Source organism: Motacilla alba, chromosome 3, assembly GCF_015832195.1.
Source record: "Motacilla alba alba isolate MOTALB_02 chromosome 3, Motacilla_alba_V1.0_pri, whole genome shotgun sequence".
Classification (NCBI taxonomy): domain Eukaryota; kingdom Metazoa; phylum Chordata; class Aves; order Passeriformes; family Motacillidae; genus Motacilla; species Motacilla alba.
The window spans coordinates 74,198,166-74,774,881 of NC_052018.1; the positions used below are offsets into that span (position 1 = coordinate 74,198,166).

Consider the following 576,716-nt stretch of genomic DNA (forward strand, 5'->3'; position numbering starts at 1 on the left):
AAGCCTCCAAAGATTAGCCTCTGGTGCTATAATCTTTTGAGCAAAGACTACTCTCATTTACCCTGAGAAAATAAACAGGTGAAAACAAATGTAGTCACCTGTGAGATGGAGTAATGAATTTAACCAGCCTCTTCCATCTCCCATGTTTGTGATTGTGCTCTGCAAGTAGTTTTCATTTGATGGCTGCAGTCTTCTGTGTGAAACCTAATCCATAAATACAGCACACAGCTCCTGAGGCTCACTTAATCTTGGACTGGCAGAAAGAATGAAAGAAGTGTCAAGGGTGATACACAGCAGGCCTGGTGGAGCTTTAGCTGCCTGGTACCAAAGGAAAAGATCCTTGGCCTTATCAGATCCCTTTGGTAAAGACTCTGCACATTCCTAAGGAGGGGCTTGAGACCAGTCAGTGGGATAACCCAAAGCTCTGGGCAAGGGATGTGGAACAGGCTGAATGCCTTTGGTCAGTGGAAAGAAGAGAATAAAAGCCCTACACACACAAATTACCACTATTCCCCATATGTTCTCTAATACTATGCTGCTGAGAAGGTGTGATAAATTAGGAGTCAGGAATTCCTCCAGAGTAGAAGTGCTGACCAGATAACCTGTCCAACACTGCATTTTAAAAATAGTGTCCAGTTAATTATGATTTTTTTTTTAAGCTTTCTCGTTATTACTAAAATAAATAGTCCTCTTTGCACTGTTCCTGATTCTTGCCTGTGCTGGAGCGGGTGATAATTGTGCTTTTGTTTAGGATAAGCATTATTCTTACATATTCTCAATATTTTTTCGGTTTAGACCTGTGACTGCAAATTCCTAGAATTTTGCAGACCTTTTATAAGGGGTCCAAAACAGAAACAAGCATGTCATCATCAGGTGTAAATTTCTTCTGAAATATTGTCACGTGAAGATTGCAAGGATCCATAAACCTGAAAAGATGGAGAAAAGTACCACCAGTTTGGTCTAAGCTCCTTGTAGAGGCTTACAATCCCTGCCAAACAAGAGCAGCATTGTGATCTCATTCAAGGAGTTCGCATGCTGAGCATAGTAGCCTGTAAAATAAAAAGCCATTATCTAGACTTGCATCATAGAAGTACCAGTAACAATAGAGAATTAAAAGACTATGTTTTCTGCATTATTTCATTTGAGAAGATTATAAGGCAAAAGAAGAAAATGAAAAGGCACATACTGCAGTGTTCTCCAAAGCAGAAACTGGCTGTGACCTCTTAAATGTTTTAAATGAATTTATGCATTAAATCTTCCTCCCCTTATCCGTGAATGTCCCTGTGGGAAGCAAAATTGTGCCATCTAGTGGAATTTAGACCAAGTTTTAGCTGTGCATTCCCAATGGACAACGGGGACGCTCTACAGACCTGTTTACATCATACATCATAGCATGGACATTTTTGGATTCCACTTTGCTCCCAAGTTCAAATCCCTCCTCTGCTACAGATGCAGGAAGGGTCCATTCACCAGTCCAGTCTTAGGGCCAGAGAAGGGGAGGGAAACTTGCTTTTTCAGTTATCTGCTCAATCCACCTTTCTTTTTTTTTGGCTTCTGCATTGATGAGAAAGATGGGGAAAAATAATTTTCATGAGTATGAACTGGTAAATTTGAGGGACCAAAGCCCAGGGTTCCCCATGAATGTAGGCTGTCCCACTTGCCAAGCAGCCAGCAGCTTTGGGATTCTGTACTGCCCAGTTATGGAGCTGGTGCATGCAGACAGAGCTGTAGCACAGTCTCATTTCCTAACACGCCTTTGTAACCATAGTTAAGCAAGAGACTTGATATAGATTTCAGCACAGCATTTAATCTTTGTCCCTTTTGGACTTGTGTATCTTTATGACAGAAAGTGATTTCACAGCTTGCAATTTTTTCTTCTGTGCTGATCGTAGTGGAGAGCCATATAATATATTACTTCAGTACTCAAATAGGTGCAAGTGTTGCAAGAGACTTATATACCTCTGTAAAAAAACATGATAGGTGCCCTTGGGACTGCTGGCTATTGCCTGAGTAACAAGTGAATGAGTAACAACTCTGTAAGAAGTTTTCAGTACTATGTAAAAATAAAGTTCACTGGTCAGTCTTCAAATAATTAGCAACTCTCTTCTCTACAAACACAGAAAAAAGTGACCTTTTCCAACGAGGCATAAGCTGTTTTTCTCCAACTCAAATCATCCCCTGGAATAATTGGATCAGCTTTGCCCACCGGCAGACCTTTTGTCTTCTATGAATCAACATGGAAAGGAATCTTAAGAATGTTTTGGTCATTTCTTTTGGATTTTTACTTCTCTTTACTGCTTACTCAGGACTGCAGAGTCTTCAGGTAAGAGGGGCATCTCCCACTGGCTATCAGGACAGCTGGTCTGGAAGGGCATCAAGCCAACTGGTAGTGTGAAACACATCAGTCTTTCCATGGTGTCTGTGAGGAAGGCATGCACAGTATTTTTTATAAGGTGGGTTAGAACATTAACTTGCTGCAGGCTAATATTCCTCACACAGATCCGCAGCATTTACTAAATATTTTATTCTAGTATTTCTCAAATAGCTCTCATGCTTGTGTCATGCTACTACTCTAGATCCACGAAATTTGTTTTAATGGAAACAGAAAACAAAATTAACCTGAGATGATTTTTCTCAAAAGAAGATATTTCCAAATGGAAAACAAATTCAGTTTCCGGAAAGGATTTGTTTTGAATATTTCTAAATTGCTATGATTTTTTAATAATTATTATTCTACAGCAATGTGAAATAATTAAAAATTATGCCCAAATCATTAAATAGTTAAAGTATAAGATAATACAATAATTTCTAGGATCATGATATAACGTAATAGTAAAAATATTAATTTTTAATAAGGCGGTTGTAGTTTTACTGGTATTAAGATCCTAAAACATAGTAGCAGAGATGGATTTGTAGAATGACTTGAATACTCAGGTTCCCATTAGAGCTCACTTGCTCTTCCAAAATAAAAGACTGAAGATTTCTGTTGCTGTCTCTGAATGCTTCTGAGTAGATAAACACAGGGAGAAACTTCTCAGCCTAAAACCTAAACTTCTCTGCTGGTCTAATGGCTGATAAATGAATAGAAGACATTGACAAGCAACTTTAGGCAGGATATTAATGTATGATCATGATCAACTGGATTGAATTTTCCATCTGGAGTGGGAATCTCTGTGCCTTAAAGGTGGAACTTGAGTCATAACATGATGAACTTGTTTGCAATAATGACGGCTTGACCTCATTTCAGGAAGAGGCCTGTCCTTGTTCTGTAAGTCTCTCTTCTCTCCTTGAACAGCTTTTCTTTGCTGGCATTGTCAGATTCTGAACTCAGGGCTGTTCTGCAAAAACAGTCCCAAAACTTGATGGAGGTATTATGAGTTGGAGAGACTGATGAGGCAGGGAAAGATAAACCCTAGAAGCTGCAAGTCAGTCCCACCATCTGAAACAGTTGGATAGAGCTTGGTGCTAATGACAACGAGGTTGTGGGTTCAACAACATACAGGCCATTTACTGCCCATACAGGCCATTTACTTCAGAGTGGGACTTGATAATCCTGTGAGTCCCTTACAACTCAGAATATTCTGTGAACCTGTGCACCTGAAACTGGAATATTAAAAATTTTCATCATTCATTTCAATAGATAACTACACAGACCCCCCCCTCCAAAAAAAAACCCAAAACAACCCACAAAAAAACCAAAAAACAAACATGCAAAAAACCCACAAAACCCCAAAACAAAAACCAAAAACAAAAACAAAACAAAACACAATGAAACAAAAAAAAACCAGACAGTAAAAATCATATGACTGTGGAAGCCTGGCTTTTAGTTTTTGAAAGTTGTAGCTGACAAAACCAGGCATGTTATATTTCAAAAATAAGACCTCTGAGATCAGGAAACCTCTTTGTCTGTGTACAAAACAACCATTCCAATTCTCAAATGCCTTGGCCCTGCTCTAACAGAGACTGTCCTCGCCTCACTGTCCTGGTACCTGTCTGTCTCCAAGCGTGCTGCATGACTGCCACCATGGTCCTGCATGGCCAGACTGCACAGACACTGCAGGCTTGGAAAGTGTTCCGTGAAGCCACCAACAGCTTCATTCTCCTACAATGCTCTCCATTGCCACCCCCTCAGCACCCAGTCCCCCTTCCAAAATCATGCTGAAGTATCACCTATTAATCAAAATAATCAGGAAAACATTGTTAAGCAGCATAGAATTGCAGGATGGTTTGGTTGGAAAGGAACTTAAAGATCATCTCTTTCTAATCCTCCACCATCAGCAAGTACACCTTCCACTAAACCAGGTTGCTCAAAGCTCCATCCAGTCTGGGCTTGAACATCTCCAAGGATGGAGCATCTGCAGATTATCTGGGCAACCTGTTCCAATGCCTCACCACCATCACAGTAAAGATTTTCTTTCTAATATGTACCCTAAATCTCTCTTTTAGTTTAAAACCGTTGCCTTTTCTTGGCCTATCACTATCTGCCCTTGTGAAAAGTCACATCCTCACTTTTTAATTTGAGTACTGTAAGGCTTCATTGAGGTCTTCCTGGAGTCTTCTCTTCTCCTGCCTGAACAATCCCAACCCTCACAGCCTGTCTAGGATAGGTGGTCCATCCTTCTGATCATCTTCATGGCCCTCCTCTCCAACAGGTGCATGTCCTTCCTGTGCCAGGGACCCCAAAACTAGATGCAGTGTTTCAGATGGGGACTCACCAGAGCAGAGTAGAGGGGGAGAATCACTTCCCTTGCCCTGCTGGTCACACTAATTTTGATGCAGCCCAGGATGCAGCTGGCCTTCTGGGCTGCGAGCACACACTGTTGCTCTTGTCCAGATTTTCATGCACAGAATTCTCAAGTCCTCCCCTGCAGGGCTACTCTCAATGAGTTCTCAATGAGTCTGTACTCATGTCTGGGATTGCCCTGACCCTTGAATTTGGACTTGTTGAACCTCATTAGGTTCGCACGGACCCATAATTCAAGCTTGCCCAGGTCTCCCAAATTGATCTTCTCATTTCAACCTTCAGAGCATCCAGACAAGAGGAGAACTAGTTTGAGCATAAAACTATAAAACCTGGTTAGATCAGTAAAATGTTATTCCTTCTTTGTGAAAATGTGGGTGAATCAGTTACTTCCAACTACCAAGAGCCGCTGCGAGCCTATTAGGATATTTGGACCTTGGCATCTGAAAATCTTAGAAATTATCAGGCCTGTAGTTTAAAGCAAAGAATCTCCCACTATTGCTATGCCAGCCCATGCAATGCAGATCTGAGAATATTCCTGCCTGAGACAACAAATGAAGGCAAGAAAAAGGTTATCTTTCATTCAAAGATTGAATTCTCTTTGCTTTCAAAGAGAAACTCAAACAAATAACATGAAATAATCTAAAGAATGACTTACCAAAGCTTTGAATCTGGGAAATCCTCACCTGGTTTTGTATCATGTTTTCATAAATGGTCTATCATTTTGAAGAAATTTCTAAGTCCATAATCAGGCTGTTTTGGGGAAATGTGACAGTAATACCCAGCCCAGATGCTATGTCTCTTTATTTCAGCCCAAAGCCACTCTTTGTACACTCTCTAGTAGTGGTAAAATTTACCTGTGGTAAAATTTGTCTCAATAGCTGTTTTTATCCCTGCAGAGCAGTCTCAATGCAGAAGAAGGCCTGGGTGTTGCTTCCTTAAGCGTTCTGTATGCTGCACTCACCTTATCATCCATGTTCCTGCCTCCAATCATCATCAAGAAGGTGGGCTGCAAGTGGACCATTGCAGTCTCCATGTGCTGCTACGTTGCCTACTCCTTAGGGAACTTCTATGCTAGCTGGTAGGATTTAAATACTTTAGCCCTCTCTGGTGTGTTCAAACAAAACAAGTTCTTTCTTCTTTTTCTTCTCCATTCCTACTCTAACACTGTATTGCAGAGTAGAAAGTTGGATGCAGAAGGTGCTACTTGGAACAAATTGAGATAAATAAATACAATTTTAGGTGGACCAGAGAGGTGAAAATGTGCAAAGAGTCAGAATGAATACATCCGTCTACTCACCTGAAGTTGCTTCTCTAACTCACATTTGTAGCAGAGATTCCTCTTTGCGGAAAAAAAAAAAAAAAACAAAAACAAAAACAGGAGTTTCATTTATAAGTCAAAAGACTTTTAGGGTTGTTTTAGAAAAGGTTGAAGGGAGGACTATCTTCCAGCCAGTAGCTCTGGGAGAAGAGGACCACAGGAGAAGGCTAACTCCTGCCTAGCTCTTTCTAAAGAAACAACTTCTGCTCTCCAGTGACAAGGGTTGCAACTCCATAGAGGAAAGTTATCAATATCCATCTTCTGAAGTGCATGTGCAATTAAATTCTCAGTTTAACATAGTTTAACTTATGAGAAGTTATGGCACATGAGCACAGACCTAGCCAGCCTGGCCTAGGCCCAATTCCCGCACAGACCTGCATATGCTTGCACAGCCTAAACTTCACAAGGCTGGCCTTCTCTTGATTCCATGTAACAGATTTATTGTATCATAAAAAGGATAAATCTATTTCTTTGATGTCTATTTTTGCTGCAGGATCTGTGGGCAAATGATTATTATGCTAATGGTAACAGCTATGCTAAATAAAGTGTTCTTTGGCAGGTACACACTTATCCCTACCTCTATGATCCTGGGCTTAGGAGGAGCACCACTCTGGTCTGCCAAATGCACTTACCTCACTATTGCTGGCACTTTGTATGCTGAGAAAGCAGGAAAAAGTGCAAAAGACATTATCAGCCAATACTTTGGGATCTTCTTTCTGGTGTTTCAGACTGCCGGCGTCTGGGGAAATCTTATCTCATCCTTGATACTTAGCCAATCTTCCAACCAAGGTAAAATATATTTAAAATTTTGGCACATCTTTCTATAAATATTAACTAGTTCTAGATAGATGAGAGGTAGATTTCTGCAGCTGAGCTTTCATAGTCAGTGGAAGCAGGCACTCCAGATGAGAGTTAGCCCATCTGAGGATAGATGTCTGAAATAGATGAGTTAAATTTCTCTCTAAAAGTGTCTATTTTCTACCAAAAACCAGCCATAGAGTTTAGACAATTAGCTAAAAAATAGAACTCTATTGAATTCTGTTTGAATTCTACTCCTGTATTGCAAAGCATAGGTAGACTGCAGGCAGTGACAATCCTTCACATCTGACTTCTATTAAAAGTGGTTTAAAACAAAAGACAAAATACTGAACCAACCTTTTTGTAAAGCTTGTAGTATTGGGTTAGTTTGCTGTTATGCATTCAAAATTAGTCAGACTGGTCGCTGGGCTTGCTGAAAATGAGTGCTCTACAGAGCTGTCAAGAAGAAATATCAGTAGCTGTTGGCAGGAGCCTGTGTGCCAGGGCTCCTCTGCTGTATTTCAGGCTCAGACAGCAGATGCCAATGTAGCTTGAAGAAATCACTCAGCAGCAGTGCCCTCGTTTCCCATGCATGTAATTGGTGTCAATTTTAAAAGGGTAGATGTGAAGATAAATTAATATTTGGATGCCACCTTAGAGATACAAAATGCGGTGGTGTTTTATCATTGCAGTCTCCTGCATATTCCACATCCTGTCACAATCAAAACAGGGTTGTTCTCCAGACATGGAGAGAACTTTCCATATACACTGCTACTATGAGTAGCAAGAAGTTACCTCTTTCCTGTCTCAGTTAAGCAGTATGTCCTCAGAGGAGTTCTGAAATAGCTACCAGGTTAAAGCTGAATATCAGGAAGCTGGCATCAGGTTTTAATCTTTGTATCCTTGGATTTATGGCAAAGTAGTTGCCACAAGGTGTGATATTTAGTTTTAAAGGAAGGATGATTCTACGTAAGTATCTGTAGGTGAAGCACCATTAAAGCAGAATGCTGGCAGACCTTTTCAAGTGCAGTGGAGCCCTGCTGACCTGATCCCAGAGCCACATGATATCTTAGGAGGGACTGTTCTGATTTCACTTGCAGGGTAAAGGCAGTGGGGCTGCTGTGGGGTCTGTACAGACTGCAACCATTGGACTCTGCCTCATAGCACACATAATTTTAACAAGAAGAATAAAACACCAGTTTTTCTGGTCTAGTAAATCCCTTCCTAGTTTTACTTTTGAGGATGTTCCTCCAAATTTTAAAGACACTTATTTTTTTTATCTATTACATAGAATTTCAGAGAATTCTGTGTTCCTGTGAACAACTCTCAAAGCCAAGGGCTTTGCGCATCTTCATGACAGTGATGAGTAGTTATAAGTTTCTCTACTGTGCCTTCTCAGTGAGACACAGCTTTAATCTAGACACTTCTTTGCTGGGGCGAGGGGGTAAGAATCTCCAGTCATGCAAATATCCAGTCATGCAATTCTTTTTCTCTCCTCTGAGTCTTGTGCAAAGGCATCCATTCATATTTTCATGTACTTAAAAAGTATCATTTTTGCTGAGCAGTAGGAAAGATTCAGAATGTATCTGGAGAATCAAAATGCATAAAATTCATGTACCTGCTCCAGACGTATTGCCTGCATCACTGCATCCAGACACAGTAAGGCAAAGTTACACTATATGGTACTACCAGAACTGAAGACAGAGTCATCCTTCCTCACTCAACAATATTACAGTTTAGATTCAAGAGAAACAGTGCAAACCCTGCCTTGCAGCTTGCATATGACTAATTGCAGGTGCAGCTTCATCATCAGATGATGCAGGAACCAATAAAAAACTTGTTTTACACACTACCACACTTCATTCATGTGACTCAACTTTTGCATTTGGCAATTTTGCTGAAGGTCTGTTTGTCTATTTTTTGCTGAAGGTCTGTAGTAGTAGTGACTATAATAAGGTAATGATTTTCTTTACATTACTACATTTTATTTTATGTTGAACCTAAAGTTGTTTATGAAGCTGGATAGACAGCTGATTCACATCACAGCAGCTTTGATGGGAAGCAATGAGGAAAAACACACTAAAAGTAGTTACACAATAAGCGTAATTGAAAAATTATGGATCAGCTCTTCCTTAAGGAACCAGCCACGGTACAGCCATATTGCCCTTGTGCTTGCAACACAGACAAATTCTGCAGTGAAAGCACTAAAATTATGGTGTGGGTTTTGGATCATCCTCCTCCAGTAGACAGTTTATTCAGGCTGACACTTTGGGTTAGCCTTTATTCTTTACCAGTAGGGTACTGGAGGAAGTGGGCACAGTGTGCTGGTGACAGTGTGTGTGAGTACATGAGTGTTTGTGGGTGTGACATATGCCCTGCACAAAAGCGATAGGACTGCATAAAGCAAAGGTCTTACTCCAAACCCTGCTGAATTGTTAGTTTCAAGTGTGTTCTCAGAAAGTCATAAAGGCCATAGTAAAATAATAAAGTCAAGAAAAGAAGGCTACTTGGAAGACTGCAATACTGAGTAATAATAATTTGAATTTATGTGAAAAAAAATGTGTTTTGAGGTGGTTTCTGTTCCTTTGACATATACAGAAATCATCTGGAGAGGGAAAATGCGGGGTGGCTGTAAGAACTGAAGTCCATCAGTCCCTTGCTGGTGTAAACTTAGAGACCTATCTCATGAAGTATTATGATTAAGAGGTAAAAATATATACTCAAACTGAATACTGCAAATTGAGCTTGGATTCAGATTTCAGCTTTAACTTTAGTCCCTGTCCTCATGTAACCATTAATTCAGTGTTCAGTGTCTCCTTTGTTGCTCTTAAACCAAATTTTTGTGTGTTAAATGGGGATTCTGAAGTTAAATATCTCTAATCAGGAAAGACTTGAAACCAGGACCAATCACTAAGCACTGGATTCCTTAAATCCTCATATCCTTACACATAGTGTGGACTTCATCTCTTCACTGACTTGCCTTTCTTTTTGTTCGTAATTAGGGGAGATCTCAGAAGAAGACCTGGAATGCTGTGGAGCATATGACTGCCTGACTGATACCACTAACAGCACTTGGTCAGAAAGACCCTCTGACTCCTTAATCTACACACTGGTAGGGGTCTATACTGGTGAGTAATCCACACAATCTTTAATCAGTATCGCTGATGGAGAGCCTAGTACTAATGGAATCTAACATGGCTTTGCAGGTGAAGATTCTGACTTTCTCCTTCAATCCAATTTGCTAAAGGAAAATGAGATATGTGGGAGCTATAAACAACTCCTTCCTAAATAGTTCTAATGCTTTTTGCCAGAGCTTCATCATTTTTATCTAAAGGAGAAAGATATTATTTACCTTTTTCACCTGGAATAAAGCTGAAGCCCAGTGTGGTAACCCAAATTCAGCCAGGCAAATTGGCATATCTCCCACTTAGTAAAAGATGCTATATATTTATAGCTGCTAGAGATCTTCCTTGCACAAGACTAGAAAAGAATTAAACACAGGGAAGCTGATGCCATTAAAAGAGAAAATAGATGTGCAAGGATTAACTGAGTGAGGAAAGTTACAAAAAGTATCCCACTCAAAAGAAGTTATTCTCTGGATAAAGGAAAGGATCTGGATAAAGAATTCTCTGGATAAAGGATAAAGGTAAGACAATGTGCACCTTAGCTCTGTCAAAATATTTTTGCAGTCTCTGAACATAGATGTACTCTCTGTGCTGAGACAAAAACATAGAATTTGCCATACACCCCAAGAGCGTGTATGTGGTCCAGGCAGGGCCAGATCTCAGTGCACAAGGGCATTGCAGAAAACTCTTCCTCTGTCCACATCCTCCATTCCTAATTGGTGGGAAAGTGTAAAAAATATGCCCCCACTCTCCTCCCAGAATGTACTGGAGCTGATGACTTTCTTCTAAAGGCATGTTTGTCTGTAAAGTTTAAATTTAAATTTGATGACTAACATATACAGCACTTCCTTAGGCTTTGTGCATGCAAAGTGAATGCAACCCTACTACCTCCTGACCCCGCATCAGTGGAGTTTCATTTTTCTTTTAAGCTCTGAATAAAAGAGATGTCTTTTCTTACCCCAAGGGAAAGTAACTGGCTAAATATTTCATTCACAGACATTTTTAAAATGTGTCTTCTATTTGGTGGCTGAATACTTGTTTTGCCCAGCTTGGGGTGAGACAATAGTGGATAACTCTTCTGCTGTTTCATTTTCTCAAGGACTATGAATGTTTCTATTTATGGTCATACCAACCACTATTAACCCATGCCATTATCTCCTATAATTGCTCTTGATTCATTTAAGGTATTTTATATATATATTTTTTCTGAAAATGTGGATGTCCTGCTCTCATCCATTTAAGTCCAGCAATCAGTCCATAAGTACTAATAAACACTCTGGCAGAACCAATAATGACTTGAATCATGAAGGATTTACAGCTCAGCCACAGTGGGGAACCAGGACACTGGAGAAATTCTAGGAGACCTGGATGAAAAATAATAAACAATAAAAAAATGAGGCAATTTATTGTAAATCTGCTGATGTATTTGGGTATTAAAAGTTCACAGTAGAGAGAAAATATCCATAAGCATAACATAGGAGCACATTAAATAAGCGAAGTGGATGGAAAGAGGTGGCCGGTTCTCATCTTACTCTGAACTGTAGTTCTTTCCATGGATGGAATTCTAGTCAGCATAAGTGAGGAAACATTATCATGCCCTGCATCTGTAATGAAGCAATCAGTTGTGAATCTGTGGTTGTCTCATGTATATTATGAGGCATGGTTGTCTTCTTGACAACATGAAAAAAAATGTTTTGATTCACTACACAAGCAATAAATCTAGACTGATACATGAATGATCATTTTCTGATTAACTACTCCATATATTCTTTTATATGCTGCTTCTGCTCAGAAATTATAGGTTTAAAGCTGTAACTTCCATCTTTTCAAGTTAACTAGAGCTGCTCACTATCATCTTCAAAACAGCATATATTCCATACTCAAAGCAAGGTTCTGAGCCAAAAAAAAAAAAAGGCACAACATATATTGGGTTTTAAGACAGCATTTATTTTTCTTTCCATGTATTTGAAAGAAGAGCCCTGCTAGCCATGAAAACCTTGGCACTGGAAGTGAATACTCCTCTCTCTTGTTGATTTAAAGCCTTCTGATAGCTCCCAAGGGAGCTGTTTCTGGCCAGCTCCCATCGCAGTGCCCCTGGACTGCCCTGGAAGGGAGAGCCATCACCCTCTGTGGCTCTGCAGCTGGCCCGGCGGCTGTCACAACAGGCCAGCCACAGCTAAGCTGAGGGGATTTGCGAGTGCACAGCTGTATGCAAAAGATGTGAATGTAGAGCAGGCCTTCTTGTTTATACAGAAATGGCCTTTACACTGAAGCGGAATCTGAGGCAGCTGCCAAAATATCCCACAGAGAGCTAAGAACCAAGTCAGAACAGTAACAGCAGCAAGCAACTTCCCATCATTCTTTCAGCATTCCTCAGTTTTTCATGAACTTTTTGTTTTGTTTTTCTTTGCAGCTAGTGGTGTGCTAGCTGTGTTGCTGGTTATTATATTTCTGGACCAGATCAAATCTGACCAAGTGGAGACTGAGAAAGAAAAAACATCCTTTTGGTCTACGTTCCTAGCAACTTTCCGTCATCTTAAAGATAAAAGACAGTGTCTTCTAATCCCTCTGACAATGTACAGTGGGTTTGAACAGGCATTTCTTTCTGGTGACTTCTCAAAGGTATGGATGTAAATGAAAATATATTTCTGTCCGATTTTTTTGTGCTGTTGCGCCTCACTATTACATTTGGTCAATATTTACTTGTCAAATGAAGATGTTTTCAATGATGATTTGTGGATTGCAAAATTACTGCTTACTTCTACATGAATGACCTCTGAGTGACATCTTCAAACAGCAGTAAATATGTCCTTTGGAACAGCCTCAAAAATAATGCAGTAGAGAGCTTAACTCACCAGTGGAGGCCACAGCAGATAGTTTCAGGTTCAAACTCTTCCCCTTGTTGTAAATAACAAACTGGGAGAAAAGCCAGAAGCCAGCAAAGCTTTCATATCTTCCTTCCTCTTCAGGTTTCCCTAGAGCTTGTGTAAATGCAAGTCAGCACACATTCCACATATTTTATTTTGACAACCTTTACGGTAAGAGGGCAAGTCCTCAACATGGCTGGCTGAAAGCCCTCCCCAGTCACTACTGCAGCAGGTCCAGAGTCTGACAGATTGAAGTGATTAAAACCACCTCTGCTCCTCCAGTTTCTTGACAAACCTAGACATGCAGGAGGTGTGTTCTCCTGGCATTTGTTGAGAAAGCCTCAAAAGAAAGAGGGCAACCTTCCTGAGCTGCTCCTTTCATGCTTAAGGCTTCTAAACCTTGCATATAAATCAGATGGAACGGTGCACTTGTTGTTGTGTTGGAACAGATTAAAAGGGGCACTCCATGGCAACCTCCACTGGTTATATACTCTTATAGAAGAGGTCCTCTTATTTTCTGGGAGCTGCTGTGTCATGACCATAGTGTCAATTGTCAATTTTCATCTCTTGGGCTACGATGTGAAGGGCAGAAAATTCTTAATGCTTCTTCCAGGACTTTTATTTGTGCAGCAAGCAGTGCTCAGATTTGTTCTGCTTGTTATTCCCCTGTTTGCATGGCATCAGTCTGATTGGGAACTGGGGTAGCAAAGTTGCTCCTGAAGGCCAGCTATGTCAGTGCACCAGAGACTTGTCAGCAAACTCTCTATCTGTCCTCTTTTTATCTCATCCATTTACCAAACACTCAGGCTAAGATCCCTGAACTTTAGCTGTTTATTTTTATCAAAGAAAATGTGACACCACTATCCCTTCTCTTGCAGAGTTTTGTGACCTGTGCCCTGGGGATACACTATGTTGGCTATGTGATGATCTGCTTTGCAGGTATAAATTCCCTCTGCTCTCTGCTCTTTGGAAAGATCTCCCAGTTCACGGGTAGAAAACTTCTATTTGCATTAGGTATGTAAAGATTTCTTGAATGACTGATCACCACATGTAATCACATCCACTACTCCCTCCTTTGTATGTACAAAGGGATAGCTTGCTGTCAGCTGTCAATTAAATCCTAAGCCAGAGAGGCAGACTTCACAAACGTCATTCATGAGAAGAGAGGCAGCTCAGCTCACAGTTAAGCACTGTATTGCTGTCTTTGCCTTACATCACTTTGTTGGTGATGTAAGTTCAACCTGCTTTTGAGGGCTTTATCTATGCAGAAAGTGCCCTATAGCTTTGATGCTTTATTGCTCTGATGCAGCCAATGACAAATGACCTTACAATGCTGATGCTGAGACTTGCACTATCATAAGTAGGATTTCTCCACTGGGCTGAAACCTCCTCACCCTTATGGAGTGAAAGCAAGTCACTGTTGACCTGAGTCGCAGGAAATGACAAACTTGAAAATTTGAGTGAAATTTCAGGAAGCTTTTTAAAGGTTGGCCTGCTGTCCTTTTTACTACTTGTTCTATAGGGAGAAAAGTAGAAGAAAGTCATGCATCAGGCTAGAATAATTTAAGGGCTTGTGTATGGGACAGTAATTTTTATGTTGCCTTGAGAAAAGATTTGCATATTTAAGAACATCTCCCTCTCCAGAGATCATTGTTCTGATGAATAATGGAGGCATTGAAAAATACCAAGAAATATATCTTTTGTGGCTCTGTATACATTATGCATACTGAAGTGGACTAATACCTTATTTCCACTGTGCAGTAATTTGTATTATTAGAAACATCACTGAATAGATCAATATACATCAGAACATTCTAGGCATTTTGTCCGCAGGAAATTTTAAACCTGGACAAGGAAGAAGAAATTTAGAGCACCTTCTGTTACAGTCACTAGCTCAAAGATGCTTCTGTCTGTTCTAGGTGTGTGTCTCAGTCTATAAAACTCAGATATTAAAAAAAAAACCCAAAAAACCAAAAACCAAAAACACCTAGTAGTGTTAGAAATGGAAGACCTCTGAACCTCTCAATTCTGTTTAGTGGTCATTTTACTCAGCCCGTGAATGTGCACCTGGGGGGAAAAAATCTGTGACTCATTTACAAACCACTTTTCAAAAGAAAGACCCAAAGCCACCCTCTAGAAATCCTTGATTGCCCCCTCTGGCCCTAAATGAAAACCTCATTTAAGAAAAGGAGAGCAGAAGGGTGTTTGTTCCCCCTTCCCACATGCCTCACATGGTGACTGCAAGCCTTTCAGAAGCTCCTTCTCCTACTCGGTGGTTCGTGTCCTTTGGGCTACAACCATATCAGCACTGAGGATCTCTCAGCTCCTGACGCTGCTCAGAATTGTGAATTAGACACTATCAAAGGCCTGCATTGTCTTGTTTTTCATGTGATACCAACTCAGTCTGCGCAAAGCTCAATGAACCAGAAAGATTTTAAGATTGCCTTGTGCTTTCATTGGGGGTAGAATAAAAAAGTGTTATCTACCACAATCTATCCTGATTATAATTGCATCTATATTTCTCTTCTTTATTTCCTTCTAAACCAACAGCTGCAGTTCTGAACACAAGCTGTATAATAACAGTACTGCTCTGGAAACCTGATCCCAAGCAGTTTGCTGTGTTTTTTGTAATCCCTGGTCTTTGGGGTGTATCTGATGCTGCTTGGCAAACACAAACTAATGGTAAGTCCCAGTGACAATGAAATGTATTCTCTTGAGATATAAGTCTGCATGTTTGAATCTATGTAACAATGCTGCATAACAATGGTAATGGCTTTAAGACAGCATCTAAAAAAAATGTTAACTCATTGGAAAGCAGAAGAAATAGAACTACTTACTAACTCTTGGGAGTAAGAATGCAAAATACTCATTGAACCAATTTTTCCAAGATGAACAGAGAAGAATACTGCAGAAGATGGTAACGGGTATTCAGAATAAATATTCTGGAGGAGCATAAGTATTTCAAAGTAATTTAGAAACTAAGAAGAATTATACATTTAGTCTGTCTTTCACAATAAAGGAGAGCACTCTGGATAAAAATTAACTAAAAGCTCAGCAACAGAAGAAGAAAATTGTCTGTTCGGAAATATTGGAAAAAAATGTAGGAGAAAATCACAGAAAGCAATACTATGCAGCCAAGTAACTTCATGCAGCTCTGATTTACTCAATTTCCAAACTCATAATCCAGTGTGATAACGCATAAGTAGGCAATAAAAAGGAGCGAGGTCATGGGGCATTTCTCTTTGAAGGAAGACTAAAAAGCTTTAGCCTGGACAAGAGGTAAGTATGGAAAGCAGTCAGTAAGGTAATTAATTGTTTGGAGAAGGTGACTTGAAATTCAATGCATCTCCTAATAACAGGACTAGTGACACCAGATAAAGTTATCAGGCAGAAGCATTTATAGAAATAAAAATTAATAGTATTTCTCACACAATGCAAAAGCAAAGTATAGAATTCATTGCCAAAAATTTAAGCTGGAATTATGTCACATCATTACAAAATCACTTCAGGGGAAAGTGATCCTCTGGGTACACATAAGGTTATGTGTCTTGGCCTTCCTTCCTCTGATCTCTTTGGTTGTTTCATGGCCTTAAAAGATTTCAACCACTAGATAAAGTGTCATGTTCCTCCTGGAGAGCCAGATGGAAAACATGACAGTCCATTGCCTGGCACTGATAGTGATCTCCTTTCGAGCACATGTCCCTGCCTCTAACACACAAGGGCCAGCATCCTTCTCTGCCCCTCCAGCAGCTCCAGTTCATATCCCTGAGAGGAGAGCTAGTACCTACATCAAGGGACACCCTCTCATCATCTCACATCCTTACCAGAGGCTTGTGCCTTAGGTTAAAATTTTAAATCAGTGCTCTTGATAAAACTTACGGTCATGTAAGGAGAACATCAGTAAGGATTTGCTCTCCTTAAGCAAAGCTGTTCATTCATTTCCTGCTTCTTCAGCCACAGTCTTTCCAACTGCTCTGCAAGTTTCTTCCTAACACTTTTGAGAACTTATCTTAGTCTTCCACTGGGATAAAGGACCTGTCTTTTGTCCTGCTTCTGTCTTATCCAGAAAGCCTTGTCCTTGGATACTGTGCTTCTTTCAGAATCACAGTGGGGTTAGGGATGGAAAGGACCTCTGGACTTCAACAACTGGTTTGCTCAAGCAGGGCCATCCAGGCACAGCCTCTTTCTCAGGACCATATCCAGAGACCCTTTCATATTTTCCAGATCAGAACACTCTACACCCTCTCTGGGCAACCTGTGACAGTGCTCAGTCATGCTCATAGTAAAAAAAAAAATAATCCTGATGTTCAGAGGAAACCACATGTATTTCAATTTATGGCCATGACCTCTTGCCCACTTTTCTTGGACACCACTGAAAAGAGCTGGGCTTTGTACCCTCTTTTCTAGGATTTACATACATTTGAGATGTCCTTGAGGAGCATGTTTCCTCAGTAAGGTCCCTGCATGACTGACAAAAATGCACCTGAGGACCACATTAGGGAAGAAAAGGATAAGTACAGAGGACTTCAGTATTGGAGAAGGTGGCTGAGAAGTGACTGTAGTTTCCAAACCCCCAGATGAGGCAAAAACAGTGGACAATGCTTCATGCTTACTTTAAGGATGAGTTAAATTGCAACTATGTGACAGGATTTATCTCTATTTACAGCACTGTTTCAGGTCATCTCCATTCCCAGATTCCTGCAAGATACTTGTGAAAAATTCACATTTGTGTGAAAATCTTCACATTTGGAAAACACCCAAATGTTCTTTTTCCTTGCATGGTAGTTTTTTTTAGTCTGTACCTTACTCAGCTGTTTCACAGGTCCCATTTATAAAATTACACAAAGTTCACTTTGTCACAGTGAAACATCAAGTGATGACATGAAAGTGATCAACAGAGAGGTGCAGTGACATTACCCCACAATGTTGCATCCCAGAATAGGATCTTCAATTTGACATACCCACGTAGGGCTAAACGTCTTCTCCCCTTCAAAAGTTTTATACAGTTATATATTACATTAGAAATTCCCAGCATCAAAGACTATGAGGTGAGAAAAAACCTCCAAAATAACATTGGTTTACAAGTCCTGTGGTCCTTCCTTTGCTGACCTCCCATGAGTGCTGCTTGGGCGCCAGTAGATTAACCAGTGAATACATAAATGGCACAGTGCCACATACCTAAGGCATTCTTTGGTTTGCTTTGTGCTCCTGTGGATATTTAATACTCCAGTACCCCCTAGAGGATATGTAGGCTCACAGTGGATGAATCACTTCATCTTATGAAGTTTTCCTGACATGTTTGTATTCGTGTATGAACGCTCTCACTTATTTCCAATAAAAGCTACTTTGTTTCAGAGCGTGTAGTGCTCTTTCTTACCTAACTTGAGCACAGATGCTGGTATTACCCACTGACAAAAATTGTACCTGGGGCCTAACAGTTGTGTACCATGGAACTATCGTGTGGACTACTCTAAAACCAAGTCCTTTCCAGGCTGATTTGTGTCTTTAGAAAGGATATGAGTTTAAAGAGTTTATAAACCTGGACTCAAATAATTTCCAGCAATCATGTTATATACCCATGCCTACTAGTACCAGGGGAACGAGTAGGAGAACAGGCAGTGGCAAAAAGCCAGGATAATTTCCATGGAAGTGAACTGTGACATTTCAGAACTAGCAGCCTCTTTATTCACTCAGCCTAGCAGGTCCTGCTGAAGCTCAGCCAGGCAATGTGCTTCAAAATAGCAAACATGTACCAGCTGAAAACCAGAGAACCTTTTGACATAGAACTGCCACGGAATTAGAAACCTTCCTAATATCTTTCTAGAAGATAACTCTGGGCATATCAGGAAATTAGTATGAACAAATTGTACTTTTTCATTTATTAGGCAAAACTATGGAGGATTATCATATCTACACTCCACTCAGCCAGTTTAATGAACTAAGTACATCTTGTGATGCACTTGTACAGATTTTCCATCATGCCTAAATTGAAACAATTCAGTAAATGTCCTCTTGCAGTCATCAGGACACATAAGCTTTTCATACAGATGAAATCTCCCCCTGCTTAACAAAACTGAAGGGATAGCTGAGTCTACTCAGATTTTCTGAGAACTTTGCATTCCTCTTTGCCTTTTGGCTGAATGGACATATTTCAAACAGATGTGTTGTTAGACAAATGGGTGAAAAGAGTCAAAGTTCATGATATTCTTCTCCTTCCCTCTGTGCACACCATGTCTGAGTGAGAGTAAATGTCCTGTTCTTTATCACCGCTGGTGCTAGCTCAGCACCCAGAGTAAAGGAAGCTCTCTCCTGTTCCCTGTGTGCTTCACTAGTCAGACCTGGAGGCTGGAATCCCTCCCTGGATCCCAGTGGTGAGTGTGCAACTGACTGAGCTCATTGGGAGCTTCCCAGTGAACACAACTGCATTAGGATGACCAGTTGAACTGAGTCTCTATGTCAAGTAAGTTTTCCAGTTGCTGCCTGGAAGTTCTGTATGTGTCAAGGATATTCTATTTGCTATCCCATCCAGGAGCTGAAAACTCAAAAACCTGGTTGATTAAGAGAGACATGTCTTGCATACTTAATCTGGGTCCATGTTGTGAAAGTCTGTAAGGATTTGGTATGAGCTTCTCAAAAGTTATGCATAGAGGCTCAACAATGTCAAGGACTCATTTTTCTCCTTGCTTACTTGTTCATCAGTCCAAAAGCCTTTATTTTTGTAGCTAATAGTTTGAAAAAAGAAGTCCAGCCATCTTACTTGAATAGACCACATCCTTTCTTCCTTCCTTGCATTTTTGTTCCCCTTTTCTTCCATGTTCTCTATTTTGTCATGTTTATTTTGTTATTTCACTTGTTACAATCACAGAAGCACAACAATTTTTTTGAAGACAAGGCTTGTATTTTCCTTTCTCTGACATTTATGAGGGAGTGTCTGTCTTCCCCATTGTGCTCTATTTATTCCCTTTGCAGAAAATATTTGCTTGCAGATTTAATCTTCACAAGACATGTTTTTCCTTCCTTTCTTCCTTCCTTCCAGCACTTTATGGCATTTTATTTGAGAAAAACAAGGAGGCTGCCTTTGCAAATTACCGTCTCTGGGAATCAATTGGATTTGTCATCGCCTTTGCTTACAGCACCAAATTGCAAGTCTACATCAAAGCATACATTGTACTGTCTGTGCTTGTGCTGTCCATGGTGACCTACGGAGCGGTGGAATACCTTGAGGCTAAGAGCTCCCCTGGGACACCTGCTGCTACAAAGAAGGAAAATGGAGGACCTCACTCTCAGGAAACACACATGTAATCCAACAGGATCAGAGTGATGAAGGCAAAGCAAACTGGCCAGCTCCTTACAGGCATGTCTCCAAGGGTGTTCCAGTGTGTACTGTATCCAGAAAGATGGTAAAGGAACAGATTTCAAGGCCATTATAATGCAAATGTCTCAGGAATAAAATCCTCCTTTGACATCTCACCTTTATAAGGGAAGATTATCTGACTTGACCCTTTCAGGCAGATGACCAACTAATAAATAAAGTCTTAATAAATGTAAGCAAGATTCCTGTAGTCCTCACATTTTTGTTTCTGTAGATAAGACCTGGTATAGCTTTACAGTCAAACCACATGCATAATGAAAGAAGTAACTGCAGTTGCTCAGTTGATTGTAATTAACACACATCATTTTATGGAACCATAAATTATAAAGATTTATGTTGTTTTCATGCTGCATTCTCTAACACCTGCTGTAAATTACATCAGCCTACAGACTGGCTATATCTGCAGTTCATATCTGCGCACCACAGAATCAATCAACCACCAAGTCCACCAACCTGTCTTGGGTCAGCAGACAGCTGTGAGTCTGCCCATGTCATCCCTCTATCTCAGCACTCTTTCTCTTTTGATTTTCCTGTCTCAAAATTTTCTGTCACCACTTACAGCAGCTTCATCCTAGAAGAGATGCCTTCTACAAGACAAAATACTTCAGTGATGATGACCTTGCCTGACTTTCCCATCCACGGACAGAGCTGTTTTCAAGATGAGCAGCCAGGCCATGTGGAACTTCACCATGAGAAGAGCACAGGTGGCAGTGCAAGTCACAGAGACATAGGGAGAAAAGGAGGATGGGCTTACACTGTAATAAGTTCTTGAGACCTACACGTATCCTGCAGTGGCTCATCTCATTTCAACTTCTCTTTAGTTTTACCCATATTGTTTCTAGATATGGATTTTTGTGGTTTTACTGCAGAGAGAAGAGTGTTACAGTAGAGTTACTGCAGAGTGTCCCTGCATCTTAATGAGAGAGCAATGCACAGACCTCATGTTCATTACTGGTAATGACACATTCAGATTCTCTGTGTGAGGCAGACAGCACCAAAGGAATTGCAGGCAAATGCTCTTCATGTCCAAGACTAGCGCTGCCTCTGGAAATAAACTACATGTAGCTAGCTAAGTTGTTGCTTGCCATGGAGATATCACTTGAAACTACTTCCTCTCAGTTACTAACCACAGCAGGAGGATGAGGCATCACACAGTGTGACAACAATAACACAATTTGTGTGACAAAATTCCCCAAATTGTTATGTCTTTTAAACAGCAACAGACTTCATACTGCTTTGTTGTCTTTCTTATATTTCTTGTTCCCAACCATCTGGACTCCCCTTCAGACTTCACTTGTGTTGATTCATGGCTTTTCACATGATGAGCTTTTTCCCAGATCTCATACAATAAAGTAAAATTCATTATGTACTGCAGAAGAGAAGGTGACAGGTGGGCTCCCTCACATGTGCAGCTTTCTCTTGCACCTTTGCTCTGTCAGCCCAAAGGCATGCTGTTGATCTCTCTGTTGGAAATACAAATGGTAAAACTATTGTGGCTGAAGAATCCTGACAGTCTCCTATCTGCCCAGCATGCACAGATGGATATTCGAAGCTGCTGCTGATTTTCACCCCACACTGCTTCACTCTCATAAAGAAACGCAGCATCATGTTTCATTGCATCTCTGAATCCTCCTCTGATTCTCTTTTACAAAGTGATGTTCAATGGCAAGTGAAGCAAAGAGGACTTCTGAGGTCAACATCATGATGGAAAACTCATCTGTGTAAATGTAATAACTTTTTTATTTGTAACAACCCAATACAGAAGTCAGGATCCTGCTACATGAGATGCTCTATAACCTCAGAACAGAAAGATGACCCTAGGCACTCTACAGCTTTTTTTTTTTTAAAAATAAATGTAGTTTCTCTTTTTACTTCTGTACCGGGTCTGGTTGGGATGGAGTTAATTTTCTTTGTAGCAGCCCATATGGTGCTGTGTTTCAGATTTTTATAATTAAAACAGTGTTGATAACATACCAGTGTTTTGGCTATTGCTGAGTAGTGTTTGCTGAACATCCAGGTTTTCTCTTTTTCTCCACTCTTCGCCCTCAGTGAGTAGGTTGCAGGTGCCCAAGAAGTTGGGAGGTGGCAAAACCAGGACAGCTGAGACAGAGTGATGAAAGGGGTATCCCATGCCATAAGCCATGCTCAGCAATAAAAGTTTTGGGCAAAGAAGCAGGAAAAAGGTGTTCTGACCTTGTTGAGGACCTCAGTATCACTGACATAGAATCGGCGCAGGAGAAAATTTAGCTAGCAACATATATTCACTGAAATGCAAGAAAATAAATTATAGTTGAGGTTGCTGTGGCATGAGACATCTGCTCTCTCATGGCCAAGAAAGACTCCACAAGCCCTGCTTCAGTCTAGCAGGCAGCAAATAGCACAGGTCTGTCTGTGCTGAGGTCTCAACCAGCAGCAGGGTGCAGGCAGACTCACCCTGCTTCACCACATGTTTCACAGCCAGACAAGCTCTTACCTCACCCGCAACAACAGTATTCATTTTTCAGTGAAACAATAACTTTTGTCAGTCCAACTCTGAGTGTGTGAGGTTAACAAGAGCGCATGTAGCTGCCTCAAAGGACGCTAGCTTTGGGGTTTGAAGGGGTAGTGGGTAGCCTAATGAGTCCCTCCCCAGTAATGTGCCTGAAACCCTCCAGACCTCTAAGTCAGGCAATGGGTAATAAGCCTGTTGATGTTTATCTACTGAATGCTCTGTGTTCCATGGTGTCACAGAGAATGGCATCCTGCTCTCCTCATGGGGAAGGCCAGGTTGGATGGGGCATTGAGCAACTTGGGCTAGCGGGAGGTGTCCCTGCCCTTGGCAGAGAGGTTGGAACTGGATGGTCTTTAAGGTTCCTTCCAACCTGATCATAGAACCAGAATCATTCTGGTTCTGTGATTCCACACATTTATACACAGTGAAGTGAGCACGCATTTATACACAGTGAAGTGAGTGAAATTTATCTTAATTCATTTAGACCAATGCCTAGTCCTAGAGTCAGTGCTTCATAATTGCACTTCACGATCTTCTGCTTATATGTAATACGACTTTCTCAAAAGTGGATAGGTGCTCTTTGTTAGTTAAAGTGGTTTGTTTTCTTTTCTTGGCATTTAATTATCTGGGAAATTGAAGCAGACATTTGTTATATCTAGGTTTGGTAAGCCAATTTCCTGTAAGCTGGCATTCCCTGAATGTTGAAGTTTAATTTCATTCCCTGAATGCCAGAAGTATGAAAGAAGTTCATTAATATAAGCTGATATGAACATACCACCAAAGAAAGCTTCATTGTTCAGACATTATCAACAGCTTAATTTATGATTACCTAGTGGAGACTGTGATGGCACAGTTTACCACACACTGGCTGCATGTTCAATAGCAGAAGCACTGCTAATAGCATTGTTGAGCAGTGCAGAAAAGACAAAGCTAACTGCAGTCTGTAAGGTGACTCATCCAAATTCTTACCATGGCTGCATCCAACTACATTTTTTTTTTCTTAATTTAATAATCTTTGCCCCAGGATTCGAACCAGCTACTGTAAATCTTGTTTAGTTTGGTATGTTGAGTTTTTGGTCTGTCTCTTTTGTTTTCTGGTTGGTTGGTTGTTGTTTGCTTGTTGTTTGTTGCTCATTTCTTATTTAGCATGTGACATAGTGCTGTTTAATAAGCAGACAAAGCAAAGAATTCCCAGGAAAGATAGTGGAAGCAAAAATAACCATCATTTTCTGGGATCATTACATTAGGTTTGTATGCAAACTCAGCAGCAAGTCCCCAGATTTCTGGGGCTGAAAAGAATGACTGACTGCAACAGACACAGCAAGGCTACTTTCTCCTTCATGGTACTTTGTGTAAGTCCTATTACATCACAACCATACTTCAGTAACTGCTTACCATGTTTATCTCCTGTTGCCTATAAACCCCTCACTCAAGGAAAGCTCTCACTAAGGATATTTCAACTTCAGAGTGTCTCTTATCTATAAGGGGATCCTCAGGAATAATCCCAGGGCAGTTTAGATCTTGCTGCCTCCCTTCCAACACCAGTTTAAACCTGAGATGGAAGGTTACTGCAGGTCTAATTGTAGAACATCACTAAATATATTCATATACATATTAATACTGGAATATAGAATTACATATTATTTTGCTATATGGAAAGTCATTGTTTACAGAAGCTCAAATTTTTGGCCATAGTCAGCCATTAACGATGCCTAAAGTCTCTTTCCAATAGGAGCCTTATTCCTCACACCCTGGACTAAAGCTTGCTTCAAATCCCTTCTATTTTTAGACAACAATTCCCTCACTACAGAATGTAAGATGGTCCAGGACTACTTTTAACCCACACACTACAGGGCAAAGGATTCACAGGAAAGAAAGTCCTGTGGCAATCATGTGCTTCTAACCTCACTTCCCTGCTTTCCAGGCTTCCTGAAAAACCTTCCTGGACACTTTTCTATACATTGGACAGCTATGACATAGGTACATCATAAGAAAGAGCCACAAATGTGAGAGAGGAGAGATAAACATATTTTTCCTACCCGAAAGATTTTTTAAAAGTGATGAGAATCCTGAACTATTTTGTGACTTGTGAAACTTTTGAATTATGCTAATTTATATTTTAACAATGGCAAAGCATTTCATTTCACATTTGAGCTTTTAGTTTTAAAACTAAATTGGCATTTTTAAAAAAGTCTTCCTGAACCATTGTCTCTTAAAAATGAGAAGAGGATATTCTGAAATTTTCAAAACAAGAAAATTAAAGTTAAATTAAAGCTATCAAAAGATTACATTAGTTCTCTGGGAAAAAAGTTTTCCATTCCAATAAATGGGCTTTTTTTCCACAGAAAAGTGTCCTTTCTCAACTCAACTGCACATTGCTCAAGACAGTATACCCAGGTGTGACTTTTTCCCTTTTTTCCTGTAGTTGTTTGGAAGGCAGAGGTTATTAATTCTGGAGTCTAAAACTCAACCTGAAAAGAAAAATCAAGGGTGCTACTACAATAACAGGATGTGAAATGGTCTTGTCTAGCTTACAGACAATTCACTTTGTATTTTTTTGCTTGCTACTTTCTGAGAGAAGGTGAGGGTTCATATATTAATGTTTTGTCAGAATGGTCCTCAGATCAAACACTTTTCTCGCATCTAACACACTCTCTGCCCCAAAAATGGAGTCTAATCTTCAGGGACAATTATACTGTAGGGTTTCACCACTATAGGTTTCAAGAAAAATGAAACCGAGAGAAAAAAATCTACAGATCCTTTGGTGTTTTTCCTCTATGCTACCAGCCAGTTAGACAGGTCTTTAGTTTGAGTCTTGTGTATGTTGAACTAGCTGGGTAGGGAGGAGCACATTTCATGAACTGTCTGTATGAGAATTGCTCTGTGCAATGTAATTCAAAATGCATTTCCTACTCATAAAAATAGGTGAGGTCCATCACTCACCACCACTGTAGACAGTGGGAAATGGTATTTCATTTAGAATCCATGTATACTTCTATGGAACATTATTGCCTTGAGAGGGAAGTGACGAGACAAGAAGGCGCCCTGCTCCTCAGGAGTTGGAGAGGAGCTCATCAGTGGAATAGCAGATTATCAGTGGGTTAAATCAGCACATGTCAGAGGAGGAAAAGAGCTTTGGAATTAATAGGCATTTTCCTACTCTCTACTGTTGGTTTTTCATTGGGCTTTAAGATCTTAACCAAGAGAGGTTAATACTGAGTTAATACTACATACTGAGTGTAGTACTAATGCGCAGTTAGTAATGCAGTACAAAGAAAGTAACCTTAAAGTAAGATGGAAGTGAAGACAGGTAACTATGATACAAGAGATATCTTGAAGCTGTAGGAGTTCCATTTCCATGAGAATGCTTATGACAAATTCAAACCCTGGCTTTTAGAACTCAACTAAAATCCAGCCCTGTGTTTAGGCTGTTCCGTGGATGATGCTGTGGGAAGAAAGCTTCTCCACAGTATTGCTGAACTGCTGAACTACAGGCAGATTGACACTTACAGGCCAAACCAAGTAGCTGGGATGAAGGCTGGCAGAAGGCATGTGTCCTGGAGCAAAGCTGGTGAGAGTGCCTGGCTTACTTGCTTATGAAAAAGGGGCCAAATGTACTTCTGTTTCTTCTCCACAATCTGCCCTGCAGGCTGCAAGAGGATTGATTCCTAAGGTGGCTGTCCTAACTAAGAAAACTGCCAGAGCACTTCCAAGAAAAACACTGACTTCCTAGATGCAGGAAAAAATAGCATTCCAAAAATACCCTTCCAAGCAAAAGGTGAAGCTAAAAATAAACAAATCCCAGGAGGCTGGGCATTCTCCACACAAGTCTGCCCAGCTCAGTTGGTGGTTACCTACACCTGATTTCTGCAACTATGAGCTAACCACATCGATATTTCCTCTGATAAGGACCAGAGGCCCACACCCCTGGCTTTCTGAATGGAACTAGCTTTGTTTGCAAGTCACAGCATATTCTAAATGTGAAAAATACTGAGGCCAAATAGTGGCTGTAGCATGTTTTTGCTAATGCCAGGAAAACCTGTGAAAAGACAAAAGTGGTTATTCCCAAATGTGTTCCATCTCCCTGAAGGATTCATGAAAATTTCATTGTAAATCCTCCAGGACAAAAAAAAACATTGAGAAGTAGCTATTTGTGTTGCTACAGTTTAAGCACAATATGCAGTCACACTTAACTTGGATTATTTTTGGGTTATTTTTGTTCCTACAGCTATGAACTATAAATGGTAGAGCCATGCTTCTGGTTAACTGAGGCAAGTGGAAGGTGGAGGAGAGAGGGTGTGAGAATCAGCCTGTGAAAAACAAAATGGGATGTGTCAGAACTCATCTGTGAAGGACTCTCAGTTATAACATACCTGACAGAGATTGTCATTTATGCGGTCCTGCCTCCTTGTTTCCAAACCAAATGTGTGCCCATTATGTCAAAAATCCATTTATTATTATACTATAAAATAACACCTGAAAAAACGTGTCTCGGTAAAACAATGGTCGGACACAGGTCGGCAAAAAGTGCTCCAAAATCTTCAGTAGGGTCACCCTTGTGCACAGCTCTAGGGACTGCCTTGCACATATTCCCCAGGTGTCACACATTGCGCAGGGCTAAATTACTCCAAAATGTTTCCTGCAAGTAGAGTCAAGAGTGCTTAATGAATGAAGAAAGGAGCAAGCATCATGATAACAAAATTATTCCTTATTTAGTTTACAGTTAAGACGGATTACTTATCCAAAGGATTCAATGATTCAGTAACAGGTTATTGAATAGTAAACAGTGGTTTAAGGCTAAAAGCTGTGAGCAAAATCTGTTTTCTGATTTACTACAGAAACAAAAACAATGTCAGCATTTTAACTGAAGAACAGGGACCTTTTGTTAGAGGAATTCTTGGAAATAAAAACAATGGTCCTTTATAGAACATTGGTATCATATCTAGTTTCTCAGCCAAACTGAAAACACTAGCAACATTCACTTTTTTGTGATGCTTAACTGAGGAAAAAAATCAACATAGATCTGTTTTGGTCAGCATAAGGTAGCACAAACTGAAATTCTTAGTGAAACATATGGAAAAGAATGATATCTTGATTTTACTTTAGAGTTTTCTTTTACAAAACAAATAAAATATATTAACTATTTCAGTAGTTGAAAGCAGAATTGCTATGAAGCAGTTAAGGGAAAACAACACAATTTTATCATCATGCCAGCTGATATTAAACTGATCACAGCTTCATAATTAAATTGATGAATTGAAGTATGTGTATGATCAATATCAGCAATGCTTTTTGCTCTTACTTTGAAAGATGCTCTGCAATTTGAATGGTGATTTGTTGAATGTCTGTGCCTCTGGGAACAGAAAAGAGGGAACAATTCCATAATGTTGCAATTTTAGCACTTAGGTGTGAGAAAAAGCTAAAGCAGCATGCTATGAGAGCGTTTTTGTTCCTACAGGAATTTGAAGGGTACAAGGAGATAATTTGGTATCTCAGTGAGTGGGCAGGTAATGAGCTGAGCTCTACAAGAGAAGAGTTTCAGTGATTTGGAAAAATTCACTTCACTGGAAGTGTTGAAGGCCAGGTTGGATGGGGCTTTGAGCAAGCTGGTCTAGTGGAAAGTGTCCCTACCCATGGCAGGAGGAGTTGGAACTGGATGATCTTCAAGATCCTTTCCAACACAAATTATTCTATGGTTTTCTGACAGGCAGTCTGTGGGGAAGGCAGTTGAAAGCAGCACCTGATAAATTATTAATCCTTCTAAGTATCAAGTGCCATCCAAATAACCTTACAGATGGAGAGATTCACTGACCAGAAATATTTTTGCACTACTGGAACAATAAAAGCAATAGTGAGAAAGGTTATTTCAAAGACAAAGCAACACAGAGGAAAGACTGCTGGAGGGAGAAGAAAGATTCAGAAGATCCAGATCTTTGATCCAGAATAATCACTAGGATGGAAAAAACATTACATTTTATTTTCAAATGCATGAGGCAGAGTTTTTAGATTATGATAATATAATTTTTGAATAACTTTGGTTGGAAGGAAAATCCAGAGCTGTGACTGTTCTCTCCACTCCGGCTCAGGTTTTGGTCTAATGTCCAGCTCGTGAAAAGCCTTGATACATGCTGGGAAATTCTGCTCCAAAGAATCCAAACAAACTGAAAACATTAATCACTACCACACATTTTTTGATTATTAACTCAGGAAATAAATACCCTATGTAGATTTATTTTAGTCAGCATAAGGCAGCACTGAACTGGATATTTGGGGTTCTTATAACATAGTTCTTAATTGTGGTCACTTCACACCAAATTCGCAGAGAAACTAGAGAAAGTGTGATCGATACCATGAAAGAAACACTTTGGTGAGAATTACTGTGGGTATTTGTTTTAATGTTGAATACACAAAAAAGGCGTGACTGCATCTCCTTCAGTCTTCATTTCATGCAGGTAACGTTATTCCAATCTAAGCAGCAGTTGCTGAGCCAAAGTATTTTCAGCCCTACAGATCCACCCGTTCATTTTCACAGGTTAGATCTTCCTAACAGTTCTCACCTACCAAGAAAAGGCCTTGAGCTACATAGGTACAGTGCAGCCATCTGCATGGAGGTGATTATCTAGGATGAGATTACCCTCCTCATCTTTGATTCAGAGTTGTCCAGAGGACTACTTGGTTTCCTGTCTGCTGTTGCAGTTTTCACAGTGCCATCCAGCTACTCCCTCCTCCTGAACTGCACAGTGTGAATCTCCCTTTGGCCATCACTGAATACCACTAGCTTATCTCTATTCCTGAAAGAAGTAGCAATGAATGAAGTGATGAGAAAACACTGTCTTTTATTAATCTGTCTCACAAAGCTGTCAAACATAACTCAATGAAATAGGAAAATAATGGCAAATGGAAAACCTCAGGATTTACATGGAACGGCATTAGAAATCTGGTCTCACAAAAAGACTTCAATACATAATATAATAGCTAATGGATGGTGAGATCCAAATTTTACATGACTTCATGCAGGGATCTCAGGGCATTTTGCAGGCAGAAAATCCATTTTACATCAGGATCCTTTCTCTTCCTCCGAAGAGACGTGTAAGAGTCCCAAAGCTGTTTTTCTCATTTTGCATGGAGGAATAGAGAGACAGTACAGATTCACAGAATATGACTAGGAAGAGACCCACAAGGACTCTCATGTCCAGTTCTTAAGTGAATAGCCCCTTCAAGGATCAAATCCACAGCCCTGGTTTCAATGGCATGGTTACACCATGCTGTAACCGAGACAATCTCAGTCCTTGCCCGATATTAGAGGGAGAGCCAAACACCTGGGAATAGAGCTCAGGAGCCCTCATCCTGAGTCCTTTAGTACCCACATTGCTAACACTGACAACTGGTGATCTCCCAGCTACTCTGGCCAGTGCAAAGTTACATGGAACTAAATGAGGAATATTCATAGTCATTTTGCCAGTGGTGACTCGTCACCTATCATTCTAGGTGGAAGCGAATTTTCAGTGCCGCATTCTTGCAAAACCCCGGTTAGATAACAAGGGTTATCTTCCAAATACTTTTCCCCTTCATCTGGAAATTTCCCAGCTATTCAAAATGCAGCAACAGTTCTAAATGTTAGTGTTGCTGTACCTGGGACTAAAGTGTGGTCCGTGTTACTTACACAGGACTTTCTTTTCTACTTTTACTACTGTGCCATCTGGGAAAAAAGTTTCCTTCAGTCCATCACTGTAGAGTCATTTCTCTATGTGATCTGGGAACACAATTTCTGGTGTGCCATCAGGATAATGTTTTTCTGCAGAAAAGAAGATGTAAAAAGTCTATCTAGTGTTCTTTCAGGTTGCCTTACACAAAGCTAGGTCAGGATTTTTTTTTGGATATTGTAGTGAGGATGTAAATTATATCTACAATACTGGTAAAAGAAATTAAAGAATCACATAATCAGATAATCAGAATTGGAAGAACTACATTTACATTCCATTATTATATTTGCTTTGTAGGAGGAAACGGAGAAGTGAAGTGATGGAATACACTGAAAGTGAAATACAAAGACAATGTGAAATGGCAAGAAAACACCCAATCTGCTGGAGTCAGAATTCAAACTACACTTTCATAATAGAAATAAATCTGCACATACAGTTCACATTATGAGGTCTTGCATACCTATCTGATTATTAGGGAATTGCAACACCTCCAGGCCATCTGGATAAGCAGTATGAGTTGTCTGTGCATCTGCATAATAATAAATCTGGAAGGAGAGTGAGATGATAGCAGCATATTCACAATATTTGCATAAGCAGATTCAACCATAACAATGTGCTTACAAGTAAGCCATCTTTAGAAAGTCATTTCAAGGTCATATTCTGCATCTGTCATCCATAAAACTAGCTATGTTCACGTTGCTGTTCCTTCCTCTCATTCACCCTCATGGTTGTGTCCAGATGATGATACTTTCACCTCTATAGTGTGCAGAACAGTGTGCACATGAAAGTCATCCTCCCACCTCTATGCTCTCACCCTTGAACTATTAATTTTTAAAAATCCCAGTGCTGCAAAGGCCTCACTAATTTCCACTTTAGTCCACATTGTTATTAGCTATTTTTATTTGCATAATGCTGACATGGAAGAAACCTCCATGCTACCTACTCTACAAATGATGTATGGAAATGTATAAAAACCAGTCCTTGCTTCAGATGGCTGCCCATGCCCCTTGCCTTTGTTCAGTCTCCTGCTTGACCACCTATATATTTGTTCCTTCTTTGACTGTTACCTTCATGCCTTTCCACTTCTGTCTCTGTATGTGAAGCAGTTTCACTGCTCGGGGCTGTTAAACCAACACCCTTCCTCATCAGTTACTCTCAGAATTGATAGATATAGATAAATTATAGAACCTTGCTGGAAAATCAGTTAATCAATTTATCTTTGAAGAAAATTAAAAGTTACCCACCACCCTCTGATCTGGCATGATCTTCTTTACATTTCCATTGGAAAGGCTGATCGTTGTCATCCTTTCATCAGCATCAATATCCTTTTTAGTACCATTGTAGAAAGTGAGGATTCGGTGTCCATCAGAAAGCTCCTCTTCTACCTTCAAACACACAGAGCATCCAATGTAGATGAAGTCAAAGGAAATGAGCAGCACTGCCCTGCTTTCCAATTAAATTGAATTTTGAAGGAAGTCATGCTACATTTTTGTATTTCAAAGGTTATCTCTGCAGAACAGGCATTATTTTGCCTCATTTGTCTGTAAAAGAGACCAAAAGAAATTTTCTTTTCACAAGATGAACTTACTTGTAGTACATATTCCAAGTTCTCACCCCACCACTTAGTTTTAATGTTAAGCACAATAAGATGCACACTCCTGTGGCAATAGGGAAGACAGGTTTCTTGACCAACTTTAGTGAAGTGTTGACAAGACTCATTTCATATGTGCTTGTACATCTTCCACACATCACTTGAGAGATGCCTGGTTCTGGACTGTGTTAATTAAAATTATTGAACTTGATGAATTAATGCAGATTGCTGACATGGTAGGTTAGGAATAATTTCTTTCCAAGGAACCCTATATGGACCTTCAATACTGCAGAATTAATTTTGGCTGCATGCACAGCCCTAAAAATTTGCTTCAGACTTCTTATCAACAGCAGGCAATAATGTCATTAATATGCTCTTCAAAAAGGACACTTTTTGTAGTCAGAGAAGACTCCATACCCAGCATAGCCTCTGGTTAATAATTTTGCTTGGTGTTATTATAGCAGTTGTTTCTGTTCAGGATATAACAAATACCATGGTATAACTCTTTTGATAACATTCAAAGAAGAAGGCAACCAGAAGATGCACTACAGCTTTGCCATACCGTTCCAATTGAATCAGAATTTTCACAAAAAAGGGAATATCTTCCAACCAAAAAAAAAAAAGCTATTTCCTCTTACCTTTCCATCATGATACTCTATTTTTTCCTGCACCTCCTCCCTGTGCTTTCTCCTTTATTGATGCAACTTTGACCTTCTAGATAATATTGATTTTGTGGGTTATATTATGAAAACCTCCAAGTCAGTGTTATATAAACACCTATGTTTTAAAAATATGTTCACTAACTTAAAACAATTTTGCAAAAAAATTATTTATTTTCCCACACAGAGGAAAGATTCCCTTCTTTCTGGTATTACCTTGTATTTCCAATGATTTTTTAAAATGATTTTTAACTAGAAATGTTGCACATTAATTCCAGTTTTCTTCCATTTGCAAAGCAGAAGTCCAAAAATGAGGTAATGAAAGTGCATTCTGGCAAAATTATGCTGTACAAAATTGAGAGAATAAACACAGGAACAGAGAGCAGAACTATCTCTGAGTGTTGGGTTACTGATTTACAAAGAAAGGTATTTGTATTAGCTAGAGTCACTCTTCCAAAACAAATTACATGGCTCTTAGCTGTTAGGTGGTGCTATGTAAGGGCTATTCTGGATGTTACAATTCCAGTTCACCATTACCATAAGTGCTCTTTGCAGTCTGGCAGTGTAAAAGAGCCTTAAGTCAAGTGACATCTGGCACACAGTGTCCAGGGCATTTACGAGCTGATGTTAATTACAGTTTAAAGATGTGGTAAATTTTGAATTATGGGATCTGAAGGAATAGGGAGAACTGCTCCCCACAGGGCAATGATATGCTTCACTAAATAACTGTAAACACCACGCTTAAAGTTGCCAGATCCATCTCTAAATCTGTGTTTGCTGCATAGCATCAGAAGTGGGAACAGAATACTTTCTTTTTCTTAGTGTGTTTTGTTTCTCCTCACAGATGGAAAGAAGACAGTTGCTGCTCATGTAAGAACTGGAATTTAAAGCAGGTCAAACCTTTGCTTCATCATCCAGAAAAGCAGGAGAACTGCCTGTAGATACTTTGTTGTCATATGCAGTTATGCCATTTCTCTTGTGTGTGGTCACAAAAGCCACTTTACTCTGAGCTCTTTGCAATTTTCCTGTCTTTTTAAGCATTTTCCTGTCTTTTTTTCCTGTCTTTTCCTGTCTTTTTTCCTGTCTTTTTCTTCTTTCCTTCTTCTTCTTCCTGAGACAAAATTAAAATATTTACTAACAACATAAATCTATTAATGTTCAACAGCTGTGCAGAACTATATTAACAAAGGACTCTAGCCTATTATTTGAAGCCATTGCAATATTGTTTTTAAGACTGCAATTACATAAGGAGTAAAGGCAAAAAAAATAAAGCCAGGAGAGTATCGTTGCCAAATAAATGGGAGTTAGCAAGCTGTTTATGAAAACTAATACCACAGACTCACTGTAACTCTATTTTATAGAGTTACATGGCAAAATACCTCTGTTTCTTCTTTGTTCTTGCAGGGTGCAAAGCTGCAAGTGTCTTTCCTGCAGTTATGTGAGAGGAAAGTGTCTTCTGAACTATATGAAATGGGCAAAGGTGTCCCTGTAAGAAAAATCAAAGAAAAAGGGATCATTGAAAGCACATGAAAATTGCTGAATAACATTTCCACACCTATCTCAGGCTTTTTAAAGATGCTAGCTTTCAGAGTCTTGCAATATATTGCTTCTTACACTGATAATGTTTGCTAACAGCTTGTCCATCCTCCCAAAGGTGCTTTGTCCTGGACCAAAATGAAATGCCGTTCACATCCATTCTCCCACTTCCTGAACCTCTGGGACAACAAAGTTAGTGAGTAAGTAGGTGGCAGCACAATCTGCTTTCCCTCTCTTGTAAAATATGAATTTGAAAATACTTCTAAGAATCATAGATGTGTTTTAGTGACTCACATTGTCTATGAGTCAAGAGTTGGGGACCAGTTTCTCCGAGTCATTTGCAGACCACTTTAAGCAGGCAGGAGGTTTCCACAGATCTTACCTTTTACACAGGAATGTGAGCTGGGCTCCTTAAAGCAACCATTCAGATGTGAGACAGCTCCAGGTGACTTCCTACCATTATATCTTCTTCCAGTAGGAGAGGGCTGATGTACAATCTGAAGGAGAATGGAGAGGCCCTGGCTTACAGTCATGCTTCACTTCAGTATGGGAGCTATCAGTATGGGAGTCATATGGCAAGAGCGTGCCATACACTTCTCCTTCCTGGGAGCTTAGCCATCTGTGTGTAGATATTGTACAGGTGTCTAAGCTTGATTCAGACTCTTGCAGAGAAATAAAGGAGGATGGAAGAGCTGGAAGAAGCCTCAGACAGGGCCAAGATCCCCCCTGTTCCCCCATCCCTTCTCTTGGGAACTGTGCTTCATTTGCTCCATGGTGGATTGCCCTGCAGTAATGTCTGTGCCTGGCCACACACCTCACTAATCCAAATCCCAGTCCTGACCCATGGGATGACCTCCTGTCATGCCTCCACATCTGTCTCATCACTATGGGCTTTGACAGTTGGGATTTTGGTCCGACCCTTCCTTCCACACCCAGCGTGCCCTCCTCCCTGGCTGGGGCTGTGGGATAGCCAGAGCCCTGCTGGACTCCATGAGCTGCCCCTGGTTCTCCAACCCCCTGGCCTCGCAGGGAGCCACTGGCCCATGCAGTGCCCCAATTCTTGGTGCATGTAATCAACCCTGAAGTTTTTCTGAGACAATGGCAGTAGGCTTCAAAGCATACACTCGCACTCTGCCTGCAAGTGTCTAAATAGCTCAATGTATGAACAGCCTCTTGGATAATTACTGACAAAAAATCTGCAGTGCCAGGGAAAGAAGGCCAGGCAGCAGCCATGTGGGGATCAGGATCGCAATACAGATTCTGAAGGATAGCATAAAAATAAAACAAAGGCAGTTTAAACAGACCTTGCGGCTGGCTTACTTTGCCCGGTTCAAAAGGTGTCAGTCTTCCCTGATGAAGGGTCCTTCTGCCAGCTGGTGTTGTGCTTCTGAAACAGTTAGATATTCCCTCTTCTTGATGTTCCTTGGCCATTAATCTCAAGGGATCATCTTTTTACACAGAGCTATTTATGCCCTAAAATACATTTGTTTAAGTTAATATAAACATCTTCAAATAGCATTAAAAAATTCTCCTACAATGAGTGCATCATTAAGTGGTTCAAACTTTAGGAAAATGTTTAATTGTGTGTGTGGGTGTATCCACAAAGACACACTCAAGCACACATACGCATTTTATACATAATTCTGCATTTGGAGTCTTGTTTTGATTCCCATATTTCTCTGTGCTTGGGCAAAAATGCAAGTCAAGTCTAATCCAAGGGGCAGAGTGTGAGGCCAGCAGCTGCTGAAAGGCTCATCCCTCAGTCCCACCACCCTGCCAGCTCTCTCTAGGTCATCACAACTGAGCTGAGTCCAGTAAAATATATTGCACAACAGTTCATTTTTATTAGCTGCATGTCCAACCTTTCTATGTTCTTTCATACATCTCCATCAATCAAGGCTGACACAAGACTTGTAGGACCCTAAGGGATATGTGAACCACAGAAGGGAAATGAGATGCAAAATTTTTCAACCAAACTACAGCAGTTATTCAGACTGGAAGGATAAAGGAGACGCAAAAGCACTTCCCTAATTTTTCATGCAGACCTTAGAGCAGAGCACAAAGAAAACATAAAATATTCCTGCATGACCACCATGAGACACTTGGGATTTACAAGATTTACACAATGACTCTCAGGTGTTTGCAGCTCCCAAGTACCATGATGGTAAGAAACAAAGAAACAATCCAAAAAAAGTTGGAAATGGCACCAATAACTCTGATTTTGAAATGTCACGCACACTGAAGAGTGGATGCTTGAGAAGATGCTTATAAGCTATTGAAAGAATATGTTTGCCATCAGCTTAATTTACTCAAGTCCCTGAGCTATTGATCAAGGGACATGGGACTAGCAAGGCATGGACAGGAAGACTGTACTGCTCCTTCTCTGATAACAATGGTCAATGTTTGATAGCTGTAAAATTTTCTCCGTGTAATCAGTGAAACGTAGGGTATGTGCTGCTGCTGTAGTTGGTAATGCCTTATTTATATCTATAAATGGCATTACAATTTAATGTATGCTTACATGGAAGAAGCCAAGAAAGCAATCCTATTGCAACACCAGAAAACTGTAGGATTTTAAAAGGCAAAATTTTTCCTCCAAGCATAAAACAGTTTTCAGCAAGAGAAAGGCAACTGATTACCTCTTTCAGACAAGGTTGCTAGAAAGTACATAAACCAATAGAATTTATTGTTAAAAATAAATAAAATAATTATAAATTATGAGTAGAATCAGGCAGAGATGAACTCTTTTCTTGTTGCCTGGTTAGTTTTGAGCCAGCTGGCTCACCATCTTCAGATAGTGCCAATAGGGCCACAGCAGCTCAAATATTCATCAGCTTCGGTGAGACACAGACATGTGGCAGCATTCGTTTTCCTTGTGGTTTATTATAGAAAGAATGTTGCAATTCAAGCTTTTAAAAACCTTACATAAGACTTGTAAATAGAAGATACATTATGGCTAGATGTAGTCAGAGAAAGTAGCACTGTTTCCATGAACATGATGAGATGTATCAGCCAATTCAGCTGAAGGAGCATCCATGCAGAACAGTTCTTGTTACACAAGGCATTGTAATAGTCAGATTTCATTTTTATGCATTGCATACACTAGCATACCTATTTTTAAAGCAATAATGTCAAAGGAACCCAGACAGGCTTACATGAATCATATGCAGTCTCTGTTTTCATTCAGAGGAATGTCAGTCTAAGAGACCATTTGAAAATTCAGAGCCATCACTGTATCCCAGGCAACCACTACAACTTTGCTCCGCACTTTTAAAGAAACTCAAAGACTATGCATTTGGACTAATCACACATGACTGGGTTCTTGATAAAGATTTTTTCAATTCCATCACTTTCATAAACAAAGCCATCAAATTATCTCAGTTTTTTCAGATTGGTAAGATATGGATGACCAGTAAATACAGACCCTTGATGCAAAGGGGCTACAGGGTTAGAGGAAGAAGCAGTGTCCCAACATGCACACGGTAGATAGGTTTTTTTCCCAGTCTTCACAGAAAACATAAAAAAAAAAAATCACCTGATCAGCTGGGGACAACAAAAGAGGTGTAGTTTAGTAATGAAACTCAACTTCGTAAACGAACATATAGGCAGTTTATTCTGCATCTTCTTCAGGGAACTAGTGAAACACTGCTTGAATTGCCATCAGTGACACTGATCCTGCTCTTGGCAAAAGCAGGTACTCTTGAAATTCCTCTAGTCCTACAGATCTATGCTATCAGGAAGGCAGTGGAGAACAGGAGGAGGTATTGCTACTGAGTGTCCAGCTAAATCACAGGCATTCTAAAAATATGGTCCCCTGGATCTTCATGCTCAACAATAATCAGTTACATTTTCTAATAAGCTTTTGCCTCCCAGCTGTTAATACCTACAGTTCTTCATCAAATTGTCCCAGAAATCTCTCACTTGCCAATTCCCTAAAATAAGGATCTCTTATTACCTTCAAATATCACAGTTTCTGTCATGTAGGGTTCACATTCCCTCTAACAAATCAAAAATTTGAGAAAAAGCAACAAGTACTCATGGATGAAGCAGTGAAGTTCAAATGCTATGAAAGTCTTTTCACATATTCACAGACCTTCCCTACTTGAGGGTTAGTAATTTGTCAGAAGAATGTTCATAGGCAAAGAAATAACATGCTCAAAGGTCATCAAAACCCCTTGGAAAATTAGACAGCAAAATCCATCTAATATTGGAAGTAAGCATATTTGATCTTGGCTGAAACATTAAGAAATGCTATCAGTATACCTTCTAGTGGAATTCCCCTCCCCTCCTCCCACTTCCAACCCTGCAAATAAATTCTGTATCCCAGGCAAATAAATTCATCTTTTTTTCACAGAAATAATGAGGATCTATCCAGAGATGCATGTTGGGCAGGAAACAGGCAACTTGTCCTAGCGAGTGAGCTGCATTCAGAAGTCAAGTTGTTTTCAGAGTATCCATGTTAGTAAGGGTTAGTAATTAATAAATAATAACTATTTTGGCCCATCTGTTCATTCTTTCATAGTCTGAAAGAATCACTAATGATGTGCAGTTAAAATGGACATTTTTCTTGCCTCACTAAAGCACAACTTGAATTGGACATTTCCTCACCTGCTAGGTCATGTTACAGCACAAATAGAGGTCATACTTCAGAGTTTTATAGGTAACCAGAATACATATTTTTCAGAGATGTGGACCATCTCTTGGTTATGTTTTTTTCTTTTACTTCATAAAATCATGTCTACAAAAAAAATTTTGTATCTTTAACAAAGATACAAATTGATCATTATTCAGACTTGCTCACCCATGTGCATATCCTCAAATTCTATTAGATTTGACAAAAAAAAAGTCATGGCAATTTGTTCTTGGTTACAGCTGATTAAACTCAGCAGTCCAAGCTAACTTTAACCTACATATATTATAGAAGACATGCATGTCTTCTTCCAACCCTAAAACTGTAAAAAATTTTAGGTTGCAAAAGACACTTAGATTATCAGTACCAACCATTGACACAGAACTATCGAGTCCACCACTAAACCATGTCCCAAAGTGCCTGATCCACACATTTTTTGAACAGTGCCAAGGATGGTGATTCCACCACTTCTCTGTTCAGCCCATTCCAATGCCTGACAACCCTTCTGGTGCTCAAGGTTATCCCATTCACTTAGATGTGTTCCTATGCTCAGTTTCTCAATTTTGGATAGAAGCAGTATGATAGTTTTTTAAATCTATATCCAAAATTCAGAATTTCCATATTCACAGGATCTGTGAGGGAAAGCATCCACCTGCTAGCAAAAGAGCTCAAATGCAAAGAAAATGGAAGTGAGTCACTGTGTGCAGATCTATTGCTATCACATGGATTTTGAGCTTCTGTTTAATGTTCCATTTACCTGAGACTTCAATTCTAGAGTCAAACAATTGGCAGCCACCTCTTTTCACTGTAAAGTCTTTCTGTGCCATCAGATCAGATAAAGAGCATGTGTCTCAGTCAAACATTTTAGAGTTCACTCAGGACATCTGGGCACTATGCCCACCAGTCTAGCTCATGCTTGTGCTGAATTCCAGTTGGACTGGATCCAGTCCTGGTTGGATGGTGAAAACCCAGATAGCAGTGAGCCCAAAAGTCTGCTGTCCTCAACTTCCCCCTTCTCAAAACTGTTGCTGAAGTCACAATTTTTATTGCCTGTGGCTGTGTGCCATAGGAGGAAATTATCAATATCTCTTTTCATATCTGGAACCGTATAGAATTTGCTGAATTTACTGTCTAACGACTTTCAAACACAGTCACTATAGTGGAGCAATTGCCTCCCTTCTCATCTGATATTTTTTACATTTTATTTCAGTCTCTATACAGGCAGAGAGCACAGTGTGTTGGCTAATCTAGGTTTTCCTTTAGCCAAAGGAATAGTTTCCAGTAGAGAAGATGAATTTCAGAGAGACTGTACACTTGAACAAAGCATAGATTTCAACCAAATCTGATCAAAAGTAAGGAAGGGGACTTGTAATATCCAAGGTGCCCATAATATGAAGCAAGAAATACAAAGCCAAGAGAAAGAAAAGCATAGATATTTAGATATCTAAATTCTAAACATTGAGATGCGTTAGAAATGTGGTAAGCTGGCTGTGGAGGAGCAGTCATGGACACACCAGCCAGAAATAAGCACCTCACTTGACATACTGAGCTACCTTGTCACAACTTGTAAAAATCAGAGTGGTTTTCCCACTGAGTTGAACTGGGAGAAGGACACTGTTACATGTGGGCAAGTAAAGCCTTGAATGGCAAAATACTAGATTTATGGTTTGCCAAGGCAAGGGCATTCCCTGTAAAAACAGCCTGTGGAATAGCAGCCGCAACAAGTTTGGAAAACTCTTTGAAAGCAACACACAATTCAGCTAGGTCTAGAAAAGAGAGGGGAAAATGTTTTTTCTCCAACTACTGCAAAACCAGAAGAAAATCTCCAATTCATAAATTCATATTTATGCACAAGCAAGAAAATATGATCATGTTTATACACACTTTCATTTGGGGAAATTTTGATTCCAAAGAACTTTCTCTTAAGTATGTATTTGAAACTCTGGAAAAGTGACTACTGGTAATAGGAATGCATACTTTATTATTCCCATCTCTAAGTAGGTGTTTTTGCAAAGATGTCTTCCACGTGAGAGATGATATGGCTCTTGTGATTATCTCTCCATGAACTTTCTTCTGGTGTAGATGAAGATGCTGTCCCTCACAGAATAGCTTCTGAAACATACTGGAGAATTAGTTATGAATATGTAATTTTAAGTCAAGTCACACCTAGTGGTATCAAACAGTCTTAAAGTTGTCTAACTCAAATTTAAAGCAATTTTCTTTTCATAAAAATTATGATATTTAAGCACAATAAATGAAATTCCACATGCTGTTCTGCTAGGGTCTGAAAGTCCCCACTATCAGACAAAAACTTTGTAGGTACCATCCTAGCATCTTCATATAAAGTATCCTAAAATTACTTTCACACAACAAAAATATTCAGAGTCTTGAGTAGTAGTTTTATATCAGCAAAGCAGTAGAAATAAAACAGAAATCTGGCCAACAGCAGAAGTTACTTAGCTTTTTCTTATCATTGTTTTTATTGGATTTTTTTTGTATTTTGATTTTGTCCCTCTGACTAATCTTCTTTTTTTTTCTGACCTTCACAATCTATAAAACAATGAGTCATAAGAGCAGGTAGGTTTGGGAAAAGTAAAAATAGAGTAAAATTTAACTTCAAGCTACATTTCCAATGAAATATAAGTGCTAGATGAAAAATTTCATTAACGAGTACATTACAATCAAATAAAAAAAAAGACACAAAATCTCTTCACTACAATAAAGCAAAGGACAGGTTTGTTGGTGCTTCTAACAATTTTTGGAAGATACCTTACTAGAAATTAGATTTGAAAATTAGAGAAATGCCTGAGAGAAAATGACTCCATTTCATTTTCTTCTAGGTTCGGCCATTCTGCAGAAGTGTAGGGTTCATCTCCTCAGACTATACCACCTAGGAGATAATTATTTTTTCCAGTTTCCTTGACACATAGGATGAAACGGATCCCTCAAAGCATGTATTTTTCTCCCTTGAATACACACAAGGAAATGAAATGATCCACTCAACCCAAATTTCAGGGTTGTTTGAATTCTAATCTGAACCATTTAATTTCCCCAAGACTTGCTCTCTCCTGAGTAAAAAGTGAGTAACCTTAATTTCCTTTAACTCCCTTACAAGAAGTTACTCAGTTATATACTAATGGAGCAAGTAAAACCCTACAAGTACATTAAACAAGTGGAATATTTAATAAAAAATTACAAGATAATCTGCAAACCTATGAATAAATAATTTTGATTTCCAGAACTTAGTAAAGACATTTACATTAGCCAGCTTTATTTTCCACCCTGTTTATCCTTCCTGTTTCATGCCAGTGTAGCTCCTGTTCAAGAATCCCACTTGTGCCTCTGTAAGTCAGGCCACTGATGGTGTTACCTTCCACAAAGTTTACAGCATATAAAAAGAACTAAGATTTAATAGAAGGTCCAACCATATTTTTTTCCAGGTTGAAGAGGTGTTTTATCAAAAGCTAAAAAGCACTATATATATATATGAAGAAAATAATTTTTTTCAGGAGGCTTTTCAAATGCTTTAATTTAGGTTTTAATTAAGTAAATTATTTACCTAGACTTCCTTCCTAGTAAGGAATCACCTGGCAAAGCGGCACACCTCCTGGATAAAAAGGCTAGGTGGAAGAGGGCCACACAAAGAGTGTATTTTAACACGGCTCACTGTAGAGCTGACTTTCCTACCTTCAGGCTAAGCAAGAGTGGAGGTACAGTATTCACACATGACAGGTCCAAAGAAAAACTACTGAATTTTTCAAACAATATTAAGCATCTTCCAGTACCAGGGTCTCTGATTTTCTGTCCATGAAAGTTATAGCTTTGGGGTTTTTTTCTGCTTTCCATCTCTGATGTTCTAAAACTCCGAGCTCATCTCGAAGCTCCATATTCTGTCTGGTCAGCAACTCAACCTGGTCTCTCAGTTTGCTGCAGGCAGCACACCAGTAGGACTCAGTTCTCTCAAACACCTCCTGCAGTCCAGCAATCTGCTGTTTTAATATCTATCAGTGAAAAAATGGAAGTGTGCCGTGTCATTGCCTGCTCTGAACTTGGCATGCCCACCTTACATATCCAGAAGCAAGCATGGAGCTTTTTGTTCTGCTTAAAGGTCTACAGTATTAAGGTATGCAATAAAAACAATCACATTTGAAATTATTTCACCAAAGAAACTCCCCCTGCCAAACAAAAAAAAAAAAAAAAAAGAAAAAGAAAAAAACACTACTTTGCAAACTCCTACATTTAAAACAAACCAATTGTTACAAAATGAGCAGAGACAAGTCCATGTTGAAGAAAACAATGAAATTCAAACTAATCATGCAAATAGTCAGCATTAAATGTCAATGTCTTTAAGAAAAGACTAGAATGCAAGGTAGATTTTAATGACAAGAATGTCAGGTAATCAGATCTTCATGTGATTAAAGGGGCACAGGAATAGTTAGATTCTTCGCACAAACAGCAGGGGATTACAAAGACATAATTTTCAACTGAATTGAAAAATGAAAGTAATGAAATTTGGAGATGACATTTCCATATGCTTCCATCTCCTGTATTTTTGCTTTCTCCCGTCTTCCTTCACCCATGCTGGTGCAAACACTGAGTCCTTTTCCTTCAGGGCACTAATGCTGGACAGTGCAAAGAGAATACTGGTGGAGTTGAGCTAGAAATGTACAGTTTGCTCTGTAGTCAACCAATTGCCAAATGCAACCCTCTCCTACTTTGCCTTCACTTGCGTATCTGCCCATTTGTTTCCTGATCACATTCCTTTCTTAGCTGTGAGCTGCCACCTCTAAATTTGGCACATCCAGCCATTTCCTAGAAGCAGCAGACTTCTGAAGTTGGGAATTAGAGAGATAAATAACCCCAAAATATTTTGGTTTTGTTTTGTGGAAAATTAAATTTTTGAACTTGTGCACATTATGTATTTCAAGTGGGAACAAAAAATTAAAACAATTCTATCAAATTCCATCTCTAGAGCTAGGCATAGTCAAGAAACACAACTATTCCCTGGCAAAAATTCTATTTTCTTTTTTCTAAACCCAGGTGAAAAGAAAACTGATATTTTAAAATATTGTGCAGAGAGTACATTCAAAATATTTAAAATCAAAATACTAAAACGGCCTCACTGAAACATTTTCTGTTGAAAATGCAACTTGCAGACAAATATGCAACATAAGGAGAAAAAACATTCACTGTATGTATGGTCCAAAATATCTATCTCAAAAATGTACAAATGAAAAATAAAGTATAGAAATGTTGAACGAAGTACTATGTTGCCAGTTTTTAATTGTACTGAAACTTTTTTGATCATGAAAGTAATTTCAAGTGTCAGTTTGCTGTCAAATATATCAGGTTTAGACATCCTTTTGCAGGAGAACATTGTTCCAGACATTTCTGAGCTTTACCATTGCTTATTCTTTTATTTTGTAAAAATATGTGTTTCAGCTGCCCCATCTCTGTTATTAGCTTCACATGGCTTACCATTTTTTCCTCTGTTTATCAGTGATTGTTTTAGAAAATTGCCCCTCAAGTCATATTATGTCTAGCTGTTTTTAATAGGGATAATGGCCACAGATAATCAGAGATGATTTTATCACGAAGAAGTCTGAAATAAAATCTTTAAGGATTTTCTAAATCCCCTAAAGGAATTAAAAAAAAAAAACAAACCCAACAAAACATAATAAATGACTTCAGGATGGGACTAGGCAGGTTAGATTGTTAGACACAGGGCTAGATATCATAAAAATACCTCAAAGCCAAAGATCAGGACAGTTTACAGAAAAAAAAAATTCAGCACAGGAGTAAGAATGATGGCCATTAACTGTGTTGCACGTGGCACAATGAGTCATAATATTTACAAGCAGGAAAGTTCACTATTCAGGAGTTGGAAATTTTTCAAGAGTCAGCTCAGCTGAGCAAATCAGTACAAGGAAGTATGATGAACATAGGAATATTTTAACATCCTTTAAAAATGGTAGGCACAACCTAATTTTTTTTCTTATACAAAAGAAAGGAATGCACAGTTAAAACACAAGCCAAAGCAATATATTATTAAAATTAAAATCTTCACTGTATATCTAACCATCCTAAAGAAGTGGCATCAATAATTTGCCATGTGTAGAAAATGGAAAGATATAGGCAGAACCGCAGGATAATTGTATGGAAGAATATTAATTTATAAGAACTGCATATTTATACTACAGAAGACAGCTAACTTACTTGCATTTCTTCTGATTTCACATGTTCTCCAGTGACTCTAGCTGTTCTTTTGAACTTGCTCTAGGCAATTTTTTCTTTCTGCAGTAAGTGAGCTTGATCTCTATTGTATTCCAAGAGTGAGTCAACTCCTGGCTCCTGACAGTCTCAAGCTGGTCTATTCATGTTCTGTTCACAAAATAAACAAAGAGTATGAAATTGGCATATGAGACTGTAATGAAGGACTGTCTTCAAATGTACCTTCTTGGGCATGATCTTTGGAGGCCTTGGGCGTGTTCCTCATAAGCTGATACTGATGGGAGTGGCAAGCAGCTATCAGCACTTGTCAAAATTAAGGTACCTCCTCCCTGATTACACTCCTGTATGCATCCACCTGCAAAATTTGTTTTATTTAGCAGCCGGAAAGAATTCTAATTAAAATTTTTGACTATGTAATGATCGTGAACTTAGAGGCTTTTAAGCATGTTTTGTATTCAGATAGCTAAATTAGGGCAGACCTGTAGAAGGCACAGCTTGTTACCTGCCAGTGTATCTGTGAAGCCCTGCAATCATGCAAAACTGGGGGCTGGGCTGTACTTTCATCTGCCCAGTCATTACTATAAGTCAGATTAGCCATGGACCTGAATGAAATGGGACTTTCCACAGGTAAACATGCTCCAAGAGTTAAATGTGGGTGTTCAGAAGAGATTTGGCTTTGAACTCAATGGCTGAAGACACGACTGATCTGGAAATGCACTTAACACTCAGAAATGTGGGAAGAATACAAATCTTTACATACCCTCAAGCAGAGCTTATATATGCTATGTCTAGACTGTGATCTAACTTCTTAGTTAATTTTTAATCTGACGTGAAATTATTTGTGAGCTTCCTGCTAACAAATAAAAAGTGAGCTTCCAGCTCCCTTCATGACGTACAGCCACCATCTGTCCTTCACTATTACTCGAAAAGAAATATGAGCTACAGGCATATAACCTCAGCCGTGAGGCAGCCATGACCTCATGTTTCCCTCTCAATAATGGAGTTTAGCACCTCAGGAGCAAAATGTGAAAGTTCTCACAGATACTAAGAGAAAAACAAACTCCCTGTATCCTGCTGCTCTTTGTAATTAATTACCTAATGTCGTTGCTGTTGCTGTTTTCTGTTCTAAATAAGCTTGACTAATATTCTGGTTAAAAGCAGGATGGAGAAAGCCTCAGCAACAGTCAATATAAGTATTAATTTTCATCAAAATAATCAAATTGAATGAGCAAATAGAGCCCCTGTGTGGTTATGTCCAGCCTACCACTCCTCCATATCCAGACCAGTTACTCTGAAATACAAAGCACTACAACAAAAGCAAGATGCAAGATGTATGTATAACATTTTCCACTGCAGACTGAACAGTACTGTGTTAAGTCACGGCTAGAGAACAGGCCTTGACCTGAGGAAATGCAATAACCAAGGATACCAGGAGCATTTGTGACACTTTGGAGCTGCTGATGAACAGTTCATAACCCAGCTGTAAATTACAAATAGGAGCTAGGTGAAGAACACAGATAAAAATAAATTAGAAATGGCTGAGCACTTTGCACAAACTGAAATTCTTGCTTGCATGCCCGGCACACCTCTGTATGACCTGTTCTGCCCTCTGCTTCCTTGATGTGATCTGTATCTACATCCTGGAGTGGAGAATGCATCTGGAGGACTTCCTAGAGGGTTTTTGCTCCCTCTATGAGATGACCTTCCAGAGGCTGAGCCACCCTACCTAGGTCCATTTGCTGAGTACCCTCCACAGATCTTCCAGCAGTTTGGCCTGCTTTTCCTAGAGGATTCATGTGATGAGTCTCCATTTTCTCACCTACTTGTAGGTTCATGTCTGTCACTGTTTTGGGACATGGTTGCAGGATTTCAGGTCATCTTCTCTGTGGTGAGTCACCAAGATTTTCCTTTGAGTCTTCATCTCCCCCAACACTTATTTTTCTTCTGCACTTTGTTCAACTACTTTTGCTTCACAGTCAGTCTTAACCTTTCTCTCCCTGTCAGCCAAAGCACAGTCTGCTTTTTTTTTCATGTGTATCATCTGCATGGAGCTACTGACCTGCAGATTTAGCTGAGAGTATTCCCCTGGCTGCAGTATGCCTCTATTTACTTGGTGAGACTAGGAGAAATGACCCCAGTAATTCAAACCAACTCCTCTGGACTGTTTGCTGTCTTCTCTTAAAGGCCTCTGTTTAATTTTTCTAAGCCTTGCCATGCCCTCTCTTCATTTCAGAAAAACCTTTGGAAGTGTTGTTTTTGGTTTGCTCTGGAAGAAAATAAAAATTAAATCCTGACAATCAAAGACAGAATCATTCTCCAGAAAGGAAGGTATTTACAATAACTGAAAAAATGGAGACACGAGAAGTCTGAAAGACCCTGGGTATGGATAACTGAGTACATAAGAAACAGCACTGACATTCCAGGGAAGGTGGGAGAAGCACCTTTTTAGAAGCAGTCGCTGTGTGATTCCTCCATTCACTCATTCATTAGTAGAGTCAAAGGGTTAAGATGGTGCTAAATGTCTATATGATAGAAGTTATAAGAAAAGTTTTGTCCTTCTTTGTTTTTAGGGGAAGTTCCAGTAGTTTTTACAATAGTTTTTACAGAAACACATCATTTTGAGATGTTATTTTGCCAGGGAGACATAGAGAAAATTTCTGAGCGATGAAACATGCAGGTGATGAAACTTCCAAGTAACCAAGCTGAACCAAGTGCTGAGTCTGACACCTAGAGGTGTCAGGCATAAGCTCATCTCAAACTGTACCCACAGCAAAAAGGAGAACACTATCACTGTACTTGACTTTTGTACAAAACCTGTATTTGGAAATGCCCCCATTCTCACAGCAGTGGCCCATAAGAGACCAGTTATTATGGAGCAAATGGAGTCAACCTTGATGTCTAATTTAATCAAGTGTCTTGAGACCTGGGCACAAACTATGACCCAGAAAATAGGTGGAAAGAGAGGAATTCAGTGGAAAATCATGGAGGATTAGATTGTGACTGAGTAATACAGCCCTTCTCTTTTTTGCTTTGGGGAAAAAATCTTCCATTATCACATGAAAGAAGAGTGGAAAAATGTGCTACCATGTAATGAACCAAAACAGAGCCCACACAATATCTCTGTCCATGAGAATTTGTTTAAAAAAAAAGTGGATACACCTGTGGCAACAGTACCTGTTGCTCCTTCTGCTGTTTTTATATGAGAAAAGTTTTGAGTTGCTCTTCAACAAATTTTTCAGAAGTCTTCTGTCTAATACCAATACATTGCTGGTGTGATCTTCCTACACAAGGAACAAGAAGGTACTTATTTGTAACATTCTCTAGTTAGTTTTATTTTGATAATTTGTGTGGAGGTGATATGGAGTTAAGAACTGTAAATGGTCTCTGCAATTCTTTTAAAATGGGAAGCTTGTTAGCAAAATCTCCCTATTGTGTGAACCCAACTCTCACTTTAAAACATCCTGTCTAGATGAAACATTAATTATACTTTCAGCAAGCAACATTTTTTGGCTGGTATCAGTCAGTCCTAAGAAATAGGTAAAAAATAGTCAAAAGAAAAAACATTTCAGTCATTTTTTTCAGGCTAGAGTTGATGATAATCACAAAGAACTCACTATATTTCTGATAGAGTGGCTTGAATTAGATGGTGAAGAGTGATAGAGTAGAAAAAATAATTTCTATAATGTTGTAGAGGGCCAAAATGAAAGCTGGCTCAAAATGAAGCATAGTACAGCATGCATGAACATATTTCAATGGAAATGTGCTTGACCCTTAATTTAGTCACTTATTAACAATTTCTACTAAATACTAAAAAATTCTAGGGTTGATAGAAGTGCTGATTGTGCAGCAGATCACTGTCCTTCCTACACTCCATCTCTACCCAGCACCACTGTACCATGGACAGGCTTTTGGTTTGTCAGTCTGTCTCTGCTACCACACCATGAGCTAATAGTATTAGATTTGTAGGGAAAACTCTTGCTAAAGAGGACTCAACATTAGGCAATACTCATTTCAGCGAAGCTTGCTTCAAACCAAATATAGCCTGGTGCCATAGTGAAAACATCATGAAGAGCTGGAGACCATTCTGTGCTTTAGTTTCATCCAGCTCATGGAAACACCACAATGTGAACCAAAGCAAAACAAGTAGGAGTGACTGGGAGACAGACTTCAGAAGCTCACTGCTGTTCCAAAAATGCATACATGGACAGGGCCACTTGCCCAGACATGCATATGGTCCTGCCACATCTTCCCAGCCTTCTGCTCTTGAGGTCTCTGACTTCCTTCTCTGTCCAACTCCCATATGGTTAACACACGAATATTCTCATGACATTTGCTCACAGTCTGTGCTTTCCTACAAGTTTGCTGCTTCTTTTTCATACTTGATGAAAGGCTCAGCATGCCAAACACCTGCTGCTTCTATCTCCATCAGCTGACGAAAGATAACAACTCTGAGCATTTTTTCCCCCACCAGTACCAACCCAGCTATTCTTGCCCATAGTGAGCAGACCCACAGTGCCCTTTTGCAGTATAGTGATGAACTAGATCAGAAAAGTGATCCAAGTTAAATGTTACACTTGTCTCCAGATAATTTTAATAAGGGTTACTTTGCTGCCCTGTTCAACATATAGACATATAAAATTGGCCTTGGCACAGCTGGAGAGGCAGAAGACAGGGATGAGTGAGCTGCCATCATAAACTGATGGCCACTGCAGAAGTGAGGGCATATCAGTAGATTTTATCTCTCCCTGCCAGCTTTTGCCTTACTTCTATGCTTTGAAGATCACAGTTACAAAACCAGTTCATTTATATGGGCTAGATCAGCATTCCATTATACAGAAGTAGATCAGCTGCCAGGCCATAGACCTGCCCAATTTTTGCCCATGCACACCTGCCACTCTCAAGTGAAGGAAAGAGCTGTTGTGTTGCATATATAACAAAAACAGTATATATACCATCAAGGGAAAACGTGTGTTTGCAGTTTGAGTGACTGATAATTTCTCACCTGGCTTCTATATTTCCAGTCTTCATCTTCCCCTCTGTGCCAAAGTGAGATGAAGAAATCTCCTCCTTTAGTTGTTCTCCTTGTTCTTCTTTAGCAGCAGAAAGTTTCAGAGAAACCCCTTTCTTTTAATTGACTGCTCTCTAAGCAGCAGGAAAAATGGCAATGTAAACAAAGTCTTTACAGAATTAATAAATGAAAAAGAAACATCCTAAAATAATTAAAAATGTTTGTGTTTTCAACAACATACACAAGGTTTTGATTTCTGAAAACATTTTTCAGAATACAATTGAATTAAGTAGGTGGAAGGATGCAATCTGTGGGCAAAAAGAGGGTTTTGATCCTCAAATCTAGGGCTGGAATCATGGGAAGGATAAATGATAAGATGTTTGTTCCCTTCCAAAAGAGATTTGTAGTGTTTGCTTAATGTGTTCACTACAGAATGCAGCAGTGAAGGCACTGCTAGACAGTACTGAACAACTTGTGTGTCTGTAATTATGTGAGCCAGTTCATTAAACAGTTTAATAAGCAGTATTTGTACACATGGGAATTTCTAATCAGGCATTTTCTATTCTATTTCACAAAATTGGAAAAGCGTGCATCTTCCTATTGAAGCTTACTGGCTACGTTCACCACAAGAAGACAGCTTCTACTTCAATTCATTTTTCTTATGAGTGTCAGCCAGTGGTAAGTTACTCTTTTAGGTCAAGTAGTTAGGGCTGACAACTGGAGCAAAAAGCCTTTACTTTCTCATTCAAATCACACACTGTTGCTGTAGCAGGAACTATATAACTCACTTCATCATGTCAATACAGCCAGTGCTATTGAAGTCATTTGCAACACACTGGAAGGACTTTCAGGTCCAACAACAGGAATACAAAAGTTTGTGTTCATCCCTCAGTCTTTCCCAGCTACACATCAAATATCCCTGAACATCTCCAGTCCCATTGGAGACAAGCAGCGCTGTTTCTGCAACCTTCCCACCTTCCTTGCACCAGAATATGGCTGAGGAGGTAGAGGTGACACAGTAAGTTAACAGCAGCAAGAGATGCAGAACCCATGTGTTCTGTGTGTGAGAACCCTTCTCACAGGTCTCACATGTGGGGCTATGCCACCTCCAGAATGCTTTAATAGGAGAGGTGCCCAAGCTCTTTAATTTTCAACCAGTGCTTCCCAGTGAAAGGCAAGAGCAATGTGTTGAAGCAGCTGTGTAATTCACCTTTCTTTTCTTTTCTATTCTCTTCTTGAGCATCTTGTCTGGAAAGGTTTTATGTGGGGCTCTCTGTAGACTGAAGCAATGGCTCAGTGCTTATCCCTTAAATAAGACTGTGAAATGTTAAGCAAACTGTTGATATGCTCATGTTTGTGTATCCAGCAATAAAAACCCAGGCTCATCACAACAGTCCAGATCTAGCTGGAAGTTACCCTGATATTATAATGCTTTTGCCTTTTCAAGCCTTAGTTTTACACACGAGGCAGTTTGAAGTCAGCACTGTTGTTAATAAAAAGCCCCTGTCCCAGTGTGCTCTTGCCGTCACCTTCCTGCTGTCCAGTCTTATTGCACCTGTTTGTCAGCAACCTGGATGAAGGGATAGGAATCACCCTAAGCAAGTTTGCTGTTGATACAAAACTGGGGGGAATGGCTGATCCACCTGAAGGCTGTACTGCATTCAGTGGGACCTTGATAGGCTGGAGTTGGACAGAGAAAAACCTAATGAGGTTCAACAAGGACAAGTGCAGGGTCCTGCACCTGGGGAGAAACAACACCAGGTACCAGCACAGGCTGGGGACTGACCTCCTAGGGAGCAGCTCTGCTGAGGAGGACCTGGGGATATTGGTGGATGGCAAGCTGACCATGACCCACCAGTGCTCCGGTGCTCCTGCAGGCAGGGGAGCCAATGCGATCCTGGGGTGCATCAGGAACAGTGTCAGCAGGTTCAGCCCTAGTGAGGCCGCATCTGGGGTGTTGTGTTCAATTCTGGTCTCCACAGTTTAAGAAAAACAAGGATTAACTGGTAAGGGTGCAGCAGGGCAGCAAAGCAAAGGTGATGAGGGGTCTGGAGCATCTCTCTTATGAGGAGAGACTGTAGGAGCTGGGCCTGTTTAATCTGGAGAAGACTGAGGGGGCCCTCACCAATACATACAAGTATCTCATAGGCAGGGGCTGAGAGGATGGTGCCAGACTCTTTTTCTTGGTGCCCAGAGTCAGGACAGGGAGTAAAGGACATAAACACAAGAAGTTCCACCTTAACACTTTAGACTAAGCACGGCAGAACACTGGAACAGGCTGCCCAGGGAGGTCGTGGGGTCTTCCTCTCTGGAGAGGTTCAAAAGCCACCTGGAGGAATTCCTGTGTCACCTGCTTGAAGTGACCCTGCCTTGGCAAAGGATTCAACCCTAACTGTTCTGTGGATCTGTCATTCAGTGATTGTTCTACCCACAGACTACCTCCCAATCCCCCTCATTTGTTCTGTCAGAAATATTTCTGAAGCTCTCCTGTACACTTCACTGGGCAGGGGATCCAAGCTAAGTGTAAACCAGCAAGAAAATAATAGTTCCAAGGACAAGAAGGAGACTAGACTCCTTCAGTGAGAGTACCTGTCCTGAGCTAGCTTGAGGAATATGAGATTAAAATGCCAATTGTACTATGGGAGTGGCTCACAGTATCACAGTCAGGTCTCACTATAGAAGTTCAAAGTAATTCAGGATGCATGTCTGGATTACATTTATATTCTCTTCCCTTTTAAGATGTTTATTCCAACTTCTTTATGCTCCTCTTCCCCCCATTTTGAAATCAACTTTTGATTTTTTGCAAATTGCTCTTTTATTCTTTCTTACGCTTCAGTATTTTCCCACAGAAGACAAGGCTGGCAAAGTGTCGCCGAGAGAAGATGTCAAGCAGCAGTTTACATTGTTTTAACTCTCAGCGATGCAATTATATATTGGTGTGAGAAAAACCAAGATTGCTGACAGTGAGCAGGCCTTCTTAGCTACAGAAACATGTTCTCACACCTTTGGAAGGTATAGCCACATCCTACTTATGCTTTTCTCCCTAAATATAACATATTCCCTACTTCATATAACTTTGCTTCCCCAGCCTGAATGACTTCTCCATTTTTATCTACAAGGTGCAACTTCTCTCAGCATGAGAGGCAGGATGACTGTGATTTGAGAAGTAAAAAAAAAATAATAATCAAGTTTACAATACTTTAAAAGCTTTTATTGCAAGCCCCATAAAACCCAAGCACCTTCCCCTGACCTGCAGTAAAATCAGTTAGAATCACTATCAAAGGAAAAGATTCACAGGAGTTGCACAATAGACTTAGGTTCAGATTTCCTTCCCAGCTCTTTTTGCCCACCTGAGTCTGGAAGCTGCACATGTTGTCCTGAGATTTCTGAACTGTCTGAACTGCTCACATTTGGCATGAACTCCAGGGATCTGCTTCGCCAAGTAGAAGGGATCTGCACATTGCCAAGGGAGATGTGAGAATTCCAGGCTCCCAGCTTGGGAGCAATTTGTGATGGGAACTGGACAGGAATGAAAGTAAGTGGAAAGCATGGAAGGGGTGGCATCATGGCTGCTAGGTGAGAAATAATCCCAGGAGAAAGAGAAAAGCCTAAAAATAATCACCAGAGAAAAAAAAAAGAGAAGCTTAAGACAAGTATTTTTGCATTGGACTAGAAATCTCTTGCTAAACTGTTTAGACATGAAAACAATGTTGCTTTCATGTTTCCTGGTGGTTTGCATGTTCAGAATAGAATAACCAAAATCTGCTTTTCTTATTTTATTTAAATTGTAAAACCTGCTTGCTGCAATCATACCTTGTAACAATAATTATTATCTGATACAGGAATGCTGAATTAAAGAGAACTTACAAAGTACTCCTGAGCATGTAAAAGCTCCCCATTCACCCTAAGACTTCTCAAGTCCACTAGCAGGTTAAAGTTATGTATCTCAAGATATTTCTGAGGCATACATTAATGCAAAAGTGGGGAAGGTTTTCCTTTTAGCTCTGGATGGCTGGTTATACATTCTGTTAGAAGACTTACCAGTGGAAAAAACATAAGCAGTTCTGCATAGGGACCAAAGTCCACATTCACTACTTCCAGGAAAAAAAAAAAACCAAACTAGCTTTATAAGTTAGGCTTGCTTTTTATTTTCCTTCTTGATACCACGAATCCACTCTGTCCTGTGACCTAACTTCAACAAGTACAAAGAGAATGGCTTAGACTGAAAATGCCTCACCCCTCAGTTAAGGCATTTTTTGGAAGAAGGCTGACCTGTGGATTTGAAACCTGTCTGGCACAGGCTCAGGAAGATCCAAACTCACTACTCTTGAATGCTGTGTTACTTCTTTAAATGTGTGGCAATATTAAAGCAACTACCTTTACCATAATAAGGTACATCATAGCACTACTAGTTCTTCATATTATATGTCTTTAAAGCTTAATGGGACCAAATTAATGCATGTCCTTTGCTATCCTAAACCTACACTGTTTCCAGTAACAAAAAAAGGACTTTGAGTGTAGGTGAGACTTTTCCTTTTAAAATTCAAGTCAGCATTTTGTCTGTGGCCTTACATGTTAGCTAAATGTAGCTGGACAGGTAAATGCACCCAAAGAGAATCCTATAAATATATTTCTTACTGTATGAGCTTTTTCCTGAGCTCGTAGTACTAACTGTACTTGCTTTCTTCAGAAATGCATTAAAGGAATCATACCACTGGGGAAGGGGAAGAGAAATTTGTATGATGAAGCATAGCAGACTTCAGACACTTTCCTTCTTATGCTTCAGCCCTTCCTGAGAACCCCAAAAAAAGTGGCAGAGCCACAGAACAGTTCTGCTCTCAATGAACTGCTGGCAGTAACAATAAACACCTTGCTAACTGTGGCATTTGGGAAGAGATTAATGAGCAGCATAATTACTCTGTGGAAGTTCTGCTTTGATTAGAAAACTTAGAAGCCACAGACCATGTACTTGTTCCACCTGGTCACCCTAGACAGCTTGATGGCTTTTGCCTGCCATTTCAAGCAGTCTTTTCTCTGAGGCAAAAAAAAACAGGATGAGGAAGGCTTCATTTACTCAGCCATAGTCTTCATCCTCTCTCTTTCTCAGGCTGTCTCCCTAGTGTAGAGCAGTGGCTCTCGACAGCTAATTCACAGTGGCAAAGCTCCATCAGGAAATCTGGTACAATGACGGCCAGGCTTGTTTGTGCCACTGCTGCTGTGGCTTAGCTTCTGGCTGCGGTGTCAATGGCTGAAATCCTGCTTATCCTACACCAAAACCCCTGATTGCCACACACCATCAAGTTTGAAAACAATACCTTCGAACAGATCTTATGCTGTGTTCTTCCTCAAGTTTCTCATTCCCTTCAGTCTCATATTTCTTTGCACTGCTGGCATCATCAGGAAGATCAGAAAGGGCCCCACAATGCAAGCAGACATCCCAAGCTGCAGAAAGCCTGGTTTTTGGTGGTCTCTGTTGGGGTGGTGGTTGGCTCTTGCTTCCCACGTGGTGCACCTACCCCAGCATACACGTCCTACCTGCACACGTGCTCCACAGCCCTGACAGACACACAGCTTTTCCAGATTCTGGGAACATGTTCAGTGGCAGCACCTACTGCACACCAATGGTGCAATGATCTGCTTGTCCATTGTTTATCCAGCCTGATATTTTGTCATTCCTACAGAAGATTCTCTGAACCTATGAGGCTGAGAGGGAATGAAGCAAAGCCCCTTTTATTTTGTTAGCTAACAACAGGTATTATACTCATTAGTGAAGTAGATGAAACTTGCTAAAATTTCATTTTCTTTTATGAAAGCAATAATGTAAGGTCATATTTCCCTAAAACAGTGCCAGCTCCAGGAGTTTCCAGGATAGGGGACAAGGGGATGGCCATAAACTCTTAGTTTTTATTGTTACCTTTAACTGTGCCTAAAGTTATGCCTATTTTCTTGAGTGAACCTTTGCAAGAAGATGTTCCTCATATGACAACTGAAATAAATAGAATTTTGATTATAAATTATTCCATCCAAACTGGTCAAACTAGATGTGCTATGAAGTATTTTTATATGTGTATGGGGGAACAACAAAAGACATGGCTGTCCGAGATGACTTAGTCACACCCTTTATGATTAGAACATGAGAAAAAAACTTTGAAAAAAATGTAGATTTTCAATTCTAAAAAGATCTTGCTGGAAGACCCTCTCATACTGTCAACCCAGCCTGGATATAAAGAAGGTACAATCTTCTCAGCCATACTGGAAGATGGTACCCTGCTTGTCAGATCAGGCAGTCTGCTGTGATGGATGGTCTTCCTCCCTAAAAGTGTCTGCTTCCATGCCCTTGTTTCCAAAATCCATTCTAGGGAAGCGTGACAAAAGTCACCATGAATAATGTCAAGGTTGGAATACTGATGTAGTCATACTGATGTAGCAAATCCTGTGGTTTATTTTCTTTCTTTATACAAGAGAGGTTTTGTTTTAGCCCAGGCTGAAGGCAGAGTACCTTCAGACTCCAGAAACTGTATGCAAGTTGATTGTGATTTTGGAGGGGATTTTGGTGTGTTTGTTTTTGTTTTTTTTTTTTTTTTTTTTTTGTTTTGGGTATTTTTACCTTTTTTTAAGTATAGAAAACAACACATGCCCACAAAAACAAAAACAAAAACAAAAACCACTAAAATGTTCATAGGCTCCAAGTTCAAATGGTGAGCAGTTGTCAGCTGCCAGCATAAAGGTTATCATCTATAATAAGGTGCAAATAAAAAGGCTGTTTGTGGCTTGTGACACTGACATCACATTTTGTACCAGATGCATGGAGACTCCATGTCCTGGTCATGCTTTCTCCAAAGTATAAATGAAGGAAATACAATCTCAAGATTAAGAATGGTGGGATCTGGAAAAAGGGAATATTTACCAAGAGTCTCTCTGAACAAATACTTCTCTTTAGGCACCTCAAGCATGGCATTGAATCTCTCTGAACAAATACTTCTCTTTAGGCACCTCAAGCATGGCATTATGAAGAACTGGATTTTGTGAGGCAATTTTGACATCATCATCAAGGAAAATATATTCCAACCTCGACATTGACAGGGAGGTGTCTGAGTGGCAAATGTGACACTGTCAGCTTTTATTCCAGCAAAAATAAAAGAAATTCCAGTAACTGTCCATCATAATTTACCTTCTTCATCCATTTAATATATTTGAAGTTCAGGAAAGCAGGGGTTGTGGTCCTAACACATGAGGTTTCATACCTAAGAAATTGTTTAGGCTGGTAACTGCCTAGGCTGGTAGCTGACTTTGGTTTGTATAAGAAACTGAGCACGAAAACTGGCTCTATGATGAACCTTTTCAATGTTTGCTTTCTCATTGTTGCTGGTTGTCAGGGAATTATTGAATAAACAGAAGTTCTCTAAAGCCCTGATCCCTGCAGTTCTTCCTGGTCTGCACCTTTCAGTCAAAACCACATGAAGCCACTCCTGCTCCTGGCAACACAGCAGTTCCTCAGCAAATATGGCCAAATAAGTCAAACTGCTCCCTGTGAGGCAGAAGTACCACTTCTGCATGGTACTGAAGTGACACTTGGCACCACTACCTTGGCAGCCAGCAGGAGCAAGCAAGGAACAGGGGAACAAGCTGATGATTGGCTTGTAAAGTGTTTGTGGGGAATCTCTGCTTTAACAGACTTTTTCGTTTAAAAACTATCACAAAGAGCAACATGTTTTATCTCAGGCAGTTGCCTAATAAATATTAGACAAAGTAAATAAGAAAAAATACTTTACACTTTCACAGGTCTTCTACTCTGGTGACTTTAAAACATTTGATGTGTTAACTGGAAGTGTTAACCAAGTCAGTAGGTCTATGTATGCCTAATTTTTTGACACTGCTAAAACCTTACAAATTCCCCTGAAAAAAACAAGTATAAATCTAATTGAAAGCTCTAACAGTTTTAATCAAGTCCCCAAAAAACAGCATTAGGAAATTAATCCCATGTACCAAGGCCTGCAGACCCCAGCAGAAGCCTCATAGCCAAACTTGTAGCTCTGCAAAAGAACTGCCAGTGACAGGGGCACCCAGGGGAATCCTCTTCCCATTCCACTCTCTGAAGGAGTTTCGGGAGAAGAATTTTCCTAAACCCTGAAGCAGTTGCACAAGTTTCTTCCTACTGGAGACAGCAATGAGAAGTTATGATTTGTAAATTGCTCTTTTGCTTTTTAAAATCATATTATTAATAGTGAAGTTGCAGCCGTAAACTCAAGGCATATAGATAAACAGAAAAAAAGAGACATAAATCAGTAGTGGCAATTTTCTTGTAAGTAGCAGAGAATATAAAATATTAAACAAGCATTGAAGTGCTGGACTTATCCTGCACTCGCTACATTCTCCAAAATCTGATGAATGATTTATCATTCTTCATCATCACTGCTCTGATACCTAACAATCCAGGCACAGATCTTGATCCTTCTATGTTGAAAATCATAGAACCCCAAACCAAAATTACTCTTTATTTTATTTTATCTACTTATGCAAATAAGTATGCGAGAGCTTCATGTGTTATATTGCCCTTCTGTAAACATGGACATACATGGACTGTTGGAGCAAGTCCAGAGAAGGGCCACAAAGATGATTACAAGGCTGGAGCACCTCTGTTGGGAAGGCAGACTGACAGGGATGGGGCTGCTCAGACTGGAGAAGGCTCCCAGGTGAGACCTTACAGCAGCCTTCCAGTACCTTAAAGGAGCCTGCATGAGAGCTGGAGAGGGACAAGGGCACATAGTGATGGACAAGGGGAATTTGCTTTAAGATAAAAGGGTTTAAAAGGTTTAAGTTAGATATTAGGAAGAAATAATTTACTTTTAAGTTTGGTCAGGCACTGGGACAGGTTGCCCAGAAAAGCTACGGATGCCCCATCCCTGGAAGTGTTCAGGGCCAAGTTGGATGCAAATTTGAGAAACCTGGTCTGGTGGGTGGCATCCCAGCACATGGCAAGAGGTTTAGAATTTTAAGGCCCCTTCCAGCCCAACCCAACCCATTCTATGATTCTATACAACATAAAACCCAACAATAACATTAACCAGGTGAAGTCTGACATTAATTTGCATTAACTTATGTATGCTGTGGGACATGTCTAAATTGACATCATGAAAAATACCATGCCCAAACACAGAAATCTCATTAAATATTTTATTTTAATAGTACAGAATAATTTCCAAGAATACTTAGCTAGCCAACTGCTTTTATAGAGAAAAACAGAGCTATCAGTAATATCAGAGCAACATCTAGCACTTCACACCTCATAATGATTTTAGTGAAAAACAAGACTGATATCAACTAAACAAAAGGGAGTCCCAGATGGTTCCTAGAATTAATTAAATTTAGGATTTAATTAGAATCTTCAAGTCTTTTGTCATAAGAGATGGACTGACAAATACATTAATACATTTAGAAAGTGTGTAGATTTATCATACTTTTTAGAGTTATTAATGGGTTTATTAATGGGTTTGTGACATGTTTATATTTGCCTGGTTTTTATTATACTTTGAGATTCAGTCTTCTTATACAATATGTATTTTTTGATTACATAATAGGAAATCACAAATTTATTTGAGGTGAGGAGCACAGACATTTATTTGTATAAAGTTATTTGCTCCATGTGACCACAGTGGCTGGTGCATTTGAAAGCTGCTATTTGATAACTGATAAAATTCATTACTGTGATACTATGACTACAGACATCAAAGAGTGGCAAATTATTTCTAACCTATGGCCAGTTCTGCCTGTGTTATTTGTCTCAATATTTGCTACTAGAACATCCATCATGCCACTGAAGTGAAGAGGAGCAGCACTGGAGCCCTTCCAGTGTGGTGGAGTGACACTGTTCCTCAATCCCAGCTGAGAACAGCTTGGTTGAACTTGGCCTGCTGCAACAATTTTCTGTAAAGTGTGAGCACCTTAACATTGATGTTCCTAACTATTTTATTCTTTCTCCAAGTGAATGGCAGGTCCTCTCCTGGCAGGATGCTGGCAGCTGCTTAACTAGCAAGCTGGAGTCTTTAGAAGCAGCCACAAAGTAGAGCATAGACTAATTTTTCTCTTTATTTTTTTAAAATACCTCCTTTTCACCCAGCTGCTGGCAGCATGGATAGCTGTCTGCCCCAAACAGCCCGCTCAAGAATGTAACAGTGGTGTGACCTCCAAACTCAGCTTTATCCTGAGTAAAATACTCAGTACTTTATCCACTACTTCCTTCTGGCTTTCTGGATAAGCAGTTTCAGACTGTGCTCACGACTTCCTCCGTTTGCAACAGCACAGCTTGAGGTCTTGCTCTTCCTGAATTAGTACTTGTTACTGTGATTTGTTTACTAGTTTTGAATGTACACTACTAGCAACTTAGTAACAGTATCCACAATGCAGTGTAATAATTCAGTTGACACGAGCTACTCTCATTTAATCATGGCTTATTTACTGTCTACCATTTAGAATACTCCAGGGGGCTTGAAGTACATGTAATTTATCTTGGCCTCTGTAAAAGCTCCCATGGAGAGATTTCTGTTGCCTTGCAAGCTGCCAATTCCAGTTTCACCACAGCAGAGTTATTGTGACAGTGGCAAACTTCCAAATCAGTTTGGTTTGGAACTTCTTTTTTCTTCATTTCTACACCACACTTCCATTAATTGTCGGATGGTTTAACCTGTTAAAGTTAAATATGATCAACACTCTAAAAGTGACTCAAATTACATGAAGCTAAAGATCAGTCAGCATGTCCTAGTAAAGGTTTCTCTGGAAATGAAAAAGCACCCTACATTTTTTCCTATCGTGTCCTGTTAGATATATGCACTACATTTCTCTCACTGCCCATTTCTTATCCAAGCTTCTGATGCCAACTTTTTGTCCCAAGTGGAGCAGTGGCTTGGCTGCTACATCCTTAGTATCCATGAGACTAACATGGTGAGATGTTAGCAATCCTCTGGTATTCAAATACATGCATATTCAAGAAGAAAATATAATGAGTGCTAATATAAAGGGACTAAAATTCAGTCACAAACCACATGAAGTCTACCCTGCTGAACAGTTAGTCAGGGGCTGTCTAGCAGAGGAAGTGATCCTGAAGTGACCTGCAAAGCCAATAAATATTAAACAGCAGGATGCTTAGGACTTCTGACAAAGAAATTTAAGGAAGATAAAAGCTGGATGAAAATGAGACCTGGAAGTTCATAAATTAGGAAGCACTACACAAGTCTACAAATATATACATAATATATAAATACATATATAAATATATACATAAATACACCATTTGGTTACACAGAGTTTATGAAGAAGCCATCAGTACCATGTACAAACAAATCTGGAGAGAAAGCTCTACGTGTAGAGACACTTGCCTCTGCAGTGGACTGCCACAAGGTGAGTGCAATTCTGTCCAATGGTTCTTCTTAATCCCTGGCAGTAAAGTTTATGTGGAATTTTCTGGGTGGAAGGAGGATCAATTTACCTATTGGAAAGTGCAGCAAAACCAGTTACTCCCTAAGACAAAACAAGTAGGCACTGTTAACTGAGCATAAGCAGGGAGGTTGGACCAGCTGACCCACTGTGGTCCCTTCCATCCTTACCCATTCTGTGACTCTGTAATAATTTAACCCCAAAAGAGAACAGTAATTAAAAGCAGCTTGAGCATGGATTTCAAACTTCCTCTCCTATTGCTAATTTCTATTGATTAATCCTAAACAGAAGAGGAATTCACCAAAGAGCTGCCAGCAAATGAGCATGAAATGGACCTGTGATGTTTTGTCCCTTTTGTTATGTGTTGCTGTGTCTTAGAAGGACAGGAATTTACAGGTAAAGTGAAAAAGGGGCAGAGATTTAATTCTCTGGAGACACTACCATCTGCTATGAGGAAAAAAATTATTTCTGCTTACTGGACAATACTCTCACAACTGATGGAGAAAGTTGAACTAACTGGTAATGTGTGCTGTTATAACTGGGTTCAGATCCTCTGTTACACAAAGACAACTCCAGTCCACAATAAAAAAGATCTGACTTGGAGAAAAAATAAAACGTGACTACACTGTGCTCTGTGATATGATTCTCTTCGTACAAGCAGTAAAAACTTCGATTACATCTACAAAGTAATGACATCTATTTCAGGTCTGTCGTACATGTGCATCCTTTTGGTGTAAAATGACAAAACTCTAGGATAGTACAGAGACGACATTGCACTTTCAGACACTTTGTGCATGTTGCAACCACCAGAGGGAAATCTTGCACCAGACTGAGTGTGCAAATAAACTAAAATCAAAGCACACAGAGGATTTTTTAAAATGAAGCAATGAAAATAATTTTAGGCCTTAAAGAAACATGTGCTCTCTGAACAAATCTTAAGGGAGTCTTAAAAATGTAGCAGTGTCTCACAACAAGTTATGATATTAGATGTGAAATTTCAAAAGTTTGTACTCAAGGAACATTGTTACTTCTGTATATCCCACTGCCTACTAAACTCAAAATGAATCTCCTGAGTCTGGGATGAGTTTGGGGCTAAAAAGCCCAAATGGTTTCCAAATACATCCAAGCATCCAAGCATTCTTGTGTCAAGAAGACAGCAACAAAGATTTGCAGATAGTTTTTAAATTGGAGCACTTTTCTGTTTCTGAACTAGGTGATACCACACAATTGACTCAATTGTTTCATACCATGGCATCCACTTTTCCATCTTGAGTGAAGCTCACCTTGAGTGAAGTTTCCAAGACAAATGCTTTGCCTGTGCGCCTACAGCGGCTGTAGCAGACAACAACAGTAATAACGTGGGTACAGCTCACTGCAACAAAACTGACTTTCTGCCACTTACCACTAACCCCTACTTCTTTTACAAGATGGATTTCCATGAGCAGTACTACTTTCGCAGCTGGATCCTTGGTTCTTAATTAGGTAAAGGTATTTTAGAACCTCACCCTAGCATACTTTCACACAATGCTTATGTTTATGTAATAAGCTTAATGAGTTTTGCACAGTTGTACCATTACTACAAAAAACCCCAATATGTGCCTTTATGAAAATAAAAAGAAAGAACAGAAAAAAATGAACAGGAATTAAATCCTCTATTTCAAGCAATAAAGCCATCTTAAAACCATGATTTCCATGTCTTTCTTCAGTAACATGTTTTAAAACCAAATTACAAATCAACGGATATTTATAGAAAACCTGAGAGGGATAAAAATTGTTTAGAGAGAACAACAGCAATTGGAAATTATTTTTAAGGAATGCTGCCTCATGCAGCCTAAGACAAGAACAAGAGGTTAATGAAAACAAAGTAGAAAGTGTTTCCTGCATTGAAAAGTCTGTTAAAAAAACCCTGTTTTGTTGAAAATCCCAGAGCACACAATACTTTCAATAACAAACACTGTGCTCATGCCAAATTAACTCCAATGTAAAAAGTACATTGGGTTCTTCGATCTCTGTTTTCACTATTAGTATGTGTGGTGATATTGTTCTTTTGTATAAGAAGCTGTTTTTGAAATGTAAACCCAACACATATATCCACTGGCCTGAAAACACCACAGACTGCAAAAAGCTTCTGAACACAGTACTATTTTTACCAATGTTGTTATGAGCTGAATCCAGTTTAAATCTGAATCAGAAAAAAAAATACAAAGCTATTATGATTTTCTGTTATAATCTTATGAGAAAGATTGTTAATATACATTATCATTTGCCTGAAATACATTAATAATATGATTTTACCTTTCATAAATAAGTCTCTCTTAGAAATCAAACTATCAACCATAAATACTCATAATTCATGCATTGTTCCAAACAGTACATTTTCTGTATCTTAGTATTATTTTTTCCATTCTGTATTTCTGTAATTGAATACAGAACCTAGAATTTGCTTTTATAAAAACATCCTTGATCTAGCAAAAATAAAAAATAAATTACATGGGCTCGAAGCAAAACTTGGTCTGATGCCCACAAGAAATTCATTGGTTTAAATCTGAACAGCAAAAAGATGAGCAAAGAAAATCTAGAACAGCAATTAAAGTTCCAGTAGTAACTACTTTAATGGCTCCGTATTTTTGTAAAAGTTTTTCAGAAATGAGACCACAAATCACAATAAAAACAGTATCTGGATTATCTAATACAGGATAAGAAACAAATGAAAAAATTACCAGTTTTCTGGTAATTAGATAGCTTTTTACTTTATCATCCCTAACTATTAGATAGGACTAAGCACAAATACTTCAGAAATAATACTACCATGTTTTGTCCTGAAGCATCACAGCTGTCTGTGGTTGCCATAAATCCAGATCACATATTTTCTATTTTGACAAAAAACTTTCATTTCAGTGTTCAGCCACTGCTTCTTGTGGAAGAAGCTGTTGTTGTCTACTTTCCCTAATCCTCAGTGAATCACAAATTCATAAACTAATTCCAGTTGTTACATACTAAATACATTAAATAATACTATACATATTATTACATCAATTTGTATTGACTTTAATAAATATCTGGGAATGATAAAGCTACAGTAAAAGGAAATAAGAGCTTCAAAGACTTTGGTGGAAGAATATTAATTTGACTTGTTTAGCTGAGCCTTATATATATAGGCCAAATTGATAATATAATTTATAATAATTCAATATATATTTCTAACAAAAAGAGAGTAAATGTAAATGAAAGATGAAGATTTCATTAGAAATATGAAAGCTGCATCAGTATTTACAGTTGTTTTACATAATATCATCAATTCAAAGAAAACTGACTATGAATATCAGCTAGAAATTTGCACAGGCAATGGGTTTTTCAGTTTGTAGGGAAAGGGGCCTTGAGTTGGTGGATAAGCAGTTTCACCTTCAAAATAGCTTTTTAATTACTAGATTTTGTTTTCTAGAGTAAATAAAACTTAGATGATTTTTTCACTCAGGTTACACAAAGGAGTTCATTCAATCAAAAATGAAGAAATTGTTTTAAGGAACTCATCATAAAAGGAACTGAGCTATGCTCCAAATGGTGGAGAGAAAAGCACTGCTCAGTGGTAACATCATTACCACCAGGTCTTGTGTCATTCATCCACACTAGAGGAGGTGTAATTTAATTTCCTCTTCAGCCTGAAGGACATGCAGAAGACAAATAAGATCTACTGGTGTAGGAAAATTTGATGGTGAAATTTTCACCTTTTTTTTTTAGCTGTACTTAGCATAGATTTTCTGAGGAGGCTATGAGCCCTTAACTCACAAGGGGTAACAAAGGATTTGTACCAACTGCCATAGGAGGCAGTTGGAGGGAATTACCCTGCTTGGCAGCAGCATAAAATGTAGGTTAGGAACCACTTTCAGTGGTTTTGTGAAACCATTTCCTTGGCATTTGTTATAGTATCTGAAAACTAACCAAAAATGTCAAAATATTTTAGATGCTTCATGAGACAAACTGTTTTGACGATTTGAAACTGTTATCATTTTCACTTAATCTGAAACATTTTTTTTCAATCTTGTCCAAATTTTTAAAGATTCAAATACTATCTCTTGCTACTCTGTAGCAAGAAAATTTCCCCAGAATTTCCACAATTATAAATAACAAGATTACCCTACAAAGATCCAAAGCAGAGCTGTATCTGTTATATACTTAACCATCATTAATAACCTTCCATAGCAAGATGTTCTTCTCTAGACTTTTTTCAAGTTTCCCTTCAGTTTCCACTAATCGTCACCAAATGTTATTTACCTTGATGTATAATTTTAATTTTCTTTCCTTTGCCTTTCCTTCCTAGAAGCAAGGCACAGATGGCTCTGAACTTATCTGTCCACTTTGACTCTCTTGCAGGCTCACAAATTTATAGTGATCACTCCTCTAAGAAATGTAATATATAAATAGAAGAGACACCACATGAAATTTAAATTTCACCACGTGAAGTAAGTTGTCATTTGTTGTGGGGAGAAGAATAGTAAATCAGGTCCATTTTCATTATCATAAATATCAGAAAACAGATTTAGCTTTAGACTGTCTACACTGACTTTATTTAGCAGTGTGCACTGATGACCTACCTCCTTCTGAACTGCTAGAACAGGAAGCATCAAGCAGGGCCACCTAAAGCAGAATGGAACCTGCCAACAAGAAAGACCTTGTAGGCCCAGCCAATACCACAACCCAGTCCCAGTCCCCAGCTGGAGGAAGATATGAGTTGGCTTCTCAAAGCTTATCAGCCACATCTTCTCTGTGCAAGGCATGATGCAACACTGCATATGTCCTTCTCTCTTTAAATGTGGTAGGAAACAAGAACCTGTGCAAAACCAAGTCTTATCTTTCCAAAAATCCCAGATGGAATACCTGCAACGAAAAAGAAAATCTTACCGTATGTTTGTCATACACAGCTATGACAACATGGAGAAAATCATGATAAAATGCAGTATGCTTAGTAAGCTTTGAAATGTTGCTCTATAAGCATTAAAAGGAACATCAACTTCCCAGGGTCCTCTAAATCTGTGCTCTTTTCATGCCCTGAACTACAATATCAGCCCCAACTCATGAGCTGGTTCTGCTGACATGGCCACCAAAGGCATGATGCGAGCCCACCAGCCACATCCGCTGGCCAGCCTGCCACTATGGCCATCTCCTTCTGGACATTGAGCAGAGTAATCCTTCTCTTCCACTGTTTTTTCTCTGAACTGGTCTTTCTCTTTTATCTTTTGGTAGATTTCACAAAAAATGTCAAGAAGGTATTACATCTAAATTAAATTTCTATCTACCCACCCTTCCATCCTGTAGTTACCCTCAAAGTGTATGTAAAAAGGCTAGCATCCCACTGGCTGGAGCTGTGGTTCTCCCTGCACAGCAGCCCCTTGGGAGATGTGTTGAGTTTGTGGGGTCAGGTTTTGGTAGTGGGGGAGCTTTAAGCGTGGCTACTCTGAGAAACAGCCAGAAGCTTCTCCCACATCCAACAGAGCCAATGTCAGCTAGCTCCTCCAAGATGGACCCACTTCTGGCCAAGGCTGACCCCATCAGCCATGATAGTAATGCTAAACAGGAAAAGTTATTGGTACAGAAGCAATTGCAGATAGAGAAGACAGAAGTGAGAATATGTGAGAGAACCAACACTGCAGACACCAAGGCCAGCAAAGAAGGAGGGGGAGAAGGTGCTCCAGGCACCAGTGAAGAGACACATTTGCAGCTCATGAGGAAGACCATGGTGAGGCAGGCTGTCTCCCTGAAGCCTTCAGAGTTCCACAGGGGCTCAGAGATTCACCTGCAGACCCTGGCGGAGCCCCACATTAGAGCAGGTGGATGCTTGAAAAAACGTTGTGACTTTGTGACTCTGTGGGAAGCCCACACTGGAGCAGGCCCCTGGCAGGACCTCTGGCCCTGTGGAGAGAGGAATCCATGCGACCTGGTTTCTTGGCAGGACTTGTGACCTCACAGGGAACCCATGCTGGAGCAGCCTTTTCTTGAAGAACTGCAAACCATACAGAAGGACCCACACTGAAGCAGTTTCTGAAGAGCTGCAGCCTGTGGAAAGAACTCATGCTGAAGGAATTCATGGAGGACTGTCTTTTGCGTGAGGGACTCCAGGCTAGGGCAGGGGAAGGACTCCCTGAGGAGGAAGCAGTGGCAGAAACATGTGATGAACTGCCTGTAATCCCATCTCCCTGCTAGCTGTGGGGAGGGAGGTAAAGAATCAGGAACAAAGTTACATCTGGGGAGGAAGATGGGTGGGGGAAAGGTATTTTAAAGACCTGTTGTATTTTTTGTTATTTTCCTCTGATTTGGGCTGGTAATAAGTCCAATTAATTCTCCAAGTACCATAATAGCAATCAGTGAGTGATCTCTTCCTGCTCTTATATGAACTCATGAGCCTTTCTTTACATTTTTTTCTCCCCCGTCCAGTTGAGGAGGAGAGTGATAGAGAGGTGGATGCTTGGCAGCCAGACATGTTAAACCATCACCGGAATCCACCCTGTCCTCTACCCCCATCTTCACTAGGGACAGAGCACTCATTCATGGCAATCAAGATTTTGGCTGCACCTAAAGCAGCACTTTTGGCAAGGACTTGGCACCAGCAAAATTTGTGTTCCAAGTGCTGTTTTAGTCCCACATGTGTACCATGCTCCTCTTCACTCAGCAGGACTTCTCTCCCATATGCATTGGGGAGTAGCTGGGCGCATTTTCTACCTTTGAATGTCATTTCCAGTGAGTATTTTACCCTCACACAGTCCAAAAGCTGTGCTGTCCTGCCCAAGGCAGCTGTCCCACACCACCATTTCCAGCTTGCCTGGGTCCCTCACAGTTATGAGCGGCTGGCGACTGCGAGGCCCCAGGCTGACCCCTCTCCCTGGGGAAGGCCCAGGTCTCCCTGGGCGCAGGTCTTCCTGCTTCTTCAAAGTAAGACCCTGTTTTTTTCTCTTTCCCTGCCCTCCCCCCTGAGGGAGGATGCTCTTTCCACTAACCACTTCAGAAAGGTTATGGCACACTTTCTCCGCCCTCTCCTGGGGTCCATCAGCAAGTCACCACTGGTAGGACAGTGACAGTGCCCGGTCAGTGACTGTCCCTCGGCTGCTGTCTGGCCCCTGAACCCCATTGGGGCAGTGTTTGGGTTGTCGAGTGGCTGAAGGCCAATGCAGGCATGGCAGTGGGGTGGCAGGAGGAGGGGGATACACTTTGGAGCCTTGGAAGGTTGTGCCCAAGAGCCTCTGCAGCTGCTTCAGCTCTGAACTTCCCACCGTGAGACATACTCCCTCAGGGAGCCCACAATGGACAGACTGTTCAGGTGTGACAGATTTTGCATGGGGTAAAAGAATGTTTCATGGCGACACACATAGCACAGAACTCTTAGATATGAGGGGATTTTTTTCTTTTCAGTTACAACTTTTATTTGCTGGCTTCTCTTCCAGAAAATCATCATTGCTATGTACAGCAAATACATGCATCTGTATTTACATAATTTTCTATCATATTCTTGCAAAATTGCTATTCAGGTTTGATAAATATATGCAATCTTTATAATATCTGGTCCTGATATTTAAAAACCTGACACTGCAGTGGAAACAAGGATGCATTGTACCAGCCAAGGCAGTACTAGTTTCATGTGCCTTATTAATGATTTCCTCAAGGGATCTTCAGCTCCTGCTTCTGTCTACCTCACCATCCCACAGTGACTGCAACAGTGACAAAGCTCACTCAATAAGCAGAAGATCCACTGAGGATTTGCTGAAAAGTCAAGGCTAGGTAAAACAAAATGCATTTATTATAAATATTCCTATATTCATAGTGAGTCAAATACTGACTCAGTAAAAATTTTGGCTGAATTAAGTCAGATTCTGCTCTTTTTTTAGACAATAACTTCTAACTAATTTCTGAAACTGTATATATGCATATTTGAGCTGGTAAGTGCATTCCTAAGGAATCTCTGCTAGCAGTAGCTAAATACAAAGAAATGCTTCATATTTTGTCACAAATCAATCACATCCCAACAAATTGTGTTAGAATAATTGCAGTTTTATCCAGTTAGTTGCCTTTTAAAAAGTAGAGTGTGAATTTCAGCTAGAAGGAGGCAACTTTTTACAAAGAGATATTCATCAGGTTATCAGCTTTGTTGGATTCCAGCATCTGAATCCTGTGCCAAACAATGAGAGGAAACTCTAGCAAAGCTTCACTCTCTGATCAGAATAGCACTGGGCAAAGATTTCCAAGACCAAGCACCCAGATATGGCAGCAGTCCTGAGCCTGTTTTTTTCATTTTGTAGTTTGCATTCCTTGTCGTGCTTTGCTCAAATGCCATTTCTTTGGGTTAGTATTGTCACAATGTGACCTGTCTGCAATATAAGCACAGTGGAGAGCTACACTTCACTAGGATTTCCAGGTAGAAGTAATTAACAGAAACAACATGAAAGTAAGATAGAGCCTAGACATAACCTTATTCATTTACTTATTATTTTGGGATATTTCAATGTTGTAGGACAGATGAGATACAATTTTTCCTTACACAATGATGAGGATTCCTCTTTAAACTTTATTTTCTTTATAATTCCAAGAGGATATAGTTTAGAAGAGCATTAAGAGAAGTGACTAAGGCTTTAGTTTTACACAGGACAGTATTATTCCTTTATCTAAATTAATTTCTTAAATGGAGGTGTAGATTATTGGATCTCATTTAGAGGCGCTGGACAAGCTCAGTTGACTTGCTATCACATGCACAGTGACATTGGTTTTGGTTTCTTGGTGAGAAGAGTCCTTCACTACTAATGTTGTTCAAATTGTATTATATAGTAAAAGATGACCCATTGTCAGTCAGAATTTCACTAGTCTGTCTTGAATGATAAGTATCAGAGTTTGTCCTTGAACTACGTTTATTGTCTTTCTTGTGTCTCTTACACCATAGCTCCTTCATTATCTTCACAAAATAACTTCTGAACTTCACTCCAATAAATGCATAGAGCACAGGGTTCACACAACAGTGTAAAAATGCTATGGCTTCAGTGGTGTATTTTGCGTAAGCCATTATCTTGTCATTGTCACAAGATTTGTCAATCTTGCCCATGTTGACAGCTATTATGAGAAGAACAATGTTATAAGGTACCTGGCAAACTAGGAAAACAGCTACAATTAATACAATCACACGAATTGCTTTGTTTCTTTTGGAATTCTGAGCTTGTTGTAAGGATTTGACAATGAAGGTGTAGCAAAAAACCATGAATATGAAAGGTATAAAAAATCCAAATGCAACTTGTAGCCATAGCAGCAGCGATTTCAGCATTGTGCTTTCAGACACTCTGGCAGATCTGTGATCACAAATCTCTTTGGTTTCATTCATGGAGAAGCTGTAACTTTCACTGTACAGAAAAGAGGGACTAGAGATTAAAATTGATGATATCCACACAGCCAAACAAATGAGTTTACTATGTGCGAGAGCCCTCGCCCTGAGTTTAAAGGACTTTGTTGCCTGTACGATAGCAATGTACCGGTCCACGCTGATAAAGGCCAAAAGCAGTATGCCACAGCTGAAGTTGACTGCATAGATACCTCTAGTCATTTTGCAAATAAAATCACCAAAAATCCATTCATCAGCAGCATAATTCACTGCCCACAGTGGAAGAGTAAGAACAAACAGTATGTCTGCTATGGCCATGTTGAAGAGGTACACATCCGTCATGGACTTGGCTCTTTCATATAAAGCGAAAGTCATCACCACAAAGATGTTGCCAAAGAGGCCGATGATACAAATTAATGAATATGCAACTGGCAGAAATGCTTTTGTGAAGTTCCTGACTTCCAGCTTAGAACAAGGTGGCATGATCAGAGAAGCATAGTCTGAATAATAGGGGTAATCTGTGGAACGAGGGTCTGTCTGTAGAAAAGGAGAACACCAGTTAACACACAGATGTTAATCTTTAATCCCTGCATGGTAGAGACGTGATAAATAACTGACCACACATTTAAATTACAAACAAATTTAAATTACATTTTTAAATTACAAATTTAAATTAAATGCATTTAACACTACAGACAAGGCTTGTAAGAACTATCTAGGAAATTTCATAAAATCATACTTAAATACGAATGTGGAAATAATCCTTTTGGATATCCCAAAGGCCTTCATATTTAAATATATTGTGCAGAAAAGACAAGTCTGCTGTCACAGAAGACTCCACAGTGTAAAAGTCTGAATTTGAATTAGGGGTCTAGTCTTCTTTTACCATCACACAAGGCAAACAGGTCTTCTAGCATGCTATGTATTTCATACTAATATAGCTTGACTAAATCAAGCCCAAAAATGATTACTTGTCTCCACTCAGCTAGAGAGGCCATCTGTGATAGCTAGCCTGACATTCACCTGCACCACAAACACCACACCTGTAGTGAAAATCCAATAAACAGTATGCTTTGACAATGAACTCTGCTATCAGAAACATCTCTTCAGATTTTCACTCCTGAAATTACAGTGTTTGGATCTGCAGCCTCAAGGAACTGGGTCTTAGAGAATCATTGCTTTATTGATATACTAACATAGTTTATCAATTAGGTACTTACAAAATTCATTTTGGCAGTACACTTCTCAGAAAAATATGTTCAGAAGGACCTCAAAATATTTTCCCAAGTATTTCTGAAAAGAAAATAAAGTAGACTGAATCAGAAAACCAGCACAAGAAGTGTGAACGAGTAGAAAAACTAAATTGGAAATAAAACCTACTCAAAACAGACTCTCGTCACTGGAGCATATTAACAAATCACACATATCTACAAAATGTGCAGTTGTAGAAAGTGAATGGCTTTTATCAGTATTATTAAGAGCACAGACTTATATATTGAGTGTTTATTCACAGGTTAATAAATGATATATGAGAATATGTGACCACTGCTTCACGTTGAACTTGTGCATAAGAAATTAGAATAAATTAAATTTTACTTTGAGAACTTCTGTATGACAATGGCAATCCATGTATTGAGGGAAATATGGAAAATATAAACAGCACTCCCTTAGTATACTTCATAACAGTAATGCAACAATTTACCCTTTTTCCCCACTCTGACTCTTTATCAGTGTCTCAGCATTTTCAACATAACATTATTTGTCCTTTTTTATTACACCAGTGAAGTAGTAGAAGAGCAACAGAATAATAGCTTCTTGTAGTGGAAAGGATAGTACACAATGTATGAATAGACCGAGCACTGGTGTTTTGTCTTTGTTCAGTGCAAAGATTTACCACACAGTGTACAGCTCAGACAGCATGGAATGAAAAAAAAATTGTTTTCTTTATTACTGTGATACCTAATTGTTTTACAAGATGGGGCTTACTTAATTTGCACAACACCCTGTTGTGAAGAAGTATTACCACCTTTATTTAAAAGTGAGAATCTGAGTCATTAGAGTTAAGTATCACTTAAGATGTTCAGTTTGAGACATGTATCCCCCTCAACATCACTTCTAAGAGTACTTAATATTATGAAGGACTTCAGCTAGGTAAAGGATTAAATCCATTGACTGTTTGCATCCAGCAGAATCAGACTTCTGCAAATCAGATCACAGAGTCTAAAGTCACAGAAAAATAAAATGGGGAACACGCCGTTGGTGACCACATGCAGAAAGCTGGGCTTAAATAACTTGTGCTACCTCATACAGGAGATCATGGGCAGGAGATTTCATTCCTCAGACTCCCCTTGCATGAGTTCAGCCCTTCCCTTCTTTCCATTTGCTAGAGTCTGAGAACTGCACCTATCAGCAAAGCAGTGTTTAAGCAGCAATTTCAGTGACAGGATGACGTGAGGTCCCATATTTGTCAAGGCTGTGAAGAGCAGTTTTATCTAGAGTTTTTCTGCTTTTTGCTAGTTGTGTTACCAATTGGGAAGAGCACACGGGTCAGCTTTAAGTCTACAAAACCAAAACCTTCTTGTTTGGGAATTACCTAATATTGAAAACAAGAGAGATAGAATTTGTAAAAGTGGGGCAGATGAAGTCCAGATACAATGGGGAAATTGGGGGAGGGAAAGAACAGAACACTCTCTGAAAGCATAATGAGGATGACTCATGTGGGGATGCTGGCTCATGACAGAGGGCTGCAGCTGGGTAAAGACCTGAACTAAATGATGTAGCAAAGGCATCACAGCTTATCTGGATTTCCTGACCTTTAAACAAATCTTTAACTATCTCTCCAGCTTTGTCTGCTGGCTTTTCAAAACTGATTTTTAGAACTTGCAGGAATATGCCAGCCTGAAAGTGCTTGATCACCTTCTGAAGCAGATCTCAAAAAACTTAAAGGTGTCTCTCAGAAGTGCAGAGATGTATAGGGCAGGCAGGCAAGTTATGCAATTAACCAGGGGCTGTGGTCCCCTAGCCCATCTTTCCATGATTTTAGTCACTGTCTGCTGCTTTACACTTTCTGATCTCATCCAAAGACACACTCATGACCTTGCTTGGTGTTTCTGCTACCCTTTGTACTTGGCAGCTACAGTAGTTCTTCAGATGGACAGAATTAAAGGGGTACATGTCTAGGTTATTTTTTTAGAAACTGTTGTGGCAAGAAAAATACCATTCTAGGTGTCTGCCATTCATGTCTTTTTAAGACTGACATGGTTAAAATGTACAAAGAGAGTCTGGCAGCATATCTTCTATCTAAAAGACACTCTTCATTCCACTTAGACAAAGCCACCCTGAAACATGAGCATAACATACAGAAGGAAGGTGATTGGGTGAGGGCATTTAGAAGAAAGGGAGCCATGGGTATTTCCCACAGCCTGCAAGGAGGGCTAAGAAGGGAGCTCTTTTCAGATGATTACTAAGAAAAGACTCTTTAGTTCGCAGAAGAGCTCAGCAGAGATCATATGGGGAACAACAAATACTCATCACAGGAGAGATGCATATTCTCCTGAGCCTACAGGAATTCAAAAAGGCACCACCAGCCACACACTTATTTACAAAATTACTTCTACTGTCCAGCAGAAGCTTCCTGAGGATGGTTAGTATGAGAGTTGTAGCAAAGGACTCAAATCAGAATTGCAGAGATCAGATTTAGACCTGATTTAAATCTCTTGAGCTGACTTCCTCTTCTGAATTTGAAACAGCATTCGCAGAAGTTGCTAAAAAGATGCACTGGCTGCTGAGGAAGTTGAGTCATAACTCTTATAAACACAATATCCTTTTCAATTTAAATCTTTCTAACAGTGTTTCAGTAGGCACCTTTATAATTGATAATCTGCTTATTTACATCTTTATTTAGCATTAATGTATTAGGTTAATACAAAAATAAATTTTCACACACACACACACATATATATATAAAATTTTAATATATATATGTATGATGGTGTGTCCTAACATTTGTTATTTACTACAATAGGGTAGCACATGTCTGTGTATGTGCACTCAAAACCACCTATGTTCTGAATATTAAATATACAAGCCTTGAATTTTTGAGCTTAGTATTTTTCCACTTTATCCACATCATCACATTTCACTATGAAAGCAGTGTGCAAGTATTCAAGCATAAGACTAAACCACAATCTTAAGAGCAAATACACTATTTGAATTATACAAACAGAACACAATGAATAAAGACAGACCTGGGGAAAAAGACAGATTTCTATGAAGAAAAAAATTTAGTCATTAAGTACTTTTAAGAGAAGTTTATCCTTGTAAGTAGAACCTCACTTACATGTTCAGTTTATATGTTTGCCAGGCATATACTCAGATTATAGATTACCTGCTTTATTTTAGTACTTACCCGATCTGAAAATCGTCTGAAGGCCAGGTGAAAGAGGATGTGTGTTTCTTTTGGCTGCCTCAAGCACATTTACCATCAGCCTCAACAAGAGTACCCTCTAATTTAGAAAACAAGAAATAACAGCATTAGTTAAAGGTACAGAGATAAATTGAAATAACCACCACTTCCTCCTCAAAAGCAAGAGCAATAACCTGTTTTTTATGTAAAGGAAAATGTTGCTGTGATAAAAAAATTCAAGCTGGAGGCAAATATGTTATTAATTTACTTATTAGTCTACCTACATAATGATATTATTTTTAAAATGATCAAGCTAGAATCAGAATCATAATAAGCAAGGTGTTAATTTTCATTGTGCTCAGAAATGTCCTGAATGATGACCTGGTTTATCAAAGGGTGCACTTAATGTCATGCAGATGAGTAGTTTCAAGATCAATCATTTAAATCAACAAGATTGCTTTGAGTAAAACTGTGAAATGAGACAAGTAATAATTACCAAATTGATTAGCAGCTGTTTTAGAAGAAAAAAAATAGTAATCTGTTATGTGCCAAGGTGCACACAACCCAAATGTTTGTCCAGATCTGTGAACAAAAAATGTGCAAATGCAGGTAGAAAAGTAAAATGTGGTTGCATTTGCCTGTTTGGCACAAACATTTGCTGTTCATTTTCATGCTGTTCAAGTCTGTTGCTAAAATTAGTTTGAATGAATTTTAATTTAATTTCATGATTCCTGAATTTTAAAACCTAGAAATGCTTCTTTTCCAGACCTGTGTTTGAACACAACTTATATGTTTGCATTAGCAGGAAGGAGAAAAAAAAAAAAAAAAGAGAAAAAAAAAAGGTAAAATGGCATAAATACAGACAGTCTTGTAAGATTCTAAGATATAATTAAATTAATAGAACGCTGGACCTAAAGAAATGCAGGATGACAGATGTTCTCCTCACTCACTTTTTTCCTAAACAGAGCATATCACAGGAGCAGTGGCTCCCTACCAGTTTAAGTTTGGTGCTCCTTTCCACTGACAACACCCAGTGAATGGAACAAAAATGCTGCCTGGTGTCAAAAGGAGAACTGGTACATTTAAAACACCATGTTGTAATGGTTCATAATCATCTAAGCAGGCACATGTCATTTTCTCAATGACTCATTTTCACAGGATCCAAGACTTCAGCTATTACCAAATACAAGTGCATGGAGCAACACAGAGGTATCTGAAATCCCTGAAATGAGAGTCTTGTTTTACTGAAATGTGCGTGCATATGTGGTGAAAGCGTGTTTTGATTGTTACTGCTGAACAGCAATCTTCACTGCTTGATGCATACAAAGCAAAAAAGTATGAAATCTATCTGTGATTCAAACAGGGTTACTATAAGTTTAATTTGGCCTCTTTATCGCTGTTGGGACTAAACCACTCCCTGTCATTACAGATCTGGAGCAGATTGTGATTAAATCCATAACATAGTTAAGACCTCAAAAATGGTTTTATAAAGTCCAGTGACATGGAGGAAAGAAGATGTGGGAGTTTCGGTGCAGAGACAAAAAAGTCAAGGCAGAAGTCCTCGTGAATCTTTCAAGGCATCCTTAATCACAATAAAGTACTCTTCACTCTTTAGTTATAATTTTATAGTTCATAACAATTTCCATCATTAAAACTTCACAGGTTTTTAGACCATCCTTTGAACCTTTCCTGAAAGGGGCTTTGGCTTTTCTTTTAACTGCATTTTTGTGCTGGTTTGCTAACTTGTTATTTGCATGTCAAATTGTAATAACGGCAATCTTCTAATTAACTTGAGATAAGGCTTGGCAGGTACTTTCTGGACATTCTTAGAAAGAAAACACAAGCTTCATTTTGAAATCTCCTCTCCCTCAAGTGCTGCAAGGCACAGTACATTTACTCCTGATAAACTGAGGTACATGTACTCCTTGTAGTAACATAGCTACATATAGCAGCCTTGATCCTGTTTGTAGAGAACTCACTTTGTGTAAACACTGTCTGAAGAAAACCACAGATTCCTGTTCACAGTCTCTGACAGTTTGAAACAAGAGCTCAAACCCTGTTAAAAGCAGCAAATTCAGAGTAGGAACACATTCTGTTGGTAATGTAATTTGCCGATATGTCATTGTGGGATATTTCACTGAAGCATTTCTAGTATTTCTTTCTCATAACTTGGGGAGTGAAGAGATGGATCTGTGCAATCTTTGTGCGTTGCACAAAGACAAATGTAACATATGGCAGTCATGTAACCAGTGGATAATGACAAACAGAAGTAGAAAATCCCTCTCCATTACAAAACCATCTGTGACTTCAAATCACGAAGTCCATCATGATTGTAATACATATTCAGACAAGCACTTCTAGTAACAGCTTCCAACATCTCTCTCAGACAACAACTTACCTTTGGAATACCAAGATTAGCCTGTGAAGAAACCAAATATTAGCAACATATTTTCATGGAATGAGAATCATCAAAATATTCATCAGATTTTTAATGCTTAATTAAAGATAAATCAGAGGCTGATCCTTTACAAAAACTATTGCTCACCTTTTCCCATGATCAGGTGCTTTCTAATTTAAATGTATCTTGTGCTCTTACTCTCTAATATATTCAACATTCAGCATAAAGAACAGTCTTTCAGAAGATGAAGAATTCACTGTGTGGTGAATTCCAAATTTACCACAAGGTACCTAGTCCAACTTACCTTTTCAACACAGTTTCTTTCAATCAGTCAGCCTTCTTTACAGGTGCTTTGTGCTTCACCTTCACACTGTGGCAAGTGGAAAAACTTGGTTCTTTTCAACACAACTGTTTGTTAATCTGTGTGTTAACTATTTTTGGTTCAAATGTTAGAGCTCCGAAAGGAAATCTGCTCTCGCTTAGCTAATATGGTAATTGTGGTTTTTCAAATCTCACCACATGTTAGTTTTCTGCCACCAGTAATTAAGGAAAGAAAATATTTAAAGATAAGGAAAGCTAAGCCACTGTCTGAGTTGTTCCAGAATCCACAAGTCTCTTCTGAAATGACAGAGTACATAATCTTTTTTAATTCTATAAGAAAGGCAGCATGCACACCTATGCTCTTCCAGCCTGATTTCATCTTCCTTCAGTTAAATTTAGATCAGTCTAATCTAATTAAAAAACCTAGCCATCAGCTGAAGTTCTAATCTTTTCATTATTCTTTAGGACTATAAAATGTAAATTATGTATTCATCTTCAAGTTGTTTATGTGGCCTATTTAATTTTCTCATCATGACCATCCTACATTGTCAATATGTATTTTTTTGTCTTCTATCAAAATTTTCTTCTTTTGTTTGCATCTAGCTTTTCACTTCTTGTCAAACATTTTTGTTGGTTTTAGTATTTCTGTATTTAGTTTTTTGTTCTCCCTATTTCTTCCTCTTTCTTTGTTTGGATTTTCTAGATTTCTCTTATTCCCATCTCTTGTTGTCTTTATAATTTCTCTTCAACATTACATTTTGTAATTCCCCTCACTTCCTTCCCCTTTGATCATTTTTGTTCCCCTTTTACCTCATTCCCATCTGCTTCCATTATCCCCTTGCCAGAGGCAGCCCTCCTCTCACATTCTGAGGTGTCAGTGACTGATATCCATCTCACACTGACCAGCATCCATCAATGTTTTTATCGCTTGGTCACCTCTGTCAAGCCAGTCAGGGAAGACAGAGCACTCCTAAAGGCCTTCTACAGGGTTGGTTTTTTTTCCCACTGGAGCAGCTAGGGCTCAGACATTAAATGGGTGGCATTGTAAACAGAGCACTTGGGAAGAAGCCTGCACAGTCAGCGCTCAGGCTTGCCTCCAGCCCAAGGTAGAAGGCTGTTTGGCAGGTATCACAACCCATCACTTCTCTTCCACCAATGCACTTGATATTTATCTTGAAAATGAAGTCAGGCTGAAAAAAAAAAACCTGATGGGGAAGAGTTTGCTGGTCGTGGTAACAATTCAGATGTGATTTCTTGTCAGACTAAACATGGAATTTCTGAAGGAGGAGCACAGTCATACTCAGAGCACTCCTCTGCTTCACTGCAGCATCACTTCTTAGAACCAGCTGAGCTCATAGCAGGCCTGAGTTCCAAAAAGAAGCATGAAGAGCAGTAAATGCATCCTCCTGTTGATAATCACTGACTTCAGAGAAGCTGGTTAAACAGATTTTATTCTATTGGAGAAAATGTTGTTAAACCAAAGTTGTAAATTATAAATTTTCAGTTTAAAATTCAGTTTATAAAATGCACCAAGATGCACAGCTGAGTTATCATATGCTTGTTTATGTTTTTATCCTCTTTTGTAGTCTCAGCTTATCAGTCAGGCAAGGTTTCCAAGCTTTGGACAGAGAAAGTAGGCAGTGAGTAATGTCATTCCATGGTCTAAGATCTCAGGGAAGTTTAGACAGCAAAAGGAACAGAAATCATAAGACCAGCTTTTTCCAATTAACACTCTTCAATTTTTCATCAGAAGGCTTCTGGGATAGCTAAAGGCATTCTGAAGGAAAAATCTGGTTTATTGAAATCATGGGGCTTTTATTTTAAGAAAAAGCTTTTTCTCAATTATGCTGTATTTGGTCTGTTTCTTACTATTCCCTTTTGACTGCTTATCTTTAAAAGGTTTAAGAACCATTTCTGGTAAAATCATCTCCCCAGGTTATGCCAGAAGTAATGAACCCTAACAGTGATGAACACAATAACACAGTGCTTGTACTGCCAAGGGCCTACTGAGTGAAGATGTCAGGAACTTGTAATCTCACTTTTTTACCTTTTCAACCCAAAATAAATTATTTTATAGACCAGAAAATATGTTTATTCCCTAAATCCCAAGAAAGAATGTGTAATGCAAATCACAGTCCCTTATTTAAGGGCTTAAGATCATATACTTGCTAAAGTGGATATGAATTTTTTAAAAATTAAGTAAAGCACCTCAAAGAAGACAAAATATTGCAAAATATTTCCAAATAACTGCTTTCTGAAGTCAATGGTCTACTGAAAGAAAATTCTGCTGAATTGTTTACAAAGTTCTACCAATGTTTACATTAGGCTGTAGAGGACAAGTGAATTTCCATGTCAGAAGTGTCACACACATGAGACAAAGACACTAGCAGAGTCAAGTATGCAGTTGCTGACATAATTCCTGTGTTTTTGATCCTGTAGTCAGATCATACCCATTGTGGTAACATTTTTTTATTGCTTCACTCAGTCATCCTCTGTTTCATGTCTCATTGAAATAACTACCAAAGTAGTTTCTCAGAGCCTGCCATCACTCTGTACTCCCAAGCATTTACATTTTAACCTGAATGTGTTGAATTCAGTGACCTGATTTCTTTTTAGACTTGTACTTTCTTCATATGACTCTTTTTTACAAGAGACCCACGCCATGGAACGTCCCAATGCCATCTCTCCAGCAGTGAGTTTCATGGCCTGAGTAAGAGCTAAAGATGATTTAAAAGTTGTTTCTATACCTAATGCTGCAACTGGATGTGCAGTATGGAAGTTTTAAGGCATCTGTGATCCCAGCTCCCACCTAAAGACACAGGTGATGAAATGGAAGAATGAAATTTGAATTTGTTTATATTTCTGCACAATATGCAGTCCCTGCAGTGGTTGGATACAGATCACAGACGATTTCTTTCCTCCCGTGTGGACCAAGTTATAGTGTGTGCCTTTCAGCATGTGAGCTGTGATTTTGCTGATTGCAAAGAAAAACTGGAGGTGCTGGCTGGCCACTTCAATGAGACAATGACTCCCTCATTTTACATCTATACCACTAACCACACCAATGATCTGAGGCTACCCTGAGAGAAACTGCCACAAGAGATTGCTCTGCAAAGAGGAAAATCTCCTTCCAGGTCTTCTGGACAGAGGAATTACTGCTCCCATACAGTCACCATTGAGATGCCACTTGTGCAAGCTGTTATAGGAAGGAAGTTGTGTCCTAATCACACATCCTCTCTATGGTCAGATAATAATCAGTGAGACAATCAAACACATTTAATAATTTTGCTTTTAACTAGTTCTAAATGTTTCAGGCACTTAACTTTCACAGCAGAGAGTTGCACCGTTATCCCTTTAGAGCATGGAGCATAACTATTTATTTCTCTGTGGATTAGGAGGAAAAGTAAATGCACAGTGCTGTGTTGTGTCAGGCAGATGACAGGGAAAATACTTGCTGACATGGATCCTCTGCTGTGCGCAGCTGACACATCTGACTGAATTCATACTGCAGAAGATAGACAACCTTTCACTTCCCTTCTAAGAGTGGGCACCTGCTGCTATCATTTGATCTCTACCATGCATGAAATCACTGGTGGTTAGGGCTTTAATAACATTGATTTTTCCACTTTGATTTCAGAGATGGTAAAAAAAAAAAAAAAGTTAGAAAAAAAAAGAAACCAAAGAAATAATGGGAGGCACATTACTGAAGGTTTCCTCCCAGGAACAACAAATTGGCAACTGCAGCTGATTAATTTTGTCCTACACAGAGAATGCAAGCATGTGCTTACATCCATTCCTGAGGGATGATGGATTTGTTTCCTTAAATGTAATCTAGCCTGCACAAAGACAGGAACTTGCTAATGCTGTGGGACAGGTATGTTAGAGAATCAAGCAGCACAGCTAAATCTACTGAAATTATACTATTGGGCAACAGCCTGGAAAGTGAAGAACAGTTAGCCCAGTTACCCAGGTATAACTGTCCTGGTGACACCAGGAGCACAAAGGGACAGGTTAGTTCTGTAGGCATTCTGGCACTGATTTGGACTTCGATGCTGGTTGGTGGGTTGACCCTGGCTGGATGCCAGGTGCCCATCAAAACATTTCCATCACTCCCCTCCTCAAATGGACATGGGAGTGAAAATACAATGAAAGGCTCATGAAATAAGGGCACTGATTGCTTCACCTGGGCATCTCTAGAGCTGTTATATTCTCTCATGTATTCCTACTCTTGTCTTCTTTATCTGCCATTGCTCTTGTGAAGGATTCCCCCCCCCTCTCCAGCCCCTTCTTAAATATGTTATCTCAGAGGCTCTGCCACCATCGCTGATAGACTCGGCCTTGACCAGCAATGCATCTGTCTTGGAGTGTCTGGCACTAGGTCTGCTGGACATGGGAAGCTGTAGCATCCCCCACCCACCTCCACCAAAACATTGCCACACAAACCCAATATAACCTGGAAAACCAGAAACTTGTTTATGGCTCTTAGCCTTTTCAAGGAAATTTCTTCATCTGCAGCAAAACTTCTTAACAGGTCTCTCAGTGTATCTTCCTTACCCAGTGCAAAGCTATGCCAATTCAGGCGGCAGAAGCAGTACAGCCCCCAAAGGATCTATTAATCTTTCTCCAAGTTAGATTATTTTTGGCGACTGCCCAGGCTCCTTGCTCATCTCTTCATGGTATTTTCCCTGCTTGTTGCAGGGGGATTGGACTACATGACCTTTGAAGGCCTCTTCCAAACCAAACTATTCCATGATTTTAGAATTATGTGATTGTGCTGTGCAGCACAAACGTGTTCTTTACTGAGGGGGAAAGGTGTATGTGCTTGTGAGGACACACTGGAGAAAGCTGGCAACCCAGGGTCTTTTCTCCCCCGAATGTTTTGGTTGCCTCCACTGCTGAGATTTTGGAAAGTTAACTAGTATTAACCACGTCCTGCTTCATCTTCCTCCCAGTTTGTTGGCTAGGCTTGACAGGCATCTAAATTTGCATTGGTCTATCACTCATCCCCCGTGGGCTCTCACTACCCTGAAGCTTTAGCAAGCACCACCTAAATGCTAACTGGGACACCCTCATCAGGATCTGCTGCTGCTCCCCATTGCTGCTCTCTACGGTCATACACAAACTCTTGGCTCTATCTGCTTCCTCCTACAAAGATGACCATCTGACAGATATGTTTCTTTCTCTTGCCACAAAAATATTCTTTCTGTCCGTGTTCAACTGACCTCACCAGCCTGTGTTTGGAATGAGGATCACAACTCAGCTAGCAATATTTGGTACAGCATTCTTGTTCTTTCATTACTTCATAGGCACAATATTCCTTTTGCTATTTCCAAGCTCAGTTTCTTCCAAAACACCTCTAACCTGAGCCATTGCTACCTGAAATGCTGAGGTGAGACCTGGCCCAGCTAGTCGTTTCCTTCTACCTGCTGTCAGCTGTAGGGGCAGAGGTGCTGCTCCTCTGCACCTTTTCTCCATTTGTCTCAAGAATACCTGCTCCTTGTTCAATCCAGAGTGCCAGGACTAAGTAACTCTCAAGGCACACACCACAGGAACCATTTACCAGACAACCTTAATGTCAAATATACAAAACTGGAATCCAAAAAGGCTCCTCAAAGCAGTGTTGGTTACATGAGGTTTGTGTGATCTGTTCCTTGATTTCTCAGCATTAGTGTGAAGGCACAGGGTCAACACACCCACAGCTAACCACTGCACTGTATCTAACACTGCAACACTGGCTCCTCAGCCCCTCCTGAGCCAGGGAAGGCCTCACACTTGCAAGGTGTTTAGACCTCTGCCTACTTCTAAATGCATGGATAATCTCAAAGGTGTTTTCCAGACTGGTTGTAAATGATAGATGGGCCAACATGTCAGCTGCCACAGATACTTTCTCCTGGGCTCTGGCACCTGCCTTTCTCTCTGAGTTAATGTCTTAGTTTGGCAAAACAATAGAAAAGTGCTCATTCTCTTTCTTTGTTGTTTTATGCTGTGTTTTGTTGGTTTGTTGTTTGGGGTTTTTAAGTGAGGAATTTCCGCCATGTTTAGCAAACCAACTCTTTCCAGGATCAGGCAAAAGCCAACAAGAGCCCAGACCTCGATCCCAAATATGGTTGGGTCTTACTTAACTCCCCTCCGTGTGCTTGTGGAACAAGTGTTCTTGGTGATGATTGTCACTCCTATCTACAAACAAGAGGGGAGGTCTCACCCATGAGGGTGAAGTTTGTCCACACTAACCCACAGTGAAATGTGAAGTCTGGAAAGGGTCCCCTAATCCTCATAGTGATTATGGAGAGAAAATTATGTCTTCCTGGCAGGACATGATGTGTTACGTGTGCCAGTCTTGCCTGGCTCACCCAGCTGTAGACGGCACAGAGCAGCCCATCCTTCAGGAACACCCTTCAGCCTGTCCAACAGAAAGAGAATTCTGTTACACTGGCATCAAGGCTGGCATTCACTGCCAAACCTGAGGATATCTTCATCAGCCAGCTCCACAGTGGGGTGTGTTCTTCATGTCCAGGTTCACACAGCAGCCTGCTGTCAGCCAGGGTGTGTCCAGAGGGGTTGTTTTCCTTTTTCCTTTTAGACATATACAAGTGTTACATGATGCAAATTTTACTTACTGTCTTTGGGGGGGAATGAGGGAAAATCTGCTTCCCTCTCATCAAGGCTTCAGCCTTTATGGCTGGAAAAGAGAAGGATGCCATGACACAGCAAATGTAGACAGCAGGACCAGAGGTGTTTGTACTACATCAAATGCTGCCAGGCCTGTCTGACCAAGCTCATCCACACCACCTCTGGCTTTAGGCTGGCTTGTGTCCTTGACAAAGGATCCTTCCTGTTAATACTTCAGTGGGGCTAAAAACAGGCAAGCAACTTTCACTAATATGGGATTTCTGCTACACTTTTCCCAGTGATTTTATGAGATGAGCATGCTGCCTCAGCTGTGCCAGAGAAAGGGATGGACTCCTTCTTGTTGAGCGCAGTCAGAAGGTTCTTGGATATCCCTGAGTGATAATTTTGTGGTCTCTTGAAGAATCTAATACCAACAAATACAACCAAAATGCTTGCACTGTGATGCCTCACTGAGTTGTATTACTGAAGAGTAACTATGAAAGAAGCTACACTGTAATTACTAGATTTGTGTCCTCTGCTGTTCAAATGCTACTGCCTGATAACCTTGAGTGACGCCTCAGAATTCTGAAGTTACCTCAGCTCTACTGAAGTGGAACCAATAGCAGAATTAATGTCTCAAACCTGAAATTCTTGTCAAGATACGGTATTGCAACAGTAATTTGTAATTTCCTCATCATGAGAACCAGTGCTCAGGTAGACATTTCTTAGAGCAAGAGGTTGGTAAGAGTGCAAGAAGGTGAGAGTGAGGCCATGCCAGCAGCTGGAGAGAAGCCCTTGAGCACAAAAAGAAGGTCTCATATGCAGTCAATTTTGCCTGGTTAACTGAAATGGAAGGTGAATGTGAGCCTGGTCTAGTGTGAGACAAGAGGTGTGTAGGAAGAGTCAGTATTTTGTAGTTCTCCCTGAAGGCTTTTTTACAATTTAATAAAAACTTTTCTTTACACTAATTTTCTTTTTTCATCACTGTTGAGTGCACAAAGGTAGAAACCTCTGATCTCAGAAAAGCCCTCTGCTTTGATTATTCGTGAAGCCCGTCAAACTGGGAACTGTGCCACTCTAAGCACAGCACAGGTTTATTATACAACAGCATGAGTCAGGATGCATAAATTTTTAAAAAAGTCTAACTACATTGAGAGATGAGTAAAAGAAAAAGGCTGTTCTGCAAGATTTCCTGTTCCGTGATGCATGGGCAATTGGCCTACATTTGTGACCCCATTTTTCTTTCAGGTCTGTAGCTGTGGTGCACAGACCGGATCCTTTGCTTCAAAGTCTGAAGGAACGGGAATGGCCAATGCCGGGTCCAGATTGAGTCTTGAATGAGCTGCTGGTCTAACCCACTCGCTTTCTAGCTTCCACATGGCTCTAAGCCTGAACCAGACCTTAAGTGCTGCTCTTCAGCAAAGGAAGACATAGAAAAAGACGAACAGTCTCCTCCCTCGGGCACCTCTGTGAATCGCACTCGAGCCGGAGCCCCAGGCGGGGTGGGGCTCTGGTGGGGAACGCGCTGTGCTGCAGGAAGAGAACCCCTGCGGCTCTGCTCCCACCATCGACACGGGACAGGAGAGTCACTGCCCCAAAAAATCATGTGTTTCACAGGCTCTTACCATGGCTTTTACTGCTAGAGCTGTAGCATTACGAGGTATTTCTGTGACAAAAACCAGCGGGGCAGAGCTGTGAGATCATGTAGTCTATATGAGGTGCTACAGCCATGCATCTCCTAAGCTTTTCCCAATTTTCCAGCTCATTCCCTACAACACCAGGACGCAGCCAAAACTAAGTCCACCTTCTGAATTTTTGTTTACAAATGGCATTATGACCTCCTGGTTCAAAACCAGGAGGTTTTGCTCCTGGTTTTTGGTCAGAGTGCTCCTCATGGTTGATCTCTAATGTGATGCAGTTATTCCTTCAGATTTTAACATTTTTAAACTCAATCCTTGCACCTGGTCTCCCTGCTCTAAACTGCCCACCTTGGCATCTGCTTCTCTATCAAGAACACATCCCCATGCCCCAGGGAAGGGAGCATGGCCTCAGTCATCCCATCAGTGCAAAAGGAGCTTCCTGCACCCAGCCACAGCTCTTGTGTGGCTGCCAGCATTCTTACTGTGTCAAACAGTTTTACATAACTTGCTCTCTGCTACCACCCATTGCCTTCTCAGCTTCATTGTTCTTTGAGTTAGTCTCAATTCATGTGCATGTGCTTGATTTAATTTTCTTTGTACAAGCTGGATTGACTTGGGTTCTTTCAAAGTGGTACTTTGCACTGATTTCTGCATATATTTTTATGCCTCTCTGGGTCCCTTTGCATTTTTCCACTATTATTTTTCCATTAAGTTCATCTTAATACATTTTGATATTTAGTGCAAAAGCATGCATGGAAGGAATCAGTGCAGAAGAGCTCCTATGCATTAACATCACACTAGTGTATCCTAATCCCTCTTGCCAGGCTGGATGAGACCTGTAGCCCCAATGCATTTGTTTGACTGGCACTTCCAACTCCTTCAAATTAAGGGCCATTAAATTAGCACACTTTCATTGAAACCAGAAACTCATGAAAGTATTCACTAATTTTCTCTTTTATGGAAGAAGACCATGAAAATTTGTCCTCTTTTTCTGAGATCATCAGAACCTCCCGATATCTGTGACCACACCTTAAAGAGACCTGCACTGCCAAAATCTGCTCAAAGTTAAAACCTTCTTGAACAGTCAAAAATTTCTGTTAAGGTGTCTAATTTCAAATTTTACTAGGGCCTAATTAACATTAGTCTCCTGAGTGAATGCAACTGACAAACATCATGTTTGCACTGCTACAGTTAACAACTGGTGTATGTGTTGCTCTTTAATGACAGAGCTTATTACTTAAATCTACAATTTATTCCATAAGAATTACTTCAAATTTCATTTTTCTCCCATGAATATGTGTCAAATTATGAAGTTTAAGTGTATGTAATTCTCACCTCCAGGATTGCTTTAGTCTCTGAAACACAGAACGTACATTTTGTAAGTTCATCTTGGCTTGCTTGGAATGCTTTGAACTACTTTCAATTTTATCAGTTTCCTTTTAATGAACAGAGCACAGACCTCTTTGCCATTCAAAGGAGATGAAGAAAACATCAGTCAGGATGTCAGATACTTAACACCATAAAGGTGTTTTTCTTATAAAGGCTGCCAGAATAATTTTGCAAAACCCAATCTCTGTCTAACATTTCTAGATAGCAAAGTATCACATTGCTTTCTAGGAAATGAATGCTTCTAGATTTTGCCTAAATTCATCCTTAATTTATCCTTAGATGAACAGTTCACTTAGCCTTACTTAGACAGTTTTAAGCATTTTATTCATGTTTAGAAAGAACTGGAAAGAATTTTCAGGGAGAGCAGACAGCGCCAGAAGGGGTAGGCACAGCCAGACAAACTGCTGAGCAGCAGCCTGTTTGCCCACAACTGCCACCTTCCCTCTCTGCCTATGCTTGTTCCTCCAAACCACCATGACCCCTCCCTTTCTTCCCTTTGGGTTGTGGCTCTAAATACAGGATTTATGCACTCCCCAAACCGTCTTCTCCAACATCCCATCAGCCCGTGTGTCTGTAGGTCCATAAGCCCATGAGGTGACCCAAGGGCTTGCCTAGGGGCACCTCTCCTGAGATGACCCAGGAAAGAGAAAGGGCAAAGGGGTTTCAGCTTCCAAGAGCTCCAGTTCAGCACTGGGCTTCCCCTTGCCCTTGCTCCTCTGTGCTCACAAGAGCTGAACCTTAATCTCAAACCCAACATTCACCAATGTTCAAAGCAGGTGGGCTGCACCGTCACCTCTTTTCACGGGCAGCGGAGGCTTGCTGCCACTGCGGGTTCTGAGGGCTTGCTGAAGTGGGTGACTCCAGCGTGCTGAGCCGCACAGCCCCACACCTCAGGAAAGCAGCTGCTGAATCACAGCAGCCCCCAGAAGTAGCAGATGCACCTGAACAAGTTACCTCTTTCCTCTGGTCTGCTTTCTGTTTGTGGAGCTGAGCTTTTAATCACATAACCTAACGCAAACCAGAATTACATGTCTGAAACATGATGGGAACATCAGTTTAAAAGCAAGCACCTTAGCCAAAAATACATCTGGAAACACTGCTCTGCCACATGCCAGCCTTTTCCCAATAGCTTTCCTTGCAGGATGGCCTGAAGGACACCTGTCAGCCAAAACAAACATGTTGTGAGCACAAGGTGAAAACTTTTCCATTTCAGAGAAAAAAAAGCTGAAGCAGTTTCTTGCTATGAAAGTGCATGTGACACTTCAGGAGAATGGGGCAAATGACCTGATTTTACTACCTTGTATCTGTTGTGGTTTCTCTGTAGCACAGAGCAATTGAAACAAAACACCTAAAGTTGTTAAGAAACTGAAAAACAAACAGAAAACTTCTGGAAACCTTATGCTTTGTTTTTAAACTTAAATCCAAGTGTAAGGATCAGCTGCAGATATTCACACAGCACACTATTCAAGTATGTTCCAAGTCCACATTTCCTAAGAGATTTCTTCAAGGACATAAAGATTTAAATCCTTACAGCAGAGTCAATGTTATACTACTGTATTTGCGAACGTTGGCCTTCCTCTGCAAGACAGTTAGCATGAACATAAACACCTGCACTGATAAACTGTAGCAAAACTATTTCTACCTACAGAGTGGTTTGCATGCACAGAGGCAGCCGGATGGTCTGTCTATCCCCATAATACCCAGTTTTCCATACAGAAGTCTGTTTCTCTAGAATCATGGAATAATCTATGTTGTGAAAGGGCTTGGTGGATGTAAAGCCTGCTACTCAAAGCAGAACTGACTTCAAAGCTAGATCAGGTGGCTCTGAGTCTGCCCATTTGAGTTTTGAAAATTTCCAGTGATGAAGACTTCACAGCCTCTCTGGGTATTTGCTCTAAGTCCTGGACCATTTTCATAGTGATTCCTTAGATTTTATTTCATGTATGCAACTGGAATATCTCTTACTGCAGATTGTTGTCCTTTTACTGGGCACCTGTAGGAAGAGTACAGGTCTCTTTTCCATATGGTCCATGTAAGCATGGAAGTTCAGTTTAGCCACCCATTTTTACCTTCTCTTCTACAGGCAGAACAGTCTCAGCTCTTCATGGATCACACACCCCAGCCCCACCACCATCCTCTAAGCTCCTGTACCATTTTGTGGCAAGAACAGGAAAAAAAAATTAATCCATGGGTAGAACTCTCATACTGGGGGAGCCAAGCTGAGCACAAAACTCCAGGTACTGGTCTCACAAGGAAGGGGAAGTAACCACTTCCCTCAGCCTGCACACTGACCCACACTTCCAGGCGTTCATTCTTCACAGCTGCCTCTAGGCTCTTTTCTGCAAAGCTGCTTTTTATCCAGCCTACCCTGTCCACAATTTGGCTACAGAAATGCCTTGGGAGATTTTGGCACCAAGCCTTAGAGCATTTAGCTTCAGTATGAATGAAATCACTTACCAATCTACCAAAACTGCACCTCTTGCAATTCAGTTCAATTTCTTTTGGCTCTGCTTTACAAGGAAAACATCAAACCAAAGGGCCTGCCAGAAGACATGCATCTGTGGCACCACAAAGTTCTACCCTTGAATTAATTTTTTCTTCCTGAGAAGGCTGGTCTTTGTTGATAGTATTTCATTAGTGAAAATGATTATACTAAAATGAAAATGAATTAGTAAACCCCATCTTTACCAGCATCACCTAATCAGCTGTTTCATTTGTCTCAAGAGCTAGGTGTAGTGTCTCTATGTTATCAAAACAGTCTAAAGCTGATAGTGATTTTATTATGTCTGGGGAAATCACTTGCAAGGAAATATTTTATTTGATGGGCTGTGGTTTCCCACTTAACTTAAAAAGAGGTGGAATGCAGCAATTTCACTAAAAAAAAAAAGACAGGTATAATTTTTATAATCCATCCTTATTACAAGAGCCATGTTAATGCTATGAAACTGGCAGTCATAGTCTAGGTTTTACTTCTGAAAAACCACAGAATTTGTTAAAAAAATTACAGAGAGCATTTAACAAAACAGAGTATCTCTAACCAGACCTAGTTGATCCAGAACTGCACAGAGCAGTCATCAGTGTCCCTCTCCAACATTTGCTTCTCTGCTCACAGAAATGTTCCCATCTTTTTATGACAGGGCTCTGGTTGTCAATTCTAACATCTGAAGTGGGGTACTCAACTACATTGGTCCTTTTGGGAGAAGCCTATGTGAAATACTAAACAATATGATTTGAAATATACAGTGAAACAAGCATTTAAGAGAGCTTAACTTGTCACTTATGTTTAAATACCTCTAACAATGGTAAACGAGACAAAATCTTCCCAATCAAGATTGTTGTGTTTCTTTCCTTTGTTGAATCATAAACCACCTGAAAACTTGGGCTGATACCACTAATGTAATTCTGTCAAGTTTTAACCCGTTCATCATCATCATCAGGAATTGCAAGATCCTTTGGGTTTTAAAAGAATTCTGAACTGCAGACTGGACTATAAAAAAAAGCATTTTTCATAAAAGCCCCTCAAATCCCATAGAGCTTCCTTGATTTATCTAAATGTTAAGATTTCTGGTTCAACAAGTCTCAAAACACGATTTAGCCAGCACAATAGCTTTATTTTACAATGTGAATTATTATACACAATTCAGTAAAAGTTCACAGGAGGAACAGCATGGAGACGTACCACTTTTTGGTTTTTCCTTCAATTAGAGCCAAGTGCAAGGTCTCCAATTAACTCCCAAGGTAAGAGAACAATACTTGGCTGTTAACACAAGTCATGTTAACACTTAAAATATCTAATTAGTTAATGAAAAGGCCACATCTTCAAATGCAATTAGAAGTATTTTAATAAAGTTTTGGTTTCTTTTGGTATGATAAATTGCCACATAACCTACAGCTAACAGGTAATGGAACATCATGTTTTCCCAAGGCATGTAAGAAAGCAAACAACACCGCCTCTGCATTATTCCATACACCTTAAAAATGAATGCCAAAAGTAACTGTTCATGTGAAATTTTATTTCCTTCAGACATGCTGATACTCTTAAGAAAAAAGAAAGGAAAAAAGTCTAATCCAAACTTTTCCATAGACATTATCTTGAGGCACAGGTTCCCCTAACCTTAAATGAATTTTTTACACAGGCTATATAATTTGTTACAGCATTGTTCCTATTTGAAGTTATGGCACATTGACTTTCTGGGGTGAAAAAAATTCTCCTCTGTGTTCAGCTGCTACAATATGGCACAAAGTTAAAAGTCAACACCATGACTAAATACTCTGATGCTTTTTTGCTGGCTATTTATGGGGTGCACATAAATAAAAGGCACACTCTTTTGCTGTCTCCTCTCAAATCATTTATGTAATGTACAAGCCTAACTTCCCAGCACTGCTCCAGGCCTGCTGGCCCAGTGCAAAAAAACCCATTTAAGTCAGCTTCTAGTGCTAGCAGCAGCTTTATATGCTTAACCAATGGCTTTAGTTTAGCATGCTACTTCCACTGTGGTGACTACTGATGACAGGGCAACAGTGTTCCTTAAAAAGAAAATTACAAATATTCAAAAAAAAGAAAACTAAGTTAAAAATAAAATTATTTATATTCACTTACATGTCTATTTTCCAGATGTGTTCACAATGTTCAGAAAGTGCACATTTTGCAGTCTTGTTTCAATATTACAAATGTCCATGACCTACACATTATAGCAGTGCCACTTGCAACAGTATCATTGAAGAACTGTCAACCTTGCCATGACTGACCCTGTTCAGCAAGAGCATCATGAAAGATGATACAAGAATTTGCTCTTAGCTAGAACTTAGTGTCCATAATGTCTCCAGTATGGTATTTTTAAATATTTGCATTGAATTTTGTACAGGAGTCAGAATCTGAAAAGCAGAAGTTTAGTAGTTTCACTTTTTGACGCTCATTTTTAATTAAAATATTTTCAAGAATGAAAGTGATCTTACAGCACATGAAGAACCCTCAAAAATAAAAACTCCACTAAGTATCACACACTGTTAAAAACTTACCCCATAAGATTTAGTTACTGATTTGTGAATCCTTATAAAATTACTTTTTGTGATTTAACAACAGATAACATTGATGAAGTTATCATTTATAAAAACAGCTTAGGTCTTAACATCAATGGTCTGACAAACATATTTAAACAAGAATATTCTGGGTTTAGACTAGTGCTAAATTTAGCTCCTAAATATAGCTAAATTTAGGTTTAAAAGTTTAGATACTCTTAATTTAATTTGCCTTTAGAAAAGGTAAAATCAAACTTTCCGAGGAGTCTGTCAAAGAGCAATTTCAAGTAAGTCCGGAGTAATTAGGTATTGTGGCTAGAGTTACCATAAATATGGACTACATGCTGACTTGACAAGGTTGTGTTAAAAGAAGTGTGAGTTGAACCACTACCTTTGAAGGTTCTTGCTTTGGTTATCTTTAAAAAAAAATCTGACTGTTAAAATAACAGTGCAAGTTCACTATAAAGCCTCATGCCTCTTTCTTGATGTTCTCTTACCAATTGGTTTTTATTATGTCCACTGCCAGCAATGGACATTCTGCTTGGAAAATCCACCTCCTTCTGTGAAAGGTTTGGCTGAATCAAATGAAGAAAGTAATTCTGATATCAGACTCAAATGGGAATACACTACTTCATTCAGTTCTTGTTCAGAATATTTAAAAACCTTCTTCACCTACAGTATTTTTGAAACACAAGGCACAAATAGGGAGTGGACATTCCAGCAAAAGGTGATTGTCTGAAATTAATAGTCCACAGCAGTCTTCTAGTCCAGCACAATGAAAGATTTTTGCTGTCCAATTCTATGCCACGTCTTCTAGATAATCTGCAACGTCGCTTAACTGAGAAATGGTAAGGTCTTGTGTGATGCTTTCGAGCTAGAAAATAAATAAAATTGCAAATTCAGAAATCATGAAAACAGTAAGTATTATGTCATGTATTCTTTCATATGCTTTCATGTATCTTTTAGCCTCAAGCTCTTTCAGTGAGATTACACAATCCTTGAGGAGGTACTCAGACAGATCTGGAGATACTGGGGTAAACCACTGAACCAGCTTCAAATACATTTTACGCACCTTTCTAGGTGTGTAAACAGTGATTTGTGCTACTGAACAACAATTGCAGAGTTTTTGTTCTGTTGGGATTTTGTTAATCAATATAGCATCTAATTTAGCAAGGATACTAGGTGTAAAAACCAGAACATAACTAATAATGGACCTGAACATACAACCTAGGAACTAAGGATAACAGCATGTTACTTCACAACATACAAAGTTGGAAACAAAGTCAAGACAAGATCAGAAGAATATAAAAAACAACAATTCAAAAATAATCATACTTTATCACTGGCATTTGACTCTTCTGTTCCCACAGAAATTTCATCTATTTCTTCACCAATACTGATGTCACTTTTTTCTGAGCGATGACTCGTACTAAAGACAAAGCAAACCATAAGCACATAAATAACACTTCCTTATCAAACATCCAGGTATGACATTTACTTTATACCTGGCATTTGATTGGAATTGCACTTCCTAGCAAGTTAGATGTGAAGTTACTTAAAACTTCATAACAATTAAAGGCTTTCTACCTAAACAAAGTCATAATAAATACTGTGAAATGTTTAGGCCTCAATTATGCAATTTACAACACCAATACCTTCACATCATAAGCATGAGGTTATTAAATATTTGTTACTGACTACTCATGATGCTTTATTTTACAGTTTAATATCTCAGCATACTACATAATTATTGACTAATTGCATTAATTGCTAAAACATTATCAAGTGCATGGTTCAGGAAAAACACCAAACCCCTTCCACAAAAAAATCCAACATAGTATCATGCTGAAGGTAGCAGTAGGTTTTTAAGGAACTCATTATCCCTATATAAAAATATATATGGTTTGGCTGTTTTTTTAACTGGTAACTAAATCTATTAAAATAGCAAGCTGAAGTTTAAAGGAGTTCAGAAATACCCAGTGATAGTGACTGTCTGCCATATTATGAAATAATTCAAATATGCTAGTGGATATGCTTATAATGCAAAAGGTACTACCTTACTGAGGTATGATCCTTCTCTTACCTGTTGAAGTCATCAGCATATTCATCATCATCTCCACTTCCTAAGTAAGATTTATAAGCTATTAATCAAACAAGTTTTCTCTTCAGGAAACACAAAACCCCCCAATCTATTCCTGCACCAAAATACATGGTTTAATGACTAGCAAAAGTGACAGTAGATTAAATTACTTACATTGATTAGGAAGACGAGTTGTGTTTGCCATTATTTAATCTCAGTATTATTAACATAAACTGTTTCAAAACTGAACATATATTTTCGGGAAGTTAGCTGCATTGCTGAATACAAAACTTAAATACTTGACAGCTCTATTTTGAGAGAATTCTTCCATCATACCTTCATATTGCACCAAAAGAATGGGACTTTCAAAAGTGTGGAGGGCCACTAAATATGGCACTGAAAAGCAATAATACTTACCAGGTACCTTTTACCAAAAAAATAAACCTGCTCTTTTTGTAGAAATCTCAACAACAAAATTCATCACTTCGTATTAGTAAATGTATGCACAGAACGAATCAAATTTTTGCTCCATGTGTAAAATATTAACCCACATGACACCAGTTTTCACTTTTCTGGATTTCTTTAGATCACATCTTGCTTTTAACTATATTAAGCTTCACAATTTATGTTAAATAGACTAATGTAAGCAAAAACTGCAGATTTTAGTTCAGTATGTGTATTTGAGTTTCTCAGATTCCTTTAAGAAGCTGGGCCAGAATTTATCAGTTACGGCCAACCAAAAATAACAGAGCTTCCTCATGTTCAGCAGTTACTTGCCCAATTCTAGTGATCCCAGCTTTGCATTCACCAACCGCAGGTCTTTTAAAACAGAGTTTCTATCCAAATCTGTAACCAAAAGCACATATATCAGAAACTGGACTTGTCACTCATTAGTAAGATCCCACTTACACATAGAACATAACAATTTATAACACCTGTTCTTTTATAGCTACCTTGTGTACTTTTATAGTATAGTATGGCAATATCATATTGTATTTTCACAGCTGAACTCTGGTAACGTTTAAAAACTTGAGGAGTAAACAGGAATAATCTCCCACTACTCAGGGATTTACAACATGAAAGCAAACACCTCTAAAGAACTGGTACAAATAATTTAAGATAATACAAAGGAATAAGCCAATTTCAGTTTAAAATTGAGCAGCAGAATTATATACTCCTTTATACACAGACAAAAAAAGGGATGTAGATACGTATTTCATCTTCCAAAGCATAAAATGCCCCAGTGGTACCACAATATATCCAAACCTGTATGCCACCACTAAGAAAGCACTACTATAAAGCACATTACAACCAGAAGGGGGCCACATACTCTATCATTCTTCCATTACAGAAATAACTTCTACAATCATCAAAACACACACACAAAAAAAAAGAAAACTTACTATCAGACTCCTTAAGCAAAGGTGCACCAGTCAGGGAGCTTAACCCACTTTTTAGAGCCGGTGCATCAGAAAGGGATGCTAGACCTCCTGCTTTATTAGCTTCAGTTTTCCTGTAAAAACCAAATAAATAAGTACTCCACTTCCAATAAGAGCTGTAAAATATGCACCATTACTTTCTTTTCTGTTATTAAATTGTCATAAATCTAAAACAGCAATACTACAGCAAAAAAGAGCAAGGAAAAAGGGCTATTCACTCTGCAATGTTGAAAGCAGTAGGCAGTACACTGGCACAAGTGTCAACCACAACACTGACTGAGAAAGCCACTTTCTCACCCATGCAAAGACTTCCGCCTGTCTTCTCCCACAGACAGAGCACCTTTGTCAGCATCACTATTTATGTCTAGGGGCCTTTCATCATCCCCACATGTAAATGCGGCCAAAAGAAAAAAGATTCAGACATAAATCAGTACTTCAGTTTGTTTTACATCTTAGAGATTATGTCTGATGAAGCTATTAATTCTAAGAGCAGTTAGTTCACAGAATGAAAATCTCTTGATTATACGAAGATAGATCTCACCACATGTTAAAGTTCATTTGGTACTACCTAGTTCAAAAGGATTTGAACTTGCAAATAAAGGATGAATAAACACAAGTTAAAAGAGACCAAGATTTTCACATTTAGTATGGCCAGAACTTTTTGCTATTTTGATTTAATTCCTCTTAATAATGGGCATAATTTAATCATTCATTATATCTAGATCACCAAAATATCATGTGCAACATCACACATTAAAGTGCTTCAAAATTTTGAACAATGGGTCAGAGACCTAGAGATAATGAGTGCCTGGATCATCTCTCACAGTCCATTAGTAACTGCTTGCTCTGAACCCATCTGAAATGAACGGGCAAGATTTCCATAAGGAAATTACTTTTTTGCAAAGAAAGCAATGCTGGCAGCTGTCCTACTTATTTAACCCTTGGGACTCCAGCACACCAGCACAAAGTACCACAAAGGGGATTCTATGTGAAGAATATGGGGGGGCGGGGCAATTCAGCACACACAGATGAGCTACAAGTTCTACCTTATTTGTTGGTAACACATTCAGCACACCTTATTATGGGATGTTACTAGAATAGCTGCATCACAGTAACATTATGTGCTACTAAATACTACTTGCGGACTGTGACTCTACTACAGACAGACATAATCTGGAAGCAATTTTTTTTGGTAGGGAGTTTCTCTAATACGAAAAAAATCCTTACTTTACTAAATAATTAGTCTGGTTCATTGTCTTTTAAAAAAAATCTAGTTTACCCAGTTTCAAAGAAGATTTCCCTTGCTGTCGTATGAAAATGCTCAAAAATAAGAAATTAGTAAATGTTATTATTATTACGCAAAAGTTTTTGCAGACTTTTCTAATTTACCCAAGTTATCATTTAGACTACCTCCCACAATGGTTACTTTGGTTAAAGACTAGCTAAACAAGCTCTTGAGTAAGGAGGAGTAAATGCATTCAGGTGCAGTTTTAATCTTGATATTAACAATTAGAAAATAAATACTATAGTATGATTAGTTGTAACACACAATATTTTCCAGAGTACAATCACTGCTCTGTGAGGAAAAAAAAGTCTACTCCAACGAAAAACATCCACCAAAAACTGTATTATAAATAATCTTTCACAAAGAGTCCATTAATTTCTAGAGAGAAACCTGGTTTACCTGGCATGATTACTTTGTGCTCTACCAGAAGGATCCTATTCTAAGACTAAGCATCTACTATAGCAGTATTACAAAAAAGCTTATGCTGCTCTGCCCACTATCAGCATAGCGGGGGAAAAGTCAACTGCCAACCAACTTCCAAATGATCCTGCAACCTCTTCTTAATGTCTGCTAAGCTGGAGCAATTCTCTGATTACTTAAGCACAGCAAAAGAACACCACTAAATGATTCTGCAGCATTGCTCAATACAGTGGTATCTAAGCTAATCTTCAAGATAACTCAACATGATAACACAAAGATAAAATTTTCAGTTTTATAACAAAGATGCTGTATAGTTCAGTCACTAGTTCTTGTTTCAAATGGCATTTTTCAGTCATTAGACTCCACAGATGAACCATAAAAAACATGCTTCGCATGCATCTGCAAAACTGGCACACACAGAAGTAACAACACTTCACTGAAAACACAAAAAGTGTTGCAATGCGAAGAGAAAATCCTCTGCTGTAAGGAAACTTGCCTTATTATTACAGTCTGTAGAGCCTGTTTAGAGTGGGGGTTTTGTATTCCTTACAAATTCCCCACTTCCTTACTGTACCAATATTTAATGCACTGTCCCTGTCACTGTGCACTTCCTTTAGTACTGCTCACCACAGCAGCTCTGTTCCAAGAAGAAACACTGATGTCTGTGCCTCATATATGTTCATTCCACCAAAGAAACAGGCTGGGGACATTAGAAACCCTAACTGATGCACCTTAAAGTGATACAGGTTTTTCCACTCATACTACTTCCAAGAGATCCCAGAGGACACTGTGCACAGAACAGAATAGAATCATGGAGTAGAACAAAATCTGAGATGTGAATATTTTGGGAAAAAAAAAAAAAGTTCCAGATCTGAACACTTACAAAAGCAAATAATCAAATAACTAAAAGCTCTCAAAGGTCTGCAAGCATACAGAGGACAAAATAAACATGCATTAAGAAGAACATCCATGTTACCTACCAGCTGTAAGTTCTTTCTGGTTTGGGTACAGGGTCATCAAAGAAAGAATCTCCCTCTATATCATCTTCATCCACAACTGGATCACTTTTTTCTTTGGTATTCAAGTCTTTGTTTTCTAGTTGAGGATCTAGTTTTGTTTCATTAGGCAGAAAATGAATACTTCTTTTGCTTGCTTCCCCTGATGAGACACTTATATCACTCTGGGTGTTTTCAGCAGCCTTGAAAGATAAAGACAGGAGTGAGTATTCATTTCATGTAATACTGTAGTGTATACATAAATACACAACACATAACATACACTAAACATCACTTCTTAAAATATTACCTCAAATTCCTGAAAAGTACTAGCCAGTTCATTAGTATCATCAAGAAACAGAAAAATGTTGTTTTATCACTTTACAAAGTCTTCTTTAGTGCTGCTGCCATTAAAATCTTTTGTTCCATCCTGTACATTCCTGTGCTATCTACATCACTTCTATTATAAAAGCAATTTTAAAATATCTTGGTTATCAAATAAAGAAATCTACAGACAGACTGATTCTTACGCTTTATTCATATTATTTTGCAACATCTCTACAAACAAAGGTTCTCAGTTATAGCCACTGCCTTCAAAATAAATCAATTTAAACCCATGAAAATTACTCTAAATTCCCTACTGGTAATCTTTGCAATATAGTATTAGGTTTTAAAGTAATAAGCATAAGAAAACTGGCATTACTGACACATTCTCTCAAATACTAAAACCAAAAATGACAAAAGTGAGACTTTAAAAGTATGTAATTTTCAGTCTTCTTCTCATGCTCATAGCTCAGTCCTGAAGTCTGGAATGTAAGGACAATTCCATGTGCAACCTTTCACATTACATCATACAACTCAAGCTGTAACTTAGCACGGCTTTGTGGCCCAAACAACAATATTCTAATTTATGTAGATAATCAAGGTGCTGAGAAAGAAAAATGTTTTTAGATTGTTACCTAGCAAGAAGTACTGCTATTTTTACTTTCTCCTAGACTTATTAAAATTAGGCCAGCAAAAGATGTATTACATTAGCTTCCTTTCTACAAATGAAGAGCAGCACAGTTTTGAAACAAAACAAAAGTTATTATTTAATCCAGATAGCCAATATGTATGCAGGTTGTACTATGTGAAGTATTTTTTATCAGTCATTAACTTTCGTTCAGAAAGGTGAAGCCAAATTTTCAAGCTAAGGCCATGAAAGTTAAAATTACCTTGGCAGGTCTTTTTCATACCAAGGCTATTTTATCTCAGTCACAAAATCACATTCAATCGCTGGCAGTAGCTCAGTTTTTCTAGGGCAGGAAAAAGTACTTAAACCCACAAGTGGTAGTAATAAAAATATTTGGATTTCCTATCCAGAGGAACAGAATTGTTTTTGAAAATTAAGAGCTTGATGATAGCCTGGCTAAAATAAGAGGGAAGCTACAGCTAGTTTTCTGTTCTGGGGCCTGAACTGTCATTCCAGGAAAGTATAAGCACAACAGTTCATCTTTGCTTGGAATCATAGTTGAAAGTTTTGCTGAGTGGAATAAATATATTCAAACTGCAGATCATTTAAGTGAATGCTGCGGTTTCATCAGAGTCATATGCTGTTGTATCTGCAGTTTCATAGGAGTTCTCTCTTTTACTCATCTCACATATGTCACAAAGCTTCTTATTAGATATAATCTTACCTTATTTGGTATAGAGTGTGCACTTGACTGTCCATCAGATGATTTTGATGTGGGGCACTGGCTGTCACTTAGAACTGGAGCCACCTAAGAAGTTTCAAATAAGCACTTACTAAAACTTATATTTAATTTTGTAATAAGTGGAACTGGTGAGGTTGCATCTCGACTACTGCATTCAATTTTGGGCCCCTCCCATTAGAAAAGATATTGAGATGCTGGAACATGTCCAGAGAAGGGCAATAAGACTCATGAAGGATCTAGAAAGCATGTCCTAAAAGGAACAGTGGAGGCAGCTCAGAGGGGATGTAGTGAAGTGGGGACCAGACTCTTCTACTGCCCCTGCAGTGAGAGACCTAGAGGAAATGGCCATAAGATGAGACAGGGGGATTCAGATTATAAATCAGAAAAAATGTTTCACAGTTACAGTGGTCAGGCATTGGAACAGGTTACTCAGAGGGGTGGTGGAGTCACCATCCTTGGAAGTGTTCAGGAGGCATCTGGATCTGGTGCTGGGTGCTGTGGGTTAGGGGTTAAAGTGATGGTGCTATGGTGATGCTTGAACTGGATCATCTTCCAATGGTCTCTTTCAATCTCAGTGATTCTCTGATCCTATGATAATTGCATCCAACAAGAAACAAGGCTACCACCCTCATTTGGACAGTATGCAAACCTTGACACTGGGAAGACAGCTGAGGGTAGTACTAGAGAAAATTGGGAAGTTATAGTCACGCACAGTATGGAAATCACAGAGTGAGGAGATCCAGGAGGGGCTCTCCCTTCTAAATTGCACTTCGGGATTTGACTCCAATGCACTGCTGGCACATGTACCTCAGCAAGTCATTTAAACACCCTCCAATACAGTGGACTGCTCAGTGGAGTCTCCATAGCAGGACACAGACAGACTGGCAGGCATAAGGGTCTTGGCTTTCCTGGGGCATTCCCAGACTAATCAAATACAAGGGTTCAAGGAAATCCTGCTTTCACGTGACAGAAAATTGCTATGTTAAGAAGTCTATGACAACTACTCCTGAATTTAAGCTTTCTTTGGGACACTGAATACATCCTGGGTGTAAAGAATTTTCTTTCAAGTCACAATCAAATGCTATTGGTTGGGTTTAATTCACTTAATCAACATATCTATTATCTATTCCATTCAAATACTACTGTCATTGCCTTCAAATAGCTCAACACTTTGATATATTTAAAGTACATAAGTTTTCAGCAGAGCTTTAAAGCTTTTGACAAAATTCATTCGAGGCTTTTCGGGTCATATTAAAATTAGAAGTATGCCAAGGAAAACAGGTATAGATAAAAGTGTTCTCAAACCACACCAAAAATGAGAAAATAAGTGACACAGTGTTTTGTGTCATTTATCTAGATTCACTCTGTGCTACTATGTTGTAGTAGAATATTAATAAAGAGCCAAAGGTTGGTATTAAAAGTAATAGTCATAAAGTTTATCTCTTGTCTCTCTGATTAAGTTGAAGGCATAATATAATAAAGTCCTGAAATAGCATAATAGTACAGCAATAGCCAAGTGTTCATAATTTCAGTTTCTTTTTCATCATTAAAAATTATAACTATAAAGAAAGAAATTTCAATTTAGTATTACTTACTTCTCCACCACCTGAAGTCTTTTTCTGCTGACACTTCCTAACAACCTCCAACAACAGGGGGCCACCCACAGTACCCTCTGCTTCCATAATTCCCAAATCGCGAGCTAAGTTTTCTCGACCATCAAGGCCATTTAGCTGGGGGGACAACAGAAGAAAAAAGAATCACAACATCAAAATAACTGTCAGAAAACAAAAGATAAATTTTGTAACACAAAAAAGTCTTATTTAACACAGCTCTACCTGAACTAAACAGTGATTATTTATGTTGTCTTGTTGCTGGTGGACTAAAGTAATAAAATCATAGAATCACTCAGGCTGGAAAAGACCCCTAAGATCATCAAGTCCACCACTACACCATGCCCCTAAGTGCCACATCTCCACCTCTTTTAGAAACCATCTAGTGCATAATTTACTTCTGATCTGTACCTGAACTTGTCACAGATCATGCAAAGTTATTTTAAATATGCAATAACCCATCATTAGTGTGCTCTGGGATTTAAGAATTTATATGGCCAAATTACTTCAGCCTATCACATTTAAAAGCAGATCCAAGGACAGCCAGCCAGTGGTCCCAGCAAATTCATGAATAATAGGGAATCACCATTCCTCTGCATACAGAGCTACGCTTGCACAGGTCAACACTAACTTTCAGTCTCTGTTTCACATTAAAAAATACATGGGTTTGGACAGAAAAAGGGATGAAAGCACTTTGGTATCATCCAAAATACCCCAACAACTCTTTTTCAAACTGAAGTTCACACAATAGGAGAAACAGAATGCTACAGCAAACCCAGGTAGCTTAGCACAGCCCCAGATGGCAACACTGTAAATGGCACCAGTTCATCTTGATTTCATGACCCTACAGAGACACCTCCTATCAGAACAAAGATCTAGCAAATACTGATGTGAGCCACCATTAGCCAAGCACACTAGATAAAGAGACAGTACAAGAAACTGCTCAGAGGCAGAGGCTAGTAGAGACAGACAGCCACATCTCTCAGCAACCTACACAGCAGTCTTGGCCAGCTCAATTAACTTTGGCCAAATTTCCTTTATGCTCTGCAAAAGGTGAAATGGACACATTTACTGGAAAACAGAAAGGGGAGTTTCAAAGAGCATAAGATGCCTTTACAATGCAAATGAAGCCCTGCTCCCAACACTAAGTGTTGGGACACAAAGTGTGGCTGTTTTTATTTGTTTCTATTTGGTAGCATGAACATGAATCTTTGTACGATGTGTTCTAGTAATAATTTAGCAACTAATTTGGCTAAGGATGTTTGGCAAAGAACAAAGTTGTACAGGATTTTCTTTGAATAAGCCCCTAAAAAGAAACATGAATTTCTGAGAAACAGAAGTCAACTAACTGATTGATTTGAAAAAATTGAGTTTTTAATATATTAACTGTTTAAACCAACTTCAAGAAAAAAGAATTACTTCCGATATAATGAGAAATTCTGCAGTGAAATGAAAGTGCTTCAAACCCAAAATTATTATTAAAACCTTTATATAATAGAAAGAGACAAAGATTAAGAAAACCCTCTAATTCAGTACCCAAAGCCTTCAAGCAATCAGTTGGCCCACATAATCACTGTAGGTCCCTCCCAACTGAACTATTCTATTCAATCACTTTTTGTCAAGTATATCGGCACAAAGTCCTTTATGTCAATGAAATTTCTTTCAGAGCAGATGACTGACATCATTTTAGTTTTCACGTAATGATACTGACTTAATATTATTGCACTGTTAAGTTAGTGGGAAAAAACATTGCAGGGGTATGCAGGATTCATATACCATTATATGACTCCACAAAAATTATCAGCTTGCTAGTTCAAAATTAAATTACTATCTAGCATTTATTTTGATAAAGAGAAATATTCATATTAGCCCACTTTCCTGAAAAATGTATTTTTATGACACTAAGTACCTATTACAGACAAGACATAAAAACCACATTTTTAATAAAAACAAATAAGTAGTTTAAATAAATCTGCCAGAGCTTCTGCATTCATTGCCATGCACTTCAAACAGTGAGCATTGCATACAAACAAAACCAGTCTATCTTACTGTGCTTGATTCAGGCTGAAAAACAGCTAAAGTAAAATCAAGATTGAAAAAACGTAGAAATTCTGCAACAAGACCTGCTACCAAGCGACCTAAAAAGAAAATAAGAAGAGTTAAAATACACCAGACATAAAAAAATCTTATTTCAAAGATTTAACACCAGCACACATGGCTTCAGTATAGACATAGTTTAGACATTCAGCCAACTATCACCTCATAACAAGTTTGTACACCAACTCCCTAATTTTGAATTGGCCATCATATGAAAATCATTTAAGCCAGTAATACTGCAAGAGCTTTACAGACTGCTTACAAAATTCATGTGTAGCGTTTTTTTAAACTATTCAGCTGTTTTAAAAACATAATTTTGAAATTTGTCATATATGTGCCTTCACTCCTGCACTTCTACTCTTAGTTTTCACTGGTTACTATTTCTATAGCACAACCATAAGGCATTGTGAAATGTTAACTTCAACGCCTTAATCACCTTAATTAAAAATATAACTTCAGCAATATTAACTTAAAAATTATAGATTTAATTCTATTCTAAACAAGTAGCAATTAGGACATCTGAAAGGAACAAAAGCATACTCAATGTAATAGAGACTGCACTATTAATAAGATTCAAAGATTTAATCCTTTGTCTCCTGTTTTTATTATCAAGAGAAGTATATACTAAACAAAGAACTTACCATCCTTTGTACCTAAAAAACTTTTCAAGCTTTCATTTACCAGAGGTGCTTTGTTCTGTCAAAAAGCAAAAACCAAACAGTAATTAACATCATTTTCATGCTAGCAAGAAACTGAAAACCACAGCAAATTAATGTTTGGGTGCACAGTGATGCCCTGCCCATGCAATTCACTCCTTACAAATCTACCTTTGTATGAATTCTATAACTACAAGTAAAAGCTATGTAGTAATAAATTTATTTAGGCAAATTAAATTTGTCTCGGAGCTAGAGTAATTTCACCAAAATTCTTAATACTGATAATACTGATAAAATCAGTATGATTCAGCATACTGATTTTTATTTATTTAATGACTAAAGAGGTGAGCTAAGCAGGTAACTTCTCATGTTCTTCCTCTAATATATTGCAAAGTTTAAGGCAATTCAATCCAGCCTCTTAAAAATTGGAAATTTACAAATCTTCCAGATGAAGTGTGGATGATGCTAATTATTAGAACACAAATCAATACTAATTGTCTATTGATTAAAACACCTTCAAAGACATTATGAAAAATGCTTTTTTCTCCCTTGTTAGATTTGCCCTCTTCAATTTTTAAACAAAAATAAATCAATATGCTATGTCTGGGTTTGTCAAAATTGTTTTGGGATTTTTCAAAACAAATTCTAAATGCCATTCCTAAGACGGAATGTGTATCCTGGGTAAGAAAAGGATCAGTTATAAGTATTTATCACTACAGTTGCAAATGCTAACACACAAGAAAGTGCTACCTGAAAAAAGGAAATCTTGCTTAATATTTTAGAATTCAGAGTCTTGGTAAGTAATAATATGTCACCAGTATCAGCAGTGTAAATTTAAAATACCATGATACATGTAAGGTTTTTGAGAAATGGTGAGCTGAAATGTACTGTAGCAAATCTCTCTTCATGTTACTTGAACTATTGCTACTACTCTCCAGGTACTGTGGGAGGTTGCTCTCTAGGTGCTCTATAATATCCTAAAGCTTCCCATAAAGAGATGGCACTGTTCTTCTACATTAATATTCCATCACATCTTCTTCAGCTATCTTATGTTAAATTTCTGGAATATGGAATCTCATATCATAGAATAACTGCTTCCCACCCTTACTAACATCCCAATATTGTCTGGTTCAATAAGCATTTTTACAGAGAGAGCTCAACCATCTAAGCAGTAGAGGAACAGAACACTCCTCTCCTTTTGAAGCAGAGAGGCTGGACATACAGCACTCTCTACTCCCAATTCTAGAAAATAGAAAGACAGGTGAAATGAAGCAAAGTCAGCAGTAGGAGAGGTCACAAAACTGGTATCTGTATACCACAGCAGTACTCTTATGCAACCATGTATCAGTATCTCATTCCCTTAATATTAATGTATTGCGAAGGTGTCAGTACACAGTCCATCTCTTTATTAAGAATTTGAATTCATCCTTAAGTGTTAAAGCATATTATCCTGAAGCAAGCCTACAACATCCTTATGGGAAATACCATAAGCATTAGTATACTTGGCATTTTACTGAACTAAACTGCTTTTGAAATACACTTGTCAAGACACCCCAGTAAAATATTTCCATTTTCAAAAGAAATTATTCTGATTTAATGAAATCTTGATCAGTCAAGTAGGTATCTTTTTTAAAAGATGTATTTGATGGAGAAAACATTTAGCTATTCTGGTCAACTGGACAGAAGACATATAAACCCAGCAGAGACAGACACTTAAAATTATAATTTCAAAAGGCTATTTAACAATTCCTATTTTAAAACATCAGGAAACACCCTGACAGTCCTGTTTTGTATTCTTTATACATCTTATACATAAATACATATTTTTGTCTTGTTACATTTTACAAATGCAAAGTATTAAAGCTATTATATTTAATTCTACACAAAGGATGTTTTTTCTTTCTGATTTGTTTTTTAAGGTTCTCTTACCTCTACTTTCTCTTGTTCTTCTAATGCCAAAAACACAGCTGCTCGTAACTCTGCCTGCCAAACAAAAAACAAAACAAACAGCACTTCTACAAGCACTTTCTTTCCTAAGCAAATAGGATGCAAAGAGCTAGCAAGTAGCTTTACAGCTATTTGTTTCTCCTCAAGCAACTTGGCATGAACTGTAATCTATATCAGTGCAATTAAAACACTTAAGATTACAGGCAATGTTACTTGAGGCAGAGAAATAATAGTTTCCACTCTGAGAACAAGGCAGGGGGCAGCATAATTTGATACAAGACTTCCTAAATTATTTCTTTGTACATAAAAAGATTCCAAAGTACCTAAATTATCTCCTATTAGTTTCTTCGACAGTTAAACATCCATCTCTTTCAGGCAGCTCCAAAACACCTACCCTTCATTTACCATTTACTCAGGAAATATGAACAAATAGGCCATAATAACCTGTTAAAAACTAAACATTAAGATATACAAATGGCTATGATTTCTTGTCAGACTACACTCAAAACCCCAGAATTTTTCAAGAAAAAGAACATTATCACAGTCATTCAAATACTTCTGGGAGTAATGGTTTACCTACCTGATTGTAAATGTATTATTAAAAAGAATCAGAATACTTCTAAGGACTACTTTTGAACATTGAAGCTTAAGCCTTGCCTACTTTTTAAAATTTTTTTGTAAGCACTACAGTTCTACTTTCACTGAACACATCAAATGGACAACATACATTTGATGAATTAGTTTGCCACTTTAGTCAACTCTTAATCTGACACTTTGAAGTAAGTCAGTAGATAACACTGCAGTAATAAAGGAGAAAAGACAGCATGTTAAAGTTTTCTCCACAGCAAAAAAAGCACAGAATTTAAAAGAAAGATTTCTTTCCATAACTAAGAATAAGACCAATACAAAGAATGTCTGGACTTTCTCATATATTACAAGAGGTAACTAAACAAGAAGTAACTGGTCCCGCTCACCAAAAAAATAAAACCAAAAGGAAATGTCCATTCATAAAAACCCCAACAAACCAAAAAAACCCAAACCCCACCAAACAAAAAACCAACCCACCCAAAAAACAACCAAACAAAAAAAACCCCAAACCCAGACACCTCTCATGGGAAAAACAAACACTTCTTCATTAAGGAAACTCTTCTTTGGACACCTTATTGAAAAACAAAAAATAATGCAAAAAAGCTAAAAGGATTTCTCACCAAAAGAAGAGTAAAACACAACAATTATATGTAATGGTCATACTGACACTGCAATCACTTTTTTTTAGTTGCTTGGATACAGTATTCAATCAGAAAATCCTCTAATATGTAATTAATTTATTTATTATTCTTTTTTTCAGGTGTTGGGGCAAAGTTGTCAATCAGTGAGAGCCTTTACACATCCCATTAACTTAATATTATTCTTACAAAACCAGTTTTCATTTACCTTTGCAACCAACAGCTAATAACTTGTTTATTTAGTCTTACCTCGCTAAGATAAACCTGAAAGCAAGGCTTTCTTTGCCACTTAGGCAACAGAAACCAAATATATTTACACAATAAAATAATAAAAATAACAAAGCATTCCTGACTGGCTGTTACAACTGTACAAAATAAAACACACCAGTCAATGCATGTGGGTAGGGATAAACCCCCCTAAGGGTCTGGGTTATGGGACTGGAGAATTAAGTTGTCTGAAAATAGTTGCCAATACATCTGCTAATCCAGAGTCTGACCTGTTTTGAGATTTTGGAACAATACCAAACTGCCACTTTTTGTTTTGCTTATCTGGGTTGTTTGCCTGCTCCCCTTGTCTAGGTCCAATCCACTGGCTTTTATTACTAATGTACTATCCCCACAAGGAAAGTTTATATTACTACTACAAACTACTACAACACACTGACCTTCATCCTTTGTGGTGGGTACTGGTCAGATCATAGCACAATACTCTCAAAATATCATCTCAATAAATTTAGATTAAGAACCACACACTAGAATTTGTGTGAAGTTAAAGCAGTAATGCTCAACTTCATGCAGAAGAAAGTAAAAAGCAAGAACAACAAAGCTGAGGCCAAAGGAATAATCACCGTACTACAAGATGAATCATACTACACCAGTAGGATGGACAATGTCACATAGGCTTTTCAGGACCTGAGGCCATAGAGTCGTAGTCATAGAGAATTTGAACACCAGAGACTGAGATCACCGTCATCAGGTATGGCCACAGCAATTTGCTCCCACCAGCAGATATGAAGAGTATAATTACACAGATTAATCCACTTACAGCATCCTTCTCACACTTCTTTTGTTTTTAATTGGTATGAACAGATTGCATTTCTCTTTGCCCTAGTACCCTTTGGCACCAGCCCAATATGTGTCTCACACACTGTTACAATCTACTCTTGTCATTTTCATAATTTTGCTATTCCACACTGCCTCATTCTGCTAGCAGTATTCAACACAATCCAAATACACTCTGAAGAGTTTTATTCACCATCTAGTAGTAAAGCAGACCAAAGCTTGATATTCTAATTTCCCACCCATATTCTTTCTAAGTCTTCAATAAAACAGGATTATGTCAACAGAGACAGATGTTGATGAGTAAGTGTCTATCACTTCTACATCCATCAAGCCTACAGACTTCTTTCTCATACTGCGAAAGACATCTATTCTCTTCTATCCCTAGGAAGTATTATCAGGCAAGAGCTCATGTCAATAAAACAGCAATTTGGTTTCACTGAACTTGGGTAAAACAAGTAAGGCTATCATTGTATATGACAAATACTGTCTGTGTTAGAAGAATGTATGGGTCAGTGTTTTGAAACAAAATGAAATTTCCCCTTTTCCTCCCAGGCATTTACAGCTCATCTGACAACACTGGTTTTTATTGGTTGTTACTGTACTAAAAATCAGAAATTGAAGTCCATGAAAAAAACCATGTTTTCTGCACTGAACTACAGTACCCCTCTTTAGAACCTGGGTAAATTTACCCTATTCCAAATAGAGACCCTTTTGCATGTACCCTAAGGTTTGTCCATGAAAACAGCTCCCTAAAAGAGGGTAACAGCTCTTACTATCTCAAGAGTACCCCAAAACCACTTTTTAGGTGGCATCTCAAAAAATGCCACCTATCTAATGCCTATCTAATTTGGAAATATGCTTTTAATAGGAAGACAACAAGCACCTACATTAAAAAGGTTATTGGTCTGATTTAGCAGTATGCTTGTAAAGCCATCCACAGCATCTTGCATAGCAGATACTGGATGAAAAGTGAAAGGATAAAACAGAGACCATTCAGGACTGAATGATTACCTGTAACCTGTAACTACCTCCCACTTGCAGACTCCAATATGCTTAGCAAGTGCATGGAATTACTGTGGGGTTTTTTTTGGTTTGGTTTGGTTTTGGTTTGTTTGGTTGGTTTTTTGGTTTTTCTTTTTTTTCTTTTCATTTGTCTTTAATTGTGTTGTAATAGATTTGTCCAGGACATAAACAAGAGATCTGATTTTCCTAAGACAAAACTTGAGACAATACTTTTCAACAGGAAAATACTTGTAAACTTCTAACACATTCTTACACCTCAAAGCATGTAGGCACATCAGTGGCCAAGGTGATTTCTTATAATAAGTACAAATTCTGGATATGGCTTGCTCCTTGCATTCTGTCTCCTTTGTACAGCTACACAATTCATCTGCAATCCCAATATCCCAACACCTTCCAAAGAAACCTCATCAAAACATTTTTTCCTATCAAACTTTATCCATATTTTCTATTGCTGGGGCAATATTTCATATGAATGAGCAACGGTTTCCCAACACTGATCTCCAAATGCTGTGGAATACTACGTAAAAAAGTGGGAACTTTAGCTTCATAAACTGCTTTGTACCTATAGCACAGCTGAGTATGACATCGTCTGCTAGCTAACAGAGCCTTGATGTCTGCTTCATTCATCTCTCAACATTTCTACAAACCATTAATTAGAGTTCTGCAGCTTTTGCAGAGGAAGTTCTGGGCTTCTTTTTTCATCCAACATTCATTAGCAGAAACTATAATATAAATTTCAGCCCACCAAACGCATATGCTACCACTCTTCTCAACTGACTTCAGCAAGCCGAACACAGTTTTGGAAGCCATACAGTGTTATGTACTCCCTAAGAAACAAGAGGTAGGCAAGTTCAGCAAGCGCCAATACAGGAGACACTTCAGAGATCTGCAACGGGCCAGCTGGAGGTGCAAAATCTGCAAGCTTGCACTCACAAGATGTGCATCAGAGGATGCTGTGGTTAAATGCGCGGTTTAGAGAAGTGAAATGATTAAAGTAATGTATAAGAGTTCTCAAAGACCTTCCAGCTAAAGCACAGGAATGTGTAACCACCATCAGCTCCAGCATTGTGGAACAGCCCCATGCATGCCCAAGCATAAGCAATCTCTTGCATTTGTAAAATTCAGTGGCACATGGGCACCTTTCTGCACAACTTTCAGTATCTCCACTTCCTAACTCCAAAACAACTGCCATTCACCTTGGTAGATAGAGAGCAGATGCAGATGCATTGCTCTGGAAAGAGACATAGCAGAACACTGAGCTGTTTACCTGCTGGTGATCAACCCAGGCTAAACCTCCGTGTGCACCAGAATAAACACGTCTCCCATGCATTGTCTATGTGCATCACTGTAGGAATGTGCCCCCTATGGAGAGAGTGACAGAACTACCCTCTGTCCCCAAAAAGGAAAGAGCCCAGAAGTTTCTTTACCTCGATGAGGTGAAAAGCCACCTCATAGGACCTTGAGGACTTCACCTCAAGCTTAAGGATAGCTAATTGGACAGGAGCCAAAAAGTCCCGCCTGGGCCATTCAGTAGAAAAAGAAGAGAACAAAGAAGCTAATCGCTTTTGTGAGGTGTTTTACCAGGAGCACAGACCTGTGCACCTGGCTGTGTTTTTTCTATTTGTTATTTTGCCTTTTATTAAACCTTTTTTGTTTCCAACACTGCAGCAGAAGCCTCCTGCTCATTTTATGCCTCCAAGTAAAGCTGAGCTATCTTGGGTGTATTATGTTGGTGTTCAGAGCTTATTAGACCTGGCTCGAAACACATAAACATAATAGATCAAAAATCCAAGGCTAGCGTCAAACCATAACCAGGAACATCTCTACCAACATTACTCAGTAATACCCTTCCTGTAATCTCCATCTGCAAAATCTCTAAAGGTTCTCATCCTTAAGCACGTGGTGGGTATGCTCTCCCCCACTGCCTGCCAAACTCTGGAACCTTGGCTAAGTAACATAAAGGAGTGATTGTGCACACATAATCCCCTAGACATAAACAAAGTCCTGGACAAGGAGTGGAACCAGTCATACTTAGACTCCTCTCTGAGAATATGATGAGGACCATATTGACATTTAAATGTTAGTTTATTTGAAATTTAAAATGGTTATATTTTACTTGACTTATAAAACTAAAAAGAAACAGATATTAGGTTGACTTTCTGGTACGAACTGCTCCAAAACACAATACACCACAACACTCTGAAGATGGGAGGTTACACTGCAATGCACAGCATGCTCATCGTGACAGTTAATAATTCTAAGACATTTAAAAGCACTGTTCATTACTGTACATGGATCAAAGATGCAAAAGCAAACAGAACAATTTCCACTAACCTGCGCACATGCTCATATTAAAAAAATGGCACTTTTATCCTCTCTAACATCACACCACTTGCCCGTACCTCAGCTGTCCACATTTTGAAGCAAATTACTTAGAAATTAGCAGTACCACCTGGCCAAAAGCTTTACTAGGCATGTGACATTAGTGATGATAACCCCCCCTCACATAACTGTAGCAACAGTAAGTTCCAGAGAAGATGCAAAATTCAGGAAATATAAACCTAAATTATTCCAAAGCAAGATATTAAAATATATAAACCAAAACAAAAGAGGATAACAAAGAAACACACAAGAAGCATAATGGCTCCTCTAGCTCAAATGATGACAGCTTCCCTAGGAGAAAGATCACATTCTCTTCAAGACAGAACACCCCATTTGTACACTATCACACAGAAACAGTGATAATTTTCACTGAAATACAAATATCTACAGTTACACTGTGCGTTTACAGAACTCATTAGAAAGCTGTTTCATTCATCAGACTAATCCAAATGATCAACAAACTATAAAAATATTCATCTGTACTATATACATATATTTATGTGTGTGTGTATACATATACACACATACTGCATTTTAGAGAGTACAGGAAATTCTCAACTGCAAGCAGTAAATATATTTATACAACTTCCAGTTTTCACAATATTACTTTATTAATTACTTCAGTGCTCAAACTTTCAGAAAAATATAAAAATTATGAACAATTTTTTAAAATGTCATAAGTAAGTACATTTTTCAGCTAAATGCACCAAAGAAATTAATCTCAAAATAAGAATAAACTAATAAACTGCAAGCCATTATAAAATCATCTCGTATTAGAGAACTAAATTATGACAATAAATTTCTTTCTAAAAATTACTCTCATTAGGTTACAAAATGTGACACCCTGATGTATTCCATCCACTGAAATAATTCCCCTTGAATTCTAATCCTTCCAGTGCCTCATACCAATGCAGCTATACATTGACCACATATTTTTCTCCTGTAGCTACTTCAATAAACCACAAATACTTTATTGTAGCTTTCTAACCTCATTCATCTTGAAAAATGGTCAGTTCTCATTCTAAATTATGAAACAAGCATTAGTTTTGATAACATGTAAATGTTCAGTCCTGCTACCTAATAAAAAAATACTGACGCATAATACATAAGCACTATTAAACAGAAACAATTTAAACTAATTTTAATAAAAGGATGACTGCAACTTTTTTTAATGGATGGTATAATCTAATCTCAATTAAAAGATGACAGTTTAAAAAGCCTTGTTCAGTCTTAATTCTTCCAGCAACAGGGTTTTGTCAAGTAATAGTAGAACAAAATCTCTAAGTCATTAAGACTGCCAAACAAACACTCATCAAACTCACATACCAATTAAGGTTTACAGCTAAGAAAAAAAACCACCATGAGTTCTTCCAGTCAAAAGCCTTAGCCATAAGCATACCAGTCATTAAACAGTAACACCTTGTATTAAGGAGAGACATCATCTGGCAACGAGGCTGCATTTTGTATTTTCCTAAGTCATTTGCTAATTTGCCATAACAGCAAAACTTTACACAGTATTGGACACCGCACACTCTAAGCATTACAGAACAGTGAACTACAATAAATTTATTCACATAAAACTCAATGGACTGGCAACCATAGCATGAAATTTTACATACTACATACAGGTAGGAATTAAGAAATTACAGTTCATGAGCTCAATGTGACCCAATTGCCTTGCCATGCTTTTTTTTAATTACAATTTTACTATCACCATACTTGCATTGTTTAGTAGTAGGTGAGTGGTTAACAGACGGCCCAAAAGGCCTAACTGACATCTATTAGAAAAGCCTCACTACTCAGAACACAGCTACTTGAGCTAGAATCTTCATTCTCTTACAGAACTTAAATAAGGATCATCCATTTGAAAGGGATGAACAATGTGGTTTTGAATATTATTTTGCTGAAAAATATGACTAGTTTAAAATACAGTAAACAAAGATGCTCTCACTTCCATAAACCACTTCAGTTGTTGAACTGTTCTTGAAATATCAGCAATAACCATCTATCTCTGGAGACAAAACAGCACTGTGGATAAACACCACCATCCCTTATCTGAAAGCTACACTTCATTTCTCCTCCAGCCTTGAAGGAACTTGCCCTCTGTTGTACACAATAATTATTCCCAGAAGCTTTTAATTTGAACAAGAATCCATGGAACCAGTTTTCCTACCCTTTCCGACACAAGCTCAGGCTGCACCACAGACTCAGTAGTAGCGTGCACTCCACTATCTTCCGCACATTTTCTTAACATAGCACTCACTATCTGTTCCCTGTAAGCAGGCAGCACCCCCCGAGAGTTTCCAGACTTAGCAAGCCTTCAAGGCACAACTGAAGCAGCCCACAGTCAAGAAGAACAAGTGCTTAAATAGCGACCGACAACTCCCACAATTTCCCGCTTGAAATTTTCAGTAAGGGCTTTGCGTATCGAAGCAGGGATTAACTTCACCCACTCCGTCCCGCACCACGCTGCTGCCCATCGCTTCCAGCCAGTCTGGCGGCAGCAAGGGAGCTCTTGCGGCCACACGCTACCTGAGAGCGAAAGCGCACAGCCGGGGCCGGGCTCCCCGCGCTCTGACCGCCCGGGGGATCCCGAATTCCCGCCGCCGCGGGGCAGCGCCGTGCCACGCTCACGCCCCGGGCCCTCGCACCAGCTCCACCACGAGCAGCTGGGGAACACCACGGGGAAAGCAGGCGCCACCAGCAGGCCGCGACGCCGAGGGAGCGCTCCAGCCGGGAACGCCGGCTGCAAGTGGGAGTGAGAGGGGACGAAGAACGTGAAACCTCGGTCCTCCCACATTCCGCAGGGCCGCGAAGCGCCGCCAGCGCCAGCCAACGCTCACCGCCGGCGGGAGGCTCTTCTTCGCCCACCTTAATCTTATTGAGCACGCCACTGCTCTCCAGCGTCTGCACCAGCAGGTCCCGCAGCTCCGTGTCCTCCTCCGTCGCCGCGGCCGCCATCTTGCTTCTCCCTGACAACCGCCCAAACCGCGCTAGCGGCGGGACCGGCCCGGCAGATTCGCCGCCGCCGAAAGCACAAGCCTCGGGCGGACCCGAGGCAACGGAGCGGACCGGGCCAGTGGCCGCCCTCGGCACCGCCCCGAGAGGGGACGCACAGAGGCCGCGGCCACCCGGCGCTTTTCCCGCCCGCTGAGCCTGGAAACTGCGGCGGCGAACGGGCAGCGCGGGCGGCGGCGGGAAGTTCAAAGCGGGGGGGCGGTAACGGCTGAACTGCGCGGCCGCCCGCGCCCGCAAGCGGCCCCTCAGGCGCGCCCGGTGTCCCGCCTTTCCTCCCGCCACGCTCGAACCCAAGCAACCGTACGAGGAGCGGCTGAGCTCATGCGGTCTGCTCAGCCTGGAGGAGACTGAAGGGCCATCTTAACACAGTCTACAACTTCCTCCTGAGGGGAAGCACAGGGGCATGCAGCGATTTCTTTGTGGTGATCGGAGACAGGACCCGAAGGAATGGCATGAAACTCAGTCGCGGGCGGTTTAGGTTAGATATTATGAAAATATTTTCATCCAGAAAGTGGTTGGGCACTGGAGCAGGCCCCCCTGGGCTCCCCACGGAAGTGGTCACACCGCCGAACCGTCAAAGCTCAAGAAGCGCTTGGACAGCTCCAACACCTGGCAGCAGCAGCTGCTCTGTGTCCGGGCTGGAGGGTGAACAGCCCCCGTTCCAGGGCCACGCCCGCTCCAGCAGCTTCCGACGGCCGCAGCTGCCTCCCGGCAACGTCTCAACCGCCTGCTCTGCTGCCCACAAGGGCACCTGACACTTAGCAGCACCAACAGGGGCTTCTAGAGCCCTCGTTTAATAACAAGGAAGTTCGTTGCTGCTCCTTCAAACAAAAATAATAAAGCTTTGTAAATTGTAATGCTTTCTCTACAGACCTACGTGTTCCTTTTTTTCCCCATGCTTATAATTTTTCTTGAAGACGAGTCCAATATATGACAAATAATTTCGTAAGTTAGGAAGGCTCCAAGGGAGCAAATACAGCCCCCAGGAGAAGCAGGGAAGGCTGGTTTTAAAACACGTCCACCGAATATTCAAGGATGCTCTAAAGACTTGGCCAGGCTGTAAAGACAGGTGTCCATCCAACCTACACCTGCTGAACACATATCAGATACTGCTGAAGTCCTACACCCTTCCTTTATTTTTTTTGCCAACTTTTACAACATCTGTGAGGTTACTTCTGGCATGTTTTCGTCCTTTGCACTGCATGTAATCCCTGTCCATTTCCTTGCAGTCACTAAATTTCACAATTTTTTTAAAAATTGCATTTCATTGGATCATATCTCCTTTTCAAAGTGTTTGCAAGTCTTTCTTTTCTGTTGCGCAAGATTTTCTTTCCTTTCCCGAAAGGAAATATCATTTTATTTCAAATGAAATTCAATTTAAAAAAAATTGTGAAATTTAATGACTGCAAGGAAATGGACAGGGATTACATGCAGTGCAAAGGACGAAAACATGCCAGAAGTAACCTCACAGATGTTGTAAAAGCAGGGGAAAAAGTCAAAGAGGAAGACACAACATTGACGGGAAGATATCAGGGACATGGCATGGATACTTAAAAAAATAATAGAGTTTAAAAAAAAATCTTCCGCTAAGTGAAAGCCATCAAAAGGCATGGCATGTCGTCAAGAGCAGGGACATGGACCAAAGCCTGCCCAATTGATCCCCATTAAAATTGCAATATTTCGTTTCCCTCCCCCTAAATGTTCTCTGTTCATCCCTGATTATTTCCCTTGATTTTGCATCATCTGTGAGTTTTGTTTCGGCATGTTTTAGGTCCTTTGCACTGCACCTCATGCAATCCCAGACCATTTTCCTGTAGACACTGAATTTCCCATTTTTCTTTTTTTCTTTCAAATGCATTTTTTTCCATCATATCTCTCTTCCAGAGTGTTTGTACATCCTACTTTTCTCTTTCCTTATTTCCATGTTGATGTATTTTGGCAAGCTTTTGTCCATGTCCCTGTTCTTCATTGCATGTTATGTCTTTTGATAGCTTTGTATTTTGAGAAGTTGTTTTTTTTCCCCAGTATTCCTGCCATGTCACTCATATCTTCCCCTCAAGTCCTGTCTTCCTCTTTTGTTTTTTCCCCTGCTTTGCAACATCTTTCAGGTTAGTTTTGGCATGTTTTGGTCCTTTGCACTGCACCTCATGTAATCCCTATCCATTTTCTTTTAGTCTCTAGATTTCCCAATTTTTTTAAATTGCATTTCCTTTGATTGTATCTCCATTCCAGAGTGTTTTCAAGTACTTGTCTTTTTGCAAGATTTCTATTACGATCAATTTTGGCAAGCTTTGGTCCATGTCTCTGCACTTGACAGCATCTCATGCCTTTAATGGCTTTCAGTTTAGCAAACTTTTTTTTTTTTTCAGTATCCCTGCCATGTCCCTCATATCTTCCCCTCCTGTAGCTGCCTAGAGTGAATAGAGTGTTGTATTTTGAAGTCCTGAAGTTCGGAAACATTAGTAGTTTTTCACTTCCGTACAAAAGTATAACGGAAAGTAATGCCGTAACACTGTACTTGAGACAATAATTCTTTCCATTTAGTTTTTCAAAACCACGTCAGAAACAAATAGTAATTGTAGAAAGATAATGTCTGGTACTACGGTTATTTTCATTTGTTCACTAGATCTCTAAACTAAATGGAAAGACAATAATAAAACAATTCACAAAGGAAAGACAGAGTGGAGGAATAGAATTCAATAGACTTAGGTGATAGTTATTAATTTTTAAGATTAATTTAGCATTTCATAAACAGCACCTTCCAGGTTTGAAATACCTGTAGAATATGAGTCCATTCTACAGATAATGTTTTTTGAGCTCTTCAAAACAGCAGACTATTATTTGACTAAATATCCTTCAGCTTAAGGGCAGCAAAGCACAGTCCAGTGTCCTATTGCAATGCACTGCCTCAAACTGTCTCATGTTTGAAGGAAATGTTTCCATTTTAAATTTATGTAATTCCCAAGTCAACTCTGTGGAAATCATAGAAACACATACCTACAGGGTATTAACACAATTTAAATCAAATTTAAGCTTTCAAAATAATCCATGGACTAAGTTTATTGACTTAAAATTAGGACATGAGAATATACATATATTCCAAAATGTGTACATCTGCTCAGGGTATTGTAAATGTTTCTTTACCACACTTTTAGGAATAAAGTCTAGCTGTATTTGTTTGTTCTATTTGTGCAATGGGAATAATCAAAGCAAAACAACACATTGTGTTACAAAGAAAAAAGTTTGAAAGTCTCTATCTTGATGCTTAAATCCTAATGTAAACTGCTGAAAGCTGGAAAAATGTATTCTTTTGAAGCGTTTCAACTCATTTTGGGTTGGGTTTTTTTCAGGCCGCACATTTCAGCATAGAAACATATAGAAATCTAGGGCACTACCACATTTGTTCAGAATTTTTTGAGAAGAAAATAATTTTCATGAAATTTAAAAGAAACTTTTCAAATATTCTGACATTTCCTCATTTTTTTCATAGCATCATGAGTGCTAATAGGCAGTGATCAGGAGATAAAACACAACAGAGAAAAAAGAGATCATAGTAGACAGATTAATATTAAATATCAAGTCTTAAGGAGATAGTTATCCAAAGTAGCTGTCCGTTGTCCATTTTTGCATATTTCACAAAAACATTCTTTTTAATAACAGCATCCATTAACATGCACTATTTTACGATATTGTAACATTAAAATGTGGCTTCTTTGTCCTAATATATTAAAGGCCTACACTATTTCTGAGTAACTTTGGATCTCTCTTGGTAATCACCCTAATTGGAAACTCGTCATTGAGCTTAGTTTTCACAATGTGCAAAGTGGTAATGCGGCACCCTCAGAGAGCAAATCTCCACTGCACCTCAAACAAGATTAGCACAGAAGCACATGACCCTGCAGGCTGGAGAGTATGTGCAGTACATGCCGGTGTTTTCACCCCTAGTCTGCAAAGATAAAATCAGTCTGAGAGGACAACTCAGAGTGCCTATCTTCTGATTTAATGGGCAGTGACAAAGACTTCAGTGCCACATGGAGCCCTGGTGTCCTGAGCAGCAGGACAAGCTGCACTGCTTACAAGGATCTGGAGAGCTTCACTATTTTTAACTCTTGGAGAAAATTTCTGAAAACTTTTGATACCTCCTAGACAACAACAGATGGATCACTCTGCATCCAGCACATTTTCAAATTTCCACAGACACGTAGGCAAAGAGATTAGTTTTGCCTCATCCTCCTTCATACCATGTAAATACAAAAACATAATTTTTTTTTACCAGTTAATAAAACTGAGACGTTGAACAATGACGTTGTTACAAAGACTGTAATTAATCTGTTTAAACCAAATGTTGTTTTGCTTGTGGAAGCAGATCTGCCCACATATTCCTTAAGTACATAAATGTCGGGTGGTTGTAACGTACCCCCTGTAGTTCAAAACTACATAATAGTATATAATAACCACACTTTGTATTTATGACTCATGCATCAGCAGAGAAAGAAGGGTCAGAATATGTTTTACAGTTTAACATACCGCTGAGAAAATACTGAACCAAGTTCTGACTCATCCCTTGAGGTTCCTTCCTCAGAAACTTCCTACTGCTTCCAAACACGTGTTATTACCATTTCAAACTTCTCTATTTGGAGAAGCACGCCACAGACGCCTGTGTCAGCTCCTGGGCTTGCATCAGTCACTAGACTCTTTCTCAGAGTCCCCATCGCACTCTCGAAGACCTCCGCGCCGCGCAGATGCTCAGTATGAAACCAACCTAACTAAATCCTTGAACGTGCTAAAGAAGAACCAACCAAAACAGCAGGACGAACTAAACCACCCACATAAATTACTTCCCCCGCAGCCTGCCGCTCCTTTCTTGCCCGCGCTCGCAATGCCTGGCTCCCGCGGGACCCGGCCGGCCGCGGGGATGCGCTAGGGAGGCAACGGGGATACAGCGGAGCCGCTACTACCGGGTATGTGCGCCCCCAGCAGCCGCCAGCGCCCGGGCAGGCGGCGGGCAGCCGCCGTGGCGAGTGGCGGTGCCGCCCCGTGCCGCCCTCCGGGGCGGGGCCTGCGCGGGCCCGGGGAGAGGGGCGGGCGCGGGGCAGCTCCTGCGGGCAGCGCCGGGGCAGCGGGCGGCAGGTAACGCGGGCCGGGGGTGCGCGCAGCGCGCTGAGCTGTGGTGAGCTCTGAAGGCGAGGCAGCGGAGGTCGGATTTGAGAGTGTGCCTTCGCCGGCCTCTCTCGGCTCCCTGTTCCTGCCCCCTGCCCCCCCGTGGGGCTGCGCTCCCGCGGTGGCAGCCGGGCAGGAGGGAGCTGCGGTTCGGGCCGCCCGAGGTGTGTGTGGGTAGGCTTTTCTGCCTGGGAGAGTGCTCTCTGCCGCTGGGATCCTCAGTTGCGCGAACTTCAAAGGTGGGACTTGCAGGCCTGGCGTGGACTCAGATTGTCTTTGCTTTCACTTCTTATGCTTTAAATTCCATGCGTAGCAAATCGAAAGTCAGCCCAATAAGTGGCAGCATTTCCCAGAGGCGGGAAAACTCTTAATAGTTTTTTGGGGTTTTTTACACTTTACATCGGCTTTGGCATCCTCCTGTCTGGCCTCCTGGAGGCCTCCCGCTTCCGGTACTTGGGGAGATTTGCATTGTTTACAGTTTGTGCGACGCCGCTCTAATGATTGTTTATGTGGAGTTAGGGCTTTCTGCTGTCGCAGTGACCTGGGTGCTGGAGCAGAGCCCTGTGGTGGGTGCCGTGCGAGGAGGGAGAGGTGTCGCCGTGCTCGGCGCTTCCCCAGGCGGCCGGCGGGGCTGAGCGCAGCCCCTGCTCCCTCCGGGCTCACCCGGCACCGCTCCGCCTCGGCGGCGAGAGCCCCCAGCGCACTGAACGCTGTGAGAGGGGCGCTGCTGAAATCGTGCCGTGGCGGTGGGCGTGAGTGTTGCCTCTGGAAAGGCTTGGAAGAGCCTTTTGCAGTTACTCGGACCAGTACTTGGGCTTGGGATGCATGGCTAGCTGGGAGTGGACAGTGCAGGTAAAACTTGCCGGAGCTAAGAGCGTTGTTATAAATTAAGTTAATGCTTCTGGCACACAGTGTTGTGACTTGGCTTGTCTAACTCGTTGTAGCAGATGCAGTGCATGCCGGCTTGTTAGGGATGCTACCAAAGCCTTGGGTGTTCATTTTTGTGGCTTTAGATACCAGGCTAACTGTCCTAAATCTTATCTCTGGACATTGTTGGCAGCATTTAGCTGCGTGCATGCTGTGTCATAACCATGGCCATCTCCTGCTGATGCTTGAGTGCTTTTCTGCAGTATCTTCTCTTCTGATTTTATATGCTGAACTAAACTGTAGAGCAAGTGATTTTGTATTAATGAGAGGTTTGCTAGTCAAGCTAATTGTTAAAAGCCAAACAGAAAGAAAATAAGAGAGTAAAATAAGAGGTGACTAATTGCTGTTGTCCAAAAGAAGCATGTGCTACATCTTCACTCCCCTCAAGATGGTATATTAGAATTCAAACTATAGTAAATGTGTTAAAGGAGGATTTTCTCAGTGCTTATTACAAGTTCTCTCTACTGTTTGATAAGCCTGGGCAGGTAATTTTGAAAACAGCATGGAACAATGCTAATATTGTTAGTGAAGTGACTTTGCCCTGACTGGGTCAGTAACACACAGGAACACACACAGAAACATACCCAGAAACACGTGTTTTGCATTCCTTTTCTAGGTACAGTACATCGAGAGTAATCCCAAAGCTGTTCTTGCCCTTTGGAATTTTATCCATAATAAAAAAGAGTTGATAGCCTAGTGTCAAGTATGTGTGCAGGTTTCGTTTGGAAGTTTTAAGTTTTCTATGTTACAAAATATTTTGGAACATCTTGACTTTTTTTTTGCAACTAACTTTCATAATACAAAATCCCTGTTTCTTTCTAGAGAAAAGTTGGTGTAAGATTTGTTAAATCTGTTCTTTATTGTATTTGTGAAATTAGTAATGTAGTGTAATTTTTAGTAAACAGAAGCCATTTTTATTAAAAATGTATGTGCTCTATGCATCTTGGTTGTTAATGCAGTTTTCATTTGGATGTGTGTATTTCCTCAAATGCACATCATTCAGACGCCTTTAAGATTGATGCACTTTTCACCTGCCATCATCACTGACACAGACAAATATAAGGTCAGCTTGAATGAATCACTCAGTCTGTCTTGGTAGTGTTGTGGTACCTCCAAGGTTGTCTTCTGAGCTAAATCCTTAGAGTTTATGTATTTATCAGTGGAAAACAGTGGAAGTTACAGATTGGGTACTTTCAAACCTGCTTTGTTGCCCTGTGTTCTGGTTTCGGGGTTCAGAACAATATGTAGAATAAATCAGCACCTTCTCCTGCTCTGGTAGCAGCATTTTTTTAAGCCCCCTCTGTTCCTGGTAGTTACTTGGTCAAATATAAGAGTCCACTGAGAAAGGAGACAATTACCTTTATGCTTTTTTTGCTGCTTAGTCACTGGAAAAAAAAGCTTCTTTCTGCCTACCAACTTATATCAAAAGAAGTGCTATAATGCTTGCTGGGTTATTTTTCTTTCATAATCCACTTCCTTAAGATATTTCTTCCACATCTTTGTAGAGTGCAGCTTTTTTTTGGTGATGTGTGATGTTACTGTCTTTTAAGTGCTACTTCCTGCTTTTTGTAGGTAGGGCAGAATTTTACATGAACCTTACACTTCTTACATCTCCCAATGTTTTGTCTTTATAGTTTTTCATGCGGAAAAATAGTCTTGCTTGGTTGGTTTTCAGTTCAAAATAATAGAAGATGAAACCATTAAGCAGGTCTATAAGGCAGAATCTCACATCATTAATTCCTGTTGTTCAAATGATGAGACTGAAGATCACTTAAGGTGCAGAACTCTTGGGGAAATTGGCTGTCCAGCACTTACTTATTTATGACTTTTTTTATACACTGTATGACTATATTAAGTTCTTTAATACAGCATATATGTCTTTCTTTGGCTAGCTTTTGCTGAAGATTAGTTCTGCATTATTGTTTGCTTTTCCATACAAGTAGCACTCTCCAAATTATCTTCTCAAAATTATTATTATTTTTTTCATATTTTACCTGGTGAGTGAAATTCCTTCTGGTGTTTTTAAGAAAGTAGATCAGGAAGATAACAGTTGGCAACTAATATTTATCTGATTATATCTTCTCTTAGGCCAAGTACCTTGATAATTTGTCTATTACAAATTAGAGAGGCATTTATGTATGAAATAGAAGAATATCTTAAAGATGTTAGCTTCCTCAAAATTTAGCAAGACCTTGTGATAAATTTAGCTGGTTAATGGTTACAGTTGTTGCCCAAGCCCCTCACGAGTTTTGAAATCCTCACACATTTTGCAAGCAGGGAAGCTCCCTCCTTTGTACTTCAGCTCTGACATGGTGTTTGCAGAACTGTGGGGTTCTGCAGGCTGGGTCCAGAGCCACATAACAACTGTGGGAAAATGGATTCTTCTCTATAATGAGCTGTGAATATGAATTATGCTGAGTTTTCTCAGTGTAATGACTGAATCAGCCATGTCTTCACTGGTGTCAAAACAGGCTTTACTTGACTGTGGTAAGAATGAATTAAAATAATCTCCATAGAAAAAAAGAAAACGACTCGTGTAGTGAGAGATTTTTGAAAGGTCACCTAGGTTACACGCAGTGTCTTGTGGTGTAGGGTTGTCATTTTGAGAAGGTTGGGAAGGAGTTTTGGTGAGGCTTTAATAACTTGCATGTAAATATGTGCACGTACATCCCTTTCTAGAAGGTAGCATTTGAAATGCTGTGAAATGGCTGGCATATCTGGGAGACAGTTGGGATTTTTGACCTGTGTCAAGTAGAAGTCCTTCTGTTTGTGAAGGTTGGTTTGTTTTTTTATCCCCTGACTTCTAAGGTCCATGAAGTTTTAGGCAAATTGTGCATAGTTCCATAGAGGCTATCTCAGGTTTATAAGAAGAACAGAAACTTCATGTGGTTTTAGCAGCATTTTAAAAAAATATTAGTTTAGTAGTCAACTGGCATTTAGACAGAATTTCTGCTTTGTACATCATCATTGGCTTCCTGTGAGTTTCTAATATTGGCCTTGACCAATCCAACATGAATATTCAATATTAAGTTTAAAGTTTCTTTAATGAATCACTCTGGGCATTGGAGCTGACCGCGAGTCTTCAATTACAGAAAGTATAGCTCTGTAGAAGATTTATATGTTTCTGTTAATTGGAAGGTGGCTCTGTGGCAACCGTGTGCAAGTAAAGATAAAAAAGGAAACGGTGGTCTCACCCTTGATGGTATTAGTTTATGAAAATTCCCATACAAGCTGGGGAATCAGGCACAGCCCTGAAAGACATCCCCATTTACCCATGGTTGTAAATCTAATGTAGAGTTACCATTACCTGCTATTTCTGACATAGTAGGTTTCTTCTGTGTTTTAACATTTGTGCATATCCATTTGTTGCATAGATAACAGATTTCTTCTTTCAACACCTTTTTACAGCTATTTGGATAACAAAATGAAACCTGCAAAGCTGCACTATTGGATTTTGTGTTGGTTTTTCATGGCGCTATGTTGTTGGTGTACTACAGATACTTTTTCTCAAAGGTAAGTTGTGCTTTTAAATGAAACATCTGACAACTCACTCTTAAGTGCAGATCAGAATGGTTTAACTTCTAATGTAAATTTGTTATTATGTACTATTTTTGATGTGTTATTCTACTCTTAGGTGATTTATAGTAAGGCATCTACATTAACAGAAGAAGCAAGGACCATGCCTGAGGAAACCTTTAGCCGTGTCAGCATGAATAAAGAGGGGAAGCTTAAATTCTATTTGTTGCACTTGAAACTTTTCTCATCTTGCTATAAATACATCATTTAGAGTTGTGATGTGGTAATGACAAAAACTGAAAATTATTTTGACACTCACAGCGAAAAAGTCATCCCTGTGGCGTGAACTGCACTAACTGTTGCATTGTTTACTTTTTTATTTATCTTTTCTTTTCCTTGCTGTTTTCTCAGTTCTGACAAAGTTATATGACAAAATTATTTTTCATATGACATCCCAGTTGAGGCTGTATCAGATTGCTGCACCATCTTTTGATGGTTGTTGCCCCTTGGCAAAATCTGAGCTTCAATACTGATGGGCCGTGGGAGAAGCTACACCCCAAGTCACACCCTTCTGTGGTCAAAGCTGAAATTCCTATTGTTATATGAGGAAATAAACTTTTCTACTTCCTTTTAGTGCTTTGGCAAGAGAATGGTTAGGGGTGCTCAGTTCTGTGCTGAATTTTCCAGTGCCTACATTGCATTTGGTGGCTAGCGTAGACACTGTGCTGATGTTTCTTCAATCCCCAGGATTTAGGCTCTGGCTTGGCCATCTTGGCAGAGTCATCTCTAGAGGCACATTCCTGAGCTGCACAGAGCATGACAACTCAGGTCCAGAGAAGGGGGGAATATCTCTGAAGCTGCATAGGTATTGAAAATGGCTTTCCTTGGATTCTGAGCTTAACTTGCTCTGTTTAATAAGTACAGTTTTCCGACCCATCCTTAGGCAGAAAGTGTATCATAGGAGAACTCTTCAGCATGACTGACATTGCAGAAGTTCAGCTGCTATTTCAAATACAGATGAAAGATCTAGTGAAAAGTCTAATGAAAGATCATTTCTAAGTAAGGACTTTTTAAAACCAAGGAAATAAATTGCTCTGCAATATAAGGTAATTCCTCTACTCAGGTTTCTACAGCAACAGTAAAGACCCCTATAAAAGTGTTAATAGTTTTCATTGTGGCTATGCCTGGTAAGTTCCAGAACTATTCTTCTAAATTATATAGAAAACCATGGACACATGTGAATGCTTAAGAGAAAATGTGGCCATTGCAAAGTAGAAAAACTAGAGGAAAAAACTGAGGTGTAATATAACATGGAAGCATCCCTAGGCTGTCCTCAGATTGAGAAGAATTAGCTTGTCTTTTATTCTTTTTTTTTTCCTTTTTCTTTGGTAATATATCCTCTAGCAAGAACTAATGACTGACAAGTTAGCTTCCAGAGAATAACAATTTATTTTGACAGTTCTGCACGTAAAGTTGTCAGTTTAAATAATTTACAGTTCTGTTTATTTTTTGCCGTTTGCTGTTCTATTTAATTTTTTTGTCTGGTTCCTTAATAACTAAATATATCTGCTGTAGTGTCTGATGAAACAGATTATTTATTTACATCTGCTTAACCAGAATAGGTCTGCTCCAAACTGTTGAAAAAGGCCTTTATAGAAATGATGTGACACAGACTTCCAACACTTCTTGAACAAAGTTTTGAGGGTTTTTTTTCTCCTCTGCATACTTAAGAAATGGAAAGCATATGGAGATAGAGTGCCAGAAGGGGGATTTGTTAAACAGTGGGGATATTAACATGTTTCCTTATATGTTGTTTCTCTCTGAATTGTTAGTTTGGAGTGTGTGCCTGAAGGTGTTCCTCTTTTTAAAATACTTGAAGAAAAATAAATTTGTCTGTCTCTCTCCAGTGACATCCACCCTCATGCCTGGAAAAAGCTGTATTTTGCTCATCATTGGCCAGTGACTGTATGTAAGGTGAGATTTTTGTGTTTCTCTTTTATCCTAAAACAGGTAGCATTGGATAATAAATGTGTGAAAACAGATTGAATAAAGCCCATTAAGTATTTAATCTTGGTTATGCCTTTAAAAGGCTTTTCCTGATCTTAATGCAACTTTTACTACCTCCTCTGCAATGCAGAGCAGCCATAACAGGAAAGATTGTGGTGAGTTACAGAGTTGTCAGTGTAGAGTGTACTGTACACTAAGCCTGTTACAGAATTTGTGACATTTTATTAGTTATAAACCTAGTCCTAGGCTTTCATCAGACTCTGTATTGGCTGATGACAGTTTGGTATTTGAACTATCTGCTGCACAATAAGGTTTTTAGCTTTGTAATTATGGCTCCAGTATTTCTGTGATGTCATCAAATACTGATTCAGTCAAGAAAGAGAGCTATAAAGGTGTTGTGGCAGGTGTCTCTGACTATTTCTGCATTTTTTGCTGTATTTGAGGGGTGTGAACCCAACCTTCCAACATGTATCTGTCAAAGCACAGTTAAGAGGGGTACTGATGCTAATAAGTATCTACTACCATATTTTCCTATACTGGAAGTACTCAAAGGTCTCTTCCCATACAGTTAAGTAAAAAATATGATCAGATTTACTGACACAAGGCAGAAGAACCTTGTGGATAATACAGTAGCTTCAGGTTCAGCCAAATTAATGTGGAGGGTAATATCAATAACAAACTCAGATGTGTATGAGACCAGAGACTGAGACCACTGTTCTGTTTTTTGTTTGCCTGTTTTTGTGTAGAAATAAGGAAAGATTTGATGCCTTTTGTGTGATTTTCTGTTGATTAAACATCACTGTTACTGACTTGAAGCAGAGATGTTGTTGAAGAGTTTGTAGTGCCTAGCACAATCCAGTGTGCTGAAAGAAAAAAGAAAAATGAAACAACCTGAAATTAAACCAACCCCTACCAACCAATTTTCCCACTGTGTATTTATGCTGGTTGCTCCTCTGAATTCCAGGGTAGTGCACTTGATAAATTGACAAATAATTCACATAATCTTCTAGTGAAGTTGTAGTGAATTATTGAAGATATTGAGCATTAGAAAATGTAGGCATCCTTGCACTTTGTTGATTTCTTATGATATTCTGTAGTAAGAGGTGATAGACATATTCAAAGATGTGCAGAAAAAGGGATATTAAAATCATAGTGACTTTTTTTTCCCTAGTTTTCCATCAAGTCATATGAAGAAGCTAGATCTCAACTGTACTCCTATAACAGCTTTCTTGTTTGCCATAAGAGGAATTCCTAAATTCAGGAATTAATTTAAGTATTTTTAAGTAGGTAGATTCTTCTGTGTGTTTGGTGTATTTATATATGATAACAGGTGTTTTTCAGGGTGTAAATATTTTTAGTGTTATTATTCAGTTTAAAACTCTTGCCATGATGCTGAAAGGAAAAAGCTGTGAAAGAAACAGTAAAAGTCATTATATCATTTATGGCAAAAACCTGTGAGATACTTTTTTTTTCTGAAAGTACTTCTTAGTTTATGTCTCCTGTATAAAGGAATCTTATTATAGACTCTTTCATACTCATTGTGTTCTTAAGGTATGTGGATCGGCTTCATCTTAACTCCTACCTGTTTTGGAGATCTGTGCTTGAAAAGTTTTTTAGGCTTTTGAAGGCCCAAAAGGCCTTTAAAATTTAGAGGGCACATGCCAGAAATTTGAGAAAACATCTCTTCCAGCTCTTCCTGGGCTTTAAAAAGTAACTGTTCAGCTGATGCTTTTTAATACTGAGTGTGATGGGCACAATTGAATTGAAAAGTGTTTTGTTATCATATCTTCTAAGCTAACCAATTAAAATAAAGTGATATCATGGGCAGCAGTGATAACCCCAGGACCTAATTACTGACTACTACAGTGAAAAGGGTGAAGGAGGAAGAGAGATTTTCTTCCTTATAATGTGATTAGAAATTCCAGTAGCATATAATTGACCTGAGGTGACTATGTCTTATGCAAAGGTACCTAGGCTAGATCCACAGACCTCAAGTGACTATGAAATTCATGTTCCCTTGAAAAATTGTGCCTGTGGCTAATTCATGCCACATGTTTCAGTAACAAATGAGTGTGATTTAAGAGCAACTCAAGGGCTAGAAGAGGGACTTTCCTACTCCCTTATTATGGAGTTGTGAGAACTTTTTATTCCAGAACTTAAAAAGAGAACTATTATTTCAGCTTTTGCATCCTGGAGATTGCAAAAAGATAAAAATTTTCTGTGTGGGTAGGTTTTTTTGTGTGTGTGTGAAATGTAGAAAATCCAGTGCAAGTCTGTAAGTTATTCAATTCCTTTTCTGTAAGGAATGGGAAGGACAATAAAAAAATGGTACCTGCTGTCATCTGCCTTTTACTTCACATATGTGCTCGTTAAAGGAAAGAATCAAAAAAAAGGACAATAGAATAATGAAAAGAACAGCCTGAATTCAAGTTTGAATGTTGTGTTAAGCAACAGATGGGGTTTTTTTTAATTTTTATTTTTCAATATGAGATAAAAAATTTTCCTAAGTTCAGACTTTGGCAGTAATTTTATAGCAGAGGCTTAAATGAAGAACAGAAATACTAGTTTTTCTTCTTTTTTGGTAAAAATAGAAGTAGTCACATAATACAGAAAGAATTCAAGTGACTAAAGGAGCGATGGGAGTAATTGCACACTGTTTGAGGGGAAGAAGTTGAAGAGCTGAACTCTCTCCACAGTTTGAAAAGCAAGAATTTTTCTTTGCAGTTGCCATGTTTCATTACAAAATAACTTACAATTTATCTTAATTAAAGAGATGGCCTACTGAAGGAAGGTGGTTGGCAGGGAGAACAGGAGTAAATATTTTACTTCCCAGAGGCTGATTTTTTATTTCAATTTGATGTATCTGTTTGTGATCCAGTAGCACTACTTTCACATTTACCAGCTGCTGTACCAAGGGATTTGTAACTTGGGCAGCTCAACAGGTGACACTTCTGGGACACACCAATGGTATTTTGCTGTTTGACATTTCAGAGATGATAAAAGCTTCAGTGCTTCTGGCACATGCTGTTTGTGTAATGACTTGCTGTTACAAATAGGCTAATCCCTCTGCTGTAGTGTTCCCTCTCAGCATGGTGGGTGCTCTACAGCCTCACCAGCCCTTTGCTCAGTTTTATAGGTCATGTATGGTTCATTTGGATTGGTTTGATTATCAGATTGCTTTAAAACAGGAGAAAACAGTGCTTCTTTTTCAAATGCATCTAGGTATATAGAGCTTTCTGGGGTCCAGCTACTTGAAAATTAATATTTGTACCTCTGGTTCCAGTCAGTCAATCTCTAGAGATTTAATTAATCTTCCAGCAATCAGTCTGTGGCAAACAGGAAGGCTGACAAGAAGTGGTTTTGCACCAGCAAGCAGGGGTACCCAGCTTTGCAGACCAGCATAAGCATTTTTTATGATATTGATTTTAAATGAACATTGGAAAGATACTAAGACTAGAATGAAAAAGGAGATTGAATGAAGCTGGCCAAGGCATGCAGAGTGTGAACTAATGTGTTGTAGGTTGCATTGACCTCCCAGTTCTGCCCGGGCACAGGGTAACACCAAGAGTCTGATGAAACAGATAAAGGAAACTGCTAGGAAGTTTAGTGCCATGATTTCAAATCTGAAATGCTCTGGGTGTTCCATTAGCATGTCTGAGAACTGCAGTTAAAGACTGAGTAAGGAGCACAATTGGACTGCTTTCGTTGCCACCTCAGTTGAGTAAGCTGTTGACTATTAATTTGCTGTACTTTGGGCTAGATAGCCAAACCCCTCCAGGTCCACAGAGCTTGTGTCATGACAGAGCAATATTGTTTGGGCATTTTCAATGTGTGTTTGTTCAAAATATTCCTTACAGGAAAAAAAGCTTTTGCTGGGTGTAATTGGTTGTATTGTTAGTGGCAAGAGAGGAGAGGAAGGCCATGGACACAGAACGAGAAAGTCTTGCAGAGGTTGCATATTTGCTGCCACTGGCGTGTGGCATGTGGAAGGCAATTAGTGAGATTACAGGCCTGTCTCTGCTCCTCTCTATACTCTGCTCTTGCTCTGGCATCACATAAAAGGCATTGTGGTATAATTATGACAGACTGCACAGCCAAAAAGGAAAGCTGTTATTATGGGAAAAGAACGTCTGGGGAGGTTGTTAGTTAATGGCAAAAAGTGTTTATTTGAAAGAGCTGTAATTCCTAAGAAGAATCATCAGGGAAAATACAGTAATGGTGTTGTGTGATGTGTGACATGGACTTTTTTTAGTTTGTTCTTTTCAGGCATATGTCCCTGCTCTAAACAGTAATTTAAGTGTAGGCTATTTCTCCTGTATTAACAACATTTTTTATTGGAGGCTCTATTTTCTTTAGTCTTTCATTTTCTTTCCTTGTCCTCCATTCCCTTATCCCTCAAGTCAAAATCATAAAAGCATAAATCTGTTTTACTTAGAATAAGCAATATATTTAATCTCTTCTTCATATTTTTCACTTTCAATACAATGATAAAACTAGTCCTGAATGCTTAAAGAGGGTTTTGTGCTTGTCCAATATTATAGTTTATTTTGCATGTTTTTACATTAATGGCTCTGCAGTCCTTGAAAAGATGTAGTAATGAGAAGAATACAGAGCTGCCACGTGGAGTACTGTAAATGCAGATAAAGGTCTGTTCATTCAGCATGGATCAGGCTACTTTCTGTTTCCTCAGAACCTGTCCTTTTGTCTTCTCTTCATGCTGTCAGGTCAGAATTCACGGATCTGCTTCAAAATTCTAGTGCCAATGGGTCCCTAAGTAGCATAATCCATGACAGCTTCAAGTAACTGGAGTTCACCAGTTCCAGGTTTGGCAAGGAAAAGTTGGCATGCCACAGTAGAACCTCGGGCCATCACTGAATGAGGTTTTACTTTTGCCTTTAAACCTTTACTCCTGTATACATGCAGCAAATACTCTGTGTTTTTGTTTCCTACAGATGAATGCTAATGATTGTCATGACCCACCAAAGTACTGGACAATCCATGGATTGTGGTATGATCATAGAGTGTTTTTATTTCCGCCTGGAAAGGAAAAATCAAATTTTGTACCAGGATGTTTAGTGATTTGGTTTTGTTGGGTGGAGGTTTGTTTGTTTGGGGGGTTTTTGTTGGGTTTTTTGTGAGGGTTTTTTGTTTTTGTTTTTGTTGAGTTATTTTTTTGAGATCTTAATCTGTCTGTTCTTATGATTGAAACAAAACCTTATGGTTTGACATAAAACTGAAATATACTTCTGTATCTCATGACTTGTTGAAATCCTCTGGCCACATAAGCATTTTATTTACACACCTCCTCATAAGATCAGAAATAGTCTCAGACACAAAAGGAACTATTGTTTCCCTTCTTTTCTTTTGTCTCTCTGAGTAAAAAGAATTTGTTAATGTTTCATGACTGCTTGTGGCTTTAAGTATCTTATCTCCACACAAATATTAAGTATATTATCTCCACACATATACTTGCATAAGTATAACAAAAACTAATTGACTTCAAAGGAATCAACTCACTGGAATTGATGCCAATGGCAGCAGTTCAAAAATTTTCTGGACAAATACAGGTTAAAATCGGTACAAGAGTTTAAGCTATGCCTCCTGGAAAAGTGAACATCATTATGGATTGATTCCATGAGAGTGTCTTGGTGATACTTGCAGACACATCAGATGGGGCAGCAGTTTAGGAGGTCACTGTCAGTAGTGACACCAGTGACATCATGTGCAAGACCCTTCCAAGTCACTGGCACACTCAAATGATTTTTTTTATAGAATGAAAGGGACCAAAGGGCCAAACAAAGAAATCACAACAAAATCTTTTGGCTGTCTTTTGAATCTTCATGAGAAATCTTTTGGCCACAGTTAATGTCTTGAAGGTTTTACTTCTGAACCCTGTAGGTTCTTATGGTTTACTTGCATTTTTAAGTAAGATCTCCAGCTATAATCCTGCATACTTAAAATTCAGGATAATGATATGTTACCAGTAGTGAGTTAGGAGACATCTTTTTTCAATTTTATTTTGCTTCCCTAGGCCTGATAGAGCTGAAGACTGTAACAGAACATGGCATTTCAATGTCACTGAGATCAAGGTATTTAAAACAAAAATAGACATACCAGGCAGAGCTAAGTGCAATTACTTTTGCACATCCTATATGCAAAATCTGCAGTTCATCATATCACTCTTAATGTTTACTGAGGGGTATGGTTTTTTTAAAGACTCCAGAAATTCTTTTAGTGCTTCTGGTACTATTTGAAGTTGCTGTCCTTGTGATCATTAGCATCTGTACCTGCTCAATTTTGTGAACATGCAGTTTGGCTCATTCAGCCACATCCTCCTTAATAAAATCTAAAGGTCCACTACCACATAGATGATGGATCTGCAGTGACAAAAAGCACCTGTGAAAAGAAAAAGATTCACTCAGTCGGTGTTCTCCCTTCACATTTTCTACTGCAAAATCAGAATAAAGAAAGTAAGAGCTCAGAGTACTGTTTTCTATGTGTTTTCTCCTAGGCCATTAGTCCTTTTTTGTTCTTTTTGTACTTAAAAAACCCCCAGTGTATTTAATTCAACAAAATTCATTTATGTGTTATAGACAAGAATAAGAGACTTGAGCCTGACAAATGTGAAACACTGCATGATGGAACAACTTCTGCAGGGACAGTTGAAGGACAGTCTTACTTTGAGGCAGTGTGTCAGTAGTAGTATGTTCAGATATTTAGGTAGGTGTACCTGTTACCTCCAACAATAGCATTTTCAGAATATGAGGGAAAAAGATCTTTTGTTTTTCTTCAAATGTTTCAGTCATGGACACTGAAAGATGAGGCTTCAGTTGTAAAAAATGTATCAATATATGTAGATTGTATAAGAAATAGCTTTTCAATGCTGTAGGTGCATTTGTTAATTGTGGTATTTTCAGGATCTTTTGTCAGACATGAGACACTACTGGCCTGATGTGCTTCATTCATCTCTAAATCGCACCCAGTTCTGGTGAGTACAAAAAAGCCCTGAAAAGCATTTTGGATATTATTTTATAAAAATCGGTCTAAGTAGTTCTTCAGGTGCATGAGAGGAAGTGTCCAGGCGGTCCCTGAAGCAGTGTTTTCATTTATAGTATAGATCTGTTCTCTTACAGCTGTTGAAGAGAGGGCTTTAGCAGAAGTTTTAGAGAAATGAAACTCAGCGAGAGAATGTTTCCTCTCTTCATCCCCAGGGAGGAGAAACAGCTGCTGTTGACACATTAAATCTGAGTAGCAGTAGCACTGCTGGGATATCACAGGTATCTGCAAGAGCAGCTTCCACTTCTCTTTCCCTAGCTAGTTTCACTCTGCTGCTGGTCTTGAGAAAGCTTTCCTTTTGGACTTCCTCATAGAAGAGAAAATAGAGAAATAGAATGCACTGTGTCATGGTAGCCACTTCTCTGTTCAGTGAAGTTATTGCCAGCAGCTCTGTGCCACCACCAAGCTCATAGGTGCAAGAGGTGCAGAAGGATGGAGGCCTTGATGAACACCTGTAGCTGTGGTCAATATCTTTTTTTTTTCCCTTTGAAATGGCTGTGCTGCAACATAGTGTGACATTGTGAAGGATATAATCTTAAAGTCTTGGTAAATATTTTGTGGAGACTAAATTCTCTGTCCATTCTGGAAGCTCACAGGACTGATTAATACACTTGGGCCTGGTGCATTCTTGGTTTGCTGCAGATGATGGTTCACAGGCACTGTCAGTGCAGACTGCCCCAAACCACTCCAATAGCAGTTCCTTGGTAGCAGTAAAAGGCTTCTTGAATGCCAGCAGGTCTTTGGCCCTCTGTTTTTGCCTTCTTTATAGAAAGAGCAGGACACTTAAAATATAAGTACTACTGAAAGCCTTCAAAAGACAGGTACATCACCATTAGTTTTACAGACATGCATGTATACACTCCCTGAACTAAAATTGTCATCCTTGCAAAGCCTTGCCTCTAGCTTGCTGCTGTTTTAGTAGCCCTTTGGATCTGACCATTATCTGCTTCTGATCCAACCTGACTATATTTCTTGCTAAGTTTACCTCTAAAAGAGCTTCTCTTTACTTTAAAACTCTGGTGTCTTTTCTCATTAGTAATTTAAAATCCCTTATGGGGAAATCTGCCCATGGAAACTGGATTCTTCCAGGCAATAAACAATTCATTTGACCTGCAGTTGTGTTGAATGTTACAGCCAAGACGAGAACTCTCTACAAGGCTAAATTTGGGAAGATACAGTGAAAATCAAGTGTCTTCTCCCCTCCCTCAAATCTCCTGACACCACAGTTGCTGTATTAATTTTCTGTTCAGAAGTAGTACACTATCTCTCTAGATCCAAACGTAATTTCTTTTAGGGTGTGTTAAATCCTTAAGAAAAATCTGAAGTTTTTAGTATGAATCCACAATTCCAAGGTAGGCTTTTAAGTGAATAGTAGTTGTCCTTCTCTGCTTTTTGATGATGTACTTAAGGCATCATAAGGTCACAGGACGCTGTGATAATGGCAGGAGTTTGTGATTAGATAATCTTTGTGTACATCTGCTGAACTGATACCTATATAGTACAAGTGGATTGTGAAAATTTGAAAAGAATTTAAAAAAAAAATCCACAGGCAGTGTCACTAAAGATGATACTGCTTAGTCTTTCAATGGACTTTAGAATTGATGAAAACATTTTTGTCTTTTTCCCAATTTTTGTCCTCTGAGTTTGTCTGCTGTACACTGCAAGAATTTCTTTTGCCCTCTGTTCCTTGCTCTTAGGAGAATGGATAGTGGATTAGAAGCCAGACTTGAGAGGAGACCTATGAAAATTCTGCCACTGGCCAGCATAGAAGTGGATGCTAAAATCTTAGCAGCTTGTGCAATTTCACTGTTTTACCCAAAATAAGGCTTAATCCTTTGAGTTCAGAAAAAACTTTAGTACATTTAGTACTTTGAAAGTGCATTTAACACAAAAGGTTCTACTAAAACTTGCAAAAAGGTTAGAGATAGTAATTTTCTAGACAAATGCTGTGCATTCTGACCTCCAGACATCTTTGTGTAAGTACACAGGGCATTGAATCATAAGAGCATTACATGTATTTATTTCTTGAATATGTAGATGTTACTGTAATTGAAGTGGTGGGAGTGATCTTGTTTGGATTTACTTTTTACATGTGTGATCAATTTGAATGCAGTATCCTACTCCACTTGATTTAAGTACAATGGCTAGCTTGTACAACACATATATCTGCAAATAATGTGTTCTAAAATTTGCATTTTGCTTTTCTCCTATAGGAAACATGAGTGGGACAAACATGGCACTTGTGCAGCTACACTTGAGGTCCTTAATTCTCAGAAAAAATACTTTGGTAAAGCCATAGAACTCTACCAGCATGTTGATCTCAATGGGTACGTAAATGAACTCAATGATCTGGCTTTTATTTCAAACAGTTCCTAAAGCTTTCAGATCTAGCCTCTAATGAAAGTCTAAAAGTCTGATGGCAGAGAGGAAATGAGAATTGGTGTAAATTATTTTTAGTACTGAAGTTCAGAAGAAGAGTTGTTACCCTGAGGAGCAGTCTCTGGTCACTTCAGTCAGATAAGCCAGCATCATTCTTAGCAACATCCTTCTAGACAGCATGAACCAGTAAATTTTTGAGCAGCTTTACAGGCTGTATCTTGATACCAAAAGTATACGGTACCTGTAAAGTTCTAAATCAAGTGACAAACCCCCCAGACTTCTGAGTCATGCTGAGCCCCAAACACTTGTTTTTAAGACAATGCTCTGCTCGGGGGAAGGGACAAGCTGCAGGCAAAACCATGCAGGACATCCTTTTCATCCTGTGAAAAGGCTGAGAGGCAACTGCAGGAGAGGAGGTTGTGAAGGGTTCAGTTGCTGGAGGCAGTTCTCTACTGCTCTTTGTGACAGCCCCAATGTGGCACTCTTGCTTCGTCCTAGGGGCTGATTTCTCCTTATTGTTCCAAAGCCCTGGCCATTCCAGATTTAGTCTTGAGGAGACTGTTGTGGCTTGTCCAAATCCTGCATGTGTTCTGGCTTGGTGTGGGTGAGAGGATGTTTGACTTGGATTTGTGGACCATGAGAAGACAGTATCTGACAGAGGAAATAGTTTTGTACAGAGAAATATACCTTTAAAAAAACTCCATAAAACAGCCCCAAAGAAACCCCAAATCAGCTCTTCCTGTTTATGCTCTGCTGGTATCCTGTCCAGTCTTCTAGACAAAGTCTCATTTATTTTGCATATGCACAAAGAAAATAAATCTTTCTTCCTTCCCACCTTGGTTTTGAAGATGTCTTTTAAAACTATAGCAGATTTTTCTGAGAGGGTTTTCAGTGTTTGAGCATGTCATATGTAATGTTAAAATTAACGATGTCTAAGTCAATTGCCTAAGTAGCTGCGATGGTGTGACTAAAACATTTACAGATGGCACAGAGACCGATGATGTGACTCTGTATCAGCACTGCAATAGAATAGAGACTGAAGCATGTTGAAAGTAATTGCTCACTGCTTATTATCTATTGTGAAAATGAGTGTAATTAATTTTATCTTTACTGAAGAGAAAAAATACTGAAAATGTTCTTATTGCATATCATTTCTACTTGAAAGACAAAAAATGCCCGTGTTAAAAAAACTTGTTTCCACAAATCAAATTATTAAAAAGAGGACATCATGCAGCCTTCTGTAACAATTAATAGAACATCATCTATTTTATTGGCCTCCTTATATCCAGTGTAAAATGACAGTGAAAAACAGCTTGTCCTTTAGTCAGGTGGATAAAATCTTCCTTGTGCCAAAACTGACCTTGGAAGGGAAGGGTTGAGCATTATCAGCATTTATGGATTAAATTCTGCAACATACTGACCATTCCCACTTCTTACAGAAGAAGCTGTAGGGACTCACAGACTCATCATGTGTTAGGTCCTGAGTCTTGTCAGCTTGGAAATGTGAACTCCTATCAGGACTGAGCCTAAAGGAAGGGATTGAGCACAGGTTCTTGAACACTACCTCATTTTGCATGTGACCAGCTTTTCCTCTTCAAAAACTTATTTATTAGGAACAGTTTCTGCCCTGACAGTAACATTGATTCTGATTGACGTGCTGTATCCCTCTCCCAGTGTGCTGTGTGTCTACCACCATAGGAAGCCCGTCCTGTGTTTGAGTATGAGGGTGCCTGGACCACCCTCACAAGTCTGCCCCTATGCCCTCCACAGTGGCAGGAGCACAGGGGAATGACTCAAGGCAGGGGAAAGGAAGCAGTTAAACTGCATGCCCTACCTGGCACTGAACAGACCACTCTGAAACTCCCTTTCTCCTAGCTGTGTCTGAAGACTGAACTGTCCTAGTTCCTCAGGTTAAGGTGTGGGAAAGGGTTCTTCCTGACACTGCCAAGTTGGATGGGAAGTGTCCTTTCAGAAACCAGCCTTTCCTAGGCTGGCAAAGAATGAAAGACAAGTTGTCCTTGTTCCCATCACCGTAATGCTTGTCAGGTTCTTAAGATCTGTTTTACCTAATGATTATGAAGGTATGTTTGCATACAGGAAACATGGAAAAATGTTTTATCTTTGTTTCAGTTGTCTCTTGAAAGCTGGGATAAAGCCAAGCAGTTCATATTACAAGGTAAGAGGAAGTCTTTAATAAAACAAAATCATGTGCATAGACTTTTTTTTCAGTAGGAGTCAACTAATTTCTGTAGAGCAAATTATCTTTTGAAATACTATAGTTCTTTAAGGTTGTGCTTTTTATAAAAGTTTTTGAGAGCTTAGCCAGAGTAGGAGCTGTTGGAAGATGTGCTTGTGACCTATTAATCTCTATAAGCTTTTTAATTTTTCAGATGCCTGCTATAAAGGAAGCTCTTACAAGATTTTATGGTGTAACACCAAAGATCCAATGCCTTCCTCCAGAAGAGGTAAAAACTCCCCTAACTTCCAAAAATGGAAAAAAAAATAAAAAAAAACCCTAGTTTTTTAAGGAGCACTTGCTATCAAAAATATAGGAAAAATAGAGGGAAAAAATCTTTGGTATGGTGAAACTTAGGTCTAGGTGTTCTTCATGTATACAGCTGTTTGCATATGGGTGTTGTTTGATTGTTGGAGTATGGTTTTAAAGGTCTCTTTGTCTTAAAAGATTTAAACCTGCATCTCTTGCATGAATGCTGTAACCACCCTGCCGGAGGTGTTGCTGTAGCTGGGCACTTTCCACCATGCCTGCTAAAGTGTAGTTGCTGCATGGCAGATTACTAAAACTAACAAGAGTGAGCTGAATGGAGGCAATGAATGTCAGCCTTGGTGAGGGTGCTAATGTCAGAATCCTTCTGAAATAAAGCAATTCAGAAGCTTGTCTCTGATATTGTTCCAGAGAGCCCATACCTAAAGAGGTCACTGTAGTCTTTCCTTTTGAACCAATCGTGTCTCAAATTTCCATGTCTTTTTATTTTTCCTTGCCACTAATTGTGCTGTGCATCATGATGCAGTAGAGAAGGTGCTACACAGAGACAGTGTTCTGTAAAGTATAGGTCACCATATCTGAACCAAAAGTGCCTTTGAAGGAACAAAATAGTGTTCTGAACAATTACATGTGTAGGTTGTAGAGCTCTTTCTTTCCTTTTCTTCAGCTAGGTTACTCTGCTCTTATAGAAAAACAGAGCAAGAAACAAAACCCACAAGGTTAGCTTTCACTCTTATAAGTGGTTCTTTGTTATCTCAGTTTGTTCAAGGTGATTTACTACAGAACTCTTGGCAGAGTTACTGCCCATACGCAGGAAACAATTTATGAAAACCTGCTAAGATACTGTTGCTATTGGAGTGTGTTGTCAACTCTTGCTTTAGTAATGCTCTGAGGTTTTTCTACTCATATGTTTTTTAACACGAAAAAAATCTATAGGTTACAATATTTTTGACGTGTGTTTATAAGTTACTTTAAGGAACAAAGGAATTTTAGTTGAATGTGGGTTGTATACTCCCCCACCTTTTGACATGAAAGACATACAGATCTAAAACACACCCCAGCTTCTAGCTCTGTTCACTGTAGTTCTGCCATTGCTTTTAGTACACTTGGGATACTGTTCCAATTGCATGAAAGTAATGTACAGCTTGGGTCTCCTGTACTTAACAGCTGAAGGCATTAGGAAATAGAAATGAAAAAGTACATCTCAGTTATTTGAAGATAGGCCTTTTACAGAGTTCTAGACTTGTCCATGCCTGAAGTGCATGATGGAGGTACTTCAATGTTTGAAATGGATTAGACACTCTCTGTTCTTACATTTCTTAAAAAAAAACCCCAAAATAAACAAACCCCCCTACAAGACAAATTCAAAACAAAGAAAAAAAACAAACCCTCACCTCAGTTACATACATAATAAAAGTATCTTTTTGTCCTGCTTAATTGCTTCAAAACCTTTTTTTTCCACATTTTGTTAGACCTGAGCATTGGGGGGGATTTTCCTGTCATCTTTTTGCCACATGAAAGGCCTCCATGCCTGCCTGCTTTATTCATAGTCAGCATTTTTCTCCCTGGCCTGTTCAGTAGTCCAAAAATGACACTTCTGCTCGTTCTGTCAGCTTGTTTCTGTAGTCTTTTGTGGAAAAGCTATTATAAAATTTAGTTTCTCTTCTCATGTATGGAGAACTTTATTTGCCTCAATTCCTGTCCTGCTATGAAGAGTTGGTGAAAAGTGTCTTTCTGGCCACATGTGCCCTTCAATATTCACAGAGTTCAGCCAGAGCTCATCATTGTGAAGATGAGTAAAGGCCAGGATAATGTGTCACAGCATTTCATAATGAGGCTTACTAGTTAGACAAGTCCCAGATTGGTACTGAGTAACAGCATGTATTAGAAGCTGTTTAGAGTGGATACCTCTTGTACTTTTCTTTGCATTTTTCATCTGGTAAATGCACAAATAATCACTACTGTATTTATAGATAGGGCAATGTAGCTGAATAATTGATTTATTTTCTCCTTCCCATGATGCTGATCTTACCCTTCATGTTTCTAGGGTGAAAAAGCACAAACAATTGGCCAGATTGAATTCTGCTTCACCAAAGAACTGCAACTGGTAAACTGCACGGTGCTGGAGGGTGGATCCAACCCAATGCAGGCTCACTTGAAGCTTGGAACTTCAGAGCTGTCGGTCTGCAATGATACTCTCCCAACCTATTATCCTTCAGAGGTCCAAGATCACAAATGAAGCCACAAGAGTTGGAAAAATTTTTTCAACAGCAACAAACGAAACCCAAACTCATGTAATATTACAAGCCCCTGTCCATATCACAGGCCTACAGTGAAGATTTCTGCTGGAAAACAGAGTTCTTTTGCTATTAAAGAAGAGTGGTCCACATTGTGAGATCAGCATCTGATCTACAGCATGGTCTGGATTTTTGTCTTCCTTATGGTTTGAATCAATGTTCAAAAGAGAACTGTGACTTCTCAGTTTGACATGCAGTTGTCTGCCACTTCAGCTGCTTTTTGGTTTTTTCCAGTGAGTCAGGGAACTTAATTCTTTGTATTGATAGGATGATTGTCTCTCTGAGATGACATGACAGGTTCTTGAGAGGGAAATACTGTAAACAGAAAGAACTCTTGAGACCTGTCTGGAGGTCCATTCCCAGATATAATAGCCACTGCCTTCCATAATTGCTCTCCAGAAGTGCAGAACAGAGATCATATCCTCTAAAGTGTTGAACCTTTCCTCACTGAGGGATCACAGTGGACTAAAGACAACTTTTACATAACTTCTCAGTGAAGTAATAATGTTCTCCAGGTTTGGGCTTTTCTACCTTAAAGATCTCAGGGAAGCTGTATTTGTAGCTTTACCTGTTCTTTGATTATTTTCATGTCAGTAACTCTGTACAGTCTTGGAAAACAATCAGTGCTAGAACTTACATGTTAGTACAGGAGAATGTTAGGCATAATAACAACAATATAGAGATATGTTGTTATTAATTTTTAGTTGTGTTTGAGCATTCAGCATTACTACTTGTGAGTAGTAATGCACTTGTATACAAAAACAAGATTGTCACATTATCACTTTGTTCCACGATGAAACAAAAAATACTACAGGATTGTTGTATTGTGTTTTTAGGATTTTCAGTAAAAAGTACAGATATTGGCAATAGTGCATCTCTACCCCATAATGATGACTAACATGCCATGAAGGTGGATGTTCCTACAGGGAACCAAATTTTGATGACATCTTCCCTAAAGTGCTGTGTTGTTCTATGTGTCTCAAATAAAGACAGTTATGGCTCAAGGAACCATCTGTTTCTTAGAATAATGTTACTGTGAAAACATGAAATGCAGTATTAGAAACAAATTTGTTATTTCAAGGGGGTTAGAAACCATTTACTCTCATTTTTGACTGTCCCTATTTCTCTACCACCTAATGCTCTGTTACCTTTCCATTCCAGAATGCTATCAGTTTCTTTGGCCTTTCTTGAAACTCAGATATTTATTTTAACAGCCAAGAAATTATTATGGTCTGTCAAACAAGTGATTGTTGGGTTTGCCTGTGTTTCTGCAATTGCTTTAATCCCTCAGTCCTGTTTGTCAGTCAAGGGTAAAGCTGACTCTTGCCAAAAGGAGTCAGCAGATACACACATGAGTAACAAATGACCAAACTCTGCAGCTGAGTAGATAGTATGGATTCCATGCATTTTTCAGCCTCATTTTCAAATGCAAGAAATGTGAAGGAGCTGATAAATCTTAAAGCTTTGAGGAGAAAATAACATAATCCAAAATGAGTGAGGGAGACAACATGCCAGCAACTGAGTAAAAATTGACTGAGAAAAAGTAAAAGCTTGGCTAAACAACCTCACATACTCTGAAGTCCCATTTAAAGGGACATACCTGAAGTATGGTGTTTGCCTTAAAAAAACCGCACCCCTGTACTTTCTATTACAGATTAAATAATAATTTTTTTTTTACTTCTGAGTAGTAGCAATAAAACACTGTGTATATAATTACTCATGCTTGGGTTTTGGCAAACTCATCTGCTTAACTTCTGGGAAGATACAAATTTCTTTTTAAAGCTACCTACTGATTTTTATAGAGAGATGTGCCAAAACATTATGAAGTTTTAAGTGATATATTTAAGGGATGCTTTAAGGTCTGTATCTGGGCAGCCAAGAGAGCAGATGAATGAATGTTATCACCGCTTCAGACCAAAGACCATGTCCAGCCCTTTGTGTTCTTTCTAGCAATGGCTCACAGCCAGTTGTGAGCTTTGTCAGTTGCTTTCCATCAGAATGTGTATTGTTTCAAGAGTTGGATTAAGGCAGTTTAAATAAAAGAAGTAAACAAAGGTATATTGGGAGCCATAAAATTCACTTCAGTTCTGAAAATCATCACTCTCTTCCTTGTGCAGTATGAATTCTGTCAACCTTGAAAATTCAGCACAGCCTGGGGATGATGGGTCCTGTATTATTTTCTGCATCATTGAATAAATTAACTAAATTCCAGCAGAGATGTGTGTGCAGTCTCAGTGGTTTAAAACACTACTCAACTCCACAAAGGGACTTAGCTTGTTTATATCCTTAGTCTTTGTGCTCTCTCATGCAAAATGTTTAAGCATCCCTTGGCATGTAGGTTAGAGTGTGGATGTGTGTCCCTTTTCCAAGGACAGCCCCTCTTCCTGCGCCATGGGCAGGTTCTTTTCTCTCTCTTGTTTTTTTCTCTCTCTCTTCATGGCCTGCACTGAGCCTTTCTCAGCTGCTCAGGAGCCCAGCTTGAGCCAAGTTTATGGTGGGGCAGAATAGGAGATTGGGAAATGCTCAGTTTGCTGCGGTACATACATCTTGTGCTTAAGGGCACATCTGTCTCTCCCTACCAGCAGACAGCTGGTCTGCCACTACCAACCTGAGCAGGAGATGGGAGAAGCAGAGGGGACCTGTCCTCATCACTCTTGTTCTTAGTGGGGACAGCAGCTGGTTGCAGTTGCCCTAGGGATGGGCAAAGCTACCTCTGCAGGCTGGAATGGAGGTGGCACAGGCCTCTGTCTGAGTCCCTGCTCTGCACCTTTGGTGGCTGGAGAGTGCTGGGCTGAGCTACTGCCCCAGCTGCTGCTGACTGGAGGGAGGAGTGGGGGCAGGACTGCAGTGTCCACGCAGCATGTCAATATACTGCAAATGAAGTCCCACCAAGGGGGATAGGCTAGGTATTTACAGCTGCAGAGCAGCAGGTTGGGAGGAGGGATTTTGACCAGAATGGGTCCTTGAATTTGGGCATCTCAGTTCTGGTGTGATTCTGCTTGAGTCAGCTTTGCTCTGGATCTGGCACTGAGCACTGTTAAGCCAAGGCCACGGAAGGTTAATGGTGCTGCTAACAGTGTTATTGATGCCTGATGATGCGAAGAGAAATTGTCGGGACTTTGCAAGTTGCTTTCCCAGGAATGGAGCAATCAATGATGAGGAATGTTGTACTTATTGTAAATTCAGACTCATGCTGATACGGCAGCTTCCTTCACAAGGGTCACTGCATGCCTCCTGTTCCTGTAAATATTCCCTGTTCCACGAAGTTGCCATAGATCACCCAGAATTGATACAAATTTTAGAAAGGATTTAAATTTCTCATGCTTTGAAGAGTAAGAGGTTTTGTATACAGGCTAAGTGAGGCCTGATATAGGAGATAGGCAGATTATTTTGTGTTTGTGCTGTGATTTTCATTATTCCTTACCCCAAAGTACACTGGAACATCAAACACTGTTGGAGGAGGATTAAATAGACCTCAGGGTCAGCCAAACCCAGCCATGCCCACAGACTGTGGTGTAAATCAATACATCAGTTCATTCAGCATGAAAATCAGAGTGCTGACATTCATTTGCAATGCTTACTCAAAAGGACTGATACATCAGTAATCTTTTATAAAACAAAAGAAGTAAAAATTACTGTATTGTATAAGAATTTTAAGGTGTTATATAATTCCTAAGCAAGCTGGAGAATACCATAGTGGTGTTTTGCAAGAAATACTTTTCTGAGTACAGCTCATTTACCAGAAAAGAGGCTGTTTGCTTAGGTTTTTTTCCCCATAATTCACACAATTGTTCATGTTAGAGACCTGTGCTCTGCATGCAAATCAGGAGAGATGAGCCAAAACAAAATTAGCAAGAGCACAGCAATTACCTTGTAACAATTACAATCTCTGTAAGCAAGCATAATGCATCCCAGCGGGTACCTGCAGTTACATCGCTTACTTCTGCTTAGTATTGGATAAAACTTGCTGCTGTCAGCTTTGGAGGGACTTCTCTCTATCCAAAGTGCTCAGCTGAGGATAGAGAAGCTGTGTGTACTTCTAGCAGAGGTTGGAAGAGCTGTCATGTCACCTGACTGCTGTGATTTTAGCCCATCAGCCTTCCAAAGATTCATCTCCCTTCCCAAGATTTCATAGGTAGGTTATGAAGGCTGCGCATACCCAGCTGACTTGTGCCAACAATTCCCAGTGCCAGCTGTTGTGGGCTTGTGTTCCAAAGAACATTGTGAAGGGACTGCCCTTCCTCATAAACACTAATTTGCAAATTTTTGCTAAATGCCTGGGGTATGCATTTGTCAAGGATTTATTAGCCAGGACTGATGGCTATTAGCTGACTGATGTGTGAAGTGGGAACCACTTCGTTGTCTCACAGACTTCCAGATGTTTGAGGCTTAGAATACTCATATCCTACTGAGAGGGTTGTTTTATACATAACAGCTGGCCCTGACTTATTTTTTATCCTTCAGCCCCTGGATACCTTCAGAGATTTTAGTCTCACAGTTTCTGTGGGATTTAGTGAGCAGCTTTCATTTTGTCATTTCCGAAGCCTACTGCAGGATAACCACTGTAATAAAATAGCACTGGGACAGAAACTACCCTCTCATTTCCAATGCCTTATGTTGTTTTCTCTTTGATTCCCTTCATTATCCTCAGGGACTTGGGGGATGAATGGACCATGCTTTTGATCTTGCAGAACAACTGAAGGCACAGATATTGTAAGAGAGAAAAATCTCTTGAATCTCATGGACAAAATATTCTCAAAATAAACACCTATTTTCTCTCCCCATTTTTCCCCCTCTATGGTTTTAAAGGATTCTGACTGCAAGGAACCCTGCAGGTCTGAAAGAAGTAGGTGTATTGATGGACAGCTTTTAATCCTTTATTTCTTATGTGTTTGGCACCTGGTTTTTGGCCAGCCTGGCTGAGTAACAGACTTGCTGTCGCACAACTGACCAAGAACAATATCTCAAAACCTGAATTTAAAAAGGTGGGGAAAATGGATATTTATTAAAGTAGTTAACAGTCTGGGGCCTCCACAATCACTTATATGGCATGACTAGCCTGGTCTGTCTGGGCAGATGAGAGAACAGAGAAATCGGGGCATGTTTTCTTACTTAGCTCTGCCACTATCCCTCCTGCAAGTGAAATTCAGCTTGAAATCTGATGACAATTTTAAGTCTCACAAATTAAATAAGACTTCCATGTACTTGCTGTCTGCAGAGGACCATTTCATCCTCCCTAGCTCTGCATAAGTAACTGAAGTCTAAATGCTTAAAACTATCATGGCTCTTAGAGGTATTTGAACATGTGGTCCCTACAGCAGTCAAAACCCTGTTTAAGCAGCTGAGCTCCTTTTGCTTACATGGTGTGAAATAAGCAGCACAGCAGAGAGATGCCTCATGCAATAGCTGGACTGAGTCTTAAACCCAGCTTCTTCCAAGGGTGGCAAGGAGGAATGTCCTAATGCTCTGCTGCAGCCCTCCCTAGGCCTTTTGAGGGCAAAACAAGTATGGCATTCCTGGCAGGAGTGCAGACAGCACTGGGTAGTGTAAATGAGCACTGCTTAGCCATGTGACACAGTCACACTCTTCCAGTCACCCCAAAGAGGTTTCTGCTGCTGCAAAAGGCCTCAGGAGAAATTGCTGAAGCAGGTTTTGTAGCAGAGATGAGAACCAAGGGCTTCTCCCCACTTCAGGCAATCTAGCCAGTTTTCTTCACAGCTTCACAAGGAGAGAATTGGAGGAGGTCTGTGCAGAATAAAAGCCCTCAGTCTGGTGGTTTGGATGCTCAGAGGGGAGAAAGAAGTCCTTGTCAGCTGTTTGACCCCATCAAGGGGAGAGTGCATGGGACCTCCTCTGCTGTGGCTGGGACAATTGCTTTACTTGCTGACTTCTGCAAACAACTCCAGCTTTCAGCTGTATATTAAACACAATGGGTGTTTTCTTTTGCAATGAATTTTATCCTGTTGGGATAAGTGACATGGACTCTTAGAAAGCTGCCCAAAAAATGATAGGTGAAGGAATAACCTACCTGGCGAGGAAGGAGTGCATTGGATGCTGAAACTCCTCCTCACCCAGATGGATGAGCCTCAGCAGTACATATCCAAGTGTCTGGGGATTGTCAGAAGAAAATGATGGGAGGGAGGACCTTGCAGAACAAAGTGCCAGGTGAAGCAGAGTTTCATAAAGTGAGATTTTATGCTTTTCATGCTTAAATTTCCCCAAATTTCACAAGAAGCATGCATGCTTTTTCTCCTCCATCTCTTAAAATTTGTTTAGCAGTGCTCTGTGCATTTCCCCTTCTCCGGCTGAATTCTGCTGGAAGCCACTAGTGGTCAGCGGTGGAAATTTTAATTACTGGCAGCTTATTTCATAAGCTACAGGGAGCCAGACAGAGATAATTCCATAACCCTAAATTATAAATAATGTATTATCTAATAGAGATGCTGAAGTCCTTTAGGCTTGCAAATCAGCCAGTTAATAACTTTTTGGCTTATGCGTACTGAACACTGTAATAACCTGATGTCATTTTGAACACAGCAATTAAGTATTCAGTTTACAAGACAAATTGAGACTCATTAGAGTCAATCGGGGAGAATCACACAAACTTAAATTGCAGATATTTATCACAGTTTCTCAGAAGAAAATTTTATTAGCTATTTTGAAAGAAAAAGCTGTTGCTTTGTTATTCTGTAGCAGTACTGCCTTCTTTAGAAAGAGCTTCTAATGATCTCCTGTTCCAATCTTAATTTTTTTTTGGTAATCTGACTGCACCATGTCATTATAGGTCATTGTGAAATTAGAAAGTGAGTATGACAAGTAGATCTCATTGGCAATTTCTTAGCAATTTATTTTAAGATTTTGCAACTGTGATAGCTAAAAGGAGGCAAAACTTTATTTTATATAATGCAATAGGAACTGACTCAGAAGCCAGTGACTTCCAGTACACTGGACAGAACAATACCAAATAACCAAATAAACAAAGAACACAACAGCAACTCAGAAAAAGAAATAGTGAGATTTTATATGCTTAGTTCATCATGTTTGCTCAACTTAGAAAATGTTGGGAACTTTCCAGTTCTTTAGAACTCAGTAACATAAGTAATTCAAAGACCACTTAGTTAAATACACAACACAGATATTCAATTATTTATGATTGCAATTTTTAATGATTTTAATACCACCCATCTTTGTAAGCTTTGTACTATTTTTATCTTTTTTACAAGATTGCCGAAGCTGTAATAAAGCTGCCAAAAGCCAATTACCAATTGGGGTAATACTAATATTTTGTAGCAGAGGAATCAGAATAAAATTATTTCCATTTAGCCAAGGATTTCAGATGAAATATTAAGTAGCATCATGGCTAAATTTACAGAAAAAAAAAACAGGCTGAGGCTGTTTTTCAGAAACATTCTTAACATATTTTTCCCCCTCAATTTCTTTACAACACAGGAGCCCAATGCTGTTGGCTACACCTATAGCCCTTGGGGGTCCTATTGCATTAAGGCAAATTTTTATTATCAGTTGAATAAACCACAGAAAGACTGTCAATTCCTAACCTTTGCATCATTATGAATGACTGACAATAAAGTTCCTGTTTCATCTCCCTGCTTTCAGTAACAGCATGTTTCTCTTCTAGGTTATTTGGCATCATTCAAGTTTAGACTGAGAGGCTGTGTTCTTTGTGAAGACGTAATTTACATGAACGTTTCTTGAAATGTCACCGTCAACTTCAGTTTCATTAAAAAACATTGGTATTGGTATTACAAGACAACTGGAATTTGCATTCAAGTAACAGAGCAGGAAGGTTTGCAGAGAAAACAATCTAAAATGAAGTAGTTTTACTTTAGAAAAGTAGTTACTTTCCATAGGAAGTTTTGTCTTAATTTTCTTTATTCCACACAGAGAATTAGATGTAAAGACTCTGAGATAGAGAACATGCTATGATGCAACCTGACTGCACCAGACAGTTTATTACCAAATTTTATTCCAGACTTTATTTTTTTTTGAATTAGCTACCATGTGGCCTGCTCTCAGAAGCATTTCAGTGCAGTTTGTAAAATAGAAAAAATTGTACAGTAGGTGTTATTTGTATGAGACAATAAGCAATTCCAGATTCTTCTAGTTGTGACTTTTTGGTAAACATTTTACTTTTGAGAAATCTTTTCCAGTTTGTCAAGGGAAAAGTGATATTTGGTTAGAAAAGAAGACTCTCAATCCAGCAAACATACTGGATGTGTCCAGGTTGGCCAAAGAGCTGATTTGTTCCAGGATCCATCCAAAACATTTTGGAATCTCAGTTATCCCTGCTGTGGTCATTGGCTGCATTTCTGTCCTGGGAGAACGACTTTTCAAGCCAACCACTTTCTACAGGTCTGAATTTTATTTCCCAGTGAGCCTTTTCTAGATTTCAGCAACCACCAGACAATACCCTAATGTAGCCAAGATACTTGCAGTTCCAAGAATATCACAGTACAGAGCTGTGCATTGTTTTGTTGTAGCTGGATCAAAACATTAGCATTTCAGACAATTCAGTTCTGAAATTCTGAGACTACTTGTACTTCTAATCTGAATTTCTGCCTTGTTTACATTAGCCTTCCTGTTCTGGATTTTACAGAGAGGGAATGAAACCAAAAGACCAAGTGACTTGCTGCAGTTTACAGAGAAGTAAAATCAGCCATGACCAGAACCTCATTTAGTGCTGCCTGTATTAGCTTAAATTGGATTTGCAGCATTATTTGCTCTGTTTTGTTACACAGTATTGTTAGGGATTTGGCAGAGTATTTGTTTATGTGACAGAGAGCAGAATTATAAATAGCAATGTTTTGTTCCTACAGGTGCTGTTTCGCAAATAAAATGACTGCAGGAGAAACAGAGTCTGAAAATAATGTGCCACGTATCTGCTTTCAAAATGTATTAATTTATAACAAAAGGAAGTCAGCATGCATTTTCAAACACTTCTTATAAGACTTCCAATTCCCTTAGACAACTTGCATTGCCCATGTGGAGATGAATCATTGCTGTCCTTGAAAACCTTGTACGCCGGAGCTGGTGGAAAGCTGTGCTGCCAGTCATCCCAAAGGATTTCTTTCTGTGAAGTACCCACCAACTAAGAACACTGGCCCCTTAGAAAGCTTTCCTGCTTCACAAGTTTTCCTATTTAGCAAGCAAAACAACCTCTTTTATCAAATTCTCCCAAAGACTGAGAAGCTCCCTGCAGCCACTGTCTGCAAAGCCTGATGCACATGTGGGCCTTTGTCCCTAAAGCTTTGTTAGAGGTGTGAGATTTTCTTTGAAATAAGTTCTGCAATTTGAGAGCAAATGTGAGGCAGTACTTTGAGACTTGGAAGGACAGGTCTTCTTGGAGGATGTTTTACTCCTGATTCTAGGTCTCTGAGAGTTAGAGATTTGAAAACAGGTTTCAGACTCACAGGGATTTATCCAGTCAATTACATCCGGAGAGAAAGAAGTAGAAACAAAAGTTTCTACTTTTTAATTTCTGTTTTTAATTTCTATTAAAAATAGAAATTTTAAATTGCTATTTGCTTATTTTGTGAAACAGGAACGACTGCAATGAATAGGCTGGGCCAAATATAAAGTAGTTAATTGACTCCACTGGTGATCTGTGGTGGAATTTGTATCTATTGATCAGGAACAGAACCAAGCAGAACATGAGACAAAAGAGGAATATTGTCTCTGTTAAAACTGTTTGGAGAGTGCTGTCTGAGAGGTCTAGTAATTAGATATACATCTAAGTGGGGGCAGCTGTTTGCCTGGGATTGTTTTCAGCTGTGTGACTTAGCTACTTGGTCATGTTTTATGGCAAGATAATACACTCACAGAAAGGCTTTAAATTGCTTTATGTAGGAAACTTCTAGTCAACCATGTCACAGTAGAGTCTCAAGGAAAATTGCAGCAAAGCTTTAAATAACGTTTCACAAATAACTTAGGATGCCATAAACAACATTCTTCTGGTTTTAATGATACTGAGAAGTCATAATTATTCAAGTAAGCCTTTTACCTCTCTGGTGGTAACAGACAGGTGATTGAGACACTGTTTGAAAATACTGTCTCATGTACTACTCAACATGGATAATATTTTTTTTCTTTCAGCAGTATATTGAGGAACTGTATTATTGCTCATAATGGGGTTTGTGATATTAGAGTGGAAATTGTACCAGTAATTACTGGTACAATTTAATATCAGGTCAGAAAATCCTGACATGAGAAAATAACATTTCTCAAACCCCAATTAACTGAACTGAATGATGATTCAGAGCTGTGTACAGGATATTACTGGTGACCTATAAAAATGATAAATGTATAATTATTTCTAGAACATTTAAGCCATCAAATACTCGAGTAGTAGAAACATATTTATGATTATTTCCAATAGGAGCAGTAAAACGAAGTATTTAAAACAACAGGTTTTAAATATGAGGTAGAACTTAGGGGTTTTGAAAACAGCAAAATTCTAAGATAAAACTACTTTTTTGGAACAATTTAAAAGCTGAGATAATGCAAATTCACTGTTAACGTAGCTACAGCAAATATAATTTTTCCACATTACACAACACACAGATCAGCAATCACTTTGATATTAAAATCAAAGAATAAATTAGAGATACTTAATAACCCCACGTGTATCTACTTTATTGAACAAGGTGCCTAAGAACATGTGTCCTAATACTAAGCATTGCAGAATTGTTGTGGAAACCATTGCAAAATGACATGCACATATAGCTAACCGTTATAAAAAAACCCAAGCAAAAACCCTCAACAAAAGCATTAAGTGGAATACTTTTTAATAAGCTCTGGGGAAATGACACAAACCAAATTTCTGAAAAACTGGTTATGCCCTTATTTGGAAAAGGACCGGATTTCATGCTTCAGTGTATCAAAGCAATTAACTAAACTAGGTAGAACAAAATGTGTCCAGGAATTTTATAATTGGGTCTATGCCATCTGCAAAGTAGTTCTGGTCCCTGTGAAACTGTCTTCTCCTACAGGTTTATGGGCTAGAAATGGTATATGTAGCAGATATTGGCTGCTAGCATGAAGTTTTTTATCAATGTAGTTCCAGATTTGGTTTCATAGAAGTGCACAAACTGCTGAAACGTTTGAAGGTTGTTTGACCAGTCCTGTTGAGCTGCAAATCTACAAATCTTTACATACAGGACTGGTTTGCTAGTGAGCTTTGACTTCTATTTTTCCACTCCTGAATGTGAGGAGTGAGATCAGCTCAGGTTGTACAGGTGACTCCTGAGGCCACTTCATGAGTTCATTATATGCAGGAGGTTGCCATAAGAGCTAATGGTTATCTCAGCAGAAGTATAATCCTTCAAGCATCTCACCAAGAACAAAGGTATCCTGTTTTTAAAATGGTTGGCACAGGATATCAGGTACAATAGGAAGGGAGTGGAACATGAACTTCACATTGCATTAGTAGAGCTTCTTTTTCAAGAAAGATCATTAAGACATTAAAAATCTGTACCTAAATGGATTTCTAGAAGCAGTGATTCATACATCAAAACAGTCCCTCCAGCACATACATAAGTCTCTATTCCTATTTTGAAAACTTCTGAAGTGTAAAATGATTTTTTAACAAATCTGATTTATGCTAATATGTGGAGGGATAGAATGTAAGAAAATAAAGTTAGTGCAGAAGGTAATCTCACCCCTGATGAGTTGCAGCTGTACCAATTATCAAAGATTAGGCACAGGCCTGACTTTAACAGGCCACAGCTGTAACCAATGAGAACAAGAGTGCTATAAGAGGGTGGGTTACTTGGTTAAGAAGAGTCACGTGGCTGTGCTGTGAAGAAGAAGGAGTCTGTGCTGTGAGGGTCTGCCTGTGAGACGTCACCAAGAAGGTATGGCACTCTTACAATAAAATAACAACACTAATATATTGCAGCATTTGAGGAAATCTGTGCAAGATGTAGGCTCAACTACATAGGGGAAAAAAATGTTTCTGATTGCAGTGTGTTAGGCTCTGTATGAAGTCAAGCAAATGATTAAAACATAGTGTATTTCCTTGCTGTATTTCTGTCTGATACTGAAAATGTAGATGATGTGATAAAGGTACTTCTGACCTGCAGTTTCAAGTCCTATTTGTAGAATTCTCAGGCAATAATTAAATTTTAAAGCTTTTGAGGATCCCTAAACATAATTTCCCTTTGTTGTATCTTTATGATACTAGAAAAGGCCTAGGAAAGTTTAAGCCTGTGTAAAACCAGCCCCAATCCTAATTGGACACTGATTTCAAATCCTAATTGGACACTGATTTTAGACTGGATTGCAATGATTTACATAGCAGTTCCATTTAATTGGGATTGGACAGTGGATTGAAGAGTCCTTCTTTACTTGACAGAAATTCCTGTTTACTTCTGGTGCTTCACTTCATTTTACAACCTTCTAGTTGTAATGTACTCTGATCCTAATGGTCTTACTTGGACTTAAAGCTGATTTTCAGAGCCAAGATAGATGGGATCTAAACTGGCTTTCATGGTTATGTAATACTGTGTGCTACTCCTCTGTGAGCTTACTTGGGGATGTTAAACTGACATTTAAATTGTGATTATTTTGGTAAGAAGCCTGATGATGTGAGATAGAGTAACACCTTTGATGCAGAGATGTGGAAAAATATTCCAGCTGATGTTGAGTGTAAGCCATAGGATCCCAATGGGTTCAAAAAGTACAAACACTCTTAGAAATTTGGATATAACAAAACTGTGCAAAAAAGCAACACAAACACTAAAAATATCCTCAATGAGGCACCACTTTGTTTTAGTTAAGGGGTTAAACACTCACTTGGCATGTAGAGATCCTTTATTTAGTTCCATTTTTGCCCAAGAGGATTCACATTTCCCACCACTCATGAAAGTCTCTCACCTGACAGAACAGTCTGGTTTGGATTGCATCTACTCTTTTTATTGCTCTTTCCCTTTGCACAAATCAGCACTCTGCTGACAGGACTGAGTCTTGGGACTCCTCTCCATCTGCTGAACTTTTGAGACACTACACATGGTCATTAATTGCCTCTTCATCTTGGTGAAATTTCAGATGTCTTATGGAAGGCTAGGCAGCTTTTCAGCAGGACTGAGGTGACTCTCCATCCAGAAAATAACAAGGGCATGTGGTGTGGAGAAAGGGAAGTATGGGTTAAAATGTCTCCAGGGCAAAAAGGTGGCAGTGAATCTTCAGCGCTGAAAAGGAAATGCAAATTCTGCAATGCACTTCCGTGTGTTTGCTTCCTAGAAAAAAAATGTGGTTACAGTAAGAGGTACATGCAAATTCATCTGGATGCTCATTCTTTTGTAATTATTTTGTTATAGGTGAATGTTATTATTCTGTCTTCCTGTGTGCTTGTTGGCTTGTTTGTTTGCTTGTTTTAATCTTTTAATGGGTGTCATTCTGCTATGGAAATAATTTATCACTGACTTTGATAACTACCTTCAGAAAAAAACACTTCAAAATGCTTTCTAGTTGAGAGGATGGAAAGAAGTTCGATGCATTTATTGAAAATTTCCACAGCAATGGGCTGCATGGCCTGGGCACTGTGCACTTGTCACACGAGGCATCAGACAGCCACACCTGGCAGCCACCTGGGAAGCACAAGGGTGACAGCAGGTTGGTGTGGTGTCCTTTGAGGTGCCAGTTCAGTGTGCACAGCCCATAGAAGCAGAAAGCTGGAGCTCACTCCAGTCAAAGGCTGTATCCCAGAGAGATCAACTCAGTCTGCTGTTGGAGAAGGCAAGGGGGTATTCCCTGTGGAGAAGAGTTGGTTGAATATGGAGTTCCAACAAGGAGGTGCGTAGGACTTTTGTCAGCAATATAAAGGCCCTAAAAGTCCTTACCAGTGGCACTCATGGGATGGTCCAGGTTAACTGAACAGATGAACATTCAGGGTTTATTCCTAACTTCAGCATCCAAAAATCAGCTGAAGGCAATCATTCTGTGTAGGAGTTAATTGAGCCCTGAAGACCCAGATAGGCATGACAAAGCTATAGAGTGGGGAAATACTGGACCTCTGAGAGAATGAACATGAGCATGGATATGTTAAGTGAAGTTAGGAAATGAGGGAGGAATTATCCCTTCCATTTTGTTTTATTTCTTATTGAGTATAGATGAAAATGTAAGGGAGTTTTACCACCGTGTTCCAGATTTGAATTGACTCGAGAGACTGTGCAATCGGCTAAACTTGAACATGTTGCTATTCTTTCTGCTGCTACCTCAGTCTTATACAAATCTGCTAAAGTGTGAAAAGCAAATTGCAGCTTTAGTGGGTAACAGCAGCCAAGAGCCCTGTATGTCTGTTTGAAAGGCTCTAATGAGGCCAAGGGAACTTTGTTTTGAAAACTAGCAGCATGACTGCTCTTGCAGAATTCTCTTTCCAAGGAGAATTGTGCCTCATTTGCACAATCTAAGACCGGTTTGCGTCTGGTCACCATTGCTCTGCACTCTACGGTTGCATACTGCTATGGAATAGCTGCAACCTTGGTTTGATTTTTGTCCCTTTTAAAGTCCTCGGTCAGCTGGTGGTCAGGCTCATTTGGCCACCTGTGTGTGAGACTTTGAAACTTCTTTGGAAGCTGCTTTAAAAGTAACTCATGATAACAAATCCTGCTATTCTTTCAGAACATGTGGTTTGATGGTTTTTGGTTGGTTTTTTTTTTCTAATACAAATAAGCTTTTATTGATTAGTACTCATACACTGAATTTGGCAAGCTTTTGCTTTTCATGCATTGTTTTGTAAATTGGGCAGTAAATTCTTTTAGGAAATACAAAAGAAAGTTAGGGACATATAATGGTTCTTGAAGCAGAACAAAAGTCATAACATATAAGAGAAGATCAAATATAAGTGAAATGTAAAATTCTATTTCAGGCTTAATTTTATTTACAGACAAAAACATTAATTTTGGAACAAAATAATATATTATACTTGTTCCAGAGCTTTTCAAACTCTCTTAATGGCAAGATAGCAAATGGATGATAAAAGACCCCGGAAGTCCATATCCTGAAACATCAGAGGTTTTACTAGCTGAGATTTATTCTGTTGTACACTCTTTCTCTCACTCATTGTTGCTAGCAACAAAAACCCCACAGTAAATAAATTACTGCACTTTATTACACATCCTATCAAAATATCAGTCAGCCAGTGCTGATCTGACTGACAGCCCCATGGGTCAGATGTGAGACCATGGGGCTCTCTGCATTTCCTCCACTACGCTCTCTGCCCTTGCTCAGGGCAGGATGTGTGTCTGACCCACAACAAGAGGTCAAGAGCAGCAACTGTTCCCTTGTTGCCAGAAAGCCATTCCTGGAGGGTCCTCCCAGCACTAACAGGAGTGCTGCTCTTTCCCTCCACAGCCTAGGAGCAGGTGGCTCTCACCCAGGTGATCCTTGTTACATGAAGGAGGGACTTTAAATTAGTGCAGGCTGAGTGTACTGAAGCCTTCTCTGCCTTTGTGGCTGTGGGGTTTGCTGCAGTATGTACTCTGAGAAAGCAACGTTATCTGGATGGTGAATATGGAAGTACACCATCCCTAAGGGCTCCTGGGGCTATAATACTGCTGCACCTTGACCTGTGAAGGTGTGAGAATGGGCTTGAATAGCACAATTTCCTCACTGCCTTGCAGGAGGGGGAAGATGGGCACCTGGAGATAGTCAGGAAGGTATGTGCTAGCAGCCTTACTTGTCTTGAAAAGTGCTAAGTGTTATGGAAAGTGTATAGGCAGGCTTGTTTCTGTCTGGGCTTTCCTGCTGTGTCTTGTGTGGTGGGAGCCTGGCTGTGTAGTATGACAGGCTCACCTGTGGACACCCCATCCCAGCCTTGTGTGCTTCTGCCTTGCCAGTATGTGGGAATTCTGGTTTGTGTGTGTAACTCATCTCAGTGATACTGCCGAGGAAAGCACTTGCTTGACCTGTAATATCTATTTTGGAAGGAGTTGCTATGTTACATCTGGTGTCTCTCTGCTAGTGGGCACTGGAAGTGTTAAATGGTTTGGTCCCTTGTGCAGCTTGATTTTAACTTGCCCATCAAGCTGCTTTTTTTGGCCTTTTAAAAATCTTCCTGAAAGGGATATGAAATGTGAGTTATGTGGGGGTGGTATACAGCTGTGCTGTGTAGCCTGGCTCTCTGTTCAGTCTCACAGCATTAGAGGATTTTAGCTCTGGTCTATCACTTCCTGTCCCCAGCTCTCCCCTCTGTCCTTGCTAATGGCAACTGCCATGATGAGAAGGAATTCTTGCTGGAATTGAACAGTTGATAGAGGCTGGCTGGGCTACAACCAAATAACCTTTAATCATCACCCATAACATACTTCATTTCTTGAGCTCAGATATTTAAATCTGAATCTCAGTTATTTCATACTTGTCTATAAAAATAAGCAGCTACTGTGGTATTCATTTGGAAAAAGTAAAGAAAATACAGCATGTCACATGCTTAAAATAGCAAACTAAAAAACTGTTACTTCTGTCTGCTTAAAATTCAAAACACTGGAGAAATTAATGCAGTTTGGGCTATGATTTGTTTTTTTACCAGAATTGGATATAAAGTACCTGCAGAGTCCATCTCATCTTCAAGCTAAAGTCATCTTTAAAAAGGCAAATGTGAACTGTGTGAAGGGAAAGAAGTCATACTGACTATTTAATTTTGGATTAGAAATTCTTGATTTCTGATTTGTGTGTATGCTTTCTGAAATCTTTACTGATTTGAATGTTCTGTTTGAGAGGTAATAATTCCCTTTGATATTAAAGACACTTGATGTTGCAAAGCTCCTGTAATAACGGAGGATTGGTGCTGTTTATATTGAATAGACTTTGTCAGTTTCCAGACTGTAGGTTAGATCCCTTAAAGAAGAATTTATGAAGTTGAAGTGTGTCAGCTTCAGTTGGTGCTGCATTCACTCCTGTTCATAGTGTGTGAAATCATGGTTTACTGAGTGAAAACCTTGCTCAATGCACAAGCTTTCAAAATTAATTGAAAATATTCTCATCCTTTACTCTGTTCAAGGTTGTGGCTTCCTTCAGGTTCTGTGGGAATCTTATTAATGGAGGTGTTTTGTTTCTCCATTTTTTCTTCAAATATCTTTGCAGTTGCTGAAAATCTCATGTCTATGTACAGGTTTGAGGAGAGTCTTTTATCTGAGTAGACATACTGAAATAATAAAGTCCATTTTCTTGATGTTTATCCATTTTTTATTCAATATTAGGGGAAAAAAAGCTTCCTTTTAGGAAGGCTATAATTCAGTTACTCTGTGTTTAAGCAGATCTTTAGCAGAATCTAAACTGAAAGTCTGCCCACAAATGATCTAGTAGCTTTGTCCTCTGTCACCTAAAATGTCTGTGTTGCAGCTCTTGGGTAGCATACTGTGAGATTTTCTATGATGTGTAATCTTACATCACATTTATGTTACTGAATTATGCTTGAAATATTGCTTAGAGTCCTCTCTCTGTATTTTTAGGCAATCTTAATGTCTCTGCTATCACAATGCTTTCTCATCTGTTAGAAAATCATGGAAATAAGCTTTTTAGTTGTAATTTTTTTTTTTTAGTTTAGAAAGTTTTATACAAAAGAAACATAGTTCCTGAGCATTCTGTCACCAGGATGCTGTTCTAGATCTAAAATAATAATTTCATTGTGTACTTAAGTTGACAATTCTCTTGGACTTCTAAATATAACTACTGGCAGAAACAGTGACCTGTATGAAAGTAGCCTGTTTTGTCAATGAAAGTTAAAGAAGACCTAAATTTATTTCTTGAGGACAATTCCCCCCTTTGCAGACTGCAGTAGGACAGGAGCTCTTACCCTGTTCAGTGCAGCCACATCCACCCTAGTGAGATTCTAGTAGCAGTTACCTCTTCCTGTTGGTGTTTCTGATGCTTCTGCACGGTCCAATGGAGGTACAGAAGCTGTTCTTGCTCCTTTTGGAAGTGTTTAAGCAGTTGGAGAGACTTGTGTTTACGCAGTTGGAGGTTTCAGCTACCATCTTTTTGCTGTGTGCCCCATTCCTATGGCACTGAGGTGACGGGGAAGAGTTTTTCCTTGTTTTTTTGAGGAGGGAAGAAGGGTACATTGGTGCAGGGATTGAGAGACACCGGCCATGCTATGCAAGCAAAGCAATTTTATTACACTAGTCACCAGTATTTACAGTTCTCTAGCTTCCACACAATTTTCCACTGGGACCTCTTTGCCCTGTTCCCTTAGTAACACAATCTTGTTGTCAAGTCCCTGTTACATTCTTTTGTGCCAGATATGTCCTTGTTCCATTCTCTGTCATCAGAGTGGCCAGTGTGACCAGACATGATTTCTTCACTTTTGTCCTTGCCTCGAGTTTATCTCTCTCATGGCTTCCACTGTACCAGGGCCAGGAGGATGGTGGTGCTACCCAGCTCGGCTTCTGTAGCTGTCTGATCTCCCACACGTTGGGGTGGTATTATCTCTGGATGCAGTGAGTGCAGAAGGTAAAGTGAAGTGTCAAATGTTCTCTCCCATCATCCTGAATTGCTGTATTGCCTCCAAATCAGTTTTCCCGGCCCTGAGTTGAGTGCAATGTGACTATCCTTTTTCTTTCCCATCCCCTCATTTTGGCTGTGGTAAGTGTACAAGTGGTGCTGCAGCTGCTGAGAAGCCTTGATCCAGCCTGGCTGGAGTTGTTTGTGTAGAGCTCTCCAACCTCTGACAGAAGTGGCTGCGTGCAGCAGGCAACTGGAAGCCTCCTTGTTCAGCCACAGTACTGCTGCTGCAGTAGGAACTAGCAGAGATGGGAATGTGTCCTTGGAAATCTCAGCTCTAGGGCATGTGAACTTGTCTTTGAAGAGCTGTATGCAGTGCATTTGGGTGACAACAGTCTCTTCTGTACTTGTAAGATGAAAATATGAAGTCACAAAACTCAATGTAATCTTATGTAGCAGGAAAGCTTTTGCTACAGCTTGTCTTTGTTGAACATCTTTAACTAGTGTTTACCAGAGTGTCGTGGGGAATTATAGCTTTAATGAAGAATATCCCATAAGTTTGCACAGGGAATTGCTGTGTAGAACATTACTTGAGTAAATGTTTCTGAGGGTCAGCATCTTTGCCACAGGAATCCTTTCAATTTTTAAAAATTAGGTACAGGATGTAGCAGGTAAGGCTACCCTGTGTTTGGCAGCTCAGCTCTGAGAGTGGTAAGGAGACTAACATGGTAACAAGACTAACCTTGCATGGTAAGGAGACTAACAGGCTTTGGATTTTGGGCAAACTGTCAGCAAATCAGAGCAGGCTTTCTAGCTGTGCAGGCTTGCAGTACAAACATGCTGCAGGTGCGCAAATGGCTTGTGGAAAAAACAGTCACCACCTGGTTTAGCGTAGGTGGCACCCAAGTGGATTGTGGAGCTTGGTGCTGCTTCCAGTGTTCTTCACTGGCTCACCAGCCCAAGGCACTCTGGCTATTGAAGCCAGACCCAATATTATACCCCAACTAAACTGATGGGTCAGTGCAGGAACAGAGTGGGGGCTCTGCTGTTCTAGCCAATTATCCTTGCCAGGAACATCAGCTAAGCCATGTCTGTACCGAAAGGAGGCTGATCTGCTGCTGATATCTGAACTGGATTTTCTGTTTTCCAAGTTAATTCTTCCAGTATTTAACTATTCAGTAATATTAAGAATGGATTTATGTAGGATGTGCTAAGTTGCTGCAGCCTTAATGCAGATAACTAACAAATGTGAAAAGTGGTTGTTTTTCTACAGCTCCTAATAGCCTTCATCCCTGTTTGGCAGAGGCACCAGGCTGTCTTGTAATAGCTGTCTGCTGCCCCCTTTAAACTGAAGGAGTCTAATTACTCTTGTTGCTCTCTAAGCATATTGATTTTAATGTTCAGTCTAGACCATCTCATTAAATACAAATGGTGAAGCCAGACCATTGCAAAGGTTAGGAGTTAAGCTGACTTTCTCTCCAGTTTTGAGCATTTCTTATTTCAGAGGGCTCACCAGACATTATTTTAATTTGAAAATGTTAAGTTATGAACTTTGCAGGGGGCAGATGCACACTGCTTTGATAGTGAATGCCTTATCTGCCACTGTTTCATCTTGTGTTTCTCAGACATGTACTTCACAACTAAACAGTAAATGGTTTTAGCAGTACAAGGGATACCTCTCCTATTGCAATAAACACTATTTCCCCTGTGTGTGGCACAGTTAGAAGCGTGTGGATACCGTTTTGTGTTTCTCTCAGGTACTGCACAAATGATGGTAGGCTATCCAAATGCTGAGCTTGAAGTATTTAATGCTGAGACACTGAACGAAAAAGCTGAGGAGAAATGTATTCATCTTGTTTAGTAATGAGCTTAAAGCATTTCAACACTTGCTCTCACAGAGGAAAAGTAGTGTGAGGGACTTTGCTTTCAACCAGAAAGCATAGATTTTTTTGCAAATTTAGTATAAAACCAAAACAAAACTTATAGGCAAGTTAGACTTCCCTCCATCAAAGAATGATGTATAGATCCTGTTTAAAACCTGCCCTACCTTTACTAGTTGCTTCTAGCATTTGACACTTACCCATTCACCTCAGGTTTCATCCGTCTAACAAGCTAAGCTAACAAGCTTAACTATACAGATGACAGGAAACTAGTCACGCCCAGTGTGTGTGTTTCACGTTTGGGATGGTGCAGTGAAAGTCTCATATGAGCCTACAAGACCATGCTTTCTACTTTCCTGCTGTAAGGATGCACTTTATGGTAAACCAGTGCAGCAGCTGATGGATATATCATCATGATGGATACACGTGACGACAGTGGTCTGTGTGGATCTAACACCATCACTGGGTTGTGCTCAAGCCTCTCTTTTTGCTGCTGAGGGTGTGCTTGTGCATGGTCTGTGTATGTCGCCTTCTGCCACTGTGTGTGGCCAGCAGTGTTTTCTTCATGTGGGGTGCCAAATCCTTCAGCTGAAGAGTCTCTATCAGCAGGACTTCTAGAGGGATTTCCTCCAGTTTATGCCAACCATTTACTGTCAAGTGAGGTATTTTGAAGTAGTCTTTCAATGTGCCTTGGTCTTTTTCTGTTTAGGAAAATGGGAGGAATTTTTTTCACAGAAAGGGCAATTAAACATTCTTCCCCATATGCTTATTCCATAGGTACAAAATTGTCCCAGTTTGATAACAGATTAATGCTTAATTCTTGAGGCATGCAGTTAAATGCTCCCTTAAGTGAAGTTCATGGAAAAGCTGTAAAAACATTAGATCTGCATGGATGTGTTTTTTACTTGACTACAGTGCAATGACCCCAAATCTTGGATTTGCCTCCTTTGGGGCTATCTGGACCTTTCCAGTTCCCAGTTGTCACAGACACTTTGCTCTTGCTCTCAGCCTGTAGCATACAAGATTTCTATCTCAAAGGTTAAAATACAGTCCTGTAAATTGGAGTTAAACATTTTTTAAATATAAAGATGGAATGTGATATAATCATGTACAATCTTATCAGGGTTGATATGTCTGGTTGATAAAGGTCCCTGGGTTTTGTAAAACAAGTGGGGTTTGTGCTCTGAATTTGTTGTGCTTGGTCCTGGCTTTAGCCTCACAGTTGTTGGTGCCATGAGGCTGTTTGGGAGTACCTCTATGACAAGTTAAAGGTAGGAACTCGTGTTGCTGGGGAAGAAACAGGGACAGGACACAACAGCCAGGGAGCGTTACAGCCAGGTACTGCAGCTTCTGACCTCTGTCTGTTATGTGAGTAACATCACTCCCACTATACTTTTCTGGTGAGCAGTGAATAAAGGCAGTAATCTAGATATTTAATTGCTCAAACTGTAAAGCAGATGAAACTGCATAATTGGTGTTACAAGTTGTTACTGAAGTGTTGTCATGGATGTCAAGAAAAGTGTTCATATTCTAACATAATTACAAGACTAAGTTCTCGCAGCAGTATCTGAATGCATGGCTCTGTTTGTAGCTCTGGTTGAGGACTAATATTTTTTTTCTTTATTGTGGTTGGTGAATTTGGTTTTTCTAACCGTGCTTAGTGTTTTTGGGCTCATGGGGAGCTTATTCATGTTAAATAGAGTTTGGGGAAGCTGAGCTGGGACTGGAGGAGGAAGACTTCTCCAATGTTCCTTTGTAGACTGGTAGAAGAATTTTTGTTATTGATGCTTGCGTTTAATTTGTACAGCACTGCTTATATGGAAGCAAACTATGGCATTTTGAGCATGGAACAGAAGAAAAATACACTCTGCATGTTGACTCTTTGTTCCAAAATGGCTCTTTGAAGAGCAGTGATTTATTTAACATAAAACCTTTTGGTCCCTGATGAAGTTGCCTGAACAAGTTAAAATGCATGTTTTTACCTAAATTTGAGAATTGAAATCAATATCTGCATAAACCACAGTCTATGGCAGGTGGGCATGTGGTGTGTTGTCATGCTTAGTAAGGTTGTAATAGCTTATGAGATCTGAAGGAAGAAGGAAAGGGCATGAGAATAAACAGACTTTACTACAAGCTTCGTAGTACAGACATAAAATAGTAAAGGAAGTGATAGTAAATTCTTTTTAAGACTGGAATAATACTGGGCTTTGTAAACCGCAGACCCCCTTTTGTTAGCTGCACGCTCTTTCACGATTCCAACGTTCTACATAGTGGTTATAGCCGGACTCATTTTCCTGCTGCCTCTCCAGCCCCGGTTCGGCCGCGGCGCCGCTCTCGCCCCCGGCCCCGCCGGTTCCTCGGGCGCTGCGGGCGGGGCCGGCCCGGCGGGGGGGGCCGCGCTGCCGTTGCCATAGCAGCGCCCGCCGCCGCCGCAGCATCCTCCGCAGCAACTTTCCCCCCGGCTTAAAAGCGAGCCGAGGCGGTCGCGGCGGCCGAGAGCGACGGGACGGGGCGGCGAGGGTCCGTCGGCGGCTGCGGAGCGGCGGCCGCTGCCTTGTCCTGCCCCCCCGCGCCTGCGGAGCGCCCGCGCCCCGCCTGCGGCTCCCCTGGGGGCAGCGCGGAGCCATTTTGCCGAGCGGGTGGGTGGAGGGTCCCGGTCCCACTCGGCGCCGTGTCCCGTCCTCCCCGACACCTTCCTTCCTCCGCTCCCGCTCTCGCCGGCGGCCGACGCGCGCTCCTTCTGCTTGATCTCGTCCTCAGGCAGGAATCGCCCAGCATGCCGATCGCCCACTTGCTGGAGCTATGGAAAGGGATAGAGGTGGAGCCCGTGGAGACGGAGGTGAGCGGCACCGGGGGCGCGCGGCAGCGGCGGTGCTGCCGGTCCCCCTTTCCCGCCGGGGGAAGCACCTCGGTGATGCTCCGAACATCACGAAATGGGGTGTGATGAGCATCCCTCTCCCGCTCTGCTCGCGGCTGAGGGCGGGGAGCTAGGCGAGGCTCGGGAACCTGTTGCCTCACAGGCGGAGCGGCTTGCAGCGGCAGCCGCGGAGCCCGGGCGGTGCGGGATGTTCCGTCCTGTCCGCCCGCTTGGCACCGGGCTCGGGCTACCCAGCCCGGAGCACTGGGGTAGCTGGAAAGGAAAGAGCGTATACAACAGATGGAAAACCCACAAAGCGGGCTGAGTTGTACTCAGGCTCGTATTTAAGCATAAAGTATGTGATCTGTAATTTGAGGCTCGAATAGGTCCGTGGACCTCACTCGGGTTCTGGTTACCCATTTGCCCATTACGTCTTAGCGAAAGACTGTGCTTTCCGGATCGTACTGGAAACCCGATGCTGTGATAATTAGCTGGCTGCTGTGTTGCCTGTGCTCACCATTTGTCTTGCAGTGTATTCATTACCTTCAATCTAGGGTTATCTTGTGTCAAGAAAGGCATCATTCAAGTTCAGGAAGTGTTTGGATAGTGCTCTTAGTCACATGGTGTGATTCTTGGGGATGTCCTGTGCAGGAGCTGAGCTCAGTAATCCTCGTGGGTACGTCCCAGTTTGTGTTATTCTATGGTTTTATGATTTTTGTATGTAATGAGGCAAGGTAGATTCTTGAGTACTTCAAGGGCTGTTGAGCAGTGCAAAAACCCCAGAGTATTTCAGGTCAACTGTTTGCAGCGCAGGATGCACATTTGTAACAGACAGGTGGTAGAAATAGATGAATGAAACTTGTGAGGTGGGAGGTGTTGCTGTTTATTTTTTAAACACCCCTCCCATCCCCTTGTTTGATTGAAATACTGTAAAAGGGTTTTGGTGAGAGGAAAAGATGGGAGTGTAACTGAGCCAGACAGGTTATGGAGAACACAAAACACTTGACTCAAAAGGAGCTGCTGAACTGCAGGAAAGGTTTTGTGCAAGGTGTTAGTTTGTACATGTTAAACAATACAGCAGGAGTGATAATGTCATGTGTTATACCAGCACAGATCATTCTGGAGTCCCCAAGTTAAAAACAAGCTGTGGGGGGCTTGCCAAGGTTTAAATCATATAATTCACTTCTGAATACAGTCACTTGTTCCATTTTGTGGGATGCAAGGAATCTGAGGGCTAATAAACAGGCTATAGCTGGAGAACTGTGAATCCTTCCTGATTTTGTTTTGAAGTCAGCTGACACCTTGTTCAATCACTTTCACAATGAGGACTTGTATAGCTGTATTTATGGTGAACAGTTCTCTGCTGAATATTGTAGAAATGGTGCTCTCTTCCCAAGTCTACCTTTCTGTTGACTGGTATTCAAAGTGCATATACAGGCCTGTTTGTTTGTTTGTTTTTTCTTCCTCCTTCCCTCCTTTCTAAAGTCAGTTTTTTGTGGGCCAAATGTTTTTCTTTCTGGCCCAGACAGAAAGCACTTCAGTCATTGCTTTTTCTGTTGTCAATTTCTGGGAAAACTCCCCTAGATCACAGGGTAAATCCTGCCCTAAAGCCCAGTGTACATCACCTGGAACAATGTCATTGTATTGTCTCTTTTGTTGGTAGAGATCTACTTCTTTCTTTCAGAAGCAACTATGTGGATCTCCTTACAAGGATAAGTGACCCATTGTGATTATAGTTAATCAGATGTGTGGGTTTGTAAACTTTGGTGGTGCTTTTTTTCCTTTCCTGCTTGAAAGAACAGGATAGCTGAGCTACACTGTTGTATCCCTTCCTGAAATTTCACTTACAAAAAGTTGAGGATTAAAGAATTGAAGGCATAAGCTCCTGCAGTTTTGATAGGAACAACAGATAAAACACCATTTCTTGGCTCTATTTATTGCTGTCTCTAAACACAATAAAGATATGCTATAACTTTAGACCATTTTAGATCATGCTGTAGATAGAATTGCTAAACTACTGTTTGCTCAAAATTAGTGGAAGCACATAAATTAATTTTATTTCATGTGGGCTCTTGTCCATGAAGACATTTTTAAACAGCAGAAACATTTATTCTTTAATGAGCTGAATGCAGCTTAATCACTAGTGGTTGTACTGATTCAAGAGAACTGTTGTGGTCTCTGAATCTGTGTGGGATAAAATGTTTTCATGATTGTCTGCAAGTTTTTCTTTTTCACGGAAGCTTTCACAGTTAGTAGACAAGGAGGGAGACAGTTTAATTCTTTGATGCATATGGACCTCCTTCTCCTTCCCTTCCTTAATGCCAAAAACCCTTTTAAAACAGAGACATTTATGAGTGCCTGTGCATGACTCAGGTGAATGACTTGCAGATATTAAAGACAGCTTTTATAGTAAATCAATCAGTTGATAAGGAAGAGTGCATCAAGGGCATGTTCTATATTATGTCTGTGTAAAGGAAGATTAGAGTGAAATACTGCTCCTTTCACCTGTTGACTCAGGAGGTCATTAGTTGTGTTTGACAAGTAAGCAAGAAAATTGGGATATTTGCTCTTCTAGAATTTCTTTGAGAGTAGGCAAAGCTATTGATCCCACTCAAGCTGGATGGATAGGCTAGTGAATTACAGCCTTGGCAATATTTTTCCTGAGAAAGAGTTGTGTGATCAAGCTTGGTAATCTTTGTACCTGTTTTCCATAGGGTTCATCACTTAATGATTTTAGGTTAGCACAGCATTTAAATGGAAGCTGAGTATTTAGAAAATTTGCTCCTACATATACACACATCGGAGCCTCCCCCTGGTCAGGGTGACTCCGAAAGGTGGAAAAGTCTCTGCTCCAACCCATGCCTTCAAAAAAAGACTCAATAGCTTTCAGTCATCTGGTCTCAAGGTTGTTTATTGTAAGTTATCTTAGAGATTATCTTCTGGGCTGCTTCAGTCTGCTCAGCAGGTCAGCCAGAGGCGCTCTCTGCCTGCCCCCGAGGCTGGTGCTATCTTTTATACTAAAAACTATGTGTACTATATTTACAGTTCTGTTCCAATAACTATCACCTATGTTAGACAGTCAGCTTCTATTCTAAACCAATCTAAAAGTGCCAACATCATCCAAATCATGGAGGCTAGGAAGAAGAAGGGAGGAAGACAAGGCACGCCCAAATCCCTCCGTCTCAGAACCTCAAACCCCCCAAATCCAAACCCCTGTGTACAAGGCTTAAAACCCCCTTGAACAGCACTCAAAAATCCTTCCTTTCACTTTGTGATTATCTCTACTATAATACCTAAACTTGTGTGCCTTGTAATTCTTCATACAGAGTTGGTAATTTGCTCCACGGGCTAAGATCAAAACCCCATGTGTGTCTTTGGCTGCATGCCAGGGTCTCAGAGCCCCCTGCCAGTGGCTTGGGCCATCCAGGGCACCCAGAGGAATGTCCTGGGTTCCAACACACACATATTCACTCTTCCCAGCAAGAAATGATGTTCCATTTCTCTAGTTCTTTTCAGTAATAATCTTTTGTTCTTTATCAATTCTGTAACAAATGGCTTCAACTATTCATCAACAATTTTATTAGTTCTTTTGTTGTGCTTTTTTCTCTTAACATTTTGTATATCTTGGAGAAAGCAGGTCCCTATGGATTCAAAGGTTAATTTATCTGCACAAAGTGTGAAGAATTGAACAAGCCTATTATAGTAGGATAAATTGAAAGCAACTTACCTGCCTAAAACGAAATTGACTAGATCTTGGCTTTAAATTGTCTTAGTAGCATATATTTACAGGATTTTTCTTCTCTTTTCTCCTCTCTGTTTACTAGATTGTAGTGGAAGATGCTGCCCTGGATGAAGAACCTGTAAAAGAGGTAAATCAGCTGATTCATGGATCACACAAATGTTAACAAATTATAATAATCACCTTCTGTCTGTCTGAAACAAAATGTCTCTGGTACATATTTTCCACATGCCTTGTGGCTGTCAAGATACAAACCAACCCATTTTCGGTCTCTTATTACAAGGTCAAGTGAGGAATAGAAAGATGTGTTCAGCTGGAAGTTAGAGAACTTAATTTTGCTGATGCTGGCTGTGCATTCTTTCCAAGAAAGAGCACACAAACTTCTTGAGGTATATAGTTTTCCTGCAGAGAAGATTTTGTAATGACCTTAGAGTAGCTGTCATGTTAACAAGGTTTGTGTATTGCAAACCACAGACTATTAAATTGAAGTCATTACTGCTTGTTCCCTTGGCTGGCTCTTCACCACGGCAAGATTGAGCTAACCCTTTGCTTCAAGTTAATATGTTGTTTCCATTATTTTGTCACTGTACTGTTGTGCTCATTAAAACAAACAAATCCAAACCTACAGAAAAAGGTAAGTCTTGCCTCAGAGTGTTTAAATGCCAAATCATGGGAAGATAGAAAGCCGGCAAGGTCAAATCATCATTCGCTATTATGATGAGCTGAGGGCAAAGCTTGACTCTGGTTCCATGTGTCAGTTCAAGGTGCTGATGGTTTGTGTAGAGTGGCCATCAGCCACTTGCTGATGTCCAAAAGCAAAGTAGACTTGTTGTGGTGTGATGTCATGGTTTGCCTCAGAACTCCAGGTGTCTCCCCTGAAATTCCCTCCCAGGTGTGTCAATCGCCTCTTCTTTCCCCACCCTGACCCCTGTGGAGCACTGTCTGTCAATCCTGGAATTCCAGAAGGGTGTCAAATAATTGGGCAAGTTCAAAAGATGTCCCCCTACCCCTGGGGGGCATTGGGCTATCCAGGTGTCCTTTGTCCCTTGGGACCTCCTCTCCCGTGCCTGGTTGGTGGGTTTCCTCTCCATCGCCTCCCCCTCTTCCCCAGGTAAAAGGGTGAGTAGGCCATGCAGGCCAGTGTTCTGTTAGAGCTGTTGCTATATTCAGAGGCCTGCAGGCCAAAACAAAAACTCTGGATTGAAATCCTCTATCAGACCTGACTCCTTTCCTTCACCTCACCTTAAAGCTTCTCCATCAGAGGGAGACCTGAGGAGCAGACCCTCTGTGAGAGGAAAACTCCATCCCTTTGGTACTGGAGCTCCAGCATGCCTGGGCTTGTTTTCACGTGCCCAACTGCAGCATCTAGCCAGCCAATAGTGTCTCTGGGGTGAAACACCACAGTTGCTGCTGTTTGGTTCAAATGCAGGGCCAGGCAAGCCAAGGCACATCCCTTCAGCAATATTGGTCAATTCCAATAAGACTGAATCCCTTGAGGACTGAAGGGAGGCTGCAAAGATGCATGTCTAAGTAGCCACCTTTTGAAGATCAACTTCCTGGTATCTCTTACTCCTTGCAGTACAAGACTTACCTTTGATGTCTGGTTTTCTGTGCAAGGATGTGTTTTTTTTAATTTTTACTATGTAAAAGGCATAGTTTAACCCCCTAATGATAGGAAGGAGGAAGAAATCTCAGCTTTGATCTCTGAAATGAGTGCAACTTCTAAATAGATTTTTTTTTTCCCTTCCATTACCATTTCTTAAAAAGAGCAGTTAATTGCTTGTTAAAAAGCTTGGGGAAGAAATTACATGCAGGTAGCTTGGCTCATCACATTTTTGGAGGCTATGGCTGAAGATAAAATTTCTGGTTTGTGGGTTTTAGGAGGACTTTTGTGAATACAGCCTTCATTTCCCAAATTCATTTAAACCTAGTTAATTTTCATTAGGGATGCTTCTTAGAATTTGTAAGGTGCAATTTTGGCTGGAAAAAAGTGGTAGAAAAAAATGGAATGTAATGACTGCTTGTATAGAAACCTTAATCCTGTGTTCTTATTTTTCTGATGCAAACATTGCAGTTGCAATTTAATATCTGTAATGGTGTTTCTTTCTGATTTTTTCCCTCCCTTTCTCTGCTGCTGCCATTCTATTTCAGCCCTTTGCTGGCTCAGTCTGTAAGCCTCTTCCATTTCCATGGAACTTGTGTCCTTCTGTGGTGGTATTGTAAGAAAGATCAGTCTACTGTTCAGGTGACTGATAGCTGTACTGTGCCCAACCCCAAAGAATTTTTTTTTGTTTAGAGACATTGAAGAGTGACTTAAGGAGTAAATTTAAATCATGTAATGCAATTGTTTATACCTGCTTAAAGGATATTTTTGTAAATTGCCTGCCTTATTCTGTGTTGGCCTCCTGCTGTTTATCCCATGCTGTGTATAGTGTGGTGGTAAAATGCATTGTAAAAACTCCACTTCTCATTGTTTTCTGAGGTCTGATTTTCCTGTTAATGAATAATTTCTTTAAATGTCTTGGGGGCATAAATTAATGGGATTGTTGGATAGAACAACTGTTCCTGAGACACATCTTGGCCCTAGAGCCTTGTGTCAGCTCTGCTCTAGAATTGTCATCCAGATTACTGAGGGTTGCCATCAGGGCTTTTTCCTAAGATGAGGAACATCCCACAGACCCTCTTTGTCCTGCCACAAAAGCAAGCAGATTAGTGGATGGAAATTTCCTTAAGAGGATTTGATACTCCTGCAGCAGGTATTCCTTAGACTTGTGGGATGTGGTTTTCCCTTAAGAGGTTCTTTTTGACAAAATGGCCTTTTCTTGATAGAGAAGGATAAGTCTGACCACCTGTGTTGGTTGGAGTCCCCAACATACTTAAGGGTGATGTATCTTGCGGTCCAGTCTAGGTCAAAGTGTTGGCCTCAAACTTCCCTGAAGGCACAGCTGGCAGCTAAATTCTTTATCTCAATTTTCTAAAATAATGAGTATGTGTGCAAAACAGCTTGCAGTCCTTTGAAATTACAGCATTCAGAAGCTATCTTGTAACATTACTTTGAGCTGTTTTACCCTTTCAAGGGAATTTATATGCTCTAGTTCAAACATTGTGTGGGGCTCTTGGGGAAAGTAGAGCAGATATGCAGTGGAAGCTGAAAACAAACAGAACTGCACAGCAAAACTGAAAATGGTACTACCTAGGCTTGCTCTTAACTCCTGTGCAGTTTCCAAAGATAAGTAGCTTCTGCTGATACTATGTGCACTGGTGAAAATGTGAGTAATAAAATTGGAGGGAGCAAAGGTGGATGCTCTGTGTGTAGGTCATGGCAAGCACATGTTGCAGGCTCTGCCACCATCTATAGAGAGGATATGAATTTATTGGATGAAAGATTGAGTTTCTATAACTAATGGCAGTAACAGCTTGTGTGATACTTTTTAGGAACGGAAGGAAAACTTCATTGTATGATCACAATGAAGTAAAGATAAAATCTGCACATCAGTGGAAATATTACATTTGTTGCTCTAGTGCTACTGTTATCAAGGCAATAAATGTTCATGGCAACATAGAAATGGTAACTGATGTTGGACGGTGCCTCTGGAGGTTATCTAGCCCAACCTTCCCTGCCTTGCTGAAAGCAGTGTCAGTGGTGGGAAAGTGCTTGGCACCACATCCAGCTGTGCCTTGCATGGACTCTACAAGCTCTCTGGGACCTGGTTCTAGCATTTGATCACCTAAAGAGGAAAAGAAATCATTCATGTTTAAAACTTCCTGTGTTTTGGTTTGTGCTCACTGCTTCTTGTCATTTCACTGGCGATACCATTGCAAAGAGTCTTGTTCTGTAATTTTTTTTTCTCTTTGAGTATTTATATATGTAAATAAGACACATTCTCCATTTTTTCCTCGCCTCCTGCATTGTCTTCAGGGGGTACAATTCCAGCTTTCTCAGAATCTTTTTTGTAGGTCAGATCTGCTCCTCCATTGTTTATTTTTGTGTGATTCACCTTCACTTGCTCCAGTATGTTCATGTCTTTTCTTTGAACAGTGTAAGCCCCAACAGGACTTCACTCCAGATGTCTTAGCAATGCTGAGTGGAAGAGAAGGATCATTCCACTAGACCTGCTGGCAACACCTTCTCCAATACAGCCCAGCGTCCTAACAACTTTCTTTGCCAGCTGGCTCAATTCAACTTGTCCACCAGGATGCCCAGGTCCTTCTCTGCAAAGATGAATTCTGGCTGTGTAGCCCCTAGCCTGTAGCATGGGGTTATTTTTCTTGAGGTACAGAACCTTGCGTGTTCCTTTGCCGGACTTCAGGGTAATACCATTGGCCAATTTCTTCAGTCAGTAGAAGTCCCTCTGGACACAGAACAACTCTCTGTTACCAGCTGTTACTGCATTTTGTAACATCTACAAACTTGTACAGTGTGTACTCTGCCCAATTACCCAAATCATTAATAAAGATGTTAAATAATTCAAGACCCAGTCTTGATCCCTAGAGTATGCCAGTGACTGACTCCAATGGAACTTTGTGCTGGTCACAACCCTCTGAGTATTGTAGTTCAGTTTTTGATCCATCTCGCGATTCACTTAGCTGATTCAATCAGTTCTTCTACTGTTGGAGATGATTTAGGAGACAGTGTCAAAAGTCTTACTTGAAGCCTGCACCTTCATTCTTCAAAATGGTGAAGGCTGTCAGGTTGTTTATGCACAATTTTCCTCTTTTCAAATCTATGGAGACTACAGCAAATAATTTTCTTGCCATTCATATGCTTGTGAATTCTTTCTAGAGAGATTTGATTCATCACCCTTTCAGGTACTGAGATGAACCTGACTGGCTTGCAATTTGCTGGATCGTCCTTCTTGAGGAGAGGAACTACATCCTTTCTCACACCTGTCAAGCTTTTTTAATTGCCATATGTCTTCAGAGTACTAAGGGTGGCCACACAATTATATTGGTCAGTTCCCTTAGCGTTAATGGCTGCATCTCATTGAGTCCCACATTCTTTTTGCAGGGTATGTTGTGTTTGTTTAAATGCCCCCTAACCTGACCTTCCTCCACTAAAGCCAAATCCTTCTTTCCCAACTTTTTTCAGGAGCTTGGGAGTCCTAAAGGCTCACAATTACCAGTAAAGCCCAAGAGAAACAAGGTACTGGGAACCTCGCCTTGTATCTTTTGTCACCGTATCTCCTTCCCCGCTCAGTAGCAGGACCAAAAGTACTCCTTTTGCTGCTGCTGGAACTACGGTAGTCCTTGTTACTCTCTGCCTCTGTCACTAGATTGAATTGCATATGGGCTTTGGCTTTCCTGACACCACCACTACATGCTTAATAGTCTTTACACTGCTCCTGGATGCTTCTGTTTCCTCCATTTAGATATGCTTCTCTTGCATATCTGAGGTTTTTCAGATGCTCATTGTTCATTCATGCAGGCCTTTGGCTGTCTTTGCATGGTTTTTGTGTTGGTCAGGGTGGCCAAATCCTGAGCTAGGAGGAGAGGTGATCCTTGAAGATTATCCAGCTGTTCTGTACCCCTCTGTCTTCCAGGGTCATCTGCTGTGGGTTTCATCCAAGCAGGTGCCTGAAGGGAACACAGTCTGTTCTGATGAAATTTTGCGATTGTGATCTTGACTTTTGCTTTGCTCCTTTGTCTTGGGATCTTGAGTTTCTTCTTATGAAAACTTCTCTGGAACTTCAGTCTTGACCAGATCTTTCTTGTTTGTAGGGATCAGGTCCAGCAGAACAACTTCCCTTATTGGCTGCTTTATCACCTGTATCAAGAATTTGTCAAAGCAGCAATCTCTTGGATTACTTTTGATTTTCAGAAGATACCAGAGTGGATAAAGTGGGTTCTTTGAGGATTAGGATTTGTGCAGGTGAGGCTTCTTCCTGTTGTCTGAAGAAGGCTCCTGCTTTTTCCTGGACAAGTTGTCTGTAGTAGGTGCATGCCACAGTGCTGAGGCACATCTGTGCCAGTGTAATGTTGAGTCACCAGCAGCAGCCTCCCTTTCAAAGGGGCTGGAATCATATTCAACTACAGAGACAATAGGAAGTGCTTCTAGGCTGTTTGTTGGGATTTTGACTAGGATTATGTCAAAACAGCCTAACCAGTACACACCCACTAGAGTTGCTGGTATATTTATTTGTCTCATGAAAAAAACAGCAGTGAACTTAAAGCAGGTCAGAACATTGTGGTTTGCCATTAAAGTTGAGTTGCTTTTCTTGTTAAGTTGGAGAGGTGGTTGTTGTTTTTTTCTAGTAGTATCTAGTGAACTTTCACTTGTCTTCCCACCTCAATTAAAGGTCTAAATACACATGGTATGAAGTGTTCAATCCATTATGTTGATGATGATTTTTAATAGGAATTATAAATGCATAACAAAGGAAAAAAATCTACATCTCTGAGGTTGAGCTTGTAGGTCACAGGTTAGCATGTGTATTGAGGCCCTTCAAACAGAATAATTTTCTGCTGCTTTGTGAGTTTTATTTTAGTTGTCAGGAATGATCACAGAACATGACATTTCTTGGTATATATGTTTGTACATGGTATATATGCTTGCACATACAGATGCAAGAAGTCTGTACCTTATTCAAAACTTGGCCTGCAAGAGGAGCTTTTCCTTTAAGGGAAAAACAAATAGGAAGCTTATCATCAAATGAGTGGTACGGCACAAAGTGTAGAGAAGTACAATTTTGTAATATGATGTAAAAAACTTTTGAGGAGGGAAGCCTGGATTGGGTTGCTATATGACAGCAATATGTTTACTGAACATATTGGTATTTTTCTTCCTCCAAAAAACCAAGCAACTAAATCCAACAACAACCAAACACTCAGGATTAAGGAACCTTGTTTAAGAAAAAGATTTGAAGTAATGATTTTTTTTTTTTTGTATCAAGTAATGCTTTATAATCACAGTATGTAATTGTAAGTTCAGATATTCTGCTATACATCTCTCTAAAAGAAATAATTGTAGGCACCTATCTGGGATGACTTTTTTTCTCTCTATACAAATAGATGCTCAGTGAACTCAAATATAGGCCCTGACTGGAAAATTATGACCTTGCATAGATTCTTACAAAATTGCACTGGTAATGTATTGAAGAAACAAATTATTTCTCTTTTCCACGTTCTTTGAGCATGTGTGGTAGGCAGTGTAAGCTGTTTTACTTAAAATTTTTCATTTAAAAAGTAATCCCTAGTATTTAGCTCTTATGAAGGATTTGGTGGGTAATGACTTTGTAAATTGGTTTTTAGGAACTGTTTTAATTCCCAGAATGTATTCATCTACAGTGCCTATTGTCTAGCATTTTTAAAAAGAGTAAATAACTGCAATTTGTTTTGGAATGAAGTTGATCAGGCAACCAACAGAATATAGGTTTCTATTTAACTCCATGAAAAATACTGTATAAAAATGTGTGTCCTTGATAAAGATTAAAGGTTTTGTCATTGACTTTGTGTGGCTAAAATGTGAGTGGGGACAGTTGGAGTCATGGAATGAATGAAATGTCTCCTTCTCTGGCACTGCGGAGCCTGTGTTCAGAATCCCAGCAATGAAAGGGAAGCTGACAGGGCAACAGCTGTGCCACTCTCATTGAAATAGAGTTTTGTTACTTCTAACTATTTGTAAATTGGTTTCCTGTTGTTGCTGTCTTAACTGAATTAAAACAGACATAGGGGAGATATCAATATAAAAAGCAAGCCTGTTATTTTTTTCACTTTTATTTTTTTCTTTCTCTGTCCCTTGTTTCATAAAGCAAATAGAAACACAGAAAACTTCCAATTTTGGCAGTAAGCAGTATGTAGAAAAACTTATTATCTGAGAGTCTTGTGACATTTGAACTTAAACATATAAGTTTAGCAACATTTATATATGATACCTCATTCACATTACACTTTTTGGTTCTAACTGTTATTGCACTGTCACTGTTACTTTTTTGAATTACTGCTTTCAGACAGTGTGCTGTTATGGCTCTGATGCATTAGAGAGAAGATAAGACCACTTTAAAAAGAACTCTTCAAAAGTCTGTGACCCCTCTTCAGGAGTTTTCAGCCCCTCTGGCTTTCTGCAGCCTTTGCTAAATGCTGCTGTCTGTGCTGAATGGCAACCTTCATTGAAACTCTTCTGTCTGGGGCCAAAGGGTGATAGATTCTGTTTCTCAGAAACCTTTGTCTTTTACAAGCAAAAATGAACTCTCTCTCCATATCTCTTGAGACCATAAATGATAGGTTTTTAGCTGGTAGAAAGTCACTGATAATTACAGTTGGCAGCAGAGCTTCCCTTGAGATAATAGCTGGTGCTCCCTCCTATTGAAATGTAACTTCTACATGTGTTTGCCTTGATCTTCTTGAACCTTTATTGAATCAGGACCTTGGTGTGATGGTGATTTTGTCTCTGTTCCTGGTACTCCAGGAAGTGCTGATGCAGTGGGGTGGTGCAACCTGCAGAGTTCAGGGACAATGCGTGGGAGGCGTGGGTTTTGTTGGTGTGTTTTCTGTTGTGTGTTGGATTTTTAAGTTTGCAGTGTTTAGCGATAAAACAAACAGCTAACCAACCACATGGTTTTTTGCCAAGTGGACACTAGAATGACCAGCTCTGATTTAATCAATTAGACAGGCACATGGACACACAGAAAATATACTGTATTTGGAAGCTTTTAACACAAACATTGCAGACTGCACTGCAGCGGTCACAACCAAGCAAATGTCATGCTGAACAGGGAAAAGAGGTTCTCACAGTATTTGCAAGATGTAAAATGCTTCATGCAATTAAGCTGCTTGATTTTGAATGAGGGTTATTACTTAAGACAAATGAAAGTTCATCTGGGGGAAGCCACTCCCTCATGAAAATAAACTTATACCATAATGGCCATTGGTGCCCAAGAGCGTGCTGGCTGTGAGTGAATTGTGTCATCCGGAGAGATGAGTCACTTGGCAGTCCCTAGAGTCAAGGATAAATTGTTTCTGTGATGAGTGTGGTGCCTCCTAGAGAGACACGTTATTTAAAATGGAAACAAACTACAATTTACAAGCAGATGGTTACAACTCTAGGGTGAAAAAATCAATTTTTCTTCATTATTCAAATGAAATCAATTCATTTCTTCAATGAATTTGTAATTAATTTTTGAATAGTTTTACTTTTTTTTTTTCTACTGGATTGCTCTAATTTTCTTGCTCTCTCTTGTTCTCTCCTTAGAACATGGTGTTTTGTATTGAAATGAGAGTTGTTTCTTCTACTCTTCTTTCCTGCTAGTTCCAAGGTTAATAAATAAATTTCACCACAAGGAAAAGTAATGTGACAAAGAAGCATGATGGGCACTGTTGTTTTGGAATGAAGTCTTCCTCTTTTATTCCAAAGATTTCATAGGAAAAATCAGAAGGGAGCTCTAAATTGAAAAAAGTTAAAAATATATTCTCAAATGGGCATGGTTAGACACAGAAGAGTTATGTTGTTATTGGAGATGTCAAGTATTAAGCTTCTGTTTCTAGGTAGTTATGTGCTTCATGGTGTAGTTAATTTTTTTTCAAGACTTGACTAGTTTTCCCTGCTGACTAGAAAGGGAGCTTTTGGAAATAAATTAGTCTGGCTGCATTTTGAATGACAAATGAATTACACTTGCACAGATTTTGTGTTTATAGAATGTGTGATCAGTTCTCAGGCATGCTTTTTGCACTCAGGGTTTCACAATGATTATATTGACTTTTACGAGTGGCATGTGAAGTATTCAGAGCAGCAACAAAAACAACATTGCAGAAGTTTCGGAAGTCAAGAAGGAAGGCAAATTAACTCTTCTCAAGCACCTGGATGCTTAAAACTACCAGATGCTTTGTCTCATTCAGCCAGTTATTTCTGAGAGGTGGCTGCAAAAGTCATGTTGTGTATTGCCTCTGTGGAAGAGGGTTGCTTCAACACCAGGAAAGTGTGGGGCTGAATATTAAGACCTGATGTCTAGGGTTGCAGGTGGGTGTTTTTACAATATTGTCTGTCAAGTTAACTACAAGTTTCCAGCTGTTCAAAACTTTGATCCAGCACCTATGTAGAATTCCTGGTACATCTAAGTTTCTTGAAGCGTTAGTATCATGATCAAATGACCTCTTTGTAATCACATGTGGTAGAAATCTGAAGTCTTCTGAACATTTCTGTTTTGGATGCGAGGAGTTTTGTAAGTGACGAATTCTGTCCCTGCTCAGACTTGTCTCATCAAAAGTGGATGTGGATTTCTTGATTGCTATTTTAGTCTTTATTTCCTAAGTGTTTTCTCCCCTTTTTAATTGTGTGAGGTCAGTAGTTACTGTAATTATTGGGTTTGTTTAGTCTGGTCTTGAAGTCTTCTTTCTGATAACAAACATCAAACAAAAAGAGAGGGAAAGCATAGTGGATTCCAACTAGCATTCACATATATGATGGATGATTGAAGTACAGTCTATGTCTTTCATTAGTGTCTTCTGTCATTTGGGGTTGTCTGGGTCTTAAGTGTGCAGATTAGGCATATTTGCTCCTATTTAGCACTTGAACAAGTAGCGTGATCCTTTTGTACACTAGCAACCACAGTTCTCACCTCCAGTAATCAATAACTGAGAGGTCCTCAGTATTTACTAATTGAAAACTTTATCTTTTCAGTCCAATTCTCAATTTTCAACTGGGGTGAAAAGGTAATATGTGTATTTAACAATACCTCTTATGGAAGCAAATATTGCAAACAGAAAAGTGAGCAGTATGGTACTGGTAAAGTAGATACACTCTTGTACATGAGACCTGTTACTTGAGTGGATTGCTTCCTGGCTTGTGCTATTAATCATGCATGTTTAATTGGTATAATCTCATGCATTTTCCTATAAAAAGTTTTCTATTATGATGAACAGTCTTGAGAGACTTTTTGTACAGTATGTATTACAGCAGCCTTTAATGTGTTTTGATTTATTTCTTTTTTAAGAAAGGTAAGGGTTGTGAGTCACCCTTCCTATAAAGGAAGCTGTTACAACAGAATTAAACTGCATAAGTAATGTTTTGGTTATATCAGTGAGCCACCTCTGAGTGTCTGTCATCTGAAAACTGTTTCTGAAATCCTGCTTGAAATGCTGCAGCAGTGGTCTTGAAGGCTACTCTGAGCACTCTGCCCAGCTGAATAGGCAGGGCATGGTGAGGGAGTGTTATTTAATCATTTATGATTTCAGTTAAAGTCTTTGAAATGCTCACTCTCTTCATCTCTTTTGAATCAGGTTGGGAAGCTCCTTAGAAACAGCAGTGTAGCAATAGAAGGAGGGCTGGCTTCTGTTCCTAAAATGAAAGCTAGAGCAAGGGGATGCTTATTGAATCCCAGTTTCCTAACTGCAGTATTCCTGACTGCGCCCGACACAACAGGGCTCTGAGGTGAGGTGTGCTTGCAGCCTGTCCTGCAGCAGCACTGCAGAGAAGCTGTTTGCAGAGGTGGAGATGATGGGTTTTCTCCAGAGGGAAGTTTTCCTAGGGCAGCATCCTTTGGGCTGTCCTGTCTGTCAGAAGGAGCCTTGATGCCTTGGCCCTGTGGTTGCCAAGCATGGGCAGGGCCCTATCCCAGCAGGGCTGTGTGCTAGGTAGCTTGATGCACACAGGTGTTTTTGGGAGTTCCTTCTCAAACAATTGTGTAGATTCTCCACAGATGCCTAAAGTGGTCTCCTGTACTGTTAGCAGCCAAATACTTGAAGAAAATTACAAACCTGAATGCCTAAGTCAGGTATGCATAATGCTGTTAACTTTTAGGAGAAAACTGAAGGATTAATAATTTCTTTGAAATTTCTTAGGCTGTAGATTAGATGCACAGGGCACATCTGACCCAAAGAATAAAGTCAGAAGATCTGTCAAGGTAGGGGATTTGTGGTGTGTGACTGCCTTTATTTCTATAGCTGATTGTTTTATTCTCTTGAATTTCCTGCTGTTGGTTTTTCCTAGCCTGGCATAAGGTTTTATCACACTTCAGGGAGGGGAAGGTAAGCCTGAAGCTCCAGAGTAGGCATTTGGTTTCACAGAGAGATTTCTTCTGGAAATGGTGTATGAGAAGCAGTCTTACTGCAGGTATTAATGTGTTTCTGTGGGTGACAGCCTTGTTGAGTGAAAGGAAGATTAACGTAGCTCTGAGACTTGAATGGTATTTGTCAGTTTGCAGTCTGTAGTTTTGAATGGTATTTGTCAGTTTGCAGTGTGTGATTTGTTTACTTCTGGAGAAAGACAAGATAAGTGATCAAATCCTATAAACATATGATTGCAGTATCCAACAAATATTTAAGCAGTAAAGCACAATACTAAATAGATATGACTTGATATCCAGGCTTGATGCATATCTTGTACAACATTGATGTGGGTGTAAAGGTGAATGAGAAGGTATAAGAAGGTGACAGCCTTTCCCTGAGTACTTAGTGGTTTGAGTCATGCTTGGTTTCGGGTTGCATGAAGAATTTTGGGATTTGATAGCTCAGTGTTCGTAGCTATGGCGAGGAGTTCAGCATTGTTCAGATTAACAGTATGGGAATGGTTGAAGAATTAATCTTTCCTTCTACAGGGTAGGTGTTGCCACCTGAAGCCTCAAGTGCATTAGTGGGACAGGTCTTGAAAGTCAGTACAACCTCTGCCACAAATAGCTCTTTTCTGAGCTACATATTTAACACCAGTGCCCTTTGACTGGGGGAGGGCAGTAACTGCATCTGGCAGGTTGTTTCTTAATGGTCTCAACTTGACCAAGGAAGCAAATCCAAGCATGCCAGTGAAAAACCTAATCTACTGCTGTAATGGGGACCTCTGATCTTCTTGTACCTCTGTTCTGCAGAATGTATGCCCTCATCTGTACAGCGTTGTGCTGGCTGAAATAACAGTGAGATCCTGACTCTGAAGATTGTTTGTCTGTGTCCCCTTGTCTAACATGTTAAGCTAGTCATCCTGCAGGTCAGGCTGTTGAGGATGGAGAGGCATACACTAATAGAACTGCAGGTGTGTGAGAATTTAATTATAAACTGCTGTACATATTTCATATTGGAGAAGTGCAAAGGACAATGACTGTGTTTTACTTGTGTTTCCTTGCAGCCAACTAGTGGTGTGTATATGTTTTTTTTTTTTCATGTGCTACTGCTCTACTTTTTTGTTAAGGGCATGATGGAGGCTGATTTGTAGCACATCTAATGCATGTTCTGCAAATTCTTCTAAACTAAATGTCTATTGTATGTTTTTCTGTGGTCTTGTGGGACCTCAGAACACTCTTCTGTGTTCTTATTTACTTTAGCTCATTGCTGTCAGCACTGGGAGTGGGCAGTCTGTGGACAACAGGATAACACATGTATGTGCATAATGGTTTTTATTTCTGCATCAGGACTATTTTGTGTAAGTTTGATCTCTTTTACTGGTAGTCCATCTCAGTAAAGGAGCTCAGGATACTGCAGTGTATATATGTCAAGTAACAGCATGGTAACCACTGAGTATGTGCAGTGGTGTGCACAATGATGACACAGAAGTTATGCTAATGGCACCATTAGCACTGCCTCTTTGTCCTCGATGTTCCATCCTTTGTTGGAAGAAGACATCTTTCTTTGTAGAAGACACGGAAGGGGGGAGCAGTAGATTGGTGTTACAGTGTCAGCTGGCAGCATAGAGAGGAGCAGAAAGCTTGATGTCAGTGCCTCAGCAGTGACAGGTAGGTGCAGCCTCTGGGCTTCAAGTCATGGCAGCTCTCTTCCGCCTCCCCCTTGCTTCCTATCTGTGCTACACTGGCCTATGAAGTGAGGAGTATCCTCCTGGATCCCTGCTTCAGCAAGTCCTTGTTCAGCTCCAGAAGTAAGCAGTTAAGTTCCTGTGTTGCCTTGAGTTTGCTCCTGTGATCTAGCTTCCATGATTCATACTCCTGCTTGCCAACTGGAGTTAGCGTAAGGCTTAATTAAATGTGTAAACCATTTTGAACTTAGTGAGTCATTTTCCTGAAATATGCTGCATGTAGTTGGCAGACTTGCCCACCTTTTTGGTTCTCGGAGCCAGCTTTGAATAAAGAATTGACTTTGAGCAGGTGAAGTATTTGGTGTGCATACTGTCAGCCTTGAAGCATCTGTGTAAAAAGAATATTTAATAATTTAAAAATGCTCAAGATGAACAGATGTCTACTTAGTGTGCAAATGAAGAACATGTTTTTTTTGTTTGCTTTGTGTTATAAAATTTGAAAACCCCAGAGGCTTTGATGTCTGTGTAAGGCTTATACAATCCTATTGATGAAGAATAGGCTGAATCCAGTTCTTGTCCCTGGAGCCTTCCAGTTTTCTGGATTTGAAACAGGAATTGAAAAACTGATCTTCCTTCTAGACAGGTAAGCAGTTCTCATGCACATTAGAAGATCAGCCAGGAGTCTCTGACATCGTTATACCTGGATCCTCATTTTGACTTCTCTAACTCTTTGGTTTTGCAATAAGCTCATTTGTAAAAGTAGCTTTGTGAATATTTTCAGACGTAATTGGCAAGGAATAAAAAACTTTCTGAAATGTCTGAATTTGGAGAAAAGAGATTTTAAGTTCAGCTTCTGCATGGAATAACTGTTTATCTCTTGACATGATGAGTCACTGTTGTGACTGATTAGATCAGCACAAAATTATCCTTCTTTAGTCTTAGTCTTAGGGTTTTTGTCTTTTTTTTTTTTTACTCTTCTCCTAAGTTGCTCTATCAGCTTTGGGGGAAAATTTGACCAAGCTTCTTTGAAAAACCTGTAATAGACATTTAGTTCCAAATCCTATAGACTGGAACATACTGGGGGACCTGAGTTTTTCATATTTAACTTTCCTAACAGTATAGATGCTAATTAACAGTACACTGGGCTCTGGTTGCAGGTACAGAGTGGTTTGGCATGGCAGCTCATTGCTTCTCCTGCCCATGAAATGCTTTGTCTTTAAACCAGAGTTCACTTTCTGGAACATCTAGAGCTATGGGAAGTTTTTGCTGCAGGTTTGAAGTGAGGACTTCATCAGTTTGCCAGGTTTGGTGCTGTGACTGAGGTGGTTCTGGGAAGGTGGTGTAAGGGCATTGGCACAGCATATTTTAACTGACTCGTAATTCTCACCCACTGTGCCTGGAGTTGAAGGTCTCCTGGTTATTGCAGAGTGGGTCGAAGCAGGATTAAAAACCAGAAATGTCTTCCATGTTGCTTTTATGCTATTTTGTGGGGTTTTATTATTATTGTGTCTGGGTTTTTTTATTTTTGGGTGGTATGTGTAGTTTTCGGTTTTTTGGGGGGGAATGGGTTTGGTGTTCTGTGGTTTTTTTAAGTAGTCTGTATCTGGTACCTGTTCTCTAAATATTACTACCAATCTTTGCCTTCAAGGTATTACAACTCTTTCATTGTATTTCTTAGTATCTTAGTGGCCTTTAAAAGTGCATTGCAAGCATAGTTACAGGCAACAAGTGGCCAAAACAACTGTTACCGTCTGGTTGGTGACTTAAACAACTGTGACTATCAGAGAAGATTTTGTGAGCCTTCTTTTCCACTGGCTGTTCTTATGACTCAGTTACAGATGTTGGGTACAGGTGCTTCTGGAAACTTCTTCTTTGCTGTAGATATTAAAGGAGAAAACTTGTCAATTTACAGGGACTTCTCTTAAATTTGATAATGTGTGCCTGGCATAGTGCTCCTTTCACTTGCTGAAAGTTTTGAACTTCAGTTTGACTGCTAGAAAGCCAGCTATACACTTACTTATGTGTCACTGACCAGCAAGAAAAGCATGTGTGCAGACCAAATGCTTCTAATGTACTTGTGAGGCTGATTTTAGCAGAGAATTTTCTCCTTGAGAAGACATACAGATTGTCAGCTGTACAGCTTGAATAATACGAGGCCCTGGGAGATAAGTGGATCATTTTGATACTGTTTTGCCTAGCTTGTTCCTTCTGCCTGTTTATTATTCTTTAATGTGGATGGACCTTGCATGTAGAGTTGGAAGAGCTGCTTTTCTAGGAGATGAAGCAGCTCTGGGTTCCTTGCTGACAGCTGGGGGAAGCGTTTAATGGCACAGTAAATATTGTATGAGGCAGATGCTGACACTGTGAGAAGCAGAATAAGTCTCTAGCTGTCTGGAAATAATGGCTTGTGCAATTCTGAACAGGAAATCTAACTTGGATTAGGGTGTTTCTTTCATAATAATAAACCCTGGAGCAGAGGGAGCACCTGCAAATCCTCTTCAGCAAAGAATACAAGTGCTGAATGCCTTCCCTATGGTATCTGCAGGGTGATTACAGTCTGAGGCTCTATCTGCAGCTGACAGGAAAATGGAACATTTTATCACAGGGGATGAAGAAAGCCTCTGAGATTTGTGATTTTGATTTTTTTTTTTTTTTTTTTTTTGCCAGAGTATCTGGAGATGTATTGGAAAAATTGTGGGAGCTCTTACTGTACTGTTTCTTTTGCTGTTATTTCTTTGGGAGATATACTTAGGCATCATGCAATGTCCAGATGTACTGTTGATCCCTTGGATTTAGGGTCACTAACTTGCATTTTTAAAACTCATCTCTCTGTAAAAATAAAGGGAGTTTTATGTTATGTAGCGGAACTGATTTTTTTTTTTTTTCTGTTAGGCTTTCCACTGATGAACAAGATAAATGGTTTCAGAAAATATAATGAAAACTGGAGTTTGACCTGATCTTGTGATTGTGTAGTTTTAAAGATAAGAAATACTGGAAGATTAGCTTATTAGGGTTGGGATGAATAGTGCTTTGTTCACAAGTCTCCTTGCTTATGTTGTCATCAACTCCAAACTCCCCTCTAGCCCTGTATCTGGGGAAGGGTCTGTTTCTGGTCTTGAATAGATGATTTTTCTGATCAAACTTGTGTCTGAAAACTGCATGCTGCAGCTTTTTAAGGGAGAGGTAGTTGTCCTCTCTATGAGGAAAGGAGACTTGCCTTGGGGCCCAAAGTTTGACGTGGAAACTTCAAGAATAGTTTTTTCTCCCTCCTGTTATTGTCCTTATGAGTTAGAAAAAGTAATAAGTTTGGCATGCTGTTTATGGGGACTCAGGTGACTTCTGATCTGGGCACCTGAGTCTATCTGCACATTGTGGATGGCAAGTTGTTGTGATCAAGTGATCTATTCAAGACTGAAATGAGTAACCTAATTGCTTCGTCTTTCTGCGACAGTTTTTGCTTCATATATAGCAGTATAAATACTAGACTAAATCTGAGAATTAGAAGCAAAAGGTCTTGCTGTGTGACTTTTCCAATTCTTAATGACAAAGCCAATGTGTGTGACCAGAATCAACCTTTCCTCACAGCTTGAAGACATGGAATGAGCATAACTCCTTCCCCTTGTGAGTGTCTTGAAGAGGCTGACTGCCCTTTGCTGCTTCAGTCTGTGTGAATTAGCAGAAATATGCAGTGACTGAAGAAGGTACCACCTCTATACAAGGGATTAAATAATTTTCATCATGTGTTGCTGTGGCACAACATGAAATTTCACAGGCCCAGAACTTAGTGTTCTGCCAGGTAGATGTGAATTTTGTTTAAGGAAAGCAGATATTTGAGGTTTCTGAATATCACCCTGATGACATGAGTTCAAACTTACTCACATCAATGACCTTTTAAGCATAATGTGGTACTTGGAAACATTCATAGGCAAGAGGGCCAGATGAAGCCAAGTGCCTGCTGGGCACCTCTGTCTGTGGTATAGGATGTTTTGCCTCTCCTATCCTGTGTCTATATTAGTCACAAACATCTTAAGTAACTGGGTTGTGGGTTTGGGTTTGTTTTTTGGGTTTTTTTGGTGGGTGTGAGGTGGAAATGACTCAGGTACACTGTGTGCACTTTGTCTTTTATCTGAATACATCATATTCTTGTAAAGTGCACTCTGAAATAATTTCAGATAACATGATTAGGTGCATTTCCTACCAGGTGATTTTCTGCACCTGGGACAGAAAGGTTCAGTTTCAGGAGTGGTTATGTGATGACAGCATGAGCTTTAGCTAATGAGTGTGTACTCTGTGTGGAGATACTAAACCATACTACTTAGGATGTATTGAAACATTTTCTTTATCTAGCTAGACTGAAGCTGGAAAATAAACTGCAACCCCAGCTCCTAAGTGGGGTGGGGACATGACATGACAAGACCGTCCCAGCTTTACAAGAACACATTTTAAAAACAAAGCATGTCGTTTGTTGATATTTGTCCATGAGAACAGAAAGCTATTTTTATTCTTGTTCTCTGACCACTATGCAAGCTTGTCCCTTAGTAATCTCGAAGGGAAATGCAGCGCTTTGGGAATACCTGTTCCCTGTATCCCTACGTGCCTGCGCCCGGCCATACTGGGGCAGGACTGACACCTAGTGTGGGCTAGGTAGAACTGAACATTCAGATCATGAAGCTACTGAAAAGCTCAATGAAATTTACTTTAAACTTTGGATGTCACAAAGCTTTTGATATGGAAGTTTTCAGTTTGGACATCTGACAGCTCATTTTTCCAGCTGCTAGCAAAGATGCTGCTGTAGTGAGGAACCATGGCAGCTGGAAGGTATGGTCCCTTTTTTTACATGACTCCCTTTCTCAGCAGGCTGATTTTAGGCCATCAGACACATTGCTGCATTATGTAAGACAGTACTTCACTGTATTTTCTACAGATGGAACTGCCTCAGTCATGTTACTGTCCTACTTCAGGCATTGAAAATTGTGCTTATACAGCTGGCAATAATGCAATACTGTGCCTTTTAATAAGTGGTAACTCTTGAGTGTCTTACCCTCTTGAAGAAAAGAGAACAGGTCTTGGAAGGTTGAAACAAATCCAAAAAGCAGGGTGGAACTTAACCATGGCAGTTGTGTATTTCTAGTATTGAACTTAAGCTACTCCAAAGCTTCCAGATAATTTTTTTCATATCTGTGTTTTGAACTGCTGTGATGTGTCCTGTATCTCTGCACCATAATAAACTGGATATAGTGTAAGTGTGTTGCAGATGGTAACACTGAATTTTGTGGTAGAGAATAGCTATCATAGGTGTAATTATTTACTTTTTTGTGGCAAGAGTTTAATTCTCTGGGTAGACACACCCCATCCAGGTATTCAAATGAACAGATATCCCTTACTCCAGATCCTGCCTCTGAAACATGCCCTAGCTTATGATTATCTTATTTCTGCCACAGAGTCGGAGTCAAATCTGACTTGGGACTGACTTCTTTGAGCATGTTGTTCATCCATGTTGCCTTGTTAGTGCTTGCTTCCAACCCAAATGATTTTATCAATGTGGATTTTAGCCTGTTTCCCCCCTGCTTTTGCTTTGAACAGTGAGGAAGGATAATTCTGCTTCTTAAATCATAGCCTGCTATTTTACTGGAAGGCTCAGGATGGGTGCTGGTTGTTTCTTAACCAAATAAGAAACCACACTTTCAACTCCAGTATTTGGAACACCATCACAGCAATGTTGCAGTCCACAGTAACTGTGGTGCAGCACAGGGATCTGACAGGGAGACTGGCACTGGGTAGCCTGAGTACAGCTGTAGTTTAACTTTGACAGGGTAGGCATGCAGTTTGGGATGCTGTGGCTGGCAGACATACATTAGTCCCAGTGTCATAGACCTTAGTTCAGGTCAATGGAAAGCTGACCTGCAAGCTGGCATTTTGATATTTGTGGAATTTGCATTCATTTTAAATCTTTAAATTTCTTAGTCTTGGCAATGACATCTTTTAGTTCTGCTTGTGAGATCTATAGCACCTTGTTTTAAGGAGCAGCAGCAGTGCCATGAAGGGTAGCTTTTTATGACATTTCAAAAATGTTTCCATGAGATGGGTGCCTTAGGAAGAAATGCACTAGGAAGGAGGGACTGACCACCTCATCTTGTGCTTGGCTACCTCTGCCAAAAAGCCACCTCAAATGCCACTATAGTGCGGCAAGAGCCTTGCTTTGCACTGCAAGCTAGAACCAGCCCAAGGGAATTATTCCGGGGTAATGAGGAAGCTTTGTGAAGCTTGCAGTAACTTCTTCCAACAGCAGAGGTCTGTCTTGTTTGGGAAAAGGGTTTTCATCAGTTGAGGATGAATCATTGTATGAGAATTTGAGTACCTTTTCACTCGTTTTTAGGGTGGAGTTTTCTTTTTGTTTCTTTAAATACCAATTTAAAGCTATTTTAATGATAAGAACTGACCCCAAAGTGCAGTAGCTGTAACTGAACTCTGGCAATCACTCAGCTGGTGCGAGAAAAGCTGTAACTGGAATCTGAAGCCTGTGCCCCCTCTCCAGACCCAGCTCTGACAACAGAGATGCAAACTGCTGGCAGGTTTTTGGGAGTGTGGGAAGTGATATTTTAGGGGCTGGGAAGTGAGCTTGTCCTTTTCCTGTCATTTTCAAGTCAGAATTGAATTCCTTTCTAGGAAATTTGCTTTATCCAAACCCCAGATATTTGGCTTCCGATAGGCACAAGTGGATGAAACTTCATGGCTAACGTTAGACAGGAATTGTTAGAGCAGATGAATGTAGGGTTTTTTCTTTCTAATGTTAGCTCATAAAACTACAAAGCTTCTACCAGAATTTGTCTTTCAAACTGAATTACCTCCAAGTATTCCCCATATCCAATTATCTATTACTTCTGTGAATGGAGGGATTCTGTACAGTCTAGAAATGGCTTCACAATATTCTAAAAGCACAGGTCTCTAGTGTGAGTTTTCTGTTACTTAAACCATCTATAGTTGATCATTATCTATTAAGGCATGCAATATTTTCTTCAGCCATTTGCTTGTACTGTTCTGGAATGATATTTTCCTTTAGGCTGTGGTGCTGTTTTCATTGAGCTATGGAAAGCTTATGTTTGATTTTGCTAAAGCTGAATGACTTCAGCCCAAACACATAATTTGCCATTTATGAGTCAGAACTAAGATAATTTCTGCGAATCATCCTGTAAAGCATCCTACAGCTTGGCTAACTACACAACCTACAGATGGTCCTCTTGTTCTCTCTGTCCAAACTTAATGCAAGTTTGCTGTTAATCAATATAAATTTCAAAATCCTGTTTCCATATTCCTTTGTAATTTTGTAGATAAGAATTTGAGAGGCAGTTGGACTGCTCTCTTGCATGACAGACCAAATTTGTTAAGTCTTAATGGTAGTTCATTGGGTACTTGTTCATATAGAAATTTTGAAAGGTAAACACAGTGTAAAATTCTGCATAAATTCAGTTAGAAAATACATCAAATTTAGTGGAAGGTTATTCAGAGGAAACACAGTCCTGCATTTGCTGATCCTTAGCTAAATAGATCTTGCAGTTTCCTATATCAAGCTGCAGCTTTTGTTGCTCTTTTCCTGTTAATTTTTTTTGTTTGTTTAACTGAATGTTGTAAATATAACTTTGGAATTATCCCTGTACTTACAGTTTTGCTGCCTTATTACTTTTAAAATTCTGGATCATCTGCCTCACCTGAAAGACAAAACTCTGTTTTCCAAGCATTAATCCCCTAGCACATTGTTTTGAGGGGACTTTATTTAGCAGAGTTTGTTTTACAATAGGTTATGATCAACTGCAGAAGTTACTAGAATTATTACAAAGAGTATTATAGTGCTACCATACACAAGGTAAGATAATAAAGTCAGTGGGAAGATGGATTTTCTTAAATACACGAGCAAAGAAATTTTCTGTTGTCATTGTGATATGTTCTACATTTACATTTTTGGTACATCCACATAATGTCTTAATAGAAGAATAATAGCATCTTTAATCAGATGAAAAAGCTCTAAAGATGAAGAGAAATTGGCTTGGTTTGTTTTTTTTTTTTTTTAAAGTCAGTAGCCTAGCTATTTCTAGAAATCTCTTTCAAAATGCTAGCAGTATGCAGGGATGGCATTGTTGTGCCGAGTATTGTGCCACTGTGGGAGATGGAGAACACAGGCTTTGGAGCATCAATTCTCTTTCTGTTTGTGAAGCACTGGGAGGGTACTGTAGGCAGGAGGAGGTGAATAGGCAATACCAGCAGAGCTATGCCACTGTGCTGATTTTTCTCAGTTGGAACCCTCTTTTCAGTTCCAGTCACTTGAAAAACTATAGAGAAACATGGTTGTTGTGACCAAAGAGTTGGTGGAAAATTATTAGAGCAGTGGAAAGAAATGTATATGAGGAGATGGGAAGAATATTCAAGCACTTTTAAATAAATGGGAAATAGGACATGGTTCTTTTGGTTTGTGTGTCTTTGCTTTTGTGTGGGGAGGTGAAGACCAACTAATGTAAGAAATTACAGCTTTTTTTCTTCCTTATATGTATGTCTAAAACATGCAAGAATCAAAACTGAAATTAAACTTCAGTTTAATTGACAGATTCAGTTGACTACTAACAAATGAAGACAATAGGATTAAGCTTGTATTTTATCCTAAAGAAAAGATGTGATGTATTTCCAGTTGCGGGCTTTTCTGCTTTTCTCTAAGCTTTTCTCTGTCTTAAGTCATGTATTACTTCTATTTTTATATCCTTTATAGCTATGAACAAGGCATAAGAGTCACCAATACAATAAATATCTTTAACTTTGTAAGTGTATGCTTTTGGATAATATAAACTCAGAATATTTAAAATGTCAAGAAAAGCTGTCCAAGAGGCACACTTCTTAGAGCACTCTAATCACAGGCTGAGATTTTAGTCTGAATCTGAGGCAGTCACTTTGGGCAGTAGGCTTTTGTGGTTCACCATGCTAAGGAATTGCCCTCAATGTGAGTTAATATTTACAGTGATTATTGTAATAAGAACAATTTATGGTATGAAAGCTTTTCCATTTTCACATCAACTTAACTGCAGAGGTTATTCACTTGAAGTCACTCTGTCTGTTGGAAAGGTCAGGTGAAGATATGAATCTCTTTTCAAAATAACTTACTAACATGCTGTATTTTCAGTATATATCTAAATAACAGACCCACCATAAGGATATGAAAAACCAGTAGAAACCCTAGGAAGTTTTAGGTTGCAGCCATAGATGAATCATCAGTTACTCCTCCTGTAGCAGTCTTGCTTTTCTTTTTTTTTTTGTCCATTGACTTTGTGTTTATGAAGACGTTTTGAGTGCTCCTTTTTTTTTTTTTTTTCTTCTTCCTACATTGCTCTGTTTGTCCCCTTGGGATGCTGTAAAATGTATGCCTAAAACTTAAATCTGGAAGTAGAATGTGTCTACTTCCCAAGAAGCACTGTTGCCCTGGAATCTTGTTCTCAGTGGATGCATGTACGTGTGTAAGAGGTCAGAACTATCGTACTGGTGGGAAGGTAGTGATTTGAGCTGGTACTTCTTGAGTTTCTTTTTGTCCAGGTGCTTCTGACTTAAGTTCTCACTTTAAGTTTTGGAAAGATTGCATTTTTATTAAGTAAATAAAAAAGGTGCTGAATCCTGTACTGAAGTGAAAGAAATGGAAATGCTCGAAGTCCAACTTATTTAGCAAATTAGGTTCTCTTTTCCCAGGCAATCCTAGCAGTGGGCTGCCACAGTGGGCTCAAAAGTAAAGTATATGGTGCTGAAGGTGCAAGTCCAAAAAATTCAATCCTTGCTCACAAATGTTAGAGATCAGAGGTTGAGCATACAGTGTTACATCTCCTTTGACATACAACCTGTTGGCATATTATCCTGTTCATCATGATGGCAGTGGTTCCTCTTTGTCTGCTGAAAGTGCCAGATTTAACATTTTTGTTGCTGGAAAGTTAGCTCTGTATGTAAGATTGATGGACATTAACTATTAGGGTTCCCCAGATTGGAATTTAAGTGTCATATGTAGGCAAAAATAATGCTTTAAATTGCTCTAGGTTGCTGAATTAGTCTGCATTGTTTGTCAAAGAAACCTCTACCTAGAGAGAGATTATAGAATACTGAATAGTGATCTTAAACTTAAAAAGAGAAAAGACAAAGGTAGGAGTCAAAATAAACCCCCAACCAAACCCACTAAACCTACCAAAAAACCTGCTTGTTAAGAGACCATCGAGTCCTTTGCATGTTCCCAGTACTCAGAGCTATTCTGCTAACCTAGGATGTGGTACTTATCTGGTAGAGATGATGCATCACAGGCTTGATGAGTGCAATCGCAAAACCCCAGGGTGTGTGGTACTTTCAGAGCTGGGTCATCAGGAGAGCAGAGCTCATCAAGAGTACATCTAAGCTTTAAATGTGGCAGAGCAGCCTCCTCTGGGATGAGCAGCTGTTCGTTTTGCTGCCTGTGTGGCAACTGGACCTTTGCTATAGACTCATCATTGTGGGTGAGGAGTGAAACTCCTCTAAAATGTCAGCTACTTCCTTGATGTTCTTCCTATATGTGAGAAGATGTAACATGTTTCTGTTCAGAGGTAATTCTTTAAATGTCAGGGTCCTAAGTGCAAGTATTTGCAAGGTTTGTACTTCTCAGAAATTAAATTGCTTTGAAAACTTGATAGGCATGTAACCTTGTCCATGAGTGACTTCTCTGAAATGTTGTCCAGTGATTCACACTGGACCCTTACAAAAAAGCCCTGGTTTCAATTTCAGGTTGAAAATTTAGGGTGGTGTCAAGACTGAGCTCTCACAGCATGGCTGTTGGTGTTGTGCTGCCTAAATCACACTAGAGCTTAATGGCCTGTGATCTGATCCCACGTTTTGATACATTTCCTTGACTCAGGCATATTTGGAAGTGTAGAACTTCATTTAGAGGAACAAGTCTTTGACTCTCTGACAATTCTACTAAAGGGCTCTATAATGAGAACAGCATTTATTAGGGGACCTGCATTAAGTTTCCATATGACAGTAATTTCAACTCTATTCAGTGTTGCAAACCTCACCTTATCTTGGTAGAGGTGTTTGATCACTACAGAACATTTAGTGGCATTTATGGAATGAGACCAAACTACTACATTAGAAGATAGGAAATTACAAGTTCTGACTGTATTTTCACTTTCTTTGTTTCCACTGATCAACACAGTAGAAACTGAAGAGTAAAATGTGACTGGGACTCACCTTACAATCACCTTTGAGCATGTGTGGCTTTTGGTGATCAAGTAAACTGCATGTAGAGAAGCATGGTGTCAAGGACTTAGTTGAGCTTACAGCCTTTTGTTGTCCTGTTGCTCTGTTCATAACTTCCATCCCTTTCTTCTGCCTCCAGCAAGGGGTGTTTCTAGTAGTGTATAGGGGAAATTATAGGGACACTGGGCAGAGCTGCATGTGTATGGACATGGGTATTTTCCTCTGCTAGGCTCCTTAACCCTGTCACCTACCTTCTCACCAATGCAGAGGTGTCCCCTTCTCTTCTTCCAAACAAGCATAGGCCTTGGCTACGGTAGAAATAAGGAAGGGTTATCTCATGTTTTAACTAATGTGAGTTCTTTGTAACCAGGTGCACAGTGTAGAGTCTGAAATAATTTGATCTTGGTCCAAAGTGGATCAAAATCTCAGCAGGGCCATGAATTGTAATGCCCCTTTTGAGGTTAATCTGATTTTTGTCTGATGAGGAGGGCAAAAAGAGTATGGATTATTGTGAGTTTGTGTGAAATATCCCCCTCCCCAACCCCCCCAAATCTTGACTCTTGGGAAGATTTGCAAAAGACTAAGTTAAACTTTAATAGCTGCTGTGTAGTGATGTTGCTTAAAAAGGCTTCTGAATAGAAATCAACTTGAAGGTGGCTTGCATTTATAATAAAGATTTAGAGAAAATACACAGAGCTGTTTTACTCTCATAGAAGCATAATAAAAAAAGGAAAATCTTGATTGAATCTTGATCACAGTATCCAAATTCACAGCAGAACTTGAAATGAATCCCTTAAAAACATTGGCCATAAATCTCCTTAAGCTTTGTGATACAGTAAGTTTCAGGAAATAAAATATGCCTCTCTTTTCTTAAAAGTTGTCCTCATTTCCCATTTAGTTACTTCTACATTTAGATCTTTCCCAACTGTGTTTCTTTTTCTGTTTTTAATTGCAGAGAACTGTTGTTTGTTTGTTTCTGGTATAAAGGTGATGCAATAATTTTTTCATTGAGAGTATCTCAAAGGATAACTCAAGGATTCTTAGGGCAGCAGGGAGACAAAGCAGGTCCTATGGAGAAACAAATTCCTCGCTTTTATTGCAGTAGTCCTTGGTATCAGTCCCCCAGGAAACTGCCTTTGTGTTGGGGAAGGTGTGAGAGGAGAGGGGTTTACCTGAGAGTTGTTTTAAAGGCTTGAGCAGGATCTGTCAGGCAGTGATATTTGCTAATTGGAACAAGAGGGGGAAATCAGGCACTCTTGCTGCTGCCTGAAGTGGACACTTCCAAGCCTCAACTGCTGTAGATTTTGGCACCAGTTATTTTCAAAAGGGAGTGGAGTTTGTTTTCCAGGGTCAGTGCTTTTTGACTTGCTCTCATGTACTCAGTGCTACCCAGACCACAGGCACTATGCTCTCTGGTCTGCTCCCTAGTTTATCCCTCAGGGTGGCTCATTAGGAGGTGGGGTTGGTGTGCCAGGGCAGAAGAGATGATACAATTGTACCTTTAGGCTTTTGAGGAGTGGAAGGGGAAAGAATACAGTTTTTCTGTAATCCAGACTTCTGATCAAATATGCTTCCTTATTTTTGAGTAAGTTTGGGGAAAAGGTTCATATTGGAATCATTCTTGATCTAAGTTACCAATGATCTTTAAGAGAGTTGGATCAGTTGTTTGCTGTGCAGCCCTAGGAAGCTTGAACAAATTTGCGTTAGCTAGTTGTCTGGAGAAATCCTTTCAGCGTCAAAAAGGAAAAAAAAAATCACTTTTCTGTGTAATGACTTCAAATAATTGATGGGGAAAAGCTGACACAAATGTCAGTATTGATTTTGGAGTATGCAGAAACTAACTAGTGTTAAACAATTCTCCTGATGTTTTCTAAGTCTGAATTTGTAAATCAAAACAGGAGGTAAAATGGAAACCTGTCAGCTACAGGACTAACATTTGGTTAGAATTGCTGATAAAATCAGTTTTTCAAATTGTGCTTCTTATTCTTTTATACCCATGTGAGTTAAAGCAGTGAGGTATTTTATCTTTTTGGATTTGAGTTACTAAGGAAAGGTAGCTTCAGTGGGTGTAGCAAAGAGTATCTAATACCACCTACATTTGTATGGAACTCTTTAATATTGGTTCTAGTCAAGAGTAGCAGTGTATTGAAAGAAAAATCTGAGCTATATTGTTCTTTAATAGAAAATACAGTATATATGCTCTCTATGAAGATCTAAATGTAGCCATAGGATGCTTTATTCCTTCAGTCCTGCAGAATTTGCTTATGGCTAGCTTCCCTTGGCATGCTAATGGCATCTTTCTAATATTAATGAGAATTGGTGTTAGGCGGGAGCAGGCCTGCTAAGAACTGTGTAGTTCATTAACAAAAATAAATAAACGGCAACAACAATTTGAAAAATGGTATTCTTTTTCTTGGTTAGGTCAGAAAGATGAGGTAAGCATTCATCAGTTAATGAAGAATATTTCATTTAAATTGCCCAAGCAAAGTCTGTATAACATATAACAGTGCACAGACTTGAAAAGGGCAGGTAGCTGCGTCTGGAAGGAAAGGTGTTTGTAAACATGGAGTTTGGAGGACTGGTCTACATGTAAAATGTTGCTTTTAGCTGAGAGGATTGTGAATAAGCAGGGACTGTATGTGTTACATCTGTTCACTGTCAGATTTAACAAAAAGCAATTACCTACCATAGTAACCGTGACAGAATTCAGAATGCATTCTGACATACAGACATATATAAATACCTAAAAATAATGCTAAAGGTGTGTCTTCAGTCCTCAGTGTTTTTCTTAGTTTTAAAGAAACACTGAACAATGCAAACAACAAAACCACAGCAATTCATAATTACAGCTGAAAGTCTGCCTTTGACAGACTTTGCTGTAACAGTTTTTTTTCAAAATCTGGTTATGTATTAGAAGGCATGGAAGTGGTTTTGTGGTATTTTCAGCTTAAATCTAAATGTTTAGCTTGAGCTCAACTTTAAAGAACTAGATGAATCTAGAGTCTGGGATGGTTATATACGATCTCAAAGGAAGGAAGTCTTGAATTAAAGATCTCTTCAAAGTGTCTTTATTTGCTCTTATATAGGAAAACCTTGCAAATTTTGTGGATGTGAATGAAGAAATGAAAATGCAGCCAAATAATCACAAAAATGAAATTCTAAGTCAATGCTATTTGGCATTGGGGAATCTCCTAGGCAGATCCTGAGAAATTATGGAGATCCTGGTGATCTGGAATAAGAATTGTTAATTTTAAAAGTAATATGCTTCTTGCTAATGCATACCCCAAAATCCCAGGGTTTTTTAAACTTGAAAGGCTTCAGGTTTCAAAACCTGCCCATTTGTAGCAGAAACTGTTGAGGAAGATGCTACAGCTATATAATATATATACTATAATGTTTCTGCTACAGGCATCCTGGTGGGTTTTATGGTGTGTTCACCATCCCTTTTGTACCAGTATCTTGAATTCTTTCCCACCTTACACAGTACACTGTGAGAATTTCCTAAGAAATGTTTTTTGTAACTTTGATTAAAATTGAACCCAAAGGCTTCAAACATATAACACACCAAATAATTACCTCTTGTCTTGCTTCTTGTGATCCCCAGTTGTCAGTTTTGGAACAATTTCTTGAAATTGGACTTGGAATTATCTTCTCCATGTTGTTTTGAAAGATAATCCTCATGGTGCAGGATGCTTCTCAAAATCAAGTCTGAAATTCTCCATCAGTTTGAATGCCTGATGGTCAGAATAATCTCAATACTAGGTCTACTGCTTATCTTCAGCTGTTGGTTTATCACAGTAATTGTCCCGGGTCTCTATCTTTCCCCTGACTGATATTTTGACATATGTTGCACTTCTTTTCTGTGGCATATTCAGTGTGCTGCCTCTCCAGCTGGACTTGGGGTGCATAGTGGCACTAGTTTTCAGAGTTTGGTTCTGCATTTTACTGTAGTTATCTGCCTGTCATGTTTGGTCTTCCCTTAAACACAACCTTCTGCATCTAAGTGTGTGCTGAACTCTCTTAACTTCCTTTTTCCTTGGGGTGCCTCAGACCTTTCCACTTGCTGGAGGTTAAGCACGTGCTTTGTAGGAGTGGGAATTCGCAGTGATATTTGGTACGGCATTTGGTACTGAAGTTCCTGAAAAATGGGCAGCGAGAGGGCTGAAGAACAGACATAGTCCTTGTGGTAAGAAAATTATGCAAATAGCAGAAAAATGATACAGGTAGAGATGGACTATTAGAGATTTGAAGCTTATGTGAAATAATATTTATCATATAAAACCAGGAGATGGAGATTTGGGAGCTACTGGTAATGTTTGGAAGACATTCCTCTCACAATACATTTCTGTGTATTCTTACACAGATTGACTCTTTAAACACTAATCAGGGAGTAGCTTGATCATGGAATGATTTTTTAAAACTGATTAAACCAGCTGCTTCAGCATGTGCTTAATTCTTAAACATAGGGATTATCCCTCTGGCATAACTGGGAATGAACACAGTGTTTGAGATCAGATCACCCTACAGCACTTATTGTTCTAGGACAGCAGTGGCCCAAGAGATATGCAGCATTGCTAGTGTGCTGCTCAGCCCTGTCCCTCCAAATCTGAAGCTGAGCTTTAGTTGCAAATTCCCAAAGGGAAGGCAGTGATGCCCATGGTTGCTTGTTCCTATGGTTTTGAATCAAACTCAGCATTGGTGTGCTCTATAAATACCTCCATGTGTATCTGTACATAACATCTTTGTGTGAAATCTCTCTATGTAGAGTTTTTTCTAAAAACTATTCAGGGGAAATAAGTCTTCCAATGATTTGACGAGAACACAAATGACAGGCTCTTTCCTGTGCTTGGCTGAATCACATACAGTGTGCTTAATTAACAGGTGCACAGTGACAAGCTGCACTCAGCAGGCAGTGCTGGGTCGTGTTCAGAGTCCTGGACACTGAGTTTCTTCTGTAGCATGGAATTTGAAAGGATCAGTGGGATACTGAGCATCTCTGTGTCTCTTTCATCTTGCAAATTCTTGCCTCTGTATAAGCGCCTTCTTTAACTTTGCAGCAGTTTTTTTTTAGGGGGCAATGTAGACCTCATACCTGTTCTCTTCTTCCTTGTGCTGTCTACACAGCTGAAGTATTCAGCTGGAGCTGGAGTGTCTGTATTAGGGCTTTCTTTAAAAATGAGATCCAGCCTAGCTCTTGGCTTTTAATCTGTTGCGGGGCTGGGCTGGTGTTTGGTGACGCATTGGGCTAAGCTGACTGCAGCGAGTTAATAGAGAAGGCAAAAGGTGTCAAGCCCCTGCAGAATGGCTCAAGGACTTTGCAATACCTGACCTGTATCCCAGATGGTGAAAAAAAGATGATAAAGCTGCCTCACAAGAAATTGCAGAAATTTTTCCTTAAAAAGGTAAGGTGCATCTTTTTTGTTTGCTTGCTTTAGTTAGGCTGGTGACAAAGTTTGATAGTAGCATTGTTTTTGTGCTGTCAGCTTTGTGATTTCTTTGTACTGAGATGCCTCAAAGTGTTCTCTCAATGTAATGTTATCTTGGCTTGGGGTCTGGGACACAATTAATATCCATCAAAAGCAGACTTCAGCAGCATGCTGCGGGGGTTAGTTTGGTTACTGATACAGTTTACAGGTTCCGTCATCCTGTTGTATTATGCTGGCTTTTAGTAGTGCTTCTTGACTCAGTGGCACTGTATATTCGGAATCTGCCAAGCAATTTAGTGCTAAGTTTTTGCAGTGCACAAGACAGAATGCTGCTCATTGACTGGTTTTCATTTTAGAAAAGAGTTGGTATTAGAGGATATATGTTAAGTGTAGGCTGTATATTTCCACTCTTTTCAAATATATTCACAGAAACCACTAGAGATATGGATACATCTAACAGAAAAGTGTATACTATTAGGTAGAAATATATTTAAAACGGAGTTAAAACTGGGTTTAAAACTATCCCTAGATCATATGTTTCTGTAAAGCACTTTACCTAGCTATGTATTGAATGCTGTGATAATTAGCTGTCTGAAATACCATTATTTAATTTTAATGTCTGCATTATCTGGATCTTGTGTTGGCAACATACAAGGATTCATCCCATAGGTTTTGAAAACATAGTGGGTTTTTTTCCCTCCTCCTCCTTCTCATTTTGGCTACTTATGCCCAGGGTTTATTAGTGGTTTATTAGAAGTGCAATTTCTTTATTCTATAGAGCATCTCAATTTTCATGCAGGGCATTTGCAGTTGTAGTCAATTAAAATTTTGTATTTTTACCATGCTGTATAATTTAACACATATATGTCATACTAATATCTGCAATATGGTTCTTCAAAATGAAATACTCAACTTGGTTGTATACTAATTAAAACAGTTTTAAAAGGGCACAAGAGAAGACAGTTGAATTTCAATGCAAGTTAGATCTGGCACACGGCTCACTGATTTTTGGCGCATTCACAGATGCAGATGGTTGGTTTTACCTTTTTCTCTGGAGTAAATTGTCAGTATTTAAATGTTGATATCACCGTTGTGCTGTTGAACTATCCTTCAAGGGTTTCTTATGCTGACTAAGAAGAATTTTCCCATTTGCTACTTTATATATGCCTTAATGATGGCATATCTGATCAAATGGCTGTAGTTTCCCTGGTATATATTAACAATGGTGCATTTTTTGTTGTACTCTTGAATATAGGACTGAAAGCACACAGTGAATTAAAGTGCAAGAGAGAAGAATTATAGTGGATTTTATTTTTAAATATTTATTAGAAATTTAACTGAGCTACTAGTCTGAAGTGACAAAGTAGAGGTGGGTACAGTCAAGGTGGTGATGAGTATAAGTGAACATGATATTAACAGTAGGTTATTGATAGTCGCAGGAGTCCTGTAGCAACTTGCTCTCTCAAAAGGATGTCTGTGTGGTGCCACACAGCAGAAATCATGTGTCATTCATGTACTCATATGTGTTGATGGTTCCTGGTATTTCTCTGGAGGTAGATGGAGTATTTTAAGCAACCTGGTTTTATTTGTGATAATGTGCAAAAGAAAATTCTGGAAAATGTCTGTAACCCTTCCAAGAGTTATGCACAGGTTCAGTTTGGAGAGGCCTTTTTCTAGATGCTAAGAAAGGGAGGCACTGCAGAGCAAGTGGCCAGATCTGCCCTACATCACGTGTGCATACATTGTGCTCAAGTGAGTGCATGAAGTTATTATGACTCCCTTATGTTTCTGTCTTACGCCGTCATTTGAATCACAGGAATCAACAATCCATGTCATCCTAGAGTGCCTGAATATACCACAGCTAGTTAGTATAGAGAATTTTATTTCTCTTTTTCTTTAGTGAGGTTGTAGTATTATGGTTAGAAAAAATAATCTGCAATAACTACAAGGTGAATTAGATGAACTAAGAGTTTGTGTGGTGACTGGGAAGAACTTGTGCCTGTTTTTTTGGGAGGAGGATTGCTGTGATAAATATGGAGTTCAGCTAATGATACCTGATTTTAAAGCAGCCACTCTCACTGCAATATTTTTTTAAACAAGTTTTGAGAAGGACCATAGCTCCCTTCTTGCTTTTTGAATATAACATCTACCTGCTGGCTAGCCTACATGGATATTGTTTAGATGTTGGTGCAATTAAGTAGCTAAAATAACATGCTTTTAATTTGATGTATGAAAGAATGCCCCAAATGGAAAAGTTTCTTAATATAAGTAGATCAGACCGAAGCATATCCCTGGATTTTCAGGGAAAAAAAGTATCTACTGAAGAATGATATTGAATTTGATTATTGCAGTGAACATCTTCAGAGCTTACTCTTCAGTATTATATACTGAAGCAACAATCAAACACCTCATCAGATATTACTCAGCTTGCTGTTTGTGTAGGCACCAGCAGCTCTTAGACAAGTGAATGATTATTCTTGAATACACGAGGGGTGGTTTCAAAGTTGGGTCTGCAATGACTGTGTTGAAAATATGAGTTTGCCCTGGAGAGTGAATGACAAAGGACATTTTTCAAGCTCCCAAAATCACACAGTAGTTCCTAAAATAATTTTTCTCAGAACCAGAAAAAATTAGTTGTGAAGAAAACATTTAAAAACTTTGTTGCCTACTGAACCTTGAAAGAACAGCTGTCCTTCCAAAGAAGGGGCAGCTCCTTAACATGTGAGAGTAAATTGTAAATTACATTTCCATGTAAACTTATCTATGCTGCTCAGTTTCTTCTGAAAGCTTTGTCTGAAACAATCATGTAAAGACAGAGAAGTCTTCCTCCTGTAGTGCTTTAACGTTGAATTACTATGCTTTACAAAATTGATATGCATAGAAAATACACTATCACCTAAACTGTTTGATTTAAGGAGTTGATCTGGAAACAGTTGCTTGTAATAAATTATAATTCAGTAACTGAGCCAGCATGAAAATAAAAAGCTAGTGAAAAACATTTTCAACAGCATTCTGACAGAAAAAAATAGGTTTTATTAAAAAAGGGTAATTTAGAGTTTCACTGTTTAAGAACAAGATGTAATGTCACTGAATAAGAGAGAGGCACTCAAGGAAAACAAATTAAGACTTCAGTTGATGCATTCTTTTACAGAGATCTGGTGCTGTAAATACTGATTGCATGATTTACGGAAAAGCTTATGTTCTTTGTAGCATTAAAAAGGAGGATCTTTAATTTTTTTTCAGCATTGTGAAAAACAATTTGGTAATGACTGCAGTATTGGCAGAATATTGCTCTGTTGTAGCTAGTGATAAATGTCTCTGCCTTTTCCCCATTGCCACCAATAGAAGTTTCTGTCCTTAAGGAATATGTGACTGAGTCACTGATGCAAAGGACAGCAGAATGAAAAGATACCTAGCACCAAAAGAATCTGACAGCACGGACCTGTTAAATGTCTCTCTGTACATTCTCACATGGGAGAATCATACACATGGGCAAGGTATTTTGTGATTTTTATTTCTGGTATCTGTTTGTATTTTACATAAAATAATATATTTCATACATATTTATAAAATTAGCTGTTTGTCATGTGCATCCTTATCTGTTGTGTTCTCAAGGACCCAGTTAGCCTGAGGGAACTGCTGTATCTTGGTGATGATGCCTGTCCAGCTAGGGTGGAAGGCTTGAACCTTTCATAATGGAAGGGTTTTCAAGGACTCCCCCCATCCTGCATGGACACCACCTGGAATATTCAGTGTCACAGTTCCTGTCCTCAGTGATGATGTTGTTTGGTACAGCGTAAACTCTTGGGAATGTGGGGAATTCTAGTGATGTTTATCTGACTCCTATTACTGTGTGGGTGTTGCAGGACCTGTGTGTTGAGGCAGGGAAATGTGCCTGATCTGGCAAATAGGCTGCTTCTGTCATGACTGGGACAATGTTACAGAAAAAGGGGGATATAGTACTTCCCAAATATGTTGGAGAGCATAGAAGGCATGAGAATTAACTTGGGGAGCTTCAAATGAGTTTCAAATGTTTCAAATGAGTGTGTGGGGTTTCTCTTATGCTTGGCTTTGCAAATAACTCTTTAATAGGGGGGTGTGTGTGTGTAGGGGGTTTCTGGTATCTGGTCCAGAGAAGGTACAGGTTGCCTCAGGTGGAGGCAGCCTCCTTGGCTCAGGTTGCAAGGACCTGGGTGTTTGATTCATGAGGGCTTTGATTTCTGCATGAGGTTGGCACATTGTGATCTCTGTTGATGTTGTTTTGTCTTATGAATGCATGCTAATGAATCTTCATTTTACTACAGTTAGGACTCAGATAGCCAAGCAAAATTACTTCAGGCAGTTGTAGGGATGCTTTTAAAAGCCAGATATGAGAAAGGACTCATTTTGTCACTCTCAGCTTACAATGCCTCAGACTGTTAAGCTGCCAAGAGCTGTTGTAGTCTGGGGCCAGCAAGGCTGCTGGGTGGGTTTGAGGGTGACTGTTGCTCCTGAGTATGAAGATCTGAGGCTAGTCAAGCCAGGCATCTTTCCCCATGTGGTAAAGGGAGAAAAACAGGTGGGAGCTGGGACACCGGTTCCGGGGCAGAGCTCTGCAGAAGCAGCCTTGGGTTGTTGCTGCAGCTCCTGGAGGACTTGAGGGATGGGACAGGTTGGAGAGTTCTCCATCTGTCTTCACTTCTGCAAATATGAAGCAAACTGCTGTCCTGTGATAGCTGTCCTGCATTTTGCAGGAAGATTTATCTGTCTCTGTCTGGGACTCTGCTATAGGCAGGGTTTGGCAGGAGGGAAGACTGTTTTGCCCCACACACTGGCCTGTTTCTCTAGGCAGCTGCATGCCTTGATTATGCCTAGAGCTGACAGCAATGCTGTGTTATCTTTGAAATGTAAAATGGCGTTAAGGAATAACTGTAGTTTTTGAACAAGCAGTATTAGCTGTAAGTCCATAGATGTTTTTATGAAGATCCTTGCTGAAAGTTGTGCTCGAGAAAATATGTATTTATTTAAAATAATCTAGGTCTTCAATTGGTAATGGATAGGAATGATCGTTTTGAGTAAGAAATCACAGTATACAGAGAAATCACTGTCAAACTTGAAGCATCTGTTTTCTGAGGAGAGGAAAGAAGGAACAACTGAATATTATTTCTGGTTGGGCTTTAAAAAGAAAAGCTGTAAGCAGGAGCAATTTGGATCTCTTAGTGTTGGTGTGAAACATTAATGGTCAATTGAAAAGACTTGCCTACTTCACCATGAGAATACAAGTCTTGGACTTGTCTGTGTGGCACTGGTGGGAATTAAGGCTCTGAGTTTTTTGGTTCACATGTTTTTGTAGCACTGAGTGGCAGAAAATGCAACTGTGTTTTGCTGTTAGTTTATTTTGAAAAGTTACAGTAGAAGCTTTCTAAGCGTACAAGTGTTCTAAACTTCACAAGACACTAACAAGACAAGTATGCTTTTGAATGTGTAGTTCTTGTAGCTGAAGTACTTGTTCAGTTCTTGGTGTCAACAAAGAATGAAGCAGGCTGTTCACAAAAGAAGAGGGAATTTCTATTCAAGTCAAGGCAAAGAGTTTTGAAAGGAAAGCAGTAACACTCTGAGTTTAGCCTGGCTACAGTTGTGTATTATAATGCAAATAACATACATACATGGAATTAATATAAAGACAAATGATATGTTAATATGGCCTTCAATCCTGTATAAACACTACATCTGCTTTTGCATGTTACAGCCAAAAAGCTGTATTCCTATATAAAAGGAAGACTAAGATTGAACATAAAAGACTCCTGAATTTAAACAGTTTGATCACTTTTGAAATGACAATGGGAGCTCATCTTTATACTACTTTTCTGTCTTTTCCTCACAGAACAGGACCTGTACATATTTCTGCCCTTTGTACTTGGCTCAGTGTTCCAAAGGAATATTTTATTTGAGGGAAGCAAGGAATGGTTTGTTTTTGTCCTAAGCAACACTTTCTTCTCGGAAATAGCTGAACTAGTTAAGTTTGAAAGTTTTCAAAAGAATTGAGCCTGAGGCAATCTTCTGGCATCAAAAACTTCAGTCTAAATAGACTTGAGTTGGTAGAAATAGAAGCAGCTGAAGCATAATTCTTTGATAGAGGCGCATCAGTAAATTCAAGAGGAGGTGGTGCGTGTGGAGGCGTTCTGGGAGCCACAACAGGGAGGGGCAACGCAATCCAGCTCCTGAGAGCTGTCTTCACTCTTTCCTCCTCCCCCAAGCTGCGTGTCCAAGTCTGTGAGCTAGAAATATCTACTTACACATACCACTAATATGCCAATGAAACAGCTGCTGCTGGCCATGGGTTATGTAACTGGATTGAAAATGACCTGAGAATTCATTTGAGTTGAGAATTCATTCAGTTGAGAATTTGTTAGTGGTGAATGTTCATCTGTGCAACCTGGGTGGAGTTGTGTTGGTATGTCATTTGCTACACATGATATAGCAATTATTTCAGGACCTAGAAACAATAAGGGACACAGACAAGAATAGCATGTGGACAAGAAACTCTTTATTCTTGAACTTGATGCGAAGGAAAAATAGGTTGATTTTTAAACTGGCACACTGGCCCTAAAGAGGAGTTTGGATGGAATAGCAGTAGGTATGTTCAACAGATTGATAATCTGATATGAATCAAGGAAGTAAAGTATTAGCTGTACTTTCCTAGTCCAAAGGCTGGATGGGGCTGATCCATGGTTCTTTAATGATCATTTACTGCAGGCTTCATTCTTCCTTCTCTTAAAAAAAAAAAACCCAAAACCAAAACAAAACAAAAAACAAGCAAACAAAAAAAAAAAAAAAAAAAAAGAAACAAAAAAACCCCCACAAAAATCCACCCAAAAACAGAGAAACAAGGAAAACAAACAAAAAAAGAAACAAACAAAATCAACTGTAAAACACAACAGTGTACGGGAGGACCTGTGGAAATGCCAGCAAATTTCCATTTCCTAGATGTACCTGTTGACCTATAAAATTGCTTATGTGAAGGTTAACACACTCTCTTAATGCTTCAATAAGCCTGTGATCTAGTGAGACAGACCTTGGCAGTGCTTTGAGAAATGTGCTCTTGGCCAAGGGAAAAGCCTGGAGATGCTAAACGCTACCAGGTGATCTCTGCATTCAGCCTACTAAGTTGCTTGGTGTTCCTTGCTTACAGCATGACTTGGGCTGTTTTGCCAGCCTGAAACTAGGGAAATATTGCAGAAGAATTGTTCTTCTCCCCAGTATACTTGATTTTGGTGTGTTAGAAAAATGGGAAAAGTTGATTTCTTGGTGCACGTGATATAGTGCCATTGGCAAATGCACCAGAACCGTATAACTGTCACTGGGTGTGTCTCTGGAAAATGTCGGCATACTTTCATATTAAGTTGAATTTCTCCATACCTCTCATTATTTTTTGAAGGCTTTTGTGAGTAGATATGTCTCTCTGTGAAGAGAAGCCTTTTTTGGTTTGTTTCTGTTAATGACTCTTGATTGTGGTTATTCTCAGGTCAGTTACTGCAGCTTGTTGCAGAAGATTCTGAGACCCAGTTCATAGCGGAAATGCTGAACAGAATTCAGCATAGCTTTTGTCTTTTGCCTGCAATGCATTGGGCCTAATTCTACACCTCTCATGGCACTTTTAAAATAGCCCTATGCCATAAAGGGCTGTTCTCCTCTGTAGCTTCTGTGGATACCAAGGCCAGAAGTAAGGGCATTCCTTATGCTTTTAAGCCCAACTCTTGTGTAGCTTGACTGAGTGCTGTACATGCCCTAATTTCTGATGCACCCCTAAATTCTCCTGTTGCTGAGTAGTCCTATGCTGTCCACTTCCAAAACCTTTTACTTATCCTTTTATCCTGATGAGAATTCATCAGGACTTGTGATGCAGAGGCATTTGAAAAGAGCACAGTGAACCGGCAGAAGTTGATATCCGGACATGCACAGGCTGGAGTAATCGCCTTAGTCAGTGGGACTTCTGCGTTTGTTGTGAAAATGACATAGGAGTGGAACTTGTCTGCAAAGAATAGCTCAGCAGCTTTTCTGGGGACAAAGTCGGTATGAAACAATTGATGTACTTTCCTCCCTCTTATTCGGCCCCCTTTTTTTCTTTTTCTGAAGCCTATTATCTGAGTTTAATGCGTATACTGCATTTGTATCACCTTTCAGAACAACAAAATGTGTTATGGCTTGGAAGGTTTTAGTAGAAAACTCATGTTCAAATGACTGAGAAATCTACAGCCCTGGAGGAGAAGTGTGAGGCCAAAAGTAATGTTTGTGTGAAAGATACTTGAAATAGAGAAACTCTTCTGCAGAGCTCTAACTTTTAAGGAATTTGAGATATTTTGGTTCAGGGGAGTGCACATTTCTGCGTAAGTTCTGTTCACAGTGTTGTCATTCATCAGTTCTTACTTTCTCCACAGGTAGTATGCTAGATTTTTTTTGTTTTAACTAGCCATAATGATGATGATCAATATCAGTTTCTTGCTCTGAAAATCAGAGCATTCCCACGACTGACTTGATGATCAGTGGTTCCACACAGGTACTTTTCCCTGCATGGAAATTTGTCTGTCAGGGAATGTACCTGTAAGTCCTTTGTGCTCTATTGTCATTCAAGTTATTTACCCTTTGTTAACCTGCAAATCTCATAGTGTGTTTTAAAGAAGAGAAAGAATTAGCAGCTTCAGAAACAATTAATAATTACCTTGTGTGTTGTTTTCTTTGCAGAACTGCAGTTTCCTTTGCAGGTGTATTCAGAAGCAGTTAGTAATGTGGTTTTTATTGTTTGTTTTTTTTTTTTTAATTCTCTTTAACTTAATGCTCTATTTCTTGGCTGACTTTTAACATACTTTTTTCAAAGCTTTGCACTATTATAGTTCATATGTTTCTTTATCTTGATATTTTTTAGTGAATCTTCTTCAGCTTTAGAAAGCAATGAACTTCTAATAGCATAGTTCAGAGAAGTGAATTTACATTAACGCCAGGACAGCATAAATGTTGTCTTTGAGCCCTTTTATTTGCTCTTCCTCTTCTGATAACTTTATTTTTAACTTTAGGATGACAATATTGTGCTATTCCAATGGTGTGGTTGTAAATGATAAATTTTGTCACATGAAACCTTCAGAGCCACAATATTCTACTTATCAATGTCTATGACTTAACAACTCAGATCCTTTTCTGTTCCTTTTTTTGGCATGCCAGAAAGTCCTTCAGGAGTTTGTTGGTACTTGATACAACATGTGACCATTCCAATACTTCACCCTTTGTATGTTGCACCTGGGTAGACTTTTCAAGCTACAGAACTATGCTAATGGAGGCTTCAACTTTTTCTTTCTATTCTTAATATTAGCACTTCTTTAGCTATCTCTTTGATTATACCTGGTTCCAAACATCCATTGAAAAGGAACCAGAATTTGTACCTTGATCTATACTGATATTTACAGGACTTGTTGAATAAAATGGGACAGACTAGGGAGGGAAGAAGAGAAGTAATCTCTGCTCTTGCATGATGTTCAAGCATAATCATTTTGCGCACCTGCACTTAAAATTCAAGTATTCATAGAACTGGATCTAAGCTAAATAATGTATGGAGGAAAACAATGTCAGCATACAGAAATTCAAAAATTTATCCTGAAGACATGTTTTTATCTATTATATGCAAAATCATTTAAACATTACTTGTAGTTGTGGAGGACCTGGATGGCTACTTGCACAAAATTTCTCATCCAGTACAACTCCTGTTGAACTTTTTAACAGTAACTATGTCTGGTCATGACAGTTTGCAGCATGCCTGAAGGCTCAGGGCCTTAAATATCATTAGTGCCTTTGGGCTAACTCAGAAACTTTGAAATGTGCAAAGAGTAGAGTAATTGCTGGTCTTGTAATAAAACAATATTAAGTTGACCTTTTATTTGTTTGTATGCTTTTAAAAGTAATATTTATAGAAACCCAAAAGAGAGGAAAGAATCACAAGCTGCAAGTGAATCATTGCAGTGTCATTGCTAGCTTTGTTCTGTTCTATTTTGGTTTATTGTTTTTGCATCCTGGGCCACAACCTCCTTAACTTTTAGCTAGTGGTGGTTGTGCTTTTATGAAAAGAAAGTTATGGATAAAACTGTTAAAGAGTAGTTCTTTTTGTTTTGGAGTGTTCCCCTTCTTCTCACCTTACTTTTCCAGGTATCTTCCCTAGTTGAGATTTGGGAATGCAATGTCAGCAGCATCCTCCAAAATGTGTTCCATGTCAGGTTCTCTGAATAGTTTAGGTTCAGTCTTGCATGTGTTGTGATTTCTGAAGAGTTACTCTTTTGATGTGCAGCAAACACAGATTTTGTAGGATTCTTGTTTTGCCAGTTTTTTTCTGAGTCCAAGCAACTTTCTCCTGCAGTTATTCAGTACTGAAGCTTTCCTGCAAAGACAGGTAGAACTTGATTCCTTTTTGCTGAAGACATAGACTGTTTTGGAAAACTTGTTTTTCTGATTTTAAGAAGAAACATCACTCCCAGAATGAATCTAAGGCATCTCAAACTACCAGTGTTCTAATTTATTTCTTCTTAAGGAAAAACTAGTGGCTGAGCATGGAGATTTTTGTGTCAGCTCTATTGTAGCTTCTCCTTGGATTACACCCAAGGGATGCTGTTCTGAAAGATGGAGCTCCCTTTTCTGCACCTAAATGAGGCTTTAGCTTCTTTCTTTGTAGGATATTCAAGTTGTTTCTTGTCCTCTGGCACAATCCCTGAATTCTTTGCATTGATTTCCCATTTGTTTTGTCTGTATCCAGGATTCAGTACTGTTGCTAACAGCGAAGCACACATGCTGTGCACCTTCTGCTGCAAGCTCAAGTCATCCTTCCTGTTATTAGCTTTTTCAATATTCTGAATGCCATTCAGGCCAAGTTAATTTTTCTTACTCTTTCGCCAGTGTGGTCTGTCTTTACCTTTTTTTGCTTTAATTAAGGTGGTCTTCCATAGTGGTCACTAATATAACCACAATGTAATTAAGTGGTCTTCCATGGTGGTTAACTAATGCATCCCCTTGAACATGGGTATCAAGTGTCTGCAGCAAGTATAATCCATATATATTTTTACACAGGCAGCTGCATTTTTTCCTTGCCATACTGGGACCAGTAGCACTGATGTGTTTCACCTTCTTTGTAGTTTTCCAGAGTGATGCAGTGTTGTCTTCCAGCAGTCACTGCTGACCTTCAGAAATTATATTTAAAAGGGCAAAACAAGCACGTGTTCAGTTTTCAAACTCTCAGGAAATAAAAGCAGCAATCTTGGCAGAAATCTCTTCTCAATGAGTTCTGGTGCTGCTATATAAAGAAGGCTATGAGTCATACAATGAAGGTAGGTTCCTGTACATTTCCATGCAGGCATAACTTGGGTTTTTTCTCACCTGTCTTAAGCTTGATGCAGGCTACCCAACTGGGTGAGTCTTAGAGGGAATATAAGCATATATACTGTGTTTTCTAGAGAGTGATAAATCTACACTTTAGTTGTGTAGGTAACTTACCTATTTCTTACTTGCAGTTGTGTCAGCTCAGCCCTGCCTAATTTAACCTAAAAAGTAAGTCTGAGCTGTATCTTCATTTACATCTCCCTAAGGAGTATTAGCTGCATTCAATCTCTAACTGATCTCCTGCACCAAACAGAATAATGTTCCATCAAAAACAGTAGAAATTATTGACACTGCATTTGGAACTTTGCCTATAAACTGGGATTCAGTGTTTTCTAAATTTTCTAGCTTTTTAGTACTGTATGCTGTAGAAGTGAGGAATGATAAGATGTGGCTGTGAGAGCAACATTATATTTCTAGTGATGCTCTGTACAGTAGTTGTTGGATTGGTCTTTGGCACAAGCTCCCACAGTAGGTACCTTGGGAAGACTTGTCAGACAAACAGTACCTAGAGGGCAAAGCTGGGGTGGATGGTATGAAAGAGGTCTAAGATTATTTACTAGCTCTAATCCAGGATGCGCCATTTCTGAGATGAATTGTGAAGATAGTTAACTAAGATTCGAAGCACAGATCATATATTTTGTTTCACGTGAATACTCCTCCTCCTTTTAATAAATTTGGGGGTTAATTTAAATGTTTCAGCCTTTGGCTAGAGTGAAGTCAGTGCACCATGACATGCCCTTAAATAAAAAAATAGCTCTCTGGTCAAGTGGAAATGGAAATATTTTCCAAAGGAGATTATTTCCCTTCAGTTCTGCACAGGCTAGTGAAAGTTGTGCCATTCTGAAAGCAAGCAAGTAGTCACCAGGTCATGTTCAAAGTGACCTCTGAAAAATCTGTGTATTGGGAGCTCATTAAGATGAGGAGTTGGAAGCTTATAAGTGTGGTTTTTCCTTTATTTTTATCATTGTATTGAAATCAGGTTTATTGAAATGAAGTTTATTTAATCTTTAAAACATAAAGGGAAATAGGCAGAGTTGAAGGAAAAGCAAATCTTAGTATGTCTTTAATAGCCATCTAATGAGACAGTAAGTCTTAAAATGGATTGGTGATACTTTACTGCATTACAATACTGGAATCCAATGGATGTATAAAGTTATCAATGAACTACAATGCACGTCTCTAGCTTGAACTGTAGTTAGCTTTCTCTTTGACCATAAAGTTTTATGTTGCAGTCTCTTGCTTTGCTCACAGATCTCAGGATTCAGGTGCTCCTCAGCTCTGCTTTCAGAGAAGTAAACTAGCAGAAGCCATACAATTATACAACATGATTTTTCCTCCCGGCTATCCTGACTGTTGTAGTTAAGTAAAAAAGGAAACGTGGACGGCCTTCACTGTGGCTTTTTACTTACATCTTTTTTTAGAATTTTGACTTGCCTTGTATGTTTTTTCTGAGGTAGAGTAATTATTCCCCTCTCCATTGTATAGCGCTTCTGAAAAACTGCCTCACAAAAAACTCTTACAGATATCTTAACATGTCTTTCCTAAGTGAAAGTTTTTCTATTGCTCTTAATCCATTGCTTGATCTCGTTTGAAATGAGATTCAGCAAGCCAGGTGATAGACTTGTATAAAAAAAAAATCTTCTGTATGAACATTTTCTCATCCCAACTTGGTTTAAAATTCTGTTTTATATCCTCTGTATTATAGATACAGAAGTATATTTGAGTCACTCAAGCAACCAAAATGGGAAATCACTCTAGGTATTCAAAACAAAGCTCTTGCATGAGGTTACTCATTTGAGGGAGCTCTTGGGCATCAGCTGCAAGGTGTTGGTACTGTATTACCATGGGAGGCTGATGCAGCAAGCAAATAGTTCTGCTTCTTAATGACTGAATGTTTAGAGGATCTTGTTCCATTTTATTCTCTTTGCTTTCTCCCTTCATATTATTAATATTGTTTCCCTCCTTCCTCAAAGGTAAAAGTAAAAAAAAAAAAAACAAAAAACCAACTGTTGAAAAAACCCCCCAAAAATAGTCTTCCTAGCTGCTTGCTCAAATGTAAGCACTCGAAGTCTGGAAAATAAAGGTACATTTACATATGTCATGAAATGACCAAGGCAACTGTTACAGACAGTGGTATTACATTAAGCATTTTATTCAAAAAGAAAATGAATGCATATTTAAATTTCATCTCAAGGGGATTTTTTCTGGAGTCTTTAGCAGAATATGTTGTTGAGTTCTGAAAATCAAGCAGATCTTGCAGTCATGTGTGCCCTTTTTCTTTTGTTGCCTCCTCCTCAAAGAACAACCCCTTAGCATGGGAAGGCATCTACTATATCTCATTTCAGACTCTGGTAGTAGACAAAGTCATCTTAATACAAGACTAATAACTATTGTAAGCAGAAAGAAACCTGACTAGAACGTCTAAAAATATTTTTTTGATGCTTCTTGCTTAGGGAATAGCAGTTGTTTTTGTTTAACAGAAAACAATTGAAGGTTCAGGGCTGTGTAGGGTAAAATGAGCTATTCACGAAGGCATTAAAAAGTAAAAGTGCATAGCAGTTTGAAGAGCTGTGAAATGCCATGGCCTTGTGTACCTGTTGTACTGTGTATGTATTCATAAGCAATACTTTGAGTATGTTTATTGTATGCTGAAGATTCAACCTCTAGTATTGATTTGCCTAAATTATCTTGCAGGATGGAATTTGTAAACATCTTCATTTATCTGGAAAGAACTAGCAGCTCAGGTGTACTGAAGGGATAACAGGTAGTTATGAAAACAACTTTTCTTCCGTAGATGAACATATGTAGCAGTGAATAGAGGGAGACAACAGAACAAGCAACACCCTTTCTTCTTCCTGCAAATACCCAATGAAACAAAAACAACAACAGAAAAATCACAAAAAAAGCCCCATTTTGGGGCCTCCAGCATTCTGGTTTCAGCTTCTGATCAAGGTGGATGGGGTTCTTGGGTCTGAAGCAGTGTGCTGTTTCTGGTATGCTAGGGGAAGAGTAATCTCTTGTTAATTTTCATGTTAACATCTGATCCAACTGCCTATTCAGTATCAGCAGTAATGAGGAGTAGTTGCCTGTTACGCTCAGTGTATGCGTGTATGGGAATATCAAAGCTGCTCTGTGGTTTGGTGCTGTTTAGGAGAGAAGTTAAAAGAGCATAACAGATGTTCCCCTCAAATAGCTCCAGAGCTAGCAGGGCTGCATCAGCAACCAGTCTCGTGGACAGAAAAAGTGTGAAATGAAAACAGTCTGAATAAAATATGCCCAACTTCTGGTTTTGTCCAGTGTTTCTATGGCAGCATGGGGCACCATGGCCTGATGCAGCTGAGCAAACTCATCTCCTCAAATGTGGCTAATGACTCTTTCATGCTTTCCAGGGAATAAAAGGAGAAGCCGCCCTTTTTGGGCTTGTTGGCAGCAGTACTTCTCATGGAAACAGCTTCAGCTTGTAGAAATGATTTATGGGCTGTTAGAAAAGAGGGAGAGAAGACAGTGAAAACAAGGCAGAAGAACCATCAGAGACACAGGTGGCTGATACTAAATAGCCATTCAAAAAGACATAAAAGTGTTAAGAAAAGGTGCAAAGGAAAGACGTCAGCAACAGTCTTCAGAGGACTGAGCTGGGAAAAGAAGGCATGGTGATGTAAGTGGGAATGGAGGTCCCTTTTGGGGAAATGAAAAGGAAGGTAGGAAGGAGCATCTGTAAGCTGTTGTGAGGATTGGGCTGAGGTGGTGGCCATTTTTGTAGCCTCCTGGGAGCTCTCCTTTCTGAGGGACATATGACCAGGCAGGATGTGAATGGAGAAGGGGAGCCAGTGCTTTTGCTTGCTATTGCTTCACAAGCTCCCAACCTGTGTCACTGTAGAAGGATCAATATACTTATATCTTGAATAAGAACTTGGGTTTGGAATCCTACAAGCTGATTTAAGAACCAGTATTTACCGATGAGCGACTTGAATTTTCCTCTTATGTTCTCAATAAACAGCATATGAAAGCAAAAAGAAAGAGGTGCTCTGTCCTATAACTCCAAGTAATGTTATAGATATGGGAAGAATGCTTGTGATGAAATTTCTAGGCTTCAAAGTGCTGTTAGACTGAGACTGACAAAATTAGAAATCCCACATAATTTTGGTAGGGAGTATATTTGGTGTTATTATTGTAACTTAATGTGTGATAAGATAAAATAACCAAGTCTGCCTGTTTGAGAAGACTCTCCAAATAAAGCACATTTTGACCTTTTATTACTAGTAAAAGTTTACTCACCTTTGCAAATAAGTAAATGAAATATAAACTGAAAGCGACTCATAGTGGTAGGCAGTTACTTGGAGGTCAGCAGTGGGATAATGTTTCACATTAACTGAATTGAATGAAGGATGAGTACAAAATCATACAAAATTTGCTCATTCCTTTTAAGCCCACGCTAATCTGACTGTGGATAATCCTTCAGGATGGCAATAAAATCAGTATGTGGAGTGTAGTCAAAAGCATGATGTTCAGCCTTGCAGCATTGCTTGTAGCCCATTAAAGATTTTAGGACACTGCATTGCATATAACTTTATTTTATTTGACCAAAATAGGAGTGTCTTCAAATTTAGAAGTGTCCCTATCAACTTCTTCTCTGCTGTAGGTTTCTTCAAGATGAGATTGGATGATGAAAAGAACACAAACATGTTTTTCTAAATCTAAAGACACAGGTTTGTTTAGGTCATGGAGATATTGAAAGTGGGAAGGTTCCTGACTTGCTGTGGAAAAAGGCAAATTAACACCTGCATATCATCATATCTCTTTACAGCTTATGTTCTGGGGCTATGTACTTCAGGGTTAATGTTCTTGACCAAAGCTACCAAAGATTAGGAATGCTCTCTCTAGTCAAAGGACCACTTGATCTAACATGGTTTCTTCTCATTCCTTCTGTTTTCTTTTCCATTCCTACCACTTGGAAGCCTTTCTCAAGACAAGCAAGCTGAAAAATGCAAGCCCTCAACTTAGCAAGCAATTAAAAGAGGCCTCAGTTATGCCTGGACAAGCTGCTCTTGTTGCATGCATGTCATTCTTCCTTCAGTCTCTAGGTTTAATAGTGAGTATATTTTTAATAAAAAGATGGAAATGTCCTTCAGAGTAGTCTTGAATGTGTGACACAGGAAAATGAAGGGATGTAGATATGGGGAAAGTGTCCTTACAGTTAAAATATCCCATGCTTCATTAGGAATATAATTTAATTGAAAGTCAGGGTTTTTTTACAGTTTAGCTCCGGAAGCTTTTATTTACTCTGTACAGCACTGATTTCTGTGCAAACTGATCCTTCTAATCTTTAGCAGCACTGCCACTGCAACTTGTTCAGACGGGCAGATGGTGTGCTATTAAATCCACCTGCCTGCCTCATCAACAGGGACAGTGGGCATTGGATAGTTTATCTGCTTTTAGGGAGGGGGAAGAAACATCCAGCATTGATACTAAAACAAATTGGTGCAGCATTGTTTATGACAACCCTGAAAGTGATAAAGGGAACTTCTAAAGGACTTGCCTAGATTTTCTTTTTTTTTCATTTAGATGGTCCTTTATTGTTGCTCTTATTTTCATTCTGGACTTTTGATTGTTTAACCTTGAATAGAACACTAGAACACTTGAACAATAGATGAAAATAAGCCTTGTGCTTAAAGAGAAAAGCTTTTATTCAAATGAAAGCAATTAGTATCTAAATATGATATCCAACTCAGTAAGAGATCTTAAAAAAGTTAAAAGCAGCACTTAAAAAAATCCAAACCTGATTGTTCTTTTATGTATGAATAATTTGTAATGACTCATGCAGGTTACCAAATAACCTGATTCACGGACTTTGTTTCTGCCAAAAACTCACCTATGAGGAAAGGCCTTGGCTATTAATCACTGCCCATTCTAGACTTGTCAAGAGAGCTTATGGCAAATGTACAAATGAAGAACAAAAAAGCAACCCCCAAATTATAAGTCTATTTAGTCTTAAAAAGTTTAATAATAACTGGGTGAATCTTGATTAGTTCTTGATTTTCCCCTTCTATAAGTGGTGGTTGATATTTGTCTGGCAAGCATCTAGCCCCACTGCAAGTTTTGATTAGATGGGATGAAGGGCTTTTGTTTCAGTTCCATTTTGTTTGCTGTACTGAAGTCAAATAGTATGGGGAGGAATGTTTGTGCAGCACACATTTCTTATGGTCTGGGAGCTTGGTCAAGTTTTTTACATGAAATTAGTGATACAGGTTCCTTTCTCTAATAAATTATCACTGAATTCTACAGCAGTGGAATGTAGAGCAAGAAATGACATTGCACAGATTTATGGGATTGTTGTGTCTTTCAGAACCTAAGAATTAATGTGGTTCTTAAATCTACGCATGTATCAGTTATTTCTGTCTGGTAGCGCTCAAAACTGCCTTTTCTTTATGTTGGAGATGAACAGTATTTTATCATTCATAAAAGATTGGAGCTTCATGATTAATTCTGAGATAAGACATTTTTGGAGACCTATTAATGGACAGCAATATGTGAAAAATAAAGATCAAAAGCAAGTGTCATGATATGGAAGAAAGACAGTGGGAAGGGCTTAGGTTTTCTTTATTAAATGACTAAATCTCAGTTTTAGTGGAAGAATTCCCACTACTTTCTCATGATCTTTTAATGGTGAGGCAGGGTGGAGGACTTAAAAAACTGGATGGAAAAATGCAGTGCATATGAAAAATGCACAATAGCCTACAGAGATATTGTTAAAGTATATGAGCTCCATAAGCAGAAATACTATAGCCAGATATTCCTATGAATTTAGATATTTATGTTCAAAGTAATAGCTGATGGCAAAACAGAGGGCCAGAATGACTCCAAACACAGAGGATTGCAGCATTTTCAGTCTATGCCAAAGATCACCTCTCCACCCACTTCCTCATACCTCTAACTTGCCTATTTTGTGTTGCTATTGGGATTCATATACATAAGATGTCTTATGGATCTCAGCAGTGATAGTTCTCACATTGTGCTGGTACAGGGCGGTGTCCTGGACTTGTGCAGAAGACAGAATTGATAATATCAAGATGTTTTTGTTGTTGCTGAGCAGGGCTTGCACAGAGCCAAGGCTGTTTCTGCAGTTCTTATTGCCACACTGATGTGGAAATTTGGGCTGCATGGGAGGTTGGGAGGAGACTCAGCCAGGACAGGTGACCCAAACTGACCAAAGGGATACTTTTACTCTTCCACTGGTGGGGAAGTGAGTGAGTGTCTGCGTGGGGCTTGGTGGCTTGCCAAGGGGTAAATCACAACACGCCTTAAATGGTTTCTCTGCTTCTCCCATAGTCTGCTTCACTCTTAATTTCACTTACTGGAACACTGTCTTGCTCTATTGCTCTCCATTACCCTAGTTCTCTCCCGGTTGTGTGGTTGAGAATGTGGATTATACATATCATTAACTTCCTGACCCTGGGCTTGTGATGTATAGAGATGTTATTAAGGGTTTGAGGTATTAACAATCAGAGATGATGACAAGCTTTCCAAGTAAGTGCTGACCTGATGTATGAGGTTAATGTAACTATTTGATCTGCTTAATGGTGACTGATAACATTAAATATTTGCTGAGTAAACTTCCAGGAATTGAAATGGCTATTACAGATAGCAGGTGAAATGTGTGCAAGGAAGCCTAACTCATATAAGTTTAAGAGGATGGCCATGATAAATGGTCTTTTAGTTGCTGCAATATTTACCAGCCCTTGGTTTGGGACTTAATATCTCAGATGCCATTGTAAAAGACACCATCTTCCTACCTGATTCATTTCTCAGATAGTGTTAATAACAGGTATTACAGCTAAATCTTTGAAAGAAGCTGTGTTCAAATCCTGCCGTGGTGCCTCTTTTGGTTTTATGTCCCTTTTTATGCAGTTTGAGACAAGTATTTAAAGAATTCAGCTGCTTCAGTATGGCCCAAATGGCCAGACACTCAAATACTTATATTCCCCTTTTGGATTGAGGCATGTTTTGTTTCCTGCTGGAGAAGAGATTACAGTTCCCTTTCCTTTGAAGGAATATGCTATACATGCACCTAAATTGCTAGGTGATCTAAACCAGCATGAGTTTTTGTGGATGATGGCAGGATTTGCTTCATGGCTCCATTAATGCTCTTAAATAGAACAGTATTGCAGGCATAGCAATGGGAGCAGATGAATGGGTGTTTTCTAATCTCAGGCAATTAATACTATGTTGTCATTAGTGCATCTCTGCCTTTCATAGCAATGAGATGATAGTTTGTTTTCTACAAACTAATATGGGCAGAACTCTCCCATCATAACTTTTATGCCTCGGTCTCCTTTTCTTCTTTTCTTTGCAGGCTAATTTGTATTGTGCAAAACAGAGCATGTGGATTGATGACTGGCTTGTTCATGCATGTAATGATGTGAATTGACTTGTTTATTCCCTGAATTCTCTTTATGGACTCATTTTAAAATAAGTTTCTCAGTTACTGATCTGAGTAGTTTGTGAGATGGTTGAAATGCTATAATTTTCCATTTCAGAAATGGAATGGAAAGTGCAGCAGCTGGAGTGAAAATGTTCACGTATGTTCACAATCATCAGTTTGCATAAACCAAAAGCATGACACTGATGCTCTGCATCTGGGGATCTAGGCCATTAGAGAGATAATGTGCAGTGAATAAAATTTGATTGAAGTGTGCTGTGAGATTCACTAGAGAAAAAGGTGTTATTTACATAATATTTCAGTATTACAACCATGCAGAGCTGAAAGTATTGCTTAGGCAGACTGTTTTCTAAACAGATTAAGTAGCCAGGAAATGGGAAGTGTAAATTGTAGGTTTTTTATTTTTAGCAAAAGAAAATGTTCTTTCAAGAGCCTTTCTTTTTTTTTCTTTTTGTTATTGAATTTTATACTTGTTCATAATTTTATTTTCAAGCTTCATGGATGTGATCTCACTTCCCATAACAGTGATGAGAGAAGTTCCAGAACTCTTTTTGACAGTTTTATAGGACTGATTACTACCAAAGAGCTTTGCATAACTCTCTTGCCCCCCCCCAATAATCTTTGTCAGTGGTGGAGGAAACTCTCATTTCTCTCACTGCTATACTCTTTCTTTGCAAGGAAAAATTGCTTTGGAGCCTGGTGCGTTGCTTTTGGGAAATTGCAGTCTCCATGTCTGACTTTGATACATGTTTTCCATGCTCTTCTTTCAATTTTTTTTTCTTAATCTCTGACAGCAGAGTATTTTGTGGGACATTAACTTTTATGTTCTGACTTAATTTGGTTGCACCTAGAACAAGGTAGTGCTGCTTTTGTTGTTTCAATCTCATTGAAAAGCTTTGTGTTATCAGAGTGGTGGAGGAATATGATACTTGGTTAACATAGGTATTTCAGCTCTCAAGAGAAAAAGTAGATTTGACATGCCCACAGCAGAGAGCTTTTAGAAACAGGTAGATATTTCTTGTATTCCTGATTTGTGTTATTGGCATGAGCACACATGATAACTAATATCCATATACTTATTTAAATAATCCAAACGCCTCTATGTAGAGACCTTTTCTGAATTTTCTCTTTTACCTTGTACAGTTCAGCCTAATGCTCTGTGCTAAGTAAACCTTTTGAGCTTGCATGAAGAGATAATGCCACTGAGGTGAACTCAGAGCATGGTGCTAATAACACTGAGGTTGTGGGTTTGATGCCTGTATGGGACATTCACTTAAGAGTTGGGCTTGAGAATCCTTGTGGATCCCTTCCAAGTCAGAATATTTTGTGACTGTGTTAATATAAATATTCTTTTCTAATTCATGCTTTGGAAATATACTTCACTGGCTCACTTACCTCTTCAGCAGCCCAGAAGAAACAGCTTTTCCCTGATGGGTGGAAAAAGTTATATACTGACAAGTGCTGAGGTGTTCTTGATTCATTCGTGGGTTGGTTGCTTGATTTGAACTGTCTTCTATTACTATATATGCTCAGAACGTAGTAATTTGTTATCCATCATCAATAATTTTGGAGATTTTCTTCTGCATTTTTAAATAATTTAACATAGCACATAAGAATTGCCATTTTGTTATCTTACAATAATATTTTGATACAAATGTGAAAGTAGGGAGTGCCTAAGGTCACATAATTACGTTATATTTTAGGTTCATTAAAAGCCAAAGGTCATAAGGGAGAATACAGAAAATTGCGATCTGGTTGTGTTTGTATCCCTCTCTTTTCTCCTTGGAAATTTGCCTCAGTTTGAAAATCTCAATATCTTTGTAAGACTGCATCTTAGATAATTCTCTTAAATGCTGTTCATAACTGTGAGAGTACTCTGATAGGGTTTTATATATATATATATGCTTGGAAAAGTGTAATATTTGTTTTGGTATAAGTGTATTTTAAGCCTCTCTTAGAAGGTATAACAGAGTCTTTGCACTGCAGTGTTTCACAGTTAATTTTCTTTCTTCAATTATACTACATCCATTTTTACTGTTTCTTTTAAAGTAAACTGGAACTTTTCTGTTTAAATATATAACCATTTAAAAAAATTAATCTTGCCTACAGATTTTCTTGATCACAAACCTTTGTCCAGTCTTTATTTTCTGTAAGCCAAAACAATTTTTCATAGGAGTTGCCTATATCATGTGCCTTATAACTAACATATATCTATTGAACACATCAGCAAATTAAGAGGGGAACTCAGTAGAGTATAGAGTACTGAAATGTTAACTGAGTAGATGACTTGTGTGACAATGCTTTTTTGAATGATTTCATGTAATACTTAAATTATTCAACTACTTCAAAAATTTTTGAGTAAAACACTGTTGAGCAACGCTAATGTCTTACTCTTTGAAGGCTGTTTGAGCATTGCTATTTGAGTTTGCATGGCAGGACAGTCAAGTGTTCCTTTTGTATGCTTCACCCACTGAAGTAACTGGTGTTTTCAGAACTTTATTAGAATAGAATTTTGTCAGGAAAAAAAGGCATACAAACAGTACAGTAGTTTGTATATTGTCAGAGGGATTTTCTTCAATATTAACCACAAACATGAGAATATCCTGGGAAACCTAAAAAGGACCTATCAAGAAATCATAACTAATACCTACTTCAATAATTTTGTATCAGCTAATGTACCTGACAAAGCTAAAGAGTGCCTATGTTAAGTGGAGGATTATGAGGCTTCTCTTTTCTTGTTCTTTACAAGTTTTGGTATGGTTTTTTATTTTAATGTAGCATGCATTTCTCACTTGCACTTTTTTATTTGAAGTTTATGAACTGCGGATCTGATAGTGTTGAACTCTTGGATCCATTTTCCTATGAGCACTGATAGATATTTTTAAACTGAGTGCCAGTAATGATGCACACCTATGATGATAAATTATCTTTTATGAATTTAGGGTTTTCCAAGGTGGGGATGCAGCAATCACCAAGCACCTCCTCAAGTCCATGCCATGAAATCTTTTGAACACTGCTGTATCTAGTCTCATTGCTGCTTTTCACAGCTTCCCTTTTTACAAGCCTCTTAACTTTGTCATCACACACCATCACTGTTGCAAGATTGCAGGTTTTCCTAACTTCCCCAGCACGAGAGCTGCATATACATTTTGTGACATAGGATGTTCTGTCCCTAAATTGTGTGTATAATTGCAAGTACTTCTCTAAGAATGCTTAGCAGTACTCAATAAATCAGTGTACGCCATAGTTCCTGCTGCTTTGGGCAGTCAAGAGGCTGGGGGCAGAAAGGTGCAGAGTGAGAAATCTGCATATTTCTCCTGTTTGTTGTACTACTTCTCCCAACAGTTTGTATGATCATCTCGGAGGCAGATGTTGGCCTAATTGTTTTGACCCAAGATAGCCTCTTGCTTTTATGCCTGCATCCTATTTGCTAATCACATGGAGCTGCTTCACTGGGATAGTTTGAAACACAAGCCTGAGGGGGATGTAACCAATACAGCCTTTTTGAATAGGTTTTCATTAAGGTTGCTGCTGTTGCAATTTAAGTTCATTGCTGTTAAGCATGGCTTCTACTCAGTGCGTGCTGTAGTGATCTGTTGCTTCAGAGTTGATTCTGCCTTTAAGGGCAGCAAAGTTCTTTCCCTGCCTACCCTGCCCCCAGCCCCCACATTTTCTTCAGGCTGACGTGGCTTTTTTCCTGATTCAAAATGGCATCAGAGTTCTCTTTGTGTGTCAGAAATACACCCACACAAGAAGTCTGCATCCCCTAATTTCAACAGTAACCATTACACAGACTTGTTTGTTTGTTTGCTCTAGCAGCTGTGTTTGAAACCTCTGCCATCTGTATACTACAGTCCTTAAGGAGGAATTTTTATTAGTTGTAAAATCATATCCATTATTAATTTTGGTTTAGTATTATCTGCTGTAAGGTTACTAGAAACTAATCCCTTCTCACTACCAATGTAATCCTTCCATTTGCTCTGTAATAGATGCCTTTCAGACTAGTATTGCATGTAATTAGAATGGCACCATTTGTGAGTTTGAATCAGAAGTAATTGACGTTTACACCATATGTTGTTTGGTACTCTATTCTGGGCAAGCAATTTAAAAAAGCATTTCTGTCTAAGGATGCTATAGAAAGAAAGAAAAAAAGCAGCTTTCATTACCTGTTCTCCTTACCCACTGTGAATCTATGCTGTTGGTCAGCAGACTATTCTGTACCAAAAAATTTTCAAATTATTTTATGTCTCTGCCTATGTGAATTGTTTAGGCTAAGTTAAACAATCTATCAACACATGCAAGAGTTTCCTTCAGAAAACAAACCATAAATCTTTCAGCCCTATCCCCACTGCAGTTTCGCACAGCGTTTGACAGTAGAAATCACATTCCTGTTTCTCTGTTTTGACTTGAAATTGGAGTTCAAGCTCCATGTTCAGCAGCAGCAGCAAGCCCTTGCTCTGAGAGGCCTCTTGTCTGTGTTCACACTGCACCCACTGAAGCCCTTGTGGGACAGCTGGCATGTTCTGGAACATTACCTGTAAGGCCATGATCCAGGCAGGCAGTGTTCCCTGTGCTGAGATCACCCATACACATCCACCTGTCCTCACAGCACTGCCTTGGTCCTCCTGGGAAGCCTCCTACTGATGGCCTGCTTGGGTCCCTGGGAAATCAAAATGTGAGCTGGTATTTCCAGCCTTCTGCGGGATGATGTGCAGCTGACTGGTATTGCAATTGCTGTATGGGCAGCTGTGGTTGTGAGCAGCAGGAGCAGGATCTCTGCTCTGTGGGCGTGGGACAGTGGGGTGGGATGGGAAGTTCATAATATGTGACCAAATGGGCAGCTAGGCATCTATTGTTTATTAAGCATATTCTAGGTACACTTACCCCAATTCTGACTGCTTGTGAAGTGGAAAGAGCACTCTATAAAAAAAACTTTGAGATTTGAAGGCTGATCTGACAAGAATTTACCATTAAAATAAAATCGAAACAACCTGAATCCAGTAGTACCATATTGCAGATATTTAAACACACTGATTGCAACTTCAAATGCTAATTTTGCACCCAAAGCAATTGAAACAAATGGAGAATGGTTCATAGGTTCTAGGAACAAATAGAAATTACTGCCTGCCAGCCTAACTGGGCCTATGGAGTGTGTCTTTTTCATCTAATAGATACACCGAAGCCAGTATGATTCCAGACTGGTATTTCTGGGTTTCTGAAATCTCTCAACATTTTAAACCAAAACCGAACCTGTTGTTCCTGTTACTTGTCATGTTAATCCATGTATTTTCTCCCCACATTTTTTCTTCCCTCTCTCTAACTTTTTATCTCTGACTTTGGTATTACAAGCTAAGGAATGAGTTTGTATCCTTTATTTTATTCAAGTGGTGTTCCTGTCAGATATGTGGAATAGTAATGGGGTATGTTAGTAAAGGGGTGATTTTAAGAGGAGTGATGTTTGCTGGTAAGTGCTAGGAATGGTTGCTCTGCATCTTATCTTACACAGGGTTACTTGGCAGATGTTCAGAGTTCAGAAACTCATTTTTACTATTTGGCTTCCAAAGATGATGGATGAAAAACATTTACACTTCTGAGTCAGAAATAGATGAATTTAGCCCGTTACCTCAGTACTTATTGCTAATTGTTGAGTTTTATAGCGCTGTCATTAAAACCTTAGCAGCTAAAATTGTGGTAATGCATTAGAAATGTGACTTTAGCTTTTTAAAGTAAAATATTTGTTTGCCCTTGTAGAAGAAGCTTTGAAATTGTATGTGGTATAGTCTGAAAAGCTGGAAGACACATAAAAAGAATATACAGTATTAATTTCAGAATACTTGGTTGTTTTTGAGCAAGTCATGTGATCTTTGGGAGACAAGTCTCTCAGTTTGAATTTCTGTGTGGAGCAGCTGAGCAGGCTGAAGGCACAGGAAAGGGATGAGGGGGTGGGGAAGCTGCTGAACAGGGCTTTCCCATGTCCCTTGCAGCTGCAAGTGGTCAATCACTTTTTCCCTCCAGCCCTGTTATATGTCCAAGCAAGCCCAGTGCTAGGAAGAAATAGTTATAGAACAGAGACTTCTTTTTCTGATTGATTCAGTAATATGAAATGGCATTATTGCAAATAAAGTAGCTGTCATCATCAATAAAATTTTGGCACAATAGAATATTGGTCCAGGACTGGTGTTTACAAAGAATGCTGGCAGTGTATGTTGTTCCAAAGCAACTGATAATTAATTCTTATTTTGCAACAGTTCAACAAATGTGTATATTTTTTTTTTGTGGGAAAGATACAACTCTTTGCTAAATAAAATCTCATATTAGAAAAGGGATATAATTTTTTTTAATTGTTTATTCATCTTATATTCGTGCTTCACAGCTTTCACTATGCTAGGAGGTATCTGACATGATTCTAGTCTCAGTTTTTTAAAGAACATTGAGTTGCAATACATTATTTGACCACTAAATGTCTCTGAAAACCATATAAAGTGCTAAGAGCAAGCGGTAAGTACATCACAAGTAGGAAGACTATTAACCCACATAATTCTATTGAATTCCACAATTGTCACTAGTGACAGACTCGCAGCAAATCTCACAAATTACACTTCTTGTAACGTGGCATATTCTGATAATTTCTTTAAGTTATTCTGCTTCTTTCTACTTCACAGCCAGAGTGTAAGCCTGGAATTATCTACTGCACTGTATCTGGTTCTCCTTGGGTTATCCTGGATATAGCTTCCAAAGAAAATGTCCAAATGCAGCCAGGCCTCACTGAAAGACTTCAGGGGGACAGACACATTCTTTGAGTCTCTTACCAGTTTGTTTCTCTGTCTAGTAACTCAAGCTCAAGAGGTTTTTTGCCTCTTGAGCAAAAATTTCGTAATTCCTTTTGCTGGAATTATGAAAGTGGTCGGCTTTGGCTTCTGCTATTGTTTTTTGATGTGTCTTCCTCATTTCAGGTATGAGTATATTGGAGGATCAAGCTGTCCTTACAGTTGTGAAACCTTCTTTAAAGAGCTTGTTCTAATGAATTTATCAAAAAGGGGGGAAATAGCTCTTGGGGCGGTTCTCTAGCTCTTCTTTCATACCTTCTGCAGCTTTCTTATGTTCTCTTAGATGTGTGGAGACCAGATCTGGACCAGACCCATTTGCAGAAGTAAAATTCTCATTGCAGAGTAGTGGCAGGAGCAAGAATATGGTGTCTCTAATTTGCTATTTAAATATCCTACTAAGTCACACATTTTTTCGTATGCAGTGGTGACTATTCCTTTTGTAATCTGTTGTCCATAGTACTACTCTATCTGCTATATTTGTGTGCTTCTTATTCTCTCAATTTTCTCCTAAACTTCTCCATAGAAGATCCAAAGTTTCTTGTTTCCTGAGATGTATTTGTAGTAACCTGAATCTATTATTTTTAATCTAGCAATTGTTAAGCACCTCGAAAGGCTTTTCATGAACATTTTGTTCTAAACTGACCTGCCCCTCCAAGGTTTCGTTTAAATACCTGATCAGGTGTAATCTCCTTGTTTCTAGTGTGAAAATCTTCATCAAGACTTTGGTTTGGAGAGTAACACTGTTATGATGTATGAACCTGGGCTGTCTCTCTCAAGTCTTTAACTTACAAGCACTTGCCTATCTCAGAAGGGTATTGAGATATTTTTTATACAAAAAAAAGTTTTTGTAGGTTTTAAAGGTCTTTGCAATCCTATGACAATAGCTCTTGTATTTGTTTTTTTCTGACAAAAACAGGTTGGAAAGTACTTTTATCTTTATTTGAACTCTGGATGTTATTGAGCTGTTTCATGTGAATTATTTAATTGCTTAAAGAATGATCTATAAAGTAATGAATAAAGAAGGAAAAAATATCCCCATTGACAAAAAGAGACAAGATCTAAAGAAAATTGTTAAACATTGATAAAAGGCATGACTCATTGTGCTTAAAAACATAGTTGACATTTATTATGGAATATTTGAATAACAGGCTTTAGTGGAGCTGAGTTTGTTACTGAATTTCCATCTTTACACGTTTGTTGCAAGGGAAACGTCTATTTTGGTTGGTTTCCCTGAACAATCTCCTCACAATCCAAGCTTTTCACATAAACATTTTTTGAAGATAGCTTCCCTGGGGTCAAGGTAAGGAAGTGTTTCTGGGGGGTGTGGTTGACAGAGCAGGTGCATATGGTGAAATCCAAACCAGGGGCCCTGGCAGAGGGGCACAGGCTGTACTAGGCAAGCAGTGGTCACCTGGTCCCTGGAATCAGGGCTGAGTCAGATGGCACTTGGGGCAGGAGGAGTTGCTTGGCCAAGTGTAACAGGTGTTATGGTCTTGCAGTTGTCTGAAAAATTTAGGGGAAAGCTTTATATGCCTAATAATATATAATTTCTGTGTGAAGACTGTTGAGTTGTCTCTGATGGATGTTGCTGAGAAGTGTATGTATGTTTGTAAAGACTTGTGGACACTATGGTGTGCCTGACTGTATTTCACAAAAGACTGACTACGGTTTATCCTGCCCTGTTTTTCATGTGTGTGGAGTTCTTTGTATAAAATATCTGAATTGTTGGTTTCAGCAGTGACAGTAAGTCCTAATGCTGCTAGAATAACATCCTTCAATAAAGTTTTTCTCTTATAAATGAACCACAACTGCATTTGACCCCAGTCCTTGAGTGGCAGTGGTAGAGTTTCCGTGGCCATGTAAGTGGAAAATATGTGGAAACGATCCACGTGTGTAAGTTCATAGAAGGGTATGTGGGCAGATACAGCTACTGGGTAGGATTTTCTGTCACTATTAAAGGCCTTCATTTTTCTGATCTATGTAGGTTATAAATACTGAAATACAGATTGAAAAGTACCTGCCACAGCATTAATGATTTGCAGTGCTTGATATACAGAATTTGGCCAAGGGTGGAAGTGTTTATCATCAACAAAAGGATAATATTTCTCTAAAGGTTAACTTTTTGTATTTGCACATCACATTAACAAGATGACAGCCTTCTTGCTCTCTGCCTCTGCAGGACCACTGGAAATGGGTGTTTCCTGGGGCAAGAACATGATGCAGGGAAGCAAGGACCACCGTGAAATCATTAATATTAAATAAATTAAACTAGCAAAGCGTTGTTTGTACTGTGGTGGTGTGGTTTATGAATGACACTACAACATCATGCTCCCACTGAGACTCTTCATACCAAGCTGCCACATGCTTGCTTTCCCTTCTCACTGGGGTCGCATGGAGAGCAGAATAGGAGGCACAAAAAGGTGATGATCATGGATTGGGATGAGAACAATTTACTGGAAACAGCAATGGGACAAAAAAAAAAAAAAAAAAAAAAAGAACAGTAACAGCAACAACATTAATAACAAAAGCGTACAAAAGAGAGAGTGAATCACATGCAAAAATGCTCACCACAGCACTCAATATGTCCCCCACCACAGCCATGTTACACTGAGTCCTCCCTCCAGCTCAGAATTGGTGCCACCTGCCCTCTTCCTCCAGGTGCAGGTGTCTGTGCAGGGAGCACTTCCCTGCCTGTCCTGCTTCAGCAAAACTTTAATGAAGAGAGCTTGTGCTACCTGTTGCTGCTGAGCTGGCAGAAGTTTCAGCAGTTAGTAACTTCTTTCTTTTGGATAATTTGTACAACAGCTGTTATCTGTCTATTCCACTCATTATGCAGGACACTTTGGATGGAATATGCTGTTTAAAAACAGTGCCAAAATAAGAATTGTACGGAGTATTTGGTACTTGGTGTTGCATGAGTAATAGCACTGAACTAGAGTTGCATAGAGTAATACTCCCTGTAACTCTTGATCCCTTAGAAATTGTTTACAGTTCTCTAATAAGATGTATTTGCATGTAATTTTAATTTAGTAATTTCTAGAGCAAGCTGACACAAGCTAAGACAATAATAAGCTTGATTTTTGATGCTGCCTCTTTCACAGTCCTCAGGATAAGCAGCTCACTGGCAAAAGTTATGGACCTGTGCTTGCCAAGAGACACATTTTTGTAGTTTTGAGGAAGGTACTTCTAGATGTGGCCTTGAGGTAGAAAAAAAACCGCTTCATTCACTATGGAGTTTTCAGCTTTACATATTATATGTTTCAGATTTATCAAAAGAATAAATTAATGAAGGCTTTAGGGGAAGAGCTTCAACTAATATTAAACTTTTTTCTGTCCTGTTTAATTATATTTCCTCTTTCTCTGAACATTTCCAAAAACATTTTATATTTAGAAAGTACAGAAAAATTACTTCATAAAATGACTGTGGTAGTTTTTGCAATTAGGCTAGGCACATTTGTATTATTTTAAATGCTTCAATCCCCTGTTATTTAGGCAGGTAGTCCATCCTTATCTCAACATTACCATATTTTTACAGACCAGTAATTCACAGGAAAACGGTGGTTTCTCAGTGTTGCACAAGGAGCTGGTGTCTGAGAGGGAATTGAATCCAGGCTTCTCAAAGTCTGAGTTTGATGCTGTTCCTACTGCCATGGTAGGGAGAGCAAATATAACCCATTCTGCCAAAACTGAAGAGACAGAGAAGAGTTGTTCTATTTATTTATATAAAATTTAGAGAACAACATCAGGGTTCTGCCCTCCTCCAGTGTTGGGAAGTTTCAGAAATCTTTTAGAGTTCTGTCTGGTTTTGGTATTTCTCTTGCTGAGCAGAGCTGGGCCCTTTCCAGACATACTGGGAGCAGTTGAGTGATATTGTGTAGCCTTTTTTTTCTTCATTCTTTCCTTAAGAATATCTGAAATAAATTTAGTGTTCCAGAACAAAGAGTGAGGATTTGCAAGAATTTGGAGCCTGTCAACATGTAAAATTCCTATCACTGCTACTTTAGCCATGGTTTTGCCTAAATGGCACAAAAAGATTTGCAGATACTTGTTTCAAACATGTGAAAAAAAAATTCAGAAATCTGTGACTTGGCACTAGGACAGAAATCCATGTTGGTTCAAAGATCGTAGTCTTCATCTTAACAAAATGTTGGATTTTGCTTTCATTCCCACTACTGTAAGTCTTAACTCTGTGGAAAGCTGTTGATTTATTCCAGAATTATGCTAGTGTGACAGAGTAGAAGTTCCTTCATCAGCTTTGTCCAAAAGCAAAGGCTAAGTGCCCAGGTAACTAAGTTGTTGTACTTGAAGTCAATTATTCTCTATATTGTATTCTCCTTTCAAGAAAACCTTTTTAAGAGGTTGTTTTGCTTGTTTAAGATTTGGAAGGATTTGCAGCCAGCCTCTCTGTGTGAGCTTGTGCCACTCTAGTGGCTTATGCTATGGAGCTGATGGCCAGGGGGTGATTTGGATGTCTGCACATTGGCCCAGTTCCCTCTTTGTTCTTGCTGTCACTTTTTTCCTTTGCTTATGCCAGAATTATCCTCTGTGTTGGGTATTGGCTCTCATGTCTCAGGGAAGGGTCACTCTCAGGCACCTCCTTGCAAGCTGGTACCAAGTGTGCTGTGTGGCAAATACTGGAACAAGCCACGGAGCGACTCGGATGCAAAGCGTGAAGCAAGTCTGCAGCTCCTCTGCCCCTTTGCCCCTTCCTTTCTCTCTGATCACTTACAAGTTCAGAAGAACAAAGCATGACTTTGGCATTTCAATTTATCCAAGGGGAGTGGATCCTTGCAGTACATTCATATTACCTTTTTATAATATCTCAGCTCTTGTTACCCAGGATTTTTGGAGTGGTTTATCTGTATAAATGTGTTTAAGCATTGGGCAGTGATTTGCCTCCTGATTGTAGAATAATCTTTATTTGTTCAAGCATATTTAGTCCTTACTTAAAACCCTTTAAATTAACCACTTTAATAACTAATAATTGAAACAATGTCTGTGTGACTTAGTGTAAAGCACCTATTAGGCTCATTTCTAGCACAATGGGAAACGAAGGAAGTGAACCTCAGCTTTTCTTTGGAAGAATAAGAAAAGAAAATGCAAATGAAATCAAATTAATAAAATCTGAAAGTAAGCATTGACAACATTCCTGTAAGTGATGCCTGTAAACTCATGCAATTACCTCCCAAGTGCTACATTTCATGCTATTTGTTTCCTTTCAAAGCAAGCAATAGGGAAGACAGATCTTCGCTCTAGGAAATAAATTGAAGTTTAAATATGTGGCTTCTTACATTCATCATTTTCTTTTAAGTCTTGACAGTGTACCTGAACTGTTTATGATACAGCATGAATTTGACAGCAGAAAGAGATTACAAGATTTAGAGAATATCTTATTTTCTCCAAGCTATGAGGTTTTTATTTCCTTCAGGAGGGTAACCTGTTTCCTTCAGTATAATTCTGTTTGTATCTTTGACACATCTGTTTCTCTTGGTGTTGAGGTGCTTTTTCAAGATGATTTATATACTAACTGCAGACTGCCAGGGCTAGATGCTGCCACCAGCTGGGTATAGATGGTGACAAGGACAAGCAATGTGTATGAATAGCTGCTGTCTTGCTTTTTAGCCTGGTGCATGCATCCTGGGGAGTAAGAATGGAAAATGAGGTCTCCCTGCCTGATAAATCTTTAACTGTAATTCTGTTGGGATGGAGGGATTGGTGTTGCATCTTTCGCTTTACGTGATCAGTCCAGTAAAATTGTAGCTTCAAGTAGAGATCATTGAGTGAACCTGTTTGGCTGGGGAGCAGCTCTGCCTAACAATCCTAACTAGTTCCTATTTACCAGGATAAATAGGGGAACTTCATTTTCACTAAAAAATCAGTACTCATGAAATAGTATTTCCTTTTGTGAGAATTCAAGTTGTTTTCCATCTGTGTGCTCTTCTATGGCTAATGAAAAACCCCTTACCTGTACAGACTTTGCAAATATATTTCAATCATCTTTTTGGCCTGCAGAAGAGAAAATGAGGGTAGCTACAGTGACCAGAAAAATTGGTGTTGAGGAGTGTATAAACTATTTGTGCTTTCCATGAGTGAGAGCTAGGTAATTGACTGAAGTACTTTTCAGGAAAAAATGTTTGAAATACAAAGATTTTTTTTGCCTGTAAAGAAGAGAATAAAAGCATCTCTTTAAAAATTTGTTAAGCTTACAGCTCCTGCTTTATATTGGAGGAATTTAGATGTAGATTACTTTAGTATATGCGCTTGTCACTGGAAAGATATCAGTAGGAAAATACCAGGATTTTTAACTAAAAATTCTTTTACTAATGATGACCATTTACCAATAAGCTGTACTGTAGGTGAATAACGGAGGAAAACAGAAATAAATGTATCTTGTTGATTTAAGTGAGGAGCTCTACAACATTGACTGTGTTTTAGTTCATGTGATTTTATAAGCTGAAGCATAACTTAATACATCTTGCATTGGGAAAAGATATTCGGCTGTTTCTTAACTTGGACTGAAGGAAGTGCAGTTTTTCCAAAACCCTCAATAAACATCTGTCCTGAGTATGAAAGTATTTGATGAAGTAAAGCCTCATAAGATGTGAATAACAATGCCTCATTAGCTATCATTTGTTTCGATTCAATTTTGTCACTGCAGTCTGTTTCAGTTCACAAATTAGCATGCCAGTGGCCTTTTTCTGCATTCATTTCAATTTTTTCAGGGAGCAATAGCCAACTGATTGGGAGGTCTCAGACCAGATGGCAAGAAACGTGGAACCAGATTACAGTTCTGCTTACACATGTAGAAACAAGAAATACTGTTTATACAAGTGAAACTTGATGTAGAATAAAATCATTTCACAGGCAGCAGTAGGAAAACCATAGTGTTTTCCCTACTTTCCAGAAAGTCTCACAAAGTCAGGCTTCCAAATTTATTCAATTTGAATTACATTAACATAAATTTTAAATTTCTAAGTGAGCTCAACCTTTCAATGCTTCAGTTAATGTTCTGAGACAAATCTTACCCTGTTGCAACTCCATTGAAATTGGTAGACTTAAACTCAGAATTAAATTGACTCCTAAATTTTAATTTGTTTTAGTCTTTCTCAATGTAAAACAAGTTCCTACAGAACTCATGTGTTACATGTATTTATATTTTCTTTTAAAATGAGCTTGAGTTGTAATGTAATCTGGATTTTAAGTGTACTGGTTTTGTTTTCTCTTCTGCTTTTTATTCTATTCCTTTGTCTAGTGGTATTTGTCCTAATGGTACTTAGGCTTTATGTGATTTCTTGGAAGGCAAAACATTTCAAAAGCCATAATTAAGCTGTGCAACAGTCTTTCTTCATAATGATGAAAGGGTGTCAAAACCTTTGGGAGTGATCAATGTACCTGCTCAAAACAAAGATGGATTTTTTTTCTTCTGGATTTTAAGATCTGGGAAGTTCAAGCATTATCTCAAAGTAGTATCTGCTAATCCAGATATTAATGAAAAGGAGACGCAATTCAATACACGCATCAAAAATTGTTCTATGAAGTACTTTTGCAACATTGTAGTTTGTATATTTTATACCTTTTAAGTGTGTAAACTGGTGAGAGGTTAACCAGCTAATTGTGTTTCCAGCATCTTGATGCTGATTCCTGTGAAGCGTAGAGCAGCTGAGATGAGGGAAATCCTGTAACATCTCAATATTACCTGAGATGCCCAATCATAGAGACAGGCAAAACTTGTGGACCCCACCTGAGTTACAGCCAGTGCAGTGCATCTGGGTGATGTCAGTTTTTTGGGAATGCTCAGCAAATCCCTCTGTTGAGAAGAGTACGGGGAAAAAAGACATGAGATGTTTCATTCCACTGAGAACTTTACTATGAGCTCTTCTCTTGAAGGGTTCTGTTGCCTGAACTTACTTACCCAATGTATGCTTTTGTCTTCCTTCTACTTTTAGTCTGTAAAATGAATTGCCTGGACAATAATGTTGCTATTTCAGAGTGACTTGGAAGATCAGGGATGTGTTGTGCTGACACTGAGTCAGCAGTTGTCTCTCTGTACACGTCAGAACGACTGAGGTGTCGGCAGGCAGCCAAAAGCCATTTGTAACATATTTCTTCACGGAACTCTTGACGTGGTAGGAAAGAGTTGGTAGACTTGAATTGCCAAACTCCCAGTTTGTGAAATATGTCTTCAATGTCTTTTAACTCTAGCCTTTCATATAATTTTTGTTCAGCTTTGTCTACAAAATCCAATTATTAGCAATTTAATTAAATGATAAAAAGATAAACCAACACCGAGTGACTTGGTGAGAATGAAATCTTGAGTAGGTTTGCACTGAGCAGATGTTGGAAGAGAGCTTGTGCATGTGATAGCCACCTCTCCATGAGGGCACCTGGCTCTGGGAGCACAGGCAGACAGGTCTCACCAGGAAACAAGTATTCTGCTCATGCAGGCATGGATAGGTTTTTTAGCAGCTTGTTTTGACCTGCATTGGAAGGAGGCACAGACTTACAGAAATGTTTTTCAAAAGTACCTGGATGGAGAAGCACTTGATGCAGAGCAGGCATCAAGTAAGTACCTGGCTTCTCCCATAGTCCAGGTAAGTAGGAGTCACAGGCTTTCACCTATTCTGAAAGAATTCACCTTAAAAAATAATAGTTGGTAAAATTGTTCCCAATTTAAATAGTGTCAGAAAAACTGGAGATATTCTGGCCCTACTTTCAAACTGTAGTGGGATTAACTTTGAATGAACTCATAGATAAAAAAAGACAAATTAGAATGTTGTCAAATTCCATTTGAATTACAAATAGGCACCAGAAGGAAGTAATTTTATTGTTCTAAGCCAAAACTTTCAAAAGGTTAGGGTTAAAAAGGCAAACTTGTGGTTTTTTGAATACTTGTGACTATGTGGTCTGATACTGCATTTAATTACACAACCACTAAAGACTTCTATTGGAAGTGTGTCATTGATTGAATGGAATTTAGAGTGTTCAGTTAATTGGTGTATGTTGTTTTTTTTCATCCTCTTCCAACATATTTGAGGGGTTGAACATAGTACATGTTACTGTTATCTGCTCTGAAGGCCGTGTTCATTTCTTTCAGGTGCATTTACATATTGTGAAGTTAGAATCTGGAATGCTTTAGCAAAAACACAGTTATGAGATAAATGGGGCTGTTTTGCAGCTTGAAGAAAGGGAAACTATGGCATAGATATGAAAATGAAAATATTCTGGAAAAAATAATAAATGAGCTGATCTATTTCAATTAAAACTTAGGTACTGAAGTCCTGTGGCAGGAAAATGACTCTTTGGAGGGGATGTTCACATGGCAGTGTTTGCTAGTTAAAATGGGCTGAAATAAGCTCTCATAGAAGCAGCATCATTATCAATTCTAGAAAATGCTGTAGTCCTACCTTGTAACAGCAGCAGACCTGCTTGTTGATGCTGTTAACATACATAGTTTTTCATTCAGCATTTCCTTCCCTATTTTGTTTGTATATTTTGTTTGTATATTGTCTAAGAAAAAGTTAGAGTAATATAGGGATTATATTTAAGAAAAGAAACAAACCCAAAACCCCCCAGAATCAGTGGGGGTATGGCACAGATGACTCATGAATCATATGTCAGTTTATGCAGTACATACTGGAGACACTTTCAGGCCCTATTGAGTAGCATATTTTTACAACAGGATTCTAGTGAGTGACCAGTGTTGTAAGCTGTGTTGTTCTAACTTTTAGCATGAGGATGGGACACAAGTTGGTAACATGGTTATGCTATGCTGTTTGCAATACCTGTTGTATTTTGCCTTGAATCACACCAGACCTGTTTCTGTGCTGCTTTTTTTGCTTTTTCAGCTTTTAAGAGAAGGGGTGCGAAGAATGTATTGGTTCATTTGGCTGAATTAAACATGTAATATGCACACGAGCTGAACTAGTCTGAGCAACTGTATCAAAACTTAATTTTTCTAGTCCTTTAAGGTGGTGAAGTGTCTAAGCAGTTACCATTTAGTCTGTGATCCCATTGCTTGAACTCTGACAAATCTGTTCACAAGAAATGCAAGAGGGCTGGTACTGAAAAAGATCTCTTAGTGTTTTCACATGTCCCAGAATACTTTTAGATGTTGATGGAGGTGTTACTTTCAAAGGTGTTTGTAATAACAGAACTCAAGACTGAATGCTTCAGCTCTTCTCCCCAGGAAGAGAGGCTGTTGACAATGGTGCCACAGTCGAGCCCTCTTTGGGTGAACCATTAGGACTGAAGTTCATTTTCTTTTAATTAACAAAGACTTGCAGTGGTTTGTTTCATTAAGATCTGTGGGAAGAAGGATGGTGGGATTGGCCCACATAAGGATATGTAAGTAACTGTCTTGGTTTACAGGGGAGTCTGTGGCAGAGCAGCAAGTTGAATTTGGGCTTTCTGAGGAAGTCTAGAGTCCTGCCCATAGAAATAGACTAGGTTTACACAGAATTATCTGTAGAACTGGAGGAGACCTCCTCCTAAATGTTTATTTTTGATTGTCATTAGTAGAGAAATGCTAAAACTTAGAGCACAGCCTTTAAAAGAATCTCTTGGCATCTCCATGGCACGTGTAATTTCTGACATACCAATATCATTTAGAAAATTCATTATCACAAAGTAGCTGAGCCTTTTTCCTGAGCAGCTGAATAAACTGCTTTCTTGAGGCAAATATTGTTGTACCGTGAATGGAAATCTTTATCGCAGTTTAGTCTGGGGCTTAAAGATTTCTTGCCTTCCTTTCCTCTTCCCCTCACCCCATCTTCTCCAATTCAGCCTCTTACCAAAAGGCTTTAGTGTAACAAAACATGTGAGATAAGCAGTCTTTGGAAGCCAGCTTGTGTATCAGAGCAAAGGCAATGTTTTCAGTTGGTCAGCATAGAGCAGGCCACTTCTGCAAATCTATAGTGAAAGGGCAAGGGTGTTTCAAACACCCTCACACTTACTTCCCTGACAATAACCTATTTTTCCTCTGTTTAAAAGAGGTACTAGTTAATGGCCATTCTTCCTTTTTGGCACAAAAACTTATTGATTGTTTCTTCATGAAGTCCATCTGTGGATTTGATGAATGAAGAAAGGAGCGAGGGAGACCATAATTTAGCAACTGGTAGTATGAGAGAATATAGGGCTGCTGGAAAGGCTGGGGAATTACTAAGAGCAGGATCAAATACCTTTGATGCAGTCCTTGACACCCAGTGTGTTCTGAATATACCATTTAGCCTGTCTCCAGCCAGCTTATGTGTCTCAACAACTTACCCTGTGTCATGGTTTGAGAGGAAGTGAGTTTTTGGGAGGTGGTGGTGGTCAAACCAATAGGTGCTCAGATGTGAATATTGGCACCTGGTTTGGCCATTGAGGATATGGATACGCCTCTGAGAACACAGGGGTTAAAAGCAAGGAACTCCCAGGGGAACTCTCTCTTGGTTCCGGTGGATGGAGAGGTCAGACCTGCCCTGGCCAGCTGCGGGCTGGGCGGGGGAGGGGAAGCCACGAGGCCGGAGGGAGGTAGGCCGGAGCCTCGGACTGAGAAGGGAGGTGAAGGCCCCTGGCCCCGGCAGGACAAGAGTGAGTTCTCTACAGAGGTGGAAGGGTGGAAGAACTCTGAGAGGCATCGGGCAGCCCCCCTTTCCCAGGAGGGAGAGAGAGAGAGAGGTGCCAGTGCTACCTTGAAATTCGATAGCACTGGCCTGGCCAAGAAGGGGAAGGGGGAGCGGCGAGAAGAGTGCCTGGCAGGGCCAGTGTGGGAGTTCTGGGCGAGTAGAGACTGTGATTTTAACCCTTCTGTGGGATGATGGAAACCTTGCAAATGCTGATCCTCCGGGAGCTGAAGGAGAAGAGAGACAGGGATGAAATAAGAGGAAACGTGCAAGTGTGGTGCAAGCTGTGCAGGTGAAGAATGACTGAGAGAAGTTGAGAAGAATTCTAGGTGGGAGGAGATGATGGAGTGGCTTTTGGCTGGACTTTTCTTGTATGGCCATGGACAGAACCTTTCCTGTAATACAGAGACTGCATTTTAGGGGGAGGCGATGGCTTGGTGCCAAAGGAGTGATGTGAGCGGAGACGACGGGTGATGAGGTGATGGTGCTCTCGAGACCCCTCGGCCCCAGGGGGTGAAATTATGGGGGGGACTAGTATCCCAAAACAGTGAGAGACTGTCGTTTTCTCCTGGAACTGGGCGAAGCATCCTTGAAAAGGGAACCCTAAAAGCAGCTCTGGTCCATGTGCAGTGGTGAGAGCACTGGACATGGAAGGAAGAAGTCACGAAGGTGGTGCTGAGTGACGTGGAAACACAACTGGACTCGGCTGTGTTTCCAGGGGAAGCCTGTGGCGCAAGAGGGACTCCTCTCTCCTTGATGAAATGAGAGGTGATTGTCGGAAGGGTGGAGATGGACTGAGTTGATTATTTGAAGGGTAATGGACTGGTAAAAATCTAAGGTTTTGTTTTATGCTGTGGGAAATTGAGTGGGGGGAGGAGAAATGTTTTGAAATGTTTCCATTTTGCTCTCTGTGTGTTCATTTTATTATAGTTGTAAGATAATAAAGTTTTTTCCTTCTTTGTTCACAAGTGGAGGCCTGCTTTGCTCTGCCTCTGATTGCATCTCACAGCAGATCCTAGGGAGAATATGTCTTCATGGGGGCACTGGCATTGTGCCAGTGCCAAACCATGACACCCTGACAACCAAAGCTGGTGCCTTTGCACACAGCATGACTCTGTGGAAGGGGACAGAGCAAGCAGCCTACTAGATGTGGTGCTTTTACTCACAGTGAACTTCACTTTCACTGGTTCAGTTTGCTCCCTTGAAGATGGGTCTGGGTCTTCAGAGTTGGAAATAAATATCAACTTGCTTTCCTGGAACAGCTGGAACATCATTCAATAGGATGTCTCTTATTTTTTTAGAGATCCATATGCCAGAGGGCTCTATATTCTCAATTAAGCCACAAGCCCTCTCTTTTTCAATTTCCTCTGATTCGTGAGAGGTGATTTTTGGTTTTGGTACTTGTTAGCATTTATTTTTTGTTTTTTTTTTCTTCCTTTCTTTCTAATTTTTTGTATTCCTTGTTGAATTTGACGGTGTTAACTTGTTTGCAGGTATCTGGATAAAGCTGGGAGGTTGATTATTTTTAAATCATTGCAGATTAGCTGTGTTCCAGTTCATTTGTTGACTGGGATTGTAATTGAGAGGAAAAAAGAAAAATCCAGAATGCAGTAGTATGAAAGTGGGGAAGATTCCCACACCTGCTCTTTTAGTTACCATCAAAGTAACACCTATGAACACCTGGGTCTCCTTTACTCAGAAAAAGGACAGTTTTAACAAAATTGTAAGTAAAAGAGGCTGCAGGCCTGGAACTGCTTAGAGAAAATCCCTTCTGCAAGGAAGATAATTTTGTCCCTTGGTATCACATCTCAACAGCCTTCAATAGCACAATGTGGATTTGTGTTCTTTCCACTGTTCTTAGTCTTTTCCTATGCTGCATAAAAATACTGATTTTTTCTTTAATGTTATTTCAGTTTAGTCTTTCTAGTTTATTTTTCATTTAGCAAGTTTTGATTAGATATTTTTTTTTCCTTGAGCATATCATAATTCTCTAGCTGAAAAACCCCCAAATGGCCGCAGTGTGGAGTCCCTGTTCATCACTCACCCCAAACCAGGCTCTTCAAGGTGGGTGGTGTCTGCTCGTTTGTTCAGAAGTCAGTCTCATGTATCTCCTCTGAACTCCCCCACTTGTCTGCGTTGGTGTGCCAGGGAGATGTTTTATTTGGCAGGCTGTATTTGAGGGTTTTCCCTGCAGGTCTTCACAGCTCCCTCCCCCAAAGAGTCCTTTGCAAGGGTGCTGCTGATGTTCCAGTAAAACTGTTTTCCTTGTGGTCCTTCACAGGGATGTAGGAGTGAGTACCAAGGAACTGAGCAGAACTAATTTGATTGCAAATGACAGCAAATCTGTGACCACAGAGAAACTGAGGCAGGAATGGGGATTAATTACTCTGTGACTGCTGAGAGGGCTTGACAGAAAGGAGGGGCCTGATAAAAGTCTGGGAACTGTTTACCACAGTTCAGTATTTCAGGAACCCAAATAATGGTGGTTGTTGCTTTCTTTCTTACTCTGGGTTAAATACAGACATCTGTGGCTTCAAATGCAGAATGAGGAACTACTCAGGCAAATAATTAAAAATACACAGCAGATAAAAGCAATTCAAAACAGCTGTCTTCCTTTCTGAGGAACTTTGAATGAGTCTCACTTGTCCAGGATTACTTGCCATGAATAAGGCACAGGTAATGCAGAATAGCAAAAATATTGATGAAGCTTCTTGTTTGATGTGTTATTAGAAAAAAGAAGGTGAAGTGGAGAACTAGAAATGAAATTAAAAAGGAGGACATCAAATTCTTCATTAAATAATTTTTTATTTAATAAAATAGTATTTGAAAAATGCTATTAGAGGAATGTAAAGCTTTGAGCTGTTGAAAGAATAAGACAAGCAGTTTCTGAATTTGTATTATGGCTATCAGTCCAGCAAAGTCAAGACAACAGCAGATAACTCAAAACTTCATGGACTAGGAGTAAGAGAAATGTTCCTTATTATTATGTGTCAGAGTTTCTGTAAAGATCAAGTATTAATAATCTGTATATATCAAATCCATGTTATCTGAGTCCTTTTTACTTTCATTTCTTTGTTTGGTTGTGAGGCAGGATGCAAATATTAGCTTTATAGAGCAGGAGATGAGTTGAAGTGAAAGCAGGTTCCAACCAGGTAGATCAGTCTTGGGATGGGAACACACTGTGCTGAATTGCCCACACAGTGCTGCCAACGTATGTGAGTCATGAGTACCAATGCCACTTCCATTTATAGATTCCTTAGGAACAGAGGCAGCTATAAATGCCATGGAGTGGCAATTTTTTAAAAGAAGGTTTGGACTCAAAATGTTGAGCACCACAGAACTAATTAAATCAACACAAGATGTCCAAAGTAATTCCCCTTTGAGAAATTACTGAAGTTGCCAAATACAGCTCCCATCCTCTAGGGAAGTGCCAAGACTTCAATAAATGCTTTCATCCCCAGAAAACTCAAGCCATCAGAAACCTTCACATAAAACATTAACAATGAAATACGAAGTTTAGAATATCAATATTTTGAAGAACAAACTTGATAAAAAATGTTTGATTCTTATTTTTCTAAGGGAAAATTCCAGAAGTTCAATAGCAAATTGTATCAGATTCAAATTCTGAACGTCCCCAGGCTAAAAGGTTGCTCAGTTGAAGTTATTTCACCTATTAAGGTGGTCATAGATTGAAAGAGTAGGGTACCGTGAGCGATATGCATGTGCTATATGTGGAGTAGAAGCTGCGAGTAACCATGCAGTGTAACACACTTCCACAGGCTGAGAACACCATATATAATGTGCCTATGTTAACTTATTACTTATGCACATACCACATATATATGCGTATGTTTTGGGTAAATTAATTTACATTTCCACACACTAAGTATTTATTGAGAAACCAAGGGACTAACGGAATAGGAGTTCCAGATTCCTCTTCCATTACCTTATGAAAAGAATGGTCTTCATGGCCTATATAATTCAAACTGCAAAATATCCACTCTAGATGAGACCTTTGTGCCTGAAATAATTATCAGGCACTCCAATGGGATATTTTTTGTTTCTTTTGTTTCCATTTAGATGAATATTCTTCTTTTTCCTTCCACAGTAAAAAAGAACTTAGGGGATGCTACTGTTCATACGCATATATATGTGTGTATATCCCTATGTATATTTTTATAGTTATATCTGCATCTGGGATTGTTTCTCAACATCAAAATTTACCACTTCTCAACAGAGAAAGTTTCTGGCATCCACGTGGGAGCACCTACCCTGGCAGAGCACACGCACAATGTCACGTATATCTGTGGATGTAGTTCAGGTTGTGAACTTGAAATTGTCACTTGTGTCCTATATGAATGTCTTAACCTTGAGGCAATTTTTGGGATGTTACAATTTCCGTCTCTCTTGTGAAAACAGCTCTGCTTTATGTAAGTAATTAAAATACTAATTGAATCTGGATCTTTCACAACTTGAGATAAGTCCCATAACCAGTGGGCTTGGAAAAACAGCCTAGTTAGCCCTGTGAATATGTAATTAGTTATACAAGATGAGGTTACTCCAGTAGAATAATTGAGAGTAGCTCACTTGAGAATAGCAGAGAAGCTGGTACATAGCATACTCACCTAGTCTATAGGAGAGCCACTCATTCCTGGTAGGACTTAGCCTGTGCTGGGATTTGAAGTATGGCATCTTGGATTTCCAGTGATGCTGTGACTGGTTAAATTGTGGGAGAATGCTTGTCTAGATTTTCCTAAGAATTTTCAAATGGTTTGGGGTTTCTCTGGATGAAGCGAAAAAGAGATCCTCAAATTTTTTTTGGAGCAGAAGAGTTTCTTCTTGCATAGCTCTATTAAGACTAACAGTGCAAGAAATTCAAGAACTTTAAAAAAGTATCAGTAATGACTCCTGAAATATTCATTTGTTAACATTACAATTTATGATCATGCATAATGATAGTCATTCCTGTTGCTGGTAGGAAAAGTAGACAGTGGGAAACATGGTGTTTGCATTGGCCTGTATTTGTGTCTTGACTTCTCATAGTGTTTACATGTTTTTCTTTCTCCTGAGCTATGGAAAACCCTTAGCACTCTGTTTATAACAGATTCTGCATACAGCAGTTCCTTTGGGAAAACAAAACTCAAATACCTAGGAAATGTTTCAACCTATCTTGCCTTTTATAGGATGTGACAAACTTCCTCTTCACGTAGTACGTGGTGTCTGCCTGCAGTCCTGCTGGCAACACTCTGCAGTCAGGTCCCTGACACTTCTGATATGGGCTCTTCCCTTCCACGTGTTCTCTACCCACCAGGATGGATCAGTGGAGAGTATTGGCAAAACATTGTGGAGTAGCTTGTGCTGCCCAAATTCTTAACTGTATTTGTTCCCTGGAATGAAGGGAAAGCTCCTCTCCAAAACAGACTGGGGCTGTGTACAACATATGCAGTAACAACCTGAGTTCAAAAGTAGATTAGCTCCTTACAGTACTTTGACAGAACACAATCTCACAGAGTCTTTTTGCCCTCTCTAAAGGTGCACTATTTGCCCAAAATCTATCCTGCCTTACAAAACAGGAGGGTAAGTGCTCCTGCAGTTAATTGGTGGCTTGGGAATTTAGTTGATAATATAATCCTACTTATGCAAAATTGTGCTTTAGTAGTTTAATACTTTAAAATGCTGAATCTGTCTATAAAGCTGATCTGCTCTATTACCTGCTTTGCTTGTCTGAGAGTAGTTTGGCTCCATAATTCCATTGAGGGAATCGATACATTGAGGCTGATTTAAGTTTCTGTTATCATGTGTTGCATATTAAGTCGACAAATGGTTGCTGTCCTTAACTGCAAACTCTCTTGGGTTTGTAGTCTCCTCTCTTTAATTTTTTTATTGAAAATTCCATTGTGTTGCCTGGTGCCAGTGAATCATCCCAAAATGTGCTCTGTTTCTCTCACCTAAGCAAAACTGTGATGCTGTGCCAGACTTGACTGGAGCAGCCTTCTGACTATGACAGAGACATAGTAGATGGCTCCTTCTGCAACAGCACCTTAATACTTTTTGGCAGTTCTTTTTGGCACTCAAGAGGCAAACATGACTGAAGAATCCTTATTCTGCTCAACTGCTCTATCTTATGTTGGGTAATGGGAAGCACTAAAGCGAAGCCTAGTCCCACTACAGTGGGTAGGTAGATTGATGTTCAGTGGTAAGGCAAACTGTTATTTTTGTTGTGACTCCAAGCCATCTGATGCCTGCGTGTCAATATCCTCATTTGAGATATTTTGAAGATTTGGGTACAAGGTGTTTCTACTTTTGCACCTGTGGACCAGTCAGGAGACCAGTTTCTCCAGTGTCACAGTCCCATCATTTTCTCTTTGTCAATTAACTGAAGAGGGACCTTTCATTCTGTTATTGTTCTAGCTCTCCTTTGCACGTGCATTCATACTTCAGGCTATCACTTGACATTCTTAAAGCAAGTACGAATGTCATCTGTCACTTCCTCCTTGTTAGGCTTTAATATTTTATGTTCATGTGCTCAACCTATGATACCTGATACCTTTTCTATCCAAGGGATTCTGGACTTCTCCCATGAGGTTTTTAAGTTCATCTTTTATCGAATGCAGTTGTAGAATTCTGTGACTTTGCATTGGCAGGGAGAACAGATCTAACAACATGACTAAAAATTTATTTAGTATCAATTTTGATTCATGCTTCTACTATTATCCCCCTCCCTAAATTTTTAGAAGTTTATCAAAGCCTCTTTCTGACCTTGGTTTGCATTGCTTGAATTGCAGGAGGGTTTATTCATCATCATATGGTCTGCTTCCTTAAAGATAAGATGATACAAATGTAAAAATATTCCTTTATTTGCTGTGGAGCTGGTTTGAAATAATTAATAGGCATGGGCTTTGGCTTCACTCTCAATAAAGTGACCAATATGTATTTCTATGTCTGCTAATAACTAATCTGTTTATTCCACTTTGGAAATGAAGTGAAAGTCACCCAAATGTGCCTTTTGTTTGTGTAACTTCTCAGCTGCTCACTGGGCTAATTTTGTTACACCGCAATGAAGACCAGTATTAATGATAACAGGGATATTATACATTCTGGTCTTGTTCCAGTTATGGTAACAAGCAACTGGACTGTTTGACAGCACAATTGCTATTACAGGCTTTTTGAAAATCTCTGATATTTTTCATGAATGGTGCTTGTCACTTTATATTAGCTTTATAAAATGAGAACAGCCACTTGACACTTAGCTTAAAATCTGCTAGGTGCTTTCTGGCCTGGAAACATACTTGCTTCTAAACAGGTTGTAGAAGGAAATTGCTCTTGATTTTTATTTTTCCTGCTCCCTGGTGTGAGGGAGCAGGAAATAATACAAGGTTTTGTTAGATGTTGAAGCTGACAATGCTGCCATCATCTGAAATGCCTGCTCTGAGTCTTTCTTCAGTTCCATTGGTGTCTTCTGTATTATCCATGTTCTTAAAAGCATGAGATGACTAAAGGTTTATTTGCCCCTTGTTTAGAAAATGAACTCCATTAAATTTTTACTTTTTGTATTTGCTCAATTTTATAATTTCTGACACTTTGACATTTTAAAATTTGTCTGTCAGAAGACGTATATTACTGAATCTAGTCCATCATTTAGGCTTGATCAGTTAACAACAATGTAAGCATATTCTGATTGTTAATTTTCATTTGAGCTTGTTATTTGTTGAGAATTTTTCTGCTCGTCTGTTGGACAGGCATGCTGATTTAAAAAGCACCCATTGGCTGTTTGGTCTTTTTTTTTGGAATAATTTGCCCTTTCAAGCTATATTTCTCTAGAGTTTTTGTCACTTGCTTTTGGTTTGAGGTTGTCCTTTTTTTTTTCCCTTTCTACATCCTTGTTATCTAGACTTTGGTGGTTTTTTTTTTTTGCTGCTACTAAATAAACAATAGAATTGTATTCCTTCCTTTTTCATTTAATTCTCTTTGGAAAAGTCTTTTAACTTTTCTTCTTGTACTATGAATAATTGTGGTTACCACAAGAGGCATAAATCTTCAAGCCTTTCAGGCTTACAGCTATGAACTGTAAACTTGAATTAATTTTTTGAGATTGTCTTTGGTTTTCATTTTAGCCATACAGTGATTATTGTTGCAACCTGTATTTGCTTGTTTATGTGCATAAATATTTGCTGAAGGATTGTGAAGTTTACTTTAAATGAAGTCATTTATATATAAAGTTGTACATGAATTACAGTATTGCTTTCTATTTTCCTGCAAGAGAAAAGAAATAGACTTGTGAATTTTCCTTGAGAAGCTACATAGTTTTTTGTAAGAAAAATATTTTCAGAACCAAACTATCCAGTAAGGTAATATAGTTATCCAATACCAATAAAGGCAGCTTGAACCAAGAATATCTGCACCACTTTGGCAGTACCAGCTCTTTTGTTATGAGGGAAATAGACTTCAGTGTTGATGATGGATAAATGCATTTCAGCTTCTTTGTAAAGCAAATTCTTTAAGTATTCTGGTGATAAGCATTTGGAAACAAAATCTCTGTCTTCAGTGGTGTGCTGGAAAGGTTTTGTTCTTGCTGTATAACTGAATGTTAGTTTAAGCTGTTGTGCCAGGGTGTGTTCCTGTTGAAGTTCTCAAATGCCGTTATAAAATCCAGCTAGTTCCTTGCTTTTTCTGGCAATATTTCTAGTTATTTAAGATGCTTAATTTCACATTAAGGCCAATGACTTCTGTTCCTCCCTCATACCTGGTATTCAATTTCTCTGCAAAGAATTTGCAAGTATAGACGCTCCTGTTCTAACAACAAGTCAAGGTCAAAGAATTTTTATGCTCCACCACCAATTAAAATCTGTGCAAGGGTGTTTAGTTATTTTAGAGAGAGACCTATTTTGAAAATCAATTAACTGCTGTCACCTCAACTCACCAACCTACCAATGCTCCCTCTACTTCACTGCCTGAGAGAAAAATAGTAAAAAGGAACAAGGTGTTTCTACTGGGAAATATAGTAGTTTCACCCTTTCACATGTGCCTCTTCATCATGCCTGGGCCTTGCTACATTATGATTTTTTGAATTTTTATTTTTAAATGTAAGGAGTGTGCCACTGTTACAAGGAATTCACCTGCAGTGACAATGCACAGGCCTCCAGTTCTACAGCCACTTGCAGTGATAGATCACCTTAAGCAAGCTCAGAGCAATTCACTGGATTATGAAAACAGCTGCCAGAGCTAACAAGCCTCAAGTGCTCATTCTGACAGTCTGCATACATTTAGTGCTGAGCTGCTGTTAGCTGTGGTGTGGATGCCTTTCTATGGATAATGCTATATGTGGGTCAGTTTCAAATACTCAAAATCCAATTAAAACTGAGGGATTTCAATTTGCCCTTCAGCTACCATGAGGGCAAAATAATCTCATTTTTGCAAAGAGAACTGTCATTATAAATGTTTGTCTTGGCATTGTCTGTGAAAGACATTTTTTTCAGCAAACTGTACCTTCCTCATTGTGCTCATAAGCAAAGATGAATGTCAGTGCAACACTGGGGTTTGCATACTTAGAGAAAACACACTTACTTGGCAATATAATTTAAAAAAAAACAACCAAACAACAAAATTTGGTAGTAAATGTTTTAGTGTGGATTTTATCCATCTAGACTGCTCAGGTGATCACATACAAATTTAGTACACGCGTAGATGGGAACATGCAAATTCAGTGTTTTGTTGTTGCTTTTATTATTGCATGCCCTAACCACATAATCCTTAGCCAAGTCAGCTTTTGTATTTTCCCATTACATATGCACCCACAATGTGATGAATGTAAATGCTTAGTAAATGGCTACAGTAATACAGTGTACTCCAGCAGTAATGTCCTTTTTGGTCTCTTGAAAGCCTCTTGATGCAGTCGGTACTCATGTTATAAGAATTCCTCTATCAGAGACAAATTGGAGTATCCAAGCCACATGAAAGCTTTCTCTTTATCTGTGGGTAAATATTGATACAATCCAGCAAGGTTAAGATTGAATTTGCCCACATTAAAAAAAAATAAAAATCAAAACTCAGGAATTTTTCCGGCTATCAGAACAGCTCATAAATGGATTCAGAAACCCGACTTATCTAAAAATTCAATATAGAAGAGGGGAGTTATATTTCCATTTGTCTTTGTCTATAATAATTGTCTACTATGGCCAATTGAAATGTTTTACATTCAATAAAATGAGTGTGAGAGTGTCAACATTTGCAGCACTTCCTGCACTTCACATTAGGTGAATGGAACAGCAAATGTTACAGTAATTTGTCTGAGTTGTCTGAGACAAAGTGCTCACTGCATTGACTGATCCATGGTTAGGACTTCCAGGTGCTATATATAATAGATATATATATTATATAATATATATAGCTATACTAACTGTATGTGTCATACAGTTAGTCATATGCCACTTTCAGGCAAGGTTAGATCCTAGCTGTACGGATAACTCTCCATGCTGGATGTTAATGGTAATCCAGTTCAACTGATGGTTATCTGACAACTCAAATGAGGAAAAAACTGATGAAACAAGACTGGGAACAACTGAGAAATTAGGTGGACTGTTGGTTCATTAGTTAATTCTTTTTTTATGCAGTTATCAGGATTATCTTTTTATATCCTTTAGTAGCATGAACTTAAGGTATGAAGCTAATTCAGTTATGCCTTCAGGAATAAATGATATGAAAATCTTGCAAATGGCTCCTAATGCTTCAGACAGTATGACTAGAGGTTTTCCCTTGAGGTAGTTATGGTTTAAAATTGTGCATTTGGTGCAAGTTCTGCTGTGAGACTCTTGTTTGAGCTAGTGAATGCATAACACAAGTGCCATGGAATTCTTAGGACTTGAAATTGATTGTTATTACTTGAAATCTGTCACTGTCTCTCAGAGGCTCCTTTTAAAATTTATTAGGCAGAATAGCAGTAAGAGGATCCTTTCAATAAGGAAGAAATGTTTGGAAAATGAGGAAAAGCAGTGAATTAAATGGTAAACTTTCTCAGTATAGGGAACTCAGAGCTGAGACCTGTGCTATTTGTAAATATACAAAAAAGAGAGACAAAGGAAACAATTGTTGATAATGAAGAAGTGGCAGGACCTTCATGTGCAATAAAATGGCAGATAATGTTGAGTACAGATAAATGTAACCTGTTGCATGGTGAAAAAATAATACCAGTTTTATTTGCACAGTAATTTGCCCTGTGTTGACCATTGCCACTCAGGGAAAAAAAGGTGCTGGTGTTATTGCCTCAGTTCCATGAAAACATCAGCACAGCACATGGCAGCTGTGCAAAACACCACACACTACTAGAAATTATCAGAGAAAAGCAGAGAACAAAATGTCTTTTTGCCATTGTAGGATTGTATGGTGCATCTGTGGCTCAAATTATGTGTGGATCTCTGGTCCTCCTACATTTCAGGAAAGAATGGTACAGAAAGGAGAACAGCACAGAGACAGGCCATTAGGGTAATCAGAGATGTTCCCTATGAGGAGAAACTAAATAACCCAAAACTCTTGGCTTGAAAAGAAGACAGCTGAGGGAAATGAGACAGAAACCTACAGAATCATGGTGCTGGGACAAGGTTTACAGAGGCTGGCCAACTTCTCTCCTACTGCAAGGGCAGGGGGCTGCTGGGTGAAAGTAGTGAGGGCTTCTATAGAGCAGTGAAATAAGCTAATGCTTTACTGTTTTGTGTAATTAAGTTGTGAAACTCCTTGCTACCAGAAGCTAATAGAGTTATGTAGGTTCAAATGGGGCTGTACAAACTAAAGGCATATGAAATTATAGCTGGCTGTTAAATGTAAACTAATTTTGGCTCAGGAGTTCCCTGACCGATAGAAAAGTACAAGAAGCATATTCAGGAAATATCAGAACACTCTGATGCCATGTACTCTTGCTTTTTTGACTACTACTACAGCCTGCTGTTGGAGAAGAAATACTCATCTCTGTGGGTCTTTGGTCTGAGCCAGTGTGTTTTGTTCCAAGGCTGATAAATCTCTTGCTTCCATCTTTATTGTCTCTTGCTCCAGATGTGGCAGGCTTCTCCAAGACTCCTAATCCATTTCTACATCTATACATTTACCGGGGCATTTAATACTTGTCATCATAGAACAGATTACCAAGGGTTCCTATTTTGACTGCAGAAAAAGCTTAGGAAACCTAAGATGTTTCTGAGAAAACATTAGGACCTAAAAAATGGGTGTCTCTGGATGCTCAGTTCAGCAGAAAACATTTACTCAGCCCAAGACTCCAGGAGTTTGTAAAGCTCAGCAACTTGTATCCTGATAGAGGGCAGAAAGTAACGCTGACACATGACTCTAGGCTGTCCTGGAGCTGAGGCAGTGCCATGTAGCCAGCAGTTCTGTTCTCTGCCCTGTGGGGTGAACACCTGCATCGGTGCTTCATCATATGAGTGAATGGCACTACATTTTAGGTGGTTTACTTTTATAACAATGCCCTTCAGTACAGCTGTTGAAAATCCCTGAAGCAGCAAGCCTACCTGTTCTATATTGCTCAAAGTTACCTGATGGTGACTATTCCATCTACTCTTTCTTTTTACTGTGAAAATCTGTGCATAATGTTTGAACCATAGACTAAGTGGAAGTCTAGTCAAAAGAGAGAGACTGCGGGGTTTACAGGTAAAGGAGAAAAAGAGAACGTTTTTCTACTTCACCAATTCTGGCCAGTCAAATTATTGGCACATAGTGTATCTGAACCTGAAAGCCCTGACTGGGAGTGCATGATTGGCTGCACAAACAACTATTCGGGTTGTTCTCTCTGGAGACCGATGGCATACTCCTTGTTACCTGAAGCAGCTGTCTGCATCCAGTTACTTTGCTACTGAAAATCCCTTGTTATTGATTAAAGCAATGGATTAATCTGGGTGCACAATGGACCTTCTTGAGCAACTTTTACAGTGTTGTCTTTGGTAGAGTTACTCCTGATTTTGCAGGAGAACTGAATCATGCTCAAAACACTTTTGTTTATGTGGCAACATCACAGAACTGTTCCCTGGAAAACCTTTGCCTATCTTACCCATCTACAACCAGACTTGAAACTGTAAACACTATCCAACTCTTTTGTGGTATAATTCTCTTTCATTTTTTACCCCTTCCTTCTTTTTTCTGTCAATGTCAGTTTTGCTCAGGGTATTTCTAAGTCTGATCATACAGAGAACAGCTAGGGTGGAAAGTTACTTCAAATAATGTGCTGGTGTTTATTCTTTCCTCAGTCTGTGCTTTACTGATGATGCACTGTATTGCTGCTGAATTCCCTACATTTTGTGTGCACATATCAACCCAGCATCTGACCCGTTTTTTCCTGCAAAAGTAACTGTGTAAACTCAGTATCCTGGCCAGATTTCAACCTGGGTAGTTACATACTTTTCTCCATAAGTTACCTTCTGACTTTAATTTCAATAGATGATTGTGTTCAGGCTGTTGTATTTCAAGCCCTTTTAGATTCCATTTTTGGTATTCAGTTGTCCTCTGTTATTTGAAAGTACCTTCATTTTGAATTCTGTGGCAATCCATTAAAATATTTTCCCTCTTGACACACAGTGCATATTGAAACCTTCAGGGAGAGAACGTACTTCTATGTGTCACTTTATTATTATCTCAATTACAATTATATAAGAGAAAATATGAACATATTTTCAAGTTAAAACCAAGGTGAAACAGCAGAGGACAAACACCAAGAAGAGCTTTTGTAATAAAAAAATACAAGGCTATAATAATTGAATATTAAATATTTTCAGAATTTCATAATACACAGAGCAAAAGAATTGCAGTAGCAGTTTCCTAAACAGAAACTTTAACGTGTATTCATTTTTTTTTTCTTTTTGTTTTTATACTATTCCACTCTCATCCTTGTACAGTTGGCCCTGAGGAAAAGAGTGGATTCCACAGAGATTTTTGCTAATTTCCAGTTAGATAATTTCCTTTTTCAGGAAGTCATATCTTTCCTTTAGTTTGTGCAATTAGAAAAATAGGAAATGGTCTCTATTTCCAAAATCCTTGTCATTGTTCAGCATTAAATTTGCAATTTGTCTGCTTCCAAAGTGGATGCGCTTCTTATCAGGCAATAGTCATCATGGAAAGTCTGCTGTGTTCAAGGACTGTTACCTGTTATTTGGAATTAATTACACTTAATCTCTCATCTTTTTAGCAGATTTTGTTGTCTCTGTAGCAAAATATCTCCCTACAATAGCATGTGTATACATAAAAATACACAGCTTTAAAGATGAACAGGTAACAATGTGAAATCAATATCTGTTTTTCCCTTATCTTTAATTACCAACCTAAGATGCCCTAGGATATTGTGTACCTCTGCTTTGTCTAAAGTGTATTGCTCCACTTTTTCATCTGCTGTTGCACTTTCTACTCCTTCAGTTTGTTCTAGTCTTATGCTGATTCACTCATGCACCTCAGATGTTGATGGACTAGACCTATTTGTTTTGTGGTGTATATAAGGACTAAATTTTTGTTCTAGACACTAACAGCTGGCATCAATCTCCTTTGGGGAAAACATCACCTGTCTGAAAAAATCTTTGAGTTATCTGCCTACATCTAAAAATCACCAGATAGTTGTTTCTTTCTCTACCAGGAGATTATAGAATGGTTTGGATTGGAAGGCACCTTTATAGGTCATCTAGTTCCAGACACCTGCAAAAAGCAGGGACATCTTCAACTAGATCATGTTGTTCAGAGCCACATTCAACTTGACCTTGAATGTTTCCAGAGGTGGGGCATCCACTGCCTTTCTGGGCAAACCTGTCCCAGTGTTTTACCACCCTCATTTAAAAAAATTCCTTTCTTATATCTACTCTAAATCTACCCTCTTTTGGTTTAAAACAATTACCCCTTGTCCTATTGCAACAGGCCCACATAGAAAGTTTGTCTTTATGTTTCTTATGAGCCTTCTTTAGGTTTTGAAAGGGCACAATGTGGTCTCAGAGCCTTCTCTTTCCACGCTGAACACCCTCAGATCTCTTAGCCTGTCTTCATAAAAAAAATGTTCCATCCATCAGTTTTCTGGCCTTTCTCTGGACCCACTCCAGGGGGTCCATGTTGTTCCTGTGCTGATGACTCCACAGCTGGTTGCAGCACTCCAGGTGGACTCTCACAAAAACCAAGTAGAGGGGGGAGAATCAGTTCCCTCCTGCTGCTGGTCAAGCTTCTTTTGATGCAGCCCAGGATAAGGCTTTCTGAGTGTCAAGCTCACAATGCCAGCTCAAGCTCAGCTTTTCATTGACCAGTACCCAGAAGTTCTGCTCAGCAGGGCTGCTCTCAAACCAACCTTTCATTCCCCAGGCTGTATTGGTTCTGGGAGTTGCCCTCACCCAAGTGCAGGACTCTGCACTTGGCCTTGCTGAACCTCAGGAGGTTCCCATGGGCCCTTGAGCTTGTCCAGGTCTGTCTGGATGGCATCTGATTGCCCAGACATGTCAACTCCACCAGTCAGCTGCAAACTTGCTGAGGGTGCTCTTGATGCCATTACTGATGATTGATGGAAATATCACTACAGTCCCAGTACAGACCGCTGAGGGACACCATTTGTCATCTGGATATGGTAGTTATTGTCTACTACCTTCTCTGTGTGATCAACCAACAAATTCCTCATCCACTTAACAGTCTGCCCATCAAATTTGTATCTCTCCAGTTTAGAGAGGAGGATGGGGGACCATGTCAAAGAGCTTACAGAAGTTGGGATAGACAACATCCATAGCTTTTCCCTTGCCCACTCATCTAGTCACTCCATCATAGATTGGTCAGTCAGGACTTGCCCTTGCTGAAGCCATGCTGGCTGTCTTGTATCATCTCCTTGTCCTCCATGTGCCTTAGCACAGCTTCTAAGGGGTTATTTTCCAGACCTTCTTAGGCACAGAGGTGGGGTCAGTAGTTCCTGGGGTCCTTCTTTCTACTTCCTTATTTTAAATAGGAGTAGTGATGCCCTTTGAAGTCTAGGTAAGATGGGTCAATATTCATTTGTGACTATTTTATGTCTCCTTAAAATGCTATGCAGTGGTAGCAATGGGGCCATTTATTGCTATGAAATATGATACTGAGAAGGAAATGTTGGTATCTTAGGTCTTGTAGCCTGCAGAGGCAGATTTCACGATTTAGATTACAGTCATTGAAAGTGCATGGGGAGCAACCAGTGCCTGATGGGAAGAGAATACATGAGGTTCCTTTGTGCTATGCAGAATTTGTGATCACCTACATACTTCTCTACTTAGGAGCTGCTTTCAGTCCTGTTAATATGATAACTGAGCTTTAGCATTTCATGCCAGTGTTCTCCAGGCTGTTCTTTAGTAGAACCAAGTGTTTCAATGCTGACCCTCAACCACAGCTTTTTGCTGAGTGTTGTGCTGGGAGCACTCAGTCTGTCACCAAGCTTGGTGAGTATTTTATGGTTCCCCTGAGGAACTGTTGACTATGTAGAACAAAAGAGTAAGGCAATCATTCATGTTCCTTTTGGCAGGTTAATTTACATTAAATGAACATTTGATGGTACCTGCTGGGCACATTTTATGTGACTTGGTGGTAGTTCAAATTCACTGCCTTGAGGCACTCATCATGACCTAGCATAAGCAAGGGTGTATGACTCAAGGAATGTGTTGGCTGCCATCTGTCCTGGCTGGTGCATGCTTTCAGATATGTCCCCTAAGGCTAAGCAAAGGAATAAAGCATCTGGAAGGTTCTGCCCAGTTTTAAATGCTCTCCTATTATCTAGGCATGACTTAATCTTTTGACCATTAATTTGTTAAGCAAAAACAGTGAAACATCTGTGGTTAAAATTCACTGGAATTCACGTGTTGTCTATAAACTTGTTTGAAATAGTAGTGCCTTAGTTTGAAGTAGTTATTCTTTGTAATTTTCTGTGAAAAAGGAAGTGACCAATCCAAATCATTTATGGTTGCATGAATGTTAGGATGTCTGTACAGTTTTACCACCGCACTCTTGAAGCAAACCATCTGTCAGTGTGATTTACATGAGAAAACTGCTTCCCCTCTTAGCCACTCGTATAAGGAGAGAGAGAGCAGCGCCATTGCTGCAGTGAGCTTTGTACTGCGTCCCAGTGTCTGACAACAGCTTGCAGAAACTCGCTGTCATGTGTAGCGCATGCCTGTCCTTCATCAGAGCATTATTCCTAACTCCCAGCAATTTCCACTGCTTGTCTTACCTTTCATTTACCTGTGATACCGTGTACTCAGCCTGTAGAGAATTCAGAGGCAAAAATAAAAGCAGTGTATGTGCTGGGTTGAGTGAAAACTGAGCTCCTTAGCCTTTCTGGGAAGACATATATTTAGAATTGTAGTCATTTGTCAGCTTTGACACTTAAGCAGCACTGGCAGTTACAGTCTGAGGTACCAAATTATTTGATTTCTCAAAATGGGAGCAAGAGTTACATTTAGAGTTTTCCTGTTGCAGGTAATTTCCCTCAGTCTGTGAGGAGAAAGGGAGTCTGTTAGAGGATTTGTAAAAAGAGACTTCACCAGCCTTAGGGTACTGTAGACCTGGTTCTTTCTGTCCCTTGGTCCTTCCATGTGTGCTCTTCTACAAATTACTTTTCTGTTCAGGGAATAATTCATGTAGCAGTAGGTGTGATTAAAGGAGCTAAGCAGACCAAGCTTACGGTGATCTTGTCTGGCCCTGAAAATGATTTAGGTGCTTTCAGGTGCTTGATTGAAATTCTGAACTGTCTCCAGAGTTATTCTTAAAATAGCTGCTCTTGTTAAATGGACATCTAGACATCAGTGAGACTGCTGCTATTTCAGTGCTCTTCCTCAGACAGATTTTTCTCACCACTGAGTATCTTTTTATTTTCTTCTTCTCTACATATGCATTTCATATGCTTCCACACATTGTGTTGCAGACTCTAAGGGCAGGAAAACTCTTTTGCAAGAGGAAAATTCAGCTGTTACTTGTTTTGCGCTGTAACAAGTATTGTAAAATATGTTTCTAGGTTTTAGAAAAAGTCTTCAATTTACAAACCAATTGTATAAATATGGATTACTTTTCCAAGTTTGTTTTTTTTTTTTTTTAATTCTGATTGGGGTTTTGCTTTCCTGAATAGTGAAGATAGTGGAATGACAGAATTAACGACCGGAAGAGCCATGAACAAATACTGCAGTCCATGAATATTGCATTGACTCTGAGATGCAAGTTTAAAGAGTCCCTGAAGATGTTATTTTGTAAACAGTGCTAGTGTAAACCAGGTTTAGGAAATGACTACTGTTGCTTAATGGCTTTCCAGCAACATTGAGTGCTCTTTCACCCAGAAAAACAAATGCATAGCAACTGGAAATTTAAAGTGGCTTTTATTTATATGATTTGTATCATCGTCAAAGCAGATTTTTTTAAACATTTAATGATCCAAGCATTTATAATTTGATGTAAAACATTCCAACCTCATGTTATTAACATAATTGGCAAAATATTTTAAGAAGCCTTACTCTGGAAAAGTCTCTTCTGATATGCCTAAGTACTCCCCATTAATTTAACCATATTTACCAGTTCTGATACACATGTTCTGCCTTAATATCTCCCTATAACCATACCAATGAGTTTTGCCTTGTTTTTATACATTTTAATTCTCTGTCAGCTATTCCTTAGTTGTCTCCATATAAAGAGAAAAGTAAAATAGAATTGCTGTCATCTCATTTAATTCTTTGTGCTAACCTTTGCTTTTGGAATAGCAAATAAGGGCTGCCCTGGCCCAGAGAGAAGGTGTGTTCAGGGACTTGCTACCCTATGCATTTCTCCAGGGCTTCTGGGGAGCTGCAGGGCTGTGGCAGTTTTGGTGGGTAACAATAGTCAGAGGATGGTCAGCAGTGAGCAGGTTTATAGCCTTGCCCTGAGAATTTAACCCATGGCAGCAGCAGCTTTTGTCAGAGATGCTTTTTCAAGGACTTGGGAGAGGGTGATATGTGCTCTCCTCACATGCTGCCTAGAGGCTGCTTAGCTCTTTTTGCCAGTTAAAAGTAGGAGTTACTGTCCAAGAGATGGTACCCCAGCCCTCCTTAGATTGTATGACCTTACTATGTCACCAGTGCATTGTAAAATATTGCAGAAAAAGTCCTTAACTAAATAATTCTGTTACTCGGGCCTTGATTTTTAGGGGTTTTTTTTTACTTCACACAGACATAGAATAATAATTATAGGAAGGTATAGCTATAGGAAAAGAAACGTACTACAGACATGCCATGCTGAACCTGTATTGCAGACTCTGCTAGCTGTGCCTGTGCTGTCATCCCGGTGTGGGACTTCATCAGCCACCTTGCTTCTGAGGAAGCAATGATCAGATAGTTAGTTCTTTATATGGTATCTCTGATACCATCCTAACTGCAGAAACCTCCCTATTAAAAACACCCCATACCTGCAACAATAATTGAAAAATATATATAGCTCGATATCTGGTAAACTGTGTGTGTTTAGGTACCTGGCATTTCTTTTGAAGAAAACAGCAACAGCAGAACCACTTTGTCTTGTTAACAGCTGAAATTCCTTCTGCAGCTTGTGTGATAGCTGTGACTCTGCACACCAAAGAAGCAATCTGCTGCTCCTGCTAATCCTTTCAGCCTCTCCTGAGTAATTCTGGGGTTATACAGCCTGAGTTCATCAATGTTAACATGAAATCAAACATTTTTCGGAGAGCATTAAAAACATTGTTTATAATAAAAGTCCTGTAATTCCCTTCTTAGTCTGTTTTGAATGTGCTAGCAGATGGAAAGCTCTCCAAGCAGGCTGTGCTGGGAGAACACCATCTGCTTCACTGGGCCACCATCTCTGTGACTCTCTTGCCAATCTGGTTCTGAAGTGTGGTCTGAAAACACTTAGCTTTTTGTCTCCCTTTTGTGGATCCTATTCCAACTGTTATGTTTGGGTCTCTTCCTCCTGCATCTCTGTGATTCTGTTTCTCCTCCTGCACCTACAGATCACAGCTCTATGCTCTTGGTGTCATATGTCCTTAGCAGTGATGACAGTCTTGACTCTCTAGTAGTTTGCAGGATATCCTCTCCTAGGACACATAATACTTCTGGTAGAGAAAAGCAGTTTTGAGACTTTTCAAGCTTATGAAGTTTAAAAATTATTATATTCCTACTTTGGGTATTTGGTTTTCTAACCAGGAAGTGTGATGGAGGTAGAGAGTGTTAGCTGCAAAATCTGAAGTACGAATGCCAACAATTTACTATTTTATTTCTAAAATGTAAAACTATAAATTGAAATGGTATTATATTACCCTGCTGGTGGCACAAGAAAACATCCTAATGGAAACCCGCTTAGTACAATTCCCTGTCTTAGAGGGAATCATGCTGTGTCCTAAGAAGATCTTTACCGATATACTACTTTACTCACCACATCTGCCAAATAGGACATGACGTTAGTTTCCTTTTCCAAGACATTCATTAAACAGCATAAATATTAAAATGTATCAACAAACTGAATCACCCAGTTACACCCATAGCATTGCCTGTTTTCATTTCTCTGCTCTAGAGCAAAGCAGGGCAGCAGTAAAATTGCAGCAAACTGCTGAGATTTAGTTTCTGGCAAATGACCTTGCACGGATGCATATTCATTAATTTTCCAGGATTATGACCTATATCTCTGCTGCTCCTGTGTTGATTGGGCTCACCTAATTACATCAGCTGTCACCCAATTCCTGGTGCCATCACAGGTTGATCTGACCTAAGCCCTGTTCTTGAAACAGGTAAGTAAAATGAGCAGAAAAGAGTAGCAACTTGAAAAAGACAAGCTGGCAGAGATCCTTCAGCTTCTGTCTCTTTTCAGGAGTGTAGTTTCAGAATGTTTTAAGGAAGAGGCACAGCTCCAGCAATAGCTCTGTGGGTTTTCTTCCCCTCTTTATTTGTTCTTGTATCTACATGGTCTTCCAGTACCTCCAGCCTCCTCCTTAGGGTGCCTGCCTAGCTTCCCTCAGTACCACCAGATGCAGCGTATATGACTTGGGCAATGCTCTCTGGTGTAGCAAGGTGGCCTAGATTGCACCCTAAAGGCTCGGAGACTTCCATCATGTGTTCTTGTTGCTTTGCCCCAGGTGTGAGGAGGGTTGCACGGGGTCTGCTGGACAGGCTGCACCCTCAGGAAAGCCTATACTTAATTTCTCAGGTGTAGTGTTCAACAAACATGTGCCATTGGCTAGATTGGAAAATTTTCATTTTATTCAAGGGGAAAGGCAGCCTGCACCTTCAGAAGTAGTCAAGGGAGTAGTAATTTTGACCTGAATTCAAAGCATACTGGTTTATTTTCCACGGTGTAGATAGGCTTCCTGAAAGGTTTCTTCCTTTCTGTGAAAAGTATGGAAAACTCTTCAGTTTTTCTACTGCTCTTCAGCCAGTCCTGGTCCCTTTCCTGCTCACCTATGCTGGGACACCCACCACGAGCTTCTCTCAACCTTGAATGGACGCAGCCTGTAAGAAGCTCATGCTACAGAATAAAGGGACACCTGGAAAGCTCTGATTTATTCTCTGTCGGCTTATAGGCAGGAGAAGCCAACGAGTTGGTATTTACAGGGTGTGAATTCCTACTTGTCATTCTTACAGGTTTGTTTCCATGCTCAGACACAAATAGGAATTTACAAATGAAGCTTAAGAATTCCTATGAGAATAAAACTTGTAACCACAAATGCATATTTGTATAATATGTAAATATTCAAGCAAAATTCTACCTGAAAAAAATGATGGCTTGTCCACAAGTTTATAGTCTTGCCTTTTTCTAGGGTATTGATTGTTTTTGAATTCCATAACTTTATAGTTGGAATCTTTTCTACTTAAATGAATAGTCAAAGCTTAAATTATTTGTATTGCTGTACTTAACTATTTGAATTGTTTTTTTAGTGGAAAGATGCATAACTGAATAGCAAATATTCCAGTAGGAAAACATATGTTTTAATGATATACAGGGACTCAAAGTAACCAAAGATTTATTGGTTCAGGATGGAATTTTTTTCATGCTATCTTTGTTTTGAAGAAAGCTACTTTCTCCTGAAAATTGTCTAAATTTCTGCCTCCCACCAACTTTACAAACCTTACTCAGCTGGAGGATGGAATCTTGACTGTCTTTTCAACCCCCCTTTTCTTCATGAATTTTGTTTAGTTCTGAAAATTATTGATCTTGTTCTCATCTGTCTATATTTAGAGTATAAATTCTTGAAAATTAGTTTTCTAACTAAAGTCAGGAAGAACAATTTAAAATTTATTGTCCAGAAAAAAAAAACCAAAACTGAAATTGCTAATATGTTCATAAATAGTGCATGTCTAGTATTGTTTATTGCATGAGGGCCCGTCTTCATTTACAGTTTCATGAACAAACTAGTTGGCAGAGGGGAGAGGTCTGTAATGCAGGCACCACTTTTTCTTTTGTATTTAGCCACGAGACTGTGCACTTCCTTTTAAGCTCCATAAATTGTGCTGGGACTCTGCCAGTTGATGGCAATTACGGCGAGCCTTGGCTGGGTCAGCCGCTTCCAGCAGTGCCCGTTCCAGCGCACGCTGTGCTCTCATCTGCGCCTCGCCCCGCTCGGGGCCGCTGCTGGCCACCACGGCGTGACCCACATAGACAGTTATTCTTCCCACTTCCCAGGCAGAAAGTCTTCTTTTTGGCTGCATCAAGGCCACAATGTTGTTCATGACCTCCAGACTGAATTTTTGTGTTTTATAATTTGAGTCAGTGAAGAAAAAACGTGGGGTAGTTGCTTCATGGCATGATGTGCAATAGGGAAGTCACTTGAAGCTCTCTAGACAGATGATTTTTAAATGCCTTTTCAGTATGTATTAAATAGTAATTCAGTATGTATTTAACTTAATTCCTTCATTGATTGTTTTACTTTTGACTCAGAGGTCAGAGTCCTTGAAGCAAATATTGGTTTAAGCTATTCTTTTCATCATGTTAGAAACAATAAGGAATGGTCAGGCCTAAAATTGTCAAATTGTAGCTTGTTCTCAAATTTCTTCCTGCTTTGGGTTGGAGCTGATTTGATTATGTATCAAAATAAAATTTAAATATATTGCATGCTGTCTGCTAGCTCACACTTTTTCCATTTTTACCAGCTAAAAAGATCTTATTATAACTTCTGGCTGCACGTCACGTGTTTTAGTGTAATACGTACTACAGCATTTTACAATATCTTGGTTACCTGTTACACAGTCTACCCTTACTTTGTAGTCTCTGACCCTTGAACTTCTTCATACAGATTGAAAATATTTCTAGTAACAGTCTAAGGTCAGCTGGTTACTACTGGGCCTGTGCTGGGTTTGCTGAACAAGCTGAATCCCACAGGGAGAAGAAATTGCACAAAACAAGTAATGTCACATCTCTGATTCCCTGTTACACACTGTAGCTAGTCCTGTCATGAACAAGGTTGTGGAGTCCTGAGGAGCCTGTAAAACATTCCTGGAGCTCTGCCAGATATGTAATAGGTGCTGTCTGGACTTTGACCATCTGCAGATTTTCTTTTTACAAGTTATTAGGTCATATATAGTGCCTGACCCTGCCATGTTCTGCAATAACTGTTTCTAACAGTAGAAACTTTTATGTTTTAAAGTTGGGAGGATATTATTCTCTTCAAGTTGCATTGAGGAGCAAAGGGGACAGTGAGCAAACTGAAGCAGTTTCTCCAGTTTCAGGTTCTGCCTTTTGATTTGCAGAGAGGATTGCTGTTGCCACCCTCACGAGGTCATAAATGTTTCCCAGCTGTTGGTGTTTGGGCAATTTATTTTCACTTCTGACCATTGTTTCTCTGGGGGTCATCATAAATTCCTTTCTCCTTCTCCTCATCCAGTGGCTCTGCAATGCTGCCACTACCAGTTGAATTCACTGCTCCATTTTTTTAATCTGACAAAATATGCAAACTGCTGTACTTTTCATTAACTGACTGGTACTGAAGGAACGTGTCTGAGTTGGGGTACAAATGACAAATTTGAAGCTAGCATATTGTATACCACATGTTGATGGATGTTAATGAGCTCCCTGTTTTCCTAGCCTTGTCACCTCTGATTCATTCATTAAATGACAAGACTCCAAAAAATAAAATAAATCCAGAGTACCAGCAATTTGTTTTCTGCCATCAGAGAGGATTAGTCTCTATCCATCTTTGGAAGAAAATCAACTCAAATTAAATTTTGTTTTTGTCTTATAGGGGATGAAATTGCAGCAAGTGGTGGTATTTTCATTACAAGGAGGGGCATATCCTCCTGCCTGGAGCTGATGTCTGGCAATAGAGCTTGTGTGGGACCCAGTGCTCTCTGGGGGTCCATGGCCATTGTGGTCCTTCCCCTCGTCCTGCGTATTTGCTGCTTCCTGCCCTTGTAGCCTTTCAGAGGGGGGAGTGGGCTGTGTGGTTTGCTCTTTGAAGTTGAGGTGATACAGATAGGTCATGCCAATGGCTGGAGTGATCCAAGTCTTTGTTGTTTGTCTTGTGTGTTCTGGGTCTGTCTCTGCTTCAACACAGTTTGCTGGAGTTCCTTGTGACCAAAGACAGGACCTAGAAGCAGGAGCTGGCAGTGAGGGGCATGTCTATCAGTAGCCTGGGCAGCTGTGCACATGGTTTAAAAAGAGAGAAGCCCCTTCTATGCCCTGGTGCATAGAAGGTTGGGGACTGGCCTTTATATCTCATCATCTGCAACAACACAGGCAGGCATGAGCAGAGTCAAACACAGACACCATCCCACTAAACTTCTTGTTTTTCAGTCACTGTTGACCTTGTACTACAGTCTCAGGTGAGGCCAAGGCTTTCTGTGCTTTGCCTTAGCCCAAAACTCGGTGTTTTCTGGAAAGCTTGAGCTCAGTCACACAGCTGGTAAAAGTATTGTTTTTCTCTCTTTAGTTTGGTTTTGCCTGTGAGTCTGTTTGAATACAAACCGCATTATTAGCAGCTCATATTGACACTATTTGTGACTAATATATTATTTAAGATGAAGATGAGAGCAAATGATCATGCATTCCCTATACAAATTAGAATTCAAGTGTATTAGATTATTTTCTTGTTTTAGGAGTTTTGATTACTGTGAGATAATGATGTCTTAACACTATGAATAAAACCCTAAGTAATATGCAAAATAAGTTATATTTATTTTATATCCCTCTGATAGATACTTGGCATAATCTAGAACATAGCCCAAAGTAACAATTCTCATTCCATGGTGGGAATTTAATTTCACATAATCTTTCAAGGTCACACTAGCTTTTTCACTTGGGATTTAAAAAAAAAAAAAAGAGGGTGAGCTCATAAAATCACGTAAAATTCATATATACAGGTTTTATACATCTGTTGGATGACTATATAAAGTAATTGTAGTGTTTTAGAGATACTATTCATAATCAAAATGGGAGGTATCTTCAAAATGTTCTGTGCAAATTCAAAATTCATCCGTTATGGTGGGCCTGTTTTGGATTTGAATCTATTGATGCATAGTATCCACATATCTCTTTGCTTTGTTGCATGTCTGCAACTAATCAATAACTTAAAATTTGACTCTTGTATTTTTTACACTTCCTCTTTGATAGAATGAAACTTTTGAGAAACACATTATGCAGTCTCTCATACTCCTCAGAAAGGCTTTTCCACTAGATTTCTGAATAATTAGGGAAGATATTAAAATTAAGACACTTTTTCAAAGACTAATTCTCTCTTATATTGTGAACCATTGCTGTTGGGTTGAGCAGTTCCTGCATTCAAAGCGGGGTGTGCTCGTGTGTGCACCTACGTGAGCGTCTCGAAAAAAGACACGGGCATTTTCAAAGGCACAGATGGCAGCGAAGCTGTTCAGTCTTTCTTGGCCCAACCTAGGACCAAATGTTCTGTCACAGCTGTGGGAATCGATAACGTAGCAGGAAAACTGATCAAATGTTATAAATGAGTCAGATTTTATTTCTAAGACTCAAATAGGAAAGAGAAATGTCTTTGTGAGTACTGGAACGTCATCTATTTGAATTGGCTTTTTACCTTCCTTCTGGTGATTTGGAGGAGGTATAGGTTGGTGCAAACTGTAGTTTCATCCACTTTTAGGTATCTTTCTGCTGATGGGGCAGGTCAAGGGAGGTTTTAGTTAAAGGGTAATGGTTCTATTAATTATAATGTTCTGCCCTGTGTTTTTTTAATAAAGAGAAATTTCACATGGGAGTGTGAATTTGCTCAGCTGTAGGGGATGTCATCTATATTGCCCTTTCTTGAAGAATAACCATGGCTAATGCATGTAAAGTGCTTTGATTAGGGAAGGGGCTAAACTTGGAAGGTGCTAAAAAGCACTCTGTGATGGATGTGCCAAGTGAGTTTTATGAAGGCACTTACAGACCAACTTCCCTGAACATCACACAGCTCATTGTCTTTGCATGCAAATTTTTTCTTCATGAAAATTGAGGTGCAAGGGTGAGTAAGTGCAATTCAGGATCACTTCCTAAATCTGCAAGCAGGGAAGCACAGAAATCTGAGATCAAGTGATAGGGGGGCTGAGTACTAACCCTGTTTTGATTCTGAACATCTCTGTAATTGTATAGCTGTCTTTTCAGATGACATGTGTATAATTCTGCTGTGTCATCTGCATAGTGGTTTAGGGAATTAGAAATAGATTACAGTATTACAGGACTCAGTCCAGCAAAGATTTATGTGGAACATTTTGCTCTCTTTCCTTATGGGGTCATCTGTGTCGTTCTGTAGGAACAAAATTTACATTCATTTTCCTTACTAGGAGACTATTGCAGGAACAATAGTGAAGAGTATAATAAGAAAGATACTTAGTAACTGGTCCTCAAGTTTTGTTTCCAAGACAAACAGGCTTAAGTACTATATTCTGAAATAAAGTTTTATATTCTGATATTTTCTGTAATTGTGTTTGTACTCCTCAGTCTTTTTAAAAATTTTTTTTTCTTTTTTTTCTTTTTTTTCTTTTTTTTTTTTTTGCGCAAATGGAAAGTGAAATCTGTAGTTTCATTCTGGAGGACAAATCAGTGACCCAAAATTTTAATAACATAGAAGTTATGAAGTTATCCACACATCTGGTTAATTCTTTTCTGCAACCCTTTCTAATCTTCACAGTTCTTCTGCTCCTTCTCTAAGATGCCTGGAGAAAAATAAAAAGCAATACTTTCTTAGGGACTAATAGGAAACCTGCTCTTCTCAACGTTTCTCTAGCAGAAAGTCCAAGTGAATTTGCTGCTGGGTAGCTCCTGAAAGCTGTGTCATTGAGAAGAAATCAGTCTGACCTCCTGAGTGGGTGCTAATACTTGTTGGGTTTAGCAATCTAGTAAAATGAAACTAATATTTGAAGGTGCCTGTATTATAATTACCTCACTGACAAGAAGTACATAAATCACTTGGGAAATCCTTAAGCTGTTTTCTTTCTGTGGTCTATTTTGATTGTTTTGGTTTTGTTTTCTTTTGCCATGAAAATGCTTAAAACTGTTAGAAGGCTTCAACCTGTGCATAGAGACTTGCTGGTTGCATTGGTTTCCAGGAGGACTCTATTTTCTGAACACAAGCATAATTTACCCTGAATGCCATACCTTTTCTGACCTTGCAAATTTGCCCTGTTTTCTGAGCTGGGAATATGCCTTCCCCCCTGGTTGTCTATCAGTTAAGTCCAGTGATTAGCATATGTCAAACTCTGTGGCTTATAAGGGAGAGGGAAAGATGTTCCAAATGGAAATTGTCATTCCAATGGAGGAAATTTTTAGAGGACACTTTGGTACAGAATTGGTAGAGAATTAAATCATTGCTTTATCTGAAAGTCTCATTAAGCTTGAGAACACTGGAAACCTCAAGCAGAAGTGACATTACTTTCACTCACTTTCTGTCTGCAGCAGACCTTTGGGGATTGCAGGGGAAAGAAGTATATTTGTGCATGGCTTTCCATGCAGTGACAATAACTTGGAATTAATATGTGTTGGTCACTCAGAAACAAAATGAGTAACATTACTGCTCCCCTGCTCCCTTTGCTGGTTTGTTGATTCATGTTCTGTGAACATGAACAATGCCCTCCACTGCACTAGCTGACTTTGATTTCAAGCAGACTGTTCACAAATTTATCTACTTAACATAACTCTGCCCAGCTGGCAGTGTACCCAGACTGAAGAATATAATGCTAATTCTTCTTGTGTGTGCTTTTGAGTCATTCAGCCTAATAGATTCCATTAGTGTTCCGAGCTCTTTATAGAGGCAATTAGTGTTAGTGAAAAGTGAAAGCTGCAAAACTTAGGAATTTGTCTTTGAAAAATTGTTGACATTATGTGAATGCTTAGCAGTATCACACAAGTAGCAAGTGTGACAGCTGTACACTGGTCTAATTAAGTTTTTCAGGCCAGGTGTGCAAAAACAAAATATCAAAAGCTCAGATATTTTAATGAGTAAATCATCTTCTAATCTTGTGATTGCCAGTCCTGTGGGCTGAAATTAAAGGGTTACCTTTCTTTATTCTGGACTCTGTCTGATCCCCTCCTTGTTTAATTTGGACATGTCTATTTTACACATTCAGCTGTTGCTATTGGACCACACGTGGCTGCACATACTCAGTGTCTGTCATATCTATATCACTGGGCAGAAATTCCTGTTCAAGGAAGAGTCCTTAGTTCATGGATCCTTCACAACAAAACAGAGACTTCTGTGGGGACAGGAGCAGTAAAGTCTTTGATATGACAGGGAATGAGAACTCCACTCAAATCCAGCTTTTCCTTTGGAAAAACATAGTTATACAAGGGGAAAGGATGATGGTGATGGTTTTGAAAAATTGTCCTTAGAGGGAAAGCAAGTAGTAACTGGTAAATGTGTGTGTGTGATGTTATCTATTGTTTAATTATTGCTGTGGAAAGACTCATTACAGAGTGAGTGTGCAGCATCTTACCTAGACCCAGGAAAGAGTGTGGAGCAGATAATGTGGACAAAAGTAAGGCAGGGTTTCTCCAAAAGAAAATTTTAAACAAAAGGCTAATCAAAATAAGCTTTAAAATTAAGTGTTACCATTTCATATAATTTTCTAGGTATGAGAGATACTATTTATCAGTTAGAGTATTTTGTCTTGCTTTTTCTGACCTTTTTCAAACCGAAGTCCTTCTGAGCATTGAATCTTTAATGCCTGGATTGTTAAGATTAAGTCCCACAGGAGCAGTTATGAGCTGATTGCTGTGATGACATGAGTTGGGCATGGCAACTGTAGAGTGACTCTGCATCTACTCAAACACAGTGGAGGTCACATGTATGCATCTCGTTATATGAGGAGGTCATATGCTAAAAATACAAGAAAATAACAGTCCTGCAAAAGCTAATTCTTTCAGAAACTTATGTTAGGGTCTTTTTGGCGTGTTCTGACAAACCTCTGTGAGTTGACATAAGCAATGACAAAGGAAATCTTAAATACCATGTTGAACGATAGAAGTACTCATGTATAAGGATTTCTTGTGGTAGATTTAATATTCCTTGTTCTTTTGTTTGTTTGTTTGGTGGGGTTTTTTTGGTCTCATGAAGAGATTAGGAAACTGAAAATATTATTTTGGAACTCCATGTTTAGTCAAAAATTTTATAGACTGTAATGTAAGGGTACTTACTGCAACTTTTCTCACAGGCAAGCTTATTGCATCTGAAACAAATTTTGGAAAATGGTTTCTAATGAAGCTGAATTGTCAGTTGCTTACACAAACTTTTTTTTTTAATATAAAATGCATCTATTGGAAAAAATTATTTTTAAGGGGCAGTGCATAAAGACATAATGATTTTTGAGACTTGAGGGATTTTTCAACCACCTAAACTTTTCATTGAAAAAGGAAAGTCTTCAGTTAAAGCTATAACAAACTTCCAGTGATAAATTAAAAATACAGTGATGATCATGCCAGTTATTGAGCATTAGATGTGCTTGAAAGCTGAGTAGAGCTTACGCTCAAGCCTGATTTCATTATTTTAGACTTCCCTGAATTATATTCAGTTCGCTGTTAACTTAGGTTAAAGAGAGATTTTTCTTTAATTTGGGATCTTCTAAAACTCAGATCAATGAATAAGACAAAAAAGCATTTGAAAGCATAATTAACCACTATTCTAGTGAGTGAAAAAAAGAGATAAGCTCATGCTGTTAAATATAACATGTTATTATTAGTGAAACCAGCTATATGTAATGAAAATTGTTGAAACATGCAGTTATTAAATAATCTGTAACTGTTTTCCCATATTTGAAATAATTAAAGGTTCTGATTTCTTTATCTGTGCTTTTCTGCATTAGTAGTAATTTTGAGTAGTTGTTTCTGTGATTTATGAAATGTTGTAGTTTCTCAAATTAGGTTGCAGTAATTATTGATTTTTGCACTGTCATTTGTGCATTACTCAAGCACCTAACATGTGCTTAATGCTGATGCAGAGAATATGTGTCTCTCTGAAGAGCTGACTGTAAAAAGGTTGTGATCCTGGGAACACTGAATGATGCAGGTAGCTTTTGGCAGATGAGTAATCCCTTCCTGACCAAAGTTCTACTTGCTTATATTTCCCTCTGTTGATTTATGTGAAAAAATGCTGATGTGTCTTGCTATGAGTCCTAAACGAGAAGTAAAAAGGCTAAACACTTGCATTTATGTAATGTGTACTCTCTTTTCTATCCACTTAATTTAATCCAACATTTAAATCTGCATGTGTTTTGAAGAGGAGGGGAGGTCATGGTGTTTGGTGTTTGTTGGTGTGGTTTGCGTTTTTTCTTTGGTTTTTTTTTGGCTTTTTCTGCATGCACTACTGGATGTGGAGACTGAGAGGGATGTGGTTTGGAGGTTTAATTGTTTGAGTTTTTCATCAATTAGTGTGCATTTCTTTTACCCCAATAATTCACAATATTGAATCCTGCAAATCTATATAATAGTAAGAAATCTTAGGGAATTCTGTGGTGAACTTAAAGAAGGCAAAATGCCATTGTTGGATGCAAGTGGTCACTCTCCATTCCCTCTTTCCCTCTTTTCTAAAGAGGAGAAGAGGTGTCCTGTCATTGCCTATATAAATCGATAAATTAACAGTTTCTCATCAAGTGTTGTGAATGCAGTAATTAATGTCACTTCAGGTCATGTTTCACATGTTGGCAACCCTGCCGTTCAGTAATGCTTTGCAGCTGCCTGGGATCACTGAAAGAGACATGGTGACAAAATGGATAAAAGAAGTTGCTGTTGGTCCTGGTCTGTGTGCTTGCATGCTCTGGATCTCCACTGAGCATATTTGCACCCACAGCAAATGGTGTGACTGGTGTGAGCTCCTGTGTGCGCACATGTGTGTATTTACCATGGGAAATCCTAGAAGTGTGGTAGCCCCAGCCTTCCTGCCCTAAGTCAGCATTGGGATCATCAGGGCCACAGGACTACTGATAACTACTGACTTTATCCATGCAGCTCTCCTGTGTGCTGCTGGCTGCACAGGCCGGCCTGTCTTGCCTATGGAAAGCTCTAAAACAAAACACCATATTTTTGTCAATGATGAGAGTAATTATTTTCTATTCAGTTTAAAGAAGGCTTCAAGTAAAATATATGCTAAAAAAGGTAAGGTCCTGTTTAGGATGCAGTTAAGCACACCCCATGGGCAGCTGTTCTGGAAGGGCACAGACTTGCCCTTCTGTTCCTGCATGCTCCCAGGATCTCATTTTGCTCAGGTACTGAAGCTCATCCCGATCCTTGGCGGTCAGTTCAGAGGACCTAAACCAGCAGAAAATGTGTGTATGTAGAGTATCTCTGTTCCTTGGACCAATTCATTGTAAGCTCCCCAGCAAAAGGCAAGAGAAGGTGTCAAGGGAAAGGAAGAGGGAAGGTGACAGAGCATGGGAATCCCTTTATCAGTAGCATTGGGTCATTATAATGTCAAACTGTACCACTGTAATGATCATAACTAAAGCAGTGAATGCCCATCATGTAGCAGATGGTGTTCTGTGATGAGGCATAGCGATGTAAGGGGATAATCCTGTATTTAAAATGAACTTGGTTCTGTTCATAACTCTATCACAGACTTACTGAGAGGCCTTGAGCAAGCAGCTTCTCTCCTCATTGTGTGTTTCTCCAATTAAAGAGACAATAGTATTGCCTTCGTATCGACAGCTGCTATTCAGGTGCTTAGCTGTCCTCTGTTAGAGAACATTATGAAAGGAAAACTATGAAGTGCAGAACTCTAGATATGGAAAATCAGTAAAAGATGCTAATTTTCTGTGCTTCAGTATTGCTTGGACCTACAGGCTTAAAAAAAACAAGAGCTTTCTTTTAATTAAAATTAAAGCTTCATTACTCCTGAGTACATAAGAGCTCAATATGAAAATATCATCGCTATTCAGACTACCATAATCTATTGCAAGTCATCTGTGAATCATCTCTAATTAACAAGGTGCTCTATTACACGGCTTTCTGAATAATGGCAGGCTATTCTTTGCAACCCTCTAAGCTAAAGCCTATTAGCTTTTCATTATCTAAATTACTTATAATATTCTGGAAAAAATGTTTGTGGGATTTGCCTGATCAAAATCTCCAAAAAGCAAAGTTGCCACTAGAAAATAAGAGCATGAAATTTGTCTCCCAACTCTCCAAGAAGAATATGCAGGTTCTGTTAAACGCAGGTCCGTAAAGTTGATATGAGGTTTTTGTGAAATCTTGATGTATGAGTCCTAGACCCACTGTTTATTTTCAGATGGTATCATGAGAAGGTGAGCTTTGGTCACTGAAGGTTTTAAGCAGCTGCATACCCACTGTAACCCATTTGGTAGTTACCAGATGTACTTATATATGTTGTTCCTTTTTTTTTTCCAAACTATGTTTGCCTAATCCTCATGCTGTTGTTCACAGATGTTCTCAGAGTTTCTGAAACTTTACAGGAAATTTTGCAAATGTCTCTTTTGACTGCCATGTCGTGCATATTTTTAAGAAATACCAGCTTAACCAGCTCTGACTCGGTGTTCTACTGAGCCACTGGCTTTGAAACTTCCGTTTAAAGAGTGATTAAGGAATTGTACATTTATCTAAGAAATATTAGATGGCATTATTTATACTGTAATTGCTTAGCTTCATTCTATTTCAAATAAAATTCCCCAGGAAGTATCCAAACAAAACTCAAATCAGGGTTAGGGGAAAATTCAGATTATGCATTAGTGGTTGAGTGGGAGAATTTTCTCACAGCTATGTTGGAGTTGTCACCAAAATAAGCACTACTATGCTCCAAGTTAATAGTATGCTGAAAAGATATGGTTATTTATCAAGGGAAGAGAATGGAATCATAGAATGGTTTGGGTTGGAAGGCACCTTAAAAATCGTATAGTTCCAGCCCTCTGCCATGGGCAGGGGTGCCACCTACAAGATCAGGTGCCCTGGGACCCATCCAACCTGGCATTGGACACTTGCAGGGATGAGGGAGCCACAACTCGGGGCAAGCTCTTCCTGTGTCTCAAGACCCTCTGAGTAAAGAATTTCTTCATAACATCTAATCTAGATAGTCCCTCTTTTAATTTAAAAGCATTTTGCGTTCTCCTATCACTCTCTGCTTATGTAAAAAGCCACTCTACATCTATTTTTTTCGGCCCTCTTTAGGTACTGGAAGGCTGCTGTAAGGTCTCCTCAGAGCCTTCTCTTGTCCAGGCTGAACAATCCCAGCTCTCTCAGCCTTTGCAGGAGAGGTGCATCTGACCTCTGATCCACTTAGTGGCCCTCCTCTGGACTTATTCCAAGAAGTCCATTTCCTTCTAATGTTGGAGGATTCAGAGGGGGGATCAGAGAGCTTTCTGTCTTATTCCATTGAGTCCCAGAAGTCCCAGTTAGCCAGTCTTCCTTGGTGGTATGCTCTAAGTTTCCTGATTATTTTACAGGGCAACAGTGAGCTACAAATTTGAAATAGTAATGGAAAAATTGAAGAAAACCCTAAGGTATTTCTTGTGTTGAAGAATTACTAATTATTGCTACTACTGAGGCTCCAATAACTCTTCTCTTCATGACATCTACGAAGACGATAAACATAGACATCATGAAGTCTAGGACAGGGCTGTGTATTGGGACACAAGCAGGGAGAGATGGTGGAGTGAGGGGAGGCTAAAATCTCACTCTCATTTAGTATAGCCAGTCAAAGCTGGGGAGATATGATTACCCTTTGAAAAATAATCTGCCTGGAAAGGTGCTAGTATAAGAGTAGAAGATTTTAGCTGTGGGTGCATCTAAGGTAGGCACTAGAGTGAACAGGAAGGTGAGTTTCCAGGCAGCCTCCCGAAGAGACTATCAAGTACTGAAAATTTAAATAACTGTATGATGATTTTGTGATGGCATTAAAACAGCTTCATACGAGCTCAGGAATGTTGTGTTGACTGGCTGCCTGTGGTTACATCCGTGTTGCATTTGATAGTGGTTCTCAAATTCCCTGAGTACTGTGCATCAAACACATCCAAGCTGTAAAGTTCAGGTCATGCTGTTTGCATTCACACAGGTGTCTCAGACCTGTAGCACCCATCCTGAACTCAGGTTCTGCGTATGTGCTGGCATCAGTACTACATATCCACATAAATTTGTAAGAGGTGCGTACTTGTGTGTGCAGTTAAACAGTTCTGGGAGAACATGTTGTTACCTGACAGGGAAAGTATTAGCACCCACAGGAGATTAAATCAGAGAAGTGCCAGAAAATACTGTTCAGAAAATCACTGAAGTGGTGCCAACACTGGAACTTGCAGTCTTAGTTCTAGGAGTCTTACTCCACTCCCAGTGGTTGGGCTTCAGCACTAAAGGGGAGCCCAGTCAGTTCTAGTAGGGTTCTTGGCTTTAAACATCCCTCTGAATTTCTGCAGTGCAGCTAAAGGTTGCTCTCCCATTTTGAGATCTTTTTCCTTTTAAACAATCCAAGAACCTTTTATAGATTCAACTTTTTGGAAAGCACAATATCTCAAAGCATAATTCCAACTTTTGCATGTTTTTAGCCAAATCACTTTGGCTAGTTCTAGAATAATAATAATAATAAAAATAATTCAGGACTTTTTAAAATGTCCTTTCTATACCAGAGCTGTTATTTTAACTTCCACTGTGATTGAAAGGATAGTTTGACGTGGCCTGCTTGGTGATTCCAGTTCTGCCAGGCCAGGCAGCTGCAGCATGCCAGCTCTGTGTCGGGGAAGCCAGCAGTTAGTGCTGGCATTAGCCATCCCTGCCAACGGAGGAGGCGGAGCCGCCTCACAAGCGCACACATTCCTGTTCCCTCCACTGGAAAAAATATTGAGTAGGCACAGAGATTTGTTTAGTGATTCAGATCAGGGAACTGAACTGGTTTAAAATTAGCATTCTGGGGTGGTATTTGGACCAGTTCTCCAGTTCAGTTTATTCTGTGGCTGTGGGAATACTTGTGCCAATAGAGAAGAAGTAGGAAATGATGGCCTGGAGATGGCAGAGTGAGGCCACAAGCGAGAGCTTATGCCAAGACTAATGATATTCCTTTAATGAGCCAAGGTATTTTTTTCTAAAATACAACAAACTTCTACACAGCCTCCAAACCCATGTTTATCTCTGTGAGAAGCAGGTGGCTTTAGCTCCACTCCTCCTTCCCATGAAGAACTTGTTTCAGTTCCTGATTCCCAGCATCTCTTACAGCTGCACCCATCTTCCAGTGGGGTAACTGGGCCAGGGCTGTTATATTTTCTTCTTCAGTGAAATCATAGAGTCATTTAGGTTGGAAAAGACCTTGAAGATCATGGCATCTAATCATTAACCTGGTACTGCCAAGTCTATGACTAAACCATGTCCCTAAGCGCCATACTTACATATCTTCTAAATACTTTGAGATATGGTGACTCAACCACTTCTCTTGGCAACTTGTTCCCATGCTTGACAACAATTTTTGTGAGGAATTTTTTCCTAATAGCCAATCTGAATCTTGCCTGGCATAGCTTGAGGCCATTTCCTATTGTCCTATCACTAGTTGCCTGGGAGAACAGACCATAAAACCTCCTTTATTCAGGTACTTGTAGAGAGCAGTGATGTCTTCCCTGAAGCTCCTTTTCTCCAGGCTGAACATCCCCAGCTCCCTCAGCCAATCCTCACAAGAGTTGTGTTTCTAAGCCTTCTCCAGCTCTGCTGCTCTTCTTTGGACTAACTCCAGCACCTCAATGTCCTTCTTGCCCAAAACCTGAACACAGGATTTGAGGTGCAGCCTCACCAGGGCTGAGTACAAAGCACTGCCCTCATCCTGGGCACACTGTTCTTGATATAAGCCTGGATGCCATTGCCCTTCCTGGCCAGCTGGGCACATGCTGGCTCATGTCCAGCTGGCTGCCCACCAGCACCCCAGGTCCTTTTCCACCGGGCAGCTTTCCAACCACTTGTCCCAAAGACATTAGCAGTGAAACAGGTCAACACTCCCCCCTGACTTGGTGTCATTTGATGCAAACATGATGGGGGTGCACTCAGTCCCCTCATCCAGATCATCAATAAAGACATTACACAGGATTAGCCCCAATACTGAGCCATGGGAGACGCCACTGGTGACATAGCTGGATGTTTCAACTCCAATGTTTCCCATGTAACACTATGACTCCAGAAGCCAAGAGATTTTAAAGCTCTGTGTGCTTGAAGACACACCATAATGCTTCAAAATTCAGTCATGCTGCTGAAAGGATTTCTTTCCATCTCTTACCAGTTTAAGTGTTACTACGTAACAGGTACAGCCCCTTGAATATCCCTTTCTGATTTGTTCTGTCTCATATTTCTTCTTGCATGTTTTTGGATCTTCTGAAGTCCAGAGACATGCCATAAAATAGTCCCTAAAAATCAAGTATCAGGCAGTAATCCTCTTTTCAAGTTCAATTTTTGCTTTTCATTTTTTTTTAATTGTTATTTTTATTATTTCAACTTTCTGGAGTTAAGAGGAGTGAGTCATGCATTTGAAGAGAAGATCAGGGTAGTAGGAAGTAAGAAGAGATGAGGAGAGGACTCTGGAATCAAGGAAGCGACTAAATATGTAAATATTAAAAACATAATAAAATCACAGTGGAAAAAAAAAAATAAAGCATTTTTCAGTCCCCAAGGCATACAATAGCAAGGTTGTGCTGTGCCTTTTTGAAATGCTACTTGATGTCCTTACTTGCAGTTCCTAAGCAGCCCAGCTAGACCAAGATGCCCTTGAAAAGCTTTTAGGAGGCTGTAAAAATAATTTTTTTGGTGATGATGGGAGGGAGAACCTTTTTACAAGTCTGTGTAGTACTTGCATAATTTGTCCCTCCTATCTGATATATACATCTATTTTCTCTTTTGGGAGTTGAAGCAAAAGAACAGTCTCAGTCTCCTAATTGGTAGACTTTCTGCCTGTTCATGTTCATCACTGTGCATGGTAAGATTTCAAGTGTTTCAGCTCTTAAAGGAAGTATCAGAACATGAAATTGGATCCTAGTAGTGTATTAGGGCAAAGGTGTTCCATTCCAGTGAATGTATGTAATGTGAATCACACAGTATACACTGCAAACTTAATGCATGTGAGATGGCTGCTTTGTGACATTAACAGAAGTTTATGGTTCAAAGGTAAGTGGTTCTTACAGGATTTTTGATTGGTTAAAAAAAATGGAGTCAAACATCAGCATTGCTAGTGAAATAACAAATTCAGTATTTTTGTTGTATGTCAAAAGATGTTTCATTTTGTTTGAAGAATGTCACTGAATTTAGGTAGACAATATCACTTGGGAAGCATTTTATGTCATCTTGACCACAACTGTACGTCTTCCCTGTACAATGAAGCATATGAATCAGTACTAATTTACTTTAGAAATAAGTAAATTTGAACCTTTATCAAATAGCATGGCTTACTTTATGATATAATTAAATGCACACTTTAATTGGTGAAAACCAAATAAAACTGCCATTTTTGTGTTGTGCATACGGAGAGTTATGCTTTGTTTGTGTTGTGCATAGTGTTGCTTATTTCTCTGTATATCTCATGTTAGGGTTGTTGTAGGATTTGAAAAAATACATGAAATTCACAGAAAGATGTCAAAGGATTAAATTGACTTAATATGATGATTTGCCTTTTTTTTTTGTCCTTTAGGTTAATCAAGAATTTGCATGTTGAATATTCCACATGTGCTCTTTATAACTAATTTTGCACGTTTGTTTGATGAGTAGGAAGACATGTACAAGATGTTGAAATTTCTTGCAGATATTTGATGATGCATCAGCAAGGAAGACTCACTTCCAGTGTGGGCAGGCTCAGTTATGCAGGAAAGAACCTCATGCACTTCCTGCTGACTGGTGACTTTGGTGAGAGAAGTGACACTACGCTTAAGAGAAGGTGAAACTTTGTGTATCTGAAATTAAGTAAGGAAAAGGTCATCTAACATACTAAATAAATCCAAATGGTAGTGCAGTCTTGTGACAACAATCAGTCCTAAACTGAGACATTTTATGGTGTCTTTCTTTCCTTTACTTGTCAGCAGTAATACAGGACCTTGGACTATATTGTTCTTGGTGAGTTAAGAAATCATTATGTGTCTGAGTGAGCAGCAATGGAACCTAACTAACTTTTTGAGGGGTAAAATGATATTGTACTTTTTCCAGTTTCACACTTCCTGTGTTGCTGTATTAGACACAGAATTTAGACTTTTTTGTTTTTTTCTCTGATGGTTTCTTCAGCTTCTAGTTCAAAAAGAGGCAGGGATAGATGTGCCTGTAATCTGGAGTTAAGTACTGTCGCTACATTAATTGGATGCGGTCCTTCAAAATTTGTCTAAAAAGCCATAGAAGACCAACAAGAAGAAAATTAATGCTGAAGATTTCAAGAGTGATTCATGATTTTTTAAATTTACAAATCTCACTTTTGTTGTGTCTAGCATGTGGTAGGTATTCATACAACCTTAAGCCCAATTTCCAATGTGTTAGGTTTGTAATATATTTTGAAAATATTCAATGTGTCATTTATCCTGCTAGATATAATGCCTACCAAGGTAAATTTGCATGTCCCATTGGTTTATTCTTTGACATTACTCACAGTTAATCTCTTTCTGTAAATAAATTTAGCAAATGTGTGACAGCCTTCAAGTCAAATTTCAGCTGTGAAACACATAATATCAATCATTGTGTTTTCTCTGAAAGAACTGTCATGCAGTGGCAGAATATTCCAGCCCCATTTTATGGAAGGAGATTTGAAGCAGGGTTTTTTCTCTGTGTTGTTGTGCAGGTGCAAACCTTTAGGGTCCTGAGTTTACATACCCACTTGTCAGAGTGCACTCTGTCTCCTTTCTGGCTGAAAATATCAGGAGGTATTTTCTTCACTGGGGACAGGAGATGCCAGTTGGGAAGAATAAGAGGAAAATGGTGCAACCCCCATTCTGATAGAGGATCCAGGATGTGGCTAGATTTTGTACAAGCCCTGGAGCTAGGCATAGCTAGAGAGTTTAAGGTTCTTCAAGGTCATACAAATAATTTCAGATCTAAAAGAAGGACATTAATTCAGGTCACTGAGTTCAAATATGATACTTTTGTATACCTCGTTAACTTTTGTACCTTATGTGTATGGTTTCATTAAATAATTAAAGGGAAAAATTTTACCTAAAATTGGTACTTTGCTGAATAAAATTTGCAAATTTGCAAGCCCCATTATACATTTTTCTGTTTCTCAGGGTTTCAGTGGTAAACAGTGGTCTGGTTTTTCTGCTCACTTTAGTGTCAGCTTGCTCTGTCAATGATTATTAGAAGTAGGAATGGGTGCTCCAGTAAATGTTCCATGCACTACTTCTCCTGTTAGGTGTAGGATATCTTTCAGAGCCTATTAGGGGAAAATTGCCTATTAGCAGATTTTTAACAAATGCCTCTCTTTTTAATATTGTTCACAGCTAGTCTGAATAAACAGTAAGCATATGCTGTGCATAATGAAGTTCTTCCCAATTTTCTATTGTATAATGTTTGCTCAAAGTGATATTCATAAATATTCATGTGATAAGACCCTTCATACTTCAGTTACTAAGTATTATCCTTCCTTCTAGAAAACTTCCAGTCCTTTGTAGGAGAACAGTATGACTGTCTGATTGTCCAGAGGAAAAAAAGCAGAATTGTGTCTTCCTTCATGTTGGAGTAGAAGCTTATGTAATATGAAAGAAATTGGATTTTTGGGTTCTTTGTCTTACATTTCTATCTAAGCCACCAAAAATCCAGCAAGACCAGTATACAGTATCAGCCAAGAAAGTAAAATGCTCAGTGACACTGCAAAAAAGCAAAAAAAAAAAGAGAATTGAAGCTGATACTCTTCCATGCAGATTGCTAGACGTGGTAATCTCCATCCTAAAAGCAGTGCACAGCTGACTGACATGTGTGTGGCCAGTGAAGCTGCTGCACCTTCCCGTGAGTCTGCAAGAAGCAAAGCACATATGGGAGCAGTCGATACAGCAGCTGTGACACTTGCCAATCTGATGCTCCAGCACTAGCACAAGATGCTGTTGTGAGAGTTAAAATGTGTGTCATCCGGTGAAAACTCAATCAAATATTGTTTTCTTATTTCTGGAACTATTATTTCTGCAGCACTCCTGGGTCTCCCTGCCCAAATAAGAACAAGCCACAGGTCCTCATAGTGTAGCTCATTTGGTAGACTGAAAGTAAGACTATAACCATGTGACTGGTGGGGGGTCCTTAGGAAGGATTGAGGAAGATCTTTAGGCAGCTGAACCAAGGAGACCTCAACGGTAGGAAGCTGTGTCAGGGGAGATTTACCTTGTATATTAGGAAAAGGTTTGTCACCCAGAGGGTGGGTGGGCACTGGAACAGGCTCCTCAGGGAAAGGGTCACAGCACCAGCCTGGCAGAGTACAATAAGTTTCGGACAATGCTCTCAGGCACATGGTGGAATTCTTGGGGCTGTCACATGCAGGGCCAGGAGTTGGACTCAATAATCTTTGTGGATCCTCTCCAACTCAAGATATTATATGATTGTTTTGCTCCAGCATGGCACAGAGATGGTTCACCCTCTTAGTGCCACTGTGTAATTTTTTAAAAAAATCTTTCTGTTGATGTAGTCCATTGAAAACTCTTCAGGACTTTTGCCTCCATCTAAGCTACTTGCATCTCTGCAAAATACTGATTTCAAATCTATCAAGAACTTATTTTGATGCCCATTTTTAGGAATGTTTAAATGTGTTGAATGGAATCCACTAAGGGGAATATCAACATATCAAGCAAAACAGGTCTTTTTAAAGTCACTCTCCTGTGGCTGATGGACTTCTATTTATACTAGTTACTCTTCATACAATTGCTAGTGTTGGATGATGCTTTTAGCAACAAGGGATGTGGCTATAAGAGATACTCTTCCTTTGCCTTGACCTTACAAGTGCAAGATTAAACAGGCATTGCAGGGCTGTTATGTTTCTCTTGGGATTAGAGAAAACTGTGTCCAGGGAGGCTCTGTCTTGCCAGTTTGTCAGACCCAGTTAGACAAGATGACTTCACTTTCTCCTTCCTTCTGAGCAGGGATTTTAATTTGCAAGATGGCTGAAGGGGCCTGTACATCCACTGAAATAATAAATATACAGAAAAGGATCAAAATTACTGAAGTTTGTGATACACAGCCAGGAGGTGAGAGAAAGGGGAAAAGGCACTTTGTTTCCTGCCTCTTCCTTTGTATCCCCGTCCAGCCAACATGGTTGATCACTTGTCACTGTTGGTTTGGTAGGAGATGGTAAGTCACTGCTTGTATTCTACAGTTCTGGCAGGGCAGTGTGCCTTTTTGAGAGAGAAAACTCCAGTGAAGTAAGCATGTGCTAAACAGGACAAGGTACTTAGCCTATGTACAGCAGCTGGAAAGGCTGAGATCCACGTTGGTGGGTCTCATTGATCTCATTGGTGTAATGAGAGCAAAGCCCAAGCACTGGTTTGGACAAAGCCCATCCTATATTATTGAAAGAAACGTCAGTAATAAAAACAGCCACCTTACCTATTCATGGAGGAAACAAAAGCCATATGGCAATTTGTCCAGCGTTCAAGATAAGGAAACAGCAGTCACTGAAAGAGTCATGTACCACTGGGGGGAAAGTCTTGTTCCTTATTCAGCTCATTGGTGTCCCTTGGAAACATCTGCTTTTGCTTCTGAATTTCTTTGATGAGAGCATAAATGGTGCTGCGTAATTCACCTTTTCTGTAGCATTGTCTCTTGGGCCTCTGTTGTGAGAGTCTCATTTTCCTTTTCTCTGCATGTTGTATTCTGATAATCTTATTTGTTCTGTCTGTGGTGTCTCTGCTTCTGATGCTTTCTTATTTCCCTCTGGATTTTTTTTCTGTCTTTCTGATGGACTTACTGAGAAAGGATTGGTAATAATGATTGCATTTGCAAGGAAGATACTATCAATTCATAGTTTTTACTTTAACAGTGATGGCTAAATTTACTCAAGTAGCAGAGTCATTCTGGGTTTGCTCATAAATTTTTGATTCATATTAAAAAAAGAGAAGGTCTAATTTCGACGTGGGGCCTGATGTTCTGTGTAATACAGTAATACAAAATTTCTCTTGGTAATTATATCTTCCAGTTTGTGGTAGATATCTTGGACTTGCATGTTCTATCATTTAGAAATTGATGACTCATCTGGCATTGGATACTGGCATCCTTCTCACTTGGGTGCTGTTCAGGCTGTTGTGCTGCCCCCTGTTAGTTTTTTAAGCCTGGGTCCTTCAGTCTGTTTCTGCTCTTGGTATGGTCCATCTGTAGACATGAGGAAAGGACCTCTGGCTTTCATTACACATTAATTGGGAATTTTCCATTTATCTATTAAAAATTCATACCTGGGCTATGTAATATCTAATTTTGGTAATTCCTGTTGGAGAGTTGTCTTGAATCCTGGCTACGAGCTTTTTGGCTTGGGTTATTTTTAAGCCTTCTTCCACCTGAAGTAAACTTTATTTTGCTATTAACCTCACTGGGAGAGGGGCAGCCATGATATTGTATTTATTTATTTTGTGTTACAGCATATATGATTCTAGTTTTAAAAAGCATATTTCAGAATACAGATGAGTATTACTGGTTGATGCCAATGTGTCATATGTCCCCTCCGCCATTTTTGTTGTTTATTGTTGTCTTAAACGGAGACATTTGGAGATTTTTTCCTCCATCAAGTTCCTCAGCAGTTAAAATTGCTCAGAGAAGATAAATAATTTAAAGACATGAATTTCTGAGTGCAGTTAATATTTTACGTTGTAGATTGATCTCACAGTAGTGTGTTTATAAATGTTATGCTGAACATTCCAATTTAATTGAATTTATTTTTTTGCTTGCACCTTTTTATTAGAATCACTGTGAAAAGTGGTTATTGTCTGACTTATATAAAAGTTTTAGATAATGTTTTTGATGTCTCTTATTTGTTTTTCTGAAGAAAAGTTAAGTTCAATGTCTTGAAGCATGCCACATGGAACAGTAGTAGAATTTGCATGCCACATGTATTTTGTTTAATTTCTGCATTTATATTTATATGTACATTTTTATGTAAATTTTGCATCTCAGTTGCTTTGGCTTTTTTGCAAAAGTTGGAATATATACTGCAATATCTCTGCTGCCCAGTAGAGTGAAGGTGGTTGGTTGTCCTTCTGTATTTAATCCCCAATCACCTGTATGAAAGCAGGGTAAGAAAACAAGAAGAGCATGCCTATTTGTATGCCTGTGTCATGTCAGGAATGTAAGAGAGTTACTTCCTGTCCCTGGGCATGGTGCTCAGTGTTATAATCTAACCTTTAGCATACAAGGCTAGTTTCTGCTCTGATGTGCGCAATAACTGGCCAATACGTTGTAATGGATTTTTTTTAAAAAAAAATATTTATTTTTGTGGTAAATATTATATTTTGTGGTAAAGAACAAAGTTCTGAATGTAGTAAGTGTACCTGATAGTTAGGTATTAAGTCATGGCCTGTGTAATTTTATTGGAAGTTTATTACAGTGCAGGCACATTTAATGGTGAATGCATGTCCCTGTATGTGAAATCACCACTGATGTAATGAGAAGGTTGTGATAAATCTGCCAGTGTAATAGTAACAGGCACTCATATACTTCATGTTACTACACACAGCCTGTGTATTCGAAGCTGGGAAATTATCACCTCCTCTGCATTAATAAAGATGTCAGTGACCAGGGATGTATCTGTGACGGGAAGGGTTCGTGGACCTTACCCTGGACTTGTCTGTTTGCTCTTTAAGGCTCAAGTGGCTTACACAGGTGGGAGGGAATGTGTGAAGGTGCCAAAAGCCACTGCCAGCACAAAGCCTGGTCCAGCTTGTGCCAGGACACCTCTTTGCCAGGGAAAAGGCAGGACAGAAGTAGCAGCAGCTGTGTGGTGCGCCAGGACAGGTGAGGGGGGAGGTCAAGTAATCAGCTGAGTGTCTGAGGCCTTTGTGACACTGCAGATTTTACTGTAGCAAGGTTGTGAGGAGACACAAAACTTGACTAGAGAGGCTGCATCAGCAAGTAATTTTGGCATTGACCAACTAAATTGCCTTTTATCCTGTTCATTGTTTCGCCTGTGTATAGCATTACGTAGATATACCTGAGGTTTTCTTCTTGGACAGTGGCCTCTGCTCCAGGATCTTTAGCTGGGAAAACAAGGGAACTGTAATGGCAAAAGGCTCCTAGGCTTGACACGGCTTGCACTGGGGCAGCACAGTGGAAGCAGCCCCCAAAGGTATTTTTGTTGCAAACCCAGAGAATTAAGAGAAGCATTCAGAAGGTGTGCGGAGAAGGGATAAGGAAGAAACAGATTGGCCAGACTGTCACTGTGAAACAGTCACCTTAGGGTGGGGGAGCATCAGGGTCCAGGCACAGCAGAGTCAGGCTCTGTAAGATTATAGAGCCCAGCACTGATGGCAGCCTTTCCAATCTAGCCTCCTTTTTAATTAAACCATAAATGCCAAAATATTCTATTCTCTTTTTCTTTTTTCTTGTTAATACATCTTTGGGTGCATATAGACCATGGTGAGCTTTAGGCAGAAGGATAGAGAACCTGAGAAAAAAAGCACATACTGACTGGCATTGCTAGCCAAGGTAGTTCACAGCAGAGCCAAGATATGCAAGTCAAAATAAACCTGTGTTTTAGAGCAGATGGACTTGAGAGGTGTTGTCATTTAACCTCCATGTCTTCTCAGGCTGTAGTGATGTCCAAGGTTATGGGAGAAAGGCATGTCTAGGTGCTCCTTGGTAGTAAGAAAGGAAAGGCTGCCATGGAAAAAGAGCCTGGAGTGTGTGCAATAGGCAGAGAAAGCTCTCTGGACATGGAACACAGTGAGATTCATTAGTTTTTGAAGAACAGCTGAAAAATGTGATTTTGTTGCGGGGAGGTGGGGGTGCAGCTCTAAGTCTGCATGCTTGCCGTGCAGCTCAAAATTACAGCCCGTAAATAGATGTACATACTTAACCTCCTAGAAAGGCTGTAGAGCTCCCTGCTGTAGTACAATAAGAATAGTAATAGTTACCATTTAGATTGTGCTTTCTATTTTCAGAGCTGTGCCAGCGCTGGGTATTTCAATGTAAAGCGGGCGGGTGATTGTGAGCAGGATATGGTGAGCTTTTCAGTTTAGGGGGGACGAGGGGGGGACGACAGTGCTATTTTGCATACTCCCCGGAATAAAAGGAGACTCAAACCCTTCTCTTCTGGCAGCGGGGGCACGACATCTTTCAGCTTTCTTCCAGGAGCGACTCTCACAGGGGAGCCGATTTCTTCTCGGATCTGACCACCACAGCCCTCAGTAATTATAGCAGCGTCTGAATTCTGAGCTAAAAACAGAAGTGCAGCATGTGCCTATTCCCCATGTGATTCAGAAAGCAGGAAATTGAAAGAGCCTGACTGAGAGGGAGAGGGAGTGCAAAGCAATAGACACATCCAATATTTGTCTGAAACCTGCTACGCCTGGGACGCAGGAGCTGTCATCTGCCGGCGCTGATTCTGCGTGCAGCCTCCGCCGAGCCTGATTGGGCGTAGTGGGACCGAAGGCAAGGGCGGAGAGGCGGCGGGGACAGAGTTGGGCTCGCCGCACCGTAATGTAAACAGCGCGAAGCGACCGGGAGCGCAGCGCCTTCATGCTCCCAGGAGCCGGCAGCTGGCTCCGGGCTGCCCCGGCTCCGGCAGGCACCTCCGGCGGCAGGTCCGGCTGTGTCCGGCTCGATGAACAAAACCAGGCGCTTCGGAGGATCTCCTGCCTGTGGATATAAATAGGGGGCAATCGGGATGCGCTAGCTTTCTCCGCCGGCGCCGCAGCTCCTTCGTGCTCCGCGCCGCAGCTGGGACAGGGCGATGGACATGAACATGAAGAAGTTCACAGTGCGTCGCTTCTTCTCCGTCTATCTCCGCAAGAAGTCTCGATCAAAGAGCTCGAGCCTAAGTAGATTTGAGGTAAAATTCCCCTTAACTTTGTTAAATGTAGCAAATGCTGTTAGGTGCAGGTAGCAGAGGTACAAGAGAACGCCTGCATGTACTGATGTGATAAGTAGTTAAAGGTGCTCTTTCCCTGGAGGTGGTGATATTCGCACCTAATGTTCTTTGTTTCAGTGTAATTCAGTGCTTTTTCTCGGTAGTATTCAATACATTGCATAATATATTTAGTGTGTTGCCAAGAGTCTTTTTATCAGCCTTGCAGGGGAGGAGGAAGCTGGTTCAGGACATCATGAAGTTGTAGGAAATAATTACAGATCCACTTAAATTAGCACAAATGACACCATAGTTTGAAATAGCCTAATATATTAGTCTTCTCCTGCATGCATACCATTCTTTCTTAGTGCTAGGTTTCCAAATAATTAATCAGTTTACTAGTGCCTTTCATATATATGTGGTATGTTAGACAGGAATTCTCTTGATTATTTCTCCATAGGTTCTCATGTTTGCACATATTTTTTGCATTTATCTTCTCTCCCATACATGCTTCCTGGTATCTTTTCATTTACTTTGTTGTAAGGAGAAGTTGTTCTTTAGGAGCTGGGGGGCAATGTCAAATTAAATCTTTCATGATTTAGCACTGTGGGGAGATGAAGGCAGTTCAAGTAGGAGGTATTAGTAAATGGGAATGTGTGAATGGGTTAGAACCCGGATTTCTGCCTGCCTTCCTCAAACCATTGTTCTTCAGCCCTGTATTTGGAGCTGTGAATAGTCGGCAGGATGTGAGATCAGTTGAATAGATGTCAGTTATATTTATGTTGTTCACTTTACCATTGCAGATGATCTGCAACCTCTGCATTAATATAGAGGTAGATGGGGCCTGATTCCCCTCTGTCTCACATTTATTTTGTGCTGGTGTACTTCAATTGACCTCTGAGGAGTTACTCTGATTTGCACTGGTACTCCCAGGAGGAGGATTAGTCTTATGCTGTGTGAATACATTTTGAAGTTATTCCCTTAGTGTCCTATTTAAAGCACCAGGTAATTGTTTGAACATAAAGTTCTTCATGTGTCATTGCTTAAACAGGGCATGCTGAAAAGCCAAGTTTTTCACCTGTGGGTTTTGTTGGTCTTTATTTTCTTTCCTAACTATTTAAACCAAATTTCTTGAAAAATTATCCCGTACATTTTTATTTTCATCATCAAACAAACATGCTATGCATTTAAAATAAACTAATAACTCCCTCCTTGGAACAGTTGCATCCCAGTAGGACTGAGGGGAGAGATGGGGATACCTTTACTTTCCTGATTGTGTCGTCAGAATCACAGAGCTTAAGCTAGAATAAATGTTCCTTGTAACGCATTGTAAATTCTCTAAGCTCGTGCTCCAACAGAGACAAGTAGACCTGAAGTTACTTGAAGGAGTTCTGAGACAAATGAGCATCTTCACAGGCCACCAGTGTCAGGATAGGATGCTAGGAGGGGAGTTTGGAAAGAGCAGAGCCCCAGCAGACCTCATAGCTACTCATTTGACAGTGCCATAGCTGGGGAGAAACAGATTCCACCATACTAATTATTTAATTTACTGGATAATCCAGTGCGAATGACCAGTACAACTCAGCGCTTGTACAGGCTAGACTCTTGCTTCACTTACAAAAAAAAAAAAAAAAAAAAAAGAAAGAAAAGGAAAAAAAGTCTTTGCAATCCCTTTGACCACCAGTGTTGGATTTACTGGACTTTCTCAATAATTGTAAAAGAGTTTTCCCTTATGTGAGTTGTGTTGTAATGATTTTTTTCTGATTTTAAATAATTTGCTTCAAGAAGCCGCCTGATACTGATCCTGTCGCACGTGTAGCTTCAGAGCATTTCAGCCACTTCCCTCCTTTCTTCCCTGGCTCGTCAGTAATGACCAACTTGATGCAAAGTGACTCAGTATTATAATGGAGTGGAGAATAGGGGCTGTTCCAGCTATGAAGAAAAAATTATTCATAAAATCTGTTCTGCTATTTAAGTGTGAAAATCATCAGAAATGTTACTTCTTTGGGCAGGGGTTGATGGCCAAACATGAACGTCAAGTCTCCTCTGTGGTTCTCATCCCTGAGTATTTCTGTGTATAAATTTGTAATTGCAGGCTAACAAGTGCTTATCAGACAAACAGAAAGTGTGAGGAAGCCTGTTAGATGTTTTTTTTAGAAGTGAGAATATTCTTCATCCTAGTAGGTAGATATTTTTAAAGATGCAGTAAAAAGATATAGGTTGTTACATCATGGAATGAGTAAAACTAAAATAAAGAAATTTGGAAAAAAACACATGGGGTATTGCTTTGCTTAGTGTGCATTAGCTAATGTACCTGGCAGAAATGATGTTGCATAATGTCATTTAAAATTTGGAAGGGAGCTGTTTTTACTAGGTTGTGTGGGATTTTTGTTATGTTGTTCTTTTGGCAAGTTGGGAAGGAGGGTTGATGGGTTTAAGATAGATACTCCTAGGCTCAAGCATTTAGAATGCTTAAAATACCACTATTCGAGTAGGTTCAAAAATAATACAGTATTAGTTATTAATATCATGATTAATTACTTTTTCTACTGTGGTATTCTATACTTCAAATTCACTTGTAATGACAGTGGTAGCTTACAGGGCCGGGATACAGCTGCAGAAAAGGACTTAGCAAATCACAGCTTGTAACCTGACCTTTACTTGTTTCAGATGCCAGTGTCATTGCTATACCTGAAACAAGATGATCACCCTCTGTAAACAGCTGGGTTTCCCACTTTGTCCTGCTAAAAGAGGCAGAGTGCACTCTGGTAAATGAGATGGTATTAGGGTTTCATTTCGTCTTGCCTAAAATTCACGCCCCTTTTATTATTCTGGAAAAATCTGGCTGAAATTTGAATTTATTTGGCTACAGTTTAGGGGTTTCAGTTTATATTATTTTTCAGTATGGCCTGCATTTAAAAGGTATCTAGTGATGTAATTTTATTGAATGTGCAGAGCCAAGTTTTGCCCTTCTACATGCATGGAGTTCTGATTGAAGTCAGCTGAAAATCCAGCAAAGTCAATGGGAACTGCATGTGTGCATCTAACAAAGGGCTTTGTTTATGGTTCTTGCTGAGTGTTGATGAACATGAATGTGAAACCATCAGGATAAAGTACACACAGTGGAGATCTGCTAAAGACTTTGAGACCCAGTGGAATGCATCTTGTGGCAGTGAGCAATATCCCTTGATTTATAAATCAAAATTTAAATGTGCCATTGGAATAAGCTAGGAAATACCTAAGCTTATAAAGAATTTGATAATGTTTATTCCAATGATGCAGAAGCATCTTCTTGGTTTTTTTGGGGTTTTTTTTGTTTGGTTGGGTTTTTTGTTGGTTTTTTTTTTTGAGAAAACAACCAATTAGAACATTGCCTTTTATTCTTTTTGGAGATGTTTCTGACTTTTGTGTTCCTGACGTATTTTTAATTCATTATTCTTCCACTTTAATTTTTCTAATTCATTTTTAGTCTTACTGGTAATGATGAATCCAAATTATGTTTAATCTATGTATGGGGCTTAGAGCCTAGCAGAGTTCTTGGAAATTAAGTCAGAATTAATTTGAAGCCTGGTGTGCCTTGGCATGGTCAGTTTGAGAGGCAGGATCTCCTGTCGATGATTCAAGCGTGGGTCCTCCTTTGGTTCCAGCGCTGGCACGCAGGAAATGGAATCGAGCCTTTGCAGGCTTGAAAGTAGTAGTGCAGAAGGACTGTCACTGGATTTGTAATACTTTGTTACAAAAAATTTTTGGTTCTAGTCTTAGGCTCTGATTCTGATTTCCTACAAGCTAAAGTTAGCTAAAGCAGCCTTAGAAAAGAGCCCATAAAATGCTGAGCTAGGCTGCTCCTTTTCCACAGTGGGCTGGTGCAACAGCACTTTGCTTGCAAATGCTTGTGAATTCTTTTGCACTTGAATAAAGAGCAGTTCTGTCCCTTATCAGCAGGATGCTCTTTTTTCTTTTTTATTACTTTTATAGTAATTCACTTGGTAGAGGAATAGAGTCTTTCTGTCAAATGTTACCCAGAATAAAGGCAAGTTAAAGAAAGGAGATGGGGATTATCAGCCCAAGAGCATCTCTGCAAGGTGTAAGTCCTGAGGCAGCTTTAGTTTTCACTTTTTTCCCCCGTGGTAATGATCATCTTTTTGATGTGTGTTCTTGTTACAGCAGAAGGTACCAACACTGCTGTAGTGTCTGACTTCCCCCAGCTGCAGGCAAGACTTTTACGAGGAAATGCTGCAGTTCTTGTAGTCTTGCACGGCTTGCTGGGGGCGGGGGGGGAAGGGAGGCAGGGAGGGGAGAGAGAGCAAGAGCAAGAGGAATGTGTAGTCCCTCAGATAGGTCACTTGAGGAGCCAGGAAATCCATTTTTCAGGCTCATTTTGACAACTTGCTGTATCATTACAGATGGTTTAGACCTTAGTGCTTTGCATTTCCCATTTGAAAAAAGGAAAATTATGATAAATATTCCAAGTCCTTTGTTACTATTCTACCTATTTACCTTGAGTTTGGGGGCAATACCCATACATGTACATTTTTAAAAGAAATGAATTGTTTCCAGTTCCCCAACTGCTTCTGTCTTTATCCCAAATAAAGTCTCATGTGCCTCAGGCTTGATATGTGCTCCTTCCAACAAGCCAGAAATTAACTGCTGAGCTACAGAAATGGAAAATTAAGCAGGTAGATGTTGGGATAACTTGTACACAGGAAAATCACAGAAAATTGGGACTGGCAGGCATCTAAAAACCTGTGATGTGGACTCCTCTTCCTCCTTAAGCAGCATCAGCTATATCTAAACTCTTCCACCAAAGACATTTTTCTAACCTCTTATTGAAAGCCTCCAGTGGTAAATGCCCATAACCTCTGTATGTGGTATATTTTACATCATTATCCTTAGCATCTGAGGGTTTTCCTAATACATAACACAAGATTCCCTAAGGCAGTTCAAGCCTGTGTCATCTTGTTCTCCCCACTGTAACTGTGAAAAGGAGTTTCCTTTTCTTTGCAGCATGATTTTTGTGCATTTGGAAACTGTTCGGGTCCCTCTTCTCAGTCTTTCTGGAAGGGTGGGGAAAATGTCTTTTCTCCTTTCTGAAAGTTAGGGATTTCCAGGAACAAGACCCTGGGCCAGTTACAGTGACATTGTTAGGGAGTATCTCTTCCTTTTTTGGATGCTAGTTGTCCCTTGTAAAAATCAATTGTGTCTCAAAGGCCCCTACCCTGCCAAAGACCCATCCAAATTGTCATTTTATGCTCCATTTCCACCATCTCAGTGTCTGCATGATTCCTTGATCTGATGGTATTTGGCATCCAGGCCAGTGCTGACAGGGTTGATCCATGGGCTCTGGTGTCAGATGAATTCAGACATAGATCACACAACTAAATGCAGGCTGTGGTCACATAGCCAGGGTACACGAATGTTTGGGCATAGAGCAGGGGCATAGGATTGTCATAAAACAGAAGAGATCTTCATTTGGTTGTGGGATGAATCCTGATGATGTCTGATTCACAGATGGGACCCACACATGCCTACACACCAGTGATGGAATGACTGAAAGGGAGAGGGCAGTGCCCTTCCACTCTCTGAGCCAGGTAGGGCCCTGATTCCCTGTGCCTGGAGCATCTGTGTGTGGGTGTACAGGAGATGAAGAGCTGAACCTCAGGGACTGGTTGGAACCTGTGGGCAGCTGAGCATTTATTTGCAGTAATGTAGCTTTATGCAAGTGTAATTTTATTTGAAGTTTTAGCTCATAGTATGATGACCCCTCTGACCCTGTGGCACAAGAAGTCAGTTCTCAGAGGGTTTAGCTCTCCTACATCTATTTTTATTATTAGTAGCATTTTCTTCATGCATTTTTCTGCTAGTCTCAGGAGGAGACTCCTTTTGTGTGTGCTTTCTGCACTCGTGTCATCACAGGTAACTGGAAGTATTTCTAAAGTAAGAAATCAGAACAAAAGCCCTCCTTTATGTTGATTTACCAGTTACTTAAGTACAATTACTTTTCATCTAAATATTTTCTAGTAATTTCCTTTTGTTCACTTAACAAGGCCTACTGTCCCAGTTCAGCAAGGATTCTGTAAAAGTGTTTGCTGTTAATAAAGTCTCCATGTACTGCAGAGGAAGCAGCAGTTGGTTCTGCAGACAGGACGCGCTCTGTGCGTGTGTGTTATCATCAGCTCTTACACAGAGCTTTCTGTGTTGCTTCCTGGAGAACAAAGCTTCAGGAAATGAAAAAGAGCAATGGGATTACTAAATCTGCCTTGAAAATACCTTTCTGACTGAGGATGTGTAAGGAAGCAAGTGATCCGTCCATTCAAGGCCCTTGCATGACAGCTACAATTCACATGCAGGGAAGTGCCTTCCAGGCAAAGAGTTTGGGGTGCACATTTCCTCAGTGAGTGCATGGATGGTGATGGGGTGGCCACAGCATGGCTTTGGAAGGCTTGGAGGGGAGCAGTTGCCCTTTGCTATTCTATCTCTCTCTCTACTTTGAAGTGTACTGTATTTGAAATGTATCAGTATTTCAGCAGAGCTGCTCTTACTGTGAGGTGTGGGAGAACTTACAGCTCACTTCTAGCTGAGAGCCAGTTCAAGGGTACTGGAAATGCAAACCTTTTAGAGCACAGAAGACAAAACCACAAAGTTTCTAATGAAGAAAACCTTCTCCTCAGATTGCAGTGTATTATTAGACATTGTGTAGCAGTGCATAGGCAAGAAGGGAAGATAGAGTTTGCCAGTGTGCCTTCAGGTGGTAAGTAATGATATTAATTGGCAAAATGACAGTTGACTCATTAAACCTTAGCATGTGAACAAATATAAAGTCCAGAAGTAATTCAGGAGTATCATGCCTCTTTCCTGCAGGGCCGCATCTGAGCCTGTGTATGACTGGCAGAAAGCAGTAAATAGTTTGACTTTCAAGGATTGTTGTGAGCAAACTGGGGGATGAGCCAAGTGTGTGGGTTTATCTATAACATTCACCTTCATTTTCTTTTCTTTTGGTAGAAATTTCTGTTCCTTTTTTCCAGTGAGTAACAAAGAAAATCATCCTGCATCAGTTCAACTTCACTTTCTCTATCTTCACATTGCCAGCAGCTAGTGGACAGGTTCTGTGACTCTGAAAGATATCATAGTCTTAAACTTCTGCATCAGCAGACCTCCATGGCAATCTTTCCTGTATTAGGCAATGTCTGTGCCTAGAACATGTCTGGGACAGCAATTAAACATTGTAATTGTGTTAATTGAAAAGCCATCTCTCTAAATATCTGAAACCCTGCTGGATCTGCTGCTAGTCTGCACAGTTCCTACTTTTTCCCTGTATGGTTATGCATTGCAATTATTACTGAAGAGTAATCTGACAGCAAACCTTAATGTTAGATTATTTCTGTGACACAGTTCAAGACCAATTCATATCACTAGATTTGAATTTTTTTAGTATTTATTGTGTGCAGATGTTAAATAAAACATACTTCAGAAGCTTTTTTTATAACATTTCATTATGTCGTAAAAACTTGAAGCTCTTTTCTGGCAAGTAAAATCACTTATTTTTGTTCCAAAACAAACTCCTTAATATTCAATTAAATCAACACTATTAGGATAGCTAAACCAAGATGTTTTCAAAATGTGAATGATTTTCATGTGTTGGCATTGTATGGCTGATTTCAAACACATTGCAGTGCATAAATTTGAAAGAATGGAGAGGATGATGTATCTCTTCTTGTTTTCCAGATTCTTGTACCCTTGGGAGTTACCTTCTTTCTATGTGGCAACCAGTGAAATAGGCATAAAAGGAGGGAAGGAAAGTGTGCTAGTTAATCTTAGCTCTTACTTCTGCATTCTGTCAACTTCTCTTCAAATTCTACTCCCAAAGGAGGACCACATGGTTGGGCTTTCTCAAGAAATGGGTGAAAGTGTGTTATATGAGTCCACTCAGAAAAGTGCTGTGTGTTGTAAAGGCAAGAAAGTCCCAACTGAAGTAGGCATAAATTAATCCCTCTCAGTCTCTCCAGCACTGAAGTTGCCCAGGTTTATGATGATAATACTGTTCTATTTTGGTATTTAATCCTCTTTTGTTCATGGTGAAGTTTTAGCAATTGTAAGGCTAATAAAGCAGGAGTTGGGTCAAACTAAGCTGAGGGAGATTGAGGGGAGGCTTTGCCTTCTCATGTAAAAGGTTTTAATGTGCATTATCCTTAACTTTGTGTCTAAATCAAGCTGTTATGTCATAAGGATAAGCACTTTGGGGGCATTTTCTCTGGTCTGAAAAAAGATGGTTGTGTGTACCATGTTAACTACAAACTGATCCAAGGCCAAAAAAAAATCACCCATTTTAGCAGAGCTGGGGACAAACCAGTTTCCCAAAATCAATTGCCAAGATTTGCTTTTTCCCCCCATGATTCCAAGTTTTTATGCATTTGTGGAATTGAAGAATCCATACTAAAAACATACTTCAAGTGCACCTACCTTTTCTTTTCATAATTTTGCAGAAAAATTTATGTCACAACATATTACACCAAGCAGCGATGCTGATAAGGATGGTGGGCCACAGAACTGTGTCTGCAAAGTGGAAACTATTTATTCACCTGCTTTCCCCTGTACTCTTCCACCAGTACAATTATGGCAGCATCCAGATGCTTTCTTTTCTCTTCCTAAGGCTGTTAATGCCACCAGTGCTACAGCACCCCTTCTCACACAGCAGAGGAGCTCCATCTGTATTTGCTTTTCTCTGAAAGATCGTGTGCTGGAAAAAAAAAAGCCTAATAGCATCTTTTGCCTGATGGCATGAAATGAATTTCTGAAAGCTTTCTCTGAACCAGGGATTTTTTTTTTATTTTAGCAAACAAATTTTTCATTTTTCCCAGACAGAAAAACCCATATGGAACATTAGAAGGAATACCGTTAATGATTCTGAGGATTGTCACTTCCAAAGCACAGACTACCTCTTGTGATTATCTGCCAAAAGATACATGTGTTATCTCAACTGCCTTTTTGGAAATCTCTCCCCACATCAGGGTAAAGCTTACATACTAATTTACTCCTGGAGATGGGTACTCTGCTGTGAAAGGGTGTAAGTTACCCATAACAAAGATGATTATGTAAATGGTGCCAATTGTGGTTTTTCCCTTGCTTGGTTTAAAAGCATTTTTTCTCTCTCTAACAGGTTGTAAAAGAAGCCATAAAATTAATTTGAGTATTGTTTGTATTGAAAGAAATGCTATAATAGGCAGACATTTGAGATGTTATGGGAGGAGTTGTTTCGCTGGAGTTGTAAGGAAAGCTTTAAGGTTTTGACTTAGTGTTTCTATCTTTCTTATAATGTGTCATCATCATAAAAATGAGTGAATTAAAACTGTAATATTTTCCAGTGCAGATGATCTAGGTCATTTCGAAAACATAACTTCTATGAAGAGTCTTATTTATGAAAAACAGATCAGTCCTTTACTTCTGCTTCTTCTACTTCTTCTTTGCTCGTGACTTTTTCTTCTATTGATCAGTTTAGGGTTTGATTTTTGCCTCCTTTTTTGCGTTCATCTCTTCCTCCTTGCTGTTAACCAGAGGCACAACCCTGGTAAATATAACCTGTCCCCAGGGAAGTGGGGACTTACAAAACATTTAACGGGCTGTACTCTCCACAGCCCAGAGAAAGTTTGTCCTTTTACCCTAGCTGCTAAAATCCTTCTGCTGGTGTGAAATTCGTGGGTCTGAGAGAGAAATAAGAATAGAGCTCTCTCCATGGAGTACCACTATGGTCTACAAGCACTCATTTATCTTTCTGGTGATCAGAGCTGTTGTTGTCTGGGATTTTGTATCATTTCTTCAGGGAGGCACATCAACTCCCCATTTTTCAGTTACTGAAGAGAAGAAATTAAGCTGTTTTACCCTCCTGGGATATGATTCTTTACTCTGGTCTGCAGGCTTTTCTTCCCTCTTGTAAATAAAGGTTGAAGATTTGAATGTGCTGTGCTCTGGTGTAGAATCGCGCAGCTGGACTGCGGAAATGCTGAACTCCACGCTCATGGAAACTGTACCCTTGAGACCAGGCTCTTGCCTCCTGGTGTCTACTGAAACTCACTTTGCCTTCTCAGATGTTTCCCTTGTAAGGTAACAGTTCTGCTTTTTCCTTCTCCCTCACTCTATCATTCATCTGATTCAGCTTTTTTGTTTTATGCTTTCAACTCAAACAATGCAATCACGTGGTTTTGCTTTTCTCGTACTGCGCCTGTTTTGGTACTTTCCACCCTCACTTTACTGAGGTAACTGGGCAGTCATCAGTAAAAACAAAACTTTGTTTGAGGAAGTGCTGATTCAGAGATGATACCTCTGTGCCTTGGCAGTGGTCAGATGGCTCTGGAGCAAATCCCAGTTGCAGTACTTACTGCACATCTCAGAAACGTCCCCATCTCATATACTTCAGTCCTTGCCCATTTCTTTTCAAATGTCTCTGTATTCTGGCTTTCTCCAGTTTAAATGTCTTGTGATCATTTCTCCTTCAGGGAGAGCAGCAGAAGAAAGTCTCAGGGAGTCCCCTTGCCTCACAGCTCCCGAGTGTGTAGCTGAGGGTTTCATACCTCTGACTCAGCTCTGCTCCCAGTTGAGCATGAACGTCTGTCTGTCTGGGATTTTAGCTTTATATAGTACAATTTTCAGTGCACCTCCACTCTGACTTTGAAGCATGGTTACTATGGCATCTGCAATATCTTAGAAAATAGTGAAATAAAGATATCAATGTTAACATTTTGTGTTGCATGACAGCTTTTGTGCCTGTTTTGCCTCTATGTTTTTTACCCTCTGTGTTTTATTTTGAACCTTGATGAAAAAACTCACAGTGAAAATGAAATGATGATTTGGTCCGTTCTCATTCTAGATATGTGAAATCATGCAAAATCTCGTGGTTTCTGCTCAGTCATGCTCCATTTCAGCTTGCTGAAAGGAGTGAGCTGTGTAGTTGTTCCTCTTGGGATTTCCATGACAAAGTTAAAACTAGCATGCAATAATTTATTCATTTATGATAAAAAGATCTCCCATTGAAAGCACCTTACCCTTGTAGTAAACCAGTGCAAACCTAGATGATTCAAAAGAAAAGCAAATCAAATTGCTCATTTTCCCTCCCTGGAACTGTAATGAGATCCGAATCAGAAGAAAACTTATATTGCTTTTGTTGGGACACTTGACACTATGGCAGACTGGCATTGTTGTTGATAGTACAGCATTCCTTCCTCATTTCCAAAACTTGAGATATAACAGAATGCTTTAACCACCTACTCTAGGTAAATTCCTTGGCTTCGCTGTCTTCCGGCTGGTGGCCTCAAGTTGCCAACAAGGACTATAAAAAACAAACAAAAAAAAAATCCTATGTAGTTTAATGTTTAACACATCCTATATTGTTACCAACTTCTGGGCTTGCCCAAAATTAGTGTCCTCATAACTGAATGTATAGGAGGGTTATCCCCTGGCCAAGCCTGTGAACCTAGAAGGCTAAATTTGATTGTGTTGCAGGGCAAAGTCCCCATGGCAATACATCTGGATCTGAAATCACAATATTTTATCCCTGTGGCCTCTAAAATATATTGAGACTGTCAAATCAGGAATCTCTCTTTTTCTCAGCGTAATTCAAACTCTTGTCTTGGATCTTAGAGTGTCTTGTTCTTTCTTCGTAAACTAAAAACTCTTCAAGGCATATTTGTTAAATAAAACCAGCAAAGTGAACCTTGAACTGCTGATGTTCCCAGCTAGTAGTGGGTGAATGAGGTATTCTGTAACTCCTGCAGGGATGCAAACCAAAATGTCAGAGTATTACAGTGGTTTTCCTTTACTTTTCTGAAAGGGTGATGTGTCAGTGTGCTGTGTGTCTGTCATGTAGTCATCTCTGTGAACATAGGAAATTGACTGAAAAACTTAATTGTGGATTTGGATTCATTTTTAGCCTAGGTTCCTAAAAAATGAGGCTTTATACATGCCCCCGCACACCTTTCTGGCCCTTTGCTTTGAAAGCACTGTCGAATTTAACAGAGAAAGGGAGAAAAAATAGTGTTCTTAAAGACAAAATGTTCCTCTAAGATTCTTGAAAATAGGAGCCTAGAGAAATGAAAACACTGCTACCCCAAAATGAGGGAACAGGGAGTGGGAGCAAATTTCTTTGCCACTAAAGAAACCAGAGGGAGCTGGTGGGAGAGAAGGGGACAGCTTGATAAGAAATGGGGATTTCTCACTACCCTCTTTTCAGAACATTAACAGACTTTGATGCCAGGAAGCAAAATAGGATTTTTTTTTCATGAGAAGTGTTTGGATTTGCTGCAGAAACAAGTGGATTTGTCTATTTACCTGTGTAAATATTTGGGCTTTGAAATACTATAGTCCCCAGCAGTGATGTCATTTATCATAATAGTGCTGTCTTTTACTGATGTTTTTCCCTTACAATGAAGTAAGCAGGCTCTTTTGTTTTAGCTATTCCTGCTTCTAATGTAATGGGTGACGCAGAAGAAGTCACTAGCAGTGCTATTTTATCAAGGTTACTGAGATGCTTTTGCTATAAGGGGCAGGCAATGTAGTATAATACTGGGTTTTTTCCCCTTTGGAATCCAGTGATCATCTTTTTTTGGAAATGTATTAAAGATATTTGCTTGAAGTCACTTAAAATGGGATGTACCAAGCGGGAAAAAGAGGCATTTGATTATAATTTATGGAGTAAAAAAACTCACAGAACATTAAAAAACCCCAAAAACCTACTAATTTATCAGTAGAATTATTGAAAAAATCCTATAGAAGTTAGTAGAAAGTATAGGCTGGCAACAAATTCATTAGAAAAAAATCGCAGTGTAATAACATACAAGGTTTTAGAGACCTTGTTACAGAATTATAGTAGAATATCAGTGTTTGCTTGAAATATCCTGTCTTGCTAGCTCATTGTTGCTTTGATGACATGAATAATTAATTTCTTTGGATAGAAGTGGATCTTTACACTGGCAAGAGAGGCTTTGCAGGTGCAATGATGAGTCCTCAGGCAGGAATATTTGAAGTAGGGGGGTCTGGGAAGAATATTGGTGTTTACTGATGCTGTAATTGAAATAGTACATTATAATAATTGCTTTTAAATTCTGTTGCATGTAACTAACCAGTATCAAATTACTTAGTTTGGTGTCTCATATTTGCACGCTGAACAGTCAAGTGGGTCAATCTACAAAATTTTGACCTTTTCTGATGTTTGCAGGATGTGTAAATAGCAAAGCAAGGTTTCTGCTTGGCGGCACTTCACTTGGTGAAGCTGCTACATTTTTTAGCCAAGACCTGACTACATACCTGTACCCCACAAACTGGAGTTAAAACTGATCACTTTTGCACAGCCTCCTTACAATTTGCCTCTGAATTGCAAATGAGACATCAGTGCATACAGGAGAGAAAGGGACTTGTGTGGGCATGTATAACAAATGTTTTACACTAGCCAGATTATGCACATCTTTTTAACAGACAGTCTGTTCTGTTGTTTGCAATAAAGGGAACATAAGCAAATAATGTCTAGTGGTCTTTGCTCTTTTTCAGGACAGTTTCTGAACGGGATTCAGATGATACAATTTCTAAGGAATGTGTTGTAATTACAGCCGTATTTTGTGTGTGTATATGCATGGCATTTACATGAATAATGCATTTAATGGTGTAAATACATATAGTATGGCAGTTTTTCCATGGAAAATTCTACTAAGAGGATTAGAGTTTGATCTCATAATACCATACACAGCCTCTCATTGACTCAGAGCAGGAGATTGTTTAGTTCTGGCGGTCACTAAACAGATCAGCAGTTCACATTCTTGCTGCTGGCATTCTGTTTGAACTGAAATTGCTAAAAAGATAACTTCTTTTTTTTTAAACCCGTGAAAATCTCTCCCCAAAATGATGTTGTGCAACTTATTTTAAAAATTTTTTCTCCACTTCAGGATTTAAATTCCTCTTAAAATGATTTTTAGTGCATAGATGAACAATTTCTGACCTTGTTCCTTCCCTTTTGTTCTCAGGGTTGAGCCATTTTTCTATATTGTCTCCTGTCCCCACAGGTGTAGATTTTTCCCTTTTGGTCTGTAAGGGGCTCTTCCTGTCCCTGAAAAGTGCTGCTAATGAAATCATCTTTTTCCCAGCTGCTTCAGATGCATCTTCTGTTCCACTGCTGAGGCCCATCCTGTAGACTAAGCCACTTACCTCCCGTTGTTTAAATATCTTGTAAACAACCATTCTTGCCACTAGCTGAAGCAAACAAGCTCAGCAGATCACTTCATGCTGCAGATGTACTTTCCTTGAAACTTCTGAGGCTTTTCTGCTGCCCTCACTTCTAATCTGCAGCCCTTTCCTTTCTCATAGAATGGTAGAATGCTTGGGTTGGAAGAGTCCTTAAACATCATCTTGTTTCAAGTTCCTTGCCATGGCCAGAGCACTTTTCACTAGACTAGATTGCTCAAAGCTGTATCCAACTTGGTCTTTAACATGTCTGGGGATGGGGCATCCCTCACTTTGCTGGGCAGGCTGTTCCAGCCTCACCACCCTCACAATAAAGTATCTCTTCCTAATATCTTACCCAAATCTAGCCTCCTTTCAGTTTAAAGTCCCTTGTTCTATCACCACGTATTCTCCCTTGTGGTGTTGTACCGAAGACTGAGGACCCCCTTTGGCCAGGAATATCTGCAGGTCATGGAGGGCAGCTCAGCATTCATGTTTAAGTCCTAACCACTGCGAGATGTTTTTGCTTTTGCACTGAAATTTTCTAGTACACACTGTGCACCATCTACTAGTGACACACATGGTTTAAGTATGAAATCACCAGTTGCATACCTCTTTGGTTTTTCAAATATCTGTCCTGCTTTAGAAAGCCTTCCAGCTTTTCCTTTCACAGTTCATCATCCTAGAGAAGTGAATGGCTTGCTCCCAAAACTCTCTCTTGGCTGCCAATGCATTTATTAGCATAATGTTAAGGACTGTGAGAGTTTTTGATTCTGTATGATAATCAAAACTATCTGCATGATTATAATGGTAAAACTACAAAACAAAATTCAGACATTCTTTTGGTTCCAATAATAGATGTGTGTGTTCTCCACTGGGCTCCATTTCTTACTGATAAATAGCTCTCACTTACAGACGATACCCACACCATCAAGCTTCCCCAGTGTTAGTACACCAGTGTTTTATTTCACAACCAGTCCGTTCACAAGCTACTTATTTTTCTGAGAAACTCCAAGATGGGAAACACTCCATTTATTTGATGTACAAGTGTCCCTCAGACCAGACAGACACTCGCTGCTCACTGCACTGGGGTTCTTTACTGTGCCACCATGGTGAGCTCTTGTGCTCTTGTCTGTCCTGATTTCAGTGGTACTGCAGCCACCTTCTAGAGAACCAGGTTTGTGCTTACTACTCCTACCCTAAAAGCGCTTTGGTTCTGGACCAACCAACACTGAACTCCCCAGCAGTCTTTAAGTACACTTTCCTAGAGCTTACTTCATGTATGCACTCTGGATTAATATTGAGGGGCTCCTGGTAGTTTGAGCGAAGAGACACAAATACTGTAAGATTTCCAAACCCTAAGAGTTTTATCTTATGGAGAAAAAAAGAAAAAGTGCAGTGTCAGAATAAATTCTGCATGTGTTTCCTTGCCTTTGTTTCTTCCCCTTCTTAGGTATTGTTGGGTTTTGATCAGGGTGCTCTAAGGAGTCTTACGGATTTATATTCAGATCTCTGCATCTGATTAATCTCAAAAAGCTTTTTAACTACCAAGTCCTGCACAGCTTCCCATCCCAGATACTCCTCTGAAAGGATTTGTGCTCTGACCACATTGTTTCTCTTCCTGACTAGTCACATTCAACAATACCCCTCTCTGGAGGGGTGTATAAACAGGAAAACAACTAAATATAGATCACAGAGAGAGAAGGAATAGAATGCAATAGTGTGCATAAAGAGAAGGACTGCTTGCACAGATGGTGTAGGGCCTAGAGGAAATGTGGAGGGGGAGAAAGAGAGAGAGACATGAGAATGAACAGAGATGGGGGAAAAATTACCTGTGGCATAAACTGTTTATGGGAAAAAGGAGGCAGGCAGAACATCCCTCTGTTGCCTGAAGCAATCTGTAATGAACTGGGTTAGCATGATCAGAGAACAGAGGCCAAACTAGACTTAAAATTTTGTTTTTGTCACAATTACCTGCTGCCTTGATTAGAAGCCGGTCAGCAGGACAGTCTTGAATACTGCAGCCCCCTCCTTGGGGGCAGCTTGCTTTGGTGGAGCAGAAGGCAGGGGAGGTCAGCCTTCATAGGAAACAGAACATAAATATAATCTCATGGAATGGGACACCATGAGAAATTTAGGGAGGTGCTATTTCAGTCATCTTCCTGCCTTGGTCTATTACATTTTTTAGTTTTATTCTCTTATGTATTAACAGAAGTTGCTGACCCAGAGCAGTCTTACAGCCTCTGGTCAACAGACTGGCTTACAGGAGTAAGAGGAACCTTACATCTCTCCTCCTTTCTGCAGCCCTTACCCAGCTCTTACCTTTCTTGCCCAAGCAGGTGAGATGTGACTGTGGCACATTGTTGTGCCTGTACACACATGCAACAGGACCCATCTGCATCCCCAATTTCCACTTTGTCAGCAGGCATGCATTGCTTTGAGTGCCTCTGTAAATTGGGAGGATGAAGTGCTTCTGTGGTAAAAGACCCACTCTGCAGCAGTGGCAGCAGGAGGGAATGGGTGGCCGTGGTTTGGCAGCCTGCAGACAGTGCCCTGGTGTCCCAGCTCAGATCATGGACAAAGCAGGGCTGACACTGATACCCCGGGCTGTGGACTAGGGCAGTGATGGGCAGATCTCTATCTGTACTGCCTCTCACACGGGAGCAGTAATTCTCAAGGGAGATGGAGGAGCATATTTGATTGGGAAGCAGAAACATATTAGATTGCCATTCCTAAGTCTGCAAAATTATGACGGTTGGAGCCTTGGTTCATTTTTGGAAGGATACACAGAAATCTGTGTAAATGAAGGCTGGATTTAAAACCTTCTGCTGCTTTCTGTGCACAAATAGCTTCTCTACAAATAATATGTTGTCTGTCTTTCTCTTCCCCAGCATCCTTCCAACAGTTCTGCACAGGCTATACTGTTAGTTGCTGATGACTTCTTTTTGGAATTGATGGTTATGTGGGGCTTTTTATATTGCCAAGCAATTTTATACTGTTTTGTTTTCTGGTCTGTGTATAAGTCTGCAATTACTCATATTTTTTTGTTTAGAAATAAGTTTGGAAAAAAATTACAGTGACAAAAAATAGCCATCCAAAATCCCATTTAAATGTTAAAACCATTCTTTGTTCTACCTTTTATTTGTGAAATGAGACATATGTTCATTTGAGGAAATTTGTTCTTGTTTGAGCAAGAATGAGGAAAAAAAAGACCATTGTAGAAAAGCTTTAAGGGGTCTATTTTTCTGGAAGTTAAGCAAACAGCACATTTTATAATGCCTCAAAATGGGGAATAAGTTGGTTTTTTTGTTTGTTTGTTTGTTTTTGGTTGTTTTGTTTTGATTTAGCCAACTCGTTTAGAAGAATTTTATTTGACAGGTAATTTATTTTTACAAATCAAATATATGTGTATTAGTATTGTTGGATTTAAAGCACCAGAGAGCTAAGTCTGATATTAATCTGTTTGTGGAAAGATCGCCTTTGAAGAGATTATACTGCTAGTGTTTTGATGAGAAATACTCCTTATTATTGAGAAAGAGCCAGTAATTGCATTTATATTACAGCAGAAAATTATGGGGAGTAAAATCAATGTATACCAGCTGTTCAGTTGTCTTCAAAATGCTGCAGACTGACTCCATTCTGCATTCTCCTGTATGGTAAAATCTACTGTGTGTACCTGCACGGTTTTGGTTTTATTTTGTTTCTTTTTCTGACTGTCAGGAAAGGTACCTTACTGTTTGGAAAGATTAGACTGATTATAGCATAGTAATAAAAGATGACACATCCCACCCCTTTTGTCCCCAGTAAGACCAAGGTGGCCCAGCAGTAGAACCAGTGCAGAGAAGGCTGTACAGAGAGTGCTGTACCCATCCAGTATCCAATAGAAATATCCTATTGGTCCTTTAGAGATGGAGGTCTGCTGCAGACTCCAAACTGTTCTGTGAGTTTTGTTCTTTTCTTCTAACAAGAAGGTTCTCTAAGGCAGAATTCAGATTGGTTTTTAACGTGGTATTAACTGGCATTACTTCTCAGGTTGAAACTCTTTAACAGCTATATTTCCCACATAGGTCTAACCTAATGTTGGCTATATAAGTAACTGTCAATTAACAATAAGGTAAATGGTTAAGACTCTGTTTTGTATATGCCAAATGAAGCTATTGTCAGTTATTGTGAATGGAGATCTGCATTTTTGTTGCTCTTTGCATTATCTGTAATTCTAAAAGTATGTAATGTCTTACACAGTTTTAAATGTTCTACATTTATGAGAAATCACAATTCAAACAGACAATGGGGTGGTGATGAGTTGAAGCCTTCAGTTTCTTTATTTAGCACATAGAGCACGCTGTAGGTTCCCCATGGCCCCTTCCTCCTTTCCCCATGGCCCCTGCCTCCTTTCCCCAGTTCTGGCCCCTGGTGCCATCAGCAGTCCTGCTGCAGTCCATGAATGTACACAGTTGTGTGCATGGGAATTAATGCACACATATACATACACGTGTGCCTGTCCTACCCTGTCCGTGCTCCAGACAGCTCATTTCACAGATTTCAAGCTTGTCCACACCTCGGGATCACAGCCACCACAGCCTGAGCCCTTTGGTCCATACCCTGAGCCTTGGGTGTGTTTGAGAAGAGGCTGTGATGCCTTTCTTTTTGGGATGTTTTGCCACACCAGAAATGCAAGAAGAGCAGTGGCCGTACAGTTCATTTGAGGAGCTATTTCTTTAGCTGTGGCTGCTTTGTGTTGGTGCTCATTAACAGGTCATGGTTGTGCCAGATGCTTTGATTGTGAAGATAGAAAATGCCCTGAGGACTTTTTAAGTCAGGGGTGTGATGGCGAGGTTGGCAATGAGGGGCTGTAGCAGAAAGGGGGGGAAGTTCAGCAAAACTCAGAGCAAAGATTCAGTGCTTCAGAAGGAAGGCTCCCTTTGAACTCTTACTTAAAATGAGAGGAGAAGGGAGGAGCGAGGAACGTGGCAGAGGGAAGAAAGGAGGCACAGTGAAATAGAAGACAGAGAAGCAAGGGTGTGGAGATGATTGGAATGAACACTCAACACAAGACTGAGAAGTTTGTCAGAAGCTTACAGAATGCTGGATGTCTGGAAAAAGCAAAAACCTGTTTTGACTGTTTCAGCAGCTGTTCCTGCCAGCTGGTTTTGTACTCTGCAAGTCTTGCCCCCCTCCCCCTATGCCTTCCCAAAGTGCACTGTGGTGAATCACAGCTGGTAACTCCTCCAGCTGTAGTTTGAACAGAGGAAAGCTAATATCCTCTGGTGTTTCCAGTTTTTGGCTGGAAATCCTGTGAATGATAGACAGTGTACAGGCTCCTGGTTTTTCCAGCATAGCAAGGTCCAGCACAGAGCATGCAGATTGTGCCTGCAATATTACAGAGGAATGCCGCAAAAATCTCCCTGGAAAAGGGAAGCAAACGCAACAGGAGGACTGTGGTTGGTCAAAGTTACATCTCTGTACCAGACAACATTTCTTTTTCGTGTTCACAAATAACAAAGCTAGACCAGCAAAAACTTGGTGTTGCAGATAAGACTTAAATAATAGTGACATAAGCCCAGCAAACTTAATTTCCCATTTTCAGTGATATCTTTTCCAAGTTAGATACTGCTGTACCTTCAGTACAGCATCACAGGCAATCTGCCATTTGAAATTTTGTTGAAGGGCTGTGCTGGAAGAATAACCTGTTTTTCACAGCATTCACTGCATGTGCATGGTACTACAGTCACAATGTGGAAAATATTACTATCATGATGTTACTAGGTTACTGTCCACTTGTGTTTTTCTAGATTATGTTGTTATCCTTCCGTAATACAAAAATGCTAATAATACTTACAATCTCACTTGCATTATTCTTTTAGCATGGTTCATGTACTTTGCATTCCCCAAAACTTGAATAATGAACCTAAGTTGACTGATCTGGTGTTGGGTTTGGTTTGGTTTTCTTCAGAGTCAAAAGTTAATTTTTTGGGGAAAACTGGGCCCACAGATTGAAGGGCTCGTTTGTCATGATCCATGCCAGTTTTTAAAAAGATGCTGGGTTAATTTCTGTAGAGTATATGGGACTAGTGAGAAAAAATATTTATGTATCTCCATTATGACAAAGTGTTAAAGATATGCACTCGTACAAAAAAAGTCCCTTATTTAACTCCTCAGTAGTTATTTCAGTTATTAAAATTACCGCCAAAACTCTGGAAAGCAATGCTACTCTTTTCAAAGTCACTTCTACTGACTTTAAAAATCTACTTTATTAGAACTTCAATTTATGATATGTTTAAGCAAGACCTTCAACATATAATTTTAAATTCAAGGTGTAAATTTTAACATGCATTTTCAAGACCTAAGCCAAAATTACTTGCTGAGACCAGGCTGCATTTAACATGGGATATAAAGGTAATACTTTAGAATACAATGAAAGCTGAAGCTCAAGTTCAGCTATTACAAATTCACTCTGAGGCCCTGAATGAGGCTTGGACCAATATGATGGCCTTTGAGATCAAGTCTTCATCTGAAGGGAACTTTTTTCCCTTCTATATACTTTAGATATACTATACTATACTAACTATACTTTTGTGTAGTACTGCCAACTGTGTAAAACAGCAACAGTAAATTACAAATGCATGCTCCCAAGTCTGCATTTCCAACGGCATGCAAGGCACTAAGCAGCTGATAGCAAATTGGAGTGTGTACTGAGTAACATTTTCAATTTCAAGTCAGAAGAATGAGTTACTTTCAGTGTGCATGAGGTGTGTGCAGATGATCAGTTTTCTGCTGGGATGGCAGGTTAAGGTGCAGTGTTTCACTCTGCTGCCCAGAGAAGAGATTCAGGGCTGCTGACGTGTGAGTTCACTACCGTAGGCAGCATGAGCTGGGTTCTCCTGTTCTTCCCCAGTACTTCTAGCAAAATATGATTCTCTTCCTTTGAGCTCTATGTCTGTAAGATCATGAGGTCTGTAGTGTCGTGTGAACTAAGAATTAATGAGGAAAAAACAAATCAGTAACGCACAGCACACTTGTGTAATCAAACGATTGCCCAGTTCTTAGGTTGTCCTGTGCAGTAGTTTTATCTCCAGTTAATGTAAAAGCCTAATGCATCCTCTTCCTGGTAGTTTTCTCCCTTCATTGTCGACAGGATGTGCTAAAAATAGTCTCCAGTCTATAGATATCTAAACAATGAAACTACAAATACAATTTTGGGAGTGGGGATGTTGCCACGAACTGTTTATTTACACTAAGCAGTAGCAGCAGGAGGCAAAACTAGTTTCTGTAGATGTAGCTTAGTAGTAATGTCTCCCGAGGTTAGAATATAGTTTCTTCCTCATTTTGTTTTCAGAGAACAGTTGAGATAGGGTAGAAATATACTTTTCCCCTGAGGAGTGGAGCAATTTGTTTTAAATTTCCATGGTAGTCTGTACACAACTCAGAAATTTATCTAGAAGACCTGACGGATAACTCAGCTCCAGCATGCAGAAATTAATGGAGTTTCAAGATATGCTTTAGATAACTATGGCTTTTCCAGTTTTGATGCCCAATTAAAAGGCTGTAAGTCTTAAGGAGTATGAATAAGTTTACCCTAAAATTAGATGAGTGGTTCCTGGTTCATATTCTAAAATTAAATAAAGTAGGGATGAATGCCTGTGCTCGCCTCAAGACAGAGAGTGAGATTCTGCCTAAATATGTTTCCTGTACCAGTCTCTGTCAAAGAAATTTATACTCATTCTGCTTGTTGTATTCCTACTACTTGCAGTGAGCATGATTAAGGCTTGCAGCCTCTATGCTAATGCCCCAAAAATGGCTACAACTGAAGTCTTTGGCCATTTCTCACCACTGCAAGTCAGTGCTGCAGTATGTCAAGCCATCATTAAGAAGTATTCAAGGGTGAGGGGGAACACGGGAATGGAAGCTGTTACCTGCTAACCTGCCAGAGGGATGCGTGGAGTCCAGCAGAACAGCAGAGTTACCAAGCTGTGGCCATGGGACAAATGCAACCCATATTGAGCAGTTTCTGAGAGAAGCAAATTGGTTTTTTCCCCATCACATTATAAAATTGGATATAATGTATGTTGGAATGTATAATCTGAACTGTATTTATGATGGTGAATGGGAGATAGGAAACACGTTTTACTAGGAAAAGCAGTCTGTGATCGTGTAGTGCTATTTTCATGCTTATTATTAATGACATTGCCTATTGCATACTAGGAAAAGAATGCAGATTTTACACCGCTGCATTTGTCATACAAATCATAATCCCTAGACAAGTCCAGGCAAAGATTGCTAATATTTTTTATGAATAATGCAGAACTATGTCTTTGTTGTGTCTGTCTCTCTACAAAAATTTTTACTAGTTCAGGAAAGTGAATGAGCTTCCTCTTAAATTACACTTGCTGACTCTCAGAAGGAAAAGGATTTGTTGGTCTGAACATCCTGTAGCTCTTCTTGCTGCCACCCACTACTTTGTCCAAGGGCTGTTTTATTTTATTGTTGGTGGAGTTCTTTTTGGGGTTGGCATTTTTTGGTTGGTTTTGGTTTTGTTTGGTTGGTTTTTGTTGAACTCAGGCTATGTTTTCTGTTTTGTTTTCTTCTTCTGTTACCTTCTGAATGATCCACACTGCTGATTTCTCTGTATTTCCAGTAGGTCAAAAACATTTTCCCTCTTGCATGGAAGCACACAGTGTTAAAGCAAGGAGACTGCCTATATGGCATGCAAGCTTCTTACTATCTGCACCCATGAATACCAGTGCTAGGCATGAGAGGAAGAAGGATGCCTGAGCATTTGTTTCAGACATAGAAGCAGTTGCAAACCAGAAGCCTCCTCTCATCAGTTCTGCTCCCAAATTCAATTATGAGGCTGAAGAGATGCAGTGCCCCTGTGCCCCAAAGCCTATCTCTAGCCATGACTGCGCACAGCTTGATGCCATGTCCTGAGACAGAGGCAGGAATTTTCAGGAACCCTCCTTGCCCTATGCAGTTGGCATACAGGCTGACCTTGAACACCCTGAGCTTTCTTTTCAGGCAAAATAGTAGAAAACTAAAACTGAAGAGCTTATTTTAGCAATAAAACTGTAATGCGGATGTAAATGAGATGCAATTTTGGAAGTAGCCTAAAAAGGGGAATTTTATAAGAAGGGATTTACATCTTGATGTTGGATCTCAGTGTTCTCTCTCTCTTTCTTCTCTAGTTGTGTAAGGGATTTCCTGCAACATGTGTCAAAAACGTGCTTCTAAGCACTTGGCTGGAGAATTGTTTCTTCATGATGAAGTGTGCCTGGAGTGTTTTACTCTTCTGCTGTCCTTTGGTAGAGTGGTGATTCTGGGGAGTGGGTACAAATTGTGATGAAAAGCCAACTTGAGAGCGTCTTTTAGTGTGTCTTAGAGTTGGTCTTGTTTCTCTTGACCTCATCACCTCTGGCAATGCCTTTTACAGCTCAGGCTTTTCATTCAGGAGTACTTTAGCTCTGATTCTCACGTGCTGTGCTCTCTGTATGGATTCTGTATGCTGTGGTGGAGTTCCCCTAGGGGATCATGAGGAAGAAATCCAAGTCATGGGCTACTTCACGCCTTCCACCCTGGGGAAAAGTACTCAATTCCTAGATCAAGTGACAAAAATCACAATGAAAAGAAGGACAGTAATTCCTATTGACATTTTCCCAGGGTAGATTAAATGATTTGCCTCTTTATCTAAAGCTGTGTACAGGACTGCAACTGTTAAAAAATCATATGAACTAACACTAAAAATATGTTTGGGAACATCTTAATTCTGAAATTGTCAGATATTACTCGCAAGCCTCATCTTTTTTTTTTTTTTTTTTTTTGTTATTACTGAAAACAGAACTTTCCTCAGTAATAATTGTCATGAATCATTGAATAAGGGATTTGCCTGGCAAATAAGTATTTATAGTATTTTCATCAATAATAAGCCCCATTGTTTTCTACTATGTTTTTTTCTTCTTTTTTTCTCTTGTCCTTTGTGAGGAGTGCAAGCAAGAAGAAACATTTTAATTGAATTTTTTGAGTGCTGTGTCACATCTGACTGCCTTGCAGCATGTTGGTTCCAACAGACATATGAGTAGTAGCACAGTCCAAAACTGCCATAACAGAATGACACATTGTAATACATTATTTGGAAAGTGTGAAAAGGGCAGCAGTCTGTGGAGCAGACAATCAAAGGACTTGAAGTTTCAAAGAAAGAATGACCTTTAGGCAACCATGCCTGTTGTTCTTGGAAGGAGTTGGAGTGGGGAATGTAGCTATTCAAATAAGTTGGAAAGTGCAGGAGATTTTTACTCTTGCAATTTCTTTTCCATTCTTCATCCTTTTCTTGGCATTTTCACTCATCCCATCTTTGTGATTCCTTTTACAATTGGAATTACCATCTGTGTGGAAAAAAACCCAAGCTAAAATGTTGACCTCAAACAAACAGTTGCTGTGCACCTAGATATTGAGGGCACAAAAGCAGCACCTTCAATAAATCCAAGGCACAGGAGACCTAGCACAAATGTGCAAACTGACTTGCATGTTCCTGGATTAACAGGCTGAATCTTATGTGCTGTCCAAAAATCAGTGTGGCCGAGTGACAAATGGAGAGGAGGCAACCTGTGTGTCACTGTTAAAGCTCACACAAGTCAGTGCAAGTTGCCTGCACAGGGGCTGTTGTACTACACGAGTAAATATGTGTTGTTTGCTTAGAAAGCAAGCTGGTGATGTTGGAGGCTTTTTCTCTGCCTTACAAAATATGTGGCATGCAAAAGGCACCAAAGAGCTTTGCCAGCTACAACAATGAGGTGGAATTGCCGCTCAAGCTGTCCCACATTTCTGGAAGTGATGGATGAACATCAGGACCTGAATGTCCAGCAGAACACAAGGAGGATGTTCAGATGATTTAAGTTTCCTTAGCTCACATCACTTCCCAAGGTTTACCCAAGCTTTATGAACAGTGACTGTTTTCTTCACTCCTTTTTGGAATTTAGCATGGGGAGGAAAATTCATGGGTTCACAGCTTTAGAAACCAACAAATCATTTTGTTTATGAAGAGCAGAAACAAGCATCTCTTTGATATGTTGCCATTGGCTTCTAATAGAAACAAGACAAGATAGTAATTCATTTTTTATACCCAGTCATATACCTGCTGATCATATGCCATGTGGTAGTAGTGTTTAACAGACAAAAATTTACAAGGAGTTCATTGCAGAGCATGAAAGTCATCTCCACGGATCAGTTTGTTTCTGATAACTACAATCTGTAGGCATTTTAATGAGTGATGAAATTAATATCACCAGTCAGTTTTGTAGGTTTGGCCTCTTAAGGTAGCAGTCTTGCTTTATGTGTTACATTTCTATATTCAGAAAGGGGGAACTTTTTCTGCGTCTCAAAAATAGTCAGCAGCTGCAGCAGAAAAAAAAATTGAAGTATTGAAACTGTTTCAGAGGATTTTATTCTCAATTTCTTTTTTTCTTCTGTTTCCCTGCTCGCATGTTGTGTCCTCCCTCACCATGGTCTAGGAAAAAACCAGCTGCTTATGATAAGCTGTGTGCAAACTACAAACAGGACCTGGAGGCAGCTGCTCATAAATATCTGGGGGGGTTATTTTTTAATTTTCCTTTTATTTTCCTCCTTTTTTTTTTTTTTTTCCCTAATCTTCCTGACAGCTTAAAGATTCGACAGTTTTATTTCAGAGGGTCCAGGATAGATAGCAGCTCATTAACAGTCTTCTTTTGAAGCAAGTCATATGCTGCTGGTGACCTCTGTCACAACACTTTTGTTCTTTGTGACTACTGTCAGGGCTTGCTAATGAAATAAGGCTTTTGAAGGTTTATACTGCACTGCTAGCAGTGCTTCTAAGGTGGCAGCAATTACTCATAATCACAGAGCAACAGCAGCCAGAGAGCAAAATTTGGGCTTTTTTTTTTTTTCATCTTTTGCTAGTGCCTCTTTAATGAAGTAGTCAAGAGAGATTCACAATTATGAATAAGATTGTTGTATTTGGCATCAGGAGCCAATTTACAAAAAAAAAAAAAGAGAAAAAGAAATGGGGAAATACAGATCTTTCATGTGGGCAAGGGCAGTATGAAGGAATAACAGAAGCCAATTGTGAGCCATTGGACAAGCACAGTCATAAAACTGGAGAGAGAAGGGCCCTCAGTTTCCTCTTGCGTCACTGGAATTCTTTATCTGCTTCATGGCACTGAAAAAATAGTAAAAGGTCATGGAAAAAATGTATCTCAGCTCTGTTTCTCTGTTCCATAGATGAGAAGGATGAATGGGAGGTGCCCCCTCGGAACTGATGACTGAATTTGACTCATTGTATTTACTTAATTTTTTCAAATGTTGGTTTAGTGGTGATTTTAACAGTTGACTTGAAGCATGCAGGGACTAGGGATATTCTGTCAGAATTGCTGAGTTGTGCCTCACCCTCTTGGTTCCCATGAGATTTTGGTGTGCTGAACATTTCTGCCTCTCAAATATGCCAAATTAGGCAGAATTGTGGAACTGTTACTCAGTACGTTTTCTTTATGTACATTTTATAATACAAATTTATCAAATTTGTATTATAAAATCTTGCTTCAACACTGGATCTGCCATTTCCTTTTATAGGACAATATACTATGACACTCTTTTCCACCAATTGATTTGCAATTGATCACTTTCTTTCCATGAGCTGGAAAATTAACATACACATGAAAGTAACATTGAAAATAGAATACATTTGTGTTTCATTGGGTGGGAAAAAAGACTTTTGGTGAAATTACATAGAGTATCCTCTGAACATGTCTTTTAGTAAATGCCTTGGTTTTGTTGCAACAAAGACAAATTTTACAATTTTTTTTGCTCCCTTATTAAGGCTACGGATGAGGAGGTGGGAGTTAGGCATTCTGTTGCAAGACTGTGATAAATATTTTCAGGCATATACAGCAGAAAGCACAGTGTGTTACCATGTTCTTGTAGTGGCTGGAGTTTCAAGAACACTATAAATCATCAGCCTAGGCCTGCACAGTCTGGTGTAGGGATAGGATTAATGACTCTGGCAAAGTGTTGGCAATAATGTGATCCATGATTTTCAGGTCCCAAGCTGGGGTCTTTGGTTTGGCTCCATGTTATGCGAGTTACTCGTGTCCCTAATTGTCATGTAATTGTTCATAGAGTGATTTGGCACTCTGGTGTACCGTGAGTGACTGGAGTTATTTAGTTTTGTTCCAAAGTATGGATGTGAAATATGAGTGAATTGAAAGGAGGCTGGGAATTAGGCCCATATCCTGCAGATATTTCTGCAGATGTAGAAGATGAGTAGGCATGCTTATATTTATTCATGTGCATAAATGTTTACATGAATAGTTCTTCAGTTTCTATTTTAAAGAGAGGAGGAACTTTTAAATTGTTGCCTTTTCTTAATTCAATACACATATTACAAAAATGTAACATCTTTATAGCTTCTTGAAAAGTCTGCTTATAGCATAAAAAGTCAATTCAGTTTTATTACAATATCAAAGGAACTAGAATAGAGCAATGAACATTGTATAGTTCTAAATAAGTAGTGGAGGTACCAAAATTAATGGATATAGTAATTTTGGTCAAAACAAAGTCAGAATTCAGATGCATTTCAAGTAAGAAGAGTGTACAGCATATACTTACTGACTTTCTAAATGAAAGCCCTAAATACTTGCAAGTACAGACACACAAGATGCAGGTTGCTCCCTTGAACTTTAAATTACTGTAAATTGCTTTAAAGGAGTCAATTTGGAACATCACAAATATGTGAATGTGGTGGACTGACCTAGCTGAATGCCAGGTGCCCACCAAAGCTGTTCTATCACTCCCTCCCTGTGCTGGACAATTAAGACAAAATACATGGAAAAAACTTTATGGGTCAAGATAGAGGCAGTTTAATAAAAGCAAAAGCTGCTTGTTGAAGCAAAGGAAAACAAAAGATGTAGTCTTTATTTCCCATCAGTAAGCAATGTCCAACCACCTACTTCCCTGGAAGCAGCACTGCAGTACATGTAGTGGTTGGTCTGGAAGACAAACGTCATGATAGTGAATAGCCTGGGACCAAAGTCTAGTGCCTGCTCTTCTGTGACTGCCTTTGCTTTGTAGGTAGGATTGCACAAAGTCAGTGGCTAGTTCCATGCCTTCTTCCAACAGAAGTGATCCTAAACATCTGTCATTATTTGGGTGAAAGGGTCAACAGGTAGATTATTAAATAAACATACCATTTTTTCATCAGACTGCCTAAACTCAGAAAGTTGATGTTGTCTAAGCCTTTATATCCCAACTGATCATGGGGATTCACTTACTCTGCTGTCTTGAATCAAGTATGTATGTATAAAATAGTCTCTAAACTTCATTTATGGGATAGCGGGGGAGCAAGCATTTGTAGAATTTCTTTAGTTTTAAACATTGGGTTTCTGAATAGAGGGAGTTAACAGCATGATTTATTTTCCTACAAATAGTTTTTCAAAGATATGAAAGATAAGGGAAAGCAGCAGATTTGAAGCAGTAAAAGTATGAGTTATGATAAGTAGACACATTACCCCCCTCATTCCTGGAGGTCCTCTGGAGTTTACAGAGGACCTCCAGGAATTAGCTAACTCCATTGAAAATCATTGTATTTATATAAGCTGTTGCACATTATACCAGCTTTTTTTTTTTGTTGTTGTTACAAATGTGTCTTCTATGACTCATCATTCTTAAAATAGTTCATCTCGTAATTCAGCAAAGACAATACATCACAGATTTTTTTCTGCAGGTCTGCAGGATGATAATGACAATATAGGGCTGGTTTTGGGCAAATATGCAAATTTACAGATCTGTCTACAGAAGAGAGGAAACCTGAGGCTTGCTGCAGGGAACAGTAAAAGTTATGTGTCCTGGATAAAACTCACATAGAAAAAACTATCTGTTTCAGTATTTAAAAGAAGAAAATTGAAGTATTTAGCCAATAGGAGACTGCCAGACAAGTGAATCAATATTTACTTATGGTATCAGTCCATTTAAAGGAAGAATATGTGGCCAGAAAAAAGAAAGAGGACTTGGGCTGTTTTGTGATTTTAATTATCAAAATACCACAGAAGAACAAGCCCAAATCCCACTGTACTCTAATGAACTGCAGAAGACAGCAGAAGCAGTAGGCGAGAGAAAGCAAACAAGGGCAGAGAAGCAAGTTACAGGAATGAAAACTATTTTCGGAATCACATATCCAGTGAATGAGTTCAACTCATACAGGGACAGGGGAAAACCAAAGGATAAAAAACCTCTGTTTTTTTGTTGTTAATACTGTGCAGGATATTTAAATTTCTAGCATGTAATAGGACCACAGTCTTGACGTTTAAAGCATGCAATAGAACATATATCTATCAGCGTGTATAACTTTTACATTTTGTTTTCATGTTCTGACTTTACTTGGAAGGACTTTTTTTAATGACATCTTTATGAAGAAGTAAAATCCGGATTAGAAATTACTGTCAGCCAAATGCAGGGTGTTAAGCAGATGTCCAGCTACTGCAAGAGGCTTAGAGAAAACTACCTAGTGTGCCAACTTGGAGTTGAGGGGTTGGCCTTTTGTTTGTCTGCAAGTTTAAAAGCTCAGGAATTTAACTGAAGTAAGCTACTATAAATTAAAATAGTGAAGCTACTGTCAAATTTTATCTTTCCAATATCAAGTTAAAATTACTACAGCCTGTAAATAATAAAATATATTAAGTATCATAATTGCCACTCTTTTCCCTCCTTCCCTAAGATGTAGAATCTGTTAAAAAAAAAAACAACTTTGCTTGGAACACAGATGCATGGCTATATTTAAAGTATGGTCTACAGTTTCCTATGTTTTGAGGGGTTTTTAAACAGTATTATTTCTGCTGGAATAAATTGTGTACAGTCTTCTGAAAATCTTCAGGGCAGCAGAGATCTAGGTGGTAGTCAGTCAGTCAGTTTCAACATCACTTCTGAAGCCACAGTTTGAAAACCTACCCCCCCTTACTTTTTTTCTATCTGCAGGTTCTCACCTGGCCACATTTTGAGATACAGTGAGTAATTTTAACATAATAGAAGGCATATGTTATTTGAAACAAATTGAACTGTAGAAGTTGTGACATTCAAGGCTTGAACTGCCCTAGTCTAGACTGTCTGACCTACTGGAAAAGACTATGAGAATGTGTTTCTGTATCATCCACACTTTGCTGTGGTTTGCATTTCTCTAGAGAACAGTGTTGGTGCAGGGAGCAGGTGTGTGTTAAGGACCAGCTTATAGTGGTGTGCTGTAACTGAGTGTAGTGCACCTGCTTCTAGTTCTTGTGAGCTTGAGCACTCTAGTAGGTGATAATGAAGAGTTCTATGAACTTCAGCAAGCACTGCAATCAGACTCTAAATCCCTTATTTAGGCACATGTTTAAAGACAGATTTGACAGTAGCAGCAGTTATCTCTGTGTAGTTAGTTGTCAAATGTATTTTATATTTTCTCGACTACAAGTACAGTGTTACACTGCATATTGCTTCCTCTTTCCCCACCTCCCCACACTCATGAGAAGCGGCAAGCTAAGTTATCTGTCAGACTGTAAACAGTTATGACATTCTTGTGAAAAGATCTTGCTTAGAGGATGAAGCTGCTGCTTCACAAAACAAAGTATTTGAGTTCTTTATCATCACAATACTGGATCATTTTGTGGATTGACTTAGCAAGTGCATTTGCAAGTGTGTATCTCTCACTAATAATTCAAGCCAGCCTGCTGTTGTTGCCCTGCTCATCTTTGCTTCCGAGTGTACAGGAGAGGAAGTAAATGCACTTCTCTGCTGAGGAACTGTTAGGTCTGAATCATGTGATTGTCTTTTCTTTGATTCTGTAGAAATGTGTTGGTGGACAGCATACACCTAAGTGGTTTCTTCACTCTACATTAATAGCATATTTGCATATACACAGGGTGTAAATGAAAGTTGCCTGACAACGTTGTATGATTCTGTAATTTCCCAGTCCAAGCTGGAAACCTTGGAACAAAGGCAGAGCTGGAACATGTAAATTCAGGAGCTCTGTATGACTCCCAGTACAGATTAGGTTTTGTTTGTATACTGTGGGATTTCTTTACAGCAGAGGACTAAAACAGAATTTAAGAGGTCAGCAGCATGTGTCTTCCATGGAAGCCAAAAGGAGTGGAGATTTCCAGTGTCTTCTATGTTGGGAGGGTTTGGGTGTTTTTTTTTTTTTTACCTCACTGTGAAATGCAGTGCTTTACTTGAGTGTTAGTTCTTACAAGTCCTAGGGCTTGTTTGGCTTTCAGATACAAGTACAATATTGCCACTTTTTTATATATGCAAAGTGGTTCACGTACTAACTTCTTTATCATCATTCAGAAGTGAAAATAAAACTAATGGTTTGTCAACTGATTGTACTCTCTCCAGGATTACCTTGGAGTAATGTAAAGCACTGAGGTGTTACTCTCTCTCTCTCTCTCTCTCTCTCTCTCTCTCTCTATATATATATATATATATATATATATGATTATGGAGAAGGATCTAGAAGCTAACAGATGCAATGGCAAAAGTTAGGAAGTATTTTGCATGTGGTATTTTAATTACTTAGGTGAATTCCAGGAGCAGCTAGTGAAGTGAGGTGAAGTGAGCACCTTGGTGAGGCTGCACAGCCAAAGCAAACAAGATTGCCAAATACAGTCCACCTTTTTTAATGCTCTTCAGATGAAAATCAGCGCAGCAGAAAGAGCACTAGAAGATGAAAGAAGACTATTCCAAGTTTTGTTAATCACTGGAAAAAGAATCTTTAGTGTTTTAGCCTCTGAGAACTACTTTCACCTTTTAAAGAAGGGGAGAAAATCTCATTGATGCGGATGCACAATTACTCTAGTTTTCTATTTAAATATTGATATTTTGTCCCATTAAATCAAGACCAAGAGCAGTGCTTGGATTGTGATTTATGTGAGTTTGGGAGAAAACAAACAAAATAAAAGATATTTAAGTAATGTAATTTCGATGATGGCCATTTGGGTTTTGGGCCATGAGATTTTTATTTAAGAAAGGAAATGCAAATGTTGTGGGAGGAGGAATAAATAGTAGTTGACCCAGCAATGACTGAAAATAAGCTTCATGGTGTCAGGTTAACTAAGTATATTAGTAACAGCTGCTTTTCATATATGCCAAACAGGATCCCTGACTATCAGCTATCGACTTTTCTAACAGGCATCTGGACTTCCAAATGTGATATGCATCATCCCATTACTATTTTGAACAAGACCTCATATTTCTTCTTCTGGTGATATATGAGAAACTGCAGTTCTGGTGACCTCTAGGAGACCTGTATGACTTAAGCACCCAGGATCTCATTTCTTCCTTGATAATTGTTTTTCTGCTCCATATCTCCCTTGAAAATTGAAGGTATTAGCTTGTTTCAATCATGTGTGACAGTGGTACTCTCTACGCTCTGCATTAGAAATCAGTGATCTGAAGCCAGCCTGGCCTGTCACATAAGAGGAGGCTCTAGGGGATTGAAAGTGGAGGGGTCTTTGCTCTGAGTCCCTCCTTTGTAATCCCACTTTGTAATGAAGAACTTGCTGAAGGGGAATTTGTGTATAAATTAGCTAAGTTTTTAGCATAGAGCATGTGCAGCAGAGTAATACCAGAATACTTTTTAAAAGTGCCTTACAGCAACTACTTGGATAAGTACCTTTCTTCTTCTGTGCTGAAGTAATAAGAGAAGATGAGGGAGTTGCAGCAAAACAAGGAAACACGAGTTGCTTTCCAATGGTTGACTCTCTTGAGGCAGCCAGTGAGCTCTGTTCTTGGGCCCAGACCCTACTCAGAAAAAAACATTATGTTGACTATGGCACAGATGTGTGTCTGTAGCTCTGGGAATAACCTGTCCCTGAGTGGCATAGAGGATTTGCATTCAATTTTTATGAACCCTCATAAGGCCGTTGTTCTCCAATTTCTGATTGATTGTCTTTATGTAATAAGGACAACTAATATAGACTCGTCAGAGTGACTGAGGAAGGTCAGCTGTCACTGGTTCAGTTTAACAAAGCTGCTAAGGTTGCAGGATGAATTATGTTTTGTTGCGTGCTGCAAAAAGCACATTATTTAAGTGGGTTTTTTTTCACTGATGCATGATGACTTGTGTTTTCTCCGTCTAAATCTTATTCTATCGTACAATGGTCCTAATCGTAGTTTAATTTATGTTGATGGAAGTCCTATGGCCACAGTCTCTCTGTCAGTTATGGAAGGCTGATGTGGAGTAAATGTTTTCAAAAGTCCCTGATTAGGGGTTCTTGTGAGGAGGGATGTCAATTTTCAGAGCAGGTAATCAGTCACAGCTTTGAATGAACAAGATCCGTAAGTATTAAGCATCTCGTAAAGCTGAGTCCAAGTTTTTTCTTGTGAGCACTTGATATTATTCATTATTTGTTCTGCCAGAGTGCAGGGGTGGGAAGGTTGAGAGACCATAGACTGCAGCAAAGTTGTTGTAAGGCCAACAACTGGACTTTGTACAATCTCCAGCTCAGCTGCATTGTATTAATTAGAGGGTAATGCAAAGGGTGTTTTGATGTGGGTGTGACAGTGGTGTCTGAATCACCTGTCTGGACTTCTGTAATAAAAAAATTCCTCAGCTCTGCCAGACTCTCTTGGTCACTGACCCAGAGCCCATTGCATCAGCCCTCCACAAAACCTAAACACAAAGTAAACAGTTCTGCAGGAAGTAAAATCATCTTGGGGGCAGCCTTGTTCCCAGACTGGAGTAGCCGAAGAAGGTACTGGCTGCAATTAAACTCTGACGAGATTCCCAAATGATTTTCATTGAGTCTTTTCTGTTCTTTCCCCTGCACAGATCAGTGAAAGCCTCCACACCAGCCCGAGAGCCTCCCAAAACTTCTACCTGTTCTGAACTTCCCCACTGATCCTAGCATAAACCTACTCATTCTTTGAGCTACCAGCCTCAGTCGTTGTAGGTCCCTCTCAGCTGTTTCCATCCACTCTTTCCTTTCCAGTACCAAATCCTTGCCCATGTACACTATCTTCCCAATGCCAACTTTCCTCTTGCCTTGCTCTCCATCCTCATCTCTAGGTCCCTAGGGTGCTACACCCATCTTACCCCTCTGCTTCTTTGCTTCTGCTTCTACTATACTTTTGGTGGCCACTGCTGCACTGCTGTGGCCACTGTGATCTCTCTCTTGGCCACCCCCATTCTGGGCTTCTCTTTCAGGAGAAAACTCTGTCTCGTGCCGTGAGGCTGTAGAAACCCCAACTGCACCCACCAAAATTATACAAGATAGAATGCAGATTACTTGGAGGTTTGCTTTTCTTTCTGTTTGCTCTGCTTTCTATTCATTATCTGCCTCAGAGAAGTTTGTTTGGTGAGCCATTTGTGACTGTGGAACAGGTCGTTCAATTCTTGAGGCTCTGCAGCCATCCCATAGGTCTCCCCAGGTGGCGAGTGCTCTTTATAGCCTGAGCCTTTCCACTTGAGCCTTAGTCTGCCTGTCCACTGGGCAAAGCCACCCCTTGAACAGGATAAGAGCCACACAGTCCTAATGTCTTAAAGGGAAGGGACTCTTCCTCTCTGAAACTCTTTTTCTTTCCCTTGAGGAAAGGACTCTTGAAAACTTTGCCTAGCTGTTCTTCACACCATTAGTGAAAACAGCAGCTCTTCATGACTGGAGCACAGAAAGAGAATGGTTTGATTTTAGGATTTTGGAATTTTTTTTCTGATTATGACTATAGATGTCATAGTTTTGTGGGCACCACTCAGCTCTTTTTAGCAGAAAATTACTCTTGATGTGGCAAAAAATACTGCCTATTACAAACAGCTCCTCTTTTTCAAGAGTGGCCAGATAAATTTGCCTCTCACAGTGCATAGGAATGGATTGCATTGCCTTCTCTGGTGATAGGCTGCTAGGCTTGCATAAAGCATAATAAACACTTAAATACATAATTCTGAGGCTATTTTTGGTGATCTGATTGAGTTTCCAGCCATCAGAGCAGAGAAACTGGAAAACCATTAATGGAAATCTTGTCAGGGAAGGCTTTTTTATATGGATGAAGAGAGAGCTCCTTGTGAAAGGCATGTTATTGTCTCATTTTTATGGCTGACTGGATCATGATTCTGTTGCAATGTGAATTACTGTTATAATCTAAAATCTGCTTTCAGAAGTGGGTGCATATTTTGGGGTAAGGTAGCACTCAAGTTGGCTTTCTCTCTAGGTCTGTTGCAAGTAGGATTTAGATTTATTGCAGTGGTGGGTAGTGACTGATATCCCAGGGTTTGGTGGGAAAAGGTTCAAGAACCTTCTTGGTATCTGCCTGTACAGCATGGCTGCATTTTTTTTTTTTGACACCTACTGACCACAGCACTTCTGTCTGGACTATTTCTCTGTCACTATAGAAAGGCAGACCTGTTCGTACAGGAGAATAAGAGGTTTAACTGCATAAAAATGAAGCATGAAATAGGTGTTGCCTGTAAATGAAACCTCTGTTAAAATAACGGTGTTGATATATCCATGGACCACTGCTTGCAAACAAAGCTCTGGAAAAAAACTGACTGGATTAAAGTACTGTTGTATAAGCCATGGGTGTGTTGTGATAATTTAAGAATGAGGTGATGTGTTCTGTACTGTCCTCTTTTACTCTGTAAATCATGTGTGAAATTGAGAAGATATATGTAAAGGACAAAATATTTCTAAGAGTAGGGAAAATGTTATTGTGTGGAAATTGGTGTAGTTTCTTGATTCTTGTGCTTGTTGTTGGGACTCATACTGAGAGAAAAAAAATTATATATATGTGTGTGTGTGTGTGTGTTCCTGCTACAAGGCCTTTTTACATTTCCATGTAAATGATGAGGAACATGATAAAACAGTGTATTGCTATTAACTTTGAAGTAAAAACTTTCTCATAGACATTAATTTTTATTTACATCCATAACCCCAAAGACATAAAACCCAAAAATATGCTAAAAATGCAATTGAATGTAGTAGAGGAGTTGAGAAGCTGAGACTGGGAAAGGGAGAATTTATTTTAAAAAATCCCTTTGCCTTACAACACCACTGCCAGCATCATATCCATTCCAGCCTGTGACCCTATCTGGCCGCAGAGACTGCTTCAGTGGAAACAACTCTATTTTCAGCAATATTTCACACCAGGCAGCTTTTTGTTTGGTGATATTTTATAGTTCTTCTGCCTAACAGGATATTTAGTTATAATTATTCCAATAAATTTATTTTTAAGCTTTTTTTGAAAATGAATGTTACTATTTGGTATTGTTGCACTCTTCTGTTCTGCCATCTGTAGCTTTTCTATGCTGGCAGGATGGAGGCTGGATAGAAAATCTGATTTAGGATTAGGGTCAGTTTCTAGCTAAATTTGGCCTGGATGGCACTGAACACTTTAGGACTCATTGTTAATAAAAAAATGATAAATTTTCTTTGCAGAATCATAATGAACATTGTCCATCAGAGGATTAATTAATTATTTTAGCTCAAGAAGCTTGTAATGAAAACTTTGAAACAAAAACTCAAGCATGTTTTATCCATCCTCTATTTCTACAGAAATTTAAGAATTGTTTTAACCAGTAATTTTATCATTCAAAAAGAAAAGAAAATAGTTGATATTGACAAATTGGTATGAAGTGATTACTTTTACAGCTTAGCAAACCTAGCTATAAAAAATATTTAAAAGGTAGAAAACACTGTAAATGCAAGGTATATCAAGTACCCTGTCTAATTTTGTGTTGTCGTCTTGTATAAAATTCATGCATTTCAGAAAAGTGTTTTGTCATTTGATTTGACTGTTGCTTCCTGGCCAGAAATGCAGTTTCTGCAGCACAGGGCCTGTTCTGCACATGAGACTGTGTAGTCTTTGTAGGTGTATGTACTGTTCTCAGTTTTACCTCTAATAGAGTTAAGTGCCTTTGAAGCACGAGAGGAGTTTTTTAATGAGACTTAATCTCATTATTTGCTTTTATCTGATCCTATCATTGCTTGTTGCCTACATAGTAGGAAAAGAAAAGCTCCCTGGAAATCTTGTTCTCAAGTGTGGAATTGGTGTGAAATCAGTCTTTCTTTTTATCAGGAGGCTGGCAGGAGGGAAGGGAGTGGATAATAGATCAGAAGCAGAGTGCACCAACATTTGACTTTGGTTTGGGGTTGTTTGTTTACTTTGTTTGCTTTTCCCAAAGCTGCATGGGTAGAGGATTTCAGTTTTGTTGTAGTTCTCATTATTGCGTTGTTAATCTCTCCACTGTAATTTAAAGCTCTGGTTCCCCTAAAGTTACAAACCAATTTTTGATGTATCCATCATGCGTGCTAAGGATCTAACTATAGCAATTTTAGTGTGTTATTACTTGCTCTAGTTGGGCTGAAGCCTACAGTGGAACAGATATATTACTCAGCAAATGTCTGTGGCAACAGTGGGTTGTAATTGCTTAATTAGGCAAATGTATAGTAATTTAGCCAGTGAAATATTTTAGCCATCCTTGATTTAATTCTATGCTGTATGAGTTTGAATAGCACATGAAGAACTGAGGGGGAAAGTGCATCACAAATTGGTCAGAATGCTTCGTTAAACTGAGTTTAGATTTTCCTGAGGATACAGCTGTAATAAACCAGTTCAAGTGGACTATTTCCTCTAGGAATTCAAGCATAAGTCACTGTCAAAAAAATGTCATTAATTATTCACTGCAGGTCTCAGTCATTGCTGTACTTTGGTCCCTACTTAACAGGGTATTCTCTTTCCATGTGTTTGCATTGCTAGAATTCCTGCTTTTTTTCCAGTAGGCAGGGAGCACTGCAGATTTGCTGAATTTCTATATTGTTATTTCCTCCTTGCATGTATAACCTGTGAAATACCCATAATCTGTTTAAGTAGTGGGTGTATTCTTTTCTTCCAGAATATATTCATAGTGTGTGGGGGGACAGGAGGAGAAAGAGGAGAAAGGTAGCATGATCCATTTTAATTTAGTGACATTTTTGAGTATAGTGAGCGGGGTACTCCAAGAAGTTTCTTTGCATGACACAACATGATGTGTCATGAATGTGGAAGACAAGTGGAAATCCTCATGGAAAACTTCCTTGTTAGGGGCATGTCCATCTATGTAGGGTCTCTTCTATGGAACATCTCCTTCCTTCCCCCTCTTGCAACAGACGAGGCAGAACATGTGATAGAATGATACGGTTTCTGTAGTGGTGCTGCTCTCATATTTTGAGAAATGGTGTTCAGAGCTCAGGAACCTGCAAGCAAACCTTTCTGCTTCTGAGGCTGCTGCTTGCTGGGTTGGAGCACAGCTTGGCCAAAGCAGAATTGAGTGTGTTGTTAACTTCAAGGTATTTTAGAAAATTTGAATGTTTTCTAGCCATGAGGTGGCATGCAGAGATGATGGAGCTGCACCTGCTAACACAGCTGCATTAGGGCTTCTCACATCACAGCAAAGTCCTACTCTCCTACGGTGTAGTATTGCTACTTGGATCTAGAGGATAAAACATTTTTGTTTTTGTCACTTTTGCTGGGAAGTCACAGCAGAATTGAGACAACTCAGTGCCTCACACTCAGTGCCCCACACTTCATGTGCCCTTTAGGGAGATCCAAAGCACTGGGTTATGCATGGAGTCTGAACTCAGGGCAGGAAACAGGAAATTGAGAACAGATTTTTCATCTTAAGTTTCTAGAAAGTAACAGTATTTTGTGCTACAATGTTATGTTCCATGAAATGTTTGTCCTGTAAAAATTTGTTAAAAATTATTTACTGCAGAAATATGTTTTCCCTGAGTTGTATTCTTTTCTCCTTTCAGAGAGTATCTACCTTTCTCTGTCTGATGTTTCATCCTTATTCATGAGCATCATTAATGAAGCAGGGGTATAATGTTATTTTGTTTGCACAAGAAATACCTGCCTATAGTACTCATAGTTCATTCTAGGGAGGAAGAGGCATTGAGGCAGACTGTTGAAAATTAAACCTGCTCTCTCTGCTTCTGGAAGGTGTAAATAGGTTTCAGCATTAAACAGAGGAAACTGATTTCATCAGGTTGTAGCAGTAAATAGTGGCAGCAATCAACCCTGAGAAGCAATTTATTTATGCAATAATTAGGAATAATTTTCCCTTATATGGAAACCAGATATGGAAATCAAAGGTTAACAGACTTTCTCAAATACTCAGTGATCTGAATCTTGGTTTCAAAGACAACTTTGTCTTTGAAGATGTCACAGCTTCAGCCAGCTAAAGTTTTGTATAGCAGATTTGCTGCCGGACACTGAGGCTGAGTGACAGCTCCTTATTGGCAGCAGGGCTTTAGATCTGCATTTTCTCTTTTTTAGTGTTTTCTTTTGTTTACTTTCTCAGTCATATTTTTGTTTATGCTTCAACTTTCTGCCATCTGTTTATTCCTGCCTGACAGCACTTGTTTGTCTTGCTGGCAGGTCACAGGTAGATATCTAGGGGTTAGTTAGGTACATAGAGCAGGCCATTTTAGTGGTACGGTTTTAGGATTTTGAAAGGTGTTTCAGTACTTGGAGCATGGGAACTGAGCTTTTTCAAATATCAATGCACATCTGTGAAACATGACGCATAAAATCCTGATTAATGATTCATAACTGCCAGGAGGTTGTGATATTAAGATATAGACATCTGTGTATTCTTAAATGTGTGTAATTTTTATAGGGGAAAAAACCCCAACTAGGTGCCTAGTAACAACGCTTCATTCAACCTGTACTGGATAAATTCCGGTCATATTTATTTTAGATTGACTTCCAGAATGATGTCTCTTGGAGTGTTTCCAAAAGATAATCAATACACACGCTGTGATAGACTGTTTTTACAATGTGCCATGACCATTTTCCAGTTTCAGATTGGTCATGATAAGCAGATTATCAGCCCTCAGTGAACTCCTAAGCAAACTAAATAATGTAGCGCAGTAATGGGGGCAAATTCTTATAACTGGGGGCTGGCAAAACACAAAGGGGTTGCCCAGGACATTTGATTGGACAACAGAAGTTGTCCAATCTGCCAGGTTGCTTGTAGGGACCTTCTCCCTTCCTGCTCCTCTCAGCTGTACTCTGAATGGGAGTTTGGGCAGGATTTTGCCTGAGGACAGAAGACAAATATAAACACAGAGGAGTAACAGTCCCTGGCTCCATTGAATGGAGTGGAATTTTCCATCATTGTTATTGCTTGCTGCATGTACTGCCAGGATGAACAGCATCCCTGGCCAGCAGCCATGGTCCTCCACTCTGGTGCTCCTAGGGGACACAATATGACCCTACCCAGGGAACTTGTCAGGCACCCACAGGACAGTGGAAAACAAGGCAAGACAGACAGACGCTGCAGCAGACAGGAGCAAAAGAAAACAATGAGGGAAAACTGAGCAAACTGAAAAGCAGCCTGCTCAGCTGCCACTAGTCCTAATGATGGCCAGTTTTGATTACTTTCTTCCTCTTTTTTTACTGTCTTTTTTTTTTTTTTTAACCATAAAGTAGGTGTTTGATAATGCTTCTTATTTTTCACTAGTGAAATGTTAATCCTGTCAGTAAATCTTCCTCTGTGTCAGTTTCTGCTGAGTAAATTTTGACACTTTTCCAGAGCACAATGCCTATGACAGAAAAATGAAAATATTATTCCGGATGTGGGGAAAACTAGCATACTTGACATTAAGAAAATGAATAAGAAGATGAAATCCTCAGTAAAAAAAGGATATCTGGCATTTTTCAGTAGTTTTCTCAGGAAAGGGTAGATGGTCAAGAATAGGGAAACAAATGTTTTCACCCTCTGCATCTTAACATTTTCTCATCAGTGGTTTGCTTGAATATTTCCCAACACGTGTCTGATGCTGTTAAGGGCTGCCACAGTTGCAGAAGAGCTTGAGGGATGCAAGTGATCTCTTTTGCAAGTGATCTTTCAGTTTTGACAACTTTTGAAAGTCCCACAGAATTTATGATGGCACGTAAGGAATGTCAGTAGTAAATATTAAGAACAAATTTTGGGATATTTGAGGAATTTCCTCTGGGAAGGGTAGCTGCCTGCTATGGAGTTTTTATGCCAACATTTGTGGGCAAAAAAATGAGCCCAAGGACAGTTAAATGGTTAAGAAGCACCATACAGGTCTAAAAGGCAAAGAGTTCCCATTCTCTTAATTTGATCCTTGATGAAAACTGCAGATTCAAATATTAAAATATTTATTCTTCAACCATGGGGAGTCTCATAAATCTTTAAATTTCTTTAAGATATTCCTGTAAGGTGCAGTAGAAATTTTCAGTGGTGAATTTTAATTTCATGATAAAAATGTTAGTCACCTATATGAATGATCCGAAGATGTAACACTGTGGATCTTTTCTATCAGATTCTATTTCAGTTTCAGTTAGAAATTCTTACTCAATATATATTTGAATATGCATGTATTATTAAATAAAAAGAGACTTTCCAAGATGCTAAGGGCACTTGATAGTGAGCTAATAGATACTGTTAGGAAAAGCATAGCCCTCAGTTCTAAAGTCTGAGGGAATGATCTGAAAAGATGATCATTTTCTAAAAGTGAGAAATAAAACTTGCTCATAGCTTTCAGCTCCTAACACTGATGGGTACTCAGTGTGTAGGTGTGATCATCAGCATAATAAAAGTCCATTTTCTATGTAAAATGAAAAAGAAAGTTATTTTGCCCTTGATGATAATGCTGCTAGACATGAGTAATCTTTAGGTTTTATTGAATTTATGAGCAATCATCTGAAGTAGCTGTACAGAGCTTTTAAAATTCAGTAGAAGTTTTTAATTAGCTTTTTAAAAAATTTTGGTCTTATATTCAAGTCCCTGTAGAGAAAGCTAACATGAAATTGGCGTTTGTGTGTTATTGAAATGTTACTTTACTAAGTTACCCAAATATTTAATTCTGCTAGGAGTTAAGACAGAGCAGTTTGATAGTGGTTGACTGGAACAGATAAAGCCAAAGCATTACAGCATTGTGAACATTGTGCAGCTATACCTCTGGTAAAATTTAGACGACAGTATTTGTCAGATGTGTGTTATGTTTCACTCTCTGCTTGTTTATTATTTTCTGCATACTATATAACTCACAGGAAAAAATAAAACTTGGATTCTTCAGGAGCTCTACTGCATAGAAACCAAAGTTGTGCCAGATTCTCTCCTATAACTTCAGTTCAGACCTTAATTCTCTGACAGTGCTGGACTTGTCTTGTTGTGGTAAGCCTCTGCTGTGAGCTGGATCATGGAGCACCTGCCTCTCTAGGCCTGGCTGGAAGGGATGGGGATGTGGATGGGGATGGGAGGGCTGTGTGTGTCCAGCACAGCCTGGGGCTCCTGCAGCCAGGGCAGCCCCTGCTCGTCTCCCACTCATCCCACTTTGCCATGGCAGTGGGGAGGAGCTCAGGGGTTGTACCCTGCAACACAAGCTGATTTGGTTCACGTTGCTGTCAAAGTGCATGTCCTGACTTTATTTATTTTGGGCCTAATGTGAGGCATTGCATAACTTTAATTTTGTTCTTTTTGCAGTGATCGGCCAGTGGCACTTCAGGCTGGGCGAGACAGTGTCCTTAGCTGCCTTTATATGTAGGTTTTAGGGCACTGGTTTATGTAACCCACTTAAAGGGTTTTTTTTCCTTATATTGTTGCCAGATGGCACCCCTTGTACGTATTTGCGCTTTCCAGCTCATTTAGCTTTCCTAGATTGGGGCTCTGCCTCTCTGCTTTGCCAGCAGGGCTTGCCCCCACCCAGCAGAGGGCAAACAGCTCAGAAAGGGATGGTCTGCTGCGCTGGAGAAAGGGCAGTGAAGCAGGGTCCCACCAGGCCTGGCAGTCATTCCACAGCTCTGGCCAGTTTGTTCAGCTGGGAATGAGGAGGCTCTGAATCTCCTCCACGCTGTCACATTCAGACTTGAGCCCAAAAGAACTCCCGTGCTTTCCACAGTGGCTATTGACCCACACCGGTTCTGGGAGAAAACAAGCCCCTGTATATGAGCTTCTGAGTGCAGTGGCTCCTGTAAAAAGTCTGTCAGTTGTGATCAGTGCATTTTGTTTATTTTAAAAAGGTACGTTGTCACGTCCAAGATGCTGTCACAAAATTTTCCAAGAATTTGAACTTTACAGAGGGCTTTAAGGTCGTCCCTTTAAAAGTCCATGCCAGGTGCCTGTCTCCCTGTCCTCAGCTGGTAGGGTGGCTGTGTGCAGGGTTACCAAGCGAGCATCCACTTTCCTGGGACAAGTTTTCAGTAACTGGCACAATTCAAATGACTCCATCAGACCCCAGGTGTGTCCAGTAGCATGACCAGTCTGGTCTCCACCAGGTGGCTTGGTCCAGTCGTATTTTTATAATTTGGGAGTGAACTGGTACTCTGCTTGTACTGTGCTGTTTCCCATGTACAGAGAGGTGCTGTGAAATGATGTCATGTGAGGTAACAACAGGCCTGGCAGATTTGTGTATGTGTGGTTCCATCTCAGCCATACACATGTCTCCTTATCTTTCCTGATACAACAACAAATTCAAATTGCAACTACCCAACTAACATGATTTTCTGTTCAGACATTTTTTCATTTAACTAGGAGAGTCACCACGTTAAAGTTGTTAAAGTCAGCAAGTCAATGTATTTCTGAAGTTCAAAGTTATTTTAATTTTACAAACACTTCCTCAGAATTTTTGCTTCAAAACTGTATCATGCTTTTTGTGCATATTCTTCAATTTTTGTCTTAGGATGTTCTTAAAAAACAACATCCTGGTTTTTTGAACTTACCTTCAAACTAAGATGAAAATAGAATTTTAAAACAGGAATGAAAACATGTTTTTACAGCATCTTTAAAAGATTTTTTACAAAACTGCAGTTCAAAAACTGTTCTCAAAACATGCTTGATGAAAAAAATAGTTCTGGTTTTGTGTATCTATATCTGTATATCTCAAGTAACTTTTGTAATGAAATCCAAGATAGTTAAATAAAATTTCCATCAGATTCTCAGTTGAATACAACATTCTTTCCAATAAGTAAATGCTTCAAATTAAAAAGGAAACAGGAATAAGTCTAGTAGCTGTTAAAGAGTGATCTAACATTAAAGTTGAGCTGGAGTTCCTCAAGAAAGAATGTCTTTATTTTGGCCTTATCCAAGTAACTAGGATAACTGGATGCCTCTGGCTCCAGTATTAAACACATGCACACTATTGTACATGCAGGTAGTCCCAGACATTCATGGAGAGGTGATTGTCATTAAAAACATACGCTGTTATTTTCTAGATATCTTTTGGTTTTCTTTCACTCATATTCAGTTGTCTCTTACTCTGGTTAATCCTTAGAAGTATGACATAATTTATATTTAGTGGCATTGCAAGCACTAATTTCACTGTTTATTTCCTGAAATACAGGAGCTGTCATTCTTGGAGCTAGAGAAACCTATTTCACTGTGTGTTCTACTTATAAGATTAAAGTACTTTTTCTATGCAAATACTGCCTTCCTCCAGGATTACTGTAATTGATGGCTCTGTCCACTGGATTTGTGGAGATGGCTATTTTCAGAATGTCTGCAGGTAATGACTGTTCTCTGACTTGTTAATCTCTTCCCTTCTGATTATCTGAGCAGATGTTGCTTAACCCCCAAAATGGGTAGGACCACTAAGAGCAACGAACCATGCAAGTCAGGTGAAAAATTTGCATCAAAATGTGGGAAAATTGTAGTCAGTTAGCAAGAGAAATGAAGGCACGATGAAGACAGGGAAGGTAAAAATAAATTTTGAAACTGTATTTTTGATGTGAGAAACTTTCTGGAATGGCAGACTTTGGTTTTGAGTGAGTACTGGAGGTAGTTTCTGGACATGGGGATTGTCTATTTTTGTGGTGGTCTGAGGCATGTGCTTCTCCCTGCTTGTTCTGTAGGTAGTGTAAACGATGAGTTTCCAAAGTGTGAGTACCTACATCTTGTCTTAGCTCTCCACATCTGGGTGCTCTTGCATCCACTGGAAAGAAACAATTTGGAGTTCTTCCAGAGAGATGTGTTGAGCACACGCTTGTGTCAGCAGAAATGGCACTGGGGAATTGAGGCAGTTGAGCCCTCTGACAGTTGTAATGAGCCACTGTTTGATCTACTGGAGCCAGAACATCCTATGCCTGCAGGTAGCTCCCTGCCAAACCCACTGGAGACCCTCCCATCTAGTTAGGCTATGCTGAATCTAATGGGAATGACCTCGCTTGGTGGCATTTCAGGCTGAGCCAGCAAGGGTTGGGTCAAGATTACACAGAGAGGAGCTGTGTGGAAATGTCCCAGGGCAAAGCTGGCCAGGGCATTGTATTGCCAGCTCTGATGATGGATGATGGAACCCATCAGCATTCCCATACTGTTCTGTAAGCATCAGCACGCTCTAAACAGCTTGGTGGTTAGAAATGGGCCGGTTCATTTCCATTAACCTAAAAACAGCTTTTAGTGTGCATTGTACTTTCGAACCTGAAGTAAAGCATTAATATCTGCTGGTACAAGCTCTGGAGATTTAGAAACATGAATTGTGCAGACCATTAAATTAAAGTAAAGCAATTACATCAGTGTTGCCTTATGATAGGGCTGGGGAATCAGGAAATTTGGCCTCTGTTTCTGTTCCTGTCAAATTCACTGTGTGACCATAGGCAAGCAGCTTAACCTCACACCATCTGAGGTTAATACTTACCCAACTTGCAGGGTTTTCTGAGGCTAGATTAATGTTTCTGTTGTTTCTTTGGCATCCTGAAATGGATGGTGTTTGCAATGCATATGCTGTTGATAATAGCATGAAACAAAATGAAATGTAAATTACTTTGTTATAGGTGAAAAATGCAGAACTCCCAGCCCGTGTTGTAACATTTTGAAGAACACTGCAATGATTTGATAAAAATAATTGCAGACAGTCAAGCAAGTAAATTTATATAACAATTTTTTGTTTGTTTATTTTTAGGCATGTGATTAATCCTGGGTTTTTGATGACCCAGATTAGGTCATCATTGCAGTTACTTTAGCAATGCAGCAATACAGAAACTTTCCAGTTGAAAATTATAGCTATGGATTCCCTGAGGAAAGAAGTGTACAAAGCAGCCATTTCTATGGTAGTCAAAAGGAAACCATCAATTTTTCATTGCTTTATAGATGCAGCTCCAAATTGCAAAACTCATCTTCTTTCAGTGTAAGTGGTTTTGGGGCCTTTGGCATTAGTGGTCAGTGGAGTAAATCCTGTGTGTGGATTGTTGAAATGTTTTTTTCAGTGGCAATGGAAACTCTCAAGGGAATTTAATTTCTCTTTCACAGAGAGGGAAGGCAAGATGAGGGGACATTGCGGGACTAATGCACTGCTGGGCTGTTCCTCAGGCAGTTACCTTATGCATTTATAAACAAAGGTTTTATATTCACCCTCTATAGTCAAGTGGTTCTGTTTGGCAAATTGTTTTGCACTGGATTACTGAAGGTTCTAAGTCTTTCATAAACCAGGTGAACCATGCAGCTTCTCATTTGGCTTTCAGCTGAATTAGTTTGAATTGCTGGATTTTATAGAGCTCTATATTATTGAAAGATTTTTGTATAGATTGCCATGTCTACTGGCATCCTTCGCAAGGACCTTTCAAATCTGAATGAAAACCTAGATTTTCTTAGTCATTTCCTATATAAATATATAGGTTTAGGTTTTGTTGTTGTTGTTGAAGTAATCATGTGATCAGACCTGTACCACTTAAAGAAAAGTTTCTTTAAATACCTAGGCCATTTTTAATCCAATTTGTTTTGTTGGTTTGTTTTGTTTTTTAATGGCTATTCTTTGCAAAGCATTCTGTTCTATTACTGAGGTTTTTCACACTGAGGAGTGCTAAAATATAAATGGATATGGTTCTGGAGCTCTTCTGAGGGGGTTGGTGTATCAGGAGCTGTGGGAATTCTCCCTTGCAGATTTTCATGGCAGGGATACATCGTCCAAGCAAGGTGCCACCTTTTGAATACCAAAAGAGGTCTCATTTAGTTATTTCAGAGAAGATTTGCATTCTGAAGGAAGATAAGCTGGTACAATTCTAGGTTTTCATTCTGCTCCTTTTTACATCAAGAGGTGAAATAACACAACATTATCTGGTTGTTTTGTCAAGCAACAAGTAAAATAAAAGTGTAATTCCTCAAACTTTTATTTCTTCATCAATACACTGAAGTCACACTGTTGAAAATCCACAATTAGGAACTAATAATTTACTATTTCTCAAATAGCTTTTAAACACCAAGTGATGAATCTGCTCTTCATTCCTGACTTTTCTTCATGGAGTGATGCTATTTATGTGTTTTGATGATGCTCTGAAGTCTGTAGGAAGTCCTTTGATGGTTGTGCCAGTATTTTGTTAACAGGATGTTTCCATCTTCTTTTACTGCTTTAAACTTACCAGAAACAAATTTAGAAACTCTCCCTGTCTATAAAGGAGATGACAGTGCTAGCTGATTAAAAAGGGCATAATTTGTTGCCCCACTTATCTCATGTTGTTGATTAGCTGCAACAGTTATTGATGCCAAATTCACTTTTTATATGAGTAAGTTTGGCACATATGCATGACAGTTCTTCCTCTTGTACCATCATTAGCAGACTGTAACTAACTGGCATTCTGCCACTGGGGAAAAGGAGAATTGTTTTCACTCAGTGTGCATCTTGTGTTCACCATCTGTATCCTCTGTTTCTAGGGCCTGATCCTGCAAAACTATTACAAGAACAGATAGTTCTCCAACGTCTACTAATGTTGCTGGTAATTAATTGTGCCTATTTGTAAAGAGAGGGGCTTTTAAGAGCTAGGGCTTATATTTATAAGGTGGATTCTGAATATGTCTTATAAAGGATTTGTTGTATTTACAGCCATGTGGAGATCATTGTGGGTTCTTGAAAAAACACAACAAAAGAGTGTAATATCAGATAGGACAAAACAAAAAAAGAGCAGTTGAAGGGCACTGGGACACAAGTTAATAACACATAAGTGGCATCTGTTCTGATGTTTTTCTGCCCTTCCCAGGGAAGGATTTTCCCAATGTCTAACCTGAATTTTTCATGTTGTAGTTAGGTTTATTGCCCCTGACCGTGTCCATAGTATAATTTAGGTTTGATACATGTCTCCAGTCTTGCACAACTGACAAAATACTGCAGGTTGATGTTATAACAGGCTTGGTTTAGGGCTTGTGTTTCCATGCACACATTAGATGGTGGAAAACAGCTATTGTTTAGGCCAGCAGTGTTATCCCCAAGTCCCAGAGTGGCCTGGGAAGGAGTTGCAAGACCAAGTCTGAGAGCCACCCATGTACCTATCTGCAATGTTCACATGGGTTGCAAACTTGTTTCTTGCCTTTGCTCAGAATTTCTGTGGCCTTTACCCTGCAGTGTTGAACAGTTGTGTGGCTGTGACAGGCTGGCAGATTGCCAGCTGTGCTTAGTGTGACTCGCCACAACCCAAATGCTTCCGTCCTTCCTCACTTTGAGGGCTCACAGCTGGAATGTGCCCTGCGTGTTTTGCCTTACGTCTCTCCCAGAGCTGGCCACAAGTACAAAACAACCTGGCTCCTTCCATTCCACCTTGTGTGAGCTGCCACCTCGGTCACCCATGGCTCACTTTCAAGTTGGGATTTAAAAGACTTCTTATATTTTCCCATGAGCAGAGCAGCTGGAGACCTTCCTGAGGTAATACCTTTCTGGGTTTGAGAAGCCGAGGAGGGGTTGAGGGGCAGCACCTCTGCTCATGTCCCCATCATGCCCTTCATGATGCTGGTGTGGACCCAGGAATCTGCAGCTGCATCCCACCCCAGTTCTGCTCAGCCCAACCCTGCACTTCTCTTGGCATTCTCCCAGACTTACCTTACCACTCAGAGATTAATGATGGGGTGACTGGAAGGCAGGCAGGAGGTTTTCAGCTAGGATGGGCAGTAACTTGGTTTGCTTGTTTGTTGGTGAAGAAAATACTGAAAGGGATTATCCTTTCATTAGTGCCTTTTATAGGTGACTTCTGTGGGAGAGAGATTCACTAGTTAACTTGGCTGATAGGTGCTGTTTAGTGTGCAATGAACTCCTTAGGTCTTCAGATGAACTTTTGTAAAAAAAAAAAGGAAAAAAAAATCTTCTGATTTTGCTCCAGATAAAATCAAAATCCAGCATATTCATGTGGATATACATCATATACTTTTTCCTTGTTAATAATGGGAATAATGTTGTGCACTTTCTATAATATTTATTTTCATTTGGTATACGTCACCCTGGGTCAACTTGCAGCATGTGTATTAAAGACTGTTAGATTTTTCTGCTCTCTGCAGTTCCAGGAATCTTAGTTATAGCTGCACCTAATAAACCTTCAGTGTCCTTAAAACATGCAGCTTGTTGGCATAGAAGTTGGTGCAAAGATGAGAAGCTGATAGGAATTTTTTGTTTCTCTTTACTCTTAACCTCCAAATGAAGGCTATTTACACAGCACTGTAGGTCACCCAGCTTCACTTTCTGCTTTATAGAACTGGAAGTTTAGATATTGCAACTATGTAGAACTGTAATTCTTATGTTACTTGACTTTTTAGATGGTTTCGGTAACATAGTTTATTCCAAACTCACTGATGACATCCATATGCATCTTCTCAAGCATAAGGAGTTCTATGAAGACAAAAGATTTTGGTATTGACCTGTACAAAAAATTTCAGTTTAAGTTCTGGATAAAATTCAAAGACAGCAGATGACAATTTGCTCAGCCTTTGTGGATAAAGAAACATTCTGAACATGGAAAACCAATCAGAAAAAGCACAGTCCAAAAAATAATGTTTTTTGGCCAGCTGAGCTTTTAACAAAGCAAGCTGGATCTCTGCTTTGGCATAGCAGGACCCTGCAGTGTAGTCAGAAAAAAAAAAAAAAGCTTTTAAATGCAAATAAATTTAGGAATACAAACAAAGCAACATTTGTGACAAGTTCATAATCAGCTTTTTACTGCGTTTTACATTAAAGAGTTTTTTCCTTACCATATTGTTTTAAATTGCAGAAACTTTACCTCCCATGATGTCTTTGAAACACTTTGGAATTGCTCTTCTTTTATGAAGAAATGGGGAAAACAAATGAGCACTGGACTTGTGTGTTTGATTAAATACTTCTTTAAAGTAACACTTTTGTGTGGTTTCAGCTTTCCTTTTTGGCTTTCACTTGTCATCTTCTGGTTGTGTTCTCTATTTTTCCTTTGTCCATAATATTAATTTCAGCTTCCTGTCATTACTGGTTGATTGAATTACTTCACTTACCACTCAGTTGTCTTCTTGCTGTTGTTTATAAAACATCTCTATAGTCACATGTGATACAGATATGGTTTGTTGGCAAGGGTTATAAAATAAGTCTCACTATAAAGGCTAAAATATACTGTGGCCACAATTTTCTAGGACTCCCTGAGAACCACAATAAATGCTTTATCTGTGAAGGAACAGGAATAGCTGTTGCTTGGTGTCCTGTGTTTCAAACCCAATTACTGAATTCAAATGGTTTTCAAATTTTTTATGTAGCAAAAAAAGATTATTGGTGATTATAATGTGTCGTCAGATTCTTCTTCAGGATTCTGTCCCCCAGCTTCATTAGGATTTTACTGACATTGCAGCCCAGTGGAGCCAGCTGGTGATTCTGAGTTTCAATGGGATACCATCCACCATATGGAGCACCAAAAAGCATTTTTATTTTATTAGCTTGATATTTAAAAACATGAGAAACACCTGCGTAAAGTGCAGCACTGTATTTTGCTGTTTGTTTTTCTTTGTTCAGGTTACTAATGGAAGCTGTATCCAAAATGAATGTTTTAAAGTTGAATAGGAAGAACTCATTTAATCTGTGCCCGTTCACTTTTCTCTGAATGGCAGTTTAGTCTCTTCCAGGAGTTCCAGACAGCTCTGTAGCTGCTCTGAGCATAGGAACCATCTCACACTTTACTGCATAATAACCTTTAGCTTCTCCAGCTAACTGGGGGTAAACTTGCGAGAGAGGTCCTGATGTTGCACTACAAAGATCTTTATCTGTGCTCTGGACTTTTTGTAGGTACAGTTCTGTAATCACTTGAGAGCTAACCTGTCATTTCAGTAAGACACTAGATATAAGTTTGTCTTCTCTTTCCACCTTCTTCCTTTACATTGTACAGCAAACTGATTTTCAGTAAAGCCATTTGGATTATTTATTATTAAAAAAAAACGAAAAAAAAAAACACCACAAAAACCCAAACAAAACAAAACAACAGAGCATTTACCATTTAAGATGCCCTGTAAATTTGTTTTAACTGTTTGCAGCCAGAACAGAAAAATATTGAAATAGCTGCAGATCAATGAAAACTACTTCACGGGAACTTGTTAATCTCCATTTGACCTTGTTCTTGCTTGAGTATATGTTAAAAAAATACTTGTAGAATGGAGGCTAAAGCAGTAAATTTGCTCTAAAACAGGTATATTCAATATTTTAAAACCCCAGAAGCTTCTGCACAGAAATGGATAAACAGAAAGAGTTCTTTCCACTGCCTTCACTCATCATCATCATCAACCTTTGTTTTAAGTAGGGTTTTTGTGAATAAGATGGCTGAAGATAAGTGAATGTAAATGTCCCTTTACACAGCTGGGTGAGTAGAAGAGCTGCAGGGCAGGTGAAAGCCGTGCCTCACAGTCTGCAGGAGCATGGTGATGAGCACTGCAGCTGGGCTCAGCTTTCAGTTGCCTTGGCAGTTTTCTGAGTGATGCCAGGTGATCTAAAGGGTCAAATGGTACAAGGACTGTGCAAGTAAGTAAAATTTATTTTGAATTAAGAGACTGAAGACACTGGTTTTTCCCATACCTGTTAAAGTTTCTCCCTGTGTAAAAGTTTGGCATGATATCTGACACAGGGTTGAGGGTTTGTGGGTTTGCTTCCAGTTTCATGGCCAAGAGCCCTGATTTGCCTGACTTGTGGTGGCAGATCATGGCAGTATAGCCACAGCGGGTAAGAATGTCTCTACAGAAGGATATTGCAATAGTTTGCACAAGTATACAACAGGCCAGAAAAATGAAACTATGAGAGCATCATGCATTGCCTGCTGGAGACTGTAGAAAATCCATAGTGAAAATCGTGGGTTGATCAAAAGCTGGCCTGGAAATGTCCAGTATAATGTATGTACATATGCTCCATACATATGCAGTGTATGTACATATGCTCCATCTAATGCTAAAGGAGTCATTGAGGAATGAGGGAAGGAAGAATTAATATAAATCTGAGCTAATTAGCATAGACTTCCTTTACAGTCAGCAGAAAGAGGCAAGCTTACTAAAAGAAAGAAAAGCCTAAAAGCACCCGTTCTTTTGTCAGCTGTACAGAAGTTTAGACAGCTAACTCAGAGTTTGGTTGTTGAACAGAGTTCAGACATATGTTTGGGTGAATCCTACTCTGGGAATCCTTTCCAGTAGACTTCAGTAGACTGTGGATCAGCTTTGACTAAAGTTTTGCTGCTGTGACTCTGCCATGATAAGTTTGTCAAGATCCTGGTCAACTGACAACAACTAACTTACCACCGCCCTCCCCCCCTTTTTTAATACAAAATCACATTATCCATTGTAAATCTCTGCAAAACAGATTGGTGCAGCAGTCTGACCTCTTTGAAATAAGAGAGTCTTCTAAACAGTGTTGCGAAGGTGTTCTTTGCATCCAGATGGATTTTTTGTTTTGTTTACTCTCGTTCTCAAAATACACATCTTTTCAGTCAGTGTGTGTGCATAATGTATGCTTCTGTTTACTACTGTAATTGTAAACAATTATTCCCTTCACTGAAGAGAGGATGTGTGATAATTTTTTAGCAGCTACTTCCTTGAAGAGCTGCTGTGTGAATCTTTGAGGGACATGACCTAAACTAGAAGTTTCTTAGTAGTTAAAAACCACAAAATGTTACTGGCCTTTTCCTGGGCCAGATTTTCAGTAGACTGCTGAAACTCTGTTTAAAAGGTACTTGTGCATGGTAACAGTCCTTAGGCACTGAAATGTGAATGTTTACAAGTAATGACCTAACAACTCTTAGCCATAGTTGTAATAAAAGTTTACAGCTGAAGAGATAAGTTTTAGTATCCCTTGTTAAATATTTGTCCATGAAACTGGAGCCAGCATGAGATGAGGTATTGTCAGGCACTTTGTGTAACTTTTTTTTTTTAATTTTATCTGCGTGTTTTTTTTATAACTTAAAAAATTGAAGCTGGAGTCTACATAAATAAGCAGAGTCTGGATCCAGTGCATTCATACTGTGTTTTGGAGGCCCAGTTGAGTTACTGGAGGAGGCTGGATGCCCAAGGCCGTTAACCAACTGTGCTGTAAAACGCCTCTGGTCCCCATCATGCTTTCACCCTTTGTTTTGGGAGCAGTTTTGAGTGTGCCAGGACTGCTTACGCATCAGATCATTCCAGTACATATGTGCATGCCTGTACTTTCTCCTCAGCCCAGGAAGATGGTTAGGTATTTGAATTGGATTAAGCTGCTGCATAAAAAGGGTAAAACTTGCATTTCTAGTCATTTAATGTTGCAGTTCTTCTCTTGGTTCAATTCTATGTTGGCATAGGCACAAGCCAGTTGCCTTTGTCTTATGTCCTTTTTGATACTTCCTTTTCTCTCTGCCCTCCAAATCTTATTCCTCTGTCCATGTTGCTAAATTTGTCATATCATCTCTTAAAATTTCCTTTTTGCCATCTTCTCTCTGCCTCATTCAGCTGCTTAAGCCTCTTGCCTTCAGTGCCTTCACTGATCCTCTATGTTGTGAACAGTAGCATTAAAATTAATTTGTATTTGCTTTGATTCCATAATGACCTCACATTAGTCCATTTCCCTATTAATACTCTGCCTGGAAAATGCCACTGAGATAATGAATATCATTACGGCACGTTTTTCCCTAACATGATGCCAGCAGGACTCCAGTTTGTGAAGTACAAGCTGGTTGAACCCTTAGCGGATGCTTGATTTAATTAATGGGAGGACACAAAATGTGCAAGCAGGTCAATATTCCTCTTGGAGACAAAATGATAATTACCAAACCCTACAAGTGATTTGTAAACAGCAGATGGGTATATTTCCTAAACTGACTAATCCAACACTTCAGTAATGCGATTATCTCTTATTACAGCCTTTTGTCAACTCTGCCTCACATTTCAAGATGAAACCTGGTATTTTTCCTTTAGTATGCATATTAAAGATGATTCAGTTCTTTAAAATCACCATCCAAATGCCCCAGGGCTTTGTATTTTCTGCTTACTGTGTTGTGGTGCCATTTACACTGCCGTGGTGGGCAGTGTTTTATTTGGATAATGAAACAGTGAGGAAATGGTTCAAAATATGTTTTGCTTAAGCAGTTTATCTTCCTAGTGCAGCTGGAGTTTTTATTTCACACTCAAATGCACTAGTAAAACATCAGGCACTTTTTTTTCTAGTCTGTGAAGCAGCTGAGTACAGCAATAAGAGAATTGGAGTAATTTAGCAAGTATTTATATTTCTTGAATAGCACCCTTAATATATAGACCTTCTTTACTGTATTCCTTCTTTTTCAAGCCTAATATCATAGTACCTGAGCATTTCCAGTGCCTAACCACACGAAAGAGGAAGATGGCCTTACCTGTATTTCATAGATGGGAAAGTGGGACACAAGGGTGTGGGGGCTACCCGTGTTCTGGAAATGCACGGAGCAGAGGTTGCCATCACATCAGGACTGTCCCATTAGGGCTTTCCTGTGAGTGCTGATGGACTGCAGCAGGTGCCAGGAGCTCTGGGGTGTGGTTGCAGTGGTGGTGGGTGGGGGCATCCCTGGGAGGGTGTCTGGCGGGAGTCACCCAAGCGACTCAAAAGCAGTTTGTGAGTTATTCAGACCAGAGTGCACATGGAACAGACCTGGGAACCAGCCCTGAGCTATGTTGTAATGTAATTATTTTTCAATGCAGTCATAACCCTGTTCAGGTTCCTGTTCATAACCCTGTTCAGTGGGGACATAGAATCATCGTAAGGAAACAAGAATGTTTCTTGTTTTCTGCCATGCATTGGCTCCATATACACTGGAGTTAGTTCCTTGATGAAAGAGCAGCAATTCTGATGAAAGAGCAGCAGTTCTTCTTTTGCCTATTCACCAGCAGAAACAGTCAACAATGGACCTTACAGCTCTTTGGAGTTATAAAGGCTAATGGCACACGTGGAAGCTATGCCAAGTGGGATGTTGGTGAAAACGTTCCTGCTCTTATTTACTGTAGAAAGAGCAACATTGCTGAGTTCTTTATCCTTTAATGGTGTGACTCATTTTGAGACTGTTTTTGGTAAAGTTCACAAATGTATTTGAGTATTTGTAGGGAGCTGCTATATCAGTAAGGCTGGCCAACATTTTGGTTGGTTTTTTTGTTTGTTTGTTTTTGGGTTTTTTTTGGTGACCAGATGGTTCTGCTTTTGTCTTTTTATCCCCTTGCTTTAACATTTTGTTAGGCACTCTTTCTATTCACCGCTCCTGATAAACTATTGCAGTTTGCATAAGAACATCAAAATTAGAGTTAACCTGGCTAGTGATTTGTGTCCAGGGTTGAAAGCTTGATCAAGAGTTGGTGTCTCCCTGTACTCAATGCATATCTGCACTTGGAATAGGAAGATTGTTTTTCTCATGTAACTTTGCAGTCAAAGTGTTCTATGTATTTGTCCTAGTCAGGGAAAGGGTCTGTGAAGACACTACAGTCATGATATAAAGAGCACCGGATTTCAAAATGCTTCAATCTGAGCTAAAGAAGAATTCAGTTCTATGCTGCCTGGTATCTTATGTATACTGGATACATTGCAGATAATTTGTTTGTCCATTACTGCAGTATGAGAACGCCAATTTTTTTTTTCTGTTAATTCTCATGGTGTTCCCACAGGATAGCAAAAAGCAACTATCCCTGTTTTTTGAGTCAGGGAAGAAGTAGAAAAAATGCCTAATTTACTGAGCTGCAAAATCCCGATCAGTTTCCAACACCTTAGAGTATTTTTTAATTGTCTAGATGTTTCAGGTGTATAAGTTCTTTTGAAAAATCTTCCATTTCAATAGAAGTTTCATGGCATTTATCAGCAAACATCTCTTTTGTAAGGGCATCAAAAATCCAGCCACAATACTTCTCTATTTAAATGTGTTTCAAAATCAGAATATAAATGTGAATTCATCTCAGGCAACTGCAGAAGCCCCCAACTCAGCAAGCCTATCTTAGGCTTCCTTCATAGTCATCAGACAGAAATGTGCACTTTTTAGGATGTGATTTCTTTTAAGGATCTGATCTCTTTTAATCATGAATTCCCAGCTTCTCACTATTGACTGCAAAGTAAACCTAGTTCAAAATGTTGTCTCCTGTGCTATAAATGCTTGCATTTATTTAGCTGAATTCAGCCTTTAGTGATTCATCAAAGACACACAGAATGCCTTGTAGGACAAAAGATTTTACTCAAATCTCCAGTATACTGAAGCCTCCACCTCACGGACTTCACTAATCTATCCAGGAGATTGTATTCACTGCCTTTGCTCTCTGTGATTCATCTCTTTCCATTTAGTTTGTTGGACTTCAGCTGAACCCCAACTGTACAGTCATGTATTAGGGAGAAGAAACTAAAAATGTAGGATAAAAAACTGGAGCTGTAGAGAGGTGCTAAAGCGTTTTAAAGAGAGCTTAGTAGTTAACCCTCTCTAGAAAAAGGTATGCTGAATTTAACAGCTGATTTCCACAGAAATTGCTCTTAGAGTCTTTGTTTTCCACTAAATAATGACATACTTGCTGGAATTCCAAATTCAAGATAACACATTCTGTTCACCTTTGTCAAAGATCTGGGACAGAAATCCCAATCTCTCTTAAAATTGTAATGTGTTATTTAACTCCAAATTACCTTTTGAGAAGATAGGTCAGCTTATGCTGGAAAGCCAAATACAGATGTGGCACAATGTCCAGCGAATTCACTGTAAGTTCCATGTGCTTCTTGAAGGGCTCAGTAAGTCCAATTCATTGTTGTTAAAGCAAATGTTTATTTGACAGTACAGAACAAAGCAACCAGGCTCATTTATGGCATTATTGCTGTTTACATCTCTCCAGATGACAGTAGAGGCCAGAATTTGGATTAAAACCCATTTAAAATAGACAATCTCTTTTTCAATTTTTACTCCAGCTGCTGGAGACTGGCTTGGGAAAAGGCTAATGAAAATGCTCCTATACTTTTTTCTTTAATGTAGATACTCGTCCTCAAAGAACTGAATGCAGGCCAGCAATTCATTTCCTGCCCTAGGCAGCATTTGAATAGCTTATTATGTCTGTGACACAAATTACTCTCCTATGGGCTGAGCCAGATTAGAAACTGTGAAACAGAGGTAGAAACCTGGCCTCATCTTTATCAGACACATCCTGTCCTAAGTATTCCCATATCACAGCTTTAAACACGCTTTCTTAATGAATCATATTGTTTTGAAATGTTGTGTTGCCCCTGATACTTGGTAGTTAAATAATTGTGATTTGGGTTTATGGTAGGTGGTAACCTGCGAAATTGGAAGATGGGTGACAAAATAAAGTCTGTATACTGAGCATATGCTGTAGACAAATAATTATTATCTTGAACAACAGGAAAATGTCTTCTGAGTTATCCTTATTTCTTATGTCTTCCTGCCACATTTTCATTGATTTCTTCATTGACCTCAGATCCTAAAGCACACAAGTGTAAAGACCGCAAAGCTTGCACATCAAAAGTGCGCATATTTTTGTTGGAAAATGAAGCTTTACCCTTTACACCAGTCTTGGTGTACACCAAGTACCTGTACACCAGTCTTGGTCCTCTGCAACTGAGGAGATGATCAGGCAAGGAATTGACCTAGGAATCCTTTTTTGCTGATTTTTCAAAACAATAATCATATGAAATTAGTAGCATGGCTTTTTTGCATATGATATGCTAGCATACATTTTTCTGTTGGTAAAAGTAGCTGATTCTTGGATAATCTCCCCCTTCTGATAGTTCAGGAAGTTTTGGTGAGGAAAGTTTTTTGTATGTGGGTGAAATATATCTGGCATTTAAGGTGGTCTCTTTGCTTTGTGACCTTAGCTCTGCTTTTTCAGAAACTGGTTGGGGAGTAGCCAGACAAGATTCCAAAAGCTGTTAAACCTGTCCATTTTCTAGGAGGTATTTTTTCCATAATGTTTGCTGAGAGGCTGTGGAGCAGGCAAGATAGTAAATTGAATAGTTGCTCTCCAGGAAGGCCTGCCATTTTGAATGACTTTTTGTACTCCACTGCCAAATCCAAACCTCTACACTTCTTGATCCTACTCTGACATGAGACAGTGGGTTGGGAAGTATCGTTGCAGTTAGAAGAGTTTTCTGTGGCTGCTCTCAAGCAGCCACTGAGCATTAGTGCCTCTCTTCAGGTTGCATGAACAAGTCTTGGAGCTGAGACCAAAGCTACAGGAACCTGTTGCCTTCCAGAAGCACCAAAGCAGATGTATCTGTGCTATCCACAGTCATGGGGCAAGAAGAGATGCTCTCTTCTCCTATGTCCCAAAGGAAAAGAGATCAAAATTGTCTTTCCATTTTAATAGTGAGTTATTTTATGTCCAAACCTTCTGCCAGCTTTGGGGGAAGCCTTTAAGTGAGTAATGCAGTAAAGAACCAGACCCAGAATAAGTACTTTCTTGTAACATAGAGAAGCACTCTCCAGTTCTCTTTTATCCTTCCAGTTTATTGCCCTCCCTTCTCTAGTCTATCCTGCCTCACCATGTGCTTTCTTCAAGCCACCAAGAACACCCATCTGACTTTTGTAACAGGACGATGTTTTTTGTGTGACCATAAATATTTAGAGAGGTTTACAAAAGATGGAGCTTCATCAAGTCAAGCATTGCTGCTAATGCAGTGTGGAACAAATCAGCAGGGAGCAAGAGCCTGGGCTGGTGTGCACAGCTGTTGCAAGATCAAACTGTGGAACATTCCCTTTTGATTCCACTGAGTTCACTGATCGAAACCAGTTTTGAAGTTGTCTGGTTGTTTTTTTCCAGAGTGAAATCTTTTCAATCAGATCAGCTTCTTCAGTGTGCAGGCTTTGCCTGTGTTGTAATTCTCTTGTCTCAGTTTTATTGTGTTACGCAAATTTCGGGAGAAGATATGGTGCACTTGCTGGAATAGTGAAAAATAAATCTATATTAGAGAAGTTTCTAGTATGCAACCCAGACCAAAATAGTTGGGAGTCCTGCCCAAATATACTTGTGCTTTGACAGGTTTGGTTTCACTCTGATCATCAATACCTGAGAAAAATTATGCCAGATTCCATATTAGCATAATACAGGAAGACTTCAAATGAGAAAATCCCATGTAAGTAAGAATGTAAATAAAGACTGTAAGACTGTTTGGTTTGTGCTGGGGTTTTTAGCTGGAAAGGTTAAACAAACAAATAGAAGTTATTCCATGATTTATGCAGCCAGTAAGTAACAAGATTATAGAAATACATTCAAGGCAAATGGGTGCATGTGTGCAAACACACCAGCCTGTATTTCTTTTAAGGATCTGTGTCTGTCTTCAGTCTCAAGCACTGCCAGTTTGGCTTTCTGCTCCAGGGGGAAGTGGATTTGCCATACCAGCTAAAATACTATCTACCTCTTGGACAGCTCACAAGTGACACCACTGTGGTGATGATGGGTGAAAAAACAGCTGTCTGGCATGCTTTTTCTTCAGTGCTGCCTTGCTGCCCCTTTCTAGCAAGGCAACCACAGGAAATCCACAGGAAATCCTACCTTCCTAGAAAAATATCCTGCTTCCTCCTAAGGGCATGTGGAACAGCCAGCTCGACTGGACTGTGGGCAAATTGAAAGAGAATTATCTTTTGTAGGAAGTGGCTCAAGCTTCAGCATTTGAGACACTGAAAACCACAGTGGACAAAAACCAGCTGTTTGGTCTGATCAAGTGTCAGTGATATTTTGGGCAGGACTGTTGAACTAGATGACCCCTAGAAGCCTCTTTGAACCAACATTTTTATATTTTAATAACCACAAAAAATCATCACAAAATCTAGCATTTTTCTTCTGTCTTGAAAATCTGTGCTTCTCTGAAAAACATTGCTAGGCCTTGTATTTGGTTCCATTTTTTGTAAATACTCTTTTTTTCCCCCCTGAGCTTTTAATTAAAGATGCATATAATTAAAGTACTGTTTTTATTGCATGTTATAAATTATTTATGCTATTCTACGGAAGGGCAAGAAATTTTTAAGCATTCTTCCAGCAAGCTGAATTTTCATTATTGTAATACTTTCAATATATTCCTGTAACTGAACATGTTTCATCAACCTAAAGAGGTTATATTAAATTTAGTAATGCAATGAGAGATATGCTTGGGGTTGTAGGTCTTTGACTTTGATGAGTAGTATGAATGGGTGAATTGAAACTCACTCATCATTTAAATTGCAAATGTAGCTGAAAGTGACTTCATAGTTCATGCTGGAGTACAAAATTATTGAAAAATATTATATATTTAATATCAGAAAGTATGCTATCTCACACAGCAATTAAAGTAAGAAAACTGCACAGAGAGGTCTTGGCAGTTCTGTACTTAGAAATCCTTTAAACCTCTCTGTGAAAACTGTTCATTGGTTTAATGCATTTCCTTTCAGGCAAACCTTTAACTATAGGAATTAGGATCAGAAAAAGGAGTTGCTCTGAGATGATGATTATTTTCCATGATTGTGGTAGCATGAATGAACTACAGGTAGTGTTCCAAACCAAGAAGAGGATATAGTCCACTGTTCCAAAGTATGTGAGTGTTAAGAAGTAGAATAGGGAAGAGGAGGGTTGAAACTACAATATAGAAAGTAATCTGGGTAATGCAAACCATGTCTCTGACAAATTACAGCTAGTAGAAAGTGATAACAATTTTTCTGGAGAAGAAGGAAATCAAAACTATTCTTATTTAGCACAGAATGTGTTTTGGCCAAATGTTTTTGGGGTTTTATGCATTTTTATTTTTAGGATGTTATTTCTATTTTCTCAACATTAATTTTTAAGAGTGGGAAATGAATGTTGTATTTCTGGGTCTTATAAGGATTTTTTAGGGGGAGAAAGGAAAATGGTAGGAAAAACCCACATAAAAGTGTTTGTGAGATTGCAATTATTTTTGCTGGATGCAGAAATATTCAAACTTATTCCTATATGAGTAAGTCCCTTCAAACAGGGAGATGATAAAAAAAAAAGGTTTGTACTGAAAATCCATATTTTTGCTGTGGAGAAGTTAGAACAAGTAGTTTAGGGAAAAAAAACCAAAAACAAACAAAAACCCAACAAAAAACCAAAAACAAACCAAAAAAAACCCCACCAGAAAATCCAAACAAACGAAAAAGCTCAAATGTAGGTATACAAAGCACTACAGAAATAAAAAGCTGTGTAAGTATTATCTTTCCTTATCTTTGTGTCCTTGAGGAGCAAGTTCTTTCTTCCAGGTTTCTTTTCAGCTCAGTGACTTTCTGGGTTGCTGCAAACTCTGTGCAGTCCCTCTGGGTCTCATGTGACCCAGTTGCTCTCTTTTTAGAGGAACATACTAAAATAACATGGAACAAAAAATGAAATAAATGCCATATGTCACAAGATGAAGGTCCTAGTTCTGCTGATGTCTTTGAGGAATGTGCATCTATTGACAGAGGAAAGATTTTGACAAAAGAACCTGGACAAACCCAAAGCATAAAAAACGAATTCTTGCAAGCAACAAAGCAAGTGTATTACTCTTCTCCCACCACCACCTCATTTGATATCTAATTGTTAATTTGTCTTCTGTTTTAATGGTTACCAGTAGTAACATTCCAATTTTTGAGGTAAATAGGAAGAGACTCTTTTAGCAATGTCTTTCCTTGTTGCCTATTCATTAGAAGAATTACTGTTTAAGACTAAGGAAGCTTTTTAAGATTGACTTAAATGATGATTTGAGGGGAAGCTGAGAAAGTATGTAGAGAGAAGTGTGACAGAGCCTCTCTAGTGCAGATTTGAGTACCTGCTACTCTGCTATCAAGGTCTCTGATGGGCACACCAAGCTCTGCGGTGTATTTTTGGCTTCAGCTTGTGTAATCTGTCTTTATCTAGTCATATCTTGAGGCTTAATAAACAGAAGTACCAGGTCTGGATGTCCTGACAGCTACCCTCCCCAGATCATAACAGGCCCGTGGAATATTTAGACAAGCATTTGTTTCTGTTTTCAAAATTTGCTACATGATTGTAGCATTACAGAAGACAAGATTTTAATAAACAATATGTTTCCTTAAGATAATGGCTCTGATTTGGGGGTTTTGTTTTTTTGGTTTTTTTTTCCTTTGCAGGAAGAAGGTATCGTGAAGGAAATAGACATCAGTCATCATGTCAAGGAAGGTTTTGAAAAAGCAGATCCCTCTCAGTTTGAACTGTTGAAAGTATTAGGACAAGGTTCATATGGAAAGGTAATTTTTATTGTCATCTAATCATCCAGAGCAACACTGAAAATATTGTGTCCTTTGTCTGAGTTCATTTACACTGCTGACGTTGTCCATATATAAATTATATTGTGAAGGCAGATAAGGAAAACCCTTCTCTCTTTATTCTAGTAATGCTTCAGTCTTTTAGCTGGGTTTCTGCATATGAACCAGTTTAGAAAATAGCAGCTATGGCCCTGGACCTGGCCTAATGAGCACAAGTGATTGTTAGTAAAGCATCACTGTTTATAAACCGTGATACACGATATCTATGGATTATCTGTCCACCAGGGAGGTGAGTGTGCCACTGCTGCTTGGTTGGAGGGTGTAAATAGGAGCATTCAAAGACTTGAAGAAGTTAGCTGCACAGTTCCCACTGAGGGCAACTCAAGGACATTTCTGAGTCCCAGACTTCTGTTTAGTTCACACTCAGAGACCTTGAAAGGTCCTGGAGATAAACCCCAGTGCAGAATACAGTCATCATTATAGCAAGAGCATGGGGAAAACCCCTGCCTCTCGGACCACAAGCTAATTTGTGGAGCAGTAACATTTGCCACGTATCTTAAGACTAAGGATTTTGTTAATTCCAAAGACAGTTCTTCAGCAGGGCATGTTGGTTAGAAATGAGAACAGGAAGGAAAGATGGTGAGAAAGAAGGAAGAATCAATTCAGCCTTAGTCTTTCTGTGGTTTAAATAAGACATTGAAACCTTTGGAACAGTAAACCTAGCTGAAACTAGGCATCAAAGTCCTTATGAGTAGTCCTTATAATAAGTATGTTATTCAGGACATATTTTCTAATCAGAACCTTTATTTTTATTCCTAAAGGCAGCTATAGTAAGAGTGTTTATCAACTTTCTAGTTATTCTAGAATTAAATTGATAATTAAACCTATGAGATGTTCCCTGAGATGAGAGATATGAAGAAAGTTAACATTCAATACCAAGTCTTGAACTCAAGAATTTCTTCAGATCACAGTATATTTAAGTTTTAAATATTAAATTAATATGAAAAAACAAACAGATCAAAATTAGGTTTACTATGGGACTCAGTGTAAGAAGGTGCAGAACAACAGAAAGAAACATCTTCGATAAAAGTAACAGAGGCAGAATAGTTGGTTTTCATATAAAGGCAGTAAAGATTTTAGAAATGGTTTGCTGGTTATCTTTGATTGTATTGATGTATTTTCAGTATTGTTTGAGTTGGCCTTCTACCCTTAGGCATTTTATAAGCAAAATGTGCAATCACTTCCCAAAAGTAAGTCTGATTTCTTGGGCATCAGAGTGGGAGTGTGGACAATGTACCTGTCTGGAGCTGCATGTAATTACAAATCACTTTCTTTATCTTTTGTGAGAAACATCAGTAAACTCCCTGGAGCAGCAAAGACATGGGGAAGAGAGGGCTGCTCTGTGTTTCTTATGCAGTCTCAAACCACCTACATTTTCATCACCTTGGTATTTGAGATAATGGTTCAAATCTGTGTCTCTGAGGATGCAAACCATTAAGTTTTCAAATTATTCACTCAAGAACTAAATAATTAGAGAAGATGTCTTTGGTGTCAGAGGGAGTACCTGCAACACTTGTGAGATGCAGGGCACTTGCTTAGCTTTTTAGCTCAGGTTTTGGGTGATGTACCAATTGCTCCAGCTAAGGGAATTTTGCTAGTTCAAATGTTAATAATCTTAGAAACACATCAAACTAGAAAATTGAAAGTCATGCTCAGCCACATGCACATGCTATTCTGACAAACTAGTATAGTTCAGCTAATATAATCTGTCAGTTTAGCACTTCAGGGTTACTTGGTGGTTTCAAGAACAATGTGTAGCATTACATTTAAGAACAATCAGAAAGGTGACATCATTTTGCAATACAGTGCATTTTCATTTGTTCTGTTCCTTTCTGGTTTGCTGGTTATTTTGATGTCCTCTGAAATAGTATATAGTGTTCTTGACTCATCTCTTTTGGAGGGAATGCAGACAAGTGCCCTGTCCCATGCTACAGTGAACAGCTGACTAGTGACTGGTAATGTAAATTGATAATTTTGCTTATTACACCAATGTGGGTAGTACAAGCTTTGCAAGGTTATAGGGCCGACAAGATATTTCTATAACTGCAGCCTAATATTTCTGCAGATGCAGTATGCTGTGCTGTTTTATGTGCAGTGCTGCTGAAAAACATTGTCTTAAGGGCTTAGGGTTTTGTTTTTCTGGGGTAAAGAGCTCATAAATGTTTTTTTAAAAATAATAATACAGCAAAAAATCTAGTGTCTGGAAAAGCTTGCTTTTGACTTTCTCCTCCTTTTCAATGTAATACAAAAATTAAATCTTTTACTTGACCTGGACAGAAAAACATCCCAACTTTCCTCTGTAAACTTCTAAATGGATTGACTTCCTGTTAATACTGGAGCAGCTGAGCTTAATTTATCATTAATAACAACAAAAACCACTTCAGAAAGTGTTACGTGTACCTGTTGTATCCAGATTTCATCATTTTTTCCTACAGTTGTGAGCACTGGAGGTGTTTATGTGTTCATCAGAGTAGGAAGCAGGAGCTGGGAGTGAGAAGCGTTGCCCAAGCTCGGCTGGTCAGGGCAGCTGAGCTGAGGAGCTGTGACTATCTGCTGTGCACAGGAAACACCTTGACAAGGAGAGGCTCACCAAAACCCTATCAGATCATGTCGTACTAGTGTTGCAGCTGTGGTGCTGTCAGATCTGAGAGTCCTGATGAAGTTGTTCAGAGAGAATTGAGAATTTACCTTTTTTTTTTTTCTTTTTTTTTTCCTTCCCAGCTTCTGTACCTGGTTGGTAACAGTTGTTCTCCCTTCCCACAAACCTTTCCTCAAATGGGTATGAGAAAATCCAACCTTCCAATCTGTTTACAGATTGGAGTTTTTTAGGAGGAAGAGTCTTTCAACATGCAAAACTTGTGCTAGAAACATACTCCTTCCTTATTTTTTGGCTTTTTATCAGTTAACAAAGTGGCATGGTTCCTGGATAGGCAATTAATAAAATAATTGGAATTTTAAATCCAAATAGACATTTATTAGTTAGATAATTTCACAAAGCCTTTGTTAATTTGTATATTAATGAGTATATGGGACTGTATGTATGTGGGACTTTATTTTTATTTCTACATTTGGCTTCTGTCCAAGTAACACAAGTCCTGAAATAAAAAAATTTTTAAAAAGCGACCCTGTTGCCTGACTTCTGAAGTCCTGAGAATTTCTAAGGTCACACTTCTGACCTCAGGAGACAGAATGTGTCCCGGAAAGCAGCTAAAATAGTTGCTTATTTTATTTCCAATTATTGAAACACTGATAATCTTATCAAGACCAAACTGAACTGATCCTGTTGTTCACTACCCCTCCAGTTCCCAGATGCACTGATGGGAAGATAAGAAATATTTGCATGTAGTACAATAAAAAGAGTACAAGTTTAACTACAAATTCTATTTTATTTTAATTAAAATTTCACACTGTCAGAAGATGAAGCATAGGAGACTGTAACAGGAAAAACTGTCTTTTTCTATAATAACAACAGATTTGCAGCTGTATGAACTTTCTGCTTCATCTGCATCTTAGGCAAGTTGCTATTCATGACTTATGGCATCAATGGCACAAAATTGATTGTTTTCTGAAATTTAATTAATGGCAATAATTTTAAGACACTGCACATTCCTAGACACAAAGGAGACTTTTTTTTGGTGTAAAACTGGTCAGAATATGAAGATATATGTGCTTACTGGTTCTAATTTTTCACCCATCTTTAACTGAATATATGAGGTCAATTAATAATATCTAAAATGGTTTTTTGCGAGGTGGTAAAGGCTTAAAAATAGAAAATTTCCGAAGCTAGCTCAAACAATTGCAGGTGAAATAGATAGGAAATGCTTTCAGCAAGTAATTTTCATTAGATTTCCTGAACTATAGTATCTATTCTCCTGTCAAATGCAGTAAGTCTTGTAAGTGGAAATTCAATACTAATCTATACAAAACATTTGCTTTTAACAGGTATTTCTAGTCAGGAAGGTAAAAGGATCTGATGCAGGCCAGCTTTATGCCATGAAGGTACTTAAGAAGGCAACTCTAAAAGGTAAGGATTGGGACAGTGGCTGCAGTCTATATTTCTGTGCTGCATAGTAGTTTATTTTTCTTGCTATTTTTCACATTGTTGCTGATTTGCAGTATATGAATGCATAAATATGTCTGCCATCCTCCAAAATTCTGCCTCACTGTAGGTGAATATTCTAAAAAGAACTTAAACATATGTTACATATACAGTGTGAGAGGAGTAAAACAGAGGTTTGTAGCTTCCCAGCTGCGTGCTTGCTTTATTTTCTTGGTGTTATTTTTAGGACTTCTATTTGGTATATATTTTGTATTTAAGTGTCACTGTCTTTCTGTTGCTGAAGTAAATAAGATATTGCTATAGTAAAACCTGGCTCCTGCTGGGCAGAATGGCCTTCTCAGCTGGTCCTTCTCTCTATGTGCCTGAAAAGCCATGGGAACATGTTTCCAAGTGTGAGGAGTCATTCTGAGACCATTTAGATCATGCTGTTTCCTAGCTGATGGGCTGTGGGAGGCCAGGGCCAAATGACTGATGTTTAAAGCTGGTTATTCTCTTCTGGGGCCACTGCCTGCTACAGACAAAAAACAAATTGGTAGTCAAGCCCAGGACTGAAAAGCAAAGAGAGGAAGGTCAGTCTCAGCTGAAGTCCTTACTGGTTGATCCTGCACAGACTAAGGAGGATGCAGTCATCTTTTTGTTTCCCTGACCTAGCACTGTTCTGATCTTTCCTTCAAAAGCCTGACACTTCTTGCAGGTAAAGAGGAGAGCATTCGTTTTGTCTGGAGCAGATATTTTGCTTTGTCTTGGAGAGTGTGGTTTTGTGCAATGCAGTGTAGTGTCTAAATTTCTGTCCTAATGCAAAGAATAATCATTAAGTGACCCCATAGTTCTGATCACTTGAAAATCCAGATTTCTATAGCATGCCTTGCTTTGGAGAACTAAAATACAAATAAAGCCACCAGTTAAGCAAGCTGGAGCTACTGCAGGTGGTGTCAGGCAGAGCCAGCCCCTCTTCTGAGCACTGGTTAAAATGGGGAACAGGCACACCAGCCATTTAGAAAGTCCTTTCCCCTCAGAAAGCCTTTTCAGGGAAACGTGAGTTTGAAGCAATGCTGGCGTGCTTATCTTTTTGTTTGGAATCCAGACGGGACTGTTTACTCTAGCAGAACGGCCCAGGGTAAATAAACAAACAGTACTGGACATGAGACATGCAGGGTGATAGCTCAGGCCTGTGTGCATCACGTGTATGGCAGAGTGATCCTCTGACTCCTCAATCAAGAACTGGACCATGAAGTGCCCAAACTCAGCTGAACTTAGATGTCAGAGTCTTCCCCACTGGGGAATGACATCTTCTGATGGTGTCTGAGCAAGGTCTGTGTAACCCCTCGGATCTCAGGATGTACCAGAAACTTATTCCTGTTTCTTTTGCCAATACAGTTTTTTTACCATAAGGGAAAACTGTGTATTCCCTCTTTTTCTGTCTAACTCTAAGGAGTGTTTAGCAGGAAGAGCTTTTGCACAGGGGATGGCTTTTTTTTTTTTCATCCCCAAACACTTTATTGTTACTTTATATTTGATGGTGAAATATGTAAAAACATTAGATTCCACTGTAAAAGAAAAGACTTTTATTGGGGCAGTCTTTCAGGAAATGTCAAAATTCAGGTTTTAAAGTACCCAGTGTGTTCCATCAAGTTTCTCTTCTGTCAAGAACAAGAATCTTTTTGCAGTTCTGTGGTTCTTTATAGCACAGAAAGGCTATTTATTGTCTTCTCAAGTATGGGTCACAAGATCCAAAAATTGAGGCTACTTTGTGATTTTGGTGGATTGCATTTTTCTCCCATTCAGACTACTTAGCGCTCTGACTTCTAGCTCTGGATTTCCCATTAATCTCAAGATAACCACCACAGGGGTAGGAACTAATTTGTCCACACCAGTTTCTACAAATAAGTTAAAATTGACAGCTGTTTAACTCAAAGTGCAAAAATAAAGACAGAACCCCATTGCAAAAATAAATCCCAGAACCCCTGGCAACAGGGTGAGACGAGCAACAATGAGGATTGCTGCCAGTAAGCTTCCATGTAACTTTCAGCACAGAGATGATATTTCTGACAGCTTAATTTCGTCTTTTAAGTAAAAATGCTGTATTATTGCTGACTGTCTACACTCAAAAAGGCTGGAAGTCACTCCAATTTGAAGTATTTATTACCCTGTCTAGCAGTGGGAGCAAAGCTACAGGTACGTTAGCACTGTGTTCAGCATTTGCTGACAAAAGGCACGCTACCAGACAAATTTCTGAATGATTTTGCTTCCTGACCTGCACTCTGCGCTGGTACCACATGGAGCAGGAAATTCAGAGCTCTCCAAGCCAATTCCATTGGCAATGGCCAGACAGTCCTAAATGTTACAGCAGTTATTTTCTATAGTGAAACAAATTTGCAAAGCATGTAAATGGACGCGTCAGAAAGAAAATAAAAGAAGATGGGATAGCAAAGCTGATTTCTTTCCTGGATTAGTCTGCAGAAATAAAACCTGGATAAGTAAGAGACCTTCAGGAGTGATGGTACTTGCTCTGAAGAACAGCCAGAGTAGGTCTTGTGGAGTAATTTTCTGCCCTGGGAGTAATTTTCTGCCCTGGGAGCCTGACTGTGGCCGTGGCTGGCTGGGAATGTTTAGGAAGAAGCAGAAGTATAAAATGATGCTTTCTCCAGTGAGCCTGTTGCCTCCTGTCCCTTTCCAGGGTAGTTGCCCCTTGTTAGCATGATCCCAACTTCAGCAACAGCAAAGGTTTGTATAAGAAGGGCGCAGCAAGCAGCAGCAGAATTCTTCAAGCGTTTCTTCAAGCGTTTACAGTTCAAAAATGGCTTTTTATACAAAAGAGACTTTGTAGATCAATCAGATGTGTAGATTTGAGCTTGAAAAAGATCTGCTAATCAGCAGGACCACTCCTGCTGTGAAGGGATAATTAGGCTTCAGAATATTACAGTTTAGATTGTAAAAGTTTGCAGAGGCACATGCTGTACACATGAATGTTTGTGAAAATTAAACTAATCTTAAACTCATGAAAGTTTATTTTAAACATAGGGTATATCTGAATAAGCGCGTGTAACAGCAGATCCTTGAAAGGGAAAAAGCCATTGTTACTTTTTGTTGAGAGCATTGCGCATTGCACCATGCTCTCTAAATCAGAGCATTCCACATAAGTTTCTTTCCTTTCTGCCTCATTTCCTTCTTCAGGAGCTTGTGGGTATCTGAATTTAAAGCAGAAAGCTTTCTGAAGAAACTAGATTAACTGTTTAATTCTGATTCTAATTATTACCTTTAGGAAAGCCTTGTTCAAAATGTTTAAGGATGTTACGTGTGTTAGGTGCCAGATATGGAATACATCAGATTTAAGGCTGCAGGTGTGTGTAACTCTAACTTGTCTCTCTTTCAAATGCTGTGTATTACATTACATTACCTTAATAGCTTCCTTTGCAAATATAAACCCTTTTGGGGGCATCTAGGTGCTCAAAGATATTTAGGCCTTTAAATACCTTTCAGGAGTGAGACTTTTGTCCTTCAGAATGTCATTAAATAGTACTCTTAAAATACCATATTAAAATGTTGCTTTCAAGTCTTTGCTGTACTCTACTTTTTCATTAAAATCAGAGTTTTAAATAAAAAAGTCGACAGAAAATAAAGTTGATCTATATCTTTAAACACTTACAGAGATGTATCAGTGAGTTTCTACTGACCATCCCGAATACATTGTAAATCTGAGGGAACAAGAAATAAACCAGTGAGTGCTTATTCTGTGTATATGTGTGTCTGGTATACACCAGCAAAGCTGGAACAGAGGGTCAGGGCAAGCTGACTTTTGTGATTCATTCAGTATTTCTCCCGAGGTGTCTCAGGCTCCATCAGCCTTACTAAATGTGCTTCAGAATTCCATGATCAAGAGTTGTTTAGATTGGTTACGGTGTAAGCCTCATTAAACACCCATGAAATGCCCATAAATCCCCAGCAGGTTGCTGTGCTGGAATGTAAGGGAGCTTGAAAATCCAAGACCTGTTGCTGCAGCAGACGTGCAGTCTAAGGGAAAGTGGCATGAAGCCATAATTCACTGACATAATGCTCATGAACTTTATAAATATTGCAGTGATGATGTAGTGAGGGTTATGTGATGGATCATGAGGATGCGCTTTGCATCTGCCCATCCGGTTGGCAATGGAGTGTGTAAGTCTTGGCACTGGAAGCTGTTTCACCCTGAGAATGCAATCTACCTTTTTGTGATTATAGGGTTTAGAAATGATAATCTCTTTTGTCAAAACCTCTAAAGTGCTTTGCAGCTTATGATCCCCCGAGTTTAAGCCAGCAGGCTTAGGGGTTTGCTGGTGTGTGGTGGTTATAGGTGCAGCAAGCTGTGAGAGCAGCTTTAGTGACCCACAGAGAGCTTGGGTGTTCTCGGGGATGTAGAATCAAAAATACCATTTATATCCAAAACCGAACAAGTAACTTAGATGTTACCAGGTGAAGTGGGATTTCTGTCTGAACCACTGATAAAATTGTAGTGGTGGTTTCCCTGGTTGGACACAAACCAAAGTAGCTTCTTCAGTTTTCCTCTGCATGTGTCTTAGTTTCCCTGTAACAAATGTGGTGATTAGATATCAGATACAGAACCTAGTGGTTTCCCTCTGCTTTGACAGGAATAAAATGTCAACAAAATGAGAAACTGTAGACAATTTTACCCTATAAGGCAGGACTCAGAGTCTTCACCTCAGGCAAAACTTGCTCTGTTGTGCCGAGGTTTCCAAGGTGTCTTTTTCTATTTTGTACAGTCCTTGTGTTTGGTGAGAGGCCCTGGTATTTATCCATGTTCACCATTTAAATTTTGGTTTATCATTTTTTCTTAAAGTATTCTGCTATATTTTTTATACCATCTTGGGCCTCTTACTACCTGCTTCTGAAAAATTCATGAGGGAAGTTCTGCCCACTGGGCAGTCCAGACCCCACGGCAGAAATACCCTTGCCCTGAAGTTTGGAGGAAAGGTTGTGTGCTCTGCATCCTTGGAACTGCTGCTTATGCATGGCTTCTTTAGTCTGAGAATTGTAACCCTCCAAATGTCAGGGCTTTGAGCTCAGAAAAACACAAACATTGCTGGACCTGGAAGTGCCCTTAAAGATCCACTTGAGACATAGACTCGCCCCTTTCCACAAATAGCCATACGCTGATTTTTCAGTCTTGGAAAGAAATAGCAACTTCTGTGTGCAACTTCTGTGCGCACAAACACAAAATTATTTGATTTCTCTGAATATTTCCCAGTGGCTCTAAAATGTAAAGATCAGCCTAGTGAGTATGTGCTGAACGAGACAGCAATGCTCTTGGGTCACCATCTGGACTTGGCGCATTCACATGCAGTTTTTTGTGGGCTAGGAGTCAAAAAGTGCTGTGAAACATGCAAACCTTCCTCACATTTTAGGGGTAAATTGCATTTAGTAGCTGTCATCTGAGGAAGTAGAGCTTTCTTTCCTCTCTGGGAGTTTTGAAAATGAAACTAAGAAGTTTTTCAACAACCAGTGCTAAGGGGTCACTTTTCGGCTGTGTTTTTACAGTGCCTTTGCAAATTTACTTGCAGACCACCTATTCCTTCCTCCCCAAAAAAGTCAGCTTCGCTAGGGCTTGCTTTCTAAAGGAAGAAAGGGTACAGTACGTAAGACAGGGCTCATTTAGACTGATTATCATGGGCTGTGGAGAATACATGTATTTGTGTATTATAAGGAAAATGAACTGTCTTTAGGCAACTCATTGTGTCAGTAAATATAGCGAGTCCTAGCCTGAATATACAGCAGATTGGACAGGTCAAAAACCACAAAAAGCATTGCTGGAAGTTTGTTTTCATAGCATTTGCTGAAGTGTTCATTGAGCTTGTAGCTTCTGGGTTAGATAGTTAAAGCTCTTTAATGACTGTACAGTGTTTGGATTCAGATTTGGATGAGAAGGGAAAACTTTTGCCTATAAATATAAACTGAACACGCATCACTTAAAGATTTTATTATCTGTTTTATTCAAACCATGTGGGAGTTTGCATTGTATGAAGTCCTGATTAAATTATAGTGTCTTCACAATGCCAAGTGCATTGTGAAGATCCTGTTAGGAGGCAAAAAAATTCCCACTGCTAAGATATTAAAGGAATGAACACTGCATGTTAAAAATGCTCTCTGTTTTGTGGCAAGGGAACATTTTGGCTCGTTTGTTTTTACACAAAAACCTACTGATCCTTTTGGGGTTTTCCTAACTGCCACAGAAAATTGAAATTTCTCTTTGTGAAAATATTGGCTCTTGAGTTCTGTATAGGGTCCAGAGAGGGGCAGCAAAGCTGGTGAAGGGTCTGAAGCACAAGTCCTAGGAGAAGCTTCTGAGAGAGCTGGGAATGTTTAGCCTGGAGAAAAGGAGGTTCAGGAGTGAACTTATCACTCTCTACAACCACTTTAAAGGTAGTGAGGGGTTCGCCTCTTCTTCCTGACAGCTAGTGATAGGATGAGAAGACATAGTCTTAATCTGCCCTTGGGGAGGTTTAGGTTGGACATAAGGAATAATTTCTTCACAGGAAAACACTGGATGTGGCACTGAATGCCATGGTCTAATTGACAAGGTGGTGTTCAGTCATAGGTTGGACTCCATGATCACAGAGGTCTTTTCCAACCTGGTTGGTTCTGTGCTTCTGTTAAAACTGCTGCTCATGTTGCTGAACAGCAGGTTTTTCCTGTTATCCGAAGCAGGGCAGAATTATTAAGTTTTTGCCTAGATATTGGTAAAAAGTTAAAATCAAACTCCTTGGCTTTCTCCCTGTCAATCAAACAGACTGATTCAGATACGAGCACACACTTCTGTGCTTGTGATTTCTGCTGTAGGTAAATCAGCAATATTGCTCAGTCCTTTTTCTGTCCACACTTTTCTTCCAGTGTAACTCTGTTGTTACAATAATATCAAATTATAGCTCCGTGCACAGTTGTGTGTTCACTTGGAAAACAGCTTCAGCTACTAATTAGCATGCTGCTGCCTGAAACAGCTTTGTTTCATTCTCCCCAAAGAGCACACAGGACAGGACTCAGAAGCAAACTCCACCTTTCTTCGTGAGCAGTTCAGCAGCAGAAAATGTGGTGGGTGTCCTAGCATCCAACAGCATTGGTGCTTGGGTTTGAGCTTTTGAAGGAATTGTTCCAGTCATCTCCCTTTGCCGTGCCTTGGTTTGCCAAGCACAGCAGTTTTGGAGCGCACAGAGTTCCCTCCTGATGAAACTCACTCAGGAGCCCACCCAGTGCCCTCCTGCCTCTCACAGCCATTCCGGTCATGGCCCCAAAGTGCCGCATAAAGGGTGGGGCAAATTCAGGTCCCAGCACACACTGTTATGTTCCCTAGATTGGAACCACACTGCTTATTAGTGCACCCATAGGTTTGAGCAAAAGTTTCAGACTTTGCTGTGAAGACATTGAGTGCACCCGTGTTTGTGTTTTTCACAAGGTATAGCACAAAGCTGTCTTAAATTTTTCCATCTTTTTCGTAGGTTTAGGTGCCCATGCCCTTGACTTCTAATCCTTGAGCAGTTCCATGGGCCTTAGCAGTATCTGAGGGTTGCATTATTCAGGTTTTTCTGTGAAGATTCTCTAGAGAGGACAAAGGTGATTCAAATCTGAAGTCAGAGGAAGAAAGCACTGAAAAAACCTGCTGATTTCTTTGTCAGAAAATACGTGTTCTTTACCTGTGATCAAATGATATAGGCTTGTTTTAAATGTTTGTTGAGTCACTCTTCTGTCAGTGAAATACAGAAAGAATGACATTTTTAAATATAAGAACCTGCAGCAGCTCATGTAGGTTGCATTTGAATTTGCTCCCTGACTATTCCAGACAGTAAAGGAATGGTAACTGGTTTTTTTGGTGGGTTTGTTTCTTTTTTTCAGAAATGAGTAGTTCATTATACTTATGGCTTTTCTGATGGTAGAAAGCTTTTTTAAATCATCTTATAATTTTCAGTCAATTTGCCATCTACCTCTTTCAAGTTTCAATTGATCTGTGTACTTGCCATGGTGAGTAAGCAGCAATGGAGATACTTGAAGCTGCAGCTCATGTAGGTACCACTGTTAAAAGGTTTTCAGACCCAAACTCGTTCTTCAAACTCTCCATCATAGACTTGGTCAAGAGTTTCACTATGGCTTGTCTTCCATTAGATTATTCTTTTTATTGTATTCATTGTGTTGTATGTCTAATGACAGATATTTGCAGTTACTCCCAAATTGGTTATTGTTTTACAGAAAAGATCACATTTTATTTTTTTATTGTCGAGTAGCAGATTGCTGTTAGTTGCTTTTGCTGTGGATTCAGGAATGGAGAGACTACACAGGCAGTTGCTCTGAAACTGCAAGTGAAATGTTTATCCTGTTTGAAAATGTGATGCAATTCCATTTTATCTGTAGAAAAAATCGTTTTACCAAGAAAGGACTGGGAGATGCAATGGCCTTTGTTAGCTCTCACACCCTTCATCAACACTAGCTGGAAAGCAGTGAGATGAGAGAAACACACATCTTAGTTTAATTGGAACAAATCTATGAAGATTGGCATGAAGCTTCAGCTAAAAGAATGAGACTGTCACTGCTGGCTGTGTACAGTGTTCGGCCTGAGCCAAGAGCCTGGGAATGAGGACTAGATGAACTTCAGGACATCACAGAGGCTCAGTGGTTCTGCTTTCAAATCAGGCCTTGTGTCCTTGCCTGGATCTGTGCCAGGTGACCCCACTGGTGTGGTACTCTGGGAGATTGCCCTGTACTTTGCACGGCTACTGAGGCATCATCTGGAAGGCACCTGAAGAAGTCCCATGGCCCACCCCTGACCGAGGGTGATGCTTTTGTGTCATTCCTCACATATGTTTGCCTAACTCATTCTTACACTGTGTCTAGCACTATATTATTACAAAATGCTTCCTAGCACATCTGTCCAGTGTCTACCTTGCCACAGCTGAAGCTGTTAATTCATCTCCTCTCTCTCGATTACAGTTTCTTCTTTGTGGCTTTCTTCTGCACCTTGAAATTTGCTATGTTCACCTTCCATCTTCTGTAGGCTGAGGATCTTTTATGTTCCTTTCTTTCCTCAGTGTTCATTTTTCCTAGATCCTCAGATTTAGGTATATACTCGGTAAGTCAGGGGTGACATTATATGCTCCGGCTGCATGTCCTGCCTTTCAGGTCCTCTGTGAGTGCCTTGATAGGGCAGAGCAGAGATACTTCTGCTCTACCACAAAGATTATTGAAAATTCAGGGGGATGTAATTAAACTGGTTGAAATGTCTTGCTTCAAAGACAGCAGAGTGGTCAGATTGTCAAGATGTTTGTTCCTTTGGGGAGTCACATTCAGAGAAAGTTCCTAGAAGAAGCCCTTGGGTAGATGGATTTGTAAAATGGTGTGATTCTTGGGGTGTCCTGTGCCGGGACAGGAGCTGGTCTCGATGATCCTGATGGTTCCCTTCCGACTCAGCATATTCTGTGAGTCCATGATGCTGTGAGGGTTTCTGGAGCATGGTTGCCTGCAGCTGTCAACCTCCACAGTCTTTCTCCCATGTGTTTAGTTTAAGAATTAAGCACATTATCAGTGGACAGGGTGTTCCCAGGCCAGCTGGGTCTTACCAATGGCAACAAAACACTGGTCACCATTTTCCCTTCCCTGCTGCCCTTTTTCTTCTGCGTTTCTATCTAGTGTTCTATAAGCCTAAAGGAAATCATGTGAAAGTATACTTTTCTGGTTTTCTTTTGTCTTGTCTTGAGGCTTGAAATTTTTTGTGTCTTATTTGTCTTGCACTGTCTTAAAGGAGCTTTGTAAGCTTTGTGCTTGCTTGCAAGGCTTCTAATTTTAAGAGACCCACTGCCAAAAGAGAGAAGCTATTGCTGGCAACCCATCATGTCAGCTGTGCAGCATGTGAATGAACCTCTGGAAGTCTTTTAATCCTGTGTGACGTCCAAGAGCTTGCTGTTGGTACCACAAGGCTGTGAACTACAGGAAGAGAAAAATTGCTCTTCTGGCAAATACAGCCTCGGATACTCCTAGTCTTCATCTCCTTTGAGTTATGTCATGTAGTCTGTTCTTTCATGGCAGGCTGTGACTAGCATGGGAGCTGGTACCTCAGTTTAGGAATTACAAGACTTCGGCTGTGCTCACATTTCTCCTGCCAGCCTGTTACATGAACACCACCCAGCTACCCTTACTGCTGCTCCTGTGCTCCATCTCCATATCTGTAATGCTAACCCAATTATGCCAGCCTGCTCTTCACAGTGCTCACTGCTCTTTGGAGGAGCAATAGTAGGATATTAATGGAGATGTTATCAACATCCCTCCTCGCTGAAGTGCAGTCTATTGCGTTATGGAATTCAATGGCTAAAGATTCCAAACAAAGAAATTGTTAGGAAATGTGTCTTGTGTATGATGCATTGATTATTTGGAATAATCAGAACTATGAATCAACTCTGCTTTTGAATAAATTTGCAGCTGTAGTGGAAAGCCAAACTGAAAATACAATACAAAATATCCCTGGGATTTTTAACCTCCCTGATGGACTCTGCAAGTCTTTGGCTGTGGTACAAATCCATTATCTATATGACAAGCATTTGTTTGCTCTGTTCATTGAATATGTTGCACTATTTGTAACAGCTAGGATAATTGCTGTTTAACCAAGTTCAGCTGCCTGCAACTGCAGAGCATTTGTAGTTGGTTGGAAACTAAATTCGTAAGCATCATCTGGGAGTTGCATCCAACTGCTTTTATTGGTTCCCATAACACAGCAGAAAAACCTTATTTCCTTTCAAGCATAAGGACAGATTAACAGTGAGGTCGATGCTGTCACTTGATGTCATTTTAAGTCAGAGTGACTGCAGAAGAGTATAAAACAACTACAACAGAGGAATCAGTTACACTGGTGATGGTTTTCCTCACAGCACTGTAGTTGGATTGCCTGTAAACCTTCACCAAACAGCTGGCCAGGCATTCTGTTCACAACTGCTCCTGGAGGTGTGCTAGCACTTAGCTGGCTCTCCATGGAAGTTAGGTGGCACAGTGTGGGAGACTACCATCTGGGATTTGTTTCTACAGAAGCAAAATTATTCTCTGTTTTCATATTCTTCATGTAGGTTACAAATGTCAGTTTCAGCTTCCGCGTGGCTGTGTCGTTTGCTCCAAGATGAAGGTTTTGATGATTGAGGAGAGACCAGCAATCAGCATCAATGACAGCCTCTCCTTTCTGTTTTCTCTACAGCATTTTCTATCTGCATGCGATAGTAATTGACACACTCAAAAGGTTTCCATGGCACATTAATTTAACTGACATTTTCTCAGCAGCAGTAGATTACTATCAAAGCCTGAGTTGTTCAGACAATTGTAGTGTGTCCCTGGTCATCTTTCAGAACTTTGTATGGGCTGTGGCATAGTTGCCATTGAGAGGCAATCATCTTCATCAACACTGTAAACTCAAAATTGATTTTTCTGCTGAAAGAGAGCCTACATTTCCTCTTTTTCTGTTTCACATATCTCCTTCTATTTATATTCCTTTCTTTTATTTTGATAAATAAGTTTTCATCCTAAATTTTTATGTGCTTTAAATATTTATCTTCTGTATAGGTTATGTCAATGCTTATCTGTTCAAATTTGGTTTCATTATGGATATAATAAGCTCTGCAGTATAAAATGTCAATGTCATACAGCTAGGTACTATCTTGATCCTTATGTGCTGTCATAAGAAAGAAATATTTGCAAGTGTATATTTAGAAGTATTGTTTTGTATTTCTGTTTTCATGTGTTGTTCCCAGCACAAAGCACACAACTTCCAAAGCAAAGTTTTGAGGAAGCCTGAAAGTTTGCACTGTGTGTGTGAGGAGTATGGTTTGCTAGCAGACACTAGAAGGACTGTCACAAGGCTGGTGGTCACAGGGCTGGGTGGCCCCAGAGGGGCTGCATTACCCCTCTGCCTTACCCACAGCTATCACCCACAGGGTAACAGCCTTAGAGATCAAAGATTCTTGATAAGGCTCTCTGAGACCTCAGAACTAAAAGCGCTGTGTGGAAACTGAACTGCTTGTGGTTATTCAGAGGGTTTTCAAGTTCACTTCCAAAATGAATTTTTGGTTTCTGATATTTTTTTTTCACTTTGGTGGAATGTTCTGATATAACACTATGGGCATTAATCCTGCTATAAATGCTGTGTTTCAGACAGCCTTCCAAACAGTTGTGCATAATAATGAAATCTAGATTGTTCTGTTTTTTTTAAGATGTCCTTTGTTGAGGTGGAGTCACTGCAGCAAAGTAGCACATAGTGAAAAGTGCAGTCTCATTCCCCTGCAGTCATGGCAGGCTGGTTTCTTACTAAATAGTTATTTAACTTTCCCTGAATTTATTTTGTTTTAAAATGTGTCAGTAAGGAGGTTCTAGTCCCAAGGCGTTGCTCTGCTCTGTAGGGGTTCATGCAGTTACAGTTTGCCCAATATAGCCTACATTTCTTCTTTTTCTGCTTCACTTACCTCCTCCTATTTATATTAATTTCCCCTTTTATTTTGATAAATAAGTCTTTTTCCTCCATGTTTATATCCTTTAAATATTTATCTGCTCTCCTCCTGTCTCCCTGTAGTCATTGCTCAGTACTGTTTATGTTTAGCTTTTGGCAGTTTCTCAGTAACATAGGGGAAGAAACCCAAGATTTCCTTTTCTGTTAGGTATTCTTTCAGAGCTCAAGCAGCTACATATATTTTTAGAGCTGTATATAGGGACTTAGATGTAGCTGGTGAGATCCTATTAATGTCAACAGCAGTTTTACTATTGACTGCTTTAGGGCCATGATTTCACCCAGAATCTCTCTGAACTTAGTCATATCTTCCACAACCGTCCCTATATGGTAGTGGAGTCCAGGCTGAAAACCAATTCACAATTGTTTGAGGACTGTGTTCCTCTTGTCAAAGGAGAAAACAATAAATCAACCTTTTTTTGTTGTTGTTGTTGCTGTCTGTGTGACCAAAGCTTGCTGATTGCAAAGCTTTAATGAGCATGTTGATAACAGCAAAAGAGCAGGCTTCTTCTTGTGCTCTAATTTAGGAAATGACCTTGCCTTGACTTCACACCCTGCTTGCTGGTGGGACTGGAGGCTTCTTCAGTGATAGACAGCCGTCTCACAGATGCTTTTTCATTTTTATGAGGCAAACATATCAGCAGAGCTATATTAAGTATGTCTGCATCACATCAGGTCCTGGGCAAAGCAGAGGTTTGTTTTGTCTGAATGTTAACATTAAATGGCACAATTTTACTAAACTATTTAAATTCTAAGTTCTTGTCTGTTTTATGTGCAGGTAGCATGGAGGGCTGGGTTATGAGTAACCTGGTAAACCTCATCCTGTGTGGTTTTCAAATAGAATCTGTCTCAGGGCTTGATATCTCCTAAATGAAGTGGGCCTTCAGTGTTGGATGATGAGCCATTATCCCAGCTTCCTCAGTGATGCCATAAATATAGTAGTTATTTGTTTTGGAAACCAAAACTTTTGCAATTCAGTAACTGAAACACTCATCCAAAAATTTTGTTAGAACAAGTCGGATTGGCTCTGTGTTTACCACATCCAAGCAGTCTAATGGAAGGAGTGTTTAGAGTGAGAAGTCAGCATAGTGCAGTTGTGGTCTGGACAGCCTAGCGAGAATGTTAACATTTGCCTCCTGTCCTTTGACCAAATCCATCCAAACCCTCCCTTCTGAGAAAGGAACCTCTCACTGTCCAGCCACTGCCTCATGTTACCCATATCAGAGCTAAGCTGGTAAACAATTGCAAAAACTTCACTTCAAAACTTTGCATGTTTATCCTAAACCTGGAAGACATAAGGGTTCTGTTTTAAAACTGCCTGATGGGTTTTTTTTATTAACCATCTTCTGAATTTATGTCACAACTGATAAAGAAAAGATTAGTTTCTGGTAGAGTGTCTATCCATAGGAACAGGACAGTTGAGGGAAATTTGCTTGACAAAATATCAGTATTAAGCATTTCAGCAGAATTCTTTGGTTTGATTGTGTACCTTTTCAAACAATATTTTATAGTTGTACATTACAATTAGAGTTAAGAAAAAGGAGATAAAAAGATAAAATAAAACCCTTAACAAAGTACTTTGATGCAGCCAAAACAATTTTTCTCAATTTAATTTTGGCAAAACTTGCTGAATTTAGGCTTTCTGTTCTAGTTAGAGAACAAAAACCCACAGTAAAAACATCTTCAAAATATTCAAAATTACAAGTTTCCAAGAGGCCTACAGAAAACATTTACTGGGATTACTTCAGCCTATGACTAAAACTGCCCTGATGGCAAATGACAGCAACCCAGTACATATGTTCTATACAGAGAGGAAATACCACATTTCCTCTTCTTCCAGGAACTCTCACTTAATATTTTATAAAAGATTATTGGTCTCATCCTTAAACATCTGAACTGGACCAGGCAGAAGGTTTCATACCATGCCATTAAACAAAATAGTAGGGGCTCATATAACAAAAGAGAAGGGACTTGGGTGGGCTTTAAGTCGCTCTCACACAGGAACACTTTGCCCTGAGTTGGTGTGCCAAGAGTTCTTGGGGAGATCCTGTGCCACCCTCACCCCCTTTCACCTCTGCCCGGCCTTGCAAGTAGTTGTTCAAAGGTCCTGAAGGAGAGGAAATGCCCCTTTTGATACAAATGGCTTTTTAGACCTGGAGAGACTGAATAAAGAGGACAATTTTTTTTTTCTGTAGAAGGCTGGCATAAGAAGGAATATCTTTGCATTTTCATCCCTGAGCCAGTGTTCACTCCTCATACTTTTCAATCATAAAAGTTGTATTCTTGCCTTTGATGATATGCTGCAGAAAGTATTTGTGGTGCATACCAAAGCACAGACAGCTTTCACACTTCCAGAGTAAGGTGATGCAGACTTTACTCAGCTCTCCCTGTAAAGCCCAACAAACAGGTGTGTTTTCAGAGCAAAGAGCAGCGGGGCTTGATTAAACCATGCTGGGCTTCAAGCTTAACAGGCAAGCGGCAGAACTCATTGCCCTGAGAGACCCAGCAGTTCCTGGACATCTGGATCAGATCCATCTCAAGCAGGACAAGAAAAAAACCAAAAACTTCATTGCTTCTCTTGGCTTAACAACTTCTCCATAGCAAAACTCAAGGCAGACACTCATTTGATACTGGAACATCCCATGGATAGGAAATATGAATCTTGGTGCTGCCTCTTCTTTGCAGCTGCATGTGAGTTAGCCAGCACTGCAGGGCAGGAGCTGCAAGGGAAAAAACAGTCTCCCAGGAGATATGAGAGAAGTTCGATAGAAAAAAAATCATCCCTCTTTAGACTGTATTTAAGAGTAGGACTGAGGACTGTGTGTCCTGGTCATCTTTGTGTTACCAGTTTCTTGTATGCTGGAATTAATCTGAAATTGTTTTGTGTAGGGAGAGAAGGCAAACTGTCTCATACATGTTTTAAACAAATTTTCTTTATTGCAAAACTATATGAAACCAGTTTCTTCCTTCAGTTCATCATAATTTCCCCAGCTGCTTATGAGTAGTGTTTACTGGGACATCTGAATTCTAAGGCCAGCCTTCTTCTTAATTTGTCATTTTGAAATTATGCTCATTCCTAGAGTGTAGGTAATTATTGCCTGTCCGTAAGAGTTAGTATTGAAATTATTTCCTGCAATAGTAGTAATAATAATAAAAAATAGTTCTAAGTCCCACTTCAGTACAACTGAAGCAAATGAAGCATAGGAGCATGTTACACTCAAATTCAAGAAATAAATACTTTCTTGATGATTTCACAGGATCTCACATCCACTAAGGTAAATAAATTTAAATCAAACATATGATTTCCTTAAAAAGAAAAAATAGTTCCAGGTGCAACTCAGCAGAGGTGTTGAAGATTTTCAGTTTTGCACAAGTTGTGAACAGATGTATTTCCAGCTGTCGGTTTTGGATCTTTAGAGGAAATTCCCTTGTAGCATATGGCAGCTTTCTTTTGTCTTCACCAAGCTTCTTATTGAGTCTGGTTTTAATGAATTTATTTAGAACTGGTTTATGCAGTTGTGAGGGGTGTAATTCTGACCCTGCTGGTGATGTACATCACCATAGGATTTGGCTTATTGGATACCATTTCACATCTGCAACTCACAGACCTTGGTGGGAAACACTTTCACCCGGGAGCTATGCATAAGCAAATCTGTGGATTTTCAGTGGTCCAGTTCCGCTTAAAAATACACAAAAATGGAAATTTCATCTCTGCATAAAGACATGAGATTTATTGGATCATCTGGCTGGTCTGTCAGTCAGTATTTCTCTAGTGAGGGTGTTGAGCCCAACAGCTAATTTCAGCCAAAAATCTAAGACAGACTTAATCTCCTGCAGCATCTGTGGATTTTTTTTGGTCAAGAAGAGAGATCCAAGTTGGTGTCCCAGTGAGAAAACAGCAGGAGGTTGCAGCTGCCAGAGGCTCCATGGGATAGGAGGGAGGCAACTTGTGCAGCACCCTCATCTCAGCCGGCTGCTCCTTGCTGGTCAAAGCTATGAGGAAAACATGACAAAGGCTCAGGTTACTGCTCTGAGGATCTATTTTCAGCTGAGTTTGTATGTCCCAGAAGCCATGTTTGCTCCTGACAAGTCTCATGTGATTTTTTATTTTTTTTTCTGTAGCATCAGACTTCATCAATCTCTTCTTTAATTCTCTTTGTTGGAAAATTGAGCAGAGGTACTTCGGAGGGTTATTGCAAGATTTAATTAACTTTTACAAACAGAGAGAATAATGAATAGGTGATAAAGACTAGAAATGGAAGTTCAATACTAAAGTGTAGTGTTGATTTAGAGACATCTGTCATTCCGAATCTCAACATCGGAGCATCAAAGTGACTTTAAAATATAACAAACAGAGGCAACTCTTTGATTTCTTTAAAGCCAAATGTGTTGTTTCATGTAAAAGGAAAAAAAAAAAGGAAAAAAGGAGGTGGGGAAATAAAATGACTTCCCCAAGACTCTGGACTCCTAAAACACAGTCTCCATTCTTACTGATTTCTCAGAGTGCCCTTCTACAAAGGAGTGTCTCCTGCTCTGTAGATCTGTTTTTCTACCTTTGCTGCAGAAGCATAGGGCTGAGTGGTAAAGCTGTGATATAATGGCTCTTTCCCCATCTCTAAAAGGTTCGATATTTTGGGCCACAGAGGAACTTTTCTTCCAGAAAAATCACCTTCACAGAATGATATGCATTTCAAAAGAAAAGCACATGAAGTCCCTGTGTGACATTATTGGATGTTTCTGCATCCAGTGTGTCAACAAGATGCTTTTCTGTTTTTCCTTTGTGTTGTAATGATGCTCTGCTGATGAAGGTGCAACATGAAAGGCTGCTCTTCAGAGGATTTGAGTTTAGTACTGTGTGGAACAAGAACACAGTAAAGCAAATAGTATTTCCAAGCAGAAGTATTGAAGCAAGACTATGGTCACTTTTAAAAAGCCTGAGTTCTCCGTATCTCAGGTAATTAGGGACCACACATGCACTTTGTCTTCTGGACATAGGCAGTGTGGATTTGAATTAGAATTTAGCTCTCTGCTTTTGCCTACAACAGACAGTATTAAAACCAGATTAAAATAACAGCAATAGAATTGAAAAGGATGTTGCAGAGAGTTTTATGTATATATTCTATTTGCATTATCTTTTTTGTGTTCCTGTGCTATGTGAAGAATTTGAAATTGAGTTGCAAGTTCCTAAGCCTGAGTGCTATTTTGCTTTTGCTCCACTTGAGACCAAGTGCTGAGTTTTAAAGTGAGGAGGGCAATGGATGAAATTTAAGCCATAATTTTGTTCACTGATTTATTTCTCCTTCTGTGATACTTTTTGATGCTGATTTAATTAACTTAGTTTGTAGCTCCCCTTTTTCTTGCTTTATTAATTAATTGATTCTTCACTCCTGGTTAAGCAGTGACATTTCTTATTGAAAGGTAGGGATGAGCAAATAATTTGTAATTAATAATGCTTTTTGCCAAACATCTCTGGGCAGATTGTGACATTTTTTACCTTATTTGTGTATTTTCTGCATGTATCTTCCTGCAGAAACAGCTTTCTGTAAGTGGCAGATGCTTTTGTCACACATGCAGGGGGATTTCTCTCCCTGGTGTTTCAGGGGATACAGCAGCACTTTGGTTAAAATTGTCAAAAAGGATGAAAAACCATTGAGGAAAAAGTCACTAACACAGCAAACCTATTATCTGACAACCCATTCCTAGTTTAAAAAAATTCAAACTTTCAAATACCGGTTTCAGCCTGGTGACATCAAGAAGACAGTTTCCAAAATTACTGGAGGGAGACTGACACACTCAGAGAGGCAACCGAATCACCAGGTGGTGTCCTGAGCCACCTCCAGAGGACTCTGGGGAGGGTCCAGGCTGCTGTAGCTCAGTGCAGTCAGCAGATAGTCACACTGGCACTTTGTTGTTTATCACATTTGCTTTGCAGCCCAGTGCCCTTGGCCAAGGCAGTCCATTAAGATGTCTGTACTATGCACTGTGTGGCGGGATCTTTCTCTACATAAGATTTTAAAGAGGAAAGTGCTATCTGTCATGGGAGCACTAATTTAGAGCATCCACACCCTGACAGGACCCAGCCAGCCCAAGGGAAGCATGGTGGGGCACCAGGGGGGTCTCAGCCCAGGGAGCAGAGCCCATCCCACTGCCACACACCCTCATTAGGTGCATTTGCCACCAAATGGTGCCTGAGGGGTCCTGGGCTGGCCCAGGCCAGCAGTGCCCAGGTGGGGACAGTCTGCGGTGCTGCTCAACCTCCAGCTTCACGACAGGTTTGAAAAAGGAAATGTAGCCCCATAATGCATCAGCTGCAGGTTCAGAGTGGTTACAGGGCCGTGACTAGAGCATGAGATGTCTTCTGTGGTAACATCACCTTCTCTTTAAGTCTGGTGTGCTTCTTGTGTGCATGTGGGGACAAGGGTGCCTTGTGTGGTTACTGGTCCACACCCGGTAACCACCACAGCAGCAAGCAGGGCACGGGGCTTTGGCAAAGCTCTGGGCTGCACAGCTGGGCCTTTGCCTGTTGAGAGGTTAAAATGATGGGAGGTGGAGGGTGTGCTGCTGTTCTGGCAGCCTGTTCTCAAGTGTGCAGTGAGACACTTTCTTGGGCTACCCAACGAAGCTTAAAGGGAAATGTACTATGTGGAGTGTCCAGCAATGCCCACCTATCCAACACGAATCCCCACCTGGGATCATCCCTGATGGACAGCACAAGAAACAGTCTGTCTTCACATAAGTTAAGCATTTTGTGAGTGTAGGATGTGTGATTTTAACTTGTGGGATGAGATTACAATTCCACCATTCCCTCTGTTTTGAATTTATCTGCAAGGTAGCTTGAATGAGCTAGTAAAGCTTATGTCACTATTGGCCCAAATAAAGCATCAAAATAACAAGAAACTCAAGTATGTCACCTGTGCTATTTAAGGTTTTCAGATCAGCTAGTTTGGACCTATTTCTGTGCATCAGTTTTTGAAGTACAGCAGTAGACAGGGGTTTTGTTATGTGTGTTCCTTACTCGGGTGCTGAGAGTGCTCAGCTTTTGAGCAGCTCCACAACACATGCCTGCAGTGAGAGAGTCTGACAGATCTCAGGCTTTGCTACCTAAAATAGTTTTATGTCTTAGAGGTGCTTTCTTCTGAAAAGCATATTGGCATTGTGAAGAGAACAAAGAAAATGTCAATATTTTTCAATAAAGTAGTGATTGACTAAAAAATGCAAATGCATCTTTCGGATCGAGATTTGGTAGTGTGGGGAGTTGAATCCTCCTCAGTGTCTAGATATTTTGCTAAATGGCTTTGGTATGAAATCTTCAACATTAGTTTTGTTTAGCTTGAACTCAGCTTACCTCTGAAATTATTTTTTCCCTTACTCTCTATTCATCTCAACCACAAAAAGGATTTTTCTCTCTGCTATCACACAATAAAGTTATCTCTACACAGAAAAAATAATTAGTTACTATTTTTATTTGGAATTTTTATTTGTTACTGATTGTTTGGGTGGTGGTTTATTGGAAGTTTTGAATATTGTAAAATATAGATCACTTCCAGAAAGTGCTATTAAGTGATATGTCATAAATGCTGCTAGCATCAGCAAAATACAATAACTTAATTTGAACAAGATTAATCCGACTTGCTCTGGGACTGGTACATTCTGTTTCGTCTTAAATGAAGTAAAGTAATTAATTTTGTGTAGTTTTCATTTTCACATTAACATTCTCTTCTGTGAAGTGTAATTGCCTTCTTGTTGTTTGCAATACTGTAGTCATTTTAGTTAGGGCAGCTCGCTCTAGAGAAAGACCCAGTTCTTCCTGGAGAACTTGCTGCACAGACCAGACAGTCAGAAATAGAGGACACTTGAGTGGTCTGATTGGCCTAAGGTCATACAAGCCATCAGCAGAGTGAGAATCAGAATCCAGACTGCCAGAACCTTATTCCAGTACTGTATGTCACTGTTCTTATTGTTCTTTCTTTATAGTTCGGGATCGGGTACGATCTAAAATGGAGAGAGATATTTTGGCAGAAGTGAACCATCCTTTCATAGTCAAGCTTCATTATGGTAACTATAATAAAATATAATTCATGTTTGTTCTTAAATTGGTCGGGGAATTGTGACTAGATGTGTTACACTTTTGTGCAGATGCCCCCTGCCTACTTATGACTCTGTTGCTAACAAAGTCATAGAGGCTACCTGTGTGAAATTCTTCATTTATGCTGAAGGAGACATGCAGTACTTGTAAGTTTCAGCCATTCCTCCATTGAAATAAATTTGTCATAAAGTCTGACATGATAGGTACTGCTGGTGGGGTAGCTGCTGAGCTTACGTCTGCCAAACCTTCACCTGCTGTCAGGTATCATTAGAAAAAGAGTTTAAATAAAAGCAGGGTATAATAATCAGTACCAGGATAAATTTGTATAGGTGTGTACATGAATGTGGTGTCTTGCTGGAGTTGCCTCCTGCCACGCCAGCCCCATTATTACTGTACCCGGTGTTCTAAGGACGTTTGGTATGTGGGTTCTTCTCTCACACAAACATGGGAACTTCTCTCTATGCCTCGCTCTCAGTGACTCCTGATACCCTGTGCAGTGGGAAACACTGTTAATTCATAGGTGCTTAACACAGAAATGAATATATCAGTAATGCTCTGCTGTCTCTCAGCTGACACTATTTTTTCCCATAGCCAAAGCCCAATTGCTAAGTTCTATACAGAAATGGGTTTTTTTGGTTCTCAGAGTTTTGAAGTGACAGTGAAGTAATGGCATGAATGACACACTGCTAGTCAACAGGACTTACTTGTTGATTCAAACTTCCAACATCTTCATCCTTTTCTAATGCAGCATTTCAAACAGAGGGAAAGTTGTACCTAATACTAGATTTCCTGCGGGGAGGGGACCTTTTCACCAGACTCTCCAAAGAGGTAAGCTGATAGATCTTTAACTCAGAAATGAAAGACTGTCTTGGATTTTCAGAACTCAAATTGAGTTCATGGGAATGAAAAATGGCCTTGGGAATAGTCATCTATATATATAATGGAGCTATCTCATCTTGCATGGTTAAGTGGGTTCTTTATGATCGTATTTGAGTTATGGCAGAGGTAATGCAGCAGATACCATGTAGACATCACTGCCAGAGAAAACTGCTCCACTGCTAAGCCATTCCCATAGCAAAATAGCCCCAGACTCGATGCTTTCAGAATAAGTCTTTGATGTGATGAGAAACAGTCGGAGAAATCAATCCCCAATACATTTTGCCCTAGGGATGGGCACAGAACCACTGGAAAAACACGCAGAGGGAAGAGATGGCCGTGGGTCAGGGCCAGCCCCTGCAGCTGCTGGGAGCAGGTTAAGGACCACGCACCAGCCTGGACATGGGAGTTGACTGTCACAGCCCTCACCTGCCCTCCTCCTGCCTGCCAGGAGCAGCTGCTGCTTCCATGCCCTCCCCAGGCTCTCATCCCTCCCCTGTCCTCTGCATGCCAGGCCCTGGAGAGGGACTGCTGCAGGCAGGAAAAGTCCCAAACCCAAGTCTGGCTGGTGCCCACACAGAGCAGTGGCAGTAGGTTCTCTAGGTTCATTTAGCTCTTTCCTGTATCTCCAAACCTCTGTGAGCCAGCAGTCCCAGAAGAGGTCCCTGCAGGAGTGCAGGAGGCTCCAGTGAGGGAGGATGGCTGCCCTGCAGTTCTCTGTGCCCTGGTATTTTCTGTCACCAGCACAATGTCCCCAGCCCTTGATACTTCTAAGGGTGTGGGGTCAGGGATGCAGGCAACCACTTATCACAGAGTTTTTAAAGACAGGAACCTTTCAAATGCCAACTTGAGGGGAAGCTCTGTAGCTCTTCTTGGGTTTGGGGAGCTACTGATGGACTAAAAAAGCTGTGAAAAGAGTATTTTCAGTCAAAAGTTCCCCAGCTCTCCCCCACCCCTGTTCAATTCCTGACTTCGTGATATGCTGCAGGATGCTGTGTGCACTGCAGCTTGGGACCCCAGGCTTTTGCTGTTAAGACTTGTTTGCTAATGCAAGAAGACATTGGTAACAAGTTAATTACACTGCTGAGTAATGATCCTTATATAAATATTCAGTCCCTGGCAGCAGTTATTTTTAATATGAGGAAAAAGATTTAAAAAATTTTAATTTAAAATGTCCTTCTGCCGCTGTCATGAGACCAAGCTTTATTAGCGAGGCAGCACTGCTGTCTCAGCAAGGGCCTCTCTGGTTTCATGGAAGAAGACAGAAAATGTGGCTCTTGCCTAAGAGGGCAGGTCTCCGTTCTGCACAGCCAGGGAACTCAACAGTGGAAGATAACAGCTCAGACTTTGCACTTCTTTAAAGCTTCATGTTCTCCCCAAAGCTTGTCCAGGGCAATTCACCAACTCCTGTGCTGTATACCATTGTTAATTACTCAGTAAACTGACAGTAGAAATATACTTCTCTTTTTTCAGTGTTTGCAGCTCACCTTACCTGCCTATACTTTGCAGCTCTTTAGGGGCAAGGTATTGCAAGGGAAGAAGTTCTGGGAAAGCTTGAACTGTTTGCAATTTGTTGTTACAGATTTGGTTGAAAGGTATTGATTTCGGTGGACTTCAAGTCAGATCCCATATCCACATATTGCGTGCACACATGCAGAACTTGCCTATTTCTTGCTCTGTCTTTTTGAGACATCTGACTTTAACTAGGCGTATATGTATAGATTAGATTTTTCCTGGATTCTATTGATTTAATTTCTTGCCTACATAATTTATTTTAAATCTTATAAATAATTTAAATTTCTTTTAAAATTAATGTCATTTTTACATTTAATACGATTAAATTTGAGAGCTTTTGCTTGTGTATTTATTTGTTATTTTCCTTGTGTTTTTGTTTCTAGCCTTTGCAGTAAAATTCTTAATTAAATTATGTGATATCTGTACTCTGAATAATCTCTTTTTTCTCTCAGCTGTCTGGAACTTCTCAAAGCACTCAAGATATTTCAGCTACCCCTTTTTGAGAGCAGAGACTTAATTTTAAAATTAAGCTCTACAACTTCTACTATAGAATTTACATTCACATATGACAAGTAAATTTGTATTCAGCTGACTCATTTTACTTCTGTCATGCATAATCACACTTGTGTATCCAATATATCAGCTTCTTTTTCTGCATTATTATCTCTGTGCATATTGAAATTTAATTAAAGAGAACATCTTAAGATATAATGGAAGTGGAACCAAAGGGGTTTCCTGCCATCTGAGTTTTTCAGAGCTTATTGGTTTTTTGATTACAGAAGTTTCTTCTCGCCTAAAACACAGCTTTCAGTGTTAGCAGTGTCCATATCAGCTGCAGAAAACACTGTCTTCAGTTGGCACCTCATCAGTCCTTGGATGTTAGACAGCACAACACTGCTTAGGGCATCTGCACTGATATTCCTTGGACCTCCAAGGCATGAGGTTTTAACTCCATCTCTGATCCTCTTAATGCTGTGTATTCTGCTCAGACTTGGAAGTATTCCACTTCCCCAAAAAGGTGTCCCATGCTATTTCATGGGAATTTGGTAACCAAATGCCAAGACTGTAGAAGTTAAGGGATATGAAAGCAATATGGGCTGCACTGAATGTGTTTAATTTTGCTGTTCATTTCCAAAGGCTAAGGAGTTATAATTTATTCCTAATATTGTGGCATAATGTCATCTAAACAGATGAAACAAATGAACGAGAGCAGCATATTTTAAGGAATAGAGGTGCTCAACAGGTCAAGTTTTGTTTTATAGAGAGAATCTGGTAAGAATTGTTAATGTCAGTTTGGACAAAAAATGGAGAATTGAACCTGATGTGATGGTCCTTCCAGCATTCCCAGGTTAGACAATTCCTTCCCTGTGTCTGTTTAAGGTGAGCCAGCCCACCACTGCCCAATAAATAGATGTGGTCTTCTCTTCCTTCTCTCTAGGTGATGTTTACAGAAGAGGATGTCAAGTTCTACTTAGCTGAGCTGGCCTTGGCATTAGACCACCTCCATGGTCTTGGAATTATTTACAGGGATCTAAAACCAGAAAAGTAAGTTAACAAGGAAATGAGAACTAAAACATAAATACATGAACTTGTAGGTTGCTTCTGCTCCTTGTCACGTTACTAAATGAGAAGATGCCAGGGGCTCTGCCTTCCCTCTTGTTTGTGAGACTCTACATGAGACTGTCACCAACAGCAGTGTGGTTTTCCTGTCATACTATCTTAGCAGGAGGCCAAATGTTTTGACTGTGTTCCAGTATGATGGGACCTCTGTGTGCCTGGCCTTCAGTTTTGTGAATTATTTCAGTAAAGAATTCAGATCTCTGTGCCTTTAACTCAGTGGCACCATTCTCTTTTTGCAGCATTTAATCTGGCCTTCCCCCTGGTGCAGTGTAAACCACTCAAAGCAACTTCACTTCCAGCTCGTACAGATTATGGCGTGGCACCGTTCAGTTTTACTGGAGCCATTGCTTAAAGTAAAGGAGCATGTCTGAGAACTTGTGTGCCTGTTAATTCATTAGAGATGTGATAATCAGGACTTTTAAAACACTTGGATTAACTGCGCAAAATATTTTCCAAAATATTTGTTCTCACTTATATTCACAGCTATTTTTCACTCGCAATGTGGTCCTAATTTTCCTTTCTCTCTTTTTTATTTGTAACACATCAGTAGAGCAAAGGACACCCTCAGTGCTGTCACTGGGAGTGACGTGGTACTGTTTTTATTCTATGCCCTTGCTTGGTGCTTTGCTAGATTCTGCTGCGACAACTCAAATAAATTGGGCTGCAAGATTCCCAAGTTCCTTTTTAATGTAATGGTCACCAGCATTTATAAAAGATAACCACCGAGGGCAGTCTTTTTGGCAATTGCTTACACTTTCAAAGTTTAACAGCACAGCAACATTTTCCTCCTTTGACATCAAACTGGAAAACATGCAGCTCTTTCTTTACAATGGAGTGTTATTGCTCTCACTCTCATGGGCAAAACATGAGACCAAAAGTGATAGACTTTGTAGGTGAGAAGTTGAAGGGAAGGAGACTGTTTATCTCCATTGCAGTTCTGTGTGATTTAAATTTTAAAGTCAATTTCTTGTTTTGGTTAGAAAAATAGTAGTAACAGTAGTAGTACTATGTGAATTCAACAGATGTACATAGCAAGAGCTCTCAGTCTTTTGGCTAGAGGACTTTTTGTAGTTGACCAAATTTTCCAGCCTTGCCCATTTATGCAGCCGAAACTGGAAACCAGAATCTTTGGCAAATATGGGAAGTTAGCCTACAATTAAACAACTGGAGATAGAAAAGTACCAGTTTGTTCCTGATATGAAATGCAGGAAGGCAGTGGTGACACCCCAGCTGCCACAGCCACAGGCTCTTGCATCATCTGCCAGCAGCTCTTCGGTTTCAGTTTCATTCTGAATTGCTGTTTTATCCATTCAGCATCAACAAACACGTACACAATAGAATAACTCTAGTGATATATTTTCTGTTTTAAACTTTGATTCTAGTGAGCATTCGTATGGATTATGCATGGCTTTTCTCTCTGATGTTAGATGAGGCTGATTTTTGAGATAACTCATGAGATATGAATCTGCTGTTAGAAGCTATCCAGACATGAGCTTGTATATTCAGATATGTCACAATGCCATTACATTTTTAAGGCATATGCTGTAATTTTTTGCTTTAGAAAAAGTTAGAAACGAAGAAGAAAATTAAGTGTATGTCAGAACTGTTCATTGTATTTGAGATACTGAGACCGGGATTCTTCTGAGTTCTCAGCAGGAAGTGTCACTTAGCATCTCAAAAAACTTGTCTCAGTGACTCCAGTTGCAAGTGAGAGCACTTTATATTACTGCAGACCAAGCTGAAGTGCTTCCAATCAGGGATCAGTGAATCGAGAAATTGGAGCTCATCTAAGGAAGGAAGGTGTCACTGATTTGTCATTGTCACATAGAAGCATGTTGAAAAGGTACAGAGGGAATCCAGTTTTCTGTGTGTTTTTGTCTGAGCTGAGACCAGGCATCCCCTTCACTGTACTGCTCTGCTAAAATCCCTCCCTGAGTGTTACCAGTCTGCCAAGTGAGACAAGGTTTCTTTGGAAGGAAATAAAAAGTATCATCACGTAACTGGAGACCTATACACAGAGAGATCGCTGTGTAAAGTTAAGGTGGCAGCCTTCATTCTTGCATTTTCTAACTGTTGTATATACGGTTTCTGGCCTTTGAACTACAGTTAAGTGGATTAACTGTGATACAGTTTAATTTGGATGCAATTGAAGTAGTGTAAAATTAGCTTACATGAATATAACTCTTGTACAGGAAAGGGAATGACCCAGGAATTCATACCTGGAGATAAAGCAAGGCCTCTGATTGAAAACCATATCCTCTAAAAATAGTTCTGTAAGTGCAAAGCCTATGTGCAGTCACACCTAGGAGAGCAGAGCGTGACAGCCTATGATTTCTCTGGAACTTTAGGTACGTTAAAGAAACAGATACAGCAGAATAAAACAATTACTCTCTGGGGGAAAAAAATGCTAAAAATTTTAGTTACACCTGGGAAAGGATAGCTTTCTAAATAAGATGATTAAATAAAATTAGGACCATCTCAGGATGTTCTCATCCTCCCCTTGCCCCCTGGCAGGATCAAGTCCATAACAGGTGTGCTGCTAACCTAGACTTAAAGCAGCTGATGGAGACTCCATGCTCTACACAGGAGGCCTCTTGGCAGTGCTTCAGCAGTTGTTCATCTAAAATATTGCTCTTAATACCTAGTTTGAAACTTCTTCACTGCCACTGCAGGCCAATGCTCCTTGGCATGTCCTCCTGGAAGCCCCAACCTGCTTTTTCTGCTCAGTAGCAGCCTCAGGGGGTTGTGAGAACATCTTTTTCCTTAGACCCTCTTCTGTACCCTAAACAATCCAGGTGCTGAATTCTTCTTCATTAGTCAGTCTTTTAGTCAGTCTTTACAAGGGGTTTAGTCATTCTCATTATTCCCCTTTGTTTTCCCTTGATTCCTCTCTCCTTTGAAGTGCAACGTGCAGAATCACACACACATCTTCAGCACAAGCATTACCAGCATGATTACAGCACAAGGTTTGCTCTGTCAGATTTTCATAATTGGAGATAAATTAATTAATTCCTAATTTCCTAGTTTTCTCTCTCTCTCTCTTTCTTCCCTTCTCTCCCCTTTTTTAAAGAGAGGCACTGCATTAGACCTTTCATTTTTCAATGCTTTTGCTGTTCTTCAGATGTTCCCAAAATAGCTGCTGATAGGTTTTAGTTTGCTTGTCAACTCTGTAAGTATGCTAAAATAAAGCTCATTGGAATTGTTTATGTTAATTAAGTAAAAAAAAAAAAAAGAAGAAAACAGCACTGGTTCAAACCACTTGGAAGAACCAGTGAATGAACCCTAAATACATTAAAATTTAAGGTTCAGCTTTTTTTTTTTTTTTTTTTTTTTTTTTTTTAAGATTCCCTGAGCAAAAATCCATGTTAACAATCCAAAGCTATGAGTTAATTTCAAGTGCAACTGGGAGTTGTTCTCAAGTCAGCTGTACTTACTTCAAAAAGACAAGTAATTGAGCTTTCTGGTTAAAGTCTTGTTTGGAACAAGCAGATACTTCTCTTGAATTGTTGCAGACAAATTCTTCTCCTTGAGTTGTCTTGGTGATTTCAGTGGCATGCCTTGTGGGACAAGGTACTGTTCAGTCACGCTGGAAGCCACTGAGTTCCTTAAATGGTGAGGGACGTTTTTACTTAAGAACTGCACAACCAAGCTATAAAATATGGTATATATACCTTGGTATATATGGTAAATATACCAAAATAGAAAAATGGGAACTTATTATAAAGTAGTATATGATGCATATTTTATTTCTTATGCTGTGGTTTAAGGGCATGAGTGACTTAGAAATAACTCTACCATCTGAAATTGGACAGACTGTTATTAAACTTTCCATTTCTCTTTTCAGGAACTTAGATGGACCTTGAGTTCTGGAATGGGGGCTTAGGTTAACAAGGAGTGATGTACATTTTAAGGCCCTGAGTTGTTTACACAAGGGACAATGTAGACACTATACTCAAAGAAAGCCAAACACCACTTTTTAATGCAGCATGTTGCTGACCATGACTACTGATTTATGAATGTAACTGCCCTGTGTAGAGAGGGGAGATCTGAGAATCAGTAAGAGACAAAGGATTATAGTGGAAAGCTTCCATTGATGTAAGCAGTCCCTTTTTGACTTCATGGTGTCAACAAAGCTACAGCAGAGAGGAATTTACATTCAGCAGGGTGAGATAGCATGGGGTCACGCAGACACTGAAATGTCACAAAACACACTTTGTGAGGATCTTCATCTCTTTAATAGGTATTTGACTGCTTCATCTGGTACTTTCATAACAAAATGAAATAAAACACTCTTGATAAATCTCAGGTTTTTTCTCCCACCTGAAAATTTAGCTACAGTTCCTGATTAACATAAAGTGTGGGTTGAATCTTCTGCAAAACTGCTCTCACTTAGAAAGGAACTTAGATCATCAAAAAAAATCCAAAACCAAACCAAACCAAAAAAAAAGAAAAAACCAAACCAAAACAAATGCCAACCAAAAAAAAAAACCAAAAAAACAAACCCCACAAAAAAACCCAAAAAACAAAACAAAAAACAAAAAACAACAACAACAAAAAAAACCAACCCAACCGAACCAACCCCTAGCAGTTTGCAGTCCTAGCTCTGCTATGAGACTTCTCCTGTAACTTGGACTGTGTCATTGCTTTACTGCAAATTTAGCTGCCCCAGGCTCTAGCATGGAGATTTCCAGCCTTTACCTTCTCAAGGCATACTTTTAAACTGAGGTCAGTGAAAGCAGTTGGAATGTTTGTGGGATGATCCTGATGATAAAAAGTTCAATCATAGAATAATAGAGTATCCCCAGGACAATCCCAAGGATCTCACCCTGTGTGTGAGAGCATTGTCCAAACGCTCCCTCAGCTCTGTCAGGCTGGTGCTGTGATTGCTTCCCTGGGGAGCTGTTCCAGTGCCCAACCACCCTCTGGGTGAAGAAATTTTTCCTAATATCCAACATAAACCTCCCTAACACAGCTTCAGGCCATTCCTTCAGGTCCTGCTAGTGGTCACCACAGAGAAGAGATCAGTGCCTGCCCCTCCTCTTCCCATTTTGAGAAACCTGTGGACTGTGATGAGGTCTCCCCTCAGTCTCCTCTAAGAGACACCCTTATTTTGTGGAATTTTTTGTTCCAAGCCTATGTGTGGTTCACTTATTTACGCTATTGGCATATTTTTCACCTAATAACTGTTATTACTGCTTTGAAGAGAAGGTTTACAATGGCAGTATCCTGTAAAAGCACTCAAGCATTAGACTGAGCAAATAAAACAGAAAAAACCTTCTAGCTGAAGTTTATCATTCAGTATGATTGTAACCTAGTTTAGCATTTAAAAGTAGTCTACTTTTTTTATGGTTTTTATAATTTCAAAGTATTAATTTAGATGAAAGATTATTCTCAAGCCTGAATCATATTAAGAACTTTAGGTCATTTTTCCCCTTCCATAGAATAATACTATCTTATTTCAGATTAGTTTGTTCTGCAAACCATAGCTAAAGTAATTGTGATTGTCACAATAGAATGTCTGCTATGGATATTGTGAGATAAAAAAGGAATTGTAAGGTGACAAAGATAAAAGGAGTATGGAGTATGATCAGATAATAAGTTTCCTTCTACTGTCAAAGGAAAACTATTTGTCTGTTTTTGTAATTTGCATTCTCAGAACCAGGTACTTTGTTCTTTTCTCCTTAATTTCACTTTAAGATAATTCAGTGTAACAGTTGCCTTTTTTTTTTCCTCACTATTAGCATATTGTTTTCTTTTTACATTAAATATAATCTTTGGTTAGTAGCTGTAGTATTATTTGTGCTGTCAGATGGCAAATGTGGAGGCACCCAGATGTCCAAAGGGTGCTGCCAGGGGCCAGAGAGGAAACTGCCAGCAGCTGAGGGCATGGTGGAAGGATGATTAGGGAACATGAGACAGAGAAGCTCATGTCCAGTGAATGCATGCATGCTTCTCATGTCATGAGAAGCTCATGTTTTAGGGGGTATGGGATACACATCCATTGGAAGCCAGGATCTATTCATTTTGCTGCTCATGCAAACAGTGTGAGAAAGAGTTGCTGTATGTTTCTGACTCAACCTCAGACAGTATTATCAGTCTGAAAGCTCTGTTGGTGTTGCCTTTATCCCTTTAATGAGGGTGAGGTGTGAGCCCTTTAATCAGGGCAAGTATGGGAAACACACATCATGTACATACTATAAAGCACCATGGATTTTCAGTAGGAAATTATGAAATTTAAAACCCATTAAGTGTAAAATCAATGCTTCTGGGGAAATTCCCTTTTAATTGCATAGTTATTCACAGGGGCTTCCTGGGCATGGGGCAAAATTTTGGGTGATTTCTGGGAGCTCTATTCCCCCTGCTGTTTTTCCCGATCGAGGTTTGGGGAGTTCATACATTCATGCTCACTCACACTGGCAGGTGTTTTATTCCTGTTGTCTTCTGAAACACAAGTTTAGGGGTTGCAGTCACTAAACTACATTTAAACATGCCTGGTATGGACTAGTACTTGAAAATTATGTGTTCAGGGAAAAGGAGGAGAAAGAATGAAGGTAAGATGCTTTTATTGAGAACAAAAGGCTTTAATTATTGGACTTGTGGTACTGACTTAATTGCTGGCCATTGATGACTTGCACAGCAGCTTTTTCTAAACACATGAATGACAGAAGAGCATCTTTTTTCAATTATGTTCGACTTCAGACACAACTTTTCACAAAAGGTATAGCCCATTATATTTGGTTCACTTCTATCATGTTTTCTTCCTGAATAATTATATTAAAGTGATTCTCTAAAAGAAGAGGAATATAAAAATAGCTGGTACCATGCTAGATCAGTTTGAAAAGAGGAATATGCTGAGTCTAACTAGGACTGAAGAAAGACTACCTTTATTAGTGTGTCAGTTTTTATTTACCAAAATCATTATTTTTCAAATTCAGTGTTCCTTCTTGTTTCCACAAAAACTAGCACTGCTTTTTGTGATCTACAGAAATGCTGGAGTGCCTTTGTGAGGAAAAAATATGTTGGCAGGTGGCAAATGTGAGAACCCTTGAATTTGGCTTCCAGGAATTTGGCTTCATCTGTGCTCTGGATGGAAAAAATAAGCAGAGGCTGAGATCCATGCAGTTAGGCTGTGACTAGTCACTGTGCTCTACGATGATTTTATTACTTCAGCATGAACTTTTGGACTTAATTTAGGTCCAGCGAGTCCAAGCCTTGATTATTTGTGTGATTGCCTTTTACTAAGACAAGAACAGGAAACATCTAGCTCCTTCTCCTGCTGGAAGCATATACTCTGCAGCCGTTGGCTTTGAGCACCCTGTTCTTCCTGAGCTCCGTTTGCATGCCCTCCTTGAACATCCTCTGGAGCACAGAGGAGGCTCCTCATGGAACTGCCTCAGGCTGTGCGTGCTTCAGACATGAAATTTAAAAAACCTTTGAGGTTCACTTTTCTTTCTGGAGCCATAGAATCCACTAAGGTTTTGTGTACATAAGTATTTGAATTTTGCAATATCTCTTTGCCTGACTTAAACATCTTTTATTCATGTTTTTTAATTGCACTTTGTGCCTGGCTAATGAATGAATGTTTCTTTTTTTGCTTTATAGCATTCTTCTTGATGAAGAGGGTCACATTAAGATTACAGGTATGTGAGAAACAGAAAACTTTGTGCCTATAAGCTGATTTATTTTTTCCTGTAGTATATTGCATGCATCCTGGTCTTTGGTTGGGAGGAGTTTGCTTACAAAAACTAGAAGCCAGAAGAGTTTGAGTGTTGAGCTTCTCTGTCGATTTGTCAACCCCCTTGCTGCACAGCACATGGAGAGCTCAGCATTTTCTTGGTAAAATTGTGCTCTTGACTGATGTGAAGCAGGCAGGTGTGGCTGATTGCCATTGTGAATGGAAGGATGCTTCCAATATGACTATTTAATCTAGGCAGAGGATGGTTGGAAAGACATCCCTTTCCCACTCTAGAGGCACTGTCTAGCCAACCTTTTCACTGGTGTAATCGGGAATTATTATTCCTAATACTTAGGAATATAGCTGCACAAGAATCCGTGCTAGCATTGCCTTCACCAAACCTGAGTTGTATAAATCTGCTTATTTAAACTCCCTTCTGCCTTGAGCCAGAACCTCATTCTGCACAGGGAAAATGATATGCCTGTTTTCAGGGTGTATTAACAAGTGCCAGGCACTCCACGTAGGCAGGGCTCCAGCACACTGTGGCTGTGGCCTCTTTCTGCACAGGGACAGAAGGGCACTTCACCAGCTGGTTGGCGTGTTTCGTTCAAACAATTTAAGCGAGGAAAAGCATAAATAATAATTTTCAGAGAGCTGACAAGTCCTGTTCTGCTTCAATTTATGTAGATTTTGGTCTGAGCAAAGAAGCCATCGACCACGACAAGAGAGCGTACTCGTTCTGCGGGACAATAGAGTACATGGCCCCCGAGGTGGTCAACCGGCGAGGGCACACGCAGAGTGCCGACTGGTGGTCCTTTGGCGTGCTCATGGTAATGCAGAAATTGTGCTCATCTGCTGGAGGGGTGGCTGTGGGAGGGATCAGATCCCTCTGATAAAAACTGCAGTATCAGTGAGGTTTTTCAGAGAGGTATTGCACTCTCCTCAAGCCAGCCTTTTAAAATTGCGTGTTCAGTTGCTAACCTGTCACCATATTTTTATGAAAATCTTTTGCTAGGATTTTTCTCCTATTCTAGCTGAGAAGCCTCAGAAAGGAAATGTAAACAATAACTATCTGATGGCTGTGGAATGTGGTCTGGAGGTTGTTTACCAACAGGTGCATCTTTGATTGGACTGCGTGGATTGATTCTTCTTAATGACCAATCAAAGATCCAGCTGAGTTGGAATCCCTGAGAGTCACGAGCTTTTGTTATCATTCCTCTCTATTCCATTCTATTCCTTTCTCTCTGCTCTTTTAGAATAGTTTTAGTTTAGCATTTTTAATATAATATATAAAATAATATAATAAATCTTCTGAAACATGGAGTCAATATTCTCATCTCTTCCCTCGTCCTGGGACCCTCAAACTCAGCCACACTCTCCTGCCCCCCTCACCCTGCACCCCTCCATCCTCTTCAGTGTATGTGCTGTTGTTGCTGACGTAGATGACGTAGATGAAGAAAAGATCAAGAAGTTGATTTGTGCCACTGATTTTTTTTTCAGAGCTGTATGAACACTGTAAGTTTTTGGAAGCATTGTTTTATCAAGCATGGTGCTGTCCCTTGAGCCCAGACACCAGGCACCTGCTTCTCTCACAGGGTTATTTTTGGATAACGGAGCTGGTGCTGCTCTCTCCTGAGGTGTGCAGGCTGCAGATCTACTCTGTGCTCAGGGCATGGCCATCCCCAGGCAGCTGTGGCTCACAGGGCACCTCACCATGTTTGCCACAGCAGAACCAGGGCAGAATCAGAAATTAGCATAGCAATGTGCTCTTCCAATACAGCCTCTGTGGTTTCCAGTACATTTCCTGTGGTATGGAGGCTGGTTTTGGTAGCTATGTATTGCGCTACATACCAAAATCCATAGAATATGTTGAAATTTTGTTCACCTGAAGTGGACTTCTGATGTCACTAGAGGAAGCATAGGAAATGTGAAAAACAGTGAAAATTTGGGTTGGGGAGGGCCTACATCACTGATCTAGCAGGTTGGCAGCAGTTAATCTACATAAATATTGTAATTTATTGCCTGAATTATAAAAGGAGTGGAATATCCTTATCTCCTGTGGCCACAAATCCATTTGGGGATGCTCAGCACTTCTAAACCATGTACATTTATTCGCAAAAATCAATAGGGTTAGTCTCATAGAATAAATGTATCCCTACCCTTAAACTTTTTTTATTATATGTTTATGTTTGGTGAATAGCTGAATCTTCTCACTCTTTGTCTCCCATCAAAAGATGGTGCATATGGTGTATAAATTGTTCTTTCACCAGCTAATAAACTCTTAACAAACTGGATTATTCCTCCCTGGGTTTTGCTAGTGCTTTTTTTTTTTTTTTTCATTTCCATTCCTTTTTTCAACTCTCCCCTAAGGATTCAGCATATTAGAATTAGAAAAGATAAGAATCCCTATAAAAGGAGATGAATTAAAGAAAGTAAAACCCTTTTAACTCCAAGCTAATGTTTTAAGCCTTTAAGTGTTACCAGACATCTTAGACAAAAATATGTCAATCAGTTCAACCTTTTTCCTTTTCAACGTTTATCTAGTTGGGACCAAAAAACGTTTATTCCCACACACTAAACAGCTGGGAGGATTTTCTGATGCTGTCTTTCACTGTGCTCTTTTCTCCTTATTTTTCCTTGTTCTGTCACATGTATGTTCTGTTATGGAAGCTGTTTTTGTCAGTCTGAAAAACTGAAGATAATTAAATTGTATTCAAATTATTCATTAGCATTTCTTCCTGAGCACTCTACAGTGTGATCTAAAATAGATGAAGAAAATATACCAGTGGTGAAATATGCATAGATTCAAAAGAAGTGTATGTGATAGTGTAATTTTCATATCTAAAATTCTTACCAAAGAAAGAGAATATATTATGCTTATAGTTATAGCATGGTCTGTATCTTCCTCATCATCAGAGCAACCAAACACTCTTTTCTGTTCTGTTCTGTGAAGAGGGATTGCTGCTTCTCTTGCCAACCCCCATTGACCAGGGCACAGACTAGAATCAAACTGAATGATCCTTGCACACCTCTTGTGTCATGTTGTGATTATTAATAGCAAAACAAACTTGTCTGAAAATTACTAAGTTCTAGTCTTATTTATTAATTGTGTTAATAATTAATTATTTTGTGAATTACTATTCACCAGAATTTTTACTGTCAACAACAGTAAAATTTCATTTACTGCCAGCTGGGTCTTTGACACAGGCCACACAACCGAAAGTGTTACCTGTCTGTTTGTTTGCTGCTCAGCTTATTTGACTTGTTTTATGATAGCTTACTGTATGTCAGCAGGTACAGTTATACAGATCTTAAAATTTGCCCCTTCCAGCATTCCCAAGGACAGTCCCTGCTTTTCGTTAAGTATGTGGTGATGACTGGTGAAACACTTCTCTAATTTCTGCTGGTGAATTTATCTGGTTTATCATGACCAGATGGTTTTCCTTTTCTGCCTTTCTGTATCTTGCTCACTGCATTGGAGGTTTTGGATAGGATATACTCTGCAAAAGCTTTGCATCAAGAGATCTTCATGTACAGGTGTCAGGCCTACATTGTTAAAAAGTTGGATATGTAACTAATACTTTTTAAGGTCCACTGCAAGAGCCTTGACGCCCCCATCTGCCATCTCTGAAGCCCAGATAAACTGGTCTGCCTGATCTATCATGTATAAACCTCTTGGAAGGCCTCACAAAGCAGTGCTTTTGTAGTTCATCCTACCAGCTGATTTACAAGGTCACAGACCTTATGAAAGTTGTATGTCTTTCAGTTCAGGAAAAAAACACTGTACACCTTTGAGAGTCATGTGAGTAGAGAGGGAAATATAATTAGAGAAATGGCTGTGATGACTTGGTAGCAGTCCCAAACCAGAAAAAATGTGTTCATATGTGTCAGCAAGTAATTAAGTCTTTACAAGAAAAGAAAATGTGCCTTTGGTATCCAGAGTATTCAGCTCTGTACTAATTTTGTAGAAACCATACAGTGACATTGGACAAATCGATGCAAGACATCAATATTCTTTTACAAAATCCCATTATTACAGTTTTTTTAATCCCAGTGCAAGAGATGTCCTTCATTAACATTATTTTGAATGTTTATGCTTGTTGCTATGTTAAGGCGTTCAGCCCTTTGTGAGCACTAATTCATTATGTTTCACACACACAGATAATGAAAAATATTCAATGCATTTTGCAAATATTAAACTGAGTGCTTGAGCAGATACCTGGAAAATGACTGGAAGTGTTGAGAGGACAATCTGACCATTCTGATGAGAGTGTCTCTCTCTGTTTTCCAAAACAAAATGGTTTCAAGTTTCTTTGTAACTCTTGAGTTTTATCCTGTGTTCAGAAAACTTGGGCTGAAATAGTTTGCACAACCCACTCTCCTTTCATCCATTAGGAAGATTCCTGTGGTCATTACCCAGGCTGAGGATCTTTTTCTCACTTGTTATCTTCTCCAATAACCTTCCTGGGTCACTTCTTGAATCCTGAATTTCCTCAGGAAATGTGGCACTCTTTTCCAAGGTCTTCCCACATGTATATCTTCTGGGAGGTGCTCATGCTTTGCCTACCAAAATTGGAGACTGCCCTGAAAACTAGAGAAAGGGAGCACTGTGTCATATATTGAGACCTCAGCAGAGGTGACTCATGTGACTCCAGAGCCCCACTAAGCCTAAATTCTGTGGTTCTCTAAATAGGCAGCTGAATTGGAACAAAGAATATTTATTTGCCTTTCTTGCACTTGCTTTGGTACAGAATGGAAGTCAAGGTTGGAGGGAGGTGCAGCCTTCAAAAGTCTGACAGAAGATGGCCCTCCTAAAACATCTGGGAAGTGAATTGGTGGGAAGGAGGGAGCAAACAGATGGTTTCTACAGATGGGGAAGTAGAGAAAATGAAAATTGAGTCCCCCAGCAAAACTATAGGGACTGCTTTAATAGACAAAAATACTGCAGAGTTCATTCACCCCTAGTCTCAGCTTGTTGTCAGCCTGTGACCCATACAGCTCTGTATTTATGTGCATGAGTGTAAGCAGCATGTTCTCACTTCAGTTTTCATTTTCAGGTTTAGCAAGATTTTTGACTTTATGGAAAAATCGGCAGGAAGACAGGTCACTGTGCAGTGAAACGATAGCTTTAACTGATTAAAGGAACAATTTCAAATTTTTTTTCAGTCTTGTTCTTTCATTTTGAACTGTCAACAGATTTAGTCAGGACTGCACTTGAGAAACTAATGCTTTCTTCCAGATGCTGCTTAGCTAAGTCATTAAAGTAAAAAGCTCTGGTACACTTAACTTACATGGCTGCCTTTCTCTTTAAATATTGATGTTAACTGCATTTCTTCTGAACCTGAATTAATCTCAGCATTAGGCCTGCACAAATGGAGATGTGGTAACAGTGCTGGCCATTACAGCAGCACAGTAAATGTTTCCTGCAGCCTCCAGAGCAGAGTCATTCCCCTTGCTCCCTCCTGCAACTGAAGTTTCTTCCAAATTCCTTTCTTCTTGTTTCCGTCCCTTGCAGTCACGGTGCATTTGCAGGTATTCCTGGGATACTGGAGTGGGTGGGAACTACAGTCCTTTCCCACGTAGTCACTGACCAAGCAGTTGCTTGTATCTGTACCATCTGCATCAGCAGTGTCAAGCCCATTTATGCCAGCATAAATGAGACATAGCAGCCATTGTTGGTGCCACTAAATTAGATTTATTATAATAACAAAGTAATGTGAGCAAGTGTAAGTGAACATTAGGTACTTACTGTGAGCATAAATGCTCTACAAATCATGAGGAGGGTTTGGTACAATCTGTACCATTTCTGCTGTTGCCCTGGGAAGCAGTGTTCTCTGCCCTTCATTCCCAGTCCCATTTTATCAGGACTAGGCTGTAATAGGTCAGAATTACTTTGAAAATGGTATTTAAGCTCCTGTGTAATCTAGGCAGGTTTAAAAATTCTCCCCCGTTATGTTTCTTTGTAGAAAACGAGTGGCTTTCCTCCAGGTCTACCAGGCAGCTCTTTTCTTGCCTCCCCTAACCCAAGCAGAAGTTAATGCTTTTTTTTTTTTTTTACAAATATTGTTTATATTTGGCAGCCATATAAATTTGTTTAAAGTGGTTTTATTTCTGTTTCTACTATGCATTTTAGTGCCTTGAGGTAATTTGTTACTAATGAAGATTAATCCTTCAATTAACTATATTCAGTTAATAATCTGGCTTCTCTGCCCTTCTCCCAAAATTAGCATAGTAGGGTCACCATTAGTTTTCTTCTGTTTTCTATATTTTTCTTCTGGTATAGCTGTATTTAATCTGGGCAAGAGGAAGGGTCAGGCTGTGGGGCACAGGTTTTGGTAATCTAAGAATCCTTCTTAGCACGAAGGTGCTTTCTGGGAGCACTGTGGTTTCTTGTGAGATAAGGTACAAAAAGTATGTAAGGCTTGAAGAATCTTTCCTGCCTTAGCAGGTATTTACTTATAGCAATGAGTATGAATTATTAGATTAATTAATTACACTAATTAATTAGCTTACTATAGTAGAAGAGATCCAAAGCCTGAGTGACAGACACAAACAAGTAACAGTTCACCTTCCCCTCAATGGACGACACAGTTTTCCTTTGTGTCCAAGCTGAATTATGTTCTTGGTGTCTTTATATTTGGTAATGCACAGCCGCCAGCCTCTCTCAGAGAAGGCAGCTGCCACTCCATAAAACACCATGGGGTGAGAGCTGTGTGAAAGACCTGGTGTTGAATCCAAGTTAGGCAAGCTCCTTCAGCTGGGGTTCTGTCTTCTTTTTTCACTTCTTACAGATGTGAAATTCATGTCAAATTTACTAAAAGCACTAACGTGTCTCCAAGGAACCATAGCTGATTGATGTTTCAACACTTGACTTAGGCAAATAATTGATGATGACTGTTGAGTTTTGCTTTGAGATTTGGGTTCAGTTAAATGTGACACTTATGAGATTCATCAGCGAGTAAAGCCAGAGGAACCAAAGCAGGAGAGAAAAGGCACACTCAAAAGCCTTGAGAAGGTGGGGTTTAATCTTGTTTCTCCTGCAAAATATTGGAGAGGCATCTCTAAGTGTTGCAAATACACAGTCAGAGAAGTAGTTTGACTCAACCCAAAAAGGTGGGGAGTAGCATATCAAATCCATTTTCCTTGCATGGTAGACCATGCCAAACACCTAAGAAGAGCCATATCCATGCAGGATAAGAGTCCCTCCAGCCAAACACCTCATTGCCAGCATTGGTCATAAAACAGGTGCTGGAAGAAGGACCGTATGTGACACTTCTTCCCAAGCATACCAAAACTTGACAACAACTGTCAGTGTAAACAGTTTGTAACACATCTCTGGAAAGGAACAATCATCCAGACTTGCTGTGCCGTTTTCTTGTGTGCACAGGTTGTTGGATCATTTCTTTTCCTGTAGTTTTCAGTTGTGTTGGAAATAGAAGATGGATGTGGTCAGCTATGCAGACCATCCCAATGCACATTTGATTTATCATTTTGTTGCTACTCCACAGTTTGAGATGCTGACGGGATCATTACCCTTCCAGGGAAAAGACAGAAAGGAGACAATGGCACTCATTCTCAAGTGAGTATCAAAACTGCTTTCATTCTTCTAACTGTGAGTTAACTCTACTCTCTGGAGACTCCATAGGGCCCAAGTATTTGATGAGTACAGAATAATGATGGGTGTAATGAACTTTCCAAAGCCATGCGAGGTGTGAATTTAGTAAGACATGCATAGCTATGCCTGTGTTTAACTGTAAAATTGCCTTCAGAATAAACAGTAGGAAGTAAATTACTGAGAGGGCCTTACAAAAGAAATTTATCGTACTTTTTGTGATAATGTCAGTATCCACAAAATGTGGGAAAGTCAGATTTCTGCAGAGCATCTTATATTTTGTTGTTCCCAAGTTTGAAATATTTTCCTTTACATTGTCCCATTCATTTAATGTTAAATGCAGACAAAAGTATCTGAAGCTCAGCTTTGTTCACTAGTGCATTTTTTTATGTAGTTGTGAATGGCCAAGACAAAGGTTTTATTCTCTTTAAAAAGTATGCAGTTTAATATACTTTTTTTTTTCATTTTTCAGTTTGATTGTTTAAATTCCTCTTGATTCCCTAATTTATTATAGCAAACTAAAAAAGTGAAAAAATTCTGTAGGAAAATTACCTATTTAGGTTGCAAAAGTTTTATGAGATTCATTAGAGCTGCTCTACCTCTAGTAAAGTCAGTGGTAAAACCTTCCTTAAGATCAGCGGAATAAGATCAGCTTCTCACTCTGGACTGCACTATGCTTAGGTAGCCTTTGGTCACAGGTTTCATGTGTCTGCCCATCCTGATTGCAACAGTTCAGCTGTTTCCGCCACAGCGAGATGAAAAAAAAGCTTGAAAAATCTATTTTCTTTTCAAGTGTTGTGTTCTTTCAGAGCCAAGCTGGGAATGCCACAGTTTTTGAGCATAGAAGCCCAGAGCCTGCTGCGAGCCCTCTTCAAAAGGAACCCCTCCAACAGATTAGGTACGTGTGGTTTGAGCAGCCCATTCATTGTGTACTCCTGCCTTGCCAGGGGGTGAGTTGTACCTCTCAGCTCATCTTTTCCAGTGGTTATCCTCTTCATTAGGTGGCATTTGCATTCCTTTCCAGAGCACAGTGAGCCTTCAGCATCACTAGAGAAATCTGTAAGGAGTACAGGTAAAGCATTGAAATCCAAAACATGATATTAACTTGTGTTTCGTTTTTTCGGTAAAGAGGGTGAATAAACTGCCAGCTCTTATGAATGGTTTAAGATACCTGCTGTGTATGATAATATAGGGAACTGAGAAACAAGTTTGGTTTAAAATCTGTATAATTTAGCTACAAATCTCAGGTTTCTTCTCTCCCATTCTCAAATGCATTTCAATCCTGTCTTGTTCTGTTAGCTAGAGGCAGTCTTGCAGTAGACTTTATTACCCAAATACTTAATCTCCTTTTTACTGATGTTGATGCCTTGGAGTGGCTACCTACAATAGAGGCTAGACAGAGTTAAGAGAATAAAGTGAGTATTTATTAAAGGTCTTTAATAGATATACCTTGGGCAGTGCAAAAGCCTCGCACAGGCTACACCCAAGATGGACAATGGTCACAAGTTTTTCAGACAGTATAAGTTTGGTCTATTTCCATATCAGGGGTTAATTCTCCAACAGCTTCAAGTAATGCAGCCATATTGCCCCAGCTGGCACCTCCACAATTCACTTTTGTTTCTACTTTCTGGGGCCTGAGGCTGTGGCGTGTCCTTGGATCTCGGGCTTACAGGGATTGTTTTGTATAACCAAAATGTGCAGACAGTTAACTACACTTCATATGGAGTTTAGACCTATGCACTGATGCAGCATGGGATTTGAAAGATATAAAAGCTAAAATCTTAAGGCATCATTGTGTCTTCACCCTTTGTTAATAATCCTGTTTAGATTGTGATAAACTAAACGTATCTGTACCTTTGTTTACAGGTTTTATTAAGAAATTAATTGCATTTGATGAGGTCATGGACAATGCCTATGGCATGACTGCCACTGCAGATTGTGTCATTTTTCCCCACAGGCATGTGGGGACAACCCAATCAAGCCCAGGGCTGGGTGGCAGTGGGGAGTCAGTCCTGCAGCATGTCACTGTGGCTCCTCTCCTGCTGGGGGGATCACATATGGCCCAAGAGGGAACGCCTTCCTGTTCGTTTTACCTCTCGATCCAAATAGTAGCCTTGTATTCTGATATACTGCAAACACAAGAGTAGAAAAACACATTTTCTCAGCAGGTTTCAATTGCTCTCAAGGAATTTGTTTTACACTGGGAAAAATAGATTATTTGGATTTCTAGGTTTAATCTCTCTTCAAAAAATTAGGTGCTACACCAAATAAGAACTTTTTCCCACTGCCTACCTCTGTTTCTTTCTGCTGTTTCCTCCTGTCTCCATCTCTTGGTTTTATGCTGCTCTGCACATTTTGTGGCTTCTTACAAGTTGCTATCCATCCCAAATGGAGCTCCAGTGAAGTCAGTGGGAGTTTCTGGATACCAGTCCTTAAAAAGCTGCTCACTAAAAATTAGTTTCAGCCAAAACAATTCTAACCCTCATATGTTAATAATGGGGTATTGCTAGGAGTCAGGTTGTTAAAACCTGAGATGTATTGAAATACTGGGAAGGCTTGGAGGGGAAAGAAAGAAAGAAAGAGAGAGAGAGGGGGAGAGAGAGAAAGCAAGAAAGAAAGAAAAAGAAAGAAAGAAATTATAGTACAGATGTCCAAGGAAATAAAATCTCAAAGGGTAACAAAAAAAATAGATCTTAATATTTCAGGGATAATGGTGGAAAGCTCCTGAAGGCATTCTCTGTTTTAACTGATTGAGAATCAGCACAAAGGAAGATGGAAAGGAACCTGTTGATAACAAAAGAAGAAAAGCTTGAATAGTTGGCCTAAATACTGAACAGAAGTCAATAGATAAAAGGACTACTTCAGCCTTGTGGATTTTAGCTTTTTCTGGGAAAGGAATAATAATATTTAAAGAAAAGTAGACTTAGACATCCCAATTTGAAAAATCTTAGGAAAATTAATGAAGCATGCTAAAATAAATGAACCATATTCTGGATCAAACACTTGATTTCAGTCATCGTTTCATAAATGTGCAAATATGGAAAGTGCATTTAGTTCCAGAATCCAATTTTAAGCATTTGCAAGATAAAATACGCTCTTTTTGCCATTTGATTTTGGTATCTTAACAAACAGAAGTGAAGATTGATGATGTATTCTGAAATTTTGCTTTGAAATTGTGTTTTGAAGCTTTGAATTTTTAATGGAAGAAATATTAGGGTTGAAGTGAGTTAGACAAGACTGAAAAGGAACTTAGCAATCTGATTTACCTGCTTCTATTTTTAAGTCTGATGCCCATATTATTATTTGTGACAAATTTTTAGGAAAATTGAAAGTCTTCCTTTGGTATCCCTGGTTTTGGGCACTGTGTGTTCTTTTCTGTGCCTATTTGCTGTACAAATAGTCTGCATAGCACTGCTTTGGTAGTATTGCTCTAAGTACAACAAATTTCAGATTATAGATAAGCATAATTTCAAATTCTTAAACTAACTGAATACCCAGACAAATAAGGAGTAAGCACTCAGATATAAAACTTCAGAATGAAAGTGTTAGTTTGTTACATTTCCAGGAACTAGGTAAGAGACTTGCTCTAAGGCCTGGATCTCTCAGGTAGGTAAATAAGTTATTTATTGTTTAACATGATTATTAAACAAATACAAATTAAAAATCTATTTTATATTAAAAACATATCATCTAACAAACTCCCTATGCTGCTGAGCAGTATGGAGGTGTTCATGGTCCTTATAATTGAGAAGCTTGGCCAAGAATGTTTAAAATAAAAGCATTGGCCCACAGGCTCAGAGTAAAAGCCAAGGAAATCATTACCACTTTCTTAATCCCATGTTCTCAGGTAAGATATATTCTGCTTTGGCATATAGAAAACTTCAGGCTTTAACTTTTTAAAATGATGAGTTCAAACAGAAAACACCTTTCACCTTTGTCAGAGTGACTGTAAAGCTTTCTTGTAAACCTTAGAAAAATACCTCAAAAATTCTAGCTCACTAAAAAGATTCTGAAGCTGTAGAGACACTAAAATTTTATTATCTGAAACTAAAAGGCTAGAAACTCTTTCTGATGAATTTGAATATCCAAGAAATCAACCTTCAGGTTTCTTAGATCTTCTTTTTCCCCCTTAATATTTCAAGGCTCGTGTTGGCCATAATGATTCAATAATCAAAATCAATTAAAAATAAAACATTCTACTCTCTGTTTGCAGGCACTTTATTGCAGGCATAAAACTTAGATAATTAAGTTCTCACTTAGTAATGTGAGGCTGCTTTTGTATAAATGCACTCTACAATATGTTTAAACTGGCAATTTGATCTGAAAGAATTACTTATCTTCTTGGACCCTCATGGGACTGGATGGTACACAAGAATATTTGCAGGCAATAGATTTGATTGTGCTGATTATTCTTGACTGATAGGTCTTATTGCCAAATTGAAGTTGAAGTGAAGTTAAAAAACCCAAACTGACTGGAAACCTTGAGGAAGGTGAAAGGTTTGTGGTCCTGCAGTGCACTGGTGCGTGCTGTGCTTCAGATGTTTGCTGAATACCCATCTCTGTGCCAGGAAATGTCCATCTCCATGCAGCAGGCCTTTCCAGTCATGACCTCTGCAGTGCTTTGCTTTTCTCCATGAAAGCACATCTCTTCTCAGCACCCTGTAGACTTGCAGGTGGTAGATGAGTGGCTGAAACATGCTGAGCAAATCCAGAGAGACTCCACTATAAGCGCTGATGCCTCATGTCTCCCAAGGACTTCTGCAGCAAGGTCAGGGCTGTCCTCCTGGCTCCCAGAGCGGTTCCTGAATGCACTCTTGGGCCACTTCCCTCCTTCAGCTGAGGAGAGGACCAGGCCACACGCTGCTTGCTGCCTGCAGCACAGAGTCCAGGAAGGGGTTGTGGGCTACACCACCAATTCTCATGGCAGGGAAAGTCAGGGAATAAAAACTGCAGGAAGTGCTGAACCTTCTCCATAGTATAAAATCAGTTGCTAAGAATTGGAAGTGAGCCACTCCTTGCAAAATGAGGCTATTGCCATCCTAAATCTGTTTAATATATTAGGCCCTTGCACTTTACAACATATTCCTTATGTGCCAGAACTGAGGTGGCCCCAGCTGGGAAAGGAAACTTTTTCAAACAAATGCCTGCCTCAACTACATGCTACAGCCTCATACTCAACTACATGCTCATGCTCAGCCTCGTGCTCAACTACAGCCCCATGCTCAACTACATATCAAACACTGCAGCCCCCACTAAAAGAAGTACCTGGGGGTGGACTTTTTTTTCTTAGTCCTTATTTCTGTAGGTTTGTGGGAAAAGGAAGAACAGCAGTAGCAAAAATTGTGTCTTTCAAATAGATGATCTGAAAAAAGGCATGTCATAGCCAACACACAATGACATCCATTAGGCTAAGCAAGAGAGAAAACAGAAGCAGTGGGGAAGGGGCAGAGCAGAGAAAATTGAATGCATTAGCAATTATCCTCAGTCTAGTTTATGCTACTAGTGTCTTACAGTATCTGAGCATTTATCCCAGTCCTACAAAATCAGTCTGGCGCTTGCATTTCATCCTGATGAAATGGTCAAGGACATTCACTGCACGTTGCAGTTTCCAGTCGCCACCACTGAACTCAAAGCACTTTTTACAGATATTTCTTTTCTGAAGATTTGCTTAATGTGATTCTCTTCAGAGTAACTCTTTTGGTTTTGTCTTTCTGTTGGCATTGATGAAATCAAAATGGGAAGGGAATCTTGCACACTTCGGACTGTGCATTCAACAAAAATATGCTAAGGAAGTAATAGAACAAGTCCTATTCTTTCTTTTCTTGTTCAGTACCCATGGACCATAAACAACTGCCTAGGGGCATGTAAGAACAGGATAAACATATGTTGCTTTGCTGAAATTCTCTTCTACCCCATTCCTGCTTTATGGTCAAGTAAGGGGTTTCCTGAGCCTCTTGTGGTTTGTTGATGGAGTAATCTTCAACAGATTTCTTTTCAACAGACTTTCCTGGCCTCCCCATGAACCCATATAAGTATTTTGCACCACATCATCTTTTCCAAATAATTCCACATCACACAACTCTCTGTTTCCTGAGGAAACATTTCCAGGTTCTTCTGAACCACATTCCTGTTGGCATCGTTTAATGATTTATTTTATACTTCCTTGCTCATCTATTTCGAGGCTGAAAAGTCCTGACTTACTCAGTCATTCCATAACATTCTTTGTTGGCCTTCTTTGATTTTTCCTAACTTTAGCCAATGTACCATTTTACAGGAGAGTGTGTCAGCTACAATCCATACTCCAGTTGCAGAAATGCAACAGACTTACACAGTGACAATGCAATGATGTTGTCCCTTTTGTCCTCTTTTTCTAAGGTTTGCTTTCATGTTGTGTTTGCCTAGAAGTGTGTCTGTCATAACTCGCAGACTCCTCAGCAGGGCTGATCACCTCTGAGCACATCATTTTGTATTGCAAGCTAGGATTGTTCATCCTCATGTGAATCACTTGTGTTTCCCTATACTGAAAGATTAGTGGCATGGGGAATTTATCAGGAGGTCATCCCTCTTCGCTGTTTTCCAGCAGGCAAGACAGACAATCCTGCATGTTATGTTTAAAAAGTGTTTGCTTCCCATATCCGCTCTTCAGCGAATGTTAAGCAGGTTGTAGGGAGCAGTTCCTGATCATTGCATTTTGACAAACATCGATAACGGTCTTGTATACAAGGAGAGCAGACATCACATTTTACCAAAGCTTCAGCTGAGAGGGCCTTTGTAAAGCTGATTGTAATGTTGATATTCCCAAAGTACAAATATTGCATGTGTAAAAAGCTGAGTCCTCTGAGGTGCTGAGTGCCCCTTGCAAGGTGCTTAGGAATCCCAAATCCTTTTGGGAATCAAGGTTGCTCAGCATGCTTGAGAAGTAGGCTGGGTACCCTTCAGGAACTGATTCCAGAATTGCAGTGCAAAGCCTTTGCTTCCAGAGTTTATTTCTCCTTGAAATAAAAATGAAAGGTGCTAATAATAAGGTCAAATCCCCAAAAATGGCATTCTAAATCCTCTGTGACAGTTCTTCTAATTATTACTGAGTACCAGTTTGGTTCTGTGATAGCACTGAAGCAAATAAATTGAGCTAAAGGAATAAAAAAGTCAATATTCAGTGAAAACATAAGGCAAAAGTAATAAAGGAATTAGAGTCATTACCAGATCTCAGAAGACTTACCCAATATTTCCTAGAGTAATGTAACAGAAATTTAATGTCAGTGAAGGAAACGTACACTGAGAGTGATGATTTTGGTACTCTTTGGTACTGTTAAGAGGGGGAACCTAAAACCCTAGCTTACCTCAAATCATTTTGGAGCCTTTTGGCATTTTGAGTCTATATTTGCTTTTAGTGCAGCTTTCTGTGCCAGTGGAGAGCAGTAGCTAGTCAAGATTTGAAAGTCAGTGTGGATAGAAAAACTGCCACTGGTGGAGTCTTGCCAGAGTGTTGGGAAATCCTGGGGCCTTTCCTGACCTTGCTGATGCATGCACTCTGCATGCCACTTTGTGGCTAAGATCCCCTGTCTCAACCAAAGCCTCAATTAGAGAAAAGTAAAAGACCCTTGGAATCAGAGTCTCATTAATGAAGTGCCCTTGTCTGTCTCTATGGCACTTCATACTGTCATGGCACTTGGACCATTCAGAATTTCTTGACTAGAACTGTTTAGATGGGGACTCTCACTTTGTCAGAAGAAAAGTGGGGATGGGGAGGGAGAGTGAAGAAAGAGACATCATGCAGCTCTCTTATAAGCATGACTTAATTTTGATTCTTTCATTCTCTTCTCAGGTGCTGGATTTGATGGAGTGGAAGAAATTAAGCGTCACCCTTTCTTTGTTACTATAGACTGGAATGTAAGTGGAGCAGCATTGTTTTATTTTCTGCTACATTTTTTGAAGACAAACTGCCATGCTCAGGAAAAGGATTACTTTCTCTAACATCGAGAGCCTAACTTCTCTAACACAAAGGAGTTAGAGCCTTTTCAGTGGGTGCCTCTGTCTCTCTTGCATGCATGTTGGTATTAGTACTCAAAATTGGAACAGTTGATCAAATTAAACATGATTCAAGTAAGACATGTCAGATATGATTAACAGAAAGGTAAACAAGGATTTATTTTATTGCTTTCAGCTACAGCTCATAAAGGTGGTGGTGCAGATTATCTGAGTATTTGATTTAGACTCTTAAGAGGTTAAATCTCACATTTTCAGCATCGTAATTGTTCAAATTAACTTATTCTTAGACAAACTTGAAGGCAAACATTTTTCATTCTTGATCTGGACATCTGCCAGTGCATCAGAGCTGCTGTATGCCACATCCCCTAGCATTTTCAAGTTTAATTTTATCTGACTTGTGTTATGGTATTACTGTGTCTCTTCAGTATTTAATGCATTCACTCATGCATGCTAGTACAGCAGGTAACATTGATGCAGTTCTTAGTTCTTTCTTAGCAGAAATTCTGGTAAAACTGTGTGAATCTTTGTGACAGAGCCATTCTCAAACTGCTGCCCAGGACTTTGCAGTAAAACTATTTTCTCTGTGAGAGAACATTTTGTGGTGCCCAGGTAGCCTTTGAAAGGCCCACAAACCCATTTATTTTCGAAAAACTCATTAGAGAAATCTAATTTGGGTTGCATGTTGAAGAGTTGTCATGACTCATAAACATATTAAAACATAATTAACGAAGGTGGGGTTTGAGACTTTCATTTACAATCCAGCTGACTTTTACAGCCATTAAATATGTTATGAAGTCTGTCTTTCCTTTTCTCTTTCTTACTAATCATGAGATTCTGTATGAGGACTTTACATTTATTAAAAGAATAAGGGAAAAAAATAGTCCAAAGACTTGGATTGTTGTTGATTATGATGATCATTATTAAATACTATTATTAATATCAATAACAATAATACTATTTTCTATATTCCCCCAACATCTCTGCAGTCCTCAGCTTTGCAATCAAAATATTAGGTCAGATAACTACATCTTGATGTAATAAGAAGCACTGTAACAGTGAGAGGGTTTTTCTTCTGTGTTTGCTAGGGGAGCAGCTCACTAACTCATCATAAATAAATGAGGTTCTGCATCTTGGGAAGGTTTTCAGAAAAGTCAGTTCTGTCCCATGAGAATACTCAAGACCACCTTCTGTCATGATAACTGGTGATTGTTTCAAGCTCTGTTCTTTAGGGAGCAATTTCATGCCTGTCCTAAGGAAACTCTACTGTCCTCCAGCATTTGAGAGAGCTCTTATGGACAGGGAAATATCTACCACGAAGAAGATAGGTATGCTTGAACATGCCTTGGGGCTAGAGAGGAAGGTGGATTTAATTGCCTTTTGATGTGTTATGCAGGCCTTTAACTCTGCTGTGAAATATAGCTGTTAAAATCCATTTTAATCCAACATAATTAGTGCTTATTGCACTCTCTCGGAGACAGATCACTATTACACCGATCAGCTATCATCTTAGTAATATATTTCTTCATTTTATTCTAATTTTGCAATCACTCAAGGAGATCTTGGGAGGCTTATCTTGTTCCAGCAGCTGCAGTACTGTCTGTATTTCAGAGTAGTGTGAGCCTGGCCCTGAGATGAAGCCAGAACTCTCAATAATCATGCATCCAGTTGTTAACATGTTCTCCGTGTGCTGAAACAGAACAGGGTCATAGAACAGAAATGGATCAGACATAGATGTTTCTATCTATAGCACTGATCTCTGTACAGCTGGAGGAGAAGAGTCCCTGGTGCCCTCATTTTGTTCTCCCATAATGTATACAGAATCTCCCACATCAGTTTGCAGACAGTCAGCAAACAGCACTGTTGAGATGGAACAGAAATGATGATTTACTCTATGCCTTGGCAATATAAAGACCTCAGAGAGCGAGAGGCAAGCTCTTTTGGAGAACCTCTGTGCTACCTTAGCAGCTATGATAGACAGGACTGCTGTGACTGACAGCATGGAAAATTTCAGCAACTGTAGTAAAACAATCCTCCATCAAAAGCCCCCTTATCATGAAGGGTAAGAATGGGTCAGTGTCTCCTAGAAATGCAGGATGAAACTGGTTTGCTTTTAAGCTTGATTTTTCCTACAAGAGCTACATGGTAACCAGGAACAAAGCGCCAAGTTGCATCATCTAATTTTAAAGAGAGATTGAAAACAGAAATGAGTTAGCTTTTTCCTTCTAAGTCATGTGTAAAGTCTTGGTGTTGCAGTGATACTAGAACTGCAAACAGAACCCTGTGACTCAGGCTTTCCTTTCACAGTATTTTCAGAGCTGTTCCCTTGGGGTTTGGATTGGAGCTGGTTATTTTCTCTGTCCCTGAAGTACTTACCTGTTAGGGCAACCATTTCCCATCTTTTACTGTCTTCAAATAGACACAGCCAGACAATGTCTGGTTTGGATGAACACCCAGTGGAAATAGCACACACAGTGCAGGAACGGCCCCTGTCACAATGCTGCAGATGCTGCTGCCAAGCACAGCGTGCTGGTACCACGCGACCACTGCATGCAGAGGCACCAAGGGCAATCCTGGAAAACATGGATGTGGCCAGGGAACCCTCTTCCTCCCGGTCTTTCCCAGAAGCCATTCCCATGTTCCAGGGTGCCATCCTTCAGCAAAATTGCCAGCCCCCTTCAGTTTAACTTCTGGCTAACTTCTGCACTAAATGAACTGTGGGCAGTCTGACACAGAGTTTTTTGCCCAGACTTAAATGGTGGCATGAGATTTTCTAAGACTCAAATTTTCCCAGCTGTTATCCTGTAATAGAGCCCTAAGTTCCTACTTCCCAGAGTGAAAAATAGCTGGAGGTTTCTGCAAATATCAGTCTTGCTGCTCTGAGGCATTTAGCAGGCACCATGACATAAATTCAATGGATCTGTTGTTAAATGAATGGACTGTCTTTCATGATCAAGGCTGGGATGCTCAGGAGAGAGATTAGATGTCAAGCTCCTTAGCAGTTTTATCTGCTTATTAACCTTGCACCTCCTTTTCTTCTTAAGACAAGCAGACCCAAAACGAGTTGACCTCAAATAATTTAAGTCATTGGCTCTGAGAACACACAGTCTGGTTCCTGATTTTTTTACTACTGTTTCTTCTTTCCAGGCCATGCATAATGAATTTCTGGCTTTTCATTGAAAATGAAAGATGAAATTCTTTTTTGCATACTCCTGTCAGGGGAGTGGGCTATAAACAGTAGTTTTTGTTTGGATGACAGACTAAATTGGAACTAGGGCAAATGACATGCTTGGAAATGATCTGTCAAATACAACTGAGGAAAGGAGTGGGAAGAAAGTGGATTCCAGCTTTTTTCCTTTAATATTAATCAGAGATCAAACTGAACTGAAACTGTGAATTATTTAATTGCTGATTTTACCAACAGCAGAAAATTAATCCTAGGGTCTGAATTCTGCTAGCTTTTCTGTCATTTGCAGGCAAATGACACTGAGTCATTAATCTAGGAGAGGACAAGCATTTCAGAATGTAGTTAATCCTTTTGTCTGCTTATTGGATTTGCCATGACAGGTATATGTATCAAGGGAGTTTATTCTCACGCTACAAGTGCACCACAGTGGAGGGTAGCATCTTTCTATTTCTAGAAAGTGTCTAAGGAATAATTCAATTCTTCATCAAAGAAACTCAGTTGAGGAAATGACTAAGTAGTTTTTAATGAAATTAAGCCATTTTCTTTTTCTTGATATTTGTCAGGCACACGTACAGAGCATTTACATCTCTGGGGTTTTTAGGAGTGTGTTTTTTTAAGATGATGAAAAATTAACTGCTTATAAATAAAAGAGAAGGAAAAACAATGTTGCAGCATTTTATTACAAGTTTCTCTTATTTAAGTTCCAGCTGAGGAGGTGTTCAGATGAAGATCATACTAGGGATGTGGCAACATATTTTTAGAAAAGGTCAGTGGCACCTGGATGAAAATTAGTTATTTCAAATAAAAGTGTTTTCTGAAATCAGAAGGAAAGTCAGTAGAAGCTTGTAGTTTCTTAAACTGCTATAGAAATGGTTTCTAGTTAATTCATAGGTGCTTATTATGAAAGTCTCAGGAGGACGTGAGGGGTTGATAAGTAGTCAGGAGCATGGATATGTATCCAGGTGTGGATATCTAAATCAGTGTTTTCGTGGAGTCCATCTGCCTCGTTCTGTGGATCATGCACTCCCTCAGCACAGCCTCTGGATCCTGCAACACTGTGTGTTATACAGTGATTCTTCATACCTGTCAGTCACATTTTTCTGTGCTGAGTCAATGCAGTTTAAACTGTGGCCAGTTTAAAAAAATTGGTGATGGAATGTGGGAGCTTATTATTTACTGGGAAAGAGAAATAAATAGTATTCTCATTAAAACATTAAGGGCTAAGGTGTGCAATTCTCCTTTGTGGATGTGGGAACAATGTGGAAGAAAAAAAAAATCCTCAGCTTCTTATACCTGTGCAAGATAACAAAGATATAATGTATAATGTATAATTTCAGCCTGAAATTTAAATGCTGCAGTTATCACTATGATATTCAAAGTCTATTTTAAATAGGAACGATAATAATAAGATGCCCCAAAGAAAAAATGCCTAATAAGATGCACCAAAAGAAAAATTTGGATATCAAAACTGGAATTTAAACCAGGAAAACTGGGACTCTGTTCCCATTTAAACAGATGATGGAGCTCACTGTAGCTTTTGCACACAGTACTAGGATTACCATGACTTAGAAAGTACATAACTGCTTAAACTTCACCAGAAGTTATGGACAATCTGAAGAAAAGGTTGAAGGCAAGATTTGAAATTTAACTTGCTGTCATTTCCCACTCTGGTTGGTTTCTGCCAGAAGAGGTCACGGTCAAGATACATCATCCCTGAATAATTTGGGGACCATGGTAAGAGATAATATATTCATACATTTCCTAAAATTAGAAATATTCTTGAAACATCCAGAAGGATCTCAAATCCTCCAGAAGATTCTCTCTCTATGTGTATACAAGCAATGGCTGTGATTCTTACTATTTTTTTAGATCAGCTTGTGCCACGTTGAGTTTTGCAGTCTACAGGATGCAGGTTTTTAAAGGAAGAGCTGTTCTGCCTGCAGCAGGCCTTTGTGTTTAATTGTGTTGGGCTGCTCTGTAGTTTAATGGTTTGGCATGGGTGGCTCACTCAGAGACCTGGAGCCAGTGTGGGATGGAGAAGTCCATAGATGATGCTACTCTGTTTTTCCTTATCCTCAGTGATTTCATTTAGTTACCCTATGCAAGACCTTGGGGAAAAAATGTTTTAGGCAGCATACCTTTTGCTGTTATGTTGTCTAATTTTTATCACAAGTGGGTAGGGAAATGGAAAAGAGAATTTTCAGGGTTGTGCTCAAGGGGAATGCCTTTCACACAGGCAACTTCTTTGTTTCCATCCCCTCCTAGAAAGCGAATTTGTGATTATAAATCTTTGGTGGCGTGTGACTCACGATGAATCTTAAATCCCTCCCTAGTAGTGGAGGATGTGGGTTAGGGGTTCAAAATACAAATGTAGCTCTAGCAGCACTTAAGAAACTACAGATGGGGGAAGGAATTAAGAGGCCAGAGAGAATATGGTTACGATAATGAAAAGAGAGTGCAATTCCTGAATGATGTACAGCTCTGAAACGTTTTCCAATTTTTGGACCTCACAGGATGAGCTGTGCAGTTAATTCCGTGAGGAAGCATGTGCATGTGACCGTATTGCTTTCTGCAGTAGAAGCACTGCAGTTGTGAATTAAGACAAATAAAGGGGAGCTGGGAAGCAAATAGCTTTCTCAAGGTGAAATCCTAGCAACAGAAAAACCTTCAGTAGGTGCTGAGTTCTCTTGTAAAATTCTGTGCAGACAGAAAAAGATGTATGTTAATTACTAGGTTGATACGTTCAGCTGATGAGTGACACTTCCTGCATAAGATTGCAATTGGCTTTTAATTATTTGGAAGACTGGCTTTCTATTGTGGCTCGCAGCAGTTATTCATCTCCTTTCCTCTCTGAAGATACGGGGCAGTTTTACGCAAGCAGGAACTTTTTATGGTGAAATGGCCATTAATTATTGCAGAGTCATTTCCAACCTCACTGTTACACTTTCCTAAGGAATCATAACTCAACCACAAATATATCCTTTATGTTAAGGCTGATGCTATGCTGCAGAATGTTCTCCTTCCAGAGCCTTTATTTATGCAAAATCATGAACCTTTATGCAAAATCAAATTCAAACTATGGTGATGTGTATATATCTTAGATTTGACCACATGGTTTGTATTACAGAAGTTAATTCCCCAGAAAACACACAGTTAAAAAGAATCTTCCTGAATGCAGGGAGCTGGAAAAGCATTTAGTAATGTCCATTAAACATTTTGAAAAATCAGCTCATTAGGAAGTTGTTTTAAGAGCTAATCTAAAAATACATATTGCAAACAGTCATGAAGTTGAACTCTCCAGTTCTTATCATGACTTGAAAGTTTGCATTAAATGTTGTATTTATGCTCTGACATGTTAATTATGGGGAACTGTTTGTGGCAACTAATTCAGCCCTTTGAAACCTGAGAACAAAAGCATTGCTAGAAAGGAAATGCAGTCTAGGAACTGCAACACGGGGCAGGGAGTCCAACTGGAGCTCTCTTCCCCATGCTGCCATCAGCATGATTTTTGGTTTTGGCCATTTCAGGCAGAGATGATGCAAAGATGGCTGAAATCAGTAAGGCTCTTTCCATTAACCTCTACAAGCTTTGGATCAGATCCAGACATACTCACCTCAGTGTGCTTGTCTGTGTGTTTATCAATGCTTGCAATGGAGCATGGAGTAGTAGTTTCTTAAAGATCTCTGAGAATGAGTAAAAAGGCCATGAAGTTCCTCAAAATAAAGGCAGGATATATTAGGATGAGCTTATGGTGTCTGTTACCTAGGTGATCCCCTACATGACTCCTCAGTCAGCAGCAGAAAGTCGCACACCTAGCAGTTACCTGTTATATACCTTCCTGTCTTATGTTTTTCCTGCGTTTTGTTTCTCACTTCAAGCCACATGTAGAGCTTCAGTGGGATTGCCCGCCTATCCACAGTGCTTTGTCCCTAGCATTTTTGATGAGAATTTCATGTAATCATCAGCTGTAAACCCCCTTCCCTTTTACCAGATATGCTAAAAGAACAAGTCTTTTGTTTAGGTTGTGAGGACCAGGCAGCCAAGCCTGTTGCTCAGCTCAGTCTGGCAGCACTTCAAACACGTTGCTGGTTCTTGACAAATAATAAGTGCTAAAGCAGTCATGGCTTCCTAGCAATTCTTTGTGCTGATTGCCATTGCTGTGCTGCTGAAGTTACCCTGTTTCCTGGTCTTACCATTGCATATTCCGGTCCTGCCCTTAGACCAGTGAATTTCCAGATGCCCCAGCTTGAAGTACTGTTCCAGCCTATGGGCTAAATTTTTGGTAGGAACGTTTATATTTATATTCAGGATTCCAGCAGCTAAAATGTGCAGGGCCCACCCGGGGCACAGATTTGAGGCCGAGCAGTAAAGCAAGAGCCAGAACCACAGCTTTATCATCCTTGTCTGTCAGTCCAGCGAGGATAGCATGGAGCTGTGAGAGGACACCCTAAAGAAAGCAGGGGAGTCTATCTCCAGGTGCTGAGAGTGAGTGCACAGTGATGCTGATTGTGGACTGTTTTTCTCCTTGTAGAAACTGTACAGAAAAGAAATCAAGCCGCCTTTCAAGCCCGCAGTGGGGCGGCCAGAAGACACCTTTCATTTTGATCCAGAGTTCACATCTCGGACCCCTACAGGTTAGTGAGGTGGCATGTGGTAATATATATTTTAGGTTAGTACATTCATTCTTCCTTTCCTCTCTCTATTCCAACAGTCTAAAAGTCTGATCACCTGTGGCATTAGAGGGTTTTGCCATATCCAGCAGGAAGCAACGACTGGTTTTGCTTTTCCAGCGGGAGAAGCTCATAAGTATTTCACCGGCTTCATATTAACTTGTCCCCAGGAAGAACAGATTTCACATTTTTTAAAGGGAAAAATAACTATTGTTTTGCTATTTTATTACTCATTTTTGCTTACACTAGCGGAATTTAACTATTTTAAATTACTTTGGCTTCAAAGAACTTTGTATCTCTGCAAGTTAGTATGTAGTTATATATTGCATAGATGTTTTATTTAATTATGACTTCTCACAGACTGTGGACTATTGGAAATTAATGTGTGGTTAAAAGAAATGAAGAATCATCAAATTCTCAGTCAGCAGATTTATGCCAACAGGAAATTTGGCACACAATATTTAGGAAATGCTTGCAGATAGAATGTTGTTCCTGTAACTTCGGTTTCCTAACAGAAATACCATGCTTTTTACACTATATATATGAAGGTGACTGTTGCATAAAATTAAATCTTTCCACTTATTTAAGTGGAAAGCAAGACTATCAATAATGTCAGAGTGGTAATCCCACTTATAATGTTGCCTCCTGCTAGACATGAGTAAGTTACATTACATTTCTGCCTCTGATGTACCTGTGTAAAGAAGTACTTGTTTATACTTTCTAAAGTGTAAAAATTGAATTAGTTGTTTGTAAAACACTTTGAAGGTGGTAAGGTCACCTGGTATCATGGTGATAGAAAAGCGTAAGGTCTCAAGCGTCAATCCTCAAATTGCCCCAGAACTGTTGCAGTGAGAGGGAAAGATCTGAGCTTTCAATATGAAAAATCCTGCATTATAACATATGAATGAGAGCTGTGATTTCCTGCGGTTTTTGTTCAGGCTTATCATGACCTACACCATTTTTTCTTAAAACTAGCCCTAACTTCTATTCTAAGTCTTGCTGAAATTTCCTTTCATGGAGTTTGAAATAAGGGTATCTACTCCAAATCTCTCCTCAGTCAATTCTTTTCTTTTTTTTCAAGGATGTGCTGTCTTTTACGAACTACAAAAATATTACATTCTTGTTTTTCAACTGGAACATCCACCTGTCTCCAGTATATGTTAGTCATGTTCTGATATTCCTAATCCACTGTATAGAAACATGATCTTTGGTTTCCAGACATTTCACACATCTGATTTTAGCTTTAATTTAGATTTCAGAAGCACTTATTTCTCTGAAATGTTGGAGACTGCAAGTTATTCTGGTCCTCAGGGATGTGCGCTCTGGTGCTGCCATGGGAAGTTTCACTGATGTGCAAAGAAGCATTAAAAGTTTGGATTGCTTTGGAAGTTCACACTTCATTGCTTTTACTGATGCCTGGGGCTGTATTTTACACTCTACATGTCATTACTGTTGCCTAATTAAATTTGTTATTTGTTATTTCCTACAAGACACTGACTTAGAAGGTTTGTTTTGAGGTGGTGGCAGGGGTGGGGAGAAGGCCTGACTCAATTCTGCTTTGGGCTGCCATGGATAGTGCCCTGAGAATCAAACATTCCAAAATAGGTGTAATTGGAAGTGTGAATCCATTTACACTTTCAGAATGATGGAAAAGCCCTTGCAGACTGGTTGAATATTTTGCAGCCCCCAGCTGTTGACTGGTTGGGTCAAACAAATGGGGAAGAGTATCTCAAATATGTTTAATACTGGCTCATATTGCCAATGGAATAACTTGTTGTTTTGTTGTTTTTTTTAATTTTGTCTATCAGTACATAGATCCCAAACAAACTAACCCTGTTACTGAGACCATCCTCAGAGAGAAAGCACTGTAATAATTCCGGCTTCATGACCATGCAGTTGTGTTTTAATGAAGCTGTCAGTCACTATTTTACACTGTCTTTATGAATGAGTTGTCCTGTCTGAAAGCAGGTTTATATCAAAATTTTGGATCCAGTAAATCTTGTCAGTCCAGTGATTTTCTGTACCTCAGAAACTTCCTTTACCCTGGAGGTTGAAACCACATTCTGTGGATTCTTGACTTCAGATCTAAGTGTGCCAAAGATGTGGTTTCTGACACTGACAGATCATTTATGTGGGTATAGTTTCAAATCACTTTTTCTCAGAGATTTGTCCAAGTTGGAGTTGTTTTTTTTGGCCATTTGCTTCCTAAATTCACCACTGTGGCCCCACATCTCATTTGTGGTGACTCAGCTCCTTACAGGCAGCTGGAGGCTGAAGCACTCTAGGGTAGAAATGGTGATTTGAACGAGGATCAAACCAAGATCATTCTTGTAACCCAACTTAAACTTCAGTCCACAAATGTTTTTACTGTTTGTAATTGATGGGACAGCAGGCTGTAACTGGCAGGGATGTTTTAGACTGGCTTTACTGCTGAAAAAAAGTATTTAAAATTTCACCTGAAATATTTAAATATCCTCCTTTGCAAATAAGGTGTTTGCTAACCCCAGTTAAACATGATGAAGGAAATAACTTAAGAGTAATGAAGCCTTTGAAAACCCTTAAACGTAGGTGCTATAGGAACAAAGCATTGTTACTTTTCACAGGAAGAAAGATAACCATTAAATAAGATTGGTGCTTGTAAGTAGATCTAATTCAGATATATGAAATTTTTCTGATTTATAAGCCTAGAAAGATGATTTATGTTTCTGAGCTATCAGTTAATTAACATGATTTATGCATAATTTTGCGCTTAGCAGAAATGTTTTAATGGACAAATCAGTTGTTGGTGATGAAATTTGATAGTGAACAGCAAATCATCAATAGTTCTTCTGCAGTATTTGCTGAAGCAGTTGGCAGTGAATTATGAAGGAACAGTTTTTTTAAAAACAGACCTGACATACCATTTTAGTTTTAGAGCTGGATCACAGCTTTTCTGAGATTCAGAAGTGTTCAGATGGGAATTATTGTCATTCCTTTTTTTTAAACAAACATTTTTTCCTCCTAATTAATCCCTTGTGTAAAAAAAAAATCCCTGTTATAGATATGCCATGGTAGGAAGCATCCAGTGATGCAAGAGGTCTGGTGTGATTCATCCACGTATTTGCAAGGAGAGTGCCCATCAAAATCACTGAGATAAACAAAAAACCCACGTCATTTTACTGAAAGACAATCTTCTCCATCTGAACTCTGCTTGCTGTGCAATAAGAACACACTGACTCCTGACTCCTGTCAAAGCTGAGGCAGCTTTGTGATGAGAAATGGAATTAGATGAAGTCTCAGTTTTGTTTATTCCCAAGTAGATATATATTGGTTTTATCAAATTCTGACTTCAGTTCCTCTATTCATTTGACCAGTAGATTTATACAGAGTGTGTGCACGCTAAGAAGTACACATTCTTACATATTTTCAGGGCCTCAAGCAGGTGAGTCAGATATAAAGCTCAGTGGGGTTGTATTTTCTTTAGATAACAGGGTATTTACACACTTTACTACAAGGAAATAGCTTTCTAAAGAAAGTTTAACTCTGTAACTTTGTTAGTAAATCACATGGTACATTGGATGAAATGTGAAGGGAAAAAGAAAAAAAAACCCTCACAAGCCTCCCAAAAAAACCAAATAAAAGGTTAGCAAATTTTAGTAATACAGGTTTTATAATACCCAGCCTGTTGCCAAGGGATGGTTTACAAAGTGATTCTTCTTGCTGAGGAGAATTCCCAGGATAAAACATACACTGGGGAGAAAGAGTTCTTTAAAGCTTTTCAGAATTTTAAGTGAAGCACAGCTCTGCTTGCTTTGTCATGCTGCTTCTCTCACTGAGCAGTGGTGCAGGTACAAAGAACTGCTCTCAGCTAATTGTATTCCAAAGGCAGAATTTCTAATTCAGGATTTTTTGAACTTTAGCCATTCCTTCCCTCGTTTTGCCATGTCAGGGGAAGGATGGGGAGAAAATCTCCATGAAGGTTAGTTGAAACCATCATTTTTGCTTTTTCCATGTGAGGATAAGTCAACCTTGTCTTCCCTGGAGTAGGTCCCAGCTCCTAAAGCTGGTCCAGGAGATTCCTGTAAGGCCACTACTGGAGTATTGTGCTTTTACACTGGTTTCACGTATTCTCTATATTCTCCTCACCCAGGCAATTTGCCACTTCATCCTTTGTAATTTCTGTAGTTAAGTTGTGCTGCACAGGACAGACATAGTAGCCTGTAGCTTTTTTACACTCCCTGGAAACCTCTGATAAGCCCTGCAAGGTGCCCTTCCCTGAGTCTCCTGTCTCTCACCAAGCCTCTCTGCCCTGTGCCTTCTCTCTGGGCACTCTTGGCACAGGCATTACTTTGCCTAAGAATGCCCTGTGAAAAAATTCTGTATTCAAGAGGGGACATCCTTGAAAACAATACCCCCTCCATGTTCAAACCCAGAGGAAAGGAATGGAGAAGGCACACCAAAGCCTCGGCATGGAGTTGAATTATATTCCCCTGTGTGTGCCAGTTTATCAGATCTGCTATTGACTGCCAGGGGTGACTTTGTTGTAGTGCCGTTCTTCCTTTTTGTTCTTCTGTGCAGCTCATGAGGCCATTTTCTTCCTTCTCCTACAGATTCCCCAGGTGTTCCTCCAAGTGCCAATGCTCATCATCTTTTCAGAGGGTTCAGCTTTGTTGCCTCTAACTTGGTGCAGGAGCCTGCTCAGCAAGATGTGCACAAAATCACTGTTCACCCAATTGTGCAGGTACTGATGCTGGTTACATTTCACATCTGATGTCCACATACATATGTGTGTATTTAAACTGCCTAATGTTCTCACTGGTATTTCACAGCTGCCTAGTGTAAGAAGGAGGTGTTTTACATGCAGCACGTAGGTGTTGGAAAATGAGAATTTTTTTGCAAAGGCCTTTATGTATAAAACGTTCCTCACCACCTTTGCAAAGGAAATAGGAACTGCACTTTGTCACAACTGAAATGAAAGGTACTTCTCAATACCTGAAACAGGATTCCAGTTGTGCATGCAGGGCAGGTAATGAAATACTGTTTTCTCACTGAATGCATTTCATTCCAAGCAGTTTTGTCTTGGATTACATGATCCAGTTTTGTCTTGGATCTTGGATCCAGCTGGCAAAGGGGTTTGATGACCTGCTGCTCTAGGCTCCCAGACACACAGAGCCCAAGCTCCTGCATGGAAGAGGCCACTGTACTCCAGTTGCTGTTGCACAAAAGCCTGCACGTACTCACCTAAACCAGGGTGCTTGATGGGGAAACATGCCAGACACTTGGTTCTTTGCTGCCATTCCCCTTAAAAATATCTATCCAGTTGTACTTTAAACCAGAAATAAATTGCTATAAAAGGTTCAATACATCAGAGCAGAAGGGATCAGGGAGAAAGAACTGGGCTGCTTAAAGATGCAGCCAGTTTTCTCAGTAGGAAAAAGCTCCCTCTGCTACCCACAGCCACAGGTGTACATGCCTCAAGGCGGGGAGACCCTGCCTGTGGTTTTCAGAGGTTTTCATCTCTGTTTTAATTATTTACAATGGAATGTGTCATACTCTTAAAGATGCTCCTATGGCACAGTAAGTGAAATGTTACCCAAGCCATTGCATCTCAGAAATGTTATATATATTCCTGTGATTTGCTTTGTAAAAATGTATTGAATATTTACATATGCACTTCTTAAAATTTAGCAGGTTCTATGTGGACTCTGCTGGCAAGGCTGCATTTTTAGACAGAGGATTCTGGAGGAGTTTTAGAGATGCTGGCCATTTTTTGAGTCCTGGGATAGAATTTGCAACAAAGCCTCAGATTTGGGGTTCACCATTGAACCAGTCTACCTGCCCAGACATTTTCCAAGGAGCATATGAATTAATGGCTTAAAATATTAACTTCTCTCTCATAAAGAAACTGCAGATAAACATATTCTAGACAAGACTTCCAGTGATCTGGAGGCACTCCCCATATGTGGGGTATCTCCCTTGAACACTGTGAAACTATTAGTATTTTATGTTATCTGCCCCCCTTTCTGTAATTAGAAATCAGTTTATACTGTCAAGATATGTGGGTTTGTCAGGAAATTTGGGCCCACAGTTTCCTATGAATTTCTAATATATGGTGATTTTCTGCATTCCAAAAATAGTTTAGAACATCACAGTAGTTTTGCCACTACGTCTGCATAGACAATTCCATCTTACAGACTGAAAAAAGGCAGAAAGGGGAAAGACACATTTACTTGTTTACATAAAGAATTTTTAAACTGGATTTAACTGGACTGTACGGACAAGAGAGCTCTCTGAAGGAGAGGAGATCAAGGATCTCCTTCAAGAGGAAGCTAGTCCTTGCTTTTATATACCCATGTCCTGATTATCTTGTTTCTTTTGTCTCCCTGTAGCAGTTACATGGGAACAACATTCATTTTACTGATGGATATGAGATCAAGGAGGACATAGGAATTGGCTCCTATTCGGTGTGCAAGAGATGTGTTCATAAAGCTACAGAAACAGAGTTTGCAGTGAAGGTAAGAAAGCCTCTGGTAAATGCCAGAAATGTAGCTGAGGCTGCTCTGCCTCTGGATTTTTTGTTGGCTTATTTCTTGTTGCTGGGTGTTGCTTGGGATTTTTTCTGTTTTGTAAGATAGCAGGTTTCATGGTAAGTCTTCATTTTTCTCACAATCAATTTTCATTTCAATCCCACCACACAGAATTCCTCAGTGGAAAAACCCTTTGCTGTCTTGCATGGAAATCCTGTTAATCACTTCAGCCATGCTCCTTGCAAACTAAGTAAGATTTTTAACATATCCTAGACTGAATCATCATAATTTTAAAAAATTACATATAAAATTATGCTGAAGTTGAAACATGATTTATTCTCCTTTCTCAAATTGCTTAGACCTGAGTTTCTTGTAATTAGAGACATTTTTCAGTGAAAACCACGATCACCTAGAAAAACTCAGATTTCCCTTTGTCTTCTTCACATTCAAAATGAATGCTATCGAAATGAATGAATGTCAATCTTCAGCAGAGATTTAAAATATTGATTTAGTTGGGCATTAAAGGTAAGTCAGCGAATTTCAGACTTGGTCAAGCAGCAGTGCATGGAATGGAGTCACCTCAGCCCCAGAGGCCAGGGAGCTGTTAAGATGAAGGAAGAACTTCAGTAGAACTATTTTGGAAGGCCATGCTTGGAGAACTGTCATCATTCTATTCAGTGCTATTGAATGAACAGCATGCAGCCATTGCAGAGGACAGTACAGACCAGTGGCAAGTGGTTGTGAGATAGCAGCTCAGAGGAAGAGTTTCAAATGTGCACTTTTCTTTAAGGAAAAGTTTTGCAGTGAAAACACTCATATGGTTAGAAAAGTACTTCATGGTTTTGCTCTGGTACCAGAAAGGGACAAGATTAGAATATAACGCGGAACTTGAAAAGACAGGGGAAGTTAGGTCAGATCCTTTCACTTCTGTAGCATCTCACGGGAACAGATTGCAGTACATAGAGAAGAGTATTTATCAAACTTGCAGTGAATGAGGTGATCTAGCCAACTGCCAGTATACTTTTACTGTTTAAAAATTTTAGAAAAGAGATGTAAATTTTGCTAATAAATGAGATTGTGTCTTTGCAATTAAATGAGATGATGAGAGCTTAAGGAAGTGATCCAAACTGCAGTTCATGAGATAAAGGACCTCCAGATAGTCAATGGAATAATATTAAACATTTTATTCAGTCTTATTTTCCACTACTAGATTGATGGCAATGCAGTATCTGTGAAAATCCATGAAACTTTTCATGTTTCCTCATGATGACCACAAAAATCTGGAAACCACTATTAACCTACAATCTGTTGATGTCACTGTTCAAACAATGGTTGATTTTTCTAGGCTATACCACAATTAGGATCATGGACTTACCAGCAGATCTGTGGGCTTGCATATGGATATGCTACTATTTTTATTTCTAATAAATCAAAAACATCAGAGCTTTTCAGTTCCCAGGTCATTTATCAACAAATGGCATTATGGTATAGTAGGTGTGGGTTCTATATAATTTAAATACATCCATGATTAATAAAATGTGTACTAAATTTAAGTAATAACTTTAATATTTCATTTATATCAAGTATTGTGGACAGATTTATCAGTGTAATACAGCCAGTGTGAAACCAAAGCAGAAAAACCTCATCCCCTGAAGATGTCTGAGTGCCCAAATCTGACAGGGTCCAGCATGCTCAGCCGGCTGGGTATTTGGGGTACCTCAGAGGATCCAGAACAGAGCCAAGGCATGGAGGCACTCAAAGCTCCAGCAGAGTTCAGCACTATGATTGCTAGGTTTATGCTCTTTTCCATTTTTATTAATATTTCCTCTTTTTACCTCCTTCTTCCTCCACTTCTTACAACTCTTTACTTGTCGTGTAAATACATCTTGATTTTGACTGCCAGTGTAGGCAACATGTGCAGCATCTCAGTTTCTGACACAGTGTGAGTCAAATGTGTAGCACAGATTTGGGGTTGGAGACAGTTGGTGGGTTTCTGTTTGTTCTGTCTTTCCAGCACATTTAGTGCTGTCTCTTTGGTTATTACTCCTACCAATATATTAATTTTACTTTTCTTTCAATTTTATTGTAATTTCATAATACAATTATATCATTTTGTTGTCAGAGCAGCTTGCTTTCAAAAAAATTGCACAATGCCACCCATTTCAAGTAATTAGATAGCACAGGAGTTGCAACTGATATTATCATAATTATATATTAGTCTCTTTCGACATGCATCCTTTAACTCTCTCTTTAAAAATCACTGTAATTAGGCTCTTTTCATTTCTGTTAGTAAGTATAATTTTCTCAGTGTTCTCTAGTACGGAATATTCAGAGGGAAAAGTGTCTGCAGTGATAGTTCGTATGATAGGCAGCAGCCCCATTTGCCTTGCACCACCTCATTAAAAGCTCCCTCTTTCAGAGGAACTGCCAACACCTCAGAGAACATCATCCTGTCTCTCTCAGGGGAGGCTGGTGATAGGGGGGGAGTTAAGGAAATTACATGGTGGCATCACTGCGGGTAGACACACACCATGTCACTGTGTAAATAAAGAATCCTTCCATGGAGCCTGCCACTCACCTTGTTTGCTATTGTTCCATGGTGTCTTACTGAGACAGGAGATTACCTAGCCAGAGTAACTTGAGTCAGAGCCAGAAAAGGAAAACCTTTCCTAAACCAGAAGCAGAACATATTTAATAAAATGCAAAACACTTCATCCCTTTTCCTTTTGCTGGCCATCTGCTGTTAATTGGGGGGAGGGGGGAATGGATCTTGTAAAGGTAATTAGATGTCTAGCAGTGCAAAAATGGTGTTTGCTGGTGTTGTAAAGCATTTGAACAGATCTGGAATTTCACTATTTTCAGAGTTGATTGAGATTAGGCATGTGTCTCACTGAGGAGCTTTTGGAATTTCCCCCAGACACCTCTCTGCACCTGTAGGCAGCTGTACTGCCTCTGTAAATCCAATCATGGAGTCTGCTGAAGAAGAGAATTTTCTTGTAACCTATTCCCTCTTCTTCCATGTCATCTGTAAAAATGAAATGCTAATAATAAACTCTAAAGCTATTTTAGACATGCCCTTGGGCTTCTAAGTGCAATATTTCAGAATTCAGACATAGCTCCACTTCTGAGAGCATTTTACTACCCTGAAAGAGAAAACCCTGTAGACAGTCAGATTTCCTGCAAATTGAGTCTACCCTGAAACTAGTAACCACCTATCTAGGTCAGTGCAGGTAGATGTTGGTTTAGCAAGTCCATGTGTCATATTCTACTTGCACGTACATACTCTGAGGAGCTTTTAAAATTTTACTTATAACTTTTTTCCGTCTCATTCCCAAATGAAAAAAGTAAAAAAGTAAGGATTTATTCATTCTTCTGAATCACAGAATATTCTGAGGTAGATGTTTAATAATACTCTGGTAGAAAGAAGAGAGATGGGAAAAAAAGAGTGTTTCTCCTCTGATGGACTTCTACTGTGTTTAAGATTCTTCTGCTATAATATTGATCATCTTGACTACAGCAGGCCTAATGATTTTTAATAGCAAAGAGAACTGGCTTTGTCAGTTGTAGTTACATACTTCATATAGGTATAAATGTAATGATGAGGTCAGAAGCAAAGGAAAATAAGATCAAAGTATTATGTCACATCAATATCTATAGAAAATAAGTTAATTAAGTAAAAGAATGATGCTAGAGGAGCTGGTAGGGGTTTCTGTGGGTGGAAGAAAGTTTAAATGGAAGCCTAAACAGATTAAGAGCTCTTGTTTGGAGTTCAGCATATTTGGTGAATCAGATTTTTCAAAATCTTCTAGAGATGTGATGCAATTAGCATATTCTGAATGTTTTTCTTGTCTTAAAACTATTGCACAGCTTTCAAGCTTGGAGCACTACTGAAGCTTTCAAGCTGGTTTTTTGGATGTGCTTTCTACTAATGCCAGATTAGGTTAGAGAAGGACTTCATTTCATCTCTCTGTTTCTAAAGGTTTGTCTGTTCAGATTGACTCCTGACCCCCAGCAGAGATTACTGGTGTATTATAGCCCGGTAGAAATTTCTGCTGCTGAGCCATTTCTACCCCCAATACTGCCTCCAATATTGCAGAGGTAGGTGGTTTGGATGCCCAATTCAACACCTTGATGTCAACTGCCTTTTTGTCCAGAATATCCAGCTGGTTAAGTCTTGTGGGTTTTCAGTCCCTCCATGCTGTTAGAGGCAAGGCAAAAAACTAGGTTGTCCCGAAAACAGGATATAGATTTTCTCTCCTTTGAAGAAGAAAAATACAGTAAAGATAGTCCCAATTGACAAGTCCAATTCTGAGATGCCAATATTACAGTGGAATTTGGATCTTGAAACACATGAGAATCTCATGATTTTTCCCTATCTCTGTAATGTACTAACCAACTGTTTGGCTCCAGATGTTCCACAGTTGTGAGCAAAGCCAAAGTTTGAAGTCTGTGTCTGCCACTGGGATACAAGTTAGTTTCTACTAGAGTCTGAGTGAATCTTACAGCTCATGTATAATTCTGGCAGCTGCAAAGCACATCTATCTAGCATTTTTTGGTGTGTGCAGACTGGAGAGAAGGTGCATTTTAATTAGCTACAAAAATTTGATACCAGCAGAGAAGTAGTGTCAGCATGCTATCAATAAATAGAAGTCAGGAGAGCTAGTGTTAGCAGGCCTGTGTAATCAAATTGGTTGTATATGTCATTTATTTGCTAATGACAGTGAGTGACATAGTCACCAAAACCCATTTAAATTCCATAGTTTTTTCATCATTTCCTTAAGCTTCATTTCCCCCTTCCATTAATGTTCATGATCTTAGTTTGGTTGTTTCTAGGTGGTTGGTGTGAGTAGATAAAATTGCACACTGATCTGAAGGCAGGAGGTATTTAGTAGCTCTACATTTTCTCCTTAGCCTATAGTATGGTTAGGTCAGGAGTTTAGTACTGAATGCAGTAAAGAAAATAGGAATCTTACTTAATGAAATAAGAATAAAAAAAAAAAAGTAAAGAAAATCAGTCCAAACATCTTTAAATCTCCTTGAAAGTTAAGGTGTCTGTTGATCCAGAGAGATTTGCTTAAAATTGTCTCTTCATAACCATAAAAAGTAACTAAAGTGAAACAGACAGTGGAAATTTCAGGGAAGGCTTTGTATCTATTTTTGTCTGTTTGGGAGGTACTTAGTGTCTGGCAGAAAATGGATAAATATATCAGTATTTAAATAGGAAGGTCAATGGAAAGTTTGTTGGATGACCTCACATTTCTTGGCCCTGAGTCTGCCAGCTTGTCAAACCAGCAGGTAATCAACCACTGCTCCCCCTCAACCTTGCCCCCCTCTGCCTGCACCAGAACATGGTACAGAGGTCAGGGTCAGTCTGCAGGTCAGAGCCACTGGTAATGCATCCCTTTTCAATTGAGCAGAAGTTACCTGCTGCTGGAGCAGAGCACTGTCAGGACTCTGCCAAAGAGAGGATGGGCTGCATGGGCATGGATCAGATGCTGAGGTCCTGTCTCAGTTCTTGTTCAGTCCCTAGCAATGCAGACCCCCCTCGACTTTGCTGGGTGGCTGTCACAGTCAGGTTTTTGTGGGTAAGAGCAGGTCTCTGTCACATCTCACACTTGGGGAAAAAATGGCACCAAGAGGAATATAGCGTCATGTAAAATGACCTCATTATAAAGTTTGTTAGTCAAGTGAAGGGAAATAAGAGTGCCAGCTTAGTGCTTCCAGAAGCCTCTAACTGTCTTTGCTCTTCCTCAAGATGGTTTATCAAATTATCTATGAAAAGCATATATTTTTGCCTCTGCAAGATCATACTAATGATACCTATAGATACTTTCCAATATTTTATTGAGAAAGTGTTTCTGACTGCAGTCTAGCCAAAAATTTTCCTTACTATTTGCTTTCCTTCCCTGAATATGTAATGCAGCTATTCAGTGTTCTCAAATAATTTGTAGGAAGGAAATAGAAATATTTCAGTATCAGCATCAGACAAGTATTTCATAAATATGTTGCTAGTGTAGTTACAGCTTTATTAATAAAATTCATATGCAGACCTGTAGATTTCTATCTTATTTACATGCTTGCGTATAAATGAGTTTTTCTTGTAGTACCTGAGTAGGAATACTAAACCCTGTGAGATCATGTGCTCTTTTGATATCTGTGGTTTAAGACAGGATATAAATAAATTAGAGAAAATCTATAGCAGAAAATATGCAAGAATTAGAAGGCAAGCTCTATGAAGAGAGCTACAAATATGTGTGATGTAAGACAGACAAGAGCTCAGTGGGATGCGATCAAAATCTATAAATATCTCTAAGGTGATATAAATGATGGATGACAACCATTTGGCTGCTAAAGACAGCAAGGCAAGACAGAATGTCTTGGAGCTAAAAAAGGGAGCTGCAGGGAAAAAAAGTCTGATTGTGAGAGCAGTTGGTAAAGCAAACTCTTCAAGGAAATGACCGAGACGTCTTCCCTTTCACATGCCAAGCAGTTGGATTTGTCAAAGTAGTGGAAATCTAGCCTTACAAAATGCAGGGTCAGAGGTACAAGACCCCTTCTTACCTTGATAAACTACATAAAACATTTCCCAGGTTTTCCCACTAAATTTTGTTTATAAAGCTGGGCATCAGGAAATAATGTGGCCCAGACACTCAGGAAAAAGATGGCTTTGAGTGTCTGAAGCAAACTCAACCTTTTTAGAAGTGGGGCACCAAATTCAGTAGCCTACAGGGTGCCACTTAGGAGATACAGGCTTTAGAGCAGATTTAAGCACAAATCTTTGTCCTTCTTTGAATTGGCACAGGGAGAGCTGTTTGCTATAGTGCTCTGCAAAGAAACCAGCATTAATAGCCCTAATAAGGGCTAGTTGCCATACTATGAGTGATTGCAGACAGCATGGAGGGTGTCCTCTAGATGTGATGGAAAATTATTTACAGTAAAATGGATGAAGTAGCAAAGGATGATAGATTATTGTTGTCTATGAGGATCTTGCAATCTGATCTCTGAGAGTATTTTTAAAGGCTTTCTTGATTTTCCCTTTTCAAAAACTTAATCAAAGGGCCTGACTTCCACCCTGGACCAGGGTCGTTCCATACACTCACCATAACAGGAGGCAACATAATGATGTCCTCATTTTTTAAGACTTGGGTTTTACAGAATACCTGCAAAGCTTCATTGGGTCTCACTTTTCTGTTGTTTTGAGTGTGTTCAGATAGGAGTTGGACTCAATGATCCTGATGGGTCTCTTCCAACACAGCATATTCTGTGATTCTGTGCTTTCTGCCAGATAGTCTCCCCTCAGAAGTCAGTTCTCCAAGGAGACACTGCTTGAATAGCTGCAGCTACAGCTTCAGAAAGGCTAGGCCAGCACAGAGTGCTGGGCTCTGCTGGAAGGATGTGGGAGAAGGCAGGGCAGAGAGGCAGGAGTGGCTTGAGCATTTCTACAAGTAGCCAGCTTGTTTCTAGCAGCAAGAGCCTTTGCTGACTTTTGGGGTAAATGGGGTCGAAGCATTGCTTAAATTCATAACAAAATAATCAGAGAGGACAGGTAGAAATACAGAAATGTGTGCAGGCCACCTTTTAATCTCAGCTTCAAAGCAAATCTTAAATGTGTAGTGGTTGTACATCTCTGGTTTAAGGATTCCTGCAGCCTCCTTCCCATTTTGCCACAAAGCTCTTAGTGTCTCTTTCATTGGCGTGGCTGAACCTCCGAAGAATGTGAGAATATGATATTTCTCTGCTAACTAGATTTTTTCTGAGACCTAGGATCAGGCAGCAGTTTTTCTACAGCTTAATAATATCATGTTTCTCTTCACTAATTTGCTTGCCAAATACCTAAAGTATTTTGGACAGAATTCAGTCCTTTGTGTCTCTGTTTCTCTTTTGGGGCCATTCAAACTACGTTTCTTGCATTTGTCTTCCATACTGATGTAATAATTTTTCCCCTTTATAACTTCTGAGTATGATTCACTGGTTTCCATCTCTGAAGCTTTCTGTAGAAGGTGAGAGCAGTATTGTAGTTATTTTGTGGACTGAAAACTCATCAGTCTGATGCGAGGCTGTGTGCTGAGCAGAGCAGACTGAAACCCAGTGCAAAGCCTTTCCCACCAATCTATTCTGCTTCCAGAACTGAAGATTTCTCCCTAAAATGAGCTTTTCTGTTTCACGGGTGCTGTTGAAATAAATTTGTTAATGTTTCTGTTCTGCTTAGAAATGTGTGCTACCCTATAAGTGCTAATTAACAAGAGCAGTTAATTAACAGTTCCAGCTGACAGCTTAGAAGTGCTAAGTCAGCAAATGGTGTCAGCAAGTGGGCATGCTCTGCGTACAGAAATGTTTAATGTCTCACCTGCACAGTTTGATCAGATGGGCAGTCCTTATTTCAGAAAAGTATTGCTAATTAGGCCTGTTTCTTCTTAATAGTAATTTTTTAGTCACTATTTTCCTGAAAGATTTAAGCATGGATAGAGGGAATGAATTTCTGAAGCTAATCAAAACTAATAGCACAGCAAATAGTCCCTCAGAAACTATTAGGCTTGGAAAAGTTCTCCTTGGAGACCTCTTAAATTTAAAATTATACCATGTTCTTTTAAATAATATTAGCCTTTCCTCAGTGATTTTCATCCAGCTTGAGTTATTTGACATCAAAAAAGAAACCAAATTAAAACAGATGCTTGGCATGAATAGACCTTATTTTTAGAAGGAAATATTACTGAAATGGAAACCTGTACATTTTCCAGCAGCACAGAACTGCAGAACTTTCTCTCTGTGACACTTTCATTGGAATTAGTATTGTAGATGAAACTGTCCAGGTTAAAGTTTGTGTGCTGTCACGCCTCCTTTTTTCAGAAGAGAAGCAAATCCCACCTATAGTCAGTTCCGCTAGTGGTGCCCTGAATTTTCAAATACATCACAGTGTAGATACAATGTGCAAAGGGACACAAAATTAATTCTCCTTTTGCTCATCCCTCCCTTCCCAGAAAAGGAAAGGATTTTTACAGAGACTATCACATCACACCATGTAAGGAATCTGTTCTTTAAGGAGATTAACCTATGCTTACTCTCCAAACAGATTATAGAAAAAACCTGTGTATAACAGAAAAAAAAAGCAGCTTTAAAAAGCATATGAAACTCTCTTTCTCCTCCATGCTTTTTTCACAAAGCCATTCAAAGTTCCCTAGTGCTGGTCAAAAGGAGCTTTACATCATCCCTCTGCCTAAATGCACAGGCAGCAGGTCTGGCTGTACAAGGTATGAGAATGCCGAAGTGTCTGCCCTGCCTTCTGCTGGACTTGGTGTTGCTGCAGCTGGAGCAGCAGACTGGGGCTGTACTGGCAGCTCAGCTGCCCCAGTTCACACTCTATCTCAATTTCAGCTGCCAGGGAAGGTCACCTGGGGCAGTTGAAGACAAGGCGGATTAAAAGATCATTTAACTGTTTGGTCATTAAAGATGCACAAGGTCCTTTCTCCCCAGCCCAGAAAGACCCAACAGAGCAGTTTCCTTGTTGCTAGCTCGACCACAGCCTGGCCAGAGCCTCATCCTTTCTCCTCAGGCTCATATCACTGCTCTTCCCATCAGTGTATCTCATGTTTCTTTTCTGTCCTTTTTCTCATTCTCCTGTTTCTCTCTCACCTTTTCTTTTAGGCTGTTCATTTTCCAGACAGCAAAGGCAGTTACACTGTCTCCTCCCACCTCTTACCTTTTTCCAATCTCACAACTGTAGTGATGGAGAGCTCCACGTGAGAAACACAGCCATTCTCCATTCTTCTCATGCACAGTCATTCAGGTTAATTTCGGTGCTGGAGAAGGCAATCTCTATTAGCAGGGCTGGTTCACTGAAAGTGGATTAGGGAGTGCTCACACATACAGTTTCTTTGGCAGGGCTGTAAGGGCTGTAAGTCCCAGCTGGTGGGTGGTATCGAACAGCTGAAGGCTCCAACATCTGCTGATGGCATAACTAGGTCCAGAAGAAGAGATTTATCTACACAGTTGGAAGCATGCAAATACCTTCACAAAAAGACAGCAAGCAAATATATCTTCTGTCTATTTAGCTGCTGTGCCAATTTCAGCAAGGCTTTACCCACACAGAACTTTATTGATACTCTTTTTTATACTCATTAGTCTGCTCTGGCAAGCTTGAATCCATTGAAAACCCATTAGTAAAGGAGAATTAGATTATTTTTTCCATGCAGAAGATTTGTAGAAGAACTTGTAAAAACTGGACAGGTGCATTAGTTGGGATTTTGAAAATATTCTGTCCTGCTCCTTTCTTCCTTTATAGAGAAAGTGTTCAGTATTGTCCTTTAAAGGAGCTTGACTAATTTTAAAATATCATGATGTTATTACCCTAAATCCCATTGAGGAAAGAAAGTGTACCTTTTCCTTTCAGTTAGTTACATAAATGTGATAGTTAAAGAACAAACAAATCCCCTGTCAGAACAAAGGACACTATTGACTTTGCTGAGCCCATTTTACTCTGAAATTCTTTCATACACTGTTTGACACAGACAAGTTTCGGAGCAATCCCTGGGTGTCCAATGCACAGAAAAAAAGTCTATTTTCTTTATGGTTCAGTTTCTTTCTCTTCTGAAGGACAGTGGATGACTCTTGTGTGTCTCAGCTCTTATGAGCCAAGGTACAGTACAGCTCATTTTCCGTCTTCACTTAAGTTACTTCTACATTATGGTGGCTGTTTGAGTTGGTCTTCTTCACCATATATCTAAAGAGAGAAATAGAAAAATAGCATCAAGACATATTACTCAAATTCTCAGGACTGGTAGCTGAGATCTTCCCTTCATTCTGTAATAGAGAGTGTTTATAAGTATATTTTAGTTGAATTCAAATAAAAATGAAAGAAAAGCCATCATTGCTTGCACAGGAAGAGCTGCAGGAGATTCATGGGCTCTCCCAAAGAGGAACAGAGAAGAGTCTGTATTCATTCAAAATACAGTGTCTCAGAGGAAACAGGGACCAGGGTGGCAAATGTTTTTTTTACCACATAAAATTCTGGGTGGACTTAACAGCACACCAAAAAACTCTCTGGAAGTGTTGTAAATCACTGCATAGACTTCCCAAGGAAACGGTGATGTCACCATCTCTGGAGGCATTTAAGAGACATGTAAATAAGGCACTTTGGTTTTGTGATGGACTTGGCAATGCTGGGTTGATTGCTGGACTTGCTGATCTCAGAAGATCTTTCACGAAGTCTATGATTTTGTGAAAAGGAAGATCAGGAGAACTGAGTTTCACAGTGGAGCTGGGGAGCATATTTAATGGACTGCTGTGGCCATTGCAACATACAAATAAAGAAACTGCATACTGCAGCCAGTCTGAGCTGCGCAGGGATTTCTGATGAAGTTGCAGCAGACAACTCCTCTGCCTCTTTAGGAGTCATGGGCCAAGTGTAAGTCACAGGCACACTGAAGAGAGGCACTGGCAGGGTGACAGTCTTTTGCTGTGGAGGAGAAAAATGGTTCTGGTCTGTCCAATTAGACTGCCCAGGGAATGAGAGGAATTTTGCGGGTCCCTTCACAGCTCTGAAGATGATTTGTGGTGTGGTTTGGGGCAGTTTGTCCATGTAATCAGTGTATTGCAGGTTGTGCACACATTAAAATATAAAGTGTGCATATTTAGTGTGACTGTCTTGCAATTTGTATTTACATTGCATATTGTGAATTAGAAGCATTAAATGTCATCTGCTGCTTTTGTTACTACATCAGTAGCAGAGTGCTTCGGGTTATGTTGGTTTTAGTTTTGTCAATAGCTGAGGCTATTTTTGGTTTGAATTTTTTTTAGGCCATATATATGCATTTATAGTCCTGCATTATTAATAGCCGCCTAAAATTTTCCACAGCTCTGGATATTTGCTTTCACAAGGAACTGCAACAGAAAAGGAATCTGGAATATATAGCTTGCTACAGCAGCACAGTGATAGTGGTCCTTCACACTGGTGGTAATACTTGCCACAGTAGGTTCTGCTGGTTTGTACAAGGCAGGCAGATGCTAACAGGGGCATATGTGAGTTACTCCAGTAACTTGACAAGAGGTTTGTCGGTGTAGCCAAGGAAGTGGCCCTGAAGATCTTCTTGTATGTTAGCCTTACTGGTTGAGTGGGACACGTTCAGTCACTGTGGCTGTGCTCACATGGAGCCAGTCGATCGGGGCCTCGTTGGCTTCTTGATAGTGTCTCAACTAAACTGGGAGAACAACAGCCGGAATTCTTATTTCATTCACCTATTCTTGAGGTTTTTCTTTATTTATTCAACTGTGGACAGCAGCCATTTACCTGCATCAGCTGCCTGTTGCACTTTCATTTATCACACTTCTATTAATTCAGAATCAAATCACTGATATGGCCTCAGAGGCATACCTGAGCCATGGACAATTACTGACCATCATTATCACTACACATATGTACCAGTCATGATGACTATGAAACCTCTGGTTTATATTCAGTTATGCATTATTATGGCTAATGCATAAGATTCTACTTGTGTACTTGAATTTGTAGCACCATAAATAAACCATGAAAATGCATATATTTTATAAAAAAAAGCAGGCAGGAATTTATCCTCATTAGCAAAAGAGGTTTTCAAAAAGCTGGTTTTTCCCTACTAACATCATAATTTAAAATTTGTGCTCTGTGCCTAGCTCTTGGAGAGAGCTAACCACATTTAAGTTTGGAAGCCTTGAAATCCAAGGCAATAGTGGAAATTATTTTCTGAAAATGCCACCCATTCCACTTTGGTAAACCTGTTATTCAAAAGTACTGCTTTTGTTTTCTAGCAATGAGAAATAGAGACAAAATAGTGTACTCCTAATGAGTTTCTAGTAGAATGAGTCTTTCACCATCTTCCTGTGCAGTTACTTTTGAGATTCCAAAATGCAGAGATTTCCCTTAAGATTACTTTTTGTTCCATATTTATCATTTAAATCTGCAAAGTGAGAAACATCAAGCAGTGCTCTCAACTGGACAAATTACTAAAGCTCTTTGCCTGACATGGCAAATATAGGTACCAGAATCACTGAGGAGAAGTCAGTGCTCTCCTGATAGCTGGCTTTTCATGCAGTGATGCTCTCTAAGCAGCAGGTCTCATGTTTTTCTAAGATCTGTTGCTACAAAACTAAAAATTTTGCACATCTTACTATATTTTCTCATAAGGCAAAAGACACTGACTACATAGAAGTGATCTATGAAGCAGATTTCTTTCCAGTTTAGGAATGGGTAGAGAGTTTGGTTACATGGCCAAATACTATGTCTGATCACTCTATTGTTCACTAGAACAGCTTGGCCCATAGAGCCAAATGATTACCAATAGTTTCTCCCCTGACAGTAAATGTCCATACATTTTCATTTCTTACAAATACATATGAGAATTAATTTCTATTAATTTATCAGCATATATACAAGCATATGCCAATATTATGATTATATCTTTTTTTTCTGTCAAAGAGGTGATTTTAAAACTATGATTATTTTAAAACTCTCAAGGTTGTTCGATTTCTAAATGACATGTCTTGTAACTGCCATTATTTATGGGTAAACAGAATGGTAGGCATCAAGAAGAGGGCCTACACCTCCAGAATCTGAACTAATTATTGCTCCATCTGGCTTTGGCAGGCAGTCAGCATGGCTGTCATTTGCACATGGTTTGAGCTGTCCTCTCGTAGAATAATGATTAATAGAATAATTTTGAATAGTAATTTGTTTAAACTGTAGGAATTGGTTGGTTTGTGCTTAGTGCTGCTAACTGGTATTTGACTACACTGTACTTCATTTATTCCAGATAATTGATAAGAGCAAGAGAGACCCCTCTGAAGAAATTGAGATACTCTTGCGATACGGACAACATCCAAACATCATTACTCTTAAAGATGTGAGTAGTCTTTGAGCACTTCAGCATGAAATGATTTTCACCTTCTAGTGACGCTCACTTATCAGTCCATGTCTTGAAAATTCTTCAGTTGAAGGTCTGAGCTAAAACCAGACCCATTGAAATCAAGGAGAAAAACATGACTTAGCAAATTACCGGGTAGTGTTTGGAAAGACTGGTCAGGTTATGTATTCTCCAGTTAGTGTCCAACAAACCATAAATAAAACCAAAGGGACACAATGCTGGAGAATGAAAAATGGATTTGGGTTTGCAGCACTATTTAAAAGAGGATCTCTCTAGCTGGGGGTTTTGGGGCACTGCTGAATACACACAGCAGTGCGGCTGGGCAGGGGGATGATCTTTCTCAAGCAGCAGCCATTCCTGTGCAGCCTGTGCTGTCTGCTTTGCTGGGAAGAGGAGAGCTCACAGAGTCACTAGGACTTCCCTCCAGAGTGTTTTAATGCCAGGGACTATTTGCCTTCTACTCCAGCAGCCATTAAGGTATTTTTCTTCAGCATTTCGCATGAAAAAATAATCCTTCACTATGCTTAAATGAAGTAATGGCCTTTAGTCAGAGGTGTTTTACTTCAGCTGCCTGAAGTCTCACCTAATATTGTCCACACCATGTCAAATTCAGAGTTTACAGAACAAAATCCTGCTTGTGGCAGTGGCCAGTACATTATGGTCTAGACCTTAGAGAAGTATATAAGTATCTCCTAATCACATGCCCTCAGGAAAGTCTCACCTAATTCCTAAGTGTTAAAGTGTATCTAAAAAATCTGTGCAAAATAAGTTTTTATATTCCTTTCCAAAAACATTTAGCATTGATGATTATAACACTGCCTGTTGTTGCAGTCCAGATAAAGGATGATGACATGAAAATGGTTATCCTCCAATTTAAATGATAAAATGTCTTTTACCAACTGCCATTGACACTGGATGTAAATATGTCTTGCAGCTGATATCAACAATATATTCACCAGAATTGCAAATATAAACAATATAATGTCATTAGATGCAAGTGTTGGCCAACATTATAATACAGCTCTTTAGCTGATCATGAGTCAAAGGGAAATACTGATATTTGAAATGGCAAATATTACCCTGTGGAAGTGGAAAGAGAGAACACTACTGAGAAGAATGCTTGGGTGAGAGCCAGCAGACATTTGAAGCTGTGTGGAGTAGCGCTGTTTTTAACAGCTGAGCCTGCTCTGTTGACATGATAGAAAACCAGGAAAGCTACATTTCTCTGTGGACAAATCAGCAAGCTGCTACAGACACCAGAATAAAGTAGTGATTTAAGTCATTTTATAAAGTTTTCTTTTTAGTTATTGAGTGTAAAGAGCCCATTTCCCACACATTTGCTCTTATTTTCTTCTTGCAACTTCACACATGAACAAGCCAACATTGTGGTTAAAGGAACAACTTTTGCCAAGGCGATGGGTCCAAGACATGGATTTATTGTGTTGCTGTTGCAGGTCTATGATGATGGGAAGTTCGTGTACCTGGTGATGGAGCTGATGCGGGGAGGTGAGCTGCTGGACCGCATCCTTCGGCAGAAGTGTTTCTCAGAGCGGGAGGCCAGCGCTGTGCTGTGCACCATCACCAGGACTGTGGACTACCTACACTCTCAGGGTGTAAGCCTTGCTTTTTTGGCTTAGCTGCATCAACCTTCTTAAAATTCAACATTTTGAAATCGCAAATAGTTGTGATTTTGCTTCTCTGAAATGTAAATATGTTTTCCGACCCCTAAAAAAAAGTACCTCCATATTTATAGTTACATTTGGTTTGTGAAATAGGGTCATTGGCTTTTTATCCATTTTCAACTGAACTGAAGTATGTCAAAGTAGTATTTTCCTTCCCACACTACAGTGATTTTCAAGTTCATGTACTTTCTTAAGATATCAGTTGTTGACTTTTTATCACATTCATTATTGCAGGATCTGAACTTTTAGCAACACTTCAGATAGGATAGCTGAATCAGCAGACAGGTAGAAAATCAAATGCTCAGCTCTCCAAATGAAGTGACAGTTTGAGCAGCTGATGGGAAAGACTTCTGACATGCTGTTAAAATCTGACTTTTAAGTCTAAGCTCTTCTATACAACAGTTTGGAAATCTCTCCTTTTCTGCATTTCAGGGACAAGCAGTTTGGATAACTAGTCAAATATTTACTGCTTTTCCTGTTTCATGGTTAAAACAAACTGTGTTTTGTGCTTTGACTTCTATGCTTTCATGGTAATTTTTTAGTCTGACTATACCAAATAAAGGCTGTTTTCCTGCCACTGAAATTCAGCATGTCTGGTAAAACACATAGTCACATGAAATTGTGTGAATACATTTTGAAATTAAGAAAGAAATTAATCCCTTCTTTCAGGTGTGAGCCACTCACATGGACAACCACAAGAAGACCCTTATGCACTTTCCTCCCATGATGTGATTTATTCTTTACCTTTCAGACGAGTATTCAGGGCCATCAAGCTCCAGGAGATTCTGCCACCAAGATGTTTGTACAGAAGCCCACTTTGGCCACCCTCAGGAAGTTGTCTCCTCTTAAAACAGCAGCTCCATCTCAATACACCCGCAGGGGCTGTCAAGCATTTTGTCTCTCATTTTAACAGATTTTCATTTTTTTTCCCTTCATTTTTCCAAGGCTTTTAAGTAACTTTTTTTCCAAAACTGAAATATTTTCAGCATAAGCTCTTGACCTACCTCAACCAGCAGACCAGAAATGGCAGCCAAGCCCCAGTGCTCCCTGACCTCCTCTTCTCACTTGTTTCTCGCTGTTCTTTCTTAAGGTCGTGCACCGAGATCTCAAGCCAAGTAATATCCTCTACATGGATGAGTCAGGAAACCCAGACTCTATCAGGATCTGTGACTTTGGGTTTGCCAAACAACTCAGAGCGGAGAACGGGCTGCTCATGACTCCCTGCTACACAGCCAACTTTGTCGCTCCTGAGGTAGGATCACATTTCAAAGCCTGGAGTAGTGTGTCCTAGGAAGCAGTCCTTCCTCCCTTGCTGCCTTTATGAGAGCAGTAAGGCAGAAACCAGGCTACTGGCACTTGCACAGCCTCTATTACCATAACTTTCCTATTCCTGGTCCTGTCACAGCACTTGTTTTTCTCCAGACAGAAGCTGGCGTCTATCTTGGACTGGTGCACACAATGCTTTGGCTCATTTCTGGGATAAATATCTTTTTTTCTCTAGCTGCGTCTGATCAGCCTGCTTTTCCTCTAGTGCACTGCATCAGAACAGGATTAAGGCTTAAGAGGGAAATCTTGGTGTCAGGTTGCCCAGAGACATTGTGGAGTCACCTTCTCTGGAGATATCCAAAAGCCATCTGGACACAATCCTGAGTGTACTAGTGCTTGAGCAGGGAGGTTGAAATATATGACCCTTCCAACCTTAACCGTTCCATGATTCTGTGATGAAACTGAAAAGAAAAATCCTTGCACAAAATCCTTACTATGCTGAAATCAGTGAAAGCTTTATTGATGACTTCACTGAGCTAAAGCAACGTCTCTTCTCTTGGGCTTTCCTAGTACCAATTCACCCCTGTTCTGGGGGATGTAGGAAATGCTTTCTCATTTTTAGAGACAGGAAAGTGGAGGAAGACCAAACAGCTTGTCCCAAGCACAGCGAGAGGTGGCTCTGCATCACTGGCAAGTGCTGTTCCTTTCATGCAGCCCTGCGGGAGTGGGCGTGGGTCAGATGGCTGTTTCATGGCTTGGGCTCTTTGCTGTATTTGACCCATGAGATATTTGTAACTGCTTCCTCATAATGAAGGAGTAAGAAGTTAATTTCTTGGGTAATTACCAATTTCTTGGAGGAATGAAAATCAAAAATTTTAGTACTTGCAGTACACTGCTGCAAATGTGTGTCTTCCTTTGCTTGTTTTGGTCCTTATAAGAAAAACAAGAAACTACTGTCTTTCAATACTTCATCTGTTCTCTACTATCAAATACCCGTGTCTCTCAGTTGGAATCATCCAGCAGTCTTTTTTCTCCCTAAGTTTTCTCTTTCTCCCATACACTGTTCATCTGTGACTGGGAAGAAAAAAATAGAATGATCTTTCTGTACAGGATCCTTTCATGATACCAAAAGTTACAGGAATCATAGCCTTCCAGCATCAGAATTTGTTATATAGAGACCATTGCCAGGGCAGTATAAATTCAAAACAGATTTTCTTCATCAAAAAAAACCCCTTCCATTGCCAAGATAGATTGGTTTGGGGTTTTTATTGACGTTTGGTTAGGCTTCCATTTTAGAAATGGGAATGAGCTGTTTAAAATTATCAAAGTAGATTGAAAAAGTTGTGTGGCACTACAGCCATTCAATTTCTAAACCACAAAAAAAAAAAAAAAAAAGATGTTTGCAAGATTTGAAGCACTCAGATTTCCTCCAAGGTACAAGATGCTTAAAATAGGTGTAGCTATTTTTCATGATGGGCTCTTCTCTTTTCATTATCAGACTCTTCTGATTTGAACTGAAAGCAGAAATCACACTCCCAGACATTCGTGATGAGTAAGACAGGTCCTGCTAATGCAGGAGACATTGAAGATTAATTGAAACATTACCAGAACTGGCAGAGAGCTTACATAAAGCCTTAAGTGCTTTTATGTTTTACCTGTGATATAATGCTGCCCTCCAGCCTAGATTTGACTTTCAGGTTCCCTGTCTGAGTTCGACTGCAACGTCTGTCATGTGCCCATGAAACTAATTAATGTGGCAGAAAATCAGCTGAGGTGCTGACAAAGAGGGCGGTGACTGGAGAAGGAGGACATGTTTGCCCGCTTGGATCTCCTTTATTTTGGAAACAGTTAATTTGGGGTTTAGGTGATAGCAAGAGCAAAGATGAAAGCTATCTGAAAGAGGCACGCTGCCACCTAGTGCGAGTCGTGCTGCATGCGAGGAGGAAGGAGCCAAGCTGTTGTACTGCTGATGCAGTAGGGTGCTTCTGGATAAAGTAAAAATATTTTATTGTGAAGGTTTCCTACAGAATTTGTGAAGAATTACTGCTTTGTGATTTGAAATGATGAGGTTCTTTATTTGCTTTTGTACCCATTTGAATCCCTGCTTGTTACAACTGAGAAAAACCTCCATTTGAAACACTGTTAACCCAGTAAGTCAAAGACAACAGAAATAGAAGAGGTTGGACAAATATCTGAGCCATTCTCAGAACTGGATGAACCCAGAGTATTATTATCTCCAGGATACCTGTTATCCCCACAATGTCCTGCTATGGTGTGGCACTAAGAACCTGTTTCTGCCTCTATTTCAAATCCCACTAAGTTTTGGAAGTGACTTTATCATTTTGGGGTTGTGTAACCACTTGCTTATTAACTCTATCCACTAAGTATCATCACTGCCTCGTTTTTCTCCCATTTACCTTGGACTTGATTGTCCTTGGTTATTGGAGGAAAACAGAGAAGAAATTGTAATTGTTCAAAATGCAATGAGAATGGCCACAGCAAAAGATAAATGTTGGGTATTCAGTCTCACAGGTGAAGCAAAATACAGTTGAGTTGGTTAAATAGCAAAGAAGTTTGTCCCATAAAAACTAACATTAATAGAGGGGGAATGAATGCAGGAACGAAAGGAATAGAAATAAGTAAATCAGCCAGAAAGCCTGCATCTTATGTGCAGAAGAGAGAAGCAGAAACACAATTTTACCAGCTTTGTCAACAGGAGGAACAGCAGCTTTTTCTCTGGTTTTGTTGCTGTGGGAGTTTTTTTGGCTTGTTGGGATTTTTTTTCCAGGTAGCAAATGTTCACTCAGCAGCATACCTGGCAGATGGTTGCTTTGCTACTCATCATTTATAAAATCTGTCGAGGCAACATTTTCTCAAACTGTTTTTCCTTAGCAGAATTTGGTCTTTTCTGTGATAGACGTCAGATACTTAAATCACTCCTGGGTAATAAGGCTGCAGGTCAGAGAAAGACTTGCTGAATTTGTACATTCCTTTTTCATGTGCTTTGCAAAAAGATGTATCTACCGGTCCATCTAAAGAGGACAAAACTCCTTGTGTGTCAGAACTGAATAAACAAAGGGTAATTTGCTTTTATGGGAAGATGTGGAGGTGGTCCCTGAGCTTAGTTACTAACTTCAATTTCACTTGGACCTGCACTGACTCTGTAGGCATTTCTTCTAGTGTGCACTAGCCCAAATGAAATCTGGACTGTACCCTTACTGCTACACCTTGCCCTCCTGTATCAGTATTGAACCTACTGGTCAGATCTCTGCTGACTAACATGGGTCTTGTTTGCCCCGTGGAAAAAGGGGGTGAAGTTTTAACCTGCTGTTTACTCCAGTCTAAATGTGCCCACTTTTCTTTATACAGAAGAGAAGCCTTTTAGCATGCATCTTCATTAGTCTGACATTATATATGCTTCAGTGTGCATCCATTTGCTGTATCAAATCCAAACTGAGCTCAGTTGGAATACTTATCACTGTCATTTAGCTCTATGAAGCATCCACAGAGTTGTTGGTAACTTTTATGTTAGGAGGATATGTTTTGAAGTATTAATGGGCTTTTTTTTAATGAAACATTTTAAAGCAGTGAAGTATTGTTCTGCTTTGCTGCGTGTTGGATGGTCAGAGGAGCTCCCAGACTCCTCAGCTCCACCAAACTGCGTTCATCTCTCACACTGTGAAGGGGAAAGATGTGCTGAGTTTAACCAGCTCATTTCAGCTTGCCTTGCTCCATAGCACTACCTGTTCAAGGCAGATACACAGCTAAGTCCTAGGAATGTCAGCAGACACAACCACTGCATTTTGTAGATCAGAAGCTAAAAATTCAGGAATGCAGACTGACCTATTTTCATCTCTCTCTTTCCTTCCCACAGGTCCTGAAACGCCAAGGTTATGATGCAGCCTGTGACATTTGGAGCTTGGGGATCCTGCTGTACACCATGTTGGCAGGGTAAGTGACGAGATTCTCCTGGAGCAGCAGTCTCCAGTGGGCTCAGCACTGATTAAGCCTGAAAGGAGTCACAGACAGGGATTCTGGCCTCCTTGAGAGGTGTGTTCAGTTGTATAAAGCAAGAAAATAGATGTCAAGACTTAAAATTAGAGTAAGTTCTCTAGAATGCATAAATATCTTTGACACTTGACAGATTGTTTAGGTTTTTAACAGAAAGTGCCTGTATGCACTGAGACTTAGACTCCTGAAGGGTTCACTCATAACTTCAGCAGTGGGAAAGTTTTCCATTAGGATTGGTGTATAGGAGTATGAAGAGCCTCATCATGTTCACTTAATCCATGGAAGAATGTTAATTCATTCTATTGATACATGTATTCTCTTCAGCTTCATTATTTTTCTTTTTTTACTGTTATTGAAGTGTCTGAGCACCTTTAAAAGCTAAAATAAAACCCCACCAAACATAGTTTTCAGATGCTGTTTGAAAAACAGGATTCAGAAAGTAAACTTAGAGATAAACTAGCAAGAATAGCAACAGGCAGCATAAACTTTGGAGAGGTACTTTGCAAAAATACCCATAACCAATATTTTGGCTAAAATGAAATATTAACACAAGAAGATCCAGAGAAAGACACAGATTGAAATAAGCAGTGAAGGACAGGAATAAGATGTGCTGGGATGATTGGGAAACAAAGTGTGCAAACCCAATCTAGAGTTACCAGGCTTTGAATTTCATTTCTAAGACATATATGTGCATATTTAGCACACCTAAGCACAGCTTGCAGCTTTTCAGTGACCTCTCTAAACTGTTTAATCTGCCTCATGATCATTCAGCTGGGACAAGAAGATTGGAATAATTCCTAGGTTTTATATAGAAAACAAAGACTTAGACTCTGACTTTCTGTTATTCTGTTATTTGTGGATTGTAGAAAAGGTGCCAGGGGGTCTCTATCTCATCTGTTTTATTCGTGACTACACATGTGTTCAAGGTCAGCTGAAATATATCAAGACTTTGTGGGGAAGTCTCCCAGTCTGCTGGATCTCCAAGAACCTATTTCTATTTGGCTGATGCCTATGGCTGCTACACAGCAGGAATTAGTAAAATAAAATTAACAGATTACCCACTCTTACATTTGTTTGGTTGATTATATTCAAAATGCTTCTTTACTGAATATGAAGAAAAAAATTCCAAATATATTTGAATCAGAAATACAAATAGCTCAACTTAGTGGATATTCAGTTTACTGACAGGTGCCAGTAACTTGCATCTCTCTTTTTCTGCACACCAGAGAAAATAATTGTAACACAATCAGTTGAGAAATACTTTTTAGGTGCCACCACTGCATTTATGAATGGTCTTGTTCTTCCTCACTAGAGGAGATTAGTAGGAACTGACAAGTATTTACATCCAGGACTTCTTTCTCCTCCTATAATCACTATGAGCAGAGAGGGCTCAGACACCCAGGACTAGAGCACCAGCTAATGATGATGTTAATGGAGCTACTGACAGACCTCAGAGTTTTTGCCAGTCCTTAACTCTTGCTGCATCCCTCCTGATACCTATAGATTGGAATAACATCACATATCTCTTTGGGCTGAACTGCTGTGAAGACTGAAATGTTTTTGAAAATGAGAAAATACTTCATGAGGAATTGAATTTGCTACCAGAAGCCAGATGGGATAGGAAGCTGTGGCCAAACCAACTGTTTAACAATCTAAAAACTGCTCTGGCAAGTTTGAAGAAAAGACAGATTGAATGAAAAATATAAAAATTCAAAATACCTACTTCTTCTAAACCTACAACTGTTCAGGATTGAAAGAGTGAAATTCAGCCTGGTAGATATTAGTTAGCTGCAAAAACCTTATCTCTTGTCACTTTCTGAGGATGAAAAGTGTACCCTCTGCATGTGACACTGGTGTTGACACAAGCTGGATGCTTGTAACAAGTAATTTCTGACTGGCTGGACAAGGAAATAACCTATTGCAGGTAATTTCTTTTGCCCAACCGACTTCCACATTATGATTAACAAAGCATTGCAAAACAGATTAGAAAGCTCTTTTTTATTTTCCTTTTTTCTGTTTCAGATTGTATTTCTTCTGCTTTTTAATTTTTGTCCTTTCTTGCTGTTACCAAGGTACTGGTATTGGCAATAAAGGTGTTGGCAATAAAGCAGAGTTAAATCAAGAGGTAAACACCTGACAATTTTTATGAAGAGTATTTCATTCCTAAAAAGTTATAACAGAACAAAAATTTAAAAAACAATTAAGGAATCTGTCTTTTCCTCTACAGGTCAATATGAGGAACCACCAGCCTGTATAGTTTGAGTGAAAATGAAGCAGCAGTAATGAAGCAGTGGTACATGCATGGAACTAAACTCCTGTTGTAATCATTGGCAGTTAATACTAGAACCTAGAAATCATGTCCTTGCAAATTACATAGGTTTTTTGGTTGTTTTGGGTTGTTTTTTTTCTCTCTCTCAATTTTTTTTTTTCCCCCATAGATTCACTCCTTTTGCAAATGGACCAGATGACACCCCAGAGGAGATTCTGGCCAGGATTGGCAGTGGCAAATATGCTCTTACAGGAGGAAACTGGGATTCAGTATCTGATACTGCAAAGGTCAGTGAACCCTTTCTCAGATTGTCTCTCAAGATTTAAATACCACAGAACTCTTTATTTTGGTGCAACTGCACTTCTAAAAGAATTATAGGTTTGTCAATGCCACAGGTGTATAGTCTATGCATGAATCACCTTTTTTCTTCTCAGCTAACCAGGAGCAGGCAGTTTTAATTCCTGTACAGATCACAGTTTAGGCTGCCCATCTATCACAAAGAAGGAAAACCCTGAGGGAAAAAACTCATCTGGTGGTGAAATCTTTAGGCATGAAGGTGTGCACTAGTCTGTGAGGCAGGTAGATGGACAGGAAAGTTGCAAGCTTCCAGTTGCCCAGCATTAATAAGAAGCTTTGACAGGCTTTAAAGATTCTTGCAGGAGATTTCATTTTTAGAAACTGTTAGTACCCAATGAAAGAACATTGATACTTTCCACCACAAAACTGCAAGCAATCCTAGTAACATATTAATCTTGCTACCAGCACCTATGAGCCTCACAGTGAATTTTTTTATCAGCTGTCCAGTTTTGAAATTAAAATGTTTAGATGTTGTAGAACTAACCTAATTGAACTTCAGTTACCTGAGTGTTGAGTTTCTCTTCTAAGTTTCTCTTGTAAGCATGCCTTGAGGTCAGTGAGGAGATGCCTCCAGATGGCATCCTCTCCCTAGATGTTTATCACTCGTACAAGATCACCAGTAATTACCAGTTATCAATAAGATTAATGCCCTCCACATAATGTTTTGACTGGACTATTAGCTGAGAGTTGAACATTAGACTTGAAAATTTGAAGATAAGACCTGACATAAAGCCTCTCTAAAGTCCGTCACTCTCTCCATTGGACTTGCTAATGATGACACTGCCAGAAACAAAACAGATGACACTGCCACTGAACAGAAAGATCTTAGTAAAACCTGCAGAGCCATTGATTACTTTCTCCCTTGTACTGCTTTCTTCCTTTTCAACCCAGGACATTGTGTCTAAGATGCTTCATGTAGATCCTCATCAGCGCCTAACAGCAGTCCAAGTCCTGAGACATCCATGGATAGTGAACAGGGAGTACCTGTCTCAAAACCAACTCAGCAGGCAGGATGTTCACCTGGTTAAGGTAACTCCTGTGCCCTTCCCTCATCCTTGCTTGCAGAATGAGCTGTTATTTGTGTAAATAGTCTGAATAGTGTTAAAGGAGTTGAGAAGATTTTTTGCCACAGAAGCTAAATTTAATATGGCGCTGTATTTTCGACTGTCACCTGCTCAGTATTTTTAACTTTAGGCTGCATTGTAATAACCTGGTGGCACATACTGCTCTTCACCATTTTGAATCTGAGACAACTCTAGCTGTCTGCCAGCCTAAATGGTATCATTGCATGGAAATTGTGTGTGTGTGGGAAAAAAAATTCAGTTTTTTAGGATAAGGAATAGGGGAAGTGAAAAGCATCAAAGAAATTAATTTTAGCTCGGGGTTTTCTCTTTCTCTGTTTCACAGGGTGCAATGGCAGCCACTTACTTTGCTTTAAACCGCGCACCTCAGGCACCGAGGCTGGAGCCCGTATTGTCCTCCAATCTGGCTCAGCGGCGAGGCATGAAAAGACTTACCTCTACCAGATTGTAGCAGTACCCCCAAAAGGCCTCCTTGAAAACCCACAATTTATTATTTGAGAAATTCATCTGTACTTGGCTAGCAGAACCTTTCTGGACAACCTGCACATGAAATTGTCAGAACTAGCAGAAGCCCACGTAAGGCAAAGTTCTCATTTGCTACATCTTTTCTTTTACATTCCAGCCAGGGTCCTGAGTTTAACAACGTCACAAAGATGTGCCAGTTTTGCCAGTAGCTCTGTTTCTTTACTGAGATAAAGCCAAATAAAATAGGTGAGCTCCATCCTTTCCACCCTAGGAAAACTGTTTTTGAGTCTGTAAGATGTTCCATGGGAACAGTTTTCATTTTGTTTTTCAAGAAAAGCACTTTTTGCTACGAAGAACGCAGTTGAGTTAGAATGCTGTTCCAGCATGCATCATGATGAAGTGACTTGGCACGAGTAGACATCTACTGATCTCCACTCACCCCAGGAAGAATGAAGGCTGCAGAGACACATGAGTAATACCTTATTTGAAACAAGTGCTATACAACATGAGGTAGAGAGAGCTGGTGGTGGTGGAAATACCTTCTGTTCTTGAGGAATCTTCTGCACTTTGCCCCTGCCTTCTCTGGAATGAAGCTAGCACCTCTCAAGGAGAGTGTGCCACCAGCTCTGACTTGCTCGAAAGTCTCAGAGAGCAAAAAACTTCTGAGAAGCTCAGTCTTCTGAGGAAAAGAATGGGTCTTATGAGACTGTGGGGAGGCATTCATGTAAAGCAGTGAGAGTAGGAGCCTGTGGATCAGGCAAGAGAAAGGTGTCTGGTCTTGACCAGCAAGCAGGTCTGGGAGGATCAGGTGAGGGGGCTGGGGGAGCCGAAAAAAGGCAGGGAAAGATGTGAGTGGCTTTGAGGACAGTAAGCAAAATAATGCAAAGGCAACTAGTGTACAAGTGGCTGGGGGCAGACTGTGACTCCCTCTCAAAGCAGGGGGCAGTCCCCCTTCAGTGGCTGGTGCAGAAGACATGGCTGCCCAGGGGCCAAGTGGGTCCATGCAGCCATCCATCCTCCCAGTCATCACCCAGTCTGCTCTCCGAGAGCCGTTCTGGCAGCCCAGGGTGCCATGCTGCAGCAAGAGAGGCCATTTCCAGTCATTGTTCCCTGCCCTCCCCTGGCTGATCACCCAAACCTGCCTCCATCACCCATCATGTCATGTCCCTGCCTGGGTGTTCTGCTCTAGCAGAGCTAAACTCCCCATGCAATGTATGTGCAGAGAGTATCCACTTCTGAAGAGTTCAGCCAACTCTGTTATAAGCTTTAATAATAATAAATTATGAGGAGAAATGGGAGGATGCTCTGTTTTTATATTTATATGAATATGTACATGTGTATTTATATACATATAAAACAAAAATTCTGTGCCCTAATACCTGGATTTTCCAGGTCCAGGGAAAGAAACTTTTGTTGAAATGGTCTCTGCAAAACGGACTTTTTTCTCATTCCCTGGTTTCAAAGAAAGAAAGCAAGGTTTGTGGTGCCAGATGTGAACTATTTTTTTATTCCTTTTTTTACCCATCTTAGCTTATTGGTGGTCACAAGCTGACCAAGATTCTTCTTTGTACTGCTTTTGTTAATTTTTATTTTCGGAGTGAATTTTGTCACCTCAGATGCTTTGTGGGAAAAGCTACTGTGCTGTGTTGGCTTTTTTCTGTTGTGACAGGGGAGAAAAAAAAAAAGAAAAATGTGAACATGGAGCTTCATATGCTAGACATGGTAATTTTTGCTTGCTGGGTAGTTTGTGCATCTCGGTGCTGAACTGGAATTACCAGATCACTGCCTCAGATTGTCCAAGGGGTTTCATTTGCTACAGTGATATTCTTCCTAAAACTATCTCTGCTTCAATGTTGACTGAAGTTTGTTTGCATTAGTGTATTTTTAAATTTAAATTTATTCTTAATAATTTAAACTGATATTTAATGTTCAAATTTATGTGCTGTGCACAGAGGATCGCTGCAAAGCAGCTCTCCTTGAAGCCCTTCTCTTTTCTAAAATAAACAATGCTGTGAAACTTCACACAGAGGCTGAGTTGGCTGGGACTGAGGAGTATAAACGCACAGGTAGGTGTCTGTGCTTGTGTACACAGCAGCCCACATTCTCTGCTCTGGCTAAGCTGTGCTCGGTGTCAGCTTTTTGCTGCCTTTAGATTTTTCTGCTTGCTAGAAGTTAAGTCTCACACATTTCAGCTAACAGCACACCGTGAGGATTTCCACTGGCAGGGATATCCTGGCTGGTGCAGAACAGCTCTGGCCAGGCCTTGTTTCCCTTGAAGTGACTTCTGTCCTGGAAGAAGGCAAGGTGGGTATAAAGGATGCAAAGGACAGCCTGGAGGGAGGGATGGATTTTCTGGAGTCCCAGCTGATATGTGCTGTTTCAACAAAATGTATTTTTAATGGTCAGAGTAATTGTATTATATTATATATGGGCAGAAAGACTGTTGAAAATGTTATGTACAGTTTTTGTCTCCCTCTGAGATTTCCTAGTCATCTTGCATTGCTTCAGTTTGCTTTCTCTCACAACCACTGGAAAAAGCCTAATTCCTTCTAGATATACCCAGTCTTAATTCCTTGAGTATTTTTTTAACTGAATATTATTGTAGGCCAAGCTTACAGGATGTTGTTCTTCCCAAACTTTAAGGGTTTTAATCTCTTCCTGACTTTCCTCTTTCTAACCCACCAGCTATTAACATAGAGACACATACAGACTCATACATCTTAATGCTCATTAATTACTTTATAAACCCATGAATAATTATAAGCCCATACATATAGTGGGCTTTGTTTATTAAGTTTTTGTGGCCAGTGCATCCAGATGTCTGCACATATGTGTCTGTATGTAAACACATGCACAAAAAAGTGCTGTCCCAGCTTGTCCAAATAAAGGTAGAAGTGTAGTCAGAGGTGGAGCTGATACTCAGAGATTTTTGTCTGCAGTGTTCTTTGAAATCTGTCATTGATAATGGCAATGATTACTCTGGGAGTAGGAAAAAAAGGCTGTGCCCATCCGTGGAAGAAACTTCTCCATCCAGCCTCCCCTCTGTCCCAGATGTGCATCCCCATGCACTTCCAAGGGCAGATCAATCTCTCCTCTGCAGTCCTGCCATGGGAGGTGCTCTTCTGAGGGTTTTCTGACCTGTTCCAGCCAAGTGAACCTAGTTAAACCTTTTCCACTGTCAGTCTTGCTCATCCAGCTCACTTGGACTGAAATACAAGAGCCTCCATCAGCAAATCCAAGGGAGGCAGAAAGGGAGGAATATGCCACTGGCAGTCATTATTTCAGACTGATAGCATCCACGGGTTCCCCTGGCCCAGCTGAATCCAGGAGAGGATGCTAGGCTGTGGCCTAGCAATGGCTGCTTTTACACCAGCATCTCCCTTCTAGACTCCTGGCTGTGGTATAGCTCAGCAATAGGCACTTTTTTTTTTCCCTAGGAGAAAACTGAAAAAGGCTTAGCCTCTTTCTTTCTCTCTCTTTGTATAACCTTAAGAGACTTTTACTAAATGTTATGTTTAACTCCTGAAAGTCTAAAAGTCTCTTTGAATTAGAACATACTATCTTGCAAATTTTTAATCCATAAAGTGACCCAGTGCCTTAGGCTATTACAAATACTATAGTTACATTTTTAACCATCAAGCTGCACAATGCAATGAGTGTCCAAGGCACACCCCAGTGTACCTGTCACAGACATAGTCAGCTCATCTGGAGGCCCACTTCAAAATCAGTCACAGAATGGTCCAGGTTGGAAGGGGCCTCTGGAGCCCATCTAGTCCAACCACCCTGCTAAAGAAGGTTCACTTAGAGCAAGTTGCACAGGACCATATCCATGCAGGTTTTGTTGTTCAGTCCAGGAGAGAAGTGTCTGCCCAGTAAGGAGGAGGCTTATCCCTGCATTTTGGAGAGCTGGACCCCACCTCTGCAACTCCAGGACTCTTAAGCTAAATGGCCCTGAAGAAGAATATCATGGGAAGTGTTACCCCAGTTCCTACACAGCACCACAGCTTGTCTGTATGGCAGAGGTGTGGAGATGCTGCTCAAAGGGAGAGCTGACCTCTGCCCCAGCCCCTCATGAATTTTCACTTATTTAAAATCTGTTTAACTTTTTCTAAGGAAGTTTTAACAGCAGATAGCATTTATAAAGCCTAACTATTTCAGCAAATGACAAGTGACCTTCACAGACACATAGTTATAAATATCTACATTTGAAAAAGAAGTCTACCTGAGAATAGATTCTGGTTTGTTTCCTCATAAAAATTTTTTTCTTCAGCTCCCTGAGAGCCCAGGGTGCTGGGGATAGCCCAAGCACAGAGAGCTGAGTGAAGCACGTCGTGTGTGACAATCTGTCATGACATCACATGTCATGTACCTCTTACAAGGTACAGATTGTGTGTTCCTGTACTTCATCTAACCCTGGATATAATACTGGGCTCTCTTTTCAGCCAGACCCTTTCCACTCTCTCCAACAACTTGTACCCAGCTCTGGTACCTCTGGATACATCCAAACCTCAGTCAAGTGTGCAATTACTGTGTGTCTGTGATACAAATTATGACAGGGCTTGGCTCATCCCCTAAGCCATGGATGGCCCAAAGGTTTCTTATGCTGCTGGTCTACTGAACTTACACCAGCATATGCAAGTGCTGACACTAAAAATGGCACGCAGTCACTTTCTCTTACTTGAGCTGCTCATCTGTCATTTCACACCTCCCTTAGCCAGGTCACCACGGGGCAAAGCAAATGTTTGTGCATCAGAACAAATGGCTGGGGACAGCAGGAAGGCAACAGAATCAGTTTTGCCAACAGTGCTGTCAACACATTGGAATGGCTACAAGTTCAGTGTCACCTCTGTCCCTCTGTTGCTGCGTTATGCTGAGCAGAGCCCAGGTGTGGCTCAGAGTCAGGGCTATAAATGATGTGATGTTTGTACAGCAGCAGGTTCCCAGTGCCAAGCCCTGTGCACAGAGAGGGAGGGCAACTCCAGGCTTCTGAAAATTTGCCACAAGTTCATACAAACTCCCTGTAACCAGAAGGTATAGGGCCACAGATGGCATGTCATGGGGAAATAATGTTGACAGTATGTGTTTTTGCCACTACCTTAATAAAGTGTTAGAAAAACCCCAGGGTTTGTTTTTAAGTCATCCATTTTTGCAGAGGAAATTCTTGATTTTGGGGCATGCTGCCGCTTTCTCAATCCCTAGAAGGAGTAAGGCAGTCAAACACAGAAGATAAAGCAGATTACTACAGCAGAAAATACATTGTAGCTTTCACTGGAAAAATATTTTCAGGCAGGTGTTTTGAATCCCTCTCTTAGGATGTGTGTATCAGAAATGCCAAAGTAAATATTTAGAAGCAGAGTTCCCTTGTTGAACATCCAGAGATGACACCTTTATAGCAGCAGCCACGTGAGCTCCACATTCACAGATCTGAATCCTAAAAGACAGGCAAGCAGCACAACCCTTCAGATATTCCTTACATTAAAATAAAAAGGCCTGAAATAATGTTAATAAGATGCTTTAATATAATACATTAAAAAAGAAAAAAAAGGCTAAATGTGCAAACCCATTTTTCTTTTCCTCTTTTGAGGTATACATCATTTTCCTTTAGAAGTGTATATTCTTACCTCCTAGCTGACCCTGATCCTGAAACCTGGTGTTGCCTGAAAACACTGCAGCTAAGCTGCTTCTGGTACCTCAGGTCCTGTGTGAACACAGTCCCACACTCCTTTCTCTGTGTCTGTCGACAGCAGACACACACAATTGTACACCCTCTCCTATTCTGAAAATCAGCAAAACCATGACAATTTAAACTCAGAAGATAAAATGAAGTTAAAAGTTAAGTTCTCAGTGTGTACAGAACTAAAAATATTCAGGTGAAGGATGGATTGAAGCCTGTGCAGAACAAAAATGTTACAGAGGAAAGTTACAGTAATTCTTAGAGCCAAATTTTATCTACACTCTCTTCATAGATTTTTGTAACTTAGACCTTGCATTTCTAAGTGCAACTATGTGACAACCCATGTATGTCAGCCAGCATCTGATCGTGCATGTCATCACAAGGTTTGCACACGAAAATATTTTGCAGCCTGAAGTTTAAAGTCTAAAATTAAGATTTTGGCCCTTTTTGTCATCCTGTATTGTGTAAACCGTGATGTTCAGTGTTGAACTGTTCGACCTCCACTACTTCTTGCTTTGGTATACATAGTTACAGAGTCAACTTGTGCTCCGTTATGTCTCCTTAATGGATGTTATGGACATATTTTTCACAGATGCTTTAGCCTGAAGGGAAATGAGGAAAATGCATGCCCTCTTTGATGAAGGTGAATTTTGAAAGGAGAGGCTTCATTTGAAGTGCAAAAAATTAAAAACAGTTGCTAAAAGATTGTTTCTGATTTGCTACTCAGAGCCAAATCTTGCTGCCTTCATTCCTGTGTTAATTCCTTAATCCATATGCACCTTCAGTGACTCTGGTGTGGGAGCTTGGAGTCAAGTCCTGTTGCAGTAGTGGAGTCTGGCCATTAGGTGATGATGTGTGTGAGGAATTTACTTGGGTAATACTAAATTGACAAAATATGAACCATGATCTAGCACTTTGTTTACAGGCTCCATATTCATGTTTACAAAATGATGGTTTCTGAGACTCATGCTTTTTATGTTTCCTGTATGAAAAGGGCAGCCAGTGTACAGATATTTGTTATGTTTACCAGCGTTTCTGAATAGATTTTTTTTATAGTACATGGTTTTATGAAGTGTAATATTTTTATAGCAGAATGATGATCTTTGGACTTTCTATATTGTTACCTTCAATTGTTTGCAAACAAGCTCTTTGCTCCTTTTTTTCTGTGCACTGTATCCCATGTTGCTGCTGCTAATGTTGCTGGCCTCAGCTGCTGCTGCCCCACCATGACGTGGGCTGATGGTATTGTGAAACTGTGCAAACTAACTTCAAAGAGCTGTGATTGTGCTGAAGGGCTGGCTGCATGCTGGATTCCTCCTGGCAGGAGGGATGGGGAGCTGAACCCTACCAAGGCAAGAGTTTACTGTGGATAGTCCCCAAGGAGAAGCCTCAGTGCTCACCTTTGTCTGTATTCTGCCATTTTGGTTTGGCATGCCCATCCTTTCCTTTCTTTATAAAGAAATAAAAAGAGAAACAAAAAGGATCCTGCTTGTTTTTGCATAATTCCTGTTCAGTCCCCAAGCTTTGGCCATATTTGAATGCCATGTGTTGGTCACAGTAAAAGCACACAGTTATTTTGTTCAAATTATACCTGGAACTGTTATCTCTGTGCAGCCTGAATACTCAAACCTCTGTTTCGGGAAGCAACAAGTAGGCCTTTAATGCCCATCATTCACACAGTTCACCCACGAGACAAATTTAGGATTTCAGTGCCAGACGAATGAGTGCTTTCACACAAGTTGCCTCAGCATGAATTTCCCTTGCTCCCTTGAGATCTTCCAAGGTACCATTCCTCTGGAAACTGCTGGTCTCTGGAAAGCAGCCTGAATAGCCTTTTCTGTTTGCTGGACTTACTAGTGACCACAAAAGCAAAATCAACCCCTCCTACTCTGAGGGATTGGTTCTGCTTCCCTGGCATTACATCTGAGCCTGCACACAGTTACACTGGCATTCACATCTGGATTGTCATCAGACCTGGCAGCATCACAAAGGTGGTGAGTCTGGCTCAGGGTCCTTGCAGGAACAGCATGTGGTACCAGAGATAGAGAAACAGCTTGTGATTTAGGTCCAAGCAAGCATAACTGAGCAAACTTGGACTTTAGGAATGTTGTTTGTAGGATTTCTGCTCTGACCATAGGCAGCCTCATGCCTCTTTTCTCCTGCCAGCTTCTCCTGTCCTACTCCCACTTCTGTCCTTCCTTTATTTTTTCTGTTCATGAAAGAAACTTCCTGTTCCTTGAGTCCTCATGGTCCTTCATCACTGGGACATGCATGTCCCACCCCATCCTCTTCCTCTGCACCTCAGCATCTACCATGAGCTATTCCACCTTCCTCTTACCACATTTCTGCCCCAGAGGCCCATCTTGTGGGTTTATAGCCTCTTCTGGTAGGAAGGCAAATAAATCTAGTACACATACCTTTATAGGCCCAGCAGTTAAAAAAGGAGGCTTCTCTGGAGAACCACAGTCATATACAAGAACATACAAATAGGAAAACTGAAGAGGAAAAACAAAACAAAACAAAAAACCGAAACCACTCTAGGCTTTCTCTTCCATTCCCTCTTCTAGTTCCTCTTGTAATATGACCATGACTGGGAATGAGCCAATTTCATCCATTACTGGAGACACATTAGCTTTTCAGAGGACCTGGTTAGGAAGCCATGGGTCATGCCAGACCCTCGGCAGGTGGACAATAATCTTTCCCTCCAATACTAGAAAATTAATAAATGAGATGTCTGAGAGGAAGGCTTTCCAGAATATACTCAAGTGTCTAATCAAGACACAGCCCTTTTAGGAAACTTGTATTGGCAACCATCTTGAACCTCTGCACTTAATGAGAAAGTACCCATGCTTTTTTCCTGCCTGAGATGCACACTTGTTTAAAATTAAAAAAAAAAAAAACAAAAAACAAACAGTAGCCAACAACTCCCCTCTCACTTGGAATTTTGCTCTTTAGTCAACATTCATTTCTTTCTTCTATCTTTCCCCTCCTTTATCCCATCCCAGTTCACTTCACCCCCTTTTTATGTCCCACAGCGATATACCATGGGAATTGTACTGAGGCTCAAAGTCCTGTTACATGCCTGAATAGCATCATCCTCAAGGGCAGCACAACTGCTGGCTGAGCACCTCAGGAAATACAGCAGGGCAAGCAAGAGGCAGTAACAATCACTAATGTCTGAAGATCACAAGAAGCAAAGATTTTGCATTAAAAGCTGTGAAGAAGAGCTGAAGACAAGGATTTTAGGTTATGTCCAGCTTTTCAGATTACTTATAGATGACTTCAGTGTATTGTCTGTGCCATACTCCAGCTGTCTAGAGACAAAATAGAAAGAAAATATTATCTGTCCATTTATCTAGATGGACAGGAGCTCTTTGGTTTGTTGTTTTTTTTTCTAAACAACCAAAGCTGGCCTGAGATCAATTCCAATTTTTGTTGAGAAAATTAGCTTATTAAGAGGCTGGTGACTCACCATCTGTGGTAAGCCTGTGCATTGTTTTGGCTTGGCATACTCCTGCCTAATTGATTCTTCCTGTCCTTCAGGGTCTGTGGTCACTGGTAAAAATACCTGCAGCTGTAAAGCCTAACTCTTTCCCTACTGTAGAATTTTGCAGCTTCAGTTTTAATGATAGTTTCCTTGCTAAGGCATGCAGAGGAAGACTAGTGATTCCCAGTGCATTTACCCAGACTTTCTAATTGTCACAGTCTCGTCTGGGCTATTGTCTCTGTTGTAAATTCTGTTATAATCTGTTATTTACTCATCCATTTATTTATTCATTTCACTGCTGGTACTAAAAAAAATTACCCTGTAGGAACATCAGCTGTTAAAATGGAAACAAACACAGAGAACAGAAACAACCTGTATTTCACTTTAGAGAAGTGCCAAGGGTGACCCACCAGCTTTAAGAAACTCTTGGCAGCGCTGATCTTTTGCTATCTGGTCTCACTTCAACCACCAACCTGCTGCCATCCAAAGAGATTAGGAAGTATATGTTAAAGGTGAGAAAATTTCATGCAAACCCCACCATTCAGGCGTCATGTATCATTTTTAAAATGGCACCAGCTAATATAACTTTAATACATTTAAACAGTCCAGAGTTCAGATGCAGGCAAAAAAACCCAAACAAACAAGAAAAAAAAAAAAAACCAAACCAAAAAACAAAATGCCTGCCATGGAGATTATTAAAGACCCTGATCTGTTCAGCTTAGCTTGGAGATGGCTGAGAGGTGACTTGGTTATTGTCTACAAGAATCTTCACAGGGAGAAATATCATGTGTTCCAGAAGCAGAGAGACCGACCAGAGCAGAAAAGCAGGCAAATTTCTGGGTGCAAAATTCGTGCAGCTGCAGAATGGAAATAAGGTAACTGTGGTTTCAAATGTGAGGCTGTTTTCATTAGAGTAAAACATAAAAGGAGAAAAGGGGTTTGTCTTTCCCTTTGTATCACATTTAGTAGTGTCCCTTAGCAGACAGAAGGTTAGTGCAGAAGCAAGTGAATGAGTTCAATAGCCTGCAGTAATCTGGAAATCAATTTTAAATGCTTGTGATTGTCTCTTTGGGCCTCAAATATGACATGCATTCATTATCACCCCACCACAAGCAGTTGGCACTGAATGAGCAGATCAAAATTGATGGATGAACTCTAAAGATAAATTTAAAGACTTTTAAGCCACAAATAACTGGAACAATCAACTTTCTCTGTTTAAATCTGTATCTTTACTATGGTACATATGGAGAATATTTGCTGTCTTTTGACAATGTAGAGTATCACTCTGAAATTTTGTGATGTTTATGACTACCTAGAGTGTTAATTTAGAACAACCTGTTCCCCACAGTTGGTGCAATATGGTTAAAACCTGTAACAAGACCAGGCAAATGGTGATCCCTAAACATAGTAAAAAACACACTGCCTTAAAATCCAAATAAATTATTATAGTATAATAATACTATTAATAGTGCATTAATAGTGCACTAATCCTATGAACCACAAGAAGGCCTTACAGAAATAGATGTCAAACATGAGTGAAACTTTTGCCAAAAAAAGAGATATATGAGACTTTAATTTCAAATGAGATCTCCAATTATAATTTAGCTTTTAGAAGAGAGTGAAAATTAGACCGCAATTGAATTTTTACATTACCAAATCCTGGAGCTGAGTCGCAACTTGTGAACTGTCTGGCTTAATACAGCTTCTGAAAATCTATGAGATGTACACTGAGAGATGGTGCAAAATTCTAATCACAGAGGAAGGAAGGAAGTGGCGGAAGGAAGTGGCAGAAGGAAGTGGCGGAAGGAAGGAAGTGGCGGAAGGAAGGAAGGAAGTGGCGGAAGGAAGGAAGGAAGTGGCGGAAGGAAGGAAGTGGCGGAAGGAAGGAAAGAAGTGGCGGAAGGAAGGAAGTGGCGGAAGGAAGGAAGTGGCGGAAGGAAGTGGCAGAAGGAAGTGGCGGAAGGAAGGAAGGAAGTGGCGGAAGGAAGGAAGTGGCGGAAGGAAGGAAGTGGCGGAAGGAAGGAAGGAAGTGGCGGAAGGAAGGAAGTGGCGGAAGGAAGGAAGGAAGGAAGGATCAAATAATAAGTATAAATGCTGTTTCTAATAATGCATAGTGACTGTTAAAGAAGGTGCTTTTTTCCAGGGAAAACACTACCCCACTCCTCTCCTCAGCTTCAAGATGGTGAATATTAGCAATTCCCAGAAGAACTATTTTTGCTAAACCTAAACACTATGGATTACATCTAGTGAGACTTTTTCCAGCTCTGGACAAACACTGCTGTAGCAACCTCCTTGAGAAATGATGTGGCAGAAATTTGTGCAGAGCAGCTACTCAGTATGGAAGTGCTGCATAGCAACCCCATCAGAGCACCCTCCTGCAAAGTGAGAGTCCCTCTTTTAGTCCAAAGAGCACTAAATAAGCCTACACCGCTGGAAATTCCATCATGCTCCCAGGAGGTTGTTGTGTGGGTCTGACCAACCCAGCCTAAGGAAGGAACAGATGGGGTTCCCTGCCCTGATCTTAGCAAGTACTGGGATCACAGGGTTTCCATGTCATGCAGAGATGGTGCTCCCACTGCCTCCTCCTGAGCTTTCAGAGAAAAGAAAGAACTGCTTTCAGCAAATTATAAAAATGTACTTCTGCACAGCCTTCAAGAGGGACAATCTGAGCAAGAAAGCTGCACCAAAGTCACGGAGGGGGAGTGATAGTAAAGGCATTGATCTCTTCCACATATCTTCTTGGCTTGGTTTTGTTGAACTTCCTGCTATGTGTTTGGCTTCCACTCTGCAAGGGCTAACACCCCCTCTGTGTGCAGGGCTACTGTCCAGCCCAGGTGCCAAGGATCAGTAGCTTTTGGATAGAGTATTTAATTTATGCAGCACTTGGTGTGAAAAACAAGATATCTCTTGTGGAAAACAAGATGGCTGTTGTGATCTGAAACTGTAGCATCACCAGCTAACATTAACGTTTATTGGAAAGATCAATATCCATTTAAGGATTAATTTGGATGTTTGTGGGACACAACATTTCAAATCTTTCTAATAAGAAAAAAATCCTCTCTACATAGTTTAGAAGTTGTCTGTAACCACCCAATTCAATTTGGTACATGCATATTTGGGTACATGAGTAAAATGCATCCATTCTTCTATAAGTATATACACTTGAATATTTACTTCTTTTTTTTTTCCTGTTAGGCCTTGTGCAAACCTAAATGACTCTGTGCTGAGTCCTGAATGGGTTTTTTGAAGTCCACTATGACCTGTTGCTTATTTCACTTTGATCCCAGTAGCTTTGGAAAGGACTTTGGCATGTTTACTTTCAAGTTATTCATCATGTATGCCTGTGGTTTGTTTATACACTGTAGCCTACTGAAATTTCCCCCCTTTTTTTAAACTCAAGGAAATAGGCCAAAGGTGATTTCAGGGTCCTTGTTTGGATATGCATCACCAATTCAGAGACCTTTGGCTTCCTCTAGTAAGTCAGGGACATCTTAGAAATCTTGTAAGTCAGGGACATCTTGCTCTCACATTTTTCCAGTGATCAAGAGAAATGTCAGTCCATTAGAGAAAAACTGACCTGAAGTTTAAAACAGTTGAGGATACTGTAATTAGACTGAAGTGAGCCCTGGTGTAATCATGTCTCAAACATGATAATCTACTTTTTTTTCCTAGAATAAGTCTACCAATATTTACGTTCAGTTTTCCAGTGGCAGTAGTTTTGGTGGTTGTTTTTTAACTGGGGAAGGGCTGATAGAGGAGAAAAGCACAGAACTGTACGTTTCTGTCAGGGATGATCCCCTGCTCCTGGCCATGCTCCAGCCTCGTTTAGGTTGTTTAGACTGAGGAGAGCAAAGGTTCCAGGAAAGAGCATACAGTAAGTTAATTTATTAGTAGCCAACCATGCCAGAAACCTGTATTTTTTATCATTTTCTACTAAATTTATACTATATGCAGCTCAATAAAGACCCATGAGTCCTGAAGAAAAGACTACATAACTAAACCAATCGTCATTATTTACCACTGTCTCTCAGCTTTGACACCTCACTTTCTGCCATCAGTCAGAACCCTGACTCTATCCTTTTCTTTATAAAGTGGGATGTTTGTATTGGTGAAAGCACTTTAAGAAGGACATACAAATGCTGGGAGAAAATCAGTGACAAAATTTCTTCCTAAAGCACAAGTGTTTCAACACACACATTGCTAAGCAGCAATGGAGGAAGCAAATCTCCTCCCAGACTGACAAGCCCATGTCACATCACTGGTAGTCTTTCCTCAGAAACTGGATATAGATTTTAAAAACAGAATAGAAAAGTATTTTTTCCTTGGTTTTTTTTACTCCTGTTGGATTCATCACCAATGCAGGTTTTCCAGGATGAGGAAACCCACTCTGCTTCACAGTCCAGTTTGACACCTGCTAGGAGGAACAGCCTGCTGAAAGAGCATCACTGGCCCTCCCTTTCTGCTCCTCTGGCCGTGATAATTACAGCAATGAAGTGATTATATGTCATTTAACTCTAACAGAAGTTTCCCCAGCTGAGTGAAGGAGGTGAATTTTCAAAACTATTTTACAAGAAAAGGTTCTCTTACCCCAGCTGACCTGATTTAGGAGTATAAAGTACAGAGAGCACCTGACTGAGCAAGCAGCCCTTATCCCTTCCTTCCCAAACACAAGATAATCCTCCACAATTGCTTCAGGGATACCAGTAATGCAGTGGTGTGGTATCAGAAATAGCAGTTTGGTGCTTCTTCTCACAGGCACATGACTTTTAAAAATGACCATTTATTGTAAAAACTTCTTTACTTACAAGGATTTTGTAAGTTAAAAAAAACAAAGACACTTTTAAAGGTCCATTTATTGCATAGTAATCAATATACCCATGTGGCCCATTACCTTTATCCACATTACCAACTGCAAGTATAAACAACTTGTGAATAAACCTATCAATCAAATTTTCCCTCTGTTTAAAACCCGATTTCTTCTAAACAACTCTAGCAATACAGCTTTATGTTTAAAATTAGAATCTAAAATTGTCTAATTTGAAGCAATATTATATATAAGTAAACTGCAAGATGAACTTCAGCCAGAAAATGCCTTTGAAACACACATCAATATGGCCATCACTGCGACACGTATTTCAGCAGGAAGTTGGCATATACAATTTCAGTTTCAATTTTGTCTGTCTCTTTACCATGCTAACTGAGGACTGAAAGCAGTCTCATCATATAAAGGGCCCATCCTCCAGCTGCCTGGGGTCCTGCTGCACTGCATATATGCAGTGCTACTCGTGCAGGAGGCCTCCTTCATCTACAGCTGGTTGGCTTCTAGGGGAAAAAAAAATCCTAGGAGAAAACCTGCCCTTAAGAATAGCCATACTGTAAGTTTAAGCAGGGGAAGATACTGCGTGGGTTTTTGTTTCAGGTTGGTTTGGAGTTTTCCCACCCCCACACAAGGTTTGGTGCTGGCAGTGAGCCCAGCAGTGGGGAGCTGCCTCCAGCCCTCTGGGCTGCTTCTCAAGCCCTGAGAAAAAGAACAGCCTCTCTACAAACCCAGCTGCTTCTCTGCCAGACTCTGCTTGCTTCCCTTGCTTCCCTTACTCTGCTTCCCCTTGTCTATATAATTTTGGACATGAGAGCTTTTCACAGCACAGGACTAGGTGTTTCCTACGCACGTGTGAAATAGACCAGAGCCTAGAGCTTGAGTGATTTCCACCTACAGAGTTTATAATAACAGAAATAACTATGCTAATAAAAGTTTCAAGTATTCAGCCCCACCCACCTGTAATCTAATCACAACAAGCAGGTCTTTTTCATGTAAGGCAGGAGACAGCAGTGATAATTGCAACAACTGCCTGAAATGCTTGTCTTCTATGCTGACAAAATACTTCCATTTCATTGTTATAGGTAGTACCCTTGCTTTAGTTCCTGCTGCCCAGCTGTTGCTTGGCTTGCCTATAATCATTGTTAATCACAATAGCTGTGAATTTGCCAATATTTATGTCTTGGCAACCAAAACTTTTTTTCCAGATCCATTCTGCATCTTTTTACTTTTTACCTCTTGACTCTGCATTGCAATGCCCACACCATAGTGTTATTTTGGCCATTCATAGAGGAGGGTCTTTTTCCAGTGGTTTAATGAGAAAATCACTGTCTTATTTGCTGGGCCTCAGCTGGAAATATATGTTTTATTTTGCTGTTTGATCCTGCTCCAGATCCTACCAAAACTGCAGATCATGAAATGCATCTAGCTCCATAATGTGCTAATTTATCCTAATTGATCAGGTTTTGTCCAGAAACTGGGGATCTCTCAAATGACATATTACAGGTTTTGTGCAATAGTGTGCTCCACGGTCAGTCACAGTGAGAACTGTTACCTCTAGAAGCTGAAGCTATATTTTTCAGCACTAAGTACTTCTGAATTTCAGAAAGTGTTTTTTTAAAAAGAAGTATTGATTCTTCTTGGGTTACTTATAGTTTTTAGGCATTTATTTCAGGTTTTTTCAGACTAATACTAAAGTCATATTTCTACTAGGATGCCTTTGCAAACATGTCAGCACCGAACATGCGTTTTACAGATGTTTATTATTTCTGTAGCACAGACTCCCTTATTAACATTCTCAGGTGCTCAATCTACTTGGTTACTGCTGTGTGCTCCACATGGAATAAAACTGCTCAAGCATCATGCCAGCATGTAGGGATAATGTATCCGTAATCAAAGATGCAAAGAGAAGTGCACACGTCACGTCAAGCTGTGCTCTCACCGGGCTCAGTTTGAAATTGCAGCTGATTAAATGTCACAGTGGCTCCAGTCAATCTTGTCTACCTACCATGGGATTTCTGCCCACTCTAATGAACAGGTATTTCAGTACAAGGTTTAGGAAAACTGTCCAAGCAGTGTATCTTTTCTTCATATTTTTCTGCAACTTTGGAGCTACCACAGCAGGGAAATATTAACCCCTTCAGTCCTGAAGTCACAGCTTCTTCAAAAACTCATTTAATTGTTGTGCCCTTGTCTGTCAAGCAACATTCCAAATCATGTTTTATTGACATTCTTTTCACAGATGGGAAAAGGCAACACTCTTACCCCCCAAAAAGATATTTGTTAAGAATTGTATTACATACATCCCTTAGCACTGATTTTATTGTCAAGCTTAACTACTGCATTAGTAGCATTAGTAGATTGCTCTGCAATGTCCATTATTGCCAGGCAGGTGGAACACCACCATGCATGTGCCTGGAAAGGCACGTCAAGAGGAAGACAGGAGATGCCTGCAAATGAGAAATACTGCAGGCTGCTTGACTCAGCAGCTGGATCTGAATCCACTGAGGTCAAGAAATACTAATTCCTGAGGTGCATTTCTGGGATGACAACAGGAAGTGCCATATGTACCCTGCAGCTAGGAGGATTGTCCCTGCCACCCCCACACCCAGAAAAGGGGAATGGGATATGGAGGCTCTATTCTGAGGGAGACGCAGCATTCATTTGCTGAACAGACCAATCATCCAACAGCTCACCTCCTCAGAGGGCAAAATTTAGATACTACTAAATATTATTAAAGCTCATCCAGCCCTGGCTACATCATGTGTGTGTCCTTGTGGGCAAAACCACCAGCGCTGGATGCACTAGCACTGAAGATTTGTGGAGCCAGGAATGGAGGAGTCAGGAATGCTCTCCTGCATGGCCCCAGCCGCAGATAGCAGTTTAGGAGAATGCGGATGTGTGCTGGCAGCAAGGGATGAGGGGCTGCAGAACTGTTATCTACAGAAAGCCTCTGTTGTTAGAGTATCCCATGCAGAGTAACTGCTGCACAGCTTAGAGCCCATCAGATGAAAACCCGGAAGGGAACTCTGGCTCACCAGCTTTTAAATCCAGCGAGGAAAAGCTGTCGCTTAATGACCAACAGTAACAAAAGTCAGTAAGTGAGTTAAAAATGTAGCGACCTGGCCAAAGGCTGAGGGAAAATAAGGAGAATAACTAGACAGCCAAATAAACTTCAGAAGTATCTCCTTGCAAATGTCAGAAATACAAGGCTAACAAGAAACAAAAGAAAGCAATGAGAATGTCAGGAAGAAATTCCAGGAAATGGCAAGCAGGGTATTTGTGAAGATAATCTAAGGGATAAAAGATTGCAGGGGACCTGTCTGCTTGAAAACCAAACCAGCTACAATTACTTGCTCTGATAAGAAGAAACACAGGAGCCATCCTTTGACACACATGGCTTGTCTTCTTCACAGCACAAAATGACCTAAAAATTAAAAGGGAACAAGTAAATAGCCAAAAGGACTTATGAGGGGATGAAAATAAAGAAATGGTGTCAGCTTGCAGATAACAGAATCAGAAAGGTTGAGCTATGAAATCAGTTTCAACTATCATGGGACATAAAGGACAATTAAAGGAGTTTGATAAAAGCATCAGAAAATAAAATGAGACGAAGGAAGTTGCAGTCATTAAATAATGCAGAAAGGGTCCATGACACATAAAAGCAGAAGTGTGCTAATAATAACCCAAAATATGTATGAATTTAGCATAAAAAAAAAAAAAGGAAGAAGAATAGTTCAGACTAGGAAAAAAAAACCAAAACAGGTGGAATAATATATTTTAGGGGAAAAAATATGTGTGGTAAAACCTAATGAAACTTGCTGTGAAATCCACCAGGCCCTCACAAAAACAATTTGAAATGATCATTTTGAGATGATTAGTGATTTTCCTCCAGGTCATGGAAGGACAGGACAGTCCCGCACTGGAGAAGAGCACATGTCTGAAGAGAAGGGGTTCACAAAAACTCAGCAAATTATAAGTCAAAAGAAAAAAAAAAAACAAACAAACCAAACCAAAACACACCACAAAGAAAAACCTGCTTCAACAATTTATTAAACTACAAGTTAATGTTCATACAGGGAACAACATGCTCAAAAGCATACCTAACATGGACTTCCCAAGAGTAACTCATGTCTAATCCAATCTAATTTCTCTATTGAACAGGCTAAAAGGGGTAAAAGAAAAGCCATGGATACATTAAGGGAATCTTTCATACACTTTTTGATATCCTTTTAAAAAAGCTAAAAAAAATGTGTGCAAATAAAAGCTCTATAAATATATACAGAACAAAAGCAAACTTCAAATCCTCGCTAGCCGGTTTTGTTGCGTAACTGGTAGAGCCTGTCATGTGGGACTGCTTCCTTCTGGACTCGTTTCAGGTTAATGATTTTTCCATTAACTGCTTTGAAAACAAAAAAAATAAAGTGAGATACTCTCAAAATTGGAGAAGAGTGCTGCACTGCTGGTAAGGCTTTGACTGAGACACGGTGACCCTTGGCTATGCCTTAAGAAAGCTAAACACAAATGAAGTAGGCAAAAGGTTAAAAAATGTTATAGGCACAGCCTGTGGGAAAAAGTTAAAAGAACTTGTTTACTCCAGGAAGAAAAACTAAAAAACAACACCTCCCAATGTAGGCAGATTATTGTTTTGCTCCCTATATGAAGTGAAAAAAAAAAAAATTACAAATTTTCAGTAAAGGGGAATAAGACTACATTTTTAGCCTCATTATGTAAGGCTAACAATTAGTTCTATAACTGTAGCTGTAATATTAATGACTGAGCCTGGCCATCTAGGATATGTGGAATCGTACCACTTGAGGATTTTGTTTGAACATACAGGACTGGTTTCCATACAGCCTCCTTGTGTCAGTGCATGCTAAATCAACTGGAATCAATGACTCCTTGAGATCTCGTTCAGATTCACACTGCTGCTTTTAAATAAGAGTCTAAGTAGCCTACAGAACTATGCTGGGCTACATTTTGGCTTTTCATAATGGAATATTCCAAGGGGATTAAAATACTTCCACTCACACGGCGAGGTGTTGCTGCAGTGTGTCATATCATATGCTGAATATTTATAGAAGGAGAGGTTACCCCATGCTTTTCCTCAAACCTGCTCCTCCTTAAGCAAGTAATGAGGGAGGAAATGTGAAGAGAAGCTTTTTTTGGGACTTTTTGATACAGCTTTTGAGCATTTTGGGTTTGGTGTGTGTGTGCTTTGTGGTGGGTTTTTTGGGGGGTTTTTTTTGGGTTTTTTTACCTGTTGTGTTTTCAAGTTTGTTTTGTTTTGTTTTGTTTTAACCTGAGGTCCTGCAGGGAAGAGGGAAACAGAAGGAAACAATGCATAGCTGTGCCCCAGGCTGCACTCTCAGCTCAGCTCCAGACCTTAAAAACTGAGGCTGCAAGTCTTTGGAAAGCACAGGAGATAAACATCCATTTTCACTATCTCTAGTGCACTGAGCAAAGATATAAGAATTTGTATGGCCCATATTTTCTAGAGATAGTATTAGCAAGGTTAGAGTTTATCTTCCCTTCTACGTAAGTAACCTCTGCTCAGGTATGAAATAGAAAGTGCTGGTGAGAGATGGGGCAGCATTCCAACTAAAATTATGGAAGTACTTATCACAGAATCACAGGATAGCTGGCGTCGGAAGAGACCTCTGGAGATCATTCAGTCCAGGTCCCTTGCCGAGGCAGGGTCACCCAGAGGAGGTGACACAGGGACGCGTCCAGGTGGGTTTGGGATGTTTCCAGACAGGACGACGCCGCGTCCTCCCAGCTCAGTCCGTCCCAGAGCTCTGCCACCCTCACCGTGTCACCCGGTCCCTCACGCCCCCATTCGCCCCTTCCTCGCCCCATTTTCCCCTCACGCCGCACTCGCGCCACGGGAGGCGGAGCCACGCGCCCCGCGAGGGGCGGTGCGCGCCAATGGGGAGCCACCTGCCGCGGCCCCGCAGCCAATCGCGGCCCGCGGAGCCGCCGCGCGACGCAGCCCCGCGTGCTGCGGAGGAATGCCGGCGGCTCGGCCCACGGCGACCCCTCCTCGCCGCGCTTTGCGACGCTCTCCCCCCCACCTCCCACCGCGTTGCTTTACGGCCCCTGCCTTTCCCCCTACCCGTGGCCGTCTCCCCGGGCCGGGCGCGCGCGGGGGGCGGGGCCGCCGCGGCCAATGGGCGGCGAGAGCGCCGCGGTGACGGGGCGGGGCGGGCTGGGGGGGCGCGCGCCCTGCCGTAAAGTGGGCGGCGGGCGGCGCGCGGGGCAGTTGTCAGCGGCGGCGGCGTCGCGGCGTGAGGCGGCCGGGCCAGGCGGGCGATCGAGGGGTACCCCACTGCCGCCGAGACGCCATGGCGGCGGCGCTGGGCCGCAAGGCCGCGGAGTATGTGCGCAGCAAGGAATTCAGGGACTACCTGATGAGGTGAGCGCGGCGCGGGGGGCGTCATCGCCGAGCCCACCGCCCTGCCCGGGCGGACAGCAGGGACCAGCGTTCGGTCCCCGAACCCCTCAGCTCCCCGCAGCCTCGGGGCGCCCGGGACGGGGTCGGACGGTTGGCACCGGTTGACCCCTGGCGAGGTCGCCCTCGCCGGCGGCTGGCCGGGGGAGAAGGCAGCGAGGAGCCGGCCCCGAGGTGTCGTAGTCTCGTCGTTCCCCTTGTCTAGCCCGTCGTCACCTCGGCCCCCGGGGCGGTCGGGGCTGTCACTGTCCCGCCCCGGCCCGAGCAAACCGGCCTTGACCTTGAAGTGACGCGGCGCGCTTCGAAGCTGCCGCGGCAGCTGCGTCCCTCCGTGACCTTCCCGTCCCGGCTGTGACAGCCGCCGGTGCCGCCCCGCCGCGGGCAGGGGCTCGCTGCGGTGCGGGGGTGGCAGCGGGCACAGGAGCCCGGGACCGGGACAGCCTGACCGCTGCCTGACACAAGGGCAGAAAGACCTTCTTCGCTCTGCCTTTGGCGGAAGCGAGCTTGATCGTGGATGCCGCCTGAAGATGGGTTATTTCAGTCTCTGAGTACGTGTAAATAGGTGTCTCTTTCAGAGGCTTGTTGGAGTCTCGCTGTCGTCGGAACGTGGCTTAAGTCACTTCCCGGACAGCTCAGCTTGTGTCAAGCTTTGTCTTGCGTGCTGGGGTAAGGGATATGGCAGTCTGGACTTAAACTATAAGACTGCCTTAAAGAAGAGTTTTGGCATACTTAAATCTTGTTGAACCACTGTGCAGGAACAGTCTCGGGTAGGCAGGCTGAAGTTTCTCTAGCTGACAGGCTGTTTGACGAACTAAACAAATAAAAATGGTCTCTTCTAATAAAGGTGGTTGAGCAACCTTTCGCTATAGCTGTTGCTTGCTGTTTTGCCTACATCTATTGCACATGGTGTTTGATGTTGAGCAAGCATGTAGGAGGACATCTGTTTATCTGAGAAATGTAGTCTTGGTTAAAGTAGCAGGAGATGGTATAAGGCTGTGTGGACAAAGGATTATAGTGTAAAGGAGGATAGACTTAGATTGGATATTAGGAAGAAGTGCTTTACCGTGGGGATGGTGAGGCACTGGAAATTCTGCTCAAATTGTTCAGTATTCACAAAATCAAAATCCACAGAAACAGCGGGACAAAAATATGAGAAGGGACAGAACAACCTTGAAGCAAAACAAAAGTCCAGAGCAGGCTTCTGTGATTCCTTTTGAAAGTCTTGAAGATGCCATGTAAGCTTGATAGATGCATTTGAGTGTTAACATTTAGTTGATTGTAACAGCATTCATGTGAAGCATGTAAATAGCCATTAAACCAGTAATCTGCTTTATAATTAGAAAAACAAACATCCAGATGAGATAACAACTGCTTCCTAATGTCATCACAGTTACTGGAAATATCTCTATCCTCACCCAAGGCTCAGAGTGTTTAAAAAAAACCCCAAACTTTCAGGTGTATTTCACCTAGTTTTCAAACAAGCTGTGTATGTGACTGTATTTCAGTAAAAAGAGCATTCCACATGTTTCTACCATTGTGGATGGAATGTGTTTTGCCTTGCTATAATGAAGATAGCTGCTTAATTTGTACTCCTGTTACTGGGTGTGTCATGAAGAGTTAAAGTCAGTTGCTCCATCTGCTCTGGCCTTTCAGCATTGTTTGTTGCTCACTGGAAGGTGTGTTTAAGTTATTTGCTTTGTGTTGAATTTAAAATTTAAATAGCTGTCAGTAAAAGACTTGTCTGTCTTCTGCATAGGAAGAAATGGAGAGCTATCTCTTAGTATTGCTTCCTGAAGGCGATTTCTTCCCCAGACTACAGGACTCTACCCTGAAAAAAAGGCCTTTCTTTGCTCGTGGAGAAAAAAATGTCCTTAAAGCTCTGACACTATGGTGTCTGTTCTAAAAATCAGCATCTAATAACTGCAGAGAATCAAGGATTTATAAACCTGAAACTTGTTTGTCAGAATTAATGGATTAAGATGCTGTTTGGGGTACCAGTGATAGACTTTAGATTGCTTGATCCTCAATAGAATAACTTAGTTTACTCAAAGTGGTGGATTAAGTGCTCCATTATTATGGCTTGGGGCAAACAAAAACTTGAAGACATCTTTTGGAATAAGTAGCTTCAATTTCAGCTTCATAACCTGCAAACATGAAAGCAAGCATAATGATTGCATGCTGCTTTGCTCAGGTGGGTATATCTGGCATTAGAATTGCATTATGTCATGGGTTAGCTTTTAGATCTTGCACAAAGAAACAGGAGAAGTTGCTTTTAAAACTGTCATTAAAAATTAATTGTTCTGCCCATTTCATATCTGGCTTTTCTCTGGTGGTGATTAATAGGGATCTGAATAACTGTAAATCATATAAATACAAATTTACCCTGTGTCCTAATATTTCAAAGTGAGCGTAGTAAGCTGTAGCTAGACTTTCCCTGCTTCTTGTAAAATGCTGCAGTAATGTTATTTAAAACTAGCTGATTAGCATATTAAAGCCTGGTAGCTCTAGGTATTGTGAACCTGAAGTTGCATTTTTTTCTCCAGATTCTAAAAATGACAGCTGTCACTATAGTCATATTATCTAAGCCACTAATACTAGGCAAATGCATCCTCTTGTTTCCTATCCTATTGATTTAAAACATCTTCTGAAAAACATCTAATAAAACAGCTTCCTTCCTCTTCTAAGATAGAACGCATGATTCTAGACAGGCTGTCATTTTCTTGTGGTAGGAGCCTAAGTTGCTTTGATCACATAATTAATTGAAAGGAATGCAAAAATCTCCTGGTAACAGGAAAAGAAGCATCGACATTGTAGTGTGCTGGGGCACTTCTGAAATGTCTCTTCCTGATGACTCAGCACTAATGCAAATGTAGGGACTCTGTTAATATAGAGGGCTTTGAAATAAAGATAGTTCATTCCCTGGAAAGCCTGAGCACTTAGACTGATGTGAGCTGTCTAGGAACTGTCTCCTAATTTAAACAAACTTCAGAGGAGTTAGCATCGGTAAGAAAAATAAAATTAGCTAAACTTTAGTTCTCTTTAGTAAGTCTTTAAACACGAGGACTTAAAAACTTTAAAATAAAAAGTTCTCTGTGAGGCGTGCTAGAAACTGAAGGACACACACCTGCTTGTCTTGTGTGCTCTGAGAACTGAACAGTCTGCCCTTTTGCAGAAGGGTAGTGCCCTTTCCACTTAGGGGATGGCAGTATGGGGGAAACACATAGTGACAGTTCTCCTATACTTGCAGAATGGTCTCTGGCCTACTAATATTCTTATTGCCAGAATGAGGAAAATAACATGCAGAAATTTTAGAGAACTAAGTCTTTCCCACTTTGCCTTTTTGGAATGAACTTACTACCGATACAAAGTATTGTCACCCCTGGATTCCTCTTGTCTTGTCTAGACATTTGTACAGAAAACTGACGCTTGGAAACTGAGTAAGTCCAACAGTTGTTGTTCACAGTTCTGAAAACATTAGTACAATGTTTTCTTTGTCAGGGCACTGAATTTAGTTCTTGGAAACTACTAATTTGGAATGGAGACGCTTCAGAAATAGATGGGTGCACATGGTGCAGTATCCTCACTATTGGATGTGGTGCATGTGTTGCAACTCTCTTGGCTGTAGACCTTTGGGCCTGGATGCCTGTTTCCTGGGAGAGTCTATGTGCCCTTGGTTTGCCCTCTTCTATAAGTATGTTTTCCACTCCCATGTGATTGTAAGGATAACCTTGTAAGACCTTAGCCAGAGCTGCCTACTCTGTTAAAGTAGTATCAGTTTGATTCTATTTTAGGCTTTCACTTCCCTGGAAACAACTTACACTTTAAAAATTAAGGCTGACTTCTGTTGGCACAAAAACATGGTGCCAGAAGACACATCTGAACTTCTGTAGTTAAGGTTTTATGAAGGAAGTTAAGTTTACATTTGTCTTGTGAACTTCAGTCAACTGTTGCTGTAGATCAGTTAAAGAGAAAACGAACAACTAGTGGTTAGACGAGACAAGGGCATTGAAACGAAGCACCTTGAACCAGCGGGTAGTGAAGACTCACTGAAACACACATCCTTTGTGATTTCCTAAACAGACCTGACTGTTCCCTTACCATAGCTATTTATAAAATGGCCATCTAAGAACATGGAAATCAGTGTGAGGGAAGTTGTAGCTACAAAATGTTCTGCAACTCAGACTTTCTATTAGCCTATCTATTTCTCACAAGAAATGTCTTCTTGTAAGTCATAATTCAGAACTAAGTCTTGTCAGTACCTTTATTAGAAAGGTGTTTAAAAGTTAGTAAGCTTTTGTTACAAAAGCTTCATAGCAAACAATGTTAAATGTATGCTGTAGTCTATCTTTTGTGCATAGATCATTAAGTTATTACATAAACTGGTACCTAGATTATCACTGAAATGAACCCCATACATGACAGAAGTGTAATTGTATATGTCACTAAGAATGTGTTATAGCTCATGCTTGGCACAGCCACAGTTGGCCCAAATTTAGGGACAGGAAGATATCTGGCAATCTTTGGTTTGACCTACTTACAGAGGTGTACAGAGAATTCCAAGCAACTTCAAAGCTTTCACTGAAGAATTTAGGCTGTTTAGCTTTGTCATGACAAAGCTTCATGTATTTTGGCATCCTTTCAAGTAGCTGGGGTGGGATCTTGGGTGCTCTGAAGGGTTGAATGTCTTCTACTGACCATAATGGGATTTTACATAGCTGGGAAAAAGAGCAGTGAACACTTGTCACAGTGAAAGCTCTTGTGGGAAATGGGATTTCTTAAACAGCAATGCATTATTCAAAGTTAATGCCATGACAGCTTCCTGATTTCTGTCTGTTTTCTATTTGTGGTATGCTTTTGTCTATGTAGATCATGAAAGACACTAATGTGGTTTTTTTCTTCTTTTTTCTTTCATGTACTTTTTGAACGGAAAACAATGATGGTGCACTTGAACAGTACGGTAAGAAAAGGGGGGGGATTTCTGCTTTCACATTCTTCCTAACTTCAGTAACTTGCTGTCTTTTTCCCTTAGTACTGTTATGACTTTGTCGGCACCTGAAAGGCATAATACTAACCTCCAGGAGTGATGCACTAGGAATATTTAATTGCAAGTCTGAGGTTCACATGACCGAGTCATCTTCAGAATGTCTTAAATTAAAGGGGCTTTGTCTTTTACATGCTCTTTTGCTAAGGATATCAGAGCAGCGTGAAACCTTTCTTCTACATAACAGCAATACTGTTACATAACCAAACTACCTGGCTTATCTCTGACGGCCTTCAGACCAAACAGTAAATGTACAAAATAACTCGCCTTACACTCTCCTTCTGTCCTGGACCCTTTCAGGTTGCCCCTGAAACTGGAAGTGGGAATTTTATGCCTGTTGTATTGTGACTCATAATGCTATGGAAGATTTGCTCTTCTACCTAGACAAAAGACAAGCTTATAGGTATATTTTAATTTTTGTGAGACTTCAAAGGGCTGCCTGCCTGGAGGCACTTAAAGCCTGATAGCTATCTCAAGGTTCTAAATAAAACTCCTTGTCAACAGTGAAAAGCTACTGCTGGAGTACTTTTGTTTACTGATGATTCTTCAGCTTGCACAGCCTGGATTTGAATGGTCCATAATCTATGGTGTATTATTTCACTATGTTCTAATGGCAATTGATTAAGTAAAAATCCCAAATGTATTTAATTTACTTTTCAAAACAGAAGTTGTCACTCTGATTCTTAAAAGCTGTAAATATTTCAGAGATTCAAGAAAAAAAGCTTATTTTTCATAAACTGCAGTTGTATAAATGAGACCCCTGAAATGACTATAAAACCATCACCAAGTACAGGTAGTGTCTCTCCACTTTAAGTTTGCTTTGGTTTGGTGGTACAGTGTAAATACCATGTACTCATGCAACTCTCCTCAGTTTTGCCATGTAACCTCTGATGCACTTGAGAGGCTTTAACCACTACAGATGTCAATTTTCCTATCACTAGGAATATAGCAAACAAATGCTTTTATTCTGTTCTTCAGAATACTGTTATAAATCTGAATTTGCAGAAATACTATATTTTGCAGATTGCACTGAAGTTGAACTATCAAAACTGTGTGTGTAACTTCAACTCACTTTTTTCTATTTAAGTTTCTTCTACTTCAAATGCAGGGGACAAGTGTGGCTTTTAGTCCGACTGTACTGTTACAAGCAAGACTGGCAAGAGTATCTTAGAATTAAAATTGCAAGAAATTTAAATGCCCCCTGGGAATGCCAAATCATTAAAGAAGTTACAGAAAGTGTCAAAAGAATGGATACAGCTGGTATCTGCAAAGCTTTTTCTTGTGAGGTGCATCTCTTTTGTTGTATCTGGCCAAGTTACTTCTGAGAATGAGTTTCTACTTGGAAGAAGCCGAGGCAAATACTGTGTGCATCTTCTGTGGAAAGAATTCTTGTGAAGCCTTGATGCTCATAACAGTAGCAGAAATTGAAATTAAGTCACTATTTTTTTCAGTTTAGAGTCTTTTAGATAATACTCATCAAAATAAACTTGTCAGTTTTTCTGATTTGATCCTTCCACTTCTTGTCTCTATTCTATGTCTGTACACACCTGTTGCTAACTGCTCTCCTCCAACGTTTGTTGAATCACTGAGTTTTAAATAATCACCAGATGGTTTCAGCAATTGCAGGTGTAGCTCTGGGTAACAGTTTGCTTTACTTGCTGGTCCTGCTCTCAAAGAGAGGGTGTAAGCACTCACAAGAAGATGCTTGCTGAGCTTTTCTTCATCCTCAGCATAAAAAGAAAACACATTCAGTTCTTCACTTCATCAAGTCCTTACATTTTCATTATATTTTTGAGGAGCCTTAATGAAAGAGGGAAATGCTAATTCTCTGTCCAGAAGTAAGCTATAAATGTGAAGTATCTGACAATGCCAATCAGATGGTTTATGACTGCTAAGCTATAATTACAGAGAATTCTATTTCAATGGCTCTAGATAGTTCCTCTCTGATCTGAAAGAAAATCCAGAGTAGGTTCCTTTACCTTTCCTTCTGAAGAGTAGATCCCACTAAAAGAAAGGTTTAGTTTCTCTATGACATTAAAAATAGTCTCTGTCTTTTCTTGGAATTTTACCAATAACCCTGCTTTGTGGTTTTGTGTGGCTAAGAAAAAAACTTGTAAGAATATTGCAGGAGATTTTTGTTTCTGTTTAACTTTATTTTTTTTCCCTCTTCACAGCACTTTTGGGGGCCAGTTGCCAACTGGGGTCTTCCTGTCGCTGCTTTTAATGACATGAAGAAATCGCCAGAAATTATTAGTGGCAGAATGACATTTGGTAAGACCTGAGACAAACTTCTTGTTAGGAAACTGACTCCAGAACACAGTTTCTGTCGTTTAAGCAGTGATATGTTATTAGTTGTCTGCAAACTTTTGATCAAAACTGATGTAGATATCAAATCTCTTCTTACATAACTTTAGAGGCCATTTAAATTGAGTTACTGAAAAACTGCAGGGCTCTTTTTTGTAAAGCTTTCCACTAATTTGGGAGGGGAGAGTGAGGCAGCCCTTGACCCTTAACAGTTTTCAAGACCAGACTCTCTCCTGAAGTATAAGCCCTATTATCTTAAGATACTGCACACAATTGTTCAAAATGTATCTCTTTACTCAATTTTATTCTTTGTATAAAGAACAATGATCCTTTGTGGTTAGTGTGAGATTTAAATATTTATCAGCACTGACAAAGTGAAGAAATGGTAAGGATTGGTCAGCAGGGTGCAAGAAGCAGCAAAGAAGGCTTAACTCCTTGCAAAGCAGTTTTCTATGAGAGACTTTTGTAACTCTTAATGAGAAATTATTTTAAAATGCATAAGCAATATTTTTCTACCTCTCTTTGGAACATGTGTAGTTTTTGCCTAGATGTCTGTCTCTATCTTCAAATTCTTTTCTAGGATTAGAAATCTTGCTGTTTTAATTTATTAGCTTAACTTTGGCATTATATCTCTTCCTTAATTCACTTAACTTAATTCTGAGTAATTCTTCTTCCCACAAGCAAAATATTTTTGGCTTGAAAAATTTTATAGTCCTATTATCATTATGCTCTGCTTAGAGTAATTCAGTCCCTTAATCAGCTTCCTTGAGACAGAAGACTAGTTTAAATAGTCTCCAGTACAGCAAAACTGTTTTGCAAATGATGTTTTGGTGGCAGCTACCCAGCTCAGCAATGTTGGGACACCTTTCTAAATTTTTACAGGTATATATAGTTTGGTGTGTGTATAGAACCTGAAGGATGAAAAAATATTTTTACTTTTAAAAAGTCTGTTTTCCTTGAACAATTAATTTACCAATTTTCTTTAAGCCTGTCAGAACTTTACAAAACTAGGGAATTCTTGGGTTTTAATTTCCTTTATTTAAATTATGGTAGGAGCGTAGAGCAAATTGTTTCTCATTTTTCTGGAAAGCAGATAACAAAGCCTCATGTTTCTGAGTGTTCATGATTCCCTGGACACTGAAAGCTCCTGATCTTAAAATGTTCTTAGAAAGAACTGTATTTAAGTGATTAGTGTCTTTAAAAATATTTTGGTTTAGAAATTGTCAGAATAAACATATATGACAGACTATGTCTCATTGAGATAAACTCTTATTTTCTGGCTGAGGTAATTTAGATAATAAACTAAAAAGACTTCAGTTGCATCTCAGGATAGTGTATGAGTAAAATCAATTTTTATGGAAAGCTGCAGCTATGTAGATTTTCTTGTGTAGTAAAAATGAGCACTGTTTTGTGTTTTCTTGCATTGGATCCTCTAAGTGGACATGTTTGTAGGGCTGTTGGAAAACTCATAAGCAGCAACAAATCTTGTGCCTGTCTTTACATTTTACTAGTAGGAATATTGTGACTCAACAAAATGCAGATATTTACAGTCTCTTAACAAGATCTATCATCTTTTGCAGCACTGTGTTGTTACTCCTTGACTTTCATGAGATTTGCCTACAAAGTGCAGCCAAGAAACTGGCTTCTTTTTGCATGCCACTTCACTAATGAAATTGCACAACTTATTCAAGGAGGACGACTGATCAAATACAGGCAAGTCACATTTTTAAATGGGGAAGTCATAAACTGGAATACTCTGTTAGTGATTTTTAACTATGGTGCAAAGCTCTGCATGGTTTCTGAACTTGTTTAACTTCATTACTTTTTGCAAACCTGTTAACAAGCTTGTTGTAAGCAGGCAGAACTTTTTACTTCGCACCTCCTTTGAACCTTCTGAGGTCTGCACATAGAAAAGGCAGGAAGCCCTTATGGTCATGAGAGAGTGTAGACAGGGCCTTCAGCAGCTGCTATTTTGGGGTTTTTTGTGCAGTCTGTTGGTTTGCCTGCATGTGTCCATCTTGGTAACTGATTCTTGAGATGGAAACATCCATAAAACTGTGAAGGAGCTGTATGTCTGGAAGAGAAGTCACACAGAACGTGTCAGAGCTGACTGTTCCGTACATGGGGTGGAGCCAACTGAGTGTGCCTGGGCAACAGACTGTGATCAGTCTCACACCCTTGTTGTGTAGCAAGCAGTGCAGACGCTGCCCCAAGCAATCCTGGTGATCAGGATTATGGGTTTTCTCTTTTCTCTCTTCTGCCTCAAGAAATTACTGTGGAGCAGTAGAGGATGAAACCTTCTGAAATATAGATTAAAAAATGAGACTGTGCAAAACTGAAAGTGGACTTGTCTCTGCATAAGTTACTGACCAATGTCCTTCATTCATAAAGTTTTTTTAATAGCAATTGTATTTCAATATTCACTCTTACAAAAGCTGTTTTTCTTTTGGCAGGCTGGAGAAAAAGAACTAGATATGTTACTTGAAATAAGCCAGGGAATGTATTCATCCTGAATGACAACCAAGGAAGACATGCCATCTACAGTTGCTGTGACAATTACAGTGGGGATGAAACAAACACCCATTATGAATATGACCCCACCAAGAATTCTTCTAATAATTTTTTTATCTTGCCTTTTAAAAAGTACTATTCAGCAATGTAAACCATTACATTTAAAGTCTTGCTGCCTTACTGATCTTTAATAACTACCCTTTTAATAAAACATTAGCCACCCAAATAACAAGCAATATTTGAAAACCAACTTTTTTATCTAACAGTCTACAAAAGTGGCCCTTTGACAAAACTCATTTTAAAATCAACATGAACAGAGGTCAGTAAACAGAACTGTAGGTGGTATCATTGTTTATGTATTAATATATTCTTAAAAGCCATTTAACTTGAGTGCATTCATTCCTATTCTATTTTTTTTTTAACTTAAGCAGTGGTTTGCTGATCTACAAGAACAAATGTGTAGATAGGCAGCCTGGAAGTGAGCAGCCATCCCTCTTCCCTCACTGCATGCCTTTTCTCAGTAAAGAGACTTCATTAACATCCATTTTTATGACGCACACTATTTAAAGAAGGCTTGGAAAAACAAAAGCATAGCACTGAATGAAGGAAGGCAACAAAGCCTGATACTGTTCTTTAAGAAGTTCTAAGTGGATTTTATTTTTTCCTACTGTTTGAGTTATTCTAGTTGTATGTAATTCTTACACAGGCAAAAACTAAACTTGTTCGGAGTCTAGTCTAAGATCTGAAAGACACCAAGTGCCTTTCAGTAGTTTTTGACTTTATTGTGAGAGTGGTTTTCCTGCATGATCTGCCTGAAAGTTACATTGTTGTAAAGGTAAAATTGACAAAGAATGTGAGAACGTATGTTACAGATTTTTTTTTCAGTGCAGTGTTTTTGAACAATAAACATATTCCAAATGGCAATAAAACTCTTGAATACTTGGAAAAGTTTTGTTTTTCATACTGTGATAACAGACCCAAAAGTGAAATTTTATTATGGAGTGTCGCTTTATTACTGCAACATCATGAAGCAAAAACAGGCTGAACAAGTAAGTGGTATTTACTGAATTTAGATAAGTGTCCTGTGGATCCCAATACCCAAAACTTCTTCCCCCAGCAGCAAAAAGTGTGTGTGGGTACTTAGACATAGTAATTCTAGTGTGATAGGCAGGTTGAATTCAGAGCTCTCATTATGCAACTAAGTCAGTATTAGCTATTGTCTTCTAGTAATTAGAGCAAGTCTTAATTGACCATCTTCTAATTCTATTGTGATGGCAACATTTTTTGATGGACATACAGGAAAGATGCAAATAGGGCATGTCTTCTGGATGGCTAAAGCTGGTACTGCCTGCTGCTTCTTGCTTTAGAAAAGTTACTGCATAAAGCTGCCCCTTCAGTACTGCTCTCTTGTCACAAAAGTAGTGTCACCCCCTGCCCCTTCTCCCTATCTCCGAGAATAGAAGCACTGTTAGACTTCTGTACAAATGAGTAGTGAGACACAAGCAGATAAGGACAGCTGACTATCTTGGCACCTTATAGTTTGTTATATTACTTCTGGAGGGGAAAAATAAGCTACAACTGAATTTGATCTTCATTGGTGTGAAGTGTGTTATGCTGCTCTTGCATGAAGCTTGCAGTACAGGCTGTACTCTACCCTCATCTGCTTTGACTGTTCATTAGCTGCTGATTGTCTTTGCTCCTTTACCCACAGAATACCATTTGCAAGAGTTCCTTCTCTTATTTTCCTGCTAGTTGCACCATATTTTCTTATTTCCTTCTACCTTTCTCCTTCTTTCTTCCCCTTATCCATTCACTGTGGGAAGGCTCAAATTCTTTCATACTGGACTAGAGCGAGAGTGAATTGCAGATGGAAAGTGGACTTCACCTTGCTTTGATTAGATGTTAAACCAGGGATCCTTCCTGCAGCCCATACAGACTTAAAAATAGGGGGAGGGTGGCAACAAACCATTTTTCATGGGACTTGAAGGGACCTGGCCCTGTTTGGAAAGGGAAATCCAGTGTGGGCTGGATTTCCACTGCCTGTCAGTATGCCTAGTGACAAAAATAGTTCATATGGGCACAGTGCCACCAAGTGGCTTCTGGCCTGTGTCAATCAAAGCATTAATTATCAAGCTGTTTACCATTTCTTTGTTTAAAGGTGCTGGGTGTAAGGGGATCAGTGCAATATTATTAAAAGAAGTTATTGCAATAAATAATTGTATGATTAGTCAGCACCCTAGTCCTCTGGCACAAAACACTGAAACACACTGGCATATGGCTGTTTTAGGATGGGAATGCTTGGGATAATCCAAAGAGGAGAACAGTAGCTTAAAGAGGACTGGAGATAGTGTATTCTTGAGTTTGGATACCTTAATGGTGCTAATGGCTTCCTTTTGTTCTTATTCCCCTCAGGTAGCACTGGATGAAAGAATGGGGCTATGTGAGTTTCACTGATTAATTATAAGTTAGAGCTCAGTATTTGCTTTTGATTTGTAAGATTATAGGGCTTGTCTGTACTTGCTATTGTTCCGAAATATCTACTTGGTTTTAATTTCACAGCTTGGTTTAATAACAGCTTTCATCTGTAGGATATGTCCTGTCACTAGAAACCTGTACTGCTCTGCTCCTAGGGACTGCCCTGTGTGTTCTGCTTCTGTTCCACCACAGTAAGACTGGGAACCACGTGGCCTTCCTCTCTTGCTGCAGTGGTTACTGCTATAGCAACAGCTGCTGTCTTCCTTCATGTCTTCAGACAGAAAAGAATTTCTCACCTTTCTGAGCAAGTCCTGCTACAGTGCTGGTAAGGAATACAACAACCTTAGGAATTCAAGTGTGAGAGAGTATCAGCTAAACTCTCAATCTGTCTCTTCCCCCTTTCTCCCCAGTTTGAGCTGGAGATGTCTTGAGTTACTTTTAAAAGGGAAAACTTAAGACTGTAACTGACCATGGCATCAAATTAGCTCACAATCTCTTCTGCTAGTGCAAGATTGAGTGTCCTAGATCTGGAAGCTTGATAATTTATGATTCAAATGTGGAAATAATTTGGTAGCATGGTAATTACATGACAGAAAGCAATAACCATAATTGTGTGGTCGGAAGAGAAGGAATTACTTTGCAAGGATTCTTTAATGAATGTAATGATGTAATAACACCTACTGATAGTGAATTTTGTTCAACCTCACACAACTGTCTCATGCTGTATAATCATTTTAGCCAATGCTGCTATATATGGGTGGTGGGGTTGTTTTGGGGTTTTTTTGAGGTTGTTTTTGTTTGGGAGTGTTTTTGTTATTTTTGTTTTGTTTTGGAGGATTTTTCCTTCTAAGATTTCTATATAAAGTGAATGTTCCCTACTGTAAAACCAGCAGAAAAATCTCTTGCCCCCAGTGCTAACAATATGGCCTGCCAGCTCTCAGAGAAAACGTATTTGTAGTAAAGTGTAGTTCTCCATAGCATTGAGGGTTGCCTTTTGTTCTCCAGACAAAACACAATGGTGTCATCTGAGCAAGGACAGCACAGCAGAGAATTGGGTGGAGAAAGTCTCAGTAAGTTTAGTGACAGAGGAGGCAGTAAAAAAAGGGAGAGTTTTCTCCTTGGGACCAAGACAGGTTTTGACATGGAAATAAAGTGCTTAGAAAATACAGTGCTAGACTAGGACAGACCAGTCTCATAACTACTCCAGTGTTTTCCCTGAGTTCTTGCATGAATGCTGATACAAACTCTATTATGGTCAAACTAATATGTAGAGCATCAAACTACCAAATGCATTTACTTCAACTGTGTGTGTTTCCAGTGTACATGAATCTGTATTACACTGGTATGGGTGCAGACACAAGTTATTTCTTTACCTGCCAGTCCTAAGAATGTGAAGGCACTTAAAAAGAGCAGGAATAAAAAGATGAGATAGAGACAAGTAATAAAATAACCTATTAGAGTGATATGTTCATATCACTTAGTCCAAAACCCTTAATGAATACAATCTGTTTCTTCATGCTCACGTGACAGACTTCAAAGTTAGCAGTAGAATATAAAACAGTAATATAGGAAATATTCACAAGCACAGTTACTCAACCACAGTAGCTCTCTTAGATTTTCAGCCTGTGTCTCACAGGGTGCATTGGTCCTATCTGCATTTGGGGAAGAACAGCGCTCACTGCCTGATGCAATATGACGGCAGTTCTGCTTCTGTAAAGCTGGAGTATTTCTGCTGCCAACTTACACAAAGGCTAAAAAGATTGTTCTGATTGAGCAAGACATTGCTGCAAGTTTTAAAATCTCTATAAAGTAGAAAAGCAATCAGTCTGATGTTTAAAATTAGGCAATTTCTTTATTAAATTAATTGTGGAGAAGTCTGTCTCTCCCCACCCAATCCCTTTCTGCCTTTGCAGGTCTAATACCTACCAGGACATTGCATTTGGTCACTGTGGCAACCACTTAAAAATAACCAATGTCCATTGAATCAACTCAATAGCAGCCAGAAGGCAGAAATATTGGTTTTTTGGAAAACCTGCTCTGAGTGTCATCACTGGGTTCCTGCTCCTTCCAGATCATCACCTCTCTTTATCACATGGCCTAAGCCTGACCATGATATTGCTCTCTTCTTTTTCTACTTTTCATCCTTTCCCTTTCTTCCCACCTTCTTTTACAGCAGGTTTCAAGTAACTATGGCAACAAGGCTAGGAATTTTACGCTTATTCGTTTCATCTGAAATCTGGGTCATGTCTTTCTTATTAAGTGAAACTTGTATGGAGATAACTGGTCCAAACCCAGCCTCTGGTGCAAGAGCAGGTAGTGTCAGTTATGGCAGCACTTACATGGTGGCTGTATTTAGTCATTGTGTTAGAAAAATGAAAAGGTACAAAGTAAGCCACTTAAAATTTGAAAAGTATTTAATACTTTTGAAAGTATTTAGTACATAACTTACTCAGAGGAGAGCCATTGCTGTAACTTGCTCTAATTGATGTTGATTTATAGGCTGATAGGAATAATTTTCATAATAGTTTTTCCAGTCCTAAGGTATGTGTTAACTAAAGGGGTGCCTTCTCAGAGTGGTATCGAGTGATGTAAATTATATCAGTATCCTCTTTCAAGAGGAAATGTTATGTCTCCTGACAGGACAAGATATTAATCTCCTCTAATCTGTCACTGCAGTTGGACTCTGACTGGATCTGAGATCACAGTTTCAGGACAGAAAGATCTCCAGATTTTAACTTGTTTCAGTGCCAAGGGAGTAGCAAGATTATCTCAAATGTTCCTATCTTGCAGATTTGGACATACCACACCTCCTTGCACCTAGGATGACTTAAAATCCTAAAACAATTGTTGTGTTTCTTCATGGGGGAGCCATGCAAAGCAACAATTACAAGGTATTTTTGTACACACTTGATTCCGTGGGTCATCTGCAAGCAAAGCAGAAAGCCAGCAGTGTGATCAGTAACCTATCTATTGCTTTGTGTGTCTTATACTGTAACTTGGTAAACATCAGCATCAGCTCTCAACCAGATTATTGTTAGTAACAGAAAAGGTTCAAACATTTGGCAGGGTATCCAGTAGTGTATCAGCTGACCAAGTGTCTGCACTACCTGATCTGAGTTAATGATGCCACACAGAGAACAGCTCACAAGGTTGTTTGGTACTTCCTTGCATATGTGTTGTTTTGGCCCAGTGAGCCAATAAAGGCTTTTACCTTTTCCTCTAAAGCTTTGCAGTAGCTCACAGTGTTCCTGTGAATCACACACACCCCTGGCTACTACCAGGTGCCTGCCAAGCACACTGGGAAGTAGCTCATCTGTGGCTGGTTTTTGTATGCCTGTTTTCTAGATCAGAGACATATGAGAGGTTATTTTGTGTCCCTAGAGTAGTGATGACTGGATCTGGAAAGGTTTGAGTCACAGCAGAAACAATTACCATGAAGCTGGATGAAGCCACCATGTGGCTTCTGACTTAGGCTGATCTGCAGACAAATTAGAAGAGATGGGTTTCCTGAACTGAGGTGTAAGAAAGGAGATACCTTTTTCAGCTTTTGCTTCCTTGTTCCTTGTTTTTGGATCACCACTACCTGTCGCTGTCAGCAATGCAGGCTTGATAGAAGATGTTCATAATTGAATTTTCAGAAACACAGGATCTTTTGAAAACACACGAAGGGCATTCATTCCCCACTCCCTTAAGCTCCCTTCCCTTCAGAGGCCTTCAGAAGCTGCTGCTTTGTGTGATGTGAGCTGTTTGCACCACACAGCAGAATTGAGGTGGGATCTCATCAAGTGGAATAAGCAAGTCCCCAAAGCAGCTCTACATTTTGTTTTCTACCATGTTCCCAGTAGGTCTCTGTAGGACCACTTGTTTAAGATTCCTTACAACCCCTGATCTTGAACTTTCAGCAGTATTCATTCAAACATCCCATTTCCAAAGGTAAAGAACACAAAGGTTGGGAGGAATATAGGACATTAGAGCCCTACATTATGACCAGAGCAATCACAGAACTGTTATTTTTGTGGAATATGTGTTTACAGGTTTACAGCTGTTAGAGCTACAAGACTGAAGTCTACAGATGCTGCTCTATGTACATTAAAAGTATGCCACCAACTACATCAATTCAGTAAGTTGGCTGAATTCACACAATTTTCAGGAAGACAACATTACCTACCAGATTTTCTAGTTAGCTTCAAATTTAGATGCAGATACATGCAAACCAGTAAGGTCAAGAATCAATGACACTTGTAAGCAAATCACACCATCCCTTACAAGCCTCAGAGAAACTGAGGCTTGCAAATCCATAACTTATCATAAAACCAGAAAATATCTTCAGATGTGGTAGCTTTGTGATCTAAAGGCATAATAATACTTTGTACCAGCTATTTTGACTTGTGTTAGCAAAATAATTTTACCTTTTTAGAAAAGCAGAGTAATTTTTTATCCTGCTGCCTTATCAGCCAAAGTTCATCAGTACAGAAACACTGAACAACACAGGCCTTCCAAACTGCCTCTTTTTCATGGCAAGGTAGTGACTGTCTCATGGTATTTCATGATGGTACAGAGAATTAAGAATTTCTGTTGAGCAGAGAAATAGGAAAAATACATTTGGGGTGACCATGACAACCTTTTGCTCAAGAAAATACCAAGGAAACAAAGAACACCCTTTGTCTCATCCAAGAGTGAAACAGCTGTGGGTTCCAGGCAGGCTGCACAGCCCAGGCAGCTGCTGGTGGGAAGAGGGGACAGCAGTAGGATGCAAGCTGGACACCCCACATTGCCCGGGAGTGCACTGTTCTTCTCTGCTTTCTCTGTGCACTTGTTCACAAAGAAACAAAAGAACAGCTTCAGCTGGCTCTCTGCCAGATGCTTACCTGCCTGTACTCCCTGTCCTACCAGAAAGTCATCAGTAATCCAAGGCACAGCCAACCACTCCTGCTTAAAGTCATGCAGACCAGAAGGCTAGACTCAGATTTAGATTTGCTGCATCTATCCATATCTATAAATTGGGAGGGAGGAAAAAAACCAAAGAGAACTTTCTTGGTTTTATATTTTGCTCTGACATATGCTTTGGAATTAAAACACTCCTGTAACAAGTAATTTTGTACAATTTTGGGGGCAACTAAGAAAGATGATTTGTGCACACTCAGACACACCCTCATATACCCTCTCCATTCTTTCTCCTATTTCTCCTCCCCTTCTTGCAGGGTCATGGTTATATTGTTTCCTTACACACTGTCCTCCTTGCAGAGGTCCTTGCAAGGTATGGGCAATGCCTGGCTCAGGAGACGTTCTGTGGTTCTTTGGTTACTTCCACACAGCCCTGTCTGCAAGTGTATCTTCCATTATTAATTTCAGCCTTGACCTAAAGCTTCCTGAGATGCTAATGGCCTGTTATCAGGCTGGAAAGGTACAGTTTGTTCCAAGTGTTTCACCTAAAAGCCAAGGTAGAAGGCACATGGGAAACTTCCCAAGTGTGTGTGGGAAGGTGAGGAGGGTGGGAAGGGAAAGTTTCTGTCCTAAGGGCCTCACTGGGGGCTCTGCTGCCCTGGATTTTATCAAGTTCCATTCACACAGCAGCATGTTACACAGACCTTATCACCCATCTCCCTCTCCTGTCCCAGCCCACACTGCTGTCTGCTGTCACTTCACATGTGACACCTCGATCCATCCCTCCAGTCACCAGCCTCATTCCCCCTGCAAACTAGTCAGGCCAGTGCTGAGGTGTTGGTCCAAGCGCAGACGCACATGCAGAAACAGCACCAGAGGACACACAGGGTCAGCGTCTAAAAAGAGCAGGACAAGGAAGACTTAGACCGAATGAGCAGGCTTGAAGAGGGCAGAAGATGGCAGATGAAGTGTTGCTGGGAACGCGCAGGAAAAGCTAAGACACAGGGCAGCGTGATGGCCTCTGCCCCACCCCTTCCTACAGGGGCAGAATTTAACGGGGCCACACTGGGAATCTCTAGAGGAAGGTGTGAACAGCTTCTCTGTAATCCCATTTATCCCCACACCACCCATTCTAGCTGGAAAAACACCTGGCTTGCTCGCAAGTGGGCATCGAACGCCCCAGTCATCCCCACTTCAAGGAGTGCCGAAGGCGCTGGCGCTGGGTTTCGCAGCGTGCCTGCCGGCTGGCAGTGAGTGACCAAAGGCCCGGCCCGCCTGCACCGTGCCCCTGAACAGCCAGAGCGAGCCGGACACTGCCGGCAGCTCGGAACCACATTGTGCTCCAGGGCCATCCGAGAGCACATGGCACAGCATCGCATCCAGATGCTTATTGGACACATCCACTGAGGGACACTACACAACCTCTTGCGACACTCTGTTCCAGTGCTAGGTCACCTGCATAGTAAAGACGTCCTCCCCCGTATCCAACTGGAACTTCCCGTGCATTATTTGAAGAGCCAGGCTCTTCTCGGTGGTGCCAAGCAACAGGACCACAGGCAACGGGCAGAAACTGATGCCAAGGAAGTTCCACCTGTACGAGGTACCCCAGCACCAGCGTGTCATAAGGCGGCTCCACCGTGGCCCTGCGCACTCGCTGTGCTCTGTATTCTGTGTTCTACGTCCTGTGTTCATCGCGCTTATGCAAATCACGCTGCCGTGCGAAGGCCGATTCCGCGGGCGGCGATGAAGGCGGGGTCAGGCTGAAGAAGCCCTTCTTCCCCCCGGGTGCCTCCAGCCCGGGCCGCACCGGCTCTCCCTGCCGCAGCCAGCGCAGTCCCGCGGGCAGCCGCGGCCGGCACTGCGCAGGCGCGGCCCCGCCACCGCCCCGGGGCGCGCGTCACTTCCCGGCTGGGCCGGCGGCCCGCGGCGGAGCGCGGCCCCGTCCCGCCCCATCCCGACCCCGGCGCGGCCCTGCCCACGGAGGGCCGGCATGGAGAAGCTGCGGCGGGTGCTGGCCGGGCAGGACGATGAGGAGCAGGGACTGACGGCGCAGGTATGGCCTGACGAGAGCCCGCTCTCCCTTCCCCTCCCCGGCGCGGGCCGCGCGGGTCGAGCGGCGCTGGAGCCTCCCCGCGCCGGGCCCGGGGGCCGCTGGAGGCTCCCCGCGCCGCCTTCCCCCGTGCCCGGCCTGCGCACACGCACACCCCGCTCCCGGTGCCTGCCCCACCGTGTCGGAGCGGGGCAGGGCTCGGCAGGAAAAGGACAGACCGGAGTTTGCGGCGTGCGCCGAGGGACGAGCTGTGTGGGCAGCAGGCTCTACCCGGAGGATGAGTTTTGGCCGGTTACTCTTGTGTGGAGCTTTTGGCTGTGTTGGTGGCTTTGGGTCCTTCGGTTTCTCCAAGTTTTTCTTGTGCTTAAGCAGGGGGCAGATAACATACTATGCTCTCTTCCAACCCGACTGAGTCTGCGATTCGGTGTAAATTGCTTCTCCATTCCCTTTTGCCCTTAAATTTGCAGAAACAAAAGTTTTTTTTAGACACACATCGATTTGTGTACATTCTGCTGAAGTTACTTTTTGCTCCTTACTCCTTAAGTATGGCTTAATTGTTCTATTTCCTTCCCACCGTCTTCCTCTTCCTCTGCGAGTTTTTTGTTTCGTTTTTACTGTGTTTGAAGACCGTACATTCCTGAGAACTAATCTCTAAGTTGAAGCAAAGCTGAGCATGCTTACAAAGAACTATTTATTCCTTTAGCTCCCTCTTAACTCATGTGACTGCAGGTCAAAGTGCCCCACATCAAGGAATATCTTGCTGCTGCTTGCTACTTCCAGGGCGCTGGAGCGTGGTGGAGGAGGCTGGAATGTACCTGGGATCTGAGCTGTGGCTAACAAACCTTGGGGAACCAGCACAAACTGAGCATAGCTGGCATGATATTAGGTCTAGCAGCTTGCTGCTGGCATGCTTCATTTGGTTTTGCACTGAGCTGCCGTTGGTCTTCAAGGTTCATGAATTTGGCCTCTGCCACAGCAAAGCACCTAAATTGTGTCCACTGATTCTGGAAGCACAGAATCAGTTTGCACTTTGCCCTTTCACACCAGAACTGGCTGCCAGCCTTTGGGAGGGATGCTTCATCTTCTGCTCTTCTCAAAGAAACACTTATATTTCTGTTAATCTCAGTTCAGTTCCAAGAGGATTGATTATTCTGCCATCACCAGGCACATTTCACACAAGGCACATGATAGTGACATAGAGTTTTCCTTCACTTGGTGCTTTGATAGTTGTTTTAAGGTGGCAGTCAGTAGATAAATGCCTACATATTTATTGCTCTTGTATTTGAGTTTTATATCCTGAGGAGAGAACTCAGCTGAGAATGTGTTTTGTTTGTTAAATGTTACTAAATAAACTATATAGGATTTCACTATTGCATGTAATGATACTGGTATAGCCAGAAAAGACTTTAAATAAGAAAAACCTGCCTATACTTTAAGCCTGTCCGGTACATAATAGAAGAAAATTATAAATGTGTCTTTGGAGTGTCATGCTGATATGAACCAGAAAGATCTTTAAATAAATAAATACCCTTTGACTTAAAAAAAAAAAAAAAAAATCAAGTGTTCGGGTCAGGCAGTTTCTCAGCTGTATTTTTTTCTCTCAGGGTAGCAATGTGTTTGTAGAACTGTGGAAATCAAGTCTCTATTTAGAGAGGAAATTCATACGTGACCTTCACTAAAGCTAGAGCTGAGTGGTGCTGACTATTTTTAAAGTGTGTGTATTAGAGCAAAAAAAGTGTGTGCACCCATGCAGAGAGGAACGCTTGGTAAGAAGTGGGGCTGTGACAGAAAGTGTGAGGTTATGCATTGTGTGTCAAAAATCTTCAGCTGTTTCCATGATCTTTCTGGAGACAAGTCATGTGTTTGGCTGAAAACAAAGGCCCTCTCTTTGGAATATCTGATAGCTGTGTAATAGCCATCATATGGTTCACGTCCATAGATGTCTCTGGATTCTTTCCCTTGGTTTTTGCAGAGCCATTATAATGAAGTCACAAGTCATTCCTGCTAAGTAGAAGACAAGTCTACAATGAAAGAACTGTGTGATGATTCAGTGAAGTCTTTCTGTACTTTCTAAACTCTTTAGATGACCAGTTGTTGTTTCTTGCTGCAATTAGATCTATTATTCTAAATATATTTTTTAAAAAAGTGATTCATTACCAAAAAGATCAATAATAAATAATAAGTGTAGCAGTGCTGTGATGTTTTCGGGGCAGCATCATGCTGTTTAATTTTATCAACACCAAAACTAATGTAAAATCAGTCCATGTGACACATTGGATGTTGCATGACACCTGCTTAAAGCACTCAATAAGACTTCAACAGAGGAATAGACCAGGTGTTTCTTGTATTTTTATAAGAAATTGTGTATTACATTTCTAATAGATCTTATAATTTATTTCTTATGTCACACTTCTATTTTAATTTCAACTAGTGGTAGAAATAAATATAAGTAGGCCTGTTAGGGAAAGATGAGAATATATCTCTATAAATATTGTTTCACTATGGTTTAGAAACTCAATTCTACAGATTTACTCAACATTTCTTTGCATTTTCTCCATTACTTGCATATTTACCATTGAGAAAAGATGTAATTGTTAGCTACTAGATTAGTAAAATAAAGTGGTTCTGTTTTTCTGTTTGGTCATGTGGAAGACTTTATAAAATCAGTAATTTATGGAGAGAGCCTAGGTGGATGTTCAGAGCTACAAGAACTATTTTTGATCAAAAGCAGCCTTGTGGATTATCATTGATGTTGTTTATTGTGTGTCCAGTGCAAACTCTCCAGCAGTGATGCTGTTATTGCAAGCCTATTCCTTATGTTTCAGAAAGTCTCCATTCCAGGTTCTGGTTTCCACTTGAGGTTTCCTCTTGATTTTTGGAAGCCTTTCTTTCATGTACTATTAGCTTGAAATAGCCTGTGAATAAAAAGCTTTACTTCTTGCCCAGGAGTTTCGCATTAAAGTTCAGCAATAGAAAACTAAGGATTTCCTTTTTTATTTTTTATTTCAGTTTAATTTTTTTTTTTTTTTTTTTTTTTTTTTTCTTAGAAACAAGCTGATAAGCAGTATGGCAAGAAGGGTATGTTTTACAGGAACACCCTTGCCACCACTGCTGTTCTCCACACAAACTACAGATGTGGAACGTGCCTGGAAATTTTGTCAGCCTCCTAAGTAAAAGCTTTTGCTAATCCAAATACCATAGACTCCAATGACAGCTCTTTTTGTCTGAAATCTGGGATTAGCTGTATAATTCACGTCAGACACACAAAAAGAATCTTTAGCACCTATGCGTTATTTCCTGCTTTTGTTGCAAGGGCAGCTTAGACTTCCTTTTTCTTAGGGTTCATAGTCTCTGTTACCTCAGGGTATCCCGTGGTCCCTAGTATAGAAATTGCTGCCTGCAGCACATGTGGCAGGGTTCCTGCGCTGTCAGGTCCTCAGCTTCTAGAGTGAGCCTGCACTTGAGCACAAGCTGGTGTCTGTGGTTTATACCGCTGAACTGTGTATCTGTAACTCAACTTTTGCAGCAAGGTGCTTCTCTGCAGTGGTGAAACAGGCGTCTTGGAAAGGCAGTGAGTTCCATTGCTTCCATGAAACCCAAAAATATAAATTGTAGAATATCCTGACTTGGAAGGGACCCACAAGGATTATTGAGTCCAGTTCCTCGCTCTGCACAGCACCATCCCCCAGAGTCACACCCTGTGCCTGAGAGCATTGTCCAAATGCTTCCTTAACTCCCTCAGGCTTGTGCTGTGACCACTTCCCTGGGAGCTGTTCCAGTGCCCAGCCACCCTCTGGGTGAAAAGCCTTTTTCTAGTATCCAGCCTAAACCTCTTTTCACAGCTTCAGCTGTTCCCTCATGTCATGTCTCTGGTCACCACAGATAAGTGATCAGTGTCTGCCCTTCTGCTTCCTCTTTTAGGAAGCTGTAGACTGCAGTGAGGGATCCCTCCCCTTAGTCCTCTTAGGTATTAGGGACTAAGAAAATGCATTACCAGATCCCCAGCTTCAGGATTTAGAGCACTGTATTAAATAGGTTCATCTTGACAACATAAATGGTGGCATCATTGGGAGTGGTTGGAAGGATGAGCCTTCATTTTAATACCATTTAATGTATTTAGTCTTATTATTACACAGAATGCACTGGCAGCCCTCTTGCCACAGCTTATGTTCCTGTAGTTCATGTGCATATATAGTCAATCAGTTTTTAAGAATTAAATCCATAAAATGCATAAAACTTTTTGGGGTTTGTGGTGTTTTTTGCTCCAAGCCTTTGTGTGGTTCTCTTATTTTTTGTGCTGGATTTTTTTTTGTTTGTTTGTTTATTGTTCACCTCTTAACTGTTAGGGATTTAAGTGAAGATAAAGCTGTTTTCAAATTTATTTGAAGAATGAAGTCTCCTGGTAGTCACTTCAGGAGCACTGTCAGATAATGAGATTAGAAGTAGAAGAGCAGAAAGTGGCAGCAATGACCTGATGCGCCTGAATAAAGGATTTATCTTCATCCTTTCCACGTTTTCTAGGCAATCTGAAATGTGTGTGCTAGGTTTACTGATATTACTGGCCTATCTACACTTCATTTCTGAACACAGATGGAAAGGATTTTTACTCTTTATTTTTGTGTGTATGTGTGCTTCTGATTAGCTGTATGAATAGGTGTAACTGAAAGCATGATTGAAATGGGTATCTTCAGCTATGTGCTACCAGCTGTTCCTGCTCTTCTTAAAAATGCAGGCATTCAGGACTCTGACTGTCAAATATGAGTTAAAATACTAAGTCATCATTCAGTTACTGTTTTTGTCTGTTTCTTTAATGCATACATAAGGATAAAGTGTTGGACCTAGCAAGGTAAGCTGCATCTTCTGACCTTTGGAAAATTCTGTCATCACAACACCTTTACATGTGTGTGCATGTTACAGCTTTTTATTAAACTAGATACAGATTCCTCATTTGTATAAATGTGAAATTGTTCTAAGCAGTAACCAAATTTCCTTGGTTAGCTTACCACTGCCTGAAAGAAAAATTTCACAGAGATAAAGAGAAATATCAGACTCATTGGCTGGGGAAGGTATATCATGTATGTTTGGTTAATAAGTCTTGATTAAAATACCTGTTGACTAAATAACAGGAGAGCACTTTTGCCTGTGACAGCTGAACAAATAGGAAAGTTGTTTATTTAAAGTAATTTTATGTAAGCTGAAGCAACACTTCACTTAATAGGCCAGTTTAGAGCAGAAAGTACATTTAATTGTAGTCAACTGGAGTAACATGAAATGCAGTGTTCTTACAGCATGGGTGGAGATGAGCTGAACATATCTAGCACATCACTTCTGCTGAAAGGGGCCTTTCTGCCAGATACATGGCCCTGCTTCTTTCCTTACATCAGCCCTGCTGCTTTTCTGACAGCTTGCAGAGCTGGCTTGGCTCATTAGCCAAGTCATCAGAATAGAAGGAACACTAATTCTGTTCTCATGTCAGGCGATGTGTCAGGTAGCTCTGCTCATTAGGTTCTGGAGTCACTCTGGAGAAGCAGGAAGTGAAATATTCCCTTTCAGCAAGTTAGCTTAGTCTGATGAGACAAACTTTGCCTACACCTTCAGGAAGGTAATTGGAAGAGAACTTGGAGTTGTAATGCTTGCAGTGGATACTGGCATTAATATGTACAAGGGATCCTCTCTAGTAACAGGGAAAGGTGGTGATGTCTATAGGAACCCACAGTGTTACACAAATGGATTCATTCCTTTGAAAATTGCTGGAAGGTCTATTCATTCTTTTGATTTAGTACAACTGTGACTATTTTCAGTTGTGTGGTGATTAAAAAAATCTGTTTGAAGTGAAGCAGCATTGCTTGCATGCCAGAATATACATTTTTGGGTTTTGTCTTTTTTGTTTGTTTGTAAATATGTTTCCATATGTTCCAGATTGATAATATGATTTTGTAATACGAAAGAATTCATACACAAACTGTCAAGCAAGGTGAAATAATTATTTCCAGCTAAAAATTATTTTGTTTGAAATTAAGGACTTCAGTGGTAAAGAAAAAAATGTCCTTTAGATTGTTCTAAACTGGGTTTGTAATATCCTCTTTTTTCCTCTCTTCTTATTAAGGTCCTTGATGCCTCAACACTCAGCTTTGGTACCCGAGTCAGATGGTTTGCCATATGCTTTGTTGCTGGCATTTTATGTTCTTTTCTTGTAAGTAAAGTCATTTTTTTCCTTGGGCTTTATTATTGTTCTACAGTTAAACCTCATTCATATTCCTCTTTTATGTGTGATTTTGTGTTTGCTTTATCCTGCGTTCTAAATTTTCTGTGCATTTATTTAACTGGACATTAAATGTATAATTGGCTGTTGATCTCTAAATTATGATTTTCGCCATTTTTCTTCCAATTACAGAAGTGAGCATTTTTACTGTAGCATAATACATTTTGTTACTAAAAGGTTTGAACACTGACGAGATATGCTCTATTTTTGTAACTGGTGTATTAGAAAAGAGCTGTGCACCCATCTTATTTTTTTTTAATCACCAATAAAGGGAAAAAAGAGAGGGAAGCTTGAAAGGTTTTTAAAGGCTGAAGAAACCACAAGTGTGTAGCATGTCACACTCAACGAATCAATGGGTGTGGTTGCGTGATGACACTTGAAAAACCTGCTGCACTGCTGGTGGTTTTACAGTCGGCAAATCATGTCGTGTTCATCCCTGAACTTTAGGGGCTGGCAGGAGCCTGCAGCCTGCAGTTAAGAGTTGAGATCTATTAATTGCTTGGCTCTGTCAAAATCTAACACAGGTAATTTGCAGAAGCAGGCCATTTTTCAGCTGCATGGAAACTCCCAGAAACAGCTGAAAAAACACTGGGGAAGTCCTCTCCTTTTCCTCCTTCTCTTTTTTCCTTCCTCTCCCTTTTCCTTCCCCCCCTTCCTCCCTCCCTTTCTTCCTCCCTCTTTTCCTTTCTTTTCACCACAGATTTCCACTGGAATTGCAATTGAGTAGAATGCAGTTGCTTTTTTGTTTGGTTGGGTTTTTTCAGGACGCAGTGTGCAGATCTTAGTTTGTTTTGCTTCTAGCAGAGGCTTTCTTTAGGCTCTGACAAGCTGAGAAAATTGGGTCTGTACAGCCTGGAGAAGGTTGTGTGGCACCCTCATAGCAGCCTTCCAGTATCTGAAGGGGGCCCACAGAGAAGCCAGGAAAGGGCTCTTCATTGGGAGCTGTAGTGATAGGACAAGGAGTAATTGGTACAAATTGAGAACAGAGATATTTAAGTTAGATATAAGGAGGAAATTCTTTATTGTGAGGCACTAGAACAGGCTGTCCAGAGAGGTTGTGGATGCCCCATCCCTGGCACTGTTCAAAGCCAGGCTGAATGGGGCTTTGAGCAGCCTGGTCTAGTGGGAGGTTGTATCTAGGTGATCTTTCAGGTCCCTTTCCTATGATTCCTTTTCTCCCTGATCATCATAGGGAACTGTGATCAGCAAAAGGCTTTGGATGTTTTTAAGTTCAGTGGAAAGAAGAGACATCTGGAAGTCAGATTTTTAAAATGTTTCTATTCAGCCGCCGTGTGTATTTAAGCTGCAAGTCTAAATGGTTGATTGGAGAGAGGAGATGGTGAATATTAGTGCCGCTTTATGACATTTTATCTTGTGTGCAGAGGTGTAGGATGTACTGTGGGGCATTGTAACAAAAGTAGAAGGGTTGTGAAATAGGATATAAACAGTACAAATAAATGTGTTCAGTGATATAAATAAACTGCCTAGTTGTAAAAATATCCAGAAATCCAGTGAACCAACACATTGTTTGCCAGCAGGTGGCAATAGAAGTGTGCTGGGGAGTGAGTGCTGCAACTCTGAGAACAGTGGCTCTGCTAGTGTATGTCAGAATTATGTTCTTCATAGTATGAAGTTGTATTTATAGGCTATGAAATCTAAATAAATTCAATTAGCTAATTGCAAACGTGCCAATAACCTGTATTTTATAGGGAACAGCATTGCTATGGCTCCCAAAGGGGATCAAACTTTTCGCAGTGTTCTACACCCTGGGAAATATTGCTGCTCTTGCCAGGTATGATTTCTTAGTTATTTGTTTTAGAAAAGTACCTTCCTTTTCAGCTGCATTTCCATTTGCTTTTACTCTAGAGTGCTGTCTATGTTGTATGTAAGCAACATTGTTTTATATTGAATGCTAATAACAAAAACTTGTTTGTTTTACAGTGTTGTTGTTTATCAGTTATCGTACACAACTGTTTGTGGGCACATCACAACTGGTATCTGAAGTATGAATAACAATTTGCTAGCTGAATGTTTTTTGCTTTTTACATCTAAGTCCTTCTGCCAGGTACAAAAGTACCTCAGCTTCAGGAGCAAACTGGTAGTCTGCCCTCTGTGGATACTTTGTTACTGGAAGGAGCATTTTTTGCTTCTAACAGAGAGATCATCCCCGTTTCCAAGAAAACTTTCAAAAAGGAAACATTCAGGAAATCCTTGTTTTGACTGTAAGGCTGAAGGCAGAATCTAAAATTTGCTCATAGTGTATTTTTAAACTCTCTGATTCTTTGAAATGTTCCACATAACAGTCCTAAAAGATTTGCCTCTAAAAGGGGGCCCTCTTAAGATTTAAAACTTTGCTTTCACAGTTTGAAAGGCACAAAAGAAACAACTTAATGTCCCTAAAGGATTTTCAATTTCTGTTTTTCCTCCTTCTCTTATTATCTTAGTGTAGTTGAGGCATGGTCATGGGACTCAACCCCAAGGAGTCTGGTCTTGACTTTCATGGACTCTGACTTTAGTCAAGTAACTTAACTTTTGAGTCAAAGCTTTGTTAATCTGTTAGAACTCATGTAATGTGGCATTAACGTTTGAGAAATGTGAAAGTACTGCTTTTCCTCAACAAATATGTTAGGAGACAATAATGTCTGTACGTCATGACATTGGGTCTCAATTGTAGAACTATTCCATCTCATACTAAAACAAGACAAGAAGTCAATACTGGAGACAGGCAAAGCTAAGTGTTTGCCTTTCTCTCCCTTATCTTACTCTTTATTCTTCGTTGTTGGTTTGGGGTGAGTTTTTTTGGTTGTGCTGTTTTTACCTGGTACTTTGAGTGTGTTTTCACTTCTTCAAATTAAATGAGCATTTTAGAAACGTAGTACTAATAACGTCTAATTGAGTTAAGAGGAAAGTTTGTACAGACTAGTATTTCTTTCAGGAGAATGCTGAAAAATTTTAGTATGCGCTCCAGCTAAAATTGGAAGAAAAAAGAAACCCATTTTTCCTTCAGTACTCCTTTTGAATATAAAAAACAGGCAACTGTGTTCTAAGAACAGTAGGAGATGAAAATGAAGTCCCAAATTGACAAGCAGATTTAAATTTGCCAGGCTTCTTTGCAAGTCTGTATTTAAACCAAAATGCAGTTACTACTCTTACTAGCCTGTTTAGTCCCCTCTAGCTTGCTTTTACTATTGTTTTCTAACCATGAATATGAAAACAATGATGCTTACTTGATTGTTCTCAGGGATGATGAGTGTGTCTCTACAGAATGGTGTATCTAAAAGAATTATTCTGTTTAATTGGAGGATGTCTAGAATTTATTTCCAGACATTTTTTCTGCTCCACATGGAATCTCTTCTTGTCTCTGGTGCAGCTCTTGTGATGTTGATTCAGATTACAAACAGTGAATTTTGCTTTCTATATTTTTTCTGTCTATTTTATGTGGTCAAAACTTAATTCCTTTTTACCACTGTGTTTTCCTCATCCCTATCTTTCCTCTAGCTAACTAATATTCTAGTTCTTCATATCCCCTTTTTTTGGTATTAATTTAATTTTATGGCTCAGCAGACAAGATGAAAAAATACTGAGAAAAAAATTAGTTTGGATTGCATTGAATATAAAACTTGTCTTTTTTCTGTTGAATTGTGAAAACTTTTTTTCATTTAATATGGACATTTGAAGTCTGTCTGCATAAGATAAAAAAAGTGAAGGAGATACATGGGCAAAGTTGCTGGTAGGAGAGCATTTGGATGTAGAAGATTGAGTTCTATTTGTTGCCTGGAATGTAGATTCCCATATTTCTTCTATCATAGAATGCTTATGATTGGTTTCACGAGGAAGCTCTATCAAACTCTTCCCTGCTTCATTTCATATAAAAAAGAATTACTAAAGAAGGAGTTAGACCAGGTTTTCTGCTCTGTAGTAAAGCATTCAGACCACCACAAGATTACAGGTATTTGAACTCTCTCATTAAATTCTTGTGTTTTCTACAAAGCAGAATGACAAGGAAGAAAGAGACTCATCTCAAATATTTGAAGCCAGAGAAATACTCCTGAGGTGGTGAACTCTTAGTTCAGATGGCATTTCTTTGCAAAAAAAGGTACAGCGTGTGGTGTTGCTGATGGTCTTCATTCTCCCTTCAAGTTAACTACAGAGTAGAAAAAAAGCAGGAGGATTAATACAAACTACTGAAATTTTTTCCTGCCTTTTTGCTTGCTGGGTTTGACTAAAAGAGGTAGAGCTTCCCTGTAATCTTTATTGTAGCTAAGTGCATTCTATCTGAGAAAAAAAAAAATATTGTTAAACAAAAATTTTCTACAGCAGGTTGGTCTTTGTAGTCTGGACATTATTTTGGCAAGTCAGTTGTTGTAACAGCTTCAACACAAAATTCACTAGACTTCAACTTGATAACTCTGCTATACTTATAATGTTTTGTTTTGGTAACGTAAAAAGCTCTAACCACTATATTTGTTCACATTATGTTTCCTAAAATCTTGGATATGATCTCATTTACTTCTGCAGTTGAATTTTCTCTCTTTTTTCTTTTTTTTCTGTCTATTATGGTGCTTGCCATCTTAAAATAACAATCAAAACATCTTTGACCACCCACCCATCTCTAAATTCATGTAGAGCTACTTATAGTCATAGTTCAATCTCCCCCCATTTAGTATCTCTTAACATGATTTAAATTTAACTGTAACTACACTGCTTTCTTAATCATCTTTATTTATAAATGGCATTCAGCACATTGAACAGATTATTAGTTGAAATGTGTTTTTTCTTATTTGATGGAAGAGTTTGTGAAAAACTTGTGTTATTTCTTAAGTATATCCTTGTTACACTCCGTCCTCTCTTATCTCAACCAATATAAGTGTTCTTACTGTTCTTACTGTTACTTTTTTTTTCCACTATGGTAATATTTTGGAAAGAATTTCGTGACCAAGGGTGACTCATAAACTGTTTCCAGGGCTAAATTCATGGAGTATTTCACCTTCTGTTCTAGTTAGTCTCTGTTGCTAAGCACTGAAATATCTTTTTTTAAAGCCTTTGTAGTGATCTATCTGTTGGAAAACTGGTTAATTACCTACTGTCTTTTAGAAACAGTTATTTGAAAGTGATTTAGAGTTTGTTTTGGTTTTTTATCTCCTATTAGTACGTGTTTCCTGATGGGGCCACTGAAGCAACTGAAAGCAATGTTTGATCCAAAACGATTAATAGCTACGATTGTGATGTTGGTAAATATACTATCTTTCTTTCCTTTTATTAAAAAGTTTTCCTTTAGCCTCAAAGTTAAATTTGATGCTTTTCTAAAGGGAGGTTGTTTCTCAGTCTGCCTTTTCCTTCTGCAGAGAAATGACAATCAAGCTGTTAGGCTCTGTATGTCACAAAGATCATCTAGCTCCTTTCTCTGAACATGTATGTTTTTGTTAATTATTTTTTAATTAATCATTTGGAGTAAAATGTTCCTTTTGAAATGAAATCTTTCTTAGTAAATGCTAATGGCTAAGTTAATTATTTTTAATTTATTTTCTAAAATATTTTCTTTAAGAACAAGGGGAGAGACTTTTTTAGCTACTGTGGTAAGTCAGTGGCCACCAAGTATAGCTTGACAGTTGTTTGTTGGCTGCAGTTTGGTCTTTAGAGGTCAGTGCTTCAGCACTTTCAAAGCAATGGAGAAAATTAATTTATTTCCCCAAAGTCTGGCAGGCCACATGTTCAGCTTTGAGATTCTCCATTGTGACATCCCTGGCTCCTTTACTTCCACGACCATCATTTCTTCTTCCAGAAGGATGGAAAAAACCTTCTCCCCAGTATCAGAATTCCTATCCCAAAGCTCTCTATTAGGTAGTTAAAACAACTTTCTCCCCTTGCTGCTTCTCTGTTTAATACATTTCTCTCTTGCTTCTACTGATTTATTTCAACTTTGATTTTTGAAGTGTAGTTGGCTTTCCTATTCTCTCTATCATATAACTTGTTTTTCTAGTTTAGTTGAGTAAGAAAGTCTTCATAATTCTTTCTGGATGGCTGTCATATGGAGGTTGCATGTTCTTCATCTCATGCACCCACATAAAAAATTAGTTACTATCTTATTTGAGAAGCTTACATTTGCCCCTGTCTTTTGAGGAAGTCACTTGATCATTGCTTGGACTCCAAACTGTGTTCAACAGAGGTTTGTTTTGTTTTGTTTGAGTGTTTTTGTTTTGCTCTGTCACTATTTTCAACTCATACCAAGTTACAAGTCCTAGGAAGGTTATGTTTTGTAGGCATGAATTAAAAATGTCCAAGAATATCTCCAGTTCTGCTAGAGTCTGTATTTGCTGAACATAAATTCTCCAACATTTTACAGCTGTAGGCTTTTTCCAATGAAACTGAGAGCCTAAGCCAGACACTTGAACCAGCAGGTACAAAAATTATTTTGCTCTGATGGATCCTGTCATCCACTGTGCTCAGACATGGTGACAAAGAAAATAACTTGCTTTGAAGGCTGTAAAAACAAAACATATCAGAGAAATGGAAGGAGAACAGAGAGCAGAGCACACATCAGAGACCTACCTGTGCAGAGAGGCTACCAGCAAAGTTGGGAAAATGAGAATGAAAGGTTTCATCTAATAGTGAACATGAGTATTGGATGAGAGCCAAGACTTTTAGTATGGAAATTTCAGTAAAACATAGAAGAACTGGTAAATTTAAAGTTATGAAAACTTTGGATGAATTTGACCATTTTAATCCCCATCCTAACACAAAGGTAGAATTGTAGGCAATTCAGGAGTCACAAATGTGCTTGGAAAATTTCAAGAATGTGTTACTTTTCTTCCTTTTAATAAAATGCCAACAAATTTTTTTTCAAGTGAAAATTAATTTGTGGTTTTGTTCTGTTTTGTACTATGTGTAAGGAAAAATGGAGGAAGCCAGGTAAGATCTAGTGGAAAAGAAGTGATGATTAAGCTTGCACAAGTGGTGTGATTATTTGGCATCGTAAGCCATATCTTTGTAACATTCCATCCAAAGTGTTTAAGTACCTCGAACAAAGCTTCATGTGAGCTTTTTCACTGTACCTGAGGCAGCTGCTCCCTAGTGGACTCTTTATTAGGGTCAGAAGATGAAAAAGCGCTGGCAGATGAGGCATAGCCTGTATTTGCCAGATCCTGTAATTGAGAATGGATGTTTTTAATAGGGTGTTGTTTGTAGCGATGCACACATCTTTCTTGTCAGAGGCAGGTGTTATGAACACCAGGTTCAAAATGATAGTATGTACTGGAATAAGAGAGTAACAGTTCTTGATTCCTTTCAGTAAAGCTTTATCATCTAAGCCCACCTCTTAATAGAACCAACAAATACAGGTGCACACAGTGGCTTACACTCCTGCTGGTTCCTCAAGTCAACTCCTGCCTTGTCTTCCTTTCAAGATTTGTCCTAGCCCTTCTGGCCATGTATACCTCATACTGTGCTTTGAAAAACACCATGGAATTCATTATATAGTCGCTGTGCAACAGCCTTTGGCCCTGCTTGTTTCATAAGTCAATTTTAAAGTGCTGATTGCCCACTGAAAACATGGGAATGGTTACTGTACTTGCTTCGTTATATAAATGAGAATTGAGTATTCATTCTTTTTTTTGCTTTGTCTCTCCTTCTCTCCCCAGCTTTGCCTAATACTGACTCTGTGTGCTGTATTCTGGGTAAGTGAGAATACTTTTTTTTTCTAAAAAGCAATCTCAGTTGGTTAGTTTATTAATTGTATAGTAGCTTTAAGATACAGTTCAGTGGTGAAGCAACGTGTGTGGTGTTTTTGTTGTCAGCTGCAGTTGAGCTCAGGGGGAGTGATGAGCCTGCTGGCTGTAAAAGCAAATGCATCCTTCCACCTGCATGTGATGTAGAGGAGAATGCAAAATCTAGAGCATCAGGTTTGGTCTGCAGACCTCTGGAATAAAAACTAAGAAAATCAGGTTCAAATATTGTTTTGTTTCAGAGATGCATACTTATGTCAGAAAATACCGGAGAGTGTATAGCCATCTTCAGAAGACATGGATACAGAATATTAAGCAGCTTAAGACAACAGAAAAAAACCAGAAGTATCTTCAGGCATCTTGGTTGAAACCTAATTGTAGTTGCATTCCATAGAAGTAAATTTGTCACTGGAATGAACTTCCATATTTGCAGAAGTAGAGTGATGTGAGTCATTAACCCTGATGTTGTTAGGTGTTTCCAAAGCTAGAAGAGATTTACATAGGATCATGTTAACGGAGTGATGGATAAAATGAATGGAGAGTTTTTGAGAAAGAAACAGCAAACTAAGACAAGGAAATTCAGGCATTGTCAGTCAATTCCATTCTTGATTGATCAGTCTGGGCCAATTGTTTGCAGTATAGACTGGTGTGGTGCAAAATGAACTAATTTGCAGTATTTGCTTTATTTTTGTTTAGTGGAACAAAAAAGGTTTGGCGATGTTATTCTGCATATTGCAGTTCTTGGCAATGACCTGGTAAGAGTCTTAAGATTTCTTTTAATTTCTTCTCCCTGCCCCTACACCCGCATGATTATAAACCCATATATATATGATTCACATATAAGTATGCCCAAATGCTAGCCTCAATCTGTTTTTTCTCAGCTAGGTTGTGTAACTCCAGCAAAATCTATATTCAATCGTCTTGCAAAAATGGTAATTTGAAGTACATTCTGCTATGTGTGAACTTATCTGAAGCCTTATGAAAGGAATACATATGCAAAAAAAAATTGTCATGCTTTTTCTGTATTGTAAAAGTATACTCTCCTCTTTTTTGAATTCTAACTAGTTTTTGGTTTTTGAAGTGAAAGAAACTAAAAAACATTTTCATAGGGTACATCCTGCCCAGGAATAAACTGGGTAAAGAGTGGGTGGATGTGAGAGGGTGAATTTAGTGCAGCAGGTGCTGTGATGACCAGGGGCTTGGGGGCTGGATTTGGCAGTGTGTGAGTGCAGTCAGGTGAATGCTTGCAAGCCTGGCAGAAGTTCTGGAAGTTACTGCCTTTTCCACAGCGATACTCACTTGGTGTCCTTGTCCCAGGTGAATTACTTGGTGTCCTTGTCCCAGGTGCTCACTCTCAAGCAACCCAAGGTGACCACAGTTCTTGCTTGAACTTGCCCTGAGTACACAGAGTCTGTCCTGAATGTGGGTCTGAGGACAAGGAACCATTTGTTCAGGACAGGGACTGTTGGGCATGGTGCTGGATAGGGGGAAGGCCGCTAGCTCAGACTGTGCTCTGTGTGTTTGCAGCAGACTGCTCACATTTGTTAAGTGTCCTGGTGTTTGATCAGGCTGGGCATGAGAACAGAACACTGCCTGGAGGCTTGTGAGAAGCAAGTATCCGAGAATAATAGAATTGTCAAGGGTCAGAGTGTCACACTTGTGGAATATTATTCATCTTACAGCATGTATCCGTATTTAGTTACATAAATAATATGATTAGATGTATATTTACATAGTAATTTAGATTGGAAGAAGTTGTCTCTATCATCTTGAGTACCATTTTCACACAAATTTTCTATTCCTTTTGCATTTGGCAATAGTAAATATGTTTTTTAAGTGCATGTGGAATAGAAGTTATGAACTACATTAAAAAAAACAACAAAACTCAACCAAACAAAGAAAAAGTAAACCACCAAATCCATGTCACTGTTTAGTTCTTGTCCAAACATGTCCTCTTTTCTCAGGTAAGCATTAAATTGAATAGGTAATCTTGTTTAAAATTTCGTTACAACGGTTGCTTTTATTAATGCTAGCCTAAAGTGAAATAATTTGGTTCTAGGAGAGACATGAACACTCTGCAAATATACTTTTTTCCTCTTTTTTTCAGGTACAGTCTGTCTTATATTCCTTTTGCAAGGTGAGTCTGCATAATAATTTCCATCTTAACAAAAGTCAGTTACCTTTATGCTGGGGAAAGGCAAAAAGTACTTTACATGTGTGGAAAAATATGACATCCTCCTTTTAATTTTTAGAAAATGGCATAGCTAAACTTGAAAGTCATGCTGAATATAAGCTTTTAATAGAAGTACAATACATAGTAATTCTCTTTAATAAATTTCTCTCTAGTTTCCACCACTGAAAATGAATCAAGGTGTTGTTTAAATAATGTCTAATGATTTAACAATACAGTGATTCAATAGTGACTTTTCTGATATTAAAATTAGAGGTAACTTAGGCATCTGAGATCCTAGTTGAAAGCAAACAAGCAACATAGTGGCAGCTTCTGTTTCTATTTCTGAATTCCTCCATCATTTCTAGGAGGGGCAAAGGCAACGCTTTATCTTAATTTTGGCAAGCTACTCTCTTTTCTTTCATTCTTCTGTGTACAAAAAGGGAATGAAAGCAGACCAAACACATAGTGAAAACACATGCAAGTAATCAAATATAAGAATCTGTTTTTTCTATGATTCATGTAAAATGCAGTTTAGTCTTCCTGACAGTGGGTTTTTAAAAAAAATTAAGTGCTTCCATGTCATGTAATGAGGCTTGCTTTAGTAGAGGTGTGGGGAAAAAGAATACAAAGTATTGTCTGTTGCTTTAATCTGGTATTTTCCTGGAGCTTCACCAAAAAATCTGTTTTTTTTAAAGCTTCAGATTTCATCTGGGAAGGATTTTTTAAGATAGTTGTTTGTAATTACAGTGAATAAAATAACTGAGCTCAGGCTTCAAACTGTCATTTTACTATTTCTGACAACTCGGACTAGCCCAGACAGAAGTAGTATTCTGAATTCTTATAGGTCCAGTGGCCATGAGACAGTCTCAGTAGGTTCATTCCTTTTTTTTTTTTTTCTTTTTTCTGGCTTTCTCTGTAGAGGAAGCAAGTTGAGCTTCTGACCTCTCTGATTTTTCTTCCCTATCAACAGTACTTCTGAGTTCTGGGCAGAAAACATTAGGTTATATGCATCAGTTAATTTCTTTGGGTTTATTTATCTATTAGATTTTATGAGCCAAAGAACTGAATTTTATATGGACTGTTTTTAGTAATACTGTGTTTTTTTAAGGGATTAGTGAGTTACTTGCTTATGTGGAGAGGTATGATAGATTTGTTGTGTAGACTTTCTTATGGGAACAATGATCTAAACCATGCTAAGTGCCAGAGAACAGTATTATGTCATTTGTTTAAAGTATGCATTTCTCTTGATTTCATGAAATTATCATTTCTTGGTTTAACTCTTTTCATGGTTTGCTCTTCAGAACAATTTACTTGTTCATGGGTTTGTTGGGGTGGGGTTTGTTGGTTTCTGTTTATTTCTTCCTAAATTAATGTTAGCTCTCCTGTTGGCCTGGCAACAAAAAGCCCCACCAAACCAGACCCAAATGAAAACAACAAAAATGCAACAAAACCAAAACCCATACAGCTAAGTGACTTTTAGGAGAGATGATAGTATGTTTCTTTATTTTTTGAAACTGACTAGCAACAGAATACAAATTCCCCTCCTTAGAAAGTTGATTACTTTTCTGGGAAAAGGAAAAATACTGGAGACCAAAGTGAATTATCTGAGTGTAACAATCAGAAAACAGTTAATTGTTGATTGAAAAAATGTAACCCTCCAGAACTTCCAAAGCTTGAGGCTGAACCAGCTCTCTCCATCCTGCACTGTCAGTGCACACTTCCAACCCTTCAGCCTGTGCTTTATTTCCTGCACTGTGACGGTCCAGCTCCGATATGGCTTGGAGCCCTGGCAGCTGTGCCCTGCGGGGGACTGGGTGCTGCTCAGCTGAGCCCTTGCTGGGCAGCCTTTGCAAAATGGGGCTCTGCCCTTTGCTCAGCCTCCCAGAGTGCTGCAGAGCACTTCCCAGCACTGTGTCCACGTTTCAGCGTGGCCTGCAGTGCAAACAGCATGGAAACCCTGGCACTGACCTGGCCTGAGCCTGGGCTTTAGCTGGGTTGGTGGAGGCACTCACACACAGATCTGCATTTGATCAACTCTTGATATGTCTTTAATTTCATTTGTATTTGTAAATAGATAGTGGTTTAGATGTTTATAAACAAAACAACAAATCTTAACTGACTTTTTTTTTTTTTTTTTAAAGGGATGCTGTGATTAAATGCTTCTCATCCTGTCTAGGGTAAATGAAAACCAGGAACCACTGTCCACTTTAAAAGGCAACTTTTTTCCTCTGTAAATTTTGCGCAAAAAACTCTACTTTGCTGCTTCCAAAATACCCAGTAGCAGTTTGGTATTTTCCTTGCCTTTTGCACTTGGGAGATTAAATAATTTTTACTAGAAAGAGGTTTTTTTAATAAATTTGGAGATGTATTTGTGTTTACCCTGGAACTTCCATGTTTTTTTCTAACAAGAATGTACATTTAAATACTTCATACAGAGTAGTCTTAACACTACTTTGTATCCAGTAACAGTTAATTCCCCAGTGGAGGCAAGTCACTAAGGCCTGGGTAGTATGCATAGAGGTTTCATTTACAGTTCTGTCTAAAACTTGCAATGTGCCATTTATGTTTGTATATTATCCATTGTATGCTTTTCCAAAGACAGAGTTTTGTAAACATTGTAAAGATTTGGAAGGTTGTAATTAACTGCTCCTTTGAAATGTCTATACATGTGCCTTATGGAAAAAACTTAATGAGAATGTGAAAGGAGTGTTTAAAACCTGTTGGATTTTATTAAAAAAGTTGTATTTTAAATGTTTTTTTTTTTTAAAAAAACTTTCGTAGCTAAATACTTTTTACTACAAGAACTTATGGCTAATGTATAAATGGGACTTGTGAAATAAATTCATTTTAAAAGTGCCTAATACATTTTTGTTTAGGAATCAGCTATAAAGGGCTGAAAATTTCAGCATTACTCTTGAATAAAAATGAAAATATAAATGTTTGTATATGACTGTATACAAATTTGTTTGATAGATTTGCAGAAGTGACCTTAAAGGTTCTTCTAGTATTTAGACAAGCTGTTCATTCTGACTTAATCTGATAATAGATTGAAGTACTCTAACACTTTGCATGGCTCTCGTAAGAGATTCTCATTTCTGATTTTTTTCAGCTAAGAACTATGCAGTTATTCTGGAGCAAAGTTAAATCTTTAATGTTTGGTTGATATTGTATTGCAGGAGGTTCTTTTTCACACAGGATGGATGTGCTTACATATGTGTGTTCAAAACTGACTTGGTTTGGATTTTTTCTTCTGTTGATCCACAAATCTAGAAGAAGGAATGGCTTTGAAAAGATGTGATCTGCAGTGTCAGGAAGGAGAAAACCTCAGTGTTTTTAGTATTCAGAGTTCGGGCTAAATAGACAAATTGAGGGTACAGTATGTTCCTGTTAAATATCAGTGCATGTTGCAAAACATAGCAACAACTTTTGGGGAAGCTGTGTACAGGGTGATTGCATTATTTTGCAGCTAGACTTCCAACTGAGCCACGCCTTTTAACTGGTTAGTAACAAAAAATTGCCAGGGAGGCATCCTCCTTGCTGGTGATGGGGGGGGGGGGGGGGGGGGGGCGCTGGGGGCAGGTAGTCCTGGCCTCACAGCAGGCCCTTGGGCTCGCTAGTGCTGTGTGATGTGGGGACAGCTATTCCAACTCTTCCTACAGCTCTTGGATGCTGAGGCATCCTTGGGTGATTTATTAGGTTCCTTTCAGTTTTCAGCTTGCATTGAAGAGGAAGGAGGATGTGCATAGGCAGTGCTGGGCATCATCCTGGAAGTGACTGCCCCTCCCCCAGTCACTGCTGCTGACCTCAGCTGACTGGAAAGATCCCGTCCCATCCTGTCCCATCCCATCTTTCATGCAGGGCCAGGCTTTCATTTGCTCCTGAGCTGGTTTTGCCCATCACGCACCAGTTCTGGTGGTACACAATCACCTTCACTGTAGTCTTTAGTTAGAGTTACATTGGTTATTCAAAAATTAATTATTTATTTATTTATCCACTATGGTAAATGATGAAGCTACCATTCATCTGTTAACACTTAGATCACCAGGAGAGAATGGGTTCAAGAACCAAAAGTTCCATGTACTGGTATGCTTCCATGTGCACTTTGGTCTGTTAGTTACATCATGTGCCTTCCTAGTTCTTTTTCTCTCCTGAACATTTAAGGGTTTACTTCCTCCATCTGCATACAAAGCAGACACTCTGTTGTTTTGCCTGTATCTTTTGCTCCATCACATCCTGTCTTTGTTTACTGTGTATGAGTATTCCAAGAGCTCACAGCTGGGGACTCTTTACAGTATAGTAATACCCATTATGATAGTGTGGAACCATAAGTGTAAAGATCTGTCCCTGTGGATTGCATACATGCTACCCATTTTTTGATCAAGTTTTGGTACTTTGAAATAAATGCTGTAGAAATTGTATGCCATGACTTCTAAGGCTAAATTTTGGACTGCTGGTAATCATCTTGGATCCATAGGAAATGTATGTTTACTTATTTCTGCACCGTGAAACTTCTCCAAACCTCTGTTGTTGGCTAGGGTACTTGAAAAGATAGGAAGTAGCTGTCTTGGATATCACAAAAAACCAAACCAAGCCCCAAACAAACAACAAACCTCTGACGGGGGGATGAGCATTAGCTCTGTCACAGAAGGCATTGACACTAGAAGAAGGATCTCTGGACTGTACTCTTCATTACCAAACCAGGCAGTGCTTGTCCACTAAGTTCCAGTCAGCCAGCCCTAGGTCTGAGTGTGTGTCTCTTGGCCTGTCTGCCTGCCCATGAATAAGGATTCATGATATGTCAAGTAATCAAGGAGCTCAAACTATCATTCTTGTTTTTAAGACGGCAAGAGAATTTAACATGATTTTAAAACATGCCTTTTTACGCTTGGACGCTTGAGGATTTCGGGAGGAATTTAGAGGCTTTTTGCCCTCGGGGCGTGAGCCCCGCTGTCCTTTTCTTTAGTTCGGCTCTGCTGTAGGGCGGGTGGGAGAGGACCGGGAAAAGGCGCCGGAGTAGCGCCGCATCGAGCCCGGTCAGTGCGGCTCGTTCGGGAGCGCGGCCAGTGCCGGCACGACCCCCGTCCCCGCCCGCTCGCCCACCCCGCGCTGGGGAAGGGTGTTCCCGGGGCGGGCGAAGGGCGGGAAGGGGGACGGGTTATCGAGAGGGAAAATCGGCGGCTGTCGGCGCAGAACGAGCTCTCATTCCGCGCCGGCAGCTCGGGCTCCTCGTCCGCCTGTGGCCATGGGGCTGCAGCCCCGGCGCGCCGCGGGGCCCTGCCCGCCCGCGGGAAGGAGCGCCGCCCTGCCCGGAGCGCGCTCCGCTCCTCCCTGGGCCCGCAGCGACGAGCCAGAGGGAACTCCCGGGCGCCCCGCCGCGCTGCCGCCCCTCCTGCCGGCCATCCTGCCGACTCCCTCCGCTTCCCCCGCTGCCGCCCGGGCGCAGCCCAAGAAGCCGCCGGCGGCCGCCTCGGCCCCCAAGAAGGCAGCGCCTCGGCCCGCAGAAGAGAAGGTGGCGAGGAAGGCGCGGGGGGCGCCCCCTGAGCGGCCGGGCCCCCTCTCCAGCTCCTGGCCCTGCTCGTCCCTGCAGCGGCCGCCTCCGCGGAGACCGCCGGCCGAGCGGGCGGCGCGGCCCCAGCCCACCCCGCCGCAGCCGCGGGGCCGCCCGGGGGCGCCGGGGGCGGGCAGCCGCTCCTGCGAGAGCCTCGGCGGGGCGCCGGGGGAGGCGGCGGGGCGCTTCTCGCTGAGCCTGCCCCCGGAGGCCATCCGGGTGCTGCAGCGCCGCAGCCTGGAGCGGCAGCGGGGGCAGCCCGCACCCTCTCCCGCCGGCAGAGCCGCCCCGGCCCGGCGCGGCGACCTGCGCGCTCTGCTGAAGGTTTCGCTGCTCAACGACCGGCACCGCTACGACGACGAGGAGTACGAGGAGGAGGAGGCGGGGGCCGCGGCGGACGAGGGGCTTGTGCGGAAATGTACCGAGTGGCTGCGCGGCGTGGAGAGCGCGGCCGGCCGCGACCACCCCGAGCGGCTGGAGACGCTGCCGCACTTGGGCACCCTCTGAGCTCCGCCGGGACCGGGGAGCGGCGCGGCGGGGGCTGCCGGAGCGGTCGGACCGGGGGGAGGTGGGGCCGCCATCCGCGATGTCGTGTTCCGTGTTGTGTTGTCGGCGCCCTGGCAGCCCGGGCGGGTGGCGGCAGGGGCCGGGCAGCGGAGCCCCTGTCCCGGAGCCGATCCTTTGGGCGCCGCCGCCGCCGGAGCGAGGGACAAAGGAGCGGCGCCGGCCTCCGCCCGCCGGTGCCCGGGTGCTGGGAGGGAGGGCACCGGCTGTGGGCGTCCTGCCTCCACCCTCGCGGTTTTTTTAAAGATTTCTGACTACTTTATAAAATGTGCGTAATGGTTTTGTATATTTGTACATAAAAGTTCATTTTTATTTATTTGAATAAAGGACTCTTGTGTTGCAGTAGCCTTGGCGCCTTGGTAGCTTCTCGTTGGGCTGTCCCAGCCTGACGGTATCCGCTGTCTCGGTGTCCATAAGGTAAGGATGGCGGGCTGGTCACCGTGCGGAGAGCCCGTGCCGTTCACACGTTTGCTCCTCGGAAGAGTCGCCGACAATACGGCTCCAGGGAAAACGCAGAGCCACGGATTCGGCGAGACGGCGGAGGCAGGGGACCGAGCAGGCGGAGGCGAGCCCGTCGCTGCTGGGGGAGATGGCAGCAGTGCCGGCGAGGAGCGGTCCTCCCGGGGAGAGACAGGACAGCGGGAGGAGGATGGGGACGTGCGGGCGGCCGCGGCGTGGGCAGAGCTCTGCTTCCCTGTGCCGGCGAACCGGAGAGGAGCGGCTGGGTTTGTGCATGGACTTAGCGATTTCATCCCCTCCCAGACAGTAATTCAGATACACCCGACCTTTCGAGCCACTGCCAATGTACGAGGTGGAATAGGAAGGAAGGAAGTAGGGAGGGAGAGAGAGAGGGAGGGAGGGAGCACAGAGGCAGCATCCTTTGTCAGCGTCCCCCAGCTTCCTATCCCTGGGGCCCACTGCATCCTTCCCCCCTCCGGGCTATGGCCGTGCCTGGTACTCTTCCGAGCCCTGTGTGTTGGGAGAGGCGAGGAGGGGGCTGGGAGGCCAGGTGTACAGAAATTACGGGCGGAAAGGGAAGGGTAAGTCTTTACCAGGCTTACAGTGTCTCGGCCACCTACTGTTGCTCTGGTATTGTTGTTATCCAGCTTCCCAGAACAGCAGTCAGACCTGAGCATTTACTGTGATTCTATAAGTATTTTGCAAATGAATGTTTGAACATGTAGGAACACGTTCAGCTGCATTTATTTAGCGGAGTAAAACAAAGTTTAGTGGTACAAATTGGGTATTATAAATTTCATTAAGACATCAGTTGTTTACACCAAATGGTGTCTGTGCTGACTTCCATTAAATCATGTGAGATAAACCTTTCTGTATATTAGTTGCACGATGTAGCCATGTGCTGCATTTTGTTTTGCTCCATGTTTGTTCAAGTACCTTTTTCTTTTCTTCCACCTGAAATTTAAGGAATGACTGGGGAGATGGTTTAAGAAAATAAATATCTATTAAATTCATTGATACTGCCATTGAAAAAAAAAATTAACCAATATAAGGCAATTGTGAAATAGCTATGTTCAAAGGCCAGAGACAAAAGCATGGGGCATGAAAATTTATGGAGACTAATTCTATTTCATTTAAGGAAATGTAGAGTCATTTGTAGTGATAGCTATGAAACACATGCATTTTCATATCATTTTAGCTGAGTTTGCGTGTAGTTCTGTCATATTACCAGTTTTCATTAACATCTTCAAGTCAATCTGCCTCAACAATTGCAAATTTCCTGTCAAATTTAATACATGCTGGATTGATGTCAGAACCACTTTTTGTGGTTGTTTTTCCCTCTTCTAACAGTGATGGAAATGTAGTAGTTGAGCTGTTAGCTCAGTTTTCCTTTTGTTTCACTTTTGGGAATGTGAGTTTTTAAATGAGTGTCCTGGACTCTTAACGTTGTTCCTTAAACTGCTCCATGGTTTCACATTAACTACAATCAATATCTCCAGTTGCAATGAAATGTGGTTCACTCATTAAGGGCTGAAGTATATTAAAGCTTGCTTGTGAGGCTGAAAGCTGCTTTGTTCAGAGTCTGAAGTGTGGCAAAAAATTCAATAAATTTGAATGCACAGCTGCAGCAAATGCAGTGTGAAGTGGGGGTAAGAGGGGCTGGAATTGAAGGGCTGCCAGCTCTGAAAAAGAAAGAACCTGCTCCTAGAATGAAGAATTTGAGAACTTGAGAATTGCCTGGATAGATTTTGTTTAAGTATTTACTTATTTATTTATTTATTTCCCCTAAAGAATTTATTTAAATAAAGCTGATCATACAGATAAGATCTTTTATGTTAGGTAAGTCATTGTGCATGGTAACTAGAAGCAGGCCTGAGATGAGCTCATCCCAAAATGAGGTTATGCAGTCCTGATTTTGGGCTGGATGCTAAGAGCCACTGGACTCTCTGGAGTCATATAACTAATGTCTGCTTGGAATAGTATCTCCTTTACTAAATGGTAACATCAAGATTTATTGTTTTCAGTATTGCCACCTTTCTGCTCTCTTCAAATGAGAAATTATGCCCTTGGTGTTCTGAATACTTTCAGCTGAAATGCCCAGAAATCTTACAAGTGGTACTAGAATAGACAGAGGAAGTTAATTCCTACAAACTAGCAGTGACTTCTGTTCCTTTTGCATGTTGCTTACCTCTTGGTAATTTTTCAGTTTGAAAGAAAACTCTTGGATTCCAGTATCTAAAACTGGAAGCTAAACATAATAAAATCACATATTTAATTTATTAATGTGTGTTATAATAGACAATTGAGCCCAGTAGCAGGTTCCACAAGAAAAAAATGCCTGTGGAAATTCAGAAAGTGGTGGAAACCCTCAAATGAATCATTGCATTGTCTTAGTGCAGAATAGCTACTGCTAAGATCCATTATTTAACTGTATGTCAGTAGACATCATATAATGAACGAATCACTCTTCCTTTCCTTCAGGAGAGAGCAAAAGCCTTATGAAGTGTTGGGAACAAAAACTTCCTATCCCACCAATCCCCAGTCAGCCTGAACCTTTTTCCACCTTACACACATGGGTTCAGGACACATTGTGGTTGGAAAATTCAAGTGGGATGCTGTGAAACAGCATCTTTTCTGCCCCTCTGCTGAACTGTGCTCAGTCAAGGTGAGAGAGCTTTCCCTGGGCAAATAAGGATATTGCCAGCTCCCCCCAGTTCTCAGCCCGTGGAGCTGCACCCCAGTGTAAGTATTACTGTAAGAACCCTTCTGGTTCTGTACTGGTGAACAGATCAGGTGTCTTCAGGAACACTTTTCAGGTGGCATAGATCTGATTTTGCCATAAGAACCAAGAAGCAGCCTGGAATTCACTACATCTGCTTTTTACTATTTGTATTTTAGCCATCTTCAAATTGCCTCAGCCTAAGCCTCCCACTCATAACCCTTTTAGCTGTTGAGAGTTAGGAGCAGCTGGTGCTGTGAATGCTTAAAATAATCAATAATTCCTTTGGGGAGGATAGCTTCTTCCTCCAAACATATCAGCATGATTTACAGTGGAAAAACACCCCAAAGCAACACATATTCTGGGTGTTTTTTTAAAGGTAGCTAATAAATAGTATTGCCTTCCTGCTGCTCCTGAGCAAGGCTGAGAGGCCAGACACAGGTGAAGCCCTTGTTTTTCTAACTCAACAACCTCAGCCCTATGCATTGCTGAGTTTGCTCTTGGGTTCTTAGCCCAACTCTCAGCTTTCTCACCCCACTGATACAGTTAGTATCAGTTGTTTTGTTTTTTTGTTTTTTTGCTTTTTTATTTCAAAGCTGAGGGGGAGCATGTTATTGCCCAGCTTTTATTTTCTTTTGTGATCTTCCTCACCAGCTTGCTTGTAAAGCCCTGACAAGCAGTATTGCCTGAGCTGTTGTCAAACATCTCCATTATCTCACACCATTTCCAGCTGTGCCTAAGGAATCTGACACACAGCTGGGTGAGGGCATCAGTCTGGGGGCTGCTGTCCTGAGAGGACCAGTGGGGTAGTATCTGTCTAGACCACAACTTTTAGTTGGGGGGGGGGGCTCTTTCTTTGGTTTTGTGGGTGTTTTTTGTGAGGTAAAGGCACATTCTGTTTTCTTTCTTAAGAAAAGCCTCTTCCCATTGGTGGTTTTGTGAAGAGAGGAAGAGATTTTTGAGAAGGTTTGGCTTTGGCACTTCGTGGAAGAGTAGTCACCGTTTTGCAATGACCAGGTGTGTGAGCTCCTGGCTCACACTGCTGCAAGGAAGGGAGCCCAAAGCAGTGCCAAGTCACTACCAGAACCAAAAGTTACTGCAGTTTACTTCTTGGCCTTCAAGAAAGATGTGAATGTTTCTTTTCCCTTCCCAGGGAGGAAAACCTCCACCAACAATCTCTGGAAAGAGCGCTGGTAATTTGTTATTCACAGGTGATCTTGCTTCTTCTGAGAGTATGGGGGAAATGCTGTGAGCCTCACTGAGTGAATGCCTGCAGCTGATGGGCCCTAGCCTGGATCTCACCCAGCCGGAGGACCAAGCCAGCAAATGGATGTGCTATGAGTTAGGAGCCACTTCCAGAGAGAGAGGCTGGCACCCCGTGATAACAGTAAGTTGATGATATAGATGATGCAATGAGGTCTTTCAGTCCTTTTAAATTTTATTTAAGGAGCTGTTACAGGTTATGTTTAAAAGACATTATTTTAGAGCAATATTTTTTTCCCTTCTTTACAACATAACATGAGGGATTGAGAGTTCTAGAATGGCTTAAAGATTTCTTGGTTTGTTTTTATTTTTTATGAAATTGGAAATATAAAAAAATCCTGCAGTGTGTGTTCTGTAGTCAGCTGCCTTGAGTTAATGACTGTCCTGGTTTTGGTTGAGATAGTTATTTTCTTCTCAGTCCAGTGCTGTGTTTTGATTCAGCATGAGAATAATGTTGATAACATACTGAAAGCTTTTGTTTTTCACTAAGTTGTGCTCATCCTAAGTCAAGAACTCTTTTTTGTGTCTCATTCTCTGCCAGTGAGGAGACACACAAAAGGAAAACTGGGAAGGAACATGGCTGGGACCAGTGACCCAAACTGGCCAAAGGGATGTTTTCATACCCTAGAACATCATGCCCAGTATATAACTGGGGGAGTTACCTGGAAGGAGAGTGGAGCTGGGTTTGGGGGTGTAGTCTGGCATTGGTCAGTGGGTGTGAGCAATTGCATGATGCATCACTTGTTTGTTTTGGTTTGGTTTTGCTACCATTATTACAATATTTTTTTTCTTTTTAATTTTAGTTATTTAACTCTTCCTATATCAACCTACAAGTTCTACTGTTGATTGTCCTCCCACTGCACTGGTAGGAGTGGGGAGGGCAGTGAGTGAGTGGCTGCTGTGGTGCTTAATTGCCAGCTGCAGGACAGTGGCAATAGACCATTCTTATTGTGAGGGCTCACATTTTGGGTGGAAATGCTAGATGTGATAAAAACTCTAAGAATTACTTCTACACCCCAAATTAGTTTTGCTTTTTGGATAAATGAACTCTTCAGGGATGGTCAACTGATGTTCAGCTCTCAGCTCTCTGACTAACGGGAATGTAATGCTTCCATTTTTTTTTCCTGTAGCCATCACAGTTGAGTGCTCGTAAAAGCTGAGTTTTGAACGAAAAGGAAAAAAGTTCCTAATTAAACATAAAAATAAATTAGCACTGAAGCTGTTACCTTCTTATCAATTAGCACAGGAGAGAGCAAATTATAGTAAATTCTGGTGTTCCAATTTATTTTTTTTACATTCTCTTGGCTGCCAGAGTTTCACCCGCCAGCATGGTCCCAGCAGCCGGGCAGGTGCGTCACACAGTGAGGGGCTGGGAAATGAATCACAGCACTTGCTTTGCCAGGGAGTTTTCAGAATAGCAAAACCCGAGTGGGAACAGCACTAAGCGACCGAACTTTAAATGCCTCAAATTAAAACTAACAGAGGCTGTTTAGGCCTAGGACAGAAATAGGAGCAAATAAAAGCAAAATTCTGCAGAGAAGGCTCTCGGTGCGTGAAGCATCTGAGAGCAATTGTCAAGGGAAAAGGTGATGGGTGGAGGTCGGCTCCGGGGCGGGGGTGTCCCCGGGCAGGGCTGTGCCGCTCCCCTGGCACGGGAACCCCGCCACCCTCCCGGGGCTGTCCCGGGGACCGAGCGGCGGCTGCTCCGCCCTGGGGCCACCTCCCCACTCTCCCTGTGGCCGCCCGGCCCGGCCAACAGGTGACAGTCTCAGTAAGAGAACAGGTGACAGTCTCAGCAAGAACCTGCGGCTTTAATTTTCTCTCTCGTTTTTCTTTTGTGAGTAGTTTTTGTTTGTTTGAACACAATCCATGTAGTAATCACAGCTCTGTTCTCTAAAAGCGTTTTATTTGCTTAGTGCCTAATATGTGAAGATCTTAGCAGAGGTCCAGCCATTTTAATACATGCTCGCATAATACAGTCCTCCCTGTGTTTTTCTTCTGCAGCAACCACTGTTATAACTTCTCATATAGTTCCTGAGAGTGAGCTAAACCTCTCTCCCCTTCTCACCCTCACCCCTGAAGTGCAAAGTTTCAAAGCAAACAGAAAAAGAGCCAACAGTTAAATAAATGTTCTGGTGAGGCTGTTGTGTGGGGCCATGTGTCACTGGGATTTATTCTTTTACCACCATGTGAAGTGCTGAACAGATCTCGAGAGTGAATTTAAAGCCTCTGACCAAGTGGTCTGTCTTACAGGTCCTCGTGCCTCCCCCATATCAGTTTGCAATGCTTGAAATCTCTTCTTGGGACAGGCACAAACACTCTGCACAACCACCATTAAACAGGAACGCTGATGCCCTGGTGTGAAGTGCTTATTAGGAGGATATTTTGTAATGCTCACTTCATTCAACCATGTGGTCTATGGAAAATAAATATTTTTCAATTCACAGTGGTCACTCAGCTTCTTTAGCTTTGAGGAAAATGTGTGTAGACTTCACTCAGGTCATTTTAGGGTAGAAATAATTTGGCTTGGCAATTTGATCTGGAGGATAATGCACAAGATGTCATTAGCAAGCAATTCCTTTAAATTAGAAGCACATGGAAAACCTTAATCTGTTTTTTTTCCGTCTCATGGCTTCTTATTCTTTTCCCAGTGAGGCTACAAAAAGATTCTGTCAAAATGGAAGATAGTCTGACCCAGATACTCTTAACGATCACCATGATATCTTAATTTAAATTGGCAATATTGCAGGGTGCAATTACTGTGAAACAGCAAATATTGAATGTGTATTGATGCTTACAATGCCTTTTGGACTGGTTTTTGATTCCTGGCTTGATAGGAAAGTTTACTGTGCAATATGTGTTATTCACACGCCTATTAGTAACCTTGTTGTGGGTCATACTGACGGTTTACTGATGGGGTGTCTTCTTTTTTGCTTTTTCTGGACTTCTTATGGAATCTGTGCTGCTATATTGCTTCTCTCAGGTGTCTGAGATAAAAATCTTGCAATTTGTGGATTATTTGGAATATGCAAGTTATGTCTAAGGGTTTAATGAAATTTCTGAAAGATTAAACCAATGGTCTATAGGCTTAAGTGTGGTAATCAGAAATCTCTACTGCCACTGGCAAGATATTTTTAAAATGCTGAAAGCCAGGGGAACATACGTTGAAAATGTGTAGCTGTCAAAACTATAGACTGGGATAGAGAAGAAAGAAAAATGGGTTGTCTAGGGCAGTACTGAAGTGTCTGTAGAACCACTGATTACCAAATGTTATCTGCCAAGTGTTGCTTTCACTGGAATGAGCAACTGGAGTGTATCATGTTAGAAATCCTAAACATACATTTCTTGAGTTTGAAGAGCTGATTGTTTTAGGGAAAATTGTTCCATGATTTTCTTTTTTTTTCTTTTTTTTTCTTTTTGATTAATCTGAAAAGAAATTTGAGGGCAATAGCTGCATCCCTAACCTCTGGTGGATGAATACAGATCATAAGCAGAACAAAAGGAGCTGAACAAGCTGGTTGTAGCCACTCTGTGCCACCACTGGCTGATCCTCAGCTGTGGCAAAGCTCCCGCCTTGGCTCAGCTGACTGAGCTGCTTAACATGTCTGCCTCCCAAACCATCACTCCCAGTGAGCTTTCCTCATCCGGTTTGCTTCGGCTGGAACAACCAGGGAGAGCTTCCACAAGGGGCGGAGTCAAGGGATGCAAATGAGATGTTTTGCTCTAAGCCTGAAGGGGAGTTAAAACGGAGGGCTTAAACCATTGCTGGCTAGAGACAAACGAATAGAGATGAGGTGGTGTTAGTAGTCATGCAGGAGCCTGTTTCTGTTACCTCTTGGATGGGGTCACATGAAGAATGGGATTTCATTGCAGCTGACCCAGACAAATGTGTCTACATTGACTGGTTTAGTTGTTTTCAGGGGAAACAGCCAGTTGTGTGAGTGATCCTTGCCTGGGTACAGCTAAAGGGCAAAGAGGTTCAGCTTTGCTTGAGAAGCAAGCAGAGTGGGTCACTAAGGCTTCTTTTTTAAATTTTTTTTTTCAAGAAAAAAAAGAAAACATTTCGTTTACAAGAACATATCTAAAGGTCTTTGGTGTTTATATCTCATTCATAGACCTGTAATTTATCCTCAGTTAATAAAACAACAAAGTTAATAAAATAACCTCTGTTTTGATTCTCTGAATGGTTCACCATCCCTCTTTGTGACTGTTTTGTTCAAAAATAAAGGAGAGGAGGGGGGAAGTGAGCATATTGTAGGTACAAAGGGAGAAGATAAAAGCATCAGCCTGTTTCTGTACCTCCTATGTAATATTGCCATAGTAACGAGGAGCTGACTGTGGCTGTTCATCACTGAATGCTGAGGTAAAGCAGACACTCTTCTTATTCGAAGGAATATTAGGAAAATACAGATTTTTAAGGTGTCAATAAAGAATTATAAAAAAATGATCTGCCTTACATAGCACACTCTGAAAGCTAATAATAATGTGCCACTTTGAAAGAAGACAGGTCAATTAAGGCATTTAGCAAACATCTATAATGCTGTAAATCAGAGCGTTTTATCTTCCGCACAAAGCCATGCTGAGGTGTGATGTGCAGTCACTGATGATATATTTTGACATGAAATGTGCATGAGGTGAGCAGCTCTCTCTTCTCTTCTGCCTAATACATTTCTGGCATGGCAGCTGGCTGTGGCTAATGCCAAATATTTGAACTGCAGCATTGACTGGCCATGCTCTAATCCAGATTAACGCATAAGTGGGTAAAGTATTTTATGCATTTAGAGCTGCGTGATGTCTCCTAGATCCTGGTGCTACTTTTTAACCATTAAGACTCTTGAAGAGAGAATTAAATTCTGTTCCAGGTGTGTGCATCAAAAATATCTCTATTTTTGAAATTCCAGTGAAAAGAGGAATAGTTCAATCGGGAAAAACTTGGGAAGGATAAAAATGTGCAGTGATTTTGGTGCACAATTGCTAACATAACTTACTGTTACTATTGTAAATTCTCTGTGCTTTACAGCAAGAATTTGATGTTTAAGTTGTTGCATTTCTGTGTCCAATAGCAGCCCAAGTCTTTTTTTCCAAGTCTTCTGTATTTGATCACATGATAGATTTAACAGGATGTTTTACTCTGCACACACTCTCAAAGGTCTTATTAAATTGAAATTTAGGTTTCTGATTTAGGTTTCAGCAGGTTCGGATTTTCTGTTCTGAAGGCTTTTTCAGTCTGAAGTGTGTTTAAAATGAGGACTTGAAGCATGAAGCAGAACTTTGCTAGCAGCCACGACTGCCTTCTGGGATCAGGAGGTCAGAAGGGGCTGCAGGAACAGATTTTCCTACACTACCAGTGTTCTCTGCCAGCCTCTCATGCCTCTGGTTGGGGTTACAACAAGGACAAGAGCTCAAGGCAACAGCTCTGGGGAAAGTGATCTGTGCTCAGATGCCTGGGAAAATGATACAGATTCAGGTCAGAGCTGAAAGGATGGAAAGACTCAGCCAGGAGGAGCAATAGCTGGAGGCTGTCACTGTTGGAGCTTGCAGAAGAAGAGACTGAGCTGAGAATGCTGGCAAATCCCTGTGAAATGCCAAAGAAAATGGATGTCCCAACCCTTCCCATGATTGACTCGGGTAGCAGGTGACAAACTGGCTCCACAGACAGAGCCACTTTATTCATTTAGCTCTGTGCTGGCAGGAGGAAGGCTGGCATTCACTATTTCCTCTTTGAAAAAAGCACACGGGAATGTCACACACACCTGCACACCATGGTTGTGAGGCCAGTCACACTGAAGTTAGGTATGAACTAGTTCATCCATCCCCCCTTATTTATATGCTCATACAGCCTTTTTGAAAGTGATTTCAGCATCACTTAGTGCTCAGACTTTGCTCTTCCTTGTGCAGCCTGGTTGTATTTCTAGAAGTTTGTTATGCTGTATGTGATGGGTTTTATGACAGCTCCCTGCAGTGGCCCCTGGAAAATGCCAGAACCTACCTGTTGGGCTGCACATTGACATGTTCTGGTTGATGTTGACTATGTTGCCTGGTAAAAGGCTGGCCAACCCAAGCTTTCACCTCCTGAGCATACAATGGGGTCTTTCTTGTGTTTCATCTGCCAGGGAGCCTGTCTGTGGGAAGGGAGCAAATAGAGATCATGTAACTTGGTCTCTTTCCACAGTTTGAACAGTTGCCTGGATGGTATTTTTATTGCTTGTCCATGAGTAGTAAACTCTTTTTTTTGTTTGTTTGTTTTCTGTGAAACTGTGTCCTATCTGACTTGTGGAGCTCCAGTTTCAAAAACAGTTCCTAGGGTTTCAAGGGCATCTTTGTGTGTGTGAGAAACAGTGTGTTCATGAAGGAGGTAAGAAACAAGGATTTGGAAGAGGGAAAATTTGTTTGTGGATTACTGTTTCTTGACAGACTACTGTAGTTAAAAAAAGGAGCTGATAGTTTTAGGAATATATAAAGTGCATGATTCTTTACCTGGTTCATGTCCTCATCTTAGGGGAGAATTATTCCATCGTGGGCATCCTCTTTGCCTTGTCTATCTAGTAGGCTCAGAAGAGAAGTTAAAATTCTCCCTCAGTGTCATCAACAGCTTGGTTGTTGTGTTGCTCTCCTGAAGGCGAGGGGATGTGGGTGTGGACTCCTTCATGCAGAGGGTGTGAGGGCAGGGACCACCACTAGCATGCTATGCAAAGTTTGCCACTTGGTAAGAGAGTTCTCATCCTCAGAGAGATGGCAGTGAGAAATGTTTCTGCCTGTAAAAGAACCCAGCTCTTATAGATAGTAACAAATTAATAGCTAATTCACTACAAAAATGTTGAATGCAACACCTGAGCACAGATTTGAGAAACATTTTTCTTGGGCGCTTCTTTGTTACTTTAAGGGTTTTTAAAATATTTCCTCCTCACCTCTGCAGCCAGGGTATGAAAAAGGTCAGTGCTTCTGTGAGAGGGCAGATCTTCAGCCCTTAAGCCCCAGGCTGTGTTGGATTTTGGTGTCTGGCTTGGACTTGTGAATGCTCTTCTGTGAGCTGAATACCTCAGCAGGATGGGGCAGTGCCAAGTGTTGCCGCACTGCAACTACATCCCTCTTTTGACTGCTATGGATCCAGGCCCTTGTCCTAATTCATGTGTGTTGTGATGCAGGTGCTTTTGCACAACAAAAACCTTTTTGTGTGGGGCAAAAATATCAAGTACTGAGGTTGGGACTATAACATGTGCTCTCTGTGGGTCTTTGTTTACATTCTTTAGGTAAAGTAGACAATGCATAATCTAACAGAAGGGTGAAGCAATGTTGACACAAGGAAGTGTGGGTTCAACACAGTGTCCCATGTACAGCCAGCAATTAATCCAACAAGTGAATGGCTAGTTGAGACCATTAGCAGATAAACAGGCAGATTTAATTTGGATTTAGTAGTACATTTACAGTGATTTCTCAGTTGTGTTCACTTGGAGTGAGATTTGGGTCACACATAAAGGAAACACGGGTATGCCAACATGGATCCTTGTGGGTCCCTTCCAACTCAGCATATTCCATGATTCTGTGATATGTCTTTGACTATTCTTCTGCTGAATACTTTTTCTACTTTTCCGTGTGTACATATCAGGATGCTGCACACTGTAACTCACTCTTGTGTGAAGCCAGCCTTGTATTACTCATGTAATTTCCTCTTCTTTCAACAACCACCTGTTGATTTATTCCTTGCCTTTCTCAAGGCTGAATTACCCTTGACAGGTGCTGCAGGAGAGATGGAAACTCGTGGTACAAGATATACTGCATACAAAGTTTTAAGATGTGCAAGTGGAGAGTTGCATGAGCTTAAATGGAGTCTTAGACTGTCTTGTATCAGAAAGTTTGCCCGTGGCAATTTAATCACTTCTTTGTTTCTTCCTGCACTTTTGTTGTGCTATCTTCAAGCCCATTTGAGGTTGGATCAGAAATAAACTTCAGACCTGTGTTGGTAGGGAAGAGGTGAACAGCCATTGACTCAACAATGCCTCTTGACCTTGGCTTACCTATCTGTCTACTCTGTGTGTTCACTGTAGCCGGAGTTGTGAGCTCAGCTCTAGAGAGCTTACTGAATTGTCTCAGAGTGCTGCTGCTGGGGAGTGGTGCTGCTCTCTGTGGAAAAAGGCAAATGGGATGGCACCAGGGAGCTGCTGCAAGATGGAGCGGGGGAGGGGGAGATAGAAAAATAAGGTTGATGTGAAGAGGAGTAGACAGGAGCTTAGGGACATGGCACAACAACAAAATACCTCATTCTGTGGCATGGTTCCATTTCTCTCTTATAAATCTTGCACTGTAGACACAATTCTCAGTAGCATCATCTTGCCCCTAGAGAACAGGAGCACCTGCACCATCTGTCAGCCTGGTGCTCTCTGAGGCAGGAAATCCCTGTGCTGTTTGCTGGTACCTCGGGTGTACGTTCATCTGAAACCACTGCACAATCAGTGCTTTTCCCCCTGCTGCTTTTGATAGCACTGTAAAGGTTTGATTCACTTCTCTGCTCAGGATTCCTCAAAGGCTGGATTTGAAAATGAGAGGAGAACTGGCACGGGTGGATTTACTGCTGCTGATTTAAAGTTTCTCTCTTTAGCCCTCTCACTTACAAAACACTGTCAGTGCCGTAAGGTAGTATTGCTGTGTTTCTTTGCCCCAGGAAGTGCTGCTGCCTCATACTTGCAGGGTGAGGGCTGCAAGGTGGGTGCCAAGGCTACCTTCCATTCTTCTCCACACCGTGAGTGCCTGCAAGCCTTTCTGCAGGGTGGGAACCACCAGGATTATGCGCGCTTGCTCGTGTCCTTGGTAGCAAAGGATTACTTGCAATGAAAGTGGGATTCTTCCCACTGTGAGCAATGTGCCTCCTGAGCAGTGCTTTGCTGTTTAACCAGCGAGATGGATTTTGCAAATAAGCTGGAGGAGGAAGTAGTGGCACTTCATATGCTTACGTTTTTGTGTTTTGTTTTTGTTGTTTTCCTTTAACAAAACTGAGCTTCTTTTTATATGTCAGTCATTTTTATTGTACTGTCATTTTGTTTGTTGTCACATCTGCCTCATTTTGCTGCTTATTAGACACACATTAGATATTCACTGACTTTGAAAATCAGTCACTGGCTTTCTTGAGATTTCATAGCAACAAATTGTACTACAGAGAAAGAAAGAGAGAGAAGCAATGTTGTACAGGAATAATGTCAGTAATGCCAGGTATTTCTGTGAAATGGCAACTATTTTATTTGCAGTTGTCAGTCTCCTGCAAACAAGAAAGATGTGTTCAGACTTCATCTCAAACAGCACTTGGTAGTGCTTGGTAGGGGTGAGTGAATGTTCATGTTAATTGTTCTGTGCTGCCTCTTGACCTCTGGTGAGGGAGCTTGTGCCACCTCAGAAGCCTTGCCTCAAGCTTCTATGATTTGGACTGAGAGGATGCTTTCTGTAAGGTCTGTTTCTTGAAATGGCTCTTAGAAACTTGGTGAGCCCAGAAAGGTATCAGGCTTAGTCATGACTGGATGCTGAGCATTTTATAGTTAGAATAGACAAAAAAAAAAAAAAAACAAAAACCAATGTGCCGCAGATAGAATATGCTAAATAACATAAGATTTTTCTATATCTGGTATATGAATACTTTAGTTCCTCAAGCCAGATCTGAGGTCACAGATCAGTGAAGGACAAAGAGCTGATCTGTTCTATGTTCCTGCTTGCCTGGAATACTTGCTATTTCCTAAAGCTTAGAGAGGGTCTGACAGATACCCTCTTCTCTCAGGTAGTATGGCTCTTCTAGAGTAATCTAATTTTGGTGAGACATGAATGAAACATTTTTAAAGATTCTGTGGTTTTTTTGTTTGTTTGTTTGTGGTTTTTTGGTCCATACTCATAAGAATTGCTTTGATTCTTTGATGTCCTAATAAAATCCTGTGTCTTTTTAAATGTGTGACAGACACTCAACCAATTGACATCGTTTACTTCTTTTTATCAAAGAACTTTGAGCAAGTCCTGCATACCTGGGAGCCACCAGAGCTGTTGTTCTGCCATCCCTCCAGACCTCCAGCTATTGTCCATGACCTGCAGGTCATGAGTTACAGCTGCCTACCCGGTATGGATGTCCCTGACACACTAATTGCATCACACATGGAACAAGAAACTTGCATTTCAGCAGGATTTATAGGTTGTTTATGGCATCTTTGTGATTTGCTGGTGCAGCCTGTAGGATTTTGGCCATCCAATTCTGTTCTGTGCAGCAGAAGATTGTGTCTGCTGAGTGTTAACTTGTCAGTAAGGATGCACAGCTTCCACTCCAGTTTACTGGAGATGTCTGAGAAGCAGATGCATGTTCCTGGTATTTAGGTATGTGTAGTGTGGATAAGTGTGTTATGGCCAGCTGTATTCTAGCTTCATTTGTGGTTTGAATTATATATTGGCAAAGACAACCCGAAGGTATCCATTGCCACAATTGCACAGCTTTTCCTTTGGCACAAATTTATCTTAGTACAGAATAACTACAGAAGGTGACTATCAAAGATGGCAAACAGAGAGGATAAATGTCAAATCAGCATTTAGTGAGGAAGATGATGAAGAAAGTGTGATGTGAAACAAGCCCTAATGGATCGGGTAATGCCACTATGGAAGGCTACCAGGCTACCAGCACTGAATTTCAGGACTTCTAAACAAGTAACAATGAAATAATTCAGTTGCCCAAGGGCTGACTCCCATTTTAGTACCCAGGTGCCAAGAGAGTTTCCATATTGATGGAGCACCTTTGTTTAACTGGTAAGAGAATGGAATCTGACATCAGTTGTGGTTACTCTACCAGCATTTTTAATGAATTAATTTTTATTCTTTGTTTATAGCTGTGTGGGCAAAAGCAAAAATTGATTATACAGCCTAAAATGCTGAAGGCAGTCTTCGAGAAACCTCCCATGTACTGAAGGAAACGAGATTTTTAGACATGGTGTTTTGCTGTAACTGTGCTGCAGTACTCATTGTTTTCATCAGCTAGGGGATAGTCTGCAGAGCAAGGCTGGAAAGGAGTTCTTTGGTCATTTTTGGTATAGAGTATTCCCTTGTGCATCACATGAGAGACATTAGAGGGGTGGTATGGATGGTATTCTACAGTATTTATTTGCATAATGCCATATGAAAATACATGCCATGTCTGAAGTCTCTTTTCAAAAAAGCTTTTGTAGTGACTGTTGTGAGATACTCTCAATATTTTCTTACAACTCTAGTGTTTACTCCATCAGGTGCAGTTTGACACAGCTGGGTCTTAGCTCATGCCTTGCTGATAACTGAAAGAGATTTGTTTTTACTTCAGGAACCATCATGTCCCTTGCAGGATAGTGCATGCAGCAGTGTGACAGCTGTAGTTCTGTAGTGCCAGAGACTGTGCTTGTACACAGCTGAAAAGACACCTTGTATTCCAACTCGTTAGCAGGGCCTGTCGAGATAGACAAGGGGTAATGGCTGCAAACTGAAGGAGGGTCAATTTAGGTTAGATATAAAAGGATTTTTTTTTTTTACAAAGAGGGTGGTGAAAGACTGGAACATGTTGCCCAGAGAAGTGGTGGATGTCCCATCCCTGGAAACATTCCAGGTCAGGCTGGACAGGGCTCTGAACGATCTGGGCTAGTTGAAGATATCCCTTGTTGCAGTGGGGTTGGATGAAGGAACCTTTAATGGTCCCGGCCAACCCGGACCATTCCGTTGCTAGTTTAAAGGTACTTTTCTTTCAGCAAGCCGGCTCCTGTGGCTTTTCTTTTCCTCCTTTTGCCGTGTTTCTGACCGTGCATCGCTGTCTGGCATATTCTGCAGCTGAAACCGCTTCTCTGCGCCGTAAGGCAGCTGCTGGTCCGGGCTCCCGGAGGCTTGGGCAGCGCATGGAAGTGAGCGTCTCCCGAAGGCCCTGCACGGACTGCGGTGCCCAGGGACACTCGGGTCAACGTTGCCATCTACCGGGGCTCTGCCGGAGCTGCCAGCTGCCTGCAGCTGGAAATGCTGCCTGCAGCTGGAAATGCTGCCTGCCTTCTGCCGCTCCTGGTGTGCGGCCGGAAAGTGCGCGGGGAATGAGCGGGGTGTGCGTGCCAGCAGCTGAGCAGCACAAGCCTCCTGCCAAGGCTGCTTTAAGACGAGTTTAGAGAAAAGAGGCTTCCAGAAACTGGGGAAGGAAAAGGATTCATGGACTAAATCTGCTGTTACCTTCCCCTTTCCCCAGGAAAAAAACCACCACTGCTATAGACATTTACTTCAAGCAGGAACTACTGGCCTGTATTTTACAATAATTGTGTTCTGTACGAGGTGGTTTTGATCATATTCATTCCTCTGTCCCCGAAATGTCTCAATGTCCAATTTAGCCAACCCATACTTGCATCAAATAGAAGCGTTAGTATGTTTGTGCTCCTAAGAGGTCCATAGCACTCTGAGCGAAGTTAAGCATCATCTTCTTTGTTTCATTAATTAATTTCCTTTAACTATATAATGCAGGTAAATTTCTTAGGTGTATATCAAAGACTAGACTGTCTTAAAACAATAGGCAAAATGGCATTTCAAAGGGCTTATTATTGAAATAGTTTCAACTTGCTAAACAGCTTGAGTTCCTTCAGCTTTTCTTCTTATTTTCCATCTGTCCAGGATAGATATATACATACATATATATGTATGTGTGTGTGTGTGTGTGTATAAGATGAAAAATACACTTTTTTAACAACAACAAAAAAAATCTGCCAAGTGTAAATTAGTTAGTGAGACTTCTCCTTTCTCCCATCCCCTCAAGTACCAGCTTAAAATGTAAAAACATCTCTACAGGCACAGAAATGCTATTTATACTTGCAGAACTTGCTGAATAGGGAAGTCCAAAAGCAGATAAATCAGATCTCAATGTCTGATTTTAGCGTCAAACAAAATCTTGAACAACAAAAGAAGAAAAAGGTGTGAAGTTGAGAAGCAGGAGGATGTTGGGAGGAGGGGGTAGCTAATATTTACTTATTGTGAAATTCTTTGAATTACAAGAAGAAATTTTTTTCAGAAAGGCTTTGTTTGTATTTTCTCTGAGAGCTTTCTTGGTGCAGGAAAGGATTTTTTCCCCTGGTTCAGCTAAAATAGACCACTTGGTACTGTGGGCTATTATTAAGGTGCAACTTCAGCATAAATGCATTAGTACTATTATAATGCATTAATTGTTTCAACAATTAATTCATTATAATAGTAACTCATAGGTTTAAAAGAGGAAAATAATGACTGTACAAAAATCTGAATAAAAGCAAAACAGATCAGGTGTAAGGAAGACTGTAATATAACTACAAGAGTAATTATTTTTTTCCAATGATAGGTGCAAAGAAACTGGAGATATTAAACCCAGTTTTCTAGTTATACAATCACTGAAAAAAACTTAGTAAGAAGTGTGATTTGTTCTGTTTTCTTGCTTTACTTTGGTTTAGGAAGAAATTCTGAAATAAATAATATAAATAAAATAAGATCTTTTGGTAACAGACAGAAATAAATTGTCGTCCCCAGAAACTTCAGACAACCCAGGTTTTTACAGCTTGCAATTCACCAAATGCCAGCTGTGGAAATCTCCTTCCTGTCTGTCACTCAGGTTGCTAACAGTGACATCCCTTTATGGACTCTTACCCTTTGCAGTTGCAATTTTTTTTTTTTTTTTTTTTTTTCCCTCAGAAGAGGAGAAAGCCTTCCAAAACCTTCATGGGTGAAGCATGCCATATTTTCAGGAAGCACTGGGGAACAATCCTGCCTGGAGTGAAATAATACATTTATTCTGGTGACTTGCCAATCCCCAAAATCCCTGTGGGTATCAATATCTAAATGTTAAGGGATTTTGTAGAGGTTTTGTAGGTTTGGTCTGTCAGCTTCGCTGTACAACAGATTTGCTACATGGTAAGAATTCTCTCCCATATTTGATTCAAAGTTTTTGCTCCTGATGGTGTTATTTTGTTTAGCTATGGATTTCCACATGCTGTCTTGGTCTGTTACTGCCCAGCTTGCAATTCTGTTTTTACACAATGTTGCTAAGCTGGCTCGCTGACAGGAATATAGTCAGAGCTGTGGGCTGCATTCTGTTCCTTTACTGCTAACTAGTCTGCAGGAAGAAAGAGTTCGCATCCTCTCCTCTCTCTCTCGTGTGCTCTGGCTTCTGTCAGCTCGAGGATTTTGTGATGAGGTGCCCTGTTGCTCCTTAGCAAAGCTTTCCCTGGGGTATCCTCGCTTTGTACACTATTTATTCCTCCAGCAGGATCAGTGAAGACATGAATGTGTTGGTCTCTGGAACAGATGCCACAAATCAGTCTAGCACTTCTTTCTAATTTTAATGGAGATGAGCTACTTGTTGTAATTTCTTGAATCTCTCATTTAGGATGTAGAGAGACCATAAATCTTAAAGCAACAAACATTCCCAAATCCCACACTTTGAAGTGAATGGGAGCTCCTGGCTCATCAGCACTTTTCGGAAACAAGCTGCTTAACTAGGTGTCCGAAGCCATTACAGTCTTTGCTTTTTTCCTTTCTGAAAACTTTGGTCTCAATATTTGAGGGAATATACAAAAAAAAGTTTGCACAGTGTGAGCAGTGCTTCCCTGAACAGCCTCAGACAAAGCTGTTGGATACTGTAGCATCCAAACTCAACACTCCTGAGCGCCAAGCCAAGAGTTTGGCATCACATTTATTATTACTTTTTTTTTTTTGGTGTGAGGAGGGATTTGGGTTTTATTGCTTTCAATGTTGTTATTAAAAAACCCAAAACAAAACCAAGAAAACCCAACCCAAATATCTGGCTTGTTGTGATTTTTTTTTTTAGTTGGTTGGGTTATTGTTTGTTTGTTTGGGTTTCTTTAAGTTTATCCTATCAGTGCTTTTCATTCCCTATCTTACATCTTCTCTTTTGAAAACTTACTATTCCTTGACTGTGGTGGGGAGTAGTCTAAACAACTGCTATAATTATCTGCTAAAATATGTTTCTTTGCAGAGTATTACATAGCTAAATGTATGCAACATATTATTATGTTTTAGATCTTGCTTCCTCATTTTCATCTTTAGTTGAAAATTCAGTTTAATTCCACAGTCTCTATAGATGAATGAGTTAATCAAGCTGTGTGCTGTATTTTAAAGAACAAGTACATTTTTTCCATAAAATATGTAGGCAACATACTAAAACATAGATTAAAAACCAGATTAAAATTAAAAACCAGATTAAATTTCTGAAAAATGCTTGCAAGTTGGTTAGAAAAGGAGGGGAAGAAAAGTGAAAGTAGTATTGCTTATAGTCTGTTAATGGATCATATCTTGGCACAAGTGTTTACATTTCACCTCAGGGTAAACTCTTCAGCCTGTTGGCTGACTTTTGAGGGCTGACTCATCCTGGCAGCAGCCTTCAGCAGCCTGGCTGGTTGGAGTAGCCCATGTGGTGTGGGACTCATGTTTTAATGGCACAGGAACACTTCCGTGGCAGCACTTTTGTGGTGATCTCAATGATCTCATTGTGGGCAGGTGCTCCTATTTTGTGTTGGGGGTTATTCTGCCTGAATAATCTTGTATTATTATCTGTGTGCTCACAGTAGCACAGGAGTTTGGGGGGCTCACAGGTGCCCAAGCACTGAAAAGAAGTAGGTAAGAGCTGAACTACCCTAGTGCAGGAGGTGAGGGGCGTTCCCGGGGCTGGAAGTGTGCTGCCCTGCTAGTGCTTGTAAGCCTGCTGTTTGTGTGTTGGGTCTTTGGCAGGCTGCAGCAGGGCCATCAGCAGTCTGAGTTCCCCACTTTGTATCCACACAATCCACACCTTTTTTTAAGTAGAGGCTGGAGCAGCCTGTTCCTGAAGGAATGTGCCAGGGCCCCATGCTGAAGCAGTTCATGAAGAACTGCAGCCCATGGGAAGGTCTCACCTTGGAGGAGTTCAGGGAGGACTGGCTCCTGAGGAGGGGATCCATGCTGGAGCAGGGAAGTGTGAGGAGCCTTCCCACTAAGAAGGAAGAATTGGAAGAAGCAACATGTGATGAACTGATCACAGCTCCTATTCCCCAGCCAGGAGTAAAGCTAAGCCCAGAAAGAAAAGGTGGGTGGGGGAAATGTGTTCTTAAGATTTGGTTCTATTTTCCACTATTCCACTCTGATCTAATTGGTTAGAAAAGTAAACTAATTTCCCCAAATGAAGCCTGTTTTTCTGTGACAGTGGGAGAATTGAAAAAATCAAAGGAAAGACAGTCAATATAGGGCAAGATACACAAAATTCATCACCTCTCACTAGCAGCCTTGCAGAGGTCAGGAAAACATGGTTAACATCTGTGGGAGGTAGTAAGACCATTAAATAGATTCAGGATTTGGTTTTCTGCTTGAATGTTAGATTGAAATGTGAATGTTTGTCAGAAAAAAATTACATTTGTTGGTTTCACTTATCCACTATTCCCACAAGGGAAAAATATACTTCCATGATGCAGGTGAAAGCAAGATTGTTGTTGTAAACCTAAATAGCCCAGAACAAATAAGCTAAGCTGTTTCATCTTGGGGTTGTCTCTCCTCTCCTCTCCTCTCCTCTCCTCTCCTCTCCTCTCCTCTCCTCTCCTCTCCTCTCCTCTCCTCTCCTCTCCTCTCCTCTCCTCTCCTCTCCTCTCCTCTCCTCTCCTCTCCTCTCCTCTCCTCTCCTCTCCTCTCCTCTCCTCTCCTCTCCTCTCCCTTATTTAGCTTTATCCTAGAAAGAACAATACAGTTGTCAGTACTGCTTCTAGACCCTTTAAGATTCTTCTTCTGGGATACTAAACTTTTTCTCCACTGGTGAAAAAAGTGTGGGTTTTTGTCAGGGCAGTTAGCAAACTTGCATTGTCTTAAGGTGCTGTGAAGACAATTTGCCAAGGCTAGTTTCCTTGCTGACCTCATCATGTTGACCTCAGGGTAAATCTCATCTTCCCAAAAGGAATGGTTTGTTATTATCTTGGGATGGGTCCAGTATGTGGTTAATGCTGAGGGAGTTCTCCTGAGCTACAAACCAGTCCTGAGTGGACTGATGGAGGGAGGAAGATGAGGGTGAAGATGGCTCGCTTAGATGTCAAAACTGGTGAGACACAGGAGGGAGGGACTCAGGTTGTGGCTAGTGATTGCAGGATACACACAGTGTCCCAGAGGAGCTGTCACAAGTTTCCACAATGGCAGAATTGTTGCAGCCACTCTGATATTTGGGACCCTGAGAGAAGAGACCAAAATTAACTTGTGTTTGCACAGAAATGCTATCATTTCAGTCTTGACTGCTGGGTTGGCCATCACCTACAGATCATGTGTGCTTCCCAATAGTTCAAGTATCTTGGACCCCTCCCAAAAGGCATTCAGTGGATTCTGTTACTCCCATGTGATCTTTAACAGCTGCCACACGACAGAATTTGAGCAGAGCCTGTCAAGGTTGATGTGAATGTTTGAAAGCCACTGGAAGAAAGCTGGCTTGATTTTACATGTGTGGGAAGCTCCTAGGCAGAGGGTCATAAATGCTCTACTGGTTTCAAAGATAGTGCTTGAACCAGGAACACAAAATGGCTTTGGAGCATTGTCTGAACAGCACCCAAAGGGCTGCAGGACATCTGCCCAAGGGCTGCAGGCGCACGTGCCCTTCACATCTCACAGCCTGCACTACAGAATGTGACCAGAAGAGCACTTATATGTGTTTTGGATGTTACACCAGCATGTATATGTGCATTTATATCTGTGTGCAGCCTGCATACCAGCACAAGAGATTGAGCTCTGGTTTATGGTTTGTCTGCTTTGTGAAGATTTAAATGTTCCTCTTTTGGCCCTGGCTTTTAAAGTTCTGCAGCTAGGAAACTAAAGTAGATTTTGCAACAGGTAATAGGGCCGACTTGACTTGTTGCTGTTCTTTCCTGTCACTGTAACCAGATACACAAACATCAAGGCACAGCCTTCAAGACACTGTGGAGGTCCCCTAGACCTCCTCCCTCTGCAAGAGAAGCCGGAGCCTGAAGCTCTGGACCTTCCTACTTGTCATCTCAAGGCTAGATTTCTAGCTTTGTGAGGAGGGCGGGTGACTCTTGTCCAGCACAGAGATCACATGAGCAGGTGAGATAACAGAACCATCTCCATGTGAGCTGTGGTGGCTGCAGTTGTGAGTGAGGAACAGCCCCTTGGAGCAGCGCAGGTGCCCCATTTCAGAAGGTCCTGGGTGACTTTTATGAGAGCCCTTTGAAGTCAGTTGCACGGACACGAGGGCATCTTGAACCATTTGCAGGCAAAGACCCTCTTGGGGGGGGGTCTTTGCTTCTGCTCTTCTCATTCCCTTGAGGAGAAGGTCAAGTGAACAGATGAAACTCCCTAAGCAGAAATGACAGGAAAGGGGAGGGGAATCCCATTTAGTCAACTTTCAGATTAATGAGCTGCTCTGTAATTTCAGAACTATACTCATTTATTTCACATTAAGAAATAGAAAAGGCTGCATCCATTTCTTCAAGCTGACAGATAAGAGAAACTGATGAGTGACAATGGTGCATTTCTTTTATTGATGGCTGAAGTCATTGTCAGTGGAGCCTTGAAATGACAGAAAGAAGTCTGAAGCTGAGAATCATCCCAGGATAGGAGAAGATATTTGACACAGTTTTACAAGTAGCTGTATGCAGACATGCTGGTAAATTGACCAGACTGGAAATATAAATATATTGAAAAATATCTATCTATATCTATCTATATTTTTCATGTAAAATGCTTAAGCCATATAGAATTTTTTAAAATGACAACAAAACTTCGTGTTGTAACTTTTTTTGTTTCATCAAAGCAACAATTAATAAAAGGCAGAAGCTCCTGTGTCAACAGGTTAAGAACAATCACACTTTTCCAGAATTTTTATTTCAAATGAAAATGAAAATAATCTGTGCTTGTTAAGGGTTTTTTAGTCATTGGCTTTTGGTGGTTTTTTTTTGTTTGTTTGTTTGTTTTAATTTTTTAAATTCCATTTTGCATGTGCTGTTCAAGCAAAAGGCCTTTTTTTTAGTGTCTGATGATGAGAAAAGTTTCTCCTAATCCATTTTTGTTGTTCAAGAAATATGAAAAGAATCCCCAAGTTGAAATGGTGAAACAAAGTTTGTTTGGGGAAGAAAATATATGGAAGCCTTGCTTGAATGTGTGGTTAAATTAAATTTTAGGATATGCGGCACCAGATATAATAGATATAATGTCTGGATTTTTTTTAAATGGTAAATAGAAATTCGGATAAATAAATGGTTGAGATTTGTCTTACCTACTATTTTTTATTTTTCTTTTTCTTGCTTTTATAAATTTTTCAGTGTTATTTTAAGAAGACTTAAATTTGAAATATCTCTGCTGTTTACAGCTAGATAGCATCTCCCTCCAAGTTTTCCATGGGATGCAGCAAGCTGTTGAAATAAATGCTGCCAATTTCTGTGCTTTTGATACCAGGATTGTTTTTGTGACCTAGTAATTTATGAGGGCTTGCAACTGAGTGGCCTCATGTTGCTTGTAAGGTTACCAGTGAAGACCAAAAGCTGCTCCTAGTTAGTCTCAAAGGCTTGGGCTCTATTTTGATCTTTTGAGGGTTTACTTTAACAGAGAAACATTACAGCAAAATTAACAGCCTAACTTTGCACGACATTTTCATCTGAACTTGTAATTAAAAAATATGTTGTCTGACTGACCCCCTGTGTGAGAGGAAATAAATCTCTTGCTTAAGACAGCTATTATATCTGGTGCCACGTATCAGGTTGTCTCTACAGGTCCCTGTCAAAGCAGAGTTGTAGGCTTATTAGCATCCTATTAATATGTGCATAAAATGTAGTCTGTGTCTGAGCCCAAATACACAAGCTGGGAAATCAAAGAGAAATCCTTCACACCTTTTGCTGGCTTCATCCTGAACTTTTATTTGGCTTAAAACAACTTCCTTAAGAGAATTTCCTCTTCTAAAGGAAACACTTTTCTCCATAGTTAGCAGGGGAATAGTGCATTGAATTATTTTTGGAGTAACACAGCCACCATTGGGAGAGAATTGCTTTAATCATGACATATGAATCTTAAGTTTATCTTGTGTAAAATATCAATCAATTTGAAAAGTATTGACCCATCTGTGCCTTCTTTTCTTTTCAGGTAAAGGTTAGGGAAATGTTGAGCAGAGAGTATTTTCACTTGTATTTTATCAAAATCTTATTAAGAAAGTGCTACAAAGGCTGCTCTGTGTTACAAGTTTTGTTTTATTTATACAAACAATATTGACATACTTGCTTCTGACTACTTTAGGGCTTTATTAACTACAAAATTACCTCTAAAGCTCGGGTCAGTTTCATACTGACTTAGATATTGCAGTGGAAAAACCTTGTTTTTAACAGTCATTGTAATTTAGAATTCCAGCTGTTTAGCTCATGTGGTAAGCAATGGATTTAGACTGAATTAACATAAGTCACACTAAATTGAAATAAAAGGTTTGTAAAAGTTTAAAATTCAGTGTTTAGTTTAAGCAAGAGCTGAGAGTTGCAGGTGGGGAAGGAATAGGATGGGTCCTTGCATGCGCCCTTTTGTCTGGTGCCTAGTCTCAAATGTGCCTCGTGAGCTGTTAGGAATTGTTTAAAAAAAACTTAGGTGATTCTGTTAAAGCTTGAGGGTTAAGAAAATCTTCATTTGGTAATGGAGGCTGAAGTGCTTTTAAAATCAAACCAGCTATTTATGTTCTTTAAATAAATCTAATGTAACTGTTCAGTTTTCACTAGCTTTATGTTGTTCAAACTGTCAAAAGTCCATTTTTATATTTTGTTCTTAGAGATTTTTTTCCAAAGTATTTTTTCCCTTTATTCTCCTGACCTGCAGCTGCCAGTGAAAGTGATCCCTGAATTACCTGAAGCTACTGTCCTGCAGAACCAGCAGCCTCCAGGCAAGATTTTCCCACACTCATGTGCCAATAGGTCTGGAAAAGTTGCTGTATCCAATTACTAAGTTGTCATAACAATTTGTAAAAGTATGTTAATGCTTCTTTTTACAGGAGTGCCTTGCACATTATTGCTCGGGGCTTCCACAGCATTATTTCCCATTATATGTTATGTCAAATAAACACATGGGGGACTGGAAAATGCAGACCTCCTCTGCCTGGGCCTGCACACACGAGATGGTTGAACTTTTGTAGCCCTGTCATCTGTGTCATATGGGCCTCAAAGCCTAAGAAGAAACAACAGATCAAGTTCTCTTCTAGTGTCTTAAGCTTGTTTAAATTGTTTTCCACAGTAACTTATATACATGGATTTAATATAAGTATGGAAATTATATTAGATTTAAAACTAAAAAAGAACAATTTCTTTTCTGCCCAAGATCTACCTGTGAGGGAGACTATGCTCTTAGAAATGAATAGCTCAGCTCTTTTGTTGTAAAGGCCTGTAGATGTCTAATTTCACTCATGTTCATTTGCAGGCATGTTTGCATGGCTGCAGTGTGCCCTGGAGTGTTTTGAGTATAGAGCAGGAAAACAGCAGTGGTGATGAAAATAAACATATTTAATTAAAGGGCCATGGCTGCTGACAAACTTTAAATTGATTTATGCCAACTGTTTTAAACTGGAAGTACACCACATACATTAAAACATTACTATCAATATTTATGTATCCAAAGTCTTTAGAGCTGATTACCTCAGATCTGCTTTGAAGTGAGCCTCCAGCTGCTCCCCTTTGGCCCTTGGAGGCTCCCATGATGAAGTGAGGCTGAAGTGGGATAGATGGACTTGTTTTCCCTCGTGTGTGCCAGCTGCCAGTGGGTGTTTTGCTCCACAACTCCATACTAGAGGTAGCTCAGAGTAAAAAAAACCTGGGTGGGTGCTGGGCCCTCAGCACTGACTTTCATTCGGCAGGTTCAGCTTCCTCTGTTCAGTGCTGTGCTAATGCAGATGTGGACAGGGATCAACTCCCAGATTCTGCTTGTTTCATTAATCTTAATGTGTCCATAATGCATCTTATGAGGTGTGAAACTCCTGGTCCTCTGGAGTCATTTGTACTGATGAAGTCTGTAAAACTTAAAATCTTTAGCTTGGGCATGCAGTTCATTGGTATATTAGCAGATAATTGCTCATTTTTAATCTCAACAGCTATTTATTTTGAGAAAAACAAAATAACCTAAAGACTGCAGGTTTGATTATGGTAGACTGTATTAAAAAAAATGAAAGTGTGTAGGACTAAAGGATGGCAATTTTGGAATTTTTCTCAGATGCTTTCTTCAGAAGAAAAGAATTTGGAGAATATTGAAGAGGAAGAGGGGAAAAGTGATTGCAGGAGAAACTGAGAGCTGGATTCTCATCTAACAGAGGACCTGCATTTGTTTCTCTGTGGGACATAGCAGGTAGTACAAGAAAACCCCCATAACACTTTATGTCTGCAGTGAAGCAGTGCACCGAAAGACATGTTTAATGCTTCCAATTCACCACCTCTGTGAACTCAAATTTCACAGCTGCTCCATATGGGAATGGACGTGCGAGATGGGTTATGGAGACTGGAAACACGTGGATGTATCTAGTGGAGCCACTGCTTTGCCCCTCTCCCTGCCTGCAGAAGGCCAGGTTTTGGCTGTCTGTGAGCTAGTGTGGCTGCAGACTGGGACTATAAAACTGTGGTGTGTGACCTGATGATCTCCCCGGTGTCTCCTGGTGTTTCTGTTTTACGGTTCTTTCACACCTCCCCAGCCTTGGCGGTGCTTGCGTGACTGGAATGCAGCACCAGACTCTGGGATAAGACAGGTGAAATGGCTGTAAAGTAACTCTGAAATGAAAGATTTTGCTCCCCTCCTCACCGATTTTGGATTTCCATGGGATTGTTAGCATGACAGGGTTTTAGTTATATTTGAAGGAGAACAAGATGTGAATCACTGTATGTAGGCTGGCGTTTCAGTTGTGACTGTGACAGCTGCTTTTCAACACTTGAATATCAATACAGTCTTGATAGATATCTGTGAATCTTTTCAATATGCTGGCCACCACAATGCGGAGAAAGGCAGATCTCATGTCTACGTTCTACTTGCTTTCTGGCATCGGGCTCTGACTTCTAGAATTTAGAGCCACTTTTAATCGTAACTTCATTTAATCATGTCTTTATGCTTTCTCCCCATTTTGTAAATAATTTACATGAGAAGGGAAAATCCTAAAGGGGGTGAAAGAAGAAAATGAACAGAGAAAAGCAGTAAATGCAATGTCTGCCCCTTTCTCAACCTATTTCTGAGTTTAGTTTATTCAGGGCATGTGAAGAAGTAGCACATTGTTTTTTTTCATGCAGGGAGAAACTGTGACTGAAGATTATATATGTTACTAGTATGAATCTGAATTTTTCAATTTCTTTAAGAGTTAGCCTTGCAAGAATGCCAGGTGTGAATCTCATCCAAGTATTAAATATTTTGCCCTATTTAATGTAACTATTGGTGGCTTAAAAAAATTTGCCAACTGTGCCCAGTTGTGCTGAGTAGGTTTTTGTTCTGAGATATTTGCCTGTATGGAATGACCTGCATTTATAGGCGGTAAATGCTAACACACACTTAGCTGGCATGGACAGAAAGAAATGGTGCCACTGGTTTCAGTAGTGCAGGAGACACCATTGAGAGATACTGCTGGTGAGAGCTGTTCTTGCTGTTTGCAGGGATGCTGTGCAAAACCTGAATAGAACCTTGAACTGCTGAAGAACACCAGATGTGGAAAAGCTATTGTCTCTAACTGACGCTGCAGTGTCAGGTGAATGGAAGCAGTGAGCTAAACAAATTCCTTGTCTGGGTTAAGTTTCATTTCTGATCTCAGGAGTGATGACATGTTCCCACCTTTCCTCTTTGGCAGCACTGACAGATGTGTCCTTTACTTGATAAAATGCTCCCACTAAATGTTTCAAGTGCTTTTGTATATCTTTGTCATATTTAAGTGGCTAGCAGGTTTGCAACAGACAATTTCTTAATATTCAAAATGTGAACCTCATTTTCTTGGGAAAACAGGACAGCATTATTTCTTTATGAAAACACACAAAACTTCCAGAAATCTCTGACTATAATAGACATAGTGATCTACAGTTTGAATGAGAGTTTAAGATGGTTTTGTTTGCATGAGAAATTTAAATTTTTACTTTCTTTGTAAGAGCAATATAATGGGAATTTTCACAAGCATGTGAATCTTTATAATCCTCCCTAATCTTGCAGCATGGGATTCCTCTCAACATTAGCTGCTAAAAGTTAAGTATCTCTCCTAAGGGAGTAATCTAGGAAGTAATTCCTCACCCTCCCCCAGCAGATACCATGCCAAGGATTCATCTCACCTGTTTTACTCACCTATCCTAGAATGGGATAAATAGCAACCTGGAGACACTTATCTCTCTTGCTTGACTACAGAAGGAGCCTAGATGACTGGCTTGGACAAGCCACCTGATTTCTAGGTGGCTAGAAAGAGCAGGGGCACTACCTCTTTTGGCCTTAGAGTATAAGATGTAGTTTTCAAAGAAATATTCTTAGTGCTGGAAGGGTTGATAATATATATGCATTCGGTTGTGCAAATAACACCTTTCTTATTAGTTGGTGGTTTTGTGTATAGATTTGTGTGCAATTAGATGATCAGTATTTAGTTGTATTATTTTCTGTCTCAAATTTCTTTCTGAGAAGCATCAAGGCAAAACTGAAATGTGGGCATGCAGTTGAGTTACACAGGCACAACTGCTCCCTTCCCAGAGAAGAACAGGGAAGCTCTCCTTGTAATGGGTGAAACTCCCCAATCAGTGTGGTACCTGGGAAAGGCCAGCCTAGACTAACATCAAATGTAACAAAGAAACCTCATTCTGAAAATTCTGTAAATGTCCACAATAGTCATAGTCTTTTAGCTGTGGGGGAGAGTGCTTGATTTCACATGTATTCGTGGAGCAGCACATCAGCAGAGTCCACTCAGTCCAGTTCTTTGATAAGTCTAGGTCTGTGGAAATGGGCAACCTGGTTTGCCTGCCTGTACCCAGGCTTCCTCACGTGGCGTTTTTCTGTATTGCTGAGGAATATCAGTGCCTGGATTGTTTCATTCGCTTCTGTCACGCAGTGCTCCTGTCCCAGCATGCCAGGAAACAGTGATGTGGAGCCTTCAGCTCTTGGATCACTTCTGAGCCAAGAGGAATCAGATGGGTACTGAATTTCTCTACCTTGGTGGCCACATGGTCTCCTTGAAGTGCCGAGCAGCAGCAGTGAGGAGTGAGGACTGCTGCAGTCCTCAGTGGATCCTAGACACTTCCCATGACATGAGCCCCAGACAGGTGAGCTCTGGGCACACACAAGGACTGTGGGTGGTTTGTCAGTGGTCTTTCTGGATTCTGGGCTGCCAATATCTGGGCATGATAAAGACACTTCTATACCACACACCTGTATGGCAGTACCGAGACACAAGGTGCAATGTATATATCTGGTTGTTCCTTAAAACTCCAACAAAATGGATAGGTGTTCTGGGAATTCTGTTGCAGATTTTATCCCTCTGTCACAGATGATTTTCAGCGCTGGTTGTGGGGGCTGTTGCATGCAGAGGCTGCACAGATCTGTCACGCTGCTGCAGGAGCAGGAGTTGGCAGCTTCACTGAGAACTGTCAGCAGAGGCAGTGGAGGGAGCAAAGAGCTGGCTAACTGGGCACACCTTTGCCAAGAGACAGTGGGATTTCAACATTTAGTACAAGTGGAAAGTAAACTACTCATTTGCTGATGTTTGTGTTGATTTTTTTTTTCAAACTGCAAAAAACAGTGGAAAAATTATTAAAAATTAAGGAAAATTAAAGAGAAACACGGAGATCTCTGAATTAGCACAATTTTGATCTGCTTTCCCTTGTAGGCTTGTAATGCCAAAAACATCAAGAAACTCTCAAGCTTCAACTGCAATGTTTTGGTTAGCTTGCATTTGGCAAGATAGAAACAGAAATGGCACATGAGAGCACCCTGGCTGTGGATGGTTGTAAGACAAATGTTGATTTAGTGGAGTTGAATGGGTTGTTTCACCCACATTGTTTTATATTGTGACACTCACTAAGATCTCTCAGTTCTCTGGGCTGGACTCTGACTTTCCTCTGCTTTTTGCAGTGCTATAATGCCATGGAAGTACTTTTTCATTTCAGAAAAACAGTGACAAGCTGGTAAAATCTTGGTTTGGGAGATTGTAACCTGATTTATTATTTTCTATTTTACAATTTCAATGTAAAGGTGAGAATCTTATTTTGTGTCACATTTCAATAAAACTCTCTGTTTCCTAAGGGAAACACTAAGGCACAATCCATAAGTAACTTTAAAAGGCTTGGGTAATTTATTGAGGTTTTTTGGATAGGAGATACAAAATATTTTACAGTTGATATAAGGATCTCAAAACTGTATATATTTTGTACAATGGTTTTGGCTGAAGTAGAAAATATTTTTTTACCCTTTTTTATTCTTGCAAACTTTGACTTACTTTTGAAATAATGTGCTTTTCACTCTGTTGTACTGGAAAATTTGTGGTTTGAAAAAATAATGTCCTTGTTGCAAAAATCTGAGAATTCACACATATTTTTCTCAGTGAGCCCATTTGCCTGACATCAGCCATTGTGTTATGCATTCTCCTCCAAGAGAGAAGTTGAAAAGGAGTGAGAGAGAGACAAAGAGGGAAAGGATCACAGTATCTCAATTTTATTTTCTTTCCTGAAGAGTATTCTCTTTGGACAGACAGTAATTGTAGTTTCTAATGACACAAACTTGAAGGGAAACAGAAGAAGACTACAAACAGGTTTATGGGCCTATCAGCAGGAATATGTGGCTACAAATTGCAGAGTAAATGAAACAGCCTGTTGTTTCCTAAGCCTGAGTTTGTGAGTGTTATGCCAAAGTATTTGAGGAGGAGCTAGAGCACCAGGCGGTGTAAAGGATACCTGCTGAGCCCTAATTGGTGCCCACTGTTGTTAATGGCTTCCTGTGGCTGAATGTTTACTTGTCATTTGTTTTGTGCTTTGTTTCCCAGCTACTGGAAGGAAAAAAAATACTGACCAAAACTTTATTTTGCTTTTAAGTGGACATCCTTGGACATCAACTGCCCCACTGCAAATTGGGGCAGACTATTCCTTAGTCCTCTTAGGCTTCTGAAGTTAAATTTTTTTCAAATACTGTTTTTGAATTCGAAAAGTCAGCAGATTTTTTTTTCAATATATATTATTTATATATATTATATAATAAATTATATATTATGTGCAATATATATTTATTATATGCAAAAATTATTCAATAACCGTGTCTGGGACTTTTGCCTTCTATAAGGCTTTGCATGGTTGAACATTTGAAACATACTTCAGATAACACTGGTTTATTTATAAGCATCTGTTTCCCTAAAATGCCCATTTCTCTTACAAATCTCAATACTTTTTGTGGGATGCCTGTTGAAGATGAAGAAGAATGAAACCTTGCATGCTCAGAACTTCCATACAGAAGAGTCCCTTTTCTGTATGTGATACAGCCACTGTCTGGTTTAGTGTTGTTTTCTTTTTTTTGTCTCTTTTTCTTCTAATCCAAAGAGACTAAAAGAAAACTATACAGGCCAGTGTCTCAGACCTTTTCCTTATCCTGTTCTTGGTTTCCCTAACCAGAGAGCCTGTTAGTATCAGCCACCTCAGGAGGCTTTCACCTCCCTGCTGTGAAAAAGGAGTGAAACTGCTCTTTTTAACTAGGACAGCGAATAGTTTGTGGTGAATCTCCACATATACACATTACTGATGAAGAAGGAATTAGAATAGTAAAAACATTCTAATCCTATAATCTTAAATCCTCTGCTTCTGCTACTCTGGGTTGTGGTGTTGGGGTATCTCTTGAGTGGCGTCAAGAGAAATTTAGTTTTAGTAATCCTAGAGAACAACACAGACCTCAGAGAAAAAAATACCTCTATCTCAATTTAGCAATTAATCGTTTCCACTTTGCAGGCTGATCTCAGGAAAAGCACATCTGACTAATGTGGGAGCCCTTTCCTGTAATTCCTGAAGTATCTTGATGAGTAAGAAAAAAAAGCTGCTTTCCTCTGAGTGGAAAGATGATGCTCAGAAAACAGCAAAGGGAGGAATACACAGATTTGTCCCATCTTCAAGGGGAAGCTTAATATATTTTAGGGTATTCTCATTCCTAATGATATCTCTAGAACATCTGCTAAGATTTAGCAAGGTATTTGGTATCTTTTTATTGTTCTTGAGTTTGAGTATTTACTAATCTAATATTTTCATATCATCTTTCTCAGACTGGAAGGCTGAAGAACAAACTACAGAACCAACAGGACTGTGAAAATTTTTTTTGTTTCCACTGGGCTGTAATAGATAACAGTTCAAAAGAAAACTTAAATATATAAAGTCAAAAAGTTGAGTTTCTTATACACTTGGTGGTAGTTGAATATTTGGGGAGTTTGGCTGGGGGGAGAAGGGAAACCAAACCAAAACTGATTGTAAAAAGTGAGAGCAAGAAGGCAGCAAGAAAAGAAGTCAGATCCTTAAGTGTTGTAGGGGTGTGTAACTCATTAGCATCAATGGATCAGTGCTCATTTGTGTCACTTGAGAATCAAGCCCAGTAATATGGCGTTGTCCTTTTAGTGTAATTCTTCTCTCACAGTGTTTTTTCTGCTTGTTAAACCAAAAGCATCCCAGTCTCTAGAAAAAGGAAAACTAAACTACATTTTGAAAAGACATATGAAATGCTAAATTCCAAAGTAATCCAATCTTTCAATTATTTAAATAAAAAAGAAGCCTCTATGCCAGAATATGTAGAGAGTCTGATTAACTTGCCCAACTTGTGAACAAGTGGTTTTCATGACTGACTGTACTACAGCAGGATTATTCAAGGACATTATTTTTTGGGTTAGGATGAGAAATACCTTGACTTTTGGTTTTGATAATTTACGTATCACTTGCTCATTCTGATCCTCTTAAAAGTCATTGAAATAAGGAGATCTTGTTCTTGGCTTTTGCTATCTGGCTTCTGCCTTAAACTTTCCCTATTTTTTTACACCTATTTTTTTGTACCTAATTTTTGCAACAATCCTGCAAATATGAACTTGTTTTACTGCAGCTCTTCCATTAATCTGAATTTGCCTGTTGAATCAAGCCTACCAGATTCATGAAATAAGGGAAAGGAGTTTTAGTTGATTAAAACAGTTTCCTTGATTTCTATGGAGATGTCTCAATCACCCTCAGTAGATCTGGAGCACAGATTACTCTGCCTATAGCATAAAATGTCTTACACAAATATATCAGTACTGTGATGCTAAGAACATTTTTTAAGAAATAGATAAATGCTACTCTAGAAACTGAGTACCCAAGTGTCAGAAAACTGTTGAAATTGAACCGTTTTTGTTTCTTTCACAAGTCACCAGTAAAATTCTGATTATGATTTTTCTTTGACTTTAGAATGGTGCCTTCAAAAAGTTTGCCTTCTGGTGCCTTTGTAAGATCCATTATGGAGCAGCTGGCCCTGGTTTCTCTAAGCAAAGGATGTGAGCAGCTGAAAAAGGCAAGCAACTTATGTTACAGTTAAACAAAACACTTGTGCTTTCAAATAGTGCTGCTCAGACTGGTACTGTGCCATCCAAAATCATTCCTCCCTAAGCTGTGCTTCTTACAGGACAACAGTGGAGGCAACTGCCATGATCTGCTGTGGCAGGAGACCTGCTGCCTCATTCCTTGTGGTTGAAATGCTTACACAAAGGCAAAATAATTCTTTTACTGATAGATGTTTCCTGAAAAGAAACCTCCTTCCAGCAGAACAGCATTTTTGCCTGTCAAGCTGTGGCACCACTGTGGTTTTGCTAGACTAGTTGTGCCCCATGGTGGTGGAATTGCTCCTTGTCTTCCCTGCAGTATTCTTCAGCCAGATGGCAAGGTTTAAATTCAGACTTAGGCTTAGGAACATGCTCATCCAGTGTCTCCGTTCTTTGTACCTTCTCTGTTGTGAAGAATGATGTTTAACACCCTTGTAATCACGAGGAGAACTTGGGGTGATCCTTTCATTTTATTGTAAATTTGAGGAGGAACTCATGTACACCTGCAGACCATGGGAATAACGTAGGGTGGAAAGGGACCATAGAAAGAGGAGAGAAATATTAATTATTCAGTGTTTCTAGGTTAGGAAAGTTCTCTGTCAGGTTCAGGGATCTGCTGCTCCTGATAAGGGTGAAGCCAAAGATCTAAAGGAAAGAATTTTGGTCAATGTATACAGGTTTTTGATGTTCCACACAGAAACTAAGTGGCATGAAGGCAGTGAGAATGCTTGGGTGTGTGTAAGTTGAAGAATGACATAGAGATAAGGAGGGCGAAAGTGCTTAAAAGAAACTCCATTGGAGTTTGCCCCAGTCTTGCTATAACACCTTCTCTTCCAGCTCGTGATGTCCCTGTGCAAAAGTGCTGTAAACTGAAAATGCAAAAGGGGCAGGTTTAAAGGATGATGATGATGAAAAATGCTTGAAAAGACTCAGTAGCACACCCAGTTGTAATTACATTAATCAAAGGGATTCATTATGACATCTGAAAACTATTTTGGTAAAAAACCCCTTTTCATATCAACTGGTGATGAAAAACGCTTGGCTGAAATAGCATCAGGATATGAAGGAAACCAATGCATCTCCCATTTTTGCTTCAGGCCCCTTCTCACCTCCTCCCCTGAAAGCCCCTTGTTTCCCCTCTTTGTGTACAGTTCCCCTTGCAGCTGTGCCCTGCGAGATGAGCCGGGGTGGGCCGCGTTCCTCACACCTCTGTGCGATGCACACACTGCTCTCCCAGCCTGCCAGACTTGGCAGTATTTCTTGGGCCAGGCTGTCAGGTTGCTGAGGATAAGTGAGGGTTTAATTTGCAGTTTGCATTCTTTTCCTAAGTAGAACATGCTCTGGAGAGAAGTCAAAAGCGGGTGTATGATTATGAACTCAGTGGTTCCATCCATCTATCTTTTCATGAAGTCAGCTCTGTCCAGAAGGTATTTCACATGTTGGGCCTACTAAGCTCATTTATATTGCAGGGGACAAAAATAACATCCCTTTTTTACAGTGATGAAAAATGTGGTGATCCTTGCTCTCTTCTAATCTTAAATCCAGATATTTTTATTGTGCACCTGTGATCATTTTATCTTTGAATTTACCTGTTCTAGGCAAATAAGTTGCTGTATAAATTGCTACCTTTTTATACAAATTAGGACACAGTTCCATACTAGAATTTTTATTTAATGTCTTTTACAAATGTAGAGCCTATTTACCAAATGATAACCTGGACAGTGAAGCAGTTGGAAAGAAAAGAGAAGTATGCTTTCTTGGGGGGGAATACAGAACAGGAAACTAGGACTTTATCCTGTATATTTGACAATAGGGCTGAAAGTTTTATTTGTAAATACAATAAGTGTATTACCTGACCCCTAAACTTTAAACAACTTGGAAAAGCTTAGCATTGGTAAATTCTGGCAGTATGTAGTTGTATAAGGGAGGAGTGGTCTATCCAGTTTCTAAGACCATTTTGCAGTAAATGAAGAAGATGAGATTTTGAAATTATTTCTCTGCTTTTATTTTCCTACATTTTCCCCCATGATTCTAGCAATGGAACAGGAATCAGAAGTTAATTTTTCTTTCAAAAAAGGTTATTTGGCTTGAAAGAAAAAACTAAAAGAAAATGGCTAGGGAGTGTTTCGAGACAAAACTTTTATCATCTTTCAGTTTAATTTTAATAGACCTTTTTTTGATTTCCTTAAAATGAGGCAAGTGTTCTTAAGTGATACGCCATTTGATGTTGTGGTGTGATACAGCTTTACCCTCTTCTCAGAAGGGCTTTCACCAAACATTCAAGTAACTGATCACCAAAACCATTTTTCCCCAGACTTGTGTGTTCATCACACAATGTAACAACATCAGCCATTTTAATAGTTTGTGTAAAGGACTTTTCTCCTCCCCATCACTCACCCATAATGTGTGGGTTGCTTTCTGGTTTGGCTCAAGAGAGAAGATGCAAGTTTTGGTCCCATGCCACAGAGGTGGCAGAGCTCCCACACTTGTCTGATGTCCTCATTTCCAGTGGTGAAGAATGGGCTTGCCAATGCCCAGCTCTCCCTTGGACAGCTTCAGCTGGGTCCCTTGCAGCTGATGTCATTGTCGAGGCTGCACATTCCTCCTGTGGCAAGGATGCAGGTGACAAGTCAGATTTGAGTCAAAGGATTTAAGCTATAAGGCTGAGGCTTTTAATGTGAGAGGAAGAGATGACTGATTTGATACCATAAGTACTTTTCTTTTGATCAAAAGAGGGCTTCAGCCTCCTGTCCAGTTTAAGACCCAGTTCTTGTCCTTCCAGTTAGACCAGAGCGAAATGCGCTGTGTGGATCTCTACAATACATCCCGTGGAGCTCTCCAGCCCACAGCACACTGGATGATACCAGATGGTATCTTTTGCCTGTAGGACGGAAAATGGCTTGGATGAGCAAATTTCACTCTGCTTTCTCTCTTTGCACCTGACAGCTAGGTTCTCTAAGCAGGAGTAGTTTGCAGTGAACCTCTCTGATGAGAAGACATCCTACACAGAGGAGGGGGACTTGGGCCTGTTTCATGTTTTTTGTAGGCTGACAGGAAGGCCTGGCACCCATGTTTTACTGAAACAGATTTTTTCCACTGACACTGAAAGCATGTTAATTTCCACCTTTACTGTCTGGGCAGATGTTGTCTCTATAAACTTCATCCATTCTTTAAATTACTTTGCATAGAATTCAGCCACCTGCTGATGTCTTTAGGAGGATTTAAATTAACTCTTGTGCAGTACGCAGAGCTGCCAAGGAGAGCAAGAAAGCAAGTTGAAATTACCCATTAACAGAGCAAAAGTGAAAACACAGAAGTATAATTGTTCTCATTTTTTATTTAAGATAAAATCCACATGTGAACTACTGCCTAGTCTGGATTAGCTGCCAGGAAGCCAAGTCTTGCACCCAGAGAAAGTCCTGGGTGATTTCCCTCTGTGACAGCACCCTGGGCTCCCACCAGGGTAAGTGACAGCAAAAAACAGGTCCCGAGTGCTGGCAGTGAGAAAACAGCCTCTCTCAGCTCATGGAAACAGGTTTATTGGTAGCCACTTCTGGGTGACTCTCTGTAATTGTTCCCAAAGGAAGGGAGGGTTGGCTGGGGTGTCACCAAACCGTGAGGGGGCCTGGATGGCCTTTCATCCTGCCCCAGGCCAAGGGTGGCCACACAGACCCTGTTTGCCTGACCCAAGGCAAATATGCCTTGGCTCAGTGCTGGTTTCTGTGGGCTTGGCTGAGGCTGAAGTGATTGTTCACAAACAGGTGAGAGAAAAGTAAAGCAGAGAAATGAAGGGGCAGCCTTTAATGCATGAAAAGGGGAAAAGGCCACTTGAAAATTACTTGAAAACCCCTGAGCCTTTCAGGCTATAATACCAGCGGGACGAAAGATAAGCAAATGAAGTACAGTCAAAGTATTTTTTAGAACAGTTATACTCTATGGAAAATAGGAAATTCAAGCTTTGAGTTTAGATGGGATGGTTGCAATAAGTCTGCTCCTTTTGGCATGTCCAGCCTGAAGCAGCTTAGCTGTGGTCCCAGGAGAGGAGTGGAGAAGGAAAAGCAGAAGGGGAACATGGCACATACACAGATCGGCTTCTGGATGCTGGCTTTCCTTCCTCCTAATATTTTGCATTTTAGGAATATATTGCTAGCCACACAAGGAGCTGCAAATACTTATGATACTGAGCCACTCTACAGTGATAGCCTATGCAATACAAGTGTATAGGCAGCCACCTGGGTGCAAGTCTATGGAGAATCAGGCCCAGAAAGCTTTTTGTTTTTCTCTATGAAATGCAAATGGAATTCAATCAAAGGCCTGCTCACAAACTGGCACTAATTTAAATGTATCTCTGTTTTTTAACTGATACAAGCAATTGATGTGGGTTTTACATAGACATTGCCTAGAGCATTTCCTGGTTTTGTATTGCTGCCCATCAGGGTTACAGAGATATATTCAACCACTGTATTAATATTTGCTTGCACTCTTAGGTGCTTATGCTCACAGAGCAAACATCCATAAATGTTAGTTTCATTGCATTTTCCTTTAATTCCCTGCTCCCATTGTAAAAAGACAGGCAAGTCTTCTTTCAGTTTTTATCTGATTCAGCTGTACTCTTCAGCTTCGGTTAAATGAGGATCCTCCACCTCATGAAGTTAAAAAATAATTCTTTAAAATAATTTTTCTCTTCAGTTCTTGTTCTCCAGCCCTAGTTTACAGGAAGGCCAGCTTCTTGTTATTCTGAGAAAAGAGAATTTTTATGGGATTGCCACAGGGAGCAACCCTAGACTAGAGGAGGACCAGATCCAGAGTTTACATTTCAATATTTCTCTCGGGTGTTAAAATAAAAGACAAAACAGAATAGAATACTTCAGCTGGAAAGGATCTACAGTGAACATCTGTCTATCAATATGAACAAAAAAAAAATCCATATTTTACAAAAAAACACGTAATTCTTGTGAAGTTGTCCCAAATAGCTATTAAAACAATTACAAGGTAGGTAAGGTGATATTTTTTTTCTTGAAAGATGTCACTAAATCTAATAAGCTCTGGAAGTGAATGACATTTGGCTGAATAGCAAGAAAACTGATTTTTAAAATATTATACTTGGAACATGGTTTATGTCTAAGCAGAATTGTATGTATTCAACTGCTGAGTGCTGGAGCTTTAATAAAACCCATCTCAGGCACAGAAGTGCAGTCTGTGATCTTGGTTTAGGTGAAGACCCCGACATTGTTGGAGACTGAAACGTGCCAGACAGCCCTGTTGTGGAGAACAGCGTCTGCAGTGCCCTGGGAAGGGCTGCAGATCAGCAGCTTGTGTTGGGCTGGAGGTAGAAGAGTTTCCTGGCATGGGCACCAGCTGCTTCATGCTGCTGAGCTTCTGTGCTAGAAAGCTCCCTCAGCACGGCTGATTTACTGGGTTGGCAGAGCATCAGTAGCCCCTAAGAAATGGTTTGTGGGTCTGGCACATGAAGAAATCAGTGAGAATGCTGAGAGGAAACAGTTGTGTCTTGCCTTTCTGAAATGGCTGAGGATCCTGCATCAGTGGCATTCATGTCACTCCTTCCTTCGCTGCGTGCCCCTTGAAAAATAGATCTGAAGCATAAAGATGATGGTTTCAATATAATGATTGTTGCCTCTTCCATTGTAATTATTTTAACTGAAAGTAAGCTGAAGGAACTAAAAGTGTACGTAAATTGTGTAAATCTGTAAATTAATAATTTCTTCACTCTTATTCTAGGGAAACTAGGTGTGTTTGTAGTTCTGTTGTCTGTCCCTTTTTCTGCCCTTTCTTCTGGGCACACTGGATGGATTTGTATCAAGGCTCCACAAAGGTTTGTGAAAACTGGTATCTAGGAACAGGAGTGGAAGTCAGGCACAAATCTGAAGAGGAGATTTTTCATACAAGGTGATGTTGCTTTTCAAAATGTTACTTTGAGGATGTATTACTCATTGGCACTGCAAGAAGCCAGCAGGTGAAAGCTTTTACCCAGCTTTAGCAAAGAACTTAGATATAACAGGGCAGAAATTGAAAATTTAGCAGTACAGGAAGGAGGGTCACAGAGGAGATAGAGCAACAGCTTTTGTTACTGTCGCTGCAATTTTTTAAAAATGTAATTAAAGTTTCTATGAAGTGATTACCTTACTATATCTAAGTGCAACAGGTCCTGAAAGTGTGATATATTTTATCATTCAGTTCATCACTGGTTCAAAAAGACAGAAGCAGTGAAGAACTGAGGAAGAAAATACTTGTAGTAGATCAAGATGGACAAGCAGATTGTCTGGATTTTTTTCTTTTATTGAACTGAACCCACCATAGGAGTAGAGTTTGAAGGCAGGAAATATTCCAGCACTGCTAGGTACAAAAAGTAGGTATTGAAAATTGAAGTTTTAGAAATGGGGAATAATTTTGCTGCTAACAGCAATGGAGAAGAGGAAATAACATAAAAGGAAATAACATCAAAGGAAAAAGACAGGCTGCTCAGTAATAACTGCAAAGTTTAGTTTTAAACAAATAGTCATCCTTCCAGGGCAGCAGATCAGAAGTGTTATTAAATGTGTAGTGCTAAACTGAGGCAGATCTCTTTGGTATTGAGATGCAGATTTGTGAGCCATTTACCTAAAGGTAATAGTTATATCAGTGTGAAGAGGAGAGGCTCCCTGAGGATAAGATACAGAAAATGACACCTAGGATAGAGCTTTGAAGAGTTTTCACAGACAGGACAAGAGATAGTGGAGAATGAGGAGCCATTCCAGGGTGGTGGGAAATCCATATATGTGCTGGGCTGCAATAGAACATGGAGAGGGATTTTTTAGGACTGGGGGGCATTAGAAGTGCCCACATTTTGCTCCTTGCAGCCTAGATCAAACTTATGACTGTTTGAGTTTGCACGTTAAAATAAATGGGATATCTCTTCCTTTCAGAATAGACATAAATCCAAAAGTAGGGGCCAAAGCCAAGGTAAGTTTTAAAGGAATAAAAAGATGATAAGGAAGGCTGAGAGTCAGGAAGGAGAAATTGAGTGCAGACTGTCACAGAGCTGACAAGGGGACATGAGTGAGGTGCATGTAGTGCTCAGCATAGCAGAGGAAGAGGAAAAAGGAAGGGGCCAGGTTGGGTCAGGGAAGAGGTGCTGATTGTGAATAGAAACATTAGGCTTCAGAGGGATGAAGTTTAAATACCAAGGAGGGCCTGGGACCTGGAGTTTTGTGTGTCAGATGACTACTACAGTATTTGAATCTTAGTAAGTGAAGACTGTGACTACCCTCTCTTCCCTCCCACATTAGTTTCTAATAACAAGAAAATAAATCCCCAAACTGGTCCACTGCATGCTTCAGGCAGCCTTTCTTTCCCAGAGCACTCATTATGTGTGGAATAAACTTTATACACTGAGATGTCTTGAAAGAGACCCTGGACTTTCCTCCTCCCAGGCATGACTGACATGCAACCACTTTGGGAGAAGCAGGGCTGGGGGGGGTGGGTCCTGGCCCCCAGTGCAGGGACGGGAAGAGAGATTGTGCCTCTTGACCTGGAATTTTGAGGAACTGCATTTTCTGAGGACCCACACCAAAATCCTTTCACTTCTTGGTAAAAATAATTCTAAAAAAGCAGGCCCTGATAGGCAAGAAAGTGACATCAGTCGTAGAAACAAATTTCCTTCTCTTCCCAGTCCACCTTACTCTGGCATCCACAACTCCCAAATCAGAACCTACTGAGCACCAGCTGCTCTTGTTTTAGCTCTTTACAGAGCAGCTGAAATAAATGTGAAATTCTGCTTTCTAAAGTCATATGTGTTAACATTAATTTAATTCTAAAATTACTCTTAACTTTAGCAGCCAATAGAGTTAGATGTGGCATGGGAGATGCCAGAGAATCTATGTAAAAACCAGGTACCATATATAATTTCTAGGAATAAGAAGCAGGTGTATAAGATAAATCTCTAAAAACAGAGTTTGGAGTTTAAGAATGGAAAAAATCATCATTTGCTTAGAACATTTAAGGCAGTTCATCCTAAACCAAAACAGTATTTCAGCAGAGACTGATTTGGTTTTTTTCCCTGTATCAGAGACAAGGCATGGATTTGAAATAAATTTTTATCCTTCACTAGGAGCTTGATGTGTTTTTAGAAAAGTACTTGAGGAGGACCCCACTGTAGTAGTGTTCTGCTCATTATGCAGGTGGGTTTTGGATGGGAAACGTTCTATGTGGAACTAGTGCAAAGCTGATGGTGTGTTGTGAACAGAAAGACGACTCTTCTGACAGGGGCTTTTCCTTTCACACACTTAGCGATGCTAAGGAATAAACTTCATTACACAGAGTGGATACAGGTAGATAATCTGCATAGATGTTCTGTAAGACTGTCCCTTAGGAAGTTATTTCAAATGAAACATTTCAGTCATCTGAGACTTGATAATCAGGAAAACATCTGGAGTTCTTAAGCACAAATTCTTTCATGAGTGGACTAGTCTCAGATATGATATTGGTGCTCTCTTGACATCCCATGGGGGCAGATAGATATGCAGAAAGATCTGTGTCAGTTCATTTTTAGCAGCACAGATAAGGAAGGCTGGAAGCACCACAGGTCTTCATGCTTTTCAGCAAACTCACAGTGAACCACAGTATCACTTCTCTCTTCGAAAACCTGGGGTTGTTGAGCCATGTTTACAAATCATAATGGCTGAGGTTGTGTGCCAGTGTGACCAGGGAGTTTAATATTTAATCTCGCGGCTGTCTGTGGTGTGCCCTTGAAGCTGTCACTGAGACAGATACCTGCCTGTGGGAATTGGAAGAGCTCCCCAGGAACTGCGATGCCTTGTGCTGACAAGTCCTTGATGAGTGTGAACTCTCACTGTTTTTTTCATCAAGGTGGCTACTGGGGAAGCAGCTCCTGTGTCAGCTGTGCCGAAGAACAAATCCTAATTTATTTTAAAATGTGTTCAGACTGTAACATGCGAACAGGGGTGTTTCAATGTTGCAGTATATATCGGTCAATATGAAATCTCTTGTAAGTCCAGTGTATAAAATGTGCAATTTTTTACATGTAATTCCACAGACCTTATTAGTGTTATTGCAGTGTACAGTAAATCAGAGCGCAATGTATAGTTTGCTCTGGGAGAGGGCTGCAGGTGTGTTTGGCACAGCCTAGACATTGCAGACCTGTTTACTATCACTTTGCTCTTGTGTTGTCGTTTATATCAGTGCAAGTAGGTGTCAACTGTGGCTAATTCAGGGAGGTGGCAATAACTGCCCAAAGTGCAGAGACTCAGACTTTGTATCTGTTATAGTGGGTATTGCACTGTGAAATATATTTCCTGTTAACTTCTCTTCCAGAACACATTTGAAAAAATACCTCCATCTGGGGGAAAGGTGTGGTGGTGTGTGCTTCAAAGTTTGGGTGCTTTGTGGTGTTTTTTTGGGGTTTTTGTTTTCTGGGTTTTTTTTGTTTGGTTGTTTGGTTGGGTTTTTTTAACAGAAGAGCATACAGAGTTGCTTTATCAAAACTTCTTTGAAAATTTCAAAAACAGCGCTGAAGTCATATGGACAAAGGACATTTAAATGAACAGTTATTAACAGTTACAGTCTCTTTAATTCCTCCTTGAAAGCATCCTCAGTTTTGTCTGACATGGACCTAAGACCCCCACATCCCATTGTGAAAATATCCCTAATGATGTGCTAGTTCTCAAGGATGTATCAGAGTGCTGCAGCTAACACCCGATAACACTGCTCACTCCAGTGCTGGCACACTTTGCCTGGTGGGTGCAAAATCTCTCCTGAAACAGATCTAAGGCAAGAAGTCAGGATCTGCATTGACTTGCAGGACCATGCAGCAAGCAGCAAAAGAATTGATTCTCACTGAGTCAGGAGGCTAGGCTGAATGCCTGATCCTTTCCCTCTTTGGATCTCTTTCCCCCCGTTTTTTTTTTTTTTTTCATGCGGGAAATGGAAGTGTTACTTCTCTTACAAGAATTTAGCAATTTTCTTTTATTTTAGACCATAATAGTTAAGCATTGTGGCAAGGTTTTCTTTTTTTTCCTCTTTTTTTTTTTCTTCTCCCTGGGACTGAAATTAAAGCAGAGCTCCTATCTATGTTTAACACATTAACAAAGACTAGGGGACTTATGATGAATATCTCTGCTCTGAGACTTATCCTTCCTTAAGTTTTATTTTATCAAAATTAATGTGCATCTGACAAAGAACTACGGGGTGCACACACTTGTGGATGTTGCCAGAAATAACTCCCTTTCCTTGCTTTAACTTGTTTGCAGGGTTTCTGCAGGAGAAGAGCTACAAGGACTTTGTTGTTTACCAAGAACAACACATAGCTAACCTCTGGCACCAGGACCAGGAGGCTGCTCTGCTGTCTTCTCTCTTTGCTCAGCTGCCTAATCTTCCTGCTGTAACTGGGATGTTTGCAGTTACTTTCCCTCTCAGCAGCAGTTTGTGTTAAATTGTATGGTCAGAAAGACACAGGCAAGATTTGCTTGTAGGCTTCTTAAATTAGACCAGCTGCAAAAAGGAGATGGTCCCTGAAGTACACAAGCTGTTTTCCAGGCTAAGATTAATAATCTTGTAGTTTGAAGAATGCTAATTAAGCTTCAAAGAGAGTTTTCTCTCTGACATCTCTTCATATAATCCTGTATTTATTCATTACCTTTTAAGTCCAGAAGGGCCTGACTGATTATTGACCCTGTATCCTGTTCATTATATTTCACTCACTCAGTTGTCACACAGGCCGGTGACTGATATGTGGCCAAAGCAGAGAGTCCAGAGAGGTGTTTGGTTTTGATCATGACCATGGCTGTTACTACTTGTAAGTGCTCTTGGTTAAGTACTGAAGTAAAGCAGGATGCCTCTGTTAAAGTGATCAGACCAAATCTCCTGCCATAAGCACTTTAAAGCATTGAAAAGAGTAGTTGCAAGGGATCTTGGAGGTTTCTCATGCATCTTCTGCCTCAACTTCAAATTGCTCAGGATCTCTTTTAGTTGAACTTGACCTGTCTCAATGTACTCATTCTGAATCCTCCTGTGCTGACAAGTACCAAATCTCATAGGAAAATTTTAAATCGGATCCATTAAAAATTCCAAGCATATCACATCCACACAGTTGTTATTGCCAACCCAATCTGTCAGCTAATGAAAATCTGCTGATGGCATTCATTGTTTTTGTTCAGTAAATCATTGTCATAAACTCTCTCATCTAGGAGCCTCAAAATCGACTGAAGCATTGACATGAACTTTTGTGTGCAATTTGCCATCAGTGGATCCAGTAGAGCCTACCTCATGGCTGAGGTCTCCTTTGCTGCCTCAGTTGTGAACCTTTGCACCTCTGGCTCATGCCTGGAAATGAAAATGTGTAAATACCTTACACTTAGGCTGCTTCCAGCAGAGCCAGATCCAGGCATTCCTGAAACACCAGGGCAGAGCAGCCTGTGTGCTGCTCCTGGCAGCAGCACGTAGCAGCTGCTTCATCACCAGTGCTTTGAGGCAAATGGAGGAAGATATGGGGGCAAACAGTGAGCGAAAGTAATTGCACTTGTCTAGGTCTCATGGAAGTATAATATCAGCTTGAAGTAAAATCTCTGTGTTTGAGGATTCATCAGAACAGCTTTGTGCAAAACTTAATAGGATCCTCTCCATCCCCTCTTTTTTTTCTGTTGAAAGATGGCTTAGGTGGCCTGAGCAAAGCTTTAAATCTCTGTCTCAGTCTTTGGTCTCTGAGACAGACTTTGTATCATCATGTATAACTGCCTTTTATGACAGATCTCAAAAATAACCACTGTAATTTTTCTAGCTAGCAAGAAAAAGAGATAAAATAATTTCAAGAGTTTTCAAGCTTTGCTCTTGCTAATGATCAGCTTGCCACAGAAGCTCTAAATGATGGGTTTGTGCTACAGCTAAGCTGACATAACAGCTATGGCTGCTAAGTCAGCTCCCCTCCCTTTCCTGTCCTTGGTCTCCTGCTAGTGCTTCTTTAACACTAGAGTGAGCCAGCTCACAGAGCTCAAACAAAAAGAAAAAAAAAGCACTTTTCTTTTTTTTTTTTTTTTTTTTTTTTTCTTTACTCCTAATTGTGAACTGCTGGGACTTTCACAATAACTTTGGATTGATGTTAGTGTGCTGTGTAAAGTGAAGTTGTCAACTCCAGCTCTTCCCTGCTTGTGCTCCTGCTGGATCTCATGGCCCCTGTGGTGGGAGGCAGATCTTGGTTCTGATCTGGAGAAAAATCATCTCCCCATTCCACTCTCTGATTTTTCTTCAGGTTAGTTTAGGGATGCTTTCTTGATATGGCTGATTACATAGCTATGCAAATACTAGGAGGAGGGGATAGGACCTTCTTTAGCTGGTAATTTCTACTTGTTTTGGCTGAGACATAACATGGAAGGGCTACTTCAGATATCCCCTTGTAAAACTGTACCTGTTTTGCTGACACTAAATAATTTAATCTCTACTTCCATTGAAGGTAGATTAGTGAAGAATACAGGCCGATGGAAACAAAATATACAGGACGTGAAGAGAGTGAAGTATGGATGAAACATAATGTGGTCCTCTACAGAAGCCTTTTTTCTTTCAAAGAAATGGAGATTGGCTTCAATAGGGAAAACATGATCTCTAAAACATTCCTGAATTTTATGTTAGTTTTTTTTTTTTTTTCCAGGGGAAGATGAATTTTAGGATGGCACATCAAGGGGCAAATAAACTATCATGAGTGGAACATCCCATTTACAAAATGCATCCGTCTGACTTTGTTTTCTTTCTTCTGCCCACAGCACCCAGCCAGACTGGTGGGATCAGCACCCTTCCAACAGCCACCTCATTCTCATAAACACACCAAGCCCCAAAAAGAAACAGAGCAAATATTTCCTATGGTAAGTGTGAAAGCCCCAGCCCTTGCTGGGTCCTTTCAGAGTTTTGCTCTATAATTACTAAGCTGAGTGTAGGAAATTAAAGCTGTGTTTTTCAGCAGCTTTTTCCATTGGCCTTACCAGAACTGCATTTGGTAGCCATTTCTACAGTTATTATTATTGTACTGCCATCATCACCAGAGAAAAGAATTGTGGTGCAAAAAGACTCTATAGCATGCACATGGCTAAAAAGGAGTCCTGTGGCACAGCAGATAATTTACCACAGTAGTCTGCAACATCTCCCCCCCTCCATCTCCAGTCCCCCTCAGCTTTTCAGTTTCTAATATCCTTTTTTAAAAAAATTATTTTCTTGTGAGAGAATTGGCGCTTGATCCTCCAGAGCTGCAGGGTTAGAGCTTCCTTCTTGAAAAGCTGATAGCAGAGCAGTTGCCATGAACTATGGTACATGCAGTTGGGAAGACATTTTGTGGTATCACAAACATAAGGAGAAAGGTCAGTTCATGTTATGAGGTGACTTGTGAGTGCAGCACAAAGGCTATTGAGAAGTTTTGGTTTTAAAAACAATTTTGTTTCTTGTGCTTTGCCGTAAAAATCTATCTGCTGACACAGTGGGGAGGTTATTACAGACTGCTGCAGGATGGATAGCGAAGCTAAGCCTGGCGGTCAAGGGAACCTGCAAAAGCAATTATTCATGAGCTCACCTTACTCTTCCTCCTGACAGCTGGGAAATAAGTTTCTATTAAAAATATGGAGAGTAGTTACGTCCTCTATATCTCTTTCCCTATTTCCTTGTTCCATGTGAATACTCTGACAGTTCTGTTCCTGAGTTAGGTTTTTGAGCTTTTGTTGTTTTTTTAGGTTACAGACCATCTTTGTCGAGTCCTGCGTTGGGCAGTTTGTGTTATATTTCCATACTGAAGGTACTGGCGCTGTTTCCACAGCAGCTACTGGAAAATAGGAGAGACAGCACCTTATGTGTATCAAGTTCCCTTAGAATTCTGTTAACAGAACTGAATTTAGGAGCAGCATGAAATCCATGCATATCCATGCATATATATAAATCCCTGATGGCTTTAGAAAGGGTGCTCGATTCATTTGTTTGTCAGCAAAGCCATGCCATGCCAGCTCTGACTTCAGGCTGGAGAAGACCACCCTGCAGTTTTCACTGGACAATAAATTCCATTCTGGTTCCCACTGGTCTCTCTTGAAGAGATGTCCAGCTACCTCAGAACTTCATAAGCCACTGAGTGGCACCACCAACTGCTGAAACAGTCTCGGAAGCATCATGCACCCAGATTCAGCTCATTTATGGTTGGCACTGCTTGAGTTCAGGTTTGTGACTGCTCCCAGTTCTGCTTTGAGTTTCTAGGAATTGCTGCATCAGAAATAGTTGTTTATGAAAATAAAAGTATTATGAAAAAAATATGTGAGCAGGTCAGGAGCTTTAAATTCATCTACAGCTGCTTGTCAGAGGGGGCACATCCATCATATAGGTTGTGCTGGTTTTGGCTGGGGTAGAGTTAACTTTCTTCACAGTGGCTGGTATGGGGCTGTGTTTTGGATTTGTGCTGAACACAGAGTTGATAATATTGAGATGTTTCTTTTATTGCTGAGTAGGGCTTGCACAGAGACAAGGTCTTTTCTGCGTTCGGTATGGCCACACTGATGAGAAAATAGAGAGTGAAGGAGAGGCTGGAAGGAGACACGGCCAGGACAGGTGACCCCAACTGAGTAAGGGGACATTCTAGACATTCTGGCATTGTGCTTATAGTATAAAGTGGGGGAAGAAGGACATGGGGGGATGTTTGGAGTGATGGCCTTTGTTTTTCCAAGTAGCCATTGCATGTGATGGGGCCCTGCTCTCCTGGAGATGGCTGAACACCTGTCTTCCTCTGGGAAGTGAATTAATTTCTTGTTTTACTTCGCTTGTTTGTGTGGTTTGTCCTTTCCCTATTGAACTGCCTTTGTCTCAACCCACGAGTTTTCTATCTTTTACCATTCTGATTCTCCCTGATCCTGCTGGTGGGGGAGTGAGTGAGTGGCTGCATGGGGTTTGGCTGCTGGCTGGGGTTACATAGGTCTAGATGGATAAGCAGCTGCAGAAGTGAACTTGCACCTTTGAGATTTGGGCAATGCCCAGTAGCTCTGTGTAGACAAACCCTTCCCTCTCTAAATTTTGCTGTATGAGCAAACAGCAGAGATGACTGTGCAACTGACACTTTTCTGACTCACTAATTCCTTTTAAACCTCCCATCCCCTTGCAACATGTTCCTCACTTGCTATGTCTGTCAGTCCTTATTTGCTCAATCTTTTTCAGCACCAAAATGCTGCCCAGCTTTAAAACATTGGTGTAAAGGCCCAAGGTTAAAATACAAATGCCTAAAGTTCGGGGTGGTAGGGAACCTAGGACCTAGTGGTTGCAGAAGTGCTGGCATCCCACACCTAATTAGGGGCTCGGGGACAGATTTAAAGCCACAAGCAGCTGTTCAAGCTCTCTTTCCTAGAGGGAGGTAGGGACACTAGCTGAAGTCAGGCACTAAATATTTTGTGAAATCCAGGCCATGCCTTGGTGTTTGGATGATCTGAAAATTTAATGGATGATCCATTGATTCTGAGTGGTGGAGAATATCACATGTCACTTGTGTGTTCTGGAAAATGGTTCCTGTAGACTATTAATTTCAGGCACCCGTTTCTAAAAATCTTGAGCTGGAGTTGCTAAAAGTTATTCTTTGGGCCCAGTTCACAGCTCAAGGACCGTTTAAAATAAAGCAGACTTTTAAGCGACTTTTATAAGATAAGAGTTTTAGATACAGTTCATTGAAATGTTCAATTAATTCAAGAACAACAGCAAATCATTGGTGTTTTTTCCTGTTTTGTTCTTTTTCTCCCCCAGCATTTGGTCTCCTCTGCCTTCATTGCCCAAATGTAAATGGGTGCAGAAATTTCCAGATAAAAGTTTATGACATAAATTAATCCCTAGTGATTGATTTTTGTTTTCCTCTGCAAAGTCCACACAATGGGAGGTCGCTGCTGATCGCTGAGTAGGATCACTGAATGATTTAATGGGGGGGTTAAATGAAAAGTAAGAGTTTTCCTACTGGCGTGATGTAAATCCTGCATCCAATTAAAGCCTCAAAGCAGTTTTTAAAAGCTGTATAAAAGGTGAATCATTTCTGTAAACAGCCCTTAAAGTGAAAACCCAGCACCTTTGCTGTGGGAGAAGCAATACAATCTCAAATACCTCTGCAAACAAAGAGTCCTTCACCTTCTTCGAGCTGCTCTCTCTCTTTTTTTTTTTTTTTTCAGCAGCTCAGCATGGGGTGCCAGAAAAATCATTAACGGGCCCATCTTGCACTTCTGGCTTTTCCACACCTGCGTATCACGATCGCTGCTGTAACTTTATGGACCGTGAGGAGGCAGGTTTGACGCCATGAAAGACAGGCTCAGCCAACAGCTGCAGGATGGGCAGAAAGCCAGACAGTAAAATGTAAAGAGGAGGAAGGAGAGGGATCACCTTTGAAGTTTACCAAAAAAACAAAAGCCTGACTTTGACCACTTCCTTTTTTAATTAGCTGTCTCAGGTACATTGAGCCTCCAGTTTGAATGGATACTGGCAGGGGGTTGTTGGAAATGTTGAATGTAATACTGTAAGGGTTTCAGCACAACTGTTACTTTTTAAACTTTTTTTATCTTTTTTATTTTTTTTTCTGGTTGTTTGGGGTTGGTTTGTTCTTCTGTTTTGTTTTGTTTTGCTCTGTGTGGTTAAGTTAAACATCCTAGCACAATGTCAGGGAAAAGAGTTTGGAAAGAGTTCGTTTCACTTGGGATCGCCTGAACTACAGCCAAAATCTGTATCTTTTGCAAGCGTGAAAAACAACATTAAAGCTATGTTGAAGGGTACTTGGATCCCACACTAGCCAGGAAATTGATGATTACCACTTCCATAGCAACCAGGACACACCTCCAGCACACACAGGTTGAATTTTTTTATTATATATCTATAGTGTTAACTTTTCCTCAATATCCATGTTAGCACCAGGAGGTTGCTTTTGATTTCTACTACTGTAGCTGAAAGCTGAATTTGAGTATCCTATAAAGGAATTGCAGCTTCTGCAGGAACCAAACTTTCCTGTGCCCCCAAGAGGCCAAAAGTTCACTTTGAACTAGTATGCCCCTACTCCTGTCTATGCATGTTAAAGTGTGTTCAGGGAGAAAATGCAAACTGCTGTTGTCGTCCATATAGGAACTATATGCATTTAATTTACAAGGCTTCAGAGTAAGTATTTTGATATTTATAATCTGTGCTCGGGTAACATCCAAAGATAAAACTCTAATAATTCAGAACTGAATGAGCTATCTACCAGGTAGAGAATTTCTGTGGGGTGATGAAAGGATGATACAGTCAAATCCTGAACAAGTTCAGTGAGTATTACTCAAGCCTCAGAAAATTAATTGGGGAATTTACTGGTTATACAAAAAATCCTTCACACCAAATGGGAAAAAAAAATCAACAGAATTATCTATTGTCCTGCTGTAAAATGCACAGTGATCTCACAGTAAAGTCCAAACATGTAATATCAATGACATAAAACTTCATTGTGCTTTGTAACTGCAGTAGTCTTGAGTGTGTCCTCTGCTTGAAAGGAAAAAAAAAAAGTAACATTGGATATTACTAAAAATTCACCAAATTCAGGTAGAAATTTAGCTGTAAATGGGAGTTGAATGTGGTCCAATGTTTCGGTGTGTTTTAAAAGCTTCAAAGAAGGGAAAAGGGGGACACCAAACTGAATTGCGTTATACACAGATAATTTGCATAATTTAAAGGAAAATTGTTGGAGCATGAAGTAATTATTCTCAAGTGATTTTTCTATACAATATTTTAAAGCAGAAAATTAAAAAGGATGCTTAGATTCATGTTGATAAACTGTAGTTGAAATACATAATTTGATATATCACAGGTAAAGAAAAACACCTATGTAAATTAGTTTATGATATTATTTAATTTATTTCTACATAATCTATTTTTACTAATCTAGTATATACTCTAGTATAATAAATCAGTCTGTCATTCCTTGATTATTTTTTTCCTGTCTCTGGACATAAGAATTAACAGAAAAGCATACTATGGAGCATGCAGACTGATAGTTCTCTTTAGCTGAAATCACTCCCAGTTTAGGAGTGTTGATTTAATTTTTTACGATCAGGTACTGTAGATAGACTTCATGGTGTTTTCAGAAGTAACCTCTACAGACTAATGGCCTTGAAAAGGTCTGTCTACAGTTTATGGCTTGATGCACTCTCTGCTTAGTTAAGCACAAGGCACATTTTTTTTTTCCCAATATATTACAATAAAATATGAACAGATAAAAGCTTTTTGTAAAGGATGGTAAAATACAGGTGAATCAATAGCATAGATCATAAATGCTTTGGTTTATTTTTATGTGATTCTTGTCAAAACCTGCACTTTTTTTTTTTTTTTTTTTTGAGGAATTGGATCTTGGAAAATTCTGCTAACTGCAAAAGTTTTAGGCTTATTAGGTTATTGGAACTGTAGAACTGGAAGTTTCTTTTCTTTTAAAGAAAAGGTAATCCCAAGCACTTGTCTTCCCAGTGCAGCCTCAGATAATACTCACTCATCATTAGTAGATGTTTATATAACTTTTTCTCAGGGACCTGCTTTCCCTGTCAAACTTGGTCCAGATTCCCTGTCTCCTCACCGTTAAAATATGTATTTCTTAACCTTCTTTCTGTGACTAGAGCCATTCCTTTTTTAAAAAATTATTTTAAAATATTTTTCCCCAGTAACTAAATAATTACAAAAAAAACTATCAATTCCTTTACACAGGCTTGCAGATCATAATTTCTTCAGGTTTGTTTTTTCTTTAAGATATCACCGTTTTAATTACTTGCATTTTCTGAACTTCTGTTGACCTTCATTGTTCTCTTCAGCTGTTCATTGTCCCTCTTGAGGTGCCTCACACACACCTGGACGTGGTACTGCCTCGAAGATGTAACACAGCATAACGACTGAATTATTATCTTTTGTGATTTCCAGCCTGGATTTATGCTTCTGGTTCCTCTTGCAGTGTTTGAAAGTGTTTGGATTGCAAAGCTTGCAATCCTTGGTAGTTACTCAGCTTTCATCTCACGCTCTAAGCAGCTGCTTGGCATCCTGGCTCCATGTAGTGCATTATTCTTGCCTGTGTGCGCTGTCTTGCATTTGTCAGTGCTGGATAGCCTGCTGCTGCTGCTTCAGACCATGCTTTCAATTTGTCCAAATCACTCTGCATTCTAAACCCAGCTTCTTGGTAGTCTTTTCCCACCTGGTGTCATCCACAGGTTTAATAAAATTATCCACTACTCTGTCGCTGCATGATGTATCATGGACTCTAAGTTTAATACAGGAGGAATACAAATAGAGTTTGTCAAAAGGATTACAATTGTGTCTGGTGATTCTAATAGTGGTCCTCAGAATAGTAAATCAGGAGCCTCACTGATGAAGCGTATAGATGTACAAGTACTTACAGCCTGGAAAAGAAAAGAAGTTGGGAAGCAATAGGAGAAAAAGAAACGTCTCTTATCTTCCAGACAGAAGAAATACAGCCTGACTTCCTGATAATGTATTAGCACCTCTAGTGACAGAACTAAATACTGAATTGGTGATAACAGAAAGAATTATCTGATGAGGCTAGGCTCAGTTTTTCCATGTGTCTTTGTTCCAGGTGATTTGCTAATGTCCGCGGGGTAGAAGTCTAACCCCTGCCATAGCTCTCCTTTTTACTCTGAGTTTTGATGATAGCTATGTTGCCCTCCCTAGCTGACTGCCTTTTGTTGTACTGACATAAAGGAGAATGTCTGTAAACCACCCCCAGGTGAACCATGACTGAAATCATGCTGCTCTCAGGGAAGCAGACCTGAGTTCTGTCATGTCTGGATCAGAGAGAGAGCGTTTCATAAAGAGCTCCAGAAATACATACATTATTCTTTTGGTACCTTTCAGCCCTAGCAACATGGGCATCAGTAAATACTACAAGTTAAGGGGAGTAGGTTGGTTTGAGGTTTGGGAACTGCCCAGGAATTCCAGTGAATCCTGGAGATATTGGGGGGGGGGGGGGGGGGGGGGGGGGGGGAATTAAAAGGCATTTTCGTTCACATCAGCACCGAATGGGTGCTGTAGCGGACTGTAAGCCGCCAGGCTGTTTCACATTGTGATGTTTTGAATGAGCTTTCACATGGGTTTTTCTTCTTTTTAAAATTTAGTCTGTTATCACATTTTTTTCTCAATGTATGAATGGTGAAGTGTTATTGAAAGAAGTCAGAGTATTGCACACTGAAACAGTTGTCAGCCTCCAATTGCTGTTTATCCTGTTAGGTTCACGCTTTGGTATTTCTGTTTTCTGCTGAACCTGGATGTTGGATTATGTCCCACAGATGCAACTTTCTGGGCCCTCGGAATTGCGGAGAAGACCTGAAGAGCCTTGGGAGGAGGTGAGCTCTCCCAGCAAATCTTCACAGCATCTGTCTGTTGTCCATGCTTTTTCCTCACTCCCTCACCTCCCAGCCCAAGAGAAACCCCCAAGGTTTATTTGAACTCTTGTAATTAGATCTGTCTGGGAGAACGACCAAAGTGTCAAGGTTTCAAAGAGAAATTCAGAAAAGTCAAGAGCAAGTAGAGACTTGAAAAGGGAAGTCGAAAAAAAAAGAAAAAAAGCCGGTCTTTATCATGGTAATAGTAATGAAGCCAAGCTGAAAAAGCCCAGACGAGGGGCTGGGTTACTGTACTGGGAAGTGGCAGGGCAGCATCCCGAGAGAGGGGATTAGGGAACCACGCAGCCGCTGCGGGGCCAGGCTGCGGGGCTGCTGTCCCTGGGGATTTCTGGTGCTCGCTCAGAGCAGCGATGGAGCAGGAAACAGAAGCCAAGCCCCGGCTGATCGCGGGTGGGGAGCGTTCGGGTGGGCGAAGCGGGATTTGTGCCGCTGGAGAGCCGAGCCGCAGGGGGCTGAGTGTGCTCCCGGCCGGGATGGGCTCGGGGGGGGTGACACCCAGCGCTCCCGTGCTGGGACCCTCTCTCCGAGTCGGCCAGGCGGGTTTGTGCTCCGGGACACGCTGGAGACGGACACGGGTGCCGATCCAGGGAGTGCATGGTGGGAAATGGTCTCTCAGGCAGGAGCCCCCATTGCTGTGAAGCCGCGGCACAGCCCCCGGGTGTCCCCCCTTCGCCGCCGCAATCAGCCTTCCAATCAATTAGGCAAATTGACTGCAGGAGTGAGCCATTTCCTACTCCTGGCAACAAAACCGGCTTCTGTTAACTCCGCATTTCCCAGCAACTCTGCTCTTCTCCCCCTTAGGTTTTTGGGTTGGTTTGTGGGGTTTTTTTGGGTTTTTTTTTCGGAGGTGTAAAGGACTAAATTATGAAAAAGCAGAGGAGTTTCTAGTAAATGTGAGCATGCTCTGTTACTGCAGACACCAAAATAATTTTGCTAAGTGTGGGAGGATTTTGGTGATCCTTTAAAAAATTGGTAATTTGGATTCAAAGGGACAAATATTCCAGTTGAGCAGGTATGGGAACATTTGCTCTTTAAATCCCAGTCAGCCAAAGACACGGTGCACATGAGCAGATTGACGTATACCCAGAGAACTAGTACTGTATGTATGTATGTATGTATGTGCTTAAATCTGTTGGCGCTGCAGGAAGATATGATGTGCCACTTAACAAATACAGCTTCAAAAGTCCGGAGGGCAGACGTTCCAGATGAAAGCTAAGCTGCACTTTCCCTTGCTGACGTTCTTCATAGCAGGGAATTATTTCTACCGGGCTCTGCAAGGAGCTCTGCATAAACAAGTCACCCAAGTCCCCAGGACTCCACGCAGGCACAGGGGTCAGTGCCAAAGGATGACACATCTGCTCTTAATCATCATTTTGCTATATATATATATATATCAGGCTACTGGTTTCTCAGATTGTTTCTAAAGATGTCACCAGGCTACACTGTTTTCTCTGATTTCATTTGCTGTTTCAGGGGTTCATTTCACTGTAACTTGTAGCTAGTGCTATGTATGGGACAGAAGAAAGCATCCCCCACAGTGCTGTATCAGCTGCTTTCCAAAATGTGCAGCTGAGCAGCCCACCAAGCATATGGCCCTGCTCCTGTTTCTGTGCAGTCCTACACATTGCTTGGGTCTCACTCTAGTGGAACACAGAATGCTGAAAGTGATTCAGAACGAGTCACCCCCACCTGTATTTTATAAATCGAAAGTGGACCCTGCATTAAGAAAGATTCCTGAAATCTTCTGAAGCTCAACTCCAGAGCCTTCAGTTGGTCCTGAAGTCACTCAGGAATTTTAGAGATCAAATAGCTCTCATTAGAAATAAAATAACTTTTTTGCTTAGTTTTTGGGGTTTTTTGTGGATTTTTTTTTGTTTGGTTTGGTTTAGTTTTTTGCAGGTTTTTTTGTGGTTTTGTTTTGTTTTGTTTTGTTTTTTGTTTGGTTTTTTTTTTTTTTTTTGCTAGATTTGCTTCCTTGAAGAGGCAGGTAAATAATTCAAGCCACTGAATTCACACAGAAAAGCAGAATTAAGACCTCAATGAATTAGCCATCTTACATACATACGTATAAAAATTAAAGATTGTTGCGATTAAAAATTGCTAGTCAAAGTAATTAATGACAATTTATTTATGCATTGTAAATTACATGTAAATATACATTTCATGCATGAGGGATGCTGTCACACAGTAAAATAATGAAAAGCAGACAGTGTTAGTGACAACTCATGTTTGCTTTCTGGACCAGCCAGCAGAAGAGGGGAAGTTAAAACCTATCTGTTTTCAGATACCTAATATAAAAACTATATTTCATAAAGAAAATTAAATCTCTCTACAGCTATCAGCTATTCAAATACAGTAAGAAGTAAGAAACTGTAATTAAACCAAAGATTTTTTACATTGGATCTTTTTTTTTGTTATAGCATTTGGGTCCAATGCAATGCTTCATCAAATTAATTGAGTGAATAGGAATTTCAGGAGGTCATTAAATGGCCAGTGTTACACAGTATTATACAAACAATGTTTAGCTCCTGATTTAAATATGAAATTTCCTTTAGGTAAGCTCAGTTTATAATAGTCAAAGTGTCTATTTTATTTTTCTTACTTACAGTACAAACCCTGTAATAGAAGAAATATTTTCAACATGAAAGGCACCTTTTTTAATTTGCATTCTTACTACGGCATTGTCCAGGAGGTCGATTACTGTTATTATGTATGAACATATTTAATATTGTATTAAGATATATTCAGGTCTTCTGAACTTTATCAAAAAGAGCAAGTAGCTCCACTACTTAACAGATTTATGTAAAATTTTAAAAGATATTGTTATACTAACGTTTGTTTTACAAGTATTTGTTTTTGATTCTCCGTTTGCAAAAACGATAGCAGGGTGTTATTCACAATTGTTGACTACCAAACAATGGGGGGAAAAAAAGTCCTAAATATTAAAAATCATTAAAATAACTGACGCTAGTGCTCCCATGTTAACCATGTGCTCAAAAAAAGAAAGAGGCCAGCCAGTAGGTGCCTGAAAAGCTGGTTCAACTTCAGATTTATGTATAAGAACAAATTTTGGCAAAGGAAGGTTATAAATCTACTTTGTTCCATGTTCTGTGTCACATGAATGAATACATTCCTGTTGGACCAAAAGGCCTTAGGGACAGAGAACCAGATCAGCATAAAGAAAATCCCAGTTGCCTTGAGACCAGATCACTGTTTTCCCATTCCAAAGTTCTTTTCCAGCTAGGAGAGCAATAAAACAGAAATGTAATGAATCTTGTTCTAAGAATGTGAGCTGGAGGATCAGAGTGGTGACTTGTATTTGTTGTTGTTAAAGAAAGTCCTCTCCTTGCAGAGTCCTTGCAGAATCTTGTTTAGAAAGCTGATGGACTTCCTTGCAAACTTCTTGCTTAAGCTTCACTTCAGCCTTTAGGAATACAGCTGGCTCCTTAAGAGAGAGCAGCCTCAGTGTTTTGGTGGGTCTCTCACGTGTTCTAATGATCTCAAGGACAAAGTCACAGTGAGGCTTCATTTTAGATAATTTAAAATTTACCCTGACCCATGTGCTCTTCCCTGTGAAACAGAACCTGTTCCCATCCCTGAGCTCTGATGAAGTACTTGCTTTTATGGCAAAAGACTCTCAGTCCTCCAGAAAATCAGGAGATTGTAATTCTGGAGCCCTGGTATGCAGAGGTGCACTTTTTCAGGCTAGACCTAACTCTGACCAAAATTCTTATTTTAAAAATTACTTGAAAAAGTACGCTTCTGGTAGGTCAGTGGGAAATCTGCCCAGAAGACTGGAGGGGCAGGAGTTCGCATCAGTTTTCAACCTCTCCCTGGTCTGCATGACTTTTATTGAAAGAAAATTAATACAAAGAAATTGGCAGCAAGCATAAAGTAATAAATTTTAAAAAGTTTTTGGATGTACTTTTCATGTTTTTGTTACCTTACAGGTTAGAAATGCTGTATTCTCAAGTATGAACCATTGAAATAGTTTATTTTTTCTAGATCTTCTAGACTTTGAAAATGGGGTTTAATATCTCATGATATTTAATACCTCCAGATAAGCCTTTCAAGAAAATGATATCAGGACTTTTACAGAATACCACTTTTCAGGTATGAGTCCAGAACTGTAGCAAAACCAGGGGCAGTAAGCTTTTATTATTATAGTACACCATAAAAAGAAATTCTGAATCTTTACTATTAAAAAGATAAATGAAAGTCAAAGGGAAAAGCTGAGAGTAAAGGCCCATTTTGTTTAAATTAATTTCTGATTTTTTTGATATATCAATGACAGATATTTGACTAATGAACCATTATTTCAAGAAACAGAACAAAGTAAGAAATACATATTTCTTTTATTTAGCTAATACTTTATTGGATATGAAAACCAGCAAAGCCCATGAATGGATTATGACAATCTCAGGCCGTGGGACATTCTTACTGAATTCAGGGATGTATGGCTCTTCTTGAGAGGCAAAACCTTTAAACACTATTCTTTAACTAACTTCTTTTGCATTATTCCTCCAACTGCTTCTTCATACTGTGTACTTGACTAGCAGTATGCATGGAGGTATCAACTGTAAGGGTTACTCTGGCACAGGAAGAAGACACAAAAGAGTAGCTAAGTTTGACAGCATTTTTCTTACCTATTTTTGCGCACCTACTTTAAGCATGTCACCTTCTCTCTCTCTGCTATCCTCTGTCACTTATGATGGTTCCAGGCTGGTAAACTCAGAACTGAGTTAGCCATGAAGCTCACTCCCCATGCCAACTGGCCAAAATGTAATTTCTTATTCATGCAAAAACCCAGTCTAAAACTATGGTCTAGGCAAAAAGATGGTGAACAGTTCCAGTAACTAACAGAAGTTTCAAGCCAAAGCTTGAAAGATGCATTCAGTTCTGAGCATGTTATCGATTGTGACTGTATTTGATCCCTTTTGCTGTGTTCAGTATTCTGCTAGGAAGGTGCAGAATTGTTTTTCATTACTCAGTTTTGTTTCTCCTCTTATCCCAAGACAGATTGTTTCCAAGACAGCATAAATCACCAAGTGTCACTGAGAAAGTGAGGAGGAAAACAGAAAGAAGCATCAGGGAGAGCACTGTGAGAGATCTTCCAAAGCATGCAAAGCTTTCTATGAATTGAGAAATTAAGATAACGGGGTCACAGAAATGTGAGTATATTTTGTCCACATAATGGTTTGAATCATATTTCCTAGATCATAGCCTTTCTTGCAGGGAGCTCTAACTAAAGTTTGTCTCTCCAAGAGTAATAGTAGTTCCTGTGAGTAAATGCCTATATTCTTTCATTCTCTGACTGAAAGCAGAAACATGATTTATTATAAACAGTAAGGTCTCCAACGCCCTTTTCTTTTTGTAACTAGTTCAGAACAATGCAGTACTGAAAGTAATCACACATTCAAATACAAGTAGGTGTGAGCTTTCAAATATACTGAAAGTGAATATTCAGAACATCACATCCTGGTGTTTGCTTCTGATGTTAAAAACCTGCTGTGCAAATCAGGATGCATGTTTTCAAAAGTCTATAACTTTGGCATTTTGAAGCCAGATTTCTTCAAACAGACCAAGGCACATATTTACTATCCAAGGATTTGTGCCATTTGTGCTGACTTTGGTACCCTTAATAGAAACTAATTTTGAATTTCCTTGAATGGAAAAGTACATGCAAATAAAATTTTCACAGCTCATTTTTAGATAAATTTGTTTAGGTGCTCTGAGAAATATTTTACTAATAGTTTCTCTTTGCTTGAGGTCGGGAAGGTTTGATGTTGTCCTTCCAGAGAAGAGATGATCTAAAAACCAGAAGAGATGGAAATTAATTTATTATGTAACAAAAAATGTACATTTAATATAATTGTATTGCAAACATAGCACTATGCTGTAAATATTTAAATTAGGTCAATGAAAATAATTGTTTATAATGAGCATTTTCAGAGGCGTATTTTAAATGTCTTGCAGAAATCCAGTGCCAGTGTTTTAGCCTGACAAGAAATAAACCTTTGACTGTTCAGGACATGGCTCTGAAGCATCCAGTGCAGGTATATTGCTCCTCCTCATTGATTCCACAAAATCACGTTTGGTTCCATAAGTCTCTTGAACCAAGTTTGGAAGCTTTGTCTAATTTGAAGGGAGATTTGGATTTGACTTTGTACTCAAGTCTGAATGTAGCAACACACCAAGACTTCAACTCTGTGGCTGTATATAGGCGTGCACATACTGTTATTATTACTTTTTTTCCCTAAAACGTAGCACTAGGAACTTTAAAAATATAGGTTTTGGGAATCTGGTTAGGAGTAGATCTGATGAAAAATGAGAATTCATGAATTTTGAAATATATTCTCCTTCCCGAACAAAAAACCCCCAACCAACCAACCAAACCCCCAAAAAACAACAAAACAAACAAAAAAACTAATGCAGAAAAACCCCCACAACACCAAAAAACTCCTCAAACAAACAAACAAAAGTAAAATATTTCCATGTCACCCAAAAAAGAAATCTCAAAATTCAGTCTGGCAATAGGAAAACTTCATTTTGACTTGAAAACACAAAAAGTCCCTCACTAAATCACTGATGTTCTTGGCTCTGATGGTATTTTCATTTGCTGTAATGACATCAAGGGCTCTGGGTCAGCTCAGTTAACCTGTATTCTTCTGACTCAGAGGGCCTGTAACTCAAAAAAAGGTAAGAAAGAGAAGCACAGAGTGCCTCTGTCAGGCTGCCACATCACTCCTTGCTCCTGTGGTACACTCAGGAATCCACCACTTACCATTGGGGGCATCATGTGTAAACCAGGATGTGCAGTCCAGCCAAGGAAGCCCCATCAGAAATAAGCCACCATCCTTATGTAGAATCCAGCTACAAGGCAGGTGTTGTGGAACGCTCCAAACATTTAGACTGGTTTAACAAGCAGTAGTACTGGAACTCAGATTTGACTTGCAACTGGATTATTTTTTGTATTGATTTTTCCAATTCAAATTATACATATTCTGTGAAAATGCTTACTTTTGCAAATACTGCATTTTTTCTCCCTTCCTTATTAAGTAGCAAAGTACTAAAGTACTTTTAAATAAGCTGCCGTAACTACAATGATGACACATCTCTTATTCAGGACTGATACTATTAATTTACATGGCTTAATTCTTCAGCAAAATGGTGACATTTTGTTTGGTTTCTTAATTTTAAGTAGCTAAATCAAGACTAACTGATTGGACTAATCAGGTAAATAAAAATCGCCTAAACTGGAAAGGAATTACTAAAATATAGAAGCAAGAAATCACCTTTTTATTACTTCCCCAGAAGCTACATCAGGTACACACTATCTATAAACACTTGGAATTTTTTGTATTAACGATCATCCTGGCCTTACATGAAGACAAGAATTTTTGCCACTCTTTTTTCTTCTTTTTCTGCAGCAAATCTCTGAAGTGATTTTTCAGAATGGCTGATATTGCTGCAACTCAAAGTTTAAACTGCTGTAATGAAACTTGGGTTTCACCATTTGAGCTAACACACTTTCAGTACTGTAAACCACAATACCAGTGATTTTTTTCTTTATTTTGTACCACAACTAAATTGGAAGGAAAGGTGTAAGACCTTCCATGTACCAGTATGTGCCAGCAACAAAACTGAGCACAAATCAATAAATTCACCTTTCCAGGAAACAGTAAAAATAAGCATATTTAGAAGTATGTTTGTGTTCTTGGTATGTTGCAAAACATGGTTTTTCAGTTTCATTTTATGGAAGTCTTCATACCTCACACACGAGTGGGCTGTTTTACACTCTCATGGAAATAAACAGACCATGGTAGCAGAGACAATACCCTCAGCTGTATGAGGAGACACAACTCTTGCAATGGGAGAGATGAGAGCACTTTAAGGGGAGAAGAAAAAAAAAATCTCCTAGATGAGTCACTATTTTCAACCAGAAATATACACTGACAGCTAGGAGTTAAAAAAAATAGAAAGTTAATAATTTGTGATGCAGAAGAAAATATGTAAGCACCAGAAAGCTGTGTGAGATAAAAAACCCAACTTTAACATATGTAAAAACTGGTTCCCTCACTCTTTAGAACACGAAACGGGCAGGCAAAATATTTTTCCTGTCACAGCTGTAAATTGCAAGGTAAATTTAGCCAGGTACCTAAAGCACCCTTTTGGTGCCTGAGGACTGCCAGGCCAACTCTCAGTTCATTTAGGCACGAATAAAGTCAAAGTGCCAGCAACTCCCCCTCAACTGCTGCAAAGAAAACCCCACAACTGGTATTACTAGCCCGTGTTTAGTGGCCACTGATATATAAGCAAGCCTTTGGAGGGTATTTATCACGCTGCAAAAGAGATTGAGTTTAAGGCTTGGTTACTAGCAGGACAGGGATGAGTGTGTAAGGGCAGTGTAACTTCACTGCAGCAAAATGAATCTACAGAACAAGTTCATTTTTTACTTCCAGAAATCATTGTTTGTCTTGTTTCCCTCACACAAGAAAAAAGCATGTCTTAAAACAGAGCAACTGAAATAATAAAAGTGTGAAAAGTGAAGCCGGCAATGAGTATTCACAAAAGAACAAAAATGGGATTGGTCAGCCTGTTTTGCAAGAACATGGCTATTCTGGTAATTTGTGTTCAAAGGAAGAATCTTCCCCAGTTTGATAGTGCTCTCTTTTCAACCACTTTTTTTTTTTCAGATTTGATCAAGAAATTGAAGTTTAATCCAATTTTATAACTGAAGAGTTTAACCCCCCAAGACAGCTTAATTTCCAGCTACCAGATTCAGAGTTCCAAGTACAGCAGATAAAGAGCTGGGGAAAAAAAATTATCCATGACCAGTCAAGAAAGTTTTCCAGCTTTTACTAATTTCTTAAAATAAAATTTAAAAGAAAACAAAAAATTTAGCCAAATAAGTTATCCTGTTTCTTTGCCTCCACTATCCAGGCAACAAGTCAGGGAATAAAAATGCTGTTTACAACAGAGATGCAATCTTATAAAAGAAATTAGTAAAGACGCATTTTGTGGAAGTCACCTAAAATTCAGAACAAAGGTTGTGAGATTTTTAAATGGTATATTTCTGCACTTAACTGCTAATAAAAGTGGGTACTAATTGTTAGGCCCAAGAGTTATATGGGAGGGACAATTAACATGTTGTTCTGTTTTTGAAGTATCTGTCTGCATTAACATAGGGCATTGTAGTGCAGATTACATTGAAATGCTGACTACTCTGCTGTAATATTGCTAAGAGGAAAACAGTCCTACAGCAAAGAACTGATATTAGTTCACTTAGAAAAGGTGAGTATTGCTCTGGTTTTGATATTTTAGATGGTCTGCTTGATAAGTAAATATATATATTAATTTCTCACAGGGATGTGACATTTCTTTCCACAAATAAATGGGTTCCACTAGGAGTTTTTAACCAAAACAAAGCAGTTTTGTATACAAAGATGCAAAAGTTGTGACATTAATGCCAACATATTGCCAACTTCTCCCTGCTAAATCTCACAGGATACAAAAAAAATATTAAGTTTTAGATTTTAGTTTTAGAGAAAAATCATATCAATGTTGGTCAGGTTAGTTTTCTTTGCAGCAGTAAGCCCTATCTAAGAGAAACCAGTCCTGACCTGCTGACAAATTACATTTAGATCAATGTGTCAAGATCAACGAAGTCAGTATCTTCTATAGCCTTGCCATATTAGATTTTCAACTTCATAATTTCGTATCTAGTTGTTTTTGTCCAAATTGCCAAACTAAGAGAGGAAAAAGGGACAGCTAATTGTCACAAGCAGAGCAAAAGAAGCAAGTTTGCACATGCTAATCAGTTCCCTCTGTGCGTTTTGGTTTTCCCCTTCGTGGGTGCGGGCAGAGTGGGTAGGAACAGCAAGGAACAACTCCTAACCCGACAGCTCTGCTTCTTCCATCATTTCCCCTTTCCCTTTGTTCTCTCCTGCAAACAAAGAAGTTTCTCCTACCGGGCTTCTCCTCAGCCTACCAGATCTGGCTCCTTTCTGCTCCCATTCCCCCACTGCCCCGTGGTCCCTTCCCCCACCGCCTTGTCTGTCTCCTGCCTGTTCCCACTGGTTTTCCATCCTCCCTCCCATCGCTCCTGGCTCTTTGTTCCCACAGGGCTCTGGAGATGTGCAGCAGAAGCTCAGCTCTTTCTTTTTAATTCTTTTTTTTTTTTCCCAGGGAGGAAACATGGAACATTTGAAGCCCCACTGACTGCTATGAGAAGATAGCAGAGAAAAGAAGCAACCATCATATGCCTTAAGGAAATGCTAGCATTAAACACAGCCACGTTTTCCTCTAGAAGATCCACAAGTCCCAAGAAAGACAGTATGCAACTTGCATGCAGCTATGACAAATTGCTGTGTAAGCAATCTGTGCAAGACTGAGAACTTCACAACAAGTTTAACAACATTTTAAGAAGCACCTTTGTGCCTGTAAAGGAAAATGAAGGAGGTGGGATGAAGTTGCCTCATAAGTTTTTCAGAGAGCTCTTACACATAGAAATAATGAATGTATTTTCAAATCTGTGTACAGATGCTTAATAAGGAACTATAGCTTTCTGTAGCAGAGTACAGCAAGGCCTCAGGTGCGCAGTATTAACCTGCTGCCATGAAGGTGGTCTGGGTAAGAGTGCTATATTCTCTTTGAAAAGAAAGAGAAAGCACTGCTATCATCTTCCCAGCTTTGCAAGGGCATATGCCAAATTTTTCTTCAAAACCATAAAAAACAACTTTCACCCCCACCATATTTTGATTAGGAGCATAACTGCAAAAACAAGTTTAAGCAACCAAGAGAAAATGTTTACAAAGTGCTGTGTCTTACCTATTTAAAAATTAACTCTATCCCAGCTGAATCCAGGACATAAAGAAAAGTAGGATTGGAAATGAAGCCCCTTTTATTTCTAATCATATTCTTCAAAAGTCCTGCCTGCTTCCAGGCCATGCTTGAGGTAATCATGTGTTGGCTAAAACTGAGTTAATGGAACAAGCAGCAGTCAGAGCAGTCCAGCTTAGATTGCACGGCAGTGCTGAGGAAGCTGATGTTATCCCTAATATTAAAGATCAAAAGAGTAAAGTGCTGCTCTGCAGCACAGCACATAAATTGCTTTATAAGGGAATTCTCATGCATCCTGATGGATCTATGAGAGCTGGCAGATACTAATAGGCAGTAAAATAATTTCTCTGGAAGTTCACTTCTGCAGTTTGTTTGCATACCTCTCTGGGACAGAAGTGAAATTTGCTAGTGTTTCCCCCTGAATCCTCCTCCCCTGCATTGAAAACAATGAAATTCTATTTGAATTAGGACAACAGGAGAGGCAATTTAAAGGGGCACTAAAGATTCAGTCTCTTAATCACAACTGTGACAAAATGCTGTTATCCTTGCCAGCAATTCCCTGGCAATTTACAGTACTCTAGTGTAAAAGGAGGAGACCTTGCATTGCAAAGAAACCTGACTAGATAACCAGGTCTTCATCTACTGATTCCCCTTTCCTGGCACTATTGCACACATCCATGGGATCACCAGGTACTCTGCCATCCTGAAGACATTCAGGCGCTCTATTCTGACCCTGACATTGAATCTAAAGTTATTTAGAAAGTGAAGTCAGTGCAGAGGTTGGCTTCTGAGTAACCCATTTAATGAGGAGGGCACTTCAGTAGGACTGTGTGAATGCACACCAGCAGCCCCATTAGGCTGCAATAGCACCTTAGGAGTTTTTACTATAGGGGCAACCTAAAACCAGTCTGCCTGAACTGTGGTTGCTGCTGCTCCCCAAAAGGGACTCCCTTCCTGCATATAGGACAGAAATTAAATTGTTGGGCAGGTTTTCCCTGCAAGGTCCTGGAACCCTAGGCTGTCCCAGGTCTAGCAGTCGTTTTAGGGTATAAGAAAAGAAATACATAATTAGGAATTTGAGAAAGATATGAGGACTTTGAAGATAACATCCCAAAGAAAGAGTTAGGATGTTTAATTTTATGTCATTGCTGGGCTGATTTCCTGCTAAACAATTGCTCAAATGTAACAAAAAAAAAATTGTTGGATTGACAATGGTAAGTTAAATAGAATCAAATAAAGGCATATTTTTATTATCTGCATATAATTGAAGCTAAGTTAAAATGTAAGGAAAAGCAAGTTGTGTAAAGGCCAGGAAAATACCCCACTGATCAATATGGTCTTCAAAAGATTGTGATGTTTTCAACAACTTGTTAATTGCTGGTATATGAGTAAGTGACAAACCAAAATCATTGTTTCAAATTATGTTCCGAAGCAAAACACATAGAAATTGCCAACCTCTGTTAAGCAACACAAATAAAATACTCCACATACTTGTGGGTGATTTTTGAATTATTGTAATTCTTATGACTCTCATAGGTTGCATTGACTCTCAAATGAATCTCTACTTTCATTACTAATCGCTGCTGTTTTCAGGCCTTAAATATTTGAATCTTAGCATTCTTCTTGTGAGATGCTTAAATAAATAGAAACTGCAATTATGTGTCTCTAGCCTTTAATCTGGACACTTTTGTCAAGAGAAATACTATTAAATTACCATAGCTGTTCTTTGGGCAAAACTCTTAAGCCATCTATTACCCCTGTTCCTTTAGGATGAAAACATTCTCAAATAGGTTTACCTGTTTCTTTTGCTTCTCTCTTTATAACTAGCTGATGGGAAAAGGCAGAAGAATGTTAAGTGTGATTAATTTATTTTGAAACATATTGCTAAGCCAGCATCCCCTTCCAGAATAGCATATTTCTGCTGACAGCCTTTTTACGCAAGATCTTCAGCCAGTTTTCCATGAGAAGTTTCCTGCATCCTGTAAGAGTAATTCCCTTTTCCTATGAAGTCTTTAAGAGTTGTTAATTTATGTAGAATGAAGAAAATAATTTCAAAACAGATATGAAGTGGGCAATTTGCTTTTCTCTTCCTGAGGCTGCCATGGGTTTGTTCTCTTCAAGCAGAGTCTCATCTTTGAGCTGAGGACTTCCAGCGACAGGAGTTTCTCTGTTGCTGTGCACAGAGCTCCGCAGCTGCAAGGGGAAGGGAAGATAGAGCTTCTGCAGCCACTTCAGGATTTCTACTTGGAAGCTTAGTAAAAAACCACTAAAGTTAAAATAATTAGAAGTATTTGGGATTTAGTGTCAAAATTTCTCAATTGAGGCACCTCAAATATATCCATTGAAAACACCCTCCTATCCATTACTGTCCAGTTGCTGTTCAGTATTTCTGATCAAATGATGTATTCATTGGTCTGAGGCTGTTGAAACATCACTTCTAATAGTTCATTGCATCCTTTATAAATAATTTGGTTTCTGACGAATTTCACATTGCTTTCTTAACTCTGAGATAATTTATGGACAACTTTGTCTTTTTTGAAAAATATTTAAAAACTGTGAATCTTGTTCTGAATCATGCTTGAAGTTTAATCCAAATTTTTATGGTGAGAGACAAAACTTATCTCCACCAACACTTAAAATATGTTAGGGATCACTGTTTTCCTCTGGTATTTCTTTGAGCCAGAACATTGACAATGGGAGAAAGACTCAAGGGTAAGATTTTATTCTGTTTGCATCCTTCAGATTGTTTTTGCAAGGCTCTTGGAAGAATGAGCACTTGTCTTCTCTGTCCTTCAGGACAACTGGTTGATATCCATAAGGCTTCCTGGAGCTCTGCTTCCTCTTGGAAGGAAATCTGGAATTCTGTGTATTTAGTTGTTTTCTTCTATATTATTGGTGGGTTTTTACTGGAATGTTTCAGCTAAAAATGTATCAAGATTCTGTGGTGAAACTTAGGCATGAAAATCCAATTCAGTAACTTAATTTCTGCTTAAAATTTCTTTACCAAGTGTCATTGATCATATCACAAAGAGTTGGGTTAGCAAAGCTGAGAATATGCTTTCTGTGTCTGAGGGCAGGTAGGAAATGGAGTTTGTGGGGGCTGAATTATCCTGGTTTTTTACAGTTCTTGACTTTGGGGGGAATTGTAGCTATTTTGCACCCCTGATTAACAGGTAACTTATTTAGGTGATTAATTGAAGGCACTCAGGCTGAATTTTGACTTATTTTTCTTTATTGAGTTTGGATATAAGTGAGGAGAGGGTGGCATTTTATTTCTTGTAAGATGTAAAGGCATGGAGGGAAAGAACTGGTTTGAGGCTGCATATTAGGATATGCCTAGAAGGAATGGGGTTAAAGCTAAGCAGAGTAAAATGCGTGGCCCCATATGAGAAAAAGCTTGCAAACAAGATACATTTGTCTGTAAGAGTGTTTTCCAAGACAACCAAAGAATTGTTAACATGCATGGACATTCAAAAGTACTCTGGACAAAAAAAAAAAGATGCATTTGCTGGATAGAAACAATTGTCATCTCCGATATTGTCTCTGAATATTTGGTGTGAAACACAGTGATTTTGCTTGAAAATACATGGGGCAGCCAAAAGCTTGTAGCCACTTGTGCCTTGCTGAGAGATCAGCTTCCATAAAACTGTGCTCCTTTAAAGAAGGTGCCACGCTGTCAGCACATCTGTCTCGAGCAAGGGAAGGAAGCACTGAGGGTGGAGGATTGCTGTTCATTAATTGCATCATATTGAGCTTCCAGGCAGACTTGAGATGGCCAAAAGGTGGAGATTTTTAGGTTCCTCCCCCTACTTTTCTATCTCCTCCCCCCTTCCCAAAATAAGTGTTTTGCCAAAACCTCCTTGTGGCAGAGCAAAGGTTTTAAAAGGAAAGTCAGGAACAAAGCAAGAATTTTGGAGACTAGGTTAATTCCAATCCTTTCTTTTCTGAAAGGAAGACTTTTAATGTGTACACTCTATCAAGTTACATTTCTTTTTCACTGCTACTCAGGGCGCAAATCCAGAAAAATGTAAACATAAATAATAATAAAATAGGGTCAAAAGTCATTACCCAGCCTTCTAAATACAAGAGTTTTCAGCTTCCAGTCGTTGATCTAAGAACAAAAATTCTAAGAACTGGGGACATAGTTATACTTTGTTCAGTTTTATTCATGTGTGGATTACTCATGAAAAATTTCCTATGCTTTCAACAGAAATATTTCTGAGGTAAAATCTGTAGAAACTAGCTGATACCTAAGAACTTTTTTAGCATTAAGAGTTCATTAATAAAATGAGTTTGTGGGTTTTGCAATTTCTTCATTAGAAATGTATACTTGACTAATTTACTTAATATTGTGCCACTGTTGTGCACTGTAATCTTGTATTTCTAGATGTAAAATGTGGCAAAGACTTCTCAATGCATCACAGCAGTTGCTTTTTGAATGGAAATATATTTACTACAAGTGTAGACAACGTGTAGACAACTTAATGTGTGAGACAAGACATCTGCCAAGGATAAAGTCTTGAATTAAATCCTATTTTTATCAAAGCTGTCAATGTGTTATGGCTCAAAGTGTTTTCTTCCTAAAAAAAAAGGTGCCTTGAAGTTATTTTTCTACTTCTTAGATTGACCCTGTCCTTGACATCTGGACAGACAGAAACAGGAAATTAATTCTTGGGGATACATGGCATGTGCCACAAGATTCTTGAAATGAAATGCACCTGAATTTACTGACTTGAACAATATTGAAATCTTCCTTCTGGTTTCTTTAAAAATTTTTTTGCAAAGCCAGCGTTAAATGCAAATAACAAGCTGTCTAAGGATAGAATTGGAGAAGACTTCAATTAGTGGTGTTTTTTACTAGTATAAGGCAATGAATATAACATGATTGAGATTGGTTTTAATTTGTTTTAATTCAGCTTGTTTAAAAAAAAAGCTGAAGAAGGTCACTGAATGTTTGCAACATGTCTGCAAGTTTATTAATGTACTGCATTAGCAGGGATGTAAGTGGAAAGTCCATGATTGAATGGAGATACTCACATTTCTGCAGTGTTCCCAGGGCATTCCTGGCACTGCCTCCTATGGCACAGGCAGTGGTGGTTTTACATGTTGTAAAATGTCCCCACACATTTGTCATTTGCTCCTTATTCATCATCTCTGTTGTACCTGCACGGGGTACTGACAGCACAGATTGCTAGATAAAAAGGTAGGGCTTACATGATTCCTTTTTACTGGTTTGGAGGTTTTTTGTTGTTTGTCCTTTTTTTGTTGTGTGGTTTTGTATTGGGGTGGTTTTTTGGGGGGGTTTTGGGTTTTTTAACAAATTTAATGTGCAAAATGAACCAATGTCTACAGCATAGTGGAACTAAGTGTACTAAAATGAGCACTTTGATATAAACACCAGTGCTCCAGAAACATTAGAAAATCAAACTGAATTTGCATTACCAGACATCAAAGATTGTGAATTTTTGTTTTGACATGTAATTACTCTTCATTATGTATTATTAGCCTATTAGATGCTTGCTTGCAATAAAAATAGTTCTAGAGAAAATAAGGCTGGGATACGAGCAATGAAACTTTCTATGTAATATTTTCACTCTGAAGGTTGCTAAAATGAGATCCTGAAGACTTGCCTGAAGTGGGACAGTGAGTTAGTACAGCCCAGAATCAGCTCTCCTGTCATTAAAACACTTGTGCTGTACATTGTATCAATCATTTTCCCATATCTAAACCTGTTAGGTGGCATAAGGCCAAAAGAAGTGGCCAAGACTCAGTCAAGAGAACCTTGGCTGAATTCAAACCAGGAAACCGTAAGGAACATTTGTGTTCGTCAGAGCTTGATGGGTCTGGTTAACGCAAAAAGGCTGAAGTTGGCAAAACATTCTTCATTCCTCATGGAGCCACAAGCACAGAACCACAGGCATGTCTGTAGGTCCCAGAAGGTGCTCTCCAGGTCTGAGCCCTGTGTGTCAGGCAGAAGCTGGCATCAGTTTTGCCCGTTGTGTCTTTGAGAAGACCAACAGGAGCTTCTTTAAGGAGCTGTGGTGACAGCAGCTTCTGATTTCTCTGCAATTACCACTTTCCAATGAATGTTGCCTCACTTATTTATTCTTTGTCCAGATTTAAATTTGATTTAACTTGTTGTTGGTATGGCTGTCCTGTTCTTCTGCTCTGTGGAGTCCTTCTCCCATGTGTTTTCCCTCTGAACAGACCTGTCCAGCATGGTGTGCAACATGAGTGCTGTGCCCAGAATGGGAAAAAGATTAGCAGGGAAATATGGTGGTGGCTTAATCAATTTGTGAATATTTCACTTCCTTAAAAGTAATAATATGAAAATAGTTAGATGTGGAGAAGACCTTGTTGGTGAAGCGAGTGTGGGTAAGATGAAGAGTTAGGTATAGAGAACAGAGGTATGTCACATACAGCTCGGAAGAAATAAATTAATTGTGTTCAGAGCAGTGTAAAAAAGGGTACAGTGGAAGGACATAGAAAGTGGCTCAGTTGATATAAGAGCATGCTACATGTGAGTTCAAGAAGACTTAACTCAGTTAAGTTTTGTCCTTTCCTCTGAATCTGCTGCACCAACGTGATGAAAACAGCATCATTTATACAAAACTGTTGTTGTCAGTCAGTGGAAGTTATCTCAAATGAGATAAAGAAAACAGTTTTCTATCTGAGAGCTTCCTTGCTGATGAGAGGCAAAGAATTTTTTTCCAGTAACCCCTCACTGCTGAAGCTGTCCAAATTCTTTTAGTTCATAAGGATGAGGGAGTTACCCAGAGCAAGAAATTGGGAAATAATCTTGGCTGTAAAGAGTTCAGGAAGGGCTGTAAGCTTCAAGGCCACATTCAAGCCAATTACTAATTCCAAAGCATGAGATAATCTAGATTTAGACAAAATTGAGAGATGAATACTACAAATCTTATCCTTACTTATAAAATACAAAATAGTGCTCATTAACATTGTGTATTTGCCTTTCATGGGGACTAGTGAGGAAAAGGAAAAAAAACCCACTTTACAGTAAAGGAGCAGGAAAAAATCCTCACAAAACAATGGAAAAGAGATTGATTTGGTTTTTAAAATTCTCAGTTACAGATTAGCAGTTGTATCTCTTTATGTTGAGATATTAAGATTGTCTAGCCATGAAGCACCCAGTTTGTTTTGAGCCTTACAGTAATCTTCATGAAGTGTTCAAAGTAGAGGAAAAATTATAGATTTACAAATTCCTCAAATCTTTTTATTGATATTAAAAGAAATGTGAAAGAAAGTTTGATTCTTGGCACTGCATATTTTTATAAATAGAGGCATATGCTTAGGGAAAAGATGAATATTTCCAGTCTGTTTTGGTCATTAATGCCAGCAAATCTGAGGACTTTTGTCCTTAAGACCTGAACACTAGCTTTTTAACCTCCTCCAGCATATCTCAGCAAGGAAAGCTGAATTTACATTCGTGACCTTGGGGAACTATATGGATTGAAGTATAAGAAAAGGTGTTGTTTAGGGTAGGGTCTCCCAACAGGACTCCTGCTAGGACAGTTATGATAACACTAGTACTTTCTGTCCTCAGATTTCTAGGGTCCCTTTTTGAAGCAGAATATGTCTTCAGTGTGGGTTTGGGGGTTTGTTGTGTTGGGGGTTTTTTTGTTTGTTTGCATGTTTGGGTTTTTTGCTGTTGTTGTTTTGGTTTGTTTGTTTGCTTGCTTGCTTGCTTTTTGGGGTTTTTTTTTGTTGTTTTCGTTTTTGCTTGGTTGGAATTTTTTAAATTTACCCTTTAGGCAGGATAATGCAGTATCTATTATTCTACTACTCTCTGTATCCCCTGCAGTCCCTGTCGTGCCTGTTCCTCTTTGCAGCTTTCAATGAAACGGCCTGTTAGGAGTGGTGGGTGGCTTTTGTTTGTGTCATCTCCTTGTTCCCACTAGTTGATACAGGAAAACTCGGTTTAAATAGCTCTAGTCATCTAAACAATATTGCTAAGATACTGAAAAAGGTATTCTAGGTCAAGATATTCTACTCCCACGTTTGCTGATTTCACCTTTCTTTGGGCCAGACACCCTCTGAAGGACTTTCCTGGGAGTTCCAGTTTATTTTGTTGGTTTTCCCCGTTGGTGCTGTCTAGTGCAACAGGCGCTGAAGCCGCTGGAAGTTTGGTCATTGACTTTCATGAGGGAAACCTCAGGATCTGAGCATTTGAGCTGGAGAGGGCACTTAGCAGTACTCAAGCAGAGATCTGACTAAGTCAACGGGAGTTTTGCCACCTTCCAAAAATGCAGGATGGCACTCTGCCTTTGCCTTGCCCTCCCAAATGCTGAAGGGGGAAAGCAAAACAAACCAACATCAACATGCTGTGCTCTGCTCAGACTGCTTGAAAAAGAAAATGTTTCTCAAAAACTTGTTTGCATCGAAACCTGTGGAGAAAATAAGTTCTGTTAAATACTAAAAAGTGGAGATCCTGAAACATACTTATCCCAGGGTCTTAATACCCACATTAATAGGGACAAAACTGCTATGTTTTCACAGGCTATCCTGTCCTATATAAGTATATCTTAGCAAGCTGGAGTTACAAAGCAATGTGTTCTTATTAGGAGCTCTTCCAACACAATTTTAGGTTTTGTGTAAATCTTATCTATAGGAAAAATTATATGCCAGGTTAAACAAGATCCAGAACCTGCCTAGAAAAATGGCATTTAAATGCACATCAATACCTCAATAGTAGTATCAGTAGGACATTCCTCCCCAGTGTCCAGGAAAAAGCAGCTGACAAGTAGCACTGTACATCTCGGTTACCCATATATAATGATGAATGTTCATTTTTCTTAATGGGAAAAAGGGGGGAAAAAACCCAGGTGGTGGGAAGGCAGGTGTTTGCTCTTCAGCGAATTAGAAGTGGGAAGTTTTGACCTTTGGAAGGTGGGTTTCATCCCCGGGCTCAATGGGTACTGGTCCCACCCGGTGCTGCTGCGGGAAGTGGATGCGGGGGGTGTCAAGGAGGGACACGGATCTGGCACCAAATGTGGCGCTAATCGCGCGTGTCCAACCCCAAAACTGCAAGCTGAAAGATATTTAAACAAATAGCTCCAATACTTAAACACACTCTGGCATTTTCGCACGGCATCCTCAGGCGGTTAAAGCTGCAGAGGGGCAGCTGGTACCCTGGGACCGCAGGGACGGGCTGGTTCCCGCTGGGAAGGTGTCTGGGGATTCGCCGTGTCCCGGGGAATAAGGTAGGGAATGACGGACAAGCCTTCTGAACACGAAGTAACAGCTGGAGGCTACTAATCTTCCCATGCAGGAGGGAAAGTATTGCTATAAATCGGGAATCTTTATAGCTGTTCGGCTGGAGGAAGTTTTTTGGCTGTAAACTGTCATGCACTGCAGCTCCCGCTGAAAAGATTGTGGAAGTGGGGAGTCCTCTCTCCTGAGAACCAAAGTGCAATTAAGATCAGAAAGAGGGGGGAGGAAATAAAATAAAGACGACGGGAATCCAAGCTGAGGGAAAACTCCATGGTTTGGGTCTCTTGGTTCTTTTGGAGCGGTTGTTAGGTTGTTTTTATTTTTATGGTTTTTTATGGCATTACAGAGATGACACATAACTCCTGGAAAATTTTTTTTAATAGTCATTTCAAAATTGAAAACTGGAAAGACTTTTTTTTTAAAAAGACTAGCTAAATTGGAGAGCATACATTCTGGGATGTATGGGATGAACTGCTCACTCATTTGCTAAGTATTAAGTAAAATGTGATAGCTATCAAATCAAGGTGAACTTCAACTCTCCTCTCTCTGCCTAAAGAGAGCGATCAGTGCAAAAAATATTAACCATATAGGTAAGTGTCTGCTGCCGAAGGGCTTCTCATTCATTGAGTGTATGTATATATAGAGGGATTGGTCCTTCCTTGAAGCATCCATCTGGAAGAATTAAATGGTGTTTTAAAAGCTCAGGTCACAGAAATACAATTCTAGATCGTCTTTCATTATTTGATTTATACAGTTTCAGAACAGTTCGTATTCCACCAAAACCGCTCCGTCGGTTTCAATTCCGGCTGTTCCTGCTGCTTTCGGCTCTTCAACACGTTCATTGTCAGGGGGCGTCGAGCTGAGGAAAAGCTGAGGCAAGACAGGACCCACCACCACTACCCCCACCACCTCCACTGCTCTTGTCCCCTTTCCCCTCCCCCCTTCCCCGCGGACCGTACCCTAAAAGTGACGCGACTTCTGCAAGGGCTGAAAAGTCCCGTCTCTCCCTGTCACCTGCAGGGAGCGGGGAGCAGTCTGTGCGAGTCCTTCTTCGGGGCTAGCCTCTCCTGGCACTCGGCTTTTTCAGGACTGAGATGTTCGAAATGTCGCCTTGAAAGCACAAACCCAAAGCTGGGGCTGCCAGCCCACCCGAGGGCCAGCGGGCCATGCTCATGCGGGGTTTGAGCGTTCGTGGGTTTTGCCAGGTCGTGGTTGCTTGTTTAGACCGGAGCACCTTCAGTGAAATAAACACCTGATAGCGAAAAGATCATCTCCCACTATGGCTAGCAGAGACCAAGTATCGACTTAGTAAACTTTGCCCGTAATTTCTTTGCAAATGCTGCTTTCCCCTTCCGAAGAGGACAAAAAGCAGGCAGTAGGTGCTCAGGCAGAAAGAGCTTTAAGAAACTTAAAAGCAAGAATTAATCTGAAGGGATAACATTTTTTTCTCCTGTTTCTGCACAGTGGTTGAAGAGAGGTGGCTCAAGGAATTCGGCTTGTCAGATTGAAGGGGAATAAAAGCTCTGCGGAGTTGAGTAAGTGAGTGATGGTGCTGTGTAATGAAAATACAGCCCTAAGACGAAGTTACTAAACCAAAAAGGACTGAGACACCGTCTGCATCCCGCCAAAGGGACCTTCAGCGTACCTCTTCCCCTGGCAGCCCTGACTTCCAGTTCCTTCTGCTGCCATGCAGTTTGACAGTGTATTCCGGGCACCTTCTCCTAAAATTTGAAAAATCCCGGCAGCGATGGTGCGCGGTGTTTGGAGAAGAGGAGATGCCTGTTTTAAAAACAACTCTGATTTTTACACCGCTCCGCTTCTTTTTCCCTCTCCTTTGCTCCCGTTTAAAGAACTTGTTATTGTTTAAAGAGACCCCATTGAACTATTTCCTGCTCATTGTCACCTCTCTCCCCCTCGCCCTCTATCCAGGGATTCTCACGGAAAGGTAATAAACTTCCCTCACACCACAGACCGTCGCAGCTCCGGAGAATGCAAACTATTACAACACCGGCCGGCGGGAGTGCTTCAGAGCACCTCTCTTTTCCCTCGTCCCGGCCCTTGTTTTTTTGTCAAATAACTTTAAAATAAATTCATCCCGTTGCAAAGTTTCACCCACGAGTTTCTCCCCTCTTGCCCGCAGGAACTCGCGGGAGTTTCTCCTTCCTACACGAAACACAGCCTTCAACTATCGGTCTGTTTTTCAGAAGTATGTTTTTATTTAGGTGGGATGGCGGGTGGCTATCGATCTGATTTTCAGATTTTTAAAAAATTACTTAGGCGGGACGGCTCGAAACCATCGCCGTCGAGCATCTCGGCTGCGAAGGCACTGCCTGTGCTGCTGCAGAGAGGCAAACTCTGCCACTTTTCCCATGGGCGGGCTCACGGGCTCGCTAAAAGCGGGGAGCGCCCGTGCAGTGCCAGGTTTGTGCAGCCGCTGTAGAGCGCGGTTCCAGATCCCTAGCTGATTTTTCCCGCAAGGTTTGTCGCTGCCAGCTGCACCCTTCCCTGCAGCAGAAGTTTCCGCCGAGGGGGCAGGGACAGGTGCGGGGGAAAGCGGCGTGCGGGGCGGCGTGCTGCTGCTGTCAGCTTGCGGCCGCCTGGAGAAGAGGACTTCCCGTTTTTTCCCCTAAATATGAATCCGCGGCGGGAGCGCCTCCCGTCCAGGACTGCGCGCCTGGAAGCGGACCGGGGGTCTCGCAGCGCCGGGAGGCGGGAGGGTGCCGCGCTGGCCGGTTGTGAGGCTGTTGCCGAGATGGGCCATTTCCTCCGCGGCTGCCGGAGCCCCGGCCCCGGCGGCTTTGATAGAGGTGCAAACATTTGGGGGCAGATTTACATAAAATAGCCGCGTTTAATCCCGCGGGCCGCAATTAACATCACAGGCTCCCGCGGGCCCCGTTCTGATATGGCCGCGGGCGGCCAATGGGCAGCGCCGCCCGCGCCCATCAAAGGCGCCGCCCGCCAATCAGCGCGGCCCCCCCGCCGGCGCGCTGATGTCACCGGGGGGGCGTTTATGGCGGGCTATAACAGCGGCCCGGCCGCTGAGGGCGCGGGGAGGCGGCCCGGGCCCGGCCCGGCTCGGTTTGGTGCGGCCGTGCCAGCGAGCGGCCCCGCGGGC

General features: G+C 39.9%; 11 protein-coding genes across 24 annotated transcripts in view; 8 read left to right on the plus strand and 3 right to left on the minus strand.

Moving 5' to 3' along the window:
• Positions 1 to 2,117: 2,117 nt before the first annotated feature.
• On the plus strand, positions 2,118 to 20,984 carry UNC93A (unc-93 homolog A). 2 transcript variants are annotated; one of them, XM_038132676.1, is made up of 8 exons: positions 2,118 to 2,323; positions 5,641 to 5,822; positions 6,622 to 6,851; positions 9,863 to 9,988; positions 12,399 to 12,607; positions 13,731 to 13,866; positions 15,403 to 15,534; positions 19,889 to 20,984. In XM_038132676.1, exons 1-8 carry the CDS (start codon positions 2,237 to 2,239, stop codon positions 20,152 to 20,154), a joined length of 1,368 nt encoding a protein of 455 aa, XP_037988604.1. In that variant the 5' UTR covers positions 2,118 to 2,236; the 3' UTR covers positions 20,155 to 20,984. The 2 variants fall into 2 exon arrangements, with proteins under 2 accessions (XP_037988604.1, XP_037988605.1); XM_038132677.1 differs by having other exon boundaries at positions 5,641 to 5,745; positions 6,791 to 6,851.
• A 9,377-nt stretch (positions 20,985 to 30,361) lies between these two features.
• On the minus strand, positions 30,362 to 45,165 carry LOC119699634 (centromere protein J-like). Its single transcript, XM_038133425.1, has 6 exons — positions 45,051 to 45,165; positions 34,587 to 34,701; positions 34,048 to 34,154; positions 31,663 to 31,803; positions 30,879 to 30,963; positions 30,362 to 30,510 (listed from the first exon to the last, which is right to left on the minus strand). Exons 1-6 carry the CDS (start codon positions 45,054 to 45,056, stop codon positions 30,452 to 30,454), a joined length of 513 nt encoding a protein of 170 aa, XP_037989353.1. The 5' UTR covers positions 45,057 to 45,165; the 3' UTR covers positions 30,362 to 30,451.
• A 23,732-nt stretch (positions 45,166 to 68,897) lies between these two features.
• CCR6 (C-C motif chemokine receptor 6) lies at positions 68,898 to 78,054 on the minus strand. Its single transcript, XM_038132625.1, has 4 exons — positions 77,960 to 78,054; positions 75,261 to 75,357; positions 72,073 to 72,145; positions 68,898 to 71,389 (listed from the first exon to the last, which is right to left on the minus strand). Exons 3-4 carry the CDS (start codon positions 72,079 to 72,081, stop codon positions 70,304 to 70,306), a joined length of 1,095 nt encoding a protein of 364 aa, XP_037988553.1. The 5' UTR covers positions 72,082 to 72,145; positions 75,261 to 75,357; positions 77,960 to 78,054; the 3' UTR covers positions 68,898 to 70,303.
• A 12,976-nt stretch (positions 78,055 to 91,030) lies between these two features.
• On the minus strand, positions 91,031 to 115,747 carry CEP43 (centrosomal protein 43). 2 transcript variants are annotated; one of them, XM_038132764.1, is made up of 13 exons: positions 115,421 to 115,747; positions 106,839 to 106,892; positions 104,895 to 104,949; positions 104,206 to 104,294; positions 102,142 to 102,276; positions 100,529 to 100,612; positions 98,838 to 99,055; positions 96,450 to 96,524; positions 96,117 to 96,226; positions 95,491 to 95,559; positions 94,717 to 94,756; positions 93,969 to 94,062; positions 91,031 to 93,507 (listed from the first exon to the last, which is right to left on the minus strand). In XM_038132764.1, the coding sequence occupies exons 1-13, from the start codon at positions 115,508 to 115,510 to the stop codon at positions 93,433 to 93,435; spliced, it is 1,188 nt and encodes a 395-aa protein (XP_037988692.1). In that variant the 5' UTR covers positions 115,511 to 115,747; the 3' UTR covers positions 91,031 to 93,432. The 2 variants fall into 2 exon arrangements, with proteins under 2 accessions (XP_037988692.1, XP_037988693.1); XM_038132765.1 differs by lacking the exon at positions 96,450 to 96,524 and having other exon boundaries at positions 91,036 to 93,507; positions 115,421 to 115,742.
• Positions 115,748 to 120,224: 4,477 nt separating this feature from the next.
• On the plus strand, positions 120,225 to 143,626 carry RNASET2 (ribonuclease T2). Of its 4 annotated transcripts, none has more exons than XM_038133121.1 (10): positions 120,225 to 120,528; positions 125,063 to 125,167; positions 127,078 to 127,144; positions 132,130 to 132,185; positions 133,209 to 133,266; positions 134,095 to 134,165; positions 136,447 to 136,560; positions 138,743 to 138,788; positions 139,003 to 139,077; positions 141,163 to 143,626. In XM_038133121.1, the coding sequence occupies exons 2-10, from the start codon at positions 125,079 to 125,081 to the stop codon at positions 141,352 to 141,354; spliced, it is 768 nt and encodes a 255-aa protein (XP_037989049.1). In that variant the 5' UTR covers positions 120,225 to 120,528; positions 125,063 to 125,078; the 3' UTR covers positions 141,355 to 143,626. The 4 variants fall into 4 exon arrangements, with proteins under 4 accessions (XP_037989049.1, XP_037989045.1, XP_037989047.1 ...); XM_038133117.1 differs by lacking the exon at positions 120,225 to 120,528 and adding an exon at positions 120,621 to 120,697; XM_038133119.1 differs by lacking the exon at positions 120,225 to 120,528 and adding an exon at positions 120,704 to 120,966.
• Positions 143,627 to 164,457: 20,831 nt separating this feature from the next.
• RPS6KA2 (ribosomal protein S6 kinase A2) lies at positions 164,458 to 440,130 on the plus strand. Of its 8 annotated transcripts, none has more exons than XM_038133585.1 (22): positions 164,458 to 164,587; positions 168,430 to 168,474; positions 345,702 to 345,818; positions 349,839 to 349,920; positions 370,442 to 370,522; positions 371,302 to 371,381; positions 374,383 to 374,489; positions 382,167 to 382,204; positions 382,927 to 383,069; positions 389,748 to 389,818; positions 390,661 to 390,749; positions 397,677 to 397,741; positions 405,556 to 405,658; positions 410,284 to 410,414; positions 412,063 to 412,188; positions 425,985 to 426,074; positions 427,550 to 427,708; positions 428,868 to 429,029; positions 432,918 to 432,994; positions 435,493 to 435,610; positions 436,572 to 436,709; positions 437,088 to 440,130. In XM_038133585.1, exons 1-22 carry the CDS (start codon positions 164,525 to 164,527, stop codon positions 437,211 to 437,213), a joined length of 2,211 nt encoding a protein of 736 aa, XP_037989513.1. In that variant the 5' UTR covers positions 164,458 to 164,524; the 3' UTR covers positions 437,214 to 440,130. The 8 variants fall into 8 exon arrangements, with proteins under 8 accessions (XP_037989513.1, XP_037989518.1, XP_037989512.1 ...); XM_038133584.1 differs by lacking the exons at positions 164,458 to 164,587; positions 168,430 to 168,474 and adding exons at positions 178,266 to 178,296; positions 215,027 to 215,160; XM_038133590.1 differs by lacking the exons at positions 164,458 to 164,587; positions 168,430 to 168,474 and adding an exon at positions 178,166 to 178,296.
• A 17,298-nt stretch (positions 440,131 to 457,428) lies between these two features.
• On the plus strand, positions 457,429 to 468,459 carry MPC1 (mitochondrial pyruvate carrier 1). The gene is made up of 5 exons (XM_038131477.1): positions 457,429 to 457,619; positions 462,609 to 462,612; positions 464,871 to 464,967; positions 466,581 to 466,713; positions 467,454 to 468,459. Exons 1-5 carry the CDS (start codon positions 457,549 to 457,551, stop codon positions 467,470 to 467,472), a joined length of 324 nt encoding a protein of 107 aa, XP_037987405.1. The 5' UTR covers positions 457,429 to 457,548; the 3' UTR covers positions 467,473 to 468,459.
• Positions 468,460 to 476,748: 8,289 nt separating this feature from the next.
• SFT2D1 (SFT2 domain containing 1) lies at positions 476,749 to 495,838 on the plus strand. Its single transcript, XM_038131476.1, has 8 exons — positions 476,749 to 476,923; positions 483,027 to 483,113; positions 484,892 to 484,974; positions 488,332 to 488,413; positions 490,820 to 490,855; positions 491,600 to 491,658; positions 493,011 to 493,040; positions 495,218 to 495,838. The coding sequence occupies exons 1-8, from the start codon at positions 476,861 to 476,863 to the stop codon at positions 495,255 to 495,257; spliced, it is 480 nt and encodes a 159-aa protein (XP_037987404.1). The 5' UTR covers positions 476,749 to 476,860; the 3' UTR covers positions 495,258 to 495,838.
• Positions 495,839 to 496,642: 804 nt separating this feature from the next.
• On the plus strand, positions 496,643 to 499,533 carry PRR18 (proline rich 18). Its single transcript, XM_038131478.1, has one exon. It carries the CDS (start codon positions 498,319 to 498,321, stop codon positions 499,129 to 499,131), a length of 813 nt encoding a protein of 270 aa, XP_037987406.1. The 5' UTR covers positions 496,643 to 498,318; the 3' UTR covers positions 499,132 to 499,533.
• A 42-nt stretch (positions 499,534 to 499,575) lies between these two features.
• Positions 499,576 to 503,831, plus strand: LOC119698851. The gene is made up of 2 exons (XM_038131479.1): positions 499,576 to 500,228; positions 503,578 to 503,831. Exons 1-2 carry the CDS (start codon positions 499,612 to 499,614, stop codon positions 503,579 to 503,581), a joined length of 621 nt encoding a protein of 206 aa, XP_037987407.1. The 5' UTR covers positions 499,576 to 499,611; the 3' UTR covers positions 503,582 to 503,831.
• Positions 503,832 to 576,613: 72,782 nt separating this feature from the next.
• TBXT (T-box transcription factor T) overlaps positions 576,614 to 576,716 on the plus strand; it is an 8,110-nt gene continuing 8,007 nt past the window's right edge. For both annotated transcript variants that reach the window (XM_038134069.1, XM_038134070.1), the window contains exon 1: positions 576,614 to 576,716. This exon is cut by the window's right edge and continues 227 nt beyond it. The gene's annotated coding sequence lies outside the window, so the exon portion shown is untranslated.

What these genes read in the sequence shown, in the direction of transcription:
- UNC93A (XM_038132676.1), top strand. Translation starts at nt 2,237, where the DNA reads ATGGAAAGGAATCTTAAGAATGTTTTGGTCATTTCTTTTGGATTTTTA. An exon ending in GGGAACTTCTATGCTAGCTG is followed by an intron (nt 5,823 to 6,621) that starts GTAGGATTTAAA and finishes GTTCTTTGGCAG; the next exon opens with GTACACACTTATCCCTACCT. An exon ending in ACTGGTAGGGGTCTATACTG is followed by an intron (nt 9,989 to 12,398) that starts GTGAGTAATCCA and finishes TTTTCTTTGCAG; the next exon opens with CTAGTGGTGTGCTAGCTGTG.
- LOC119699634 (XM_038133425.1), bottom strand. An exon ending in CTCACATTCCTGTGTAAAAG is followed by an intron (nt 34,155 to 34,586) that starts GTAAGATCTGTG and finishes TTTTTCTTACAG; the next exon opens with GGACACCTTTGCCCATTTCA. An exon ending in AGAACAAAGAAGAAACAGAG is followed by an intron (nt 31,804 to 34,047) that starts GTATTTTGCCAT and finishes GTGTGTTTGAAG; the next exon opens with GTAGAAGAGGAGCTTTCTGA.
- CEP43 (XM_038132764.1), bottom strand. Translation starts at nt 115,510, where the DNA reads ATGGCGGCCGCGGCGACGGAGGAGGACACGGAGCTGCGGGACCTGCTG. An exon ending in CACACTCTATACCAAATAAG is followed by an intron (nt 99,056 to 100,528) that starts GTAAGATTATAT and finishes TTATCTTTCAAG; the next exon opens with GCTGCTGAAAACACCCAGAG. An exon ending in AGGCGGAAGTCTTTGCATGG is followed by an intron (nt 96,227 to 96,449) that starts GTGAGAAAGTGG and finishes TGGTTTTTACAG; the next exon opens with GAAAACTGAAGCTAATAAAG.
- RNASET2 (XM_038133121.1), top strand. Translation starts at nt 125,079, where the DNA reads ATGAAACCTGCAAAGCTGCACTATTGGATTTTGTGTTGGTTTTTCATG. An exon ending in GGCCAGTGACTGTATGTAAG is followed by an intron (nt 127,145 to 132,129) that starts GTGAGATTTTTG and finishes TGTTTCCTACAG; the next exon opens with ATGAATGCTAATGATTGTCA. An exon ending in TCAATGTCACTGAGATCAAG is followed by an intron (nt 133,267 to 134,094) that starts GTATTTAAAACA and finishes TGGTATTTTCAG; the next exon opens with GATCTTTTGTCAGACATGAG.
- RPS6KA2 (XM_038133583.1), top strand. Translation starts at nt 214,975, where the DNA reads ATGGTTTCTTCTCATTCCTTCTGTTTTCTTTTCCATTCCTACCACTTG. An exon ending in CATAGTCAAGCTTCATTATG is followed by an intron (nt 370,523 to 371,301) that starts GTAACTATAATA and finishes TTTCTAATGCAG; the next exon opens with CATTTCAAACAGAGGGAAAG. An exon ending in TCACCAGACTCTCCAAAGAG is followed by an intron (nt 371,382 to 374,382) that starts GTAAGCTGATAG and finishes CCTTCTCTCTAG; the next exon opens with GTGATGTTTACAGAAGAGGA.
- MPC1 (XM_038131477.1), top strand. Translation starts at nt 457,549, where the DNA reads ATGGCGGCGGCGCTGGGCCGCAAGGCCGCGGAGTATGTGCGCAGCAAG. An exon ending in TAGTGGCAGAATGACATTTG is followed by an intron (nt 464,968 to 466,580) that starts GTAAGACCTGAG and finishes CATCTTTTGCAG; the next exon opens with CACTGTGTTGTTACTCCTTG.
- SFT2D1 (XM_038131476.1), top strand. Translation starts at nt 476,861, where the DNA reads ATGGAGAAGCTGCGGCGGGTGCTGGCCGGGCAGGACGATGAGGAGCAG. An exon ending in AGCAGGGACTGACGGCGCAG is followed by an intron (nt 476,924 to 483,026) that starts GTATGGCCTGAC and finishes CTTCTTATTAAG; the next exon opens with GTCCTTGATGCCTCAACACT. An exon ending in TCTTATATTCCTTTTGCAAG is followed by an intron (nt 493,041 to 495,217) that starts GTGAGTCTGCAT and finishes TTTTTTTTAAAG; the next exon opens with GGATGCTGTGATTAAATGCT.
- PRR18 (XM_038131478.1), top strand. Translation starts at nt 498,319, where the DNA reads ATGGGGCTGCAGCCCCGGCGCGCCGCGGGGCCCTGCCCGCCCGCGGGA.
- LOC119698851 (XM_038131479.1), top strand. Translation starts at nt 499,612, where the DNA reads ATGGCGGGCTGGTCACCGTGCGGAGAGCCCGTGCCGTTCACACGTTTG.